General features: G+C 57.6%; 17 protein-coding genes, 4 long non-coding RNA genes and 1 pseudogene across 36 annotated transcripts; 14 read left to right on the forward strand and 8 right to left on the reverse strand.

Annotated features, from left to right (window-relative positions):
- The first annotated feature begins 906 nt into the window (after positions 1–906).
- On the forward strand, positions 907–14,151 carry CCER2 (coiled-coil glutamate rich protein 2). The gene is made up of 6 exons (XM_050928577.1): positions 907–1,179; positions 6,908–6,954; positions 10,523–10,616; positions 11,444–11,512; positions 12,030–12,865; positions 13,760–14,151. The coding sequence occupies exons 1-6, from the start codon at positions 1,134–1,136 to the stop codon at positions 13,841–13,843; spliced, it is 1,176 nt and encodes a 391-aa protein (XP_050784534.1). The 5' UTR covers positions 907–1,133; the 3' UTR covers positions 13,844–14,151.
- Positions 14,152–19,566: 5,415 nt separating this feature from the next.
- On the reverse strand, positions 19,567–33,891 carry LOC127036971 (inositol-tetrakisphosphate 1-kinase-like). The gene is made up of 10 exons (XM_050928257.1): positions 33,797–33,891; positions 29,183–29,207; positions 26,452–26,574; positions 25,553–25,664; positions 23,612–23,710; positions 22,755–22,795; positions 21,424–21,589; positions 20,814–20,881; positions 20,214–20,376; positions 19,567–19,841 (listed from the first exon to the last, which is right to left on the reverse strand). The coding sequence occupies exons 1-10, from the start codon at positions 33,889–33,891 to the stop codon at positions 19,567–19,569; spliced, it is 1,167 nt and encodes a 388-aa protein (XP_050784214.1).
- A 2,753-nt stretch (positions 33,892–36,644) lies between these two features.
- LOC127037135 (proteasome subunit alpha type-6-like) lies at positions 36,645–42,349 on the forward strand. Its single transcript, XM_050928634.1, has 7 exons — positions 36,645–36,751; positions 38,070–38,164; positions 39,087–39,168; positions 40,512–40,667; positions 41,060–41,235; positions 41,651–41,745; positions 41,830–42,349. The coding sequence occupies exons 1-7, from the start codon at positions 36,676–36,678 to the stop codon at positions 41,885–41,887; spliced, it is 738 nt and encodes a 245-aa protein (XP_050784591.1). The 5' UTR covers positions 36,645–36,675; the 3' UTR covers positions 41,888–42,349.
- Positions 42,350–48,120: 5,771 nt separating this feature from the next.
- NFKBIB (NFKB inhibitor beta) lies at positions 48,121–53,878 on the reverse strand. The gene is made up of 6 exons (XM_050928589.1): positions 53,383–53,878; positions 52,528–52,633; positions 51,401–51,629; positions 50,660–50,748; positions 50,307–50,540; positions 48,121–48,538 (listed from the first exon to the last, which is right to left on the reverse strand). Exons 1-6 carry the CDS (start codon positions 53,757–53,759, stop codon positions 48,491–48,493), a joined length of 1,083 nt encoding a protein of 360 aa, XP_050784546.1. The 5' UTR covers positions 53,760–53,878; the 3' UTR covers positions 48,121–48,490.
- An 816-nt stretch (positions 53,879–54,694) lies between these two features.
- SIRT2 (sirtuin 2) lies at positions 54,695–68,105 on the forward strand. Its single transcript, XM_050928576.1, has 16 exons — positions 54,695–54,810; positions 56,398–56,444; positions 57,151–57,199; positions 58,245–58,361; positions 59,153–59,194; positions 60,243–60,349; positions 61,091–61,147; positions 61,655–61,723; positions 62,145–62,274; positions 63,085–63,144; positions 64,508–64,563; positions 65,274–65,350; positions 65,434–65,485; positions 65,883–65,950; positions 66,668–66,734; positions 67,340–68,105. The coding sequence occupies exons 1-16, from the start codon at positions 54,795–54,797 to the stop codon at positions 67,523–67,525; spliced, it is 1,200 nt and encodes a 399-aa protein (XP_050784533.1). The 5' UTR covers positions 54,695–54,794; the 3' UTR covers positions 67,526–68,105.
- Positions 68,106–68,188: 83 nt separating this feature from the next.
- Positions 68,189–91,294, forward strand: RINL (Ras and Rab interactor like). 5 transcript variants are annotated; one of them, XM_050928440.1, is made up of 13 exons: positions 68,189–69,262; positions 70,901–71,032; positions 72,708–72,846; positions 74,933–75,098; positions 75,771–75,888; positions 79,407–79,479; positions 80,170–80,258; positions 80,790–81,149; positions 81,557–82,183; positions 84,610–84,924; positions 85,554–85,682; positions 86,113–86,276; positions 89,913–91,294. In XM_050928440.1, exons 3-13 carry the CDS (start codon positions 72,800–72,802, stop codon positions 90,228–90,230), a joined length of 2,406 nt encoding a protein of 801 aa, XP_050784397.1. In that variant the 5' UTR covers positions 68,189–69,262; positions 70,901–71,032; positions 72,708–72,799; the 3' UTR covers positions 90,231–91,294. The 5 variants fall into 5 exon arrangements, with proteins under 5 accessions (XP_050784397.1, XP_050784395.1, XP_050784398.1 ...); XM_050928438.1 differs by having other exon boundaries at positions 70,953–71,032; XM_050928441.1 differs by lacking the exon at positions 70,901–71,032.
- A 3,290-nt stretch (positions 91,295–94,584) lies between these two features.
- Positions 94,585–122,239, forward strand: LOC127037081 (SPARC-related modular calcium-binding protein 1-like; annotated as a pseudogene).
- Positions 122,240–122,262: 23 nt separating this feature from the next.
- On the reverse strand, positions 122,263–131,043 carry LOC127037177 (uncharacterized). Of its 3 annotated transcripts, XR_007770289.1 has the most exons (4): positions 130,820–131,043; positions 130,558–130,722; positions 127,286–130,022; positions 122,263–122,413 (listed from the first exon to the last, which is right to left on the reverse strand). It is a non-coding gene; the product is annotated as an uncharacterized LOC127037177 (long non-coding RNA). The 3 variants fall into 3 exon arrangements; XR_007770291.1 differs by lacking the exon at positions 130,558–130,722 and having other exon boundaries at positions 127,286–127,886; positions 130,871–131,014; XR_007770290.1 differs by lacking the exon at positions 130,558–130,722 and having other exon boundaries at positions 127,286–127,482; positions 130,871–131,010.
- Positions 131,044–131,289: 246 nt separating this feature from the next.
- LOC127037153 (ADP-ribosylation factor 6-like) lies at positions 131,290–135,771 on the forward strand. Its single transcript, XM_050928671.1, has 2 exons — positions 131,290–131,400; positions 135,191–135,771. Exon 2 carries the CDS (start codon positions 135,223–135,225, stop codon positions 135,748–135,750), a length of 528 nt encoding a protein of 175 aa, XP_050784628.1. The 5' UTR covers positions 131,290–131,400; positions 135,191–135,222; the 3' UTR covers positions 135,751–135,771.
- A 19,135-nt stretch (positions 135,772–154,906) lies between these two features.
- HNRNPL (heterogeneous nuclear ribonucleoprotein L) lies at positions 154,907–167,710 on the forward strand. 2 transcript variants are annotated; one of them, XM_050928480.1, is made up of 13 exons: positions 154,907–155,041; positions 156,550–156,668; positions 156,849–157,086; positions 157,806–157,891; positions 158,523–158,619; positions 159,181–159,253; positions 162,735–162,806; positions 162,902–163,182; positions 163,761–163,882; positions 164,002–164,203; positions 165,152–165,209; positions 166,295–166,402; positions 167,051–167,710. In XM_050928480.1, the coding sequence occupies exons 3-13, from the start codon at positions 156,862–156,864 to the stop codon at positions 167,107–167,109; spliced, it is 1,383 nt and encodes a 460-aa protein (XP_050784437.1). In that variant the 5' UTR covers positions 154,907–155,041; positions 156,550–156,668; positions 156,849–156,861; the 3' UTR covers positions 167,110–167,710. The 2 variants fall into 2 exon arrangements, with proteins under 2 accessions (XP_050784437.1, XP_050784438.1); XM_050928481.1 differs by having other exon boundaries at positions 154,908–155,041; positions 166,307–166,402.
- A 3,099-nt stretch (positions 167,711–170,809) lies between these two features.
- Positions 170,810–181,919, forward strand: ECH1 (enoyl-CoA hydratase 1). Of its 2 annotated transcripts, none has more exons than XM_050928604.1 (10): positions 170,810–170,900; positions 173,061–173,238; positions 174,707–174,795; positions 175,296–175,420; positions 176,948–176,996; positions 177,427–177,491; positions 179,526–179,596; positions 180,316–180,387; positions 180,828–180,978; positions 181,649–181,919. In XM_050928604.1, the coding sequence occupies exons 1-10, from the start codon at positions 170,852–170,854 to the stop codon at positions 181,751–181,753; spliced, it is 954 nt and encodes a 317-aa protein (XP_050784561.1). In that variant the 5' UTR covers positions 170,810–170,851; the 3' UTR covers positions 181,754–181,919. The 2 variants fall into 2 exon arrangements, with proteins under 2 accessions (XP_050784561.1, XP_050784562.1); XM_050928605.1 differs by lacking the exon at positions 170,810–170,900 and adding an exon at positions 171,504–171,623.
- A 4,435-nt stretch (positions 181,920–186,354) lies between these two features.
- Positions 186,355–193,997, forward strand: LGALS4 (galectin 4). Its single transcript, XM_050928710.1, has 10 exons — positions 186,355–186,432; positions 187,792–187,880; positions 189,105–189,309; positions 189,811–189,945; positions 190,844–190,873; positions 191,296–191,337; positions 191,981–192,010; positions 192,301–192,389; positions 193,001–193,166; positions 193,754–193,997. The coding sequence occupies exons 1-10, from the start codon at positions 186,388–186,390 to the stop codon at positions 193,898–193,900; spliced, it is 978 nt and encodes a 325-aa protein (XP_050784667.1). The 5' UTR covers positions 186,355–186,387; the 3' UTR covers positions 193,901–193,997.
- Positions 193,998–198,690: 4,693 nt separating this feature from the next.
- On the forward strand, positions 198,691–204,157 carry LGALS7 (galectin 7). The gene is made up of 4 exons (XM_050928672.1): positions 198,691–198,817; positions 199,861–199,949; positions 202,342–202,546; positions 203,097–204,157. The coding sequence occupies exons 1-4, from the start codon at positions 198,779–198,781 to the stop codon at positions 203,271–203,273; spliced, it is 510 nt and encodes a 169-aa protein (XP_050784629.1). The 5' UTR covers positions 198,691–198,778; the 3' UTR covers positions 203,274–204,157.
- A 9,734-nt stretch (positions 204,158–213,891) lies between these two features.
- Positions 213,892–293,692, reverse strand: ACTN4 (actinin alpha 4). 3 transcript variants are annotated; one of them, XM_050928422.1, is made up of 21 exons: positions 293,517–293,692; positions 250,262–250,376; positions 248,655–248,774; positions 243,963–244,049; positions 243,142–243,229; positions 242,534–242,612; positions 242,003–242,084; positions 240,315–240,400; positions 234,431–234,523; positions 233,921–234,151; positions 231,726–231,873; positions 227,321–227,471; positions 224,960–225,068; positions 224,678–224,818; positions 224,040–224,222; positions 222,950–223,084; positions 221,613–221,792; positions 220,967–221,113; positions 219,653–219,733; positions 217,785–217,943; positions 213,892–216,652 (listed from the first exon to the last, which is right to left on the reverse strand). In XM_050928422.1, exons 1-21 carry the CDS (start codon positions 293,655–293,657, stop codon positions 216,494–216,496), a joined length of 2,715 nt encoding a protein of 904 aa, XP_050784379.1. In that variant the 5' UTR covers positions 293,658–293,692; the 3' UTR covers positions 213,892–216,493. The 3 variants fall into 3 exon arrangements, with proteins under 3 accessions (XP_050784379.1, XP_050784378.1, XP_050784380.1); XM_050928421.1 differs by lacking the exon at positions 240,315–240,400 and adding an exon at positions 240,959–241,044; XM_050928423.1 differs by lacking the exons at positions 240,315–240,400; positions 293,517–293,692 and adding exons at positions 240,959–241,044; positions 270,830–270,847.
- A 10,250-nt stretch (positions 293,693–303,942) lies between these two features.
- EIF3K (eukaryotic translation initiation factor 3 subunit K) lies at positions 303,943–310,460 on the reverse strand. Its single transcript, XM_050928630.1, has 8 exons — positions 310,344–310,460; positions 309,107–309,205; positions 308,351–308,471; positions 306,177–306,251; positions 305,567–305,633; positions 305,136–305,213; positions 304,283–304,408; positions 303,943–304,093 (listed from the first exon to the last, which is right to left on the reverse strand). Exons 1-8 carry the CDS (start codon positions 310,400–310,402, stop codon positions 304,062–304,064), a joined length of 657 nt encoding a protein of 218 aa, XP_050784587.1. The 5' UTR covers positions 310,403–310,460; the 3' UTR covers positions 303,943–304,061.
- Positions 310,461–312,275: 1,815 nt separating this feature from the next.
- On the forward strand, positions 312,276–352,048 carry MAP4K1 (mitogen-activated protein kinase kinase kinase kinase 1). The gene is made up of 32 exons (XM_050928711.1): positions 312,276–312,587; positions 322,718–322,775; positions 325,701–325,791; positions 326,436–326,500; positions 327,738–327,793; positions 328,017–328,064; positions 329,682–329,724; positions 329,992–330,064; positions 333,685–333,816; positions 334,627–334,689; positions 335,148–335,229; positions 335,357–335,473; positions 335,613–335,691; positions 337,420–337,475; positions 337,786–337,823; positions 338,189–338,233; positions 338,859–338,953; positions 339,367–339,390; positions 339,828–339,876; positions 342,273–342,462; positions 343,381–343,465; positions 343,790–343,866; positions 344,289–344,349; positions 344,637–344,742; positions 346,031–346,089; positions 346,519–346,622; positions 348,325–348,502; positions 349,448–349,516; positions 349,772–349,861; positions 350,831–350,901; positions 351,209–351,264; positions 351,682–352,048. Exons 1-32 carry the CDS (start codon positions 312,480–312,482, stop codon positions 351,743–351,745), a joined length of 2,532 nt encoding a protein of 843 aa, XP_050784668.1. The 5' UTR covers positions 312,276–312,479; the 3' UTR covers positions 351,746–352,048.
- On the forward strand, positions 330,227–331,349 carry LOC127037179 (uncharacterized). The gene is made up of 3 exons (XR_007770293.1): positions 330,227–330,292; positions 330,357–330,762; positions 331,161–331,349. It is a non-coding gene; the product is annotated as an uncharacterized LOC127037179 (long non-coding RNA).
- LOC127037190 (uncharacterized) lies at positions 333,014–333,297 on the forward strand. The gene is made up of 3 exons (XR_007770306.1): positions 333,014–333,107; positions 333,176–333,215; positions 333,252–333,297. It is a non-coding gene; the product is annotated as an uncharacterized LOC127037190 (long non-coding RNA).
- A 1,503-nt stretch (positions 352,049–353,551) lies between the features above and the next one.
- RYR1 (ryanodine receptor 1) lies at positions 353,552–462,131 on the reverse strand. 4 transcript variants are annotated; one of them, XM_050928316.1, is made up of 106 exons: positions 462,045–462,131; positions 453,599–453,718; positions 453,170–453,274; positions 452,430–452,450; positions 449,112–449,186; positions 447,310–447,388; positions 446,111–446,223; positions 445,575–445,668; positions 445,050–445,146; positions 444,456–444,530; positions 443,164–443,320; positions 442,329–442,493; positions 441,872–441,993; positions 440,743–440,929; positions 440,185–440,320; positions 439,835–439,930; positions 438,491–438,609; positions 437,976–438,109; positions 437,039–437,280; positions 435,041–435,233; positions 434,442–434,658; positions 433,865–433,969; positions 432,526–432,629; positions 432,045–432,128; positions 431,086–431,245; positions 430,390–430,537; positions 429,197–429,402; positions 428,703–428,877; positions 426,016–426,224; positions 424,837–425,204; positions 424,417–424,546; positions 423,673–423,833; positions 423,163–423,328; positions 422,943–423,029; positions 421,744–421,970; positions 420,337–421,129; positions 418,143–418,343; positions 416,718–416,829; positions 415,473–415,619; positions 414,381–414,654; positions 412,661–412,775; positions 410,128–410,260; positions 409,746–409,840; positions 409,281–409,416; positions 408,019–408,205; positions 407,223–407,334; positions 407,023–407,143; positions 405,500–405,669; positions 404,909–405,129; positions 404,217–404,307; positions 403,142–403,282; positions 402,364–402,527; positions 401,946–402,024; positions 401,545–401,634; positions 401,114–401,254; positions 400,438–400,515; positions 400,108–400,183; positions 399,876–399,999; positions 399,442–399,557; positions 398,997–399,064; positions 397,311–397,432; positions 396,792–396,841; positions 396,361–396,421; positions 395,496–395,734; positions 395,101–395,182; positions 393,610–393,740; positions 392,998–393,312; positions 392,362–392,602; positions 391,990–392,077; positions 391,566–391,658; positions 390,894–390,908; positions 389,318–389,488; positions 388,627–388,686; positions 388,112–388,249; positions 387,781–387,893; positions 387,326–387,422; positions 386,814–386,920; positions 386,463–386,514; positions 385,374–385,445; positions 385,197–385,296; positions 385,002–385,081; positions 384,075–384,151; positions 383,587–383,660; positions 382,527–382,544; positions 374,429–374,509; positions 373,148–373,236; positions 372,766–372,894; positions 371,665–371,769; positions 368,661–368,690; positions 364,942–365,023; positions 363,248–364,560; positions 362,681–362,754; positions 362,216–362,393; positions 362,022–362,108; positions 361,462–361,698; positions 360,794–360,924; positions 360,367–360,409; positions 359,336–359,466; positions 359,038–359,098; positions 358,142–358,288; positions 357,322–357,456; positions 356,972–357,128; positions 355,510–355,574; positions 355,145–355,245; positions 354,556–354,607; positions 353,552–354,060 (listed from the first exon to the last, which is right to left on the reverse strand). In XM_050928316.1, the coding sequence occupies exons 1-106, from the start codon at positions 462,090–462,092 to the stop codon at positions 353,965–353,967; spliced, it is 15,030 nt and encodes a 5,009-aa protein (XP_050784273.1). In that variant the 5' UTR covers positions 462,093–462,131; the 3' UTR covers positions 353,552–353,964. The 4 variants fall into 4 exon arrangements, with proteins under 4 accessions (XP_050784273.1, XP_050784274.1, XP_050784275.1 ...); XM_050928317.1 differs by lacking the exon at positions 452,430–452,450; XM_050928318.1 differs by lacking the exons at positions 368,661–368,690; positions 452,430–452,450.
- A 23,024-nt stretch (positions 462,132–485,155) lies between these two features.
- RASGRP4 (RAS guanyl releasing protein 4) lies at positions 485,156–500,076 on the forward strand. Of its 3 annotated transcripts, none has more exons than XM_050928431.1 (17): positions 485,156–485,352; positions 489,445–489,635; positions 490,218–490,323; positions 490,596–490,658; positions 490,907–491,035; positions 491,830–491,971; positions 492,619–492,792; positions 493,346–493,462; positions 493,767–494,039; positions 494,763–494,843; positions 495,788–495,892; positions 496,851–496,960; positions 497,144–497,291; positions 498,394–498,430; positions 498,742–498,876; positions 499,391–499,611; positions 499,794–500,076. In XM_050928431.1, exons 1-17 carry the CDS (start codon positions 485,330–485,332, stop codon positions 499,992–499,994), a joined length of 2,256 nt encoding a protein of 751 aa, XP_050784388.1. In that variant the 5' UTR covers positions 485,156–485,329; the 3' UTR covers positions 499,995–500,076. The 3 variants fall into 3 exon arrangements, with proteins under 3 accessions (XP_050784388.1, XP_050784389.1, XP_050784390.1); XM_050928432.1 differs by having other exon boundaries at positions 497,147–497,291; XM_050928433.1 differs by having other exon boundaries at positions 499,335–499,611; positions 499,794–499,878.
- LOC127037186 (uncharacterized) lies at positions 497,262–497,892 on the reverse strand. The gene is made up of 3 exons (XR_007770302.1): positions 497,810–497,892; positions 497,408–497,480; positions 497,262–497,353 (listed from the first exon to the last, which is right to left on the reverse strand). It is a non-coding gene; the product is annotated as an uncharacterized LOC127037186 (long non-coding RNA).
- A 748-nt stretch (positions 500,077–500,824) lies between the features above and the next one.
- FAM98C (family with sequence similarity 98 member C) lies at positions 500,825–509,684 on the reverse strand. The gene is made up of 8 exons (XM_050928601.1): positions 509,575–509,684; positions 507,737–507,882; positions 505,120–505,254; positions 504,558–504,742; positions 504,150–504,233; positions 503,625–503,741; positions 502,317–502,484; positions 500,825–501,996 (listed from the first exon to the last, which is right to left on the reverse strand). The coding sequence occupies exons 1-8, from the start codon at positions 509,592–509,594 to the stop codon at positions 501,862–501,864; spliced, it is 990 nt and encodes a 329-aa protein (XP_050784558.1). The 5' UTR covers positions 509,595–509,684; the 3' UTR covers positions 500,825–501,861.
- Positions 509,685–511,727: the final 2,043 nt, after the last annotated feature.

Consider the following 511,727-nt stretch of genomic DNA (forward strand, 5'->3'; position numbering starts at 1 on the left):
CAGGCCCGGATCCAGCGATTGTAAAGCCGGGTTTACAATGGAGGGTGGATGGTCGAGTGCTGGCTTGGAAACAGTGTCTACAAGACCAGGTCCAACACCTGTACCCCTGGGGGTGCGCAGAGGTCTTCCAGGGGTTACATCAACTCCTCTATCAGCAGGGTAGCCAGCTTAGTCTGGATCTGTAAAAAGCAACAGAGTCCTGTGGCACCTTATAGACTAACAGACGTATTGGAGCACGAGCTTTCATGGGTGAATACCCACTTCCTCAGATGCACGTAGTGGAAATCAACTCTAGCGATTTGCCTGGCTTTACTCCAGGCTACATAAACCGCGCTAGCAAAGTCAGTACAAACTAAGACTTCATCCGGTGACTTGTTTATATTGCTCTGTATATGAGACGCTAAAGTGTCAGTACAAGGTTTATATTCCAGTTGATTTCGTCTAGAATAAGCTGGTGAAAATGAGACCGGAAGCCCTTTGTCAGTAACAGGGCAGCTGGGACACTTATTTTTCTGTCTGATTTGGCAAACAAGTCGTTTTTCAGTGCAAGACAAATCAGCCTCCTGAAAGGGGGCTGGACAGGTTGAGAGCCCCTGGGGTGGACATAGATTCTGATCTCACAGGCATGGGTGTAAATTCTGTTACCTTCCACAAAGTCACTCTGGATTTACACCAGTGTCAGGTCAGAATCTGGCCCGCCCAGACCTTTTAGCTGCCTTGGTAACCCAGGCCTGAAGCCCAGTGACCGGCTGGTGCTAGGGAGGAGGACCTAGATTGTTTGCTGGCCAGGGTTAGCTAGGCACTGGGGTGGCTTGGAATAAATCCAGTGTGAAGAGGGGAAGGGAGGGGGAGATCTGGGGAAGAGGGGTTCCCCCCCCCCCGGAGCTGACATCACTTCCTTTGCAGCCTGCCTCCTATTTAAAATCCCGCTGACTGTCCTCAGATGCAGAGGCAGCTTTGCTCACACACACGCAAAGGCTGCACCTGTGGGGATTCGGGCACGTTCGCTGGGCTTGGCTCACCAGCCGTTCCGCGACTGCCACCCGTGAGCTCCCAGCCCACCTGCCTTTGTTTTACGCCCGTCGTCGGCAGCAGAATTTGGGCAGCTCTGTGGGACTCGCCGCCCGCGCACCATGCTGGCCATCAGCCTCTGCGTCTTGCTTCTGTCCTGCTGGCACGGTAAGAGCCGGGCAAAGCGAGGCCCAGTCTGGGATAGACACAGCTAGGCGGGTTTTCAGAAGTGCCTAGGTGAGTTAGGCGCCTGGTCTGCTTGGGTGCTTTTGAAAATCCCCTTCGGTGCCCAACTTTGTGTCTTAGGTGCACCAATACCTTTGTAAATCTGCCCCCAAGTGCCTCATCCAGGCCCTGGTGTCTTTGACCATTGTCAGTTTCCGCTGCGCTTTCTGGCTTGAATCAGAGAATATCAGGGTTGGAAGGGATCTCAGGAGGTATCTAGTCCAACCCCCTGCTCAAAGCAGGACCAATCCCCAGACAGATTTTTACCCCAGTTCCCTAAATGGCCCTCTCAAGGATTGAACTCACAACCCTGGGTCAGTCCTGCTTTCCCATTCTCCTGCCTTCTGGGGAAGATCCCGCCTGGGCTGAGCCAACGGGTGGCCAATTTCTCTTTAAAACGGGGCTGGCGTGGGAAGGTGGCGATTGTTTGCTCCCTGGGAAAACGCAGCCCCCAGGGCAGATCTGCCAAAATCCATGTTCCCATGCCATCTGGGGAACACGCTGCATTGAAAAAAACACACACGCGCACTCACCAGCAGCCTGGCTTTATTCTTTGGCTGGGGATATTCTGCAGCAGGTGCTTGGCTTGAGGTGGGACAAAGTCCTATTTTACGCTGGATGGCATCAAATGAAAGGCCATCTGGGCAGCTGCCAGTGTGTGCCAGGCCCCGAGTGCAGAGTGGGTGGAAGGATTTCAGCACCCTAGACTGCATCCCGACCCTGTCATCTGGCAGAGGAATATCTGAGCTGCATCTTAAATATCCCGGCGCACAGAATGCTGTGCGACAGTACTGTGAAATCAGCTCCCGTGTTCCGAAGGGGACGGCTTCCCCGGATCCTGCTGGGGGGAGAATTTGCAATTAGTCTGAAGGTTTCAAGGCAAATCCAGATGGGGGCCGGATCAGGCTGAGAAAGGGCTGCTTTCAAACTAGACATGCTGATATTAATCAGAAGCCCTGTCTGGTCAGGGGAGTGTACCAGAGAGAGATGAGGATTGGGTGTGCAGATCTCTGTGTGTCCCTGTGCACGCACAGATCTGTCTACACACAAGCGTGTGCATAGAGAGCGTCTGGGTACCTCTGTGCTTGGCTCTGTAGATCTGTACATAGGGGCTGGAACTGGGGGTGCTGGGGGCACGGCAGCTCCCCCTGGTTTGATGTGGTTTCCATCATAGGCCTAATTTACAGTTTGGTTCAATAGCTCTCAGCACCCCACTGTCCCCGCACCCCCGGCTCTGTGTGTCTGGGGCCGCATGCAAGAAGGTCTGGGGGGCGATCTGCACACACATGTGCATGCGTACGTGTGTGTGCAGTCGGGTAGGTGTCTCTGTGCCACTCGATCTGTGTGCAGGGCCAAGGACCTTGCCCACGCGGTTGCATTGGAAGGAGTGGTGCTCTGTTCCCATCCATTTCTGCAGGGCAGACTTCACTTCGCACCCCCCTCTTCTGGCTTTCCCAGCCATCCCCTAGCGGTCACAGGCATTGTGGAGCCAAGGGGCCTCATTCTGTTCTCCTGCCGGCATCACCCCGGCAGCTGCTGATTTACCCCAGAATCCAGCCCAAGCTTTCAGGAGCAAAGGCCCAATTTTGGAGTGAGGTGGGCCAAGGCTTCCTCCCGCCGGATCCCAGCCGCTTCCTTTCTCCGGCCTGTTGTGCTTCCTCTGGCATTACATAATATCATTACGTCCCTCGCTGCAGCCTCTAAGTGTCAGAGCAACAGCTCCCCGTATGCAGAGCATCACTTGGCCTGTGTGTGTGGTGAGGGAACACCCCCGGGGGGGGGGCGGATAGCACACCCCCTGGGGGGAGTGGATTGTCAGTGCACTGCTGGGGAAGGGGCAGAGCCCGGGGGACCTCTGCATAAAGAACCTGTTAGATAGGAGGTGCCTGGTCACACTTATTTGCATTATTATTAGTCTTTGCTCTTTTCAGGAGTGGGTGAGGGATCCCTGTAAAAACAGCTGCTGTGCTCCAGCCCAGAGGTGGCTGCATCTCAGTGCTGGGCGAGGGAGCCCAGTAGAAACAGCTGCTGTGCTCCAGCCCAGAGGTGGCTGCATCTCAGTGCTGGGCGAGGGAGCCCAGTAGAAACAGCTGGTGTGCTCCAGCCCAGAGGTGGCTGCATTATAGTCACGGGTGAAATTATCCGCATAGAAGGGTTTCAGATACAAACACTGGCTGGAATTGGACTCAGGTATAGACAGAGGGGCTGGGGTGGAACAAACTACCCTTTGCGTTTGTCTGGTTGTCACAGGGAGATCCCAAACACCACTCCGCCCACTGGCAGGAACACGCTACCTGGCCAGCATTTGGTTATCAAAACAGAGCCTCGGCCAAAGCCAGCTGGGGCACTGGCTTGTGAGTCAGGAGAACGGGGTTCTAGGCTGGGTGTGCTCCAGGACCTTGAGCCAGTCACCTTCCTGCTCTGTGCCTCGGTTTCCCTTTTTGTGTCTATTTAGATTGCAAGCTCTTCAGGGCAGGGACTGTCTCTTGCTCCGTGTCCGTGCCTGGCCAGGCATGGCTGGGACCTCTGCTCTTGGTCAGGGTCCGGGCAGTGCCTGGCACAACAAGGGGCCCTGATCTCGGGCGAGATCCATGCTACATTCAGCACAAGGAAGGCCCCACTCTCTGGCTTGTGGGGGGGGGGCCTGATCCTGGTATGAGCAGCTAGCTGCTGCAGCAGCAATACCCCTAATACTAAAGCAAAGATTTCCCCAGGGTCTGTGTGCACCTGGGGTCCAAGGAGCAGCAGACGCTAGGGAGGAGGATGCCTATGAGGGAGAAACTTTGTCCCAGCCGCTGTGTGAACAGGGGTCGCCCCATGCCCCATTCAGGGCTGGGGTTAGCTAGGCACTCCATGTAAATGGACACGATGCTGGGTACAGGAGTTGGAGCGCTTCAGGAGTGAGCTCAGTCAGCACCGGGAGGGGGAGTTCTGAGGGGCCCAGCTATTGCAGGGGGCCCACATAAGGAGGAGAGGGTGGGGGGTGGCCCCCCAAGTTCTGGGCCTGAGGGTCTGGGGCAGCTAGAGTAGGAGAGCAGGGGCTGGAGGACACCCGGCATTTCAACAGCTCCTTTCTACCAGCGCGCTCCCCCAGCTGGGGGGAGGGGGTCAGTACCATTCACCCCCCTGTGGAGGGGAAATGACTTGGCCCAGGTCAAACTGCAAGTCAATGACAGAGCTGAAAATAGAACCCAGGAGTCTTGACTGCCAGCCTCCCATGCTCTAACCACTAGACCCCACTCCCAGAGCTGGGGATAGAACCCAGGAGTCCTGGCTCCCAGCCCCCCCTGCTCAAACCACTAGACCCTGCTCCCCTCCCAGAGCCAGGGATAGAACCCAGGAGTCCTGGCTCCCAGCCCCCCCCAGCTCTAACCAGTAGACCCCGCTCTCCTCCCAGAGCAGGGTTCGAATCCTGTGCTGCCTGGGGGCCAGGTTCCAAGATAATTTGCCCCAGTGTAACTGTGATCGGCACCAAGATTCTGCCCTCCTGCTGTACCCAGGAATGCAGCCACCTGCTGCCCTGAAACCCCCATGCCGGGGTCAGCCCCCAAGCCTTGCTTGGCCCTTTCCTGCCCCTGCTGGTGCTGGGTCCCTGCTGATGTCAGCATCCATCTGCCAGGGCAGCCGGCCCCCTCGGAACAGCTGATGGATACGCCCTGTGCTAAGAGCAGCTAAGAATAGGTGGGCACCTGCTGCTGGGGCGTGCAGCCGCCCCCCCCAGCTCTTTACCACCTGCTCTGCCCCCGCCAGAGAAGGGCACATTGGATCCACTCTGCAGAGCCATCAAGCGCCGGGACTCTATGGGGGGAATCTTTCCACGGGGTTTTGGATCAGGCCCTGAGGTGCCCGGATTTGCGAGCAGCCTAGCACAAGTTCTGGGGCGTTGGCAGCTGCAGAGCGTTTGAGGAAGGACGCACCGCTAGCCCGGCACGCCGGGGCCTGTGCTAAGCCGGCAGCTTCATCTCCCCTTGCTCCTCCTCGGAGGCCTTGAGACTCCACCAGCGTTAGCCTCCTTTGGACACAAGGGGATGCTTTCGCTATTCCAGAACTCTGACTCCACAATGATGCTCCTCTGTGTTATGCAGCCCCCTCTAGTGGCTGGTTCACCTATGAGGATAACAGCCTACTACTGCTAGCAGTGGATGGGGCTAATCCTTTCGCGCAAGCGATAGAGACCTGTGCTTTTAACAAGGAAAAGTTTGAGTCCCATGGATGTGCCATCAGTGAAAGGTCTGTTTTCTTTTTTTCTTTCTTTCTTTTTCTTTCTCCCAACCTCTCTATTTTCCCCTCATTGTTCCAAAAGCACCACACCTGTCTGCCTGCAAACCCACCAGCCTTCAATCACTCCAATTGCTTTGCTCTTTGCTAAAAAACAAAAGCTCAGTCGTTTATTTTGCCCGAGACCCTGCTGTTCTGCCAGCAGCCCCGGCGGGGACCTCATTATAATGCTGGCAGCGATTACGCAGCTAGAGAAAGACGCTTTTCTCTCCACTGCGGGAGCAGAGCTCGGTGCATTAAAACTGCATGAGGCGCAGCTGTTTCAGGGAACCAAAAAAAACAGGAAGGGAAAATAATTGGTGCCTGGAGGGTGGTTAGCATCGTGAAGGCAGATCCGCTGCGTACGTAACAACGTGTGCGAAGTGAGGGGTAGGTAGATGGGCAGGGAATGGGGTTTTTTCCACCTCTGTTGTCAGTTGACTTAGTCTGAGCCTGGATTCCTGGATTCATTGCAGTTGTGAGGCTGCAACGAATGACCCCGCGAGGGAGGTTGCGCTAGTGGGAGTGTGTGAGACCTCGAGGTGAGGCCTCCTCTGGGTATGTCCACACTGCAACCAAAGGTGTGTTACTAACTCGGGTTAAAATAGCAGTGAGGATGCAGCAACTTGAGTTCAACCCCAGATTCCCCCTATGGGCTTTGCTCAGAGTTAAAACCTGCAGCCGTGCCTCAGTTTCCCCTCCTGCTTGTTGTCGTTATAGCCTGTGAGCTCTTTCTTCTCACTCTCTGTGTCTGCGCAGTGCCTCGCACAACAGGGCCCTGGCCTCAGTCAGGGCCTCTAGGCACTACCCTAGTTCCTGTAATAAGTGATATGATTTAGTTATATGCAGCACTTTTCATGCACAGACCTCAAAGCTTCGGTGGGTTAGAACTTGCATCCCAATTTTTACAGGTGGGGAAACTGAGGCACCGAACAGGGAGCACAAAGGTCACCCAGCCAAGTCTGTGGCAGAGCTGGAAATAGAACTCAGGCGTCCTGATCCCCTGTCCCCACGGTTCTAACCCCTAGACCTCCCTCCCTCTCCCAGAGCTGGGATTAGAACCCAGGAATCCTGACTCCCAGTTTTCCACCCTCTACTCTACCTCTCTCAGAAAGTGCCTGTCTGATCTTGGACAAATTATTTAAAAAAAAAAATCAGTGTGCCTCAGTTTCCTTTTCTTTGAGTTGCCTATTTAGATCATAAGATTTTGGGGGCAGGGACTGCCTCTTGCTATGTATCTGTGCAGTACCTCTCACAGTGCAGCCCCGGTTTCAACTGGAGCCCCTAATGAGTTATGGCAATATCCCTAATGATGAAAACACCCTAGAAGCGGTAGAGAGCCTGTGTTCTAGAGATTGCACTGCTGGCTAATGAAAGCATGGAATAATATCCTGCCTCCTCTTTTATTTTGTAGCCGATTCGCTGCCATTGTCCACCCAGCTCTCAGAGGAAGACGAAAAGGTAAGAAAGAAAGAAAAAGAAAATAGACCAAACCAAACATTTCCACTGAAATGAACGAGCAGCCTGATGGGGTTAAATTGGGGTCCCTGCTTCAGGAACAGTCCAGTAGAGAGAGCCGGGACTCAGGACACCTGGGTTCTTCCCCCAGCTCTGCCCCAGAGCTGTGGGGCCTCTCTCTTTGTGCCTTTGTCTGCCTTGCCTCTTTATGGTGTTGCCAACCTCAAACATTCAAAACTCATGAGATTTTTTTTTTTAACTAAACTTTCAGCTCCTTTGACTTACCTTTTGCTGTTTGAGCCCTGCAAGATTCACATGTTCAAGGCTTTTCCCTACAACCATGTGGGGTTTTATTTCCTGAAAACTGGCCTAGGGAAAAAACCCTGGGCCTGTTTAGTCTGGAGCAAAGCAGACTGAGCGGGGATCTGAGAACAGCCATCCAATGCATTAAGGGCTGTTAGAGAGAGGACGGGGGTCAGCTGTTCTCCATGTCCGCTAAAGGCAGGGCAAGATGCAATGTGTGTAATCTTCAGCAGGGAGATTGAGGTGAGAGATCAGGACAAACTTCCTAACTCTCAGGGGAGTGAAGCTCTGGAACAGGCTCCCTAGGGCAGATGTGAAATCCCCGTCACTGGAGGTTTTTGAGAACAGGCTGGACAAACCCTGGTCAGGGATGGTCTAAGCAGGGGTGAAAGTAACTTAAAGGACATGCGGGTACTCCAGAGTCCTGCGGACGGGGAGGGGCCTCAATCAGAAGAGGTGGGGCCTTTAAATCCCCGGCTTTTAAATCAGGATTTAAAGGGCTCGGGGATTCAGCTGAAGCTAGGAGCTGGGCCCTTTAAATCACCCCCGGAGCTGCCAGCTGCAGAGGTGGCTGGGAGCCCTGGGATTTGGGCAGGGGTGAAAGTAATTTACATTTCTTACCCATATGGTCCAATCGCAAGCAACCCACCTCTCCTATGTTCATGGATCCCTCCCACTGAATGACGTAGAGAAAATAGAGCTACTGTTACTACTACCAGGACTGTCTGTAATAAAACTTATCTATTGGAATAAGCCTGAAAAAGTGAAAACTCACAGTCACATTTTTCTCCGTGTCTTCCCTCCTCCTCCTCCAGCCAGGCTGCGGACACTAGGCTCCGTGCTTTCTCCCTACCTGGCACTGAGCAGCGGCTGCAGGGGCTATCCTCTAGCTTCAGCAGGGAGCACGGAGACTGGCTGAGAGAGGCAGGAGGCAGGCTTCTCCATAAGAACAGTTTAAACTCAGCTGTTCCCTGCATGGTTCAGTAACATTTCAAAGAGGATCTGCAAGCAGTTTGGACATCACAACCATGATCCTCTGCTGGGGAGGGAATGGGATAGATTTGAACTTGGAAATGGTTCCTGATTTTGGTTGTGTTTTTTGTGTATAGGAGATCCCCCTCATCCCGGGAGCAGAAAAGAACTGCCCCTGCCATGGTCACACACACCCTCCCACCCTCAACAATAATTGGGTGTGTCATTAACAAGGATGCCAGAAAAGGCTTCTAACCCTGCAAGCTAGAGCCTAGAGGAGAACCTCTGCTGGGAAGGAGGGGAGGGGAGGGGAGAGGAATGCAGAGCCTTGTCTGCAGCCTGGCTGGACGAGGGGGAGGGAGGAGACGAGAAACCAATGTGACAGTGAGTTTTCCCCTTCCACCTGCTTTTATTAGCTCTGGATTTAAGCTGTGCAGCCAAATGCTTGTATTTGTTGTGTATATTAGTATTGGAGACAAGATCCCCTCATCCCGGAGGCAGACAAGGATTGCCCCTGCCATGGTCAAACACACCCTCCCCTCAACTCCCTCCCCCCAGCTACTGTGAGTGAAATTAACAAGGATGCCAGAAACCACTGCTAACCCGGAGGGCTGAACCACTCAGGGAACAGCTGAATTTAAACTATTCTTATGCAGAGGGCAGGCTTCTCCCTCCTTCAGGCAGTCTCCTTTTCTTACCGGTCCTCCATACCGGCCTGTACCAGTTTACTTTCACCTCTGGGTCTAAGTTTGCTTGGTCTGGCCGCAGTGCAGGGGGCTGGATGCAATGACCTCTCAGAGTCCCTTCTATCCCGACGTTTCTATGACTCCATGAGATTCTGAGGAATTCACATGATTCCAGGATCTGGGGCTAGCGCGAAATCAGCAAATATCTCAAGAGTTCCACTGAATTCTTGAGAGTTGGCAACGTGCCCGGACGCTGTTAGGGGAAGAAGCTTTCTTTCCCCTGGGTGATTGTGCAGCGCCTGGCGCAATGGGGACCTGATTTTAGCTGGGGTCCACAGATGCTCCGTTAACACAAATAATTAATAACAATTCTCCCCCATCGTCTTCCTCTTTCTTCTCCCCTGTGCCACTGAGTGTTCTTGGGTGTGTATGGGCATCTATAAGCACGTGGGAGGCAGTGTGAGCTAGTGGATGGCACATTGGAACAGGACTCGGCAGATTCAGATTCTCTTCCTGGTTCAACTTGCTGGGGAAGTCATGGCCCAGCTGCGTGCCTCAGTTTCCCAGCTGTAAAATAGCAGTAATGATGCCGCCCTCCTTTGGAAAGGGCTTTGCAATCTGCCCATGACAAGCTCTAGGGGAGTGGTTCTCAACTTTTTTTTAAAATTTTTTAATTTTTTTTATTTTTTATTGCGTGTTGCGGGGGCCTCGGGAAGAAACAAGTTGAGAACCCCTGCGCTGGGAATTATTATTCATTAATGACGCTGATTACATCAGCTCTTCATTCACGAGGCAGCATAAGATGCCACAGAGCCCCCGCCAACATTGTAAGGACTCGGGCTGCTGAGAAAACTTGGAATGAAACGGTTCCCCGGGGGAAAAGGGGGTTTCCTCTCAAGCGAAATTCTCCATGGGAAACGCTCCATTTTGGCGGCATTCTTCCCGCTAGGAAATCGGACCGTTGCAGGTCGACACCCACCTGAGCCCCTGCGGTGCCTCATGGGAGTTGTATGCTTTCATCCCCCTCCCACACGCCATTGTCCTCAAGAACCAGACTACATCTCCCATGATGCACCATGGTCAGGTCCTAAAAAAGTTTTGGGTTTTGGCCTAGTCAGGAGGGGAAAAAATCAGCATTTCCCACTGTCCTGGATTCCTGAGGTCTGGGCTTTCCTTTCTTTCCAGCTGCCATTCTCTGCTTCCCTGCAGAGCGATGCTGGACATTGCTGTGTCAAAATCTCAGCCATTGGATCTACCTTCCTGCTCCTCAGCTCACCTGTGCTGATTCAGGCCGGTTCTTGGTTTATCTGTCTGATTCCAGCTCAGACAAAGCAGGGGACGGTTCTGCCGGCCCCTCATTCCCAGCGGCGCTGAATGGGCAGCTGTACAAACGCCACAGGGAAACTGGGGCACGCCCATGGCTCGTAAAAATATTACCCCCGTTCATCGCAACTGTGCAATGGCACTCCCATTTTCTGGTTGCACTGGCCCTGCACAGTTGGAAGCTGACAGCCTCGGAAGATGGGAGTGGTGGTGAAACACCGGGGGCGCGGATCTTTGGTGTATTGTCACAGTAAACCCAAATTCACGCTTACCACCCCCTTGGCCAGGTCATCAAATGCATCACAGAGGTTCTGGCTGACACCCTGTCCAAATCTAGCCCAGTTCCGGTCGTCAACAACTGCCTGACGATCCTGAAAGAAGGTGAGTGCTGGGGGATGTGGCCATCGGCTCCTGGGGAAAGCGGAGCTGGCTCGCCACACACACACACACACACACACACACACACACACACACACACACACACACACACACACACACACACACACACACACACCAGCTCAGCAGGACTCGGGCCTGTCTGTTATGGAATGAACTTAGAAGGCAGCTCCTGATTGCTCTCCGATTCCTCGGGGCTGCCCTGGGAGCATCCAGGGGCCTTGGTGGGGGTGGGTGGGAAAAAGCCCCTTGAGACTCTCCCCTAAGCAAGTGATGTCGAATTGGAGTAAGGGGGTGGATTGGGGGCTTGCCCAGAGTGCACTGCGCTGTGGCTATTCTCCGCCCCCTAGGGCCCATAGATGATGGAGCATGAGTTAGAGCAGCCCTAAGGCTGCTCTGATGCTGAGGACCATGCATGGCCAGGACATAGGGAGAGCAAAGGGGGTTATAGTCCCCTCCGCCCATTTCAACCAGAAACACTGGGAATCTGAGTAATCAGGGACCAGCTTTTCATGATGTGTGTGTACAGCACCTAACACTGCTCAGAGAACTCGGGGCGCTACCTTAATTCACTTTGTTAATCTCCCCCTTCCTCCCTCCGAATTTCCTTTCACTCGGGACCGTTTTCCCCACCTGTCTCTGCACAAGACGCTCCCTGCGGGTGAAAGGCAGCTCAGTGATACCAGCCCACTTGGCTGCTGCTTGTTCCTAGCCCACGTCCTGGGCGGGTTGTTTGCCCATGGGCACGAGTTGAACGTGGGCACCAGTTCAGCACAAGCTCATAAGTGGGGTTCACCTGTTGTCTCTTCCAGACGAGCGGGTCCTGGCCATGCTGCACCATCACTACCTGATGAAGCAGCTAAAGGAGCTGGTCCATGAAGGTACCTGCCTTGGCCCCCATCCCACCCTCCCTGCACAATTTACACAGACCGTGCTAGGAGTCAGAACGCCTGGGTCCTATTCCTGGCTCTGCTGCCAACCTGGGTCTGGAAAGTAGGTGGCAGTCCCTAGAGGGGAAAGGCCCCATATCCCATTCTCTGACCCCTCTGAGTCAGCCAGCCTCCCACCCTAGGTCCGGATCAGAGCCAGCGCCCCCTGGAGGGGACAGACCCCGTGTCTCATTCTCCCCCACCCCCGAGCCAGCCAGTCCCTGCCCTGGGGCAATATCCCACATGCCACCAAAGCTGACACTTGGAGCAGGGAAGCCAAGGGAGACGGGTCTGGAGAATGGGGCAGGGCTGGGGCACCTGGATGATGGGGGACCAGGATGCACGGGCAGTTTATGGATACAGGCTTCGCCGTGCCAACAGAGTCCCCTAGCCTGCGTCCACCCATCCCCAACGGGGTCGGGACTGCCACGGGGCAGGAACAGCTCACTGTTTTCCTCCCTGTCCCCAGAGAACACCCACCACCACCCGAGCCACGGCGCCTGGCAGGAGACGGAGGAGGGCCCCGAGGGAGACGAGCTGAAGAAGCGGAACAAGCCCCTCCAGCAGAGCTCGGCCGCCTCCGAGACGGTGGAGGAGAAGGAGGGTGAGGCCCGGAAGGAGGAGTATGAGAAGACGGAGAAGATCGAGGAGAAGGTGAAAGAGGAAAAGGTCTCGCACAGGGAGGACAGCACCCAGGTGGAGGAGGAGGATGCCAAGGAGATCCTGGAGGGCGAAGAAGAGGAGGAGGAGAGGAAGAGGAGGCACGAGGAGGCGAGGCAGGCATCGCCCAAGCTGAGGGAGACCCAGGGCCCCGGGGCCAGCAAGAAAACAGGGCCACCAGCCAAGAGGCACTTCAGCCAAGAGGACAGTTCGGAGGAGGAGCTGCCGTACCACCACGGAGGCCGGCACCATGGGGGGCTAGAGGACTGGGAGCAGGAGGAAGAGGAGGAGGAGGAGGAAGAGGAAAAGCGATCGGGCCCGGCCTGGCGGAAGGGCGGCCCGGCCAAGCGGATGGCCGAGAAGGCCAGCGACGAGGAGACGGCCCAGTTCGAGGCGGAGGAGAAGGGTGTGAAGATCTCCGACTCGCAGAGCCACCTCCGCGGGGACGGGCGGCTGTGGAAGGACGGGGAGGAGCGGCACAGCCACCGCCACAGGCCGCCCAGCCACCCGCTGAAGAAGAGGCACCATGAGGATGAGGCGGGGCAGCTGAAGGGCAAGCACCATGGCCACCAGGAGGAGGAGGAGGAGGAAGAAGAGGAGGAGGAGGAGGAGGAGGAAGAAGAGAAGGAGGCCAAGAAGGACAAGGTCAGCTCTTAGCCCTTTTCCGTGGGCTACATGGGTAGTGATCCTGGGGGTAGCCTCCAGTTGGGAGCTTGCCAGCTCTCAGGGCTGAGCAGCCGAAAGCCAGGAGGCGAGTGGCTAAACAGCCTTTGTGCCCATGGAGAAAAAATCTCCCCTGCATACCCCCAGCTCCCAGAGCTTTGGGAAGCCCTGGGGGTCCGGCCCTCCGTAGGCAGAAAGGAGCCGGCTGAGAATTTTTCCCTGGAACAGCCCAGTTGCCACCCAAGTTTTGTCAGGGGCTCAGGAGGGAATTTGTGGTCAGAACCAGGGGGTGCCCTGCCCTAGCGTCAGTAGCCCGGCGGCTAAGGCCATCAGCTGGCGTGGGACAGATCCAGGTTCAAGTCCTTGCTCTGAATCAAGTTGAGCAAGGGCCAGACTCTGGGTTCCCAGCTGTGCTCTGACCAGGGGCTATTGGCTCTTCTGCGGTGGGGCTCTCCTGTTTTTCACTACACGCCTCCCAAGGTCTCCCCTCCTCGTGCCCAGCCCTGTAAAGTTTCCCACCCAGCTCTAGAGCTTTGCGGGGCGGGTGGGCGGAGAGGAGACGGGGCAGCCTGCGGCATTGCAACTGCGTCTGCATGGGGGTCAGCTGGGCCTCTTCGCTCCGTCCTCCCCCCACCCATGGCCGTGTGGAGGATTGGCCCAAACGCCCCCAACGCCGGGCAATTGTGGGATAGGTGCCTCAGGGATCCCAGAATGCACCTGGGCAGCCAGAGGTGCAAAGCCCGGTGGGGGGGGGGGCGGATGAAACAGAGGCCCGGTGGTAGCTTGGATGCAGTGATCGGGGGGGGGGGGTAGGGATGAGCCCTGGGCCCCCCGCCTCCCCATCCTCACGGCCTCTCGTGCTTTCTCTCCACCCAGGAACGGGAGCTGGAGAGGCTGGAAGAGATCGAGCATGCGCTGAAGAAGGTGGCGGAGAAGCTGCGGGAGCTGCGGAGAGGGTGACCTCCCCAGCCCCCTTAGGGGAGCGGGGAGCTGTGGCAGGGGGACAAAGGGGCGGCCGCCCCTTTAAGAGTCACCCCCCCACCCGCCGCCCAGGCATCCCCACACATGTGCTTTCTTTGTATATATCCCTCCTCTCCTCTCCCACTCGGCTGTGGACTGTTATCAAAGCCTCGGAGCTTCTGCTTTTCTACCGGCTCCCACCCCCCTCCATCAGGGACCCAGCGTGACCTGAGGCCAAGGAAAATAACCAGCCTGCCAACCGACCCTCCCTTCCCACTCCATGCAGGAAACGTCCCTCCAGAGCAATGGGGGGCGGACAACCTAGATCTCAGCAACTGTGCTGCTCTGGGGTATCAAGTGGGTGGGAATGTCCACCTGAGAACTGCCCGCAGCTGGTATGGTATAAGGGTGGCTGCTCTTTGCCCCCCAGGACCCGTCGGGGGCAGATCAGGGGCGTGGCCAGGGCTCACTGCGCTGTGGCTATTCTCTGCCCCCCAGGGCCCAAGGGGGAGGAGTTCATTTCGCTTGTGGCCTCTTGTTTAAAGCAGACACCTCCCACCCCCACCCCGGCACCGAAGAAGGGATAGAAAGAGGAGACCCTGCGGTGCCAGGGTAGGAACCTGGGAACCTGCCTGGCTCCCCACCCGCTAGGCAAGCCGGACTGACTGTTAACACTCAGCCTCGCGGGACCTGGGGCTCTGCGTGGTCCTCGAAACCTCAACTTCCCTGACCCCTTCCCCCATTGCTTGGGGCTCATGGCTCAGCTCTGCCCGCCTCCCAAGGGGTCATTTTCACCAGCAGCCGGACGCACTCAGTCCATCGGGCCTGGCGGGAGGCTCGGAGGTGGAGGGGAGATGGTAGGAGGCAGCTGCAGGAGCACCAGGAAAGCCGAGGGGCAGGGCGCCTGCCCTGGGGGGCCATCAGCTGGAGAAGGTACAGCTGACTTTTCCCCGGCTGGCCTGGCTGATGAGGTCAAGGCCCCGGGCTCTGTGTGACTGTCCCACGTGGGCTTTCCCACTCCCATTGGCCCAGTGGGGAGGTGCGGGCACCGGATCCCACCCCAGCTGCTGAGTTCCCCTTGCAGACCAGGGAGCGAGGTGTGATCCCTGCTGGGCTATAGACGGGAACCAGCCTCTCCTGGCCCGGGGTGTGACCAGGGGAAGGCCTGCAGCCCCAGAGGTCACTGGCACACACAGCTCATTACTCACAGAAAGACGAGGTAATTCGGAGAGGTCTCTTCGCACGCAACAAGGCTGGGCTGGGCTGACCCCAACGTGACCCCAGCCTTCCCCCCCTCAGAGCCTGGAGACTTCTAGGGGTGTCAGAGAGGAGACTGGGTGGGTTCGACCCCAGAAGGGTCCGTAAGGGTCTGCTCTCGCCCACGCAGAATAGAGCCCACGCGGCAGGAACCCACCTCCTGTCGCCCTGGAAGTACAGGCCTTTGCTGCTGGAGCTTGATTCTCCCCAATCGTCCGTGGAGGGCAAGAAAACATGAATGCGTCCCATATGTTAGGCACGGGACGCAGAGAGATGCCCATTGTATTAGCTGCAGGGGTCACACACACACACACACACACACACACACACACACACACACACACACGTAACACAAAGCAGTGGTTACATTCCCTAGCAAGATCCCTCAAACCTGGCCCCTCCGGCGGCCCCGATCCTCCCACTCCTGGTCTCTCGGGCTTTTCACTTTGGGTTTTTTGCTGATTTCTCCCCCCTGCCCCCGTTCAAGCCGTAGGACTCCCTCCCCTCCCCCCGGCACCCTCCCCATAGTCTGTGACTGCATTTTTTGCAGGTGCTGCTGCTGTGTAGCTGCTTGGTGGCCTGGTCTATCAGGTGTTGGGGTTTGGGGGGGTTTGTTTGTTTTTTTTTAAATCCCTGTCCTTGTGTAGCCAGCTCTGTGGAACAATAAAGCACAGTGAAAACCAGACTCCAACCCGCCAGCCCTCCTTCCTGTCGTGTCTATTTCGACGTTGAGGCTTTCACAGGCACCTGCTTCCACCATGCGAATGGGAGGGAGCGGCACGGAGCAGTGAGAGTTTCAAGGTGTGTCAGTGGCAGAACGAGGGTTAAAACAGTAGCTGGAGATGTGGGTTCAAGACCCTGCTCTCCCCACAGACGCCCTGTGTGGTCGTATGCCAGGCTGCCCCGTGCCTTGGGTTCCCCAGCAGTACAGTGGGGGTAAAAACCTTCCCCCGCCTCAGCAGGAAGTTGGCAGGATAAGTACATTGAGGACGGTGAGTTTCACAGATACTGGGTGATTGGTAAACCTAAGCTCTGCTTTGGCCACAGCCTTCTTGTGTGACCTTGGACAAGTCCTGGCAGCTCAGGGGGATTTGGTGTCTGCATCTGTAAAATGGGCATAATGATCCTCCCTTTGTCTATAAGGATTGTGAGTTCTTTGGGACAAGGGCTTGTTTCTTACTGTGCCTCTGAAGTGCCCCGCACAAAAGGGGCCCTGATCTCGGTCGGAGTCTGAGCAGCACCCGGCACGACAGGGCCCTGATCTTGGTTACATTCTGAGCAGCACCTGGCCCGACGGGGCCCTGATCTCGGTCATGTTCTGTGCAGCGCCCGGCCCGACGGGGCCCTGATCTCGGCCGGGGTCTGGGCAGTGCCCAGCCTGACAGGGCCCTGATCTTGGCCAGGGTCTGGGCAGCGCCCGGCGCGACGGGGCCCTGATCTCGGTCAGGGTCTGAGCAGCGCCCGGCGCGACAGGGCCCTGATCTCGGTCGGGGTCTGGGCAGCACTCGGCGCGATGGGGCCCTAATCTCGGTCGGGGTCTGAGCAGCGCCCGGCGCGACGGGGCCATGATCTCGGCTGGGGTCTGAGAAGTGCCTGGCACAGTAGGGCCCTGATCTTGGTTGGAACCTCTAGACGTTACCATGATATAAATAATAATTAAAAGTAACCCAAGGGGACATTAAGAAAATCAGAGCCCCACGGAGCTGCTTAATTCACTGATTGAGCAAGTGAGCTAATGCACGCTGTACACTGGGATCTCTGGCTTCACCACTTCCTCCAGCTGGCTCTGGCATGGCAAGGTAACCAACAGCATACCAGGAAGGAGGTAGAGCCTAAAAATGGTGCCTAATTTACATAATTTATGCACACGAATAAGAGAAACTAGAGGTGGAATTTGCATGGAATTTGCATGAATTCTCCTCACCTGCACGGCCCTCCCCTCCGTACTCCTCCACCCTGGCTGTTTTCATAGCTGTGCTTTTCCACTACTGAGACCCACAAGATAAGGATAGTCATTTACTACTCCCCAAAAATAACCTCTGCTTTTATTCCCATATGTTATCCTATCAAAATGTAGCCATCAAGATTTACTGGGCAGGGAGGAGCCTGGAAACTTACAAGCACATGTATATTTCAGTGGGGGTGGAGACAAGGGGCTTCAAATTTCGAAGAGGACCTGGCATCCGCCACTGATGCAGCCTGTCCCAAAGAGATCGGAGTGAATAACTGATTTTTCAATTTGCCAACAATTCCAAAACAATGGTAAAAAAAAATCATTTGGGGTAAAAATTAAAAACCACCTCATTTTTTTCTAAACTCTGGGTAAATTCAAAAGCTGAAAAAATGTCATTTTGGGCTGAAGGAAACGTTTCAATTTGGAACCTTTTTTAATCTTTTGGATTCCTTTCCTTTTATGTTCAAAACAAGGCTGAGAGGAAAAAAAATTATTCTGACTGAAAAACAGAGAGGTTTTGTGTCAAAATGACACATTTCAAATTTTTTTCAGCTTTTTTACATTTCTTGTTAGGGTTTTTTTTTCCCCAACCAAAACAGCTTGGCAGAACTGACACAGAGTCACGAAATATTTTGGGGTTACTGACACTGCATTTTTTGGCTGGAAATACGTTTTTGGTTCAAATTTTTTTGCCCATCACTAGTTTCAAGACAAGGCGAGGTTTTCCGCTGGGCACAGAACTGCTGTGTCCTGGGAATCGCACCCAGAGATCGTTATGTCTCTCCTGGCCGGATACACAACAGATAGACCTCGACTGATCTTCTCGGAGACAGTGGCACTTGGTTGCTGGTCTACACGTGAAAGTTACTCCAGCTGCAGAGATGGTGTGAATTGCTCAGTGGTTTGAGCATTGGCCTGCAAAACTCAGGGTTGTGAGTTCAGTCCTTGAGGGGGCCATTTGGGGATTGGTCTTGCTTTGAGCAGGGGGTTGGATGAGATGATCTCCTGAGGTCCCTTCCAACCCTAATGATTCTATGAATTTAAAGTGGATTGACTGTTCCTGATTATTTCCATCCACACTCTTCCTCCGGAGTAAGAATACCTTGTGCCGGTTTAGTTTAATCCACTTCCAAAGTGGATCAAGCTAATTCCGAGCAAGACACTTTGCGATGCAGGGAAAGACCTGGAGAGTCAGGAATGAGGAAAAGAGAGTTGAGTGGCCAGATGGGCTGTCCATCGCCCAGGGAGACTAAGGTGGGGCTTTCTTCCCTGCAAAGGATTCTGGGTAGGGAATCCCTCTATAAAACTCCCTGGCGTCTGGCCGGGAGTCAGAGCTGCAGGAAGAAAGGTGTCTGGGAGGGACCTCTGGCTGGGATGGAAGCTCTATTGTTTTTTAAATACATTTTAGTGTTTTTTTTTAAGCTCTGTCTTGCTACTTCACTGGACAGCCTTCCTCCTGCCCTCTGTCCCCTCTCCCCCTTCATAGTCTGCGATGAAACTTTCCACACGCAGCATTTGCCATTTCAGAGCCTGCTCTGTGGGGTGCGGAGCCCCCTCCGGGAGGCTGAGAACAAAGGGACGGGGCAGGAAACCCACAGGGGGTTGGAAAACAGGAGCAGCCAGTCCCCTGCCTTAATTCAGTGCTGAGACTCCTTTCAAGGAAGGAGAATCTAATAAGCGGGGACTCTATCTTCCCTGCCCCGCCCCCGAGGCCCCAGCATGCAGCACAACCTAGCACCCAAGTCCGGTGAGTGCAATTTATTCTCCACGGTTCCCACGCTGTCTGCATTCCGCCATCACCCCCAAGGGGTGTGAGTGGCTCGGCCACCCCTTTGAGTTTTTGGAACATGCGGCCCCCTTGCTGCTGGATTTGGAACAGACCAGGAGGAGGTCATTACGAGGGTATGGTTTACTGAGTGCTGGAGGCGAAGAGCCTGGGCTATACGGACCCGTAGTGTCTGGTCTGGTCGAGTCCAAGCAGGGAGGTGCAGTACTGCACTATACGGACAGGTGACCTGAGCTGGATTGGGCCTAGGGCTCTGGTCTGATCCAGACAGGGAGGTAAGAGACTGCACTATATGGAACACTGGGCTGATCCAAGCAGGGAGGTGCAGTACTGGACTATATGGACCGCTGATCTTATCTGGCCCAACCAGGGAGGTTCAATGCTGCACTTATAGGGACCGGTGATCTGAGCTGGTCCATACAGGCAGGGAGGTGCAATACTGGACTGTATGGACCAGTCGTCTGGTCTGGTCCAAGCAGGGAGGTGCAGTTCTGCACTATATGGACTGATGGGCTGGTCCATACTACAAGAGATGAGGATGCCACAGTATAAGGCCCAGTGCTCTGATCTCCCAGGGCGAGCCAGGGGAGGTGACAGGAGCCATGGAGATTGCTGGCTGTTTGGGAATTCTCCTCATTGGGATAGGTTCAATGTCGCTTCTGCTCTCTTTGGACACCCAGCGCTTCCCTGCTCCCTCAGAGAGGCCAGCCGAGCACAGCACCCCCGTCAGTGCCGGGACAGCACGGCAGGCAGGACGGTGAAGGTGAGGAAACTGCTCTCAGCTGGTGCTGACTTGGGCGTCTCGAGGGAATTGGTCAGCCAAGGGGCTCTCGGGTCAGTGTCGTGGGTGCTCTCCTGGGCGGTGTCCACATGTGGCGCCCGCTGGTGCAGGGAATACTCAGCCATAAGCACCCTGGCCCGGGCTGCCTGCTCATGACTCTCCAACAGTGTCTCGATGTGGTTCAGGAGGGCTGAGAAGAACTCCGGAACACCTTCGTAACCTGCAGAGGCCACCAAAGAGTCATCCGGGCTGTACCAGGGCATCCCAGAGCCCCTTACAAACACTGCACGTTAAACAGCTGCCCCGCCCCACCCCAGAGGTGGCTGGATCTTGGTGCTGGGTGAAAGATCCCTGTATAAACAGCTGCCTCGCTCCACCCCAGAGATGACTGCATCTTGGTGCTGGGTGAGGGATCCCTGTATAAACAGCTGTCCCACCCCACCCCAGAGGTGGCTGCACCTCGGTGCTGAGTAAGAGATCAGCTCCCTGCAGAGCAGCGCCCCCTAGTGCAACAGCAGGGCATAGGGGCCAGCACTGACTGTGAGGGGAAAGCACCCCCTGCTGAGCCCCGCTTCCTCCCCCAAGCTCTCACCTGGGAAGGCGTTGACATCTATGACCGCACACCGGCCCGTCTGCTTCTCTACGATCAGATCCACCCCAAACAGAGAGAGCCCCAGGGCGGAGCGCAGGCCCCGCACGGCTCGGCAGACGACATTGTCGGAGGGCGGGGTGGGCTCCAGCGTAGCCTCATCCAGCTGGCAAAGGGGGCAGAGAGCACCATGGGCTTGGGGGGAGTCGCTGGGAGGGATGCCACACTGGGGCACGGGGGACAGCACCCCCTAGTGAGCCCCTCACCCCACTCCCTGAGGCGCAGCGCCCCCTAGTGCCGCACTGGGGCATGAGGCTGAGCCTCCCTGCTCCCGGCTCCCTTCCCCATGATCCCAGAGGCTGCCCCTGCGTGTCCCCACTCAACAGGAGATGGAGGGAGGTGCCCAGACACCGCAATGGTGAGCGCCAGTTCCAACCCCTCAGCTCAGAGCCGCTCCAGTGCCCTCTCCCTCTGCATCTCTAGCCCCTCTGGGATGGATTCGCTCCCTCCTCCCTCCCCATCCTCCCTCTGTCTGCGGCGCTCCCTTATTCTTCCCTTCTGCCTCCGGCACCAGGTCCCACCCCGCGGCCTCCCCGTGCTCACCTCGGTCAGGCGGGAGCAGGACTCTGGCTTGGAGACGCTGCAGCTGTTGAAGAAGATGCTTTTCCTGGCTGTAAGGAACAGAGGGAGGTCGCGAGCCCGGCTCACCTGGGCTCAGGAGATTCTCCGGCACGGGGGTCCAGAGAGACTCTGGGCTCAGCGGTCACCAACTCAGAGCCGTGCAGCCTGTTGCTGATGCAACTGACCTCAATAGGGCGATGCCCCTTGTCCCCCGGCGGGAATCTGGCCCCCACTGACCCCAGTGGGGCAACGGATAGTTGACCCCGGCTGCGGATCTGGCCCTTACTCTGAGGGACGAGGGCACGTGAATGCTTTTTCACCCCAGGTTGCACGGCTTGACTCCAGCTCAGTACAGAGGAACCTGATGGTCATCCGTGCAATGAGCTCGCTGGGCCTCAGCCCTGTTTCTCCAGTAGGGCAGGGACCCGTGGCACCGAACCGCCCCCCCAGGACTGGCGCTAACTGCTCCCCCTGCCCGCTCTGGGCAGCCTCAGCAGGGAGACCGAGGGCTGGTGGGACCACAAAGTCTCATTTCCAGCCCCCACAGGAGGAGATGGCCCAGGTGCCACCTCTCCCCCGTCCACACACACACCTGATTCCCCTCGCGGGAAGTTCTTCAGGGACGGCCGGCGCACCACAAAGTGGGAGGAGCCCACCACGAAGACCTTGAAGAGGACGGCGTCGTGGTTGATGAAGCTCTGTAGCAGGCAGGGGGCGCTCACCTCCTCCAGCCCCTCCTCGTTGAAGATCAGCGCCATCTATAGGGGGCGGGGAGAGCGGAGAAGAGCAGGGTAATGGACGGAGGGGCCTCCATAGGGCGGGGACAGGTCTATAGGGGTCCTCTCTTGATGGACGGGGAAATGGGAGGGGCTTCCTTAGCCCCACCCCCTGCTAGGATCCCGCTAGCCCTGGTTGCCATGGCAACTTGCCAGCAGCCAATTGCAGCTGGAGCCAGAGATGTGGCCTGTGAGTGGGGCGCAGCTCCCAGCTTGCAATGTTCTCTGTTGGGCCGACTCGTTGCATGTGGGAAGTTCCATGCAATGCACTATACTGAGCTGCTGCCCAGCCCTACAGCATGCTGAGAGCCATGGTCTCGTCCAGACACACCCATACAGTCCAGGTGCCTCATGGGAATTGTAGTTCAGGTGCCTCATGCCTCAATAGGTGGGGCTTCCTAACTGGACTACATCCCCCATGATGAACCAAGCTTTCTCTGCCTGAGCCACAGCAGTGCATCATGGGAGATGCGGTCTGCCTGGGCAGCTAGCCTGTAGGACAGAATGGAGGCATAAAGCAGCTGAACTACAGCTCCCATGATGCACTGTGGTGGCTGGGGAAAAGGAGACTACCTTGGTGCATCATGGGAGATTTAATTCGGTGCCTAGAGCATGAAGAAATAAAGGGTCCAGACTACAACTCCCACCAAGTACCCCAGCAACATTTCCAAATAGAATTTTTTGGGTGTTTGGCCAAATCGAGTGAGAGGGGGTTCTGTTTTTTCGGAGGAAAAGTCAGATTTTGCTGGTGGGCAGCAGACGCTTTCTGTGTAGTCGAAAATCTGAATTTTCCAGCAAAAACTATTAAAATGCAAAAAATTCCCAGCGGCCCCCACTACTGACCCGCCCTGATCTCTGGGTTTGCCTCTTGGTGTGCTGAGAGGGTACTTGCCCCTCCTTTCTGACCCACCCACCCCGAAGTATCCTAGTGCTTTTATAACACACCACCCCCCAAAACGGATCAGCAGAGGGATTTGAACCCACAACCTCTCACGCAGCGCCCCCAGGCCTACACGGCTTGAGCTAAAAGAATAATTCCGTTAGCGAGCCACAGTAGTAGGTTGTTATCCTCCACATGGGCTAGCTGCCGGAGGCGGAGCTGTGGCCGACCCTTTACGAGCAGGTTCTGGGACATGATGCTACTGACCTCGTGGGAGCTGGGTCCGTGAGCCACCCGGGTTTTGCAAACTGAAGGAGGAAGAGGAGGAGTCAGTGGAGAGTGAGATGACATAGCCCCGCCCTTCATTCCACTCTGGGCTCTGACTCGTCCAACAAGAGCCAATGGGAACCTGGAACTTTCTACCCCAAATCCCTCCCCTCTGAGCTGTTGGGGGTGACCAAAGCCAAGCTCCCCAGCACGTCCCCCAGTCAGCGGCCAGAGGGCTGCAGCTGTAACCTCCTCCCCAGGGGGCTGTGCATGGACACAGAATAGCCAAAGCACAGGTCTGCCCTGCCCACGCCCCCTCCAGCCCTGCCCCATCTCTGCTGTGGCTCAGAGGCCTGCTGTGCTAGTGCACCTGCCCTGTAGCCCCCTTTGCCCTGCAGTCAATAAGGCCCTGAGTCAGCAATTTATTTGGCCAGCGTTCCCTTAGATGGGAATGTAAGAACCAGCCCCACCCAGGCACCCGGCAGGATTTGAACCCAGGTCCCCCTCGAGCACAAGCCACTCCTACTTGAGCAGAAGGAGCAGCTCCACAAGCCAGCAGCAGCAGCAGGCTGTTATCCCCACCCACCCTGCAGCCCATGCTTTGCCCACGGCTCAGCACTGCAGGGCGAGCTGGGGAGCACTGAGGCCTGGAAACTCATTGCACTGGTGGTATTACAAGACCAGCATGGTGGGATGCACAGCAACTCCCTGGGTGTCAGGGCAGGTGGGGGGAAAGGGAGGTATTTTGATTGGCTTCAGGTGCTCTGTTCATCAGCAGCATCTATCTCCATGAGGCTGGTTCTCCTCCCCCCAGGTATAAAGGCCCCACGGATTAAGGAGGTACTGGGCTCACTCACTTAAGGGGAAGGTGAGGCCCTGCTCCCGGATCCATGCTGCCGCTTCCCGTTCGGTCCCGCTGTTCAGCTCCACATAGGGCGGGGAGAAGATGCAGCTGTCTGCAGAGCAGGGTGGGCAGAAATAAGTGGGGGAGCGAGTGGTTTGCATGGGTGTGAGTTGTCCCCCCTCCCCGCCCCGCTGTGAGGCTTCACCACCCATCCCTTGCCCGTGTGCATGGCGCTGCCTCCGCCCCCCACGCCCAGCCTCCAACACACACAGACCCAGACGCACACCCCACCCCACTCAGCTCCTGCATTCCTGCCTTCCTTGCTTTCCTAGCTGTTCCACAGAACTGGGGCTTTCTCCCCAACCACGTTGGGATTGAACCCCTGACCCCTGGCTCCCACACATGGCTGCTGCCTGAGCCAAAAGCCAAGCTCTGCTTAGCCACGCCTGTAGCAAGCCCTCTATGGGGCCCAGCTGACCACCTCCTCTCTAACCTTGTGTAAGCAGAGTCAGGATGAGTTCTACTCTGACATCTGGTGGTGAATTATGGGGAGTGTGGAAAGGAATTTTAGGTATTTACATTGGCACACCCACCCCACCTAGCATAGCCCACGGCAGCCTGGGATGGATATTTTGACAACTCTGGGATCCCCAATTTCTTTGTTATTGGGGCAGGAGGAATAAAGTATTGTCACCCTGATTATGTGAATGCGGAACTATGAGACTGCTTTATGGCAGAGATGTCTCAATATCAATTAAGTAGCACTGGCTAGACAAGGGACATGGGTGCCAAAACCCATTGAAATGAGAGAGGTTGGGGACTGGTGGTATGGGCCCCCTTTGAGGGCCTGGAACACCAGTTGCACATCCTCCTCTCCACTGTTGAAGAGTAGAGCTAATTTTGATTCCAGCTAGAGACTGCTGAGCTGAATTCACGTTGGGCCAATGGTGCACCAGCACTGGGGCTCCCCTACTCAGAGCTGAAATCACCAGAAGAGCTAAGCTTACTGAGCTGAGATCACTGAGTGCTGTGTTAGCTAGTGGGGGAGCCTGAAGATCTATCGCTAAGCGGCTGGCAGAGCGGAGCAGTTTGCAGTGTGTTGGAGCAGCCCATGGAACAGTGAGCGGAGTGAAGCGGTTTGCGGGAACGGCTGCAGTGGCTCACGGGTCAGCTGGAGGAGAGGCACAGCTGGTGGAGTGGAGCTGGTCGTGGCGAAGGCTGCAGCAGAACTCCACGGAGAGGCAGAGCAGTTGGCCCTGGCCCACGTAAGGTGCCCCTTAACACCCTGTGTGTGCCTGTCCCCCATTTCCACCCAGGCTGGTGGGGTAAAACTCTGCAGATAAAGTTTTGAACTCTGGGGTGGCACTGACCAGAGACTTTCGGGCTGTTGGACTTTGGGGAGATTGGACTTAAGACCCTAAGGGGGAAAGGACATTGCCAAACATACTTGGAGGTGGGTTTTTGCTTATGGTTTGTGTTATAATCGTGTTTGTGGTGTTTCTCCAACGTGATGCCACATTGTTTCCCTCCTTTATTAAAAGGATTTTGCTACACTCAGACTCCGTGCTTGCGAGAGGGGAAGTGTTGCCTCCTAGAGGCGCCAGGGGGGTGGTATGTAATTGTGCCAGGTCACTGGGTGGGGGCTCGAGCAGGTTTTGCATTGTGTTATTGAAACGGAACCCTTGGATACTGAACCCGGCCCTTGTTGTGCCAACTCAGAGGGGCAGAAGGGTTACACTTGCCCTCCAGGGACTATGATTCAGAGCAGAGACTGCTGGACTCTGAAGGCCTAAGCTAATGCTTTGATCACCAGGCTGGGCTTCCTCTGTGGTCCGACAGTGCCCCCCTCTGGTGTGAGATTCAAGTTAGGGGACTGCTTCAGTCAGTTCTAGGGGAAGAGCGCAACTGGAGACTGGCCACCCGGGCTTTACCAGGAGACCCCAGACTCGCACACCTTGATCCTGAAGGTCCTGGAGGAGGCGATAGGATTCGAAGCGGTCCAGGAGCGGCCGTACAGCTGGAAATGGGTCAAGAAGGATGATACTGGAATAGGTTTCCACATAGATCTGAAGGACCAAAGCAAATGTATAATTAGTCCTGGGGGCGGGGGAGGTTTAAAGCCGCAAAGCCAGTTAGTGGGTTTGTGATGATCACCTCGCTGCAAACGATGCACCTGAGAAGCTGTCCAGACTCAGAAGCATCCGAGTGCTTCATTACGCATTCTGGGCAGTGGAATCCAAAAGTCACTTCTGGTACTAAGGAGCACTGTAACCAGAGCCACCACGAGTGGGAGACAACGACCCCACGTGCACCTAAGCAGGGAACCCAAGTATCCATCAAGAGGTTAGTTACCCTCCACATTTGGCACCGCAGCTGGAATCCCATGTGCAGTTCCCGTGTCCACAATTCAGAAAGGCCATTGATAAATTGGAGCAGAGTCAGAGGAGAGCCAGGGGAATAGAGGAGAGTCTCAAAGAGCTCCAGCTATTCCGCTTAGCAAAGAGGAGATGGCTATAAAGACCTACGTGAGGAACAGAAATTTGATCGTGGGCTTTTCGCTCTAGCAGAGGAAGATCTAACAAAATCCAATGGCTGGACATTCAAGCTGGAAAAATTCAAACGGGAAATAAGCCATCCATTTTTAACAGGGTAATTAGCCATTGGAACAACTTACCAGTGGCTGTGGTGGATTCTCCCCGGCTGGCCATTTGTTGAATCAAGAGGGGATTTGGTTTTTTTCTTTAAAGATCTGCTTCCGTTCAGGCAGGAATGATTGCAGGCAAGGTGAGGATGGCCTTGGCCTGAGTTATGGATGATCCTAGTGGAATCTCCTAACCTGCCCCCAGTCCTTACCTGGAAGTCGCGGATGAGCTGGTGAGATTGGCTGTTGTAGCCCGACTCGAGAATCAGGTCGGAGAGTTTGTGGATGATGACGTCAAAGGGGCCCTGCTCACGGAGGGGTTTGGCCAAGTCAATCTGGGACGGGAGGAGAAGCGAAGATTAAAAGCCCTTCTTTGCTGAGAGCCAGAGCCAGGCCGGGAACCTGTCACATGAGAATATTCAAGATCTCCCAGCATTTCCCAACCCTCATCAGAATGAATCCAAGGCCTTAGGAAATGTTTGGCCGAAAAAAAAACCCAGAGGAAGAGAGCACCAGGCGGTCACCACGCATACCTGAGTCCATCCCTGCTCTGGAAAAGACCTTGGGATAAGAAGTGGTGAGATTTCATTGCAAAGTTTGTATTTCCCCCTTCTGTTCCTTCATTATAACCAGCTGTCGGTTAGCTTGCTGAGCCCACCTTCTCCAGTGAGATACCGAGGGGCCTTATTTGAGATTTTAACTCCTTTATAAAGGCCAAGCAAAGTGGTCTTAGAGACCTCGAAAAGAATTGCTCTCAGCCGCTGCTTTTACTATTCGAACCTCGTCCCTGGTGGGCCAGCCTAGTCAAAGAGAAGTAGCCCCGGAAGACACGCGACGCGCACCCTTGGAAGGGTGACAGATGCGTTAGGTACTAAAGGATTAATAAATGGTTGGTTGGCTATGAATAAGCAGGTGTCCTGATTTGAGAAACGCTATTCAAGTTAAAAGCTGATCTGAAAAGAAAAGTGTTAAACAAGTAAGTTAACACTCCTTGGATTCAGTAACAAGGGGGTAGCTGTTGGATCCGATTATATATTAGCAAACCTGCTTCGGTAGATTTCAGCTTTAATAGCTAACTGACACACTGGCAAATTCACAGGTGCATAATTTGGTCTTCCCCATCCTAGCAGAGGATTCTGATCTTGAGGCTATTAGCTCTTCTCGAGGGGGGGGATTTCTCAATCTTTCCTGTCCCCGACTCCAGCTCAGGCCGAGTGGGGATTGAAGCCCCCGTGGCAGCTGGAAGGTGAATTCAGATGGAATTGAAAGTGTGTGTTTTTAACAAGGAGGGTTGTGAACCTTTGGAACGATTGGCCAGGCGTCCTGGTGGGTTCGCCGTCGCTGGCAATTGGTAAATCAAACTGGGATGGGCTTTTTTTTTTTAAAGTTCTGCTGAAGTTGAAACAGAGATTAGTGCATGTGTGATGCAGGTCAGACTAGGGACCGCGGTGCCTTCAGGCCTACGAATGCCAGGTGCATGCCCCTATTTGCTGGGTTATTTTCCACGCTAATGACATTCTTGCTGATGCTTGTTTTGAGTGAAATTCCAGCCCTGAGGTTCCCTTCCCCAGGAGACGTTTCGATTTGGACAACTCAGCATTTTCTGGCGAGAAAACTGCCACTGAAAACTTCCCACCCCACTCTTCCGACAGCAGCCTTTGACTTTCCGTCCCGCTGTGCCTTACACCTTTGGTCTCATCACCCACAGCACCGCTAGGAACCCGGTTGTCGCCTGTGAACACAGACATTCCAGTAGCTGTTTAGCTACAGCGTAGTGGGCAAAGCAAGCAGTGCATCCCTCCTCAGAAGGGGATGCATCTTAGGGGGGGAAGTGATCTCTTTATAATCAGCTGCCCTGCCCCACCCCAGAGGTGGATGCCTTCCAGTGGCGGGGCAGGGGTGTAAGTTTGTAAATTGTTCCGCTCCTTCATGCTATCTGAAAATTGTAATGATTCATCACCCGAGGGAGAGGGGGGGAATGACCAGTCTTTTTCACGTCCACCTGAGTTAACACCTTACTGGCTCCGTGCCATATTGGTTGTCCTCACTCGGTGCCACCCAGAAACGGCTCTCGCTTTATCTCTGTGGACTTTGCCAGCCGCTGTCAGTTTAAACCAGTTCTTATTGACAGACGGGGCCGATCCCAGCACAGGCAAACAACGACAGGCCCTTAAACCCACAGCTCCTCTGAGGAGGGAGGCAATGTGTTCTGGCACGTGCCATCTTGGGTGCCCATCACCCTGGTATCCAGGCCTATTTTCCCGCCAGCGCTTGATTGTTATCCCCTGTCCTCCAGCCAGCTCCCCGTTGCTTTGAGCAAGGCCAAGAAGACCAAGGGTGGGGAGCTCTGTGCTGACCCCAGTGCGGTGCTAGGGGGCGCTGTAGGGTGCAGAGTTCAGTAGGGGGCGCTCACCCCTATGAGTCCCAATGCCCCAGCATGGTGAATGAAGACCCCAGTAATTCCCAGATAGATATCCATACCCCAGACTTTTGAGGGTCACGCCCCCCCTTACCCTGTCTATGCCCCTCCAAACCAGGACCAAGAGCGGGGCCTCAGCTTGGGGATGTGGACAGGGATTAAGGGGGCCAAGGCTGGGGATGGGGCCAGGCGCGAGGTTGGGAGCCAGGGCCGGGGGCAGGACCAGAGCAGAGCTGGGAGTAGGGAGGGGCTGGGTGGTGCACCCTCCTGGGTCAGCCCCATCGTGCCCCGTGTCACCACCCTCTCCCCGGCACTGGGGAGCACTGACTCATCCGCGAACCACCCATGCCCCACCCTATAAAATCAGGGTGTGCCAAGGTCTCCCAGTCAACCAGGCCAGACCCTGCTTAGGCTGCTGGCACGTGGCCAAAAGTTCCCATATAATACCCGCTCCACCAGCATCCCCTGTCCCCCCCCCACCCCATGCACACCTCGGCTCCAAGCAACCCACGGCTGGGACTCACCTCAATGACCTCATAGCCTCGTTTCCTGGGCAAACAAAATAAAGAAAAACTGAGTCAGGGATTTGCACCAGGGCATCCTGCTAAGAGATGCCATGCAGCCCAGTGGTTAGCCTACAGGACTGAGGTCTAGGGGTCATGGGATCAACACCCTCCCCTTTGCCACAGATTCCCTGTGCAGACTTGAGCCAATCACTTCTAATTGATCCCTGCCTCAGTTTCCCCACCTGTGAAATGGGGATAATCATCCTGTCCTTGCCTACTTAGATCTAGAGGAGAATGTGACACTCTTTTATCCCAAGGGGTGTCATACTGAAAGGTCCTAATGCCTTTGATCCAACGCCAATCACAGGCCTCGCCGGGCTGAACTCCTTACTTCAGGCTCAATGGGAGGAGCAATGAAGCCTCTCTCTGGGCTCAAGAAGGCTGCAGACACCGGGGGCTTACCGCCCAAAGCATGACAGGTCAGAGCTAAGTCACACCCAGTGTGGTGTTTTCCCTGGGCTGCAGCCTGTGGAATATCTGCCAATGGAAATAACTGGGAGGCCGTAGTAGGACGCTGCTTCTTGTGCACAGGACCTCCTGGAGAGGCAGACTTGGGAATTTCAGGGCAAGGAAGCTACCTACTGCTGTTTTGACCGTGCTCAGAGACCAGGACTGCACACACGTTTCTTGTAAATAAACAGGACTGCGCCAAAGGACACACCTGCTTTGTAGCATCAATTTCTCCTCCTAACAGAAGCTACTTTGCAAAGGCTGGGAACACCGGCAAAACTGCGTAACTTTAAACTGGTGCGAACTCCTGTGTTGAGATGTATTTTTGTTTAAACCCGTCTTCTTTCACTTCAGCTTAAATCGAAATAGGTGCAAGCTAAACCAAATCTATGCGGCTCTTAAACAGAAACCAGGGCTTTCGCACTGGGGTTCGGGCTGCTTTCCCTGGAGCAGCTTCAAAATTGATTTAAGGTAACCCTTTCCCGTGAGGACAAGACCCACACGCTCTGGGGCAAGATTTCAGTGAGTGTCTGCAAGGAATTTGGAATAAAACTGTCCTCATTTGAGTTGGTTGCACTATCAAACTTGGAAACTTTTACGCTGACATCAGTGGCCATATAGACTTGCACGCAATTGACAAAAGGTGTGAGTTACAACTGATTCTGTTATTTCAGTGCAAGTTTGCATGTAGTATGTGTCTGTGCAGCGCCCGGCACAGGGGGCCTGATCTCAGTCGGGGTCTGGGCAGCACCTGGCACAGGGGGGCCTGATCTCGGTCGGGTTCTGTGCAGTGCCAGGCACAGCGGGGCCCTGATCTTGGTTGGGGACTGGGCAGCTCCCGGCATGGGGGGCTCTGATCTCGGTGGGGGTCTGTGCAGTGCCTTGATGTCTTCTGTGGCATCTAGGCAGTGTCTTGCTACACATAACAAAGAGGGACTTTAATTCCTTCTCTGTGCAAACGTCACAAGTCGATGCCCGAGAACCTGCTGAGACAGAGAGTGGGGAGAACTGGGGAGGGAGAAAGGAGAGGAGGGAAAGCCAGAGATAAGGGAGGTGGAGAGATAAGATAAGGAGCAAGGGAGGGAGAAAGCAGATCTATTATGTGGGTCTTTAGTATGCCAACCCTGAGAGGCTTTAACTAATACACACAAGGGGGGTGCCCCTTAGGGTGAATGATCCTGTGATTCATGCTGCAGGCATGGGATCACGCATGTCGCTCCGTGCCTCAGTTTCTCCATCTGTAAAATGGGGTTGATAATCCTCCCTTTGCCTATTTAGACAGCGAGTGCTTTGGGGGAAGGGATTATGTCTCACTTGGTGTCTGGGCAGTGCCCGGCACAATAGGGCCCTGATCTTGGTCGGGGTTTGTGCAGCACCTGGCACGACGGGGCCCTGATCTCGGTCGGGGTCTGTGCAGCACCTGGCGCGACGGGGCCCTGATCTTGGTTGGGGTCTGGGCAGCAGCCGGCACACGGGGGCCCAGATCATCTCAGTTGGCATCTGTGCAGTGCCCGGCACGACGGGGCCCTGATCTCAGTTGCGGTCTGGGCAGCGCCAGGCCCAACGGGGCCCTGATCTCGGTTGGTGTCTATGCAGCACCCGGCACAATCTCATTTGTTGCCTCTAGACTTTGCTGCAAGTCACAGATGAATAAGGCTCCTGAAGTGCTTTACAAACCATGGTCCTGATCCGATGTCAGTGGAAAGGGATCCCAGCGGCTCTGGATCAGACCCTAGGGCCAATCCCACCTGCCCACCCCGACATCAGTGGAGGGCAGCTCGTTTCCCCTATCCAAGGCTGTCCTGGGGGGAGCCGGCTCTTTAAGAGGGTGATGGCTTCAGGTGCCTGCCTCCCAGGTGAAGGGAATGAGCCCAGGAGTGGGGAGTGGGAGGTGTCGCATAAGGTGGGAGGGGACCTGCTGAAGGGATATAAGGGCAGCCTGGGGGAAGGGGGGTTGAGGTTCTCAGCGCTCAGGGGGCAGAGGTCTGGGTCTGGGTCTGGGTCTGGGTCTGGTCTGGGTCTGGGTCTGGGTCTGGGTCTGGGTCTGGGTCTGGGTCTGGGTCTGGGTCTGGGTCTGGGTCTGGGTCTGGGTCTGGGTCTGGGTCTGGGTCTGGGTCTGGGTCTGGGTCAGACAGAGTTGTGTTGTTTTGAGCTGTCTGTTAATACATCACAGTAGCTGGGAAAACAGCCCCTCCCTGCCCCCGGGAGTCTGATTAACCAGGGAAGGAAGGGTAATGGAGGCGTAGTTGGCCTGAGGCCAGACCACAGCCTGCCCCTTTGAGCCCCCAGAGATAGACCACAGCCTGCCCCTTTGAGCCCCCAGAGATACACAAAGCATTTGTCACAACTGGCCAGAAAGTCCCTTTGTTTCCTAGAGTATAGGCCACCAGAGGCAGTGTGGCCTAGTGGACAAAGTACTAGACTGGGCAGCAGGAGTGCTGGGTTCTATGCCTGGCTCTGTGACTGGGGGCAAGTCACTTCCTGCCCCTCTCTCCCTTCTTGTGCCTTAGTTTCCCCAAGCTGCAAAATGAGGATGACGATACTAACTTCCTTGAGATGGCCGGGGTGGCTGGAACTCAGAGCTGCGTATGCTGGCCAGGTCCAGATTTCTGCCTCAGTGAGGCAAGGGACCATCTGATGTTGCAAAAACACTTGCACGGAGCTGGCCTGAACCAACAGGAAGCAGCTCAACCCTGCAGAGCCAGGCGAGAGAGTCGCCCCAGCCGAGATGTTAGGTAAGAGTCTCGGGCCCAGGGTGCGCGTCGTTTCTTGTGCAAAACAGATCTGGGGCTATTTTAATTCTGGCAGCTGGAATGGGGGCAGGAGGGGAAAACACAAAGAAAAGTCAGAGTGAAATTCACCCCCGGGCTGGGAGCCTGTGTGGTACCCCTTAAATCCATCCCAGGACTCCTGGGTTCTTTCCCTAGCTCTGGGTGGGAAGTGAGATCTATGTAAGGCGGGCTGGATTAAAGCAGGGAGCTGACGGGCATCGTCCAATTTTATGAGGAGGGGAGGGGAGTCTAGTGGTAAGAGCAGAGAGAGGCCAGTAGTCAGGACTCCTGGTTTCTCTCTCCAGTTTAGGAGGGGGACTACGGTCTAGTGGCTAGAATCAAGATTCCTAGGTCTTATCCCCAGCTCTGTTACTGACTCACTGTGTCCCCTAGGGGGGCAAAGGGGCCCTTGCTGCTCTGTGCCTCAGTTTCCCTATATGTTTCCCTATATGTAAAATGGGGATAACGATACTGACCCAGCTCAGAGACCCTCGAATGAAGGGTGCTACATAAGCACTAAGTATTTTATGTGATCTTAGCAACTGAGCTTCCGTCTGCTCTGTGTCGCTATTACAGATCCCTGTGGGGCATAGTTACTGACTAGAGATTTACCCTCTGCCAACATGTCCCATCTTCTCCCCCCAGCTAACATAGTAACTAATGCTTAGTTCTTAGGGGCAATGGAAGCAGGAGGGTGTGGGCGCTAGTCCCCCTATAAAGGTCCAGGGATTGTTACACTCAGCCATGTGCAGTGCTCCCCTTCAGAGGTGGCTGCATTTTGGTGATGCCATGTGTATGCTGCTTGGGGGCTCATTTGGGACAAATGCAGCTGTGGGGGAGGCTAAAATCTATGGAGCAGGTACAGATCCTGTAACTAGCATGGCTTGGGGAGGCAGTGGCTGGGGTACTAACCTCGGATGTGAGAAACTTGGTTTCAAGTCCCCTGCTCGGCCTAGATCCTCAAATGCATGGAGACTGCGTGGGTAGGACTGGAAGTTAAGAGTCTCAGTACCTTTGAGGATCTGGGCCTTAGCTGTTCCATGCCTCAGTTTCCCCAGTGGTACAGTGAGGATACCAGTCCTGCCTCCCAGGGATAAGTACTGGAAAGAGGGTGTGGCGCTCAGACCCCGCAGCGATGGGGGGAGGGGGTCAGTTCACCCCACAGCTAGAGGAAACCAAGAGATGCAGAGCAAGAGGTTCAGAAGCAGAAAGCCAGTCAAACCGGTAGCTGCTGCAGCAGTTTTCACCAGTCCACCAGTCCCTCGTGCATGTCCCAGGCTACCCGCCCCTCTTTTTCCCCTGCTCCCAAGGATCTCCTGAGGTGCCGAGCACCAGACACTCTGTCCCTTACCTGCAGAGATCCTCAAAGCCCTGGAAATTCAGTTTCTTTTTCTTCTTGTCGTTCAGGCAGTAGCCGATGCGTTTCCCTTTCCTCCAGCTTGGCATCTTTTTTGCATCCGTCTCTTTATTGAAAAAATAAATAAACCAAGCCCCACGCCTCTCGGTGTGGAAATCTCCCTCTGTGTGAAATGTGAAAATATTGTCTACTCTGACTCCAGGCCTCTGCCCTCTTCGATCCGAAAGTGCCGGCCCCTCCCCGAGTGGCAAAGTCCTTTGCGAGCAGGAACTGGGCAGGGTGCACACAAGGTGGCAAATTCTATCTTCCTCCGATCAGCTGATGTGCTGTAAATATCGATCCGGGTTGCTTAATAACTCGCGGCCGGGAGCCTGTTACCTGAGCCTGGGCTGGGGCTGATTGTCAGCCATGATAAACGCCGTGAAATGCACGCTTAGCGCCAGACCTCTGGCCTGTGATGCCATCGGGTTGGTTACGCCCTGTCCAATTTAGTGCCTTGCAAATGCTGAAGCTGAGATTTCTGCTGAGCCTCTCCCAGAAAGCATCCCTCAGACTTGGCCCATCAAACACCTGATCCCTGGTACGTGCAGAAAATAGGGGTCTCGCCCTTTCTGTGCGTCACCCAAGCCGGTGCTCAGATTGCATTGCACCAGCAGCCTGGGAAGAAATCTGGCGATTGAGTCCCCTCCACACACAGGTGGAAATTTGAGCAAAAGGATATGCGTGGGAGCGCCAATCTCTTCTGCATTGAGATGCAGGAAGAGCAAAGGCTGCTTAGATTGATGCAGGGGAAAATCTCCCAGCCCAGCTCACCTCCCCAGGAGCTGAATGTGTGAAAATCTCTCCCCTCCCATGGCTGTCCGCTGCTCCATGTCAGAATCAGACTGGTTCACAGCCCTGTTCTCTGGCTTGTCGGGGTCTCGAGGGATAAGGTCCTGCCTGAGGTTCAGGACACCTGGGTCCTAGTCCTGGTTCTGCTAGTGGCTAGTTGGGTGACCTTGGCCAAGGCATGTTCCTGCTTTGTGCCTCGGTTTCCCCCTCTAAAAGCAGGAGGAGCTTTGGGACCTACTGATGGAAACAGAGGTTGGACAATTATAATCAATCTCATTCCTTTCCCTACCCTCCCAGGTCCGCCCCTCCCCATTCTGTGATGCCTGAATTTGACAAGAGCCCTCCCACGCTCTACCCACACTTTCCCAGTGGGGTTGGGGGTATGACCTGCAGTGCCTTCTCCTCTTGGCCAGGGCTGGCTGACCAGTAGAGATCCCCCTCAGCCTGCAAATACGCAGGCCTGTCCCTAAGCTCAAGATGTGGTTGTACGTGGCTAACGTTGATCGTTGTCTGGCTGAGTGTCACGGGTCCCTCTGTAGGAGAGAGGCCTTTGCCTTGGATTTGCCATTATGAAATTTGTAAAATCTCCCCCTCACCCCGATTATAACAACATTGGATTTTCCCAGCAGCACAGCGTTAGAACTCATCCTCCCACCCCGAGACCCCAAGCAGCTGCTGCTTGGGCTGAAAGGGGGATCTCCCCATTAGCTCTCTCATAAGGGGCTCTGACACATGGAGGTGCAGTTCTGCGCTCAGCCAGCAGAGGTCAGAGGTGCATGCACCCATCCATTGACCCGCCTGGCTCCTTGCAGGCAGGGGTCATTTTATTAATGTTCTGCTGTGTCTTTAAAGCTTCCAGGGGCTCCCTTTGCAGCGTGCGGAACAGCTCCGGCCCCCTTCTGTATCTCTAGTTTATCTTGCCGCCCCTCTGGTGATGTCTCCAGCCAGATATTTCCCTGAGTCTGTGTGGCTGGTCCAGATGCGGACACACAGCCTCAGGTCTAATGCTGAGTTGAGATTTTGGGGGCCTGTGACAGCCTAGGCAATTCCCTGCACGGTTTCGGGGAGATCTCCCTGTCTTAGGTTTCTGTATTGTTGCGGGGTCAGGGAATTGTGGGTAATTCCATGGGAGAAGGTGACCACAGTCCGCTAAGGACTATAGGGAGGGGGGGAAATCAGGCAGATTCACTCCAGAGAGGTACTCCCCACTAGGGAAGCTGGCATATACTGATTCAAACTGGGTTCCCCAGAGAGCAGCAAACAAAGAAAGGATTCTTGGCTAAATTGCCTGGGTTTAAACTGGCCTGGGACCTGCTTTCTGATCCTGCAATGCACCAGATCGTGAGTCGCAGGGGGACCCCCGATCGGTAGGGAAGTGTTGGAAGGACAGACATGTGCCCAAGGCTGGAGCTGGGGTGATCTCTGGGGAGCTTTTTAGCCCATGTGTAGGTTTTCTTGGTTTCTCCGTCACGCTGTGACCTGCGAAATAAAGGCGCTTGCTTAGAAAGTGCTGGCGGGTGACCACAGGGCCGTTCTGCAGCTCGTAGCCCCGGGGGAGGAAGCAAAACGTGGCCACTGGCTCGTTAAGGCCATCTGGCTCGCTGGGGATTGCCAGTGCAGGGAACACCCCAGTCAGGACCAGGAGAGCTGCAGGGTTCTGCCCAAGAGAGGTGACAGCCAAGGAGCCCCCAGAGCAGGAAATACAGATGCAGTTTGCCCAGAAATGTGACAGATGCCAGAGCAGGAAGGTGACTCCCCCCCCTGCCCCGCTGCCACCCAAACTGAACCCACTGGGATGCTTTCAACCAAGTGAACCCCCAACCTGACCCCCTCCTGACTGCCCTGCACCCCCCAACTCCAGTGATCAACCCCCCCCATTTTCCCAGCACCCCCTCTGCAGGATCCAGATCTGCCCAATTAATGCAGCCTTTCCTGGCAGGTACTTTCCAGGGATGAACTGAAAGTGAAAGGGAAAGAGGAGAGTGGCTGTGTCTCTGCAGAGGGCCCTGTCTCCCTCCCACTGCCCCCGGACGAACAGTGAAATGTCGCGTGGGTCCAGTGCCGGCTTCGATCGCCACATCACCATCTTCTCCCCCGAGGGGCGTCTCTACCAAGTGGGTCAGTCTGTGGGGCGCCATCCGGAGGCAGAGGGGTTGCACACTTCTCATCCCTCGGGACTGAGGCCAGAGCAGGATTGGTGCCCTTGCTCCCAAGCTTGGGGCCTGGAATAATCAATTGGCGGGGGGGGGGGGGGTTGCTGCTGGAGATCAGGACTCCTGGGTTCTCTCCCCAGCTCTGGGAGGGGAGTGGTGTCTAGTGGTTAGAGCGGGGGGGGCTGGGAGCCAGGACTCCTGGGTTCTCTCCCCAGCTCTGGGAGGGGAGTGGGGTCTAGTGGTTAGAGCGGGAGGGCTGGGAGCCAGGACTCCTGGGTTCTCTCTCCAGCTCTGGGAGGGGAGTGGGGTCTAGTGGTTAGAGCGGGAGGGCTGGGAGCCAGGACTCCTGGGTTCTATCCCCTGCTCTGGGAGGCCAAGGAGTCCAGCAGCTAGAGGACAGGGTTGGTATTGGAAATCCTGGTTCTGAGAGGCAGCAGCGTTTAGGGCAGGAGTGGGCAAACTGCGGCCTACCAGCCATTTTAAGCTGGCCCTTGAGCTCCCGCTGGGAGTGGGGTCTGGGGCTTGCCCCGCTCTGGAGCTTCAGCCAGGGAGCAGGGTCAGGGGCCGCTCCATGTGGCTCCTGGAAGCAGCAGTACGGGCCCCACTCCAGCTCCAGTGGGAACTGCAGGGAGGGGGAGGTGCCTGTGGACAGAGCAGTGCGACACCCAGAGCCTGCACCCCTGAGCCTCTCCCCACACCCCTGCCCTGATCTCCCTCCTGCCTGCCAAACCCCTTGGTCCCACCCCAGAGCACCCTCCTACACCCCTCATCCCCAGCCCCACCCCAGAGCCTGCACCCACAGCCAGAGCCTTCATCCACCCCCCTGCCTCAGCCTGGAGCCCCCTCCCACACCCCAACCCCAATTCTGTGAGCATTCATGGCTCGCTATGCAATTCCCATTCCAAGATGTGGCCCTCAGGCTAAAAAATTTGCCACCCCTTGCCTAGTGGTTAGAGCTGGGGAATTAGGAGTCAGAACTCCTGGGTTCGATGCCTGGGTCTGGGTGAGGAGTGGATCTAGAGTCGGTTAGGACAGGGGTGGGGCTGGAAATCAGGACACCTGGGCCCTGTTCCCAACAGCATACTGATTTGCAGCAGGACCTCAGGCAAGTCCCTTCCCCCCGCCATGTGCCTCAGTTTCCCCATTCGTAAGAGGCGGCCGCCCTGCAGCAGCATGTAGGTTTTTGTCTGTGAAGCCCCGATGGAAAGCCCTCGAGAAGTGCCATCCCCCACCCCACCTCCTTCTCTCTTCTTGCATTTACCGATTGCTGTCTCTGGTTGCAGAATACGCCTTCAAAGCCATCAGCCAGGGGGGGCTGACCACCGTGGCCGTGAGGGGGGAGAACTCTGTGGCCGTGGTCACCCAGAAGAAAGTGCCGGTAGGAGCCCAGCGTGTGGGGGAGAGGCTGGAGATCGGGGGCTGGGGCCCTGCTGCCTTGGCTCTTTGCTGGCATAGATCGTGGCCCCGCTCCTTGCACCAGCTGAACCCGCTGCGTGGGGCGCCTTGGGAGAGAAAGGGGGCGCCGGAGCTGGAGCTGGGCCAGGACCCCAAGGCTAATGCCTGGATTCTCACGCATCATGTGCCACAGCCAGCTGGTGTGGTGCTGTGAGCACAGTGTGGGGATAGCGCCCCCTACTGAGCTTCCTGCCCTGCTCCCTGCGGCACAGCGCCCCCTAGTGCCACATTGGGGTCAGCAGTGACTGTGTGGGGAGAGCGCCCCCTACTGAGCCCCCTGCCTGGCTCCCTGCAGTACAGCGCCCCCTAGCACTGCACTGGGGTCAGCACTGACTGTGTGGGGAGAGCGCCCCCTACTGAGCCCCCTGCCCTGCTCCCTGGAGCACAGCGCCCCCTAGTGCCACACTGGGGTCAACACTGACTGTGTGGGGAGAGCGCCCCCTACTGAGCCCCCTGCCCTGCTCCCTGCAGCACAGCGCCCCCTAGTGCCACACTGGGGTCAGCACTGACTGTGTGGGGAGAGCGCCCCCTACTGAGCCTCCTGCCCTGCTCCCTGCAGCACAGCGCCCCCTAGTGCCACACTGGGGCATTGGGGCCAGCACTGATTGCCCCTCCCCCTCACTCCCTGCCTGAGGTTCCCCACCCTGCTCGGTGCATAAAACCTCAGGATGAGCTGGTCCAGCTATAGGGTGCAGGGGCGATTTCCACCTGGGCCCCGTGGCAACCCCCCTCTAGCCTGACCCCCGAAGGAAGGACCCATCGGGGCGGCCTGTGACAGGCCGGGCGTCCTGCGCTGCCAAGCGAAGGGAAATCACATGGCCTTGGTGTCTTCACTCCCACCCTAGGATAAGCTCCTGGATCCCGGCACCGTCACCAACCTGTATCGCTTGACGGAGACCATCGGCTGCGCCATGACCGGCATGAGCGGTGAGCGGGCTCCGGTTCCCTCCCAGGGGATGAATCCTGACCCGCCATTAGCAATTCCTGGTGACTCCTGCTCTGTGCCTGCCCATGCAGGGTACAAGTCTGGGCCAGCTCCAGGAACAGGGCCTGGGCCCTACCCCCTCCATCGTCTCGCTCTGGGTTCACTGGTTCAATCCCCCCCCCATCCCGTGTGTGGCGGCCTGAAAGCAGATCCAGATCTGACCCTGAGACGCTTACGCTGGCTGCCCCAAAGTCCTGATTTAGAGCACAAAGTGCGGGGGGTCATCTAGTCAGGCAGCCTGGCAAGTTTTTCTCCTCTAGAAACACCCTAGCCTGGGAGCACTGAGATCTCAAATGCCCCTGTAGCACTGGGCACAGTCCAGACCCTCCCCACAACAGAGATCAGGGGCCCCATTTGCTGGGTGCTGCCCAGCCAAGAGCAAGTTATAGTCCCTGCCCCAAAGAGTTCACTCTCTAAATAGACACAGGCCGCATGATTATCCCTATTTTACAGATGGGAAAACTGAGGCCTAGAGAGAGGGAGTGACTCACCCTAGGTGTCTGTAGCAGCCAGCAAGGGGTCAGAACCCTGGTCCTCTAGCTCTGCAGCGGCCAGGCTCCAGCCCCGAGCTATAAGAGGATGACTCTTGGGTGTAGCAGTGTTAGGGCTTTTATCCTGTTTGTGAGATATTCAGCCAGTAGAGAGCAACAGAGTCATTGAATGATACAGCTCTGATTCCCTCTAGTGGTGGGGACAGACACGCACACACAGAGCAGGGCTCAGCCCCTCCAGCAGGGACGGGGACACACACACACACACACACACACACACACACACACACACACACACACACAGCAGAGCTTAGCCCTTCCAGCAGGGGGCAGTCTCTCTCGCTCTCTCTCACACACATATACACACACACACACATGGACTCAGCCCCTTCAGCAGGGGTTAGCAGGGACACACACACCAGGGTTCAGCCCCTCCAGCAGGGGGCGATAGGGGGCGCACGCATATGCACACACACACACACACACACACACTCACACCAGGGCTCAGCCCCTCCAGCAGGGAGTGATAGGGGCACACACACACACACACACACACACACACAGCAGGGCTCAGCCCCTCCAGGAGGGGGTGGTAGGGAGGGACACACACACACCAGGGTTTGGCCCCTCCAGGAGGGGGCAACAGGGGGGCGCACGCACACGTGTGCACACACACATACACCAGGGCTCAGCCCCTCCAGCAGGGGGTGGTAGGGAGAGACACACAAACACATACACACAGAGATGGTGTGATGCTTGTGCCTCGTTTGACGGGGGCTCCTTTCCCCGCCCAGCCGACGGCCGGTCCCAAGTGCAGCGCGCCCGGCACGAGGCAGCCGAATGGAAGTACAAGAAGGGCTACGAGATCCCGGTGGCGATGCTGTGCCGGCGCATGGCTGACATCTCCCAGGTCTACACGCAGAATGCTGAGATGAGACCCCTGGGCTGCTGTGAGTGACGGGGGGCAGGGGAGAGCCACCCCCCCAGAGTCACCCCTCTCCTTTACCCAACCTCCGTCTACCCCCACTTAGCCCCACTCACTCAATGACCACCCCATCCCCTACCCCGCCCACAGTCTGCTGCATAACCCCTGACCGCCCCTTAACTCAGCCCTCCCTTAATCACCAACCCCCGCACAGCTGCCCCAGCAAATCCTCCAAATGCCCCTCTCCCCCGGGACCCAAGTGGTCCCATATGAGCTCTCTCTCCACCCCCCCCAGATTGATTTCTTTATGGCCACTTCACACTCTGGCTCCAAACTCCCGCAGCTCCGCTTTGGCCTCTTAGAGAGACAGAATCCTGCCCCTTCCCATGACCCCCTCCTTCCCGGTTCTGTCGGCAGGTATGATCCTGATCGGGATCGACCAGGAACTGGGGCCCCAGCTGTTCAAATGCGACCCGGCGGGCTACTACTGCGGCTACAAAGCGACCACTGCTGGGGTGAAGCAGACCGAGGCTAACAGCTTCCTGGAGAAGACTCTGAAGAAGAAACAGGGCTCGCCTGTGGATCCTGTAGAGGTCAGTGTGTGTACGCGCGTGTCCCTGTGTCTCCATGCGTAACACTGCACGTGTGTGTGTGACCACACAACTGTGCATCACTGGACATGACTGGGTGAACGTATCCCCTTCCTGGAGCAACATGAGCCCTATCGATCTATCAGCCTGGTGCTAGAATGGATGCACATGTATACGCAGTCCTCCACCAACAATCCCACAGTGCAACACTCTCTTCAGTAGTGACCTGTCTGGTGAATGTTTTGAATTCTGCTGTCCAGAGGTCACACGTCTCATTTTAAAAACTAGCACAGGTTGTAGAGCAGAAGAATCAGGACCTATGTTGTCTGTCTCGGTAATATCTTAGAGCGGGCAGTTCCGCAGGTTAACCACATGCAGAGTAGAAAAAGTCTTTTTCCTTTTCTTCCTCTGCTGACAGCTGGCGATTACTTGCTTATCGACGGTCCTCTCCACAGACTTCAAGGCCAGTGAGATCGAAGTGGGGATAGTGACATCGGAGCATCCCCGATTCCGGTAAGACCTCTTGGCCTGCAAGTTCCTCCCGCCCATTTCCAGAATGGTCACAAATTAACAGCACCCTGTCTTGGTGGCTTGCAGGAAACTGAGCGAGGATGAGATCGAGCACCACCTGGTTGCCATCGCAGAAAGGGATTGACCTCAATGACCACTGAGTCCTTCAGGACAAGAAAGGGACTCCTCGAAAGCCTGGATCTTAGTTATCACATTAACATGTGGATTCCCCCAGAGCAATCCACTGACAACAGGACTAACATCACGATAGCTTGCAGTGCTTTTTAAAAAGTTTAAGAACCCTCCTAGTCCAGTTCCTTCCTGATCCCTGTGACTGCTGGTGGCCTGAAGCATGAGATGTCTCTGTGTATTTCTCTATCAGGCCTTGTCTTCATTATGGGAAAAGGTGCATTTAGACCAGGCACATGCTTAGTCTTTATGGAATATGTGTAAAATTTAAGCCAGGGCATAAGTTTTTGCAGCAGCAGCAAGCCCTGTAAAACCAGCTACTGTGTCCAGTTCTGGTGCCCACAGCTCAGAAAGGATGTTGATAAATTGGAGAGGGGTCAGAGAAGAGCCACAAACATGATTAAAGGATTAGACAATCTGCCTTGAAGTGACAGACTCAGATCAATTTAGCTTAACAAAGGGATGGTGAAGGGGCTAACTGGATCCCAGGCTGTCAGTACCAACGTGGGGAACGAATATTGACTAACGAGCTCTTCGATCTAGCAGAGAAAGGTCTAACATGATCCAATGGCTGGAAGTTGACGCTGGACAAATTCAGGCTAGAAATTAGGTGTAAATTTTTCACAGAGAGGCTAACCAACCATTGGAACGATCTACCAAGAGCTGTCCACCACTGGCAATTTTTAAATCAAGATTGGCTGGTGAGTTTGCTATTTTTAAAGCTCTGCTCTAGGAATTATTTCGGGGAAGTTCTCTGGCCTGTGTCCTGTGCAGGTCAGACTAGATGATCACCATCTCCTCTCCCCTACCCCGCAGTGAAACAGCCCTCTGAAAGTTAATGCTCATGATCAGGTCTCTAAATGCTACGCCGGGGCCTTTTTCCTCATCCGATCCGAGGCGAAATATAACCAGTACAGCTGCGTGCGTGGACAAGCCTGTGAAGCTGTTTTTAGGGGACTGGTAACAGTGGGAAAATTAAGCTACGTAGGAGTGGAGTGTAAGGTCGGACCAGTCACTGGAATGGCTAAGGCCTCGTCTGGACACCAGACACTGCACCGGGCTAGGTAGCGCATGCAGTTGACCACCAGTGTAGCGTCACTCCCTACAGGGGAGTATCTTTATTGCGGTGTAATTCCATCCATACCAGGGGTTCTACCAATAGACTACAGTGCCGTTATAACAGTGCTATAGCAGAACTAAATTGCTTATTTTTTTTTAAATCACATCCCAAAACAAAATACTTATACCAGGACAAACTCTTCTCCTCCCCGAGCCATGCACGTGGATGATCATTAACTAGTTTGTAAGGCCCAGACCCTCAAAGGTGTTTCGGCACATAACTGGTTAAAAAGCACACACCTCTGCTGCAAAAAATGTGATTCCCTCAACTGAACCGTGCCAACACTACCTGTGGTTTTCACTTCCACTCCCTCCTCTCTGCGTGGGCTGCTGGACTGGTTTGGTGCGGGTCTTTGTGACGGCAACAGGGAAAGACGTGAGTGTGTTTCTAAAGAAAAGGGGTACGGGGTTGTGAACACCACATACAAGCGGCAGGGGACGAGTCAGGGCAGCTGTGGAACCCAGACACACTGTTACGCGCACCTTGCACTTGACTAGATTGGCAACTGGGGTTTTGAAAGTGACTATGTTTTAAGTTGATTGTGTCCCTTTGGAAGGTCTGCACCGCCCACGGGAGACTGATTTTTTTCTTTTTCAGCTAAAGCTCTGGCTCTTGACTACTTTTTTTCCGACAGCAAAGTTCCAGAGGGTTGCGAGAGAGGACTCCCAGCACCCGTTTGATGACTGCTTTAATAAGCAAAGGGAGAACTTGAATCTGACTGTTAAATGTGGAGTTGTATTAACTGCCTCATAGCTTCATGAATGCAGTTAGTTGCTCAGTGGTGCCGCCGAAAACCAGGAAGGGGAGAATTAAGGTACATGACACCCCTGCAAACGCACAAGTGATTTTCTCAGGTGTGTCAGCTTGATTCAAGCCACGCTGGAGAACCAACTTTTACTGGGGATAACTTTAAATATTGCTACCCCAAAGGGGCACTGGCTGTTAGACACTAGCTGAGATCAATTCCAGCAGGATGAGATCAATTTGGGCCATAGTTTGACCCTCTGAGGTGTGCAAAAAAAGCTAAGGACTGTAAACTACTGATGTCCTAGGGCGTGGGGACAGCTGAACCAACCCTAGCTTTGGACTGCTAGCCCCCCACAACCGTCATGCAGCTGGGCAGTTTGAGACAATGCAGCTTCCGGCTTGTTTTGCAATGCGCTACGAGCCAGCAGAAAGGTTGCGCCCCTCTCCCTGACATGTGACTAGCTCCCCATTCATTTCAGTGGCCTTTACAAACCTGCTAACTATCTCCAGCACATGGGCCATCTAGTCATTTCGTGCTGACGCCCAGTAGGGCAGCATCCAGGCTCTTCTGTGCACACTTGTAAATCAGGCACAGAAGCTCTGACATGTTTCCCTTTTCAGGGTCAAACTCTCCTAGCAGTAGGGGGGCAGTTTTTAAAGATTTTTGTCTTTTTTTGGGGGGTAGGGGGGAGCCATACCCCACTTGTTCTCCCTGGAGGGAGGACAAGCCATAATGGGCTTAATCTGCAACAAAAGAGACTGAGGTGAGATATTAGGACAAACTTTCTGACTTTCAGGGGAGTGAAGCTCTGGACCAGGCATCCCAGGGAGGTTGTGGGGTCTCCGTCCCTGGAGGTTTTTAAGGACAGGTTGGACTTGGTCCTGCCTCAGCGCAGGGGGCTGGCCTAGACAACCTCCTGAGGTCCCTTCCAGCCCGACACATCTGAGTCGGAGTGCTTGGAAAACGCAGCGCTGTCAGAGCTGTCACCCTAGGCAGAGCCAACATAAAGCCTAGATGTCAGATTCCTTCAAAACCCCTGGAATGTCTTCGGAGGGAAAAACTGGCTGGCGGAGCTAGCTCAGTATCACAACCCACGGTGGATACTCTACTCTGGAATAAGTGTGTCTATTCCAGGATAAAGAACAGGAGGACTTGTGGCACCTTAGAGACTAACACATTTATTGGAGCATAAGCTTTTGTGGGCTAAAGCCCACTTCATCAGATGTTGCCAATTCAGAACTCCAGAGAGGGAAGCATGCACAGGGGGGTGCGGGGCTAGATCAGGGAGGCAGTATGGCCTAGTGGGTAGAGCACTGGGCTGGACCGCAGGAGTCAGGGGTTCCAGGCCCAACTCTGCCACTGGCCTGGTGCATGACCTTGGGCAAGTCACTTCCCCTTTCTGTGCCTCAGTTTTCCTGGCTGTAAAATGGGGATAAAATGCTGCTTACCTCCTTTGCACGGCACTTTGATGGGAAGCGCTATGTAAGAACCTGGTATTATTAGAGCTGGACTATCATTGTGATGCAGCAAGTCCAATCCTCTGTCCAAACGCCCTCCACAAACACCAAACATGCTGTATAGGTCAAGCAGTAGCTTTAATCTCATCCCCCATCACTGGTCAAGAACACACACGATACAGAGAGTGGGGAGAAAAAACACACAGACACAGAACTGTATAAAGTTAGACGACAGCTCATACAAAACTCACAACATAGCTTAAAACCCACACGCACTGGACGTGAGTTATGTGGGATCTGTGTCTCTAGACACAGACCCAGCTTACATAGAAAAAGCCATTTCCCTTCTGCTGGGAGAACAATGTGGCCGGTTTTTCAGCCCGGTGTTAGAGAACTCAGCCAGGGACCAGGTTGCTTTTGAGAGTTAAACTGGAGTCTCCTGAACAAGGGTCCCTCATCCAAAAGATCAAAACCCATTCAGGAGGCTGGGGGTCAGTCTGTCCATTCCAAGACCACCAGGGCTGAGGCCTGCTCCATGTAGCAATGTTGTAACAGTAGAATTAGGTCACTGGGTGGGGTGGGGGGGGCCGGGTTACTGATAGCAAGACAGTACAGTCGCTAGTGTGGACAGTTAGACTGGTCTAGAGGTGCCTTATATTGGTACAGCCCATTTCCCTTCCCAAGGAGAAATAAAGCACCTTTGTGTCAGTATAACTGTTTGCCCACAGATGAGACTATACAACTTTAACTAGACAGACACACAAAGGCAGCGTGGCCTAGCAAATAGAGCCCTGGACCAGGGACTTGTTGAACCTGGGTTTGACTCCCATTTTGGCCACTGGCCTGCAGGGTGACCTTGGGCAACTCATTGTGCCTCCATTTCCCCATCTGTAAAATGGGGACAATGAGCCTGACCTCCGTTGTCATCTCCTGCTGCACACAGCCAGGTGGTGTTGAAGTGCTACAACTTGTGTTAGACAAGCCCTTTCGTAAATAAGTACGGAGGCCGAGAGGGCTCAATCCTGCTCCACTTGAAAAGCATTATTGACTCTAACAGAGTCAGGTCCCTCAGTCCTTCGCACTGGGGCAAGTGAACTAAAATCCAACCCCACTTCCCAGGAAGGCTACTGACACATCCAGAACCTCATGAGCCCACACCCACCTCCTGGTACTGAGATCACATTGATGTCAGCTAAGGTGCTCAGCCCTTGAGAATTAACCCCTGCCCCCTAAAAAAATAGAGAGCCCCAATCTTCCCTTGCATTTTGGCCTGTGTTTTCATTTACAAGCAGCATGAGAATGTAAAGGAGGAAAGAGCAGCCTCCTCGAACCAGGAGGATTTTGTTTAGAATTAGATCTTTTCTCCCCGCACCCTTCCAAAGCTCGAATGGAATGGGGAGGGGGGGTAAAGAGGGGAGAAAGGAAGTGGGTCTTACTGAAAAGCCATCTGTAACTAATGCAGCCAGTTTCTAAATCAAGTCTCAGGTCTGCTTAGGGCGGCTCTTCCAAAATTACCCCCCAGCAAACAGAAGCAATTTCAGACAGCGCAGCACCCAGTGGTCCAGTCTCCATTGAGGGTCCATGGTATTGGATGCAAAGATCAGAGCTAGTCGGGAATCTGACAAACCGTTCCCACCTCTGGGGGCAAAACACCACAACAATTTGTCAAAGCCAAACCTGCTTGTGACCAGGGCCTCACTGGCGGACTTGCTCAGTTCAAAACACTGGGAGGGCAGTGGGGGTTTAAAACCAGTGAAACGTCCTGTTTTAACAAGGAAAGTTTCCAGTTTTGGAGTCAAAACAATTTTTGGTTTTGAAATGAATGAATTCAGACTTACAAAACGATCAAAATCTAATGCCTCAACTGGAATTACGTTCAGCCCTTCTGCTCAGAAAAGGCAGAGATGGGAGTTTTCAGCCCAATTTTGGGGCAGGCAAATGTTTTGATCTCCAAAAACGTTAAGAGGATGGGAAAACCACTTCCCACGCAGCTCCAGAAGAGACCCTATTGACACCTCAAGCCAAGTATAGCACGAACGAGGCTTTACAGCCAGTCGACGGGCACAGAGGAAGAAAACTGACTCCTCAGGGAAAGGAATGAAGATGACCCCACCTTGCAGTACTGGCAGAGCTGCTTAGAAGAAGCCAAGATTAGCCAGCGACAAGAGAGGCCCTGTTCCTACACCAGACGGCACAGACGCAGTCCCTCTTTCTCCACGTCTGACCCAAATCAGACAGCTCCAAACACACCCTGACTCTTTCTAATCTCACACCCCCACCTTTGAGATCTAAAAGGTCTCACTCTTTGCCCTCTCTTCCCTCCTCTTCCTCACTCTGCTCAGAACAGACCCCCCCCCATTCTTTCCACCGGCCTCATCCGCTCCTCCCACCCTGTGAACTTCTCCCTCACTTTGCCTGTTTTGATTCTCCTACCCTGCGTCGGAGCTATTGCCCTGCCTATCCTAAACACTAGCACAGGCCCAGATTTTCAAGAGCACTCACTCACCCTCGTCCTTACAGCCAGGGGAGGAGCCCAGTGCTCAATCCATCCGCCTCAGTTAGGTGCTTAGATGGAAGCAGCTAAAAAGAATCCAGCACCAAGTACTAAATCCAGCTGGAGTAAGGCGGGGTTCACTGCTTCTCAAGATAAAAGCAAACAGGCCCAAGGGGTTTCAAAGGCAGCTAAAAGCCAGCTGGAAATGCACTCCATTCTGTGCAGCTCCCCACTGACCCGAATTGCTTGGTTATGGGACCAGCATCCGTGGACTCCAGCAAGACCTTTTGCACGGGTAGGGATGACGCTCCCGCTTCAAAAGCAAACGGCCAGAGACTCAACAGGGCAAAGGATACAGCGAGCAGAGAAATCCTGCTGACGATCCAGCCCAGCTGCGACTGCAATCAGCAGCAGATGCCGAAATACCATTTTATTTTAATGTAATCAAAATAATTCAATATAAACTGACTAAACTAAAACACAGAAGAAAACGAACAAGTGAAGGGGAAATAAACGGATTAGATCAAAGCTCTGGTGAACTTTGGCTACCGGTTCCAAGTAGCAGGAGCTTTATACTGAGCTTTGTCAGAGACTGCAGCTTTTGGATAAATAGCTGGAACTAGCTGGAACGGAGAGATTGAACCACTGCCAAATTTATTCCCACAGCGGCAGAGCAGGACGCGAGTCTTTTATGGAGATGGGTAACGGCTCACGCTGCAGGTGATGCCAGCCCGGCCCAGTCAGTTCTTATAGTGTCCACTGTTGATGACGATGTCGTCATATTCCTCCTGAAAAACGGGAGAGCTTCGTTGATGACCGTAGCGGTATGGCAGGATCGAAGGGGCGTGGGCATGTTTAGAGATTGTTATACAACAGGTGGACAGGCCCAGATTAAAACAACTACGCACACAAAATCTGCTGTCGCTGCCAATGCCCCACGTTCAGGTGTCTTTCCTTCTTGTATTAGGCTGTAGCTGGGTGGTTACCCTGCTCCTGCCCTGAAGGGCTTAAAGCAGCCCTGGGGGAAGGTTGTGGCTGGGAGCTGCTAAGCTGGGCTGATTGGGGAAGTGGCCGCAGTTGGCTTGTACAGAGAAGCTGGGAGCCAGGAGCTCCGCAGTCTCTCTCTGGCTGTAGAGGGAGAAGGGCCTGGCTGCAGGGACTAGAGACAGGGTACCTGAGCGGAGCACGGCTGGGGAAAGGCAGAGGAGCAGGGGCGCTCCAGCCTGGAAAGCCCCAGGCTGCGGCCTAGCATTGGGTTAACAAGTACTGGGGGTTGCAGAGGGCAGCCCAGGGGTAGCCCAAGGCAGCAGGTCCAAACCCTCCTTGGCAGTGATGAGTAGGCTGATACTGCAGTCTGCCCCAGGACGTGGGGCTAGACGAAGACTGGCCGTAGCCTTAAACTGAGGGGAGGTGGGGATAGTGGGTAGGGGAGACCCTAAGACTGAGGGGTTTTAGCCAGGGGGCAGAACCCCAGATAAAGGGGCACTGGGTCCTGGGAGGGACACGGGGGCCAAGAGGCAGCAGATCACCGGCCGGCAGAGGGCGCTCCGGAGCTGGAATGAGCTAATTCCTGGAACAGACCAGCAGGAGGCGCTGCAGGGGTGAGTCCGCACATCTACATGGGCTCATAGATCCTAAAGCCAGAAGGGATGACTGTGATCAAGTCTGACTTCCTGTAAAACGCAGGCCCCAGAGCCGCCCTGAATTAATTGCTGTTTGAACTACAGCAGATTTTGGGGGAGGGGGAACTCACAAACCTTGATTTAAACATTGTCAGTGATGGAGAATCCATCACAGATCTAGGAAAATTAAGGACTCTTACAAATGTGCCCTTATCTCCTGAAGCGAGACAAGTCTGAATGCTTCAATTTCCAACTACTAGGAGACGAAAGAGCCATCCACTGTCAAATTTCTCATACCCATGTAGCAGGCTTGATTGGTGCCAGGGAGTGAGGCACCTTTAGGCTTGGCAATTCATAGCACTGGCATCCTGGGGCTTGCCATGTCAGTCATGAATGTTAAAAAAACTCCTTGCGCCCTGGCACCTCTTTTACTACCAATTAAGCATGGCGAGGCTGGTACTTACAAACCGATCCCAGCATTTCTTAACCTGGTCTGTGTTAATTCAAATAGACCAGAGACTCAAGGAAATCAATCCCTTTGAGAAGAGAATCCCTTGCTGGTGAAAGACCCCTTTGGTCCGCACTGCTGCCAGTCGCAATGCCAGCTTTCCTCCCCCCACCATGTTTTAGAGGACCCACTCTAAGCGGGGGGTTCAGTCTCTGTGGGTCCTGTTTGATCTTCAGCATCCACTAGGCTTACCCAGGAGTGGACTAGGAACCAGACTGAGACCTGCCAATTCATTCCACCTGGGAGGTGCTACATAGCTGGAGAACGGGAATGGCTTTCCAGCACTGCTGTCTAGAGGGGGAGGAGCTGCTCCAGGACAGAGATGAGCCACACTCGCAAGGGGTGACGCTTGGCCTGGCTTTGCCCAGGTGCCAGCGGCGCTCCAGCCTCCTGCGGCGTTAATTCAGTACCCCCCACCCTACTCACGTCGCTGCTGTCAGCCAGGCTTTCCTCCGAATCCCAGTCGGGCTCCTCCGAGCCGAACTCCCGGAGCAGTTGCAAGATCTTTTGGTTGGGCCGGTGCACAGCGCTATAGATAGGGGTGTAACCGACGTACATCCGGGCCCGCGGGTCTGCTCCGGCGCGCAGCAGGCACTCCACGACTTCTGGGCTCTGCGACTCCACTGCCAAGTGGAGGGGACTCCGCCCACAGCTCAGCTCCTGCCAGCGGTGGACAGACAAGTCAGCGAGGCTGCCATGGAGTACTCTGGGAAGGGTAAATGCCTTCTGATCTCTTCCCACCCCCCGTGGACATGATCCACCCCAGCCCCAGTACTAACCGCCTTGTTGAGATCGGCTCCGGCACCCACAAGGAGTTTGACCACGTCGAGGTCCTTCCGCAGGACAGCCACATGCAGCGGCGTGTAACCTGTGGAAACCAAAGAGTGGAAATTTTGATCAAGTTGATTTCTGTCTCTCTTGGGCCACTTAGCAACCTATCAGTAGACCAGCTGGCTGCTATCACGGCAACACGAGAGGATTGTTCGCCTTGCTACTGAGGAGGAAAAAAAAAAAACAAAAAAAACAACAAGACTAGAGGGATCTTTTATGGAGCTGCCTCATCGATTTCTTTGCTCCAGTCATATCCTGCAGCAGGGAGTTCCACAGGTTAACACTAGGCTATACAGCAGACTATGTATCCATCCAGCATGCTGCCTTCTGGTTTTTGTCATCCCCAAAGTGGCAGGCCTCACTCTCAGTTAAGCCACTTCTGCACTCAGGGCAAACAAGCAATGAAGCCACTTGAGTGGTAGCCAAATTCTGGTGTTCTCTGGCCCTTGGCTGTGTTAGAGAAGCCTTGGGGCTGCTCTAACTCATGATCGGCCCTCCACAGGCTCAGGGGAAGCAGAAAATAGCTGGAGCGCTGCATGCTCTGGGAGCTGGGCTGGTGCCAGGCTGTAGTGCAAGCTCCTTATTAGTCATGGAAGGGGAAGGAAAGGAGGGTGGGAATGCTCAGGACAAAAGTCCCACGTGTAACGGGCCCCATGTATTTGCCAGGCGGGTGATGAGGGGCTCCATACCATCATAATTGGTGCAGTCCAACTGAGCGCAGGCGTCATTCCCCTCGACAGCCCTGTGCCCGCTCAGCGATGCCAGGAGCCACTGTGCACAGTCCCGCCAGCCCTCCCGGCATGCCAGGTGCAGCGCTGTGTGGCCAGCTTTCTCCTGCATGCAGAGCCCCGCCCCGGCTGCCATCAGCTTGCGGACAAAGTTGGAGGCGCCGAGGATGACTGCAATGTGCAGTGCCGTCTGGAGAAGGACAGCGAGAGAGACGGGGTGAGAAAGCTCAGGGTAGGTCTCCCCTAAAGGGGGCCTGGCCTATCCTCATCAATAGCACTAGAGATCACTTCTTTCAGTGGCTTTCACCCCAAATTCTCCCAAACAGCTTTGCACCCTATACCCCAGGAACAGTGCTGAAATGCAGCCACCTCCAGGCAGGAGGGCAGCAGCCAATTGCACAAGAGGGTCAGGAAATTTAGCCAAGGATGCCAGGGTAAATCCACTATTCTCACAAAAGCTGCCTGTAATACTCGGGCGTGGGGCGGACAAGGTCATATCCTCCCTGTGCACGAGGAGCTGCATGGAAGTCAGTTTATCTGCCCGGGATGAGCGAAGACCTCAGGATGAGCGAAGGTCGGCTTACGTTCTGAAACGAAGCCTTCCCTGACCCAGTATCTGCTTTAATCCGCTGCTGTCAAGCCCCCATGCTTGCTCCCCATCCCTCTGCCACAAAAGGGGCGGACGTGTTTTGATGCCAGCCCCGGGTCTTGAACACTTATTTTGCAGTAGCATCTCCATCAGGTTGGGACTCCATCGTGCCAGGTGCGGTACAAACACAAAGCTAGCGACAATCCCTGTTCCAAAGAGATGGCTGGCTCTGTAACACTCTTCCCTCCTCCCACAAGTCATTTATGATGCTGAAGGGTTTTAACATGGGGTTGTGTTTCATTTTCCAACCAACACCCCAAGCATTCCATAAAGGAGGTGGCATCATGTAGGGCCCAGACTGGGAGTCAGTACTCCTGAGTTCTGGCCCCCGGCTTGCTGTGCAATCTTCAGGCAAGCCAATTTGCCCCCTCATGCCTCAGTTTCCCCACTGTAAAATGGAGGATGATACAGACAGGAAACGCTCCAGTCTTGGCCCAACCTGGCCCAGGTCGTTCTGCAGATCCAAGTATTCCGTCCCGGCCGTGTATTGCAGGATAGAATCCAGGAAGGCCTCATGCTCATGAATCACAGCCAGGTGGAGGGCTCTGGGGAGAGAGAAACAGATAACCACTCTACGCAAAATGAAAAAGCGGTACCACCCAACTGGCTGAAAATACCACCCCTGAAAGAGAAGTGATTAGCAAGCAGAGGAATCGATCTAATGAGCAAAGAGCGTGCAAGCACCAAGCAGCTGACGAGGTAGCAGGGAGGCCATAGGGCAAATCTTGTATGTGTTTGAGCAATGGAAAAAGCTCCCAACGGGGACTGATTTGCAGACGCTGCCTAAAGCATCCCAGGACCAAGGGACCAGCGATTGACGGCCACTGTCAATGGAGAGAGCAGTAGGGAGGTCTGCAGTTTAGGGGGTGGTCTGTCTGCTGTGTGTCTGAACTCCAAAAGCAGAGCAGGGGGGTGGCTGTGGGTCAGGACTGAGGAGCACCGGGGGAAAGCCAATGCCTCAGAACCCCCATCCCAGGCTGCACTTTTTCGGACAAAACGTTAGTTAAGATCCAAGCGCAGGGCTGCATCCCAGCCGTTCGGAGGCGCGTTGCAGCGGTGCCCTGTCCCAGGACGGGGACCCGCAGCAGGGCTGGGGGGCAACGAGACCCTGGCAGGGGACATTACCAAGGGAAAAAGGAGGGGTCCTCCTGGCTGTTTTTGGTGATGCAGACTAACACGCCGACACCTGTGCCCGAGAGGGGTCCCTGCGCCGCGGGGGCCTGGCGGTGAGGGGATGACCCCCGGGGGGGCGAGCCCGGCCGAGGCTGAACACAGCAGGCGCCCGCATACTTACGTGTCCCCGTCCTCGGTCACGAAGCCCAGCACGTGGTGCAGCCAGGCCTCGGGGGCCACCGCCGGCGTCTCGCCAGCCCGGGCCGCAGGCGCCCCGAGCCGCACGGCCTCCACGCCCTGGGTGATCGCCCCCACCGCCCGCCCCACGGCCGCCCCCCAGCCGGCTTCCTCCTCGCCCAGGGCGGAGTCCAGCCGCCCGCAGGAGTCGGGGGTCACAGGGCGCCCCCCGGGGCAGGGGTCAGAGGTCACGGGGGGGTGCGGGGGGGCCCCCAGGCCATCCTGGATCTGGCTGAGCTGCCCCTCGCTCAGCGAGCCCAGGCCGCTGTCGCACCAGTCCTCGCCCGCCTCCGGCCGCTTGGCCTCGCCCAGCTCCGCCATGGCTGGGACCCCCCTAACCCCGCGGCTCGCGGGGCGCCGCCGCCATGCCCGGGCCGGCGCCGCTGCCTCAGGCTGGGCCCATGGAGGGGACTTCGGGGCCCGGGGAATTCCCCAGCGCCCAGCCAATCCGCGCCGGGCTTCTTGGGGCCGCGGGGCAGGCTGGGAGTTGTGGTGCTGGGCGCGGGGCACGCTGGGAATTGTGGTGCTGGGCGCGCGGGGCAGGCTGGGAACTGTCAGTCAGGTCCGGGCGCGGGGCAGGCTGGGAGTTGTGGTGCTGGGCGCGGGGCACGCTGGGAATTGTGGTGCTGAGCGCGCGGGGCAGGCTGGGAACTGTCAGTCAGGTCCGGCGCGGGGCAGGCTGGGAGATGGAGGGCTGGGCACGCTGGGAGTAGCGGTGCTGGGCGCGGGGCAGGCTGGGAATAGGGGCGGGGCGCGCGGGGCGCTGGGAGTTGTGCTGCTGCCGCGGGGCATGCTGGGAGATGGAGGGCGGGGCACACTGGGAGTTGTAGTCCTGCCCGCGGGGCATGCTGGGAGATGGAGGGCGGGGCACGCTGGGAGTTGTAGTCCTGCCCGCGGGGCATGCTGGGAGATGGAGGGCGGGGCACGCTGGGAATTGTAGTCCTGCCTGCGGGACATGCTGGGAGATGGAGGGCGGGGCACGCTGGGAGTTGTGCTGGGCGCGAGGCGCGGTGGGAACTGTCAGTCAGGGGCGGGCGCGGGGCACGCTGGGAATAGGGGCGGGGCGCGCTCGGCGCTGGGAGTTGTGCTGCTGCTGCCGCGGGGCATGCTGGGAGATGGAGCGCTGGGCACGCTGGGAGTTGTAGTCCTGCCCGCGGGGCATGCTGGGAGATGGAGGGCGGGGCACGCTGGGAGTTGCGCGGGGCGCGGTGGGAACTGTGAGTCAGGGGCGGGGCGGGGCGCGCGGGGCGCTGGGAGTTGTAGTCCTGCCGCGGGGGGCGGACCCGCTCCCGAGCCGCAGTCGGGCCTGGCGGAGCCGAGCGGGGCAGACAGCGGGGCAGCCCCGCGCCGGGCTCTATGGCCGAGCGGGACGGTAGATCGCGGGGACACCCCCAGCTACGGCGCCCCGCCCCCCGCCTCATCGGGGTCCCCCCCTTCCAGGGGCTTCCTGCTCCCAAGTCACGGCCCCCCCCTGCGCAGCCGGGGTCCCCCTTCCGCCTGGGGCTCCTCGCCTTGTGCCCCCACGGCCCCCCCTTCCCGGGGACTCCTGCCTCCCGCCCCCCCCGGGACACAGGCACCCCTCTTCCCCTCCCATCCCCTGAGTCACTGGGGGGGCCCCTTCCGCCTGGGGCTCCTCGCCTTGTGCCCCCACGGCCCCCCCTTCCCGGGGACTCCTGCCTCTCGCCCCTCCCCCCCGGGACACAGACACCCCTCTTCCCCTCCCATCCCCTGAGTCACTGGGGTTCCCCTTCCGCCTGGTGCTCCTCGCCTTGTGCCCCCACGGCCCCCCCTTCCCGGGGACTCCTGCCTCTCGCCCCTCCCCCCCGGGACACAGACACCCCTCTTCCCCTCCCATCCCCTGAGTCACTGGGGGGGCCCCTTCCGCCTGGGGCTCCTCCCCTTGTGCCCCCACAGCCCCCCCTTCCCGGGGACTCCTTCCTCCCGCCCCCCCAGGACACAGACACCCCTCTTCCCCTCCCATCCCCCGAGTCACTGGGGTCCCCCTTCCGCCTGGGGCTCCTCGCCTTGTGCCCCCACAGCCCCCCCTTCCCGGGGACTCCTTCCTCCCGCCCCCCCCGGGACACAGGCACCCCTCTTCCCCTCCCATCCCCCGAGTCACTCGGGTTCCCCTTCCACCTGGGGCTCCTCCCCTTGTGCCCCGATCCCCCACGGCCCCCCCTTCCCTGGCACTCCTGCCTCCTGCCCCTCCCCCCCGCGACACAGACACCCCTCTTCCCCTCCCATCCCCTGAGTCACTGGGGGGGCCCCTTCCGACTGGGGCTCCTCCCCTTGTGCCCCCACAGCCCCCCCTTCCCGGGGACTCCTTCCTCCCGCCCCCCCGGGACACAGACACCCCTCTTCCCCTCCCATCCCCCGAGTCACTGGGGTTCCCCTTCCGCCTGGGGCTCCTTCCCTCGTGCCTCGATCCCCACGGCCCCCCCTTCCCAGAGACTCCTTTCTCCTGCCCCTCCCCCCGGTCACAGACACCCCTCTTCCCCTCCCATCCTCCAAGTCACTGGGGTCCCACTTCTGCCTGGGGCTCCTCGCCTTGTGTCCTGAGTCCCCACGGCCCCCTCATCCTGGGGACTCCTTCCTCCCGCACCCCCTGGGTCACAGACACCCCTCTTCCCCTCCCATCCCCCGAATCACTGGGGTTCCCCTTCCGCCTGGGGCTCCTCCCCTTGTGCCCCGATCCCCCACGGCCCCCCCTTACCGGGGACTCCTTCCTCCCGCCCCCCCCGGTCACAGACACCCCTCTTCCCTTCCTATCCCCTGAGTCACTACGGTCCCCTCTTTCCCTGGTGGGCTCCTGTTTCCCTGCATCCTGAATCACTGGGAGCCTCCCTTTCCTGGGGGGCTCCTGCCCCCGCCCCCAGCTTCACCTGAGCCAGCAGGGTCCTCTTTCCACCCAGGCCCTTTCTAATAGTAACTTTGATTTTTTTTCCTTTCCGTGTTGCAGCGGCGGGTGCCGGAGGAATTGAGGCAGAGAGGGGCTCGGACTCGCCTGTGAGTATGGGGGAGGGAAGGGATGTAGAAGCCCTTTTAGGTAGGAAGTCAGGGTTCCCTTTTGTGGTGAGGCCCAGTGAGCTTGCCAGGAGGGTGCATATACTTGGTCTGAGCTAACCCACTGCATCCAAGGGTCAAGGGGAAACCCCATCAGGTCCTAGCTAACCCTGTCCCTCCTCGTCCCCTACAGTCCATCCCCAGGGCTCAGCCCCGTGTGGCTTTCAAATCTCACAGTGGTGACACTGGACCGCGGTGAGAGTCTGACCCAACAGTTCTGCAAATTGTCCCTTCTGTGTCTGGCATGAAAATCCTTAGAGGGACGGAGTTTGGTCATGATCTTCAAACCCTTTTCTGGTGATAAGCCACCAAAGCACACTCCTTCGTGGAGCCGGGAATAGAACCCAGGAGTCCTGACCCCCCAACTCCCTGCTCTAAAACTGACTCAATCCCACTCCACTTCCAGAACCAGGAATAGAACCCAGGTGTCCTGATCCCCCCCAAACCCCTACTCCAGTCATTTAGACCCCACTTGCCTCCCGCAGCTGGGGCTAGAACCCAGGAGTCCTGACTCTCCTTGGTTCCAGTTCCCCAGCCGATTCTACCCCAAACTGAGATGCTTCTAAGAGCAGCCAGTAAAGGCAGAAGACAGTTCTGTGTTGACGTTGTCTTACTTCACCCACTGATGGTTTTATATTTTGTTCTTCAGGACTCTGATTCTGACTCCGAAAACGGTGGCGCCTCTGGAGAGTCTGAAAGTAGGTGGCTTGTGCTTTATTTTAGAGTGGAATTGGGAGCGTGGGGAGGCCCAGCTGCATGGGCTTCCTTTGTGATATAGAGGGGATGGACTGTGCGTAGCCAGCTAGCGACAGCCTGAGAGAGCCACCTGGGTCTGTTAATTTATGGCTATTCCTTCCTCTCGGGAAGCTGTAATGCGTCAGGTGAACAGCGGTAGCATCTGCAGTTAGACCAGCCTTTTCCATCCAGGCTTCAAGGCAAAAACTGGTCTGTGGCAGGAATCGAGACTGAATAATCTTTCTTGATTGTGCTTGTCGGGCCCCTGAACGCCTCTTGGTTTCTAACATATTTCTCCTCATAACGCCCTGGGAGGCAGGGCAGTACCATTATCCCCAGTGTACAGATGGGAAAACCGAGGCATGGAGCCTGCCAGTCTGGCGACACCACCTCCACAAAAGACGTTAACTGAACTGACTGGCGTGCTCTTCTGCTGGCTTCGCTGCGTCGGCACTGGGGGTTCTGCTAGCACAGCTGTGTCACCTAGTGAGCGTGAACACTCCTAGCCCACAGAGCTGCCCAGGGAGAACTTTGCAGCGTACGCCAGGCCTGAGTGACTTGTCCAGCGTCTCACAAGGAGTCAGTTGCAGAGCTGTGATTTGAACCCTAACCACTGGGCCCTCCTTCCATTCTTCCGCAGCATCTTCAGGGCACTTTCCAAACATTAACTGATCTTCACAATCATCTCTCTCTTTGAGACTGGGAAGTGGGTTCCTGAGGGGGAAACTGAGGCATAGGGAGAGGCACTGCCTTGCCCAAGGCTGCTCAGCAAATCCATGGAGGAGCTGGGATTAGAACCCAGGTATCCTGGCTCCCAGCCCCTCCTGCACTAACTACTACCCTCACTTCCTTCCCACAGCTGGGGATAGAACCCAGGAGTCCTGGCTCCCGGCTCCCTTACTGTAAACACAAGCCCCCTACTCCCTTTCCAGAGCTGGGATCAGAACCCAGGAGTCCTGGCTCCTAGGGGACCACAGCGGCTAATGTTGTTTGTTCTCTCCCTTTCAGTGGATTTCCTGCGAAACCTCCTGTCCCGGACGCTGGGCCTGGGCCGCGAGAAGCCGGAGAAGGTGCTGGATGAACTGACGTTGGACGGAGTGAGCCGCTTCATGCAGAGCGAGAAGTGTAAGCTGACTTTCCCTTCTGAGACCAAGCCAGGGAGTGAATCCTCGTTCTAATCCCCCCAAACAGGAAGGGGAAGGTGCTGGGGGTAACCGTGCCTGGGAGAGACCGCGGGCCATAGGGGCTGCCGAGAGGGAGGTGTAGAGCCGACCATGGATGTGGCAGGGACTCCATGCTGGTGTAATTTACAAGCCGGGGAACAAGTCTGACTTACACATTCATCGGTGCTCCGGTGCTCCTGGGAGAGATCAGCCTCCATGGGCCTGAGTCACAGTTACTCCTCCTTGGCACTTGGGACAGGGCTGGTGGAGGTGTCTTTAAACCTCCCATGTGCTGCTCGTAATATGGGCCTGGCATAACTTAGAGCTGTCTCAGGGCTGCTCTGCTGAGTCTCTGCTCCCCATGGCCCCTGTGTGTTCTGGCCGGTCTGGTCCCCCATGCTGGGAGCGGGGGCCTCTGTGCCAGCTCCATGCCAGCTGGGGAGGCCCCTAGGGAGGCTCTGAGGGCTGTTCCTCCTTGGAGCAGCACAGAGGGGCCTGCGTGTAACTGCAGATCAGGACCTGGTCCAGCAGAGGTCAGGAGTGCGGGGAGCTCCCTGGTTTTGATCTCGATGTTAGACCTGACAATCTAGAGGTTTGCAAATCGGCGGGGTCACGTGACTGTCGTGAGGTCTACCAAGGCAGCCCCTTCCGCCTCCCCCCCCATCCCCCCCTCCGGAAGCGCAGAGAGCTTGGGGCTGTTTCCCAAGTAGCTTTCCAGAGTCAGGTTTGACGCCTCCCTCTGTCACTTTGCAGGCCGGAACGTCGTCTGCATAGTGGGCGCTGGGATCTCGACCTGTGAGTACAGCAGCGGGCGCGGCGGTTAGAACATTCATGTTGAAAAGAAACCAGCGCGTAGCAATAAACCGAGGGGGTTCTGATACGGCTCAGTTTCCCATAGTGTTTCTATAGCACTTTCCATCTCAAAGCTGTCTACGAGCCACTGCTGAAATGCAGCCACCTCTGGGGTGGAACGCGGCAGCTGTTTGTACAGGGATCTCTCACCCCTCCATGGAAATGCAGACGACTCTTGAAGATGGCAGCTGTTTATACTGGTCCCTCTTCCAGTGCCGAGACGCAGCCAGTTCTAGGGTTGGGGCACAGCAGCTGTTTATGCAGGGATCACGCATCTAGCACTGAGGTGCCTCTGCCTCTGGTGTGGAGCGTGACACGAGAGGAAGTGACGATGGAAACTGCAGGAGGATGGTAGGGAGGCAGGATGGAATGGCGCAGGCTGGAATTTGACCAGAACGCTGTCTCTAAAGCCAGGGTGTTATTGGGCAGAAGGGAGGGGAAGGTGCTATGGGACCTTGAGTGACCAGGAACATTCAGGACATTGTCTTGTTTGAAAGACAGCACCTCTGGCATCACAGCGCCCCCTGTTGGGAAGTGGCTGAGCAGTTAGTGGGGTTATATCGCGTGTCCAGACTTGCACGTTAGCAGAGTTTCATAGCCAAAGCACCTGGCTTCTGGGCACTAAGCCCTGGCACTGGTCAGACTCACAGAAGACCTGTCCTCACCCGGAGTGGGCTCCCTGTAAATCCTGGGATGGATTCTGTGGGGATTTGAGGGACTTTGGCAGTTCCCAAGTCCTGGTGAAGAATCCAGAATCCCTAGAACCTGATAGCTCTGCCCACAGCTCATCTAAAATGTGCTGGTGGCACCCTAGAAAATGAGCGTTACTAGAAAACTGCTTCCCTGCTAGGCTGAGGGACACGGAGGTGACCAGCCCCTTGCCAGAGGGCTCCCCCGGAATTGAGGCATCTGTTCTCCGTCTCATCCCATTGACCGACACCACTTGGTGTTTGGGTGGGTTTTCTAAGAGGCTCCCCTTTGTGTCCCTCAGCCGCGGGGATCCCAGACTTCCGGTCGCCCGGCACGGGGCTCTACGCCAATCTGCAGAGCTACAACCTGCCGTACCCTGAAGCCATCTTCGAAATCAACTACTTCAAGGTAGCACCCTGGGTTCCTCCTGCCTCGGAGATCCCCTTCCACAGTGATCGAGCATTGCCCGGTGGGCCGCCTAAAGGGTCCCTTTGATCAGTTTCACCCTCCCACATCCTAAAGAATTCCCCTCCGTCGTCCACACTTGCAGACCGGTCGTATTCTTGTCCAGCCCTGGTACCCGAGGCAGCCAGAGTTTGGTCCACAACCGAGGATGGACTGTGGTTAAAAACACAACTGGGGCTCGCAAAACTGCTCATGTTTCTAGTCTCATTGGGGAAACTGTCCCAGTTTAATCTTCTGAAGATCTCGGGGATAGACGCTGGCACTCGCTGCCTCCCTTTTCGAGCCAACCGGCCAAACTAAATCCCTGTCTCTCTAAGACACAGGCAGCCTGGCACAAAGGAGGGCCGAGCCCCAGTAGCACCCCGCTAGAGCTGATGGGAGCTCAGCACCGGGCCATAACACAGGGATGGGGGAATCCGTAGCACCAGAGATCAGGAGCCGTGCTCGTTTTGCACAGAGGTGGGTGCGGAGTTCAAATACCGGGGCACAGGGAGAATTGAGGGTGGCCAAAGAACTCCTCCCACCTCTGCTTGAAGGCCTGATCCTGAGAAGTGTTCGCCAAACCCAAGAACTGTGGGGATTGCTCAGTGAGGAATCATGTTGAGGGACACACGGGATTTGTTCGGAACCTGTAAACCAAACAACCCGATCCCCCAAAACGTCTGTCTATTTCCCTCCGCACAGCAACACCCAGAGCCATTCTTTGCCCTTGCCAGGGAGCTGTATCCCGGACAGTTTAAGGTAAATCCAGCCTGAGCTATCGGACGCGCTTCTCTTTCTCTAGCATCTCAATACAGAGGCATTGTGTAGCGCTGTGACCCGGAGACTGAGCGCCAGAGCTCCTGGGTTCATTCCTTATTCCAGGGAAGGGAAGGGGTCTGGGAGCCGGGACTCCTGGGCTCTCTGATCCTGGCAGTGGGATGGCAGGGTATTTGGGAATAGATCGTGGATCAGATGAAAAGACCCAGCCAGACGCCCCTCGCTGCAGATCACAGCGCTGTCCCCTCCGGGCTGTGTTGGGCCCGATCCATGGATCCCATTGGGTCACACCATCCGGCCTCCAGCCACTGTCCCGCTGTAAGGTGTAAAACCCCCCTTGATGCACCTTCCCGGGCAGTCCTAAGCCAGGGGGCAAGATTCCCTCCTCCCCCTGTGAGCTGGGAATCTGCTGGTGTAAATAAAAGGCAGGCACAGCTGCTGCTGACCTACAAGGGAATCCTCAACGCTGTCCCCCCTGCTCCGTTCCAGCCCACCGTGTGCCACTACTTCATCCGGCTGCTGAAGGAGAAGGGTTTGCTGCTGCGCTGTTACACGCAGGTGGGTGACCCCTGGAAGGCCCAGCGAGGTGCGGGGGGAGGGCATGGGGGTGGGCTTAATACACTTAAGAAGCTGGGACTCCCAGCCCATGGGAGGGGGCACCGCCCCTCTTCGTTCCAACAACATCCCCCAAGCTACTGAGGGACACCCCCCTCCATGCTCCAGGAGCCTTCCTGCTGCTCTCCAGCACAGCTGAGCTACTTGCTGACTTCCTGCTCTCCAGCTGATCAGTCCCAGGTGGGGTTAGGCCCCGCCCCCTTTAAAGGGCCAGCCACACTGTGATTTGGGGCGGAGGGGGGTCTAAGTGGGGCATTCAGGGGCGTCAGCTCAGCCTGGGAGCACCAAAACTAGGCCTGGTCGGTTTCACTCCCTGGGTCCCGCAGCGTTACAAGAGGCAGGTGGGTGTGTCTGTCCCTTGCAGAATATTGACACATTGGAGCGGGTGGCTGGACTGGACCAGGAAGACCTGGTGGAAGCCCACGGCACCTTCTTCACCTCTCACTGTCTCGGCTCCTCCTGCAAGAAGCAGTACACCCTGGACTGGATGAAAGGTACCTCTGCCCCCGGCTCTCCTTAACTGCCTCCATCAATGGCCGCACCGTTCAGAGTCCCCGTGGTGCCCCAGTCCATCGCCAGTCGAGATGGGTATGTAATCCACAAGGCCCTGTTACTCCCCGTCCATTCCAAGAGCTCCCACCCCGCCAATAAGAGAAGGGGCATGGGGAGACAAATCAGCCTGAGGACATGACAGGAGTGAAGCAAAGACTCCTGCCGGGTTCTCCCCCAGCGAATGGACAGCCTGCCGGGGGGGAGTGAGAAGCTAGGGGAGAGTCTGTCATGCTCAGGCTTGTCCTGAGCTCGGAGCTCTGGTTAATGGTGGGGAGCAAAAACCGCGGGACTCACCAGGATGGTAGCCGATCTCTCTGACAGACGCCTGCATGCTCAAAGGCGAGGCGGAGTGTGGGCATTTGAGGTTAGTGATCTCTAGGTCTGCATAGCGCTCAAGAGGACGAGGCTGTCGTTCACGTTCCCTTGGGTCTCTGCACAATGTTGGGACCTCAGGAATTGCCTGCCTGGATCAGACCAGATGCCTGTCTAGCTTGGTATGCCGTCTCTGACGGTGGCCCGAAGCTGGAGAGGAAGATGCTGGATATGTTGTGATCTTCTGTCACGTTTGCTAGTTTCCTGATCTTTTGAGTGTTAGGAATCTGCTCGAAGCTTTTTGATCTCTTCCAAAACCTGTTAGAATCGCTAATGTTCATAACTTGCGATTGGTTCCCATCAGAGCCTCCTGTTCCCGCCTCCTCCAAAGCTGAGTTGAGAATCCGGCCACTGACTTTCATTCTTTTTCCCTCTTTCAGAAAAGATTTTCTCGACTGTCACCCCCAGGTGCGACAAATGTCAGAGCCTGGTGAAGCCAGGTGAGTGTCTAGTTCTCGCCCACTGGTGATTCATTCGGGGGGGATGAAACTAACCTGGTCTATGCTAGGAACATACATCGGTCTCACTTTGTGTCTCAGGGGCGCGAAAAATCCACCCCCCCGAGGGACACAGTTATACCGACCTAACCACCCACAGTGCTAGGATGACAGAAGAATTCTTCCATTGATTTAGCCATCACCTCTCAGGGAAGTGGATTCCCTGTGCCGATGGGAGAACCTCCCATCGGCGTAGGTCGTGTCTACACTGAAATGGTGTCGCTGCACCATTGTAACACTTTGAGCATAGACGTACCCTAAGAATTGGAGCATGGATCTCTCTTCATGTCTGTCTCTGTGTATGTCTCTGCTCCTGCAATGTAGTCTGGGAGAGCAGCTTAGCAGATACCGGTGGTAACAACGCTCTTCTCTTCTGATCTTCCTTCGGCTCCAGAGAGCTCGAAGGATTTAGCAAATCTGAATTTGCGGCTCCCCTGAAAAGCAGCGAGGAGAGTTCTGTCTCCACCTCTGAAAATGCAGCCATCTCTAGCGCAGAGCACAACAACGGTTTAACAGCGGGCAGCAACGGTTGAGGACAGGAAGTGAAGAATCCCGTATCTAATTGAAATGGCGGAAGTGGGAGGGCAGGGAGAGGAAGAGGGAGGTGATTTCTAGGAAGGTGGAATGAAATTCCCCTGAGACTTGTACGTTTCCAGGGCTTTTTGTTCCAAAAGTGATTTACAAACATAGGCACAGAACATGGTTGAAATGCAGCCATCTCTGGAATGGAGAGCAGCAGCTGTTAAAAAAATCCCCCCAGCACGGTGACCGGAAAGCCAGTTTTGGCTAAGGGCGCCAGAGCAATCACGTGCTCTTGGGATAAATTCCCCACGGACTGTATATTTATTTGTGATGGGGTCGCACCTGGGGTCCTCGTCCGTGCCTGGGGCTCCTTTGTGCTACGTGCTGTACATGTTTGTTGCTATTAGATGTATTATGGTAGCGCCTTGGGGTCCTAGGCCGTGGACTCGTCAGGGACCAAGCCCCTATTGTGTCAGGGGCTGTACAGGCACAGAGCAAACACATGGTCCTTGCCCCAAAGAGCTATATTCGCAGCGGACAGGAGCTGGGGGCTTCTGAGGGGTGTCTGAAGTCTGTGGGGCCAGATCCCCAGCTGGTGTGAGTTGATGTCACTCCATGGGAGTCAGTCATGGGAGACTGGTGTAAATCAGCCGAAGCACCACTGACTTCACTGGAGCATTGCTGACCTACCCTAGCTGAGGATCCGGCCCCGGGAGGCTGACGATCTGCCGTGGCTTCTCCTCGGCCCTTGTGCATTGAGTGTGACGGCTTCTCTTCTCCCTAGATATCGTGTTCTTTGGGGAGAGCCTGCCCCCCCGCTTCTTCACACTCATGCAGTCAGTAAGTGCCTCAGCCAGACGTGCTCCCAGCGTCGGCTCCCCAATAAACACCTCCCCACCCCCAAGTCTTGAAGCAGCAGGTATCTGTCTTTGATGCAGGCAGGATACTAGGGTAGATGAGTCAGTTCTCTGAGCTGGGACAGCAGCAGGGAGTGTAGGGAGGGATCCTCAGTTGGTCTGATAGGGAGCGGGGCAGATATATGGGGCTGGATGGGCCCACTGGTCTAATTCAGGGGTGGGGGGGGCAGTTTGATTGGGGACTGGGGGGAATATACAGGGCTGAGTTGGCCCATTGGTCTGACCTGGAGGAGAATACAGGGCTGGGTAGGAATATGGGACTGCATGGACCCAGTGGTCTGACTTGTAGGGGGGAACACAGGGCCGGGGGGGGTCCGTTGGTCTGATGTAGGGGGGAACACAGGGCCGGGGGGGGTCCGTTGGTCTGATGTAGGGGGGAACACAGGGCCGGGGGGGGTCCGTTGGTCTGATGTAGGGGGGAAACACAGGGCCGGGGGGAGTCCGTTGGTCTGATGTAGGGGGGAACACAGGGCCGGGGGGGGGTCCGTTGGTCTGACGTAGGGGGGAACACAGGGCCGGGAGGGGCCTATAGGGCTGATTGTCAGGGCAGTAGTGTGTGTGTAGGGGGGATTACCAACCCCATGGTGGCGGCTGGCAGCATGACGCTAACCCTGTGGCCCGTACTCCCTGCAGGATTTCCAGAGGGTGGATCTGCTCATCATCATGGGCACGTCGCTGCAGGTGCAGCCCTTCGCCTCCCTCGTCAGCAGGTGGGTGGTGCTCCGGGGCCGCCTGCGAGGCCCCCTCCTGCGACTTGCCCCCTCCTGACCTCCCCTCTCCTTGTCTGACACAGGGTGCCCACAAATACTCCGAGGCTGCTGATTAACAAGGAGAAGACGGGGCAGGTGAGGCCTCTCTCGGTGCCCAGGAGCTGCGGGGATGGACTGCTCGAGCGGGTACCGACTGGCAGGCCTCCCACGCCAGCGGGGATGACACCACCCTGCTGGCCTGACATGTTTGGCTGCATCCTGCCAGGGGAAGGGGGTGGAATTAGCACTGTTGGGGGTGGGAGGGAGGCAGTTGTGATGTCCTCCCCTCCCCCCCGAGTTTTTTCCCAACCCACTCCCCAAAATCTTGGACATCCACCTAGCGAGCCCAGGAGAGGAGTTGGGGGGAGGGGGCAGGAGTCAGGGTTTCTCCAGGGGGCTCGTATAGTCTCCTGGTGGCCCCCAGGAGGCCCCCTCTCCCCCACAGCTTCCTGAGAGCCTGTCTGTCCTCACCAGTGGTCTGTCTTGTCTGCAGAGCGATCCCTTCATGTCCCTGATGGGCCTCAGCACCGGCATGGACTTCGACTCGGAAAAGGCCTACAGGCAAGTTCCCTGGGGCCGAGGGGCCAGGTCAGGTCAGGTCGCACAGCCCACCCTGAGAGAGGGGTGATGGTCAGGGATGGCCCGTTTCGTTGCTGGGGGGCAGGCTGGGTCCACCTGGCTCCTGGGGTCCAAGGGACAGGAAACGGGCTAATGTTTAGGGCAGGGGATGGGGGGGCCTGGACGCCTGGGTTTTCTGCCCAGCTCTGGGAAGGGAGTAGGGGTGTAGTGGGTTAGAGTTGGGGGGCCGGGAGCCAGGACTCCTGGGTTCTATCCCCAGCTCTGGGAGGGGAGTGGGGTCTACTGGTTAGAGCAGGAGGGCTGGGAGCCAGGGCTCCTAGATTCTGTTCCTGGCTCAGGGTGTGTGTGTGTGGGGTGTCTAGTGTTTAGAACTGGGCATGGTGAGAGCTACACCTCTTGGCTTCCTGCCCTGCCTTTGCCACTGAGTTGCTGAGACCTTGAGCAAGTCTTCGAACCACCACGTGCCTCAGTTTCTCCTCTGTAAAACAGGGCCAGCGACCCTTCACAAGTGGGGAGGCCACTGATGCTGAGAGAGCCCTTTCAGATCCCTAGCCGACAGGCACTAGAGATGGGCAGCAGGCTCTTCTGCCTCCTGGGCAGGTGATCTGGGGTGGGGGGATTCTCCCCGATCACAAAGCCATTTCATTAACACCCGCTTATTGGCTTCTTCCCCTGTGGGGCTGTCCCTCCCCGCCCCAGGGATGTGGCATGGCTTGGGGAGTGTGACGAAGGCTGCACCGCACTGGCAGATCTGCTGGGATGGAAGGTAAGGACTCCTTTCCCGTGTATTCCTGCCTCCTCGTGTCTACGCACCATCCCAGAGTCCTGTGCAACCCCTTCTTAAGAGCCCAGGTGTCCTGGCCAGAATCCGAGCTCTGGTGACCCCATTCGCTTGGAGCTGCCTTTGCTGCAGGCCTGCTTAAAAAGTTGCCGCGTTGCGCCCCAGAAGATGCTGTGTTTCAGCTCCGGGTAAGCGATTCACAGACGTAGTTGCCCTGCCCTTCCCCCAGAGGTGGCTGCATTTCATAGTGTGTGTGTTGGGGGGTGGGTATGCTATCCCTGTACAAACCGCTGCCGTGCTCCGCTCCAGAGTTGGCTCCACCTCTGCGCTGGATGAGGGATCCCTGTATAAACAGCTGCCATGCCCCACCCCAAAGGTGGCTGCGTCTCAGTGCCAGGTGAGGGATCTCTGTATACACAGTACGGCAGAGCGAGCTGAGATCCTGGAGGAGGAAAACGCCTCTCTCAAGGACAAGGTGGTACAAACAGTGCCACCAGAGATCTTTGCTTTAGCCCCCTTCCCAAGATGGTCAGCTTCTCCCCCGCTCTACCCCTTGCTCGCCAGCCCCACTGCCCTGTGTTTTTGTGCAGAACGAGCTGGAGGAGCTGGTGAAGAAGGAGCACTCTGCCATTGATGCCAAATCGGGGCAGGCAGGAGAGGCTGGGGCAAGCCCTTCCCCTCCCCGGGCTGGGGCAACAGCAAGCCCCTCCACTCCCCCAGCGAAGCCGGGGTCATCGACCCAGAAGGAAAGCGACGCTGGAAGCAAAGCGGAATGATGGAGCCTGGCCGTGGCTGGCAAGGGCCGTTAATTGAAGCGGATTAGAACTCGCCACTGCCTGGACAGTCTTCCCCTATGAGGGATGAGCACCGTCTCTGATCTAAAGAGGGCTGGGAGCTGGGCTCACCCCAAGTTTGCAGCTTGGGGGGGAGGGGTTGGGTCAGAGAGGCTGGGGAAGGGATGAGATTCAGGGGAGTTTGACTCCGGAATCGCCTATCCTGGGTGAGCTGGGGCTGCTTTGAATCATTTTGCGTTAACCACGTGGTTCGTTATTTCCCCACCGAGCTAGAATAACTGAAATCCAGGGCTCAGGGAGAGCACCGCAAGATAGACATGCATTTCCTTTCTAATTCGTTCCCCCAGCTGGGATTCCGTTTCCCGGAGACCCAGCTCACTAATATGTCAGGCCCCAGACTTTCCGACAAGTGTCACCAAAGCTATTAAGTGCATTTGGGCTGAAAATCGAATACCAGCATATTATGCAATCCCCAGCTCCCCCATTCTGTGTTTAATTTGGATTAGTTATTGCAATGTATTAAGTATCACTTGACTATTAAATTTTAGCATCTTGGAGGCAAGGCTTGCGTTGGCTTTTGGGTCTCTCTCCCTCTGAAATGAATGTATAAAGGAAAATCGAATTTTGTACAGAGTCGTAGATGGTCCTGGTGCGTGGAGGTATTGGCCCATATTCTGTCAGTCTGCTGTAAATCCAGAGTGACTTGCTTAACTTCAAAGAATCCGTGTATAAACAACTGTCCTGCCCCAGAGGTGGCTGCATTTCAATGCTGACACCATCCCAGGATCCTTGTATAAAGAGTTGCCACGACCTACCCTGGGGTGGTGTCATCTCTGCATCCTAGAGGGAATGGGGGGGTGGGGGGCAGTGTTAGGCAGTGGCTTATGACTGAGACCCAGGTTCAATTCCTGTCTCTGCTGTGGACTTCCTGTGTGACCGTGCCCACAGGAAGTGGCCCTTAGCTGCTCCGTGCCTCAGTTTCCCCATCTGTGAAAAGGGGATGGTAAAGCTGCCCTGCCTCATAGGCAGGATAAATCTGTTAAAGAGGGTGAAACGGGTTGAGATCTGGTAAAGAAGAAACAGGCATAGTTTCTGTTACTTATAGACGCGCTGGTGCAACTGGGAGCAGATTTAGCTGAGATCAGAATCCAGCCCAAGTTTCCTTCCCCTTGTGGAACTCGTCCCGCTGGCTGCAGTGTGGACAGGCTTAGGCCCTGAGTCAGAGGTTTCTTGCCGGGAGGCGAGGCCATGGCCCTCTGCGCTTGGCGTGTGTCACTTCAGGAGGGCAACTCTGCGTTTCTATCCTCATTCTGCAGATGGGGAAATTGAGGCACACAGAGAGTGGGAGGAGTGACTGGCCCCAGGCCAAATTGAGAACCCAGAAGTCCCAGCTCCCACCCTCCCATGCTGTAACCGGTAGGCTCCACTCTCCTCCCAGAGCTGAGGCAAGCACCAGCCGCCCTGCCTCTCCTCCGCCTAGGGTGCCAATGCTGGAGCAGGCCGGGCGAGCTCCTGTCAGAGGCAGCAAGTCCAGGCGAGCGGCAGGGTTACAAAACCCCTTCGGCTGCAAGACCGGAACAGACACAAACCAAACAGCATCCTGGTTTGGCCTGCAGGGAGGGGCCGGGGGCTTTCACGTCCCTTCCCAGCCGTGCAGGGACAGAGCGGGCGTCGAAACAGCTCTGGTGACCGTGGCTGAGCTGTGGAGGGACGGAGCAGGTATGTACTGGGCTGCAGAAGGGAAGTAGAACTGTCGTGGGCAGATAGGGGCTAGTGGTTAGAACGGGGGAGGAGGAGGCGCCAGGACTCCTGGGTTCTGCCCCTGGCCTAGGGAGTTTGTATGTGTGTGCATGGGGCTGGGAGCCAGGACTCCTGGGTTCTGCCCTTGGCTCAGGGAGGGTGGTGGGGGTCAGGACTGCTGGGTTTTGCCCCTGGCTTTGGGAGCGGGGATGAGGTCTCTGGGCTGGAGCAGGGGTGGGGCTAGGAGCCAAGACTCTTGGGTTCTGCCCCTGGCTTTGGGAGTGGGGAAGAGGTCTCTGGGCTGGAGCAGGGACCAGGCTGGGAGCCAGGAATCCTGGGTTCTGCCCCCAGCTCAGGGAGGTCAAGGGCACTATGGGTTGGAGCAGGCCTGGGGCACTCCCAAGTCTAGCTGACCGTGGTATTAGCAGTCGGGCTTTTGTGGTCGGACTGGGGCAGGGGAGCTCTGCTTCACTTCTGATCCATCCTTTCCTGCTGCTTGGAAGGAAGAACCCAACACTGCCCCAGCCCCACTTACTGCCTCAGTCTCCCCCCCGCCGCCAGCCGATCTCACCCTGTGGACGGCTGCCTCTAAGACAGGCCGGGTTCCCTGCCACGGGGCAGCTGTAATTTGCAGCTCTGCCTTTCCCCAGCTGTGCCCGATGCTGTGGGGCGAGCGGCTGAGCTGGGCCCTAGATTACCCCCCTTTGCCCCCTGCCTGGGTAACCAAGCGATTCCCCCTGGTGGAGGTGATGGGGAAGGACTCCCCCCGCTGGGATAGTCCTGGCGGGGGCAGGTAGAGCATTTCCCGCTCTTCACCCACAGCCCAGCCCATGGCCAGAGGCCGGCCCCAGCCAGTGGCGTTTTTAGCCGGGGAGGGAAAGCGGCTAAGTGTTTTCCTGTCGCAGGCCGAGGGTGGGAGGAGACAGAAAGTTACAGAGATGCTGAGCGAGGGGAGAACGCGCAGGAGCACTGGGGGCTGGGGGGAGGGTTTGGATCAGATGGGCCCAAGAGCCCAGTGCGGGCACCCAGCCGGAATACCAGGCTAGATGGGCCCGTGGCTCTGATGGGGGGGGAGGGGAGCGATGGAAGGTCTGGGGGGGAATTGCTCCAGTAGATCCTTTCCCTCCCCCCGGTCCCCTGTCCCACACAGGCCCCAGCACTCGAGTGCAAGAGCCAGCGCTCCCGGGGCTGGCCCCCACCTGAGCTTTGCTGCGTAGATGTGAGCTCAGATAAAGGAGGCGCGGGAGGAAATGCGAAACCCTTCACGGGCCTCGCAGGCTGGGTCCCTTTTTGCAGCATCCCTGCAGGGCTGTGCACCTGTTGGGACAGCGCTGGGCTCCCTCCGCACCAGCTGTGCCAGTGCCCCTCACCCCCGACCCACAGTCCCCTGCTAGCCTAGCCCAGGGCCCATCCTGAGCTATGGATGCCGAAGAACCTGGCCCTTTTGTCCACACTGTCCCGGGGGGAGTCGCCTGAGGGCACCCCGCCCGTGTCGCTGGCGCTCCCGGGTCCCAGCAGGCGCCAGATGTGTGACACCCAAACGTGCCGGTCCCTCCCCCTCCTCTCTCGCCTTCACACGTGCCCCATGGCCTTTCCCCTCCGCCCGGCCCAGCCCAGAGACCACGTGAAGGCTGCCGGAGGTATAATAACCACAGCTCTGGCATCACAGCCTTCGCTCCTTCGTCATCACCTCTCCCTCGCTCTCGTCCTCGCCGGAGATCTCCCCACTGCTGCTTCTCCCTGCCCCAGGTAAGAGCCCCCTTGGCTTTGCTGAGTTCTTCCTTCGCTGGGTTTCTCCCGGCGGTGTCTGTCAGCAAAGGGCCCGGGTACCCGGGAGATCTGGGTGAAGGGAGGTGGATCGGGCTGGGGCCCATGGCCCCAGTGGAAAGACGGCCTCATCCGCAGCCCACTGGACTCCCAGTTGCTCCACTGAGCCCTCAGGCATCGGACAGAAGTCGAAGCATCTCCAGCCGGGTGCCCACCAGCCAGCAGGGCCCTTCATCTGTCAGACGGCTGGCCGCAACAACACACAGCCAGCTCCCTCCCTGTAGTTCAGGCTAAGAAGCAGAGTGGCCCAGGGGGCTGGGATTCAGGAGAGCTGGGTTCTGGCCTCGGCTCTGCTGCGTGACCTCTGGCAAGTCATTGCTCCATGCCTCGGTTTCCCCTCCCACCCGTTGGCTATTGAGGGTGGAAGCTCTTTGGGGCAAGGGGCTATCTCTTGCCCTATGTCTGTGCAGCACCCTGCCCAATGGGGGCCCTGATCTTGGTCGGGGTCCGGGCAGCACCCAGCGCGACAGGGGCCCCAATCTCGGTCGGGGGCCTTTTGGTGCTACCATAATACACCTCATCAATTGCAAACCAATTTGTGAGCCAGATCTCACTTAAGCCCCCAGAGTCTCCCTGGGCTCACGTTTACGGGGGAGGTGATGCTGGAACACACCCAGATGCTAGGGAGAGCAGAGGAACTGAAATAGGGGTTGCCATTACCCAGTGACTAAGCTTGGGGATGATTCCACCTCCCCCGATGACACGCTGGGCGGATTGAAACCAGCACTGGGTTTGTTTTGAAGCCTGGCGGCCCCCTTTGGAAATATGGGCTTGCAGGTGGGAGGGGCGGGGTTGGGGGGGTTGAACCCAGCGAGGCTCCTGGGCCCTGGTCCAAGCACTCATTAGAAAGGCTCCCTTGGGCTTGACTGGGGAACAAGCACCCCAGAACTGGGCCCACGGAGGGGTCAGGAGGGGGCTGTTAACCCTTTACAAGCACACTCTAGAGACTGTGCCAAGGGGGACTCCAGGGAGTTTCAGGGGAGCGGGCGGCTCTCAGGAGTATGGGGGCCATGGAGCCAGGACTCAGTTGTGTCCTGTCCGGTGTAAGGCTGAGGGGTGTTGGCTCTGTGTCAGGAGGCGTTCCTGCTCCAGCGACCAACAAAGGACTCCGGTCCCCAGAAACGCCCAGCCCCTCTTTGTATGTGCCTGCAGCACTGAGTCCCCCACTGGAAGCGGGGACCCCCATTGCACCCCAGGAAGAGCTGGGCCCTGCCTGGAGGCGCTCCCAGGCTGAATAGCCAATGCCTAGGACCAGAAAGTGTCAGGCTGGGTCCAATCCTATGAGGCTGTTATCCCACCCGTGGGCAGTGGTAGCGCCATGCGGAATCATGGTTGTCCGGAAACAGGAGGTGTGCATTGAGGAGAACTGGCCCCCAGCAACATACCCCAACACAACTCGTTCGCCAGCTGTGTGTCTCGTTGACCAGGGGACAGGCCCATGCTGGGACCTCTGTGCTGTGCAGAGAGACACCTAGAGGCTGAAGGGGGTAATGCAAGTCAGAGTAACACTGCAAGCAGGCAGGGGGGCAACACCCCTCCACACAATGGCCCTTCATGCCCCCTCTGCCCCCATTACAAAGTTGTCTCCTACTTGCAGAGGGATCTGGCTCCTAAATGCATCCTGGGACACAGGTTTCCGAGCAAGCCGCCTCTGCTGATGGGTTAGTTACAGCTGCTGGGCTATAAAGGATGCCTCACGATGTCGATCCTTCGGGGGCTGGGAACAATGATAGCTGGTAAGCAAACCTCTAGACAGGACTGAGTCTGTATATCCAGCCAAACTTTGGACAGTACATATGCAACCACTGCCCTCTGCTGCATGGCACCAGGGCCACTGCTGCATGTCATATGCCCTATACTGGTTCCAGTCAATAGGGATTCCCCTTTAGCTCGAGGGTCTGAGCAAGAGGAGCTGGGTTCTAGCCCCCTTGGTGGGAGGGCTGGGGTTGTGCTAAGCTCTGCAGCTTGGCCCAGCCCTCGCTCTGCTGTTTGGGACATCCAGAAGCAAAACTTTTCCTTTGAGGGGCCCAAGACGGGGGGTGGATGGGGACAGTAAGGCCAGGGCCAGATGGGGTGGATGCGGGAAACTGAGGCAGTGCCACGGATACCTTCCCTTCCTGGTTCTGCTCTTCCCCCATGCACAAGTTGGTGCTTCCCAGGTCGAGCTGGGAGCGGGTTTGATGGGATTTCAAGATGTGTGGAAATGCAGAGCCTGAGGTTTGGGACGGGGGAGAGGTGTAGGCTGGGGTGCAGGGGGTGGTGTGTGCATGCCCCCCTTTCCTGGTTTACACACTTTTCAGGGAGCCCTTTGAATGCATGTTCAGGCCATTGCAACTTTCTACCCTCCCGTGGCTTTGGGGAGCCCCCATATGGCAGGGCCTTCACCTCCCCCTAGTCCCTAGAGGCCTGGAAATGCGCCATGTTTGGGGCAGGGGGAGGAGAGCGTGACTGGGTGGCTTTTTCAGCCGTTACAAAGGGTGTGTGGGTGGAGGGAGCCGTCACGTGGTGGAACCGTGTTCCTTTCGCAGTGGGGCTGGGTAGGCGTCCCTCGCAGGAGGACGGGGAGTTGTGCGTGTGTCCCTCCATCCCACGCGCAGCTCGGCGCCAGGAGAAGCAATTGTCTGTAGGTTCTGGCTCCATTTGGCAACGTTTAGGGTCCAAGTTGGGGCCAGAGCAGCTCTGGGAAAGGGGGTGACACTATGGTTACGGGGTGCAGAGAAATTTGGGGCCTCTGATTCATCAGGTATGCTGGGGCCCTACCCCCCTGTTTCACCCCAGTTATGGATTTTGGGGGGGCCGATATTAGGGTCCCACTCTTCAGTCCTGATGGGGTGTGAGATAAAATATTACAGTAGCACCTAGACACCACAACTGAAACCGGGGGACCTCTAATGCCAGGCACTACAAAGAGCCCCCCAACCAAGATTGCCCCCCCCATCATGACAGGGCCTGGCCTGAGCCCCCCACCACTTAGGTTGGAGGAATCCTGTTATCCTGGGAGCTGCACTAACCCCCCTGACCAAGATTGGGCCCCCCATCATGCCAGGGCCTGGCCTGAGCCCCCCGCCCCTTAGGTTGGGGGAATCCTGTTATCCTGGGAGCTGCACTAAACCCCCTGACCAAGATTGGGGCCCCCATCATGCTGGGCACTGTGCAGACCCTCCCCAAGCAAGATCAGGGTCCCCCTGTCATGCCAGGTACAGCAGCACCCCCTCCTTTCCCCCTGCCAGATATCAGGGGTCCCCATTGTGCCTGGCACTGCACGGACACATAATAAGAGACAGTCCCTGCCCCCAATGAGTTTGCCATCTAACTAGACAAAGGAGAAGGGGCATGGTGCCTATTTACAAGTGGGGAAACTGAGGCACAGCGGGATGCCGTGACTCACCCAGGGAGCTGGGGATTGACCCAACATGCCCTGAGTGCCACCCAGTGCCTTAAATGCTTGACACGTGTGTGCATGTGTATTTCAAGCTACGGTCCAGTGGTTGCTCGGATCCTTAGGAACTGATACAGTGCAGCAAGGTCTTTGCTGTGGGCAGGAGGGGTAGAGAACAGTCCCACCTCCTGCTCTGAGGAGCTGTGGGCCTGGGCTGGGATCTCCTGCGACCAGCTAGAACCCAGGCATCCAGGACACCCAACCACGGCTTTTCATGCCCCGCTAAATTCGACTACACGAGCAGGAGCGTGGACAGCGCTGCTGCATCGGCCAGTGGGAGGCTAGCCAGAGGCACCGCCACACCCTCTCATTGGCTGGACGGCCCTCCAAGGCGTGGCCGATGCCCACCCCCAGCTCAATGCCTCTTGTGTGTTTGTGCACAGCCCCCAGCGCCTGCTGCAGAATGGCCAGTGCCAGGCCCCAGCGGGAGGCCAGCCCCTGCCCCCCCTGACGCTCCTGGACAGGCTCCTGCTGACCCGGGGGCTCTGGCAGCTGCTCAGCCTGGGCCCGGAGCAGGCCACGGAGCTGCTGAGGATGCAGCCGCCTGGGGTAAGTGGCTGGCCAGGGGTGTGGGACCAGGCAGGGCTATAAGGTGGTGCTTGGGTGGAGCTCTAAGGTGGGCGGGACTTTAAGCTGTGAGGTGGGTGGGCCTGTAAGGAGGTGGCTGGGTGAGGGGGGTAAACAGGTGGGCTGGGCTGTAAGGAGGCAGCTGGGTGGGGCTGTAAGGAGGTGGATGGGTGGGGCTGTAAGCAGGTGGGCGGGGCTTTAAGGAGGCAACTGGGTGGGGCTGTAAGCAGGTGGGCGGGGCTTTAAGGAGGCAACTGGGTGGGGCTGTAAGCAGGTGGGCGGGGCTGTAAACAGGTGGCTGGGTGGGGCTGTAAGCAGGTGGGCGGGGCTGTAAACAGGTGGCTGGGTGGGGCTGTAACTGGGGGTTAGGGGCTACGCCCTCATCTTGTCCTCACTTCTGCCATGTGGAGGGTTGCTACTGGGGTGGCTAATGCCCTGGGGCTGCCATTAGCACCATTCCTGGCTGGCAGGGGTCAGACTGGGAGCTACACGCTTTGGGAACAAACCAAGCCCTGTGGGGCGTGGAGAGAGCCAAACTGCCCCCCGTCTCAGCTGGGGACCCCACAAACTGGCCTCCAAAGCCAGGCCCTGGTGTCCAGCCAGACCCTCCGGCCTGTTCCCTTCCAAACCCACCAAACTCTCTCCTGTCCCCAGACGTTCCTAGTGACCGGCGCGGGGAGTGGGGAGCTCAAGGCACTGTCGGTGCAGAGCAGCGGAGAGGGGCACGGAGCTGGAGTCGTCTGCCGTTTCCAGATCAAGGAGGATGACTCGGGTAAGTCAGGGCAGCCCTCGGGAGCCACATGTCTGGGCTCATGCAGTGCGTCAGCAGAGCCACGGATAGAACCCAGGAGTCCTGGCTCTCAGCCCCCACTACTCTAACCACTAGACCCCACTCCCCTCCCCAAGCTGGGGATAGAACCCAGGAGTCCCAACTCCCAGCTCCCCCTTCACTAACCACTAGACACCACTCCCCTTTCTGAGCTGGGGAAAGAACCCAGGAGTCCTGGCTCCCATCCCCCCTACTCTAACCACTAGACACCACTCCACTTCTCGAGTGGGGGATAGAACCCAGGAGCCCTGACTCCCCAACCCCCTCCCGCTCTAACCACTAGACACCACTCCCCTTTCTGAGCTGGGGAAAGAACCCAGGAGTCCTGGCTCCCAGCCGCCCCCGCTCTAACCGCTAGACCCCATTCCTCTCCCAGAGATGGGAATAGAACCCAGGAGTCCGGACACCTAGTCCCCCTGCTCTGACCACTAGACCCTGCTCCCCTCCCCGAGCTGGGCATAGAACCCAGCAGTCCAGACATCAGTTCTTCCTGCTCTAACCACTAGTCCCTACTGCCTCAACAACAGCTGGATAATACAACCCGCCCATAAAGTCCTGAGGTCTGTGACATCGTTTCCTCCTGCTGTACAAGAAAAAGGAAGGGCCCCACCTATAGCAACAGCCCGAAGGGGGAAGGATCTGGTGCCATGCTGGGGACACCGGGGAAGGGCTGCAGACTAGACCCACCCACCCCCCAGGATGCAACCGGCTGCTCCCAAAGGCAGTGCTGCTCTGGGTTTCAGCACAAGCCTCTGAGCTCAACCCCTGCCCAGCTCATGTTTCCTTGGTGAGGTATGTGGGCAGGGCCGGCGCTACCATTTAGGCGACCTAGGCAATGGCCTAGGGTGCCAGAATTTGGGGGGGGGTGCTATTTTGCTGGGGAGGGCGGCACACAGGTCCGGTGGACCTACCGCAGTCATTTCAGTGGACAGTGTGCTGGTCTAAAGGCTCCGGCGGACCTACCGCAGTCATGCCTGCGGCAGGTCCGCCGGAGCCTTTAGACCAGCGGACCGCCCGCCGGCATCACTGCGGCAGCTCCACCAGAGCCTTTCCAGCAGCGGACTGTCCGCTGGCATGAGTGTGGTAGGTCCACCGGACCCGCGGGGGGGCGGCGAAATGGCCGTCCGCCTAGGGCATCAGAAACCCTGGTGCCGCTCCTGTATGTGGGGCAGGAAAGGGCAGCACCCAGCTAGGGAGGAGTTCAGTCTAGTGGTTAGAGCCGGGAGCTGGGAGCCAGGACTCCTGGGTTCTATCCCCGGCTCTGGGAGGGGAGTGGGGTCTAGTGGTTAGAGCAGGGGGGTGAGCTGGGAGTCAGACCTCCTGGTTCTTTTCTCCTAATTCACTGTGTAGCCATGAGAAACTCTGTTCACCTCTCTGTGCCTCAGTTTCCCCCCATTTACGGCTTCTTAGTGGGGAGGTTAAATCATCCCCCCTTTTTAGGATAGATGGGGTAAAATGAGGCATGGGAAGTTGACAGCTCTTGACCCAAGATCGTACAGAGGGAGGGAGCAGGGAAGGGGATTGGACCCAGGATTCCTGGGTTCCCATTCCCAGCCAGCAGCACCTTTGCCTCCATCAACCCGTTTCCTTCTTCCTGGTAAAGGAGCTGAGGATGGATGGATGGAACCCAGGTGTCCGAGCTCCCTGTCTGGTGCTCCTGCCAGGCCTCTCTCAAAGGTGCATCTGGCTTGGCAGCCCAGGGGGATTGCAGGTTGTGGACCTCTCATAGCTGAGGGTTTTGGAAGGATGGGGGCCTGTGAACCTGCTGGGGAGAGGAGGCAGCCGCCGGAGGTGAAGAAGACACAGTGTGGAGAGCTTGGCTTGGTGCAGAGCTGGCTGGAGGGGGGAAACTGAGACACAGAGCGATGGCAGGTCTGGGCCCAAGGTCAAGCAGGTGGATAGAAAAATCTCCCCCACCCAGACTCCTGGGTTCTATCCCCAGCCAGAACCTCTATCAGTCCCAGGGTTAGTGATGTGGAGACCTCAGCCAGGCCCACGCTCCCACCCTGTGCTGGCATCAGGGCAGCCTGTCGTAGCTTCCTCCTCGCTTCTGGGAAGTGTCGGGGCAGCTTATCTCTGCTGATCTCTGCAGACGTGTTCTGTGCCCGGGGCGGGGGTTACTCGGGGCAGTCCTGAAGGGAACGGACCGGGGTACTGCCATGCTCGAGCTAGCCAGGGCCTCGGTCTTGCCCCTGAGGGGTCGGTGTGGACCACGGCTGGGAGCATCAGGAAACAGCCCAGGCTTGTACCTGATTTAAACGAGTGCCGGACAATGCCAGATAGTGGTTAGAGCCGGGGCAGGAGTGGGGGGAGTAGGTGTCAGGATTCCTGGGTTCTCTCCCCAGCTCTGGGAGGGCAGTTGGGGTCTAGTGCAGAGGTTCTCAGACTGTGGTCCGGGGACCACCAGTGAGTTCCATTCAGGTGGTTCGTGGCTAGTTCCCTCTAAGGGCCGGACTGTGCTCCTATTCCCTGGGAGGCCGCACACGAGAGAATGACGGGCCACCCAGCAGACGCACGTGTAAGGTGAGGTGGTGGCCTTGGGGGGAATAGGGGGTCGGTGGGATGAGAAGAGGGGGTGGGGGGAATTTGGGACGTGCAGGGCTGTGGCGGGCAGAGAAAGAGGCGACTTTCCCCAGCTCCGTGGCTGCAGCTGCCGGGAGAGACCCCCCCGCCCTCCTTCCCAGCCTCAGCTGTGGGGCTGCCGCAGCAGGGGAGAGAGGGCACTTGCATCACATTAGAAAGGTAAAACTACTGATATGAAAACGGGTTGTGCTTTTATTTATAGAACAAAAATGTTAATTATTATTAAGGTTTTTTTTAAATATAGCGCTTTTATCCAAAGCGCTTTATAATAGTTAGGTAACGGTACAAACGACATTTGGAAAGATCACTAAATGGTCCGCCGAGACCCTGAGCAATTTTCAGGTGGTCCACAGGGAAAGAGAAGTTTGAGAACCACTGTTCTAGGAGTAAGAGCAGGGAGGGGGCTGGTTGTCAGGACTCCAGGGTTCTCTCTCCAGCTCTGGGAGGGGAGTGGGGTCTAGTGGGTAGAGCGGGGCTGGGACTGGGAGCCAGGACAAATGAGTTCCTTTCCTGCTCTGCCATGGACTCTCCGCGTCATCTTGTTTCTTCATTTCTTAGTGCGTCTGATTCACCGTTGGGCACTTGGGATCAGAGAGGGTTTCTGGCAGTCTGGTGCTATGGGGAGCAGGTCAGGTACTGGAGGCCCCGTCACTCAAATCCCCCCCCCCCACTCACCCTTTGGAACCAGCCTGAGCTGTGACATGCCCCACCCCAGAACAAGCTGCTTCTTAAGAGCTCAAGAGACTCTCCTGACTGGGGAAAACTTCCAGCTGGCTTCTGCTGTCAGGCGAGCCCTCTGGAGCTTCCCCTGCCCCCCAGCCTGTCGGCTGCACTGGGGTCCTGCTCTGTGTCTCAGACCCCATCTCTCTTTCTTCCAGCTGTTTGCCTGGAAGGGTCCCAACTGCGCTTCCTGGGTCTACTGGAACTGGTCGCCTTCCTATCTGTGAGCAGGTGAGCGGGGCTGGGGAACGGGATGGGAGGGGACAGGTGACACTTCCCCTGAGTCTCTGCTCTCCTGTCCCCAGGGCTGGGCCTTTGCCTCTATCAGTTAGGGGCTGGGAGCCAGGACTCCTGGGTTCTCTCTCCAGCTCTGGGAGGAGAGTGGGGTCTAGTGGGTAGAGCCAGGACTCCTGACACCCTCCCCCACTCAACTCTTAAAGACCCAGTAACCTGCCCCCACCCCCAGTCAGGTGAAAAGTACTCAGCTGAGGGGATGTGGGGATGTGATGGGGGAGGTGTGCCCTTCAGGGATGGGGGCATCGCCGACCCCTAGCCCAGTGCTCTGGGAAGGGGAAGTCATGGGCGCAGGCCTGGGTTTGAGGAAGCTGCGGGGGTGGGGGCAGGGTGGCCACGGTGACTTCCTCCTGCAGCCGCCCAGCGTGGGGCTTGCCCCTCCTCTGCAGTACCCCTGCTTCTTCCATTCCAGGCGTCTGGGGGGGCCCTGGCCAGTTTGGGCATCGGGGGGGGGGTTGGATGGTGCCAGGAGGGCAGGGTCCTGGCCGGAGCGGGCGTCCGGGGGGGTTGGATGGCACCAGGAGGGCAGGGCCCTGGCCGGTGCGGGCGTCCGGGGGGGTCCTTGGTGCACACCCCCTTCTCCCTGTGGCCCTCCACTAACCGACTCCTGGTCTCTCTTGCTTGCAGGGACGTGCTGCCCCTCCCGCTGCGGCTCCCGGCCACCTTGCAACGTCTCGGCAGGGCTGAGCTGGACGCCTGTGCAGCCCTGGGCATGAGTGAGTGCTCGCCCGAGGGCGATTTCACCCCCAGCCAGGGCCTCTGTGAGGAAGCCAGACATCTTCACTTGGGGGGGGGGAGGGGGGAATGGGGTCATGTCGGGTCAGTGTCCAACCTCTGTGGAGCTGGGTGAGAGAGCGCCCAGGAATCCTGCCTCCCAGCCCCCTTGCTCTAGCCACTAGACCCCACTCCCCTACCAGAGCTGGGAATAGAACCCAGGAGTCCTGGCTTCCAGCCCCCCTGCTCTAACCACTAGACCCCACTCCTCTACCAGAGCTGGGAACAGAACCCAGGAATCCTGCCTCCCAGCCCCCCTGCTCTAACCACTAGACCCCACTCCCTTCCCAGATCTGGGATAGAACCCGGGAGTCCTGACTTCCTCCCCACCCCACCCCACTTTAACTAATAAGCCCCAGAGCCTGAGAGTGGGGCAGAGCATGAGAGTGGGGCACACAGCACGGACCCCACCAGCTGGGTTCCGTCTGCCCATGGGCTCACATCTGTCTCCTGCTGCCCGGTGTCCCTGGCAGGGTTCTGGAGTCCTCCCTTTAAGCCATCGGCCACAGGCGAGGAGGAGGGAGACAACATGGGGTCCAGCCCTGAGCCCCCCAACCCCCCAGAGAGTAGCGGCCCAGCCTGCTGCATCCGAGTGACGTCGGAGGACGGGGCGCTCTGCATCATCAACCCGCTCTTCCTGTCGGAGCACAGCAGCGAGGGCTGGCTCCCCGCCGGGGTACCGCCCCCGTTCCACCTGCCTGAGAGAGGGGGCACCATCCGGCTGAGGAACGGGCAAGGGCCCGGCCTGTTGGACAAGCCGCTGGCACCCGCTGGCACTGAGACAGACCAGCTGGGAGCCCCAGAGCCCAGGAAAGAGGGGGAGCCGGGCAAAGGTCAGTGCCAGAGGCACTGGTTTGGGGGTGGAGCTGTTGGGATCGGGCTTGGAGGGCGGGTGGGTGCTGGGATACAGCGGGGTTGTGGCATCTGGGTAACGCCTACCCTGGCTGACCCTTAGTGCCTGGGCCGCTCCCTTTCCCCTCTCCCACAGGGCTCCCCCACATATTGCAGGCTCCTGGGGGGTGGAACTGCCTTGCACTCAGGATCAGAGGTAGGGAGGGGGGCGGCCAGCTAGACTAGAAGGAGTCGCTCCCTTTTGCGGCAAGCCTTGTAGTAGGTTGTTATCCTGGGAATCCCGTCCTCTATGGGGCGTTGCCCGGGGCAATGGGTGCAAGCCGCACTCCAGGGGGCTGCCACTGAGGGAGTGAGACCAGTCCCTCAGCGCCCCCGCTGTCCCCTGCAGGTGATGATGCCCCACCAGCCTCGGTGAAACGGAAGCTACTGGTGCGCCGTCCGGCCTGGAACATGTCTGAGGACTTGCCGTCCCCACCGCCAGCCGAGAGGCAGGAGGGCCCGGCTTCCCCGCACCGGGTCTCTTGGATCGAGGGGGCCTCAGACGCGCCCTGGGTGCTGAAGAAGTCCTACTCAGAGTCATCACTGCTGGGCCCCCGGGACAGCCTGCTCCTGCCGCCCATCCCTGAGCTGGACTCGCTGTCGGTCAGCAGCGTGGAAGAGGAGGCTGATGCTTACCCGGCCATGCCCCGCAAGAAGCACCAGTCGGCGGCGCTGCCGGGACGGGTCCTGCACCGGCTGTCGGCCGTGGGCAGCGCCCTGACCAGCTTCCTCTCGGCTGAGCGCCGGCTGGCCAAGCGGGTCCAGGAGTTGACGCAGGAGCCGGCCTCCTATGTTGGGGGCCTGGTGCAGAACTTCGTGGGGCACATGCTGCGGGGCGGGGCGGCCCGGCACCCCACCAGCACCAACCTGCTGCAGGAGATCCGCCAGATGATCAGCAGCCTCAAGGGCTACCTGTGTGAGAGCTCGGAGCTGCAGGACGCCTGGGAGTACGGGGACCTCGAGGAGATGGACCTGGGTACGGGGTGGGGGGGGGGTCCGCTGGGTATGGGAGTTGCTGGATGGGGGGCTGTCAAAGGGGTGGGGGGCATCAGCTGGGAACTGGGCATCTGGCTCAAGGGGGTAGGGTGTCTGTGAGCTGGGGAGGGGAAGCATCTGGGACCTGGGTTTTGGGTTCAAATTGGAGGGGGCACTGGCTGGAGGCTGGGTATGTGGGGTCAGTAGGATGGGGGGCTGGGAGCTGGGTATGGGGGGTGGGGCGGGAGGATGGGAATTGGCTGGGAGCTGGGGGGGGCAGGAGGATCCCACCTTGAGGTCACTGCTTTAGATCCAGCCTGTGCCAGCAGCCCCCCTCCAGTGATTTCCCCCCCCCCCGGGCCTCTTGGGTACAGGGAGGGCAAGAGGATGGAGACTGGCTGGGAGCTGGGTACGGGGGGGGGCAGGAGGATGGGGCTGGCTGGGAGCTGGCTATGTGGGGGTGGGAGGATGGAGACTGGCTGGAAGCTGGGTACGGGGGGGGCGGGAGGATGGGGACAGGTTGGGAGTTGGGTACAGGGGGGCAGGCTGGGAGTTGGGTTTTGGGTTTGAGTTGCAGGGGGCAGTGGCTGGAGGCTGGGTATGTGGGGGCAGTAGGATGGGCTGGGAGCTGGGTATGGGGGGCGTGGGAGGATGGGGACTGGCTGGGAGCTGGCAGGGGGGCAGGAGGAGCCCACCTTGAGGTCACTGCTTTAGATCCAGCCTGTGCCAGCAGCCCCCCTCCAATGATTCCCCCCCCTGCCCCGGGCCTCTTGCATTGAAGAAGATTGCTGGGTCTCAGCCTGCTTCCCGGCTGCACAATTCCTCAGCAGAGTGCCCAAGGCCTGAACAGGCCACAGACAGATTTTACCTCCCGCCCCCCCATTGCCGGGGTGGGGGTGTGACACGTTGGGGAGGGGGGTTGTCCAGACTCCACCCAATCTTGGTTGGCTCCTGCAATTGGTGGGGGAAAGGCCCCTGAATAGATCCCCTCCCCCAAGATGGAGCCTGTCACGGGTAAGCTAGTAGCGCCCCGGGGGGGTATAAATAGCCCCTCCAGGAAGAGAAGCGCTGTCTATAAATGCAGCCAGAAAGGCCGCTGTGGTCAAACCACCCCCAGCCCGCTGCAGCATCCGGTCCTGCTCCGGGGTGTCAGTGCTCGCTTGGGCAGGAAGCTGAGGGCTGGGGGGAATTAGGGGGGCCAGAAAGGAGGAGAACTCTTAAAGGGGAACCAAGCCTGGCCCCTTGGGCCCAGAGGCTCCCCCCACTCCCAGGAGAGGACAGCTTGGTGCCAGGGCCGGGGAGCCAGGTGGCTCGGGCAGGGTAGCGGGTAATGGGTCCCAGCTCCACACGATGGTGCGGAGTTCGGTGTTAGCGATGCTTTAACGGAGAGAACAAAGTGCTCTGGGGTTGGTGTGTGTGGTGCCGCACTCCCCTCCCCCTCCCCGAGCTGGGGAGAGAACCCAGGAGTCCTGGCTCCCAGCCCCCTCTGCTCTAGCCATTAGCCCCATTCCCCTCCCAGAGCTGGGGAGAGAACCGAGATATCCTGGCTCCCAGCCCCCTGTGCTCTAACCCAGTGGTCCCCAACGTGGTGCCCGCGGGGGGGGCATTTATGTGCGCCCGCCTAGTGCCCAGCAGGGGACCTGCCAGGGGCAGAGAACTCAGGCTGCGGGCACGATGTTCTCTGTTCCCAACAGGTGCAGGGCCCGCCTAGTGCCCAGCAGGGGAGAGAAGCCGCAGCCCCACGCCTGCCAGGGACAGAGAACTCGGGGGCTGCAGGCTGCAGGCACCGGTGTTCTCGGTCCCTGGCAGGTGCGGGACCACGGCTTAAGCCGGAGAGAAGCCGCGGCCCTGCGCCGGCCGGGAACAGAGAACTCTGGGGCTGCAGGCAGGTGCGGGGCCCCCCTGCCCAGCAGAGAAGAGAATCTGGGGTCTCGTGCCTGCTGGGGACAGTGTGCTCCAGGGCTGCGGGCACCGGTGTTCTCTGTCCTCGCGGCTTTTCTCCGGCTTCTCTCTTCTCTCTGGATTCATATATTATGTAATATTAAGGGCGGGGGTTGTATTATTTAATGTACAAATACAAAATAAGCCTTGAAAAATTGTTGGCACCCGGCACACTTTTCTGAAAACATGAATGTGCTAATGGTCACACAAAGGTTGGGGACCACTGCTCTAACCACTAGCCCCCACTCCCTTCCCAGAGCTGGGGAGAGAAACCAAGAGTCCTGGCTCCCAGCCCCCCTGCTCTAACCACTAGACCCCACTCCCCTTGTCACTTTTGCAGCTGCCTCTGCCCTCCTGGGCCCCAGCCCCCATGTAGCAGGCCCAATGGAGACGAAGTTCCTGATCCGGAGCCCCCAAACTCTTGCCCTGTGCTGCACACCCCCTGCCTGACCCCCCCCCCGCTCCCCTCTCTCCATCCCCCCCCAGGCTCTGTGGTGGAGGCAGCCCTGTACAAGTGTGTCCTGAAGCCACTGCGGGACTGCATCTACGGCCAGCTCCTGGAGTTCCACAGCCGGGACGGGAGCCTGCAGAAGCTGCACGATCACCAGCTGACCATGGGCCGCCAGAGCCTGGCGGAGCTGGGGGTGACGGCCAGCGTCCCCGACGCCCCGGCCCTCGAGCGCATCCAGGCCAAGCTGCTCCAGATGCACCAGGCCTACTCGCCCAAGAAGAAGGAGGCCCAGCTGCTCAAGGCCTGCAAGCTGATCTACGAGGCCATGAACCATGGCACGGGCGGCAAGGGTAGGGGAGGCTGCCAGGGAAACCTGCCCCCCGCTCCGGGGGAATCCTCACTACCACGTGGGAACCCACTTCGCCAGCCCCCAAAGATGGTGTCCTACCCCCTCTCTGAGACAGCCCTGTCTGCCCCTGTCCCTGCGAATTGTGTCTGTGCTGCCATCTCCGCCCCCAGCCGTGACGGTCTGTTTCAGGCGGGGGGGGGGGGGATTGTGTGGGATACCGTGGTCATCGTGTAACTTGGGGTATTGGGACTGGCCCCTGCAGGGGGGATGGAATTGGTCCCCCCCACCCCAGGGAATTGGGACTGGACCGTGCGGGGGGGAGGGGATCGGCCCCCCTGGGGTATTGGGACTGGTCCCTGTGGGGGGGTGGGATCAATCCCCTCCCCCCTGGTATTGGCTGGTCCCTGCGGGGGTCTGATCGGCCCCTCTGGGGTATTGGGACTGGTCCCTGTGGGGGGGTGGGATCAACCCCCTCCCCCCGGTATTGGCTGGTCCCTGCGAGGGTGGGATTGGTCGCCCTCTGGGGTATTGGGACTGGCCCCTGCGGGGGTGGGGTCGAGACCCCGCCCCCCGGGGTATTGGGACTGGTGCAACGGGGGGCATTCTCACCGCGTGTCTCCCTCTGCTCAGAGGTCTACGGGGCGGACGACTTCCTGCCTGTGCTGACCTACGTCCTGGTGAAGTGCGACATCGTCGCGGTGCAGCTGGACGTGGAGTACATGATGGAGCTGCTGGACCCCAGCCAGCTGCAGGGAGAAGGTCAGAGCCCTTGCCCCATCCCTTCCCAGCTGGGCTGGGGACCTGCAGGCTGCTCCTGGACACCCCTGCTAGGGGTGAACCTGCAGCCGGGCTGGCTGACCCGGTGGCTTGTAGGGTTGGGAGCCGGCCGCTGAGGTCGAACCATGCCCTGGTCAGCAGTGCCCAGGGGGCCCCCCAATGGCTCCTTGGCTGAGCTGAGTTTGTGGGGTCTCGCATGACTTGGGGGGGAAGCTGGCGCTACCCGACTGCCTTGCAGCTCAGGATTGTGAGTGAGAAGCAAACAGGCCGTGGAGACTGTAGGAGGGGTCTCCCTTCACTGACAGCAGTAGTAGGCCTTTTATCCTCTCTGTGAGCGAGCCCCTAGCACTGACGGGCATGCCCACGGGCCCCTGACATCTGAGCCCCACATTCCTCCCCCCCCCTCCTGCAGGCGGCTACTACCTCACCACCTGGTTCGGGGCTCTTTACCACATCAGCAACTTCCAGTCAGCCATGGTAACCCGGCAGATCAGCATTGAAGCGCAGGACTCCATCCACCAGTGGCAGCGCCGGCGGACCATCCACCACAACCAACACAACCGGCGCCGCTCCCAGGTAGAGGCAGCTGCTCCAGGGAGGTCGCCGCTCTAAGGGGGCTCCTGGGTTCTCTACCTGCCTCTGGTGGGGGTGGCTAGTGGTTAGAATGGAGGGAATGGGGGGCAGGACTCCAGGGTCCTATGCCCAACTCCGCAAAGAGAGTGGGGTCTAGTGGTTATAGCGGGGGCAAGGATTGGAGTAGGACTCTGGGTTACTTCTAGCTTTGGGAGGGGTCTAGTGGATCAAAGCAGCAGTGCAGGCTGGGAGTCAGGACTCCTGGGTTCTTTCACTGGGTCTAGGAGGGTAGCATGGTCTACTGGTTACAACAGGGGGTACAGGGAGCCAGGATTCCTGGGTTCTTTGGCCCTGACTTGCTGGGTGATCTTGGGGGTCAGTCCCTTCGCCTCTCTGTGACTCAGTTTCCCCATCTGTGAAAAATGGGATGATCGGTTTATTCTGAGCAAGGACACGCAACCGTGAACGAAAGCATGAATTCGCAGTCGCCTTGGGAACATGTCAAATGCATCGCTACACCTCTACCCTGATATAACGCTGTCCTCGGGAGCCAAAAAATCTTACCACGTTAGAGGTGAAACCGCGTTATATTGAACTTGCTTTGATCTGCCGGAGTGCGCAGCCCCCCCTCCCCCCCGGAGCACTGCTTTACCGCGTTATATCTGAATTCATGTTATATCGGGTCGCGTTATATCGGGGTAGAGGTGTAGTGGGAGAAAAGACAGGAGAGTGAGCCGTGTGCAGCAGGTACGTGAACTGGGAATCTGGGATCCCAATGAACCAATCCCAAAGTGCTTAATACTATGGAGAAGTGGGTTCTCAGTGTGTTTCAGAACATGTATATAAGCTAGATAATAACTTTGTACTCCAGATGCCCCTTACCTCTGGGGCTGATCAGCGCTGCATAGTTCTGCTGCTTGCCCATAAACCAGAGTGATGAGTTCATAGTTGAGCGTTCTACAGACCCATATTTTGGAGAAGCCCCTGGGGCTGGAAGGACTAACGGGCTTCTGGGTGTTACAATGAGCTGTCGTGCATGTCTGTGCACCATTCCTCTTCCCCCTCCGCACGGAGATGGAATTGCTCAGCTGTGCGTGTGTCATAGACCCAACACGAAAAGCTAAGGGAGATTCTCCTTCATCTCCAGTGCTTCGGGAACAGCGAGGTCTGAGTTTTAGTCTTGCCCGCCATCCCGTTGTTATCAGCAGCCCACTGAGAGGCGGCCTGTGGCTACTAGCCATGTGTCTGGCCTTGTTTATATACACACAGCTCCTCCTAGGAGTCAGGGTCATAAAGTCTCGCCTTCTTAAAGGCACATCACCCTTATTGACAGAGAGAATAGTGAAGACGGAAGGCTGAGTAACAAAGCTTCACTCTATGTAAAGCTATCAAGTTTGTAAATGTTAATGAGTTAGTCACAGCTGCCTCCAATGGTTGACTCTTTCTCTTGCTCCACCTGTGGTTGGTTATTAGCTGTATTACGGTAGCACCTAGAGGCCTCAGTTGAGATAGGGCCCCTGTTGTGCCAGGCGCTGCACAGTCAGAGGCAGCTCCTGCTCCAAAGAGCTTACATGCTAAATAGACATAAGAACGGCCCTACTGGGTCAGACCAAGGGTCCTTCTACCCCAGAATCCTGTCTTCTGACAGTGGCCAGTGCCAGGTGCCCCAGAGGGAACGAACAGAGCAGAGAATCATCAAATGATCCATCCCGTCGCCCATTCCCAGCTTCTGGCAAACAGAGGGTAGGGACACCATCCCTGCCCAGCCTGGCTAATAGCCATTAATGGATCTATCCTCCATGAATTTATCTAGTTCTTTTTTGAACCCTGTTATGGTCTTGCCAGAGGATGTTGTGAAGGCCAAGGAGTTCCACAGGCTGACTGTGCATTGTGTGAAGAAATACTTCCTTTTATTTGTTATAAGCCTGGTGCCTATTAATTTCATTTGGTGACCCCTAGTTGTTGCGTTATGAGTAGTAAACCACACTTCCTTATCTACTTTCTCCACACCAGTCATGATTTTATAGACTTCTAGCATATCCCCCCTTAGCTGTCTTTTTCCAAGCTGAAAAGTCCAAGTCTTATTAATCTCTCCTCCTACAGAAGCTGTTCCATATCCCTACTCATTTTTGTTGTCCTTTTCTGATCCTTTTCCAATTCCAATATATCTTTTCTGAGATGATGCAACCACATCTGCACACAGTATTCCAGATGTGGGCGTGCCATGGATTTATACAGAGGCAACATGATATTTTCTGTCCTATTATCAATCCCTTTCTTGATTACTCCCAGCATTCTGTTCACTTTTTTGACTGCCGCTGCGCATTGAGTGGATGTTTTCAGGGAACTATCCACAGTGATTCCAAGATTTCTCTCTTGCACGGTAACAGCTAATTTTAGACCCCAGCATTTTTTATATATATAGTTCGGAATATGTTTTCCAATGTGCATTCCTTTGCATTTATCAACATTAAATTTCATCTGCCATTTTGTTGCCTAGTTTTGAGAGATCCTTTTGTAGCTCTTCGCAGTCTGTCTGGGATTTAACTATTGGGTAGTTTTGTATTGTCTGCAAATTTTGCCATCTCACTGTTTAGCTCTTTTTCCAGATCATTTATGAATAGGTTGACTAGAACTGGGCCCAGAAGAGACCCATGAGGTACACCACTATTTACCTCTCTCCATTCTGAAAACTGACCATTTATTCGTACCCTTTGTTTCCTATCTTTTAACCAGTTACCAATCCAGGAGAGAACCTTCCCTCTTACCTCATAGCAGCTTACTTTGCATAAGAGCCTTTGGTGAGGGACCTTGTCAAAGGCTTTCTGAAAATCTAAATACACTATATCCACTGGATCCCCTTGGTCCACATGCTTGTTGACGCCCAAAGAATTCTAGTAGATTGGTGAGGCGTGATTTCCCTTTACTAAAACCATGTCGACTCTTCCTCAACAAATTATCTTCATCTCTGTGTCTGACAATTTTGTTCTTTACTATAGTTTCAACCAGTTTGCCCGGTACTGAAGTCAGGCTTACAGGCCTGTAATTGCTGGGGTCTCCTCTGGAGCTGTTTTTAAAAATTGGTGTCACATTAGCTGTCCTCCAGTCATCTGGTACAGAAGCTGATCTAAATGAGAGGTTATAGACTACAGTTAGTAGTTCTCAACTGTGAAATTGCAGTTCCTTCAGAACTCTTGGGTGATACCATCTGGTCCTGGTGACTTATTGCTGTTTAATTTATCAGTTTGTTCCAAAACTTCCTCTAATGATCCCTCAGTCTGGGACAGTTCCTCAGATCTGTTTTGGGAATCTCAGGTTTGGGAATCTCCCTCACATCCTCATCCGTGAAGACTGATGCAACAAATTCATTTAGTTTCTCTGCAATGGCCTTATCGTCCTTGAGTGCTCCTTTAGCACCTCCCACCTAGACAAAGAGTGGGAGGGGAAACTGAGGCACGGAACGGGGACAGGACTTGTCCAAGATCACTCAGCAGGAATAGAGCCCAGATCTTGCAAGTCCCAGTCCAGTGCCCTACTCACTCTCTCTGTAATCTGATCTGTCTATCGTATGTACAGGGTGCCCATCACCATAGCCTCTGGTCTGCTTGATTTATCTTTTTCCCTCTCTCCTTCTCTTAGGACATTCTCTACGTCTCCTTCCAAGAGCCCTTCACGAACCAGAAGGCCATCCCCGTCCCTACCCACATGACAGCAGCCTCACTATGTATGATATGCAGCAAGAAATATGGCGTCTCCAACCCAGAGGCCTATGGTCTCTTCCTGGTGACGGATAGCACCTCCCAGCTCCTGGCGGGGGACAGTCGCCCCCAGCAGATCCGCTCGGCGTCCCTCAAATCCCAAAGCGCCTCTTGCTGCTTCGTTTACAAGCTGAAGGGAGAGGACCCAGAAGCCCCATTGGAGGGCAATGGCCTGAGTCCTGCTCAGGAACCAATATAAGGCCGGTGGAGAGACGATGCAATCAGAGGCTGCCTGGATGGACGCGTCCAGTCCGTGCATCCAAAGTCCAGTGACCTCGGGACTGAGGCTGGACTCTTCCCAGTGCCTCCCAGGTCCTAATATGTCGGGACGCCTGGGTTAAAAACTAACTCAAACTTCCCAAGGGTCGGAGCAAACAGGTGCTGGAGCGGCCAGCGGAAAGCGTGGAAGCCCCATTGACTTATAACTAGGAATGGCCGAAGACCAGGGGAACTGACTGGGGAGGGGACAATCCTACCGTGGCTAGGGCGGATAGGGCACCCCCATCTTTGCAGGGCACAGCTCGGGGGAGTAAGTGTCCTGAGCGGGGATGGCCTTTCCTTCTCTCGGAACTCTACGAGCCTTGGGGCCGTGTTGGTCACGTCGGCTCCCAGCTGCAGCCCAGGGCAGGAGCAGGGATGATTCAGGACGCTGCGGTCCGGCGCGCAGGAACTGTTCAGCTCCAGCTGGCTGCCTGAGCGGCGGTGGGGTGGGCATGTGCCGTATGGGTTTGGGAGGCCACAGCCCAGGGAGAAAGGGTGAGAAGAGCTGCCCCTCTGTGAGCAAACTCAGCCAGGAGGCAAGGGAAAAACAAATCTAATATCCTCTCCGGGGCAGGGCTGGCAAACATCGCCCAAGGGGCATGGTAGGGGATGGGGGTGGGGAGAGAGGCAGCTTGCCTTGAATCTTCCTCCATCCCAGGGGCTGCACCAGACCCCCTCACACCTCCAAATCCAGATGAATGTAACTAACCAGCCCTTTAGTTCCCCCCACAATCTGAGGCTGTTCCAGTACCATGCTGGGAGCTTTACCACTTCTCTCTAGGGCCAGGAACCCAGCTCGTGGGAATCCCTCCTTAAAGGGGAAGTGACCTTAAACTTGTGAACCTTCTGCCTACATCAGGGGCTATATATTTATAAGACCTTCCCCCCATCAAGGGAGGGCTATAAAAAGGACTTTGTCCCACTTGGTTACTCTTTCTTTAAATAAAAAAAGAGAACCTCTGAAAACGCAAGGCCTGGCGGAGCGTGGGTGGGAGGGTTTGTGGTTGTTATTCAGTGTATTACAGTACATACGCAGGGTGAGGGATAGGGCTTAGGCCCAGCCGCTGGCAATGCGAATTAAGCATCTAAGTTCTTTTTGAGGCCCTGGGCCTAAATGGACAAAGGAGGGGAGGGGGAACTGAGGCACAAAATGGGGGAGGGACCAGCCAGGAATAGAACCCAGGTGTCCTGCCTCAATTTCTCTGGCTGAAATGCAGCTGCCTCTGGGGTGGAGTGCAGCGCTCACACCACCCCCTATAATGGTTTATGGCAGCGGGCTGTTGCCTGCAGCTTGGCTGAGAGGGGGTCACAGTCAGCTGTCAGGGATATGTTTTTGCCCTGGGGCGTATCAGGAGGTCTCAATGCAGTAGCCTCCTGTCTTGCAACCTCCTGCCTGCTCACCTTCCTCGGTGCTCTCCTAAGCTGAGCCGCTTCTGTGCAGGGGAAGGCTCCCCTGGCAGTGCTGCTGGCCCCAGTGTAATGCTAGGGAGCAAAGTGGGGGGGGTCAGTAAGGGGCTCTCTCCCTTCAGTCCCTGTGGCCCTCAATGCAGTGTCGGGGGAGCCTGGTGCATGGAGGGGGGGAGGCGCTCACTTGCAGTCCTGCTGGCCCTGGTGCTCTGGGACAAAGCCATCCGTCAGGTGAGATGTACGAATGGGGTCCTGAGCTCCCTAGATCTCCACGCCCATCTCTCAAGAGTTGGGGGACTAGCCCCAGTGTCCAGACCCAATTCTTGTGCAGGTGATTCCATTTTGCATCCTTAAATGTCTCCTGCACTTTCAGCTGGTTACTGCCTTCTCCTTCCTTTCCTGTCCTAACTTTTCAGGCAGCGTTGTGCAGCTGCACCCAGGGCTACTGCTCCTCACCCCAGAGGTGGCTGCATCTCAGTGCTGTTGGGGTGATCCCTGCATGAACAGCTGCTATGCCCCACCCCTGAGGTGGCTGCATCCCACCTCAGCACTGGATGAAGGATCCTTGTATAAACAGTTGCCATGTGCTACCCCAGAGGTGGCTGCATCTCAGTGCTGGATGCAGGATAATATTCTGTATAAACTGCCCCCCATGACTCCACCCCAGAGGCAGCTGCATCTGAGTGCAACATGCTCAATGATCTATCCCTTGAGTATCCCAATGGCGTTTTGCAGCCAAGGTTTGCCCTGCTGCTGCCTGAGGTGTCCCTGTTCTGTGGCTAAATTGTCCTCAGGGCTCTCAGTCCAGCACCTCTCCCCAGCCCCTAAACCCCACTTCACAAATCAAACAAGCAACACGCAGTTGCTTTTGTGCCTCGTTGGTAGAGGAGGATGCAGGGCAGATGTCTGGCAACTGGGGCAAGCTGATGGGGGCAAGAGGGTCTCTGACCCCCTGAAGAAATAAACAAACCACAGCAACTTGAGTTGAGCAAAGCTTGGAGGGTGGGGGCTGTAACTCGGGGGTCTAAGCAGCTCCCCACAGCCCGGTGGACCCCAGCCGGGTTTATGTCTGTAGCATTGAACAGCAGCTCAGCGGGTCACCACCAGCAGGTGGTTTACTAGGCTGGATATTGTCTAAGAAGCTGGTTCTATGGTGTGGGAGCTGCCTCAGTTCCCCCCGCTGCCTGCTCTAACCACTGGACCCCACCAGAAGCGGGAATAGAACCAGGAGTCCTGACTCTCAAGTTCTCCCCCATCCCTGCTCTAACTACTAGACACCACTCTCCTCCCACAGGGTTTGAATAGTGGGGAGCTCCTGGACCAATGCCCCCTCCCACCTCTTAAAATGGACATCTAGCCCTGGGCCAGGCCCCTCTGGCTCCTAACAGCCAATGGAAGTGATCCAAGGTTGGGCACCTCGATTGCTTTAAGGATCTGGGCCTGGGTCTGCTCTTCACTGCCTGTCTGTCAGTGTGCTAGACCTGAGTTGGGGGGGGGGTTGTGGTTTGCTGGGTGCCACTGGCAACTCTTGGGTTCCCAGCCCACCTCCGGGAATGGTATTGGAGGGGCGGGAATTGAGTGTCAGGACTCCTGGGTTCTATTCTCACCTCTGACGCTGAGTCCTGGGGCAAATGCCTTCATTTCCCCATGCCTCACTTTCACCTTTCCATAAAATGGGAGAGAGTCTGAGTCGCTCCAAGCAGGCGCCTGTGAGGTTTGATGTAGAGTGCTTGGAGGCGCTTGAAAGGATCTGGAAAAGGGGGGAACGTGTTTGTGTTTCAACTGTCTTCCAGTGACAGGAAGTTGTGTTTAAAACCAGGTGCAAAACTGAGATGTAGGATAAGAAACCCTTTAAAATCTACTGGGGGTTATCGCTGTGTGACTTGGACAGATAGAATTTCTGTCTTTCTATCTATCCCCCACACACCCTCTATCTATCCCTATATCCACCCATCTGTGGCTCTGGCCCGGTAGCTGCACCCTGGGGAACTGTAGTATAGACCCTTCCTACGTCAATAAACAGTTTTTCCATGGCTGTAGCTCATCCACCTACGTCAGAGGCAGTAGCAAGGTGGATGGAAGAATTTTTCAGCCGACGTGACCTCATCTACAACGCCAAGGAGGTCGACCGAACTACGGCGTTTTCCACCTCCCTGAGTTTTGGACCTAGGCTGATCTCGTTTTTAGGAGTAGCCGAGGCCTAACTTGGACAACGCAAACAGCCAGCGTTAGTCTGGTTCCTCCACGAGCTGTGGAAAGGCTGCGGAGTCCTGGCCTGGGTCGCCCCAGGAGAAGCCCTCTTGGGGATGGGCTGCCGGGCAAGCGGGCTGCTCTGCGCTAGCTTCGCCCCCCTCCAGGCCCTGATTAGTTGTATGTATTTGTATCACAGCTGCGCTTAGGGGGCCGAGTCATGGCCCGGGGGCCGGCTGTGCTATCTAGCCACGGCTAAGCAGCCCCCCTCCGACCTGCCACCCTGCCTCCTCCTGGAGCTTGCTCTCCGCTTCAGAATGACCCCAACCTCACTCAGGGCTGAGAAAAACGCTGCCCCCTGAGCGCTGGGGATAGGGTTAGACGTGACCACAAGGGCCACCTAACCTGGCCCGCCTTGGCTGGCTAATCGCCTGGCACCCGCCCCGCTGCAAGCCAAATCCCTGCCGGGGTGGCCCTTAAACCCTGTCTCGCTGCCACTGCTGTGAGGGGCATTAAACTCCCCAGGCCTTGGGGGGGAGCGAGGTAAGTTCCCCCCTAGGTGGGTGGAGGAGGTGGGCGTGGCTTGCACAGAAGGGGGCGTGGCTCCGCCCCCAGCTGTTGTTGCCCGATGACTCCACGTGGCTGGCGGAGCGGCTGGAGCGCCCTGACATGCGGGGCGGGGGGTGGGGGATCGCTCCGGCTTTATAAACCCGGCGCCCGGCGCTGGGGCGCTGCCTCTGGGATTTGCCTCGCCCCGAGCCATGTCCTGCCTCTGCTGGGGGCTGCTGCTGCTGCTCCTGGGCGGCCCCGCGCTGGCGGCCCCTTTGCGATGGGACAGATCCCCGGTAAGGTGATCCAGGGTAGCGGAGAGAGGCGTGTGGTAGGGGACTGGCTCTCGGGGGAGAGTGTGGGAGAGGGCATGGGCTGAGGGGCTGGCTCTGGGGGGGGGAGAGGGGGTAAGGACATGGGGATTGGGGAGGGGCTGGCTCTGGGGGGAGAGGAGAGGGGGTAAGGACATGGAGATTGGGGAGGGGCTGGCTCTGGGGGGCAGAGAGTGTGGGAGAGGGCGTAGGATGAGGGGCTGGCTGTGGGGGGCAGAAAGTGTGGGAGGGTATGGTATGAGGGGCTGGCTGTGGGGGTCAGAGTGTGTTGGAGGGCATGGTATGAGGGGCTGGCTCTGGGGGGAGAGGATAGGTGGTAAGGACATGGGAATTGGGGAGGGGCTGGCTCTGGGGGGCAGAGAGTGTGGGAGAGGGCATGGGATGAGGGGCTTTTGCTATGGGAGGAGAGGAGTGTGGGAAGGATCATGGAGTGGGAAGAGAGTAGGGGATTGGCAGGAGAGAGCATGGTGGGGGTAGGGGGCTAGGGGCTAGCCGTGGGGTAACATGATTGTGGGGCTAGAGGTGGGTTCTGGCTATGGGGCAGTGGAGGGCTATAGGGAGCTGGGTGAGGGGCTTGGCGTAGCTGTGGGTGGCCTGTGCTTTAAGTCCTAGAGTTCAGTCTCAGGGAGCTGCTTTGCTGGCTGCTCTGGAGGGGAGGGGTCTGCTGGGGGCTCCCCTCCAGGTGGGTTGGCATGCTGAGCGGGTCGGGCTGCAGCCGTGTCCCATGCGTGGGGCTGGGCAGACCCTGGCGGAAGAGGATCGAAGCTGCAAGGGAATGGGACTGGAGCGGGGTCAGCCTGGACGGGGCGTTGAGTTGCCCAGAGGCCTGGGCCAGCCTTGCTCCTGGGGGTGCCGAAAGCCGGTGAAAGCATCTGTGACCCCCCCAGGGAGGATGGAAGCCCATCGGTGGTGGGTAGCTGCTGTTCCTTCAAGCTGGGGGACACTGCCTGGAGGCGTGTGGGGCGGGGGCAGCCGCTTCCTGAGGGGCTTTAAAGGGGAAAAAAAATCTGATCACCTCTCTCAATAGTCCAGCTCCCTGTCCCCGAACATCACCCCGATTGCCTGCAAAAGCAACCCCAGCGGATCTTAGGTCCATCCTCTTCCCCCCCACCACCCCAATTCAGCTCCTCCTACAGGTCCCTGGGTTTTGCAAGGTTAGGGCTGCCAAGTGGTTTTCTCTTTTGGGATGCTGGGTGAGCGCTGTTTTCAGCTTGTGGGGTGCAGAGGGATCTGTGGAAACACTGTGTCTCCTGTGTCTGTAATTTTCACTCCATGCATCTGAAGAAGTGGGGTTTTTTCCCACAAAAGCTCATGCCCAAATAAATCAGTTAGTCTTTAAGATGCCACCGGACTCCTCCTTGTTTTTGTGGATACAGACTCACACGGCTACCCCTCTGGTACTTAATAAGGGAGTTAGAGCAGGAATGGGGGAGCCAGGACTCCTGGGTTCTCTGCCAGCTCTGTGACATAGGACAAGTCGCTTTGGCTCTCTGTGCCTCAGTTTCCCTTTCTACAAAATAAGGTGCATTTTTTTGTTTGTTTTTTAACCTATCCCCTGGGAAGAGAATGGGTGCAGGCAGATGATTTAGTTGGGGTTGGTTCTGCTTTGAGCAAGGGGTTGGACTAGATACCTCCTGAGGTCCCTTCCAACCCTGATATTCTGTGATAAGCCTGAGTGCTCCTCTAAGGGCTTGGAGATGCTCGTGCGGAAGGGGCTGGCTGTTGGCACTTGCGGTCGCAGAGCCGTGACCCGGGAGCTCCTGCCGTGTGCTGAGGCTGAGTGGCCGGACATGCCTGGGGATGGCCATCCAGGCCTTGAAGTAATCGGCTTCTGAATCGGCCTCGCAGAAGGCGTGTTGGGTGAGATGCTGACTGTGCTTTGCCCCCTCTGGTTTTTGGAAGGAGAAGCTAGGAAACTCCCCAGCACAGAGCAAACCGCTGCGCTTGGGAAGAAATCTCCCTGATCTTTCCCATTGGGAGAGCCCTTATCTAGCTGCCTGTGCCTCCCCGGGAGCTGATTTTACAAGCGTGGGTTCCTGAGCATGCTGCTTTTAAAACCAGAGCATGGTCCCTGGTGGGACTCAGTGCTGTTAAATCTGACGTTTGAAGGATCTAGTAACTCGCCCCCTCACTTGAAACCCAGATCTTGAATCTCTCTTGCTCAAGTCTGGGTTCCGCTGTCGGCTCTCTGTGGCCTGGTGGGGGAGTCGGTTTGTCTTTGTGCCTTGATTTCCCCACCTGTCAGAAGAGGGCTGCCCTTGCTACTTAGATGAAAAGACCTTCAGGGCAAGGACAGTCTTGCTACGTGTCTGTGCAGTGCCTGTGGGGGGAGGGCGGCTGATTTTGGTGGGGGACTGCGCAGCACCCAGTGTGAGAGAGCAGGGCTGGGGTGATCGGTAGGTGCCGCTGGAGTGTGACTGATTGAGATTGGATCTGTGGAAATGGGGGTGCAGGAAGGGCAGGGCCTTCCAACTCTTAAACTGCAGCTCGAGTGGGAGAAGGGGCCCTGTATAAAAAATATTCTCTTGCCTTGCCTGTGGGATCTGAGAGTTAAGCTGGGTCTGTTCTGGCCGGCTCCCGGAGCTCTAGTGCCCTATTCTGTTGCTGTGAGGCCGACTAGAACCCAGCTCCTCTTAAAAGCAGCAGAGAATCCTGTGGCACCTTATAGACTAACGGACGTTTTGGAGCATGAGCTTTCGTGGGTGAATACCCACTTCGTCAGACGTGCATCTGATGAAAGCTCATGCTCCAAAACGTTTGTAAGTCTATCAGGTGCCACAGGATTCTCTGCTGCTTTTACAGATCCAGACTAACACGGCTCCCCCTCTGATACTCAGCTCCTCTTAGGCCCTCTTTGGCTTTGCTGGGCTCCAATTGGGGCTCAGGCTGTGCCCGGGAGCCCCCGTTGTACAGGGTGCTGCACGAACTCCTAGTCAGCGTCGCTGCGTCAAGGCGCTCACAGCTTTGATGAAGAGTAGGATGGGAAACTGAGGCACGGAGCTGGTAAGAGATTTGACCCGCAGTTGCCTGGCAGGTCAGCTACAGAGCTGAAACTGAGAACCCAGGCTTCCCGGGCCAAGGATCTAACCACTAGACCATACTGCATTAAGGAGGGGAGAGAGAGAGAGTGCATGTGTGCGTGCGTGTGCGTGCGTGTGTGTGTGTGTGTGTGTGTGTGAGAGAGAGATTTGGGGCAGCCTTTCCCTCTAGCAGCTAGTCTACAGTGGCTAAAAGCCTACTGCTGCAGCTGGCTAGGGGAGTCTCTCTTCAAGCAGCACCAGCTCGGTTCTCTACCACGTGAGCTGAAGATCCTGGGTTCAAATCCTGCTCCCTGCCTATGGTAGATGACTGTGTGGCATGTTAACATCAAGCCCTTGTTCTATTCCGTGGGGGCTGGAATTGCTCCCTTGGGATGATCCTTGAGAACTGGGGCATTGTGGCTAAGTCTAAGAAGCCCTTTGGGGGTAGGTGGGAGTCAGGTCTCCTAAAACATTTTCTAGCTTGTTCTCAGCTGCATGGACGGGGGGCAGAACTATAGACTCAGCTCACCACCACCCTCGGTTGCATGTCACCTTCCTATTCTGGGGGTGTATCGAACTTTGCAGTTCTGGCAGCGTGAGGGGTGAATTGACTCTGGCCATGGGGACCGCCCGGTGGGACCAGCTACAATGAGATGAGTCTTGAGCTTCTGCTTTGTGTCTGTCCACCAACAGGCACCACAGGGTGACTCTCGAGGCTGGGTAACGGCCTAGACTGGGGATCGGATGGGGCGGACTGCAGAGCGGAAAGCGAGTCTCAGAATGAGCCAGCATGGGCTGGATGTGGGGGGTAGAAAAGACCCCGCCTAGCTGGTTACAGCTGCATGGCTCTGGTGACTCTCAAACTTTGTTACTAGTGACCCCTTTCACACAGCAAGTCTCTGAGTGCGACCCCCACATATAAATTAAAAACACTTGTTTATATATTTAACACCATTATAAATGCTGGAGGCAAAGCAGGGGTTGGGGTGGAGGCTGGCAGCTCAAGACTCCCCATGTAATAACCTCATAACCCCCTGTAGGGTCCTGACCCCCAGTTTGAGAACCCCTGTTCTAGCATCTAGGTTGGCAAAAGCCGAACTGGCTGGTAAGCGAGGGCGGTGGGTGGAATGAGTTGGCTGGATCTCAGCCAAACACCCAGTGGTGGGCACCAGTTGCGCATATCAACACGGCAGGCTCCCAGACAAATGAGAGTGGGGTGGTTTAACGAGGAAACCACAGTTTCTAAGCAACCAGCATGCAAAATAACCATGGGGGGGGTGTTGTAACAGGGTGGAGGTTCCCCCAGAACCGTAGTGGGGTCATAGTGCACCTTCCTGTCCAATCTCCCATAGCTTCAGGGGGGTTGCTTAGCACAGATCTGCCTGTGGTGCAAACTACTGGGGGGGGGGCGGTGTCCAGTGTCTGTATTTAGTGCCTGACCCAGCCTGTGTGGGTGCTGATGCACCTTCTAATTTTAATCACAGCTTCCCTGGCCCCATGCTGCCGTCATCCCTTCTTGGGCCTTGTATATATCAGCCTTAGTCAGCTGGGGACGTGGCCAGCCCCTGCCCTGGAAAGTGATCAATACCGGCTGGGTTTGCTGGCTGGCGCGTGACCTTGACTCCCTGATGCAACAGGTGGCCCGGCTTTACCCGTGCTAGAATATCAGCGCTGCCCGGGGTGGGCCAGAGAGCTCCCTGCCGACTGCATGGGGGGCTGGTGGAAGGGGCTGGATGGAGAGCTGACTCCCAAGAGATTGGTTTAGCTGCACGGCCCTTTCTGCATCTCTCCGCTTGTGGAGTTGTGTGCATGAGGGCCAGCTGCCTTTGGCACCTCTAAGGTCACTGGGGACAAACATTATCCGGTGCCGCTGATGCTGCAACACACCAAATGCTCGAGTTGTCTGGCCAGATCCTGTGGCTGCAGGGCTGTGAGGAGGGGCTGAGCGGTGCTGGCTGGAAACTGCATCAGCATCCTTGGAGAAGAAAATGCCACTTTCATGGAAATTGACGTCTTTCTGATCCTGTCAGTTTCATCTCTTTTGTTGCATTTTTCGGCGGGGGGGGGGGAGGGAACAAAAGGAGCGTGTCAGTAATCTCAGAACATCCTGTTTTGACAATTTGGAGACGGAATATTTTTATTTTTTGCCCTTTCAAAACAATTTATTTTTTTAAAAATATTTTGTTAAAAGATTGTTTAAAGGTCAAAATTGGAACAAAACACTTGGACCCAAAATGAATGAGGTGGGTTTTTTTTTTCAGGTTTTTTGTTTGTTTCAGAGGAACTTTTTTCTGCTTTGTCTCAGAACAGAACGATTTGAAATCCCGGCATGTCCTGGGAAAGGGAAAATCCCATTTCTACACAGCTGTTACTGAGGTCCCACCTGGCAATCACTGAACCTTCCAAAACATGGGGGCAGGGGGATGTCGCAGCTAAACCCATGTCATGCTGCTGCAGGTAGCTTCATTCCTAGTAGGGCTGGCAGGGACCTCGAGAGGTATCTAGTCCAGTCCCCTGCACTCCTGGCAGGACTAAGGATTATCTGGACCATCCCTGACAGGTGTTTGTCCAACCTGCTCTTAAAAATCCCCAATGATGGAGGTTCCACAACCTCCCTAGGCAATTTATTCCAGTGCTTGACCACCCTGACAGTTAGGGAGTTTTTCCTAATGTCCAACCTAAACCTCCCTTGCCGCAGTTTAAGCCCATTGCTTCTTGTCCTGTCCTCAGAGATTAAGGAGAATAATTTCCACCCCTCATCTTTGTAACAACCATTTATGTACTTGAGAACTGTCCTCATGCAGTCTGAGGTCTTCAAACCACAATTTGAGGACTTCAGTAACTCAGACATAGGTCGGGGTTTGTTACAGGAGTGGGTGGGTGAGATTCTGTGGTCTGCATTGTGCAGGTCAGACTAGATGATCCTAATGGTCCCTTCTGACCTTAAAGTCTGAATCTGAGTCTATGTCCCCAGCCTCTGTCTTCTCTTCCTCACTCTTATTTTTACATGAGAGGTCGCCACGGATGAAAAGTGAGTTGAGCTAGTTTTATTAAGGCTGGAAGTCTTGATAGGAGGCTCCCTCAGTAATGAGGGAGGGACCTTAATTATATGGCTAAAGAGGTCCAAAAAACGGGTTCCTAAAATTAGAACTGGCTGGGGAATGTTTCAATGAAAATTGTGGGCAAAAAGCCCCCACAAAAGCAGCTTTATTGAGAGCAGGGCTGTTCCTGTGGGCAGGGTCGGTCCTGACGAATTTCCTGATTTGATGGTGAGAATTTTGAAATGGTCAGAACAGGACTTTTTGTTTCAGAAGTTTCCGGGTTTGGGTCTTAGTGCCAAACAACTTTGGGTTTTGAAACTTAACTTTGGTTAACGTTAAAAGGGCCAGAATCAAAATATTTGAGGAGCTGGAGAAATGTTTTGCTTCACCTCCACGCTGACTCCAAGGGAATCCTTCTGTTTGTCGTTCAGTTTTGTTTGGTTTTGTGCGTGAATTTGATGCCCCACCTCACCCCCAAAATCTCAAATTTTCATAGAATTTCCTTCCCTTCACTCCCCAGCTGTACCGCAGGCTGGATGCACAGGTCGCTATTTAGGCTCCTACAGAACGAGTTTGACCATCAAGCTGGTTTTCTCCTCCTAACACTTTACCTAGGCCTCTGTCTCTAGGCTCTTCCTGAAAATCTCTCCTCCTCAATCTCCGCTTCTTCATGCGGGAGGATTGGAAAGCGGGTGTGTGGGGGGAGGGGGAAACCGAGGCTGCTTCCCACGCTGGGTCCCCACAGCACAGAACTCCAAGTGTCCCGCTCTCTGGCTCACCTGCATCCTCGGTTCCTCCTCCACCCGTCTCTGTAGCAGGAGCCTGAGCCAGGTGTGCTGCCTGGGGCCTTGTCTCCTCCTGATGGGAACTTGAATTGGGATCAAGCCCCCTCCAGCAGTTTCTTCACATCTCCGGTTTGCTTTGGCAGCTGGGAGCTGGTTGTCTTGGCGCTGTGGGTTTCTGGGAGGAGATTCTCCCTTGGATTAGGTCTGGCCTGGGGATTTGCTGCACGTGGGAACCATGTGGGGCTGGGGGAGATAGTCTCCAAGCAGACTGAGAGGGGCCGTTTATATGGCCGCTACAGGGATTGGAGGAGGGGAGCATGCAAGGCAGGCATGGTGCTCGGTACTGTACGGACACGTGTAGGGGGACAGTCCCTGGCCCAAAGAACTCATGGTCTTGGCTAATGACAAAAATGCAGTTGAGGGGATAGAACCAAGTTAACCATCTTCCTGGCTTCTTAATCTGATGTTACTAACCCCTAAGGTATGATCCTTAGTGTTTATATCCCTTGCTCTCAAGGTGTTTTACAAAGGCAGAAGGATCACATTCTCCCCCTTTATAGAGTGGGGAAACTGAGGTATGGAGCTGGACAGGGTTTCCCCAGCAGTAGAGCCAGGAATAGAACCCAGGTCTGCTGAGTCCTAGTCTAGTGCTCTTGCCAGTAGGCTGCACTGCCTCCTCTAGCGTCCTCACCCCACCTGGGAGAGTGGTGCTTGCTGAGGGGGGAGGTGGCGATGCTAGTGTAGGGGTGCATCATGGGGGGGGTAACTCCACATCCACCCCTCCAAGGTCTCCTCCTGTCCCCTATGGGGGCTCTGAGGTACCAGGCCCTGAAAGCTTCCAGCTGAGTTCATGGTAGCATCAGCTCTGCCCTCCACCACAGCTCCATTTGCCCCCCACTCCCCGAACGTAGCAGCAATGCAGCAGAGGTGACATAGCACAGATCAGACCCGCCCCCCATGCATGCCCCAAGACCTACACCCGCCCCCCCCACTTGCTCAATTTCCTCCCCCACCCCCCCGCATGCCAATGCAGATCCAGCTGTCTCTGTAGGGCAGGGCAGGCAGAGCTCAGGGTGAGGGTGGAATCAGGAAATAATCAGGGATTTTTTTTTCCCCATCCCACTCCCCCCCTGCCTATTTCCAGGCAGAATCCTACTCTGTACAGGCCGTGGGAACCCACCCAGGTACTGCTGCCCATGGGCAATGAACGCGCTGTCCCAGGACCCGGGCCAAGGAGCAAGAGCAGCATGTGAAGGGGAAATGCCAGACAGACATCGAGCCACCCCTAGGCTCGCTCTCCTCAGGTGTGGGAGGGCCTTTAATTGATTTAAGAGGCAGCTTGTGCCAGGGAAATCAGGGTGAGGGGAAGGCAGGCCCAGTCCTTTCATTCCTCTTCCCGCATCCTTCCCAAATTTGGAGGGGTCAGGCTGAGGATCTGGTAAAGGGGAATCTCTCTGGCCAGAGTCCCACTTTCGCTGGAGCAGAGAGGGACACCTTCCATCTCCAACCTCCTGCTCTGATCGTGGTGAACCCAGTGCTGGTGAAAGAGACAGAACTTTGAGCAGCTGGTTTCTGGCCCTCATGGCACCAGAGAAGCTTCCACATGTCTCCCGGGGTGCAGCTCCGTCTTCCTGAGTCTGCAGGCAGCCCCGGTGCCTCTGCAGGTCCTCAGCACATCTGCTGGTCAACGCCAGCCAACCCAGTTCTTTGGCAGCATCTCTGGGGCTGGGAAGAATTGGATCCGGTGTTCACTGCATGAGGGAACAGTCTCTGAAGAGCAGCGGGGTACGTGGGACTGGGAGCTAGAAATGTAAGCTGGGATGGGGTAGCCTAGCAGGAAGGGACCCCTCCTCTTCTGCCTGTCACATTTCACAGGCTTTTGGAATAGCCTGACGGAGCTCTGCTCGAGGCAGGGGCACATGGATTGGTAACTAGGTGAAAGCACAGGTAGCTATTGGGTGGGGGGAGCCCTGCTAGGCCAGCCCTGGGCTCTCCCACCCCACCTCACCCCTGTACAGCTCTGCCTGTGTCCCTCAGTCCTGGCCCTGCTAGCCCAGCCCTGGGATTCCCCCTCAAACTCTGTAGCATCCCCTTCCCTGTCCCTGTTGCACCGGGGAGGGGAGGGCTGGAGCTGTGGCTCTCAGTCACCTGATTATTAATAATCTAGTCTCCCCTTCATTACTTAAAAGCCTCTTTTGGGCAGAAATCTTGAGGGAGGGGGGGCGCAGAAGGAAGGGGTGTGTGATCTCATCTTCAAGACTGAGTCAATTTCAGCCCCATGGATTATTTCCCCCCTGCCTCTTTTCCCTTCTCAGTCTAAGGGCCCCCTTCATCGGCCTGGCCCCGTCGTAGCGCCAGCCTTATACAGCGAAGGCTCTTGTTGTCTGAAGGGGGAGGGATGGAAGCCGGGGGGGGGGCATGTGGCAGGTACACAATGGCCCTTTGACTCGGTGGCAAGGGCTGAGCCGGGAGCGCATCACTGTGCCACCAGAGGCCCTAACAAATTACCCCTGGCTGACAGCTGCATGGGCCTGTCTGTGTGCGTTGGCAGGCGCCGGCGGCCGGCAGGCAGTCGCAGGGGGGGAATCAGCGGGAGTCTCGGGGGCGGACACGGCCATGAGATGGATGGGGCTGGCTTGCCAGGGCCCTGACCGCGTGGCGGGTGTCTGCCAGCAGCTGGCCAGACGCACACGCCTTGCAGCGGGAGGGGGTACGCTCCCTGGGGGGCGTCCGTCCGCCCCGCTGCAGGGATGGAGTGGAGGTGGGAAGAGGAATCTGACCAGATATTGGTGTTTACAGGTATTGCTCTCTAGGGCTGAGCTCCGCAGTCCCCCGGTGGTTGGACCAGCCCATCAGGGGGGCAGTGCTGTCTCCTGGCCATGGCTGGGGAGTGTTGATGCAGCTGAGGCTGGGGGGGAACACGGGGTGCGGTCTCTGGCTCCGGCTGCCAGAATTAACCTCCAGGTGAGAACCGCCCTGAGCGACCCTTGATGAAAAGACAATAACTCAGCGGAGCAAGTTTCCCAGCTAAATGGTAATGCAGCCCAACAGCCGATTATTAATAAACCGCTTGGAGCCTGACTTATTTGTGGGGGTTACAATCGGGGCTGGAGCCCTTGCCTGAGAGCGGGGAGGGGTTCCCCCATTGCATCAGGGGGCTGCCCCCAACTGCTCACAGTCTAACTAGACAAAGTCAGGATCATTATCCTCATATTACATCTGGGGAAACTGAGGCACATAGCTGGGTCTGGAATCTGGCGCTCTTGGATCACAGCCCAGAGCCTTCACCCCTGGACCACAGAGGAAGCCACGAAGCCTCGTATCGGGCGCTGTGACTCCAGTTCTTCCACTAAATGTGCCCATCTTGAGGCCAGCTCCACAAACCAGTCCGTGGACAGCCAGTCCCCCAGCCCGTGGGTGAGATAAGTGCTGCAGGGCTCGCCGTTCTTTCATGCGTTTCCTCCCCCAACCCCTTCCTGAGGCTGAGGAGGAGAGGATGCTTTGGGGGGTGGGCAGGTGGGGGCAATGGTGGTCCGCTCGGAAGCAGTGTGCAGGTGGCATTGCCCACCCCAAATGTTCCAAAATCATGAAGCAGGCTCCCCCCCAAATCCCGAGATTGGCTTTAAAATCATGAGATCTACAGATGACAGATGGGTTTTGTTTTTTTGTAATTTCCTTTCTGCATTTTGAGCCTTTAGGGGGCCCTGGGGCCGCATTTTGAAGCTTTCTCTACAGTCACGAAGGCTAGAAACTTACGATTTCTTTAAGAATGAAGGCTGAGATCCTCACACATCCACCTGACTTCAGGAGCTGGGGCTTTAAGGAAAATGATAGTTCGCAGGAGAGTCATGACAAAATCATGAGTTGGCAACACTGCAGTGGGGCTGGGCCTGGGGGTGGGAATAGGGGGCTGGAGGGACCCACAGGTCTGATGGGGAGCGGCTGTTAGGCTGATTGAGTCTGGTGTGGTTCGGGGTCAGGGGTGGATGTGGAGCTAGAAGGGCCCATGTGGTCTGAGGAAGACCTGTGATCTCCCATGCCTGGGCTGTCGGGTTGGGTGCAGAGGGGTGCCTGGTGCTGGTGGCTAGGTAAGGAAAGTCAAGGGGGTTGAAGGAACCCACCTGCCCAGGCTGGGATATACAGCATCCCCCCTGCAGCCCTCCTGTCCCCGGGCCTGGCTGGGTCATGGGGGCAGGGATTGCCAGGGGCTGCTACTTTCATCCTGCCAGTCAGGGTTCACTGGAGCCGCGGCCTGGGGCGGAGTAAATAAACCCTGGGGGCTCGGCTCCCGCGTGGCCTTTGTAATCGCAGAGCAGCTGCCAGGAAAAGCGAGTGCCGGCACGGGCCCCGAGCCGTACCGGGAGCCGTCGGGTCGGCTTTCTTGCCTTGGCTCCCACGCAGGGAGCCCATGTCCCTCTGAGGAGCAGCCTGCAGGGCTGTATTCCCGTCTGTGTGCATGTGGGCCAGCTTCACCCAATGCAGCTGCCTCTGGGGTGAAGCAGCTGTTTGTACTGGGGTCCCTCAGCCAGTGCTGAGATGCAGCTGCCTCTGGGGTGGGGCAGCTGTTTCTGCAGCAACCCCCCCCCCACTACGACAAGGGGTAGTGGGAGTCAGGACTCCTGGGTTCCCTGGTGAGTGACAGAGTCAGGAGCTCTCCTTCCCTTCCCCTGCTGTAGAGGACCCCTGATACCTTCCCCCCGCCCACAAAGCACCGAGACTACACGCCTGGAGGAAGTCACAAGCCACCCTTCTGGTGGGAGTGGGGGTGGATGGACTGAGCTGATGTCTTCACACACACCCCCACTCCCTCTGCTGCATGCTTGTGAAGGGGGAGGCAGGGCCCAGCAGCCTTGGGGCTCACTTCCAGTTTCTTTCTTCTGTTCCTAAATCACATGCTTCAGGGCTTCCACTGGCCAGGGTCAGGAAGGGATTCCGCCCCTGCCACCATGTGTTCTGGGAAGTTTGGGAATTTTTTTTTAAATCTCCTTCCTCTGAACCAGCAGGGATGGCCCCGGTTGGGGAAGGGGCACTAGACAGAGTGAGCTGGGGCTCTGAGGTGGCCCCGGTTGTTCCGTCTCTCGCAGGCGCTTGCCTGGCTGGTTCTAGCTCATGTGCTCAGGGTCTAACTGATCGCCAGAAGGAATTCCCCCGCCCCAGCTCAGAGCGGCGGGGACCCTGATGGGGTTTCGCCTTCCTCTGCAGCAGGGAGGGCGGGTCACTTGCTGGGATTACCTGTGGTTGATCTAACTTCCCTGCCATTGGCGGGGCAGGGGAGGGTCTCGGGTGCCGGCGCCCCTCAATCTCTCCTGTTCTTTGCCTGGGGCCAACGGCCGTCGTGTCTGCTATGGGCTGGGATGCTTTGGTCTCAGTGGGGTAGCTGGTGGCCTGGGATACACAGCTTGGACGAGCTGCCTGAAGAGTGTGGGGCCTGCCTGCGAGCAGCTGTATAGTGGGAGGTGGGGAGCTTCCCTCATTAATGACCTTTCCCCCCCCCGTGACTTTAATACCACGCTGGCTATGTATGTGTGTCATGTCCCCTCTAGTGGCTGGAGCCAGCAGCGCTCACCTCAGACCCTTTGTGGCATATTTGGGGGGGACACAAAGGGAAAGGGAATTCTCGGAGAGGGGTGGTGGCAGGGCGTTGAGCTGGGATCAGGAGGCCCGGTCCATGACTAGTGTCTGTGTGTGGTTTGGGGGGCGTGGCACTCTATAGCCGGGTTCTTCTAGCATGCCCATCACCATGGCCTCTGAGCTGCTACCAGCCTCACGTCCACCAGCAGCCTGTGGTAACTAGCATCTGCCGTGTGGGAGCCGGAGGGGAGCGGAGACTCAGCCAGGGATGGACTCGCAGCTGGGGGGAGTGGAGGCCGCTCGGGGGGCCAGTCCGTGCCAGCTGTCCCAGCTCCTAGCGGGGTGGGGGACCTGTCTCGTGGAGAGGCGGGAGGAGTGATGTCACGTCTGTGCAGCTAAGAGACGCCTTTGATGGAAAGAGATGATGGGTGTATTTATTAAAGGGGGGGGCCCTCGGTTGGTGTCCTGTTTGCAGCGGGCTGGGGGGTGCCGCTGGCCTGGGGCTGTGAGGGTTTGGGAGCTTCGGCCAGTTTGCCCCCACCCACCCCCGCCCATTGATGTCACCGTCCCATCATTCTGTCAACAGCTTTGCCCTTCACACAGCAGCCAGGGCAGCGCCTGGCCTCGGCGCCCGCCCCCCACTTCCCATGCCAACACCCGCGGCCCTGCAGGATCCCAGCCCCTTGGCGCCAGGGGGAGGCCCTGGCTGGGCAGGGTGGGGATCGTGGCGCAGGAGCATGGAGGCTGCTGGTCTGTGTGGGGAGCAGGTATAGCACCCGGAGCATGCCAGGGCCTGAGGGCAGAATTCAGCCTCTCTGCCGGCAGCCCCCGTTCGCATGGACAACACCGGGTGTTGCAGGGGGCTGGGAACTGGGCGGCCGATCAGGCAGGCAGCCCGGAAGCGCAGGCCTCTGTATTTCCAAGTGGCCCCATTGCCGTGCAAGGCTCCCTACTCCCTCCCCCCCAACCCTCCCCCAAGTGCCTCTTATCTGCTTCTGGCAAAGGGCAGCAGCAGGGTTGGGTCGGGGTGCAGCGAAGCCAGGGGTGGAATTGCAGGGGGCTGCGGGTCAGGACTGAGGGGCACCAGCTGAGCTGGGGGAGGGGGGAAGCTGCAAGGTGGAATTGCAGGGGGCTGTGTGTGCACGGGCTGGGGCGCCCACCTGAGATCACACCCCTGCTCTGCCACAGACTCCCTGTGTGAGCTTGGGCAGGTCTCTTAGCCACTCCTTGCCTCAATTTCCCCCTCTGTATACTGGGGACAACAGCCCTGGGAGGAGCTCAGATACTTCAATAATGGGGGCCGGACATGTGCCTCAGAGCTTCTTGGGTGAACCCCCCCCCCCACTGACAGCTGCCTTTGCCCCCTGCAGTGGGGTGATAGGATGGAAGGACTCCCACCCACTGTCCCTCCTGCTTCATCTCAATCTGCCGCTAGGTGCTGTTCAAGTCTATTGCTATTAGGTGTATTACGGTAGCACCTGGGGGCCTGACCTCTGACTGGGATGCCTAGGTGCTACCGTAATACATCTAAATGCACAGCGCCTAGCGCAATGGGGGGTCCCAGGTCTCCCGTTGTGCCAGGCGCTGTCCATTTTTATTGCTATGAGGTGTATTACAGTAGCACCTAGGCACCCCAGTCACAGACTGGGCCCCCATGTGCTCAGTGCTGTACATACCCTTGGAGTTGGGCATCCAGGATTGAGAGTGGAAACAATCAGGTCCCCCCCAAATCCTGGATTTTCTCTCTGTCCTGTCTCAAGATCCTGCGTTGCTCTGTCAGTGACGGTCTCCGTTCCCGTGGGCCAGAGCAGTGTGTGAACTTATGGGGGGAGGGTCAAAGTTTACTTGGCTCCATGCCCTGTGAGCAGGGGGCTCTGCCCCACCAACCCTTGGTCTGGCGCACCCCAAGACGGGATCGTGGCATTGACAAATTTCCTGCCATGGAATATCCTGCAGAGCCCAGCTCCTGAAATCTGGGGATTGAGGGGCATCAGTGGGGCGGGGATAGCAGGGGGCTGTGGGTTGGGTTGAGGGGGGTTCTTTGGGTGCTCAGGGCAGGGATAGCAGGAGGCTGTGGGTCGGGTTGAGGGTTGGGTCCATTGAGTGCCCAGGGCTGGGATATCAGGGGATTGTGCATTGGTTTGAGCAGTGTCTATTGGGTGCCTAGGGTGGGGATAGCAGGGGGCTGTGGGTCAGGTTGAGGGGGGTCCATTGGGTGTCCAGGGTGGGGATAGCAGGGGGCTGTGGGTTGTGTTGAGGGGTATCTGTGGGGCACCCAGGGCTGGGATAGCAGGGGGCTGTGGGTCAGGTTGAGGGGCATCCATGGGGCACCCAGGGCTGGGGTAGCAGGGGGCTGTGGTTTGAGTTGAGGGGCACCCGAGGGGCACCTATGGCTGGGATAGCAGGGGGCTGTGGGTTGGGTTAAGAGGCATCAGAAAAGCTGGGGGGCAGGACTGGGATAGCCAGGGTGTCATGCATTCCCCCTTACATGAGTCCTTTACCATCACCCCACACCTCAGCCCCCATAACCACCCACCTGGAGAACTCCCGGCGAGGCGGCCACCCAGGGACCCCAGCTGAGCCAAGCCTGGGAAGAGAGCCGCGGTTCTGCCCCGGGGATGCGGATGGGCCGGGCACCAGACAGACGCTCTCCCGGTTTACAAGCGCAAGCAACAACCTGCCCATTAATCCGCCCGAGGACCTGAAACGTCGCCTGCCTCCTCCCCCGTCCAGCCTGGCACTGGAGCTGTGGCAGGGCTCCCCAGAGTCCAACCCTCAGCTGCCAATCACTCCCTCGCTGGCACGGTGCCCCCGGCGTGTGGGGACCAACGCGGAGATTCTTGTGTGGGGCAAGGCCTTGGGTTGACAGCCTCTCTCTCTCTCCCGGCCCAGCTACCTCGTTACCTGTGCCTGGCAACCGGAGACTGGCAGAGGGGCCAGTGCCCACTCCCTGGGTCTCTGTGGCATGGGAGGAGTGGCTCCTCTTTCAAACTCTCCTCTGTTAAAACAAGGCGCCCGCCCCTTGGCCAAGGCGAACCGCTGGCTTGGGAATCTGGCCCCAAGAGGGATGGGAGCAGACCTGGGAAGTGGCTCTTTAATTCAGAGGGGGATCCCCCCGCCCCCATGAATTGACAGCTGGGCAGGGCTGCCCAGAGGATTCAGGGGGCCTGGGGCAAAGCAATTTTGGGGGCGCCTTCCATTAAAAAACAATTTGCAATACTATGAATACTATATTCTCGTGAGGCAAATTGCCCCACTTCCCCCCCCCTCTGGGCGGCCCCGCAGCTGGGGGCAGACAGAGGGGAGCCAGGACACCTGGGTCCTATTCCTGGCTCTCGCACGTGATCTCTTGCAAGTGCTTCCTTTCCCTTGCACTTCAAGAGTCCACCCCCCCAATAAAATAGGGGGCAAGTCCCTCCTTCCCCCCCGACTCGCCACGCGTGGCTTGACCGACCTCCATGCATCGAGGGCCTGTGTCTGAAAGGAGCTGCAGAAACCCAGGCGTCCGGGCAGATCCAAATGGGGAGAGAACGGCGTGTGCCCACTGGGCACCTAAAGGGTTACGCCAGCGGCTTTAAGTGGCTGGCATGTCCTGCTCCCCGCCAGCCTGCGGCCTGGGCACTTGCTCTGGAAAAAACGCCAGCATCGAGCAAATGAAGTCTGAAAACTTTGTGGCTTTTAATGCGCCCCCCCGCACCCCCCCCCCTTTGCCTGGCATTTATTTACTGTGCAATTAGTTAAACCAATTCCTGTCCCCTGGCCAAGTCACACAGGGGTGAATTTCAGCATGGCTCTATGGGGAACCCCAGGGCGGGGCTCCCCATTTCCCGTCCATGGGGCACCTCCTGTGTTGATAGTCGAGCAAACACCTTGGCCTCCCGTCACCATCTGCCTGGGTCCAGGGCTACAGGCCTCAGATGGCGCCTACATTAACTTTCCGCCGCAGCCTAGTGGTTAGTGGGCTGAACTGGGATGCTGGAGACGGTGCTTCTGTTCCTGGCCCTGCCAGCTGGGAAGCTTCGTGCATATCACTCCCCGCCTCCGCATGCCTCAGTTTCCTCCTCTGTAAAATGGGGTGACTGATCCTGATCAAGCGCTGGGAGAGCTACTGAGAGGCCTTATTCATCCATATGGCTAAGTTCCTGCTCGTGTGCCCCTTCCCCCCGTGCAGGGGGCACTTTCTAGTCAGCCTGAATTCAGGGGGGCGGGTATGGGCTGAGACAGGGAGGGACCCTGAGAAGCGGGGTTTGGGGCTCTGCCGTCCCCTAGCGCGAGGGCATCCTTGGATGTGCGGAGGGAGGATATTTCCATATCTTACCCCCATATCCCCAAATAGCGATGCCTCTCTGAGCCAACACGTCAGCCCTCCGTGCTGTGTTCACCCCAATCCCTTCTGGGGGTCGCAGCCAGGAGGTAGGTGCCAGAGAGACGCGCCTGCTCCATTCGGGGCCCAGTACCCTCGTCTCAGTGGAGTCTGCAGCCTGATGGGGAAGGGGGGTGTTGGGTTGGAGCAGGTGGGGGCTGATGTGCAGAGGGGATTTGGGGGGGAAGCAAGGGGGTGCTGTGTGGGGAGCGGGGTGGATTTGGGGGAGTGCAGGTTGGATTTTGGGGGGGACAAGGGGCATCATGCAGGGTGGATTTTGGAGGTGCAAGGGGGGCCATGCAGTGTGGACCTAGGGGGACAAGGCAGCCATGCGGGGTGGATTTTGGGGGTGCAAGGAGGCCGTGCAGGGTGGATCGGGGGCAGAAAGGGGGGCCATGCAGGATAGATTTCGAGGGTGCAAGGGGGCCATGCAGGATGGATCTGGGAGGACAAGGGGGGCCATGCAGGGTGGATTTTGGAGGTGCAAGGGGGCCATGCAGGGTGGATTTTGGGGGTGCAGGGAGGCCATGCAGGGTAGATCTTGGGGGGACAATGGGGGCCATGCAGGGTGGATTTTGGAGGTGCACGGGGGCCATGCAGGGTGGATCTGGGGGGGGGACAAAAGGGTCCATGCAGGGTAAATTTTGAGGGTGCAAAGGGGCCATGCAGGGTGGATTTGGGGGGTGCAAGGGGGCCATGCAGGGTGGATCTGGGGGGACAAAGGGTTCGGTGCAGGGTAGATCTGGTGGGGGTCAGGTGTCTCACATCTCTCTCCGCTCCTCCCCTCCTTGCAGTTCATCATCTCGGAGAGCGAGCGGGGGCCGCCGTGCCCGGCCGAATGCCCCCGCGAGCGCCACCGGCCCGTCTGCGCCTCCGACGGCAAACTCTACCGATCCCACTGCGTCTTCCAGCGCGCCCGGTGCCAGGAGCCCCTTCTCCAGGACGCTGCCCCGCTTCCGCTGTGGGGGCACCCACCGGGACCCCACCAGTAGGTAGAGCCCTGGCGGGGGGAGGCGTTAAATTGCCCTGGGCGAGGGCACGAGGTCGGGCTCTGGTTCCCGTTCCCGGCTCTGACAGTCCGCGTGGGTGAGGTGGGAAATTCCCTGGCTTGGGAACTGGGTGATGTGTCCCCTGCCCCCAGCCTTGGGGCGGCCCTGTGGGATCCAGCAGCCCCCCGTGGCCCCCTCTAACCCTCACCTTTCCCCCTGCAGGCGTGAACCTCACCCGCTGCCAAGAGGATCGCGCAGCTGCCCTGGCCCGGCGCCAGGCCGACTCCATCTACGTCCCTGAGTGCGACGAGGACGGTTCCTTCTTGCAGGTACTGGTGGCAGTGGGGGCATGCATCTCCCCCCCCCACACCTCCTCTGGGGGAGAACCGCGGGGTCCATCTGCACCCCACAGCCTTCATGGAGAATCTCCCTCCTCCCAGCCCTAACCGCTGCAAGGAGTGGACATGCTATGCTCTGGCTGTCACCGCCCCTGCCCAAAAGGGGACCCCTCACTGTTCACCCAAGGTCTCTCCCCCGCTTGTATCAACATGTGTGGCGTCTGGGCATGGGGGGGTCCATGCCACGCAGCGTCCTTTAATGTGGGGGGTGGCATGAATGCCGTCCATCAAGCCCCTGTGCAGAAACTGGGCAGCCAACCTGCAGTGCCACGTGCATGGGGTGCAGCCTCCCTTCAGGGGACCCCGGGGGTGGGGACGGATCCTGGAAAAGGGGCTCACTGCGCCCAGGGCTCCGCGAGGGGATCGTTTTCTCTCCCCCCACCCCGAGAATTTCTGAGAGACTTGCCCCGTCCTGAATCCGGCCCCAAAAGTCCAAACCTCGCCCCTCCCCCAGAAAAATCCCCAAGCTCCCGTTCAGGGTCACCTGCCCTGTGCATCCCTCCCCCCCCAGGTGCAGTGCCACAGGCAGACGGGCTACTGCTGGTGTGCCACCGCCGAGGGCAAACCCATCAGCGGGACGTCCGTGCTCAACCAGACACCCAACTGCACAGGTACCTGGCAGCCCCCCCAGGCTGAGGCCGATTAAGGTTCTGTGGCCAGAGTAAGTGGGGGGCCCCTCCCCGCCCCTTCTGCCTGCGGCCCCCCCCCATGACCCCACCCCATTTTGCTCCTCCCTCCACGGCCCCACCCATGTTCCACCCACCGTCATGCCCCCCCACACACACACACTGTGGCCCTGCAACCTGTGCTCCTTTCTGCCCCCCCAGGACCGGAGAAGCTCTGTCCCCCCGCCGGCCCCCAAGTCGCAGTGGGGAGTGAGAGCTCCCCCAGCCCTGAGGCCTTGAGAGCACCTCCACTCCCGGGGCTGCAGTGGGGGTTCGGGTGCTGGGCCTTCCCCTGGCACTTCTGCTGGGGACCAGGGTTGGGGTGTTGGGGTTTCTCCCGCCCTACGGCTGGGGCTCTGGGCTTCCGCCACCCCATGGCGGATTTTTTCCAGGGAGGCCCCCGACTGGCCAGGGTCCCTGGGCTAATCCACCACTGCCCCCAGGTTGTGATCCAGGCTCCCCCCTCCCCCCCTCGGTGGTGCACCCCCTGCCCACCCCCACACTCATACACCCCGCAGCCTGCTGTGTGCTGAGCCCAGCATCTTCCTGATCCCCACCCGTCTGGGATGGGTCCTGTGTCCTCCTGAACCCTCAGCTGTGTCTGGGCACACATGGGTTATATGCCTAGGGCGAGGAGGAGGAGAAAGTGCCCCTATGGGGCGAGGGGTCTGGTCTGAGCCCTCCCTCCCCCCCGAAGGAGTTTATATTTAAGGACCTGGGAAGTCTTTTATGGAGGAAGAGGTCAGAGATAGGCAGGGGAGCTGGGAGCCAGGACTCCTGGGTTCTGCGCCCACTATGGGAGGGAGTGGGGCCTAGGGATTAGGGCACGAGGGGGCAGGCGTCAGGAGCCTGGGCGATGGGAATGAATTGTCTCTTGCTCCTCTCCAGGTTCCTATGTGGTGCGACCATCCTGGCAGGACCCTAACTCCTCACGGAGAGGTAACCCCCCACCCAGCCCTCATCTCTCCCCGAACGCTGGATCTGCCCCCTTGCCCCACTGCAGTGCCATGACTCCTGCCCGTCCCACCACAGCCCTGCTCCATCCTCTGCCATACCCGTCTGCATAGCTTAGCACCCCGGCAGGGCAGCCAGGGCGTGTCCCCAATTGGCAGTCGCTGCGCCCCACAGAATTCCCCAGCCAGCTGAGCAGCAAGTGGGGAGCAGTGAATGGGCACCCTCTAGAGGGAGACCCGGGTACTGCAGCTTGCTTCCTAATGGGTCTTTGGGGGTCCCTGTCCCAGACTCCAGCCCTGTAACCTGAGACTGGGAAGCTGCCTACCAGCTCCTTAGAACTGGGAGCCAGGACACCTGGGTTCTATTCCCCAGCCTGAGACGAGTCACTCTCCCTTCCTTGTGCCTCAGTTTCCCTCTCTTTGCTGGTTGGGGCAGGGGCAGGTGGTAACTACCAGTAACACAAGGCTGAACAAACATCAGGAAAGCGCCCTGAAGGGCAGGGGCTGAGGCTGGCGGCTGAAATAACGGGGGGAGGGAGCCGTTATGGCCCCCCCACCTCGCTTGTCCCCAGCAGGGCTGCTGGCGCTGGGGTCTGTGCTGTGAACTCCACTCTTTGGGCAGAATAGATGGCACTAAGACCTCTGTAATAGTGGCCTTCGAACTGTTTTCCTCCCTGAATGCAGAAGGCGGCAGACCCAGGCCCACTCCGGCAAGCCCCCCACCCCACAAACAGGAAGGTAAGAGACCCCCCTCCCCCGACTCCCATTTATCGGGGGAGCACGTGCCAGGCTGACGGACACACGTCTGCCACTTTGCACTCATGCCAGGGAGGGAGAGGAGCTTTCACCATGCCCAGGGGTGCCATCTGAACCCCCACTCACCCGGGGTGTTCCTGGGTCCCCTTTGCTCCCCTGGGCAAAGCTGCTGCTCTGCTGTTAACCTCGCGTGGCCAGGGGGCTGATCTCCTGCCCCCTTTATTCCATAATTGGCCCAGCCACCCCTCCCTCATGCCATTCCTACCTGGGGGGGATGGTTCCCCCCAAATGTAAGGGGCTGTGCCTCCTGGGCCCCACCCGGCACCTGTGAAGGAGAGATCCCTGTATTGCTCAGAGGCATCAGAAGTCTGTGCCCCCTGGCATGGTTTTGCCCTTGGCATCTCTGCTCACGCAGGCTGGGAGGAAACAGGGGGAGGGGATGCCTGCGGCCCCCCGGTGAAGGAGCTGGGGCATGCGCTGTGTGTCCAGAGAAGGCGGGGGTGGGAATTTTGGGAGGAGGGCCTTGGGGAGCTTCCTTCCCCCGGCTGCCCCCAAATCTCTCTCCACCGCTTTCAGAGGGGACCTCGCTGCCGTTCCTCATACCCATCATCCTCCCCGACTTCAAGCCCAACCGCACGGTGAAGCGGATTCAAGGTAACTCGGGGGGGCCCCAGAGATCCCGGGGTTCAGTTCCCAGCTTTGCGCCCCGGCTCTCCAGCTGCCGCCTGGGCCGATTTGTTTGGGGTCTTGTTCACAGGCCCTTCCCTGATCCAAGGCTGTGTCCTGGGGTGCAGAGAATCAGGGCGAGGGGCGGGGTTCAGTGAGGGATCATTTTCCTTTAGGTCTTTTTAGACTGAGACTTTCTTTCATACGGCACCGGGTGCCATGGGGCCCTGGGCCAGGCCTGGCGCTGATGCCATGCAAGTAAGAGCCCCAGGAAACCGGCTCTGGGATCCACTGTAAGAAACGTTGATGCCACCGAAGCAACATGGGGTGGGGGGATGATGACTGGGATTTCGGCAGGGGCATCAACCCCAAAATGGGCGGGGAAGGGAAAGGGAGCGAGAAGATTGGTCTAGTTACACTATGGTGGGGGCTAGGATCCAGGATGCCAGGGTTCCACTCCCAATTGGTGGAGGTGGGAGGTTGGGCACCCGGACACCTGGGTTCTGATCCCAGCTGCTGGAGCATGTGTGGGAGGAGGAGAGGGGGCAGAAGGAACTGGGTGCCCAGATACCTGGGCTCTGATCCCAACTGCTGGAGTAGGGGGGCAGGAGCGGCCTGGGTGCCCGGATGCCTGGGTTCTAATACCAACTGGTGGAGGGCGGTTAGGTGGGCACTGGGTGCCAGGAGAGTTAAAAGGTAAAAAGCCCCCCCATAATCCCCCCCTGCCCCCCGCATCCCACAGAGTTCCCTCCATCCTGCGAGCAGGAGCGGCTGGAGGCCCTCGAGGAAATTCAGCAGCACCAGCAGGAAGGGACCTTCGTCCCGGAGTGCGAGGGAGACGACACCTACAAACCCATCCAGTGCCACCAGGCCACGGGCTACTGCTGGTGCGTGCAGGCTGACACCGGCCGGCCTGTCCCCGGCACCTCCACCAGGTTAGTGTCGAGCGCCCGAGACCGCGTGGCTGTAGGTTGGCATAAACCGTGATAGTCTCCTGCCACCTGAGAGTGCAAGGGGTTAAAAGCCAGAGGCGGGACTAGAACTAGGGGAAAAACATCCATTTTTTGGACCCATTGAACATTTTGAAAATGGGGGGAAAATTCATTTTTATTTGAATTTTTCATGCAAAATGTTGGGGGGGTTGGTTGGACTACATCTCCCATGATGCACTAGGGCCAGGGAGTCCCATGATGCAACTGCCTCTCCAAGAAGGGGGGGCCATGGTGCATCATCAGAGGTGTAGTCCAGTCTGTGAGCCTAGACCACAGAGGAGAATGGGATCCTGAGGCACCAAAACTACAGCTCCCAAGATGCACCACAGCCACCCCTCTTGAAGATGCAATTACTGGTGGGGAGTTTCTGGCCAAGTGCATCATGGGAGATGTAGTCCAGTCAGGGAGCCTAGCCCATAGAGGAACAGGGAAGCATGAAACACCTGAACTACAGTTCCCATGAGGCACCGTGGCAGCCTCTCTGGATTGAAATATTGAGGCCGTCCTCTTTTGGATGAAAAATTCAATTTTTCAGGTGGAAACAGACACACTTTTTGCGGGGGCGAGGGGGAATTCTGTTTTTCAAAGGAAAATGTTTGCCTGAGTCAGGACTTTGATGGCTGGAGCCAACTCTGGGATTACAGTCTTCAGCCGGAGTCACCCCAAGTGAATGTTGGTGCGTGGCGCTGGGCAGACCTCTTTCGTCCACATGGGTGCTGGCGAGGGGTCCCAAGGAACGAAGACTGAGTGGAGGATACAGAATCCTTGTTGAGTTGTTGGCCATCGGTCTAGTGAACCCATAAACGTGTGCAGAGAAGAACTCAGGGAGTGGATTTAATGTGTGAACTACTGAATCACTCAGTAGCCCACATTATGGCTAATGCTAGTGCTAGCTTATGTGGTCATAAGGGGAGGACTAATGGCAAAATGGGGCTGGGAGCCAGGACTCTTGGGTTCTGTCCCCCGCTCTAGGAGGGAAGTGGGGTCTAGTGGTTAAAGCAGGGGGGGCTGGGAGTTGAGACTCCCTAACTCTATTCCTGGCTGGTTATTTGGCCTGGGCCAAATCCTTCCTCCCACCCATCCCCTCTGTGCCTCAGTTTCCCCTCCTGAAAACAGCAAGGAGGTGTTGCCTATGGGGTATGTGTGGAGAGGGGTTGGAAGCATCAATAATCCTGCGAAGATCAGCCCCTTTCCACCACCTCAGCGCTGGGAGCTGCCAGTGCCACATGCCAACCGGGAAAGTCCAGGTGTTGACTCATCTCTCTTCCACCCAGGAACTTCCCGCCAGACTGCGAGTCTGATGCTGCGGCCAAGAGCGCAGAGATGGGCTCTCTCTTCCGGGACAGGGCGCTGCCAGGTGGAGAGGGGGTGTGGGGGAAAACCAATGGCCTTGGCAGCCTAACTTCCATGGGTAGCCTGGGGGGCTCGGGTTCTCCAGCCATGTGCACTTGGCTACTCCCAGTGTCCTGCCAATGAGTGGCCCCCATGCAGCAGGGAGTCTGCTGAGGCTGCCACAAGGGAACTGGCCAAAGCTGGCACAATGCCCACGGTTTGGTGAGGAACGGGGCTGAGCCTGTCGCTGACCGGGCAGAGCTTCCCGAGTGGGTGTGGGGGTGAGAGATCACAGCCTCCCCTGACATTGAAGCACCCACCTCCTAGAGGGGAAAGGCCCCGTGCCCCATCCCTGCCCCCGTGAGCCAGCCAGTCCCCCACCCTGGGGCTGGATCACCAGTGCCCCCAGAGGGGAAAGGTCCCATGCCCCATTCCCCACCCCCCTGAGCCAGCCAGTCCCCTGCCATGGGGCCAGAAGAAAGCCAGCACCCCCCGACAGGGGCAAAGCCCCGTGCCCCATTGCTTGAGCCAGCAAGCCAGTCCCCCATGCTCCTCTCCTGGCCACAGGGGCTTGTAACTATGAGAGCAGCAGGGTGTCCCTTTGCTCTGAGCCCCCCGCTGACATTGGCTGGGGGGACCGTGGCCACCCCCAGGCCAAAGGACTCTGAATCCGGCTGGCTGCCGCCTCCCTCCAAGCATCATGCCGATGTCTCTTTCGTCCTCCTGGCGTGGCCTGCAGTGGGGATGAGTCACGGGTGGGCAGCTCCCCAGAGCCCCCCATAACCCCCCCACCCCTCTCGTCCAGGCTGCCCGGGTCCCAAGAAGGCGGAGTTCCTGTCCAATCTGATGAAGGCCTTGACGTCCGACATGATCCAGTCCCGCCTGATGCCCGTCACGTATAGGAGGTGAGCCGGGCTGGAGCAGGGGGCCCGGTGAATTCTGAGGGGCGAGCCGAGGAGACTCTGGCGGGTTCTCCCCACACACTGGGGGATGCCTCGTTGCTCCGTAGCGACCCTTGCTGGCTGATGGAGGGATAACCAAGAAGCAGGGTGGGGCCGGTGCTAATGACAGAGCTCAGCCCTGGGAAAATCTGTGCCCAGTTTCACAGGGGGACCGCGGTGGTGCAGCTAGTCATTCAGCCCAGAGCCGTGGGGCTGGGTGTGACCAATGGGGCTGCCTGGGAGGTGGATGGACTCCTATTCCTGGCTCGTCGAGGAGTCCAGAGTCCCCCCCCCCCGCCCTCCTTTACTTCCCCCAAGAGAGGGGGGTACCAGTGACTAGGATGCTGCTCCCAGGCTCAGGGAACCTGGATTCAAGTCCTAGCTCTGCCACTGACTTGCTGGGTGAGCAAGTTACGGCGGCGTCATGTGCCTCAGTTTCCCCATCTGTACAATGGAGATAATAGCTCAGCTGTGCCCCACAGGGCGGTTGGGAGAAGCCTAAAAGGCCTCACACCCCTCCTCCATGAGCCAGCCACTGTCTGCCACCCTCTGCCCCCCCAAACAACTGGGTTCGAAAAGAAACTAGATGAGGTCCTGGGGGACAGATAGGTCCATCAGTGACTATTAGCCAAGCTGGTCAGGGATGTAACGCCGGGCTCAGGGTGACCCTCAGCCCCCGACTGCTGGAAGCCAGAAGTGGCTCTTCCCCCAATCGCCCTGTGCTGTTAGATGGACCATTGACTCTCAGGGGAGGAGCGTGTTTGCAATCCCCTGAGAGCTGTGCTTGCCAGAGTCCCTCTGCGGGGGGGGACGCCGAGGCTGGGCCTTCAAGCCCCGGCAGGTGACGGCGTCTCTGCCTCCCGCAGGCTGTCGGATCGCACGCCGGGCCCCAGCCTGGAGGAGCGGGCGGCGCGCTGGCATTTCGTGCGCCTGGACAAGGACTTCAGCGATGGGCTGAGCGAGCAGGAGTTGCGGCCCCTCAAGCTCTACGTGAAGCAGCACACACGGCCCAAACGCTGCGCCCGCAAGTTCCTGGAGTACTGCGACCTGGACGCCAACCGGCTCGTCTCCCTGCCGGAGCTCAGGGGCTGCCTGGGGCTCAGCTAGCACTGGGTGGGCATGAGCCTCCTTGCTCCGGGGGGTTGGCAGCTGGCTTTGGATTAGGTGGCAGCAGAGCCACTGGGTTGTGAGTTCAAATCCAGCCTGGGCAGGACGGATGGGGAGGTTGGCTGGTGTGAAACCCAGTTCCCGGTACTCTCAAGTGGGCAGGCTGGGGGCATGTGCCCAGACGAGGGAGGGGGAACTGTATGGCCGCAAAGCTGCTTGTCTGGGCCAATCTGGGACTGGAACTCAGGCAGCCTGGCTCCCAGCCCCACTCCCCTCCTGTATCTGGGGGGTCTGGATTCGCCAGGGGGGCAGCAAGCAAGGGAGGGGAGAGCCCAGTTTTCTTGCCCGAGGCAGGAAAAAAAAATCCCCTTCCCAGGCATTAGTTTGCCTTAGAAAAGGGGTTTTCAAGTGTCACCCCCCTGCAGTGAAGAGTTAATTTACCCAGAACACCTGAGCGGTAACTCAGGGCAGAGCGCGACCCCTGCCCGGGCAGAGCCTCTCTCGGCTCCGCGGTTGATTGGCTAGGGGATGCTTCCGAGGGACAGATGGTCCCCCCTGAGCTTGTCGTCTCTCCATGGCAGAGCTGGCATTTCCCAGCTGGCCGCCCTGCGTGAGACAGAGCCAAGGGGGAGGAGATGCTGTCTTCTCCTGGCCCAAGCTCTGCTGCTGAGAGAGAAAATGGTCCGATAAAAGGTATCACCTCCTGCTGTCTCGAAGATATTGGGACCCACACAGCTACACCACCACTGGACAGGTTGGAGAGCCAGATGGGCAGGGGGCAGGCCGGGGCTGGGAGGGTAGAGGCTGCGGGTTGCTCATTTCAAGGCCCGAAGGAACCATCGTGTTCATCTCCTCGGGCCCCCTGGATAGCCCAGGCCAGAGAACTGCCCCCAAAACAATCCCTAGAGCAGATCCTGGCTTGGTTAAAAAATTTTCCCGGATGGAGAATCCACCACAACCCCTGGGTAAGTTGCTCCACTCGTTAGAAAGGTGTCCCTTATTTCTGGTCTGAATCGGCCCATTTCAGCTTCCAGGCGCGGGATTGTGTTAGACCTTGGTCTGCTAGACTGAAGAGCCCCGTATTCGACATTTGCCCCCTCCCCTGCCCCCCGTAGGCACGGTTAGGCAGGGATCAAGTCACCGCTTCACCTTCTCTTTGCTGAGCTACACAGACTGAGCTCCTTGCGTCTCTCACTCTACAGCAGGTTTTCCAGCCCTTGATCATTCCGGTGGCTCTTCTCTGAGCCCTCTGCAACTGATCAGCCTTGAAGGTCACCCGCAAGGCTGTGTACAAAGCCGCCTTTCAAAGTTCTGGCTTTGGTGGGTTGGAGGCAGCATGATCTGCTGGTTAGAGCAGGGGGGCTGAGAGCCAGGACTCCTGGGTTCTATCCCCAGCTCCAAGAGAGGGATGAGGTCCAGGAATTGAGTGGGTGGCTGGGCTGAGAGCCAGGACTCCTGGGTTCTATCCCCAGCTCCAGGAGAGGGATGAGGTCTAGGAATTGAGCGGGTGGCTAGGCTGAGAGCCAGGACTCCTGGGTTCTATCCCCAGCTCCAGGAGAGGGATGAGGTCTAGGAATTGAGCGAGTGGCTGGGCTGAGAGCCAGGACTCCTGGGTTCTATCCCCAGCTTTGCACGGCCTTGGGTCAGTCTCCAAACCTCGGTTCCACTCCTGCCCCTTTGCTATGCGAGCTCTGGGGCAGGGCCCCTCTCTCCCTGTGCACCCAGCACCCTAGGGGCCCCACACTGCTACCATGATCCATGCGGCAAACACTTGCATCTAACTGGCGTTTCTCTTTCGCCAGGCATCGACTCGAAGAGGGGCACACCCCGCTTCGCCCTTCCCACCCCCAGGGGCGCTGCCTCGCCCAGCACTGCATTCCCACCTCTGATGGCAGATGATTTGCACTGTGAACTGTAGAATGTGGATTTTATTTGTAACTCCCTGGCGCTGAAGAAAGTCGGACGGACCTTTTAGAAAGAAGGCGGGCGGGCCATTGATTTGCACCTGGGCGACTCCGCTGCTGTTCAGTCCTGGTTTTCCGCTCTTCTGTAGATAAGAGAATCCTGCAAAATGCAAAGTGCCGTTAGGGGGGTTTATTTTATTATCCCCACCTAACCTTTGCTTATTTTTACTGTCGGAGGAAGGGTTAAAATTGGCTCCGACTACTTTATAATCCCTCCACTTCCTTATAAAGCAGAAAATGGTCAGGAAAAAAGCAAACAACTCAACGATGCTGTAATCTGTGTCCTCAATCAATAAATTATAGATGTATCGTGGTGATGCTCGGTTTTTCACCCACAAAATAGCTACTGGCTGCTTTCTTTTCTACCAGATCGCGACGCATTCTTAGAAGGTTGCCGTCCCTTTTAAAAGGGTCATTTTCTGGACAGCGGGGTCTAGTGGTCAGAGCAGGGCACCTGGCTGGGGGGCAGGGGGCACTCCTGGGTAGGGTGACCAGATGTCCTGATTTTATAGGGACAGTCCTGATTTTGGGGTCTTCTTCATATATAGGCTCCTATTACCCCCCACCCCGTGTCCTGATTTTTCACACTTGCTGTCTGGTCATCCTACTCCTGGGTTCCCTTCCCAGCTTTGGGAAAGGGGATAGAGATGCAGGGATGTGGTTCGTGCAGATGCAGTTGCTGCTTGTCCCTAGCCTCCGTTTGTCAGAGGATGGAGATGGATGGCAGGAGAGAGATCACTTGATCATTGCCTGTTAGGTCCACTCCCTCTGGGGCACCTGGCATTGGCCACTGTCCGGTAGACAGATACTGGGCTAGATGGACCTTTGGTCTGAGCCGGTACGGCTGTTCTTATGTGCTATGTTCTTTGCAGTGTGAAGCAGGGCCACCCAGAGGATTCAGGGGGCCTGGGCCAAAGCAATTTCAGGGGCCCCTTCCATAAAAAAAATGTTAAATATTCTAGAATACTATATTCTCGTGGGGGCACCTGCAGGGCCTGGGGCAAATTGCCTCACTTGCCCCCCCCTCCCCGCAGGCAGCCCTGGGTGTTTTGTTCTGCTTGGCCCAAGGGAAGAGCCAAGCACCCTGTGTCCATGCCAGCCGGGCTCCCCTTCTCTCTTGCTCACAATCCTGGCCCGTCATAGCTGGAGCTTAAATCATTGCCTGTTAGGTTCACTCCCTCTGGGGCACCTGGCATTGGCCACTGTCAGAAGACAGGATACTGGGCTGGATAGGCCTTTGGTCTGACCCTGTACAGCCGTTCTTATGGGGACCAGTCTCAGTCCCTACTGACAGGGAAACTAAGGCAAGGGGCGGAGAAGCCACTTGCCTAAAATCCAGGGGCAAGTCGGGGGCAGATCTGAGCCTGGAACCCAGGAGTCCTGAGGCTTAGCCCCCTATCGAGGGAACTGTATGGCCCCCATTACTGTAACAGCAGTGCTTATCTCCTATGCTACCCTACCCCCGGTACTAGGGATAGAACCCAGGAGTCCTGACTCCCAGCCCTGCCTGCACTGACCACTAGACCCCAGTCTCCTCCCAGAGCTGGGAAGAGAACCCAGGAGTCTTGACTCCCAGCCCTCCGCTCCCACATCAGTGGGGAGCGGGGTCTGTGGCCAGTGATGTGCAGGGAGTGGGGGGGGGGGGTCAGACCGGATGGTCCCTTATGGCCTTAAACTCTCCAAGTCCTGGTTTGCGGCCACTCCTGCTATTTCAGGTCTGCATCCACCCCCGTGCAGCTCTGCTGGTGCCTCTCACTCCTGACCCACAGCCTCCTGCTAGCCCAGCCCTGAGGTCCCCACCCCCAAGCTCTCCTGGTGCCCCTCACTCCTGACCTGCAGCTCCCTGCTAGCCCAGCCCTGGGATCCTTCCTCCCCCCAGCTCTGCTGGTGTCCCTCACTCCTGACCTGCAGCTCCCTGCTAGCCCAGCCCTGGGTTCCCCCCTCCCACTAGTTCTCCTGGTGCCCCTCACTCCCGAGCCGCAGCCCCTGCTAGCCCAGCCCAGCCCCCTGGGCCACCTTGCCCTCTATTCTCTGTGTTTGCCAAACAACTCCGGGGTCTGCCAGCTGGTCTTGAATTGCCATTTACAGCCTGTTTAGGCCTCTCATTCCCGGGAGAAGGGCGCCCTCTGCTGTCTGACTGCGGTATTAACTGAGCCCGCAGCGCCTACATTCAAAGCCGGAAAGTTTTGACAGCAGCTGTAAAAATCTGCTTTTGGCCTTGTCACCCGTCACCCACCCCCGGCCCAGGCTCCACCCCCCACCCAGGTGCTCCCAGGCCCACGGCCTCATAGAAAACATTTACTGTGTCACTTTCAACAGCATAGAGCTGTACCTGCTTATGCACACCTCTGACTAGAGCTGGGAATAGAACCCCGGAGTCCTGGCTCCCAGCTGTCCTGCTCCAACCACTAAACCCACCTCTCTCACTCACACCAAAGTCACTATTATTGCTGACACTTCCTTGGCAGCATTTCCACAGAGGCTTCCTTGCTGAGGCAGGGGAAGGTGGGATTTTGTGTATTGCAAGTCACCTCATTAACCCCCTTGCTGCTGCTTGCCGGTGTCCAGCTGGATAGTTTTTAAAGGGCAGCTGCTTCATCTGGGGTGTGGTTGGGACACGCTGGTAGGCAGAGGGGCTGGAAAGTGGGGGATGCCCAGTACAGACCCAGCATCAATGACACAAGGAAGGGCATTTGCCCAGCACCTCCAGCTGGGCCCCAGGCCTCGGCAGCCCTGCCACATTCCCCTCCTAAAGGAGGACGTTGGCCAGGGTGACCCTCCGAATAGTCAGCAGCTGGCGCCAGGGCTGTGGCTCGGGGGCGGGAAAGAAAGTGCCCGGTCATAGAGCAAAAGGAAAACCAGTTTCCTGTATTCTTTCCCACCAGAGGGTTTACCCCACTAGGCTGAGTTTGGGGGTGGCAGGGGGAGATCTCAGCACAGCTGCAGAGCAGGGGGACAGGCTGGAGATTGGAGGTGCAGGGGGTTGTGTCTTCCTCTCAGACCTAAACACGGGCCTAGTGCTAAAGGGGATCATACTCAGCTGTAAGCAATGTAGGGGTCTAGGACACACAGCAGAGCAGTTCTTCTCCCACCCACTAGAAGGCAGTTTTACAGAGAGATCCACTCACTCACCCCCGCTGCACAATCACCGATTTCAGGGCTTGGCAGGTTGGTTGAGGGAGGAGAGAAAAGCGCTATGCAGTCTGGGTATATTCTTAATGCAGTTTGTTCATTGACACCATATGCCCCAGTCCTGGAGCAGAGGTGGTCGCAAATGGCACGCGCCCAGTCCCCTGTGGCAGGGATCGGAGCGTGCCATCTGTGCACCAAAGACAGGAAGGCAGAACGGAAAGGCTCCTGCTGCTTGCAACAGCTCCCCCCACAAACAGTGACACTGGCTAAATTCACCCCGGCCGCAGTGTTTGTTCAGAGATGCAATATCTGCCCATCTGCTAAGTAAAAATTTGCTCAGCATGTGTATGACAGTGCTGCCTGGTGACGCCTGCCACAGCCAGAGAGACAGGTGGGGCGCCGAGCCACAGTGAGGAGGGCAAGGTAAAAAGTTACACACACATTTGTGCGGCAGGGTTGTGTTAGTGTATGAGCATGTATGAGAGAGAGAGATGCATGGCGGGCGTGTGGGTATATGTCTTATGCACAGCTGGTGCACGTGTGTGTGTTGCATGTGTGTGCGTGTGTCATGCAGGGTAAGACTGTGTGTGTGTTTGTGAGGTATGTGTATGTTTGAGACAGAGACGCCTGGCGGTGGGGTGACACACACTGGGACTTGGAGTGTGCGTGTGAGGTCTGAGGCCTTGCACAATGGCTAGCCCACGTCCCCAAGGCTCTCCTAGCAAAGGAGTTGAGCTCTTTCCTTCACACGGTCACCAGTGGGGCTTGTGTTATACAAAAATATTATTCCTTGTTCCCACTTGGAAAGAAACATTCCAGTTTGGCCTCTTTGTGGCTTTTGTTTTGTAAAGTTTCCTCAGGAAAAGGAGTAGGGTGTAGTGGTTAGAGCAGAGGGGGCTGGGAACCAGGACTCCTGGGTTCTATCCCCAGCTCTGGGGCGGGGGTGTAGTGGTTAGAGCAGGGGGGGCTGGGAACCAGGACTCCTGGGTTCTATCCCCAGCTCTGGGATGGAGGGGGTAGCGGTTAGAGCAGGAGGGCTGGGCGCCAGGACTCCTGGGTTCTATTCCTGGCCCAGGAGGTGGGGGTTTGTTACTTTGGGGGAACTAGCAGGAGCCTGACCTCACATATGTTAGCCTGGCTGGGTCAACCCAGGGTAGGGTGACCAGATGGCAAATGTGAAAAATCAGGACAGGGATGGGGGGTAATAGGAGCCTATATAAGAAAAAGATCCAAAAGTCGGGACTGTCTCTATAAAATCAGGACATCTTGTCACCATAACCCAGGGGCACACGCATCCTTACCACCATTGCCCCTTTTCCACTGAGCCATAACCCACATACAAAGGGAGGGATTGAGCCCACCTCCCCCAGCGGGGTTATCCTGCTGCTCCCCACTCCCACTGCCCTCGCCCGCAAATCCCAGGCGGGTTGTGCCTTGTCAATTACCAGAACGAGATCTGAGCTGCTGGGATTTCATAACTCGAACAAATCTTGTATTTATTATTATTAGGTATATTACGGCAGTGCCTAAGAGCCCTGCTCACGGCCCAGGCCCGCACTATGCCAGGTACGGTACGTTTTTATTGCTATTGGGGTAATACGGTAGCACCCAGGTGGCCCAGTCATGGGTCAGGCCCACACTGTGTCGGGCGCTGTTACACACACAGAAGAGAGAGTTGGCTCCTGCCCCAAAGCGCTTTCAATCAAAGGTCTTGTCTACACTAGAAAGTCACGACACAACCCCCCTGAGGGCAGACATAGAGCCAGATTTTTAAAGGTGTGTGGGTATTTAATTCTCATTAATTGCAAGCCAGCGTTATACACCCGCTCTGATGGCCTACCTGTTCCCGCGTGAGACGTACCAGATAGCTTGGCCCAGATCCTCAAAGGTATGTCGCGGGAGTGACCTCACACAACTCAGCGCAGGGGTGGGTTAACTTGCTGGCCCTGAACGGCGGGACTGCCAGATCACCGGCAAGAGAGACCAACCAGCTGGATGCCTTCCGCTAATCCCGCTGCCAACCTCTGGCTGACCAGTCTGAAATGGCAGGAGATAAAAAACAAGTGTGACTCGTTCTGGGCCCAGGGAGGGGCACTGATGGGAGGAAGCCTCCAAATGGAACAATGAATAAGTCAATTACATACGGAATTCACAATGCAATGGACAAGCAGACGCCATCACAGATTCACAGGTTTCAAGGCTGGAAGGGCCCACTATGATCACCTAGTCTGGCCACCTGTACAGCACCCGCCAGAGACCTGCCTCTGAATGATTCCTAGAGCAGATCGGTTAGAAAAACATCCCAGCTTGACTGAAAAACGGCCAATGAGGGAATATCTGCCATGCCCCCGGTCAATTGTTTCAGTCTGTTACCCTCACCGTTAAAAAGGTGCGTGTGCCTTTGTTCCAGTCTGAATTTGTCTGGCTTCAACTCCCAGCCACTGCATAAAAGGATGATAAGGCCGAGTCTGTCTATCCCCACATGTACATCTGGAGCTAATCTAATCTAATCTAATCTGTCTATCTATCACCACACACTCCCTCTGTCAATCTATTTATCCCCATACACCCCTATCTATCTATCTATCTATCTATCTAGATATCTATCTATCTATCTATCTCCGTACACCCCCTCTATCTATCTATCCCCATACACCCCCTCTATCTAATCTATCTATCTCAAGGGTTCTCAAACTGGGGGTCAGGACCCCTTAGGGGATCACAAGGTTATTACATGGGGGGTTGCGAACTGTCAGCCTCCACCCCATCTCCAGTATTTATATTGGCGTTAAATATAGAAAAATGTGGTTTAATTGATATGGGGGGTTGCACTCAGAGGCCTGCTGTGTGAAAGGGTCACCAGGACAAAAGTTTAAGAGAACTACTGGTCTATCTCATTCTGGCACCCAGGTGCAGTAAGTACCTAGTGCATCGCCTTTTCTCCTGACTTTTTGCTTTAAAACAATCTTCAGCTCATTTGGCTGGTATTGGACGCCCCCCCCCCCCCCGCCCCCACTTCCTCCGGATGTGAAATGAAATGACATCAGCAAGATCGGCTCGGTTTTTGTCTGGGGTGTGGAAAGAAATATGTGCAAACGCAAGACCAGCACCTGCTGCTTCTACTTCCCTTTTCTCCTCCCCACTCTGCTCACCCCGAACAGCCCCTTGCTTACTGCAGCCTGTCGGATGGCTTAGAGAATCTGCTCCCCAGAGAGAGAGAGAGAGAGAGGTGGGCATGTGGAGGGTAATCATCCTGCTCCCATACCCCTGCCCCCAACTTGAGAATCTTGAGTTTCTCTTCAGAGTTGTCTTGTTCCTTTTGTTAGTATTATCATAGCACCCAGAGAGAGGCCCAGCTGAGATCAGAGCCCGATTGTGCCACGTGCTGCACAGACACCGACTGAGATCAGAGCCCAATAGTGCCAGGCGCTGCACAGACCCTGACCAAGACCAGGGCCCCGTTGTGAGACTCAGACTCATTGTGAGAAACAATTGTTGCCCCAAAACATTTTACAGCCTAGAGAAATGATGTAAAAGAAGAATCACTATCCTCATTTTACAAGTGGAGAAACTGAGGCACAGGGCAATTCAGTGCACCGCTCGTGTCATGCACAAGTGACTCGACCAAGAGTGCGCAACTCGGTCAAGAGCTCGTCCCGCTGCCAGCGTAGCACTATTCCAAATGCTAGTGTCACACATGAGGCACCCTGTCCCTCAGGTATCACTCGTCCAAGGGCTGGAGTCACACATCCGTCACAGGGTAGCTGGCTTGTCAATGACTCACCCCCTCACGCAACCTCTGGTGTATGATGATGAGTCTCAGCGTTCGTGTCACACACTCGAGCTGTAAGTGTCTGGAGCCTGAGCCACACTCAGGTGTGTAACTAGTCCTTGTGCACGCCATGCGTGCACGGTGCGTGTCACACTCAATTTTCATTCATGCAAGGCCCCAGCCCCTCATGGGGCCTGCCTTTCCTTCTGTTGTTCTTTTCAATCAAGGGAATTACAGCTTAGAGGACGATGGAACACACACGCAAGGGGTGCTAGCCCAGAGGGGTGGGGGCTGAGCAGGGATGGTTTGGTCTCCTCGCCAACCCCCTAAAAAACTCACTGCATTATTTCCACAAACCAAACAATATCTCAGCCCAGCCCATGCCAAGACTCTCCTCTCAATGACCACGGGCAGTAAGATGGCTGGTACTGGGGGTAACACAAAATCAGGGCCCCTTGGCAGGTCACAGTTCTAAGCAATTGCCTCAGCTGCTTCTGCTCACCCCCCCCCCACGTCACATGTGCAATAACACAATAGTCTTACACACACGTGTATACACCCAGCAGCCCTACACACACAGAGAGACACATATGTTTGTATTCACCAAGCAGCTTTACACTGACATACACACGTGTACTAACACAGCAGCCCTACACACACACACACACATGTGTATTCACCCAGCAGTTTTACACTGGCACACACACACTGTGCATTAACACAGCAGCCCTACACACACACACACACACAACGTCACGTGTGCAATAACACAGCAGTCACACATACGTGCATACACCCAGCAGTCCTACACACACATACATGTATTCACCCAGCAGCCCTACACACACGGACACACACATTTTCATCCAGCAGTCTTACACACACACTGTGCAGCAACACAGCAGCCCTACACACACAGACACATGTTCACCCAGCAGTCTTACACTGACACACGCACACTGTGCAGTAACACAGCAGCCCTACACACACACACACGTATTCATCCAGCAGCCTTACACTGAGGCACACACGTGTATTCACCCAGCAGCCTTACACTGACACACACACACTGTGCAGTAACACAGCAGCCCTACACACACACACGTGTTCACCCAGCAGCCTTACACTGACGCACACACGTGTATTCACCCAGCAGCCTTACACTGACACACACACACTGTGCATTAACACAGCAGCCCTACACACACACACGTCACATGTGCAATAACACAACAGTCACACACACGTGTATACACCCAGCAGTCTTACACTGACACACACAGTGTGCATTAACACAGCAGCCTTACACACACACACACGTATTCATCCAGCAGCCTTACACTGACACACACACATAGGTGTATTCACCCAGCAGCCTTACCGACACACACACACTGTGTATGAACACAGCAGCCCTACGCACACACACGTGTATTCACCCAGCAGCCTTACACTGACACACACACTGTGCATTAACACAGCAGCCTTACACACACACACACATACTGTGCATGTATGGGAAGAAACTGGTATTCACCCAGCAGCCTTACACTGACGCACACATACTGTGCATTAACACAGCAGCCCTACACACACACACACACACACACACACACACACACACACACACACACACACGAGGTGTGTACTCACCTAGCAACCCAGCAACCCCCCGATACGCCCAGCTCGCTACAGGAAAACTGACCAGACAAAGCCCCCCCCGTAACCACCCTCGGCTGGGTGGAGGCAGCGGGGCCGGGAACGGGGGGGCAGGAAAAAAAAGAGTCCGGGTGGCTTTAAGAGCCGGAGCATGCGCACGGCTGTCGAACGGGAGGGGCGGACCCCCCACCCCAGTCCGCGCCCTTTTCATTGCGGGACGCCCGGGCGGGCAGAGCGCGGTGCCGGCTGGAGACGGGCGAGCGGAGCCGGAGCCGGGCCAGGTACCGGGAGCGGAGCGGGCCACGCGCCGGCCGGTGGATCCTGCAGCCGGGCCCCCCCCGGATCCGCTGCGCCCCGGGGCCGGGGCGATGCCGAGCAGCCCGCGGGCGGCCGCGGCCGGGCAGCCGCGTGGAACGCGGAGACGCTGAAATTGTTACATCGCGTTCGGAAGTTGGAATCCGGGGCGCGGCGGAGCCCGCGTGGGGAGCTGCTGCTGGGGCGCCGCTGACCTCTGCCCCGCCCGGGTGAGTGGGGCTGGGCGCGGCGTGGGCTTTGCGTGGGTTGAGCCCCCCACACACTGCAATGCGGGGGGGGGACATGTATTGATCGCTCAGTTACCATCTAAATACGAGCCCTGAAGGAGGGGAGAAAAGGATAAAATTAAAGGATTTCTCCCCCCCCGTGCTTTGAAAATACCCCCCCTTTCCATGGGGAGGGGAGGAGAGGCGCGTGTACACGTCTGATGGGCGCATGTGGGGGGAGGATTTGAATTCAGGTCTGCCGGGGGGAGGCTTGAAACTTCTCCTGGGTGGACCTGCGGGGTTGAATTCAAGTTTGGAAGAGGAGGGGGCAATGATCCGGTTAAAGGGGTGTCGTGTCTCTCCCCCCCCCCCCTCCCCTCTGGTCCCCTGCTTGGTTGGAAATATTTTCCCTGTGCATCATGGGTGTGCCCAAGAGTTGAAACTTCTAGGGTGGATCTGGGGGTTTGAATTAAAACGGCCAGGAACGAGCTCTAGATAAACTACTGGCTGTCCGGAAGCAGCGGCACGCGCACACCCAAAAAAAAAAAATCAATCTTACTTGGGGCGGGGGGGGCTGGAAGAAAGGGGAAGTGGTAGATTTTATTTTTTTCTTTGCAGTCCTGACTTGGGCGCCGGTAGCAGCCGGCTGCTCTGCTGACTGGGGAGGGGGATAAGTTTCTTCCCTTTCCCAACCAAACTGGGGGGTCGGGGGGGGGGGGGTCCTGAGTCTGTCTTTGCGCCGCCTGGGTTTCAGATGTGGGCAGGGAGAGACTCCTGCTAGAATCGGGCTTGTCTGAGTTTGTCGGGCAGTGGAGCACCTGTCCCCAGTTCTCTCCAGTGTCTTACTGGAGGTTAAAAACATTAAATAAAATCTTCCCCCAACTCTTAGCCCAGCTGTTGGGGACAGAAGCTTCTGGGGTGGGGGGCGGGAAAAAGCCACACGTGCAGAAGTAGCCTGGCCCCTGCCTTTTGAGCCCGCTCTGCAGGGTGGAAGAGCTGGATTGAGTCAGGTTGGGTTGGGTCTGGCTGACGGGTGGGGATTCCCTCTGGCTCCTCGTGGGGGCCATTTTGGAGCTCGGAAAAGCCCTGTTCCTTTCCGCTGTAACACCCGTTTTGGAGAGTTGGACCCTGATGTAGCAATGTCTGTGGCTCAAAGGTCAACTCTATCTACCCTTGAAACTTTTTGCTGGTGCAGCAAGATCAGCTAGTGTGAAGTGTGGGGTTTGAAGGACTCTTTTAGATCAGCAAAAGCCCTAGTGTAGACACTGTTATGCTCCCCTCTCCCCCCACACACAAAAAAACACCAAACCAACCTGTGGTCAGTATGATTTACTTTGTTCAGGGGACTGGCATGAGTTCTACATACTGGTATGATGATAATATGTAGCTCTTATCAATCTAGAGCTTTTTGTCAGTCATCTTAAAACTTTTTCTGAAGGAAGACAGTATCATTATCCTGTGTCAGGCTGGGGAAACTGAGGCACAGAAGTGACAACTCAGCAGGCCAGTGGCAGAGCCAGGAATGGGACCAGGGAGAGGAGCAGCTGAAGTTTAAGGACGAAGTTCCCACAAGAACAAATGGGAATAAACTGGCTGGGAGGAAATCAGAGGCTGGAAACTGGAATATTTTTACCAGTCAGAGTGAGGGGAGGCTTTGGAAGAGCCCCCCAGCAGGGGTTGTGGGGGCAAGCAACCTGACTGGCTTTCATAGAATATCAGGGTTGGAAGGGACCTCAGGAGGTACCTGGCTCAACCCCCTGCTCAAAACAGGACCAGTCCCCAAGTGGCCCCCTCAAGGATTGAACTCTCAACCCTGGGTTTAGCAGGCCAATGCTCCAACCACTGAGCTATCCCTCTGGAGTTTGAGCCGTTTATGGGTGGGATTCTGTGACAGTGCGGCCGACAGTCAGCCAGGAAAGGGACTTGGTGCCTTCCTTGTCTGGGTTCCTATGGCTCCTCATGAGGGGAGGAGGGGGCACAGAGGGGCCATGCTGGGGAACCTCCACAAACTTGCCCCGGTTTCACGAAGCTCTTAAACTGGGGGCAGCCCCCTGGGCAAGTGCTTTGCTTTAGGTGGCTTAGTGGGGAGAGGGGGGGGTCATCGCCTAAAGCTGTTTCTGATTGCCTTGAACCGAAATCAGGGTCCTGCTAAACCAAAGCAAGATCCTCTTAGTGTCATGAGAGTCGTCCACATTGGGGGTGGGGGGTGTCTACACTGGTCCCATTAAACCGGTTTAACGAAAAGGGTGCCGGTTGATGTGGCAACAAGGAGCCAATTCCCACTGTGGAATGTTGAGACACTGAAATTGCTACAGTGTGTTCTGACGCTCTGGACTTAATCAGGCTCTGGGTTTGTTGCCTGCCTCCCATTGGTTCCTTTTTGGTGAAAGGAGTCTTCCTCCTCTCATAGCTTGGAAAGGACAGAAGGCCGAGGAGAAGAACTGTTCAGGGTGGGACAAAGGGGGGCAGACGCCAGTTGGTGGAGCCGCTGTGCCCCGGGGGCGAGGCAGACCAGCCCAGATGATGGGTATTTTCCAGCTCCTGGAAACTTCCCCTTCTGAGTTTGACCTTCAAGGCTGCTCTGGGCTTGTTCTCTAAGAATGTCTAATCAGATGCTGGTTTAGCAGGATCTGCGGGGGGGGGGGCAGGGGCCAGGGCTTTGCTTGCCAGGGACTTCATGGAGAAATTGGCCCCTTCCCCTAGGGTAGCAATGAACAGCTGGTGTCAGGAGCTGTGTTGAAGTGCCCCAATGCCTGACCTGTATTTTTGGGGTAATCCTGGCTTCTTTGCAGCAAGTAGGGTGACCAAATGTCCTGTTTTTTATGTAGGAACAGTCCTGATTTTGGGGCCTTTTTCTTATATAGGCTCCTATTACCCCCACCCCCTGTCCAGTTTTTTTCACACTTGCTGTCTGGTCACCCTAGTAGCAAGGCCACCACTCACTTTCATGTGAGTTAAGTGTTTAAATACCTCTTGAGGATCCGGGCCAGAGACCCCAGTAATGGCATGCCATTTCCCCATGCTTTTGCATCTGGCGAAACTAGCTACAGGTCTGCTCCTGTCCTCAGAGGTGTGAGATCCCTTCCTGGTTTGCTGTTAATATCTGGCCTCTTACAAGGGGCGGTGGTTAGGATGGGGGTGGCTCAGGACTTCTGGGTTCCGCTCCTAGGAGGGGAGGGGATTGGGAGTCAGGACTCCTGGCTTTTATTCCCAGCTTTGGGTGGGGAGTGGTGGCTAGACGTTGGAACGGGACTGGGAAGAAGGACTGTCGGAACAATACGGTGGTGGTTGTGTGACCTCCTGTGTCCTCTCTGCCTCTGGTTTTTCCCACCTGTGAAATGAGGGAGTTGTTAAAGGGCTTTGAGATCCTCTGTGATCCAGGTGGGTGAAGCATTGGTGCACTAGACCCAGCCTGAATGCTTTGGAGGACCTCGGTTTCCGCGTTAGATTTGTGGTTAACAGCAGCACCTAGGCGCTGTGACGTGCTTGGCCTGCTTCTTCCTCTGCCCCAAGGAGCGTCCTGTTTAAGAAGACAGAGTGGGAAGACAGTGTTTTCCCCATTTTACAGATGGGCAAGACCAAGGCCTGGAGAGTTCAAGTGGGAATTGGTGGTAGCACTGGGATATGAGCCCAGATCTCCTGCATCTCGGCCCATCCACTCTCTGAGTACCTGTGCCTTGCCAGTGGCCTGCCTCGGGGCGGGGTGGAGTGCAGGAAAGGGAGTTGAGGCTAGCCAGATCACAGGCCCCTGCATTGCTCTTGACTTCATCTCGCTGTGTTCCTTCTTCTCCAGCCTTGTATGGACTGTACTGCTCGCCCGCAGCCATGGGGAAAATGCTGTCCAAGATCTTCGGCAATAAGGAGATGCGGATTCTGATGCTAGGCCTGGATGCGGCCGGCAAGACCACCATCCTTTACAAGCTGAAGCTGGGCCAGTCGGTCACCACTATCCCCACCGTGGGCTTCAACGTGGAGACGGTGACCTACAAGAACGTCAAATTCAACGTCTGGGACGTGGGGGGCCAGGACAAGATCCGGCCCCTCTGGAGACACTACTACACGGGTACCCAGGGGCTCATCTTCGTGGTGGACTGCGCCGATCGCGACCGGATCGACGAAGGCCGGCAGGAGCTGCACCGCATCATTAACGACCGGGAGATGCGGGACGCCATCATCCTCATCTTCGCCAACAAGCAGGACCTGCCCGACGCCATGAAGCCCCATGAAATCCAGGAGAAACTGGGACTGACACGCATTAGGGACAGGAATTGGTATGTCCAGCCTTCGTGCGCAACATCTGGGGAAGGACTGTGCGAAGGTCTGATGTGGCTGACATCCAATTACAAATCCTAATCCCGGCTTTTTATACCCATGCACGAGTCTCTAACCAGTGAAACCTTATTCAACCCCCCACCACCCCACTCTCCTCCCCCACTCATCTGTTTGTCTCTCAAAATTGCTGGTGGGGTGGGACTGGATCCCTGCTATGGTACCTTGGCACCCACCCCCTAAAATGGGGGCCTAGGGTGTCATGAATGCTTTTTTTTTGGGGGGGGGGGGGGGAGGCTCTTTAGATCTGAATGCAGGCCACTTAGTCTTTTTTTCCCTTGTTTCTGATTGTAAATCCTGTAGAGTTTATTATTTAATTAACTTGGGTAGCAGGGGATGGGTGTAAACTCCTCCTTCTCCCTCCCCTCCAGCTGTGTTCACGGGGCAAATCATCTGGTGCTACTGGAGTGCCCTCGACAGCAGCCCTTCCCACTGTGGTTCATGGAATCCATCTCTTTCCTTATGTCCTGGCGGTTTCCAGAACCAGTCGAGGGGTGGGACGGGTGTTGGAGAGTTCTTATACTAGGCACTTAAGATTTTTGCATTGGGGGGGCAGGTTTATGAGGGTCCCCCGTCCAGCTTCCCAATAACCCACGATTATAAGAACATCCTTGTCTGTTGGGAGTGATAGCTGTGTGCCCCGATCAAACTAAAACTTGGTTGATCCTTATTTATCCCCATGCCCTGCCATTCTTCTCTGCCACCAACCCAGCCCAGGTGAGGCGTAAGGGCTGTCCTCCATGTGGGAGGGGGCTGGGCCCTGCACGCCTTGGTGACTAGCTTAGCCTGGCGGGAGGAGGGCTGGCATCCTGAGGAGACGCAGACACGCCCACATGTCTCCTCCCAAACCAGTTTCCCTGGCACGGCACGTGGGCGGGGAGACTCAAAGAGCCCATTCATCAGAGCCACCTTAGAGGAGTGGCTTTCCCGCGAATCCTGGGACTACCTGTCCTTGCTGGCTGGCGGCCCTGTTTGTAGGGGAAGGTGGCTGTGGGCCAGATGCAAATCCCAGGGGGCGTCAGTCTCCTGGGATGGCAGTGGGCCTTGGATCGGGCCCAGCTGGGATGGTAGTTAACCTGCAGGTGTGGCTGCACCCTTTCCATGGGACTCATCCAAAGCTCTGTCCTTTGCTGAGCTGCAGGCTGGAATCTGCAGGGGGGTTCCTTGGTAAATGCCTTGCATCCATCTCCTCCCCCCAGCTCTCTATTGGGGTACAGGTGTCCCATCCCCCGCTGCATGGGCTCTCAGGCCATCTGCCCATAGACCCCTCCCGGTCTGTGACCATCCCAGGCATGGCTGCCAGTACCCCAAGGCTCCACTGAAGCCAAGCGAGGGGGTCCTGATGGGACTATTTGGGGGAGGGGACCCCCTTAGTCTCAGGGATATGAGTTCACTTTCTATGGATGGGGTATCCCCAGGGCAAAGGCAGGAGGAGTTGGTGTGCTTAGGGCCAGAGCCCCACCACATTGAGGTCCCCCTGGTTGGGAAAGTTGTGTCCCTAGTTTCAGCTGGGAGGAATGGAAGTGGCACTTGCCCCCAGCTGTTGGCCCAGCCCCTCTTCCCTCATGGTGACGGGCTCTGCCCCCCAGCTCCTCCCCTGCTATGTCGTCTTAGCATCCTCCTCCTGCCCCACAAGGTGGCAGGGGCTGGTTGCCAAGGAAACCGCATCCAGCAGAGGCAGCTGATCCTGGTGAAAGGGGGGTGCAGACGTGGTGAGGAGCACCAACAGCGGTGGTAGCACCGTGTGGTGAGGGCCCTGTCCTTCCCGGGGCGTGGAATCCACTCAGATTGCAGGACCTAGTGCAAAGCGGCCGTGCCAAGCTGGAGCTGTTCCCCCTCCCTCTTAACCCTCTGACACGCCCAGCATGTCTCCCCTGGTTCGTGGGCCCTCTTCTCGCTCTTTGGGGAGGCGGGCGGGGCGAAGCTGCCACCTTGAGAAACCTGCTAGATGAGGGCATGGGTTAAACCCCCTTTTTCCTTCCCTGTGTGGGTGCTGCTCCACCCAAACCCAGCGCTGCAATGAGTTTGCGTGGCCTCTGCCCGCCCCACCCGAGGCCTGTTCTCACCCCACCCTTGCCACACACCTCCGCTGAGATGCGCCATCCCACCCTGCCAGGACCCCACTGCCATGGCTTTGAGCAGGGACTGGTCTGGGAAAGTGTCTCCCTAGAGCCATGTCCCCGCATCCCCTCCTTATCTCTGAGTCCTGTGGGCAGCCCTTGAGGGAAATCTCACACTACTGTCCCTGCAGCCAGGCTCCCAACCTACTCCTTGGGTGTGCCCCTCCTGAGAACAAATGAATCAGAACTAGGAAAAGGGGCAGTGCCCTTCTCTTCCCCCCTCCCCCTCAGGTGTCTGAGTCTAATTACCGAGCAGTTCACGCCAGCCGGGCTCTTTTTATTAAAGCCGGCTCCTGGCAGCCCCAGTGCCACCTGGCTGTGGCGTGGTCCCCGCTCTCGCCGAGGCTTGGCCTTGTAGACTTTGTCCCAGCCTCTCGCTCGAAACCGGCTCAGCCACGCGGAGCAGGGAACAGGATGTGTGCTGACTCCCTCCCCTTGGGACAAGGGGAGACTAGCCGCTGGCCTGATGCTGCCGTTGTGCTTAAGCCTTCCAGCATTGCCTTTCTTGAGAGGTGGGGGGGATGCTAGCTGTGTGGACTGGCACTTAAAGGTGCAGGTGTGCTTGTTGGCGAAGATGAGGATGATGCAATAGAAGCAATGCACGTGGTGGTGCCAGTTCCACCGTGGGGCTAGAGGCCAGTGTATGGTAGGCAGATTTGGGAGCAGATTTCCTTGACCATTCCAGCTTAGCACATGTATCCTTCCTTTTGCTTCCTCCCCTTCCAAAATCCCCCCTCTGCCACCGGCACCCCCTAGTCACACCGGCACCAGTTTGCTCCTGCTCCCTGCTGAAATGAAGCCGGGTGAGAGCTGCGTGCATGACTGAGACTCTGCGGCTCTTGTTTATTGTTTACTGCGGGACGGCTGTGATTCTTTGGGCAGGCTCGTCTTCCTGCAGAAAAAAGAAACTGCTAGTTTCCCTCCCGTCCCCTCCCCTCCCCTCCTGCATCTCATACAGGGTGAGCAGGCAAAAGCACTTAGAAGTCTAGGCCTGCGTCTGGCATGAGCAGCTTCTACCAGAGGGGTGACTGCAGAGCATGAGTCCCCTGTACTCTTCCTCCAGACTCAGCTGATTGGCCATGGTAACAGTGCTTGCCCACTTTTCCAGCCTGGATTCCATAGGCACAGAAGTCTCTGCACTAGCCCTACATATTTACCAGAAGCTGCTGGCAGGGTGGTGTCATAAGTCTGTTTCCGCTCACTGGTTGGGGCCGTTAAATAAGCATCTCATCATTACACAGACATTCATCTCGTGTGTGTGTGTGTGTACGTCCGCTGGCGTGGGAGCTGATTCTGCTGTGCGGTGGGTGGCCACCTCATCTCCCTGTAATTCTGCATTCGGTATGGTTCTGATCCAGAGCCAGTGGAGCGTTTCCCTTCCCTGTGTGAGGTGGGGATGAGGAGGGGCTGTCTAAAACCTTCCTCCCGAAGGGGAGAGAATTGGAGACTCTTGTGCCTTTACTGAAGTGCCACTGTTGCTTAAAGGAAAACGAAGATACTTTAAGAGTAAGATGTGCTCAGATCTGCTGGGGGCTGTAATCTGCTTGGGGAGATGCTACACAGGGGAAGTATTCTCTGCTGCTGATCTGCCTACTGTACATGTAATCTGGGAAGATTTAGCATCTCTGATTTTTTTTCTTTGGTAAATTTCTCCCTGCAGCCAGAGACTCGGCAAGTGCAGTGTGTTTCAAAGGGCTCACTATGTTTGAACTTTTTGTTTGTTTATTTTTGTGTTTTGGGGGGTGGGGGTTTAAGTGTTTTTTTCTTTCTAATCTTTATGCAAATGAAAATCTTTTTTAAAAATCGTATTGGCTGCTGTCCTGTGCTTTATTTCTCACTTTCATGCAGAGATTCCTCTCTGTAAAAGGGCATGGTCTTTTAATTCCCTCTCCCCCGAGTGTCTCTACCAAGGCCGCATGGGACAGTGGTTAGAACCCTGGGCAGGGCCACTGCAATCCAGGTTCTATTTCTGGCTTTGTCACTTTGACCCCTTCCGCTGCTCGCCACCTGAGTTTCTTCACCAGTTTAAAAGGGGGCTGTGACCCGTCTCTTGTAAAGCACACTGGGAGCCAGGGCTGAAAAGGGCCGTGTCAGAGCTAAGCCAAACGGTTGTTGTAACGCTGCCCTAGCAACGCTCGGTGGTTCTCAAATGAAGTCCCATGCCCTATGCCTTGTGGAGGGGCTGACACCTGCGCGGAGCTGGAGGGTACAAAACACAGAATGGGGGTGATTTTGCATGAGTACAGCTGGTGCAAAGCATCAGTGAACCAGACCGGAGGTTTCGATGCAAGCATGCTTGGTTGAGCATCCTTTTTTAAAGATGATGGAACCACTGGCTACCTACAGTGGCTCCGGGGTCAAGCAGGCCCCCGAAAGGTGGTCTCTGGTCGCAGTTCTGCCACTGTAGGGCTCCCCCTTCTCGGGCTCGCTTTGCTGAGCTGAGGTTCTCGCAGTGTGCTCCGGGAGGGGCCCATATGAAGCACAGCGTGAGTCATGTCTTACCCAGCATTTCGCTTCCTCTTTCGAGAGGGGAAGCGTGGCTGTGACTCACGGGCGTGGAAGGGGCTGCAGAGGGTGTGGGAGGAGGCCGCTGATCTCATTTCCGGCTCGCTGCACAGACACCTGAGCCCCGGACTTTTCAGAAGAAAACCAAATTGGTGTCTGGGCACAGATGTGACGCCCCTCCCCTGCCCCTAAGCCAACCACCTCCTCACTATACAGGGGCTCATTCTGCTTTTCACGGCCTCCCTCGGTTCCTGCAGAACTACTGAGCAGGGGCCCAGGACTCCTGGGTTCCAGGCTCAGCTCTCACAGGGGCGTTTGATCTCAGCGTTTGCAGCCTCTCTCTCTCTGCCAACCCAAGGTGGCGGAGGGGCTCGAGAAATTCTGAAAAACAGGCTTGGGACCTTTTGAAAACTGAGCTATACTTGCCTTCTTTGCCAGGCTGGCTCCCCTGTGCTCTGGAGGGGGTGGGGAAGAGGGGAACTGCTCCCTCTGCCTGTAAGGAATGGGATGAAGATCTAAGCCCATTGTTTTGAAAATGGGGAAAACTGAGGTCAAGTACCTTGCCTAAAATGAGTGTCCATGGAAGGGCTGGGAACAACCCAGGAGTCCTAGCTCCCAGCTCTAACCATTAGGCACCACTGCCTTCCCAAAGCTGGGAATAGAACTCAGGAGTCCTGGCTACCAGCCTACCTGCTCTAACCACTAGATTCCACTCCCCCCTCCTCCATCATCCCTTTTAATGCCAGAGAAGTGAGGCCTCAGGTTCACACAGGAAGGCGGGGGCTGAGCTGGGACTTGGGAACCCAGATCTCCCCACTCCCAGTCTTGGAGCTTTCGACTGTCCTTCCTCCCCTCTCTAACTCTGGCCCCAGGTGCTGCAGGAGGGTCTGTCATTAACATCTCTGAAGCTGTTGTCCAGGGGCCTCTCTGAGGCAGTCAGCAAAGGGGGGGGCTTTCGGGAGGGAGACATTCCTCCACCAGGATGAGGCTGAGACCTTCCAACTCACTCCATAGGGGAGACCAAACAGCCTCAGGTAAGAATGTTTGGTCCCTGCTAGCCCGGAGCGGGATTTGAATCAGTGCCTAGCAGGGGAAGGCTCTGTAACCCCCTGCCATGCCTCTCAGCCACCCACCTGCCTTCGCTTTGCTGCCTGACCGAGATCCTCTTTTCAGGCGCCTGGGCGGGCACTGTGAGCTTTGCACGCCTGCGACGGGGGCAGCTCGGGGCTGCACAGGGGGGCTGTTGATGGGGTGCCCCATTGGGAGACAGTGGAAAGGGGAAAGCTGGCAGGTGGGGAGGGGTCAGCTAAGGCCCCCACTCGTGGAAGCTGAGTTGCAGCAGCCTGGGTTGAGCGAGCCGGTGCGTTTCCTGGGCTGAGCCAGCTGGTACCGCTGCGCTCATCTGCTTCCTGTCTCTGCGGTTAGAGAGCTGGTGTGCCCCCCAAGCAGGTACAGCACAGGTCTCCCCCCCCCACAACACATTACCCCCAGCAGGCTTGGGCCTCCCTGCTGGAATGCGTAGGGTGATGAGGGGGCGGGGGGGACTGTTCCACTGGGAACTCGGACTCGGACCTAGCAGCCTGCTCCACGTAGATCACAGGATGTCAGATAATCATCAACTTTGCTAATATGGTTTAGATTAGAGCCAGTCCCTTAGGGGGTAGGAAGGTGCAGGGGAAGGCCCCCCCCATCCTGTTCCCTGGTCCCCCGATCCAGCCAGTCCCCCCTACCTGGGCCTGGATTGCAGGTGGTGCCCCTAGAGGGGAAAGGCCTTGTACCCCATTCCTTGACACCCCCTGAGCTCACCAGTTCCCCCTGATCTGGGGCTGGATTAGAACCAGTGCCCCCTAGAAGGGAAAGGCCCCATATCCCATTCCTTGACCCTCAGTCCTGCTTGCAAATGCATTCCCTATTTGTAATTGTCCCCTCCTGTTTTCTGTATTTGTTTTGCTCCAATTTAAACGCCTGCCCTCCAGCCTGGCAGGCCCCCTCCAACAATCCTCCTTCCCCCTTTTGTCTTTCAAGCATTCTCAGGTTGGGGAGAAGGCATCTTGCCAGCATGCAGCCAGCAGCTGCCTGCAGGGAGCTACTTTCCGTGTCTGCAGGACGCCCTCCCAAGCGGAGGCTGCTCCGAGACCAGCAGGTGAATAGGGGCCTCCCATCCCCACGGCCACTCATGTGGTTATCGCTTTAGCTCTGGCCTCAGCTTCCATTCCCAGAAGATCTAGGGCTGAGGGGGCGACCGATTAGGTGGGCTCGGTTGGGGAATGGCTCTGTCTCTGCTCCCTCAGGCCCTCTCGGTTAGACCATTGTAAGCGTCTAATCTGACCACCTCCACCGACTCCTCCGATAGATCTCTAACCTCTGGCTGGGTTACAGACCTCCTCTAAAGACTCCAGTGACCGAGAATCTGCCATTGACACTCGTTTAAACCTGCCACTGACCTATGCCCTGGAGCTGGCTTCTGCCGGGGAATTGTGAGTTCGCATCCCCATTGCAGAATCATCTCACCTGGGCGGGCTTCCCACCCCACTGCTGACTTTTCAGATGCAGGGCAAGGCTCAGAAAGTCCTCTCGCCATGTGCCATGAGCGGGGCGGGTTTGGGAAGCAGCGTGAGGGCGTCCTTCCTCACCGTGGGACCCTAGGCTATGTAGGACAGAGCGCTCAAAGCTTCCCACTGGCCTGCCTGCCGCTCTCCCCCAGCCTGCTTCTCTGGCCCCATGCTGGAAGCGTCTCTGCTGCGAATCAAGCCCAGGGTTACTAGAACTTGAGTGAGCAGCCCCTGGGTTTGTTAACCTAGAGCTTGAGTGTCCTGTACGCATTGAACACTGGGGCTCCAGCATCTACACTGCATTACGCCTGCCTGAGTCCAACCAGCCGTATCCCAAACTTCCTGTGTTCGCGGTGCAGAGTGGGAAACCTTGACTGGCCAGAGAGCAAAGAAAGTCAGCCTATGGGATTGTGGCAGGGCCGGCTCCGGGCACCAGCAGAGGAAGCACGTGCCTGGAGCAGCACATGCTAAGGGGCGGCATTCCCTTCATTCTTGGGGCAGCACAGTCTGAGCAGTTTCATTTATTTTATTTTTGGGGGGCGGCAAAAATGGTAGAGCCAGCCCTGGATTGTGGGATACTTTTGATGGACTCCCAGAGTCCAGTGTGGCTGCATCTACACTGCAAAGCACTCGGGCTTGAGCCCTGGGTACCGGCTGGACTCGCACTCAGACGCTCCATCCCCATGGGGTCCTGGGACCAAGGATCAGCACAATTTGTGTGTAGGCAGAAGTGGGGGTAGGCCTGAGCCTGAGTTTGAACCTGGGGCTTATGTTGCAGTGTAGACGCACCCAGCATGTGGAAAGTCGTGTGGCCCAGATGCAGCAGGGGCAGCTCGTTCCCGGGGCTCCTTTGCTTCTTGGCTGTCATGCCGAAGTTGCCAGTCAAAGGGCTGCTGAACGCTAACAGGGATGGGGAGATCAAGGGGGGCACGGGTGTGAGCTGAGACCGGCCCAGCTCATGTCACATATGAGCCGGCAGTAACGTGATGGCTATGGGAGTAGAGCGCTAAGGCACAGATCCTGCAATCAGCTGAAATCAACAGTCAGGTGCTTAAACACCTGCCAGGATCTGGTCCTAAGTGTCTGTCCAGCCTTTCTGGACAAGCCCTATGGAATCTGTTTCTTTAGCTTGCGGGATACACTCGTTTCAGCTGGTCAGGGTGACCTGGGGATCCAAGAAACCCCCCTGTCCAGGGCTGCCCAGAGGTGGGGGGGCAAGTGGGGCAATTTGCCCCAGGCCTCACAGGGGCCCCCACAAGAATTTAGTATTCTATAGTATTGCAATTTTTTTTTATGGAAGGGGCCCCTGAATCCTCTGGGTGGCCCTGCCCCTGTCAGCTCTGTCACTGTCCCGTGTTCCCCTGCAGCGCGGGTAGCACCTAGCCAGGCAGCAGTAGCGTGACAGCCGGCTAAAGAACCCTGCGACTGCAGGGCCGTGGAGCAGGGCTGGCAGCCATGTCAAAGGTGTTTGCTCAGCCAGCTGTGCGCTCTGTGTGATGCTCTGGTCCTGCTGGGGTGGATCCAACTCAAATATTAGATGGAGGGGGGGGAATCTGAGTCCCTGAAGTGTCCTTTGCCCGATGAAACAGCTGAGTCCCCTTGTTCAGCAAAGCTAGGGTGAAGCGAAAGGTCAGAGTGGTGGTTGCAAAAGCAGAGGAAATCTCTGAATGGGGTGGTGGAGGGGAGGGAGATCAGTCAGGGGAGACGCTGCTCCTAGCTGTAGGGTGCTGAAGCCGGTGATGGAAAGGCACTGATCTCTGACAGCAGCACCTGTGTGACCTGCTGTTCCCATCTGGGGCCCTCACAGCCTCTCGCTCCTGATTTGCAACTCCCCATGTTCTTCCAGCCCAGGGTTCCCCACCCCACCCAGCTCTGCTGATGTGCCACGATCCCGACCCACAGCCTTGCCTGGGGTCTTTTTACACCCCTCCCTGCTGAAGCTCTCGACACCACCCTCCCCAGTGCCCCCCACTCCCTGCTTAGCTGATGCCCAGCCTGCAGCCTCGTTCTTTGATGTTTGTAAAGCCCTTGGAACTGCTAGGGCAGCTGAGTTTTGCTGGGGGCCCAGGTGGAGCTAACGCAAGCCTGGAAAGACCCGGGCATGAGGGAATAAGCCAAACTTTGGATTGCACCTCGTTGCTCTGGATGGAGGTTTGAGGGGTGGGTGGTTGGAGGGGAGGAGGGGGATTCAAAGTCAGTGGCAAAGTCTTGCAATGGAGCCTGTCATTTAGCAAAGGGCCACATGCAGAATAAAAGGCCAGCGCTTGTTTGGAATGGCTTGGCCTAGCCCGGCTGTTCAGGGAGATGACCTGTTAGCCTGCCTCTGCAGTGACAGTTTAAACCCAGCAAGCCAAGCCCCTGCCCTGTTTTCCAGGAACACGTCCGCCAGGGCAGTCTTTGAACCTAGCCAGTCTCGTGCTAGAAATCGGTGGTGGGTGTTTGGAGAGAGGGGAGCAGCTAGGAGCCTTTCAAAAAGAACAGGAATAGGGTCTGATCTCGTTAAACCCATGCTGGTTCTCAGATGTCCCGTACCTTCCCCCCTCCCCTGGTGAGGACGGCAAAACCCTTCTGGGAACAATTGAGTTAACACCCCTTTCGAAGCATAAGCTAGAGGCAGGATGTGCCAATCAGTGGAGCAGCAGTGTCACCCAGGGCAGGGGGCTGGCTGGGCGCAGGCTGATCTGTGACAGCGGGAGGTAGGGTACCAGACCCGAGAAGCCTGATTTCCCAGCCCTCTGCTCCTGGGATGGTCACTCGCCAGGGCCAAGTGGGGATGAAACGCTTTCCAGTCGAATTGGTAACACTGGGCACCAGTGATGGAGAGTCACGCCTGAGGGATGGGTACTGGAAGTCTGACGTGGTACCGCAGAGCCAGAGGATGTTGGAGATGGTCTGGGTGCTCTTGGTACACCCTAGCTCTGTTGCAGCTTGGCATGCCAGGGCTCTGGGCCTATGGCAAAGGGGACACCCCCCCAACCCCCCAGAAAGAGGCATGTGTAGCTGATCTTCTCAGAAGAGAGTATGGGGCCAGAGGACTCCTTGCCGCAGGGGTTCTGTACCCTGCCCATGCCAGCGGCCCCTGCCAGATCCCCCTTGCCCCCAGCACAGCCTGAGACTAGAAAGTGTTGGGGGTGGGAATGTCACTGATTTGCTGCCCTTTTCAGTGCCCAGGAAAGGGTTTGGGGATTTAGTACAACTGCAGCTGCCGGGTCAGATTCACGGGCACGTCAGCCACAAGTGATTCAGCGCTGGCTGCCTGGCTACAGGCCTGAGCGTGAACCTGGCGAGCCAGGGGAGCCCACAGGCGCTTTCACCCCCACACACATATCAGCTTCAAGGAGCTTTTAGCCGTCAGCCTCTTGACTGTGCCTCCGGGAGCAGGGGAAGGGTATGGGAGCGTGGACCCATCCCTGGGGATTGCTGCAGATCCACCTGAGCAAGCGGAGGGAGTGGGCGAGGAAGGGGCATTTTCCAGGAGCCTGACACATGCTGTCAGTTATGAGGGCCGCCCATGGACCAGCGGGGAGCTCAGCCCCTCCGTGAGCAGAGCGGCTGGGAGGGATTGGCTGCACCCCAGGGAGGGCTCGCTCAGAAGGGAGGGTCTGGGAGAGGCCCACAGCTGTGAGGGGCTCACACAGGCGGGCAGGGAGGAGAGGCAGCTGTCACCTGATCTCTTCTCCCTTGTGCTCCTGCTTGCATTGCAGGTTGGCTTTAAACCTGGGTGGTTTAGAGAGCTGGCTGGAGTCAGGTACTATGAAAGCCCCTCAGCCCAGACCCACAGCCCCCTGTTGTTTCCATCCTCAGCTGCCATCCCCCAGCCCTGGGCTCCCCCCATGCCACCTGCAGCTGCTGCTCCCCTCCAGAAAAGCGGAGGGAGCAGCTGTTCCCCCGCAGCCGTTCCCAGGTGGGCTGGGTTGGTGAGGACACTGGAAATACCCACAGCGGGAGGTCATGTCCCGCTGCCTCATTTTGCTGAATGGTCCCCATGACTCCAGTCCAGCGTCTCTCCGTCCAGACAGCAGCCGGGCTGACCACTTCCTGCAGCTCGCGCAAGTTTAAAACCCAACGCCTCCCACAGAGCCTTTAACCTCTAAAGCACCCGCCTAGATCCAGCCTGGATCCTAGCGAGCAACTGGGCCGGGGGCTGTCTCAATGCATTTCCTAACAGGACCACGTTCGCTTTACAATCCTCACCCTCAAAGCCGACACTAGGCCGCCTCCCTGGCAGCCTCAGCAGAGAGGCCAAGGCTGGACTGGTTCGTGGACACACGACTCCCCTCTCAAGCTTTTAGGCCACGTGTGGCAGTGATCTACTGGAGAAGACACTGGGCTGGGAGTCAGGACATTCCTGCCTCAGCCACTGATGCAGCCTCACAATACTGGATAGTTTGGTGCTTCTGGGAATGGCCTGGGCCTGCCCGCACCTGTGTGACCCCGTCCACCCGGGCATGATCTCAAGCGGCTCGGGTGATACCGGACAAAGCCACACCCAGTTTTGTCTCAGGACTGAACAGAGGACAAGCCATAGACAAATAGGGCTGCCCAGCTTACTCCCGGACAAATGGCCAGCCTACTGCTGAAAGACCTTTCATCTAGTGGAGAAAGGCAGAACGGAAGTCCAAGCTGGACAAATTCAATTGAGAAATATGGCACCAATTTGATTTAACAGTGCAGGTAATCAACCATGGGGAACCAACTCCCAAGGGAAGGTAGGTAGTGGGGTCTCTCTCGATGGCTTCAGATCAAGAGTGGTTTTGTTTCTGGACGAGACGCTTTAACCAACCAACCATCGAGGTGTGGGGCTCGATATAGCGATAACTAGGTGAAATTCTCTGGCCTGTGTGATTCAGGAGGTCAGACTCAATGATCTAAGGGTCCCTTCTGACCTAAAAATCTACGACTCTGAGCCAATCACTTTGCCTCTCCTTGCTGCCAACCCTCTCTCAGTCTAGTCCGTTTAGACTGGAAGCTCGCTGGGGCATGGATTGTCTCTTAGACCGGGTCTACTTTTGCCGCTAGGCTAATGTTGGCTCGGGGTGTGATTTGTTTTTAAGGACAATTTTATATCAGCAAAAACTCTAGTGTGGACAAAGTTATACTGAGAAAAAGTCCTTTTACTGGGATAGCTAATTTTGTTTCAATGAACTGGTATAAACTATACTGGCAAACCACACTGCTGTTTGTAAATGCTGCATCTGATCCAGGATGATACCACCAAATCTTTTTTAGTGTAGGCTAGACCTAAATCCCCTCCCCCCTCAGCTGATTTAGTTATGCCAGCAAAGTCTCCAATGAGTCACGAGATTGGCTTAGCTGCTGTTGTTTAGGGAGCTGGCATTGCTAAGCTAGCAAAACTCCTGCTGTCAGCACATGGTGTATCTACACTACGCCAGCACTGGCTCTGTTGTGTAGACGTGGCCTAAAAACTGTATGTCCAGCAGTTACCGCAATAGGTGCCACAACTAACACTGCTAGCTGGCAGGCCGGGCTGTAAGAAACTTGCTTTGCTGCCCCACATGCTGTCTCTATCCGGAGGATACATATGGGACTCGGGGGTCATTATCCCAGCACTTAAAAGCATCAAGGAGAATTTAACATTTAAAGGACCTTGCCTGGTTTAATCCTTCTTTTGATCATCCCTGCAATACATTTCCTCCTTATCTGCAGCAGGCAAGCAGCCTGTCACCTCTCAGCAAGAACCCTTCCCAACCCCATAACTGCCTACAAATGGCTTTTATTGTTCCCGCATCAGCATAATTGCTCGTGTCTTACCCCTCTGTAGAAACCTTGCCATCTCTGAAGCACTGTAGGCAGGATGCGTCAGCCTGGGATGAGCTGTTTTAAGTATGTCCCTTTCTGATGGGGAAAAAATGCTTCCCACAAGAAAAGGAAGCTTCTTTTTTTTTTAACCTCCTTAATTGGGTAAAGATGTTCTCTTGGCATATTAAAGAAAGCACCAGCTGCAGAGATATAATAATGTGGGGTTTGTGGAAAGCAGAGGAGAAATAGGCAGGAACTGTACAGGGACCTTGCTCTCCAACCAGAAGTTATTTTGTAAAAGTGATGACTGGCTTACAGGATTGGAAAATTAATCTGATCAGTATGGTTGTAAATTTTTTAGAATGGGATCATTGTCTTTAAACCTAACCTCCCCACCCAGCAGGACCTCGGCATTACACTAATAATATTCCTTGCCTGAAAAAGCTACATTAAAAGAACGATAACATTTACAAATCAGTGAATGCCAAAGGTTGCCCATAACACCTTAACTTTGCCCCAGCCCCTTTGAAACAGTGTTCTGCAGCTGTCTGGAAAATGGTGCCCCAAGCTGCCATTTCTTTGTTTTGCAAATTCCATACCAAAAACTACATGTTAAAGTTGCAAAGTCAAGCTCTTGAAAGGAAATGCCAAAGAGAACATTGCCTGTAAAACTCTGTCCCTATCTATGTGCATTGTGCGTTATGGGCACGTTAAAAGTTTTCTGCTGAAAATATTTTTTGGTGGAAAATTGGGTTTTTGATTAAATGATTTTTTCATGAACAGTGTCTGCTTCCCTTGGAAAATGTAATTTTTGGTAAAAAAACAAAACAAAAACAAATGCCCACAAACCAGAAGATTTTTCAGCCAACCCAAGAAATATTTTGATTCGGAAATACTGCTGCAGTGCTTCATGGGTTTTGTAGCTTGGGTGCCTCATGTCATTAATCTCTGCTAGGGCCTGGACTCCCCCATCAGACTACATCTCCCATGGTGCACCAGGACCAGAGACTCCCACCCTGCAGAGAGGGGACTGTGGTGCATGCCCCAAAGAGTTTACAATTTAAGCGCAAGACGTCAGATGGAGACATCCCCTTCTCATTGTCCAGCATGTGCACTGAATGAGGCAGGGGGCTTGAGAAAAAAAATAGTATGTGCTGATGCAATTAAAGATGGTCTCAGTGTACAGGTGCAAATGGGTAGAGTTCAGGTTACATGGGGACCCTTAACTTGGTCAGTTCCTGCTAGAGGAGCACTTCAGTTTGAAACCTTGCAGTGGTTTTCACACACTTTTTTTTATATAACATTTCCAAGGTTTTTTATTTGTAAAAGGAAAAGCACCAAACCAAAATGATCCTGCCGGGTTTGCTTAAAATCGCAGTAGAACAACACAGAACGGACGCTTGCTGTGGTAAGGGATCCGGGCTTAGATCTGCTGCATGCCCTCAAAGATCCTATGGAAGGAAAGAGGGATCCTGAACCATGGAACAGCTGAGCTTCACGGGGATGAAAGGTGAAACGGCGCCGCGATGCCGCAGTGTCAGAACCTCACCATGCTGCATGCTGGGCATCGAGGAGACCTCTGGGCTGAAGGCCATGGGCCCCTGGGGCTTGATGCAACCCCCCAACTCGGGCTCCCTGAGGTGACCCTCACCCCTGCCTGGAGCCCATGGCCTTGAGGCAGCCCCAGGGCCCATTGGCCTGGGGTCTCATAAGGCTCCACCCTGGCTGAGCCCCTCCCCCTCAAGCCAGACACCCCCCTGGTGAGCCCCTCCCCCTGACTCCCTCCACCTCCTCCTGATTGAGCCCCGCCCCCTCAAGCCAGACCCCCCCTCAGTGAGCCCCTCCCCCTCAGTCCCACTTCCTGACCAAGCCCCTCCTCCTTCTGACTGAGCCCCTCCCTCTCAAGCAAGCCCCTCCCCCTCAATCACCCCTCAGGGCTAAGCCCCTCCGTCTCAAGCCAGACCCTACCCAGGTGAGGCCCTCCCCCTCCTGGCTAAGCTCCTCCTCCTTCTGACTGAGCCCCTCCCTCTCAAGCAAGCCCCTCTCCCTCAATCACCCCTCAGGGCTAAGCCCCTCCCTCTCAAGCCAGACCCTACCCAGGTGAGCCCCTCCCCCTCCTGGCTAAGCCCCTCCTCCTTCTGACTGAGCCCCTCCCCCCAGTGGTTTCCCCAGGAATTGAAATTAGGGGGGGGTGTCAGAACCAATGAGATAAATAAAAGAAATATGAATAAAGTAATGTTTTGTTAGGATTATGCAAATTTAACATAAGAATAATGCAAGTTGCACCAAAACACATAACAGGCCTAGATTTCTAAAGAAATATACATTTAAAAAAAAAGTATTTAATTTAAATTGACTTTTGAAAAGTAAGCCATCATGGGATAAGAGGAAAGTCCTCTCATGGATGAGTAACTGGTTAAAAGATGGGAAACAAAGGGTAGGAATAAATTATCAGTTTTCAGAATGGAGAGAGATAAATAGTGGTATCCTTGAGGGGTCAGTACTGGGACCAGTACTGTTCAACATATTCATCTGGAAAAATGGATAAACAGTGAAGTGGCAAAATTTGCAGATGATACAGAACTATTCAAGATAGTCAAGTTCCAGGCAGACTGCGAAGAGCTACAAAGGGATCTCACAAAACTGGGTGACTGGGCAACAAAATGGCAAATGAAATTCAATGTTGATAAATGCAAAGTAATGCACATTGGAAAGCAATCTCAACTATACATACAAAATGATGGCATCTGAATTAGCTGTTAACACTCATGAAAGATCTTGGAGTCATTGTGGATAGTTCTCTGAGAACATCCACTCAATGTGCAGCAGCAGTCACAAAAGCAAACAATGTTGGGAATCATTAAGAAAGGGATAGATAATAAGACAGAAAATATCATATTGCCTCTAAATCCATGGTATGCCCACACCTTGAATAGTGTGTGCAGATCTGGTCACCCATCCTAAAAATATATATTGGAATTGGAAAAGATACAGAGATGGGCAACTAAAATGATCAGGAGTATGAAACAGGAGGAGAGATTAAAATGACTGGGAATTTTCAGCTTAGAAAAGAGATGACTAATGGGGATATGATAGAGGTCTACAAAATCTTAACTGCTGCGAAGAAAGTGAATAAGGAAATTTTATGTAATCCTTCACATAACATAAGAACTAGGGGTCACCCAATGAAATTAATAGGCAGCAGGTTTTAAAAAAACAAAAGGAAGTACTTCTTCACACAATATAAAGTCAACCCAGGGAACTCTTTGCCAGGGGATGCTGTGAAGACCAAAACTATAACAGGATTATAAAAAGAACTAGATAAATTCCTGGAGAACAGGTCCATCTGTGGCTATTAGACAGGATGGGGAGGGATGCAACACCCTGCTCTGAGTGTCCCTAGCTTGTTTGCCAGAAGCTGGGAATGGGCAACAGGGGATGGATCACTTGATGATTACCTGTTCTGTTCATTCCCTCTGAAGCACCTGGCATTGACCACTGTCAGAAGACAGGATACTGGGCTTTATGGACCATTGGTCTGACCCAGTATGACCATTCTTAAGTAAAAATTAATTATAATAATAAAAATGTTTAGTACAGAAACTCCCCAACATCATGACCTCCCAAGATAGCAACAATGTGAGATAACAACCTTGGCAAATACTGCATTTTAAAAATCTTTGCCTACTAGGAAACATATTTATATAAGTTTCCATTCCCAGTCACAAATCTAGCATTCTGGAGCAAAGTGACTAAAATATAGTCCAACAAACAAATGTTTATTTAACATGCCCCTCACTTTTCCCTCCACTGTACTCCACTCACCGGTATTGTCCTTGGCCAGTGGAGACTCAGAGTTCAGAGGTGCTTTCACAGGAGTACACCTTCCAGGTGAGGGACAAGAAGGCACCTTGCTTGTTCCTTCAGCTGCTCACTGTTCGCTCTGGCCACGTCTGTTCGTTGTGCCACCGTTCACTCCACCGCTCTGTTGCCAATGGCCCTGCGCAGTCACCTTCTGCTGCCACCTGCCCCTGTGACCTCTGCGAGTTGGTCTCTTGAGGATCCACCAGCTCTCAGTGATTTCAGCTGAGCTCTCAGTGTGAGAACCTCGCTCACTGCTAGTGCAGTCTGGGCTGTCTCTTACACAAAAACACTGTACCCACAGGACCACTGTCCCCACAACAGGACTGATTGTCAATGATTTCAGCTGCAGTGGTCACTTAACAGAAGACTGTCTATGGAGCCTAATCAGCTCTGTCTTTAAACAGTGGAGAGGGACCGGTCCCCACCCTCTCTCTTGATGCCTTCAAATCATCACAGGCTAAGTACAGTTCTACTGCCCTTTACTCATACAGTAAGAACAACATTTCATCCCTCCTTCCCCCCACATTCAAGTGGTTTGTAACCCACTTGCCAAAATCTATCACTTGGACAACACAGCTCTGTGTGCTGGATACCTAGGTAGATTAGGTGTGAATGTAAGTCCAGGTACATGCCCTGATTGTGGGAGCCCTGGGCTCATGGGACCCCCGCAACGAGCCGGTTCTGAGAGCATGTGGGGTCGGTCGACGCTACGCCCGGCTCATGAGACAGCTCATGGTGTCCGACGCCATCAGGTGGTCCAGAGACATTTACACCGAACACATCACCGGACACCGCCAATACCACAGCCGACCAGGGAAATAACCCACTTCCTTCCCTGAGGGACCAAGGGACGCACCCCACCCATGTACCTATCTGCTCCACCAATACTGACTTGGACTCCTTATTCACTCCATGGGTGGCGAACCCGAGCCCACTTATTCACTGACGCTTTAAAAACCCTTGCACCCCAATCTGGGTCTATGCCGGCTATGCGATATGCATGTATCTGTTCATCCTTGCAAACGGTATCTGTAACCCCCCATAACCCAAGCCTGACCCCAGATGTACAGTACCTTCCCTCTCAACCTGTGTAGATTTCATTTCAGGCATTTACTTTAATAACATTTTTAAATCTGTTCTTATAATCTGGCCCTGAAGCCTGTCCCCGCAGCCCCAACTCATCACTGGCTGTCAGGGGGAGCTCGTTTAGACTTTGCTGACAAATCATCATTTGAAATTATGAGGTTGGCCAACGCCACCGAACTGAATGCACGGACGTTGTGATAAAACACAAGAGCTGCAGAAGGCAGCCAGGAGGCTAGGCTGTGTTCCTGCTTTCCAGGTCTAGTACACTTTCAGCTACACGTGTTTGATCACACACTGTCTGAGCTTTTAACCTGGTTCAGTTTCAATGAGGATTTCCAAGCAGTCCCTGAACTGGTGTGTAACCAGCTCACACAGCTGGGGGGGGGTGCAGGGAAATCACTGCCTCCCCCTCCCTCCCCCTTCCTGAAGCCCCACCCCCTCCTGACTCAGCCCTTCCCCCTAGCTCCGCCCACCAGTGGGGGCCCCGCCCAGGCCTGGAGGGAAAGGGTCTCTGCTGTGGTCAGCCCGCCCCAAGCCAGCAGGAGACACCATTGAGACGCAGGGGTGGAGGCTCCCCTCCAATCAGAGCCCGGGAGACGACAGGAGGGAGAGCCGAGGAGTTGACAGGCAGGCATTTGAGCCAATGAGCATGGCCAGAGCATGGATGATCTGGTGAGCGAATAGCTAATAGGATTAACAGGCAGCAATACGAGCCAATCTTAGTGAAGAATTTATTGAGTGACATTCAGATTAACCAGTGGAATGTCGGAAACGGTAGAAGCGCTATACGGTCAGGCCAATAAACGCCAGGAGTTTATTGACTGACGTGCACACTAACCAATGGAGTGTCGGAAGCGGTCGAAGGGAGCCAATGGCTTTCGGTAGAAGAAGGCGGAGTCTGTGAAAGGCCGTGAAGATGGGCGGGAAGCCGTTTAGACAGACAGCGACCTTAGCCAATAAGCTCGGTGGGCGGGAGAATGGACGCGACTTGCAGCCAATGGAGCGTGGTGACGGCTATGATAGGCAGGAGAGCGGCCGAAACAGCGCAGCTGGCAGGAGATGGCTGAGCCAATGGCGACGGAGGGCGGGGTGGCAGTTGGCGAGGTGAAAGGACTGGCCAATGAGCGTCGAGGGGGCTCTGAGTGGCGTGGGGCCGGCCCAATAGGGGCGTGTCCAGGCACAGGCTCAGATTCAGGCGCCATGTCGCGGCGGCGGTGGCGGGGTCCGCAGAGCGCGGAGGGCAGCGGCCGGGGTGGGGAGATGGTGAAGATGGCGGCCGCCGGGGGCGGCGGCTCGGGCCGGTACTACGGCGGGGGCGGCGAGGGCGGCCGGGCCCCGAAGCGCCAGAAGACGGAGAACGCGGAGCAGCAGCAGCATGGCCCGGGGGGCGGCGGCCCCGGCGGCGGGGGCCCTGGGGCGGCCGGAGGGGTGAGGGCCGGGGGGGGGGAGGCGAATGAGGATCTGGGGGCCTGAAAGTGGGGCGGGGCCTGGGCACTGAGGGGGGAGCAGTGGGGGGAGGGGTCTGGGGGCCTGAGAGTGGGGCGGGGCCTGGGCAGTGGGGGGAGGGGTCTGGGGGCCTGAGAGTGGGGCGGGGCCTGGGCAGTGGGGGGGGCAGTGGGGGGAGGGGTCTGGGGGCCTGAGAGTTGGGAGGGGCCTAGGCACTGGTGGGGGGAGGGGTCTGGGGGCCTGAGAGTGGGGCGGGGCCTGGGCACTGGGGCAGGAGCAGTGGGGGGAGGGGTCTGGGGGCCTGAGAGTGGGGCAGGGCCTAGGCACTGGGGGGAGCAGCGAGGGGAGGCATTTAAGGGAGGTCTAGGGGCCTGGGAACTATGGAGGGAGGGGCATGGGTATGGAGGGGGCAGCGAGGGGAGGGGCCTGAGAGAGTAGGGGCATGGGCACTATGGGGAGGGGAGCAGTGGGGGGATGGGTCTGGGGGCCTGACAGTGGGGAGGGGCTTGGGCACTATGTGGGGGAGGGGTCTGGACATGGGGTGGGGCACTGAGGGGAGGGGTCTGAGGGAGGGTCTGGGGCCTGAGAAAAGGGAGGGGCCTGGGCACTGGTGGGGGCAGCGAGGGGAGGCATCTGAGGGAGGTCAAGGGGCCTGGGCACTATAGGGGGGAGGGGTCTGGGAATGGGGGGGGGCAGCGAGCGGAGGGGTCTGAGGGAGGGTCTGGGGGCCTGAGTGGGGAGGAGCCTGGGCTCTATGGGGGAGGGGAGCGGCGAGGGGAGGGGCTGAGGGGGCATGAGGGTCTGGGGGCCATGGGGGTGGGGGGCTGAGGGGCCTGATGGGAATGGGACCCCGGTGGGTGCAGGGGGAGGGGGCCTGTGTAGGGAGGCAGTAGGGCAGGGAAGGGGCAGAGAGCTGGAGGAGAGGGGGATTAGTGTGGGGGGATGTGGGGGGTAAGGGTGGAGAGGAGTTGGGACTGGTGGGCTGTAGGAGAAAGGTGGGCAGGGGATGGGAGGTGTGCAGATAGGGGACAGTGGGTTATGGGGCCCAGAGGGGGGAATTTGTGTCCCCCCCCCCCTCCATTTCTCCTTTGGGTTTGGAGGATATCTGGGCATCTTGGTACCTGCTATTCTTGGCAGTGCCTGTAGGACAAAGATCAGACCTACCCATAGTACAAGGCCTTCAGGGGAAGCTTGTGGGGATATTGTTCTCTGGTAGCACATGGGGGCTGAGTCCAGACTCCCACCCTGTCAATACATACTCTGCCAGTCTTTGTGTGGTGTTACATAGAGGGGAATAAAAGCTCGTTCGCCCAATGCATTGGGGGCTCAATGTCTGGCATCATCTCTATGGTGAAGGCATGATGCTTCCCTGCTGTGTAGGGGTTCATGGGGCTGTCCCGTAGCATTCTGGGAAGATCTTCACTGACTCTAAAGCAGAGAGAGAGAGAATAAAACATCTTTTAAAATACTTATTTGCCTTGTGCCTTTAGGAAAACTACGACGATCCCCACAAAACTCCAGCTTCTCCAGTTGTCCACATCAGGGGGCTGATTGATGGTGTTGTGGAGGCTGATCTTGTGGAGGCCCTGCAGGAGTTTGGGCCCATCAGGTAAGGAAAACATGTATTCATCCATGTATGATTCAGTACTAATTTCAGCTTTCACATTTCTTCTTGCATTAATTTTAGCTAGACAGTGAAAACAATAGTTGTTAGTACGTTTAAATGTTAATTAGCCTGCTCTCCCTTTGCTGTATGTTTGAAAACTAATTTAGGTTCTCTCCTCCCTAGTTATGTGGTGGTGATGCCTAAGAAGAGACAGGCCCTGGTGGAGTTTGAGGATATTCTCGGTGCCTGCAATGCTGTGAACTATGCAGCAGACAACCAGATCTACATAGCAGGGCACCCTGCATTTGTCAACTACTCCACCAGTCAGAAAATATCCCGCCCTGGAGACACAGATGATTCAAGAGGAGTCAACAATGTGCTGCTCTTCACTATCCTAAACCCCATCTATTCAATTACAACGGTGCGTGGTGGTTCTAATTCCAGGTTCCCTTAGTGTGATAGACCTCTCTAACCCTGGAGCAATCTGAGTTCATCCCTGCAGAATGCATCATAGCCCAAGTACTTGATTGCGTATACCAATGCAAGAGGAAGTTTGGGACATATTAGGGGGAGAGGGAAAGCTCAGTGGTTTGAGCATTGGCCTGCTAAACGCAGGGTTGTGAGTTCAGTCCTTGAGGGGGCCACTTTGGGGTCTGGGGCAAAAATCAGTACTTGGTCCCGCTAGTGAAGGCAGGGTGCTGGACTCAATGACCTTTTGGGGTCCCTTCCAGTTCTATGAGATAGGTATATCTCCATATATTAATTAATGTACCTCTGTTTGTGATCTTGCTTTAAGTTTCTGAATTAGTTTGTGCAAGCCCGCCTAACTGGGTGAAATGGGATATTCTAAGGCCAATGTAAGGGAATAACGATTATACTGAATCAAAATGAGAGAGTATATTTGCAGTTTTGGATGAAGAAAAATTACTAGCTAGCCATGTAGAATACCAATGCTGTAAAACCTCAATCCTCAGTTGCAGTGGTCTTGCTATCCTAGTACTTTTGAATGCAGACTGTCAATTGTATCCACATCTTGTGATGAGGCTGCAGGCAAGGTCTGCTGCAGATTGCTTTCTATGCAATGTCATTTCTTAAACTCTTCTTAAACCCTATATTATCTTGTCTCCGTCCCTTCCATAGGACGTGCTGTATACCATTTGCAACCCATGTGGTCCCGTGCAAAGGATTGTTATTTTCAGAAAGAATGGGGTCCAGGCCATGGTGGAATATCCTTTTTCACGTGCTCTTTAATGTTTGTCTATATTTTATCCCACTATAATTGTTCCTAACTCAGTGTTGGGTTCAGACTGAACCGTTGAAGTGTGCAGATTATAGCAGATTAGAAACCCGCCCGCTCCAGTGCTTTCTTGTCAGAATGCTTATACTCCCAAGGGAGAAGTTATTTTGAATGTGGGCACAGGGGACTTGCATTTTGCACATCCTTAACAAAAGATGCTGAATTTAGAAATAATATGAAAACCCACTACTCTTATTGTGGGTATGACTTTGTGACTGCAGCAGGCAGCTGAGAGCAAGAGAGTTCTGTACATGCTTCTACTACTGACTGTTTACTTTGGACAAGAGTACTTTGATCCCACTGCCTTAAATCTCCAGCTACAAAAGGGATCTAATGGTTATACTCATGGGGGTGGTATGGTTTGTAAAGTGTTACGCAAGCACAAAATATTACATGGAGCTCTTTTAACAGCAGAAGAAAGAACAGGAAGCAGACATTAGCAGCCTGCCTACGTGGGGATCTCCTCATGATTGGATCAATTATCCTGCTCCTAAAGAATTGCTACATATGTCTGTACTAAATATACTAAGTATTCTAAAGATTTCCTTAATGTACTAAACGTTTGACTCTGTGCAGAGTGCGCAGAGAGCCAAGGCATCTCTGAATGGTGCTGATATTTACTCTGGGTGTTGCACTCTAAAGATTGAATATGCCAAGGTAAGTGTAACTGAAAACATGGATAGGTACTTGATGAGTTGTGCGTGTCAGTATGTTGGATTGAATGCAGAGCGTCCGTACAAAATTGTATGTCAGAGTTGTGGAAAAGCTAGCTTAACTCTCTCAAACTCACGTTTTTCACAATTTTGTCCTCCTTATCAGAAATACAGACCTGTACCTCTGTGGATATAAAAATAAACAGGGAGACAGTGTTAAGCAGGAAACTTAGGGCTCCTTTCTCCTTACATCCTTGGGAGGAAGAGTTTTCTTGTAGTGGTTAGAACAAAGGAATGGGAGCCAGGACTTGTGGGTTCTGTACGTGGTTCCACCACTAACTTCCTGTGTGAGCTTCAGCAAGTCACTTTTCTCTCTTTTTGAAAATGGGAATAATTATCTAGCTTTTGAGGAAGCTGTAAGGTTTATTTAGTGTGAAGATTGCTTTGAGATCCTTCGATGAAAGGAGCAGTAGCATGGCCCATCTATAGGCTTTTTAAATTGTTCTGTCCTGCCTAGAACTGTCACTGTGAAATTGAGTAATGGTAGGGGTTGTTGTTTTTGCAGCCCACACGTTTGAATGTGTTCAAGAACGACCAGGACACCTGGGATTACACAAACCCCAATCTCAGTGGACAAGGTAACCTTGATGGACTGCTTTGTAACTATACACAGACTTTGTCAGTCAGTTGACTCGCGCACTTCATATCTGACTCATGTTATGTAATGCCATTGACCTGCCTCCTAACTTCAGTTAGAACTGTACCTAAACTCAAACATGATGTAGGCCAATGCAAAATAGAGTGCTTGTTCAGTTTATCTTAAAATCAAATGCTTGTCACTGGGGAGTCTCACGGGTGGCTTGCACTATGTATTTGCTGCCTGACTTCATCAATTAAATGTTCGGAATTAAGGAACCCTGTGCATAAGTGGTTTTAAGGAGTTTCTGAGCATGGGCAGTCTTCAGGGGCAAGCGAGGGTTTAGTGCCACTGCTTTCTTACATGGAAGATTTACAGGTTGTCACCTGATGCAGCTTGGGGCTGTTTGTGCCTGACTTTCAAAATTGAGCTGTTAAAATTGCTAGTCTTTTCATTATGCTAGAAAGTAACAAGAAAATTCTCCTTGAGCTGTTGGCTAGTTCTCACACAGCTGGAGGACAGTGGAAAGTGGGGCTGGGTTCTAATTCACAGGCACATGGGTGAACATTTTACACAAATGTAACTTGAACATGGAGGGAAGTGTAAAAGACTGTCTGCTCCCATCTTTGGAAGCAGTGAGGAACAGATCCCTTTCCTTTCCAAACTGAGTGCTGCAAGTTAGTTACCCAGAATCTGTGTGATGCTGAACAGTGTATTATTCAAATTGCAGCCATAGATCTCTACTTCAGACTCTTACAATTACAGTCAAAGCTTATCTGGAAACCCCTTGCTTTGGTTTTTGAAACTTCTGCATACTGTGTGGAGGAGTGTGAAATAAACAGCTGGTGTTGAGTTACTGTTTGAGCAGCTCTCGCATCAATTGAAGTGGTTGCATCTCTTATGTTTCCCTGTATTTTTTTTTTTAAATGGTACAATCTGCTTGACAGTATTATCTTGCTTTGTGTTTTAAAACCAGGGTGTGGAGCTATTTGTGGTCTCAGCTGATACGAGTTTAGACGGTCCCCTCAGAATTGGGTGTACTCCCTTCAGAGGTTGCTTTTATCCCCTCTAAGGAATCTTGGAAAGGCTACTTCCAACTCCTGCCAGTCCCTGCCATGCTGCATTATTGCCTCCAAAGGCAGTTTTTCCTCCTCATTTCATGATGAGAGGTATAGCCTCCCAGAGCCCCTGTGCAGTATGGCCCAAGGTGCTGAGTAAGTGCCTGGCAGGCTGGAGTAATTCCCACATGGTGGACACCCCTGTTTTTAAAAGAAAACTTATTAATATACTGAAGCAAGCAATGGCATTACATGACTTAACAAAAACATAAACAAATTTCTCCTCCAAGGTACATAACTAGAAGATGTGCAGAGCCGCAGGGGCTAGTTGCAGGGCTGTGCATTTGTTTAGATGCATCTTGGCTTTCCTGACATGAGGCTGGGAAATGAGGGTGGTGTATTATCCTGGCCTTTCCCAGCTCTGAGCAGTTATTACATATAACCCTGGGGGACCGTACTACAGTGGACGTCCCGAATTGGCTGTGGCCTGCCTCTGCACATTCCTCACACCACACAGTGTAGAAACCTCACTAGCTCTTCCTGGAGAAAACATGCATCATCCTTACGTACCAGAAACAGCAGCAGATTGAGCTCATTACATCAAGAACACAACACCGTGGTCCAAGAAACATCTACAAGCACAGAGAGAGAGAGAGAGAGAAAGAGGCGCACCATGCCACAGCAGACATTATTCTTACTAATCAAAGCAAACAAAACTCTGAACCCAAGAATGTACACAGAACTAGGAAACACAGAACAGAGGGTTCTCAAAACAAGTCCACCAGCGCATTTCGGAGAATGGAATAGATCTCAGTGGCCATCCAAGACATAGGATGCTCTCCATATCAACATGGTTTGGTTTGGGAGGGCAGTTTTTGTTATACTGCTTTCCTGCAGTCCTCAGCTGCCAACATATCAGCGCCAAGTGGAGACAAAAAAAAAACAAACCAAAGGCACACAGATACCTAAGAGGCTGTAGCTGGGGTGTGCAGTCTGGTGCACGCGTGCATAACGGGGGCATTTGACCCAAGGCACATTCCATAACAGAGGAGACACGCACACTGGAGAACTACACAGAGCCAGAAGCACCATTTTGTTACAGCACCACACAAATTCAGGAGATGAAACATGGAAGGAACACTCTCATTTATACACCTTTATGTCCTCTTTCTTGATATCTTCTGAGGACAAAACATCTGTGAGACCTTTTAAAGATTTTACTTTTTTAAAAAAAATTTTGTAGCAGTTTTGTGCCTTTGACTTGTATTTATGACTCTGAAACCATGTGATGCAGGGTCGCAGTGTATGTTTGATGGGACGCCATCTTTCAGAACTGTGCTAACTCACTGTTGAAGCGTCCAATGGTAAGAGAAATACAGAATTTTTGTGTGACAATGGACATTGTACTGTGTACTCCTGCTGTAAGTAGCCCTTTTCAATCTTTGTAATGACTGATTGTTGGAATAAACCTGTATGAAACTCAGTTGTGTTTTAAAAAAACAAGGAAACTGTATGGCTATGTGATGTTACGCATTGTATATGATGGCTCATTTTAACTTACTGCTGTTGCTTTGCTACCATGCTTGTATAAGTCTCTCACTTACTCCCTCTTCCTCTGTTTGGGTGGGGAGATATTTTGCCATATTTTTTTTCCCCATTGCTATGAAGAATTAGCAGTGTCCTGGAGGCAGGTGTACTTCAGTATTGTTTCAATCACGAAATCAACTGGGACACTCTTCTTTTGTTTCTTTCCCTGGTCAGTCATGCCTACTTTGTAATCAGCTTTGAAATGCGCCCAGCTCTCTCTTCAGGTGAAGCTGGGAAGTCCTGTCTTTGTTCTAAGCATTTTACTCAGACACAGACTGTGTTACAAGATGCTGTAACTTGTCTGTGTAGGTTCAGAAATAGGAGTTGTTATCATGACTGTGTGACAGCAGTTCTAACAAATGAAACTGCAAGTGTGTGTCCTACGAACTAACCTCTTCTTAAAATAGGCCAGTCTGGCCCATTAGCCTAGGGCAGCATCATGTTGTAGTTCCGTGGCTGGGATCTCAGCAGAGACAGTGCTGCCCTAGCCAAAGGGGTATGTAGTCTGTGCTTGGAGCAGGGTTAGAAAACTCTGGAGGGAGCTGGATCCAACTGTCCTTGGCCTTTGAGGAGAGTCAGTCCTCATAATACCAGGCCTTGGGTGAAATGGAGACCCTGTGGGAGAGGGGAGTTTAATCTCCCCCTGCCAGACAAACCTTAAAGTGTTGGAGGCAGTTGTTGGCTAGAAAGTGGTATAACCCTCCTGAGCAGCTGGGGTTACGATACGATTTAAAAGAAGTTAGGACTTTGGTAGCATACAGGTAAACCCCAGGAATACAACCTATTGGAGCATTGTTCCTCTCTGGTTAAATTTTTAACTCGTCCTTCTTTCTCTAGGGGATCCTGGCGGTAACCCTAACAAGCGTCAGAGACAGCCCCCTCTCCTTGGGGACCACCCTGCAGAATATGGTATGGATCCGGTGTGCAAAGCGGCTTTGGTGGGAGTGTTTTGCCCTAATGTTTATGGCTTTCACGTGTTGCCTCTACTCCCGGTGTCTCCACAGGAGGACCTCATGGTGGATACCACAGTCATTATCACGATGAGGGTTATGGCCCTCCTCCACCTCACTATGAAGGGAGAAGGATGGGCCCTCCTGTTGGTGGCCACCGCAGGGGCCCAAGCCGCTATGGCCCTCAGTACGGACATCCTCCTCCCCCTCCTCCACCCCCGGAGTACGGCCCTCATGCTGACAGCCCTGTGCTGATGGTGTACGGCTTAGACCAGTCCAAGATGAACTGTGATAGGGTCTTCAATGTCTTCTGCCTCTATGGGAATGTAGAAAAGGTGAGAGAGGCAATGAATGGCTTGTTCTCCTGGCCTTGTTAGACTAGTATCTTTGATCCTTTAAACATGTCTGGCAAAGAGTTCTGGTTCCTGTGCTTGGGCTTGTGATTTTTGTTTCTAGGTAGCCTTACTTGCTTCCCATCAAGTCTGTTGGGCTTGGATTTGAAATGGGTGGTGTGCAGTTTGGCTGTGCAGCCAAACTCCTTTATAGTATGGATGGAGCAATCCACTAAACTCAGATGAAGGCCGGCTCTGAAATGGATCAGTCTGAAGCAGTTTAGTTTAAATGTGTAAAACCCAGGTTGTTTGCAGTGTTGTAGCTGTGTTGATCCCAGAATATTACAGAGACGAAGTGGGTGATGTAATATCTTTTATTGGACCAACTTCTGTTGGTGAAAGAGACAAGCTTTTGAGGTGTAACAGACCTGAAGAACTGTGTAAGCTCGAAAGCTTGTCTTTCAGCAACAGAAGTTGGTCCAATTAAAAATATTGCCTCACCCACCTTTTTTTCTCAAACCCACGTGATCTTCCTAAATTCTCCCTCTATTGAATGTAAATGTCCTGTGGTCACATCTTAGGTGAAGTTCATGAAGAGCAAGCCAGGCGCAGCCATGGTGGAGATGGCAGATGGCTATGCTGTGGATCGAGCAATCACCCACCTCAACAACAACTTCATGTTTGGACAGAAGCTGAACGTGTGGTGGGTCTCTTTCCAGATGCTTTGTGGTCTCGATGTCTTGTGAGATCTCACACGGGGAGCTTGATCCCCAGCAGAAAGCTGTGCATATAGTGACAAGCTGTGCATTTCTCTGCTTGTAGTGTATCCAAGCAGCAAGCCATCATGCCTGGTCAGTCATATGGGCTTGAGGATGGTTCGTGCAGCTACAAGGACTTCAGTGGCTCTCGAAATAACAGGTTTTCGACCCCAGAGCAGGCAGCCAAGAACAGAATCCAACATCCTAGCAATGTGCTTCACTTCTTCAATGCTCCTCTAGAGGTGACAGAAGACAACTTTTATGAGGTAAACTTGATTAGACTGTACAGTTTCCCTCAGCTCTTCACTGTCTGATTAATATTCTTCCCTCTTTTTCATGGTACAGTCTCAGATTGAGTCTCATACCTTGCTTTTGCATATAGCTCCTAGCTTGGTGTGGGGCTCCATCCTGATGGACTCCTCTGGGTTCTGTTGGAAAGGATCTATTCAGTAATGAGCTTGGAATGTAGCTACTGTTCATGTGTGGCTAGAACATGAGATGGGACCCAATTTTCCTGGATAACCCTTTTCCATTGAATCATTTACTTGCTCAAGGTCACTTCCCATCTCTTGTCTTGTTTCCCCTCTGCCAAACAAAAGAATCTTGACCTCAGATAGTGGTCGAGGCTTAATATGATGAACTACTTTGAGAGCTTGAGGGGATTGTCACTCAATGAGCACATGTACGCACTAAGCAGAAGCCTTCCATGTTCTGTGTCTTACTCAGTTGGTTTTCTTCTGTGTAAGCAGTGCTCTGTTTCATGAGGCACAGCATGTGGGGTTACACTGTAAATTGTGAACATTTCCAGTGACCCGTAGTGTGTGGCTTTAAAAAAAGCAAAGATAAAATTCCCATACAATAGCTGTTTTGATAAGACTTAGTTTCTGATATGGTGCCCAAACTATTCCATGGTACCTTTCTGAATCAGAAAAACTCTTGCAGCATTTTAACTGGAGCATTCAGAGATATAGGCTCTGTAATGAGCAACCAAAGTGTCTACTTAGCTGAGTACATGGAAGGGTGTTAATTATTTGTATTACCATAGCACTGAGGAGCCCGCTCATGGAGCTGCATCCCATTGTGCTAGGCGAGTGATAAATTTGTAATCTATTGGCCTTGATGAAGTTTGGCTTGTAGATGATTGAGCTGTATTTATGCTTTGATTCTCAAAGCTGTTGTTACTATCTCTGAATACTTGTCTGTCTTTCTACTAGATCTGTGATGAGCTGGGAGCGAAGAGGCCAGCTTCTGTCAAAGTGTTTTCAGGGAAAAGTAAGTAAGCCTTTAAACATGGTGAAACTTCCCATAGGGACCAGGAAAAAAATGGTTGCTTAGTCAGAGGTGGGCCCCTAGCGAAAGGGGCAACAAAATTGTACAGGGAAACCTTGGGGATGCTTTGAGTGACTGTTTGACAGTCAGGTCTGGAATGCAGACTTTAGTCTAGTCTTACTCCTCCTACTGGTAAGGTTGGGTCACAGATGATAAATTGCATGGTACTGCTGTGTTTGAGTGGCATACCCAGCTTTAGTCATTAGAGTTGCAGTCTTGAACTGCGGTTTAGAGCCTTGGCCACCAATCCTTTTTTTAGCAAGCTGTCCGCGCATAAAGGGAGATGAGAATGAACATGCATTAGCAGAAGCCACTTGGGTTGAATTATTCTGCTCAGCAAGCACGGCTTTCCATGATTTCTCCTTGTTACACTGCCTTTCCATCAGAGGACTGGCTTAGGGGATGGGAGGACGAATGAATATCTGTGAATGGAACCTGACCATATAAAAACAGGGAGGGTAAGGAAATGGCTCCAGTGGAACCAATCCCATTAAACCCAAGAGACCCTTACTGGGTTTGGTGTGTGGATGGCTGGGTGGTGTTGGTGGCCTGTGATAGACAGGAGGTCAAACTGGATGCTGTCTCTAGCCTCTGCCAGAAGCTAGGAATGGGCGACAGGGCATGGATCGCTTGATGATTCCCTGTTCTGTTCATTCCCTCTGGGGCACCTGGCATTGTCCACTGTCGGAAGACACAACACAGGGCTAGATGGACCTTTGGTCTGACCCAGTATGACTGTTATGTTCTTAGATGATCTGGTGGTCCCTTCTGGCCTTAAACTCTGACAATTAATGCCTCCCTCCTTAGGAGCAAATTCAACAATATGCTTTTTAAGGGAGGTGTTACTGCTCCCTCAGAGCAGCTGTTACATTGCATGAGGCATCCTCTGCAGCGTTCCCAGTCCAGGTGTCAGAGGCCGATCAGAATGGGGCCCAGAGCTCTTGTATAGCAGTATGGATCATTAGAATGTGCTGTTGTCCTACCTTGTCCTGCTTGTATAGTGATGTACGCACACTTGTAACCTCCAGTGTTCCGTCCAGGTGAAAGAAGCTCCTCTGGTTTGTTGGAATGGGATTCAAAAAGTGATGCACTAGAGACCCTGTCATTCCTGAACCATTACCAGATGAAAAATCCAAGTAAGCTGTGCTGTGCCTGCACTCAAGCTTTGGGGGGCTTTTGTCTTAATCTGTCAGGCTGGGTTCAGGAAGAGGGGGGACAGTGATGGAGCATATGCTTTCCAGTAATTCTGTCAGCAGCCAGGCTTGGTTAAGCTACAGTTACGATTGCTGATGCTTCTCGCAACTTCCCATACAAAGAACTATAAGCATCATAGGAGAGTTTTAACAGGATGTGGTCCATTAAACGCTGTGATTCGTTGTCATCTCAGATTGCCGTGGCTTCTGTCAGAGGGAGTTGCTATACTAATAGGATGGAGCATTCCCATCTTCCCCACCTCATGCCTCTGTTGGAACTGAACTTTGGCATGCGCACTCAACAGATAGTGTGGTTGGGAGGGTGCATAGTCCTGCTGCCTAGGAGGGAGCTGGGACTCTGGAGGGTTTCAGTCTCTTCTCTGTCATTGACTTGCTCAGTGATCGTGAACAATCCTACTTAATCTATCCACCCATCTGCAAAAAGGAGATAATACTTCTCCATCAGGGAGGTTAGGAATGGGAGTTAATGCCCATAAAAGCTTTTAGATCCTTTATAGTAAAAGATGCTAGACATGAAAAAGTAAATCTCTGGGGCAAAAAATAAACTGTCCTGTTTTATTCTCATCTTAGATGGGCCGTACCCATACACGCTGAAACTCTGCTTCTCAACTGCTCAGCATGCCTCGTAAGTGCTGCCTGGGTTGGGCCAGGAGCAGGGGATTCCTTCCATTTTCTGCTGCCTTTGAAAAAGTACTTGTATTCCTTTTTTTAATGCTCCAGTTTAGTAGAGGCTACCCATAGCGAAGACATGTCAACAGGGAGAGGTGAAGTGGTCTGTCTCTCCTTCAATTTTTAAAATGATTGTACATGTGATTTGTTTTCCTATTCATATTTTGTGCTGCCTGTGTTACTGGCACATTTCAATAAAACCGTTTGGAAAATAAATATTACCTGTGTTTGATCCTAAATATCAGAGTGGCATCAGGAGCATGTTCCCGTAGGCTCTTGAGCTTAGTAAACTGAGAATGGTCTGCGGCTTTCCCATTCATCGTAGGGAACAAAAGCAAGTCGTAACTAAGAGCTTCAATTTGTGACATCACTCGCTGGTGTAGGTTTGACATGAAAGACTTGGGTAGTTTGAAACTAGCCCAAACCTTCTCCTGAGATAAAGTGTTAATATCCAGAGAACCACTTGCATGTTCTTGATGTTCGTCACTTTCTGTTTTTTCAATTTTTGAAGTGCTATTACTGAGAACTGTACTGCTAAATAAAGCTTGTTTTCAAAGAGAATTTGCCATGAGTGGGATATGGAGATTTGTTTCTTATCTAAAGCATGCTGTGTACTCATGGTGTTATACACATTAACAGGTTAGGCTTCCACCTAAAGCAACATGCATAGTTATGGCATAAGGTTTCCACCTAATGGCAATGTCCTTTTCTGAGCCTGTATGATAGAGTAGCACAGACTACAAACTGCAGCCACATACTTGCCAAATAAAAGAAAACTGGAATGTCTTCTAAAAAAAAAAATTCCTGAGTCAGATTTAGAGTGAATAATGAATGCTTCGAAATGGAATTCATTGAGGAGGTTGGGATGATTTATTTTTTTGGAATGTTACAACGACTTAAACAGATCTGATGTTAAAGTAACAGCATCTTTCATCATGAAGTGTTCTACAACTGTGCAATGCCAGGGAAATGCAGCCATCTTTGGGGTGTAGGTGACTGGCCCTCCCCCACCATCGTACAGTCTGACATGGGGGTTAAATCCCTTCTTTGAAAAGTATTCAGTGGGATTTCTGATGTCTATGCCGCTGCTGAGGCTTCTTAGGTTTTCTCTGAAAGCCCTGCATGTGTGACTGAGTCAATCCAGAAACTGCGGTGTACATCAGTAGTTCTGGAAAACACGGTGTAGAGAAATCTGACAGGGAGCTGGTGCTGTTCCCTTGTTTCTGTTCTTTCAATTATATTAAGCAACAGCTAAAAACACACTAACTACTTAATGTTACTTCTCCAAGTAAGCAATTGCAGGAGCTACTGTAGCAATGCCATGTGACTGAATGGGAGGAGGCCTGCACCATTGTCAGAATGGCCATCCTGATTCAGAGGAACGGTCCATCTAGCACACTATGCTGTCTTCAAGAATGGCCAGTGCCAGATGGTTCAGAAGAAATGAACAGAGGGCGATTATCAAGTGCTCCATTCCCCAGTTGCCAGTCCCAGCTTCTGGCAGTCAGAGAGATTTAGGGACACCCAAAGCATGGCATTATGTTCCAAACTCCCGGTAAACTATGCCCCCAAACTGCAACTTATTTTGCACTGTACAGGAACTTAGGGAATGTGGCTTGGGGAGGGGCACCCCAACCTAGCCGCTCCGCAGATTCAGGCCACCGTAACGACCTGCTGTGGCCGGCACACCCCTCCACAGGCCCCAACTTCTGTGGCCTGGGCCTAAATGCAGCTGGGGTGACCGGCTGGGGCTGGGGAACAGGTGCTTACCCTGCAGCCCCAACCCTGGAGAGACAGACAGCTGGGAGGGAGTCTTCTCTCCTTGCTGTAGCTGCGGAGCACCCTCCTGCACCCTAAACCCCTCAGCCCCAGCCAGAGCCCTCACATCCCTGCATCCCAGCCCTGAGCCCCCTTCCATACTCCAAACCTCTCTGCCCCATCCCACCACATGAATTTTGTTATGTGCACCAATATAAAGGTGATGAATTTTATGATGTGACACATTTTGCACATGGGTAGGAAAAATTAGAGGGAACACTGGTTGTGTCCCTGAACATCTTGGCTAACAGCCATTGATGGACCTATCCTCCATGAACTTATCTGATTCTTTTTAAAGGAGCAAAGAATCCTGTGGCACCTTATAGACTAACAGACGTTTTGGAGCATGAGCTTTCGTGGGTGAATACCCACTTCCTCAGATGCAGTCTATAAGGTGCCACAGGATTCTTTGCTGCTTTTACAGATCCAGACTAACACGGCTACCCTCTGATACCTGATTCTTTTTTTAACCCATTTATCCTTTTGGCCTTCACAGCATCACCTGGCAACAGGTTCTACGGATGGTGTGGGAAAAAATACTTGAAGCTGCTGCCTATTATTTTTATTACATAAGTCCTGGTTCTTGTACTATGTGAAGGGATAAATAATTCACTTTCGTGATACCATTGATGATTTTCTAGACTTCTATCATATCCCCCCTCAGCCTGTCTTTTTAATCTCTCATATGGAAGCTGATTCATTCCTCCATCGTTTTTTGTTACCCATTTCTGTACTACTTGTAATTCTATCATTGTTTTTTTTTTGAGATGGGGTGACAAACTGCAGGCAATATTCAAGGTGTGGGATTTATACAGTAGTAATATATTTTCTTATTTTCTATCCCTTTCCTAATTGTTCATAACACTGTGAGCTTTCTTTGACTGATGCTGCATATTGAGCGGATGTTTTCAGAGAACTATCCACAATGATTCTAAAACCTTTCTTGACTGGAAACAGCTAATTTGGATCCCATCATTGCGTATATGTAGTTGGGATTATGTCTTCCAATGTGCGTGACTGGCATTTCAGAATACAACCATGAATCAAGATGGTCTATCAGGCACTATAAAGCTTTGACTATGCAAGAACATTCTGCCTCATTAAATGCTTTTTTTTAAAAAAGTTGCACCTTTAACTTTAAATGTCTGCTGGGGGACATTTATTTTGGTTTAATTTAAGACAATTAGGAACAGGTTTAAATTAAACTGCCCCAAGTGTCCATACACAGTTACACCTGTTTAATATTGTGCCCTTTAATTAAGCAGGCTGTCCCCTTGTGTGTTCACGGGAAGCTAGACAGCAGCTCGTGGAAGGCATCTTTGTGTCCTCAGCGATTTATGGAGGCAGTGACGAGTAAATCCTTACTTCCAACAGCTCAGCAACTGCAGCCAGGAGTCATCAGAAACTAGGGCCCACCATGCTGCTTGGTCTGTATGATGCCCTCCAAAATAAACTTAAAAGCCCCCCAGAAAGGGGAGACAAGTGGGGAGTTTATGGGGGGTTGACAAAGGCTGGGTTCTCCTGAGCTAGGTGGGGCAGGAGGGATGGGATGGGGTGGGGGAATCAGCTGAGCAGAGGCTGGGCCCCCTCGGGGGGGAGGGGGAGATGGGCCTCCCACGCTGCAGTGGCTGTTCGCCACCGCCACCACTCAGCTCCCCCATGTGCCTCTGTAGCAGCTGTCGGGTACCACTTCCGCCTCTGTAAGTGTCATGGCGGACGGGCCCCCTTCCGCCTCGCCGGGTGTCATGGCGGAAGGAGGGGGCGGGGCTGAGAACAGGCCGCCATCTTTCCTTCGGTCTGCCATTAGTGAAAATGGCGGCGGGGGCGTGGCTACGGGGTCAGGTGACCAACGGCGGGGCGGGGCTCGGGGCGCGAGAGGCTTCGATGGCGGCGGCGGTTGCGGGCTCCGTCCTGAGGGGGCTGCTGAGGAGACGTGAGGGACAGGCACCCGCTGACCCCTCCCTGACCTCTGACCCCTGACCCGCCCCCCCGTGTCAGTCATGGGGGGCGAGCCCCCCCTCACGTCCAGCCCCCCCTTCTCCTGGGGGGGCCCCAGGGTCACCCCCCTCCTGGGCGTGGCACGGGGGCTGCCCCCCCGGGCACCTCGTTCTCTCCTGCTGAACCCCCCCCAATTTCAGCCCCCCCATCCCTGTGCAGCGTGTGCCCCCCCCAGTCAGTGCCCAGCCGCACTGCCCCCTGCCTCAGTTTCCCCACCTGCTGTGCGCGGCCTGCGGGTGGGCGCGGTGTATGGACCCGCCGGGGGAAGCTTAGATCGGCCCGGGCGGGCGGACGTCGAAATAAGCCCGCGGGCGTCGGCGTGGATCCGCTGGGCTGCGCTCAGGTGCTGCAGTCGGGGCGGCGGTGGCACAGAACTACCGAAAGTCGCTAAACTGGGATCTGCTCCAATTTCCAGGGCTTCTGCTGGGCGCACGTGCGTGGAATCTTTCTGGAGAAAACATTTTGCAAAGGGAGGCGAAGCAGGGTGGCCTGAGCACCCAGGCTCGGCCCCAGTGAAAGACTTGGGCGAGGAGTTACCCGTTGCCCAATTGCTTACGGGTGCAAACAGCTCTGAACATCTCCCCCCCGTCCCCCCAATGTGAACATACTATTTATGAGCCAGACTCCAGAAGCCTGTTCAAAGGACACTAGGGGAAAGGTTGTGTCTCAGATAGCACCGCACTGGCGTGCAGCGTTGAGTATTGTCCCAGGAATGCACGGGGTATTCAGGGGGTTTTATGTCTGCCTTTTCTTACCCATTCCATCCAAACAGCCTAAAGCCCTTTGTGGACACGAGGGAATTCAGCCTCACAGCTCTGGGAAGTAGCTCAGTGTCCTTGGTCTAAAATTGAGGAAACTGAGGTGCAGAGTGGGGAAGGGACTTGCCTGAGGTGACAGAAATGATCCCGATAGGGATGGTTAGAGTGGAGGACAAGGAGTCAAGACTCCTATCCCAGCTCTGGTAGGGGAGTGGGGCCTAATGGTTAGAACAGGAAAGGTGGGAGTCAGGACTCCTGGGTTCTATACCTGGTTGTGGGAGGACAATGGTGTCTAGTGGATAGAACAGGGAGGCTGAGAGTAGAGACTCAGGTTCAGTTCTTAGCTCTGAGATGGAGTGTCTTCTAGTGGTTAGAATAGAGAGGAGTATGGGGCTAGGACTCTTGGGTTTTCTTTCTAGATGTTGCAAGTCACTTCCCCACTTTATGCCTCAGTTTCCCCAGTTTGCAAAATGCAGCTGGTATTGCTCCCTGTCACTTGGTTGGTGAGGATTAAGGCACTGCAGATGAACAGGAGAGCAGTCGGCTCGCTTACATATAAATAAAGCTGCTCGAGTTGTGCAGGTTTGAGATCCCCTAGGTAGGATGGAGAAAAGTCTGGGTATTTTTTTCTGTGATAAAATTGGAGGAGGGGGACCACTGTGTAAATAAAATTGCGTAATAAATTCCACACCTTGAGAAAGATTTTAAAAAGCACCACCTGGAAAAATTTAACCCACCTTCCTCCTTTTCTCAAACAACACCAGCTTCCTTATGTGCTCTGTATCTTATCACTCCATCTCCATGCAGTCCCCTGGTTAATTATTCTTCCAAACCCTTGCCTCTGCCAAGAGGCATGGAGCATTAGAGACAGCACTGAGCTTTAATCTTTGCGTGGCAAAGAAAACAGGCTGAGACACTGTAACTTGGGTTCCATCATTTGGGCTGTGAAATTTCGACTCAGGCACTGACTTTCAAAAGGGCCAAGCCCAGAGGAGCTCCCACAGCAGTCAATAGGGGCGCTGAATGTACCCATAGGCCCCTTTGTGCTGTGCAATATGCAGACAATCTCTGTGTCAGAGCTTACCAATGAAATAGACAAGGGGTGGGAGGGGAAACTCAGATATAGGGGAAAGGGATGTGCCTGTGGTCTGTGGCAGAGCCAATAATAGAACCCAGGAGTCCTGAGTCTCCTGTGCCCTATCCATTGGGCTACACTGCTCCTCTTATGTTTACCAAACTCTGCCCCATTTAATCGTGCAGCCCAGTACCCCCCCTCACAGGGAATTCTCCTGTGCTGGGATCTCCGATGTTAATAGGCCATGTTTCTCTTTTCCCAGAGCTGTCCGCTCAGATTCAGCCACTGCTTAGCTTCAGAGCCATGTCGTCGGCCCCAGAGCAGCCCCATGCATCTCACAGCTATGAGACGCTGAAGGTGTCCCGGGTGCGGGAGAAAGTGTTCCACGTGGAGCTGAACCGGCCGGACAAACGGAACGCCATGAATACAGCGTTCTGGAGGTAATCCTAGGAACACTGGTGGAGGGGCCCGTGAGAGGTCCCCTAGCACCGCCCCCCCCCATCCCCGTATGCTGAGGCTAGATTGTGTCCCTGGACAACAAGAAACAAGCAAGGAGAGAGAAGCAACCAGTTAGTGGAGGGTGAAATCGGTCAAATCTCTCTCAGATTTCTGCCCCAATGAGCCCAGAACCGAATGTGACAGCATCAGGGTGGGGCAGCACTGGAGTGCAGTGGTTCTCACCCTTTCTGGGATTAGGACCAATTTGTAAATCTTGATGGTTTGGAACCCGGTAAATAGCCGTACTGCTATAATAAGCCAAACACATCTGGCTTACTACGTATTTCTTACCCTTGCTGTAGAATATACAAATCCATGTGAAACGTACCAAGTACACCACGCGTACCACAGTAGTGGCTCCTGTCCCAAAGAGCTGGCTTGGCTCTGCTCCCAGCATGGTGACTTGGGGCACGGGGACGCAGCGCCACTCAGGTTTGGCCCAACCACGCCTGTGTCATGATGGAGGGTTAGATAGGCCAAACTTGTAACAATGTGCACCATATAACAGTGCTCGGAGTGGGGAGCCGTGCCTAGCCAGCCCCATGGGACTGGAGCTGCCATTGTGGGATGCATGCACAGTGAGCTGTGCAACCCTCCTACCCCACCCTGGGGGCAGGACACCCTCCCTCCACCCACGGGTCTCCTGCCTGGCCATTTGACACATTCGAGCCACCCAAGTTGGAGTTGCAACTTACGGGTTGAGAAACCCTGGAAAGAGAGGATGTGTCATGGGAGGAAGCTGTATTGGGAGAAGCCACAGCTGATTTCCTGAAGTGGCTGGGAGCAGTCCTGGTGAACTGGAGAGGTCTGGTGAAAGAAGGTTTGTGTTTAGGGGCTGGGGCTCAGAAGACCTGGGTTTGATTCCTGCCTCTGCCACAGATTCCTTTTCAGCACAGCTGGCCTATAAAGCCCTCTTCTAAAGCAACATGTTTCCCAGTGAGGTGCTGCCAATAGGATGTTCTTAGCTGGGGTCGCTGATGCTTTACAATCCTCACCCTGAGCCGGGATGTTTCCATGTCCTTCCTCAGTTTTAGCCTGTCTCTGATCCCACACCACCCAAGAGATCAAAAACAGAGGTGGTTTTGATTCTCTTGCACTTGTGCTGTGCCATGTGTCTCCTCTAAGCCAACTGTCTTTGCACTGTAAGAGCCTCGTCCCCTAGTGATATCCAACAGGCAGGGAACTGGCCTTGAAACTTGTTGGAGCTGGTTGGGTCTCAGCCTGGTGCCCAGTGGGACTGGTGTCTGGATCAGCCAATGGGTCTGAATCTGAACTCCGTTCACCCCTAGAGAGTGATCGGGGTGCTCTCAAGAATTAGGGGTGGGGGGTTTTGTAACTTTTGGGGATGGCTGAAGTAACTGTTCCTCTAGCGAGAGGCCGGCTGATCTCCCGTTGCTCTGATCCCTGCAGGGAGATGGTGGTGTGTTTCAACAAGATCTCCCAGGATTCAGAGTGCCACGCAGTGGTGGTATCAGGTGCCGGGAAGCTATTCAGTGCTGGTAAGGGAACCTGAATGTGCTGGTCGCGGGGGGAGCCTCGGACAAGCGGCTTATGTATCATGGAGATGGGGTGGGTTCCCTGCCGGCCAGAGGCCAGTTCCCGGGTTGCGATAGTGACCAGTCCCTATGCAAGAGGTTCTTTCAGTGGACATTGTTGGACAGAGGAGCTGCGCTGGGCCAGTCTCAGCATCGCCTCCCCCTGTGTGGGGCTGGCAAGACTTTTCTGGGCCGGGCTAGTAGAAGCCATTCTGGGCTAGTCTCAGTGCATCTCCCCTGGGTGGGGCAGGTAGGAGCAACATCAGTCTCAGGCATGAGTCCCCTCCCCCTGTCTTGCATGACCCCGGGGGCCCCGACCTCACCATTAGCAATCAGTGTCTTAGCAGCTGAATGTCCAGGTCCCTAGATCTGGCCTGCAGGGCCATGGAGAGGTTGATCAGTACTCTTGTGATTGAAGTAGAGGTGTCTGTGATTTCCCTCCTGCCCTCACCCCCCTGCCGTAGGCATCGACCTCATGGAGATGGGCAGCGCGTTTGTGATGGTGGAAGGGGAGGACACGGCTCGCAAGGCTTGGAACCTGCGCAAGAAAATCAGGGAGTATCAGGAGAGCTTCACGGTGCTGGAGAGGGTGAGAAGGCTCGGCAGGGACGCAAGCACCTGTCCTGCCAGGAAGATGTTCTTGCCTGGGGTGGACTAGGAGGGAAATGTTTGCTTATGCTAATCATGTGTGTATGAAATGCAAGTAGAAAGCAGGCCTTAAAGCCTAAACTTCAGGCTTCAGACTAGCTAAAGTTAAGCTTGTTAGGAGGAGTAAATAAAAAGTATGAATAGTCATGACTCCAGCCACAACCTTGGGTCATGATCGTAAATATGTTTTCATTTTAACAAGTGGTGTATGCGGAATTTTTAAATGGTTTGAAATATTAGCAACTGCAGAATTTGCATTGTGCGAATGATCATTTAAAATAATATTATTAATTGCCAATAACGTATTTGAGTGTAATAATTAAATAGCAAAAAAAAGTAAATTTAATATTAAATAATTAATTATAAATAGAGTAGCTCCCAATTTACAGAAAGCTTCATGCACAGCTTAAGAAAAAACACTTTACCAACTTCTTCATCAACAAAATGAATTGCCCCTTAATGTTATTTCATCTTAAAATGCAAGTATAAATAGCAAATTATTATGCTGTAAAGCAGGGCTGGCTCCAGGTTTTTTGCCACCCCAAGCACAAAAAAAAAAAAGAAGAAAAGGGCCGGAGTGCTGCCCCTTGAAAAATGCTGCCCCAAGCACATGCTTGGGACGCTGGTGCCTAGAGCCGGCCCTGCTGTAAAGTCTTTTGTGCATGCTTGCTTTAGTGTTATCGTATAATACATTCTTAAATGTCATCACTTGTCGCTTACAGTGTTTTTGTAGCAGTGTTGATCCCAAGATATTAGTGTGACAAGGAGGGGCAGTGCTACAGTAATTCCCCTAATACAGCAGTAATAGAAATATACAGCACCTGGCACAATGGGGGCTGGGCCATGACTGGGGCACCTGGGTGCTATCGTAATATACCTAATAGCCATAAAAATAGCACCATGGGGCCTCGTTCATGACTAGAGCTCATGGGCCGTACAGTAATACATATAACAATGACATGCCCCGAGATCACCAAGAACTGCATCCAAGCATCTTCCTGGCACTACCTCCCCGACCCCTGGCTAGCACTGTAGCTCCCTGCATCAACCCTCCTTGGGGGTGTGTTCCCTGCCCGTCTCCCATTGTATCGGGGCTTCCCTGCAGCCCCCAGCTTCTCATGGCCCCACTGTCAGCCCTGAAGTCAGGACGTGAGCAAGAGCCTGGCCCATCTGGACGGAGCAGGGCTTAGAAGCCCCAACAAACCAGTGTCCCTGCTACTATTGGATTGGAGGGATAGCTCAGTGGTTTGCGCATTGGCCTGCTAAACCCAGGGTTGTGAGCTCAGTCCTTGAGGGGGCCATTTAGGGATTTAGTTGGGGATTGGTCCTGCTTTGAACAGGGGGTTGGACTAGATACCTCCTGAGGTCCCTTCCAACCCTGATATTCTGTGATTAGTGGGTTTCTGAGCTGGGCAGGGGCTGATTTGCTTTGGCTCCTCTGATTAATATCCTTTTGGCTTTCTTCCAGTGTCCGAAGCCTGTGATTGCCGCTGTCCACGGAGGCTGCATTGGGGGAGGTGAGGCCCATCAGATTGGGAATGGGGCTGCTCAGGGGGGTGAGATGGGCTGCAATCAGCAATAGGCTGCAGAGCCTTTCACGTCTTAGAACCCTGCTTCCAAACTGGCACAGGCCGCAAGGGACCAAAGGCGCTGGCTGTTCAGCAGCCAGTGTGTGATGACTGTGCGACTCCCAGCAGAGAGGCATCGAATCGGGTGATGGAGAAAGCTGGCAGTTATATCAATGAATCAGTTAGTATTGAACCCCACACAGCACTAGGGGGCGCTATGCATCCATCCATGTAGGGGATTCCCCAAGGGGAAGCCTTGTCTGAACCTCCCTGGAGACTCCTGGCACCAGAGAGAGGAGAACAAGGACAGGAAAGCGGAAAGGGTGGAGATGTGGGAATGTTACAGCAGGACCAGAACAACTGTCGGTTCCCTTTGCAGGTGTAGACCTGATCTCTGCCTGTGATATCCGGTATTGCACCCAGGATGCATGGTTCCAAGTTAAGGTATGTCCCCGGCCCTTTGCTGCCCTTCATTTGAGGGCAGAAATTGAATTGTTGCTGGCTTTTTAAGCATGTTTTGGGGAATGCTGGGACAGCACTGTGCTTTTCTGGCTCTCTTACTTTGTAACGTGCCAGCAGCACTGCTTTGTGTTTTCCACACCGTGGAATGTAAGGCATTTATGCAGCTGTGCCATTGTCCTCCAGAATCTGAGCTCATGTGATGCTTCCCAGGGGTATCCAGGGTCTTCAGGCACCTCAGAGGCAGTCTGGGCTGTGGATCAGCGCCCTGAAACCACCAGGCTCTGGCCCTGGTCTCTCTGTACAGGTAGTGAGAGGCACACACTGACTCATGAGCCCTTGGATCATCCCTCTGGAGTGCGCAGCCCCTGCTGTACAGAACTCTCAGATCCACTATTCCTAAAAGAAAAATACACGCAGCTTGTGAGACTCAATGCAATTATGTAGAGTGTGAATACGTTTATTGTCAAACAGAGATTCAAGTACTAGCAAGTGAGAAGATTGGAAACAAACGGTTACGTATAAAACAAAATCATAACGCTTCTTAGAGCCTCCCCTTTGCTAACAGGGCATCCCCTCGTCTCCTGCAAGTTAGCATAACCCCAGTGTTTTCAGCAAGTTTACTTCCTAGGGGAAAGGTGCCAGGTTGTCTCTCTGCACCCCCAAAATACCAAAAACAGACCTGTGATGTTCACCTCAAAATAGGGCATCTCCTGTCTTCCCCCGCTGTTTAGCTCTTCTTGTTAATTTCCTTCTGATGTCTTTTCCGGCTCTTTACGGGCACTGGCATGCTAATAGACACCTATTGTATGACACGCAGTGAGAGAAGGGTCTCCCATCCCCTGCCTGGAGGCGTTTGTCTCAAGGCACACTACCTTTGAGTGACCCACTTTCAACTACAGCCGTAAAGAACAGAATTTTCAGCATATATATATATCTCTTCACTATTTTCTTTACTTACATTTTGCAGTGATTACAATGACCAGCGTGACGCAGGGTTTCAATAGAGGTCTTACATGACCCCTTTGGTGAACTCATGGGCTCCCTATACCCTTGTGTACCCCTGTGGCAGGCGGCATCAAGAGATCCCTGAGTCACAGTTGCCTTTCACGGTTCTGCAGAACGCCTTTGGGATTTGTACTGATGCCTGAATATGCTGAGAGCCTAAACTAATAGCCCAGAGAATCCATTTATGTCAACTCTGTGGCTTGGTGACGATGCATTAGAGTTATGTTAGTCACATACACACACACACAAGTTAGGTGAAAACACACAGTACTCTCACTGAAAGGTTGCTGCATAACTTTATTGCTTAGAATCTACAATCCTAACACACCAGTGCCCCAAACCAGAGCAAGACAAAGCAGGCTGCTGTCTGAGGCAGAGGGGCTCAGCTCACCCTAGTTTACTCTGAGCTGACTCTTTGCTGACTCAGTCTGATCTCCCGTTTTCCTACAGTGCCCCCCTGGCCTGCCAGCAGGACCAAGAAAACCCCAGAGCATTTACAGTAACAGATCACAATCGTAACCCACTTTTCAGTCCATCACAGGATTGTGGTAGCAGGTGCTGGACAGGTATAGCAAAACAGTCGCTGCTTGGAAGAGTTTATGTTGTCAAAGGCAAAAAGAGAGTGGCTGATAGAAGCAGAGTCATTGGCTGGCAAACATGCCATTCCCTCGGCAGCAATTGCTACAGCCACCTTCCTTACCCCAGCTCCATGTGGCTCCCTCTAGTGGTGGCCCACATACAGTGCCTTCTGCAGCCCTGGCCAGCACAGCTGGGTTTTTTAGCTGAGACAGGAGAGGTTCGTGGTTTAAGACCTGGGTTCCGTCCCTGCTGCCGTTGTGTAGCCAGGGCTGTTTCCCCGCGGATCATGGTTGCGCTCTCTCTCTCTCTCTCTCACAGTCACACACACACCAGCTCCCTTGTGTTTCGTGTGGCCCAGTGAGCTGATGCCCCTTCTGCTTCGCGTCTATGCAGGAGGGTGTCTGAGCCCTGCCCTTCTCTCCCCCCTTGCAGGAGGTGGATGTCGGGCTGGCGGCAGACGTGGGCACGCTGCAGCGCTTGCCCAGGATCATCGGGAACCAGAGGTATGTACCTGTGGCCAGTTTCAAACGTGGGGACAGGTTGGAGCCTGGATTCTCCCCAGCCCCATTAAAAGGGGCAGTCAGTTGACTGGGAGCTGGCGGATCCGTGGTAGGCCAACGACCCTGGGGGTTCAGTTGGGTGCCGCAGAATCTGAGCATCAGCGCCTGGAAAAATGCCCCTTTCACACTTCTCCGGGCCCTGTCCTCCCTCACCCCAGGTCCCGCCACAGCCCCCCATCGTGGAGAGTCGATTCCACCTTTGACCCCATCTTTGCCTTGCAATTTGAGCATCGCTGCCTCTGCCTGGCCATGCTCCTTGGATTGAATTGCCACATTCTGGGCTGGCTCATGCATCACCCTGTGGCCTCTGCCCACGGGACCTTGCTGGGGAGGGGAGTGGGAACAGCCCAAGGTCTGTGGCGCTTAGGGAGACTGCAGGGAGCTCCAGCCCAGCTGAAGAGCAAGTGGATTTAGGATCCATTCTCCCTCACCTAGTACTCCCCACTGGTCGCCCAGTGCCCCGGAAGCTGGCTGGGTGTCAGGGAGTAGCTGTGTTTCCAGCAGGGCAGGGCCGCAGGCTGGCTGTGCTGGCAGAGGGAGAGGGGAGACGTGGAGGAGGGATCTGTACAGCATAGCTGGCAAGGTGCAGTCTCTCCCCGAGGGGGTGTGTGTGTGTGTGTCTGTGTCATGCCCACACCTGTCCCTGTGCTCTCCCTCCCCAGCCTGGTGAACGAACTGGCCTTCACCGCCCGCAAGATGATGGCTCCAGAAGCTGAGAGCAGCGGCCTGGTCAGGTAGCTGCCCCCATGAGCATGTTACCCAGGGGAGCGAATGCCCCCCCCTTCCAGAGGCGAAGCAGCCTGTGCTGCCAACACACAGCTGGCTAAAGGGAGGCTCAGAGAGGGCTTGAGGGGTTTCTCCTAAACTTCTAAGTCTGTGGCTGTTTTGGGAGCAGACCCAGGAGTCCGGGCTCCCCCGCCAGAGCTGGGGATAGAACCGAGGCGTCCCCATTCCTGAGCGTGTGAGGAGAGCAGAGAGGCCCATGCAGGCTGAGGGTCTGTGGGGTAGAGCCACTGGGAGGGGTGTGGGCCACACCCCCTATCGTGATGTGCACTGCGGCTGGCTGGAGACCCCACTGCTGCGAACTGGTTCTGTCCCATCCTCAAAGTGGTGTCCCGGCTCTGGGGGTCGGGGCGCCCCCCTTAGCTTCACATGGCTCCTCCCCTCTCCCCAGCCGGGTTTTCCAGGACAAGCAGGCCATGCTGGAGGGCGCCTTCGAGCTGGCGGCCGACATTGCTGGCAAGAGCCCTGTGGCCGTGCAGGGCACCAAGGTCAACCTAATCTACTCCAGGGACCACTCCGTGTCCGAGGGCCTGCGGTACATGGTGAGCAACCAAGCTGCTGCCCCCTATCCCTGACCCACAGCCCCCTGGGTCCCCACACACAGCTCTGCCAGTGCCCCTCATTCCTGGCCCCCGGGCTCCCCACACACAGCTCTGCCAGTGCCCCTCAACCCCAACCTGCAGCCCCTGCTATACCAGCCCTGGGCTCCCCTGGCACAGCTCTGCCAATGTCCTTCATTCCCAACTCCCAGCCCCCAGGTTCCTCACCCACAGCTCTGCCAGTGACCCTCATTCCCGGCCCCCGGGCTCCCCACACACAGCTCTGCCAGTGCCCCTCAACCTCAACCTGCAGCCCCTGCAATCCCAGCCCTGGGCTCCCCTGGCACAGCTCTGCCGATGTCTTCATTCCCAACTCCCAGCCCCCAGGTTCCTCACCCACAGCTCTGCCAGTGACCCTCATTCCCAACCCCCAGCCCCTGCTATCCCAGCCCCAGGCTCCCCCCACACAGCTCTGCCGGTGCCCTTCATTCCCGATCCCCAGCCCCCTGGGCTCCCCACACACACAGTTCTGCTGGTGCCCCTCAATCCCGACCCGCAGCCCCTGCCCTGGAACTCTGCCTGCAGCCTCCTGTGGCTAGAGGTGAATGGCCCAGTGCATTTCCCTCCCCTCAGTGGCTCTCCTGCCCCCTTTACCTGCCCTGCCTCCCCCCAGGCCACCTGGAACATGAGCATGCTGCAGACTGAGGACCTCGTGAAGTCTGCTCAGGCTGCCATGGAGAGGAAGAGCCCCAAGGACGTCGTATACTCCAAGATGTAGCTGCTGCTCAATCAGACTCAGGCCACGGTGCCTTTAGTGTGACCCCCCCTTTCTGGGTCAGGCCCTGGGGCCTGCGCTAGCCCCAAAAGCTCGTTTCATAGCAGAAGAAGCCACCAATGAGATCAGCCCAGAGCTGAGTTTATTAATAAACTGAAACCCGAGCAAACGTGTCGTCTGCTGCATGAGGTCTGGGGCTGAGCAGTGGGGCCAGGGCCACCCGCCCAGCCGTGAGCAGCTGCGGGGCCCAGAGGGAGGCGTCCAGGGTTTGAACATGGGGAAAGGGAGCCCCAGGGGGTGGCTGGAAAGTGGCAAGAGGCAGAGGCCAAGGCTGGGAGTAGCCTCCCCAGGAGGGCTGCTGGAAGGAGCACGCTGGAGGGGTGGCCACTGTAGCCATTACCCAAGCTACTGGGGGGTGCCTGGTGAGACACCTTCTCTTCCTGCCCCACAGGTGGTGGAGGGGGAAAGCGGCACTCTCAGGCCTACACCAGGCAGCTGGCGGAGGCTGAAATGCAGAGTGAGCGACGCTGCCCCTAGGAGGGGGCACAGAGGGGGGGGCATGAGCCCCTGGGGAACAGTGGGGCTTACTCTGCCCTGGGCTTGGCCATACAGCAGGTGTTGTCTGCCCCCTTGCTGCTGGCTCAGGCCCCAGAGCTAAAGTGGGGGGCTGCTGGGTGGGGAGCCCAACAGAGGAAAGGGGGTTTGATGCATCCCCTTAGCATGAGGGAGCCATGTGGGTCATTGCCAGGGCTCAGCCCCCTGCCTCCAGGGGCCACACAAGCTCTTTCCCTCCCCCCCGGCCAGAGATGGGCACTTTGCAACCTCTGAACATCTCCCTGGAGCACCCAGTCCCGGGCTGCTCAGCCCTACCATCCCCACCGCTTGTTCGTTACACCGTCGAAGGCCGTGCCCCTGAACACACGCACTGCCGTGGGGGGGTGTAGTGAAAACAAGGCCACGTTTATTTAACAAGCAGCTTCAGCAGCCAGTAAGTCACCATCCTAACCCCGGCTCCTCCACCCACGGTCCTTCCACCTGTCAGCCGAGCCTGGCCGTGGCCCCCTTTCACGAAACAGACCCTGTAACCAGCCTGGGTGAAGGATAACGGGGGAACTGCTGCACCCTCCCACCCCCGCTCCTCCCCAGCTATGGCTCCAGACGTTCATTGCCTTTACTCCCTGCGGTTTTGGGTGTTTTCCCAGGACCAAAGGCCCCCGAGTAGCACTCTGTTTCATCTGTCAGTGGGTGACGGTTTTGAAATGGGCACATGAACTGCCTAGGAGCAAGAAGGGGGCCTGCCAGGTGTCCGTGCGCCCCTTTTAATGCCAGACCTGCAGCCCCGAATCGTACCGACGCTGTGCTTCGCATTCTGCCCCAGGCGTTCAGCAGAGACCTTACAAGACACCCTGTAGTGACTAGGACGGCGAGACCAGCGCTGGGGAGCCTTGTATGTGTGATGCCCCTGCTGCCCGTCGGCACAGAGCCCTCCCTTGCTCCCAATGGTGCTGAAATCCCCTCGGCAGCACCCACCAGCCAGCCAGGCTGGCGGTGGCCCCACGCACAGTGATGGCAGCAGCTGGCACCGCTCTGTTTTCTCCTTGGGGTTGCTTTGACATTTTGCGGCACTGAAAAGCTTTAAAAAGCTTCATTTCAGGGCACCAAAAACACTGAGGTTTTTTTTCCCTCCTTTTCAAAGTGTGTTCGGGGAGGGGGCTGGTTTGCTTGGTTTAAATGGGGCAAATCAAAATGATTCACTGGCGTTTTGTGCGGTTGGGTTTTTTTTTTTCACCCCGACCCCTCTGGCAAAACCCACCCGAATTCCGTGGTTGCCAAATCTGCATTTTTGCAGCTGAAAACGTTCTCGGTGGCGACGCTCACGCATGTAGCCGAGGGGGGTAAGAGACGATGCCAGCACGCTAAGCTGTCGTTTCTACCCCCAGCCCGGGCACACCTGCCTACCCTGCCCTGTTCAGCTTTGAACATTGCTCCATACATTGAGTGGGAGGGTAGCAATGGGCCCATAAAATCCAACTCCTGGGAGAGCTCTGGGTGGGGAGGGGATGGGGCACAGAGCCAAGGGGCGCTGGCTCTTCCAACTGCCCCACCTCTGTTGGCCTGTCCTCTGGCCCACTGAGCGGGCTGCGTGGCGCAATCCTGCAGGCTGAGCAAACAGCAGTGAAGACGAAGGACCATCGGGTTCGCTGCCTGGGGGACACCCTCCTTCCAAGGTGACACCGTGCGACCCGGGGCTGAACTTCCTCGGGCACGGGCAAGGCCTGGGCTGGCGTGAGGCAGCTTAGCGGCAGCAGCCCGTCTGCCCCTGGGGCTGGGGAAGGCTCGGTGCTTGCCCTTGGAAGAGACGCTGACCTGTGCCACCCTGCGTGATCGGGCTAAACGTGATCCAGGGTCCTGGTCTTCTCCCCTCCTCCCCCAAGTGGCCACAGGGCAGCAGCACTGGGAGTCCGGACACCTGAGTTCTATTCGTGCCTTGGGCAAGTCACATCTCTTGGTGCCTCAGTTTCCCCTCCCCGTTGCTAATTATTCAGACTGGGCACGCAATGGGGCCTGGAGCTCACCTGCTACCGTAATACACCTAATAAGCACTACACTCGTAACACCAGACCTGACCCCCGCCTCTCACTCTGGGTCTTTGCGGTGTCCGGCCCAATGAAGCCGCATTGTGGGAAGGGCAGGTTCCAGGTGCTGCCATAACACCAGTGCCGATGCCCGTAAGAACATCACCCCCTAGGGACCTGGCACAGGACAGCTGGGGTTCCTGGCTCCCAGCCCTATGCTCAGCCTGCCTCAGTCTGAGCAGAGCGTGCACATCCCAGCGCAACTCCGGGGAACTGGCTCCGTGGGGGAGCAGGCAGGGCCCGGGATCTGGCCTCCTGGTAACCACGGACTCTGAAACACCAATGTCACAACCTCCCTCACGCACAGGGTGCGGCTGCACCAGAGTCGAGGGGCCCAGCCACAATGCTTAGCAATGAGGAAGCCATTCCCTCCCCTGCCTGCTGCCCCCCCGCCCCCCAGCACAGCTGGGCCAAAGGCACCAGTCCATGGGGCCCACTGTTTGCTTTCTGCCACGCTGAGCCAGCCACCCACGGTCAGGCAGGGACGCTCCCCTCGTCAGCAAACACAGCCCCGGGCCGGCACCCATCTGTCATCTGGGCACGGCTCTTTGGAGAGCTGCACCTCCTGGGGGAAAGGACACAGGGAGGCGACACGCCCAGCCCTCCTTCCCCGTATTCTACAGCACGTCCCCTCTGCTCCCCCAGACCCAAATCGCCTGCCTTGTGCCAGCACCCCAGATCCAATCCAGGTCGCCCGCTACCCATGTGCTGGCTCCAATGATGGCTGGGCCTTCACCGCCGGCTGGACATGCCGCCCAGCACCCGGCCCTCTGCCTTTCCTAAGTTGCCAATGCCCCGACCCTGGGATCAGCTGCTCTCATGCTGGGGGAGAAACGTGGGCATGGAGAGGGAAAGAGATCGGCCCAAAGCAGGGCTGCCAAGTTTAGCTGGACGTGTTCCTGGAGGGCTGGTCACATGACATTAACGGTGAATCTTTTAATTCCTGGAGAGTCCAGGACACTCCTGAAAGGTTGGAAGCCCCCTAAGTCAAGGGGGAAGGCGGCAGAGTCCTGCCCAGTGCCACCTCTCGAATCTAAGCTGTCAGCCCCGCGGTTGGGTCAATGGAAAATCTGTGAGCAAGGATTGTGGCAGAGCTGGGGAGAGAACCCAGGAGTCCTGGCTCCCAGCGCCCGCCCCCCCTGCTCTAACCACTAGACCCCACTCCCCTCCCAGAGCTGGGGAGAGAACCCAGGAATCCAGCTCCCAGCCTGCCCCCACTCTATCCACTAGACCCCACTCCCTGCCATTCTGGCTGATGCACAGTTCAGGCACTAACAGTAACGCAGGTTCTACATTACAGGCCTGTTTGGTATTTTTCGTGGTGGGTCCCGGTCAGCCCAGCATTGCTCTCACCTTTCCTGCACCCTGAGCCGGATGTGGGTGTGAATTTAATCCCCACCCCACCCTGCAGGGGCCCAGCACCCAGCCACCACAAAGGAGGTGTCGCCAGGAGCTCAAAGGGAAACCGACCGGCTCAGAGCCATGGTCACAGAACGCATGTGACACTGGATGGGGTCTCTGCTCTAGGCACATTGTGGGGTGAGCCACTCCAGAATAGAACCCATGAGTCCTGGTTCCAGCCCCCATCCTGCTTTAACCACTAGTCCCCACTCTCCTACCAGAGCCAGGGATGGGCCCCAGGAGTCTGGACTCTCATCCCCTTTTGCCTTAACCCACTGTACCCTCATCTCCTACCAGACTAGGAATAGGACCCAGGAGTCCTGCCTCCCAGCCCTCCCCCTCCCCACCCCCAGCTTCAACTACTAGATCATCATCAGTTTGGCTTTGCCATTTCCACTGGCAATGGGGATTTTCCACTGAGCTGGGTGTGGCCGGGCAAGGGGGTGATACCTCTACTGGGCCGCTGGGCGGAGGCTGGCCGAGTGGCATGGCAGCCCCGCCTCCCAGTCCAGTCCTATAAACCCCCTGCCCTCCGCCTGCTCTATTCCCTGTGCCCCGTCCTGCCCATTCGCTGCACAAAGAGATTCCCCCAGCGCCTCGATGGCCTACGTTCCTGCACCCGGCTACCAGCCCGTCTATAACCCGGTAAGCATCACACACCCCGGGCATTGCTCTGAAACCCATGGGAGTTGGGCACTAAAAGAACTGTGCTCTCCGTTACACCCGGCACAAATCCAGTGGAGTCGCCACAGCTGGTGGAGCTGCTGCAGATTTACACCCAGCTGGCCCCTGGATGAACGGTGGCTGCCGATATCCAGCAAGACAGCCCTCCCCCTCGGCTAGCTCCAGCTGATACCCCCCTCTCCCTCCCCCCTGGCCCTGTAATGCATGGCTGGGCCTCGGGGTCACCTGGCTGTCGATGCTGGAAAGTTCCCAGGTTAGCTGGCGGCGAGCAGGGGCCTGATTCCGCTCCCCCACTCAGGGATGACACCCCTCATCTGGCACTCTGGTTAGTTGCCAGCCCCATCTCGTGGGGGGTCAGTTACACCATGCGAAGCTCCCTCAAACTGATGTGTAACTTACACCCCACTCCGAGATGCCGACAGAGCACGGCCTGCAGGCACAAGCAGCTGGCATTGGTTCCTGCCCGAGAGCCGATGCCGCCACGGCAAAAACAAACAGAGGGGCTGGAGTTTATTCCAGCCACCGTGGGGATGAGGACACCGGGGCAGACAAACTGCAGTGTGGGGCTGGGGTGGGAACGCCTTAGTCCCCCTCCCCCCCCGGGGAAATGCTGCTCAGCTCACCAAAACACAGAGATCCCCGCAGCCTGCCCACGGACGCCGGCTCCGCTCGGATCCTGTCCCCGCCAGCCAGTCGACTTTTACCCCTGGACCTGGGGGAGTCGCTCCGGAAGGCAGCTGGCTAAGGGCCCAGGGGTGAGGGGTGGGGCACAGGTCACGGGGGTGGGGAACCTGCCCGATCCCCTGCATGTTTCTCGGCTCCAGCGATACCAGCCCAGCCGGAGCCCTGGGCAGTCCCACCCAGTTCACCTGTGCGGATGGGATCAATTAATAATTAACGCACGGGCCCTTGCGGCTCCTTTCCCCAAGGATCCCAAAGGGAGGTACAGACGCCCGCTAACTAGAACCAGCCTCGGGAAAGGCCGGGGTTGCAGGCTGGGGTGTGTCCCCCCGCAGATGGTTTGGGGTGGAAGGATGCTGCCAGTCGAGGAGCACCAGACTCCTCCTGCAAAGTGATCAGTTTCCCCAGCCCCTGCTGCGGCCTAGAGCCCCAGCTTGGTTCCCAAAGGGCTTCTGGCCAGATCCCAGCCCCAGGGGAGCAACTCGGGGGGAGGCGAGGCTGGACGGTAGCAGGAGGATCCCCTGGCATTGCTAAAGGGGGTGGGGGCTGGCACCCATGCTGTGTGTCTATGGGGTCGGGAGTGTCACTGGTCAATTCCCCCCTCAGCATCATCTCTCTCTCTCTCTCCCCATCTCTCAGCCCCTCCCTCATGCCACCCCCATCGCCGGGGGGCTGCGGCCCGGGATGTCCATCTATGTCCAGGGCACGGTGCCCCATCACACCAAGCGGTAACACATTGGGCGGTGGGGGGGGAGGGAGGGGGACAGCTGGGCTCATGTGGGGCACAGGGGCTGGTTATACATGGACCCCTTGCCTGGTGCTGAGATGCAGCCATCTCTGGGGTGGAAGGTGTTTAACAGCCACATGGCCCAGGCATTTGGGACACAGTACGGCGCAGAGTCACCCAGCGGAGGGGATCTCAGGCGGCAGATGGGTCCAGTTTGGCCAGGCCACGGCATAAAGCACCGCGGGATGTTTAATGAGGGTGACGACCTTGGGCTTGTGGCTGATTAAAACAGAGAAACAAGAACATGCTGCCAGAGCCTGGAGCCCCAGGCGTGCACAGGAAAAATGTGGGGCAAAGGGCCGAGCTCCCAGCCGAGCAGGGGGAGGGACGGGGTGAAAGGGGAGCTGCACCAGGGAGCGCAGTGTGTACACCTGACACACCCCTACACCAGGGGATATGGGGGGGCTGGGGAGAAGTGTAACACCTCCCAGACCAAAGCCATTGTCATGGCAACTCCAGAAAGTCACCCCCAGGCCCGATCGAGCTGCTGCGGGCTAGTTAGAGCTGGCTACCGGCCCCTGGCTGGGGGCATTTGCCTCACAAAGCTGCCCCATTCCCTCTTTGGGCAGGGGATCCCTGGACCCCCCTCCCTGCTGCGACTGCCCCTCCTTTACAAGAGAGCGAGCTCCTCCCCTCATGAGAACAAGAACTCAGCCCCCCCGCCACCCAGTGCCCCTCATGCCTGAGCCCCGGCCTCCCCACACACAGCTCTGCCAGTGCCCCTCATTCCCGACCCCCGGCCTCCCCACACACAGCTCTGCCAGTGCCCCTCATTCCCAACCCACAGCCCCTGCTATCCCAGCCCCAAGCTCCCCCCCACCAGTTCCGCTGGTGCCCTCAATCCTGACCCGCAGCCTCTGCTATCCAGCACCCATCAACGAAATACCTATCTGCAGTATAGGGCCTATGACACACAGATCATCAGCCCGGAGTCCACCCAGGAGGGGTCAGTCGTGCAGCTAGACAGCTAGAAACCTTCTGAATTTCCAGCTGCAATTTTCCCGCTCTGCCTTCCCCCCCCCCCCCCCCCCAACCTCCGCACCCCGGGCAGGTATTGATAGCAAGGAACCAGATCCCGCTTCCCCCCCGCCCCAACACAGCCTAGGCCTGGGCCAGACTCCCCCAGCCCCCTGCAGCTCGCTCACCGCCCCCACCCGCACCCCAGGTTCCGCGTGAATTTCTCCTGTGGCCCAGCGAAGGGGGCTGACATCGCCCTGCACTTCAACCCCCGCTTCGACAGCGGGGACAAGATCGTCTTCAACAGCTTCCAGCACGGCAAGTGGGCCAAGGAGGAATACAAGCACGAGATGCCTTTCCGCAAGGGGCAGCACTTCGAGATGGTCTTCAGCATCACTCCCGAGGGCTACCGGGTAGGGGGGGTATGGGGGAGGGGCATGAGGGATAGTGGGGGGGGCCACAAGGGATATGGGGGCCCACAAGGGATATGGGGGGAACTGTGGGGAGCAGGTCGGGGCCACAAGGGGTATGGGGGCTGTGGATGGACACATTCTGAACTGGGGGCAGAAGGATAATATGTCATGGGGGGGTCCCCCATCTGTGACAGGGGAAATGTGGGGGGGGGGTGGAGAGAAACTCATGGGGAGGGTGGGGCCCACTGGATCAAGAGGATGGGGGCAGATGGGGGGGCTGGGGGCTGCTCCCCAATGGCCTGGGGAAAGGGGTGGGGGGGTGACACCTTCTCCCCCATCTGGGTGGGGGGCTTTGAAAGGGGGAATTGTTCCCCCTCCCCAAACATCCCAACACCTGCTCTCTAACATGGGGGGCCAGGAGGCCTCACCTCAGTTTCCTGCCACCCCCTGCCTGCTCCATGGGGGGGGGCAGATCCTGACACTGCCTGTCTCCCACCCCAGATCATGGTGAACGGGGCCCCCTGCTACGAGTTCCGGCACCGCATCCCGCCCGAGCGCGTGCAGGTCGTCGACGTGGACGGGGACCTCGAGCTGCAGTCGCTCAACGTCATGGGAGGGGGCATGATGGGGGGCGGGGTGAGTGACTGGGGGGTGGGGGGGGCGCACGGGCGGGCGGTGGAAACGTGGGACTGGGACGCTCATGCACAGTGCTGGCCCCACAGCCAAACTGCCAACGCAGGGGTTGGTTCAGGGGAAATGCTGAGCGGTTGGATGGTAGGAGGGCTGGGGATAGAACCCAGGTGTCCTGCTCTAACCACTAGACCCCACTCCCCTCCCAGAGCTGGGGATAGAACCCGGGAGTCCTGGCTTCCAACCCCCCCCCCGCTTTAACCACTAGACCCCACTCCACTCCCAGAGCTGGGAGAGTACTTGGGAGTCCTGGCTCCCAGCGCCCCCCCCCCCCAACACTAGACCCCGCTCCCATACCAGAGCTGGGAGAGAACCTAGGCATCCTGGCTCCCAGCCCTCCTCCCCCGCTCTAACCACTAGACCCCACTCTCCTCCCAGAGCTGGGAGAGTACTTGGGAGTCCTGGCTCCCAGCGCCCCCCCCCCCAACACTAGACCCCGCTCCCATACCAGAGCTGGGAGAGAACCTAGGCATCCTGGCTCCCAGCCCTCCTCCCCCGCTCTAACCACTAGACCCCACTCTCCTCCCAGAGCTGGGCTAGAAGCCAGGCGTCCTGGTTCCCAGCTCCCCCTACTCTATCCACTAGATCCTGCTCCCCTACCAGAGCTGGGAGAGAATCCAGGTGTCCTGGATCCCAGCACCCGCCCCCCCCAGCTCTAACCACTAGACCCCACTTCCCTACGAGAGCTGGGAGAGAATCCAGGTGTCCAGGCTTCCCCTCCCGCCCGCTCCATCCACTAGCCTCCCCATCCCCTCCCAGAGCTGGGGAGCGAACCCAGGAGTCCGGGACTGACAGTACCTTTCCCCTCCCTGGGCCCAGTGTCACACTTGTTTCCTTCCTGCAGGGGATGTATCACCCGCAGCCCGGGATGCATGTAAGTACCCACGAGACCCACATGCCCGGGGCTGGGGGAGATGCCAGTTCAGGGCGGGCACCCAGGGGCACCCAGTCCATTACTGCAGCTACACGCCACCCCACAAGCCAGCCAGGCTTCGCTGGGCCTCCTGCTGCAGTGTGACGACCCCAGAAGGCATGGGATGGGGGAGTCCTACAGGGGGTCCTTCCCAACCCCCCCCTCACACAAAGAGTCACAGGGACCTTCCCTCTGTCTTAGCAGCCACTTCCCCTGGGGAGCAGAGATCCCATGGGCCCCTCTAGCCAGGATCCCGGGCCCCACTCCTCCCTGGATCAGCCCCACAACCTCAGCTCGCCCAGACTGCTCTAAGGAGAGCCGTGCCAACCCTGCAGCCTCAGCCCCTGTAACCCCCCAACCCTTATATTGTCTGTGTCTTTCAGGGCATGCAGTCGAATATGCCTCCGCCGCCCACAAGCCTGCCGGTAAGTACACTGCGGCCCGGGGGGAGAAAATTCCCGGATAAACATCCTCGTATTCCTGAGCACTGTTTGTAAAGCTCAGCGCCGAGATGCAGCCCCTCTGGGGCGGGGGCGGCTGCTTATACAGAGATCACCTCACCCCCTCTTGAAATGCAGCCGCCTCTAGGGTGGAACGTGGCAGCTGAGTGTATGGGGATCCGTCACCCAGTGCTAAGATGCAGCCGCCACTGGGGCATGGCACAGCAGCTGTTTATACAGAGATCATGTCCCCCATGACTGAAATGCAGCCACTTCTAGGATGGAAGGTGGCAGCTGATTATAGAGGGAATCCTCATCCAGCACGGAGATGCGACCACCTCTGGGGTGGGGTGCAGCTACCATTGAACAGCTGCACTGCAGTTCTACACAGCAGTTTAAGACAGGAAGTGGAGGCGGATTCTGTATCCAACTGGAAACTGCTGGGCTAGGAGAGGATTTTAGCTAAGGAAAGGCCAGATATTTCCTGGAAAACTAGAGAGGAGCCGTCAGGTGACGGCCAGTTCAGTGGGCCGGAGGGACAGAGACACCTCCAAGGCCTTAGGGCGGGAGGGTTGGGCCACAGCACAGCTGACCAGATTAATAACTCCTGGATTTCTCTGCCCCACAGATGATGGCTGGCCCCGCTTCCTTTCACCCGGTAAGCACAGCAGACTTGGGGTTTGCTCTGCCCTTTCGCTCCCGCTTTACACTTTCTCCCGCAATGCCTCCCCTAGACCCAGAGTGCAGCCACCTCTGGGGTGGAACGTGCCAGGTGCCCAAGAGCCACGCTGAACGAAGCTGGTAGCAGGACCTCCCCTCCACCCCCCCCACCCCACTCCCTGGCGCACAGCGCCTCCTAGCACTGCACTATTAAGCCCCCTCCCTGCAACACATCGGAGACGCTTCTAGACAAGACAGTTCTAGCCGGGGGTCTCCATTCTCTTGCAGCAAGTTCCCTATGTGGCTAACTTCCCAGGCGGGCTGACGTCCAAAAAGACAGTGGTGGTGAAAGGATTTGTCCCGCAGGGCGCTAAGAGGTATGCAGCCACGGCACTGCCTTCAGCAGGGGAAACTGAGGCACCAGCAGGGGGAAGTGACTTCCCCTCCGCCCCCGGTCTCATGGTGAATCAGCATAGAGCTGGGGATAGAAGCCAGGAGTCCCGGCTCCCAGTCCCCCCTGCTCTAACCACTAGACCTCACTCCCCTCCCAGAACCAGGGATAGAACCCAGGAGGCCTGGCTCCCAGCCCCTCCGCTCCAACCACTAGACCCCACTCCCCTCCCAGAGCTGGGGAGAGAACCCTCCCAGCCCCCCCTGCTCCAACCACTAGACCCCACTCCCCTCCCAGAGCTGGGGATAGAAGCCAGAGTCCCGGCTCCCAGCCTCCCCTGCTCCAACCACTAGACCCCACTCCCCTCCCACAGCTGAGGATAGTCCCAGCTCCCAGCCCTGTACTCCAACCCTTAGGCTGTGCTTTCTAGCACAGACTAGGCTTCTCCCAGCCAAGTGCAATGGCCCTGTGTATCTGGCTACAGGCTTGTATGTCCAGCCCTGCCCCCCTCCCCCAAAGCCACACCCCACTCAAGAGCAGATGACCCCCACACACACACACTCCCCCTCCAGTCTCACCAGTTCTTTGCCTCCCCAGCTTCTGCATCAACTTTAAGATGGGCTACTCCAAGGATATCGCCCTGCATATTAACCCTCGCCTGAACGAGAGGGTGGTGGTCAGGAACAGCCTCCTGAACGGGCAGTGGGGCGCAGAGGAGCGAGCCCTGCCTCAGAACCCCTTCCAGCCTGGCCAGTATTTCGATGTGAGTAAACTGCTCATCTGTGTGGCATACACCCTATACCGCTAGCAGCCAATGGGGATTCTCCCTTAGGTCAAGCCCACGGTCTTCTGGAGCAGTGTGTGTGCACGCTCATGCAGTCTGCTGCCCTCTGCTGGATAGCATAAGAACTGCAAGTCTGTGTGTCATTGCCCCTATATAGCTAGCAACTAATGGGTATTCTCTGCTAACTTAAGTCCTGGGGCATTTGGAAGAGGAAGGGGAGGTAGGGGTATGTGTGCATAATAGGTACTGCTACCCCTGCTGGATGGAATCCAAACTGCTCATATGTGTATCATATGCCCTATACTGCTAACAATTAATGGGGATTCTCCTTTAGCTCAAGCTCAGGTTTTTCTAGAGCAGAGATCAAGAGAGAGAGAATGTTCACCCTCTGCTGGATGGCATCAGAACTGCATGCCTGTGTATCATAGCCCCTATACAGTTAGCCACTAATGGAGATTCTTTGGCAGCACAGTCTCCACTAGGCCATGCTGCCTGGTCCCATAAGGGATCGGCTCCTTCGCGGTTGTCCCTGGTGGGTCCTTCTCATGGCCATTCTCCCCCCACAGCTCTCCATCCGCTGCGGGAATGGACGTTTCAAGGTCTTTGCCAACGGGCAGCCGCTCTTCGACTACAACCACCGTTTCCGCGAGTTCCAGAAGATCGACACGCTGGAAATCAATGGCGATGTGGTCTTGTCCTACGTCCAATTCTGAGCCCGGTCCCACTGCCCTGCAGGGGTGGGAAACACAAAGCTGCCCTCCCACTCCTGGCTGGCATCACAGACCCAATAAACTACTCTGCTTCTCTCAATGATGCTGCCGGGTGGGCTGCCTTCCCCTCCTCACGCCACCCACTGCTGGATGGAATCGGAGCCACTTCCCTGTGTGTCATAGACCATCCCCTGCTCACAGCCGCTGGGGACTCTCCTCTAGGTGGAGCCAAGTTTGAGGCCTGCGCAGGGATGGTTGTGATGGCCTAGAGATGTTATAATGACCCTCTGACCCCTCCCTTTCCCAGGCCACCCGCTAAGACCCTGGCAAACATCACCAAATTAAGCCTCCCAGTCTCCCCGACCCCTCCTCCAGTACCAAGAAACTGCCCCATGCCCCACAGCTCCCACTGCAACCCTCCCCCTTGCCAGAAGCCCCCCACCTGCTCACTCCCTGCACAGCTGACCTGAGCCACCCTGCAGCCAACCTCTACAAACCCCATCCCCAGCCGGCAACCTCATGGTCCCCACAGCCTGCCCGCTTCACCTGGCTCTCCCCACTGCCCCCCCCCCCGTCCCGCGCTTCTCCTTTGGACCGGATCGGGCTGCACCAAACCATCGGGGTTAGAAACAGAACGAGGGACGCCCAAGGGAAGGGTCCCCTGCTCCTGCCCCCCACCTGCCCCCCCATTTTAGGAGCCTGCAGCCCTCCACTCACCGCCTGCTCTGCAATGCTTCTAAGGAGCCGAGCAGAACCGTTCCCAGCCGGGGTCCACCAACATGTCCGTCCAATGGGGACAAGGACTTTCTCCTCCACTAGGAGCACAGACCAAAAGTCCCCCTGCCCCCGGGTTGCTGCAGCTCTGGGGCCCAACACTCAGCTCTGGGGAGCTGCAGGCAGCCGGGCTCCATCACCTCGTCAGGAGGCCGGGGTGGGGGCAGGGAAGGGAGCTGGCCTGGTTGTACTTGGTTCTTACTTTGGTTCGGCCCAGTCCCTCGGGATCTTACTGGCACTTTCTGAGCCCCGGGGCAATCTGCTTGCTCAAGCCACACGCCCCCCACTCCCCGCCCCAGCAACTAGGGCAGGATCCTCCTCCTCCAGCTCGGAGCTTGGGCAAGGTTACACAGGGAGTCAATGGCAAAACCATCACTAGAACCCAGGAGTCCTGGCTCCCAGCCCCCCATCTCTAACCACTAGACCCCACTTCCCTCCCAGAGTTGGGGATAGAACCCAGGAGTCCTGGCTCCCAGCCTCCCCCATCTCTAACCACTAGACCCCACTCCCTTCCCAGAGCTAGAACCCAGGAGTCCTGGCACCCAACCTTTGTCTTGTTCCTCCAGCCCACACTACCTTTTGGGTTTTTTCATCTTAACCCTTTGCTGGGTGCTGCCCAGACACCAAGGCAGGACCAGCAGGAATCCAGTCTGAGCTCACAGGCAGGAATGTAGTTTCTTCGTGGGGTTAGCAGGGCAGGGCTTGGAGCGGCCTTCAGTCCCAGCACACTCTTCCCACCACCTGCCAACCCCAGTCCCTGCCCCACCCAGTACCAGAACCCGCCCCATGCACCGCCTCCCCCAGCTTCCTCCTTGCTGCCCGTTCCACCCCAGCTGCTGGAGATGGGCGGGGGGGGTCGCACGTGTTGGGGCGCAGGCCACTGGAGGGTGGCGGGTCAGCAAACCAGCCCCGCTAACCACACCAGTCTTGGGTCTGCCATAAACCGCCCGGCCACTGGCGAGCACCACGCTGGCTCAGGATGGAGCTGGCATAGTGGGCAGGCAAGATTTGGGCAGGTCCGCCCTGACATGCAAATTAATGCTCATTAGCATCTTAAATCATTGGCATGGGATCCTGCATTTCCGCTGACAGCCAGCGCGCCCTGCCTGCTGCAGGGCTGGGGACTAGGGCTGCTGGGCTCTGCAGAGATTCATGCCCTTGGTACCCGAGTACCCTGGGAGTCATTTTGAAGGGTGAGGAAGGGTCCCATTCACACCCACGCCCAGCCCTGAGCGACTCCTTCCAAAGGGCATCGGGAAATGTCCAGCACAAATTCCCCCCACCAGGAGCCATCCCCAGCCTCCAGCCTCGAAAATCTGGCTTGCAAGCCGCAGTCACGTCTGGGGGGCTTTTTGACTCTGCATCCTGAGGGGCAGGAGACACTTGAGGATGTCTGGGCAGGTCCCTGAAATTCTTAGCAAAGGCCGGTTCCCAGGACTCAGCGGGCATGTGACATGATCCAAATATCTGGCCCTCCTCGCCCCGTGCTGACGCTGAGCTCCCACGCTGTTCCTGGAAATCAGGCCCTGCGGCATGAGGGTTATTCGCCCTCTCCACAGAGATCTGGAGGAGGTGTCCCGCCTCACCACACCAGGGGACTGAGCCAGGGATAGCCGGGGGACAAGGGTTATGACTAGATGATCCCAAGAGAGGATTTGCTACTGGCACGTCGGGACTAGGGAGCAGCATCTTTGCCAATCAGGCCCCGCATGTGCCGTGTGAAGGAGCAGGGCCCCCCCCCCATCATCTCCATCCTGAAATGCAGCCACCTCTGGTGAGGTGCTTTGCTGCCAGGTGCACAGCTGTGGGAGAATGGGAAATCCAGATCAAGGATGCAGGGACAAATCCATCTCTTCGGAAAGGAGCCCCAGGGGCGCTTTGATGCCTAGACTGAGCTGGTGGCATTTGAAGTTTGAAGGGCCCTGTGGGGAGAGCCACACACCGCAAAGCCTCTGGGGCTCAGATTGTGAGTCAGAGCCAGAGCGGAGCAGCTCAGTTCTCATCAGACACTTGAGTGGAGAGGGTGGGCCAGGGAGCTACCGCAGACAGACAGACCGAAACATCAGCCGTTCACCCAGCCTGTGCTCGAGGTGAGGATGGGGGAGGAGGCCATGCCCCCGATCTGCCCCCAATGGGCCCGGGGGGAAGAGAATAGCCACAGCTCACTGCACCTGAGAGAGACTGAGAATTGGGCCCATCAGGCCTGTTAGGAGATCCCTGATTTGGGCCTCTTCACGGGTCAGCCAACACATGGGTGCCCGCTAGAGCCCGTTTGACAACAGACACAGCCAACGTCACCAGGTGCGGCGCCTTTGAGCAGTTCTGTTGTTAATTAACACTTTGTCCCTTTGGATACTGACCGTTCTTCCCACCCCTCTGGCCGACTGGGCCCCTCTCCGCTGCTGAGTCTTCCCTTCTCCCTACATCCTGTCTTTCCTCCACTGAAATCTCCACAGGCCACCCCTGCCCATCACCTCCCACCGCTGCCAGTGATGCCTTGAGGAGTGTGTCTCTGTTGATGTCACAAAGCTGTTACATGAAATCAACAAAATGGTTCGGTGGCTGGAGCACATGACTTCTGAGGAGAGGCTGAGGGAACTGGGATTGTTTAGTCTGCAGACGAGAAGAGTGAGGGGGGATTCGATAGCTGCTTTCAACTACCTGAAGGGGGTTCCAAAGAGGATGGAGCTCGGCTGTTCTCAGTGGTGGCAGATGACAGAACAAGGAGCAATGGTCTCAAGTTGCAGTGGGGGAGGCCTAGGTTGGATATTAGGAAACACTATTTCCCTAGGAGGGTGGTGAAGCACTGGAATGGGTTCCCTAGGGAGGTGGTGGCATCTCCTTCCTTAGAGGTTTTTAAGGCCCGGCTTGACAAAGTCCTGGCTGGGATGATTTAGTTGGGGTTGGTCCTGCTTTGAGCAGGGGTTTGGACTAGACCCTCCTGAGGTCTCTTCTAACCCTGATATTCTGTGATTCTATGATCATCCCCTCATGGAGTAACTCAGTGTGGCTATGGACTCCACCATTTGTAGACATGGGCTGAAGCGCCTACCAGACACAGGACAATGGAGAATCATTAACCGTAACGACCGTACTCTGACCAAACAACAGGCATGCCAAGGAGGACGGCTAAATAAAGTCATTAAAATACTTGTACAATTTATTCATGACAGAGGAATCAAGGTGAACTATTCATACAGCTGTATAACCACCACGCCTCTCTAGAAAGAGACATGCCATGCAGTTAATACATTGCTACATAAAGCTGATTAAACAACCACACAAAGGTCATAAAGCATTAGCGAATGATAGTGCTAGCTCCGTACTGGAGGGGACCTTTCAGAGACAATCATGGAATTACAAAATCTCAGGCTTGGAGGAGGTATCTAGTATCATCAGGAGGTATCTAGTATCATCCAGTTTTAGTATCATCTAGTATAAGATGATAATATCTCATCAGAGGATTAAAATTAAATACAAGGAGAACAGAAAGAAAGCGTTTCCGAGCTATACGGTCCCAACCTTTAAAAATCAACATACAACGTTTTTACCTTGGATCTGTACCTTACATCAGGGGTTTCCAACCTTTTTGTCACTTGCGAACCCCTAAAGTATTTCAGATGGAGGTGGAAATCTTAGACGCAGTCTGCAAACCTCAGGGGTCCATGGATCACAGGCTGAAAACCACTTGCACCCTAGAGAGGCCAAGAACAGGAACTAGCAAGATTTCCTTCCCATCCACAATTAAATACTTAGCATTTTTCCAGCAGAGAGACAGGCCTTTGTTATACCTCCTGCTTAGCAAAATTCGGCCAAAACAAACAATAGTACGCAAATTTCCCTGTAGAACCCCCTCCCTACTGCTAGCAAAGTAGGGGCTATGACACACGGTCATGCGGCATTGAGTGCAAGCTGACAAATGCCAGCGCATGACAACGTTTTTGGTAACACCAATACAGAGATCTCTGACGCAATCCTGGGCAGAACGTGCAGGCAAGACAACACTTCCGGGAAGGACCTGCCCCACCTCTCAGGGGCCAGCCCAGCACCGTATATAAGGTGCTGCCTCTAACCTGGGCTCTCCATCCCCTGAACTGCGGAGGGTGGATGGTGGCAGCAGCAATGGCTCTAATTCCAGACAGGCCGGTGAGTTCTGGGCTCCTCTTGAGTCTCCTTTTCCTCTCCTGCTGCTGCCCCATACCAGAGATGGGAAATGAAGCGACAGAAAACCAGGGGGGCATCACAGGGCAGATCTGGGACGTGCCCAGGGCAGCTGTCTGTCTGGACGTGCCAGGGCGTTCAGCAGCTGGGCGCTGGAGGGCTTGGTGGCTGTGGGGAATGGGAAGTGAATTGGCTCGGTAATGTGGAGCTGGGGTGGTGGCGGAGCAGTTAGATCAGAGGCTGTCACAGCCGAAGCAGCTGCACTGGGGTTTGGGATTAGTCGTTTTGTGTCTGGTTATACATGTAGAGGCACGTAGGCCTGCAGACAGAGGCAGCTGCATATAGACACTGCCTTTTCCAACACCCAGAGGGGCACGTGCACACACGGACCCACCCACACACACACTACACACACACAAAATCCTTTACACACACAGATACACATACAGACTCCCCCCCCACAATCCTGTACACACACACACAGGCAAAATCCCCGCCACACACAGACACCCCCCACAGTCCCCTACACACACACACACACACACAGACACCCCCCCATACAATCCCCTACACCCCCCCCCACAGAACCATCTCCTCAGACACACACTCGCAGAAGCTCCCCTAGAAAACGATCTGACGGCCCCAAACGCAGGCTCCTTCAGTTCAATCCAAGAGGTCGCTCCCTTCTGCAAAGCGAGTTCCTGGATTTGGTGCTGGTCAGCGCCTGGAGGGGAGAAGCTGCTGAGATGGGCGAGGATGGGGGGGTCTCTCCAGGGGGCTATCCCTAGGGTGGCTGGACGAGAACAGCTGTGCGGCTGTGATGGGGGGACAGCACCCCTCTGCCCCTGGGAGACGGGCTGGTCCAAAGCTAGATAGAAGCGGGGACATGAGGAGGGACAGCCAAGCTACAGGGGTCTCCCAGCAGGAGGGGGGAGCCCGAGACTGGGATTGCCCCATCTCTCTTCCCAGGGCCCTGGTCCCACCCTGCCCAGGCGTGGCACTCACCCAGCAGTTTCTCTGTCTCTCAGACCATCCCGTACAGCACTGCCATTCCGGGAGGACTCCGTCCGCACACGTGGGTGAAGATGAAGGGTTCGGTGCCAGAGAGGAGCGCAGGGTGAGCGACCAGCACGTCCGTACACGGGAGTTCCCCTTCGTTCCCGGGTAGGGAGATGGGATGGTCCCCAAGGCAGCGAGACGCCCTCAGCCCTCTGGTGCAATGTGAGCTCCCTCTCTGTGCACCCCCCGCCCCACCATGCACTCCCCAGAGACAACGCCTCTCCCCATACGCGGGATAGATCACCCCACCCAGAGCAGATGGGAGCAACTTGGCTGGAAGGAGAGGAGCTCTGGGTTTCCCTTCCTGGCTCTCGTCCCCAGCTCAGTCTCCAGCCACCAGACCCTTTGCAAAACCAAGAGTATGTCTACACTACGAAATCAGGTCAATTTTATAGACGTCGATTTTTTAGAATTCGATTTTATACAGTCTAGTGCCTATGTCCACACCAAGCGCATTAAGTCGGTGGAGTGCGTCCTCACTACTGTGACTAGCATCGACTTACGGAGCGGTGCAGTGTGGTAACTATCGCACAGTTCCCGCAGTCTCCGCTGCCCATTGGAATTCTGGGTTAAGCTCCCAGTGCCTGATGGGGCAAAAACTTTGTCGCCGGTGGTTTTGGGTACATGTTGTCAGCCCCCCCTCCCTTCCGTGAAAGCAAAGGCAGACAATTGTTTTTGCCTTTTTTCTGGGATCCCGTCCACTGGACCCACTCAGCCCTCTGTCTGCCTGGATGATCGGAACCCCAGGCAGGCACCAGGCTGAGCGGGGCCGGCGGATGGAGCCCCAGGCGCTGCAGGTCTGGGGCTCCGTCCGCCGGCTCCTGCCAGCTGTGTTCCCGCTCAGCCCCGCTCAGCTGGCAAACGTCAGTGAGCTTGATTGGGGTGCCTGGACAGACACAGCTATCCTCATCTTAGAGCACTGAACGGGAGTGACTCAGGTCATTCTCTTAAGTTTCTTCTCATGGAGATTCGGTCCTGCCTGGAATATCATGCGAGCTGGAGACTTCGGCCTCAGGCTGCTCTCCCAGCCAGCAGCACCGCGCGGTCTCACCTACCTCAGCCTGCCCCTTGCTCCCATAGCTCATGAAGCCTGGACAGTAGAAAGGAGCAGTTCAACCGGTGGAATGACAAATCCAGAACGAAGGATTGCATGCTATGGGCCACGTTAAGGGTATTGCAGAGTCCTAGATAGCATTTATTCCCTATAAAAGGCTTCATGAGAATTCCTCCCCCCCCCCCGGCGCCCTTAACAAAAATGTTAATTTATCAGAGCAGCTGAAAGGGAAAGGAACCTGGGACTGTAACTGAGAGAGAGATTCTGTATTATTTAACTCATAATTGATATAATTCAAAGTAAAATTTCCCAGCGCGGTCTGTTCTAAGACTAAAACTCCAGGACGGGAGTCAGAAAAAGGAACAATGCCCTGTTTCTGCCCGGTTTCAAACCAGGGATGTTTTGCATGTTAGGTGAACATGATCACCACGACACTAAGGGGCTTTTGCATATTAGGTGAATGTGATAACCACCACACTATGAGGCTTCTCTTTTTTTGCCGCAGACTTTGCTTAATGCACAGGAATGTTTTCTCTAGCCACAGATGCTGCCTAATGCAATGTCTCTTTATCTATGGCCTTCCTGCTCACAAAGCGGTCCTGCCCCTGCCCACGGCTGACACAGCGCAGAGTGCATGTGACACAGCAAACTGGCTGGGGCAGGATCGCTACGAGGCGTGAGACTTTTGCCATTAAGCAAACACAGCAGTTCTTTCCTGGCATCTGCCACTGAATGCCTCCAGGCACTACGCTGTGCCCTATCAGTGCGGGAGGACTGCATGAGCTCGGAAAACATGTCATCGCAAGTGTGTTTTTTTTCTCCTTCTAATCTGCGATAACCACAGGGACGGAGATGATAGGGGGAGCGTAGAAACATTTTGGGGGGACTGCGTGGTCACCAGTGCTGCTGAGTTCGCCACGCTGGCCAACCAGGACATGAAATTCAAACGTTTCTGGGGCTTTTCCTGTGTACCTGGCTAGTGCATCTGAGTTCAAAGTGCTGTCCAGAGCAGTCACAATGGAGCACTCTGGGATAGCTCCTGGAGGCCGTGGAATTGCGTCCACATTACCCCAAATTCGACCCGGTGATGTCGATTTCAGCACTAATCTCCTCATCGGGGAGAAGTACAGAGATTGATTTTAAGAGCCCTTTATGTGGACAAAAATGGCTTCATTGAGTGGACAGGTGCAGGGTTAAATTGATCTAACGCCGCTAAATTCGACCTAAACGCGTAGTGTAGACCAGGGCCAAGGTGTGCCAGGGCCAGGGTTGGTTACAGCTGCTCAGGCCACGGGGCCCTACAAGCAGGCGAGAGGATCCCTAATGCTGGACACTGGGCCGGGAGTGCAGTCCCTGAAGCTGGCTCCAAGCTCAGCCAGTGCTGTCTCCACTCCAGCTTCCGGGTAAAGTTCATCTACGGTCAGTACGAAGGGGCCAACGTGGCCTTGCTCTTCAACCCCCGCTTTGAGGGCTCCCCCCACATCATCTTCAACAGCTTGGTGGAGAGAAAGTGGGGCCAGGAGGAGCGGAAGGAAAACAGCCCCTTCCGCAGAGGGAAGAACTTCACGCTGATGTTCACCACCACCGCCAAGGCGTACGAGGTAGGTAGGGCTTGGGGAGGGGATGCCCCTGCTCCATCAGGACATGGGGACGCCCTACTTCGGCCGTAGGGAGGGACTGGACTGCATCCAGCTGGATCAGAGAAAGTTGCAACATCACAACCCCGGGTTCGTCTATGTGGGGCGTAGTGCAGTGAACTGTCCTCTTATCGTAGGCAAAGCTCCCGGCTCATTGGACCGAACCTTCCCTGGCAGTGCAGCCAGGGGGAGCGCGGGCTAGGTGGGACGTGCCCCACGCCCGTCTCATTGCTGGACCCTGTGGGGAACAGGCCCCGCTTTGCAAATGTCCAACAAGCCCCAGACATAGTCTCCAGCCCAGCCCCTGCTGCCCTGGAAGGACATCCCAGTTAGGGAGACCAGATGTCCCGATTTTATAGGGACAGTCCTGATTTTTGAGTCTTTTTCTTATATAGGCTACTATTACCCCCCACACCCGTCCCGATTTTTCACATTTGCTGTCTGGTCACCCTAGTCCCAGTCCAGTGGGCTGGGAACTCTGCCCTCTCGTCTGAGGCTGCCCGTTCCCTTCCAGGTGACAGTGAACGAGCGTCATCACTACGCGTTCCAGCACCGCCTCCCGCCGGAGCACGTGCGCTTCCTGGAGATGGACGGTGACGTGAAGCTGGAGGCCGTCAGCTGGGAAGGGGGCGGCAGTTACTGGAACCGCCTCACGGCACTGCCCGGTTGGGGGGCCTCCCGCATGTATTAAACGGTGCAGCCTTTGGTGCCGGCACTGCCCCCATGGACCCGCCCTCAAGAAGGCAGCAAACACCGAGGTTGCTAGGTTGGACAATGTGCAGAAAGCCACCGTGGCGAGGGCCTGATCCCCGCAGTCCCCGAGGCCCGTGCATGGGTTGATCCTCACCGCCTGCTGGAGAAGGAGGGACTGGTCTCCCCACCGTACGGAGGGGGGAGATTATCAACAGCACGCGTAGGAATCAGCTGCCCAGTGACTTTCACTAGGCGCCATCGGAAAACCTTCCCGGGGGAAACAGCAGCCACATTTTTCCAGGCTCAGCACCCTGCTGGAGTCCAGATTCCCCGCACAGCCCAGCTCCCGCGTAGGCCTTGCTCTAAGTCAGGCAGAGATTTGGTGCCAAAGCTGCTTGAGAATCAGGCAGGGTTGCCATGGGAGCGTGGAAGTCCGGCCTCGCTTCTGGGTGCTGAGTTGGGCTTTTGTGAAGGTTTGGCCTCACATGACTTGCCCGAGACCATCCAGGAGCTTTGAGCAGAGCTGGGACTGAACTCACGGTCTCCAGCAGCCTCAGCGTGAGCATCGCTGGGCATATCAGTGACTAAGGTGGTCGCTTGGAGGTGCTGGGGCATTACCTGCAAACCCACTGTCATGTCACCTTCCAAAATCACCCAACGTGCTTTGTCTAGCACAGAGTTTCTCAACCTTTTCCTTTCTAAGGCCTCCCCCCGACATGTTATAAAAACTCCATAGCCCGCCTGTGCCACAACTGGTTTTCTCCAGATCCAATTACCCCTGGGGGAATTCTGTGCCAAACAACTAAAATTCTGCACACAATATTTGGAAATTCTGCATATTTTATTTGTCAGAATAACACAATATGATCATGCCACTTGCAATTAGTTTGGTAATTTATTTGAAAATAGCTGTCAGCAAGGGTGTCTGTAACTATACTGAGCAGAAAAAAAAGATGCTGGTAATATTTTTTGACAACTGGATCCTTACTAGGCATATGTAACCCTTCTGCCAGGCCAAATTGATAGCAGCAAGGGCCGGTTTCAGTACATAGGGGTCCCTTCCTTACAATGTAATGCAAAACCAGCTCGAGCCCCCACCCAATGACCTGGGAAAATCTTACACACACCCCAGGGCACCTCGAAGAGGCAATACTTCCCCTCTCGCAAGCACAGAGTCTCGGTGTAGCAGAAAAGGTTTAATTACATGAGATAAACAACAAGAATTAAATTGGGAAAACAACTCAACTAGAGTTCATAGACCAAACCGTGAGCAAAGACCCACCCCAGGAAATTGGGCCGTGTCCTTTTCCCTGGGCTCTTGAGTCCAGCAACCCCCAAATCACCCCAAGACTCCAAAGTCCAATACCCCAAATGTCCCTAGAGTCCAGCAACCCAAAGATCACCCACAGTCCCAAAAGTCCCACAATCCAAAAGTCTCTGTCCCGAGTCAGTGCAGCCCCAGAGTTCGAGAGTCTATCTGCAGAGGTCCCCCCCTTCCAGCCTTGGAGGAAAGGGGCACCTTACATGGTCTGGGGCCAACTGCCCTGCCTCTCCATGGGGTTCTGCTTCGGCCTTCTCCACTCTACCAGCCACTCCACTCTGCTCCTCCAGCTGTCCCCACAAACTGCTCCGCTCCGCTCCGCCAGCTGCCCCATGATCCGCTCCAGCCATCCCCACAAACTGCTCGGCTCCACTCACTCTGTGGCTCCACAAACTGCTCCACTCCACTCTGCCAGCCGCTTTGCTCCGCAGTATAGCTTCAGGCTCCCCCACTAGTTAGCACAGCACTCAGTGCTCTCAGCTCAGCAAATCCAGCTCTTTAGTGATTTCAGCTCACAGTAGGGGAGCCCCAGTGCTAGCCCACCACTAGCCCATAGTGAGTTCAGCTCAGTAATCTGTATCCAGATTCTCAAGGGAATCAAAAATCAATTCTGATATTCCACAGTGGATATAGGAGTAGGTGGAACTACTGCTTCTGACTCACACAAGGAGCCAGCACCACTAGATACAAATACCTGCCTCTGCCTCTGCCTCTGCCTCTGCCTCTGCCTCTGCCTCTGCCTCTGCCTCTGCCTGCGCCTGCGCCTGCGCCTGCGCCTGCGCCTGCCCCTCTCTCAATTCACTGAATTTTGGAACCCATGTCCCTTGTCTAGCAAGTGCTATTTAGTTGATAGTGAAACCCTTTATCATAAAACAGTTTCGTAGTTCCTCAGTTATTTAATTAGGGTGACAACACTTTATTCCTCCTGCCCCAATAACAAAGAAATTGGGGATCCCACAGCTGTGAAAGTGACCATTTTAGGCTGCCGTGGGCTATGCTAGGTGGGGTGGGTGTGCCTATGCAAACACAATCAGCCTCTGAAATTCTTTTCCACACTCGCCGTAACTCACCATCAGATGTCAGGGTAGAGCTCATCCTGACTCTGCTTACACATATTAAAACAGAACGTTGAGTACGTCATTTCCTGCACCTGCCAGAAGCAGTGCAAAGGCTTGGGGGAGTCGAGGTAACGGAGCAGCTCAGGGAATTGGTCCTGCTTTGAGCAGGGGGTTGGACTAGATGACCTCCTGAGGTCCCTTCCAACCCTGATAGTCTATAAGAGGGAAGGCGCCTGGGAGTGAACCTGGAGGACGTTTGTGTGAGTGGGAGAAGGTGGTTTTTTGGGGTGGGGGGGTTAGGGAGTCAGGGAGCATCCCTCATGCAGACCCTGGCTGACCCCAAGCCTCTCCCATTCAGTCAGACACATCGGCCCTTGTCCTCGCACCCCCCCATCCCCATGTGTCCCTGCAGCCCCCCGCCCCCATCCCCGGGCTCAATGCCATCACCTCACGAGCTCCTGAGCCCATGCACCAGTCTGTCCCCTTACTTGCCATTCTGAGCCCCAGTCTGTGACCCCCAGCACCCCTGGGTGCCCCACTCTGTCCTAACCCTGGCTCCGCTGCTCCTGGGGGGATTCTCCAGCACCAGGAAGGCACAGAATTCCCCCCTCCCCCGCATGAAATACATTCTGGCCAAGAAAAACAACAAGGAGCCTGGTGTCACCTTAAAGACTAACAAATTTTGGGGGGCATAAGCGTTCTTGGGTAAAAAAACCCCCCACTTCGTCAGTAGTTCCACCTCCTGCCCACCAGAGGCCGCTGTGGTGCCAGAACAGCTGGCTGCGTTCACGCTGTTGGGGTACCACAGCAGCCTCTGGTGGCTGAAAGGTGGAACTGCAGCACTCCTGTAGCCCAGGAAAGCTCGTGCTGAAATAACTTTGGTTAGTCTCTGCGGTGCCACAAGGACTCCTGGTCCTTTTGCGGATACAGACTAACACGGCTGCTACTCTGCAACTTGGGCAGAATGTATTTCAGAAAGGAAAAAATCAGAATGATGCAGGACAGATGAATTCTGCACATCCCCAGATGCCCAGAATTCCCCCAGGTGTAATAACATCCAGTGGATTAAAAGCCAGGGCAGGCACTAGGGGTAGCCAGCAAGGGAACTGCGTGGGGCTCCATGCCCTAGGAGTAGGGTGACCAGATGTCCTGATTTTATAGGAACAGTCCTGATATTTGGGGCTTTTTCTTATACAGGTGGCTGTTACCCCCCACCTCCTGTCCCGATTTTTCACACTTGGTATCTGGTCACTCTGCCACCTTCCACGACAGGTGGGACCACGAGCACGTGGCTAATGGCCCAAAGGGAGGCCCTGTGAGGCGGGAGAGCACCAGGTTCAGGTTCCAGAGCGGAACTGGGAGTCTGGCTTATAGGAATGCCTGATCTAACCCTTTCAGAAACCGGGCCATCATGTGATGCGAGAACACAGACAGGCCCTGCACCGGGGGGTGGAAGGCCGAAATGGCCGCCAGGTGCACCGTGACTGGGGAGGGTGCCAGCTCTTGGGTCCTAAGGGAGTGGAGGCAGTCGAGGACAAGCTGGATAGACACGGAGGAGGAAGAGGAACCTCTATCCCTCGCTGACACAGAGAACCTATACCATTTAGCCATGTAGGTTTGACGTGTGGAGCGTTTCCTACTTTCCAGCAGGACCTTCCTCACATCCTCAAAACACCTCCCTTCCTCCTCATTTAAGCACGGGGCAGCCACGCTGTCAGGTGGAGCACGGCTAGGTTGGGATGGAGGAGACGACTTTCCTCCTGGGAGAGGAGGTCCGGGCGGAGCTGCAGCCTGCATGGAGGGGCCACTAAGAGCTGCAGTAGGGACCTGTACAATGCTCATGGGCCCAATCCAGGGCTATGAGAATAACCCTCGCCCCATCTGACTTCACCTTCTGTAGGACCCTGCCTATATAAGGGCAGGGGTGGGACGGCGAACAACAGGGGCCCCAACCACAGGAGCAGGAATGCATCCGATATCGCCCCATCGCCCTGTCCCGCTCTGGAGCAGAATCAAGGACACTGGCAATTCTGGGCGGTGGCGAACAGGTCTACCTGGGGAGCACCCCACGGTAGGAGGATCATCCTGGTTACCTCCCTGTGCAGGGACCACTCGTGCTGCTGGGAGAACACCCTGCTCAGGTGGTCTGTGAGTATGTTGCTCTTGCCAGGCAGGTTCAAAGCCCGCAGAAGTACGTTGTGGGCTATACAAAACTCCCTGACATTTATGTGCAGGGTCAGTTCCTCTGGTGACTACATGCCCTGGGTCCTGACATCCCCCATGTGGGCTCCCCAGCCCAGGTCCGAGGCATCCGACACTAGGTCTAGTGATGGAGGGGGCTCTTGGAAGGGATACCCCGGAGCATGTTGCTCGGGAGGGACCACCACTAGAGATCTGCCATCACCCTGGGCGGGAGCGTGACAACCTTATCCAGGCCGTCCCTGGCCTGGGAGTACTGGGAGGCCAGCCAGAGCTGAAGGGGCCTCATGAGAAGCCTGGCATGTCGCACCACATGGGTGCATGCTGCCATGTGGCCAAGGATTTGCAGGCACACCTGTGCCATGGTCACTGGAAAGGCCATGACCGAGGCGATGAGAGCTTTGAGCATCTCAAATCTGTCCCGTGGAAGGGAGGCCATGGCCACCTGGGAGTCCAGCAACTCCCCTATAAAGCTTATGTGCTGAACCAGGATTAACGTGGATTCTCCTCGTTTACCAGTAGGCCTAGAGCTGCACAGGTGTTTAGGAGGACGCTCATGTGCTGCTGCACCAGAGACCGACGGGCCCTTGAGCAGCCAGTTGTCGAGGTAGGGGAAGATCTGCAGCCCTTTCCTCCTGAGATGGGCAGCCACCACCACCATACACTTTGTAAATACCCTGGGGGCAGTGGAGAGGCCAAAGGGGAGGACCGTAAACTGGAAGTGGTCCTGACCCACCATGAAACGGAGGAAACGCCTGTGACCCTCAAAAATGTGGATGTGAAAGTACTCAACCTGAAGGTCCAGCGCCATAAACCAATCCCCTTGGTCTAGGGATGGAATAACAGAGGCCAGGGACACCATGCGGAATTTGCAACGCATGAGGAACTGGTTGAGATTCTGCAGGTCGAGGATGGGCCGAAGCCCGCCCTTCGCCTCTGGGATGAGGAAATACCTGGAGTAAAAACCCCTGCCCTGGTATTCCCAAGGTACCCTTTCCACCGCTCCCAGGGAAAGGAGGCGCTCCACCTCCTGAAGGAGGAGGGGGGTATGCTCTGGGACCCCGACTGGCTGCCCGGACGGGGGACAGTTGGAAGGGATGGAAACAAACTGCAGCCTGTATCCTTGGGAAATGTTGCTGAGGATCCATTGGTCCGATGTTGTATGGGCCCATTGCAGTCGGAAGGCCGATACACGGTTCATAAAAGGCAAGTTTATTAACTGCGGGGGGGTGGGTACACTGGCAACAGGCCCGGTGACCCCCCTCAGCGAGTTAAAAACACTGCTTTCCTGGCCGCCTGGCGTTTGAAGTCCCAGGCCGAGGGGCCAAACGGGATTGGCATTGGGACTGACGCCTTTGTTCCCTCTGCCACTTAGGCGGGGGTTCGTATCTGCCCAGAGCCAGAGGAGCAGAGGTTTGAGTCCTGGGCTTGTCCTTAGGGGGCGGGATGTACAAGCCTAGGGTCTGCAGGGCGGTGCGGGAGTCCTTCATCCCATGCAGACGGGTGTCTGTCTGTTCCGCAAACAGGGCCCTGCCATCAAACGGCAGGTCCTGCATTATAGATTGGGACTCGACCGACAGCCCAGAGAGCGAGAGCCACGACGCCCGTCGCATGGAGACTGCGGAAACCATCATACGAGTGGCTGTGTCCGCTGCATCCAAAGCCGCCTGGAGAACTGCTTTGGCCATGGCCGCAACCTCATCAGTCAGAGCCCAAAACTCCTTTCCGTTCTTGTCCGGAAGAAGGGGCTCGAACTTGGAGAGGGAACCCCAGAGATTAAACTCATACCGGCTCAGCAGTGCTGGTGGTTGGCCACTCTGAGCTGGAAACTCACGGACGAATTAACCTTTTCCCCAAAGGTGTCCAGTCTACGAACATCCTTGTCTTTTGGTGTGGGCGCGGGCTGGCCATTCCACTCACGGTGGTGGACCGACTCTACCACCAAGCCGTTAGGAGCTGGCTGGGTGTATAGGTACTCGTGACCCTTTGTGGGGACAAAGTACTTCCTCTTGGCCTTTTTGGAAATGGGCCCAAGGGAGGCCGGGGTCTGCCAGGGGCCAGTGGTGATGTTGGCTACTTCCTGATGGAATGGGAGTGCCATGCGCCCTGGTACCGAGGAGGCGAGGACATTAAAGAGGTTATTGGAGGGCTCCTCCATCTCCTCGGCCCGGAGCTCGAGATTTGCTGCCACCCTCCTAAGCAGCTCCTGGTGCACCTTGAAGTCCTCTTGGGAAGAGGGAGGCGGCACTGCAACTAAATCACCCTGCGCCGAAGAGGTGGATGGCGCGGTGCCTTCAGCAATTGACGACATCGTGGGCTTGACGTCCGGGTCCGGTGCCGGAGTCGGTGCCAGGGGTTCGGCACCCACGGTCTGATCCACCAGTGCCAGGAAGGCAACGCAGGGCGGCCCTGAGAGGCTCCCGCCACGGAGCGAGGTCTCCGCTGTGCAGGAACCTGAAGCCACGGTGCCCAGTGGCACCATTGTCCTTGCCATGGAACGACTTGGAAATGAGACGCATCGGGTGCCAGTAGGGCTAGTTGCTCATGCGGTGTGGTGCAGCCCGGGGAGGGATGGCTGCGCGCCGACGCCGAAGTCCTGGAGGAACGCACGGTGCCGTAGGAATGACTGGAGCGGTCTCTATCATGATGGCTTCTGCCCCGAGACTTCAACCTGGAGGAAGTCGAGAGGTAAATGTCCAAAGAGGTGTCTCTGGACTATCTGCGGCGCTGTGACCACGGCACCTCGGTGCTGGGGGCTCTCAGGATGCACTCTGAGCATGGCCTCTGAGATGGCGGGCACTTGAGTATGAGCATCGGTGCCAACAGCGGCAAGACCTGTTCCTCTCGGACTGGCTGGAGAAGGAATGGTGCCGTCTCTTGTCACCTCCTTGACGGTGTCCGAGACTGGAGGAGTGGGATCCACTCACTGAGGAGCCGGGACGCCGACGTGCGCCGCAGGGCTCTACTCAGCACCTCGACCCGGGAAGGTACCTTGACCTCCGACACCTCCAGGGAGGGCTGGTGGGCGCCCAAGGGCGGCTTCCCACAGGACTGGGGGCCCGACTGAGGCAGCGCTCGGGGGGGTTGTTTTTGATTCTGGAGGTGGCGCTCGGGAAGGTTGTTTTTGGTTCTGCGGGGCGGTGCTCAGGGGAGTTGTTTTTGGTCTGGAGGCGCTCAGGGGGGTTGTTTTTGGTTGGGCGGGGCGGCGCTGGGGGGGATTCTTTTGGTTCACTGGGGTGGCACTCGCAGGGTGTTGTTTGTTTTTGGTTCGGCAGGGCAGCGCTGGGTTTTTTTGTTTCGTTTTTGGTTCGGCAGGGTGGCTCTGCAGGGGTGGGTGTTACGGGGGGCAGGTTTTTTTGTTTGGGGCAGCAAAAAAGTTAGAGCCGGCCCTGCTCATACCTCCCCCTCCACCGCTTCTACCCCTCTCCTTTTGCCTTCTGTCTAATAAGACCGTGGCTTAGCTGGCCAATACTGCATATTTTGGAACACTGCTGTAAGCCTGCGACCAGGGCGGCAGCTAAAAGAAATGCCCTAAACAGCCTGATGCTGGTACCAGCTCACAGTGGCTGTTCAGAGCGTGTGCCATGCCTGTGTTTTTCAGCAGCAAGGTTGCAAGTAAGAGACAACACCAGGGACAGAAGCTGCATTTTACGACTTTTCTTTTCTTTTCCTTCTCTTGTGTATTTACCTAGTAGGAAACAGGATTGGACCTTAATAACAACAGTAATGACAATGGCTCCAGCCCATCTCAGCAAACTGCTTCTCTTTTCCCCAAAAAGGATTGTTAGTGCCATCTAAGAAGTGGGTTTGCTCCTGAGAACTCTGCCTAACGGATAAGGACCAAGGGGCGTTGCTAAAATGAAAGCCTTACTTAATACTTTACATGTTGAAGGCTTTAACTGTGTTTCCTTCTTTTCTGTGTCTCTAATAAGAGGTAAAGTTTCTGCAGGGCAAACGAAGGGCTTATTGATACCTGTGCAACCCCATGGCCCTCTCAGTCACTCCCCAGAGATGGGACTAGAACCCAGGAGAATCTGAGGCCGCAGAATCATAGCGAAGAGCAGGGACAGCTCCTTAGGAACTCCCTGGATGTTTAGTCAGCACTGATTATTTGTGAAAAGAGCTTGCTTTTACCATTGCACGGCTCTAGTTTGCACTTGCACCATGGCAGAATTTTCAGGCTGGGGTGTTGAGATCATAGTGGATATATGTAGCAGCTCCAATTTCAAAGAACGGAAGCCATAAATCTCGTCTTGGCCTCAACAGCCCTGGAGCCTGAAGCCTTCTTGATCCAGAGTGAGTTGAGCCCAGGAGGCAGCAGGGTGCACTTCCTACACTCACTCCACCTACTTCCAACCCTGTCCCAGAGGGACCCTCTTCTCTCAGGCTCCACGGCCCATTCAGGGCCTCCTCGCGGAGGAGCTGTGATTGCATTAGAACAGTCACTTGGCCAGTCTGGGTTTGACTCATACCAACCCCCTGGAGCATCACGACTCCATGACAGGCCCCTTAGAAGGAAACTCCATGACCCCGAGAGGCACGGGGAGGCTGTGAACAGTCATTACCACAGCTTCAGTTACAATCTTTGATTGAAGCCTAATTGCGCAATGCAGATTGGATTTGGGATCCCAGCGATTCAGAAATCGTTTTGAACACAGCAGGATAACACGTAGCCACCTTGGCAAGCTGGAGCCTAGCTTGGCATTGTTCCCAACAATCCATTTTGCCTAGTTCCAAGTGGGTTAACAGATGGCACTTTTATAGGGCTTGCAGGGGCTAGTCTGCTACCCCATGCTTAGCGCCGGTAGCAAACGTTCCCTGACACAGCATCTTTTCCTATTGTTGGTCTCTGAATACATTGTTAGCACGGTGATGCCAGCTGTCGTTTTACTGAGTACAGACCACACAAGTGGAATATTTGGGTGTCTCATTCCTGCCCTGCCTGCAGTTAAGCCTCTGAAGGAATTTTACAGCAGCACTCGCTCCTCGTTGGAGAAATGAGTCACCTTCAGAATAGGGATGACCTAAATCCAGATACAGGGACAAGTGTCAGGAAAAAAACCCATGGACGTAAAACTACTTCCAATGTCAGAGCAGTCAGAGCTGATTCCCCACAGTGCTAGAGCTGCTCCAGACTCAGCAGGAGCCTGGTTTTCTGCCCCTCATTCAAGTTTGGATTCTGCCCAACTTTACAAGAGCAAATGAAATTAAGTGTCCCCCCATGTGGGCAGTATGCCAATGAGATTTAGCCACCATTGAATCAAACTAGACTTTCTCCAGCTTCCTCTCTTCTAACATGAACCGTCCAACACAATCCCATTCCAGTCACTTCTTCCAGCGGGCCAGGCAGACATGGGAAAGCAAGGCATTTGTGTTTGGTTTTTCAACAGGCATTCACAAAGCATTTAAGGTTCCCAGCTCTGAGATGTCCCCCCAGCCTCATGCAGAGGACCCTAGATGTGATGGAGCCAATACACATTTCCCAATAGCAACAGCACTGGGAATGAATTAATCTCACTTAGAAGACACTGAATGCCCATGAAATGATGGAGCAGCTTAGAGTCAATGTGAATGTGGATCAGACTTGCGCCAGGGAGAGGTGTGGTATACAGATCTGAGTACAGGAGGTAACGGCCATACTGGGTCAGACCAAAGGTCCATCTAGCCCAGTATCCTGTCTTCCGACAGTGGCCACTGCCAGGGGATGAACAGAAGAGGTAATCAAGTGATCCATCCTGTCACCCCTTCCCAGCTTTTGGCAAAATCAGGAACCCAGTTCTGCTCCCAACTCATTGCATGAACTTCCCTTCTGCACCTCGGTTTCCCCACCTGCAACACAGGGAGAAAACTGTTCCAGCTCCCATGCAGGGGGAGGGGAGAGCAGTGTTTGAAAGATGCTTCGAACACTCAAAGTGATCATCACTGGTTAGAAGATTCAATCAGTGTCAATACTTGAAATTCTCCTATGGCTTTGAATAGAGTGACCAACAGAAAGGGTAAAGTGTACTTAGGAAGAAGAGGAGAAAGGATACATATGATCATCCTTAAAAATATTACACATTTTATTGTCCTGTCCCAAGAGGGAGGAGGGCTGGTTTCCCAGAAACCTCAAAGCTTTTTTAGAACATAACAGAGGCAGATAAAAGCTGACTACTGCCTATTGCTGTCTTCCTACCTGCGGACATTTGCATCCCCCCCAGCCGTTGAAGGACATTCAGTAGCGAACACAATAAAATGCTTCCATGACTACCGACCTCCGATGCCAAAGGGGGGGCGGGGAAGAGGAGAGAGAGGATGAATGACAAAGGCATGGAATGTTACAGTTTCCATTGTTACAACCATCAGCAATATTTTAATTACATGACAAAGAAAAACTGTAATATACGATGCTAGGTGAATATATATTTATATAATAAATCCGTAAGTTAATAAAGTAAATAGGAACCCTATGAATTTTTTTAATTTTTAAAAAAGGTTGATTTTTTTGGTCCTCAGAAAATCCTGCTCCAAGACAGTTGTGAAAAAGCGTGTCAGGAGATGCCCCAGTAGTGAACTGGTGAGGGTGCTTGCTCTGACAGCCAAACAGACTGGAGGTGCTAGCATTCCTGCTCTTCAAAGAAGATGCTAAGAGCCTTTGAAACCCTTATTTCCTATATGCTTTGAGTTCCTGGCTTCCCACCCGCTGACTGGAAATCTCTGGCCCTCTGACTTGGCTGGGCAAGGCTGCTGGTGTACAGGGTGCAGAGATATTTTATCATCCCTCTCCAAAACACAAGAGGTTCCCAGCCCTGCAGTCTGAGAGCATGGTTAGTTTAGCAGGCCTGTGTCTGACATGCATGCAGCGAAGTGTGCTTAGCTGCCTTTTTCCAGGATCCTCTTGCTAAACAGCAATGTGCAATGGGAGGGCAGCAACTGACTCCGTGGCTAAGAGTGGCTGAGATCCAAGGGCTAGCAGACAGCAGCAGGGGTGTGTAGCTCCATACACTGCTTTGAAAACTACCGCTGTCATCATTTCCTCCTCCGGCCAAAGTCTCCAGCTCACTCCAGTGTGCTAAAGGATCCCAAAGAGCCAGAAAACCGCGGGAAGGGGAAAAAGCACTTTCCATTCTGTGTAAATATAGCTACTGGCAAGCCCACACCAGCTCTGTGCCTCACCCTAATGGGAAAAGCTCCACGAAGTCGCAGTAGCTTTCAATAGAGTTGGGTCAGCATGGCTGCGATAATGAACAGTGACGTTTTATGGCTTGGTACGAAGCTGACTGCAGTGGATTTGTGACAAGTGTTGAGTGATGTGAATACAAAATGACTGCACTTGGGACCACCCCAATCCCCTCTCCCCCACATGCTTGTTCAGAATATAAAATCCCAGCCCTTGAGAGGTCTCCCTACCTGACAGCCAGAGGTCACTTGAGTATGTACCATGCAAACAGGATTACAGTTCAGTGATAAAGGAGGTTGTCTCTTTATACCTTATTGCTTTGTTCTTGCTAAATGTTGCCGGTTAATTAAGAGCCACCACACAAGACTTCCTAGGAAAGGCACAGAGTTCTCTGCCTCCAGATCTCAGAGAATTTGGTCTGTGTAACAGCAATTCAAAACGCTTCCCCACAAGGTCCAAAAACGGTAGCACCGAATTTTTTACAAAGGGAATGTTACAATTTTGTGAGTAGTAAAGATTAAACCACAAAAAGCCCAAGGCTACTAGACAACTAGTCCTGTGTTAGCCACCAACACAGACACCTCTGCAGGCTGGATCAAGGTAGCAACATCAGCACGCAGAGACGGAACTGAAATCCCTTGGGAGTCTAGTTAGTTTCACTAAGGAAATAACCAGGAAGAGGCAGTAGGGAGCTGCTTTTCATGCATGCACAGTGTGTGGGAGTAGAGGGAAGGCATTGCTGATACCTGTGTTAAAGGGATGCGACATCACTTCACCCAAATACTGCCTAGCCCAGCTAACAAGATTCGCTAGATACCATCACTGCTATTGACATTAAGGGGAAGAGGAAGAGACTGGATTGAGGTGCATGAGATCTGGACTGAGGCAGGTTTATGAAAACAAGGGAATCCCTGAAAAATGCTCCTCCTATGGATTTTGCTGGGGTGATTGATACAGACAAACCCCTTTGGATTCCTGCTACACAGTGGCATAAATTAAAAGGGCAGAGAGACAGAGACAAAGGAAAAAGGTTCAATTTCAAAAACATACCAGTCAGAATTATTTGTTTTTTTTTAAGCTCAGTTGAAAAAATAGACCGGGATATATTTAACAAAAATAACCATCTGAACCAGAGCCACTTGTATGTTTTCAGACTCTCCCTTTTTCCCCCTTGCCAAGACATCCCAAAGCAATTAAATGTGAGAAAAAAAAAACATTTCAAGCCCGCCCTCCCTACATGTTTAACAGAGCAAAGTGAAAAATAATCATTGCATAGGTACATGGTTCATATAATATGCAATAATAACCGGAACGTAGGCTAACTCCCAGGATCCCCCAATGCGAACGTGGCTTTCCATCGTCTGGAGGCGAGGAGGGGCGACGACCACTGCAGGACAGTTTGTGTGTGTAAATGCAGAGCAGAGAATCAGGCCTTCGCTCCTGCTGTCAAAGCGCCAGCGCTTGCTGCCGCCGCCACCAGCTCACAGGTCGCTCTCGCCGTACAGTGCCGTGGAGAAGGACTTGTAGTCCAGGGCCCTAGGGACAGCGTCGGGACCCTGGTATGGTGCCATGCGAGCGATGCAGTATTCCGCTTGGTCTGGTGGCAGCTCTCGCCTCAGCTCCTCCGCTGTGATGTAGTTCTGGGGTGGAAGGAGATAAATAGCCCTTGAATGCCTGTGCTCTTCCCAAAGCCCTGGGAGCACTGGAAAACTGACAGCTGCTCTCTCCATCTAGGCTCTGAGCCAGAAGGCCCAGGTAGTGAGGTAGTGCAGGGGCTGCTGCTTTGCCAGCCCACCCTGTGCATAGGCCCTCCTGGAAAGAGGTCTGAAGCTAGTCCCTGCCGATGGCCTCAAACTGGCACTGAAATGCATTTCAACGTGGCACAATCAAGTCACCTTGATCCTCAACCAGCTCCTCTGGCTCCCTGTTTCCGGATCCAAAGCTGCCTGCCTTGTTTTTAAACATGCTCACTGCTCTGGCTATGGGCTCACTTGGCACGAGCCTCTCCTGTCTTTTCAAGGGCCGTCTCCTATTGTCCGGAAGAGCCTTCCTGATAAATTTCCAGGTCATAGCTCAGATTAAACATCTTTACTCCCCTCCATTTAACGTCACAGCAGTTTGGGGTGTGCAGTGTCAGTAAGAAAGTCTAAGCAATACACAGCGGCACTGAATTTAATGACAGCCCCAGAGACAGAAGAGAAAGGGTCTCTGGAGTTGCTCACAGGGTTTATTTTAACAGGCTGTAACAGCCACCACTCTAAGTAGCTTCCCACTCCCCAGGACACACACAGCTCTTTGGCTAAGTGACCATCTCTCCACAGACCCTTCCTAGACACATTGCTCCTCTGTCCTCACCTAAACGCCCGTGCTGGGATAGAGATGGCTGCATTGAAGTGTGTGGATAAATTAGCCCAGCAGACACTAGATTTGGAAATCCACCCAGGCTCATGGGAATTCCCGGTGGACTGTGTACGTGAGCACACTGGTCTCTCTCAACACCTGATGCCTTAAGCTATGCTTGGGGATAGCAGCGAGAGGCTTCTTACTAGGCACCTGTTGCTGCTCAGTTTTGCTACCAAGGAGAGGGTTTAGGAGCTGCCAGAGGTCTTCCCTGCCCCCAGCATAGCTTCTGTACCCTCTCAATGATACAACCGTCCCCACTCCTCTGCTCTCCCACTCCAGCGTCGGCCTCAGGACAGCTGCAGGAAGGCCATGGCTTGGAGCACACGCCGGAGCGCACACCCCCAGCTGTCTCCCGCGGCCACAGCTCACCTTGTCTCCAGCCAGGACCTTGAAGGAGGCAATGACCTGGTCAGCTGTGTCTGTGTCAGTTGTCTCTCGGGACATGAAGTCGATGAAGGCCTGGAAGGTCACAATCCCGCTGTTGTTGGGATCCACAACACTCATTATCCGGTTGAACTCGGCGTCTCCCTACACAGGCAGGAGGAGAAGCTTTAATGGACATTCAGAGACCAGCTCGGGCATGGCTGCAGGTGTGGGGCTTGAAAGGGTGACGCTGAACACACCTGGTGGGGGCGAAACCAGCAGACCCTCCAGGATGGAGCTCTTTGAGCCTCCTGCAGCCCACAGAGCCCCTATGCCTGGGCAGCAATACCCGCTCCAACAGCATTCATCTTTCCAGGCACAGAACGACGGGAGAGTCACTATCTGCACCCCAGCTCCTTTACAGCTGGAATCATTTGGCCCCCACTCCCCGACTAGCAACGGGAAGCACATGCCCCTCTGTAATCTGCTTTTACAGGCCTCACAGCTTTCTCTGGCTATATCCCCTTCTTCATACAGAGGCACTGGGGGACACTTAAATGCCACTGCGATTCTCTGCTCCGTGCTAGAGCGCACCAGCTAACAGAGGCAGAAGCAGTTCCCTTATGAGAGCCTGGTTTGAACTCATCACTGGGTGCGTGCTCTGCTCTCACACCCACTCTGACCCACCCCCATCAGGACTAGGGTCCTTGTGGCTAGGAAAGTGATGGTTGGCAGTTTATACATGCGTTGTGCAGCTTGCCTGGGTGCAGACCCTTGAGAACTGTACACAGGAGAGCTTCGGCAAGGAACGGCCGGCAGTGAGCCAGTCCCACTTTGGGACTGCACCCCAGGGACCAGGACTTTACCAACCATCTAATGAGACAGCAGAAGTTTGGCCAGGACCGGCTGCACAGTACACACTACTGGGAGGAGCAGTTCTATTCAAGTGTCTATCCTCAGTGCATGGGAAGATGGAAGCATCAATTCCCCCCATCAGAGACACCTTAAACCCAGCTAGCTCACGGCGTGACTAAGCTGCAGTGTGGGCTCTCGTGTTCATTCCGGGAGCAAAGCAGCTCAGTTTACGAGAAGATTTTCCTAACTTAGGGATGCTGCCAGCTCCACCTGGGATCTGAAAACCTAGCTGGGCTCTCCTCGTCCATCACTGGGACACTCAACAGGAAACTTCGCCACTGAGCCTCATGCTGCGCAAGGCAGTGGGAGGTTCCAGACTGGCTTGATAGTAGTTGCAGAGCAGTGAAAACTTATTTCAGCAGGTGAAAGTGGGCGACCCAGGGAGCAAGGCCTTTGGTCACACTACCACCTCTCAGCAGAGCTGCCTTTTAACGGTCAATGCTCCAGAAGCAAGTCCGTCAGCGTGGAGTGCATTAGCGCCGCACTTCGGCCAGAGCACAGCTTGAGGTTCATGCCATAAGAGAAGATCAGAGAGAAGGAAGGGAAGAAGTTAGTGGATAGCATACCAGGCTGTATCCTGTGGAGATAAGGAGAGCTCGGAAGTCATCTGTGTCCATGCTTCCCGTGCGCTTCTATTCCGAGGGCATGACAGAGAAGGAGAGGGCCAGCCCCAAGAGGGGCAGATGGACGGTGCATGCAAAGACACGAAGGCAGAGGGGTGGGGGGAGAAGAGAAAGGGCCCCATGGAGGGAGAGAGAAGTTTAGTTTAAAACGGCATTGTGGAAATTGCCGCACGTGACCAGGCGATGGAGGAGTGGAGATTGAACGTCAGAATTGAACACACACAGATGGTTGGAGGAGCATAGGAGAGGAGCGAAGAATGTGGTGAAGGAAGAGAGAAAGAAGATCATGTTAATTGAATTATCAGTGGCAGACTGTGCAGTAATGACGCTCGGTACCTGTCTGTCATTTTCCACATCGTATCCCAAGCTGATGAGGCAGGCTTTGAACTCCTCAGGTCCCAGGGTACCGCCGTGGTCCTGCCGTTGGGGAACCACACAACATGCAGGATGGAGGGGGGTCAGAGCGTGGCGAGGCGGCCGCACCAGAATTCACAGAGACGATGGCATGCACATTGGGGTGGGGAGGAACAACATGCACATGAGAGGGCAGGGAGAAGGGAAAAAATACACCGTTAGTTGAACTGAAATCAACTCTCTGCTTCAGGAGGGAAGGGGTTTAAGACTGAGCTTGTTTCTAATTTGTAACCCCAGATGCAGCCTGCCTCGTGCAGAAGGAGCACGCTACATCCTTAGGCATTATGCCCAAGACAGGCCTACCCCAGGAGGGGGCAGCCACATGCCAACAGCTAGCACTTCAGCTACGAAAGCAATGGATAAAATGCTCAATTAGCTCCAACGCACGCTCTCCCCGAGAGCCGCGGCCCACGTGGCTCTGCAACGCACACCCGTACTGATGGGGCCCAACGAGAGCTAAACCCTCAGGAGACGGCAGCAGTGCCGAGATGGATCCATCAGCCATGGCATTTGGGAGAATGGTTTCAGAAGTGCCCAGGTGGCTTAGGAATCTAAGTCTCACTGAAACTCATTTGGGCTCATGCTCCTAAAGTCACTTCTGGAAAGCGGATTTAGGCACTTTTGTGACATTGACTCTTGCTCTCTAGTTTGACAATTGGAGCTCTTGTAACATGCCCGGCTCCCGGGGAGGAAAGCTCTAAAGTCACTTCCTTATGAACAAGTCTCCTTCACTTGTACCAGGGCAACTCCAAAATCAGAGTCTGGCTGGGGGCGAGCAGGGGCTGAATCAGGTGCTGGAGCAATTAAAGCTGGCATCGTGACTCTGTTTAGAGAGGACAAAGGTGGGACAGTTCTCTGCCTGGCCTCTCTTCCAAGCCAATGGCACCTCCCACTTCTCTTTCATGGAAGAACAGCTGCCTGTAGCTTCATCTCTCCTGCACAGCTGGGATTTCCCCCTCTGTGCGAAAGCAGTTAATTCCCCTCCCCCTTTTTAAAAAACAAACAAAAAAACAACCCCCCCAATCTAACCTTCCTTCCTGCTGAAGTACTAGAGGTGGTCAGTGAGTAAGTTGGAGGGGTCTGTTCTTTTTCCTGGGATTACGTGGAGAAAAGCAAGCACTAGGCTAGCACGTTAAGAGGTGACACCAAACCCTGCAGCTATCAGCAGCATTAGCACCCTAGTTGCCTTTGGCCCCACACCCAGCTGGGAGCCACATCGGAGGGGCCCTTGGCTACCTTGTCAAAGTGGTTAAAGGAAGCCCGGAATTCCTGCATCTGCTCCTGGCTGATTCCCTTGGCATCGCGGGTTAGGATCTGGTTCTCCACTTCATTGATGGTGCGGGCGATGGTGGTGAGGAGCTGCTCCCAGCCAACGCGAATATGCTGAGGTCACAAGGAGAGAGGCAGTTAATAGGGTACCAAGCTCCACGAGACTTGACGATACCCCAGAGAAGTTGGGAGCCTCTTCAAAGGGGCACCAGTTACACAGCTCTAAAAGGGCCGATTCATGCTGGCAGTGATGGAAGCATGTTACACGCTGGCTCCAATGCCTAAAGGAAGATCCCCCTCTACCTAAGAGCACCTGATGTGCCAGGTTAACGCAGATACTTTGCATTTATATGGAGCTTTTTACACTTAAACGCAACATATAAAGATCACACAGATGGGAAGGAGAATATTGGTCTGATGCACAACTGTGGGCAGAAGGCAGTCACCCAAACTGGACCTGGCTTAACACCCTGATCTTTAAAGCAGACTGCTGTGGTTTTTACTGAGTGGTGGTTACTGTGGCAGGACAACAGTGCCGAGCACTGCGTGCTAGCTAACAGGCAATGGCTGGCTGTGCAGGGTGCTCTGGCTGCAGGGTAAGCACTGACCCTACCTCCATGGTGTAGTTAGTGTGCTTGTTATCGAAGATCAGCGCCTCCTGGATGAGCTGGTGCTGCTGCTCTAGCAGGTCGATGTTGGGCTTGTAGTCCACAATGCTCTGCTCATACTGCTTGAGGTGATTCAGTTGGTCCTCCAGCGTGCCATTCATCTCGATGGAGATGCGCCCTATTTCCTGGGGAGGGGAAGGAAAACAGTTGGTCATTTTCCATGACGGGACATCTCTGAGCTCTGCTCCACGGTGTACTCATCAATGCCCTTTTTGGGCCAGCCCTGCAGACTCAGCCTGGCGCCCCCCAAGAACCAAGCTGGGTTCCTGCTCTCGTACCAGTAATGAAGGGCTTGCCAGCCAAATTCTGCCCTCTATGGCACCTGTGCAGCCCTTCTGCCTTCAAGCCCTGACAAAGCCTTGGCTGGGATGATTTAGTTGGGGATTGGTCCTGCTCTGAGCAGGAGGCTGGACTAGATACCTCCTGAGGTCTCTTCCAACCCTGATCTTCTATGATTCTAAGGAGCATGCAGGGGTGTATCTGGCTGGAAATCAGGAAGCAATCCAGCTCAGGGAACAGGAAGAAAATCCAGTTCACTTGTTCGTAGACGGGCTGGCTCTGCAGGCCTCACGAGAATATGAACTCGTTTGAACAAACACGGACTACAGGGAGCTGATTATCAGTAAGGTGGGAGTTGCACATACTGTCCCTTCTCAGAGCACTGTAAGGCCAGGAAATAACTTGCATTTATATGGCACCTCAAGACACTACTGGGAGCTTAGAGGACTGAAATATAAAAAGAGCTAACCCAGGTCAGGTTTAGGGCTTTGCTATTTGGGGAAACCGACCAGAACAGTGATCATGAAATAACCCCGGGGTGGTCTCTCATTCTGGAACAGCTATAGTGCTTTAAATACACACCCTATTTTATACTAGAATAGGTGTGCCCTAAATGCGCAGTATAAGGGAAAGCAGCCGTGCTATCGCAAGCAGGGACATTTCTTCCTGGCACAGTTGGGATGAGGCAGCACAGAACAGGCTATCTGCAGTGAAGAGGGAGTTTTAGCTTTCTTTGCAGCAGGATCCTGCTGGAGGCAGGTGGACAAGGTCAGCAGTTTGCTCCAGTGGGGTGACAATGGTGCTGAATGCAGCTGTTTGGACACTAGGTGGCACTTTAACTCTAATGTTGAGAGGATACAAATCGATGATCAGCTGGGTCATTCTCCAGTTCAAGTGCTGCTGGGTAGCAGGAATGGCCTAATAAGCCTGCACGCAGGAATCAGAGCTTGGAGTTTCTGGTTGCCCCGCAGCTGGAAGCGGTTCTTGCAAACTGAGCTCTTACCTCCATTTTGGTCTGTATCCAGGGCCCAACGATGTTGGCCTGGCTGGCAAACTGCCGGCGCAAGTGCTCATTGGACTGCTGCTTGCTCTGCTCATCCTGCAGAGCGTGGTCCCTCTTTGGCACCAGCTGCTGAACCTGTGAGGAACAAGGAACGCCCATGAAACTGATCCATCTCTGCACTGGTCAGTGCTGGAGAAGCAGCATTTGCCAAGCGCCTGCCTGGCCTAGGGATGTGCCCAGGCCTTGGCCCTTTGACAGTCCTGTGGATCCAAGTTTCATGCTGCAGGAGAGCAGACAGATTGTCAGCAGGGAGAAGTTCGGCTGTAACGGCCATTGACGGCCAGGCAGTCATCACGTGAAGCATGTGAAATGCCGCTCACAGAGCAACTGTTTGAATTGTGCAGTAAGATCCTGATAAAGCACCTGCTCCCAACATGCCCACTGCTCTACAGCAAAGCTTCATGGCACCTCTGCTGTTCCCAGTCACACCTCCCTTCCTGCTCGCGGCCGCGACCCGTATGGCGACAACAGCCATTGCACACATGGCACAGCAGTGTTAGAGACATGTTGGGGGTCTCAAATGCAGTGCAGCTGCTAGCCACGAGGAGGCAGAGCCAGCAGTGGAGTCACCCCAGCGCTGTGGTCCTTAGACCATCGTTTGAAAACTGCTGCTCCAGAGCAAGGGTATTCCTGCTTCTAAATCAGCCACAATAAGCACCAAAGCGTGCTCAGGCACTCCTAGCTGGAAATATGGCTGCCATCAAGTGGGACATGAAGTTTTAGAGGAACCATTTGAGGGTGACTGTCCATAGCACTCCCCATGTGAGATGGATCAAACTGGGTGTGTGTGTGTCAATTTTAGTCTGAATTCCTTGGACATCCCCTGTTTTACCTGGTCACTTTTCCAAGGCAGCTGCTAGGCGTGCAGCTCTGGCCATTTCTAAACAGGCAGCCTGGGACAACTGCAGCCTCTTACAATCAAAGCGAATAATGGCCCATTTCTGTCACCAGCAGATTGTAAAACGGGGCCTTTCCAGGTGACCCTGGCAGCAGAGCACAGGCCTGCTATCGCCCCGCAGCATGCACTCACCCTTTCCCACTTGGCGTTGATGATCTGCGGGGTAACCGACGTGTACGGGTTGTTCCCAGACAGCTTGATGTTGTTGTAGTCCGCAATCCGCTGAGCCTCGTTCTGGATGCCCAGGATGGCCTCGCGCTCTTTGTCAGCATCCGGCAGGGTGGATTTGAACTGATCGTGAGCTGCAATCAGGCCCTGGAAGACACAGGATCCCAGTCAGACAAACGGTTGAAAACCAAGAAGATGGAAAGAGAATTTTCGTGAGCCCAACCCCACCCGGTACAGTGAGCCCCTGCTGCCTGGCAAAGCTCTGATCTTGCATTCCATGTGTATCTGGGAGTTTGGGACCAACACAAGCTTTGGGTGAGAAGATTTTATCCAAGATCAAATGTCTGAATCTCTTTTCAATGAAAAGAGATGCTCTGGATTCCAGCAACCCAGCCTAACTGCAGCAGTGTGAGGCTAATGCCCGAGAATCTGGCAGTGAAACCGAGTAGCAACAAAACCCCAAAGTGCCTCTCCAAAAAGCAGCACGTGCTCTGCACAGCCAGCCCAACCAGCCTTCTAGACCTTGGGGAAAACTGCAGAGTGCAGCATCTCTGCTTTCACTGGACCACCAGCTGATCCGCGGCAAGCCTGGCCTCTCCTACCTCGATCTCCTCTATGGTGTGGACAATGAACATGTCCTGGAGGTCTTCCATGGCACTCTCCATCCAGTTGTTGAACGGCGCTGCCCTCTTGGCGTATTCCAGGTGCAGCTGGTCAATGGTCTCCAGCTGCTTCTCTGTTTTCTGCAAAGGTGACACACAGGGCACAGCTAAGTTAGGAACAAATACAGATGAATTTCACCCCAGGAGGCCTCAGCACCATTTCCTCTTCTCTGCCTCCGGGATGTTGAGCACAGAGCCAGCACATGGCAGACATTTGCTTACCTCAAGGGCTTCTCTCCTACTGTGGGTCAGGGACCCCAGAGCATCCCACTGGTCACAGATCTTCTGGCATCGAGCGTTCACACTGGGGGAGTCGTAGTAATCCAGTTCACTGGGGTGGAGGGGGAAGGACACAGGTATTAGGTGACTCTGGACCCGGCCGAGTACAGATCACAATTGATGTGGGGCTGCATAATGCAGTAATTTGCATGCTAAAATAGTCTGACATTCCCCAGGAGCTCATTTCTTCGTAGACCTTTGTATGGCTTGGCTCCTCTCCAACTCCAGCCTCCCAGCCAGGGCACTGCAAAACCTAGTTGGCTGGGGAATCTGGGGGAAGGTTACAGGGATGTGCCTAAGGGTGGCACAGGCAAGAACCCCCCCCAGCTACCACCACCCTCCTCTCAGGAAGAAATCCCACCACAGCGGCCTTGTCTACATTGACAGCAGCACGCAGAATACAAGTAGCCACACACCACAGTGACGAGCAGGCTGTGTCCACACTGCCACGTGCAGCTACACGCAGCAGTGAAGGCTCTGGTCAGGGGAGGCAGCAGCGGAGAGCTGCCAACGCCTTTCGCCGCTGTCTTTCTGCTGTTGCCTCTCTGGCAGGGAAGCCGAGGGAGATGGCTAAAAACAGCAGTGTAGACAAGGGAGAGAGCTTGGGTGTGGAGAGAGCCACACTGGGAACATGGCGTAAGCAGCGACTCTCAGCTACGGGGCTATTTATACCCGTGCTGGGAGTGCATAGTGGCCGTGTTCTATGCCCTGCCGTGAGTGGTGTAGACGTACCTAGCGACTGCTCTTCGGAGGCAGGCTGCACCACAGCTGCTGTCAGCATGGCCAGTTAGTAAACGGGAGATTAAGCCGCACAACGACGTAGCAGCTTTGCTGGGTCAAAGTCCCCCAGCTCCCCACAGAGGAGTTAGCCAGGGCCGTGCCCTGCCCCCACGATTGAACGACTCAACCTGCCCCAGACATTAAGTTCTAAAAGTGCCGCTGGATGGCTACAAGTTGCTGCATGTCCAGGATGCTTCAAAGGCAGGGCCGGAGGGGAGTTTAAAGCTGCATGAGAAACAGGGGGACTGGAACGTCCTGGAGACCGAGGGACGGTGGCAGAGCTAGCAGGGAGAGCTTTGTTTTTAAAAGCACCCTGGGAGAGTGACTAAAGCCCAGCTGAAAAGGCAGGAGGACAGCAAGTCACTCCAGAGCACTCCCATTTTCCGATGAACCGCGTGCTAGAGAATGCAGCCTGATGGCTTGTCCAAGGAGCCCAATGCGCATGGGAATAGACTGTGCTCCAGGACACCGAGCCGCCTCTGCTCTCTCCCCCCTCCGCGGGCTCTGCACTGGGGTGCTTTCTCCATTAAGTAATGCTCCAAGCCACACATCTCCGTTTCCAGGTTCTCTGCCACTTGGGCTGCTGGAATAAGGGCTCCATTCATGGCGTCGCCCTGCCTTCGACTCTCAGTGTACTAATTGTGCACAAGTTTATCTGGCTGGAAAGAGAGACCGCAGCTCGCTGGAATCTCTTACAATAACTGCATTCTTACAGAGGGGGAGGGGACGGGGACAGAACAATGGGGATACTGTGTGTATTTTGGGGAGAACAACCCTATTAGAACCCCAGTCAAACAGAGGTGCTCCTAACAGTCCAGTTGCAAAAGTCAGGTCCTCCTGGGGAAAAAAGGGATCATGACATAGCCTATCAAAACAATTTTAACTCCGCCAAAACTATCGTACAGTGTCTCTTTGTCCCGGCCCCTCACTGGAGGAGGGTTCTGCTCATGTCAATGTTGTGCCAGTGCAAGATGGGTACACAGCAAACCACCAAGAGGGCTTGAAAGCCTGAGCCAGAGTGGCTGCAGATGGGGTACAGGTGGCCTGCTCAGAGCACAAAGGCTCTCAGGGCAACACTGCCTGGACTAAGTAAGATCACACTCTAGGATCGACAAAGGGGGAAGTGGAGCAGAAAAGATCGGGGTGGGACAGGCAGAACGAGATCCGTGCACTGGGCTGTGTGTGGCTTTTTGTGGTGAGATGGATGTGACAGCTCCTGACAGCTCTATCTGGACAAACCCCCCACAGAACACCAAGAGCTGGGGTGTGTCTTTGTGCGCTGTCTGCAGGGTACCGTTGCCTTCCACCCCGAGGTGGCTACACTGGAGTTTGATGGTGCTGTGCTGACACTATTTTAGGAGTACGTAGCCGGTACTAAGGCCCAGATCCTCAGAGGTGTTTAGGCCCCCAACCTTCGTGGATTCAGTGGCAGTTAGGAGCCTTAATACCCTGAGGATTGGGCCAAAGGGGGCAGGGTCTCTGGCGCCCCCGCCGTGGAATACCAGGGGAGAAAGGCTGGCGTACTTGAGCTCCTGGGCAATGGCAGCGATCTGCTCCACGCGGTCCTGGTGAGCTGCCAGGTCGCTCTCGAAGGCCTCGTGCTTCCTGATCAGGGCTTTGATGTCTGACAGGGTGGCAGTTTCGTAGTCCTTCTGCCTCAGCATGGCTTCCTTCCCTGGGGGTGGAGAGGAGCACAGCCCGTTACACCCCGATCCACAGTGCAGAAGCAGGGCGCGGCAGCCGGACAAGCACCAGAGATACACCGGGAACAGGGTAGATACTAAACAGGCAGCAGCACAAGCGTGGCGGAGGGAGGGGAGGGATGCAGCAGGGTTTCAGAGGCAGGTCTGCTGCCCAGACGCATTGCATCATTTGAATGAGACGTGGAACTGCCCGTGGTCAGACACCACGAGGAGGAATAATTCTGCCTTGCGGTCCTGACCCCTCCCCCTTCCATGTTCAGGATGAGGAGCTTGCAGAAGAGCCTGGGAAATGGGCAGCAGTTTCCCACCCCGTCCCGCTCTTCCCTGGTTCAGCTGGCCCTAGCACGGACAGAGCATCCTGCCATCTGCGCCACCTTTGCCCGAACAGATTTCGTCCCTACGTACTCTAGCCCCACCCACTCACATTTCACAGTGAAGTGCTCACCCATTTTAGGGCAGGGCCACTGCAGGATATTAATGGAGCAGTCGCAGCCATGCAGTGTCATGGCCTCTGCCCTGAAAAGTTTACAGTTTTGACAGACGCAAGACAGGATAACAGAGTGATGTACAAACAACGGGGAGACTGGCCAGGAGGTCAGCCAAGTGCAGGCCTGCCCCCAGACGAAGGGGACTGGCACAAAACGAGTTCTGCAGCACAGCAACTGCGAGGCGAGGGCATGAAGATGAAGGGTCACTAACATGGGGGGGCCCTGCCTCACTTTGGTTAGTTTCTACTTGTGCTCATGGGGACACTGCAGTTCAGTGCTTAGGGTAAGACACCCATGGCCAGTAGAAGGAGCTGAAACCCCGTTTCTCCTTCCATAGCCCCTGTCAAAGAGAAGCCTGCGGCATGAAGCCAGAGGCAGGAAGTGTGCTCCAAATTGCCTGCCTGCACAAGGACGAATCAGACTGGGGTGTAATTAAAGTGCCATGAACTAAGACAATGGAGCTGATTACATATTCTTAATGCTCTTTATTCCTCCTGGCACATTTTGGAGCTGAGAGAGCGAGCCTGCTCTGGAAGGCAAGCTTCCATCCACCCCCTGCACTCCCCTGCATCAGGGTCTGGCTAGCAATTCACATTTGTTGGCAACCTACCACATAATTGGTGCTTTTGTGTTAATCTAAAAGCTATTTGAGTTGGGAGTGCCGAGTCTGTTCAGCTTGAAATGCCTTTTGGTTCCAGTCAGCTGTTCCCCAAGATGTTCTGCTTGGGAGGTGCTGCCAGCAGCCGGCCTGGGCCCTCTGGCAGTGGCCGGGGTCTGCGTTCTGCTAATGGCTCCCAGACTGCTCTCTGCAGGGGCAGGCAGGAAGTAGCTGCACAGAACTGCTTATTAGTATAACCAGCATCTGCAGGAGAGGTAGTGCCTCCAGTGGCGAAGGCACAACGGGGACTTGAGTCCTGAGTTTGATTGATTCTTAGCTCTGCCACTGACTTTCTGGGTGCCCAGGACCAAATCAAGACCCTCTCCGTGCCTCAGTTTCCCCCAACACCATCTGTCCATCTTGCCTATTTAGACTAAGCTCTTAGGGGTAGGGATTATCTCACTACGTGCACATACAGCACTGCACACAATGGGTTCCTGGTCTTAGTTGAGGCTTCCAGACAATACTAATGTAATTATAATTTAGTTACTGTCCTCCTCTGATCCCTGAAGGAGGGGCACCTATCCTCTGAAAAGTGCCCCATTTTCAGAGCTTGACTGCTTTCTGGAGAGCACAGTATCAGGCCCTAGTCCATGAGAGCAGGCATCTACTTCTTCCGTCTTCCAAAGGGACATGTTACTTCTCATGCTTCCAGCATACAACACTGCATTAAGGAAGGGGACAACCGAGCTATGGGATCCTGCAAGGATCTTTACAACAGGGAACAAGGACTTTAAGCAGAGTCCGGTGACACCAATGGGATTACATTCTGAGCACTGACAGCTTTATTCTGGGATCGTAAAATGGCATCTCTAGCACCAAGCCCCACTGCTCGTGGGATTCAAAGAACCATCTCCCTTAGAGCTGCCATTCGAGGACTCACGGTAACTTAGCTCCTGGGGCTCCACTTTGATGGATGAGGTAGCAGGGTGTGGCTGGTAATTGACTAGCCCCTATCCTTTGCTGCAGCAAAACGGGCTACACAGCTGCTGATCAGGAATCTGCAGCGAGGCTGACAAACACCTGGGCCCTCACCTGGGCTGGTGACAAAGGACAAGACCAAATATAAGCCCAGCTGTGGAGGAGCCAGCCAGCTTGTTGGAAGCTGGAGCCAGACACACTGACGGACAGCATGTGCCTTCTCAACCAGGTTTTGGAGACTTGCAGTAGCCCCAGCTGTCTACATTTGACTGGCAGAAGAGAGGAACCTAAATTTTCTCCTGGCTCACATCCAGCCCCCCCACCCCACCCCATAAGATGACAAAGTGAGGGAAATATAATAACTTTTTCCATTTGCTCCTCCTCACCCAAACTGCCAGCTTCTGCTCGAGCCCTCTCACCAATCCACAGAGAGGAACGGCTGTTTTAAACCACAGATCTACCAGATACTAGAAGGGGTCTGCAGCATGCGGAGCATCTCGCTGTTGCTGCCCCCAACCCCAGAGCTGGCTGTATTTCAGCAGTGCTGTGCAGAGCATGCAAAGCTGTTTTAGGACGAGGGAACGCTAGGGACTAGGGTCTCCGTTGTCCAAGCAGTCGAGGACCAGCGTGGGGGGAGGCTGGTGTACTTGACCTCCTGTGAACTGGCAGGACGCAGCAAGGTTCCAATAAGGAAAGTTACTACAGGTAACAGAAAATCCACTTCACAGTGCTGAGGACCAAGAGGCAAGTTAGTCATCATGGAGGCCAGTTCTGCCACAGGAACAGAGCCCAATCTAGCAGCTTGTCTGCCCCCGCCCATGCCAACTTCTCCAGGGAAGGTGGAGTTTAACAGCAACTTACAGGAAGCTTCAGTGCCAGTCAGATACCACTTTGGCACAACATTGCCGTTTAGCTGACGCACCCTTAAAGCAGCATTTCAGCTATCCTGCACTCTCCTGTCAGCACCGCTCCAAATAGCAGACTCCCTGCCTGATGCATCAGTCCTGTTCCTCACCACCCCAGGGTCCCCCATCTCTGCCCATAGGGACCTCAGCACCATATGGATCCATTCTACGAATTCAGTTACTGCAACCACGTTTTTAAGAAGGGAAAAGCAAAATCAGCTTAAGTAGCTGCAAGCACCGCTCCCAAAGACAGAGCAAGCCCCTTTCTCCCCTTAATGCTCCGTGTGGTATTCTCCCAGCCTAGGCGATGAGAACATTCCTTCTCATACAGAGAGGGGATTACTGTATTTTCTATGGAATCAGACGCAGCTGCCATATTGGAAGGCTCGGAGGGTTAGCCGGCACGTTTAGCCATCTGGCTAGAGAGGGGAGACAAACTCCTGAGCAAACCATAAACAAGCCACGGTGTCTGCGTCAAAGGGCACGGCCTCTGAGGAAGAGGACAACAGCTAACCCGACTGCATTCACTTCTGGGACTGGCTAGGGAACCATTTAAACAGACACAGCTTCTGCTGAAAGTAAAGTTTCTGTCAGTGTCTAAACTTCACCCTGTCCCATCTGAAAACGCCTGCACAAAACCACAAAGCTGCCAAGAATAGCACTGCCTATGCATTCGGGGACCTGTCAGCTTTAATCCAGGGGCCAACCACACCTGGAGTGCTCATTCAGCGTTCAAAACCCAGGACAAATGTTTTCCTGGCCTTGCCTGTGGTGAGGAGTTGTGTACAGGGCAGTAGCTTCTATTCTTAAACTACTCCCACGCGCACACACCCAATGCCCAGAGAGTTGTTGGGAAACACGGCCAAGCTGCAGTACAGTACAACGGCTCCATAATGCTGGCAGCTGGACCGGACAAAGTGACTTGCTAATACAGCTAGTACCATTCCTGGGGCCATTTCATCTCCAGACTTCAAAACTACCAAAAGGATCAGTTTCTCTATTCTAGAAATGGAGGGCTGAGTGCCAAGTGACTTGCCCAAGGAGTGACATGCAGCCAGTGGTACAGAATCAGAATTCACATCTCCCAACCCCTGCTGGGGTTCAGGTCTCCGTCTCTTGGGCTATGCTATCAGAGCCAGAGGAGCAACTGTTTTCTGCCATTCAGCCTGCTTTAAAAGGTTACTCTAGCTTTCCTCTGCCAGATCTAGCTCGCCCTCCCTCACCCACTCCCTGGCCTCAGAAAGAGGTGACTACCTTCAGTCCAGGACTCATGGATGGAGGCTTTCTGCCTGAACTTCTCAGCCAAGTGGTCCAGTCGCTCTAGCCTCCTGATCTCGTTCAGCAGCCACTCTTCATAGCCTTTCTCTGCCTGTTCCAAGTGCTGCCAGCCATTATTAATGTCCTGCGGGGGTGAGCATAGGAAATAAGACATTTAGAGCAAGAATGGGCTGTGTCAGACTGCCAGCAAGATTATGAAGCACCTAAGGGGAATCTCAACGATGGGGAACATATTTGAGGAACAAATATTTAATGGGCTCTTCAGTCTAGCAGAGAAAGATCTAACAGTCCAATGGCTGGGAGCTGAAGCTGGACAAATTCAGAAATACATTTTTAACAGTACGAGTAATTAACCATCACTGACAATTTTTAAATCAAGACGGGTTGTTTTTCTAAAAGATCTGCTCTAGGAATTATGTTGGGGCAGTTCTCTGTGTGTCATACGGGGTCAGATTAGATCACAATGGATCCGTCTGGCCTTAGAATCTATGAATGGCCCATACTTCCAGGGTGACAGCATCAGGTTTTCCCTTTCCCATACTGGATGTTAACACCATCTCCACTATAATAGCTTTGTGCATGCCATACACGTGTATATGTAATAACTAACCCTAGGGAGACTCAGACTCTAGGACTGGAAGGGACCTCGAGAGGTCATTGAGTCCAGTCCCCTGCCCTCATGGCAGGACCAAATACTGTCTAGACCATCCCTAATAGACATTTATCTAACCTACTCTTAAATATCTCCAGAGATGGAGATTCCACAACTTCCCTAGGCAATCTACTCCAGTGTTTAACTACCCTGACAGTTAGGAACTTTTTCCTAATGTCCAACCTGAATCTCCCTTGCTGCAGTTTAAGCCCATTACTTCTTGTTCTATCATTGGAGGCTAAGGTGAACAAGTTTTCTCCCTCCTCCTGATGACACCCTTTTAGATACCTGAAAACTGTTATGTCCCCTCTCAGTCTTCTCTTTTCCAAACTAAACAAACCCAATTCCTTCAGCCTTCCTTCATAGGTCATGTTCTCAAGACCTTTAGACAAAGTCACAAAAGAGTGCAGAAGACTGGCAGCCCAGCAACACCACTAGCCATTGGCGGAAGTTAAATGCCACAAAGTATTTGCTACCAGGAACAAAAGAGCTTACGCATCCCTGGCACATACAGCTGAGAAATGGGGCTCAGACCTCACTGCTTAGGGCAAGGGTTTTCAACCTCTTTCTCAGGCTTCAGCTGCAGCCCCATGGGTTTCAGTCCCATGTGATGGGCTTTGGCTTCCTGCCCTCGGTCCAGCGAGTCTAACACCGGCCCTGCTTGGCAGCCCCCCCGGAAACCTGCTCATGGACTGCAGGGGGCCCCAGACCTGTGGCTGAGAACCAATGGCTTAGGGTACGACTACATGGTGAAAGCAGTGCCAGAGCTAGTCCACTCGAGTTTGCCTGAATCCGACGAGCAGAGATAACGAGGAGAGTGAGGCCAGAGCCGCGCAGGTTTCAGAGCGAGCAGAGTCTGCACTCGGGCATATGCTGGGATTGTTCTACTTGTGCCGCAACTCATGCTGTGCTGTCTTCACTACCATTAGCCACACTAGCAGGATTCACACGAGCTTGGGTGGGCTAACCCATTCACACACAGTTCTTCCTGTGCAGACGTATAGGCAAGGAGCATGCAGTAAGGTCGGTTACGCTGCAGGCCTTGAGGAGACACTAGGCTCTGAAATAGTAGCTGACGCACACAAAGGGAATCGCTGACTGCTAAGGGTCCTCGCTTACACCCCTGCACTCCCATGAAGAGTTTTGTAGGTGTGAATGACAACTGGATTTGGCCCTCAATCTTCCAGCATGAGCACACAAATCCTTCTCCTCCAGGCACTCATGTTAGCACTGCCAGGAAGCGTGCAGACTACGGAGGGACGACCCACAAGGAGTCCAACATTTGGCTGCAGTACCCCGCAGGCAGGTCACCCAAAAAGAAGTTGCTTCTGGACTGTTAATAGGAGCTAGTAAGCGGACTCAAGGCAGCTTTTGGCACAGACCGCTCCCTCCTCATCTCTGCCAAATTCAGTTCTGCTCACTCCGCTGCACTAAAGGCCTCGCTCTGCTCTGCCCTTCCCCCATAAGTGTCTTCCCTGCCCTCAGTGCCTCATTGCTTCAGACAAACACCGTTACTCACCGAGACCATCTTGCCCTCCGAGGGCATGAAGGCAGGCCTGTTGCTCAGCCGGAGTTTAGTCTGCAAAGTGTTGAAGTTTATCTCCAGCTGACACTTCTCCTGCACTTTGGGAGGTTTATGGACGCGCCTGTAGTCACGGAAATCTTCCAGTTTTTGCTGCATCTCTTGAATGGTCTTCTGTGGGTCGCGGTCCTCCAGCCAGGGGATAGTGCGTTTAATCCACTCCAGCAGCTGCGGGGTGAGCAGACTCAGGTTAAGCGGAGCATAAGGGGCAGCAGCAACGTACCTATTATTGGCCCTTCAAGGGGGAAGTTGCAGTCAGGCTGGGGAATGTACCAACGGACACAGAATGTACCAGGGAGCCATGTCTCTCCAGCCATTGACATCCCTGATCTCTCACATCCCAAAAGCGTAGGCCACCCTCCACAATACACCGCCAGGCTCCCTGTTGGCCTCCAGCTCAGCGCTCCCCTCCACTCAGGGAAGTGACCAGAAGGCAGGGGGACTCACATCAGATGCCAGTTTCTCATAGTCCTCCATCAGGTGCTCGTTCTCCTGGTTCACAGCCAGCACTTTGCAAATCCGGTTCGCTGCTGTCTCAGCCTGGGGGGAGGCAAAAGGGGAAGGGGGTGGATTTTAGAGCCATTTGCAGCAGAGGAGCAAGGACAATGCATGAAAGGAGAAGCTAGCAATGTTATGATCTGTCCAGCCCCCACACAGAGGAAAGGAAAGCCACTCTGAAGCTAGACCAGTCCCCTCAGAGGGACTTGCTGACAGGTTTAATCAGCACTTGCCATGTCATGTGGAAGATTTACCCTGAAGCCTCCTCAGCTAGAAGATTCCCCTTGCATAACTCACCGTGACAGTGCAACTCGCCCACCAGGGAGGCTCCCCTAGCTCCGGCTCCCACAGCCCAGACCAGCATTGCCTGTGCTAATGGGACTAATTAGGAAGTAGGTTCCTGAGCTGCCCCGGTGTGTTCTGCCAACACCAGATCTTTCCTCCAGCCGCTGAGGCTTGTGGCTTCCAAACGTCTGCTCCACAGAGCAGGGAGCCTCCAATGGCGCCTGGGAATTCTGGCTCGGATGGATCCAACCGATCAAAGCTTTTTTCCAAGCTCAGCATAAGCAGGTGATATCTGAATGGTTATTGGCCAGAGCCTCTCCACTGCCTTGAGGGGAAGATTAAGCCCTCTGCATGTTCATGTGCACCTGAGCACGGCACAGCACCCTAGTCAGGTAGGCATGTGCCCATTTTATAGACTGGGAAACAGAAACGACATGCCACTGAGACTGGGGCAAAGCAAGGAGTAAGACCTAGATCTCAGGACTGCTCCTCATGTGCCTGTATTCCAAGGCCACCCATCCCCAGAGCCTTGTGAAAGCCCAGCTTGCTAGCTACTGGAATGAGGATCTGCCCATCATCGCAAGACTGTGGCGCCAGCCTACAGCAATTCTGAAAGAGTCTCTGACATGGCACCTTCCCATGCTGCGCCCAGATCCCCTCCCCAGCATCTGAGACTCCCATATCTTCCCCTAGGCATCACACCTGGTTCTCTGGTTTATAAGAATGGAGCACACGGTCAGTTGCACCCTAAAACGATACAAGACCAGATTGCTGCATTCTCACTTGGAATGTTAACTGGCTGGACGACCACAGAGTTCGTAAACTAGTATTTTACCAAGAAAGTGTGTTTGTGGTAGTGTCAGAATCTCTCCACTTTGCATATTCCACTCCTTATTCGACACCCGTTGACTCCTCATGCTTAACAAACTCAGGATTTAGCTCCAAAATTCACTATTTGTCAAGGCACTCAGCATTTCAGCCGCTGCATTCTGGGTTACTGTCTTCCCAGAACTAGGGCACTGAGGCCACAAGCATTCACATGGTTATCAATCTTTTCGCTTTGTCAATGAGAACAAGCCCCGGTTCCCTGACTGAGATTTCACTGGAGCCTTCAGTACTGTACACACGCCTTCCTTCTGCAAGGCAGGTGGGGAAAGGCGAAATTCCTCTGTGGATTAGATAGGAGAGTGGGATACGTGGATGCAAAGAAGGAAAGTCAAGAGATCAAGTACCTTGTAGGCAGCAGAGAAAGAGTCCAAGAGGAGGAGTTGAAAGCCAGACATCAACAGAAATAATGAAGAGGGTCTATAGGAGGGTGGGGAGAAGAAAACAGAGCTGGGGAAACGAATTGCCGAAAAGACTAGACAGCAGAAGTTTGATTCCTGTTAGCAACAAAACAAGCGACAAGCAGTCTGGATTCTCCTCCTCACACTGCTGGGTACCACTTAACCATATTAGACATGCTCACATGCAGCACACATCCGTTGCCACCTCAGCCTTGGGACTGGAATTAGAGCACGACACACAAGAACACTGGAAAAACCACCGCATGCTACGAGAAGCTAATAAATACCAGCTGATGCAGAGAACATGCCAGCTGTGGTGCTAGAGATTGGGATCAGACAAAGAACAATAAAACACACTGGCCAGGCCAGAATTTCACACATTACATCCACCCAGGGATGCCTGGGAGAAGTGCTAGCTAATACACGCAAGGTCAGATTTTAATAGAAACATTTCAGTGCAGATGGAATACGTATCCAGTACGTGTTTCTCAAACATTGGCTAACAAACAAGGTTAATGCTTTCAGCCTATAAAAGTTTTACACTTTACTAAGTAAGTTAATCCTGATCTTTAATAATCATATCCTACAGCTGAACAGGATCCAGCGCTGACAAATGTATGCAGCATGTGAAAAATGTTAGGTCAGAATCTTAGATCTGCTCTAGGAATTATTATAGGGAAGTTCTAGGGCAGGGGTGGGTAAACTTTTTGGCCAGAGGGCCACATCTGGGTATGGAAATTGTATAGCGGGCCATGAATGCTGACGAAATTGGGGGCTGGGGTGCGGGAGGGAGTGAGGGCTCTGGCTGGGGGAGTGGGCTCTGAGGTGGGGCCAGAAATGAGTTCTGGGTGTGGGAGGGGGCTCCGGGCTGGGATAGGCGGTTGGGGTGTGGGAGAAAGGGCTTCGGCAGGGGATGCGGGCTCTCGGGTGGGGCTGTGGATGAGGGGTTGGGGTGCAGGAGGGTGCTCTGTGCTGGAGGAGTTGAGGGCAGGAGGGGGATCTGGGCTGCGGCAGGGAGTGGTGGTGGTGGGCTCAGGGGTGCAGGCTCCAGGCAGTGCTTACCATGGTTCCTGGCCAATGGGAACTGCGGGGGTGGCGTATGGAGCCCCCTGGCTGCCCTTATGCATAGGAGCTGGAGCGGGGGCATTCACTGCGTCCAGGAGCCACGCAGAGTGGGGCAAGCCCCCAACCCCACTCCCCGGCTGGAACGCCAGAGCAGGACAAGCTCTGGACCCTGCTCCCCAGTGGGAGCTCAAGGGCCAGATTAAAAACGTCTGAAGGGCCAGATACTGCCCCCAGGTCGTAGTCTGCCCACCCCTGTTCTATGGCCTGCGGTACACAGGTCGGCCGAGATGGTCACAAAGGTCCCTTCTGGCCTCGGAATCTATGAACCGTCTAACATCAGTCATCGGAGTGCCTGTGGCTGAGGCAATTTACTGATCAGGTACAGCTCTGCCCTTCTGCCTTCAGCTTTGTAAAACTGCTTCAGAACTCACAGGCAGTCAAGATGCAGGCTACTCCTCTTTGCATAAAATAGCCCTCGTAAGCATCCCCAGCTCAGCCCTACACTATACAACAGATTAGCGCAGTATCTGCTACTATGGGCAACTCACTTCCTAACGAAGGGAACAGCCATTCGAATCCAGAATGCATTTCAAGGAAGCCAGGATGCCTACAGAACACGAGAACGGTTAGGCTACTAGTGTGCTTTGACCACTGCCAATCTCGCTGACACATACTGTCACTGTTCCCTTGTACTCCGCCAGGTGTCCGCATGCATCCATTGTCTCAGGCTGTCAGCAATTTGGGGCACAGCCTTTCACTTTTGTTCTGTGTTTGTAAGTGCCCAGCACAATGGGGCTCTTATGAACTAGGGGAACAAGTAATAAAGGAAGCTACTCCCCATCTTTGGTCCAAGAACGTGGGCAGGTGTAACACGTCTGGTGCCTCGCATTGGAAATGAAATGCGTCTAGTTCTGTCTGAGCCCCGGTTGGACCCTCAGAGCCTGCTGCTCTGTTCCCTTGTACAGCATGTAATCAGTCACACCAGCGAAAAGGCGGGAGGAAATGCTACCACGCTAGAATAGTGCCATTTTCCATGGGCGTAATGGCCAGGCGCCTAATCTGCACTTGGGCCTCCGTTACTGATGGCAGATCGGAGACTAGTTTCAGCCTTGCTCCAATAATGGTTTAACAAGTAAAACTTGGTTCAGTAGCATCAGAAGACCCCAGTGGTGCTGGCTCCTGTACAAGCCTATAGGGCAACCATGGTCCCTGCCCCAAAGAGTTTACTCAACAGTTCTCTCTAAAAATCAAAGCCGGACAGACACCCGTGGTCTGCAGCAAGGCATCTAAACGGCTCATTTATCCCCTGAAGCCCAGTCAGCACTAAAATGGCATTTAAAGTGAATCAGCAATTAAAGATGCATCTCAAACGTCCAAACTACAGCAGCTACACAAGCAATTGAAGACAATCCGACTGACCTGGATTTGTGTTCTAAATGTGAACAAAAGACACAAGCATTTAGTGTGGTACGGGAAGGAAGGGAAAACCACAGTTTAAGACCACCATGAAAAGCGGAAGCAGCATAGAAATTCCTGCTTGTAATCTAGTTTCATATTTCAGTCAGCAGAGTCCCAGCAAGAGTGTAACCATAGTAGATTTGATATTAACAGAGGGGCTTGATTCCAAGAACCAGAGGTGTAATGACTTACCCCAATCGAGATGATAGTGAGTCAGGACAATGCTAGAAAGATTTTCCAGAGAGCGTAAATCCCATTTCCAAAATGACTTAGGCACTTGGGAGACAGTCTATTGAAAGTTAACAGGCACGTCGGGGCCTCAGAATCAAGTCACTTTTGAAAATGGGACTTAGATGCTCTTGAAAATAGTATGATAGTAAAAGTCATCTAGTGGCAGTATCTAGCTGCCACTGAAGAATGTTCTTCCCAATCAGTTGTCTACATAAAGAGCCATGCTGGTTTCAGAGAATATCTGTCCTTTCCCCTACAATAGCAGAGGGTAACAGCAAGGCTAATCTATTATGGATTTGGGCATTTGTCAGGTATGTTCCTCAAAGAGCTGAGTGTTTAAGCAATGTCTGGACTGACAGAACTCTAACAAGTCTGTTTTCCTAAACCTAACCTTCCTAGTGATATTCTCCATTGCCAAAGGAAGACAACCACCCCAAAACAGCAATATCTAAGATGAAATGGGGCTGAGAAGGATATTCTAGCGAAACGAGGGAAACCAGCACTTAACAGAAATGCTGATGCCAATCTCACTTGGCACTACTTTTGCTGCAGAGCCTAGTATGAGAGGCATATTAACAGCAGCGATAAGGGTCCTGGATAAGATTGTAACTGCACATGAGACACAGCTCAGGAAGGGGACGAGAAAGCAAACAGGATATGCACTAGGTTAAACTGTCATCACCAAGACTTTCAAATGATGGTGCTGCTGCTATCCTACGCGCCAATCAACTGACAGCAGTGCCAATTGCACAGACATGGCATTTTCATGGGAAATGAAAAGCCTAATGCAGAATCAAATTTGATTAAGTCAGCTGAGTCATCCAGATTTGTGCTCATTATGCCAGTGATCCAAGAGTTCCGCTGTGATCATAAATACTTGGGTGCTAATTTCAGCTGAGCACTCTGTCAGCTACCTTCCTGCACCACAACAGCCACTGGAGGCTGTTATTTGGGCACTTAATTATCCCCACATCCCCAGCTGGAATAGTTTTTTTAGTTTCTATTGGGCTAGCAGTTTGAGTTTAGACATCTTTGCATCAAGCGTGTTAAAGGAGCCTCAGCCAGGGGATTATGGCAAGCAGCCCTATAATTCTCATGGCTTGCCATAATGTAAGACAGCTCACTCCCCTCCAGCTCCATAAGACGTGACTGTGAAGATCTCCCATCTAACATCAGTATTTGGAGGACAGCGAAAAGATCAATTAAAAATGGAGTGATTACTTCTCCTCTCACCCCCGCTGGCTGCTGGAAGCAGTGACCCTTCAGTGGGCAGTGCTATGTACAATGTACCAACCACCCTAGATTTTTATTATTGCCAGGGGCTATGTTTTTGTTTCTCTACCAGTCTCAGCGGCCAGAGATCATTCCAGCCGTTTTCACTCACCACATTTCTCATAAGCCCTTAATGTGTAACAAGCCTGTAAGTTGCTCAGTGTGCAAGATTAGTGGCAGCTGAACAGACAAGACATGCGTAGAAGCAGAAGCAATTCCACCTGCCAAAAGCTCACCTTTTGAGCCCCCGAGAAAGCATGGTAGAAGCAGGAAACGTATGTCATGATAGCCTTCTCATCGGGCCTGAGAGTGCCTACAATATCTGCACAGAAAGAAAGGGAGGAGAGTGAAGAGAGCAGCGTGGGAACCTCCCAGCCCCTCTGGCATGCAGCTGAGGGGGAACAGGCGCTTGCTTCAGACTGGAATCCAAACCTAAGCTAGAGCGTGACTCAGCCAAATGGGCTGTTTTAAATCTTTTCCACTCAGTTCAGAGCTCCTGTCCCTTAAAGTCTGAGACTCTCCCGAGATGACTAGTTCTACTCCGCTAGCAGCCCTTGAGCTGAGACACTGCTATCGGTCTTGGGATTCAGTTTCTTGGCTGGAAAGTTGATTTCTCCTACTGTTTATTGCTACATAGTTTCCCCCTCACTAATGATATGCCCCAGTCACCTACTCTATACATTTTATTTTTCTGGTCCCTCTAGTGTTACATAATAGCTGGAGCCACGGAAGCTGGACAGCTCCCTGAGCATGTATGAACTAGCTGAGATTTGCTTTCCAGTCAGCAAGAGACCACTGCCATCTGCAAGAAAAACCGAGTCAGTGTAGGATGCCGCAGTTCGAAGAGTTATAGCGAGATGAACACAGCTGCCTCTGGTACCTTCTGCGCGCCAGAAAATGCATGGTAGAAGCTGGATACATAGGTCATGATGGCCTTCTCATCAGGGCGAGCTGTGTTGACAATGTCTGCAAGCGAACAATAAGTGTTAATGCCCTTGTGGGGAGAGCCTGGTTTCACACTGAGTCAGACTTGATGGTCAAGGCACATCCCGCACATCATCTCAAGAAACCCGCTCTTCACCATTCTGTAGTCCTGTAGATAAGCAGCTCTCTAAAAAAAGAAGTGCTAGAATATCTGGGTGGGCAGAAGAGGCCATCAAAACTGTCCTGGATATACTACAGAATGTGAAAGATAAGCTTGTCAACCAAGACTAAACACAAGCCATTTGCAGCTACTGGTACTGAATGAATCATTTTATCTAGGGCAGCTGCTATGGTTTCTGTGACTGTTTTAAAAAGGGAATGTTGGCCCTGGGATTTAGTGGTGGAGACAGTCTAGTGAGATTATCACCACACAAAAAAGGAACCGGGGTGCACTTTTACCCAAAGTAACCAACACATGGTTCCTCAATTCCGGTCTCACTTCTCGTTCAGTTCACACTATGGCCCTATGCAGGAAAGGTCACTACGTTCTGTGAGCATTACATTTACAAATGGGAATGAACAGCTACAAGCGGCCAAGGTATCAGAGGGCAATCAGTTCCAGTTGGGACAGCTTCACTACTAGTGAAAACAGAGAAAGGCAGGATGCATTTGACAACAAATTTGTGATCCGTCACGCGTTTACAAAGCTGCAGGATTAGCCTTATGTGGCCTTGCAAAGACAAGCCTAGTCATGGAAAGGGTGGGAGATGTGACTGCTGTATGGAAGGCCAGGTCTGACTTTTAAACACAAGCCAGGCTGGTTGCCCTGTCAGATCAGACCACCTGAGACCCAGTCCTATGTGACGCAGCAATGGAGGAAATGCACTTTCCTCTTGCCTTGACAAACAAGTTGTTCATGGGACTGGGTCATCTCCATTGCAACGGCAGAAACTTCCACTGACCGAGGTGGTTACTGCAGCGAGTGTCTGGAAAGCCTTACCCTCGGCATCCAACATCTTGGGGATGTCCAGGTATTTCTCAGCCACCTCAAAGGCGTTGTTCAGGTTCGTCACAGGATCATCCTGGGAAAAGGACATTGTAAAAAGGTGTTACGACCCTGAGTCACTGGAAGCTCCCTCTAACACAGATGGCACTGCTGCCCCAAGGGCTGCTCAGCAGGCTGCCTAACATCTTCCCCCTTTCCTCTTGAAGGCAGACTTGCTGAAGCATTCATGTCTAACCTTTTCCACCAATGACCCAAACGTTCCTCAGTCACCTGCTCCCAGAAGCCGACCATTCCCTGCCAGACTCCAATTCCTGTCTCACTGAACAGAACAGAGACTACCATGTGACAAGAAAATCTTTGCAAATCCTGCCTTCTAGCATGGAATTCACATTCTAATAAGAGACACAGCTAGCAGCTACAAGGGGGGTCAGAGTTTAAGTGGGACACATGTTTCCCTGGAGTGTGTCAGGCAGCACAGAACTTGGCTTCTGAAGAGAAGATAACACGGCCACAGCAGAGATGTACCTTTCTGAGCTTGTCGTATTCAATGAGCTCTGGTCTGTGTCTGTGGATCAAGGCATTGAAAGCAAGACCGTCCTTCCAGCTACGAAAGAGATCAGAGAGTTAGATGGCTTTAGTGTATGGGGTTAAATACACGTATCTGTATAATACACTACAGAAAATGATCACCAATACACACTAGAGTCCAACAGATTTTTTTTTCAGTTCACCTTGATTTAATGCCTCTAGAAGTAGCAGGACTGATTACTATGCACAGTTAACTGCATGCTTCCTTTAGATGGGCATTTCAGGTCTTCGACCCCCAGGATCTCCTGAGAATAACAGCCCAGATAAGAAGCAGCAATGGCTGGAATTGCAGATTTAAATGACAGCAAAACATGCATGAATTTGGGGGTTTTGTTCCGGCCAAGCTGCGCTGAAAGCATCACTTCCCTAATGGCAGGCCCATTGAATATTTCATGGAGATGCCTCTGAGGCCAAGGGAATGGGCTATTTCTTGCTGTCTTGAAGACACGCAACACTACCTGCCAACATGGAGAGCTCTTTCTGAAGCGTGTAAAGGAGCAGACAGAGTCGAGCACTTGCTAAGAGGGGGTCTGACAAGCAGTTACCTGATGTGGAAATTTTGTACATTGACGTTCTTGTAGGGCGCCGTCTTCCTCTGACACCACAGCAGCAGCCCTTCCTTGGCAGAGGTCTCTGCAAAAGACACAGGGCAATTAAGGGTCTGTGCCCAGGAGCGTGTCTCTCCAGGTAGAGTTTTAAACCAAGAATATGAGACAAGAGTGTAACAGATGACTGAGACTTATCCACAGATGGTGAAGGGTGCAACCTACCCCCTTGTTTAATGTTAGTGTTACAGCATGTGTCTGAGTCACAAGCCAACCTGGTCAAAAACATGCAAGTCAAGTACTGCAATTCATATTCAGGGTGATCTCAGTTTATTTGCCATCGTGGTTGTCTCCAACTAGGAAGGACAGTCTCCAGTTGGTGTGTTGAGCCAGGACAGCTGCAAGTATGGGGTAAAAAGCTCATCTTCCTTCTATTACCACTAGGTGGTCGGAGGGACTATCCGAAAATCTGGATCAGCACAGGGGAAGAACAGTGTAGAAAAGAACACCGATGACCCACCCCGCAGTCCCAGATTCACATGGATCAGGTATTTAGCACTTACGGCCAACAGAGCAAGTGAAGCAGAAGCACAGTAAGTGATTTACTGGAACAGACAGCTGTGCAAAAAGTGTGCATTGGAAACGTGACTTGCAGATGCATGAGCTGTCCTGGATTATCATAAAACTGCATCAATTCACTGCACCAGTTCTATCTTCCCCATCATACATTCTTTGTGCTGTAATTGCAGAGATCCCTCTAATGTGCTGGAGAGCAATGAAGCAGAAGACAAGGACATAGCTTGCACACGCCTGGCTCTTACCTTCCACAGAAATGTCCTGAATGGCAAATCGAAGGATAATTGTCCAGATCATGCCCAATGTCATCTTTGCATTGCCATCTACAATCTCTGAAAGCAATCGAGGAGAGAAGAACATTGACATTAAACTCACCAGGAATGGAGGAAAACCTTGTTTTCTTACATACAGACACATCAGCAAACAACTTCCAGGTGCAAGCAAGCTAGGAGAAGAATTTCCAGAGGCGCTACAGTAAATAGCCATTAACATCTAGCCCAGTTGAAAGCCAAATACTAAGCCAATTGCACTGTCCGCACATCCAGAAAGAGTTTATTGCATTCAGATTCAAACACTTCAGGATTTTAAGTTCTGGTGTGTCCGTAACCAGTTTACATTTTACTCTATAGAGGACAGAGGGGCGACACTTCAATAAAGGATATATGGAAGCTAATCTTTTCATTCAAAGTTGGAGTTCACATCTGAGGACTCAAAACTCTGAAGGACAAAAAAGGAGCAGTGAGAGAAGGCCTCCAGTTTGCATTCTGATACTAGACAGTGGAGCAGAGGTACCAGACCAGTGTTCATGTTTCACTAGCAACACTCGTGGGGTTTCGGGAATCCATACCTTACACTGCCTCTTTAGCATACCCGGGTACATCTGGCAATTCTGAGAGAGAATCGGATAGCACAAGCTTCCCACACACAGCTCATCCCCGATCACCCGCTATCCAAATTCCACTCGCAGATCCCATGAGTAGACAAGGCTAATGGCTATAAAACTGACAATTGGGCATCATCATGCAGGGACACAGGATAGTTTATTAACGACCTCACCGCAAACTTCTGTTTAAACCCAGCTCTCTAGAGTAATAGGCTGCAACATCCACTGCCATGCGGACAAAGCCAACTACATCTGCACTCAGCCTATGACAATGCTAGTCAGTCACAGTGCCAGGAGCCATCTAGATCAGTGGTTCTCAAACTTTTGTCCTGGTGACCCCTTTCACATAGCAGGCCTCTGAGTGCGACCCCCCCTTATCAATTAACACCACATTTTTATATATTTAACACCATTATAAATGCTGGAGGCAAAGCGGGGTTTGAGGTGGAGGCTGACAGCTCGTGACTCCTCCATGTAATAATCTTGTGATCCCCTGAGGGGTCCCCCTGATCTAGATACAGCAAGAAAGCCTCTTTCAATCCCCCTCAAAATGATGAGTTTGCATCTATTAGTTTCAATTGTATGAAATAAAGGAGAGTAGGAAACTTGTGTGATTATGGAGATTAAGGGACCCCAAATTAGTTAAACAGTGATAGCAAGATGATTTCTTTGAACAACTAGACATGGAATTTCTCACGTCTCTTGAGCAGCTAAAAGTCTCTTTCAAACCAGATAAACCCTTGGAAGCACAAAGAAGTAAGTCTGGATGCCAAGAGGGCTGTTGAACAGTCACAGCACTAGCTAATATCTAGGTGCAGAGCTCAGTGGATAAATTGGCTTTTGTAAATCAGACACACACACCCCCGCACCTTGAATTGTAATGTGGCACTAGCTGGAACAGGCTCCGGTTTCAGGGATAGTCAAGAGAAAAGACACCAGTTACTTTCAACCTCAGTGCAAGCCATGTTACTTGATTAATTCAAACTGGCTTTGCAAGGTAGCCTAGTGCCAAGTGATGTCCTAGCAGTACCCCTCGGTGTCTAAGCAACAGTGAGAGTTTCACAAGTCCAAGGAACAGGTCATGGTTCTTGTGAGCAAGGACAGGTTCTATGAAGAGACGGCTGCTGCAGCTTGTATTTCTGGGGAACAAACTGCCATATCAGATCAGCCCAGCATCCTATCCAGTAGTGGCCAGTGCGAGATGCTTTAGAGGGAGGAAATAGGCAGAGGTTTCTTGCTCCAAAGGAAGTTTCTTCCGAACCCCCACCACTCAATGGTTTGCTTACGCCCTGAGGCATAAAGGATTCAAATACGCTAATAAAATATTTCTGTCTAACGTAACTATATTCCTGGGTGGGTAATTTAGCCAAATTTATTCCCACATTCTAAACTCCAACAAAAATATCAAGGGAAAAAACGTGTTTAAAAATGTAGCAGCCTGGACAATCTAAGGGTAGAGAACTATAAATAGACGACGAGTACTGATGCACATACAGAAGCCACCAATAAGGAGATGGAAGAATTTAGTTCTCTTCTAGACTATCCTCCTTGGGAAGGAAGAGAGGAGAAATACTTTGCATTCAAACGAGTTATCTTAAACTGACAGATTTTAAGTTATTTGCAATAGTGAGAAAAATGCAGTACTTCTCCCTCACAAACTCCCCATTTAGGAACCCCAGAGAGACAGATACAAATGTTAAAAAAATCAGGATAAAAACTGTTTTGTTTTTCATGCTATTGGACTTTATTGTAAAGTTTCATTATGGAAATATCCAAAAAAAATCTGTGTGATCTGTGTAAATGGAGAACTAGTTTTCCAAAGTGAACTCACCATTAATAGCATTTTAGTGGACCATCTATCTGGATATTCTCACTATTCTGCAATTCTGTGAAGCTCCTCTGGGGTCTGTTTAACCAGGGTGGTTTTCTTTGGACAGATTAAATAAATGCAGCTAGGAGAGGCAAAGCCGGGAGTGGGTCCAGCCAGGGCCGGCTCCAGCTTTTCTGCCACCCCAAGATGGGGGGGAGAGAAAGACAAGTGACGGCACTTCGGTGGCAGCTCAATCGCGCCGCTTCTTTGGTGGCAGTTTGGTGGCGGCCCCCCCCCCCCCTTCCTCTTCGGCGGCAGCTCAAAGAGGGAGAGAGGGAATGAGGGACCCGCCGCCAAATTCCCGCCGAAGACCCGGACGTGCCACCCTGATACTGGACAGAGTGCCACCCCAAGCACCTGCTTCCTACGCTGGTGCCTGGAGCCGGCCCTGGGTCCAGCCGTAAAGAACCACTAAAGAAAATCTGAGGTTCTGATCCGAGAGCAGGAATTTTGCTTTTCAAAGCATAAGTTGACTGCCAGTATATATGTCTGGCAAAGCTCAAAGAAATACCAGGCCTGCCTGGAGACTTGGAACAATGCAAATACAAATATTTTGCTTTTCTGGACACATTCTTTGATCCACGCACTAATGGCAATTAGTTTTAAAAAACAGCAGCATGCCGCCATCCAACTGACCATGGAGAAAGAATCATGCCTTGAACTAACTGTTCAAATGGCTTTATAGGCAATCACCACGGTTCAATATTAATTTCCAAGCTCCCAACAAGCTTTTAAATTGCCTTGAGCATACCTGGCTTCCCTTGGATGTAGCTAACCCTGGAGAAGAGGAGATACTTACAAGCCTTATTCAGAACAAGCCATTCTTCACACAGGGCCAAGACCACGTGCATTATGCTCAGGTACTCTAAGCCAACCCTGCTGCTGATTTCACTGACTTGACTGCATAACAGTTCCCAGGATGAGCCATAAGTTTATGTTTTTTTCCTTTCCCAACCCCTTAGCATTCAGACAACAGTAAGGTGGGATTCAGTGTCTCTTCAGCATTTCTATGGCAGGTATCAACACTGATGATATTTATGGTTACGTCTGCTTGTGGCCACGGCTGTCTGTAAAGCCCCATGCACACTGTATTCATCTATTACACAGCAGCAACTGTGGTACTTCCAACTGTGGTAATAACTCCAGATGAATGTCCTCCCTCACCAAACATGCTCTTGCACACACAACAGAAGGATATTTTACCTAGGGGGTGAGTTTTAGCTTAATCCATTAATCCGCAAAAGAGGGAGGAGAGAAGTAACTCTATCACCGATGAGATGGATGAACCCATCCCAGAACTGACATGTACTGCACTGCTGGTGATTTGGCTACTAAAGGTCTGAACATCCAGACTTCGGAATTGACCGTGGCCATCTATAACTCTTGGCCATCTATAACTCTTACTCTCCAAATGTTATTCTCGCCATCTAAGAAACAGACATGGTGAGTGTAAAGTTACATTTTAGAAATGAACAAGTTCTGTTAAAGTGGTTACCCCGCATGTTAGCTAAACTACAGCAACTGCAACCGTCGTTGTTTGAATGCAATTAGGCTCCCAGAACTATGAACCTCTGACCCAATTTCATCTCTTTCTGTTGACTGAACTATAGGCATTTGGTGTCATTCAAGTTATTCGCATAATCCAGTCTTCTTAGTGCCTGATGGAGAGGAGGGCTGAAATGTTCCAACACGTTACTGTATAGAGAAAATAACTCTTCCGCTGAGTTGGTAAGACCGATGACTCCTAATACAGTAGAACTTCAGACTTACGAACTGACTGATCAACCGCACACCTCATTTGGAACTGGAATTACGCAATCAGGCAGCAGCAAAAACGAAAAAGGCAAATACAATACCGTACTGTGTTAAACATAAGCTAGATAAAAGCTCTTTCCCTTTAAAAAAGAAGATTTGACAAGGTAAGGAAACTGTTTCTGTGCTCGTTGCATGTAAATTAAGATGGTTAAAAGGAGCATTTTTTTCTTCAGCATCGTAAAGTTTCAGAGCTGTAAGTCAATGTTCAGTTGTAAACTTTTGAAAGAACCACCCTAATGTTTTGTTTGGAATTAAAAAGATTTCAGAGTTACGAACCACCTCCACTTCCGAGGCGTTTGTAACCGAGGTCCTACTGTAGTCACTAGCTGAGGCTGGCTGTTGATACATTCACAAGCCTAACTCACATACCTTCAGCTCCTATAGAGACCAGCTTAACTCCTTTGCTCGCGATGAAGTCTAGAGCTTTATTCACATTGTTGATTTTATGCACTCTCATTTTTCCTCGCTCTGGTTTGGGTAATCGCTCCCCTAAACAAACAGAAGAGTTAGAGCTTTTCCTTACAGTCTCAGGTGAGAGCTACAATCACTGGCTAGAAAGACAAGTGAAGTGAAGAAGTTTAATATGAAACAAGACCCTTTACCATGATGTCAAGGGCAGAAGATCTGTTTCTAGACTGCTGCAAAGGTTACTCACACTTGAATATAATTGGTTAAAACATACATTATAAATCCAGCTATTGGGGAAGGGGCTGTCTCTTTGTTCTGTCTTTGTACAATGCCTGGCACAAAGGGGTCCTGATTCCATTACTAGGGCTCCTAGGCCGTACAGCAGGGGTGGGCAAACTGCAGCCCAGGGGCCGCATCCAGCCCTCCAGACGTTTTAATCCGGCCCTTGAGCTCCTGCTGGGGGGGCATGTCCCGCTCTGGCGGTCCAGCCAGGGAGTGGGGTTGCTCCACTCCATGCATGCTGTGGCTTTGCGTGGCACTTGGAAGCAGTGGCATGTTCCCGCTCCAGCTCCTACATTCAGGGACAGCCAGGGGGCTCCACACGCTGCCCTTGCCCCAAACATTGCTCCCGCAGCTCCCACTGCCCAGGAACCACGGCCAATGGGAACTGCAGGGGTGGCACCTGCAGACAGGGCAGCGCAGAGCCACCTGGCCATGCCTCCACTTTGGAGACGGAGGGAGGATATGCAGCTGCTTCCGGGAACTGCTTGACATAAGCACCACCTGGAGCCTGCACCCTTCCTGTGCCCCAACCCCCTGCCCCAGCCCTGATTCCCCTCAGAACAATTCACCCTCCTGCACTCCAAACCCCTCATCCCCAGCCCCATTCCAGAGCCCTCACCACCACCCACCTCCCCGCATCCCAACACCTTGCCCCAGCCCACAGCCCCCTCCCACACTCTGAACTCCTCATTTCTGGCCCCACCCCAGAGCCTGCTTCCCCAGCCAGAGCCTTCACCCCTTCCCACACCCCAACTCCCAATTTGGGAGCATTCATGGCCTGCCACACAATTTGCATACCAAGATGTGGCTTCAGGCCAAAAACTTTGCCCACTCCTACCCTACAGTAATACCAATATTTAGAAAGACAGCAGTATACTTGACCTACATTATGATAGGTGCCTTTATTATCTGTCTTGTGGTATTACCTGAAGACCTTAAGGGTATGTCTGCACGTCAATGGCTCGCAGGGCTCAGGCTACAGGACTGTACAATGGTGTAGTAGACGTTTGGGCTCAGGCTGAAGCCCGAGCTGCGGGACCCCAGCCTGAGTCCGAACATACATCCCTGCAATTTTATAGTCCCATAGCCCGAGTCAGCTGATGGGGCCAGCCACAGGTGTTTAACAGCAGCGTAGACAAACCCTAAGATGAGATCAAAGCCCCATTTTGCAGTTCCTAGGCCAAAAAACTTACAGCCCAAGTGTAAGTGACAGATTGGGAGGGAGCACACGGTCCAGGGATTCTTTAAGTACCAGGTACAGTAGCAGTAGAGAGACAGGGACGCACCTGAAATGACCTCCAAGAGCAACATGAGTTTGAGGCCATCGCGGAAATCTTCATCTATGTTCTCGATCTGCGTGCCAGCTTTCCGCAGGTGAGAATTGCACCACGCCGTAAAAGTCTGGAAGAATAAGGTAAGGAGGGTGTGATATTGCAGTATTCAGTCTAGAAATGAACAGAGACGCCATTGAGATTTACACAAACTAATTTTAATAATTGGAGATACACCAATCTCCTAGAACTGGAAGGGACCTTGAAGGTCATCAAGTCCAGCCCCCTGCCTTCACTAGCAGGACCAATTTTTACCCCAGATCCCTAAATGGCCCCCTCAAGGATTGAACTCACAACCCTGGGTTTAGCAGGCCAGTGCTCAAACCACTGAGCTATCCCTCCCCCCCATTTGGATCCAATACACCAAAACGTGGTGCAGTTCTCATCAATGCACATGTACATTATATTCACTGTGCTCACTCTTCATCTCTAGGTCAGCTCACCCCCTTTACAGTAGCCAAACCGTCTTACCGAGATCTTAGCTCTGCTATCATTTCCCAAACCTTATTCCAAGAACCACCACTTTATTCTGTTTTGCGGCAAGACGAACTGGCTGCAGTAGAACAATGCAGCCTGACCCAACCTTTTAGACTTGACCAAATCCTAATATGGGGTTTGCAGAACCAGAGGGAGCTTGAGCAGTTTTCAAGCATTTAGTGGACACTGCTAAATATGGTGAATTTTTTTTTAAAGACATACGAGCAGGTCCTTGTTATCTTGCAGAGGTATGTGGTTAACAGGGACAAAAAACGCTGCTGCAGAGTGCCCAAGCAATTCTTGCACTGAGCGACAGAAAGATCATTCTGGCTCTAGCCGGACGCCTTCGGTCTATTCTTGGCTTCCTGTGGCCTCCTTGCTATGGCAAACAATTAAACACTGAGCTATGGAGCTTAAAATTGCACGAGCTTATTTGTGTAACATACCAAAACCCCGACGTGAAAACCACCACGCTCTAAATGGCACAGTGTGGTTTAGGTCCTGCGTTGTAGGAGTTCGATCCCTCCAATTTAGTGTCAATTTAAGCAGCCCCCACACAAACGTGACAACGACCCTCGCTACGGGGAACAACATTAAACACATGCAGTATTGCAAGCTGTTTTTCAGATGGGAGACGCTCTGAAGTGAAGACGTTACAATCTGTCACTCTAGAAACACTATATTAATTCCACACATCCAAAAAAACACAAGATTAGTGCCACCAGACGAACACAATGAACAGCTGCAAAGTCAGAAGCAGTATGCGAAAGAGTGTTCAAGCCAGACACCATTTGTTTTGGCAACTGTTACTAACCCTGCTCATTCAAAAACTCCTAGACAGTAGCTGCTGAATTGAAACTCTACCCTACACACGGCCTTCAGACAGCAAATATGGTATGGCTAAAACGTGAAACACTAAGGATTTAGATGTGCCCATTTCAAGGGCTGCCACAGATTTACCCTCTTTGTCTGAGGAAGAGCACTTGGAAAGTGGACAGTGACAAGACTATACAGCAAAGGAAGTGAGACTGCAAGGATGAAGAATGATCTTTGGCAAGTCTGAGAACTAACATCACCATCTGTCTTGATTGTGTGTGTGCTTGGAAACAATAGTGTAACGGCACCAGTGGTAGAAATTTACACCATCTAAAAAATGACAATTCACTCTTAACAGCCCTCCTCCATATATCCAGAGAACAGCATGCCCAATGCATAGGGCGGGACAGAAGAAGATGGATTAGAAATTAGCAGAGTCTACTGGGGGGAGGGGGACAGAAGAGGATTTGATCATTTTGTGCACTCACACAATCAAAGTAAAATGAATGTTCCATTCCTCCCCACTGTCTATGCAAGACTGTTGACCAGATGTCATTCTTTGTCCAGGAATCAGATACTCGGCATCACGAAACATTCTTCAGAGGGTAAAATGAAAACTACGTGAAACACTGAACATGGAGCGTGTTTCACATTCTTGTAGCTTTAGGTATCAGCTACATGCTTTAGATATAAGTGTGCATTTCCTGAAGCAACCAGGTAACTGAATAGAAAAAGACTCCGCTTCACCAGCAGTTAGAGAGACTCCAAGCAGTTTCACAAGCATCAAGTGTTTTTAGCTTAGATACACAAAATTCCTATCATAGCTGAAAGCTGTAGTTCTAGAGAATTAGTCAGTAAAGATCCACACGTACCATGAACAGAGGCACAGGAAGCTCTAATGCCTGAGATGTAATTTCCTCTTAATATGCAGCCATTTCTCATTTTGCTACGGTGTGGCCTACAATTTAGCCCCCTTGCCATGGATTTTGCCCTGTTTTAGTCTGACACTCGGCCTGATGCAAAGGTGCCTCTGCAGCCCAATTCCCAGCTCCTCTAAATACCCAGACCATGTCTGATGTAAGAAACATATTTCCTGCTGCTTAGTCTAAACTCACTACTGCTGCCTTTTACCCAAATGAATTATGGGCTGAACTTATAGTTTTTATTACAAGTGTAAAAACCTCAGACTCTGTTTTCCTAGTAGCTGAGACTGCTAAAGGCCAGGGTAAGGCACATGGGCTACACTTCCTGCTGGAACACTAAGGAAAGGCAATTAAGCGAATGGCAAATTTTGTGTCATGCAACTACACCCACCCCTAGCCTGCCTCTTCAGCTGGGGTGATGAGCTGGAGTCACAGGAAGCTGCTGTCTCATTGGAGTTTATTAGTATTTGTTGAACTCCAGTGTGCTTGATGCTATAAAAAGCCCTCCCTTTCCTCCAGGAAGTTTACTCTCTGATTTAATGGCAAATATTTTAGTTGTAATACAGAAATTACACAAACTGCTCTGCCTTCTCAGGAAGTGAGTAGCACAGGACTTATTCAGAGCAGTTGAAAAGAGATGCCCTAAAGACTCTTCAGAATAACCCACTAGTTATGCTGGTTTGGAGAAAGTTACTTCTAAAGCGGAAAAGCCTCGTTTTACTATAGTTAAAGCTCACTGTCCTTCGCACAAAAAGATTTAGCACGAACTCTGTTCAGCAGAACAATCCATACATTATTCCCTCTTCTGGATCTCTCAGCGCACCTGCTTTCACAGTCCTGACTCTACTGCAGAATTTGGGGGATGGGGGGAGAGAATCCCTCTGGTGCTACCACTGGTTCAGCTGAATCAAATATAACTTAAGTCTTAAGAAGGGAAATTTGCAGAAATATCAATGATTCTTGGCAAGTTAAGAGCGCACGGATCACTTATTTCCTTCAAGTGACATTCTATTCTGCCTCCCTGCAGATCAATTACAACTCCCCCATACCCTTTCCTTAACCCTAGCACTTAAACCTGCTTCTAAGGACAAGGTTTAAAAAATCCCATGAGTCATAACAGACCTCCTCATGGCTCCAGGCAAGCCTACCACCTTTCTTCCACACACATTTTCCTGGAAGGGAGGGGAAGTTACAGGGTAGAATCACCTTTCAAAGGCCTGTTGCATTCACAAGCAATTGGACCTCTTGTTCCAGCTATGGGCAGCTCTGCCTTTTATGATTAATTTTCACAACCACACACATTGTGCTCTCAGAGCAAGGCAGAGTCCATGGCTGCTGGGAAGGGACGAGGATCAAAATCCATCCATGTGTGTCACAGCGCAGGCCCTCCTAAAACTGCTGTGTGGCACCTCTGTTCAGCCAGGAAGCAGAATGAATGAACGGAGAATATTGTTCCACCCCAAACATTGCTGGCCAATCCTTGGTGGCTTTGGTGAGCTCATTGCTGGGGAATGTTTCAATGACAGTTTTTAATGAGCCATTCATCTGATAAGGATGAGAGGAAAAAATGTTCCCTCCCCTGTCTTCAATTAGAGAATTAGAGGATAAGCTATTAAAAGAAATCCCAGAACCCTATTAGCACTGTTTTCCCACTTGATAAAGTGGCACCAGATTTCAAACGTTGCCACTCACTGAAATACAGTTTACCAAGACTTTTACACTTTAAGTGCCTTCATCCCACACACACACCTTACTCTTGTGAAACATGTGCTTAATGACCTCAAAGGAGGAGAGGAAGGTCAATCAGCATCTAATAAGGATCTTGCATCTTCAAAGCAGTGGGGGGAGGTGGAGAGAGGAAAGAACTTTCAAAGACAGAAATCAAAGGCTGCACTACGTCATGAGGAAGCAATCCTGTAACTAAGCTCTCAACAATGGAAGTTTATTTCACTAAACAGCAGGGGGACAGCGTCTGAGAACACAGTGTGCTCTAATTCAGGTAGGAGAGTCCAGACCTTCAAAGCCACTGCACCACAGCTGCAGCTCTGAAAGCATTAACAGTGTCTGAGAGGGATCTCCTCGGTTGTGTAACTAAACAGAACCAAAGATACACTTCGAATTTGGGAAAAATAAGGAAATGGTCAGCAAGCCAAGTTCACTAATGCGACACTTTATGCCACACAGTAAAGCCATTTGGTTTTGCACTGAATTTCTAGGGATTTTAGCATGGCCACTGAGGACAGACAAGTAAACAATTACTACTTCCATGTTCAGTGGAATCCATGTTTAATTCAATATTAGAGTCTAGGCCTGGGGTGGGCAAACTTTTTAGCCTGAGGGCAACATCTGGGAATAGAAATTGTATGGCAGGCCATGAATGTTCACAAAATTGGGGTTGGGGTGGAGGAGGGGTGAGGGCTCTGGTTGGGGGTCTGGGGTGGGGCCAGAAACGAAGAGTCCAGGTGTGGGAAGGTGTTCCTGGCTGGGGCAGGGGAGTAGGGTGTGGGAAGAGGTGTAGGCTCCAGCTGCGGGCTCTGGGGTGGGGCTGGGGATGAGGGATAAGAGGGGGCTGCAGGCCGAGCCCTGCTGCCCTGGGTGGGGGTGGAGCTCGGGCTTCAGCTTCCATCCTGGGTCCCAGCCAGTGTAAAATGGGGTTGTGACCCACTTTGGGGCCCTGATCCAGTTTGAGAACCGCTCACTAAGCTATTTAGAAATACCAAGCCACACAGCCCTTCTAATGTACATATTGCCCAGTTTTCCCGAGGGGTGAATAGAACCCTGCTCTGCACACAGGTGCTTAACAGGAGAGCACAGCACGTCAGCTGTACAGCCTGGAACAGCACCCGTGAATTCTGACTCAGTCCTTTGCTCCTAATCACTAAATTGCATTTCCTGTTACAGCAATGAAAAGGAGGATGTGAAAGCCAGCTTCAGAACCATCTGGTCTTCACATGATTATTTGAATAGATGAACTTTAGCCAATCTGTGTTCCATTCAAGCGTCCTCCTCCCACATTTTGTAACCTTGGGATCCGCAGGGGAGGGGATGTTTCCATTCCTTGACATTCCTCTACCAACCATGGGACTGATTTACCCTTTCCTGCCAACAGATGGAGACAAACTGATGTGAGAATTTCTTCAGTAATAACTACTAACAAATCAGTGCCAACCAAGTCACAAGAGCCTAGGGATAATGTCATCAGGGACAACCTCCGATAGGTTCAGACAAAACACCCGGCATGGAGGGAAGTGGATCTGGCTATCCTCACCAATGCATGCAATTCTGGCAACAATGGATAAATAATTAACATGCTTTGACCTAAAAATGGCCAAGAAGAATACAAGCTGGATATCTTGATGTGAAACAACAGTTTAGTCTAGTAAGTAGATTTCCAAGGAGTGTCATGAGACCAGACAGGAGTTCCCACAGTAGAACATCCTCACAGCACAATCACAGAGCATTAACTCAATTCTGACTCGAGGGCAGAGCACCACCATTCACAGTTCCTTGGAAATCATGGCACCATGTACAGTATAACAGAACTACTGCAAGTAACTAGGTTAAAATTGGTTACAGAAAACTTTGGGTAGTTGTTGTTCCACCAACCATTACTTCTGGGACTTCCAGTGCACCTTGAGTCAATATGCTTCTGAAACAGACTTTATGAACATCAACAAAACTGATTAAATCTGAGTTATAAGAAAAATCTCTATTGGTAGATTCCACTGACTTAACACTTCTCTGGGCAGTGGTCTGAATCCAGGCATTACCAAAGTAAAACCTGAAAGCTCAAAGGGTTATTGCTCATGGGAGATTAAGATGACCATGCATAAGCAACAGTTAGGATCTGCTTCAAGGTCCTTTGACATAAGCATATTGAGTGAGGTTTTAGTTCCTGAAGCCAAGAGCAATTTATTCTGCAGGGCGTCGTGGAACATGGACTAGAGACCCACGATGCAGCAACAACTCAGTGACACCTGAATTCTACACTTCTAGTTGGACTGGCTTGACTCACTAGACAAAGCAAAGAAAGGTGCCCTACAAGAGACCCAGTGACTATCACTGCAGGTTAATTACTATAGCCGTGCAGATTAGTCTCAAAAATCCCAATATGATTCACATTAGGACTCAATATCAATAGGGAGTTGCTTTCTTCTCCTCTCTGCCCTTTTCCTCCCACTCCAGTCATCTTGTGAATTAGTAAACTGAGGCACAGAAAAGGGAAGCAACTTACCCTGATCCCCTACACTGGATTAGCGGCAGAGTTGTGAACAGAACCCAGGAGACTATTCCCAGTCCTCTGCTCTAACCACTAGATAACAATCAGGGGGCAGCCCCAGACACCAGCATGCCAAGCGCGTGCTTGGGGCGGCAAGCCACAGGGGGCGCTCTGCCGGTCGCCGCGAGGGCGGCAGGCAGGCTGCCTTCGGCAGCTTGCCTGTGGACGGTCCGCTAGTCCCGTGGCTTCGGCGGACCTCCCGCAGGCGTGCCTGCGGAAGGTTAGCTGGTCCCACGGTGGCGGACCTCCCACAGGCACGCCTGCAGGCACGCCTGCGAAGCCACGGGACTAGCGGACCCTCCGCAGGCAAGCCGCCGAAGGCAACCTGCGTGCCATGCTCGGGGCAGCAAAATGCCTAGAGCTGCCCCTGATAATACTTTTTGTTGATTTTTAGTCCCTAGTCTTGGCATAAATTAGTTTGATTCACTCAAACTGCTCCCAAATTCTAGCACCTAGAAGAAGAACCCTGTTTTCTTACTCAGTCATTCCCACATATAAGAAAAAGCTCTGGTGTTTGGGTAGGTAAAAGGCAAACACCTTGAAAGGCACAGTGGTGTAGATTTCAGTTGTATTGCATCTGGAAAGCCTCCAGTTTGCACTCCAAACATTTTTGTTTCACTCAATTAACCTCTAATTTCCACAAAGTTACTTTCATGATAGAGTGTTTTAAGTAATAATCCTGCTGTGAAAATATAAAATGCTGCTGGAGCTACCAGTCCAAGGAACAGTGGATATTCCATATACACCTCCACCCCGATATAATACGACCCGATGTAACACATATGTGGATATAACGCAGTAAAGCAGCGCTCTGGGGTGACGGGGCTGTACAATCCGGTGGATCAAAGCAAGTTCGATATAATGCGGTTTCACCTATAACGCGGTAAGATTTTTTGGCTCCTGAGGACAGCGTTATATTGAGGTAGAGGTGTATATTTAGAAGGTAATGAGTTATGGCCAGCACTGCATTTATGCAGAATCTCCAGCTAAAGGAGATTATATTGGTTTAAAAAGTATCTTCATGCCCCATCTAATGCTTTAAGGTCCTTTCAGTTTCTTGTACTGCAAGTTTCTCATGTGCTGTGCTGTTAGTTTGCATAGTGATGTATTTATTCTGGATATGGACAAAAGATGGAGCAAGCAAAATGCCTCCTATATGCGTAAGTTCCTCAAGCAGAAATTTTCAGAAAGACGTGAAGATAGGTGTGGCCTGGTCTGCAGCAAATATGCAGTTCTACACAACTCTGTATTGATTGCACAGGCGAAGCACTGAGAGCTTCTTTTATTGAACACTTGCCCTTACTCTACTTCCCCCCCCACTGTATTCGGTTTTGTCTGTTTCATGTATTTTGTCACACCCCAGTCAGTGCTTTTAGCTGGACCTGTGCAAGCCACCTTTTTGGGGACAGGTTAAAGACTGTTTGGTTTAAACTGTGATCCTTAAGAACAGTCAAACTAGGACAAACGTTAGAGGCTACTTTGTTCCCAAGCAAACAGCGTTGTAAAGTCAAGCTGTAGAACTGGATCATTTCCCATTAGGAACCCAACTTCACACACAAACGACTGTATTTGGCAATTACGAAAGTGAGGGAACGAATTAAGCAGCATTGGTTACAGCTAGACCTAGTCTGAGCAAGTACCATGCAAAAAAACTTTCCACAGCACTGCCAGGGAACTAGATGCCTCTCTATTTCAGTCCTAGCACTGCCTACCTGAGGACCGAGTGTCATACAGTAGTCTTGTACTATGGACACAAATGACCATTAGGGAAAATGCCGAGTTCCCACCAGACTCCATGTTCAGGCATGAGGGGGTGGTATCCTAAGAAAGGCTTGCATCATGCCTTGTGTACAGCACCTGGCCAAGTCCCGATGGACTGCACTCTAATATTTTTCACAGCCGACTTCACAATATACTCAGTGCTGTTGGGACCCCATCTACATGACAACCATAAGTGAGACATGGGGGCCAGATACAACATGATCAGATGTTGTAGTGGAACCCTGTAAAGAGCCTTTGCACCTGTATTTGCTCAATGCTACCAATTAAACTGAAGCTAACGGTATGGCTACACTTGAAACTTCAAAGCGCTGCCACGGCAGCGCTTTGAAGTGTGTGTGTGTGGTCAGAGCGCCAGCGCTGGGAGAGCTCTCCCAGCGCTGCACGTAAACCACATCCCTTACGGGTGTAGCGTGCAGCGCTGGGAGCCGCCCTCCCAGTGCTGCAGCACTGATTACATTGAGGCTTTACAGCGCTGTATCTTGCAGCCCTCAGGGGGGTGTTTTTTCACACCCCTGAGCGCAAAAGTTGCAGCGCTGTAAAGTGCCAGTGTAGCCATGGCCTTAGAGACACAAGAGCAGGAACCAAACTCCCTGACTTGGTCACAGTGCTCCATGATTACACTACAATTACAATTGCACATCCAATGGGCAGTGATGCCGGTCTCCACTGGCGAATTTTTCAAACAAGCGCCTTCCTGCTTTCTCCCATGCTGACCTCAGCCCTTGGGAGGAGCTCCCCATAAACATTGTCAAAGCGATTTCATCAGCATCCTTGACAATGGCTAGGCCGCTGACAGACTGAGACCACTGCCTATCATGCTGACATGTACTGGCTGTTTCCTTATACTCCCCATCTGTTGGCTCTTGTGCTTAGACTGTAAACTCTTGGGGCAGGGCGCATGTTTGTGCACGCTTAGCATGGTTCTGGCCATGAGCAGGGCTCCTAGGCACACAGTGGTGGCAGTATCACTACATTAGCTAGCTTCCAAAGTGGGAAACAACATCACTTTCTTCCTGCACATTAATGCTGCCGCCTTCCTCCCAGCAGCTAGTAGGGAGCTCACCCTTCACTGCTCTTTGCATGTGCCACAGGCCGTTTTCACTGCAGAAACACAAATAAGCCAGGGCTGACCTTAACTGGGAATCTAGCTGGGTCACCTTCAAAGGTGACGTGTCAGAGTAACATTTACACTAGTAAAGTGCCACTCTACAGTCTAATGAGTCAATCTCCTTGAGGACAGACAGTGGGTAAAGGCTGGAGACTGCCGCACAAGTAACACAGGCTCCCCAGCACCATGTGAGTGAAGCCTGCAGATAAGTTAGGGAGGAGGCCCCTCCACAGAATTTGTGAAAGACCTGCCTAATCTGTTGCTGTTTACAAACAGCCATGCTACCCCAAGACAATCTCCCAGGCTGCTGGTCTGGAATTGCCTAGTAACCATTAAGAACTTGACTGACAGCCAAGTGTAAACCTAACTGGAGTAGACTTGGGACTCTCGACAGAGTCGCTCTCGCCTTGCTCTGTTACCACCATTCTCCCAATCCTGCTAACTGCTTATGTTCTATGCACACATTTCAACCCTAATCTGGTAATAAAAACAAAAGGAATTTATCCTATGGGTTACAGAGACAGGGGGGGAGGGATTTAACTTCTGTACTTTACGTTTTACTTAGTACCTCACAGGCTGGCTATTACTATTTGCACGAGCGTCTTAGTTCAGTTTTTATACAGCAGGTACCTTGTTCATGCTTGTCTCTGAAGTTCTCAGAACAAAGAAAAATTCAACAGAATTAAACTCTGTAAGCCACCATGTGCTACACCAGGGGTAGGCAACCTACGGCACGTGTGCCGAAGGCATCATGCGAGCTGATTTTCAGTGGCACTCACACTGCCCGGGTCCTGACCACTGGTCCGGGGGGCTCTGCATTTTAATTTAATTTTAAATGAAGTTCTTAAACATTTAAAAAATCTTATTTACTTTACATACAACAATAGTTTAGTTATATATTATAGACTTGTAGAAAGACATTTTAACGTTTTTAGAAGGTATTACTGGCACGCAAAACCTTAAATTAGAGTGAATAAATGAAGACTTGGCACAGCACTTCTGAAAGGCTGCCAACCCCTGGGCTACACTGTCCTAGTGGTGAAGCCTCACAGAAACACTGTCACCCACTGAACTGGGAAAGACTGAGAGATGTTTGTGCAGTAGATTTAGTTATCCACACAGTCTTCACTCCTACTCTGAACCAGAACGAGAGGAGCAACACATTAATCTCAGCCCTTTATTGCTGTCATTACTCACACTCTCTCTCCACCCTGAAGCTTGCTGGATCAAGTCCCAGCGAAGATGTGCAGCATGGCACTACCTACCCTTCCTGGTTTAAGAACAGAATTTCGAGCAGCCGCTATGGAGAAGAAAGAAAACCCAGAGAGTGAAGCCTGTGCTACTTAGTGCTGATGTTATTCAAGTGTCATTAACCTGATGGGTCAGACCAGGAGCTTGAAGATAATCAGCTCAGGTTTCCCAGCAACCTCACACACCTTTAAGATTATATGGAGTACAGAATGCCAGTAAAGCAGAATTCATATTCCGACTCTTTGGTCCTTAGTAGCAAGTTAGGGTGTAACACTAAACAAATACAAGTACTGTGTACTCAAGAGGGGGACAATATTAAGGAAACTCTTAAGTCCTCCTCCCTCCTGCAGCACTGCTTAGTGTAATTATAGGATGGGAGGAGCAAGATGAAAAGGACTGGAATGTCTGACTCCATGGCTCCACGAGGGCTTGGCCTGGCACAGGAACAGGTGTGCCGTGCCACTTGGATTAGTGCTACCTTTTTTGCACTAGCCTCTTGCCAAGCCATACAGGCAGCTGTAAAGGTTGGGTGTTCTCCTTCAACATGGGATCAAGCCAGTGCATGCAAAAAACCTGGAAGAGTGTGATTCAGGAAGTTATAATTTTACACATTCACATTAAAATTTTCAATCTGAAGAGCAACTGCAACACAGGATGTGTGGGGGTAGAGCGTTATAACGGCACCTTTCATAGCCAGCAAACGATGGACTGTTACTGGTATTCCAAAACTGATGCAATCAGAAAGCTGTAAGACTTGAGTGAAGCTTTTCAATTCTCTGCCTCCCTCCACCAAAAACCACAAAAAAAAAAATCTAAATTGAAATGCTGCTGAGAAGTGCCAAGTTGTCAGCCCTGGAGAGGCAGTGACAGAACAAACTTCCTCCATACGGTAAACCCCTGCCAGTGCGCCTCAAAACCTGACCCAGAAGGACTCTGGGCTTGCAGGAGCAGTTCCATCTCTAGGCACAGTCAAACCTTGGTGTCTCTGCTAGCAAGGGGGTCAATGAGTGCCAGTTGTGGTCTGATCACAATCTGTTTTAAAAAAAATCTTATGCCATGTATGCAAATTTCATAAAGGTATTGAATGACAGAGAAAGACAGTGATTGGTATTTATTTAATTCTTAATAAAGAACTAAACACTACAAAACAGTATGCCTAATTTTATTGCAGTTAATACAAGACTTTTACTGAACTAAGTTAGCTCATCAGGACAAAGCGGGAATTTTCTGTAATACTTTTTATGAGTCCCATGCCTCAGTTTCTCTGTACTTTCCATTGCTACCCAGTGGAAGCAAAGGAGTGACGTCTGCTCCTGGGGCAGTGCAGGCCATGAGGTGTGGGTGATCACCTTACTGTCTGGGCTGCAATGAACAGGCTCGTTAAGGAACTTATTAAAACCAATTCAAAACAGAGGGTCTAGAGACACTGGAAGCTGTAACAACCGAACACTTGATACTTAAGAGTGGGAAGCTCCAGCAGGTGGAGTGGCGAGCTCAGGGGATAAAGAGTTGGCCTCTGGAAGAAGCTGGCTGCTCTGAGCCAGGATGAAGGAGTCAGAGAGAAAGGGCATAACATGGACTCTGCTACAACATGGCCGATGGATTCCTTTGGCTTGATCAGATGGACTGTATTTTAATCTTCATTCTCTGTGCTAACGTAAAGACTAACAATGCTGCGTTCCAGATGACTAATGAATCACTGTTTCGAAACTGTTGCTTGGTGTCACTGCAAACACAAACTTGCTGAGGTTCATTAGTCACTGAAGAGTGTACAAGTCGCTAACGGGGAGTCTATTTCAACTGGACTTGCTAGGCAGAGCTCACAGTGTGAAGCAGGGGTGCTGGAGTCCAGAGGATCAGGCCTGGAGGAGGTGAGACTGTGTGGCTCACCTTGGAAGAAGAGCAAGCCCCCTTCGGTGTTCTGGAGCAGGGGTTCCTCCAAGAGACTGTTTACAAGTCGGGACGTAGCACCGATTCTGTGGATCCATGACACTCCTAGCATATAGGCAGAGAAAAATGAACTTGTGATGTGTGCCCACATCAAAGCAGCAACATGCTAACCATTGCCCCGATGCAATGAGATGCAGAGTGCCTCCTCGAAGGTGCTGCGCACTCTCTACTTCCATTGAAGTCAGTGAGATGAACACATTCCTGAACTGCTCAGCATTTGCAGGATCAAGCCCAAAATTCCCAAGGGTAAGGTGGAGAGTGAAACTGTAGCTGATCTTTCAACATGCTGAAACAGTTCTAAGCCACGTGACTAGCTCCTGTATGGAGGAGGAGGAGGAGGAGAACGGGCTACGTTGAGGCAGTTGCATTACCTTGACATTCCTGCCACTGTGCCAACAGAAAGGAACCCAGAGATTACCTTATATGGACAGGATGCCGGATTTCAAGAGAGTCAATTACAAAGGTGGAATAGGCTGTTCCAGTACTGCGCGAAAGTCATCCGATAAGCAGATTCTGACTGCCTATGAGAGGATATAGGTTATTGCCCATCATAAATTCCATTTCATGATATAGACAGCTTTCGGGCTAAACCTGAGCTACAGCCAAGTCTTGGGGATTCATGCAGGAAATAAAATATTTTCTATTCAGAGCTCCACTAGAGAAAGCTGCCTGAAGTTTGCTAGAAATACCATTCCACTCTTACCTAAATTTCAACAAACAAGGTGGGAACTAAAAGCAGTCTTGCACCAGAGCCTGCCAAGTCATTGTATGTGTGGCCACCAAAAAAACCCTAAGTGCTCTCACCAAGACATCACCAGTTAAACTATTCCAAGCACATGGAAAAGGAGAGAAAATCTGAATCAGACCTGAAAAGACAGGGAACCAATGCCCATCAAAAACCTCTATGAGAAGTACAAGAAAGGAGTAAGATTCAAAATGCAAACAGATTTTTCCATGTAATAGTCTGACTAATTCAAGCTATTTTTGGCACATGGGTTAAAATACACTTGGGACTTCAGAATTCTAGCCCTGCTGTCCAACTCGAGGGCTAGTCTTATTACTCGGGTTCACTACAATGGTAGTTTGTCTTGTTACAGTTTTACCAAACACTCAACACTGCAAAGCCTAGTCCATGTACGATATCGTTCTAAGAGCAGCTACTTCTCCAACTGCTGTGTTACACATTAGACTGGCTTTCTGCTCCAAGTAACTGTCAAATTGTTGTACAGAAAAGGTTCTCTGATCAGTTTCAGTTGTCCTCACTATAGTCTTTGTTCCCTTCATGCTTTTAAGGCTACTGATTACCGAAGTAGATGTAGGAGAGCCAGCTAGCTTGGCCACACCTTTTGAGCAATGTTTTAACTGCCTTCAGAGGAACCCTACCCTTTCTGCAACAGTCTGACAAGCTAGACTTACCCTCTGGCAGAACTCACCCAGTGCTCATAGAAATACTATGAAAACAGCCAATAAGATTAAAAAAAAATATTATAAAGAGCAGAAGCTGAATAATTAAAAGCCTAAGAGTTCTTTTAAAGAGAACTCCATTATAAGCTTATTTCCTCAAGAGACACCAGCTCTGTTCTAAGCCATTTGGGATCGCTTTCCCTGCTGCCACCAGGCAGGCTTGATAGAAACCCACAGGTACTCCTTAACACTATGGTTATACCAAGTCATGGGACCAGTTTTTACATGGGTCATGGTCTACATCTAATATTTACTCAAGAGTCCTCTTACATGGGTTAAGGCCTTTGTCAGTCCATGACTAGATCCCATCTACACTACGATTTCTACTGTAACAACTGTGTCGGTCCCTTAACCCAGTCATAACTGTATTCCAGGCAGCCCACAGCAGAAACAGGAGGAGGGAGAAGGGAGAATAGCTATGAGGTGAAAATCCTTGCTGCCTAGGTCCTGGATCTTAGCTCCCTGTGCCATCTACTATGTAACAGGAGGACGCAAGACATCCACAAGCGGAGTGGAGGTTTTGGTGGTGAGAGCATACCACTTCAGACACATTTACCGAAATTCCATTACACCTAGTGCATGCTTCATTTCCTTTTTCAATCTTGCAGATTACCAAAATCTCTAAACAGAAGCCCTCCCTTTTCTAAGCACACTACTGTTCAGCGGGTTCCCGCCGTCCCTCCCTCCTTCTACGTGAACTGGTTGGCCAGAATCTCAGCCACTTTTAGACAGGAAACCAGCCAAGCAGGTACTGAGCCAGCGCTCTGAAGGGAGGAGAGCAGGCAGAGGCTGATAAAGTCTCTGACTCTGGATCACAGCCCAGCGGCCAGTTTCTTCTGTGTGGAAACGTACCAAGGCCTGCCATTACATACAGTTAACAGGGGAGTGACGAATGCCAAGAACACCACCTTCTGATAGTTACTGAGTGGATCAGTCCGAGAAAGCCATTTAGACAATTAGCCTGATAATTAGCAGTGACGGTAGAGAGATAAGGTGCATGACTAAAGGCAACTCCCATCTTTTCATGTGCTGTAATATATATACAATGCGTACTGTATTTTTCACTCCAGGCATCTGATGAAGTGGGTTTTAGCTCATGAAAGCTTATGTCCAAAGAAATTTGTTAGTCTCTAAGGTGCCACAAGGACTCCTCATTGTTTCTGCCGATACAAACACGGCTACCCCTCTGAAACTTAATGGCAGATTCCTAGCTTCCATTTAATCAGTACCTAAACCCCACTCAACATGTGCGTCCTTTATACCAAAAACTCATGCCTCTCCTATTCTCAGCCCTAGCTTTCCTTCTGCCAATTGCTGCTGAAGGTTAAAGAGCCTTTGGTAACTTCTGTCTATTTGCAGCATGTAGCCCTCAGGGTCCTTTTGTGCTGGTGTGGTGCAAAATGAGGCTGCTGCCACCACCTATACTGCTCTAAGGTAATCAAGAGTTCTTTCCATTTCAGTCCCCTGACCCTGAACTCTCTTTACTTCTTCATTCAGTTGTTGTTACCTTCTTCTCTTACCCATTAAAGGCTGTTAGAACAAATGTTGTGTCTTAAAAGGCTCCTGACTGCACTGCTAGCGGGTCTGCTGCATCTGTTGAACAAGCTGTTTCCCTCTTCCCACCCCCAAACCACACATGCAACAACATTAACAAGGCTGCATTTGAAAGGAAAAGGCCTCTAATTGTGTCTGTTTTTGCCTCCGGAGGAGAGCAGGCCTTTTGGGTTAGGGCTGGTTTGTGCAGAGGCTGTGCGGACACATGGACTGGGATGGCAGCCAGTTCTCCAACGGATCACTAATACCATTCACTGAGAACTTTTGCTTCAAAAACAAGCTCTGCCACATCCAAATGCAAACTGGAGTTAGAGAATCTAAAAGTAGAGGCATTTGTTTAACCCTTCCTTCCCCGTCACTAGACAGGGAATATTCACTATCCAAATCAGCCAGCCAACTGCTTTAATTCAAGTCACTGATTCAATCCATCTCCAGATGTGCTCTGTCAGCAAAGCAGGCCAAAATCCTGCTACAGCCCAGACAACCGAGAGAAGGAAGCCATGCAGAATCCAAGCACAAACAGAATCACATTAAGGCTGAGGAAAAAAGGGAAGATCAGTCTAAGCAACAATGCAGGCACTACACATGGAAACAACTCAAAGACAGGAGCCCCTAGTTCTAATATTGGTTTTAACATCCGCTCCCTTTATGGCCTGGGGCAAGTCACAGATGAAGAAATGGACACAGGTAATGAAGATAACACTTGCTTCACAGGAGCAGTGAGGGGGTATGTTAGTGCATATACAGGGAGATGTACTGTATGAGAAACGAATCCTGATGCCTTACCCAATATAACCCAACCCTTTAAACTACACAGGAGTCTGCTCAGCTTCAGTTATTGGTTTGCGGTCACCTAAACATAGATTCCTGACACCTCTGGCTCAAGGCTGTATGTGTCTACACAACTAATACAAGATGAGCTGGAAGTTCAGTTAGCACAAGTAACATGGTTAACAGCACCAGTATCTTGCAGGCAATAGCTTTGGCTCTTCAAAGAGTTGCACTGGGGCCTTTCCAATTGACTCAAGCCTTTCTTAGGAGCAGGGGAGCCATGTCATTCTACATCTAAGTCAGTCTGGCTACAAAGCTTCCAAGTCACAAAGTCATTTCATAGGAAACAGTGAGTACATTTAGCCCTCCAAGATGAAAGGGGCTACAACTGTACCACTTCCAGGCTCAGTAATGGCATAGAACAAACACTGTTTACTTTACACATCCTGCAGCACAATCTGCCACCAGTCTGAAGTGCTTTTGTAATGAGCTATGATACTAGTTTTGAAAGATATTTATTGTCACAACCTGCAAACAGAAGTTTTCATCACATCAGTTTCTCTAAACAGGAATTCCCTGCTCAGTCACTGTTGGCATACCCACAACCCCAAAGGTCTGTCTTCTTCAAGATTAGCACTTTCCGACGGCACTATTCAAAGTTTAGCATTCACTTTGTTACATTCCCCTCATTCTGACAGAAGGTAACCTTGACTCTCAAAAACAGCACTAGCTCTTTTCATTCAGCTTAATGGGCACACTGGCTTTGATGTGTAGTTAATGTTAAACTTAACATTGTCACAACATGTAGCCAAATAACAGTTAATAGGGCTTATTATTAATTAATATTGATATGCAAATTAGATACAATTAACTCAGGTTTAAACAGAGACTGGGAATGGTTGCGTCATTACACTAGTTGAATCTATTTCCCTATGTTAAGTTCTCCTCACATCTTCTATGGGTCATCTTAATTATCACTTTGAAAGTTTTTTTTTCCCCCCTCCTGCTGATGATAGCTCATCTCAATTGATTAGACTCTTCCTGTTGGTATGCATACTTCCACCTTTTCATGTTCTCTGTATGTATAAATATCTCCTGTCAGTGTGTTCCATTCTATGCATCCGAAGAAGTGAGCTGCAGCTCACAAAAGCATGCTGAAATAAATTTGTTAGTCTCTAAGGTGCCACAAGTGTTCTTTTTGCAGACACAGACTAACAAGGCTGCTACTCTGAAACCTGTCATTAATAGGGCTTGTTTGTTTTGAGGAGGAGAACAAGTGTGTTAGAACATGTTAGCAAATACATTTTAAATCTCTAATGTAGACAAAGCAGTGTCTGCTTTAACGTGTACAAAGCTGAATGAATGCAAGCCAATTTGACCAGCTCATCACATGTTAAACATGCTGTCTTGCCCACACTAGACTTTTACAAAGTATTATAATGTGTTAAGGTACCTTTAAATTCTAATCTAGACAATGAATTAAATTAAGTTTCAAATTAAAGGGCCAGACTCAATTACCATATCACTGCTGTAAATCAAAGTTACAAGCTTCCAGCTAAAACGGGATTCAACCAAAGTTTGCCAGACTGGTTTAAAACCCCCCATTCAGGCTAATCTGGTTTGGACATTTGGCCTAAGTGATTGGATGGGGCCCAACTGTGCATAAAATGAGTTTTAGACAGGGACCATGCAAGATTCTCTATTAAAACCCAAAATGTTTTCTAACCAGAGCAGAAAGGTAGCAACACAGAGGGTAAGGTCTCCAAACTTCATGGATGTTGCAGCACAACTTCTCCCCAAAGTCAAGTCATCTTCATGAATGTTCTAGCAGCACTAGAATTTATATAATATCACCAAGTGAATCTGCTGAGTTGTCCACCAGGGAAGTCTTAACAGTAACATGTATGATGACTCCCCAAGTTACGTAGTTAAATAATGCAGTTCCAATTTGTTTAGCTTCTCTTGCTCTTCACCATACAATTTCTGGGGAGAAAGCTCTCTAAAACGTTCAGTTAGCCAGTGGCATCACAATACTAGGTCCGGTCCTCACTTAAAAATTAGCAAACAAGAGTTTATGAGCAGATAACATTTTATATAACTTCAGTCTCACTGATGGCAGTGAAGTGAGAGAAGTCGGCTGCAAGTGCTTTGTGTGAAGAGTGGAGACCTTTAACAGAAATGCTTGGCTGAGAACTAAGGTTTTAGCCACTTTATTACAATAGACGTATGATAGCAATATGAATTCCAGCCCTCATGCTGTGAGGAGTTCCAGACAGATAAACTACTGAGAAACAGAAGCCACAGGCATGCTCAATGTATTTATCACGGCTTCAGATTTTTTTCAAGTCCTGAAACCAACAAAACCAGGACAACACCTCAGCACAGGTTAAGGATCTAGGAAAGTACTTTCTATTTAGACATTAATAACTCAACTTCTCGTTCTTGCTTGTCTGAAGAGGAGTGTCGTTAGGAACACCCACAAGGCAGTACCTGTCACTAAATATAAGTAGTGAGTAAACACTATTTTTCCTGTCAGGGTTTCAACAGAGATCCACATACACAAATATGCTCCTTCACAGTTCTGGGGTGTAGCTGGGGCATTTAGGGTGAGAGTTCCTTCTTTCACTAAGGAATTAAGGTTTCATTAGCTACAAGGTTCAAGCCACCATTGATCACTTTACAAACCAACTGCTCCTCCCCAAACAGCAGCAAACTGGGCAAGTATTTGGAATCTGGTAGAGTTCATAAAGGTGTGAATTAGCCAGTAACCATTAAAATAATAATTTGAAAACACCAATCTCAAAGTAACTATACGTTTCTGCCAGTTTCAACAATATTCAAATTATCAGTACTGAAGGTGGCCAGACACTACTGAGCATGCACAACAACAAGATGAGTAAGATTTAATAAAATACCTAAATTCACAGAGTAGCAGTTTGTGGACAAAAGAGCTGCCACACAAACGCTATGTTGTGACTAAACGTTACTGGAACTGCAGAGTCTACATGTGCTCCTAGAATTTCCCTCCCAGTGAGGCCCTGGAGAAGTGCTTTCCAGGCATTGTATCAAAGCTGCCTTTGTTCTGGGGCAGGAGGTGGCTATGGAATTAACAGTAGTTTGTGCAGTGTGAACTGAGTACACTAAATCACAGGTTCTCAACCTGAGGAGTTACCAGGTTTCAGGGATTCATAATCGCCCTCTTTATAGCTAGATGGAAGGCAGTCCCATAACTCTTCTGTTGCAGCATAGTCACAGTATTAAGAGGTTGAGAAACACTGGAAGCATTCCCATGGATGCTAGAAGGACTTATAACCTCATCTGATCTAAAACATTGGTGCTACCATAAAACAAACATTGGCTGGGTTAACACAAAACAAGTCTTGGCCCCACAGTGAATCAAGGTGGCAGTTGTGTCACAGCTATTCGATACACGTTTCTCTTTGTTAAGTGACACAAGATGACACCCAAGGTTTAAAGGTAGCAAGAAAAGCCAGAAGACACAAAACTGGCATTGAGAGTTTGGTTTTAGAGATAGTGCAAGTGACGCATGCAGAGACTCAATGTTGTTTGAATTCCAGAAAGTGCTATAAAGACAGCTGTGACATTTAGAGACCGTTCAAATATGCAGGAGATGGAAACGGATCCATTTATAAACTGCACCTTTTGGTTTGAGAGACTTCAAAGGAACCTTTTTAAAAAAAATAAAAAAAAATTTTGTTCTCTACCAAATTAAAAATGTTTTAAAGTGAGTCACGTTGTATCTGCCTCCTACAGGTTTTCAGGGTGTCTCCTATGCAGTGGAATTTACTCCACCTGGCAACCCAGAACTCTAAATCTGAGCTTTGAAATAAGACACTGTGTTAGCCAAGTATTTGCCAGACAACCAATTATGTTTAGGAAAAACTTTATGGTGTGTAGGGGAGGCTCATGAAGAGTTCGCAGCATGTGGATCCGTCAAAGACCACAGAGTCAGGGATGCCAACACTGCTTTGCAACAGACTTTATCCCCATTTTTCACATGGGCAAAGAGAGTCAGAAGTTAAGTGTCTGATATGCAGGTTGCTCAGCGACCTGAACTGACATTGTTTTCAATGTAAATTGTGGATACTAGGTAGCTTTCATTAAGAGTCAAACCATAAGGTACTTACCACCTAAAGTCATAGAGGGACGCAGCAACAGGGATTAGCTCTCAAGAGTTCTTGGCTTCTAGTCTTGGACTCTGATCATGCCGCTTGCTTGTAAAATCTAGTGATTTGGATCAAGTCTGTACACATACTAACAACTGTTACACACTATTCTTGGCATAAAATGTAGACAGAGCTGATATGCAGATGAAAAGCCATCATTTTCCAAGTAGTTTGTTTAGGGGAAATTTGAATTTGTTTAGCTATTGGTTGTACGCATACCAAGTTACATCAGTTTTGCTTATTTTATATGGACACAAGACATGAATAGTTTTTTTCATATTTTTGTAACCTTCCTTTTAAGGCAAGTGTGTTTGAGAGCAGACGTTATGCTGACTTCTTGAAGACAGAAGAATTCATGCAAACTAAGATCCATTTATATACTTAAAGGCTGAGCCTGTCTACACTGAGAAACTGACCAGCTGAACTAGAGCTGAATAATTATACTGTTACAGCCAAACCATACAACTCCCTGTGTGGAGATACTCTCTATAATAAATTACTTCTACATAAAAAAATAAAAATAAATTTTTATTCCAAAACAGTGTCTACATGGGAAATCTACAGTGGGACATCTATGGTGGTATAGCTCTGCTGATCAATTTCCTGATGTAGACAAGCCCTTACAAGCTTTGGGAAACTGAGGGATAAGCAGGCTCTGATGAATGTTGTCATAGGAGCCACTCTGGAAGACCACTCATATGAAAAATGCAAATATATAACCCTGCTATACCAGTATTTCGTCTGTTTCCTCATCATCTCCACCTGACTGAGCAAATCACCCTTTTAGCTGAAATATTCTAACCTAATCATTATACCTAAAGTTCTGTCAAACAATAGTAAGGTGACTGTTTACTTGCACTCTACGACTAAGTCAAACTGGTAGGCCACGCTGAACTCCCTGAGGCAGGACGATGACCATGCTGTATTTGAGACAGTTCCTGCTTTGAGAAGTGCCAAGATGTGTCTGGTATAAAAGTGCCACCAATTTGCAGTCTGTCACAAACACAGAGTGAGCTGTTAAGGACATCCTCAACCTTCTTACTACATCTGCAGCTCAGGCACATAATGACATCCCCAGCCATGATGCCTGTACGCCCCCATTCTTCTACCGTGGCAGGAAACGGACATTTATAAGAATTTTGCTTCAAACATTTAATTCTTGTGAAATTTTCAACAGGCAGAGCCTGGAGGTAGAGAAGATTCCACACAAGCATGCTGTGGTTATTGTAGGGTTCCAGCCAATACCAGAGAACGTGTGGAAGAGGGGCAGTGACAGAACCTCACCCACATTCCCTCCAAAACTGTATCCCTCTTTTATATTAGTTTATTGATCTCTCTTCAGAATCTCACCTCCTCATGGGTCTCACTTCATCAAGATCAGCTAATGGTTTGTCTGTGCTTTTCCTTCACACAAAACTCATTCCAAAAACTGAACTGTGGGAAATTTGCAAAGGCACAAAGGGCAACTGGGTGAAAGTCAATAGGAGTTGGACACAACTCATTTGTGCCTTTGAAAACCCTTCCCCAGATACCAATGGAACCATCTGACAATATCTAAAGTCTGACACCTCCAGTTGTTTTGTGCTTAGAGCAAGCAAGAATTCTCTAAAGCTCTTAAACTGGCCTATAGTCATTGGATCAGGGACACCGACAAAGCAGTAAGGATGTGTCCCATTGAAAGGTCTCTTACAAAGCAGTCCATGGAATGAAGAGTTGGAGAACCAATGCTCTAGAACATCAAAAGACCTGTCCAGGCACCTATACCATGTTCACTGTAATCTTCGAGTGCCCTTTAACTTCATGACACATTATCCACTACGGTATTTGTAAAGACCCAGTATAAACAGTAGGCAGCTCTTGTGGGCTCAGAACACTGTCAACAGGTTTTTAATCCAGACATATTACTAGTTTGACCACTAAGTCTTACCAAGTGAGATGTGTTTCAAATATCTTTGGACTCCAGCTCAGTGATGGCCTGTCAGTCAGGTAGAAGCCATGATTTCTGTGTTTTAAAATCTCTCTATGTTTGGGAGATATCAGGAGGGGATAAAGAGGATTTTCCATGTAATCTGATTATAGAGCAGAAACCCACCCAATGCAGTAAGGAATGCAAGTGACATGATTAGAAATCAGTGATACATTCAGAGGCAAGATTTGAGAGAATGGGTTACCAGTTCGAGACAATTTAAGATTGTAATTAATGGAAGGTTAGCCGAAGTGATTAATGGTAAAACTGGATCATCAAACAGGCTTTACAAACCCTGTAGCCAAGCTCTTGGTCTAACATACTAGTGCTACAGCTGCTGCTTCAAAAAATGAAATCTCCTCCCCTTTGGCAGGGTCACCGACATTCTATTTAACAAACTTCCTGTGCAAGTTCTTAAGACAGGAAACTGCTCCCGTGCTTCAAGTTATCAGCCTGTTTGTAGATGTCTCAGCAATATTAATCAGAGGCTTTAAAATAAGAGTAAGACATTTTTCAACATATTCCTTAATTGCACAGCTGAAAAAAATCAACAATTACACATTGCTAATTATCAGTGAAGAGTGAGGTAATTAATTTACATAACTGTCCCACCAAGACCATTATTTGAAGGCATGGCCTTCCAGAGAAACAGGTAGCTGAGAGAAACACCACTTGGATAATGAGAATAATTTAGGGCATCAGTTTCATGTTATTGGACATCATAGTTTTCTTACAACTTTGCAACCAATCGGAAAATGCACACTCAATGTACCAACTTCTGCAAGTTGGCTTAAGAGGAACTGGACTCCGGAAAACTGTTTATCCTCATGTTTGAGGAAGGAGGATCTTGCGACTAAAAAGCATGGGATGGGGAGTCAGGAGACCCAAGGTTCATCTCGGGTTGTAGAGAAAGTGATGTTTAGTAGTTACAACAGCCTAGGAAGAGAACACCAGTTTCTACTTGCAACTTTACTACTGACTTACTGTGTGATGTTGGTCAGGTCTCTCTCCTCTCTACCTCACACTTCCTATCTGCAATACCACCTCAAAGGGTGTTGTAAAGATTAACTAATGTTTGTAAAGTGCTTTGAGACCTTTGGATGAAAGGTGCTACAGAAGTTGTGGTGTATTACACTGGCTTGATTAGAATCAGATGAAGTGTGTGTGACCATTCCCGTATGCTTTAGCTCCAGTGTTGAGGACAAGCTTTAATGAGCTTTCAAGATAATTAGACACTCATCTAGGCAAAGGAAACAGGCAAAATTATTAGAAGTGTTGTGATTTGTGGACTTCCAGTTGTGATTGATGTCCCCTTCCTTGAACTTATGTTAATGACCAGTCCCTTTCAAGCTCTTCGCCCCTTGTTGGTAAGTATACAAATTAGTACTCAGCATGTTTAGCCAGCCTGGGGCTTTCAATTCAGCGTATAAAAGAAACTGAAGTAGCAGCCAGTTTTGGAGACTATGGCTCTGTTGATTCTGATTTAAGCAGTTTAGTGTCAGCTGTGTATTGCTGCCCAAAGCCATCAGAGGTTGGTTAGTAATTTCCTGGGGCAGTGAATGGATGCTTTACATATTGGTCTGAGTCACTTGTCACTCTTCAGTAAGATTCTCCTAATTTGCCGCCACATAGAAAAACTAGAAAGAGGCCTGGCCAGGGAGATTCTCATCATTCTTTTGCCTTATTAGGCTGTTGACTTGATTTTGTTTGGTGAGACTGAAGCTAACTTGGAGGAGGAATGACAGCAGGAAGTGGCCTTTGGAGAAGCGAGGGGAGTGGGGGGGATGGAGTCTAGGACAGGCAGCACCTAAACAAAAGCTGCTGCTGTTTTCGTGCTCCACCTCTCAGAATGACTTCAGTCTTCCATCTTTATAACAGATCCTTGTGACAGCTCAGATTAAGTTCGATGTAAGATTGTCTGGGCAGAGCATTTTCAATTCTGATAGTTTAGGTAACCTGCCTGCTTGAACAAAGCCAATTCTCTCCACGCAGGGAAAGAACAGTTCTAAACAGTTTGAGGCAGCCATAAACCAGCCTGATCGCAAAATATCGTACACAGATACCAATAATTTTACAACTTTCTCTTCAGATTTGTTTCTGAGAGCCCACAGTGGTTATGTAGTAAACTAAATTTGATAGACGAACCTAACCTCTCAAACGCTGTAGAAGCTTTAACAGAAAGCTTAAAAGCTTTTGCATTGCTGAATAACTATTTTAGACAAATCATCCAAACCCAAGAATGAGAGTGTCATTCACGGGGTACCTTAGTAAAGAGAACTTTCAAGTTACTGGAAAATGGCGCAATTATGTAATATGCAGAGCTAATGTCAAGTCTAACACTTAGCTGAGAAGAAGGAATTAACCCATCTAATATCTGGATTGATGAGGATTTTAAAATAGTGAAGCTGTATTATTTGAACAGGCTGAGTTTTGAGAACTCAAGGGTAGGACAAGAAATCAGCTTAGTTTGCAGCTAGGAAGTTTCACATTAGATATTAACTATCCTTAAGTTAAAGGTTTTCTTAAGCACTGAACAGATTACCTAAGGAAGTTGGGGAATCCCTGTCATTGGCAGTTAAGAACTTGTTAAGCATACACCTGCCAGGGATGGTCTAGGGATGCCTAATCCTGCCTCTCTGCACAAGGGATGGACTAGGCGACCTCAAGGTCCTTCCAGACCTACATTTCTAAGATTCTATGAGGGTCAGTCAATTAGGCAGTAGGGCTATTCCATTAGCAAGGATGCTTCACCATAAATATACAGGATCTACAACAGGCTGTGTGGCGTAAGTGACATGGGCTAGGGTTGAGGCGGGCTAATGTTTTCAGAGCCTTCCCTATGAGCATATTTCCTACTTCTTCAAGGTTTTTGTAACCTCTTCCCCTCTCCACAGTTGATACACATTTTTATGCACAGCCTGACTGCATCTGCAGTCTCCTGTTCGTGGCCATTTGCTATTCTTCCTCACAAGAAGACTCTTTGCAATGTCTTTAGCCTAGGAAGCTTGAATCCACAGGCACTTGTGAGCTCAGACATGCCCACGTGGGTAGCACTTAGTGCTGCGGGCCAAGTCACTTAGCAAGTTTATTCTTGTATCTAGCATTTAAGTGGCACTCATTACAATGTTGCAGATTCCACCTCCCTAGCCTATGAGTAGAGATGTAGCGGAGACGAGAGATACAATTAGGGGTTTCAGAGCAAAGTCTTTGGAGGCAAAAGGGCTGAGATTTAAGTTACAGGTTCTCAACTGAACTCTTACAGGTTTAATGCTGCTCTCTTTAAAAAATTAAAATATGAATATTTAAAGGGAAAGATTTTACAAGATCCATGAAGGTTGGGAGAAAGTACATTTATAGTCACTTTACTTCTGGCTAAATGCCTGAGCATCCATTACTGCAAGGCAGCAGTGGATTTTGGTATTGTATGCTCTTGCAATGGGAATGTTTTTCATCCAAAGGAGAAGCCATACACCATTGAAGATGACTCATACTATACAGTCTAATAGAGGTAATACGTATTGTATATTCCAGTTAGGGATGAACGGATGTCTGAACCAACACACCTCTCAAACCTTGGTATGCTTGCTTTGTCATTTGATGGCTTAATTACCAGTTAGAGGCATAGAAGCAGACATTCGGAGCTGTTAAAAGTTTATTTTTGTGCTTCCAAATTCTCAGCATGTCCAATCTTCCTCAAGATTTTTTTTCAGTGGCAGATTTCTAGATCTAAATATAAGTTTGCCCCATTTATGTCATGGGAAATTAAGGTAATTCTCCCTTCCCCCAAAAAGCCAAAAGTGTTAAAATCAGTATACAACAGGATTTAAGCCTTAGCAATCTTGAGTTCTGAAACAAACTACATCCAAATTTATGCTGCAAAGCACTATGGAAAGATAGCTTTGAATTAAACTTTCAGCTATCAGAGATTTAGTAGAATAAACTATTGGAGTTTTCTCCAGAAAGCATGGGATTGATGATATAGTAGCACTTTACTAATTCACACTATTGGACAACTCACTGCAAATTGGTGAATTTTGTTCACTTTAATGATAATTTGCAACACACGATACACTGTTCACTATTTTGACCCATTCACACTGCTGATCTTACCTGGCAATATATATTAGTAAATGCTTTAGTACACTCAGTAAAAAATGAAGTGCCAGTAATCCAAGACGTAACTACAGTGACTCTGCTATTCTAGATCTTGGCTGTGAAGTGGGGAAACTGCCATTTGGTGTATAAGAAAGGTTTTACTGTGTTTGACCAGCAGAGAACATCGAGTCTTAAATGAAAAGTCAACATGAAATCCTGAAGCTATTGTATTTAGATGCATAGTACTGAATAAGACAGACAAAAACAGCATTTCGTCTCTTCAACGAAGGTATAGTACACATTATATGCATTTTATGGACACCATCATATTAATCCCCTGGCCTCCAGCCAACTGATTGTTTTTCTAGATCTGCTCTAGTCCATACGAAATATCCTGGGGAAGTTCTGTAGTCTGTGTTGTACAAAGGGTGACCAGACAGCAAATGTGAAAAATCGGGACAGGGCTGGGGGTTAATAGGACCCTATCAAAGAAAAAAGTCCCGATTTTATAGGGACAGTCCCGATTTTTGGGTCATCTGGTGATCTTAGCTGTAGAGGTCACACAAGATCATGGTGGTCCTTTCTGGCTTTAGAATCCATGAATAATCCCCTTTTCCAGAGAGAAAGTGAGATACAGAAAGGATAAGTAAACTTCCCAAGATCAGAGCAATTACTGGTGGAGCTGGGAATAGAAACTAGATCTGATTGTGCTTTTGCCACAAGAACATGATTATAATAGCTCCCATTCCTTCTGACTGGTATCCAGCCTATTTGATTGAAACAGATACGTACATAATCCTGACTCAAATGAGTCAGTGAAGCGTTTTTGTATTATAAAACCCCCAAAGTCACACTTAAGATGCGTCCCACCAACTTCATGCAGGATTCTTCTAATCCCATTTATTACTGTTTGGCTCTCCCATGGTCAAAGTTACTCCAGACTTAATTAATTACTTCAACACCTAAACCGTGCAACCAATTTTACATCACCACTTAGGCTGACATACTATTCCATTCCATGTACTTTCACTCAACTCCTTTCCCCCGTTTCCTAGCTCCTGTTCTTACTACTTCTCTGGTTTTATTTTACTGTGAATTTTGTTGCTCACTATTGCTCTGGTGTACTGGCTAGTTAATAAAAGCAGGATTTTTAAATAAAATTTTTGTGACTGTCAAGACTTTTCAGCTGAGACCTCATGAGACCCATTCTGATAACATTTGCTTGAACAGCAGGTCAAAGTTGTCCTTCAGGGAATTTTAGAAGTAGTTCCTCTATAAGCGAGATTGCTATTAAAGCTGAACTACAGGACTAGATGTACTAATAAGCAAGTTTAGATTCAGTTCCCACAAGGGGAGAAGTAGGCTGATCGGTCACTTGATTTGCTGGCAGTTGTTTTCTTCCCCAATTCAATGGTGAGGTTTTGTTTCTTCCACTGCAACAAACTACTGAATAGCAGCTAACATTGCAGAAGATGAGAACCTTCATCAAAACAAATGGAAAAAGAGACTCGGCTCTGGGAGTATTCAAACCTGATCCTTCTAAAAAGCTGTTCTTCTACCTGTCCTGTGAACTGATGCTGTTCTTAAAGTCTGTTGCTATAATGTCCTTACATGGTAAAGAGGCTCAGACTGGTGACAAAGTCAAAGGAAGGAGACAAATTTATGACCCTTCTGTTGTAGCCACAGAGAATTCAGATTCATTTGCAGTGATGTGCATACATCAGTTTCTCCAATAGCTTGCTTAGCAATGCAGTGGGATAATGTTTAATTAACCACTGTGAAACTTGTAATTTCAGGTTTGCTGTGCACCTTGACCATGACAAGTGGCCCATCCCAGTTATCTTGAGAGAACGTGTTACCCTCATTTTCTTCAAACAAACTCCACTTATAAGGAAAAGAAACCAAGAAAAACAGATGGAGACTTTCAAGTAAGATGATCATGTAAAGGAATTCACTCCTGAATTGACTGAAGTTTTGTTTATATAAGTAACAGACACCACAGCTCACTATTATGCGCACTAGATGCTGTCATTCTAACAGAGATCATTTGAGAGTTGCAGGATTTTGCAACCTTTCCAACACCTTGAAGAATTAGAAAAGTTACTGAACAGGAGAGAATGAAAACCTTTTATCATTTAAAAGGGCAGGGCTGGAAGCATTCTGCCCCACAATTAATTTGCAATAAGCCACCTACCATAGAAGTTTACTGCTGTATTGCTACAAGGGGTATCTATGACTCCAAGAAATCCCACAAAGTTTTCCATTCAGCCACCCCTTCATCCAAGTCCTCTCATTCAGAAGAAATCTTAAAATCAGGGGAGTTTTATACTATATTTAAATCCCAACTTCAGCACCAAAAACATTGAGTCTGCAAATTCACACAGGTGCATTACCAGGCTTGAAAGCCTTAGACTTGGTCTATATTAGCAATTTATGTCGATATAACAGCATCACTTAGGAGTGTGGAAAAGACCACATCCCTGAGCAACAGTTATACTGATCTAGCTAGCTCCCTGACAGGACGACTTCTCCCACTGACATAGCTACTGCCTCTCAGGGAGGTGAATTACCTACACTGATGGGAGAAGCCTTCCCGTCAGCAGAGGCAGTGTCTTCGCTTCAGCCTTTTAAGCGTCGACAAGCCCTTAGCCCTCTCAGTAAGTGCTCTCTGAAGTGACCCAACAGCTCATATGAATATCTGTTTTCAATTCTACAGCCTTCTATTTTTTGTATTATGGTAGTATCCTAGAGGCCAGGGTCACACTGCTAGATACTGTATAAAGACAGCCTTTTGTTGTGTTTTTTTTTATCACAATGTAGGCAGAACTTGGTGAGTTTTCTCCAAGATTATAGCTAAAGATTTTCAAGGCTATCTAAAATCTAAAATAATCTGGATGCCCAATTATTCCCTAGGCAACTTGGAAAGTTTCAGCCTACAATTTCATAACCCTTTCCCATCCTCTGTCACAGAAAGCATGTGACAAGTTTCAAGTTAATGATACTAATGTAACATGAATTTTGGATCTGTTTTATATCTTCCTGTTGCAGGACCACTACCAGAACAGCTACTTACTGCATCTTTTAAATAAAGCATTTGATTTAACTCTTTATATCTACAACAGAGTACTAGTATACACCTCTATTCTCCTTCCTAGTTCACTACTAACTGAATATTCTTATTCTCCAAACAAAAAGAGAAATGCTCATTGAGTGAAGTTATTTTTCTAAGAAAAAAGTGAATTAGGTTGACAGACTGTATTTAAGTTATACTGCTCCCACTTTTCCTCCTCACTGAAAGAGGTCTTACAACTCTCTTCACCCCTGACAGTCAAGAGATGAGATCCCTAATACAGTTGTCAGAAATGGTCATCTTGCTTACCTGGCTACATCTTCAGCCAAGGCTCAAGAATGTCTGTGTAAACAAATGGCACTTGCACGCGTTCAAAGTCTAATTTGATATTTGTTTGTGCAGGAAAGTAGAGTGAAAAGCTTGCAGCTGACAGAATGTCTACACTCCTGAGTCTAAGCCACCCCCCTCCCTGAATGATGGTAGGTAGCTTGACAGAACTATTCTTCCATCAACATAGCTGCGTCTACACTGGGGATTACAGCAGCATAGCTACGACAATTAGGGATGTGGATTTTTCACTCTCCAACCAATGTAGCCATGTCAATCTAGTATAGACCAGCCTGGACTTGCCTCCCTAAATGTAACACAGCACAACATAAGGTTACACAAGTGTCAACCATCTGATCTGCAGAATCTTTACTACAGATCCAGAGGGAAGAATCCAGCTTGACTCTCAGATCCCTGTTAGCAGGGCAGGATATTAGAAAATGTTTTTTACTTGTGAACAAAACATATCTGATTTGGAAACACTGACAAAAATGGAACTCCATCAGGCCATTTTTTCAGACTTGAGTCATGCTTTAAACTATGAACTTTCCCACCCCCCAAAACGCCCCACACAGATGGTACTTGGTAAGTTACATCCTACAGCAAGGCATATAATGTGAATTGAGCAAGATTGAGGCATTTCTTTTAACACTGGCATTACAATAAGAAGCATGTGTCCCCACTGTAACCATGAAGTGAGGCAAAAGGAATCTGAGCCAACTAGGAATCAGATATCCTTGTTACAGGTCCTAGTATATAGACAGGTGCCATGTGGAGTAAAATGCCATTAGTTTTCTACTAGGTACGCAGTCATACCACAAAGCATTCAGCAGATCAGCCGTCTCATAAAGCTAGCTATTAAGCCCCATACTTGCCAACTCCTCTAATAAAGTAGACGCATTATGTGTGGTGGTATAATAAGCTGTTGCTTTGTTTAATATTCGCAATCCTCTCTTATGCATTTAGAAAGTAAGCCATTATACAGTTTAAGTAGTTCTTATAGCTAAATATGAACTGTTGTAATGCCCTGAGAAGGATACGCCTAGTGAAACCTTTTACATCTCATGTACCCTCTCGGGTACCGATACCATAGTTGACGGTTTCATCAAACCAACATTTGTATGGATCACTATATTACACTTGCTCGTCAAGCTGTATGGGACATTGAGGCTCAAAGCAAAAATGCAGTCATTGTATGAGCACGATTCTTCAAGATTGAATTTCAACATTCTTTCAAGACTTTGGCATGACGATTGCAAACATAACTGCTATTAAGTGTCCAGCATACCTTTGACACGAGGACCTGTTTTACTGGTGAGAGATGAAGATATGTGAAGACAGTACAATGAGGATTATCCACTATTTAAAACAGGCAGTGTGTAACTTCTTCCAGAGAGAATGGTTCAAAGCTCAATCCTCCATGCATTAAGTTTTCCTATGGCCTGATTCTTTGAGATGCTAAGCACCCCTAGATCCCATCAAAGCCAATGGGAGCTGAGGGTGCTCAACAAACTGCAAGATTTTCAATCACCCGGAACTCTTTTATAGCTGAATGTTTTTAAAGAAAGGCTGAGAATCTTTAACTGCTGAACAAGTAGCCACTCCTACATCATATTCATACTCTCATAAAACCATTATGAAACAGGCCTGGTGAGGCAAGGAGCAGAAGAAACAGAAATCCCTGCTATTCTATGACTGCTAATGGAGAAGGGAGTTCACAATCTCTTCATTCTTTAAGTAAGTCCTAGGTTCTTTGTCTGGAGTACAGTTTGTGTTTATTTCAATGTACTCTTCTCTTCAGAAGTTACGCATATATACTTGTTTCAATCTGGCAAATGCCCTATCGATGCAGAGTGAGAAGGCACAGTTAGGTAAGGTAGTTACTAACTGTAATCCTTCACAAACATTTGCTCGTACACAGCACAGCATCATAGACTAAATAATGTGGTGTTTGTAACTTGGCATCTAAGTTGAGACAACACAAAAATGAAGACACCTTCAGAATGAATGGGATGTTTACGTTCTGGATTTGGTCCAAACGAAGTTTAAATCATGGTTACAAGACAACCCAATAAAGACTGAATCATTTGCATGCCCTTCAAACCAGCTCAAGGACACAGGTAGCTTTTGTACAAAAACAGTACGTATTCAAGCCTAAAAGCTTGGAAACTAAATCCAATGTTACACAATTTGGATTTACAGTCCAAGCTCGTGGAAGAACAAGAAAACCAAGTTAATTTGTAAAACAGGCCTCAGTGTTTTCCAGCTTTGCTTTCTAGCACAGCAAAGGAGATGGCTTCCACTAACTCACTCAAAGATATCATCATCTTGTGAAAACAGCGATCTGTCCAACATCAACACAACAGGAAATAAGTGTGTGGAACATATGGCTATGATATACATTTCCACTAAGGCTGAACACTGGCACTCATTTGCTTTTTGTTTGCTCGTGTTTGGAAAACGATTCAGAGGATGCAGACAGATTCTGCCCTGCTGTTAATGTCACATAGCTGAGATTCCAGCACAGAAACCCTAGAGACTGGACACATACCAGCAGTAAAACCGCAACTGTTTGGATGGCTTGTATACGCACACAGATATACACCTATTCAATACCAGTGAAATGGCCTTATGTAGTCTTCTGCTGAACTGTAACATCCCTTGCCCTTTCACTACAGGAGTCAGTAGTCACACTGAACAATGTATTAACCCACTGTAAACCCTGTAACAGGACAGTTTTCTTTCTAGAGCATGCTGAAGTGTTTAAATGTCAGGGACTTCCTGTGGTGTTGCAGTGTTTGCTGGAATCTAAGTTGCCCTGTGGCCTGTCACTGCCATTTCTGCTTCTCCTTCTAGTTCAGACACATGACTGGGTTCAGTCTAGCAAGTTTAGGAGGAATTCATTAGTGCAACCCACCCGGCAAACAAAAACAGATGAGATATTTGTAATGTGCAGCCCCACGGTTGAAACATGAGTCAGAAGCAGGGAGCTGCAACACAAAGTGAATTTTCCATAGCCACTCAGAGCAATTAAGACATAAGGCAGGTATCATGATCTGATTGCCACCTTTACTACATACCTCACCATCCTTACTACAAAATATTTGAGTTTCAATTTTACCTTCCCTATATATTTTTTGTATTAGAGTTTTCCCTCACAGGACCAGAGAGCCTTGATGACTTGCATTTCACCATAACAGATGCTTTTTAGTCAAAATTCTTTGCTCAGTAGATGAGATTTGCAGCTTTTTCCTCTTTCAAAGAGGAAAGTGACTTCTGAAGAAGAAAGTCTTGGCCACCAAATCGCTGTATGTGGGCTAACTAGCAGGAAATAAACGAGAAGTCCAACGTACATCAGATCAGCCAGGAGCTCAAAGCCATTTAATTGTTACTGATGCATCAGAAAAGACATAGGAGAAGCCTGTTCCTAGCGATGGATCAGCAGAAACAATAACCACAGCTCCTTAAAAGCACAGGGAGAAGAGTCATCAAGTGCTATTCTGTCACTCTGAATGTTGCTCAGCCTTTAGATGTTGAAGAAGGGGAGTGGGAGGAGTAGTGAACTGCTAGATGACTTGGTTTGCTAGAATCTAGCAAATTCTAGCAGGTGGACAAAGCACTCGACCCTGTGGTTATGTATATAGTTGCCTAGCTCGTCTTGTTTTTCAGTCTTCACTGTTGAATTCACTGGAGCCTTATCTACACTAGGGAATTTTACAGAACGTTTCCCAGCAGTGATGGCACCCATGAGAGTTCCATTGTAGATGTGTTTAATTAATGTGGTGTTAAATTTGATGCAGGCAGAACATAGGTGGTGGTTATCACTTCAAATATAGGAAATATGAAACCTGCTGATCAATATTGCAAGTTGGTGATTAGAATTCAGTGATCACACACCAGTGTATGAATTTATCTGACTCAAAGTGCTAGAGTTAAAATAGTGGGGAACAAGTGGCTGAAGGAACTGAAATAATGGAACTAGATCATTCTTTTACTGTAAAGTAAAACATCACAAGTTAAATAGGAAGTCAAAATCTCAGGAGCAGCAGAAAAATGTTTGTTTGCATTTTTCAAGATCAAATTAGCCACTGAATGAAACTGTCTATTGAAATGCAAGAGTGATGACTCATCAACCTGGAAATAAGACTTGATGACAACCGCATCAAAACACAGCCATAACAACTCCTATCTCTGTTCCAAACCTTCCAGTAACTCTTCAATATCAGCTTCACCTAGAAGTGGTCTATGCTCATCTTTGATACCCCAGAATTGTCAAAAATCAAGACTGTGATTATGCCATAAAACTGAAAAGGAAAGTCTTGAACTCTAAGTTGCAACCTTCCTTGACACTAAAAATCATCATTGTTAATGCAGCACAGAATGAGCAATTTAAAGAAATGATTGAAGCACTTCACACTGATATACTACTCCAGACAAATTTGAACTCTCAGGTCCACTACTAACTACAAGTATAGAAATGACATTAAGTAAACTAATAGTATAAGGATTGACATTAATGCAAGATGGTTGAATGGGGGAGGGATAGCTCAGTGGTTTGAGCACTGGCCAGGGATGTGAGTTCAAACCTTGAGGGAGCCATTTGGGGATCTGGGGCAAAAATCTGTCTGGGGACTGGCCCCGCTTTGAGAAGGGGGTTGGATTAGATGACCTCCTGAGATCCCTTCCAACCCTGATATTCTATGATTCTATGAACATGACCAACGAACCAATAATAGCTGAAAGCATCCTATAGAGGAAAGCATGTTTCTGCTTCATGTTACCAATTCTGTGGGTCTCTTCAAATAAGTGACCAAGTAGCTAAGGGGACGATTCAAGAATACAGAGAAGTGTATGGCAAGTGGTCTTTGCCTTTTGCTCAGACACCAATAAAATGAAAGCGAGTTTCTGTTGTGTGGGTGTTCTGGCATGCTATTTAAGCTTCACTGAGAAGTTAAAACAACCTAACTGTTCTAATGCATATTATGCATGTGCTCTGTAGGCATTAGTCCTCACCCCACACAAGGAAGTTTGGTATTATTGTCTTTTTAAGGACAGGTAACCTGAGGCAAAGGTTTAGCATTGCTCAAGGCCACACGGTGAGCCAGTGGCAGAATCCATTCTTGGCTCCCAGTCCTGGGCTCAATCCACTACACCAAACTGCCTCTAATTTTTGTACAACACTTTGAAGTAAACTGCTACACAAGTGCTAAGCATTAACATTCAGCAGAACTAACTTCTCTGTACAGTCAGTTGTTCCAAGCATTGTGCTGCAAGAAAAAAACTAAAAAGGGCACACAGCAAAAGTATTTCAGTAAGTTAGACGCTGAGTTCTTGGTTTTATGGTCTTGATGAAACCACTGGTTAAGAGGCTTATTCTGTACTGATGTAGTTAAATACAGCAAAGATTTCTTTGAGAAAGAAGCAGGAATTATTTTTGGGAGGGTCAAGGGATTTTTTTTTTTTTTAAACTAGATTAGCCTTTGAGCAGACTGGAATTTAAAACTGCTGCTTCTACTGTGAAATCAGTGAACCTTGTACTTCCACTAGCATGCCAATTTAAACATAACCTGCAAGAACATTCAGCATTTCTTTACTGAGCAAACCTGGCCACCTCAAGTGAAGATCAGACAGACAGTTTCCTACGTGCATCTTGGTAAATTACATTAGGTTGCTGAAATACAAGCACGCTCAGGCACATGTTAACATTAAGACTATCCAGTGGTGTTGTAGCCATGTTGGTCCCAGAATATTAGAGAAACAAGGTACTGGAACAACTTCTGTTGGTGAGAGACACTTTCAAGCTTATACAGAGCTCTTCTTCAAGTCACTTGAAGGAGGCCCAGAAGAGCTCTGTGTAAACACTAATAAAAGATATTACTCACCCTCCTTGACTCTAACATTAAGACTAAGCAGTTTCATTATGATTATAATGATGCATACAAATGTCTAAATATGACATGGATCAGAGGGGTAGCCGTGTTAGTCTGGATCTGTAAAAGCAGCAAAGAGTCCTGTGGCACCTTATAGACTAACAGACGTTTTGAAGCATGAGCTTTTGTGGGGGAATACCCACTTCGACTGATGCATCCGACGAAGTGGGTATTCACCCACGAAAGCTCATGCTCCAAAACGTCTGTTAGTCTATAAGATGCTACAGGACTCTTTGCTGCTTTTAAATATGACATGTTGATTTATATAAACCCTCCCCCCCCCGAACAGATGGATGGAACAGATAGAGCTGAAAAAGCTTAGCGTCAATTCAATCCTGCCTGTTATACATACCTGCTTCAAACCTCCACAGATTACAAGATTCAGCATCATCTACAGGGATAAGAATCTGACTCTTCACCAGTTCAGATGAACAGGTCAAACATTTCAGTTACCGCTCCTGAATCTGACCACTTGCTAGAGATTTTCACATGCAGCAAAAGTGCATGGTTTTCAGGTTTTAAATTGTTTAACAGAAGACAATGGAAAAATTGTAAGAAAATCCCTGAGAACAGGCATCTGAGTAAATGTAGTGAGTTTTAAGTTTTTAGCAGGTACTATACTATTTAAGTTTCTCCACACAGAGCTCTGCCCATGCACAATTCAGAACTGCTGCACTGTCAAAGCCCTTTATTTTGGTCCTGCCACTATCCCCAAATTTCTTCCAATTCACCTCATCCTTGATTTTCAGTGCTCCTTATTATTCTTATAATGCACTCAGTCCCCACAAATCCACGTGCACACACTTTATTCATAACCTGCTATTTCATCTCAACCTTCCTAATATTCTGGTCCTGTCCCTACCACCAAACAGCTCTAGTGAGGCAGCTCAAGCTGTATATCCCCATTATTTCAGTCCTAGGCACAAGTGCACTGTGTGATAGTGGACAAATATCCATCGAAGTTAGGCCACAAGACTTGTTCCACCTCATTTTAATCAAAGGTGACACCAGATCTCCAAGCACAAGCTCAAAGCAAAAGTAAATGTAGTTTTTCTCCAGGATTCCGTCTTTCCACAGCTGCCAGAAAGGTCAGCTCTCAAACACTAGCTTAACACTTGTTTGTGATTTTCCAAGCACAAACATTCCAGCTATTTTAGAAGCACCAACTATTTTTGTAAAAGGAAGTATTAGCTACATTTTGTTATCACCTCAATGTTTGAGTGAAACCTGCAGCAACGTGCATTGAAATTTGGTAAAAATGAGATGAGATATCTAAAGGGGGAAGGATTGGGTACCTTTAAGCAATGCACTAAACTTTCAGAAGTCAGTACAACAGCTAAAATAGCATGCAATACTATGTATACATCAGTATTTTCATTAGCCGTATGGTGTGAAAATGAAACACTAAACTGAACTGTTCAAATATCAGAATCACAGTGTTCACTAAACTATGAAGTGTCAACCTCCCCTCCTCATTTCTTGGGCTTATATCAGTCTAGATCAGTGGTTCTCAACCAAGGGTACATGTACCCCTGGGGGTACACACAGGTCTTCCAGAGGGTACATCAACCTGTCTAGATACTTGGCTAGTTTTACAACAGGCTACATAAAAAGCATCAGCGAAGTCAGTACACACTAAAATTTCAGACAGTGGCTTGTTTATACCGATCTATATAAGAAAATGCAAGTACAAGTACAATATTTATATTCCAATTGATTCATTTATTATAAAATGAGAAAGTAAGCAATTTTTCAGTAATAGTGTGCTCTGACACTTCTGTATTTTTATGTCTGATTTTGTAAGCAAGTCATTTTTAAGTGAGGTGAAACTTGGGGTACACAACAAATCGGCCTCCTGAAAGGGGTACAGTAGTCTGGAAAGGTTAAGTGCCACTAGCCTAGGCAGTGCTCTGACATTCCCCATCCATCACCATAGTTCTCTTAGGACACTCTCTTAACATGGTCCTAACTGAATTAAGCATCTAAAATATATATAGGGAGAGACAAAGTAACTTTAAAAAAAAACAACCACCCACATTTAAGGCCAAGTCAGTCATTCTATGACCTCTCATCTTTTACTACCTGAAACAAGCTACTGCCTGATACTGCCTATATGAACAGGGCCAAACTGTGTCATCTCATGATCAAGGCTCTATCATGTTATAACAATCATCCTGCTTGGTCAAGTCTCATGCTGGTTTCCCAACACCAAGGCCTTGTCTGCACTGGGCTTTAACCGCATTTGAAAACAAAGCCTGGATCTGGTTTAAATATGGTTCCAAACATGATCTGAGCTGCATAAATGGAGCCAGAGTGTCTAAGGCCTGATGTCCAGTAAAGTTTTACTCACAAGCCCTACTACACATGCAGTTATACAAGTGTAAGGCTGCTTACAGTAGTATGGCTTATATTGGTAACCTGAGCTGGTATAAGCAATTTCATACCTATATAACTACATCTACTTTAGGAGGATTTTGCCAGCTTAACTATGCCAGCATTACTAAATTCAACAATTCTTTCTAGTGTAGGTTTGCTCTAAGACAGCTGTCAAAAAATGTTTGACTGGAAACATGACTTGGAGAACTGATTTGAGAGTCTGGTTCTATCCACACCAGTCAATCCATATTTGAAGCCAGTTTAGCTGGAATGGTGGTTCAAAGCCCAGTATCAACAAGGCCTTGAAGGATGAAGTTTTCTTATCACACAATTCTTGGAGGAATTGAGATGTATTTAAAACAATTTCCAGCTGATTGAAGAGCTGTAGCCCTATTTCAAAAGGTGACTCTACTTGTTTCATATCATAGTAAAATAGTTCCAGTAATGTGTGAAGGACAAATGAATCCGAGGGAGAGAATATGGGACGGGCTTCATGCGATTCTACATCATGGAAATCACACACCCTGAAACAGCAATAATAGCATTCTCCCACGAGACCAGCAGCTAAGGTGCCACGTCGCAGTGATAAAACCTTTAGCCAGGTGTTCTAAGTGGAACAAAGCTGTTATTCAATGTTTGAGAGGGCAGAATCTTTTCTTAATAGTAATGCATCAGCATGATTTAAAAGTGAGCCATTTGCACTATCCCCCAAAATATGGAAAAATCATTACCAATGTGCGTCGGCTTTTACACACTGTTGAAACAGTCCACTGGCTATTTTTAAAATATCTTTGGTCTGATTTCAGCCTAAACTCACAAAGCTTGACAGCACAGACTTGTTACATAGTTTTGACAAACACATACTTGTTACATTTAGAACAAAATACTCCCTTTGAAAGTTTCTTCTCTTGCCAGCATGGAGTCTAAAAATTCCTCCACCTCCTTGAATTTTGCTCTGATAGTCTTAGCTGTCTTAAATAGCATGCAATTAAGATAATTAAACAAAATAGCAGATGGCCACTTTGAATTCTCTGCTGCTTGCCTAAAGAAACAAATCTGAAACACAACACAAATAATCTTCAAATTATTAACCAACATGAATGCAAAATCAGCTATAGGTCAGAGCGCTCAATGTATTACTATATTTCCAGGGTTCTGGAAAAACTGGCAGGGAAAATGGCACATATTCTTCACAATCAATTGAGTCTTGCAAGCAAGGTGTTGCCCTGTTGCGATGATAGGATTTTGTAATTACCAGAGCCCTCTATGACTTGAAGGGAGAGAGGATAAGAGATGTGTCCTACCCAGCTTTGTGAAACTCCCAACAGAAAATTAGATGAGGTTGGGGGAGGGAGATCAGATTTATGTAAGAACTCAAGCGTCAATACTGCTGCAGTCCTAACAGTTCCTGGATTCAGCTGACTGAATTCACAGTTGCAGTCATTTCAAGACAGGACCTGCTAAATTTAAGGGTGTAGCTTTGTAAAATGGGTTCTCACTCAAATATATCCTCTCATCCTGAAGAATGCAAAAGCTCCATGAATTGCAAGTGTCACACACACACACATTAAAATGCGTGCATAGTTTTAGATGCATCGGGCACAAAAAAAGTGCCTGAAGCCCAGAGCTCAGCCATGTGTGAATCTGACAACAATTACCCCAATATACCTCTAAACTGAACAAACCAGAGAGGATTTTGATGCCATCACAGCAAATTTAGTCCACCCAAGCAAATATTTCCAAATCACAGGCCACAGAAATGGAAGGAAGGATTCCTGCAACCCAGCAGGGTTCACAGAACCACATCAGTTATTGCCAGCAGACATACAGCTGCCCTCAGGAGTGATTATAAGAGGCAGGGTAACTGAACCTCAGCAGTTTTATGGCTGTCCATGGTTGACCTATTAATGAATGTCTGTGCATTGTAGTGTTTTTGTACGTGCAGCCAGAGATCACAATAGGTGTATTTTTATATAGTAGTATAGACAGCTGGTGCAGCAGCCAAGACCTTGGCTGAGTGGCCAGTCAGTTTTTACACAAAACTCTTTAGACAGACAAGGAAAGCATACAGACTGGAGCTTTCACCTCCATAGTCACTCCATTCCTGGCTCTCCCAGCTGACCAGACAAGAGCAAGGAAGGAAACTCAGCCAGCGGGGAAGACTGCTTCAAAGGGGCTGTTGAGAGCCACTGGAATATATGACAGAACCTCTAAACAGAGCCACTAATTCCACAGGACAACTGCTCCCAGTGGCTTTTCCCCAAGGAGATTCCAGGGAGGGGGTTGGAAAACAGGCACTTCCCTTCCAGGGCTCTCAGCATTCCCCACCCAAGGGGAGCACCTCAAAACAGTGACTAGGACTCTGTTCTCCACCCAACATCACATACATTTCAACCTGCCCCACCCAACCCCATGACTCCTGCTTCCTCCTGCAACCAACACCTACTGACACCCTGACCCACCCCATCCATTCTTTCCCACAAGCACCCATGCTCTCCATTATATTCTGCACGACCACCCGGGACCAAAGCCCATTTCCCCTTTGTGCCTCTCCAACCCCTGTCACCCTGAGCTGATGTTTCCCCAGACTAGGTTCAACAGCAGAGACCCCTTTCCTACCCCCACTCCTCCTGAATCTCCCTCCTACTGAACACTGTTGCTTCTCCCAGGTCACAGCCCCCCAAAGTCAGCAACAAGCATCCTCCCCCCAAGACCAAGCTCTCTCTTCACCTGCCTGATGTCTCCCAAGGCAGGGTCCAGTAGCAGGTCCCTAACCTCCAACCCCCACCCAATCCCCTCCTAGAGACTCCCTAGTCAGGACCCACAACCCAAACTTATAAGTGCCCATTTCATGGAGCGCCCACCCCTCCCCTTGTGCTGAGGCATCTCCCAAACCGAGTCCCAGCCCTCACACCCCAGTCACACCCATCCCCCCCGGAGCCTGCCCTTTGCCTCTAAGGCCTAGAGCCACTCCCTCCCCACCCTTTAGGGATCCCCTTTCACACCGCTGCTTCTCTCAGACCTACGACCCTCCCTGTCTCCTCACCCCAGACACCCTGCCTCACCTGGCACCTCTACTTAGCCCAGGTTTCCCTCCCCCCCAGCACCCCCCTCCCCTCAGTCGAAGCGACCTCCCAGTCACGTCAGCCCAGGCCTCCCCCTTGAACCCCCCAAGCCCCCTTTTCCTCACAGCCCCAGAGCATCCCACAGCCCCCTCCCTTCAGTGCCAGAGCCCCTTCAAACCAGGCCACCCCTGCATCCCCAGAGCAGTCCCCAGCCCCCCCCACAACCAGAGCCCCCTTCAGCCCGAGTCCCTCCTTCCCAGGCCTCCCCAGACCCCCTCACCCCAACCCCCCCACAGCCCCTGTCTCCTCAACTCCCTCAGACCCCCAGCCTCAGACCCCCTTCCCCAACCCCAGCCCCCCCACACCCCATCTCCTCAACTCCCTCAGACCCCCAATCTCATATCCCTCTCCCCTGACCCTATCCCCAACTCCAGCCCCCCCGACCCCAGCCTGTCCTTCCCCACCACCTCAGCCCCCTGACCACCTCCCCAGACCCCTCCAACCCCTCCCCAGACCCCCAGCCCGCCAACCTCAGACCCCTCCTCCCCCGACCCTATCCCCAACCCCAGCTCACCCCTCCCCAGATCCTTTCCCCGACCTCAGACCCCCAGCCCGCCAACCTCAGACCCCTCCTACCCCGACCCTATCCCCAACCCCAGCTCACCCCTCCCCAGATCCTCTCCCCGACCTCAGACCCCCAGCCCGCCAACCTCAGCCTCACCTCACCCCAACCCCCCCCCACACCCCCTCCCCCCCACCTCAGTCCCCAGACCCTTCTCCTCAACTCCTTCAGCCTTCCAACCTCAGACCCCCTTCCCCAACCCTATCCCCAACCCCAGCCCCCCCGACCCCAGCCTGTCCCTCCCCAGACCCTCCCCCCAACCTCAGCCCCGACCCCCTTCTCCTCAACTCCTTCAGACCCCCAACCCCAGCCCCCCCCGACCCCAGCCTGTCCCTCCCCAGAGCCTCCCCTCAACCTCAGCCCCCTGACCCCCTCCCCACACCCCCAGCCCACCAACCTCAGACCCCCCTCCCCCGACCCTATCTCCCCCACCTCAGCCCCCTGACCCCCTTCTCCTCAACTCCTTCAGACCCCCAACCTCAGACCCCCTTCCCCAACCCCAGCCCCCCCACACCCCATCTCCTCAACTCCCTCAGACCCCCAATCTCAGATCCCTCTCCCCTGACCCTATCCCCAACTCCAGCCCCCCCAACCCCAGCCTGTCCCTCCCCCCACCTCAGCCCTCAGACCCCTCCAACCCCTCCCCACACCCCCAGCCCAACCTCAGACCCCCCTCCCCCGACCCTATCCCCCCCACCTCAGCCCCCAGACCCCCTTCTCCTCAACTCCCTCAGACCCCCAATCTCAGATCCCTCTCCCCTGACCCTATCCCCAACTCCAGCCCCCCCAACCCCAGCCTGTCCCTCCCCCTCACCTCAGCCCCCAGACCCCCTCCCCAGACCCCCTCCCCAGACCCCCATCCCACCAACCTCAGACCCCCCCTCCCCCGACCCTATCCCCAACCCCAGCTCACCCCTCCCCAGATCCTCTCCCCGACCTCAGACCCCCAGCCCGCCAACCTCAGCCTCACCTCACCCCAACCCCCCACACCCAGACCCCCTCTCCCCCAGACCCTCCCCCCCCACCTCAGCCCCCAGACCCTTCTCCTCAACTCCTTCAGCCTTCCAACCTCAGACCCCCCTCCCCCGACCCTATCCCCCCACCTCAGCCCCCAGACCCCCTTCTCCTCAACTCCCTCAGACCCCCAATCTCAGTCACCCCCCGCCCCTCCCCCAACTTCAACCCCCCCCGCCCCACCTTGCGCTGCTGCTTCTCCCAGGCGGGGTCGAGCAGCAGGTCCCGGTCCCAGTCGTCCTCCTGCGCCATGTAGTCGCCGAGCGAGCCGGGCCCGTAGCCGCCGCACTGGTAGGGCTGCCCCGCTGCGTGGTAATCCACCATGTTCCGCGCGGCTCGGCCCAGCGCGCGACCAGCTCCGCTCGGGGGAGGGGCCGCCCGCCCCGGGGGAGGGGCCGCCGCGCGCAGCCCAGGCCCCGCCCCTGAGCGCAGTGACTCCGCCCCTTCCCCTTGCGCCCGCCTCGCCCAGTCAGCCGGGCTCCAAATCTCATTGCGCAGGCGCTGAACACGCCTTCCCCCTCCCCCACCCCGCTCTTCCTCGCGGGACGTCACTGCCTGCTCCAGCCAGTCCCTCGGCCCCCTCTGCGCCTGCGCTCTCTCCTCCCTTTTCTTCTCCCGCCCTCTCGGGGCCTAACTGTGCGGCGGTGCGCCTGCGTCCATCTTTCCCGCTCCCCCTCAACGCCTCCTTATTGCGCCTGCGCATCTCCTCGCAACGGCTACCTGAGTGACACGCGCCAGCTTCTCCCCTCATGAATATTCAGTGTGTGTGTGTGGCCAATGGCAATCAATACCCTCTGTAGGTGTGGCGTGGGGGGGGGGGTGTTGCCACCCTCATGAATATTCATTTTTGTTCATAGAGCCTGCCCCCCTCATGAATATGCACATGAGAGCTGGGGTTGTTGTGATATCTTATAACTATTCACATTGTGAGCATGACAACGACGCTGCTTCATGAATATTCATATCCTGATACGGGTTGCATATGGCATTGTCTTCACCTCATGAATATTCCTATTGAGGTTAGACCCGCCTCCCTCGTGAATATTTATATCGTATGCGCAGTTTAACCTCTTAATATTCATAGGGGGGGCTGTGACCTCTGGTTAATATTCATATTGTAGGTGGAGTTTAAACCTTCCTCATGAATATTCAAACTAGTGTTTCTACCCCCCCCTCGTGGACATTCAGATAATGGGGGGGTGTTTTTGACCTCCCTCATGAATATTTATATAATGGGTGGTGGTTGTGTTGTATTATGCATATTCATGATGGCAGGGTGGCCACTGTCTCATCCTTATGAATATTCATATTGTGGGTGGAGTTTGTGCCCCTCCACCCCTTGGTGTGTGGCAGGGCAGGATACAGACATTGCCCCATGTGGGGTGGTGAGCGCCCCCCCGTGCCAGCCTCCTGCCCTGCATGGGAGGGGGCGTCACGGCTCCAGCATCCAGCCAACAAAGCCACGCTCAGCCCACCTGGCCTCTGGCTTCACCTGGGGGCATGGCAGCCAGCCCCTTGGAAAGGGAACCAGCGTGAGGATCAGCTGTCTGCGGGTGGCCTGACACCCGCCATCCTGTCGGTGGAATGGCCACCATCTCAGGGCCCTCCCAAGCCGTTTCTGGGCAGGGGTCAGCAGGCTCCATAATAACCCTGAGCTCTGCTCTAGAGTGTTTCATCGCTAAGCACTTTGCAAAGGAGGCCATGAGCCCCATTGGACAGATAGGGAAACCAAGGCGCGGACCAGGCAAGTGCCTTACACAAGGCGACGTGGCAGTGGCAGAGGTTGGAATAGCAAGACCTGGCTCCCAGCTTAGCGTCCGATCCACTGCATCTGCAGAAAGTCCTACCACAATATGTGCGAGAAGAGGCTGGTGGCAAGAATGCACACAAATGGAACTGCTCAGGCCCATGCTGGGGCTGCTGAGTGCATGCTGCAGCAAGAAAGCAGAGAAGTGTTTGGACCAGAGAAAAGTTGGGACTGTCTGCAGGACGGACAAAGCCCAGCTGCGCTCTTGGCTACTTGTTCCGTTCATTAATCTAGATTGTCGCAAGCCAGAGCTAACGGCAAGAACAGAACTCAGAAAACTTATGCTCTGAAAGCCCAGTGCCCAGCCTTTCGCACAGAAGGGGAATCTCCATTAGCAATTGTCAGTATAGGCCCTATGACACACAGCTGGACAGTTCTGATTCCATTCAGCAAGGTCAATGGTGAGTACAGGCAGTTTGTGGTGTTTACTATTAATTCTTACCATGTCATTCCTGTGTATAGGTCTCCCATGGAGAGCAAAGAAAAAATGACTGAATGGAAAATTGTCATTAAAATTCCACTTGTCGTTCTGACTGATTCCTGCACTCCAGCCCCAGCATGAATCTTGGGAGCTGCCTTCTTCTGGAACAATGGGCGGAAGCAGACAGCAGCCTTATAAATAGAAATAGTCCTGCCTCCGAGTAGCCTACCCAAGCTCGCGCCTGGCTCCAAGCCGTGATGAGAGGGGAACTATCTTAATATAAAAAACCTTGGTCCGCCCACAGGTTCCCTAATTTGTAACCGCAGTTTGCACTTAGAAAGAAAGCGGTTTTCCCGTGATCAGGCTCCGTGACTGAGCAATCGTCTTTGCCCTCTGTCACAACAGTTACCCTGAGAATGCTGGCCCAGGAATGAGGCTCTAACCAATCCCTTGGGGTTCACGGCAAACTCTGAATGGCTACATTCAGGACCCTTGTGGGTGGGCAAGTTTGTGGCATGACAATAAGCGGAGGCGTGGTGGTAGCCGTGAGTGGCTGGGAGGGGAGGTGGGTTTTACTCCGAGGTCGCCCCTTGGAGTAGGTTTATATCGTGATGTGTATGTCATAAGCATTAACAAGGCGCATGCAAATCTTTACCCAAAGCCCCATATTGTCACCCACATGTATTCATAAATACATTGTCGTGTCTCTGACAGAGTCATGGCCCTTTGCGTGTGCACACATCTGTGCACCCTGCACACACAAACACACACACAGATTCACAAACACGCACAGTCTATTTCTCATGCGTGCGCACACAGATTCACAGACACATGGTGAGAGGAAGGACTTCCTAGTGGTTACAGCACCAACTTGGCATTGGGAAAACCCTCAATCAATCCCCTGCTCGGCCACCGATGGAGAAACAGAAGCACCGTGTGACCTCGGTAAGTCACTTAGCCTCTCTGTGCCTCAGTTACCCATTGTACAACGGGGCTAGGAGCCTTGCCCTACCTCACAGGGGGCTGGTGAAGATGATTGTGATACTGTGGTAACAGGGTTCATATGAGGCCCTTAGGTAGATTCATAAATACAATCATGTTTCTCGTACACCCTTCTCTCTCACACACACATTCAAAAATAGAGTCCCATCACATGCACAGTCACACTTCACGCGTGTGGGCATACACCCATTCACAAGCATATGCTCACTTCACTGACACATACTCATGTGCTTTGGGAAGCATGAAGCATTCAGTGCATACTTCTGCTTTACGGCCAAGGGCTTGCAAGGGCCGTATCGAGCATCAGCTACAGAAATGCTCCTCCCCTAGATTAGGCTGCATTAATGTCATCGCTTTCAGAACAGAAAAACAAGGCAGAGGTTCTTCTGTTGCCTCCCAGCAGGGATGGAGCAGCAGCGCCAGGTAAGACATTTTTGCCAGGTGTATAATACCTGAAGGCTTCCTGATGCATTAGCTAGGTGGGACACAGATGCCCATCGGTGGTTGACTTCTTCCAATAAAAGAAATTACCTCATCCAACTTGGTCATTCCTAAAATGTGTTTGGCAAGCAATGCATCAACCCAGTCTGCCCTAGAGAAAGGAGTGTATATTTGTGTGTCTGACTGGCTGGTCATGGGGCAGAGACAGACCCCGTTTACCTACGAATCAGCAGGAGAATGGGAAGAACGGCATGAGATCATCCTGAGTCTGGGGACAAAACAGAGAGTTTGGGAAGAGATAAGGAGAAAGGAGAAGCCAAAGACGGGTCCTTCAGCCAAGGGAATTGAAGTCTCTGGGAAGGGACTGCAGGTGATAAACCTGCTTTGACAAAGATCTTTCACCAAAGACGACAAGGGAAACCAGCACCTTGTAATTCTATAGACAGCCCTGACTGACTGAAAGGAAGTCAGCTGTGGCTGGAGAAAAGAAAAACTGGGACGAAAACTACCTTGCGGGGTTAAGTTTCAGTCTTTTAGCTGTGAGTTTTCCCTTTATTTGGTTGTAACCATCTTTACTTTTATCCCTTCTACTTCGTACCACTTAATCCAAGTTCTTCTGTTAACGAACGTATTTTACTTTTAATCTAAACCAACCCAGTGCTGCATTTGAATTGAGGCAATTGTTAACTCCCGTTAAGGCAACAAGCCACTGTGGTTTTGTCTCTTTAAAGGCGCAACGGACCTGAACATATTCAGGAAAGGGCTGGACATTGCAGGGCAGATGGTGTTGGGGAAATTCGGGACTGGGGGTGGTTGGGGTCACTTGGTCAGTAGCCACCAAGGCTGGTGGAGTTCAGAGCGTGGCAAGGGTGTAACAAGCAGACGCACAGCCACGGAGTGCATGCTAGCTGGGAGCACCCAGACAAGGAGCTAGGGCAGCAGAGCATTTTAAGGCACTCAGGGTTACAGGAGACGTGGTGACTAATCTCTCACTGGTGTGGATTGCACCCCAGATTGTGACACTGGGTTACCCTGGTAGCAGTGACTGGTGAGAGGTGCTGGATAGATAGCCCTGGGGACTGGGACCAACAGCAGGGCCAGGACAAAGACCAACGATCCTCCTCTGCCTCAGGGGAACCCTGTTTAGTCTCCATGGCTGGTCAACAAAGGGGGCTAGTTGTGCTGCTGAATTTTTATGCCATAACAACTTCTGTTCTCTCAGGGTCCAGAGAAGATCACTGCTCGATTCAAACTAGGGGGCACCTCTATAGCCCCATGAGTCGTCCAGGCTTGGACCCAGAGCCACAGGGCACGTTGTTTGACCCACAGCCTGTTTTGCAGGGCTGGCATGCCACAGAGTCTCCCGCCTTCTTCTGCTCTAAAGACCCTGCAGTGGGGTAGGGGAGGCTCTTTGACTCATTCCCTGTCGTGAGAGGATCCTTGACACCCCGCATGGGCACAGATGTCACTTTGAGAGCCCTCCTTGTTTGTCAGCCGCGGCCCCGCTGGAGAGAGCTGCAACTCAAGCAGGCAGCTCAGTGAACTAGGCAGTGGAGCAGAGGGCAAACGGGGGAGTACAGGCTCCCAGGAGAGCAATTCTCTGCCAATCAGTATGGAAAAGCCATGGCTGGAAACGATTGGAGGGGATGAAACCAGCACCTTTCTGTTGCAAAATGTGCAGTGAGGGACCCACCTCCACCCCTAGCGGCCAGTCCTGGGTTGGCTACACAACAAAGAGGGACCCATTGCTGGTTCCGACTGGGATGTGGCTGGTGCCCCGGAGGAACAACAAATGATGGGAGATTTCTGCCACGTGGAGTTGGTATCTCAGAAAACAAACCAAATACGGCCTAGACCCAGATCTGAGTCCCAGTTCAGGTGTGAAACCACACCCAAAGCTCCAGCCTGCTCTGGATGAGGAGATCTGTGCACTGGGCTAGGAAGGCGTGGAGCCAGGGCTGGACATAATGAAAAACAGATCATCAGGAATGGAAAAACATTTACAGCCTCTTTCTTTCTTTCCATCTGGAAAGCTAACAGAGTAAGACTCTTTGGCTGCTCCCAATTCTCTTACGGCACCCATGGAACTTGGGCCAAAGCTTCAGGAAGGCCTCTGGGATCGGGAACAAAGTCAGGACTGTTCCTCGTGAGCCGGAGCTACCTGGGCAGACGTGAGGAACATGCAAGGAATGAGCAGAGCCCCAGGGCCTCCCCTAACCAGTGCAGTTAGCCTCTGCCACACACGAAGCAGCCGATGGGGGAAGCTCACGTCTCGTGCTTCCTGCTCCAACGTAATCACGTTTGTAACATTTAATTTCATTTGTCACTTTCAAGAGCTCAGCACCAGGCTTTGTATTTCTTTGACCCCATTCACAGCCCAGCTCGGAGGCTGAATTGGGCCGAAAACCAACTCCAAGGAGATTTATTTTCATTCACGCCTGAGAAATGGGCACCAGAACCATCACAGCCAATGGTGCTCGAGGGCCAAAGGTGATGGCGCATTCACGTTCAAGCAAGAGGAAAATAGACCACTCAGAGCCAATTGCATTCAGGTTTAAGGGAAACATCCCACAAGGTGGCAATGGATTCTTACACTGGTGTCAGTGGTGGGATCTGTCCTCTTGGTGGCCCCAGATTGCTTACACTGAAGTCAGGAGTGAGGTCAGATCTCCTGGGGACCCCGCTACTCAAGGATCAGAACTATCCTTATCTTTGCGAGTGCTGTCTAGGGGAGTATGTCATAAACCAGCTGGAGAGTGTGTGTCTGTGTGTACATGTGCACAACATTGCCTTCTAGTGGATGGAATCTAAATAGCGTGTCATAAGCCCTATACTGCTAACACCTAGGTGAGATTCTTCTTCAGTGCAAGGCTTAGGGTTTTGGAGCAGGCGGATCTGAGTTCTAGTGCTGCTCTCACCTTGATGTCCAGAGCAACTCCTATGTGCAGCAGCCCTTCTGTCCTAGATAACCAAAGAGCAGCTGCAATCATTTTCCCACTGAATATTTAACCTTGCGCAAGGGGTCAGCCTGTAAACATAGGTGCTGTCCAGTGAGATCATAGCTGACATGGAGAGAAGGGGGATGTAATCCAGAAAGCTGCCATATAAAGCTCGTTTTGGATGCAAAGTCCCCCAATATAGCTGGGAATTGGCCACAAACCAGACCCGCAGATTTGGCTGCTGCTTCCCCCACCCCCCGCCCATTTTGAAATTCTATCAACATTTCTCCCCCACACACACACATTTTTGTTTTATTCCTTAGCTCCGCAAATATGAAGCAAGGGTTATGCCCTCCCATTTCCTGCGTGGCGAGATGCTGAACATTCCTGCGACGTGTATATTTAGACGCTGGCTTGAAATCCTCTATTTATCATAAGAGTGACCTTGCTGTCAGTGGCGGGAGAAAGAGCCGGAGGGTGGGGGGTGGGTGGGGAGGGCGTGACTCACCAGCATGCAACAATCATCTTAACTTCCCTCCCACCCCACCCTGTTAGTGGGGCAGGCCAGATGGAATGTTCTGCAGTAAATGCTAGTCCAGGGGTTCTCAATCTTTTTTTGCTGGGACTCCCTTTGAAAATATATGTGTTGTGAGGACACCCCCTCACATACCACCCCACCCTTACTTCTGCGCTGCTGCTGCTGCTGCTGGTGGCAGCGCTGCATTCAGAGCTGGGCGCCCAGCCAGCGGCTGCTGCTCTCACGACCCCTCTACCATAGTCTTGCAACCCCCTTTTGGGCAGGGAGCCCCACTTTGAGAAACACTCCGCTAAATGGCATCACTCGCTGAGGGAGGAATAATTGGCGGGCTGAGACACACGCAGGCCTGGCCAGGATCATGTCTCCCCACTGCCTTCAGCTCCCACCTGGGTTCACCCCATGTGTGGGCCAGCATCTCGTGGTCCAGTGAGAGGGAGTGAATGGGACAGAGGGGATGATGGGAGGACAGGGGAAGGGAAACAGGCCTGGTAAATGAAGCTACACACCCAGCTCACACATTCGTATGAACATTCAGGCCTGTGTACATACACACTCCCATTCACATTCACAGTGTGACCCCTGCTAACACGCCCTACCTCTGTGTCTCCCTCTAGCAGCTACACCACATATAGAGGCTTGAGAGTCAGCTACTGGCTCCCGGAAAACAGGGCTCTCATTTTAGTTCAGGTCCCAAAGTTCACTGCCCACAGCCACCCAAAGCAGGGGCACCATTACGCAGCCCTGGCCAGGGACAGCCCTTCAATTGGAGCAGGACTGGAAGCACTGGTCATTAAAGATCCCGTAGGCCCGTGCCAACAGTGGAGCACCTGGGCTGGTTTGGAGCCCTCATGTAAGTATGAGCCACAACAAACCCCATGGATCAGCGCAGCCCCCGCGACGTCACACTAAGTACCATGAGACAGGTCTCTATCTGTCCGTGCTTAGGCCTGAGCCTGCTGTCCTCCCCACACGCTACACCCCCCGGGTGCAGACGGGACGGGATTGAGCCCTGTTTCATGCTGCAACCACAAAGGATCCTTGGCCCGTCCCCCGTTTCCTCCCCCCCAACACACCCACGCTCTCCTAGTCCACGTGCCATTTGCCAACATCTCTCCAGCCTCAGGAAAACAAATCCCAGCAGCTTGCTCCCCTTACCCCTCCGGAGCGCTCCGCACTCTTGCTGGAGGAATGCTCGCACCAGCTGATCGCAGAGGCAGGACCCTGGGGGCTGGGATAGCCCATCGCCCGCATAAGCCCACATATTCTGAGCCAGTGAGACTTCACCCCCATAAGACCCACCTGCTGGTGCCCTCACCTTGCAGAATCAAGCCACTGCCTTTCCCGTTTCACCCCATAGCTGAGGAGACAGGACAGCGCTCTGTGGAGATGAACACAAGGAGGTAAGCCCTGGGCCAGAGCCAGTCAGCTGTCCTGGATCCCAGACAGCTTCACCCTAGCATGGGGGGGAAAAGGGAAACAATGGGAGGAAGATTCGACATTGCAACAGGACACGAATGCTCCTGGTGAAGCCGGCCAGTGCCAGCTATAAAAAGCAGCAGACAAAAGGCCTTTGTGCTGCAGAGCTGGATAAAGCTTGTGTCAGCCCAGTGTGTCTGCGGCAAAGCCAGGGCCCCTATTCCAGCCTGGGGACTGGCCCAGCCTTGTCAGCATCTCCCTCACGCACACTACAACCGTGCCCAGGTGGGTCTCTCAGCTCCACCCACTGGATCCAGGCAGGAGCTGGGGCCGCTGACTGGGCTGGAGGCAGAGCGTGGTCCTGAACAGCCTCACGTGACCTTGGTCAGCTTTGGTTCTTCACTCTCTTGCTGCATGGCTGGGGTCCACCTGCGAGGTCAGGGGCTCTGCCGCAGTGCAGCCCGGCAGCCTCATCGCCTGCAGCACGGGGGTCACTAGGGGACGTCTCGGCCCCTGCTAGCTATACGCCCAGCCAAGGCAGGGGTTTGCTGGCAGTGACCCAGCAGCATGGGGCAGAGATGTCCCCACCCTGCCGCCGCAATCCAGCGAACAATTCCCACTGCGGGGGTGAGTCTGAGAGGGGACACCTGACTGGGAGTGGAGCAGGGAGAGACCAAGAACCTCCCGACTTCCAGCCACAACCCAGAAACCAGCCTGCAGCCCAAGGCCTGTATGAGCCCATGGGCAGGGCAAGAGTGAACGAGCCACCCGCCCCCTCCACTAGCCAGATGCTCACCCGAGCCTGATGCAGAGCACTGCTGCCCCCCCATGGATTGAACTGGGCACAGCAGGCAGGCAGCCTCGGGGCCTGAAGCAGCAGCATTGCGGCCACAAGCCAACACACCCCGCCCGGGACCAGAAAAGGGGAAGTGTCACCAATGGGGAAACTGCTCCTACCCCTGGGAATGGAGCAACAGGCGTCCTGACTCCACCCCTCAGGCCACATGCCCCTGCCCGAGCCAAGAACAGGACCCAGGAGCCCTCAAAGCAGCTCCTGACTGCAATCTCCCCACTCCCACAATGAAGTCAGCTCCTGCCCACTCCAGGCTGCAGCGCCACCCCAGCTCCCCAAGGAGACGCTGAGCCAGCTCTGCCCCCAGCTTGTCCTGGATTCGGTGGGTGGTCAGTACCAGCTAGCGCTCAGGAGACCATCAAGGCAGGGCAAAGGAGCCAGCGTGGACCAGAAGGCAGAACCCCACTGGTGCTCAGCCCACCGGGCAGGTGGGAGCAGCACCAGCCCCTACCTCTACTTTAGAGCCATTTCCAATGAGGGTTGTCTGCTTCCTTCTACAGGCTGTTCAGCCCCAGGCCCCTGGATACAGGGTGAAACCCCTGCTGATGGTGTGAGCCTTGCCCGAGGAGGGGAGCAGGACTGCTGGGTTCTCTTCCCAGCTGCACAGCCTTTGGGAAGTCCCTTAACCCACCCCCCTGTCCCCAAATTCCCTCTCGTTTGCAGCGTAGGGCTTCCCCCAGAGAACTGGAGCTAACGAGCATTGGTATTAAGTGTATCACAAAATGCCTAGCGCCTCAGGCTACCCCACAATGCAGATGAGTGCATCCCTGCCTGAAGTGCACCCCCTGTAGCCCAACGCTGGCTGTAGGAAGCTACCAACCTTCACTTTCCACCCCCACGTTCAGTTCTCCCCTCCTGAGTGCCACTGGGCAGTGAGGGGCATCTGCTGTGTCCACCTCGCCCTCCCTGCCACAAATGGCCCCCTTGTGTTCACACGGGGACAAAGGCCCGAATGGGCCTCAGACTGAGTTCTGCTCTCACTGGGGTCCCTCCCAGGACAAGGGTAGCGCACGTGGGGCAGAGAAGAGCTGGGCAGAGCCCTTTTCTCAGCCTCAAAGTGGCCTCCCTTGCTCCCTGCCCTCCTACCCCACTGCTTGCAGCCACCTGGCTAACAATCCCCCGCCCATTCCATGCGCCAATCATCAGCCCCAGGTCCAAGGCTGCACAGAGAAGAAAGGAGACAGGCCAGAGGCAGAGTTGACGACGCGCTTTTATTGACCAAGGTTGCACTGGTGTTAAAAGGGAACCAAACAACAGAACCGCCAAGCGAGTTCTCGTGGAGCCGCGAGGAGGGCGGGGACGGAGGCCCCATCACTGGGAGGAAGCCATGATGCTGGAGACACCTGCGGACAGAGGAAGGATGGAAATAAATCCCCGTTCCCTGGATCCATTTCCCCCATCCACTGATTAACAGCCACTGCCGGATCCCACGTGCAGTCCTGACTCCAGCAAGGTCCCCACTGGGGCCAGTGAGAGCAGGGTGATCCCAGCGAGGGGCCTGCGCAGAGCCCAGGCAGGCGCCCAGCACTCACTGTCAAAGTCGATTTTCTCCACTATGTTCTTGGGTTTGATGCTCTCCTCCTGGTTGCAGATGAAGATCTTGCCTGACTCCGTTTCTGTCCAGCCGTATTTGCTCATCCAGACCTTCAGCTGGTTGTCTGCAGAGAGAGGGGCCAGGAGGCTGAGCAGACGGAGCCTTCGTGCCCCCCCCCCCAGTTAGCGCTGGATGGGATCACGTCTAAGAAAGGACCGTCGGGGGAAGCAGTGGCTGCTAGAGCCAGGCCAGGCCAGTCTCAGCTCAGGTGACACGGGAACCCAGCACCAGGCAGGCTGGGGCGCTGCTCCAACTCATCCTCTAGCCCCATGCGTCTGCAGCAGGACTGCCGCCTGCTACCTTGGCTCTTCCTCTTAACCTGCCAGCTGCGATCACAGGGCTGGCTGGCGGGAGCCCCCAGCTCCTATCCAAGCCCAGTCAGGCACCCTGCCCCATGCACAATACGAGGGCAGAGATCCCCAGCCGAGGGGACACAGGAAGGGATTCTGTTCTTTGCTACAGCACAGCTGAGCTCAATCCTGGGTTTAACAGTACTGAGCTGGGCCCACTCGTCTGTCACTCAGCATTCCCACAGCTTCTCCTCTCAACACAGGAGCTTCCAGGTCAGTTAACCTCCCCTCTCCCCCCGAGGGACTGTCTGCTCCCGGCCTGCAGTGGCACAGCCCTGATCTGTACATGAGGTAATACCGTGGGGCAGGTGGAGCCCTGTGAGTAATGCTCGTCGTTGCAGAGCTAGTTCAGAGCAGAGATGGGAGACCTGCCAAGGAAACAGCAAGCACAGGTGGCACCCATGAGCCCACGGGGGGCACTGGAGGACTGAAGGGCCTTACCTGAGAGGTCACCCAGCACCTCAGCAAGCAGCCACCGGTCGATGTGCTGGTACGTGATCCCCACCACGTGGCAGATGACTATGTGAAGACACACGAGACAGATGATGCTATTCCCACATGATCCAACACCCCTCCCCACCACAGCATGGCTGGGGCTGAACCTGACCCACCTGCTAGATAGAGTGAGGGTTTAGCCCCATTAGAAGGCAATGAGAGACGGCGAGCGAACAAGCCCTGGTTCAGAACCCGGCTCCCATAGGGACAATGTAGGAACATCCAGCCCCAAACTCCACAGCCTCGGCTTACCAGCTGATGCGCCGGCCACTAGAAAGGATTTGGTGACCAGTCCTTGATGCCCACCAGGAAGGGGACACTGCAATCAGGGAACGGGGCGCACCAGGGCAGAGAATGATGTTATTAGCCAGACTTACACTTCCTAACGGAGTCTTCAAACCCCGTGATCCCATCCAGAAGCTCCATGTTCTCATCCAGGGCTTGCTGCAGAGGAAGGACTCGGCGTTAGCATGGGACAGTCACCAGCCAGGGAGCTGCAGGAACTACAGGGCGCAGCAAGAGCCACGGGGGCCAAGGCAAAGGACCGACTAGTTCAGTGGCCAGTGACGAATGCTGCAGAGAAAGGAGTCTGCCTCCCTTTCTATTTTGGGTTGTTCTAAAGGTGACCAGTGGACACCCAAGTGGTTAATTCCCTCCTGAGCCCATCCAGTGATCAGTCTACACCATGATGTAGAAGCCCTTGGGTGTGTCCTAGGGAGCCCAGCTGCAAACCTTTGCTTTGTTAAAGGCGTGTGCACTAATGGTTAGAGCAGCGACAGGCACCCGGACCCCTGGTTCTAGTCCCAGCTCTGGGAGGGATGATGCCAAGTGGTTAGAGCAGGGGCTGGGAGCCAGGACTCCTGGGTTTTACCCCCAGCTCCGCACAGACTCAGCTCCAGTCACTTGCTGGGCGGGTTTCCCCCTGAGGAGGTGTAAGTCATTCAGGCTGGTGAAGCCCAATAAGGTCTCAGGGGAGGGGACACTCACCCAGAAGGCCTGGAAGTGGCAGGTCTCCAGTAGCTCTCCCAGGTAGAGGATCTGCCTGATCGGCCTCTCTTCTTGCTGAGGTGCAGGGGGTCAAGGGAAAAGTTCATGGGGGAGGGGAAGGAAGCTTTGGCTAGTTTTAGGGAAACGGCACTGCTTACTTTGATTGCATTTAGTGAAATGATTAGACTGTTAGTAGCCCACACGGAAAGGAAAGGGGGAGGGAAGATGGGTTTACACACTTTTAGACCCAGGTAGCTTTTTTACCGGACGATGCCAGGCCGAGTTAGCCCACCGTGGGTTGGATTTTTTAAAGATTTACTAGTTACCGGGCTTGCGTTAGAGTAGTTTTGGTTACGAGCTTTTGCTTTACAGGGTACTTTGGGCGTTTTTTGGTAACAGTTACTTATACTAGTGTATACACATACACACCAAGGCCTTATTTTTAAATACCACGATGCATTTGTACCTTATGTTTGGACCCAATACCATGAGGCGGTATAACAACCCCTTTTGAGGCAGTAAAAACCCCTTAGCACTGGTGTATTACCTAATGCATTTTACTATGCATTACCTAATGCATTTTACTATGCATTACCTTGTTGGCCAACCCAGCAGTTTTTTAGTATTGCTATAAATTAACCTTATTGGGGCCTTTTTTCAATACAACTTTGTATTTGATTTTGCTGCACAGTTAATAAGTTTAGATGACGTGAGCCCAACAGAGACAGAAGGCCCCATGGACAGTTCTTTGACGACACCCCAATAGAGATTTTAAAAGGTTTTATACCTCTCTTGTGGCGCCATGGGGTTTGAAGGGGAACGATTTGTAGCAACTGCCTGTATTTTAGTAGGCGTTGCCATCCCGTACGAGCCCCCAAATTGTCGGAGAAAAACTTAGTTCTTGCTTTTTGTTTGGGTGCAGCAAAATTAAACACTTTATTTTAACTTTTGCAATTGCAATAGAGGGAGGGAATGCCCTAGGGCACTGGGTTGCCCCAGTCCCGGACAGGTCTCTCAACAGGTAAACAATTACAGCAAGCATTTATACCTTTGTTACAGACAATAACAAGCAATAATACAGACAACAATGAGCAACAGCTGCATTTTGTTTATACATAGGCTATTTTGCTATTTTATTTGCCCCACGTTGGGCGCCAGTTTACGTATTTAATTATCAGTGCAAGGTCGTAATAACTTCTCACAGTTTTTTTTTTACTTGCCTTACACTAACCTTGCTTCTACAAATCTCACGTTATTAGGGTTACAGCTGGCCTAACTCTTGCTAACAGACTGACATGCATTAAGATCCCCTACAAATTTTTGTCAATTCTTTTCCTACTTTCATATTCCCCCCTTTTGTACTTCTAGTACAACAGATATTTTTAAATCTCTATTTGCATTAAGCCATGGATTTTTGATTTTACATCAGATGTTTTAACCTTAGGGATTTTTACTGGATGTAATGACAATACATAATTAGCATGGTTATGAAAGGTATTACTATTATTATGTTTTTTACAACAAGGGCAAGAGCACAACAGCAAGTCGCTCCTATCCCTGACGCTCATTACTGCTCACCCCTGGGAACGAGGCCAGGGGGATGGAGTGCAGCAGCCCAGTGCCTCCACGAAGAGCAGACATTTCCCTCTCCGTGCCCTGCTGTTAGGAAGACACAAAACTCCCTGTGGTCAGGCCCAGCTAGGAGGGAAGGAGGAGACAAGTGGTAACCTGTTCCTCGGCACAAGAAAGCCAACTCCCACTGGGGAACTGAAACAGACGCAACAGAACGCCACACAGGCAGAGCGGCCAGCTCAGGGCACTAGGAGACGAGGCTCCTCCCCCTCTAGGGCGCTGGTTCTGATCCAAGTCAGTACTGAGTGTCCTCAGTCGACCACCATTCATTGGCTTGTCTTGAAGGAGCTCCCTGTTCACATCACCTAAAGCCACCACCACTCGCTCCTTGTCACCCTCAGAAGCCAAGAAACGGTGGATCATGAACTTATTTCCCACCGCTGGGGGGGTCCTCTCGAGGCCAGAGCAAGGGTGTGCATCCCATCATTGCCTGTGCCACCCCAATCTGTGGGGAGAGCCCTTCCGAGACCAGGGCAGTTGGACAGGCTGCTGGGTGTGAGGAGGTCATGCCAGGAAGAGGCTGAGTGCCCCAGGAAGGATACATGAGCCTGATCGATCATACACTTGCAGAGGGTGAAGTCTGTGTGCGGCAGGTTGGTCAGAGCTTTGAGCAGGATCTGAGCTGTGACGGTGGTTTGGAAGAAAGCAGGATTGAACTGGTACCTGAGGACGGAGAGAGAAGAGGTCAGCAGCCCTGGGGCGCCCATCAAACCCAGGTTTATCATCCCGCAGACATCGGGAAATGCTGCACATCGTTCATAGAGCATAAGGCTGAGCTCATCTGCCCCCCGTATAGCCCAGAGCGCAGGACTGTCCTAAGTCAATTCCTCCCTGACCTAGAGAATCTTTTACAAAAGCAGCCAGTCCCAATTTCAAAATTGCCAGCAATGGAGTCCATGACAGCCCGTGGTTAGCTGTTCCAATTGCTAATTACCCTCTTTGTTAAGTGTCCATTTCCAATCTGAACCTGGGGAGCTTCAACTCACAGCCCTTGGTGGTGGCTAGTCAATTGCCCAGCTCTGAATAACTCCTCTGAGCTTTGACTACATCTCTGACCAGCTAGTGATGGGGTTCCACCGGGCTCGTAGCCACATAAGGACTAGGTTAGTGATCACAGCAACTCTGTGCTGCCCCAGAGATGGGCACCTGCATAGGGGCATCTCCCTGTAACTGGTGGGGCCCAGCCTTAGCCAGGAACCCTCAAAACACACCCACATCACCAGCCCAGCTCTGCATGATTGTGCACAGGTCTTGTCCCCTGGCATGATGCCGAGAGGATGGGTGCCCCCTCCACTCACAGCTTGAGCACGGCCAGGTTGGCCTCCAGGTCATAAGCGTTCTCCTTGGCCTGCGTCTCCACATAGCGCTCCAGTGTGGCCAGGTTCTCGGGGTTGTACCTGAAATGCAGGTCGGTGAGACACTCAGCAAAGCCCACAAGGGTGGGGGGGGGTCCAGTTTTTAACAGGTCCCCTGCCACCCCAGCTTGCCACCCGCACGAGAGCCTCTCCCCCACCCCAGATCCCCACCTCCAGTCATTTCCTTCAGCCACTCCCCCTGTCCATCAAGCCCTGCTTCCCCTCCACCGCCATAAGGCCCCCGGCTCTGGCCTACCCAGCCACTAGTCCCCAGGCCCTTCTTCTACCCACACTAGACACCCCTCCAAACAATGCCTACACCCCAGCCCCTCCCAACCTCAAAACCCAGCCCCAGCTCTTTCCTCTGCCCCCCATCCCAGGCACGTGCCCTGAGAGCCCCCAACCTGTATCAGGCCCCTCCACCCAGCCCCCCACTATCCCCATTCCCCCCCAGTCCTCTCCTCTGCCCTCAGCCCAGGCACGTGCCCCGAGAGCCCCCCAACCTGTATCAGGCACCCCCCACACTGCCTGCTAGCCAGCCCCCTCCCCTATTCCCCACAGCCAGTCCCAGCCCCCCCAGTGCCCATCCCCCCTCACACTACCCCATCCCCCCAAGACCTCTCCTCTGCCCCCATCCCAGGTACCTGCCCCGAGAGCCCCCAACCTGTATCAGGCACCCCCCACACTGCCTGCTAGCCAGCCCCCTCCCCTATTCCCCACAGCCAGTCCCAGCCCCCCCAGTGCCCATCCCCCCTCACACTACCCCATCCCCCCAAGACCTCTCCTCTGCCCCCAGCCCAGGTACCTGCCCCGAGAGCCCCCAACCTGTATCAGGCACCCCCCACACTGCCTGCTAGCCAGCCCCCTCCCCTATTCCCCATAGCCAGTGCCAGCCCCCCCAGTGCCCATCCCCCCAAGCCCTCTCCTCTGCCCCCATCCCAGGTACCTGCCCCGAGAGCCCTCCAGCCCCCCACTATCCCCGCCCCCCAGCCCAGGCACGTGCCCCGAGAGCCCCCAAGCTGTATCAGGCACCCCCCACACTGCCTGCTAGCCAGCCCCCTCCCCTATTCCCCACAGCCAGTCCCAGCCCCCCCAGTGCCCATCCCCCCTCACACTACCCCATCCCCCCAAGACCTCTCCTCTGCCCCCCGCCCAGGCACGTGCCCCCCCCCCGCGGTACCGGTCGATGCCCTTGAGCAGTTTGCCCACGTTCGCCCGCATCTGCTCGAACAGCGCCATGGCGCGGGGGGGCGGAGCGGCGGGCGGGGGCGGGACCACGGGCGGCCGGGTCTTCGTCGACTTCCGCTTCCGCCGGCCGCCATCGCGAGGCATGATGGGAAGGGCGCAGGCGCCGGGAGCGAGAGCCGAGGCGGTGCCCTCGCCCCCCCATATCCGCCCTCTGGCCCCGCCCCTCAGCGGAGGCCCCGCCCCCATTGCCTGCCCTGCCCCTTCCCCACACTGCGGCCACGCCCACCCCGGGACAAGCCCCGCCCCCATAGCTTACCCTTCTGCATCGCCCACACTGCGGCCACGCCCACCCCGGGACAAGCCCCGCCCCCATAGCCTGCTGTGCATCATCCACCACAATGGGGCCACGCCCACCCTGGGACCAGCCCCGCCCCCATTGCCTGCCCTGCCCCTTCCCCACACTGCGGCCACGCCCACCCCGGGACAAGCCCCGCCCCCATAGCTTACCCTTCTGCATCGCCCACACTGCGGCCACGCCCACCCCGGGACAAGCCCCGCCCCCCATAGCCTGCTGTGCATCATCCACCACAATGGGGCCACGCCCACCCTGGGACCAGCCCCGCCCCCATTGCCTGCCCTGCCCCTTCCCCACACTGCGGCCACGCCCACCCCGGGACAAGCCCCGCCCCCATAGCCTGCTGTGCAGCATCCACCACAATGGGGCCACGCCCACCCTGGGACCAGCCCCGCCCCCATTGCCTGCCCTGCCCCTTCCCCACACTGCGGCCACGCCCACCCCAGGACAAGCCCCGCCCCCATAGTTTACCCTTCTGCATCCCCCACACTGCAGCCACGTCCACCCCTGGACAGGCCCCGCCCTCACAGCCTGCACTGTCCCATCCCCCACACTGGCCACACCCACCCTGGAACAAGCCCCGCCCCCATAGCCTACCCTGTCCCATCCCCCACACTGGCCACACCCACCCTGGGACAAGCCCAGCCCCCATAGCCTACCCTGCTCCCCCCCGTGGCTCCCCAGTCCCCCCCACCTGCCACCTCCCCACTCTACCCTCCAGTCCCTCCCTCCATGGCCTCCTGCCCCCCTCCCCTCTGCCCCCCTCAGCCTGCTCCCCAGTACCACCCTCCCTCCTCCCCCCCACTCCTTTGACGCCAGACCTAGGTACACCCCTTCTCCCGCAGCCACTCCCAGCCCTAGGGTGACCAGACGTCCAGATTTTATAGGGACAGTTCTGATATTTGGGGCTTTGTCTTGTATAGGCTCCTATTACCCCCCGCACCCCTGCCCCGATTTTTCACACTTGCTGTCTGGTCACCCTACCTGGCCCCCGGCCTTTCCCTGCGCTGGGCATGGACGGGTCTGAGGGCCGCAGGTGAGCAGCATGGTGCCATGGGCAGGGCACTGGGCTGGGAGCCAGGACACCTGGGTTCTCTCCCTAGCTCTGGGAGGGGAGTGGGGCCTAGTGGCTAGAGCATGGTGGAGCTTTTGAGAGTCAAATGAGTTCTACTCCCAGCTCTGCTATTGCTGCTTTAGCCAAGTCACAGACCCTCCTTGTGCCTCAGTTTCCCTCTCTATAGACCAGAAACAGTGATACTAGGCCAGCCCAACTTTGTAAAAGTGCTTGGCGATTTCTGAGGGACTCGTGCAAAGTGTTATTTATTATCACTCCTCTTGGAATAACTAATAATCTCTCTTGACAGGCCAATCGTGTGAGCTCTCAGCGGATCTCAAAGCACTTTCCTGATTTCTTTGCTTACAGATCAACTGGATGGACTCTGGCACTCTCCAAAATCCACCCGTGCCCCTGAGTTGCCAGGAATATGGTCATTAGTTGCTTTATACAGGTATCAGTTCCTGCTCTCTGAGCCCCTGTGACTCTGGCCTGCTAAGCAGTGACCCACCTGGGTTGCCTTGTGCTGCGCAGATCCTACATTCTGTCTAGGGGGCCCTCTGGGCTCAAACAACGCGCTGACGGTTCAAATCAGGAAATAAAAGCTAGAGAACGTTATCGTTCCCCAGATCACACATTGCTTCGCTGCATGCGCGCGCACACACACAGTCGCCCGGCGCTGAGCACTGCAGCGTCGGTCTGCAGGCAAACGCCGAGGTATGGATGTCCAAGAGAGGTTGGCATTGGATATTTCCACCCGAAATCCCCAGGACGACTTCGAGCTGCTGCAGAGAGTTGGCGGAGGGACCTACGGGGAAGTTTATAAGGTAATTTTTAGGACCCATTACGATCGCTTTCCTGTAGACCCCCACTCTGCTGTACGTTGTAGGGCTTGGGTCAGAGCCGCCCTGCCCTGCACCTGGTCAATAACACTCTCATCAGGTGCTCTCATGCTGAGTGGCTGCAGCAGGCCGCTAAATAAGATCAGTAGCATTTCCAGCCCCTGGCATAATGCTCAGTGTAGGGCTGTGGGGAGGGTCTGGCCCCTTGTGCAGGACCCTGATGATTACTGGGGGGCCAGCGTGATATTTGCGATAGCTTCATTGTGAGCTTTGTGCTCCGGGACCTGGCAGGGCGAAAGCCTTGAGCTCAGGAGGAAGAAGAGCAAGAAGATTTAGGATCTGCACCTGCTAGAATGAAAGTATCGCCATGACAGTGGGCGATGCGGCCGATAGCACAAGGAGATCAATGTGGTTTTGCACCCAGCTCCGAAGAGCCAAGCCTGTTTTATTTGTTTGTTCACTTGCTGCAGCTGCTTTTTGCTCTGTTATTCTCGGCGGCTAGGAGTTTGAGGCAGGTCTGGGTAAGTTAGTCCAACAACCCCGCTCATGTAGGCTGCTTTGCAAGTCCCAGCCTGAGAAAGTCTGCACCCTTGGGGCAGGATGGTGCAAAGATACAGAGGGGTGTGAGATTCTTTTGACGGAAGCATCTTGACAAGGGGAAGGTCATTGGCACCAGTTCTCTCCTTGCTCGCACTGGTGAAAATCCGGAGTGAGTTAATGAGCCAGCTCCCCGGCTGGGGTACACGGGCGGCACCAGAGGCCGTGGCCTGCGTTATACCTTGAGCTGGATTCTCTGCATCTCGCACAGTCATTGACACCAATGCAGAGTGGGTGTGAAAGCTGAGCAGGGGGCAGTTTGCACTCCTCAATCTGCCCGAGGGTTCAGCATGATGGGGCAGGCTCCCAGGGCACAGCCCCAGTGGCAGAGACGTCAGAACCAGACCCAGGGGCTGCAAAATAGAAAACATGGGTTTGGTTTAAAATTTAACCACATTCGACAGAACAATGGCTGGCGGGGGCGTGATTTTCAAATATGAAAGTAAGCTAAAACATGGGCACCTCGGGGGTGGGACGTGGCAGCTGTTTCCTACAGGGATCCCTCTTGCACCACTGAAATGCAGCCACCTCGGGGGTGGAACATGGCAGGTGTTTAGATAGGGATTGCTCACCTGGTTAAAAAAAAATGCAGCCACCTCTGTGGAGGGGCATGGCAGCAGCTCATACAGGCATCGCTCACCCAGCACTGAAATGCAGCCACCTCTGGGGTGGAGCACAGCCACGGTGTGTACAGGGATTGCTCACCCGTTGCTGGATAGTTATTAAGGCAGAGATACAGGGAGGCAGCGTCAGAGCTGCCCCGGGGAAGGCACCTGCCTGGACGATGTGGGGGGATGGGAGCAAAGAGCTGCAGGGCTGCTGGGCTTGCCTGGAGCAAAGCCATGGGGCAGGTAAAGATAGAAAGGGGCAGGAGTGGCCTGGGTCCCGACATGAGTCAGGAGCCCAGGGGCGCGGTGGGCCGGGTGGGGCGGCCAGGCTGCTGTATGGCAGCGGGGACGGCAGCACCCAGCCCAACCTGGGGGGTGGGATGGAGCTGGGGCTCTCGGGTTCAGGGAGGAGAGGGAGCAGTCCTAGCCTAGGAGCTGGAATGGGCCAGGAGGCAGGCACCGTCACTAACCCAGGCCAGAGGCGAATGAGGCCCAGAAGCTGCTCAGAGCAGCGGGTGGGTGGAGGCAGGCGAGCGGGGGCAGCAGAGGGTGGCCTGCACCTCCCGTGCGACAGCAGCGCCATGCAGCCGGAGCAGCCCCAGGCACCTAGCCAGCCCCGGGGCCTGCCCGAGCTCTGCTGCCCCGGCAGGGAGAAGCCCTGCTCCCAGCACGCCCTGCTGCACGGCTGGGCTGGGGTCTGGCAGAGGGCAGCAGCCGGCCCTGCTCGGGCAGCTGTCCTGGATGGGCAGGGGCAAAACAGGGCACCAGGGCAGGTGGAGCCAGTCGGGTGCTCTCAGGGGCCTCATCTGTGTCTCATTCCGTGGGTCACCCCCCCTGCCCCTGCGGGGCTGTTGTGCCTAGGCATGGCCGGGCGCTGCTGCTGTGCCCACGCAGTGGGGCTGCCTCCTGCTCTGCCCCGCATGGCAGGACTCAGCAAAGCAGCTCCCCCCGGAAGGCACCGCATAGGGCTGGGCTGGGAGAGGGGGTTCGGCTCCCCAGAGCCTGGCTATTAGGGCAAAGAGCTCTCCCCATGACAGCTCTGCCAGTGCCCCTCAATCCTGACCCACAGCCCCCTGATGTTCCAGCCCTGGGCACCCCCCAGCTCTGCCAGTGCCCCTCAACCCTGACCCGCAGTTCCCTGGTGTCCCAGCCCTGGGCACCCCCCAGCTCTGCCAGTGTCCCTCAACCCTGACCCGCAGTTCCCTGATGTTCCAGCCCTGGGCACCCCCCAGCTCTGCCAGTGCCCCTCAACCCTGACCCGCAGTTCCCTGGTGTCCCAGCCCTGGGCACCCCCCAGCTCTGCCAGTGTCCCTAAATCCCAACCTGCAGCCCCCTGATGTCCCAGCCGTGGGCACCCCCCAGCTCTGCTAGTGCCCCTAAATCCTGACCTGCAGCCCCCTGATGTCCCAGCACTGGGCACCCCCAGCTCTGCCAGGGCCCCTCAATCGCAATCTGCAGTCCCCTGATGTCCCAACCCTGGCCCCCCCGCAGCTCTGCCAGTGCCCCTCACTCCCGACCTGCAGTCCCCTGATGTCCTAGTCCTGGGCACCCCCCAGCTCTGCTAGTGCCCCTCAGTTCTGACCTGCAGCCCCCTGATGTCCCAGCTCTTGGCACCCCCAGCTCTGCCAGGGCCCCTCAATCGCAATCTGCAGTCCCCTGATGTCCCAACCCTGGGCCCCCCGCAGCTCTGCCAGTGCCCCTCACTCCCGACCTGCAGTCCCCTGATGTCCTAGTCCTGGGCACCCCCCAGCTCTGCTAGTGCCCCTCAGTTCTGACCTGCAGCCCCCTGCTAGCCCAGCCCTGGGATCCCCCTGCCACAGCTCTGCCGGTGCCCTTCAGTTCCCCTCACCCCCCTGTATCCCAGTTTGCATTACTGCACTGAGCCTTCCTGCAGCCACCACGCTTCTCGCGGTGAACTTGCAGGGCCCTGCAGCATCTGTTTGCAGCCGGGGAACTCCCGGCCACCTTTACTGGCGGTGCGAGCGATCGGCAGTTCAGGGCTGTGCATGGCCCTGGCTCAGACCAGGCCCTTTGGGGGAGCTCTGGTGCCCGTTCTGCATCCCTGGACCCTATTCCTCCCCAGACCAGGTCGCAAGTTCCCCCACCTCAGCGCTGGAATGCTCCCTCCACAGGCAGGGTGGGGGATTTCAGCCTCCAGGGCCCAGGCAGCCTCTGCCAGTGGAGGGGGGTGGTCAGTGGTGGAGGCTGGGTTGGTTCCTGGCTGGGATCCACCTAACTCATGGCACAGAGGGACCGGCTGCACTCCTGCCCAACGGCCTGGCGTGCAGCGAGCTTGCTGGGTCTCGGTGTGCTTGGCCATATCTGTGCCCCCACTGGCCAGCCCCCACCTTGGCCGAGAAGCCAGGGGTAGGATGGGCCATGGAGACGCAATGCCCCCGCCCACCGGTGGGTGCATGGGCAGCGGACCCTGCCTCTGCCCACTTGGACTACAGGGCATGCTCACGAGGTGATAGCTGGGGCCAGGTCATGTGGGAACAGGTCCCGGGGTGGGGGGGCTGAGGTGGGAGGTGCGCTGGGCCTTAGACAGCAGCTGTCAGGGGAGGGAGGGGACAGGGTCAGTGCTGAGGGTGTGAGGCTGTTGGGTGGGGTCACACAAGTCCCCGGGACCCCTGGGCTGCCCCCTCGTCCTGGGGTGCGTCTCGCCCTGTCCCTCCGGGGCAGGCGGCTGGCACCGGTCAGTCGCCCGCGGGCAGGAGCGAGGCCCCAACATAGCCAACTCCCGGGTTTGCGATTCAGCCATGGGCTTTTACAAACTCCCTGTGCAGGAGGGCAGGACCACCCATGCTGGGCGGGTTCAGGGCGTGGCCATGCCCAGATCTCACCCGCCCGACAGTGGCCTCCGGGGGATCAGGGCAGCAGCTGCCATCCTGATCCTGAGGAGTTTCCTGCAGGAAACCCGGCTGCTGCCCAGAGAGCGACGGGGCTGGAGGAGCCTTTCCCCTGCTGGCTGCCCGCCTGCCCGGGGTGTGTGCGGGGAGAGAGACACTGTGTGGGCCACGCAGCCGCACAGACATACAGACACACACAGTCTGCGTTGGCCATGCACCCACACAAATACAGACACACACACTGCATGGGCTGTGCACACGCACAGACATACAGACGGACACACACTATGTGGGCCATGCAGCCGCACAGACATACAGACAGACACACACACTATATGGGCCATGCCTATGCACAGACATACAGACACACACACACACACTGCATTGGCCACGCACACACACAGACATACAGACACATACAGAGACATACAGACACATACACTGCATGGGCCATGCATGTGCACAGACATACAGATACAGACACACACACACACACACTGCATGGGCCATGCACGTGCACAGACATACAGATACAGACACACACACTGCATGGGCCATGCACGTGCACAGACATACAGACACACACACACTGCATGGGCCATGCACGTGCACAGACATACAGACACACACACACAGGGACACATGCTGCATGGGCCCTACACACCCACACCCACACCCCGACTGGCTGGACCATGGACATGGACGTATAGACACACGGACACGGACACACTGCATGGGCCATGCACACACCCACAGACATACAGACACACACACACTGCATGGGCCATGCACACACCCGCAGACATACAGACACACACATGCACACACTATGGGACAGACGCATGCACTCTGCATGAGCCAGGCACGCACACACACACACACACGGGCCCAGAGCCCTTCCCCCACAGACCACCAAGCTGGGTGGTTGCGCATACACACAGACAGACAGACAGGCGAAGTGTTTCCCCTGCGGGTTGTCTAGATACACCCACAGACACACACAATCCGGCAGAGAGAGAAGCACACGTGGGTGCCAGCAGACAGACAGACTCACAAGTCAGGAGAGACGTGAATTCACCCCCAACACCCATCCCCTCTCCCACCCACTGACACGCTGTTTCCACACCTCCCTTCACACCTTCGCTCGTACTCTCCCTGTCCCATTCACACCCACACGTGGCTGAGGATTCAGCACGCAGCTGGGGCCAGTCCCTGGTGGGGGAGGAGAAAAGGGGTGGAGGAAGGTTGGCCCAGTTCTCAGGAGACCCTGGTTCAGTTCTCTGCTCTGCCACAGGTGCCTTATGTGACCCTGGGCAAGTCACTTAGCTGCTCCGTGCCTCAGTTTCCCCCATCTGCCCTGTGGGGATAACAGCCCTGCCTCATGGGGGCTTGTGAGGATCAGCGCTCAGGCACACCCAGAACACACCCGCTCGCTGCAAGCGGGCACACGTTGACTGAGGCCCAGCCACTGAGCACCAGCGTCTGGCGGCTCCCTCGGGCCTCCCTGGCTGCTGCGTCCGCCGGGTAGAACCAGGTTGGGGTGGGGTGGGGAGAGCTCTCCCAGCCCGAACTGGAGAGAGGATGCACCTAGACTGGGATGAGGGGGACAGACTGGCGTAGGCCGGGGCTGTGCTGCTCACTTCTGCAGGCACAACTCTGCCCATCACGGTGGGAAGAAGCTGCTAATGCCCCTAATGCAGTTACATTATCGATATTAGTTATTAGCTCTGTTTAAAGCATATTCCCCTACGGGAGCAGCTGTGGTGGGGTGAGGGAGAGCTGCGTCCGCACTGGGAGTGCTGAGCCAGGCCGGGGTCCTGCCTTGTCCTGACCTGGTGAGGGTTGTGCAGCGCCGGATGGGAATAGCTGCCCATTACACTGGGAGAACTGTGTCTGCACTGGGAGTGCTGAGCCAGGCCAGGGTCCGGCCTTGTCCCGACCTGGTGAGGCTCGTGCAGCATCGGACGGGAATAGCTGCCCCGTTACGCCAGGAGAGCTGCATCCGCACTGGGGGTGCTGGGCCAGGCCAGGGTCCGGCCTTGTCCCGACCTGGCGAGGGTCGTGCAGCGCCGAACGGGAATAGCTGCCCTGTTGCGCCAGGAGAGCTGCGTCTGCACTGGGGGCGCTGGGCCAGGCCGGGGTCTGGCCTTGTCCCGATCTGGCGAGGGTCGTGCAGCGCCGGACGGGAATAGCTGCCCCGTTGCGCCGGGAGAGCTGCATCCGCACTGGGGGTGCTGGGCCAGGCCCGGGTTCGGTCTTGTCCTGACCTGGCGAGGGTCGTGGAGCACCAGACGGGAATAGCTGCCCCATTACACTGGGAGAGCTGCATCCGCACTGGGAGTGCTGGGCCAGGCCGGGTGATGGTTGTGCAGCGCCGGACGGGAATAGCTGCCCCGTTACACTAGGAGAGCTGCATCCGCACTGGGGGTGCTGGGCCAGGCCGGGCGAGGGTCGTGCAGTGCCGGACTGGAATAGCTGCCCCGTTACACCGGGAGAGCTGCATCCGCACTGGGGGTGCTGGGCCAGGCCGGGATCCGGCCTTGTGCCGACCTGGCGAGGATTGTGCAGTGCTGGACTGGAATAGCTGCCCCATTACACCGGGAGAGCTGCATCCGCACTGGGGGCACTGGGCCAGGCCGGGGTCCGGCCTTGTCCCGACCTGATGAGGGTCGTGCAGCGCTGGACGGGAATAGCTGCCCCGTTACACTAGGAGAGCTGCATCCGCACTGGGGGTGCTGGGCCAGGCCGGGCGAGGGTCGTGCAGTGCCGGACTGGAATAGCTGCCCCATTACACCGGGAGAGCTGCATCCGCACTGGGGGCACTGGGCCAGGCCAGGGTCCGGCCTTGTCCCAACCTGGAGAGAGTCGTGCAGCGCTGGACGGGAATAGCTGCCCCGTTACACTGGGAGAGCTGCATCCGCACTGGGGGTGCTGGGCCAGGCCGGGGTCTGGCCTTGTGCCGACCTGGCGAGGGTCGTGCAGTGCCGGATGGGAATAGCTGCCCCGTTACACTGGGAGAGCTGCATCCGCACTGGGGGTGCTGGGCCAGGCCGGGGTCTGGCCTTGTGCCGACCTGGCGAGGGTCGTGCAGTGCCGGACGGGAATAGCTGCCCCGTTACGCCGGAAGAGCTCCATCCACACCAGGGGCGCTTTGCTGATGGGGTGTGAATGCCAGGGTGGCTGTACGGATACTGCACTCCTAAGTTAGCCCCGGCCTCTTATGCCGGCCACAGGGGTGGGCAGGGGGTTCATGCCATGCGACTCTCTAGTGGAGATAGGGCCCAGGTCCTGCGAGGCTGGGACGTGTCTGCTGGGAGTGTGCGGTGCCTGGCCCCTGCTCTGAGGAGCTCCCCACCTCGGCCCCAGCCGGCTGCACCACTGCATCTGTGTCGGTTGGGTGAGGAGCCAGGCGCTGGTGTGTGGGCGTCCCACGGAAGGAAGGGCAGCTTGGCACCCAGGGGACTGTCCCACTGACGCATACCTCTGCCGAGGGGGATGCCCTGTAGGAGCAGTCAAGAGGACTCGAGACCCACCGGCCTCATTCTGCCCGTGGGTCTGAGGCTGGGCCGGCTGCTGAGCCATGCTGGCTTTGAACCCCTGCCTCGCCGTGACGGGCTCCATGGCCGATCCCCCAATAGACCCCCTGGGCCCCGTTCTTCTCCCCACCTCGTCAACGGCTCTGTAAAAATAAAAAGCAGAAGTGGCGAGTTGTTTGCTCTGAGTGAGGAGAGGTGGCAGCCCCCACCCGAGGACGGGGGGGCAATAGCCATGGCCCTGCCGTGTGGGGGGCGGGGTAGCACAGTCAGGATTGGGCCCAGCCGCGAGATTCCCTGCTTCTGGTGAGCTCTGCCGGCTGGCGTGGGAGGTGGCGTCCCCAGAAATACCCCTGCCTCTGTGTGCTGGCAGCACTGGGGGGGCTCACCCCCAGCCTTCCTGGGGTCCAGTCCCATTGATGGGGGGCTGCGCGTACATGGGGAGCTCACACTGCTGTGTCCTGAGGGGACCTTGCCCCCCGGCTGAAAGCCCACGGCCGTTTGCTGCGCTCCAAGGGGCTTGGTTTCAGATCCCGGCTGTCGTTCAAAGCAGAGACGCTGCGGGGGCGGGTGGGGGGGTCTGTGGGCAGCTGCCGGAAGGCAGGGGAAGCTGCCTGGCCTGCTAGGGGCTCAGCCACGGGGTGCCCCCCCTGCCACGGGCACTGGGAACAGTGTGTGGGGGTAAGGGCATCATCTCAGACCCATCCCCGGCTGGCGCGACACGGGCAGAAATTGATCGAGTGGCCTTGAGACCTAGCAGGGTCTTAGTGCCACTCAGCTGTGGCCCCCTCCCTGCTCAGAGCGCCCGTTTGTGCTGGTACCCACAGGCACAGGTGGGGCAGGGCAGGGGGGACTCGAGGAGGGGGCATTGGGCAGCCCCCCCCACCACAGCCAGGCCCCACACCGGGGGAGGGTCTGGCCCAGTGCTTGGCAGCCTCCTGCCGCCTTTGGGCTCAGTGGCAAAGCACCCTGGGCTGCCACGGGGCCCGCGACAGGCCCGAGGTCGCAGCTGGGTCTAGAGTTTGCTTTGGCCACCCAGTCCCTTGTAGGGAGGCTGCCAGATTTGGTCCCATCTCCTAACGGAGGAGGAGGATTCTGTCCTTCTGCTGCCGCTTTCCATCCCTGTTGTACAGCTGGGGAAACTGAGGCATGGACCAGGGAAGGGACTCCTGCAAGGCTGCACAGCATATCAGTGGCAGAGCTGGGAATGGAACCCAGGAGTCCTGACTCCCCTGCCGCCTCCCGCTCTAACCACTAGACCCCCACTCCCCTCCCAGAGCCGGGATAGAACCCAGGAGTCCTGACACCCAGCTCCCCCCGTTCTAACCACTAGACCCCCCACTCCCCTCCCAGAGCCGGGATAGAATCCAGGAGTCCTGGCACCCAGCACCCCCCGTTCTAACCACTAGACCCCCCACTCCCCTCCCAGAGCCAGGATAGAACCCAGGAGTCCTGACTCCCAGCCTTCTTCACGAATCACATTATATTCCTGCCCCCAAACCAGAAGTCGAACCCAGGCACCCCAACTCCCTGATCTAACCACTAGACCCCTCTGATTCCTGGGAACCCAGGAGTCCTGCCCGTAGTTCCCTCCTAGATTAAATTGGATGCACACGTTCTCTGTGGCTGTTGGGGGGGCGGGGAATAGGTGGTTGTATTCGAGAAATAGCTCGTGCTTGTCTTACTGACATAGCAGAGTCGGTGGTGGGGAGGGACCCCCGGACCGTAAGTACAACCCCCCTGCATGAGCTAGGGGAGGGCATCAGGGGTAGGCTGTTGTGCTCCCTGGCACCAGCCACTATGGTGTGGATTTATGGGAAGGCGCATCCTACGGCCCCCATCCCCATGGTGTCAGGATGCTGCACAAACACCTTTCCCCCACCCCTGGGAGCCAGGGGAAGATGATCATCCCCATGTCACAGATGGGGGAAACTGAGGCACACCACAATGATGTGACCTGCCCCAGCTTCTGCAGGGAGTCCGTGGCAGAGCCAGGAACAGAACCTAGATCTCCTGGGTCCCAGCCCAGGGCTTCAGCCACAGAGTCTGCGTTGTATTGCAAGTACCCAAAGGGCAGAGTTAAGGCTGTACATTGCATATGATGGTAGCACCTAGGAACCTCAGCCATGGACAAGGACTACATAGCGCTAGGTGCTGTACATTTTTTCTGCTATTAGGTGCATTACGGTAGGGTTAAGCTGTAGGGTTATTCTCGGGCATGCGTGGTATCTACTGTCTCTATAGTGCCGCTCCTTCAAAAGGATCCCCAAGCGCTAAACAGTTACACACCTTATACATAGCGAGCAGCTCACCCAGTGCTGGGATGCAGCCACCTCTTGGGTGGGACACAGGAGCTGGTTATGCAGGGACCCCTCGCCCAGCGCTGAGTTGCAGCTGCCTCTGGGGTCGGGCGCAGAGGCTGGTTAACAGCCGCACAGCACGACAGTTCAGGACCCTCCACCGGCCAGGCAGATCCCCGTTGTGATGGGCGTTTTCCCCTTGATTGTTCTCTCCTTGTGTTGCTGCAGGCGAAGAACAAAGGCACCGGCGAGCTGGCTGCCATAAAGATTGTGAAGATGGAGTCAGGTGAGGGATGGCGGGTTCCCCTGCTGGAGAGGGTCCCCAGCTGACCGCTGTCCGGGACGGGTGTAACCAGAGATCTGTCTGACCTCCCGGAGCCTCATCTGTCTGACCCCCTAGGGCCTCGTCCCTCTGTGTGCCTGACCTCTTAGAGCCTTGTCTGTGTGTTTGACCCACTAGGGCCTCGTCTGTCTGTCTGTCTGACTCACACCCTGGAGCCTCGTCTGTCTGACCCCCTAGAGCCTCATCTGTCTGACTCCCTAGGGCCTCGTCTGTCTGTCTGTCTGTCTGACCCCTAGGCCTCATCCGTCTGTCCCCCTAGGGCCTCGCCTGTCCGTCTGACCCCCTGGAGCCCCGTCTGTCTGACCCCCTAGTCCTCATCCGTCTGTCCCCCTAGGGCCTCACCTGTCTGTCTGACCCCCTGGAGCCCCGTCTGTCTGTCCCCGTAGGGCCTCGTCTGTCTGTCTGTCTGATCCCCTAGAGCCTCGTCTGTCTGACCCCCTAGGCCTCATCCATCTGTCCCCCTAGGGCCTCGCCTGTCTGTCTGACCCCCTGGAGCCCCGTCTGTCTGACCCCCTAGTCCTCATCCGTCTGTCCCCCTAGGGCCTCACCTGTCTGTCTGACCCCCTGGAGCCCCGTCTGTCTGTCCCCGTAGGGCCTCGTCTGTCTGTCTGTCTGATCCCCTAGAGCCTCGTCTGTCTGACCCCCTAGGCCTCATCCATCTGTCCCCCTAGGGCCTCGCCTGTCTGTCTGACCCCCTGGAGCCTTGTCTGTCTGTCCCCCTAGGACCTCGTCTGTCTGTCTGTCTGATCCCCTAGAGCCTCGTCTGTCGCCCCAGTGCCTTGTCTGTCTGTCTGACCCCCTAAAGCCTCATCTGTCTGACCCCCTAGGCCTCATCCGTCTGTCCCCCTAGGGCCTCGCCTGTCTGTCTGTCCCCCTAGGGTCTCGTCTGTCTGTCTGTCTGACCCCCAGAGCCTCGTCTGTCTGTCCCCCCAGGGCCTCGTCTGTCTATCTGTCTGTCTGACTCCCTAGATCAGGGATAGTCAACCTATGGCACACATGCTGAAGGCGACACGAGAGCTGGTTTTCAGTGGCACTCACACTGCCCGGGTCCTGGCCACCGGTCCAGGGGGCTCTGCATTTTAATTTAATTTTAAATGAAGTTTCTTAAGCATTTAAAAACCCTTATTTACTTTACGTACAACAATAGTTTAGTTCTATATTATAGCCTTGTAGAAAGAGACCTTCTAAAACCGTTCACGGATCACTGGCAAGTGAAACCTTAGACCAGAGTGAATCAATGGACTCAGCACAGCGCTGCTGAAAGGCTGCCAACCCCTGCCCTAGAGCCTCGGCTGTCTGTCTGACCCACTGGAGCCTCGTCTGGCTGCCCCCGAGATCCCAGCCTGTCTGTGTGTCTCTCTCTGGTCTCCTGAGCGCAGATCCGTCCTCTGGCCCTGAGAGTTCAGTAGCGGCTGAGCTGCCCCAAGGCTGCTCCTGGTGGCAGGGGGCGGATGTTCTGCCCCCTTGGGGCCAGGGACTGGCACAGGCCTGAGGGCCTGCACCCCGAATACCCCATGGCAGGGAGGGGGGCGAACGCCCCCTTGGCAAGGCCAGGATCAGGGAGCTGTTGGGGCCAGCGCTCATGGATGCCCCACACCGAGCCCAGCCCCCTGGGTACCGCCCCGATGGGAGCTCCTGGCAGGCAGCAGCTGCAGCTGGCGGGAAGGGGGCTGCTGGCAGGCGAGTTACCGTAACAGCAGCCAGCAACATCCTTCCCGGCTTCCTCCCCCCGCCCCCCCGCGGCTGTCACACTGGCTCCCCAGCGCGGGGCGCGAGGGGGGCCTGGGCTAGAGCCTGTGCTCCCCTCTGCCCCCAGGGGGCAGCCTGTGCATCTGGGGCGAGCACCCCCTTCCGCAGGACCTTGGGGGGCACGGGAGCTTCAACGCCCCCTGGGGCTGCGGGGGAGGGGGATTGCTGGGGATCATGGGTGGGGGGGAGGCTCAATCAGGGCATCTCCGCCAGCCCAGGTCCATTAGGCATTGGGGTCAGCATGGACTGCCAGGGACGAGCCCCCCACGCCGAGCCCCCACCCGGTGCGCCCCCAGCCCAGTGCCCCCCTGCTGAGCCCCCCCACCGAGCCCCTCCCAGCCCTGTGCCCCCCTCTGAGCCCCCCGGCACCCTCTGCCGAGCTCCCCCACCCGATGCCCCCTGCCCAGCCCCCCCACCGAGTCCCCCCAGCCCGGCGCCCCCCACTGAGCCCCCTTGCCCAGCCCCCCACCCCGCTCCCCATGCTGAGTCCCCCCACTCCGCTGAGCCCCACTCCCCCCTGCCCGGTGCCCCCCGCCGAGCCCTCCCTGCCCCGCTCCCCCCAGCCCAGTGCCCCCTGCCGAGCCTCTGCCCCACTCCTGGCAGCCCAGTGCCCTCTATTGAGCCCTCGGCCAGCTCCCCTCAGCCCAGCACCCCCCACTGAGCCCCCACCTGCTCCCCCCAGCCCGGCACCCCCTGCCAAGCCCCACAACCCTGCTCCCCCCAGCCCGGCGCCCCCCGCCGAGCACCCAGCCCCCTGCAGCCCAGCACCCCCTGCCGAGCCCCCCGCCCCGCTCCCCCCAGCCCAGCACCCCCTGCCGAGCCTCTGTCCCACTCCTGGCAGCCCAGTGCCCTCTATTGAGCCCTCGGCCAGCTCCCCTCAGCCCAGCACCCCCCACTGAGCCCCCACCTGCTCCCCCCAGCCCGGCACCCCCTGCCAAGCCCCCCAACCCTGCTCCCCCCAGCCTGGTGCCCCCTGCCGAGCCCCCAGCCCAGCGCCCCCTGCTGAGCCCCCCGCCCCCCCAGCCCAGCGCCCCCTGCCAAGCCCCCCGCCCCACTCCCCACAGCACAGCGCCCCCTAGTGCCGCACTCCAGGTGCTAACAGCTGCTGTCACTCCCCAGACGACGACTGCGCCGCGATCCAGCAGGAGATCCTCATCGTGAAGACCTGCAAGCACCATAATATCGTGGCCTATTACGGGAGCTACATACGGTGAGAGAGCCTGCCCCATCTCTCCCCACTGCCCCCCCCACTTCCCCATCTCTCCCTACTGCCCCCCCAGCTGCCCCATCTCTCTCCACTGCCCCCTGGCTTCCCCATCTCTCCCCACTGCCCCCCCAGCTGCCCCATCTCTCCCCACTGCCCCCCTGGCTTCCTCATCTCTCCCCACTGCCCCTTAGCTGCCCCATCTCTCCCCACTGCCCCCCTGGCTTCCTCATCTCTCCCCACTGCCCCCCTGGCTTCCTCATCTCTCTCCACTGCCCCCTAGCTGCCCCATCTCTCCCCACTGCCCCCCTGGCTTTCCCTCCCCCATCTCTCCCCACTGCCCCCCTGGCTTCCCCATCTCTCCCCACTGCCCCCCACAGCTTCCCCTCCTCCATCTATCCTGGCTCCCTCTCCCCTCCCGCTCTCACTCCCTCTCCCCATCTGGAGCCCCCCCACGGCTTCCCCTCCTTTTCTGTCCTTCCTGCCTCTGGAGCCGCCAGGTGGGTCCTGGGGCAGGTGCATAGTCCCCACCCCCAGGGCCTGTGGAGGGTTGCGGGAGCCCCTTGGCCCAGGACACGATGGCCCTGCCCCGCTCCCCTCCCGCACCCCAGGGCCTGCTCCATTAACCCTCTGTCTCTGTGGCCCGCTAGGTTGAACAAGCTGTGGATCTGCATGGAGTTCTGTGGGGCCGGATCTCTGCAGGACATTTACCATGGTAAGGTGGCACCGGGCGGGCACCGCGCTGCACCCTCATGGAACCAGCAAACTGCTCCCCATGCGCCCCCAGCACAGCGCTGGTGGGAGAACGGGGCACCGAAGCCTCATCCCGTGCTCGCCAGGCTCCTGCCAGCCAGGCCACAGGAAGCCCCATTCCCGTCAATAGCCCATCTGCGCCCTGCCAGCGTCCTGCTGGCTAGAACAGTACAATTACCCCTGGGGGAAACTGAGGCACAGAAATGGGACAGGTCTTACCCAGCTCCCACAGTGAGTCATGGCAGACTTAGGAATAGAACCCAGGAGTCCTGACTCCCAGCCCCTCAGGTCTAACCCATTAGACCCCACTCCCCTCCCAGAGCCAGGGACGGGCCACCAGTCCTGCCTCCCTAACGTCCATCCCTTTGCTCTAACCCCTGAACCCTGCCTGTGCTCTCAGGTGAATGGCTGCTCTCAAAGCCTGCGGCTTGTGCTCTGGGCCATGTGGAAAAGGAAGTGAGCCCTGCGCTGCTGGCTCGGAGCAGCAGCAGCCTCCTGTGCTGGGGTCACCAGCTGCTCCAAAATGCAGAACCAAAAGCAGCTAAGATTGCTGCTGTGCCTGGTGGGAGGGGCAACGCCATGGTCTGTGCAGCGCCCGGCGCGATGAGCCCCCAATCTCGGGCAGGGCCTGGGCGGCGCCCGGCTCGATGGGGCCCTGATCTTGGATAGTGTCTGGGCGGTGCCCGGCACGATGGGGCCCTGATCTTGGGCAGGGTCTGGGTGGTGCCCGGCACGATGGGGCCCCGATCTCGGGTGGGGTCTGGGCGGCGCCCGGCATGATGGGGCCCTGATCTTGGGCAGGGACTGGGCAGCGCCCAGCACGACGGGGCCCCAATCTCAGGTGGGGTTTGGGCAGCGCCCGGCGTGACAGGGCCTTGATCTTGGGTGGGGTCTGGGCGGCGCCCAGCACTACGGGGCCCCGATCTCAGGTGGGGTCTGGGCAGCACCCAGCACGATGGGGCCCCAGTCTCAGGTGGGGTCTGGGTGGTGCCCGGCGTGACAGGGCCCCAATCTCAGGTGGGGTCTGGGCAGCGCCCAGCGCGACGGGGCCCCGATCTTGAGTGGGCTCTGGGCGGCGCCCGGCGCGACGGAGCCCCAATCTTGGGTGAGGTCCAGGCAGCATCCAGTGTGATGATGGGCTTTAGTGGGGCACTACCATACGACACCTAATAATAAACCACATCCATTTTCCATTACAGTCACCGGCCCCCTGTCAGAGCAGCAAATCGCCTATGTCTGCAGAGAAACATTGCAGGTGAGTGTGGGAAGCCCCCTCACGCTGGCCTCCAACTGGGGCAGCTCAGCTCTCCGGGGGGCATCTCAGAGGCCTTCCCAGGGAGTGGCCCCCACTGGCATTTGACCATTAACCCTGGCTTTAACCCTCTAACAACGGTGACCGAATGGAGACTGGGCAGGGGCCGCTCAGGCCGGGCTAAACCCCCTGGAGCTAAACACCCCATTCTCATTTGTGTTTTTAGGGTCTGTCTTATCTTCACATCCAAGGCAAGATACACAGAGACATCAAGGTGAGGAGGTCAGGCTGGGGGCCGATGGGCTGGGGCTGGCTCCCTGTCTCTGGGAGGGGCCGGAGGAGGCCTGGCTGGGTCCGTGGCCGGAAGGATGGACTGGGGGGAGGTCGATAGCTGATGCAGTGCTGGGGTAGCCGTCAGTCCCAGGGTACGAGAGAGGCACAGCTGGGCAGTCAGCGCCTTGTACTGGACCGGCGGCTGTTGGCGAGAGAGCCGAGCTTTCCAGCGCGGCAGTGGCGGAGAGAGCAGGCAGGTGGGGAGCGAGTCGGCAGACTGTGGCTGGAAGGAGGCTGGCTGGCTGGCGAGGGAGGTAGATGCCAGGGCTGCTGTGGTGAAGTGGCAGAGATGCAGGGGCCCGCTTGGCGATACCAAGAGAAGGAGCCGAGCGTGGGCTGGGGCGGCTCTGGGCAGCCCTTTCCTTGGGGATCTAGAGTATGGCTTGTCCCGCCGCCTGGCCTGGGAGAGCCAGACCTCCCACGGGGGAAAATCCACCAGGCTGGGGGACCGGGCTGCAGGGATGTGGGATGGGTGGGGTTCTGTGGCCTGCTTTGTGCAGGAGGTCAGACTAGATGATCACATTGGTCCCTTCTGACCTTAAAGTCTATGAGTCTATGAGACTTAGCCTACGCCCAGCGTTTCAAGCTGGGGGCTGGGGCCTGAGGCTCTCAAACCGAATAAATAGGAAACTGGAGCCCTTCTGGGTTATTCATGGGGACCCCCCACACACACACACAGCAGGGAGGGCTGAGCCCAGAGTGAAACTGACTATAAACAGAAAGTGAAATAGATCAAGCAACTGGCAGACTCCCACGCTGCCAAGACGGGCGTGAAAAAGAGCATCGGCTAGAGACAGGACCTAGGATTGCTCAAATTCTGTCCCTTCAGCACCCCCAGGAGCCTGGATTAAAACCAATATACTGATAATGTAGGTCGTAGCGTGTTACCACGTGTCTCCGGGGCTGGGGCATGTGGCCGTAGCATGTTACCACATGTCACTGGGGCTGGGGCATGTGGCTGTAGCATGTTAGCATGTCTCCGGGGCTGGGGCATGTGGCCGTAGCGTGTTACTGCATGTCACTGGGGCTGAGGCGTGTGGCTGTAACAGGTTAGCATGTCTCCGGGGCTGGGGCATGTGGCTGTAGCATGTTACCACATGTCACCGGGGCTGGTGCGTGTGGCTGTAGCATGTTACATGTCTCCGGGGCTGGGGCATGTGGCCGTAGCGTGTTACTGCATGTCACTGGGGCTGAGGCGTGTGGCTGTAACATGTTAGCATATCAACAGGGCCGGGGCGTGTGGCGATAGCGTGTTACTGCACATCACTGGGGCCGGGGCATGTGGCTGTAGCATGTTAGCATGTCAACAGGGCTGAGGTGTGTGGCGATAGCGTGTTCCCAGCACTCAGCTGGGTCTGGCTGTGATTTGCCCCACGGCGGGGTTCAGTGACATAACGGTGGCCGGCCCCCGTGGAAATCGCAGCCTGGGCAAGTCTGACGGAGTCAGCGCCGAACCTGCCTCCTCCAAGGGGGTTAAACCATTTCTGCAGCCCCTGGGGACCTTCCCCTGCCCCACGGCCCCAGCCCCCTTCAGCCTTCTCTGTTCCTTCCCCCACAGGGAGCCAACATCCTCATCAATGACAACGGAGAAGTGAAACTTGGTGAGTGATGGTCCCAGCTTGGCCCTACCGGCTCTTCCCCAGGGAGGGAGGCCTCTGGAGTGTGGCTGTGGGGCAGGTGGGAAATCTATGGGGCATGGTTAGGGGCAGTTGGGGGGATGCAGGTGGGTTGCACTGCGGTATGGGGCTGAGGGTCCTGGGGGTGTCTGGGGGGTGCGCTGGGACAGGCTGATGGGAGCAGGGGCTGTGGGGGAGCAGTGTCCAATATCCACCTGAGGCCAAACGAAGCTTTTCCTTTCCTCCCCCCAGCGGATTTTGGGATCTCGGCCCAGATCAGCGCCACCTTCGCCCGCAGGATGTCCTTCATCGGCACCCCCTACTGGTACCCGCGGGGCGGGCGTGCGTGCGGCTCGGCTCAGCCCTGGCCTGCTTGGGGGGGGGGAAGGGGCTCACGGCGCCACCCAGGAGCCGATCTCCGGCCTGCATGTGTCTGCCGGAGGATTGTCCGGGGGGGGGCACAGTGTGTGTCCCAGGTGTGTGTTCATGTGTGTCCCAGGTGTGGGGGGGGCACAGTGTGTGTCCCAGGTATGTGTGTCCGTGTGTGTCCCAGGTGTGTGTGTGTGGGGGCATGGTGTGTGTCCCAGGTGTGTGGGGGGGCACAGTGTGTGTCCCAGGTGTGTGTGTTCATGTGTGTCCCAGGTGTGTGGGGGGGCACAGTGTGTGTCCCAGGTATGTGTGTCCGTGTGTGTCCCACGTGTGTGGGGGGGCACAGTGTGTGTCCCAGGTGTGTGTGTCCATGTGTGTCCCAGGTGTGTGGGGGGGCACAGTGTCTGTCCCAGGTGTGTGTGTCGGTGTGTGTGCCAGGTGTGTGTGGGGGGCACGGTGTGTCTCCCAGGGGTGTGTGTCCGTGTGTGTCCCAGGTGTGTGTGTGTGTGTGTGTGTGTGTGTGTGTGTGTGTGGGTGGCGTGGTGTGTCTCCCAGGTGTGTGTGTCCGTGTGTGTGCCAGGTGTGTGTGTGTGTGGGAGGAGGCATGGTGTGTGTCCCAGGTTTGTGTGTGTGTGGGCACGGTATGTGTCCCAGGTATGTATATCCGTGTGTGTTCCAGGTGTAGGTGGGTGAGGGGACACAGTGTGTCTCCCAGGGATGTGTGTCCGTATGTGTCCCAGGTGTGTGTGGGGGGGCATGGTGTGTGTCCCAGGTGTGCATCCCCGTGTGTGTCCCAGATGTGGGGGGGAACATGGTGTGTGTCCCAGGTGTGTGTGTCGGTGTGTGTGCCAGGTGTGTGTGTGTGGGGGCACGGTGTGTCTCCCGGGGTGTGTGTCCATGTGTGTCCCAGGTGTGTGTGTGTGTGTGGGTGTGGGTGGAGTAGTGTGTCTCCCAGGTGTGTGTGTCCATGTGTGTCCCAGGTGTGTGTGTGTGTGTGGGAGGAGGCATGGTGTGTGTCCCAGGTTTGGGGGGGGGCACGGTATGTGTCCCAGGTGTGTGTATCTGTGTGTGTTCCAGGTGTGGGAGGGTGAGGGGGCACGGTGTGTCTCCCAGGGATGTGTGTCCGTTTGTGTCCCAGGTGTGTGTGTGTGTGTGTGTATGGGGGCATGGTGTGTGTCCCAGGTGTGCATCCCCGTGTGTGTCCCACGTGTGTGTGTGGAGGCGCGGTTTGTGTCCCAGATGTGTGTGGGGGGGGGCACAGTGTGTGTCCCAGGTGTGTGTGTCCATGTGTGTCCCAGGTGTGTGTGGGGGGCATGGTGTGTCTCCCAGGGGTGTGTGTCCGTGTGTGTCCCAGGTGTGTGTGTTTGTGTGGGGTGTTACGGAGTCCCCGGGCGATGCTCTGGAACTGCTCCCCACCAAGCCAGGCAGGACTTTGGGGAGCCTCCTCTCCCTTGGAGCAGACTTGTTCAGGGCAAGAGGCTCACACGGCTTCACCTCCTGGGTCTCTCCTTGGAGCATTCAGCATCCTCTGCCCCTCCGTGCGCTTCCCACAGCGAGTCGTCCCAGCGGGGTCCTGGGGGGGCCACAGGGTCCTGCACCCCCACTTTGCAGTCAGACGTGACTCTCAGCCAGCCAGTAACACAGAGGTTTATTCGATGACAGGAACAGGCTCTAAAACAGAGCTTGTAGGTACAGCGAACCGGACCCCTCGGCCGGGTCCATTCTAGGGGGCAGTGAACCAGACCCCCCACCTCTGCCCTCAGCCAGCTCCAGACTAACCACCCCTCCCAGCCCCTCCTCTCTGCTCAGCCCCTTTCCCGGGCCAGGAGATCACCTGATCCCTTTGTCTCCAACACCTTCAGTTGGCACCTTTGCAGAGGAGGGGCCCAGGCCATCAGTTGCTAGGAGACAGAGTGCCAGGCATTTAGGTGCACTGGCCCTTTGCTCTGCCAGATACTTAAGAACTGCCATGGGGACACTGAGGCACCAACACAGTATTCAGAGAAAACATTAAGAACTTTCCCAGTTCGTCACAGGGGGTCACAAGGTGTGTGTCCCAGGTGTGTGTGAGGGGGGCACAGTGTGTGGTGTCCCAGATGTGTGTGCGGGGCCACAGAGTGTATGTCCCAGGTGTGTGTGTTGGGGGGGCCACAGGGTGTGTGTCCCAGGTGTGTGTGTTGGGGGGGGCCACAGAGAGTGTGTCCCAGATGTGTGTGGAGGGCATGGTGTGTCTGTCCCAGCTGTAGGTGGGTGGGTGGGGCACAGTGTGTGTGTGGGGGGGAGCACACTGTGTGAGTGTCCCAGGTGTCTATGTGTGGGGGGGGCATGCTGTGTGTGTCCCAGCTGTGTCTGTGTGTGTGCAGGGACACACTGTGTGTGTCTCAGATGTGTGTGGGGGGCACGCTGTGTGTGTCCCAGGTGTGTATGTGTGTGGGGGCACGCTGTGTGTGTCCCAGGTGTGTGTGTGGGGGGGCATGCTGTGTGTGTCCCACGTGTCTGTGGGGGGCACGCTGTGTCTGTCCCAGGTGTGTGTTTGTGGGAGGGCACTCTGTGTGTGTCCCAGGTGTGTGTGGGTGGGGGGGCACGCTGTGTGTGTCCCAGGTGTGTGTGTGCGGGGGGGGCATGCTGTGTGTGTCCCAGGTGTGTGTGGGGGGCACGCTGTGTGTGTCCCAGGTGTGTGTTTGTGGGAGGGCACTCTGTGTGTGTCCCAGGTGTGTGTGGGGGCACGCTGTGTGTGTCCCAGGTGTGTATGTGTGTGGGGGGACGCTGTGTGTGTCCCAGGTGTGTGTGTGTGGGGGCATGCTGTGTGTGTCCCACGTGTCTGTGGGGGGCACGCTGTGTGTGTCCCAGGTGTGTGTTTGTGGGAGGGCACTCTGTGTGTGTCCCAGGTGTGTGTGGGTGGGGGGGCACGCTGTGTGTGTCCCAGGTGTGTGTGTGTGGGGGGGCATGCTGTGTGTGTCCCAGGTGTGTGTGGGGGGCACGCTGTGTGTGTCCCAGGTGTGTGTTTGTGGGAGGGCACTCTGTGTGTGTCCCAGGTGTGTGTGGGGGCACGCTGTGTGTGTCCCAGGTGTGTGTTTGTGGGAGGGCACTCTGTGTGTGTCCCAGGTGTGTGTGGGTGGGGGGGCACGCTGTGTGTGTCCCAGGTGTGTGTGGGGGGGCACGCTGTGTATGTCCCAGGTGTGTGTGTGGAGGGGGGGCACGCTGTGTATGTCCCAGGTGTGTGTGTTGGGGCATGCTGTGTGTGTCCCAGGTGTGTGGGGGGGGGCACGCTGTGTATGTCCCAGGTGTGTGTGTGTCGGGGGGCATGTTGTGTGTGTCCCAGTTGTGTGTGTGGGGCCACAAAGCCTGTCTGGCGCTGTCCGTGTGCACGCTGGGCCGGCCTGAGAGCAGCCGCCAGGGCCGGTTTCAGGGGCGACTCTGGGCTAAGGGGGAGGACACGATAGAAATGTCCCCTGGCCCCCAGTGCCTCCATCAGGCTGCCCATCCCCAGACCCTCCCCCCGGCCTCGCCAGGGGCAGCGCCCCCCAGCCAGCCTGCCCACCTCCACCCCTTCCCCGCGCTCTCCCCCCGTGCCAGGATGGCGCCCGAGGTGGCGGCGGTGGAGCTGAAAGGCGGCTACAATGAGCTGTGCGACATCTGGTCCGTGGGCATCACGGCGGTGGAGCTGGCTGAGCTGCAGCCCCCCATGTTCGACGTCCACCCCCTGCGGTGAGTGCCAAGGGGCGGGGCCTGCCATGAGGGAGCCCCCCCCTTCCCCAGTCCGAACCTGCCCCCCGGGACCAGCTCCCAGGGCATCACACAGGGTCTGCGATGGCTGCGGGGCGCAGGGAGGGACTGGCAGCTGGGGGGGGCAGAGCGGGGCGGCTGGCACGGCGACTGGGCAGAGCTGAGGGACCCAGGAGTCCAGGCGGCCAGTTCTCGCCGGGAGTTGGGCTTCCACAGGGTGAAGCCAGGAGGCTGCTGGAGGGAGCGAGCCGGCCCCCGCCCCGCAGAGTCAGGCGGCCACGCGGTTTCCCCCTCACTCTGCACGGAGGCTGGGGAGGTGTCTAGGAAGCCCAGATAAGATCAGAGCGCGATAATCACTCGGTGCCCCACGTGGCACGGTGCCCACAGGCTGCCCTTTCATGCGGCATCTGGATCCTGCCCCCGCCCAGGGCTCTCCCCGCCCGCAGGGCCCCAGCTGGGGGGGCGCGGGAGCCGAATCCGAGCTAGAAACCAGCCTGGAGTGGAGCTTCTGGGGCGTGGGTGGGGGAAAAGGGCACACTGCGTCCATCTGTCCGTCCCTGATCCACCTCCCGTCCCTGATCCACCCGGGGCCTCAGCGCATTGGAACAGGCCCATCTACCCGGCCTCCCGGCTCCAACGCTGGCTGCCTCTCCCACCCCTTGCAGCCTGCAGCACCCCCCTCGCCCTTCCTGACCCGCGAATGGCCGGCCCCCGCCCTGCAGCAGGGAGTCCCGCCGGTTAATGAACCCCACCCCCTGCGCCTGGGTCCGGCGCCCCCTTGTGTCCCTGCAGGGTGCTGTTCCTGATGTCCAAGAGCGGCTACCAGCCGCCGAAGCTAAAAGACAAGCCAAAGTGGTGAGTGGCGCTGGTTACAGGACAGACCCGAGCCCCTTTGTGACCCCCAGTAGCCGGAGTTGGGGGGATCCCCCGGGGAGGGGTGGGAGCTGATTAGAGCCAGGGAGGAGCAGCCCCCCGCCAAGAGTGGGAGCTGCCGGGCCGATCCCGGTTCCGGGGTCCTGGGATCTGGTTCTGCTGGGGCTTGGTGGGTTGCAGGGAAAGCTGGGAGCCAGGATGTCTGGGTTCTAGCCTAGCTCTGGGAAGAGAGTGTGGTCTACTGGTTAGAGTGGGTGTGGTGTGCGAGCCAGGACTCCTGGGTTCTCTCTCTGGCTCTGCCACGGCTTTGCTGTGTGACCTGAGTCAGGCTGGGTCCCTTCTCTGTGCCTCAGTTTCCCCTCTGTAAAGGTGGGGGTGGCCTCGTCCCTGGGCCTGGCCTCCCTGCCAAGGCTCTCGGCTTCCCGGTTGTGTCCCCCCAGGACTCCGGCCTTCCACAACTTCGTGAAGGTGACACTGACCAAGAACCCCAAGAAGCGGCCGAGCGCTGCCAAGATGCTGAGTGTGAGTAGGGCGCGGGCGGGGGCAGGCCGTGCCCAGGGGGTTGCCCATCCTGGTGGGCCCAGCCGGTCCCCCGGGGGGCGGTGAAAGTCGGCTGCCCCCCAACCTGCCCCCGTTCCTCCCTCCCCAGCACCAGTTTGTGGCCCAGCCTGGCCTGAGCCGGAGCCTGACGCAGGAGCTGCTGGAGAAGCTGCGAAACCCAGACAAGCTGCCGCGCTGCTGCGAGCCGGAGGAGGACGAGGCCGAGGTGAGACGGGCTGGGGGCTGGGGGGGGACCCACGGCTCCCAGCTGGCCCTGCCCCTGCGGCCTGTCCCCGCCATGCTCACAGACCGAGGGGGGCCGTGCTGGTGGGACCCCCCCACTTAACCCCACCCTGTCTTCCCAGCTGCCACCCCCGGTGCCCCAGCGGATCCACTCCACGCACCGGCACGCCCCGGCCGAGCGCAGCAACTCCGACATCAACCGTACGTCCCCCCGCCGGGACCCCCGCTGTGCCCCTCCCCTTACTGGGACCCCTGCCGTGCCCCTTCCCCCCCCGCCGGGACCCCCGCTGTGCCCCTCCCCTTACTGGGACCCCTGCCGTGCCCCTTCCCCCCCCCCGCCGGGACCCCGCTGTGTCCTCCTCACCAGCTGGGACCCCCGCTGTGCCCCTTCCCCCCCCGCCGGGACCCCCGCTGTGCCCCTCGCCCCCCACCGAGACCCCCGCTGTGTCCCTCCTCACCAGCTGGGACCCCGCTGTGTCCTCCTCACCATCTGGGACCCCCGCTGTGCCCCTCGCCCTCCGCCGGGACCCCCGCTGTGTCCTCCTCACCAGCTGGGACCCCCGCTGTGCCCCTCCCCGCCCGCCGGGACCCCCGCTGTGCCCCTCCCTGCCCCGCCGGGACCCCCGCTGTGTCCCTCCTCACCAGCCGGGACCCCCGCTGTGCCCCTCCCCGCCCCGCCGGGACCCCCGCTGTGCCCCTCGCCCCCCGCCGGGACCCCCGCTGTGCACCTCGCCCCCCGCCGGGACCCCCGCTGTGTCCTCCTCACCAGCTGGGACCCCCGCTGTGCCCCTTCCCCCCCCACCGGGACCCCCACTGTGTCCCTCCTCACCAGCTGGGACCCCTGCTGTGCCCCTTCCCCCCCCACCGGGACCCCCGCTGTGTCCTCCTCACCAGCTGGGACCCCTGCTGTGCCCCTTCCCCCCCCACCGGGACCCCCACTGTGTCCCTCCTCACCAGCTGGGACCCCTGCTGTGCCCCTCGCCCCCCGCCGGGACCCCCACTGTGTCCCTCCTCACCAGCTGGGACCCTGCTGTGCCCCTTCCCCCCCCACAGGACCCCCGCTGTGTCCTCCTCACCAGCTGGGACCCCCGCTGTGCCCCTCCCTGCCCCGCCGGGACCCCCGCTGTGCCCCTCGCCCCCCGCCGGGACCCCCGCTGTGCCCCTCGCCCCCAGCCGGGACCCCTGCCGTGCCCCTCCCCTCACTGGGCCCCCGCTGTGCCCCTTCCCCCCCGCCGGGACCCCTGCTGTGCCCTTCCCCTTACTGGGACCCCTGCCGTGCCCCTTCCCCCCCCGCCTGGATCCCTGCTGTGTCCCTCCTCACCAGCTCGGACCCCTGCCGTGCCCCTCCCCTCACTGGGACCCCTGCTGTGCCCCTCCCCTCACTGGGACCCTCGCTGTGCCCCCCCCCAGCTGGGAGTCCCGCTGTGCCCCTCCCCCCCAGCTGGGACCCCTGCTGTGCCCCTTCCCCCCCGCCAGGACCCCCGCCGTGCCCCTTTCCCCTGCAAAACCCCTCCTGCTGACACCTCTGCCATGCACCCCCCCACCCAGACCCCACTGTGTCCCCCACATGTTCCCCCTGCTGTACCCCACCCTCGTCTGGGAATCCCGCTGTGTCCCTCTCTCTACGGGCCCCTGCCCTTCCCCTCCCATGTACCCTTTCCCCCACTGTGCCCCTCCTCCTGAGCCCCCCCGTGTGTTCCCCTTGCTGGGACCCCTTCCCCGCCCCTCTGGAGGAACCTCCACATCTCCCCGCCTTGCTCCAGGACCCCACCATGCCCTCCCCAGCGGCGTGGGGTCCCTCCGGTCCTGCTGGCAGGCGCATGGGGGGGGGAGCTGGATGCTGGGAGCCGCCCCTGCTCACCCACAGGCCTGTGGTTCGGTGTCACGAGCTGGCGCCATGCGTCCGGTCTCAGCCGCCTCTCGTTCCAGTGCAGCCCATCAAGATCAGGACCCAGAGGAAGGAGCCGACGCCCGCGTGCCACGTGGTAGGTGCTGCCCGTGTCCCCGGCCCCCCATGCGCCAGCCCCTCCAGCGGGTGCTCCGGGGAAAGCTCCATTCCCTGGCACCTCTGCCAGGGCGTCCGTCGCAGCCTCTCCCACCCACCATGGTCCCCCCGGCAGCCCCACTTTCCCCCCCACCCCCGGTGCGGGGCACGGCTGGGAACCTGGCTCTCGGGGCAGGGTGCCCAGGGTCTGAGCTGAATGGCCCGGCGTGGGCAGGGGGATGCATCTGCTGGGGGGCCGGGCTGGCATGAATCCTGGCCTCACCCTGCCTCTCCCGTCTCCCCACGCCCAGGAGATCTGCCTAGACCTCAGCTCCACGGGCCGTGCCAGGTAACTGCCCCGGGCCCTGGGGGGTGGGGTGAGCCAGCCCAGGGGCCTCGCCGGGCGCGGGGTGTCGGACCAAGGGAACCTTGCTGCAGGGCGGGGGGTAAGAAGGGACGGCTCCGTAGACGGGAGGAGGGGGACAGACGGGCCCAGGGGCCCCGCTGGGGGAGGGGGGAGATGGGCCGGCCCAGGGGCCCCGCTGGGGGAGGGGGGAGATGGGCCGGCCCAGGGGTCCTGTTTTGGGGGGGAGAGAGGAGATGGGCCAGGCTGGTCCAGGATCCCCTTCCAGGCTGCTGCTCCAGCTGGCCCTGGGGCCTGTCCTGGCGCCAGTCGTTGGCCAGACTCAGACTCCGGCTCCGGCTCCTTCGCAGGGTCAACATGTCGGACTCAGACAACGACTACGACGACGTGGACATGTAGGTGCCTCCCCCACCACCAGGGCTCGTCCAGCTGCAGGGACCCTTCCCCCCCAAGGGGGCTCAGCTTGGTCACGGCATGGGGACCCCCCCAAGGCTTTTGGGAGGACAGAACTGTGATGGATTTGGTCACAGAGACCCCCTTGGGACTGTCACCTGACGTGCTGAGATTACCCCTGAGCCCGTTTCCCCTGCCAGCCTGGGACTCCAGCACCCTGCCTGGTTGAGCCCCAGACGCCAGCCTGCTGCAGCACAGACCCAGGTCTGGTCCTCGCCCCCAAAGCTGCAGGCTAAACTCAGCAGGTTACCTGTCTCCAGCACCCAGACACCCAGCTCCCAGTGGGAGCCAAACCCCAAAGGGATCCATTTGCTTATACGGGGTAAACTCATACATTGTCCGCCCTCTATAACCCTGATCGAGAGCTATGCCCAGCTGTTCGCTGCCCCGGGTGTTAATCACTTACTCTGGGTTAACTAATAAAGAAAAGTGATTTCACTACGTGTGAAAAGTGGTTCCAAGGAACACCAGATAGAACAAAGCCAGTCACCGAGTGAAGTAAAACAAAACACGTGAGTCTCAGCCTGATACATTAAGAAACTGAATTCAGGTAAATCTCACCCTCAGCGACGCTCCAGTCAGCTGCTTTCACAGACTAGACGCCTCTCTAGCCTGGGCCCATCCCTTCCCCCGGGACAGCCCTTGTTTGTTCCCGCTCGATGGTAATTAGGGGTTTTCTCATGACTGGCCGCCCCCTTTGTTCTGCCCCACCCCCTTGTAAAGCTTTGGGACCAGGCAGGGATCTTCCGTCCCTCTGGGTCCCCACCCCTCCTTCTAAACAGAAAAGCATCAGGTTTGAGATGGATTCCACCATTCTTCCTGGCAGCCTTTTGGAGAACAGAACCATCCTAGCCTGGGCTGCACCCCGCGTCGCCTTGGCAGCCATGGGGTTGGGCGTCTGCCCCCCCACAGGCGTCTGCTCTGCCCTGTCCCCCCATTGCCCTTGCCCCCCTGTGGCCCTGCCGTGCCCCCCATCTCCCCTGCAGCCGGCGGCTTTGCCCCACCCCTGGGATCCACGTGGGGTCAGGTCAGTGGCTCATGATCTCTCTCTTTCCCCCTCGGTCCTGCTGTGCAGCCCCAGCAGCTGTGACCCAGCCAGGTACGTGCCCTCACACCCGGCATCAGGCACTGGAGGGTGGGGCTGGGGGGCTCTGTTGCCTGTCCTGGTTCACAGAGCAGCGTATAGCCTGGGCCGAGTGCCCCCGGGCTGGCACTGCCCGATGCCCCACGAGCCACCGCCAGAGACGTGAGCTGGGCCAGGCCATGGGGGGCTGGGGCATGTGAGTAGTGGGAGACCCGGGGGTCATGCCCAGTTCTGGGGGGGTCCTAGGAGGGTGCGGAGGACCCTGGCAGGGGGGGCCTGGGCCCCCAGCACAGTGGGCTCCTGGCCAGGGCATGAGGCCCAGAGTCCCCGGGGGGCTGGGGATCTGAGGGCTCCCTGTGCTAGGCGTGGGGGGCAGCCTCGGGTCGATGGTCTGGGCTGCCATGGGGGCGTTCCCAGGGGGACCCGTACTGACTGCTGTGCTCTGCCCCCAGGCCCATGCTGCCAGCCGACGCTGACGTGCCACCCCCACTGCCCCCCAAGGTGAGTGCCCACTGGGGGGCGCTGAGGGGGGAGGCTGCATAGGATATACCAGGGCTGAAGCAATGGCGAGCTTGTTGAGTCTCCCCTGTCAGACCCGCCCCCCAGCCCGGTGCCCGTCAGACCCATGGGCCCAGCCAGCCCCTAGCCCCCCCCCAAGCCAGCCCCTAGCCAGCCCATAGCCCCCCCATCAGATCCACCCCCAGCCAGCCTGTAGCTTCTTGATTACCTCCCTGGTTACTGGGCAGTGCAGACCACGCAGTCCCCTCAAAGCGACGCAGCCTCAGGCCTCCATCCAGGTACCCACGTCAAATATGATGATTTATGGGAAAATCTTATTCACCATATAAAAGAAAAGGTTCTGCCAATCCCAAGGGATCGGGCACATCCCCTCCCAGGTTGCTGAATATTCCAGATTTACCCAGTTCCACGCTGCAGCCAATTCTTCTTAACGAAACTAAACTTCATTAAAAACCAACACAAAGTGAGTCTGGTTAAAGGATCAATGTCCCTACGGACGAGTTCAGTCCATTGCGCTGCAGAGATGCTGAGCGCGTTGCCGCAAAGAGTTCGTTCAGGAAGAGTTCCCAGGTCAATGTCCAAATCTCACATTCAGGGCAGTACCAGCGTAACTGGGACCTCCGTCTTGCAACTCAAATGTCCCCTGATGAAGCCCAAGCAGATCCGAGGTGACAGAATCAGGACCCAAGGATCCGTTATACAATTTCATGCCCTTGGACAAGCTGGGATTGCCTCGGGGACAATCCGGCTGACTTGGAAGGAGGTCCGTCACTGGTCCTTAATTAACATTTGGCCATTTGCTTGTTTCTCCGCCATTCACAGAACATTTCAGGGAGAGCTGGATACTGAGATAGCCCCTGTTTACAATTCATTTAAACGCCAGGATGCTCTTGTGAGCACTGAGTGATCAGAATCCAGCCTAGCCAGGGACAGGTGGTCACATCGTCAGCCCGACTCCTACATGTGTAAATACACAAAAACACAAACGCGTCTCTTGTGACGGTTATTTATTCTGCAGGATGTTTAACCCTTTCTGGCCATGTGTCACCCGCCCCCATCACATCCACCCACCCACCCAGCCAGCCCGTAGCCCCCCATCACACCCACCCCCCAAGCAGCCTGTAGCCCCCTCCATCAGATCCACCCAGCCAGCCAGCCCATAGCCCCCCATCACACCCACCCCCCAAGCAGCCCGTAGCCCCCTCCATCAGATCCACCCACCCAGCCAGCCTGGTATCCCCCTGTGACGGTGCTGCCTGTGGGCGCCAGCTGAGGTCACTCAATTAGGGTGAACTGCAAACAAAATGGGGCAGACAAACCCCAAACACGGGTGGATATTCCAATACTTAGTTCACCAGCCAGCGCAGACCAGCTTCTGTAGCACCTCACTGGTTACTCAGAGTCCAAACAACAGAGTTCCCTTAAAGTGCCCAGCCTCAGGCCTCCGTCCAGACACACATGTCAGACATGATACTGATTACTGAAAATCTTATCTCATCATATAAAGAGAAGGTTCTTCCAATCCCAAATATCAGCCACATACCCAGGTCCAATTATAACTTAGCTTTCACCCAAAATACACACTATTAGCTAATTCTTATTAACTAAGCTAAAATGTATTATAAAAGAAAAGAGCGAGAGTGTTGGTTAAAAGATCACTAGACAGACAGACTTGAATTCAGTTCTTGAGGTCCAGATACAGAGCAGAGATGAGCTTGTAGTTACCAAAAGTCCTTTTAGAAATAGTCCATAGGTTACAGTCCAGTGTCCATATTCAGGGTGGCTCCAGTCAGTGACTGGGGATCTCAATCCTTATGGCTTAAGGTTTCCCCCTCTTGAAACCCAAAGCAGATCTGAGATGAAGCAGGATTGTGTCCCAGGGTTTTTATACATTTCCAGCAGCCTTTTGGCCTGAGAAAACAATCGGCTTAACTCCTTCTCCCAAACATCCTGGCAATCAGCACAGGGTAATTTATCCAGTAACAGTTCAGATGCAGGTTACCACAACCTTCACAGAGAGACATAGACAATAACACTATTTCACTCAAGTATCTTCCTAAATGTTAATATTCCTTTTTTGATCTTTGAATCAAAGTTATAGCAACAGACATCCCAAGACCTGAGCAAACACCTCCCCTTCTACCTCTAACACTGCAGACTTGCATTTCAAAGCTCTGCTCATTTACAGCTCTTCCTAACCAGTCTCTAAAGTTCAGCCATGGGCCAGGTTAGTCTGGGAGGTAATTAACTCTTTCTGGCCCTGTCACCTGTCAATGAGATATTAGATCAGACTCATAACGTCACAACCCCACTCCATGGTGCTCCCCCAGGCCCCCCCCCCCACGGTCTCCGTCTGATGCCCCCTCCCCCATCTGCAGCCCAAGTTCCGGAGCCGGTCCGACGAGATGCCCCCCGAGGAGACGCGGCCCCAGCCCGGGGGGCAGCTCCTGCAGCGCCCCAGCACCCCGGTCTCCCTGGTGCGGTGCTCCAGCGGGCCCGTGGGGAGCCGGACCCCACACCCCACCCAGCACACCGAGCCCCGCCGCTCCCACCTCTCGGCCAGCTCAGGTGAGTCGGGGGGGATGGACAGAGCTTCTGCTGGGGAGCTGCAGGTCTGGAGTGGGGAGTGATGGGGGGGAGCTATGGGTCGGGAGTGAGGGGGTGTCAGGAGAGCTGGGGGGCTGCAGGTCAGGAGTGAGGGGCATTGGCAGGGCAGGGGTGGGGGAGCTCAGGGCTGGGCTAGCAGGGGGCTGCGGGTCAGGAGTGAGGGGCAATGGGGGAGGGGGCTGCGGGTCAGGAGTGAGGGGCAATGGGGGGAGGGGGCTGCAGATCGGGAGTGAGGGGCACTGGCAGGGCAGGGGTGGGGGAGCTCAGGGCAGGGCTAGCAGGGGGCTGCGGGTCAGGAGTGAGGGGCAATGGGGGGAGGGGGCTGCAGATCAGGAGTGAGGGGCACTGGCAGGGCAGGGGTGGGGGAGCTCAGGGCTGGGCTAGCAGGGGGCTGCGGGTCAGGAGTGAGGGGCAATGGGGGGAGGGGGCTGCAGATCGGGAGTGAGGGGTTCCCAGGCCAGGGTGAGGGTCTGAGCCCCCCAGTGGGGCACAGGAGTCACTGAGGGTGAGTGCAGCCCTCGGGGCACCTCTCCATGGGGCGGGTGTTTGGGTCTGGGGGCTCGGAGAGCCAGGCCAGAGCGACACAGGCGCCCTTTGATCCTCGCCCCATCCCCAGATCCCACCCTGTGGCCCGGACCCCGGAGCGAGGAGCCCCCCGTCCTACCCCCCAAGACAGAGAAGAAACGAAGACAGGTGAGATCCTCCCCAGCACCGCCCTCGGTAAGGGATGGGCCCCGCTGCCCGGTGTGCACCTCTTGGGCTCTCTGTACCCCCGGCTCCAGCTCGGCTCCGGCTCCTGACCATGCACCGCCTGGGAGTTGTGGGGCGGGGGGGCAGGGCCTGGAGCCACTCAACCCCTGTCGCTGCTCGTCCCCCCAGGATGGATCCCTCTTCAAGAAGGTCTTTAACGGCTGCCCCCTGCGCATCACGGCCACGGCCACCTGGACGCACCCCAGCACCCAAGGTAGGGGGGATGGGGGTGCAGGGGGGTCAGTGAGGGGATGGGGGCCCCGGGGTGGCATGGGGGGATGGGGGGGGCCGGGGGGAAGCATTGGGAGGGACCAAGGTGGGGGATGGGCAGGTTGCAGGAGGCTCCAAGATAGGGGGAGGGCATGGGGGGCCAGCACCCATGGCAGGGGGGCCCCTCTGCCTGGATCCCTCCCCCCTCGAATGGACAGGCCTGGACTTGTGACCGGACCCCAGCGCCCTTCCCCCGCCTCCCGAGATCCAGGCAGTGCAAGGTTCAGATCTCCTCCTGTCCCCCCAACTCCCTCCCCCTCCCTTACAGACCCACACCTGATCCTGGGGGCCGAGGAGGGGATCTTCACCCTGAACCGCAGTGAGCCGGAGGCCACATTGGAGCTGGTGAGGAGGGGGGGTGTCTGGTACCCACTTTCCTGGGAGGTGCGGGTAGAGGGGGCAGTACAACCTGTGGGAGGGGAGGAGGGGCAGAGGCTGTTTGGCCCATGGGACAAGGAGGGGGAGGGGGAGGGGGAAGGGGCAGTATGGTCTATGGGGCGGGGGGCGGGGCAGGATGGTCTATGGGGCAGGGGAGGGGGAGGGGCAGGGGGCAGTACGGTCTATGGGGCGGGGAGGGGAGAGGGACAGAGGGCAGTATGGCCCATGGAGTGGGGAATGGGGAGGGGCAGGGGGCAGTACGGTCTATGGGGCAGGGAGGGGAGAGGGGGCTGGGGCTGTGTCGCCCGTTGGGTGAGGGGGGGCAGGGACTCACTGGCGCCCCTGGCGGTGGCCGGACAGACCTGCTGACCCCGTCTCCTCTCTGGCAGCTCTACCACAGCCGCACCTCCTGGGTCTACTCCATCGGCAACGTGCTCATGTCCATCTCGGGTGAGCTGGGGGGCCCGAGCCCGGCCAGCGGGGCCTCCACACTGTCCGGGGCGGCTCGGACAGGGCTGCGGGGGGCTGGGTACCAGGGGGCACCGGCACAGCTGAGGGGTGCAGGGCTGGGTACCAGGGGGCTGCGGGTCGGGAGTGAGGGGCACCGGCAGAGCTCGGGGGGGAGCCCAGGGCTGGGTACCAGGGGGCTGGGGGTCGGGAGTGAGGGGCACCGGCACAGCTGGGGCGGGGTCCCAGTCTCTCCTAGAGGGCTGAGCCCCGGCTGACTCCCCCCGCAGGGAAGACCCCCCAGCTGTACTCCCACAGCCTGACCAACCTGTACGAGCAGAGCAAGAGGGAGCAGCGCCCTGGCGTGCACATCGCCCCCCACCGGCTGCTGCCCAGGTACCGCGGGGCCCAGGGCAGGGCTGGGGGGGGCAGATACCTGGGAGCAAACCCCTGCCCTTCCAGGGGGGGCTGGGCTAGGATCGGGGGGGGCCATTGGACAGACCCCACAGTTCTGGCGGGACCCAACTGAGAGTGCCAATTCAGGACCAATTGCTCAAACACGGCAGTCACAGCCCAAGGCTGGGGTTTTTCCACCTCTAAGGCAAACCAAACCAGCCAGACAAAAATGACTTCGGTTTCACCCCACTGGCTAACCACAAGTCACACAAGCAATTTCCTTAGACACTCCAGTCTCCCAGTATCACCACCAGTGCCACCCAAGCCATGAATGGTTATGAAAACCAACACCCCAGTAAAAGAAAGAGGTTCTCTCGATCCCGAAGGACCAAGCCCCAGACCCAGGTCAATATACACATCAGATCTTACCCACAAATCACGCTGTTGCCAATCCTTTAGAATCTAAAATTTAAAGGTTTATTCATAAAGGGAAAAAGCTAGAGATGGGAGCTAGAATTGGTTAAATGGAATCAATTCCATCCAGGAATGGCAAAGTTCTTAGTTCAGGCTTGTAGCAGTGATGGAGTAAACTGCAGGTTCAAATCAAGTCTCTGGAGTACATCCCCGGCTGGGACGGGTCATCAGTCCCTTGTGTAGAGCTTCAGCTTGTAGCAAAGTCCCTCCAGAAGTAAGAAGCAGGATTGAAGACCAGATGGAGATGAGGCATCAGCCTTATATAGGCACTTCCAGGTGTAAGAACACTTCTTTGTTCTTACTGTGGAAAATTACAGCAAAATGGAGTCTGGAGTCACATGGGCCAGTCCCTGCACACCCTGCTGAGTCACAAGGCGTATCTGCCTCCTCTCAATGGGTCAGTTGTGTAGCTGATGGTCCTTAATGGCCCATCAAGCAGGCTAGGCAGAGCTAAGACCCACTTGTCTGGGGTGTTTCCCAGAACTGCAGCACCAATTTGAAATACAGACAGTATAGAGCCAATACTTATAACTTCAACTACAAAATGATACAGACATACAGACAGCAAAATCATAACCAGCAACCCGTAACCTGGTCTTAGACACCTTATTTGACCCCCTTTACACAGGATTTGGTGCCACTACAGGACCTTGGTTGCAACCCATGTTCTATATGGTCCCAGTTTATATCAATAATGTCAGACCTGCCCGGTCCTAGAGCGGGCGAGACCCTCGGTGCCCCCGGTGCCTAGCGGCTGGTGCCCCCGGGGGTCCCTCAGGCTCCTCCCCTCAGCCAGCTGCGCTCTGCTCCGCAGGAAAAACGCCACCTCCACAAAGATCCCCGATACTAAGGGCTGCCGGGCCTGCTGCGTGGGTGAGTAATGCCCTCCTGGGGCCCCCCTGCACTGCCCCAGACCCCCCTGTGGTCACCAGCCCCCCCCGGCCCCCCCGTTCCCCTAAACGCCTTGCACCCGCAAACCTCCTGGCCCCCCCGAGCTACCCCAGAACCCCCTGCTCCCCCTGAACTTCCAGGACCCCCATGTGCCCCCTGGACACCCCTGTCCACCCCAAAACTCCAAGACCCCCCCCATGCCCCCAAAACTCCTGGACCCCCCTGTGCCCCCTACACCCCAGACACTCGTCCCCACAGCATGGGGCCCCCAGCCCCTGGAACCTCCTGAAGCCCGTGGACCCCTGCTCCCCGCAGCACAGCCCCCCCCAGCCCCTGACCCCCTGCACCCCTGGACTCCCTCTCCTCACAGCCTGCCCCCCACCCCCTCTGACGCCCCCCTGCTCCCCACAGCCCAGCACGCGCGGAGCGGCTGCCACTACCTGTGCGGGGCGCTGGAGGCCAGCGTGGTCCTGCTCCAGTGGTACGAGCCCATGCAGAAGTTCATGCTGGTGAAGGTAGGGACCCCTGGGGGGGTGAAGTGAGGGGGCTGGGGGTGGCAGGTAAGGGGAGATGGGGGGTGAGGTGAGGTGAGGGGCTGGGTGTGGTGGGTAAGGGGGGTGAGGTAGAGGAGCTGGGGGTGGTGGGTAAGGGGGGTGGGGGGGTGAGCTAGAGGAGCTGGGGGTGGTGGATAAGGGGTGAGGGGCTGGGGAGTGGGAGTGAGGTGGGGGGCTGGGGGTGGTGGGTAAGGGGGGGTGGGAGCTGGAGGTAGTGAGTGAAGGGGGTGGGCATGAGGTGAGGGCTGGGAGTGGGGTGAGGTGAGGGCTGGGGGGTGGCAGGTAAGGGAGGTGGGGGGTGAGGTGGGGGGTAGGGGTGGCGGGTAAGGGGGGTGGGCGTGAGGTGGGGGGCTGGGGGTGGTGGGTAAGGGAGGTGGGGGTGAGGTGGGGGGGTAGGGGTGGCAGGTAAGGGAGGTGGGGGGTGAGGTGGAGGCTGGGGTGGCGAGTAAGGGGGGTGGGCGTGAGGTGGGGGGCTGGGGGTGGTGGGTAAGGGGAGGGTGAGGTGGGGGCTGGAGTGGCGGGTAAGGGGGGTGGGCGTGAGGTGGGGGGCTGGGGGTGGTGGGTAAGGGAGGTGGGGGTGAGGTGGGGGGGTAGGGGTGACGGGTAAGGGAGGTGGGGGGTGAGGTGGGGGCTGGGGTGGCGAGTAAGGGGGGTGGGCGTGAGGTGGGGGGCTGGGGTTGGTGGGTTAGGGGAGGGTGAGGTGGGGGCTGGGGTGGCGGGTAAGGGGGGTGGGCGTGAGGTGGGGGGCTGGGGGTGGTGGGTAAGGGGTGAGGGGCTGGGGAGTGGGAGTGGGGTGAGGTGAGGGGCTGGGGTAGTGGGTAAGGGGGGTGGGGGTGAGGTGGGGGGGTACGGGTGGCGGGTAAGGGGGGGGTGAGGTGGGGGCTCGAGTGGCGAGTAAGGGGGTGGGCGTGAGGTGGGGAGCTGGGGGTGGTGGGTAAGGGGGGTGGGGGTGAGGTGGGGGGGTACGGGTGGCAGGTAAGGGAGGTGGGGGGTGAGGTGGAGGCTGGGGTGGCGAGTAAGGGGGGTGGGCGTGAGGTGGGGGGCTGGGGGTGGTGGGTAAGGGGAGGGTGAGGTGGGGGCTGGAGTGGCGGGTAAGGGGGGTGGGCGTGAGGTGGGGGGCTGGGGGTGGTGGGTAAGGGAGGTGGGGGTGAGGTGGGGGGGGTAGGGGTGACGGGTAAGGGAGGTGGGGGGTGAGGTGGGGGCTGGGGTGGCGAGTAAGGGGGGTGGGCGTGAGGTGGGGGGCTGGGGTTGGTGGGTTAGGGGAGGGTGAGGTGGGGGCTGGGGTGGCGGGTAAGGGGGGTGGGCGTGAGGTGGGGGGCTGGGGGTGGTGGGTAAGGGGTGAGGGGCTGGGGAGTGGGAGTGGGGTGAGGTGAGGGGCTGGGGGTAGTGGGTAAGGGGGGTGGGGGTGAGGTGGGGGGGTACGGGTGGCAGGTAAGGGGGGGGTGAGGTGGGGGCTCGAGTGGCGAGTAAGGGGGTGGGCGTGAGGTGGGGGGCTGGGGGTGGTGGGTAAGGGGGGTGGCGGCTGGGGGCTGTCTCTGCTTGGGCCCTCACCTCCCCCCGTGCTCCCAGCACCCCCCCCATGAGGTGCTTGGCCCCTCCAGCTATCAGGGCCCCAGGGGGCCACTCGCTGCCCCCCCTCACCCGGGCACCCGTTCCCCCCCAGCACTTCGACTTCCCGCTGCCCACCCCCCTGCCCGTCTTCGAGATGCTGGTGGGGCCGGGGGACGAGTACCCGGCCGTGTGCATCGGGGTGAGCCCGGGCCCCTCACCCGCCCAGCCCGTCCAGTTCCACACCATCAACCTCAACTCCCTCACCTCCTGGTTCGCCCACACCGGCGCCGGTAAGGGGGCGCTGCGGGGGCTGGGCTGGGGGGGCTGTGTTGGTTGGGGGGGCTGTGTTGGGGTGTGGGCTGATTCGGGGGCCGGGGGGGCTGTGTGTCAGCCTTGCAGGGCTGTGTGGGGTGGGGGGGCTATAGGTACCGTGTACCAGTTGTGGGGGACACAGGGGCGGTGGGGAGGGGCTGTGTCGGGTGGGGGGGGCTGTGTGTCAGCCTGGGGGGGGCTGGGTTGATGGGGGGGTGGGCCTGTGTGGGGGCTGCAGGTGCCGTGTACCAGTTGTGGGGGACACAGGGGCGGTGGGGAGGGGCTGTGTCGGGTGGGGGGGGCTGTGTGTCAGCCTGGGGGGGCTGGGTTGATGGGGGGCTGGGCCTGTATGGGGGCTGCAGGTGCCGTGTACCAGTTGTGGGGGACACAGGGGCGGTGGGGAGGGGCTGTGTCGGGTGGGGGGGCTGTGTGTCAGCCTGGGGGGGCTGGGTTGATGGGGGGCTGGGCCTGTGTGGGGGCTGCAGGTGCCGTGTACCAGTTGTGGGGGACACAGGGGTGGTGGGGAGGGGCTGTGTCGGGTGGGGGGGCTGTGTGTCAGCCTGGGGGAGCTGGTTTGATGGGGGGCTGGGCCTGTGTGGGGGCTGTAGGTGCCGTGTACCAGGTGTGGGGGACACAGGGGCAGTGGGGAGGGGCTGTGTCGGGTGGGGGGGCTGTGTGTCAGCCTGGGGGGGCTGGGTTGATGGGGGGGTGGGCCTGTGTGGGGGCTGTAGGTGCCGTGTACCAGGTGTGGGGGACACAGGGGCGGTGGGGAGGGGCTGTGTCAGGTGGGGGGGCTGCGTGGGGGCTGCAAGTGCCATGTGTCAGGTGTGGGGGACACAAGGGGGCTGGGGAGTGCCACGTGTGCGACCCCCCCCCTTGGGCCAGGCCCTGGCTTGGCTCAGCCCGGCCCGGTCTCTCCGCAGACTTGTCCTGCCCCGGCCCGGTCCAGGTGAGCCAGGTGGACAGCGAGACGGTGCTGGTGCTGCTGGACAGTGAGTGTGGGGGGGCGGCTGGGGGGGGGACAGAGCGTGGGGGGGAGGAGCAGGCCATGTACATTGGGGGCAGGGGGTCATCGGTCGCATATGGGGGGGTCCGGCTGGGGGACGAGGGGAACGGAGCACAATGGGGAGGAGGCTGTGCACATTGGGGGTGGGGGTCATCAGTTGCGTATGGGGGGGTGGCTGAGGAGGGAGGAAGGGAGGGGCACCAGCTCCAGACCCTGATCCCCCCCCCGCTCTGCCCCCTAGGGAGCGTGAAGATCGTCACCCTGCAGGGCACCCTGGTGCGGAAGCTGCCGGCCCCCAGCATCACCTTCGATGTCGCCGTGGAGACCATAGGTGGGTTGGGGTGGGCCCCCCACTTCCTGTCTCTGCCAGGCAGGCAGTGGGACTGGGGGGGGGGCTGTTGGACAGTGCTCCCCCCCCAAGGGCTGTGTCTCAGCGAGAGGGGCACCATCTAACCAGCCCCACACCCCAGAGCCGGCCGCATTTCAGCATCGGGCGCAGGGGCCCCGGGTAACCGGCCCCACACCCCAGAGCCGGCCGCATTTCAGCGTCGGGCGCTGGGGCCCCGGCTGACCGGCCCCACACCCCAGAGCCGGCCGCATTTCAGCGTCGGGCGCGGGGGCCCCGGCTGACCGGCCCCACACCCCAGAGCCGGCCGCATTTCAGCGTCGGGCGCGGGGGCGCCGGCTGACCGGCCCCACACCCCAGAGCCGGCCGCATTTCAGCGTCGGGCGCGGGGGTGCCGGCTGACCGGCCCCACACCCCAGAGCCGGCCGCATTTCAGCGTCGGGCGCGGGGGCCCCGGCTGACCGGCCCCACACCCCAGAGCCGGCCGCATTTCAGCGTCGGGCGCGGGGGCCCCGGCTGACCGGCCCCACACCCCAGAGCCGGCCGCATTTCAGCGTCGGGCGCGGGGGCCCCGGCTGACCGGCCCCACACCCCAGAGCCGGCCGCATTTCAGCGTCGGGCGCGGGGGCCCCGGCTGACCGGCCCCACACCCCAGAGCCGGCCGCATTTCAGCGTCGGGCGCGGGGGCCCCGGCTGACCGGCCCCACACCCCAGAGCCGGCCGCATTTCAGCGTCGGGCGCGGGGGCCCCGGCTGACCGGCCCCACACCCCAGAGCCGGCCGCATTTCAGCGTCGGGCGCGGGGGCCCCGGCTGACCGGCCCCACACCCCAGAGCTGGCTGCATCTTGGCTGTAGCTCCGTGCTCTTCCCTCGGGATGCTGCATTGGGGGGTGAGCTGCGGGGTGCTGGGAACGGGGGGGACACGTGGGCTGACCCGGCTCCCCTCTCCCGCAGCGCTGGGGCAGAACTGCATGCAGGCTTTCTGGCGCCACGGGGTGCAGGTGTGGGACTTCGCATCGGCACAGGTACGGCACCCCGCCCCCCCGTGTCACCCCCTGCCCCCTTGAGCCCTCCCAGCCCGGACTGGCCCACGGACTCGGCTCCCCCCAACACATCCCCCCACTCTGTGCTGAGGCCTCTCCCCACCCCAGGGAACACTCCTCGTGCCAGGCACCCCCCCCCTCAGTGGTGGGTTGCCTGGGCGGACAGGGCCGGGGGGGGGGGGGATGATCCAGCTCCCAACGCTGTGGGAGAAGGGGGGGGTGTCTGGGGGGGGGTCATTGTGACGGCCCCTCCCTGCAGTGCCCCCCCATGCCCTGCTGTCTCTTGTAGCTGATCAAGGAGCTGCGGGACCAACACTGCACCTTCCGGCTGCTGGGCACCCACAGGTAGGGGTCAACCCCCCCGGGCACCCGCAGATAGGGGTTAACCTCCTTCCCCCCTGGGCACCCACAGATAGGGGATAACCTCCTTCCTCCCTGGGCACCCACAGATCAGGGTCACCCCCCGGGCACCCACAGATAGGGGTTAACCTCTTTCCCCCCTGGGCACCCACAGATCGGGGTCACCCCCTGGGCACCCACAGATATGGGTAAATCTCCCTCCCACCCCCAGGTAAAGGTCACCCTCTCTGCCTCCTGGGCACCCACAGGAAGGGGTCCCCCAACTAGCCCGGTTTTGGGGGGACCAAATCCAATGGCCACGACCCTCTGGGGCCCTGGCTCATGAGATTGGGGGTCTGTGGGGGTGTCAGGGGCTGTGAGGGGCCATCTGCTGCCTGACTCTGCTCTACCCCCCCCCCCCAGCACCGTCGTTCTGGAAACACGCCCTATGGACGACACCCACAGCAACCTCTACGTCCAGGAGTGACAGCCCCAGCCATGGGGGGGGTCAGCCTCACCCCCCGAGAAGCTGCTCTTCCCCAGAGAACGCCCACTCCCTGGGGCCAAGGACCCACCCGGCCATGTGGGCCACGACGGAGAATTGGCCCCTGGTGCCCCCACCCTGCACCGATGGGGGGGGCTGAGTGCACCCCATGCTGCGTGGACTGGGGGGGGGCTGAGCGTGCCCCCATGCTGAACGGACTGGAGGGGGCCGAGCGTGCCCCAGGGGTGTCACCGTTTCACCCCATTTTCCATACTGTGTTTGTAATTATTCACGAAAAAAGTAGGAAAACCCTAATTGGCTGTTTTCTCCCCGCCACCCAGATCAAGGGGGGGGCAACCCACCACCCCTCCTCCACTACAGTGAAGTCAGGGCCCCCTCAGCGCAGGAGACACCCCCAGCCTGTGTGCACCCCCCCCAAGCTGCTGGGTGGTCCCCAGTACTGCACCCCCCAGCCCTGGGCCATGTGTGTCTGGGTGGGGGTGGCTGGCCATACCTCCCCCGCTCTTCTGCAGCAAATGCCCAGATACATCCCCCACCCCCACCCCGTGCCCCAAGGCTGCTGGGCTGCCTCACTGGGGGGTGGACCCAGGCAGGGGACAGGCAGGCTGGGGCGGGGGGGGGGGGGGACGTTTGTAAAATGACAGCAGAGCCAGAACCCAGGTGTCCGGGCACCCATCCCCTCCACGACAGAACCCAGGAATCCGGGTGCCCATCCCCCTCTGGGGTGTGTGTGTCAAAAACAGAACCCAGGCGTCCGGCTCCCATCCCGCTCCAGCGACGGAACCCAGGCGTCCGGCTCCCAGCCCCTCCAGCGACGGAACCCAGGCGTCCGGCTCCCAGCCCCTCCGGCGATGGAACCCAGGCGTCCGGGCACCCATCTCCTCCAGTGATGGAACCCAGGTGTCCGGGCACCCATCCCCTCCACGACAGAACCCAGGAATCCGGGTGCCCATCTCCCTCGGGGGTGTGTGTGTCAAAAACAGAACCCAGGCGTCCGGCTCCCATCCCCTCCAGCGATGGAACCCAGGCACCCGGGCGCCCATCTCCTCCAGCGACGGAACCCAGGCGTCCGGCGCCCATCCCCTCCAGTGATGGAACCCAGGCGTCCAGGCGCCCATCCCCTCTGGCAATGGAACCCAGGCGTCCGGCTCCCAGCCCCTCCAGCGATGGAACCCAGGCACCCGGGCGCCCATCTCCTCCAGCGACGGAACCCAGGCGTCCGGCGCCCATCCCCTCCAGTGACGGAACCCAGGCGTCCGGGCGCCCATCCCCTCTGGCAATGGAACCCAGGCACCCGGGCGCCCATCCCCTCTGGCAATGGAACCCAGGCACCCGGGCGCCCATCCCGCTCCAGCAACAGAACCTAGCCATCTGGGCGCCCATCCCCACCAGAGAGGGAACTCAGGCGCCCGGGCGCCCGTCCCCTCCGGTGACGGAACCCAGGCGTCCGGCGCCCGTTCCCTCCGGCGACGGAACCCAGGCGTCCGGCGCCCATCCCCTCCGGCGACGGAACCCAGGCGTCCGGGCGCCCATCCCCTCCGGCGACGGAACCCAGGCGTCCGGGCGCCCATCCCCTCCGGCGACGGAACCCAGGCGTCCGGCGCCCATCCCCTCCGGCGACGGAACCCAGGCGTCCGGGCGCCCATCCCCTCCGGTGACGGAACCCAGGCGTCCGGGCGCCCATCCCCTCCGGTGACGGAACCCAGGCGTCCGGGTGCAGTCTCTGTGCGGGGTGGGGGGGTCCGTGCCACTCCCCACAGCTGCAGGAAGGAAGCGGCTCAGGGCGGGTGCAGCCATCAATCACCTCGTTTATTGACCAGGAAACGGGGGTTGGGCCCATCTCACCCCCCGCCCCATGTCTGGGGGTGTCCGGCAGCCTCTGTTCACGGGCCCCTGAAGTGGGGGGCAGCTATAAAAAGGCACTTGGGATCAGCCCCCCACCCCAGGAACACCCAGAGGCAGAGACCGGGGGGATCAAGATGGGCTCAGGGGGTGTCAGCAACAGCCCAACCCCCACCTGGCCTCTGCCCCCCCCCGGGTGGGTTTCAGTATCTGGCCCTGCCGGGGGGAGATGCCAGCAGGAGGGGTTGCAGGGGGAGATTAGCAGCAGCGGTGCCCCCCCGAAGACCAGCTGCCCCCTAGCCCTGGCGCCCCCCAAGGGGCACTGGGGGGTCTGTGCTGGAGGGGGGGCGCAGGTTGCCCTAGCCCAGCTGGTCTTCGTATTGCTTGCGGAAGCAGTCGCCGGCGGGGAAGAAATCCCAGCAGCGCTCCTGGTACATCTTCCAGACGTAGGACTCCTGCGGGGGGCAGGGGGGGAGGTTAGGGGGGCTGGGGGGCAGCTCCCTCGGCCGCACCTCAATCCTTACGTGGGGCAGGGGGCCCCTCTCAGAGCCTAGGGGTCATACCCATGGGATCCTCCAGCCCGTATCCCCTTCCCCCGTGGGGCTGACCCATGAGATACTCTAGCCCGTATCCCCCTTCCTTGTGGGGCCGACCCATGGGATCCTCTAGCCCGTATTGCCCTCCCTCGTGGGGCCAACCCACAGGATCCTCCCACCTGTATTCCCTTCCCCCATGGGGCCGACCCACGGGATCCTCCAGCCCGTATCCCCCTTCCCCGGGGCCGACCCACGGGATCCTCCAGCCCATAGCCCCCTCCCCTGTGGGCTCCACCAGCCTGTATCCCCCTCCCCCGTGGGGCCGACCCATGGGATCCTCCAGCCCATATCCCCCTTCCCCATGGGGCTGACCCTGGGCTCGGTACCCCCAGCTGCCTGGTGCGGGGGGCTCACCTGGCCCGTGTGCTCCGTCTCGTCCTTGTTGATGAGGTACATCAGGAAGAACCTGGGGAGCGAGGGGGGGTCAGACCCCAGGGGCTCAGGGCACACACCCCCTCCCCCCAACTTAACCCCATGAATGTCACACATGGCAATGACTTGGGAGCTGCAGGGCCAGGAAGGGGTTAACATGCCCCAGTTTTTTTGTGGGGGGGCAGGGCCCACCACAGTCACTCAGAGATAGCTCCACCCCCTGTCAATCACATGCAGCTGGCCCCACCCCATGATCTTGGCCCCATCCCTGCCCCTCCCAAGGCTCCACCCCTGGTCTTGCCCCACCCCCTGCCCCCCATGATATTGGCCCCGCCCCTTGCCCCAGGCCCCGCCCAAGGCTCCACCCCTGGTCTTGCCCCACCCCTGCCCCCCATGATATTGGCCCCGCCCCTTGCCCCGGGCCCCACCCAAGGCTCCACCCCTGGTCTTGCCCCACCCCCTGCCCCCCATGATATTGGCCCCGCCCCTTGCCCCGGGCCCCTCCCAAGGCTCCACCCCTGGTCTTGCCCCACCCCCTGCCCCCCATGATATTGGCCCCGCCCCCACTCACATGTAGTTGGCCAGGTTGTGCTCCTCCAGCGTGTGGCTCTCGAAGCCGTGCGGCGTCGTGTCGAAATAGTCGCTGCCGATGCCGCAGATGAAGCACTTGGTCTGTGGGGCGGGGGGTGCAGGGATGAGAACCCAGGTGTCCTGGCTTCCCCTCCCCCATCTAAGGGGCAGGGTGGGGATTGGCTGTCCAGCCCGGGGTCACCCTCCCCCCGCCAGGTTACGCCCCCCCCCGTTCCAGGGCCCAGCGCTGGCCCCCCAGACATGGGTGCAGCCACGAACCCGCCAGGGGGCTGAGCCGGCCGCTCCCACAGACCCAGTGCGGGTGGGGCTGGAGGTGGGGGTGGTCACACCTGGGGGGTCACTCACCTCCATGTCCTCCTTCACCTGCTCCTGCTGGTCGCGCAGCTCCCCGAAGGCGTCAATGATCAGGCCTGGGCAGAGAGAGGGGGGTGAGGGACCCCCCCCGAGTCACCTGGAGGGCAGCACCCAGGGGCCAGCCTACTCAACCCCCCCCCAGGCAGGAGCGGGGCCGGCCCTGCCCTCCGACCTCAGCGCCCACAGCTGACAGGGTGCCCCAGGCACAGCATCCCATCTCGTTCACCCCTCGAGCCTGGCACCCCCACCCCGTTCACCCCCCTGCAGCCCCCAGCCCGGCAACCCCCAGCTCATCCCCCAGCCCAACACCCCCACCCCGTTCGCCCCCCTGCAGCCCCCAGCCCGGCACCCCCACCCCGTTCACCCTCCATGCAGCCCCCAGCCTGGCACCCCCACCCCGTTCACCCCCCTGCAGCCCCCAGCCCAGCACCCCACCCCGTTCACCCTCCATGCAGTCCCCAGCCTGGCACCCCCACCCCGTTCACCCCCTATGCAGCCCCCAGCCCAGCCTCCAGCCCAGCAACCCCTGGCTCAACCCCCAGCCTGGCACCCCCTCCCCATTCACCCCCCCGTGCAGCCCCCAGCCCAGCACCCCTGCCCCACTCACCCCCAGCTCACCCCTCAGCCCAGCACCCCTGCCCCACTCACCTGCCAGCCCAGCGCCCCCAACCCACTCACCTCCCACTCACCCCCAGCCCAGTGCCCCCACCCCACTCACCCCCTATGCAGCCCCCAGCCCAGCCCCCATCCCAGCAACCCCTGACTCAAGCGCCAGCCTGGCGCCCCCTCATCACTCAGCCCCCAGCCTAGTGCCCCCTCCCCGTGCACCCCCCAGCCCAGCGCCCCTGCCCCACTCACCCTCATGCAGCCCCCAGCTCAGCACCCCCCCGCTCACCCCCCAGCCCAGCACCCCCTCCCCGCTCACCCCTGAGCCCAGCACCCCCTCCCCATTCACCCCCCATGCAGCCCCCAGCCCAGCACCCCTGCCCCACTCACCCCCAGCTCACCCCTCAGCTCAGCACCCCCACCCCACTCACCTGCCAGCCCAGCGCCCCCACCCCACTCACCCCCTATGCAGCCCCCAGCCCAGCCCCCATCCCGGCAACCCCTGGCTCAACCGCCAGCCTGGCGCCCCCTCACCACTCAGCCCCCAGCATAGTGCCCCCTCCCCATGCACCCCCCAGCCCAGCGCCCCTGCCCCACTCACCCTCATGCAGCCCCCAGCTCAGCACCCCCCCGCTCACCCCCCAGCCCAGCGCCCCCACCCCACTCACCCTCATGCAGCCCCCAGCCCAGCCCCCTCCCCGTGCACCCCCCAGCCCAGCGCCCCCGCCCCACTCACCCTCATGCAGCCCCCAGCTCAGCACCCCTCCCCGCTCACCCCCGAGCCCAGCGCCCCCACCCCACTCACCCTCATGCAGCCCCCAGCCCAGCCCCCCCAGCCCCCGCTCACCCTGGATGATGGCCAGCAGGATGACGATGACGAAGAAGAAGAAGGTGATGTCGAACACCACGCGGTAAAGCTCGTACTCGTCGCCGGCCGGGTCCTCGATCTCGTCCCCGATGCCCCCGCCCGCCCGCACCCCCACGTACATGTGGAACAGGTAGCACTGGGGGGGACACAGTGGGGAGAGGGGTGCCCGACAGGTCAGACGGGGGGGGCCTAGACGCCTCCCCTGGAGCCATCAGTGCAACCCCCCCACGCACAGGGCAGTGGATCCCCTTGTGCCCTGGGCCCCCTCCACAGCCTCAGCCGCTGGCGGGACAAGGCCCCCCCACCCCGGAGTAACCCCCCCCGCTCACCGTCATCATGTCGTCACATTTCATGTCCGGCTCGTCCTCGTCCTCGCTCTTGTTGTAGAACTTGCGAAAGAAGTTAAAGGCCACCACGGTGTAGAGGTAGACGACCACGGCCAGCAGCCCCACCGTCATCGCCAGCTGGGGGGGCAGGGGGGGCTGGTACTCTGCCGGAGACAGCCCGGCCTGCCCCCCGCCTGATCCCCCCACCCCACCGTCATCGCCAGCTGGGGGGGCAGCGGAGCTGGTACTCCGCCGGAGAGAGCCCGGCCTGTCCCCTGCCTGATCCCCCCACCCCACCGTCATCGCCAGCTGGGGGGGCAGCGGGGCTGGTACTCTGCTGGAGAGAGCCCGGCCTGTCCCCTGCCTGATCCCCCCACCCCACCGTCATCGCCAGCTGGGGGGTACGGGGGGGGCTGGTACTCTGCCGGAGAGAGCCCGGCCTGTCCCCTGCCTGATCCCCCCACCCCACCATCATCGCCAGCTGGGGGGTACGGGGGGGGCTGGTACTCCGCCGGAGAGAGCCCAGCCTGCCCCCTGCCTGATCCCCCCACCCCACCATCATCACCTGCTGGGGGGGTACGGGGGGAGCTGGTACTGCCACCAGAGAGAGCCCAACCTGCCCCCCTGCCTGTCCCCCTACCCCCACCGTCATTGCCAGCTGGGGGGGCGGGGGGGCTGGTACCACCGCCAGAGAGCACCCAGCCGGGCCCCTGCCCCCCAGCACGGCCCCCCCACGCTCATCGCCAGCTGGGGGCAGCACGGACAGCGGCCCCAGCGCCGGGCAGACCCCCGCCCCGCTCCCCCCGGCCCGGCCCGGCCCCACCTGCTTGCCGTTGTGGGTGACGGAGGAGAGGATGGTGCGCAGCGTCTTGACCCCCATGGCGATGTCCAGCAGGTGGGCGGCGAAGAAGAAGTTGTTGTAGTGGCCGAGCAGGGACATGACCATGTACCAGACCAGGTAGAGGAAGGACTGCGGGGGAGGGGACAGGTGCTGGGTCGGGGGGGTGGGGGGAACCCCAGGTCTCCCCCAGCTCAGGGCAGGGACGGGCCACATGGCTGAGTGTGCCAGGAAAGACCCAGCCCTTCCGCCGGCACCGCTGTGCCCCTCACCCGGGCATCTGGTCCCGGCTCCTCCACTCCCGCTGCAGCCGAGCGCAGGACAGGCACACTCTGCCCCCCGGCTCCCGCCCCCCTTCTGCCCCGGGGCCCTGATCCCTCCTGGCTGGGCCCCACGACCCCGCCCCAGGCCCCACGACCCTGCCCCGGGTGTCATGACTTCATCCCACGACTCCCCCCTGGGTCCCACGACCCCACCCTGGGCCCCACGACCCCGCCCCGGGTGTCATGACTTCATCCCTCGACTCCCCCCTGGGTCCCACGACCCCACCCTGGGCCCCACGACCCCGCCCCGGGCCCCACGACCCCGCCCCGGGTGTCATGACTTCATCCCTCGACTCCCCCCTGGGCCCACGACCCCGCCCCGGGCCCCACGCGCCCCCCCCCGGGTGTCATGACTTCATCCCACAACTCCCGCCTGGGTCCCACGACCCCACCCTGGGCCCCACGACCCCGCCCCGGGTGTCATGACTTCATCCCACGACTCCCCCCTGGGCCCCACAACCCCGCCCCGGGCCCCACGCGCCCCCCCTCGGGTGTCATGACTTCATCCCACGACTCCCCCCTGGGCCCCATGACACCCCCCCCAGACCCTGCACTCACGTTGTCTGTGAAGATGACGCCGAACTTCCAGAGCTGATACTTGATGTCGATGGATGTGATCCTGTGGGAGCGGCAGGGTGAGCTGGGCCACAGCCCCCTGAGCCCCCCCTCTAGCCCCCAGATCCCCACCGCTCCCAGAGCCCCCCCGGAGCTTTCCTCCTCCCAGATCCCCCCACCCCCTGGATCTCCCCCACTCCCCGAGCCTCCCACCCCCCAGATCCCCCCGCCCCCTGAGCCTCCCACCCCCTAGGCTCCCAGTCCCTCCCACCCGAGCTTCCCACGCCCCCAGCCCCCTCACCACGTCAGCAGGGACTTGTCGGGCTGGGGTTTTCTCTCGGTCTGGGCGCTGATCTCCAGGCTGGCCAGGTCCATACCCAGTAACTCCGCGATCCGCTCCCGCCCGTAGATGTCGCCGTATTTCTCCAGCACCTGCAGAGGGCGGGGGGCAGAGGGAACCCCCAGGGCAAATGCAAAGGGAGAAAGCCCTGGATCCCCCCCCCAGCCAGCCCGGCCCCTGCCCTGGCACCCCCTGGGGGAACAGCCCCGTGTCCCCCTTCCCCACGCAGCGGCCACGTGGGACCAGCAGCCCCTGGGGCCAGATGGGAGCCTGCGCCTCCTGGGGGAAAGGTCCCGTGCCCCACTCTGGGGCAGGATGGGACCGGCGCCCCCTGGAGGAAAGGCCCCGTGCCCCACCCTGGGGCCGGATGGGACCAGCGCCCCCTGGGGGAAAGGCCCTGTGCCCTGCCCTGGGACCAGATGGGACCGGCACCCCCTGGGGGAAAGGCCACGCGCCCCACCCTGGGGCAGGATGGGACCGGCGCCCCCTGGGGGAAAGGCCCTGTGCCCTGCCCTGGGGCAGGATGGGACCGGCAACCCCTAGGGGAAAAGGCCCCATGCCCCACCCTGGGGCCAAATGGGACTGACGCCCCCTGGGGGAAAGGCCCCGTGCCCCGCCCTGGGGCCGGATGGGACCGGCGCCCCCTGGGGGAAAGGCCACGCGCCCCACCCTGGGGCCGGATGGGACCGGCGCCCCCTGGGGGAAAGGCCCCGTGCCCCACCCTGGGACCAGATGGGACCAGCACCCCCTGGGGGAAAGGCCCTGTGCCCTGCCCTGGGACCAGATGGGACCGGCGCCCCCTGGGGGAAAGGCCACGCGCCCCACCCTGGGGCAGGATGGGACTGGCACCCCCTTGGGGAAAAAGCCCCATGCCCTGCCCTGGGGCCAAATGGGACTGACGCCCCCTGGGGGAAAGGCCCCGTGCCCCGCCCTGGGGCCGGATGGGACCGGCGCCCCCTGGGGGAAAGGCCCCGTGCCAGTGAAGGACTCACCTTTCTCTTGACGAATTTATCCCAGTAGTTGCTCGGGAAGGACCTGGTGTGGGGAGGTGAGACCCAGTGTCAGGGGAGGCCTGGGGGAGGGCAGTTCTCCTCGGGGTCGGGCTCTGCTCCCCCTGCAGGCCTGGGGGTGGGAGGGGTGCAGGGGTAGGTGTGAGAGAAGCCCCCCCCCACAGTCTTGAGCCACCCCAAAGGGACTAGTGGGGAGATGCTGGTGGGGCGGGGATGGACTCCGGCAAGTTTGTGCCCCTCCCATGCTCAGAGCGGCAGGGCGCAGCTGGGATGGATGGGGAGGATCACGGCCGCCAGGCTCTGACACAGGGAAGGGGCTTCTCCAGCACCAGGAGATCCAGATCCCAGACCCAGAGACCCGCCCCCCGCATGCCCAATCCCCCCCTCGCAGGCCCAGCCCCCCACGCACGGGGTGTTCAGCACCAGCCGGTCCCACTGGCCCTTGATGTCGTCGTCCTCGGGCTGGTCGGTGATGTAGAGCCCGTCGAACTCCAGCTTGCGGGCCAGCTCCTTCTCCCGCTTGAAAATCACCAGTGGGACCTGCCGGGAGAGGAGGTCAGGGCGTTGCCGGGGGCTCCCGGCCAAGGGGGGCTCAGGGCATCGCAGGGGGGTCCTGGCCCAAAGAGGGTTAGGGCATCGCAGGGGGCTCCCAGCTGAGGGGTGTGTGGGGGGGTCCTGGCTGAAGAGGGGACTCCCGCTGGCCCCTCAGCCTCCCAGCCCAACAGCCCCTCGGTCTGGGGGGGAGAAGGGGACATGGCTCAATACCGGGGGTGGGGGGGCATGGCCTCATTGCAGGCAGCTGGGCGTGGCCACATGGTGGGTGGGCAAGGACATGTGGTGAGTGGATGGGCGGGGCCACATGGTAGGCAGCTGGGCGTGGCTGGCAGCTGGGCGTGGCCATGGCCACACAGTTGGCAGCTGGGCATGGCCCTGGGGCCAGTGGGCGGGGCCACGTGGCAGGGAGCTGGGCGTGGCCATGCCCACATGGCAGGCAGCTGGGCATGGCCCTGGGGCCAGTGGGCGGGGCCACGTGGCAGGCAGCTGGGCGTGGCCATGTGGCGGGTGGGCGGGGCTCACCTTCAGGCAGTTGTAGCCAATGATGCAGAGGAAGGCGACCAGGGTGTGGGTGATGGACAGGAACTGCAGCGTGGGCTGCATGTAGCCTGTGCTCTCCTCCAGGAAGAAATAGACCACGCTGTCCTCCTCGTCCTCCCCGGCCCCGTCACCGCTGGCCCCGAAGCCTGAGCCCTCGGGCAGCTCCTCCAGCAAGCCGGAGTCCTCCAGCTCCTCCTCGCCCGGTGGGGAGTCCGACACCTGCGCGGCAGGGACAGCGTGGGGGCGGGGCCGAGGGGAGCCACACCCCCTCCAACCCCGCACCATGAACCCCCCCAGACCCAAGTACCAACACAGGCATCCTGGCTCCCAGCCGTCCCCTGCTCTAACCACTAGACCCCACTCCCCTCTCAGAGCCAGGATAGAACACAGGTGTCCTGGCTCCCAGCCCTCCCTGCTCTAACCACTAGATACCACTCCCCTCCTAGAGCTGGGAGAGAACCCAGGAGTCCTGCCTCCCAGCCCCCATGTCTAAACACTAGACACCCTCCCCCCCGAGCCGGGCGAGGGCCTCGGCGCCGGACCTTGTAGAAGAGGAGGATGAAGTTGATGGCGAAGGCCAGGAAGAGGGCCAGGAAGCGCAGATTGTAGAAGTTCCGGGACAGGTAGTTCTGGAAGGACAGAGTGGGTCAGCGTCGAGGTGGCTGGGCGGTGGGGGGCCCTCCTCTCCCCTCCCCGCCCCACGGCCCGACTCCCGTCTCCCCGAGCCCCACAGTACCAGGAACTTGACCCTCTGGATCTCCAGCTCGGCCCAGAACTCCAAGCTGCTGTCGGCCGGCTCCTCCTTGCGCTCCCGTGGGGTGGCCGACTTCCTCCGATGCTTCCTCGGGGCCTCAGCCGCCGGCTCCTGGGGGGACTCTGGCTCCTCCGGCCTCGCCTTCTCCCCATTCTCTGTGCTGCGGGGGTGGGGGGGCAATGCAGGGTATGCACCACCCACCCTCACATATTCAACCCCTCCCCCTATGCCAAGCCCCTTCCCTTGCCCCAAACTGCCCCCCAGCCTGCGAAGCAGCCCCCTCCCCAGGGCAGGGGCACACTGGTGGGGGACGGGTGGGGCAGGCTTGCCCTGCCATTCCCCTAATGGCCTAAGCTACCCCCCCCGAGCTCTGAGAACCGCCCCCCGCAGGCCCCAACACCCTGGACCAGGGGCCCACTCCCTGCAGCTCCCCCCAGCCCCACTCACTCGGCCTTCTCAGTCTCCGCAGGCGGCTCCTGGATCTTCTCCGGCTCCGGCTGGGCCTCCTCCTCCCCTTCCAGCTGAGGAGTGACACAACAGACCCTGCGTCAGGGACCTCGGACGGGGGAAAGGGGCCCCTGGTACATGGTCTGATACCTGAGACCAGACCTGAGCCCTGGCCTAGCTGGGCTGGGAACATGTCTGTAATGCCACACAATGGGATAGAACCCAGGAGTCCTGGCTCCCAGCCCCCTGCTCTAACCACTAGACCCTAAACCCCTCCCAGAGCTGGGATAGAACCCAGGAGTCCTGGCTCCCAGCCCCCTGCTCTAACCACTAGACCCTAAACCCCTCCCAGAGCTGGGATAGAACCCAGGAGTCCTGGCTCCCAGCCCCCTGCTCTTACCACTAGACCCTAAACCCCTCCCAGAGCTGGGATAGAACCCAGGAGTCCTGGCTCCCAGCCCCCTGCTCTAACCACTAGATACGCCCCCCTGTCCCCGGAACCAGGGAGAGAACCCAGGAGTCCTGACTGCTGTCAAAAGACCAACCCCACCCCAACCCCCAACGTACCGCCAGCTTCCTCTTGAGGATGGGAGTCCCCTCTGGGGTGGGCGGTTCCACCGCCGTGGTATCCCCCATATCCCCCAGCCCCCCAGGGGCATCGGGGGCAGTTGCTCGGTAATGCCCGGTGTCCTTCTTCATCTCCAGCCTGAAGACCTCCCCCGCCTCATCGGGAGCCTCCTCCTTGCCTGCCTCCACGAACTTGGCTGCCTCCTCGCCCTCGGCCACCTCCTGCCCATCCTCAGCCGTCCCCAGGTCCCCGTGGACCTCGTCCTGCGTGGGGTCGGGCATGCTGGCCAGCAGCTCGGTCACCGTCAGCTTCTTGGCACCTTCCACCAGCCCGCCGCCGAAGAGCACGTTCCAGAGGAGGAGCAAGAGGCCCCTGAGGACGCCGGAGAAGAAGAGCAGTGTTCCCAGGAGGACGGCGTAGACGTAGGAGCTCACGCCCACCGCCAGCTCCTTGACTGTCATCTTCTTCAGCCGGCGGAGCTGGCGGCGCACGTTGCGGTAGGTGAACATGCAGAAGAAGTCCAGCACCCCCGCCAGGAACTCCCCGAAAGCTGAGGTCGCCTCCGGAGGAGCCCCGGCCGCCTTCCCCGCCTCGGTCCCCTCCCCGCCTTCGGTCTCTTCCTCCTCCTCCTCTTCCTTCCCAGCTTCCTCCTCCGAGATCTGCGACGCGATCTGCATCTCGAAGATGGTGTCCTCGCAGAAGTTGACAAAGAGCTCCATCTTCTCCGACTCACCGCCCTCGTTGACCACGTCAAAGATGAACTGCCGCTTGGACTCCTTGACCTGGGGCATCTCCCACTGGGCCTTGTTGGTCTCGCTGATCTCGAAGTAGATGCGTTCGATGCGCTTGCTGGCCCCCATGATCTCGATGCGGCCCAGGTAGGGCCGGAAGTAGGTGAGGATGCTCTCGGCCAGCTCCAGGAAGGTCTTGAGCCGGCTGTCGTGGGGCACGTGCTCCGAGAGATTGGTCAGCAGCACGGCCACGTTGAAGCCGATGTCCTTGGCCGGCTCTTGGAAGCGGTTGGCGAACTCCTCGTAGTCGATCATCTCGTTCTCGTCCGCCTCGGAACAGGAGAGCAGGAACTGGATCTCGGAGGGCGTGTATTGCTTCTGGCTGTCCATGGCCTTCTGGAAGTCCTTCTTGGAGATGAGCCCCCGCGGGTCGGTGATGTAGTCCAGGAAGGCGTCCGACGCCACGATGTCCTTCAGCTTCAGGAACATGTCGAAGAACTTGAGGATCATCTCCACATTGCTGGATGACTCCACCAGCATGTCCACCATCTGCCGCGCAATGGTGCCATTCACCACGTTCCCTGGGCCGGGGCAGGAGGAGAGAGGTTAGATGGATGGACAGACAGGTGGGTGGGGGCAGCGGGAGGCAGGAGAGATGGATGGACAGCCAGCCAGAAGGGCATGTGTGCCGATGGCCAGAGAGAGGGGTGTGCATGCAGATGGACGGACAGACAGATTGATGGGCATGGGCGGGTGGGGGGCAGACAGATGAGCGGAAAGGTGTGTGGGGGAAAGGATGGAGAGAGAGAGGAGGGGCCTGGACAAGTGACAGGGGTTGTGGTGCCCTGAACCGCGCCCACATGTGCCAGGCCGGGATTCCCCGCCCAGAGGGGCCAGCGAGAGGTGCTGCCACCTGCCCGGCTGGGGTGGGGGATCTCGAGCCCTGGCCCAGTGCCCCTCACCCTCCAGCAGGGACAGCAGCATCACCACCATGTCCTTCTGCAGGTCCAGCAGCTCCTTCAGCAGCTCAATCTGGCTGGAGTCCTGAGGAGACACGGGGAGCGACGTGAGACGAGCGAGATTCCCACCGTACCAGCATGTCTCCTCTGCACATACGCACGTCCCAGCCCTCACACGCCCCCCCTCTGCACATACACACACCCCTGCCCTCACATGGTTCCCCTGCACATACGCACGCCCCTGCCCTCACATGGGTCCCCTTCAAATACGCACGCCCCAGCCCTCGCACGGCTTCCCCACACATACGCACACCCCAGCCCTCGCACGGCTCCCCCACACATAGACGCCCCTGCCCTTGCATGGCTCCCCACACATACGCATGCCCCAGCCCTCGCACGACTCCCCCACACATAGACGCCCCTGCCCTTGCATGGCTCCTCACACATACGTATGCCCCAGCCCTCGCATGGCTCCCCCACACATAGATGCCCCTGCCCTTGCATGGCTCCCCACACATACGCACGCCCCAGCCCTCGCATGGCTTCCCCACACATACAGACGCCCCTGCCCTTGCACGGCTCCCCACAAATACGCACGCCCCAGCCCTCACATGCCCCCCCCCACATATATGCACACCCCTGCCCTTGCATGGCCCCCTCTGCACATACGCACACCCCTGCCCTCGCACGGCGCTTTCCCATCAGTGTCTCTGGCTGGAAGCTGCAAGCTGCGCTCCCTGACTCAGCAGGATCAGGGTTCCCAGCCCCCCTGCGCTATGGGCCAAGGGGAGACCAGGGATATGCCTCGAACTCAGACCCCAGCCAGACCCGTGACCCCAGCCTGGGCACCGTGAGTCTCGCCCAGGGTCTGTGCCCACGACCCCCCGTGCGTGCCTCGCAGGGCTGCCCAGCCTCACGCTCCCCAGGCCCGAGTGCCAGGGACTTTGGAGCAGCTGAGTTGCCGAACCCCTGGCTGCTACGACGCGCCTGGGTGGGCCTGGCCGATCCCAGCTGAAGCTGCCTTGCACCGTGCCAACTGGGGCTGCGGCCCGACGCCTGGTCGGGAAAACACCGCACACTGGGGGGGACCCCTTCTACTCCATCCCCGGGCAGGGTCGCCACTGTCCCAGGGCCTGGCACTGCAGACAGAGACGCCCCATCAGCTCCCAACTAGCCTCCCCCCAAGTCCTCCCCTGCGGAGTGAGCAACGGGCTGGGGCTGCACAGGGACCAAGCGGGGGAGGGGGAGCCGCACCCCTCCCCCTCTTACCTCGGGGTACTGCCTGCTCCGGAAATGGTCCTCACGGGCAGCGCAACAAAGAGAGAGTTTGGGCGCAGAAAAACACCCCCCTAAATGTGTCCCCAGCACCCCCACAGCTTGTTCTAGGGTGCAGAGCCAAGACAGAGTGCAGAGATCCACACCTCCCCCCACCAGCAAAAACTACACCACGGATACGGGCAGGAGAAATTGCCCCCTACTTCGGCCCCAGGGTGGAACATGTGCACAAGCCCTCGTGCATGTGATTGCATGCGTGTCCCTCTCGTGCATGTGCATGTGTGGGTGTGCAAGAGGCCATGTGTGCGTGCAAGCTCTCAGGGGTGCGATCTCGTGTGGCACATCCTTGCATATGAACAAGATCTTGCACACGCGCTCTTGTGCATGTGATCTGAGGCGTGTGCACAAGATCTTGTGCATAGATGCAGGTGTGCGCCCAGGTGTGCGTGTGCATGACAGCTTGTGTGCTTAGGTCAGTGGCCTGCGCCACGTGTGGCCACGTTGAATCACGTTCCACATTGGTGTGCACGAGCCTGTGTGCACACGTGCGTGCGATGGCACGCACAGGCCTGGTGACGAGCGTACGGCCACTCCGAGGGGATAGCGTTCCCATCCCCCCACCAACCACACGCTCCTGGAGTTGAGGCCCTTCTCCTGGTGCACTCGGGGGGCGGGGGCAGAACCAGCCCAGCAGCCGCCGTCGTACCCCATCAGCACCCACTAGAGACCAGAACCCGGAACCTCCCCCAGCGCTCAGAGCAAACAGAAGCACCAGCCAAGCACAGTGCCAGCCTGCTCGCCCAGCTCCCCCGAGATACTGGGGGGAGGAGGTTTGGAGGATGAGGGGGGGAGATTGTTACACGGGGGGGCGGGAGACGTGCCAGATGGGGGGATCCAGGCCAGACCAACCCCCCGCACTTTCCGGGGACCCGCCCTGTGATGAAGTGGGATAGAGATGTGACGTGGTGGAAGTGTTCTTGGTGTTTTCCCTGGGTGCTGTGTGGGTGCCTCAGTTTCCCCTATGCATTTCTCAAGTGTCTGGGGGGTGTGTGTAATTGTTGTGAAGCCCTGGGGAGCCAGTGTGATCCTGTCTGCATGGAGAATGGCCGACACCCTGTCTCCTGGCAACTAATGGCCTGGGCCCCTCCTCTGCATAGGTGCCAACTGAAGTGTTGAAGAACAAAGTGATCAAGTGACCTCCTGGCCCGGGGTCGGGGAGCTGGCTGGGAAAATGGAGGGGAGCCCAGATGGGGCTCTGGCCTCCCGGGCCCCCCAAGCTGGACCTGACTGAGCGGGTCCTGTTGTCTGTACCTGCAAGGCCTGTCTTGGACTGTGTTCCTGGCGTCTAACTAAACCTTCTCCTTCACTGGCTGGCTGAGAGTCGTGGTGAATGGCAGGAAGCCGGGGGTGCAGGGCCTGGTCTCCCCCAACTCCGTGACAGCTCCCTGGGCTCGGGAAGGGCTCTATCTGCCCCCTTGCCCTCCTAGAGGGATTACAGTACAGTACAGCCCATGCCCCACCAGGGGAATCCCATGAGCTACGCCCCATTCCCCCAGGTGCAGGGGTGTGACCAGGGGATGGACACCCCCCTCATTCAGCTATGGGCCACCCGCCCTAGATCAGGGACTCTGCCCACGGGGATAACCCACGGGGTTCAGACTCTGCCCACACTGCGTGGGGGAAGGGCCTCGTTACGTGGGACCCTAGAAAGCCCCATGGAATCGCAGAGCCCAGCTCCCCCTGGCGCTGGGACCCCCAGGACAGAGCTACCTGCAGCCACACAACTGCTCCGGATCGGGGGCCACACACACACACACACACACACACACACACACACACACACACGAGTTACTATTCAGCGACGGCCGTGTGGCCGCATTCCCGAGTGCTCCATGCACTGCGGAGTGGCAGGAGCGCTCATTTCAATTGTAGGATTTGGTTTTTGTGAAATCAGGTTTCCCCATTGCCCTCCAATTCTGACCATTTTTACGCCTTTATAGTAAGGCTACTTAATTGTTGTCAATGGAGCCAGCTATTCTCATTAAAAACCCCCACAAAGACGGAATTCATTCTTTATAAAAATGGAAAAAAACGAAATCAGAAAATAATAAATCCCCCAATCCCCACTAATCAAATGGATTTCCTAGGGCCCTAGCTACGGGGGCTTGGACCTGGAGAGCTGGGGGGAGCTTGCAGGTGTGGCGGGTATCAAGCTGGGGGGGGGCAGCCTGTGGCACTGGGCTGGTGCTGTTAGTTTGGTCTGGCCTGGGTGGGGGTGGGAGTGGGAGGCAGGAAGGAAGGAAGGACGGACGGGGCCAGGGGAAAGGCTGGAGAACCAGACTGGGCACAGAGAGGGAGCCAGAGGAGAGGAGGGGAGCAGACAGGGTGGGCGGCGGAGCGGGGCGAGCGCGGGCGTGAGATGGCGCGTGCCACACACAGGTTCTTACGCCATTTCGGAGTCCGGCCGGCTGGCTCATCTGTCACACATCAGAATAAAAATGTTATTCAGCAACATTTTTAAGAGCATTTTTGTATGTCCGGCCCCTTTCTTTATTGCCTGGGCTGGCAGGGGGCCTGCTCCACGACCCCCAGGCTGGGCCTGGCAGCAGGGGCAGCTACAGAGGCTGGGGTTTCCAGACCTAATGGAGTCTACAGGGCAGCAGGGAAAGGATTGAGCTAAGGACACGTCTACAAGCAGGAGCGCCCGTCCCCCTGCTCTAACCACTAGCCCCCACTCCCCTCCCAGAACCAGGGATAGAACCCAGGAGTCCTGGCTCCCAGCCCCCTGCTCTAACAACTGGAATGCATCACTCGAAATTATATGTGAATCTATTTTCCATGAGGGGCAGAGTCTGGTATCATGAGCATGAGGACAGGCAGGATGAAAGGGAGGATGGAGAGCTGGGGGGGTAGATGGATGAAGGGTGAAGCGAAGGCTGGGTGGGTGGTGTGACCAAGTGAGAGTTTTCCCTTGTTATGTTGTATGTGAGTTTTACTGTTTTGCATGAATGCGGTGTGTGCCTCAGTTTCCCTGTGTATTGCACCACTGTCTAGGTGGTGGGAGTAAGTGGGTGTGACCTTTCTGGGGGTTGCTCCAGCTGCCTGCAGGATGCTATGGCCGCCCCTTCAGAACCTGAGACCCAGGAGGGGGATGCAACCAGGTGACTCTTGGCCCAGGAAGCGAGACAAAGGCCGGAGGAGGAGCAACGGGCAGGGCAGGGGCCAGGTGGCTGGAAGCAAGTCAGTCTTGGCTGGCTTGGGGCTCAGGGGGAGGGCAGAGACCTGGCTCTGGGTTCCTCTCCCCTCAAGATGGATTTGCCTGAAAGTCACTGATTTCTGTGACAGCAAGTTCTGCCCTACGCTGTGGTCCTGTCGACTAAGAAACCTGTTTTACCGGCTGGCTGAGAGTCACGTCTGACTGTGGAGGTGGGGGGCAGGGTCCTCTGGCTTCCCCAGGAACCCCACCGGGGCAGACTCGCTGCGGGAAGTGCACAGAGGGGCAGAGGATGCTGAGTGCTCCGAGGTCAGACCCAGGAAGGTGGAAGCGACGTAAGCGTCTTGCCCTGGAGAGGGTCTGCTCAGAGAGAGGAGGCTCCCCCCAGAGTCCTGCCTGGCTTCGTATGAAGCAGTTCCAGAGCATTACCCCGTGACAGATGGATAAGGACTGGGTGGGTGGATGGATGGGGGTGTAGGAGGATGGATGGATAAAGGGCGGGGTGGATGGATGGATGGATGAATGGGGTTATAAGAGGATGAATGGATGGATGGATGGATGAAGGGCTGGGTGGATGGATGGATGGATGGGGGTGTAGGAGGAGATGGATGGATGGATGAAGGGCTGGGTGGATGGATGGATGGGGGTGTAGGAGGATTGATGGATGGATGGATGAAGGGCTGGGTGGATGGATGGATGGATGGGGGTGTAGGAGGATGGATGGATGAAGGGCTGGGGGTGTAGAAGGATTGATGGATGGATATGGCTGTAGCAGGAGATGGATGGATGGACGGATGGGGGTATAAGATAATGGCTGGATGGCTGGATGGGGGTGTAGGAGGACTGATGGATGGATGGGGGTGTAGGAGGATTGATGGATGGATGAAGGACTGGGTGGATGGATGGATAGGGGTGTAGGAGGATGGATGGATGAAGGGCTGGCTGGGTGGATGGATGGGTTGTAGGAGGATTGATGGATATGGGTGTAGGAGGAGATGGATGGATGGACGGATGGGGGTATAAGAGAATGGATGGATGGCTGGATGGTGGTGTAGGAGGATGGATGGATGGATGGGGGTGTAGGAGGATGATGAATGGATGGATGAAGGGCTGGGTGGATGGATGGAGTGTAGGAGGATTGATGGATGGATGGATGGATGGATGGGGGTGTAGGAGGATGATGAATGGATGGATCAAGGGCTGGGTGGATGGATGGATGGGGTGTAGGAGGATTGATGGATGGATGGGGGTGTAGGAGGATGATGAATGGATGGATGAAGGGCTGGGTGGGTGGATAGATGGATGGGGTTGTAGGTGGATGGATGGATGCGGGTGTAGGAGGATGGATGGATGGGTGGACGGATAGGATGGGTGAACGGACAGACGGGTGGATGGACAGATGGATGGACACGAGTCCTGCTTGCTCACAGCCAGCATCCCTGGATCCGTCCCCTGCTTCCCCTCATTCATTGTCACACTTTGCCCTGAGGCAGTGCTGATTCTGCCCTGGCGGCTCCCCACCAGGGCTGCATGGGGGTCCTTACCGAGCTGCACCCAGCCTAGAGGGGGAATGGGGGTGCCAGGCCCGTGGGCCCCGCTCTGCCGGGCGCGGCTCATAAAGGAAGGCGAGACAGGGACATACAAACACGCGACAGTCAGAGACACCCAAAGCTGCTGCCACGGATCGAGGGACGGGAGGACAGGCAGGGCACAGAGCGATCTGGGTTAGTGCGGCCATTGAAGGGGTCAAAGACTCTCCCCCCAACTGCCCCCAACTTGGCAACTACGAGACCTACTGGGGGGAGGGGTTAAGTTTGGGGGGCACTTCAGCTGAACTCCAAATCCTTCTCTCTAGTCTCCATTCCCGCTCCCCGCAGCCAGATGGGAACCAGCGGGGGGGGGCGGGGGCGCTCAGAACCAGCGATCGGGGGAGGGAAGCCTTGGATGAGAACAGGCGGGGGGCCCCAGCCCCAGATCGGGACCCAGGTGGGCGGCCCATCCCCAGCGGATGCTCGCAGGGGCAGCCCCAGGTGGCAGAAATTGACCTGGAGCCGCTGGCTACTGAACAGGTCAGGGAGGCTACCGACGTCCTTGGAGATTGGAGATGGCATGTCTGTGGCTGGCCACCGAACGCTTGCCCCAAGCCTGGCAGGCCCTGAGGAGCTGGGCAACCCCTTGGCGGGGGAGACAGACGTCCCCCTACATGCCCCCCCGACCCGCGCTGGCAGCTGGGTTACCTGAGCCAGCTTCATCATCATGTGGGCAAAGACGTGAAGGAAGCCGACCACGGCGTCCCAGAGCCTGCTGTGCGCTAGGCTCTGCTGGTTCCCCGTGCACGGGCCCTGCGGGAGAGAGACAGAGTCACTGGGCAGCCGCTGAACCCAACCCTGCACTGACCGCCCCCGGGGACCCTCGCCCGACCCGGACACACAGCCACCTCTGGGGTGGGGCGTGGGGCTGGTTATACAGGGATCCCTCACCCAGTGTGGGGATGCAGCCACCTCTGGGGTGGGGCGTGGGGCTGGTTATACAGGAACCCCTCACCCAGTGTGGGGATGCAGCCACCTCTGGGGTGGGGCTGGTTATCCAAGAACCTCTCACCCAGTGCAGGGACGCAGCCACCTCTGCGGTGGGGCGTGGGGCTGGTTATACAGGGATCCCTCACCCAGTGCAGAGATGCAGCCACCTCTGTGGTGGGGCGTGGGGCTGGTTATACAGGGATCCCTCATCCAATGCAGAGACGCAGCCACCTCTGGGGCGGGGCGTGGGGCTGGTTATAGAGGGATCCCTCACCCAGTGCAGAGACACAGGCACCTCTGGGGCGGGGCGTGGGGCTGGTTATAGAGGGATCATCTCCACCCCCAGGGTCACAGCCGCATCTATTTATTTCCTTGCTGGTGCAGAGAATGGGAGTGGGCAGGGTGCAGATGCAGCTGTACTTGGCTGCACTGGGTCAGCACCGGAGGCCGTACCTGGCTGTATGGGGGCAGCGCTCAGGGGCAGCATCGGAGGCTGTACCTGGCTGTACCAGGCCCAACGACAGGCCTTCTGCGCTCAGGGGCAGCACCAGGGGGCAGCATCGGAGGCCGTACCTGGATGTTCTGGGGGCAGTGCCAGGGGGCAGTGCTGGGGGCAGCGTCCGGGTCATACCTGGCTGTACTGGGGGCAGTGCCTGGGGGCAGTGCCCGGGCCATACCTGGATATACTGGGGGCAGTGCCAGGGGGCAGTGCTGGGGGCAGTGCCCGGGGGCAGTGCCTGGGCCGTACCTGGATATACTGGGGGCAGTGCCAGGGGGCAGTGCTGGGGGCAGTACCCAGGGGCAGTGCCCGGGCCATACCTGGATATACTCGGTCAGGCTGTTGAAGACCTGCTTGGCCACAGCCATGGCCTTGGAGAAGTTGCGCTTGCCCTGCTCGTCGATGACGTCCTTACCCGAGTAGTACCAGTAGAAATCGCTGATGGACTCCTAGGGGCGGCAGGCGGGTTAGTGCTGATCCTGGGGCTAAGCCCCCCGTCCCCCATCGGCTGCAGGGCCGGCAGGCTGAGCAGGTACTGTCCCCCCCCTCCCCAGAGCGGTCTGTGCCATGGGCCGGCGAGCGGAAAAGGCTGCAGGAGACAGCTGCCTGGCAGGGAGGGGTCTCTGGGAGCCGGTGCCCACAGGGGGGTTTCTGGGAGCCGGTGCCCACTGACAGGGGGGTGTGGTGGGCGGGGACGCTGACCTGCAGTCGCAGCAGATAGTCCACGGTGCAGATGATGATGTTGACGGTGGTCGTGTTGCTCGTCTGCGTGCGCAGGTAGTTCTGGAAATCTGCAGGGGGGAGACGCCGGGTCAGCACTCACAGCGACTCGCTGGGGAGCGCTGCCCAGACCCCTTGGCATGGGGGCGCCGGGACGGGCAAGGGGGCTTTGCTCCCCACCCACAATGTCTTGGTCACGCATGGGACTCTGCCTCTGACCACCAGCAGCGCCCGCCCCCCCACCTACCCATAGTGCCCATGGCCCCCCAGTTCCCTCACTTACCCACTCCATCCGCAGCACCAGCCCCCCCACTTACCCATAGTGTCCTCTGCCCCCCCGCATCGCCCTCCCCCCACATACCCATAGTGCCCTCTGCATCCCCACCCACAGTGCCTGCCCCCCCACCTACCCATAGTGCCCACAGGCCCCTCCTACAGCGCCTGTCCCCCACCTACCCATAGTGCCCACGGCCCCTCCACGCCCCCACTTACCCACTCCACCCGCAGCACCCTCCCCCCACATACCCATAGTGCCCTCGGCATCGCCCCCCACAGCGCCCACCCCCCACCTACCCATAGTGCCCATGGACCCCTCCTACAGCGCCTGTCCCCCACCTACTCATAGTGCCCACGGCCCCTCCACCCCCCCACTTACCCACTCCACCCGCAGCACCCGCCCCCCCATCTATCCATAGGGCACACAGCCCAACGACAGGCCTTCTGCCCCCCCCACAGCACCCACCCTCCCAGCTATCCATAGTGCCCACGCCCCCCAACCCACAGCGCCTGCCCCCTCCACCTACTCATAGTGCCCACACCCCCCTCCTACCCATAGTGCCCACAGGCCCCACGTACAGTGCCCGCCCCCTCCATCTACCCATAGTGCCCACGCCCCCCCCACAGCACCCACCCCCCCACCTACCCACAGTGCCCATGGCCCACCCAGGCTCCCACCAACCCAGGTACCCACCCACAATCCACCCCCCATCCACATACCCATCTGCAGGGCCCACCCTCCGCCTGCCCCTTCATCCATCCCCGGCTTCCCATCCCCCATCTACCTGTCCAGGCGCCCACCCCAGAGCCCACCCTAGCACCCCCGCTCCTGCCCTGCTACCCACAGAGTACCCAGCCAGCCAGCTGCGTCCCCCTACTCCATTCAGGCCCCCCCACTGCCCTCACGTTCCCCGCCCCCGAGGAGCCACGCATTCCCCTTGGCCCCTGGGCTCCGTGCGGCCCCCAAGCCGAGCCAGCCGGCCGTACCGTTGTTGTGGCCCTCACACAGGAGCTGCAGAAACCGGAAGAGATCCTGCGTGAACTCATCATCTGCCATCACCTTCTCTCCTAGAGCGGGGCAAGAGGAGGGGGAGAGATAGAACTGGCCAACGTTAGCAGCCGCGACTGGGCAAGGGGGCCTGGGTGCAGCGCCACCTGGGTTAGCACACGCAGGTGGCATGGGGAGAGGGGCCAGCGGCAGCCAGGCAGCCCACACTTTGGGACACAGCACATGGGGGCACCACCTGGAAGGCCTTGCTCAGGGCTCAACACTATGAGATCATAAGAGGGAGTAACTCCCACCCTGAGTAAGGATGGAGTAAACCCTGAGTAAGGATGGAGTAAACCCCAAGCAGGGAGAGAGTAACCCCTGCCCCAAGTAAGGAGAGAGTAACCCCCACCCCAAGTAAGGAGGGAGTAATCCCCAAGCCGGGAGAGAGTAATCCCTCACTAAGGAGGTAGTAACCCCCAAGTGGGGAGGGAGCAACCCTCACCGTGAGTAAGTAGGGAGTAATCCCTGAGTAAGGAGCTCAGGATCTGGCCCACTGGTTCCCAGTTGAGCCTGAAGAAGGCCTGCAGGATTCAGCTCAGGTTAGTGGGTTCAGGCAGCATGCGTCTCATTAGGGACCCGCAGGGCTCCTCTGAGTTGTCGCCCGTGGCGGATGCAGTCGGTGGGATATTGTTTCTTTTTACCAGCTGGAGAACAATATCCTCACCCCCGACATCTTGGTGCCAGCAGAGCTGGTTCCGGCAGGGTTCCTGCCTGGCCGGTGTAGCGGGCGGTTGGGTGGGAGGATAAAGAGAATTCAGAGGGAGGAGGGGAGGGTACTGGGGGAGAGGGACCACTATTAACGTTTAAAAAATTCTGTCGGGGCCAAATCCTGACATCTGAACTCATGCAAAGAGACAGGTGGGAGTTTTGCAAGAGTTGAGTCTGAGTAATGTAGGCACCAAGTCAGGCTAATGAGAAGTAAAGTCAGAGTAACTAGGAATAAAATCAGAGTAACTAGAGTAACTAGGAGTAAAATCAGGGTACTGCTGGAATAATGCAGGAATGTAATGTCAGAGTAATATCTGAGTAATGTAGGCACCAAGTCAGGCTAATGAGAAGTAAAGTCAGAGTAAAGTCAGAGTAACTAGGAGTAAAGTCAGGGTATTGTGCTGGAATAATGCAGGAGCAATCCAGTAATGTCTGAGTAATGTAGGAATAAACACAGGACTATCGTAAGAGTCGAATCAGAGTAACACAAGGGCGGTGTCTGAGTAACATCTGCCACATCTGGCCCCAGCTGGATGTGACTCCTGGCTGGTTAACAGGATTAGTGGCAAAGGGCAGAGGGTCGGTCACACCAGCCATACTGTGGCATTAATGCTGGTATAAATCCCGTTGCGGGCAGGGGTTATGTGCCTGGCCCTCGGGTAGATTCATATCTCCCCACGCGGCATTAATGACCAGCCCCTTTTCCACCGTTCACTTCCTCCCCTTCACAGCTAGGATTCTCCCCATTGCCTACTCCCCCTTTCCTCTTCCCTGATCACTGGAGATCACAGCGCTGGGGGGCAGGGAGCAGGGCAGGGGGCAGAAAGGGGTCATCTCAGGTCGTCTCACCCAGGTCTAGGTAGATTTGCCCCCAATTGTGTCTGCTGCTGTGCTGTTTAGAGAGACGCTAATGTGTGCATGTGACAGTTACGATTCCCAAACCACCACTTACATAAGTTACTACACAGATCCTATCACAGTATTAGAACAGAGATACTGCAAAGATGTTACTACATTGTTACTACATGGATACTGCAAAGATGCTATTACATTGTTACTACATGGATACTTGCAGATGGTTACCACAGAGATACTACCACAATATTAGAACAGAGACACTGCAAAAGAACTACACTGTTACTACCCAGATACTACCATATTGTGACCACACAGATACTACAAAGTCACGACCCCACTGTTAACACAAAGATACTACAAAGTTACTATTACAATATTAGTACAGAGATGCAGCAAGGGTTGTTACTGTATTGTTACTACGCAGATGCTCTGAAGATACTACTACAAAGATACTAAGAAAAAACTTTTATATTGTTACTCCAAGGATACCACACTGATACGCCAAACAGACTACAAAAGCACCATATAGCTACTACAAAACCACCACGAAGTTCCCATGAAGATACTACTGCATTGTTATTATAGGACACCACATTGTTACTACAAAGATACTACAGAGACGCCATATAATTTCTAGAAAGACACCACAATATTGCGAACATTCGATCTCACTGACACCCCAAAGACGTCACAACTTTACTAGAAAGCAACCACAAAGTTTCTATGAGGATACATCAGTACTATGGTGCTGCTACAAGGAACGGCTACTCGCCTTCTTGTAACTGTTGTTCTCTGAAATGCGTTGTCCATGTCCATTGCAATCAGGTATGTGCGCGCGGCGTGCATGCCAGCCGGAAGATATTCCCCCTAGCAACATCCGTAGGGTCAACCTTGGCGCCCCTTGGAATCAAGCCTTCATGGCGCCCAACATGGGACCCTGCCGACCCACCACCCCCTCAGTTCCTTCTTGCTGGCTACCCCGATAGAGGGGTTGAAGGGTGGGTGTTGGACTGGACATGAACAACACATCTTGAAGAACAACAGTTATGAGAAGCTGAGTAACTGTTTTTTCTTCTTCGAGTGCTTGTTCCTGGCCATTCCAATCAGGTGACTCCCAAGCCCAAGGTCAGATGTTCTCTGATTGGAGCACCACTCTACCAAAGGCTGCGTCGTCTCGGGCCTGCTGGGTGATCGCACAGTGTGTGGTGAAAGCGTGGTGGAGTGCGCAGGGATCGAAGGAGCAGGTTGTCGCACTCACGTATGCACAACAGGATCCACGACGAAATCAGCTAAGAGGAAACAGGAAGACCTTTCACTCTGTCCACCACAGCCACAAAGAGTTGACTGGACTTTCGGAATGGCTTTGTTCTCTTGATGTAGCAGGCGAACGCTCTGCGGGACGTCCAACAAGAGAAGCCTCTGCTCCCTGCCGCTTAGGATAGAACACCGGGAGGATGATGTCCTGGTTGATGTGAAAATGGGAGACGACTTTCGGGAGAAAAGCCGGGTGAGGCCTGAGCAGCACTGTGTCCTTACAGAACACAGTGTAGGGAGGGTTGGATGTTAAGGCCCTGAGCTCAGACACCCTCCTAGCTGAGGTTATGGCTACCAGAAACGTCACCTTGTACGAGAGAGGGAGCAGGCAGAAAGTTGCCAGTGGTTCATATGGCGGCCCCATGTTTGGAAAGGACCAAGTTAAGGTCCCAAGGTGGGATCGGCTGCCTGATGTGTGGATATTGCCTGTCGAGACCTTTCAGAAAACGACTGACTATGGGTGGCGAGGACCGACCGTCCCTCTGCACCTGGATGGAAGGCTGAAATGGCAGTGAGGTGAACCATTACTGACGACATGGACAGCCCCTGCTGTTTGAGCTGGAGAAGACAGTCCAGTATTCGTGGCTCCAACGCGAGCGTTGGGGGTGAATGATGCTGCGCCATCCAGATTGAAAATCTCTTCCACTTGACAAGGTAGGTAGCCCTGGTGGAGGGTTTCCTACAGCCCAGGAGGACTTGTCTAACCTGGTCTGGGCAGGCAAGCTCCATTGGGTTCAGCTTGCATGTTGTGAGGTGCAATGACTCAAGCTTTGGGTGCTGGAGACGGCCGGGAAGCGCGGCCTCACTGATGCTGGCATCGAGGGTCTCTGACTGAGTCCTCCCTCGGCACTGGTGCGCTGCACACCGAGGACGCGGAGCTCAAGGCTGCGTCAGGCACAGCGGACTCCAACTGGGGCTGAAAAGCCACCTCCACAAGTAATGCCCAAAGACGCTGCCCTCTGTCCTCAAGGGTCCTTGGGCAAAACCCTTTATAGATCTTGCAGCGGTATCAGGGATACCCTTTGCCCAGATGCTTAAGGCCCTAAGAGTGTGGGTGGCATCTTGGCAGAAACCTGCCACAGTCCGAGCACGGTTTAAAGCGTGGGGACCGAGGCATACGCCGGTGCCGGGGGAAGATCGCCCCCAAAGGAAACTGATAAGAAATCTCCATTAACTATAACTACTGTGCTAACTCTGTACGCTAGGATAGATACTGCAAAGCAGATGGTAAGGAGGAACTGAGCGGGTGGCAGGTCGGCAGGGTCCCATATTGGGTGCCATGAAGGCATGACTCCTGGGGGTGCCCAGGCCGACCCTAAGGCCACTGCTAGGGGGGAATCTTCCAGCTGTCAAGCACACCTGATTGCACTGGACATGAACAAGCACCCATAGAAGAAGGACACCAGCGTTACTACAGAGACGGCATGTCGCTCCTCTCCAGTTCAGAGGCTACAAGCAGCCTCGTCGGTAACACAAAGATGACACGTTCTGCCTACTCAGGGCGTCAAGCTAGTTGGAGTCTGGTCAATAAGAGGATAGCTCAGCCCTGCCCACGCCCGTAGCCCCAAGAGACCAGAGAGTGCTGGGGGAGGAGAAGGGGTCCGTGACAGGGTATCAGATGGGGCGGGCGAGTCCCTCAGGAGAGTGGGGAACGTGGCTTATGGTGAGGGCACCGGAGCGCCCTGGTTCCAGCGCAGGGGGCGGGGGCAAGGGGTGCGGTTAGTACTCAGTGCAGATCGGGAGAGGCCACGCCCAGCAGGCACCGGTTCCTGGCTGCCAGGTTCCTGGCTGCCTAAGCTGCAGGACATGCCACGTGGAGCCACGGAAACACTCACCCACCCCTGCAAGGCTGATCAGAACCCCCGAGCCTGACACACCCCAGGGAGGGGGGAGACGGCACGGCACAGCGGTCACCACAGTTCCTAGGCTGGGTCTGCCCACCATAACAAACCAGCTCCCCCCCTGGAGACCCTACCATAACAACGCATACCCCTGGGGAGACCCTACCATAACAAACCAGCATACACGGCTGGGTCTGCCCACCATAACAAACCAGCCCACCCAGGGAGACCCTACCATAACAAACCAGCATCCATGGCTGGGTCTGCCCATCATAAACAATGCAGCCTTCCACCACCCCCCGGGGAGACACTACCACAACAAACCAGCATCTCCAGCTGGGTCTGCCCATCATAAACAATGCAGCCTTCCCCCACCCCCCGGGGAGACCCTACCATAACAAACCAGCCTCGTCACAGGGAGACCCTACCATAACAAACAAGCGCCCCCTGCTGGGTCCGACCACCATAAAAAACCAGCATGTTCAACCGGGTCGATACCCTTTATTGTTAAAAAAAACCGAAAGGGTATTTTAAAATTTAAATCAGATTTTTTAAAAATTTATATGAAATATAATTTTTTAACAATAAACCTATTTAAAATTAAATTGGAAACTGATAATCAACATCACAACCTAAATTTATACTATTAAAACATTTTAACCCAAATACAGAAACGAAGATTCAGCCCGTCCATATTTGCTGACAAATTTCCCAGCAAGTTGCAGCATTTGTGATGTTATTGATATAAACTGGGACCATATAGAACATGGGTTGCAACCAAGGTCCTGTAGTGGCACCAAATCCTATGTAAAGGGGGTCATATAAGGTGTCTAAGACCAAGTTATGAGTTACTGGTTATGATTATGCTGTCTGTATGTCTGTATCATTTTGTAGTTGAAGTTATAAGTATTGGCTCTATACTGTCTGTATTTCAAACTTGTGCTGTGTTACTGGGAAAGATCCCAGACAAGTGCGTGTTAGCTCTGCTTAGCCTGCTTGATGGCCCATTAAGGACCATCAGCTACACAACTGACCCATTGAGAGGAGGCAGATACGCCTTGTGACTCAGCAGGGTGTGCAGAAACTGGCCCATGTGACTCCAAACTCCATTTTGCTGTAATTTTCCACAGTAAGAACAAAGAAGTGTTCTTACACCTGGAAGTGCCTATATAAGGCTGATGCCTCATCTCCATCTTGTCTTCAATCCTGCTTCTTACCTTTGGAGGGACTTTGCTACAAACAGAAGCTCTGCACAAAGGATTGAATGACCCATCCAAGTGGGGGATGTTCTCCAGAGACTTGATTTGAACCTGCAGTTTACTCCATCACTGCTACAAGTCTGAACTAAGAACTTTGCCATTACTGTATGGAATTGATTCCATTTAACCAATTCTAGCTCTCATCTCTAGCTTTTTCCTTTTATGAATAAACCTTTAAATTTTAGATTCTAAAGGATTGGTAACAGTGTGATTTGTGGGTAAGATCTGATGTGTATATTGACCTGGGTCTGGGGCTTGGTCCTTTGGGATTGAGAGAACCTTTTTCTTTTACTGGGGTGTTGGTTTTCATAACCATTCATCCCCAGGACGGGTGGCACTGGTGGTGATACTGGGAGACTGGAGTGTCTAAGGAAATTGCTTGTGTGACTTGTGGTTAGCCAGTGGGGTGAAACCGAAGTCATTTTTGTCTGGCTGGTTTGGTTTGCCTTAGAGGTGGAAAAGCCCCAGCCTTGGGCTGTGTCTGCCCTGTTTGAGCAATTGGTCCTGAATTGTCCAGTATCAGAGGGGTAGCCGTATTAGTCTGGATCTGTAAAAGCAGCAAAGAATCCTGTGGCACCTTATAGACTAACAGACGTTTTGGAGCATGAGCTTTCGTGGGTGAATACCCACTTCCTCAGATGCAGACATGCATCTGAAGAAGTGGGTATTCACCCACGAAAGCTCATGCTCCAAAACGTCTGTTAGTCTATAAGGTGCCACAGGATTCTTTGCTGCTTTTACTGGTCCTGAATTGGCACTCTCAGTTGGGTCCCGCCAGAACCGCATCGTCACAGCATTGAACTGGTGCAAGTCCCCGGACGAGCCCCAGGAGCCGGAGTTTGCCGATGGGCTAAGCCGGCTTCAGGAAGGGAAGAGAGAATATTTTAGCCTTTACAGTTTATTCAACTAGTTCAATTCACTGGCCAGGCCACCCAAAGTTCAATGACCCACTGGGAGACTGTTTCCTTCCCCAGTCTTGGAGAGGACGAGATCTACTAGTTCTACAATCCAGAAGGCCATGGTAACCAGAAACGGCTGCTAGATTTCACTAGCCACAGATGCTTCCTTTGCTGAATAGATCAGCTAGTTTTCACTACAAAACGCTGCCTGATAAACTTTTTAATTTTTAATGTTTCCAGCCCGTTTGCTTTCATTCAAACGCTGGTTTTGTGCAATTGTCACGGAGTTGAACTTTTCCACCCAAATGGAGCTTGACGCAAATCACCCGTAGAAATGGGGTCGTCGTCTCGCCAACGAGAAAGGCACCGTTCGCCTTTCTCTGAAAAAATCACAACCATAGAATGGCAGACTCTGACTCCGGGCAAGTTAAGCCGCACAAATCGTCAACCAATGCCTGTAGCTGGGGGGTATTGTCCTAACTGGCAGAAGTAGTCCTGAATGCCATAAAAGGCTGATGGGAATCGAGCCCTCGGCAGGGAAATAACTAAAGTACAAATGCAAAACCTGATTCACAGCACTGATTGAAATCGGTGTTTCCTGCTGCTCCCTCAGACTGAGAGCAACGCAGACTTGGCAAGGGGCGACCTTACCATAACAAGCCAATGTACACAACCCGGCAGCGCACAGGCCCCCGCAATAACAAGTGAGCGTATGCGGCTAAGTAACCTCGCGTGTATCTGCGGTAATACAGCAGCCTAGCACCCACGTGCAACACAACAACCCGTGAGCACAGCTCCGTGCTTGAGAGACTCTAGAATAACAAACCGGCATGCTTAGCTTGTGCTTCCTCCCCCAGCCCAGCAACCCTATGATAACAAACCCAGGAGGCCAGCCTCAGCTCCCTCCAAGAAACATCAGCACAGGCAGGCTGGCGCTCACTAGCAACCCTACAATAACAAAGGCAGAGCTGCCCCTCCCCCTCCGGCCTCAACATGCCTGCCGGTGACTCCCCACCCTATGACAAATGGGCAGGGCCCACGTGGGGGGGCACGGGGTTCTGATCAGCCATTGGTGTCGGGACAAGCCCGCCGGGTTAGAAAACAGACCAAGAAAATGCCTGGAAAAAGAAACCACCACAGCCGTGGGCTATTTACCATTTTCCCGACGGATGACTGGGGGCGCCGGTGAGAGAGGGATGGGGGAGCGGGGAGGGGGGGAAGAGGAAGAGAAGGGGAGGAGAGAGGAGGTGAGTGCAACACGTCACAGCACAAAGGAAAAGGAGATGATTAAAACCAGATTAACGCCATTAATGTGGAGTCGGAGCCGCCCCAGGTGGGACGGGAAGGGGGGAGGGGCGTTATTACAATCCGGATTAATAGCAGCGCCTCACTCGGGGGGGAGCCTGCAACCACACGGCAGCTATGAACAGAAACCGAGGGTGGGGAGGGGCCACAGCGGAAGGAGGGGGAGGGGCCCCATCAGCTCTAGCCGCAGGGTTCCCCCAGCGGAGACCGGAGGCCGGGCTAGATGGGCCCAGCCCCGTGAGAGCAGCTGATCCAGCCCTTCCCAGCAGACATTGCAGGATCAGCTCCTCCCCTCCCCCAGACTTCCCCTGGGGGAAGGGCAGCCCCCACTCATCTCACTGTGACCCCCATAACCTGCCCCTGACGTCCCACTTTCACTGGGCAGTGCCCCCAGAGCCTGCCATCCCAGCTCCCGCCGACTGCCCCGAGAAGGGATCGAACCCGGGACCTGCGGATCCACACACCCCGGCTCAGACTCAGGCCCATTAGCTTAGAGGCTCCAGCAGCCACAGTCCCAGCACCAGCCGCTAGGTGCTTCGTTAGCGTGAGTGACCCTGCCCCGAGGCTGCTGGGATTGGGGCCTGAGGTCCCCCGAGGCCATCACTCCCTTGCTGTGGCAGCACCCTGCCACCCCCAGCAGCCCTGGCCATGAAGGTGGGGGGCAGAGATCTGCTGGGCTGGGGCTGAGATGTGGGCTGGGCCTGGGCCGGAGGATGGGGGCAGAGATCTGCAGCGTCTAGGGCTGAGATGTGGGAGGGAGCCTGGGCTAGGGAGGCATGGGAGGCAGAGAGCTGCAGGGCTTGAGGCTGAGACGTGGGGGGGCCTGGGCTGGGGAATGATGGGGGGCAGAGAGCTTCAGGGCTTGGAGGCAGCAGCCAGGGTGACGGGAGTGGGGGCAGCGCGGACTCACTTGTTCCTTCCTCCGTCACCATGCCCAGCCCCTCGGCCTTGTTCTGCCGCTCGAAGGCGTTGAGGTCCAGGACGCTGCAGGGAGAAATGGGCGTCAGGAGAGCCAGGGAGGGAGGGGCGTGGATTGACCCTGCTATCAACATCAACTCTCCACCCCCCAGTGCAGCACGACGGAGGAGCCCAGCCCCCACCGGGGGTATGGAGCAGGGGGCCGCTGGGCGCTTGCCCCGGCACGCTGGGGGATGGGGAGCAGGGCCATGCGATGCCGCTCTGGGCAAAGGGGATCGATTCCCTTGGGGGTCCCCCCAACGGCTGGCTCTCCGTGGGAACAGGGCAGGGAGATGAACAGCTGGCACCAAATGGAGAGACGGAGACGGGCTGGATGCAGGAAGGAAAAGGAGGCCGGCAGGGACCAGCTCGGCCTGCGGGGCGGGAGGAAGGGACGCAGGCCGGGACAGACGGGGACACATGACGGACGGCCCCGCTCACCTGCAGGTCTGCATCAAGGCCTGCACGCTATGGAAGAAACCCACCTCCCGCTTCTCCTTCAGGTAATCCAGCATTTTCTGCAGGGACAAAGGCAGCGAAGCTGAGTGGCTACTCAGCATCTACTCACTCGTTACTCAGCATACCCGTTAGTTACTCAACCTATCCTCCCTCGTTACTCGGCCTGTTACTCAGCCTGTCCTCCCCTGTTACTCAGCCCATTACCCCGCCTGTTCTCCCTCACTACTCAGCCCGTTACTCAGCCTGTCCTCCCTCATTACTCATTCCGTCCTCCCTCATTACTCAGCCTGTTACTCGGCCCATTACTCAGCCTGTCCTCCCTTGTTACTCAGCCCATCACTCAACCTGTCCTCCCTCGTTTCTCAGCCCATTATTCAGCCTGTCCTCCCTCGTTACTCAGTTACTCAGCCTGTCTTCCCTTGTTACTCAGCCTGTTACTCAGCCCATTACTCAGCCTGTCCTCCCTCATTACTCAGCCCGTTACTCAGCCTGTCCTCCCTTGTTACTCTGCATGCCTGTTAGCTACTCAGCTGTACTCAGCACATCCTCCCTCATTACTCAGTGTGTACCCATTAGTTACTCAGCACTTACTCCATTGTTATTCAGCCATTACACAGCACGTTGTCCATCATTACTCAGTGCACATTCACTCATTACTCAGCCATTACTCACTGCATACTCCTCTTGTTACTCAGGGCATAAGCTCTCTTTACCCCACACTCCTTCACCTGTTACTCAGTGGTTACTAATGTGTTACTTGGACATGACTGTCTGGTTATTCAGCAGGTGGCGGAGCTCCTCGGCCATGACTCCGCCGTCACTCCCAGGCTCAGAGGGATCTTTGCCTGCGTAAGGACTGAGTGAAGTGCTGGGGACCTGGCTCTGGGAGCGACACTGGCCCGGCCGTACCTGCTGCACTTCCACGTTGCCTCCGTTTAGGATGGAGATGCCCAGCTTGAGGGTGGAGGACACCATGGCGCCTGGCTCTCCTGCCGATAACCAAGGCAATGCTGGTTACCAGCCTGGCACATGGCATCCCGCCAACCTGCCAGCCCCCCGTCAAGCTGCCCCACTGTCCCTCCCCAGGCGAAGGTCCGATCTCACCTTTGCAGGCGCTGATCATCTGCAGCACCATCTCGGCCGCCCCGCGGTTGTGCAGCCGTGACTGCTGGTAGAGCAGCTTCTGCTTCTCCATCTCCTTCTCCTGTGGGGTGGAGACACAAGGGTCAGCGCAGGCAGGGGCTGGGGCCAGGACCGGAGGCAGGGAGGGGGATCACCTACCTCAAAGGAGACTTCGGCCTCCTCCTCGTCTTTCTCACCACCTGCCTCTTCACCTTCTTCAATGTGACAGCTCTGGAAGTGAGAGGGAGCCAGAGTGAGGGGTGCGTGGGAGCCAAATACTCCCGTCCCCCCTCCAATCCAGATACTATGGCATTACTCCAGTGATACTGCACCGGTACTCTGGAGATACTACGTCGTCACTCTGGAGATACCACACTGTCAGTACACTGTTATTCTAGAGACACAACACCATTATTCGGGAGATACGACATTATTACCCTGGAGATACCAAACTGTCAGCACATTGTTACTCCAGATATACCACACCACTACTCCAGAGATACTACAAAGTTAGTACATCATTACTCCAGAGACATTCTGCTGTTACTCTGTTGTTACTCCAGGTATATGGCACCGTTACTCCAGCAACACTACAATTGTTAGTACTTTGTTACTCCAGCAACACAACATTAGCACTCTGTACTCCAAAGACACATGCTACTACTCTGGAGATAGGAAACCATTACTCCATCATTGCTATAGAGATACTACAATATTACAAAATGACACTACCTAGATACCCCAAAGCTACTACACTGTTGCTACATCACTGCTCCAGAGATACCACACAGTTATTCCAAAAATATTATACAGCTGCTATGGCATTGCTACTCCAAAGATATTTTGCCATTATTCTCAAGTTACTACATTGTTACTACTGCCCACAGGGCTGTGACCTGGGGGTTTTCCTGCGTCCACTCCAGAGTAGCAGGAACAGAAGTTTGTGAAGGTGCTGGGGAAGGATAAGCTGCCCCTTACTGCAAAGCTGGTGTGAGGGGAGAGTCCGGGGAGGGAAGGATTCAAATCCTCTGCTGCTTGAATACCCAGAGAGCTGGGTTCGAATCCGGCTCCACTCACAAGTGCAATGGGCTCTCCTGAGAATGCTCAAACCAGCCTCGGTAAATGATAGGGAGGGGAAATGGGGGGACACACTGGGAAGGGAAGGGGGCGCTGGGTGGGACGTGTGCTGGGAGGGGCCAGGGAGTGAGACGGGCTGTGAGAAGCTGGTGTGGACTTGGGGTCACTCACCTTCGCCATGATGTCGGCGTAGGCCATGTACAGATAGTCCTCGTCCAGTTTGCTGAAAGGCAGCGCACGGGCCAGAGTCAGATCCAAGACCACTCGCTCCAGAGAGGCCAGCTGAACAGTTCTACAACATAGCCTGGACCCTCCCTTCCCCAAGCCGGAGATAGAACCCAGGAGTCCTGGCTCCCAACCCCCCCTGCTCTAACCACTAGCCTCCCCTCCCCTCCCAGAACATGGGATAGAACCCAAGAGTCCTGGCTCCCAGCCCCCACACCCACTCTGGGGCCCAGCAGGAGATTCACTCCCCAGGTTGGGTGGCTAGATGTGGATGCTGCCCCCGCCCCCAGCACCCACCTCTTCTCCGTCAGCGCCGTGCGGCTGAAGTGCAGGATGAGCTGATGCAGGGGGTCGGGATTCTTCTCCATCTGCTCTTCCTCCTCCTCCTCCTCCTTGCCCGGTTTCTACTCCCCCCAACAGGACAGTGGAGAGTCAGTGGTGTGAACCCGCTGGGGGCCCCACGCGTCCCCGCCAGAGAGAGCCTGGTGCGCCCCGACTTTTCCCACACCCAGCTCATAGGCCCAGGAGCCTGCCCCAGCCCCACTTCCAGCCTTTTCTCCATCACTTCTTTCCCCATGGCCCCCCCACCGCTGATGTCCTGCTGCCCCCAAATCTCCGCGACGATGGTGAGAGAGCAGGGAGCAGGAGGGAATGGAAACCATTGCCTGGGTGTGGATGGGACCTGGGCAGGGATGGGACCCAGGCGTCCGAGGACCCAGAAAAGGACGGGACCCAGGCATCCTGGCTGTGGGATATGGAAAGCTCAGACCTCCCCCAAGTCCCCACCACGCCCAGTGCCCCTGGCTCACGGCCAGGTCGTCGATCATCCTGTCCTCGAAGGCATGCTCCTCCGTGATGATCCAGGCCAGCTTGTAGCTCTCCAGGAACATGTTACAGGCCCGGTGCCTGGGGGAAGGGGAAGATCAGAGGCCTGGCAGCAGTTGAGGGGCAGGGATTGACTCAGACAACCCCCGCCCCGGCTGCACCCACTGAGCAGCCAGCATCCCACCTGGAGCCGTTCTGAGGAGGGCACGGATCCTGCAGGGTGAGGGGCACTATGGATTGGGGGGGTGGGTTGTATAGGGAGCTCAATCCCATACAATGGGAGGGTGGGGGGCATGGGCCACACAGCAGGGGCTGTGGCTCTCCCAGCAGGGGAAAGTTGGGATGTGTGGATCCCCTGGCCGGGGGGAGGTTGGGGGGCCCGGATCCCCTGGCCGGGGGGAGGCCCGGATCCCCTGGCCGGGGCAGATCCGGTGCTGACCTGGGCACGTTGTAGAGCGGCGTCATGCGGAAGCAGGCGACCACGGCGCGACGGCGCTGCTTGGACAGCAGCTTGTGCCACACGGCCTTCTTCGACTTGTAGGGGTGCTCAGTCTGCGGGGTCACGGGGGGTTAGAGCTGGGGGGCCCACAGCACTGCCCTTCCCCTGTGCTATGCCCCCCGCCCTGCAGCCCCTCCCCCGCCGCACAGCCCCGCCCCCACACAGCCCCGCCCCTGCGCTATGCCCCCCGCCGTGCAGCCCTTCCCCTGTACTGAAGCCCCCACCCCACAGCCCCCCCCTGCACTATGCCCCCTGCCCTGCAGCCCCTCACCTGCTCCAGGTGGAAGAGCACAGCCGACACCTCCTGCACCCGTCGCACGATCTTCTCGGGCCGGTTGGCATCCTCGGCCTTGCCCGACATCTCGCGGTACAGGGCCATCTGCCAGCGCATGGACGCGGGGTTCTCGCACTGCCGGGGGGAGGGGCTGTCAGACACGGGGCCTCGGGGCAGGGTGGGGAGACGTACATTGGTCCATGGGGCAAGGGGGAGCAGGCTGGAGCCTGGGTGTCTTGGGCTAGAGCATGACACTGAGGGAGCAAAATGGGAGAGGGCCCATGGTGCCCGGAGGGGCTGAGAAAGGGGGACTGGCCCACAGCACCCAGGGGGGAGAGAGCGGCAGGCCTGTGGCACCCAGAGAGGGGAGAAGGTGGGGTGAGCCCATGGCACCATGGCACCGGAGAGGAAAAGGGGGGACTGGTCCGTGGCACCCAGGGCAGGGGAAATGGGGGCTGGCCCATGCTGCCTGGGGGCGGGAATGGGGGTGCCGGCCTGGGGGGGACACTCACCTTGCCCTGCAGATGCAGATTGTTGTTGAGAACATCCCGCACCTCCTCGTCGGTGTCTTTCTGTGGGGGGTACAGAGTTCATCACCAGGGTGAGAAGCCGCTCCCACCCCAGCAGTTCATCACCACCCCTCCCGCTCAGCCCCACCCGAACCCCCCCAAACTCACTGCACCCCCAAGGACAACAGCCCCACCTGGTTCCATTTCTGGCTCCTCCCCTCTCTCCCTGGCTCCGCCCCCTGCTCAACCAGCTCCTCTTGCTCTCACCACCTCCGCCCCTTCTCTCCTTGGCTCCACCTCCTGCTCTCCTAGGCTCTGCCCCCTGCTCTCATTGGCTCCTCCCCCACTCTTCCAGGCTCCTCCCCCTGCTCTACCAGCTCCACCCCTTCTCTTCTTGGCTCCGCCCCCTGCTCTCCCAGGCTCCGCCCCCTGCTCTCACCGGCCCCGCTCCTTCTCTCCCAGGCTCTGCCCCTTGCTCTCCCAGGCTCTGCCCCCTGCTCTCCTTGGCTCCTCCCCACTCTCCCAGGCTCCTCCCCCTGCTCTCACCGGCCCCGCTCCTTCTCTCCTTCGCTCTGCCCCCTGCTTTCCCAGGCTCCTTCCCCTGCTCAACAAGCTCCTCCCCCTGCTCTCACTGGCTCTGCCCCTTCTCTCCTTGGCTCCTCCCCCACTCTCCCAGGCTCCTACCCCGGCTCACCAGGGCGTAGCGGCCCTTGGCCAGGGTGATGAGCTCCTGGTCGGTGGGCGAGCACATGTTGAGGCCGATGGGCAGCATCTTCTTCAGCGTGGCCACGATGAGCGAGGTCTGCACGGAGTAGCGATCCCCTCGCCGCTTCTTCTTGGTCCGCTCCTGCTCTGAGCTGCCCGCCTGGGAGTCCGGGGTGTGTGTGTCAGGGCGGGGCCCCGGCAGCAACCCCCGCAACCCTCCGGTCCTCTGCCTCCAGCCAACATGCCAAGGCAGAAGCGTCCGGCCACAGCAGTGCCCCTCCCTCCCTGAGAGGGGTACCTGGCTAGCCCCACCCCCACCAAGCTGGAGGGGTGGGGCTTCCCAAGGGGGCGGGGCTTCCCACCTCCACAGGGGGAGGGGAGGAGCAGGGCCACTTGAAAAGGGTGAAAGGGAAAAGATGAGGAGTTCAGGGGGACCCCAATAGCTCAGTTAGAGGGGCCCCCGCCAGGGGACACAATCGCTTAGTCGCAGACGCTGACAATTCAGGAATCTCCAGTTCTGAACCAGCCGCCCGGCCCAGCCCCTCTGTGTGAGGGGAGGGCCGTGTCACCCCCGACTCTGGCATAGCGGGAGGCTCAGGCTCCCCAAATTCACCTGGGAACGGCCGGTGAGCTCAGGCCATGGGAGCCCAGGGTCACCTCAGCGGGGGGCAGTGGACTCTGCGAGCCGCCGGGAAACACAGGGTCTGAGGAAACTGTCATGGGCTGCTCGGGGTACCTCGGGGAAGCGGTGTAGACACCCCTCCCAGGGACACCACAGCTCTTCCTGGGGCGGCCCCTGCCAAGCTTAGAGAGGGAGGAGCCAGACTCCCGGAGGGGGCACGAACCAAGGAGGGGACGGCGCAGACAGCTCCCCTGCACCCCAAGAGCTGCATCCCACCCCACAGCACACGCAATCCGGCAGGCAGACAGGGCAGCATAATCTGCCTGCGACATCCCTGTGCACTGCCTCCTCCCCTCCCCTCCGGCTGGGATGTCACGAGGGGTGATTATGAGATCTGTGATCTGCGGGTGGGGGTGTGTGTGTGGCAGAACCCTCCCCGCCCCCCCACTCCCCAGCTTTGCACAGCGAGAGCCCAGAGGAACCCAACCGGTTTGGATGAGGAGCCAGAGACAGCTAGCCTGGCGCATGCGGCTTCGGGGCTGAGAGACAGATGGGGGCAAGGAGCAAATGCCGGGGGGGAGCAGAAATCCCCCGTGCTGGGCCCCACGTCGCCGGTGAAAAGCCCTGGCAGAGGGAAGGTGACGCAGGGCTGCACCACCAGGCCTACCGCACGGCTCCAGGCCAAGTACCCCGGGGACCGGTGGGCTGGGTGTGCTGATAGCCGACCGGCCGGGTGCCTACAGAGCCCGTGGGCCGGGTGCAGTGGGCACTATAGCTCGCCCAGCCCTCGGCTGCTGGGATGTGCAACACAGGGTACCGTGGGCACACAGGGGGCTGGGGAGGACCCCATCACTGGGCGGGGGCGGGAGGGGGGCTGGCAGATCAGACACAGACACAAGGCGCCATGCGGTCTCTGTGCGGCCGAAGAGAAGTGAGACGCTACCTGGCCTTCTCCAGACTAAAGGAACCGGGCCAGGAGAGAAGGGGAGACAAGATAGAAGAGACACGTTAGACGGGCCACGAGCCCCCACGGCGGCTGCAGCGCACGCCCGGGATGAGAGCGGGGCCGCCCAGGCCACGGTGCCCCCAGAGCACATATAAGACAGCGCCGTGGAGGTTACACTGGGGGGAGGATGGCAGAATGGCGCCCCCGGTGGTTAGATTGGTGGTGGCAGGACAGCACCCTGCAGACTGGATCAGGGGCGCTCATGGGACCACGCCCCAGCACCCATAGCCCAAATCACAGTGGCTCACGGAGTCACCAGGAAGCCCCCTGCCAGCCCCCCACACAGGGAGAATCTGCGCCCCTCGGCCCCCTTCTCCGCTGGTGCCGTGAGCTCTGGGCCCCCTAGGCCCGGCGGGGAACCAGTGTGCAGATGACCATACAGCAGGACTGCCCCCTCTGCCCACCCGGCTGGACCCGAGAGCCCTTGGGACAGGATTTGGCACCGAACATCGGCACCTGGAGTCACACGAGCGTTTGCACGTCTGGAGCAGGGGCTGTGGAGGAGCCGGGTCGGGCAGCGTCCAGGTGGCCTTGCCGGCGTGAATCCTCCGCGATTGCTCTGCCCCACAGGCCCCGGGCACGGCTCCCTTGCGCCACACATGGCCTCACCTTGGACATTTTGCTTTTGCTGTCGGCCGTCAGGAAGGACATGTTGTTAATTTCGTTCTGCACCACGAAGTTCTGCTCTTCCCGCTTGAAATTCTGGGGGAAGGGGACAGAGTTGTCCTCCCGGAGCCCAGCATCCCCCGCCAAGCCCCTGCCCCGCTCCTGGCAGCTCAGCACCCGCCCCGCTTTATGCAGCCCAGCGCTCCCTGCCAAGCCCCCGCCCCACTCCCCGCAGTTCAGCGCCCCCCGCCGAGCCCCCACCCCGCTCCCCGCAGCCCAGCACCCCCTGCTGAGCCCCCGCCCCACTCCACGCAGCCCAGCGCCCCCTGCCAAGCCCCCGCCCCACTCCCCGCAGTTCAGCGCCCCCAGCACTTCCCCGCCAGTCCCTGTAGCTGGCTCCTGGCACCTCCCACCTGCCCCCACTTACATGCGACTTGGACCAGTAGATGAACACCTCGCCCACCATGCGGAACAGCTCCTCGGCATCCGAGTTGGGCTCCATCAGCCACTTGGCCCTGGGGACACACAGGGCACCATCAGCTGATGCCTGACCTCTGCCTGGCACTGACAGGGCCCCCTGTGCCAGGGGAGGGGGAGGTGTTCCGAGCTCCGGCAGGATTTGAACCAGGGACCCTGCTACCCAAGGCTGGAGCTGCTGGAGTTCTGAGGGGGCGTGGCTCCCCCAGGCTGGGCCCCGCCCTCTCCCATGGCACGCCCTGGCCAGGCCCCACCCCTTCCTGTGGCACATGCAGCAGGCCCCACCCCCTCCCGTGGCTCCCCCAGGCCAGGCCTCGCCCACCTGTTGTTGTCCACGTAGCGGATGAGCAGCGGGTAGAGGGCGTACAGGTCCCGGCAGAGCACCGAGAACTCGTCACGGATCAGCAGCTCTGCGTCCTCCGACTCGGTCTTGGCCTCCAGCCTCAGCTGCTCCTCCTCGGCCACCACCTTCCCCGAGCGCTTCTTCAGTTTCTCCATGGTGGGGATGAAATGCGAGCGCAGCAGCTCGGGCCGCGCCTTGCTCACGATGGGCTGGGCGAAGACTGGGGGGAGGCGGGTCGGGGGTGAGCCAGCCAGCTGGTTCCCCCGCGGGGCTGGATCAGAGGGGAAAGGTCCTGCGCCCCCCTGAGCCAGCCAGCCCCCGCCCTGGGGCCGGATCACCAGTGCCCCCTAGAGGAGAAAGGCCCCATGTGCCATTCACCGCCCCCACCCCGAGCCAGTCAGCCCCCCACATGGGAGCCAGCACCCCCCAAAGGGGAAAGGCCCTGCACCTCATTCCTTGTCCCCCTTAGCCACCCAGCCCCCGGATCAGAGCCGGCGCCCCCCAGGGGGAAAGGCCCGTATCCCATTCCCCACCCCCCTGAGCCAGCCAGTCCCCTGAGTCTGAGCTGGTGGGCACCCCCAGGCCCTCCCCCAGCCCCTGCCCCTCCCCCGGTACCTGCCAGCCTCTTCATCCAGGAGGCCTCATCGATGCCCAGGTTGTTGACGATGATGCGGAGGATGTTGCCCAGCAGGGTGTTGAGGTGCTCGGAGGTCACCTGGGTGCACCAGGGCCCCTGGGGGAGGGTCTCGGGGCCCCGCTCCCACCAGCGGGGCAGGTAGTTGCAGAGCATGGGCAGCGTGACCTCGATGACGTGCGGCATCTCGGTGTAGCGGGCGCCCGACTCCGCCAGCCCGCTGATCTCCTTCATGAGTCGCTCCAGCTCCGGGATGTCGGGGCACATCTCCTCCACGCAGCTGGGCAGCCCCAGGACTGTGGGGGGCAGGCGTCAGGGGCGGGAGCGTTACCCAGCGATCCCATGGGGCGGGCGGAGTTACAGGGGAAATCCTATGGGGGAGGGGAACCCCTGGGATTCCTGAGGCCCCGTGACATCCCCAAGGGGGGGTGGAGCCACAGAGTGGGGGGCCCTTTGGGCTCTGGGGCCTTTCCCAAGGAGAAGCCCCAAACTGCAGACACTGTGGGGGCCACCCCTGTGTCTGTGGTGGGCTGATGGGGCTTGGGGGGGCCGATGGGGTGTGGGGGGCAGACAGGGTGTGGGGGGGCACTCACTGGCGCGCTCTCGCGGCGACTTGGTGGTGTAGACGGAGCAGGGGTTGTGCATGTTCAGATGCGGCTCCAGGAAGGCCACGGGCATCGCGGCTGCCAACCGGGCCAGACACTCGCCCAGAGCAGGGCGCTGCCTGGGGGGCGGAATCAGAGACCCTTCAGCTGGACACTCGTCCCCAGCCCAGCTCCGTCCCACACATCCACCCAGATCCATCGCCCCTGCACCCTCCCATCTGACCCCCCCAGATCCATCGCCCCTGCGCCCTCCCCTCCGACACCCCCCCAGATCCATTGCAGCTCTGACCCCCACTCCCGGCTCCATCGTCCCTGCGCCCTCCCCTCTGACCCCCCCCAGCTCCATCGCCCCTGTGCCCTCCCCTCCGACCCCCCCAGATCTATCGCCCCTGCGCCCTCCCCTCCGACACCCCCCCAGATCCATTGCAGCTCTGACCCCCACTCCCGGCTCCATCGTCCCTGCGCCCTTCCCTCCGACCCCCCAAGCTCCATCGCCCCTGCGCCCTCCCCTCCAACCCCCCCAGCTCCATCACCCCGAGCCCTCCCCTCTGACTCCCCTGGCTCCATCACCCCTGCGCCCTCCCCTCTGACCCCCCCCCAGATCTATCGCCCCTGCGCCTTCCCCTCCGACACCCCCCCAGATCCATTGCCGCTCTGACCCCCACCCCCGGCTCCATCGTCCCTGCGCCCTCCCCTCCGACACCCTCCCACGATCCATTGCCGCTCTGACCCCCACCCCTGGCTCCATCGTCCCTGCGCCCTCCCCTCCGACCCCCCCCAGCTCCATCGCCCCTGCACCCTCCCCTCCGACACCCCCAGCTCCATCGCCCCTGAGCCCTCCCCTCTGACCCCCCCTGGCTCCATTGCCCCTGAGCCCTCCCCTCCGACCCCCCCCAGCTCCATCGCCCCTGCGCCCTCCCGTCCGACACTCCCCCAGCTCCATTGCCGCTCTGACCCCCACCCCCGGCTCCATCACCCCGCGCCCTCCCCTCTGACCCCCCCCAGCTCCATCGCCCCTGTGCCCTCCCCTCCAACCCCCCCGATTCATCGCCCCTGTGCCCTCCCATCTGACCCCCCCAGCTCCATCGCCCCTGCACCCTCCCCTCCGACACCCCCGCAGCTCCATTGCCGCTCTGACCCCCACCCCCGGCTCCATCGCCCCACGCCCTCCCCTCCGACCCCCCTGAGCTCCATCGCCCCGGAGCCCTCCCCTCCGACCCCCCCGGCTCCATTGTCCCTGCGCCCTCCCCTCCGAACCCCCCCAGCTCCATCGCCCCTGCGCCCTCCCCTCCGACCCCCTCGGCTCCATTGCCCCTGCGCCCTCCCCTCCGAACCCCCCCGGCTTCATCGCCCCTGCGCCCTCCCCTCTGAACCCCCCCGGCTTCATCGCCCCTGTGCCCTCCCCTCCGACCCCCCCAGCTCCATTGCCCTTGTGTCCTCCCCTCCGATCCCCCCCTCCGCCCCAGCCCCCCAACTCACCGCTCCACGTAGGGATTCCTGGTGGTGCCCAGTGAGTAGATGCTACACAGGGTCCGGTAGCAGGAGACCTGGACGTCGTCCACTGGGGGTGGAGAGGGGGCAGATCAGAGAGGGGGGCATTGCCTGGCTCTTGGCGGTGATTCACCATGGAAACGGCGGCCCTGTGGCTGGGGCATGGGGCGGCCCCCGTGTGGGGTGGGGAGGCCCCGAACTCTGCCACTTGGTGCCGGGCCATGGGGGTCCGGCCGCACCCCTGGCACCCCTCCAAATTCCCTGCCCCCCTCCCTGGCGCCTCCTGTCCCCAATCCCCAGTGCCCCCCTCTGCCCCTGGTGCCCACTAGCACCCCCCACTCCCTGGTGCTCCCACCCCCCCCAAGGCCCCAGCTGCCCCTTACGGATGACGTCGTCCCCGAACTGGTGCTGGGCGATGTGCTCGAAGAGGGAGGTGAGCACGGGCAGCAGCACCACCGTGGTGTAGTTGATGTTCTGCGCCACGCCCTTCACCTGAGTGCGGGACTGCGACACCTTGCCCAGCTTGAGGTTCTCCACCATCTTCTCGATGTCCTCCGAGGCGCTCTCGAAGAACGAGCGCAGCCCGGCCTTGACGATCTCTGGCCCCGACTTCATCACCGTCCTGCCAAGAGAGTGGCTCAACCGTGGGGTCCCTGTGTAACCTGCTCTGCGCCCCACCCCAGAGGGGACGCACATCCATGCGGGCGAGGGGTCCCTGTGTAACCAGCCTCGCGCCTCACCCCAGAGGGGACGCACATCCATGCCGGTGAGGGGTCCCTGTGTAACCAGCCCCGTGCCCCACCCCAGAGGGGACGCACATCCATGCCGGCGAGGGGTCCCTGTGTAACCAGCCCCGTTCCCCACTCCAGAGGGGATGCATCCCCGCACCGGGCGAGGGGTCACTGTGTAACCTGCCCTGCGCTCCACTCCAGAGGGGCTGCATCTCTTCGCCAGTTGAGGGGTCCCTGTGTAACCAGACCCATGCCCCACCCCAGAGGGGGTGCATCTGCATGCCAGGTGAAGTGTCCTGTCTTACCAGCCCCATGCCCCCCCTGAGGGAACGCATCTCTATGCCAGGCAAGGGGTCCCTAGTTCTGGGCCCTGTCTCTGGGTAGTGAAATCTCTCCTATTTCTTTAGCTCCCCGCTCTCAGTCTCAGTTTCTCACCCCCTTCCCGCATGGCTCTGGCTGGCCCCAATCCTGCCCTTGCCAGACGCTCCGGGGAGGGGACCCAGCCCGAGGAGCTCACCTGGCATCCAAGGAGCGAGCCAGGATGTGCAGGCAATTCACCACGGCGGCGGCGTCTGTGCCTGAGGGGAGAGACCCTGCTCAGGCACCCACTGGGGCAGGGGGGGATCCAGGCCTCTGGGGCAGGAGGATCCAGGCAGAGGGGCCAAGAGGTACCTGTTTAGCTACAAGCCTGGGCCCTGCACAGGCTGGGAGAAAAGAAGGGCCACAGCGTGGGGGGCCAGGGATACAAGTGGGAGGAGAAAGGGGTGGGGACTGGGGGGCAGGACAGCCTCCGACGAGCCCAGGGCAATCTGGGATGGGTCACAACTGCTCCCTCTGGGGTTTGGCTCAGCCCAGGCCAAACCCCATCCCTCAGGGCTGGGCGATGGGCAAGGCCAGGTGTCTCCCCCCTCCCCCAGAGAGCCCAGCCCCACGGCGAGGGGCGCTTACCGAACAGAGAGACCCGGTGCCTGACCAGGGCCGCAAGCTTGCAGAAAAGGCTGAAGGGAGAGTGGGAGAGAGGAAAAGAGAGAGTGAAAGAGAGAGACACTGCAGAGGACGAGTGCACACAGGGCAGAGATAGGAAGCAGAGAAGGATGGAGGCTCAGTGGGGCTCTCATCACTCCCCCATTAACAGCACTTGGGGGTAGGAAGCCCAGGGTAGGATGGCAGGGGCTGCAGGTTGGGAGTGAGGGGCACTGGCAGAGCTGGGGTGGGGGGAGCCCAGGGCTGGTATAGCAGGGGCTGCAGGTCAGGAGTGAGGGGCACCAGCAAAGCCTCACACCTGGAGCTCTGAGTAACCATGTGGAGAGAGCGAGGGGCAGGGTGTGTTAAGCCTCTGGCTGCCACGTGGCTGGATGGGGGCATCTGGTCCAACGCACACCTGAGTCCAGGCAGCACTGAGGGTGACTCTTGGGTATGGCCCCGCTCCCCTGCCCAGGCCCCCCCCTACATTCACTCCCCACTCACCTGGTGATCATCTCCTTCTCCTTGTTGGAGGCATGGCCCCCGCTGCCCAGCACCTTGGCGGGTGTGGACAGGAAGTAGAGGCAGTGGTTGTGGAAGTACTGGTTGATGAGAGGCAGCAGGATCTGGGGGGAGGTGGGTCAGTGGAGGGGAGAGACATCACCATGGCTGGCAGCACCCTGAACCGCTGCTCACCCCCTTCATGGGCTGGGAGTGAATGTCAGGGCCCCCAGAGGGAGAGAATCTGACCTCACCCCACATGGCACAGACAGTGACCTGGGACAGAGATCCCCGCACACACACACCCGGAGCCGGGCACCACACCCAGGAGACAGAGGGTGACTGGGGACGATGGAGAGTCAGAGTAATAGTGGCGTTAGCTCGGCCTGGCTTCGCTCCCTTTCCCCCACTACCTGCCAGTGCCGAGAACACCGGAGCTCCAAGGACAGACGCACCGGGCAGCCTGCGCTACCTGCCAGTGCCGAGAACACCGGAGCTCCAAGGACAGACGCACCAGGCAGCCTGCGCTACCTGCTAGTGCCGGTAACACCAGATCTCCATGGACAGACGCACCAGGCAGCCTGCGCTACCTGCTAGTGCCGGTAACACCAGATCTCCATGGACAGACCCACGGGGCAGCCTGCGCTACCTGCTAGTGCCGATAAGACCGGAGCTCCAAGGACAGACCCACCGGGCAGCCTGCGCTACCTGCTAGTGCCGATAAGACCGGAGCTCCAAGGACAGACGCACTGGGCAGCCTGCACTACCTGCCAGTGCTGATAACACTGGAGCTCCAAGGAGAGACGCACTGGGCAGCCTGCGCTACCTGCTAGTGCCAATAACACCGGAGCTCCAAGGACAGACTCACCGGGCAGCCAGTGCTACCTGCTAGTGCCGATAACACCGGCGCTCCAAGGAGAGACGCACTGGGCAGCCTGTGCTACCTGCTAGTGCCGATAACACCGGAGCTCCAAAAACAGACGCACCGGGCAGCCTGCGCTACCTGCTAGTGCCGGTAACACCGGAGCTCCAAGGACAGATGCACCGGGCAGCCTGCGCTACTTGCTAGTGCCGATAACACCGGCGCTCCAAGGACAGACCCACCGGGCAGCCTGCGCTACCTGCTAGTGCCGGTAACACTGGAGCTCCAAGGACAGATGCACCGGGCAGCCAGCGCTACCTGCTAGTGCCGGTAACACCGGAGCTCCAAGGACAGACCCAGCGGGCAGCCTGCGCTACCTGCTAGTGCCGAGAACACCGGAGCTCCAAGGACAGACCCACCGGGCAGCCAGCACTACCTGCTAGTGCCGAGAACACCGGAGCTCCAAGGAGAGACCCACCCGGCAGCCTGCGCTACCTGCTAGTGCCGATAACACCGGAGCTCTATGGACAGACGCACCGGGCAGCCTGCACTACCTGCTATTGCCGATAACACCGGAGCTCCAAGGACAGACGCATCGGGCAGCCTGCGCTACCTGCTAGTGCCAGTAACACCGGAGCTCCAAGGACAGACGCACCGGACATCTTGAACTGCATTACCAAGGCAATAATATTCCAGCCTCCAGCATTTAACACTCCCCCACGGTTCAGATACCCCCTCCCCAGGATCAAAACCCCTCCCTCCACACCCCCATGGCTCAGGCACCCACTCCCGACTGCATGGGGACGGACCTGTCTGGACAAACTTACCTTGGCAAAGAACTTGATCTCCTGCTCGTGGGGCGATTTCTCCACCCGCCCGCTGCTCACCACAGCCTCTGCAAGGAGACCAGATGCTGTGAGCACCTGGGGGGCTGTGGGGATTTTTCCTCCTTCCCGACCCCGGGACTCTGAGTAGATTCAAGCTTTAATACGCTCATGCAATATTTCTGCAGATGCCTCCCAGTCCCTGAGGAGCAGCTGACACTGAGGAGAACCCAGGAGTCCTGGTTCCAAATTCTCCTGCTCTAACCCCTAGACACCACTCCCTTCCCAAAGGTGGGCACAGAACCCAGGAGTCCTGGCTCCCAGCCCCTCCTCCGATCCCGGATTTACTGCCCGCACCAGGAACACAGGGTGCGGTCGAGTCGCTGTGGGTCCCAATGGTACTGTGAGGGGGCCGCCAGAGGCACACGTTGGGGTGTGTGCGCCCTACCCAGGTGGGCGATGAACTCTTGCGAAATGTCCATCCACTTGAGCAGCTGTTGCAGGAAGCCGTAGGCAAATCGCTTCTCAATGGAAGATGAGTCGAGCTCCATGTCCTTCAGCCCCCTGTGGGAGAGCAGGGTCAGGGGCACTGACGTTTCTGAGAACAGACAGGTTGACAGACCGTGCCCACCCCCCCGGAGAACAGACAGGGACAGACCCACTCCTGGGGAAGGGAATAGACTGGTGGGGACAATCCCGCCCTTAGGGGGGAACAGGTGAGGGCAACAGCCTGGCCCCCAGGGACAATGGACTTGATGAGGTGATCCCCCCAAAGTGGGGATGAGGCCTGACAGGCAGCCCATGGGATGGGGGGGGAAAGGGGGCCCAGAGATCCCAGAAGAAGGGTGAGCCACGGAGAGGTGTCTTCCCCGCCGCCCCCACCTGGTCACAGCATAGCCGTTCATCTGTAGGAATTTGAGCAGCTCCTGGGCCTTCTCGCGGTCCCGCGCCTTCTCCTTGGCTGTCAGCGTGTCGTAGGGCACCAGCAGCGGGTGGGAGCCACCCCCTGATGAGAGAGACGTTAGCCGGCACCCCACCCAGCCAGGGGCAGACTCTGAGCTGGGGAAGGCACAGAGACGCTCCCCAGGGGGGATGGACGGATGGACACACTCACCTTTGGCCTCCAGCTCCTGCTTCTTCTTACGCCCCCAGGTGTTGTGATAGTTCTCAGCCAGCTGCTCCGCCATGGCCTGTGGGGGGGGGGGGTGAGATATTCATCCCCTCGTGGGGCGCTGTGGGGCCCACCCAGGCAGGAAGTGTGACCTATTTCACTCCATGGGGCACACCCAGCCAGGAAGTGTGACCTATTTCACTCCATGGGGCACACCCAGATGTACCAATCTGAGCACAGTCTACCCCTCCCACACCTGACTTCCACGCCAGCTGGCCCGGGGGGTAAAAAGCCCAGATTGGTGCTGGTGGTGATGGGGGGAACGTGTGTCACCTGCAGCTCCCGGGACAGCGTCACCACCGACAGGTCGATGGGCTGGGGGTTGTATCCATGGCTGGGGTCATAGGTCGCCTGTGGGGGAGGGATTAGAATTCAGAGGGGCAGTGTGTCCCCCCCCAGGTCGTACCCTCACTGTCCCGAGTGTCCGCTCCCCCAATCACACCTCCATGCTGGCTGGATCTGCAGCCTCTCCCTCTATGTGTCATGGGCCCTCTACTGCTCCCCGCTGGTGGGGATCCTCTGTGGTTCACAGGCTGGTGCTCTCGCCCACCCAGCTCCGAATGCCCGTGCTGTGTGGCTAGAGGGCTGCAGGTTCATTCCAGGGGGTAGGGGTGGCCCTCAGAGTGTCAGGCTGGCCATAAAGGCCAAGCCACTCCCCGGGGGTGAACTCAGCTTTGACGCCCCCCTACAAACCCACCCTAGGCACTGCTCGCTTCGCTGGATGGGCAGCTCAGTGCTCCCCTCCCCCAACGGGGGAGCTGGAGGAACCCAGGAGTCCTGGCTCTCAGCCACCTGCTCTGACCAATGGACCCAACTCCCCTCCCAGAGCTGGGGAGTCCTGATCCCCCAAAACCCCATCCCCCACTCTAACCACTAGACCCCACTCCTCTCCTAGAGCTGGAACAGAACCCAGGAGTCCTGAGCCCCCCATGGGCCACGCTGCCCTCACCTGGGCCGACTGCGAGATCTTCCGCGTCTTCTTCTTCTCAGTCTTCTCCTCCTCGCCTTCGTGGGGCTTCTCCACCGTCCACTCCCAGGCGATCATGGCTTTGAGCGACTCCTTGATGGGCCAGCGGTAGATCTCCTTGTCCTGCGGGGCCAAGCCGGGTGCTGGGCTCAGGGCTTGGTTGGGGGGCGGGGGAGGCGGGTAGCAGGACAGGACATCCCCCTTGGACTGGGGGCTGAGATCCACACCGCCGGGGAGACAGGGGGATGGGGGGGAACCAGTGGGTTCCCAGGGTCTCCGTCCCCGACCTGTGCATCCTGGCAGGTGCATTGTGGGAGTTTGGCTGGCGGGGGGGTGGGGGTGGCTGGAGTGAGTAGGGGGGTGCAAGTGAGGGGACCAATGGGCTGGGGCCAGGAGGGGGAGATGGCGGGTACCTTTTCAGAGAAGGTCTTGTAGGGACGCAGCATGGGGTGGGTTTTGGCCTCCTCATCGATCGTCTCCCCGAAGGTCCAGTTGTTCTGGATCTGCCGGAGGAAAGGTCCCAGGTGTTGGCCCCAGGGGTCACAGGGGTCACGGACAGAGGGGGTGGGGGGGGTAACAAGGGAAGTCACACAGAGGGCGGAAATCAGTGTGTGGACCAGGGGGTCATGGGGAGGTCACACTGAGGTCACGAGGAGGTCAGGAGGTCCTGAGGGTTCACAGCAAGGGTAGAGTCACAGGGGGTCATAGGGAGGTCACAGGGGAAGCAGTGCATTGTGGGCTGGCAGGGGCGGGGGGAGAAGTGCATTGTGGGCCAGTGGGGGAAGCGGTGCATTGTGGCCCACGGGCCCCATACCTTGTCAAAGGCCCACTTCTCGTGCGTGTGCTCGGCGTATTTGTTGATAAACGCGTCCAGCTTCTCGGGGATGATGACGCTGTGGGGAGGAGGAGCAGCACTCAGGGGGGAGCTTCCAAGCTGGGCCTGGGCACACGTGGCTTTTGGGGGGGCCGGGCCTCGGGGGGGCCAAACTCCATCCCAAAGGGATGTTGCCCCGCAGCCCAGCACTCCCAAAGGGGGTGCCTGCCCCACAGAGCTCTGGGACAGGAACAGCAAGGGACTACAGGTTGGGAGTGAGGGGGCAGAGCTGGGGGCTGGATGGGGGCGGGGCTGGGCTGGCAGGGGGCTGCGGGTCGGGAGTGAGGGCACTCCCAGGGGGCGGGAGGATCTACGCCACCCAGGGCCCCCCCATGACCCCAGTCCAGGGGCTCCTCACTTGAGGGTCTCGACGGGTTTGGGGTCAAAGTTGCCCTCGGCGTCTACAGAGGCCTTCTTCTCCATCTTGGAGGAGTAGCTGGCGTCCACGTAGTCGGGGGGCAGGGCACCAGCGATGGCGCACAGGCAGGGCATGGCCAGCTTGTACAGCTCCGCCTTGAACTTCTGGGGTGGGGAGCGGGGTCAGGGGGGCCCAGACGGCACCCTTCCCCCAGCCCCCCATTGCCCCCCTGTTCTGCTCCCCAGACCCCCTCCCCTCCCTGATCACTCCTCCCCCATGCTCCCCCAGGCCCCCGTCCCTCCCCAATCACCGCTCCCCCAGCCTCCCCATTCCCACCCCCATTCTGCCCTCCAAACCCCCTTCTCCTCCCCCATTCTGCCTCCAGACCCCCCTCTCCTCCCCATCCTCCCTCCCAGCCCCCCTTCCCTCACCCATTCTGCCCTCCAAACCCCCTTCTCCTCCCCCATTCTGCCTCCAGAACCCCCTCTCCTCCCCATCCTCCCTCCCAGCCCCCCTTCCCTCGCGCATTCTGCCCTCCAGCCCCCCTCTCCCCCGATGACCCCTCCCCCATGCTCCCCCAGCCCCCCATTCCCTCCCCCGTTCTGCCCCAGACCCCCCTCCCTCCATCCTCCCTCCCAGCCCCCTTCTCTCCCCAATCACCCCTTCCCTCCCCCATTCTGCCCTCCAGCCCCCCTCTCCTCGATGACCCCTCCCCCATCTTGCCCCCCCAGTCCCCACCCACTGTCTCCCCTGATCACACAGTAGCATCCCACTCCACCTTGTGGGCCAGGGAGTCAAAGATTCCCCAGAAGAGCTTGCGGGTGAGGTGCAGCTCCTCCTCGGAGCTCACGCCGTAGCTGGCCCAGCCCGTGGGCAGGCAGTAATACTTCCAGCACCGCTCATAGTGGTTGTTCAGGAGCTGAGTGGGGGGATAGATACAGTTCCTAGGGGTGCCCGCTGGGTCACAGACCACAGCGCTGCCCCCCACGCGCAGGGCAGGACACCCCACCCTACGCCCGGGGGCATTGTGGCCATGGGCACCGCCCTCCCCTGGCGCAGCCCCCTGAGCTGGGGGACCCCACAGCAGCCATCGCTGGGGAGCGCCCCACTCTCTGCAGGATGGCGTCACTCTCTGCTGCGGTGTGAGCTCACTGGGCACACCCCAGCACGTTCCAGGGCCCCGTGGCCCAGCTGGCCCTGCAGAGGTGCGTTCTGGGGGCTGCGTGTTCCAGGGCCCCACGGCCCGGCTGGCCCTGCAGAGGTACGTTCCACTTCCCCGCGACCCGGCCAGCCCCACAGAGGCGCATCCCAGAGCCCCGCGACCCGGCTGACCCCACAGAGGCGCGTTCCACGTCCCCACGACCCGGCCAGCCCCACAGAGGCGCATCCCAGGGCCCCGTGACCTGGCTGACCCCACAGAGGTGCGTTCCATGTCCCTGTGACCCGGCCAGCCCCACAGAGGCACGTTCCATGGCCCCGCGACCCAGCCAGCCCCACAGAGGCGCATCCCAGGGTCCCGCGACCCAGCCGACCCCGCAGAGGCGCGTTCTGGGGCCACGCAGCCTGGCCAGCTGCCACCACCCAGCACATTGCATGGCACACGCTAGCGCAGCCCCCCTGCGTTGCATTTCTGGCAGCATGTCAGCCCTGCCCCCTCTGGCCCGGCGTGCGCCAGAACAGCCCAACCCTGCCCCCCAGACAGCAGCTGTTCCGCTGTGCCCGGGCCCACCCCCCAAGCAGTGGCCGCGCCCCCCGCCTGGTGTTCTCTACCACCGAGCAGCAAGCCGGCGCACGGCCCGCGCAGCAGCCCCATGTTTCCCCACCCCCCCACATACCCTGCCTTCAGCCCTCACCTTCAGGGGCATCTTGGCAAACTCGTTGAGGATGGGCACGTCGAAGACCAGCCGGCGCAGCAGGTGCTGCAGCATGGAGGGCCGGATGTACCTGGGGGGAGAGAGCCGCTCTCACAATGGGACAGGCTGCTTGAGACACTGGGGAGGGGGAATGAACCTGCAGAACCCCCCGCTGCAGAGTATCCCCAAGGCAAATGGCAGTGCCTGTTTGGTGTCTCTCAGTCCTCAGGCTTCAGGGCGGGAGCTGACCAGCGGCTGGGGGTCAGGAAGGCCCTCCCTGCTGGGACAGCTGGGGATGCCCCGAGCAGGGCTGGCAGCCCAGTACAGCCTCCGCCGTGGATGGGGGGCTCAACACCTGGCATCGGTTGGAGCCGGGGCCTCAGGACCACAGACCCAGCTGGTTCCACTCAGAGCCAGTGGCCCCTAGCAAGGGAAGGCCTAGTGTCCCACGGCCCCAGCTGGGTCCAGCAAAATCAGGACAGGGGCATCCTGATGGGGGTCTAAGGGGCCAGGCCCTGTGTCCTGAGGGGGGCCCCTGGGGCCAGGCCTTGTGTCCTGAGGATGCTCTGTGGGGTCAGGCCCTGTGTCCCGAGGGAGCCCCAGGAACCAGGCCCCGTGTCCTGAGGATGCTCTGTAGGGTCAGGCCCCGTGTCCCGAGGGGGGCCCCAGCCCCAGGGCTCGCCGGGCCGTACCGGCACAGGGCCATGAGACACTCCTCGATGACGTCGCGCTGGGCCTTGGTGAGGGAGCGCCCGCGGGAGAGCCGGTAGATGGTGTGCAGCATGGAGTCCACCATGATGGCGCGGTGCTCGGTGCCCGCGAAGAGGGGCGCGCACTTGGTGACGAGGGGCAGCACGGCGCAGCACAGGTACCGGTTCAGGGCCAGCGCCATCTCCGTGGTGCTGAACGCCGCCTGGGGGGAGGCAGGTTACAGCGGAGAAGGGGCTTGGGGAGGATCCCAGCCAGCTGCCCCACGGCCCCAACCCTAGATGGTGGTGGCGGGATCCCAGCTGGCTGCCCCACGGCCCTGCCTCCAGGTGGTGGTGGGGGGGATCCCAGTCAGCTGCCCCACGGTCCCAACCCCAGGCTGTGTGGGGGGATCCTGGCCAACTACCCCACAGCCCTGCCCCCAGGCAGTGGCAGGGGGATCCTGGTCGGCTGCCCCACGGCCCTGGCCCCAGGTAGTGGGGGGGAGATCCTGGCTGGCTGCCCCACGGCCCTGGCCCCAGGCAGTGGGGGGGGGGGGATCCCAGCCGGCTGCCCCATGGCCCTGCCCCACTCACGGTGTCGAGCGAGGCGGCGGCCCGCATGTCGGGCAGGAAGCCGACCTCCAGCACGTGCAGCAGGAAGTCCTGGCTCTCGATGCCGTAGACGCGGTCCAGGAACAGCACTATGGGGGCCTTGTGATCCGGTACGAAGCTGGCCGACATCCGGGGCTCCACCACGTTCCCGTCTGGGGGGAGACACCGGCTCAGCCCTGCCCCTCCCGGCCCCCCAAACACAGGAGTCTCCAGGGTCCCGCTTGGGAAGAAAGAGGCTCAGCCTCCTTGGTCTCTTGGCGGAGACTCCGAATATCAGCCCCTCACCCCCAGCCAGCTGGTCCTGGGCCTGCCCACCCTGTGCCCTGTTCCCCATTCCTGCCCCCTGAGCCAGCCAGTCCCAACCCCGCCCCGGGCCAGACCAGAGTCAGTGCTCCCCAAGGGCCATTCCCCGCCCCCCTAAGCCAGCCAGCCCCCCACCTCAGGTCGATGGCTGCCGCCTCCCAGAGGGGAAAGACCCCTGGTCCCCTAAACCAGCCAGCCCCCCACCCCAGGTCGATGGCTGCCGCCTCCCAGAGGGGAAAGGCCCCTGGTCCCCTGAACCAGCCAGTTCCCGCCTGGAGCCAGCCCCCAGAGGGGAGAGGCACCAGATCCCCCGAACCAGCCAGCCCCCTGCCCAGGGCTGATGGGCGCCACCCCCCAGAGGGGAAAGACCCCGGAGCCCCCCAAACCAGCCAGCCAGTCCGCACCCGGGGCCAATGGGAGCTGTACCCCAGAAAGACCCCGAGTCTCCCCAAACAAGCCAGCCCCCCGCCCAAGGCTGATGGGCACCGCCCCCCAGAGGGGAAAGGCCCCAGGTCCCCCCGAATCAGCCAGACCCCACTCAGTGCTGATGGGCACCGCCCCCCAGAGGGGAAAGGTCCTGGGTCCCCCCGAACAAGCCAGCCCCCCACCCAGGGCTGACAGGCACTGCTCCCCAGAGGGGAAAGGCCCCAGGTCCCCCCGAACCAGCCAGCCCCCTGCCCAGGGCTGATGGGCACCGCCCCCCAGAGGGGAAAGGCCCCAGGTCCCCCCAAACCAGCCAGCCCCACACCCAGGGCTGATGGGCACGGCCCCCCAGAGGGGAAAGGCCCCAAGTCCCCCCGAACCAGCCAGGCCCCCGCCCAGGGTTGATGGGCACAGCCCCTCAGAGGGGAAAGGCCCCAGGTCCCCCCGAACCAGCCAGGCCCCCGCCCAGGGTTGATGGGCACAACCCCCCAGAGGGGAAAGGCCCCAGGTCCCCCCGAACCAGCCAGCCCCCCACCCAGGGCTGACGGGCACCGCCCCCCAGAGGGGAAAGACCCCGGGTCCCCCCGAACCAGCCAGCCCCCCACTCAGGGCTGATGGGCACCGCCCACCAGAGGGGAAAGGCCCCAGGTCCTCCCGAACCAGCCAGCCCCCCGCCAGGGCTCATGGGCACCACACCCCAGAGGGGAAAGCCCCTAGGTCCCCCTGAACCAGCCAGCCCCCCACCCAGGGCTGATAGGCACCGCACCCCAGAGGCGTACCTTTGCCAAAGGCAGGGATCTGCAGCGGGAGGCTGATGATGCCGACGAGGTCGTCCAGGGGCACCAGGGAGCGCAGGATGGCCCGGATCCGCAGCGCCTCGCCTTTCCCGGCCTGAATCAGCTGTGGGCAGAGAGCGCAGGCGTCATCCATCTGGCACCCTGCCCCCCCAGCCCTCCCCCGCCCCCACCCAGGTGCTTACGTGCATCTCGGGGGCACAGCGCCCCAGCAGGTCGATCAGCGCTGCGTAGAAGGACATGATGGCGTTGCCCAGGTGCACCCGGTTCTCCTCGTGCGTCTCCTCCCCCCCGAACCTGCCGGGGCACAGAAAGCATGAGTGGGGGGGAGCGGGGATCCTGCCCCACACCAGCCCCCACCAAGGAGGGACAGCGCGTTGCTGGGCTGGGCACATGGGGTCCTGGAGCGTTGGCGTGGGCGGAGGCCAGGGTTGGGGGCGGGCAGAGAAGACACGAATGCTGGAGGACACCCACGTGGGTTGGTGCGTGGGGGGTCCGGGGAGGGGAGGGTGGGTAAGACTGAGGGGGGCACAGGAAGAGGGGAGCGTGCAGGGCTGGCGGTGTGACCGTGGAAGGGATGGGTCAATCTCACCATGGGGGGGCGGAGCGGGATGACACGCAGTGCAGCCCCCGTGGAGTGGCGCTCTGCAAGGCAGCGTTCGCCCTGATGTGTGTAGCTGGTGGGGGACACGGGGAGGGCACACACAGACACCCTCTGCACACGCGGAGTGTGAGGTACACACCACGGCACGCACACACACACTGCCCATGTGCTCATAGCTACACACCTGCATGCCCACAAACATGTACTGTGCACCAACCGTGCAAACACACACAGCTTCACACCCAGAACACATGGCGTCCACCACGGTCTATGCACCCCCGCAGCACAGCACAGAGCTCTGGTGCCCGCGGCATGGCCCTTGTTCGCATGCACGAACACACTCGACGCTGCCCGTGCAAATTCACGCCCGCACGCACAGCTCCCGCCGACGGTCCTTCTTCACGGTGGGCCCGTCCCGGGCCGGGTCCTCCGAGATCTTGATGGCCTCTTCGATAGCGGCCAGCAGCCCGCTGCCGCCCTCACCGCGCAGGGCGGGCCCGAAGCACTCGGGCCGGCGGATCAGCAGCCGCACCACCACGTTGGCGTTTTCCTCCACGCTCTCGCCTGCAGGGGCGGGAGGGCACCGCGCTCAGACCCAGAGCGCCCTGCCTCCCTGCTGGGTGCAGGAAGGGGGAGCCCTGACCCGGGGGGGAGACCCGGCTGGGACCTCTTGGTGCCAAGGGAGGGGGAGAGGTAACAGGGGACGGGAGGGCTGGCACCTCCCAGGGCTCTTCAATCCAAGCCAGGCTCACCTAGCAAGAGACGTGTTCCCGCCCTGCGCTGAGCCGCGGTGTGTGTGTGGGGGGCCTTTGCCCCACGATCTGCCTTGCCCCAAGCCGGGGGGGAGTCTTTTGTCCCACGACCCTCCCTGCCCCGAGCTGGGGGGGTGTCTTTGCCCCATGACCTGCTCTGCCTCAAGCCGGGGGCGGTCTTTGCACCACGACCCACCCTGCACTGAGCTGTGGGGGGGTCTTTGCACCAGGACCCGCCATGCACTGAGCTGGGGGGGGTCTTTGCCCCATGACCTGCTCTGCCTCAAGCTGGGGGCGGTCTTTGCACCACGACCCACCCTGCATCGAGCCGGAGGGGCGGTCTTTGCACCATGACCCACCCTGCACCGAGCTGGGGAGGGTCTTTGCACCAGGACCTGCCCTGCACCGAGCTGGGGAGGGGGTCTTTGCATCAGGACCCGCCATGCACCGAGCTGGGGGAGGGGGTGTCTTTGCACCACAACCCGCCATGCACCGAGCTGGGTGGGGTGTCTTTGCACCAGGACCTGCCCTGTACCGAGCTGGGGGGGTGTCTTTGCACCACGATCCACCCTGCACCGAGCTGGGGGGGGTCTTTGCACCAGGACCCGCCATGCACCGAGCCTGGGGGGGTGTCTTTGCACCAGGACCTGCCATGCACCGAGCTGGGAGGGGGGTCTTTGCACCAGGACCTGCCCTGTACCGAGCCGGTGGGGGGTGTCTTTGCACCACGACCTACCCTGCACCGAGCTGGGAGGGGGGTCTTTGCACCACAACCCGCCCTGCACCGAGCCGGGGGGGGGATCTTTGCACCAGGACCTGCACTGCACCGAGCCGGGGGGCTCTGCATACAGGGACGCCCCCCATCCCTGCCGTGCCCCGTCGCTCACCATTGACGAAGACGGCAAAGCGCAGGAAGTCCAGGTAGCGCTCCCCCCCGCAGGGGTTCCAGCCGATGTCGGGGTAGCCCTTGGCCAGCAGCATGGGGCAGCTCTGCAGGCCGCAGCTCGCCAGGTACATCACCACCTGGAGGGGGAGAGAACACGCAGACCGTGTCGGGGGGGGGTACTTGTCCTCCCAAAGCAGCCAAGCAGTGGGGGTCGCAGGGAAAGGGCCAGCGGGCTGACGGTGCTTGGTGAAACGATGCCCATTTACACCAGCTGGGATCTGGCCCCAAACATGTCCCCGTCCCCCACCTCCGACAAACCTCCCCCCACACACGCATCCCCCTCACCCCCACCAGCCCGGTCAGTTTCACCCTCCCTCCCTGGTCAGTTGCGCTCTGTACCCTACCCTGCAAACCCCTCACCCCCCCTCCCCACAGGCCCCCCGCCCCGCCCCGCCTCGTCCCCCACCTTCTCCAGGTCCTGCTCCTGCAGCGCCAGCGCCAGCTCGTTGTTGTCGATGACGGAGGCAGCAGCCACATCCAGGGGAGTGGATCCCCGCATGCCTAGGGGAGAAGAGGGGCCCGCCCAGGGGAGGGCAGAGGGGTTAGCACCTGAGGGCTCAGGAAGGGGGCCGGGCGTGACCAGGGCAGCGTGCGAGGAGCTGCCTGGTGTTTGCACACGTGTGTGTGTGTGTGTGTGCGCGCGCGCGCATGTCATGCTGCCCCCTGCTGGAGGGGCTCAGTCCCGCTCTGGGTGTGTGTGTGTCCCTGCTGCCCCCTGCTGGATGAGATCGCACCCCACCAGCTGTGTGTCCTGAGCCCCGTACTGCCAGCGGCTGTGGGGCGCTCACCCAGCCCGATGCCGCTGTTCTCCAGCAGGTAGCTGAGGTGGTCGAACATGGAGCGCTGGTTCTGGCGGCTGATACGGCAGAAGTAGCAGAGGAAGCGGCAGCAGTTGGTGACCATCTTAGGGAAGCGAATCTCCTGGGGGGAGAGGGGGGCAACAGGGCATTGGAGATGCCAGTAAATCCCCACCCCCCCATCCCTGCTCAGCCAACTCCCACCTCCCCCCTCTGCTCTGGGGCAACAGGCCCTTCTCCCACCCTCCCCCTATTTCCACCCGCTGCCAGGGCCGGAGTCTCCTCCTCTGCAGCTCTCACAGCTGGGGGAGGGGAGGGGTCTCTCTCCTCCCTGCCCCCTCTGCCCCTGCAGCAGCAACCCCATCTCCAGGCCACTCTGCCACCCCTCACAATGGGGGCACAAGAGCTTCCTCCCTCTGAGCCTCCTCCCCTCTGCGCCGCCCCAGAGGCAGCTGCATCTCAGCACCAAGTGAGGGAGCCCTGTATAAACATCCCCTGCGCCTCGCCCCAGAGGTGGCTGCATCTCAGCACCAAGTGAGGGGGCCCTGTATAAACAGCCCCTGCGCCTCGCCCCAGAGGCGGCTGCATCTCAGCACCAAGTGAGGAGGCCATGTATAAACAGCCCCCGTGCCCCGCCCCAGAGGTGGCTGCATCTCAGCACCAAGTGAGGAGGCCATGTATAAACAGCCCCTGCGCCCCGCCCCAGAGGTGGCTGCATCTCAGCACCAAGTGAGGGGGCCCTGTATAAACAGCCCCTGTGCCTTGCCCCAGAGGCGGCTGCATCTCAGCACCAAGTGAGGGGGCCCTGTATAAACAGCCCCTGCGCCTCACCCCAGAGGCAGCTGCATCTCAGCACCAAGTGAGGGGGCCCTGTATAAACAGCCCCTGCGCCTCACCCCAGAGGCAGCTGCATCTCAGCACCAAGTGAGGGGGCCCTGTATAAACAGCCCCTGCGCCTCACCCCAGAGGCGGCTGCATCTCAGCACCAAGTGAGGGGGCCCTGTATAAACAGCCCCTTCGCCCCACCCCAGAGGCAGGTGTCTTTGGTTACTGAATACAACTTGGTGCATCATGTGCGGTCAGTGTTAAATAACTCCCATTCGTTGCATTTCTTTAAGGCCGGGGGTTTTCTGCACCCGTCTCAGTTCTTTGCAATGCTTGGCTCAGCGGTTTCTGAGCTACGCCCCACACAGCCTAGGTATTCAAGGGGGGATCCTGGACATCCAACCCCAACACACACTTCCCTTCCCCCCACAATCGGACACTGCTCAGAGGGAGCAGGGAGGCGTGGGGCAGGCCCTATGGCAGAGCTGGGGGTGGGGAGCCCAGGACTGGGAAAGCAGGGGGCTATGGATCGGGGGTGGTGGTGCTGGCAGCAAGGCAGGGGGACCCCAAGGCTATGGGGAGGGGTGCTGGCAGTGAAGTAGGGAGACCCCAGGGCCAGGGGATGCCAGTGGTGAGAGGATCCCAGGGCCAGGGGATGCAGGGCATGGGGCTCCGGCAGAGCAGGGGGACCCCAGGGCCAGGAGATGCCAGTGGTGAGAGGACCCCAGGGCCAGGGGATGCAAGGCATGGGGCTCCGGCAGAGCAGGGGGACCCCAGTGGTGAGAGAACCCCAGGGCCAGGGGATGCAGGGCATGGGGCCCCAGTAGAGCAGGGAGACCCCAGGGCCAGGGGATGCAGGGCATGGGGCTCTGGCAGAGCACGGGGACCCCAGGACCAGGGGATGCCAGTGGTGAGAGGACCCCAGGGCCAGGGGATGCAGGGCATGGGGCTCCGGCAGAGCAGGGGGACCCCAGGGCCAGGGGATGCCAGTGGTGAGAGGACCCCAGGGCCAGGGGATGCAAGGCATGGGGCTCCGGCAGAGCAGGGGGACCCCAGTGGTGAGAGAACCCCAGGGCCAGGGGATGCAGGGCATGGGGCCCCAGTAGAGCAGGGAGACCCCAGGGCCAGGGGATGCAGGGCATGGGGCTCTGGCAGAGCAGGGGGACCCCAGGGCCAGGGGATGCCAGTGGTGAGAGGACCCCAGGGCCAGGGGATGCAGGGCATGGGGCTCCAGCAGAGCAGGGGGACCCCAGGACCAGGGGATGCTGGTGGCGAGAGGACTCCAGGGGATGCAGGGCATGGGGCTCCAGCAGAGCAGGGGGACCCCAGGGCCAGGGGATGCAGGGCATGGGGCTCCAGCAGAGCAGGGGGACCCCAGGACCAGGGGATGCCAGTGGTGAGAGGACCCCAGGGCCAGGGGATGCAGGGCATGGGGCTCCAGCAGAGCAGGGGGACCCCAGGACCAGGGGATGCCGGTGGCGAGAGGACCCCAGGGGATGCAGGGCATGGGGCCCCAGTAGAGCAGGGAGACCCCAGGGCCAGGGGATGCAGGGCATGGGGCTCCGGCAGAGCAGGGGGACCCCAATGCCAGGGCTGGCTGTTCTCTGAAAGGATCTGCTCTAGGAACTGTTTGGGGGCAGGTCTCTGGCCTGGGTTATCCAAGGGGTCCCGCTAGGACCTGGGGTGAAGTCGAGCTCACCTTGGACTCGCCCCCTCCCAGCACGTTGACCATGACCTCCATGACCGTCTCGTGCATGCCCAGCGCTCGCATCAGGTTGGGGTGCTGGTAGAAGACTTTGTTGTTCATGATGTTTCTGTGGAGGGAGAAGAGGACCGGGGGGGATATGGACCCTGCAGAGGGGGCAGCACCAGGCTGGGCTTTAGCCACGGGCTCTTGCCCTGCTGGGGGCTGAGTCACTGGTGAAGGGTGTGTGTGTGTGGGGGGGTGTCCTGGCACACGCCTCACCCCGCCCCCCACTGGCCTCTCATGATCAGGAGCTGGGAAGTGTGGGGCAGGCCCTATGGCAGAGATGGGGGTGGGGAGCCCAGCGCTGGGCAAGCAGGGGGCTGTGGATCAGGGGTGGGGGGTGTGGACAGCGAGGGGACCCCAGGCCGTGAGGGTGGGGCAGGCAGCTAGGGGACCCCATGGCTGGTGGGGGGCAGGCGGCGAGGGGACCCCAGGGCCTGGGGGCAGGCGGCTAGGGGACCCCATGGCCGGTGGGGGGCAGGCAGCTAGGGGACCCCAGGCTGGGGGGGCAGGCGGCGAGGGGGACCCCAGGGCCAGGGGGCAGGCGACGAGGGAACCCCAGGGCCTGGGGGCAGGCGGCGAGGGAACCCCATGGCTGGTGGGGGGCAGGCAGCTAGGGGACCCCAGGCTGGGGGGGCAGGCAGCTAGGGGACCCCAGGCTGGGGGGGCAGGCGGTGAGGGGGACCCCAGGGCCAGGGGGCAGGCGGCGAGGGAACCCCAGGGCCTGGGGGCAGGCGGCGAGGGGACCCCATGGCTGGTGGGGGGCAGGCAGCTAGGGGACCCCAGGCTGGGGGGGCAGGTGGTGAGGGGGACCCCAGGGCCAGGGGGCGAGGGGGACCCCAGGCTGGGGGGGGCAGGCAGCGAGGGGGACTCCAGGCTGGGGGGGGCAGGCGGCAAGGGGGACCCCAGGGCCAGGGGGCAGGCAGGTGGCGAGGGGGATCCCAGGGCCAGGGGGCAGGCGGCGAGGGGGACCCCAGGGCCAGGGGGCAGGCAGGTGGCGAGGGGGATCCCAGGGCCAGGGGGCAGGCGGCGAGGGGAACCCAGGCTGGGGGGGAGCAGGCAGCGAGGGGGACCCCAGGGCCAGGGGGCAGGCGGCGAGGGGACCCCAGGCTGTGGGGGGCAGGCGGCGAGGGGGACCCCAGGGCTGGTGGGGGGCAGGCGGCAAGGGGACCCCAGGGCCAGGGGGCAGGCAGGCGGCGAGGGGGACCCCAGGGCCAGGGGGCAGGCGGCGAGGGGACCCCAGGGCTGGTGGGGGGCAGGCAGCGAGGGGACCCCAGGGCTGGTGGGGGGCAGGCAGCGAGGGGGACCCCAGGCTGGGGGGGGCAGGCGGCAAGGGGACCCCAGGGCCAGGGGGCAGGCAGGTGGCGAGGGGGACCCCAGGGCCAGGGGGCAGGCGGCGAGGGGGACCCCAGGGCCAGGGGGCAGGCGGCGAGGGGACCCCAGGGCCAGGGGGCAGGCGGCGAGGGGGACCCCAGGCTGGGGGGGGCAGGCGGCGAGGGGGACCCCAGGGCCAGGGGGCAGGCGGCGAGGGGGACCCCAGGGCCAGGGGGCAGGCAGGCGGCGAGGGGGACCCCAGGGCCAGGGGGCAGGCAGCTAGGGGACCCCAGGCTGGGGGGGGCAGGCGGCGAGGGGACCCCAGGGCCAGGGGGCAGGCAGGCGGCGAGGGGGATACCCGATGCTCTGGATCATGAGGGTCTCCTCTTCCGGGCCCATCTGCACGATGAGCAGCGAGCGGATCTGGCCCAGGCTCTCGAGCAGGCTCATGGCGTCGCCCACGGACACGGCGTTGATGGTGTAGGCCCGGGGCAGGGCGCGCAGCAGCTCCCCGATGGCGTCGTACTGCCGGTGCAGCAGGCTGAACATGACGCGCACCAGCGCCGGGCTCTGGATGAAGGACTCCTGCGCCCAGTGCACCATGGTGTGGGAGATCAGCTCCTGCAGCGTGCCTGGGGGGGGGCGGGGGGCGGGGGTCAGTGCCAGGCCATGGGGGAGCAGGGGGCAGTGCCAGGCCATGGGGGTCAGCGCCAGGCCACGGGGGGGCAGTGCCAGGCCGCTGGGGGGTGGGGGGCAGCGCCAGGCCATGTGGGGGGTAGGGGGCAGTGCCAGGCCAGGGGGCTCAGCGCCAGGCCATGGGGGTCAGCGCCAGGCCACGGGGAGGGCAGTTCCAGTCCGCTGGGGGGCGGGAGTCAACACCAGGCCATTGGGGGGCAAAGGGCAGTGCCAGGCCATGGGGGGGGCAGGGGGAAGTGCCAGATAGCTGGGGCACATGGGGTGGTGCCGGGAGCAGCGGCAGCACCATGGGGCCTGCACACCAAGACTGGGGCATTATAGGACCCAGAGCTCAGGGGCCCTCTGCAATGGGGGGCCTACAACAAGAGGCTTGGAGGTCACTGGGGTCCCTTCCCCCCAGCGTGACACCCCTGCACGGGGGGCAGGGCATACCTGGCACCACCCCACCCTCAGAAGGGTTGCCATAGGTACCAGCCCCCAAACTTTCCCGCAGCCAGCCCCCCGGTTCCCCACTCCAGCCAGGCCCCCAGCTCCCCTCCCCAGCCAGCCCCCTAGCCACAGAGGGGATGCCATAGGTACCACCCCCTGGCTTTCCCCTCGGCAGCCCCCCAGGTCCCCATCCCAGCCAGGCCCCCATCTCCCCTCCCCAGCCAGCCCCCCGGCCACTGCCCCCCAGCCAGCACTCAGGCTCCCTCCCCAGCCAGGCCCCCATCTCCCCTCCCCAGCCAGCCCCCTCGGCTCCTGCCCGGCTCACTGGGCGCTGGCTCCTCCTCGGGGGGCAGTTCCTCCTCCTGCTCCTTCTTCTTCCGGAAGCTCAGCACCTTCTCCACCAGGGTCCTGAGCCGGTGCTGCAGGGACGTGTCCTCCTCCTCCTCCTCCTCCCCCCCTTCGGCCTCAATGCCTGGGGGGACACAGCACGAATGAGCCCTGGGGCAGGGGAGGGACACCTGGCAGGACGGGGCGCAGGGCACTGGGGACACACGGCGGGATGGGGCCCTGGGCACTGGGGGTGGGGGGGTGTGTGACGAAGTGGGACTGTTCTTAACGGGAGGTTTTAATACTGTAGGGGTGCCTCAGTTTCCCCTATGCATTTCTTAAGTCTCTAGGGGGTGGAATAAGGGGGTGTAATTGTGGCAAAGCAAAGGGTCAGTGCACATAAATGGCCGACACTCTGTCTCCTGGCAGCTAATGGCCAGGCCCTTCCCTCCTGCAAGGAGATAGCTGAAGGTGTCAGAGAACGAAGGAATCAGGTGACCTCCTGGCCCGGAGAGGGACAAAGCCCAGAGAGGAGGCGCTGGAGGGGGTTCCAGTTTGGGGCTGGCTGGGGATGGGAAGTGAGGGCGGACGTGGGTGTCCGGCTTGCTGCCCCCCGGGATGGACCCAGCTGAGGGGTCCCGTTCTCTGTACCTACAAGCTCTGTTTTAGACCCTGTTCCTGTCATCGAATAAACCTCTGTGTTACTGGCTGGCTGAGAGTCACGTCTGACTGCAAAGTGGGGGGGCAGGACGTGGTGGCTTCCCCAGGACCCTGCTGGGGCCGGCTCGCTCAGGGAAGCGCACAGAGGGGCAGAGGATGCTGAATACTCCAAGGAGAGACCCAGGAGGTGAAGCTGTGGGAGCTTCTTGCCCTGCAGACAGTCTGCTCCAAGGGAGAGGAGGCTCCCCAAAGTCCTGCCTGGCTTGGTGGGGAGCAGTTCCAGAGCATTGCCCGGGGACTCTGTGACAGGGGACACCTGGTGGGATGGGTACCTCGGCACTGGGGGTGGGGGGGACACCCTGAGGGATGGGTTCCTGGGCACTAGGGGTGGGGGGACACCCAGCGGGACAGGGCCTTGGGGGTGGGGGGACACCCAGCGGGACGGGGCCCTGGGCACTGGGGGTGGGGGTCACCTGGCGGGACGGGGCCCTGGGCACTAGGGGTGGGGGGACACCCGGCGGGACGGGGCCCTGGGCACTGGGGGTGGGGGGACACCTGCGGGACGCGGTGTGGGGCCCCTCACCGCAGTGGCTCAGCAGGTCGGTGTGGAAATCCAGCAGCTCGTCGCGGATGTCCTCGGGCACCGGGCACTCCTCCTCATCCGCCCCATGCTTGAAATGCAGCAGCATGTTGATCTGGGGGGCAAGACAGTGAGGGGCAGGGAGCATGGGGGGAAGGGGAGGATGAGCAGGAAGGGGCCAGGACTGGACCTGCTGCTGTTCCAGCTCCTGGTCCCTTTGCCCCATAGCTGGTCCAGTCCCTGCTCCCCTCCCAACTCTTCCCCCGCGTCCCTGCCCCACGGACATCCCGGGGTTGGCCAGCAGCTGGGTGGTGTGCCAGGGCTGGGCGGGGTGCCGGTCAGTGTGCCGGGGCCGGGTGGTGCCAGGTAGTGTGCCAGGGCTGTGCAGGGTGCCAGTCGGTGTGCCGTGACCGGGTGGTGCCAGGCAGTGTGCCGGGGCCGGGCGGTGTGCCGGGGCCAGGCAGTGCCAGGCAGTGTGCCGGTTGGTGTGCCAGGGCCAGCCGGTGCCAGGCAGTGTGCTGGGCCGGGCAGGGTGCCTGGGCTGGGTGGTGCCAGGCAGTGTGCCAGGGCCAGGGCAGTGCCAGGCGGTGTGCCGGGGCTGGTGAGGTGCCAGGCAGTGTGCCGGGGCCGAGGTGGTGCCAGGCGGTGTGCCGGTCAGTGTGCCGGGGCCAGTGAGGTGCCAGGCAGTGTGCCGGGGCAATGCCAGGCAGTGTGCCAGGGCTGGTGAGGTACCAGTCAGTGTGCTGGGGCCAGGCAGTGCTAGGCAGTGTGCCAGGGCCGGGCGGGGTGCCGGTCAGTGTGCCGGGGCCAGTGAGGTGCCAGGCGGTGTGCCGGGGCCGGGGCAGTGCCAGGCAGTGTGCCAGGGCCAGGCGGGGTGCCGATCAGTGTGCCGGGGCCAGGGTGGTGCCAGGCGGTGTGCCGGGGCAGTGCCAGGCAGTGTGCCAGGGCCAGACGGGGTGCTGGTCAGTGTGCCGAGCCCGGGGCGGTGCCAGGCGGTGTGCCAGGGCCGGGCGGGGTGCCGGTCAGCGTGCTGGGGTCAGTGAGGTGCCAGGAGGTGTGCTGGGGCCGGGGCAGTGCCAGGCAGTGTGCCGGGGCCGGGCGGGGTGCCGATCAGTGTGCCTGGGCCGGGGGGGGTGCCGATCAGTGTGCCGGGGCCGGGGGGTGCCAGGCGGTGTGCCAGGGCGGTGCCAGGCAGTGTGCCAGGGCCGGGCGGGGTGCCGGTCAGCATGCTGGGGCCAGTGAGGTGCCAGGAGGTGTGCCGGGGCCGGGGCAGTGCCAGGCAGTGTGCCGGGGCCGGGCGGGGTGCCGATCAATCAGTGTGCCAGGGCCAGGGCGGTGCCAGGCGGTGTGCCAGGGCTGGGCGGGGTGCTAGTCAGTGTGCCGGGCCCAGGGCGGTGCCAGGCGGTGTGCCGGAGCCGAGCGCCGTACCTGCTCCTGCGGGGGCGAGCGGAACTCACGGGTGCGCCGGGCGGTCTCGGCGGCCGACATGGTGAAAGCCTGCATGAGGAGCCCGTAGCGCTGGCGCTGGTTGCTCTGGAGCCGGTCCACGTAGCGCTCCGAGAAGGCGATGATCGCCTCCACCCGGTGCTGCAGCTCCCGGTCACAGAAGTACTGCAGCAGATTGCACATCTGGGGGGAGGATGGGCTGTCAGCGCCGGGGGAAGGTGGGGGGCGGGGATATGGCAGGGAAGGACCGACCATCTATGCTGTGGAGAGATGGGGATCCCCCACTCTGTGTCATGGGGAGACTGGGGCAGGGACCCCCCCCACTCTGCACTATGGGGAGAGAGGTGCAGGGACCCCCCACTGCGTGCTATGGGGAGACAGGGGCAGGGACCCTCCGCTCTGTGCCGTGAGAAGAATAGGGGCAGGATCAGGGTTTCCCCACTCTGCACCATGAGGAGACGGGGGATGGAGGCAGCGTCCCTCAACTCTGTGCTATGGGGAGATGAGGGACAGGGACCCCCCACTCTGTGCGGTGAGAAGAAGGGGGACAGGATCAGGGTTCACCCGCTGTGCACCACGAGGAGATGGGGGATGGGGGCAGGGACCCCCCACTCCGCACTGTGAGAAGGACGGGGGCAGGATCAGGGTTCACCCGCTGTGCACCACGAGGAGATGGGGGATGGGGGCAGGGACCCCCCACTCCGCACTGTGAGAAGGACAGGGGCAGGATCAGGGTCCCCCTGCTCTGCACCACGAGGAGATGGGGGACGGGGGCAGGGACCCCCCACTCCACACTGTGAGAAGAACGGGGGCAGGATCAGGGTTCACCCGCTGCACACGAGATGGGGGATGGGGGCAGGGACCCCCCACTCCGCACTGTGAGAAGGACGGGGGCAGGATCAGGGTCCCCCTGCTCTGCACCACGAGGAGATGGGGGATGGGGGCAGGGACCCCCCACTCTGTGCTATGGGGAGATGAGGGACAGGGACCCCCACTCTGCACTGTGAGAAGGACGGGGGCAGGATCAGGGTTCACCCGCTGCACACGAGATGGGGGATGGGGGCAGGGACCCCCCACTCCGCACTGTGAGAAGGATGGGGGCAGGATCAGGGTTCACCCGCTGTGCACCACGAGGAGATGGGGGATGGGGGCAGGGACCCCCCACTCTGTGCTATGGGGAGATGAGGGACAGGGACCCCCCACTCTGCACTGTGAGAAGGACGGGGGCAGGATCAGGGTCCCCCTGCTCTGCACCACGAGGAGATGGGGGATGGGGGCAGGGACCCCCCACTCTGTGCTATGGGGAGATGAGGGACAGGGACCCCCACTCTGCACTGTGAGAAGGACGGGGGCAGGATCAGGGTTCACCCGCTGCACACGAGATGGGGGATGGGGGCAGGGACCCCCCACTCCGCACTGTGAGAAGGATGGGGGCAGGATCAGGGTTCACCCGCTGTGCACGAGATGGGGGATGGGGGCAGGGACCCCCCACTCCGCACTGTGAGAAGGACGGGGGCAGGATCAGGGTTCACCCGCTGTGCACGAGATGGGGGATGGGGGCAGGGACCCCCCACTCTGCACTGTGAGAAGGACGGGGGCAGGATCAGGGTTCACCCGCTGTGCACGAGATGGGGGATGGGGGCAGGGACCCCCCACTCCGCACTGTGAGAAGGACGGGGGCAGGATCAGGGTTCACCCGCTGCGCACCACGAGGAGATGGGGGACGGGGGCAGGGACCCCCCACTCTGTGCTATGGGGAGATGAGGGACAGGGACCCCCCACTCTGCACTGTGAGAAGGACGGGGGCAGGATCAGGGTCCCCCTGCTCTGCACCACGAGGAGATGGGGGACGGGGGCAGGGACCCCCCACTCCGCACTGTGAGAAGGAATGGGGGCAGGATCAGGGTTCACCCACTGTGCACCACGAGGAGATGGGGGATGGGGGCAGGGACCCCCCACTCCGCACTGTGAGAAGGACGGGGGCAGGATCAGGGTTCACCCGCTGTGCACGAGATGGGGGATGGGGGCAGGGACCCCCCACTCTGCACTGTGAGAAGGACGGGGGCAGGATCAGGGTTCACCCGCTGCGCACCACGAGGAGATGGGGGACGGGGGCAGGGACCCCCCACTCCGCACTGTGAGAAGGATGGGGGCAGGATCTCCGCGGGTCTCTCACCTGCAGCTTCACCGACTCGGGCAGCTTCATCTGCAGCAGCCCCTCCTCCAGCCCCTCGGCCTCCTCCTCACCAGCCTTCGCCCCGGCCTTCTCCCCCTCCTCCTCCTCTGGCTTCTCCGCCTCGCCCCGCTCCTCCTCGGCGGGCTCCCCGAAGACGGCCGGCTCGATCATGCGCAGGATGTGCCGCACGTCCTCGTCCCCGAAGACGCCCATGATCAGCAGGGTGGAGACCAGCTTGAGGATGGGCACGAAGTGGAACTGCACGCTGCCCCCCACGGGGTCCCGGCTGTGCTGCCCGCCGTCCTGCACCGCCTCCGTCAGCATGGCCAGTGCCTTCAGCTTCAGCGCCTCCAGAGGCAGCTCGGGGCTCAGCTGGTACCGCTCGGGGCCGGTGCTGACGAAGCAGGGCGGGGCGAAGTGCAGGGGTGGGCGCAGGCAGGTGCTGGTGCCCACGCCGGGCAGGCCAGGCTTCCGGCTGCCCTCGGGGAAGAGCCGGATGCTCTTGGTGGCGTCCGTCATGGGCACGATGAACTCGCTGCTCATGGTGAGCCGGGCCCGCTTGGCCGACTCCAGGTGCATGCTCATAAGCAGGTCGTAGTAGCCGCTGCGCAGCGGGCCGGGCAGGTGGGGGCTCTCGATGGCGTACAGCAGCTGGGACTCGTCCACGTGGCTGCACAGGGCGTGGGCCACCCGGTTGTTGCCCAGGGCGCACACGGCGCAGTACAGCTGCAGCGAGTGATGCTGGAACGTCAGCAGGGCCAGATGCTCCGACAGTTCCAGGATGTCGATGCACCTACCGGGAATGGGGCTCGCTGGTTAGAGCAGGGGGCTGGGAGCCCGGACTCCTGGGTTCTAACCCAGCTCTGGAAGGGGAGTAGGGTCTAGTGGTTAGAGCGGGGGGGGCTGAGAGCTGGGACTCCTGGGTTCTATCCCAGCTCTGGGAGGGGAGGGGGGTCTAGTAGTTAGAGCAGGGTCGGGGGAGCCAGGACTCCTGGGTTCTGATCCAGGGTCTGACAGTGAGAATGAATCGTCCTTGGAGAAAGTAATTTCCCGCCGCTCTGCGCTTCAGTTTATCGCTTCCTCCACCACTGAGATGCATCCACCTCTGAGCTGGGGCATGGCAGCTGTTTGTCAGCCACGCAGCACACTTCTGGCAGGGAGCCCAGGTGCAGGGGACAGAATGGTCCCTGGAGCGGGGCTTGGGCAAGGAAAGCAGGGCCATTCCCTAGCTTGCGCTGAGATAGCTCCCTAAGTGGACCGGCCACTAGAAATGATACAAGAGGTTAATAGCCTAGTACTGCTACCAGTTCATGGAGTCGGCCCCTCAGCTGCAGGGCTTTAGTACAAGCACAGAGATGGAGGTGACATGGTTCTCCCCAGGGGCCTGTGCCAGGAGGGGGCACTCACCGGCTCTCCTCAGGGATGTGCAAGGCCATCATGACCAGGGGGTCACCGCATTCCACCATCCAGCCGTGCCGGTCACTGATGCGGGCTCTCTCCACGGTCAGGAACTCGTTGGGCACACGGCTCCAGGTCACCGGTGTCAGCATCTGGATGACGAGGCGCGGAGGGCACTGCGGCTCAGGGTTCTTCCGCTCGCTGTGGAACATGGCGGCTGAGAGGGGCATGATGTTCTGCCAGGGCAGAGAGAGGCTGAGAATCAGTGTCTGAGCTGAGAGAGAACCCAGGAGTCCTGGCTCCAGCCCCCCTGCTCTAGCCACTAGACCCCACTCCCCTCCCAGAGCCAGGACAGAACCTAGGAGTCTGAGACCCAATCCCTTGTTCTGACCCACTAGTCCCCACACAGAACAGGCAGCATGATTGCGCTTAAATCTCAAAGCAAATCCCTTCCAGACACTCATTGGCACAACCTGCCCAGCTGTGCCAGGGCGGTGGGGGAGCCCAGCTGTGCCATGGGGCAGGGGCAGGGCAGGTTGGAGGGAGCCCAGCTGTGCCAGGGGGGTGGGGTGGAGGACCCCAGTTGTGCCCTGGGGCGGGGGCAGGGCAGGTAGGAGGGAGCCCAGCTATACCAGGGGCAGGGCAAAGGACCCCAGCTGTGCCAGGGAGTGGGGTGGAGGACTCCAGCTGTGCTGGGGGGTGGGGAGGGACCCTAGCTGTGCCAAGGGTGGGGCAGAGGACTCCAGCTGTGTCATGGAGCAGGGGCAGGGCAGGCTGGAGGAAGCCCAGCTGTGCCAGGCGGCAGGACAAAGGACCCCAGCTGTGCCATGGGGCAGGGGAGCCCAGCTATGCCAGGGCAGGTTGGAGGGAGCCCAGCTGTGCCATGGGGCGGGGGAGCCCAGCTGTGCCAGGATGTGGGGTGGAGGACTCCAGCTGTGGCAGGGGGTGGGGGCAGTGCAAGTTGGAGGGAGCCCAGCTGTGCCAGGGTGTGGGGCAGAGGACTCCAGCTGTGCCAGGGGACGGGGCAGGGCAGGTTGGAGAGATCCCAGCTGTGCCAGGGGGCGGGGGCAGGACAGGTTGGAGGGAGCCCAGCTGTGCCAGGAGGTGGGGTGAAGGACTCCAGCTGTGCCGGGGGTGGGGCAGGGCAGGTTGGAAGGAGCCCAGCTGTGCTGGAGGGTGGGGAGGGGGCACACCAGGGCCGCCCCTACCTTCATCTTGCCCAGCTCGAACTGGACGACATTCTGGCTCGTGGGAAGGACGAAGACGGCCGGGAAGAGTTTGGTGTTCGGCTCCACCTGGACCAACCACAGGGAGTGAGAGACGGCCCGGAGCCAGCGGGTTGGCGGGGCCTGTCCCCTCTAAGGGGTGCCGGGGCTCAGCCCCGCTGGCTCTGGGGGACCCCGGCTGTGCCCCGGGGGGGCAGCTCACCTGGTAGAAGGTGTTGATCTCCTTGCCGTTGGCCATGAAGGTCATGAGCCCCGTGGCCAGGTCGACCAGGCAGCCGAGTACCAGGTCCACGGTGCTGACCCGGGTCTGCTGCCCGCTGCTCACGAACTCCCCGCCCCACACCAGGTAACAATTGCTGCGTTTGATGCTGTTGGGAGAGGGGTGGGCCCGGGGGTAACTGACCCATTCCCCCTGCCCCAGCCACCTACCCCACACCCCCACGGCCCCCTTCCCCTTCCACCTGGGGCCTTTCGTCCACCCCATGACCTCTTGCCCTTCTGCCCCATGGCCTCCCATGACAGGGCCTCCCACCCCACATCCCCATGACACACCCGCTCCTTGGCCCCCACCCAGCCCTCTCCAGTTCAAGACCCCAGAGGGTGGCTGCTCCTTGCAGTGCCCACAGAGGGTCACCCCCTGCTCCCCAATCTGCCCCCCCCCGAGCCCCACGGTGCTGAGCGGCGGAGGCTGGCCGCGGCCAGCCGTCCTCACCTGTCATGGATGTGGCCCTGGTCATCGCCCATGGTGACGGTGACGGTGCGCACCTTGCTCAGGTCGAAGGCCATGTCGTGCTGATGGTAGTCGGGGGTGACCCAGCCCACCCAGACGCAGGTGGGCTCCTGGCCCGCGAAGATCCGCACCGAGTGGTAGTACTGGGGGGCGTGGCAGGGAAAGGGGCCGTCAGCCCGGCTGGCACCAACCTCACAGCCTGAGAGAGGAGAGTCCACGCCCGTCCCCCGCAGAGCCTGCCCCAATGCTACATCGGGGTCAGCACGGACGGGGCAGAGCGCCCCCTGCTGAGCCCCCCACTCCCTGCAGCACAGCGCCCCCTGCTGAGCCCCCCGCTCTCTGCAGCACAGCACCCCCTGCTGAGCCCCCCGCTCCCTGCAGCACAGCGCCCCCTAGCACTGCATCGGGGTCAGCACAGATAGGGGAGAGCACCCGCTGCTGAGCCCCCCACTCCCTGCAGCACAGCGCCCCCTGCTGAGCCCCCCACTCCCTGCAGCACAGCGCCCCCTGCTGAGCCCCCCGCTCTCTGCAGCACAGCGCCCCCTGCTGAGCCCCCCGCTCCCTGCAGCACAGCACCCCCTAGCACTGCATCGGGGTCAGCACAGATAGGGGAGAGCACCCCCTGCTGGGCCCCCCACTCCCAGCAGCGCGGCGCCCCCTGCTGGGCCCCCCGCTCCCAGCAGTGCGGCGCCCCCTAGTGCCACCCCGGCCCACGCGGCCCGGTACCGTGGTGGTGTTCATGATGATCTCGGGGTCGTCGCGGTCGTCAGGCACCACGTCTTCCTCCAGCCGCTGCACGGAGGGCACCACCGGGGGCGGGGTGATGAACGTGGCCTTCTTTGCCTTGAACAGGAAGCTGGGGGTGGACGAAGATGTGGGGAGCCGGGGGTGAGTGCCCACCCCCCTGACACGGCTCAGCCCGGCCAGCCAGGGAACCAGCCTGTGTCCAGTGTGGGCCCAGTTGCTGGGAACTGGGGGGGATGGGCTCCACTCGTTAGAGACCTGGGCTAAGACAGAGGGGAAAGGCCCTGTGCCCCATTCCCTGCCCCCCAATCCCTGTTCTGGAGCTGGATCGGGGCCAGTGCCCCCAGAGCGGAAAGGCCCCATATCCTATTCCCAGCCCCCCCGTCTCCTAGAGGCTCTCACCCCCTCTTGATCTTGCTCTTCTCCGATGCCGCATCCTTCTCATTCTCCGCCCTGGGGGGCTCCTTGGGGGAGGCCAGGGCCCCCGCCTGTTTCTCCTTCTCGGCCTCCTCGGCCTCCTTACGCCCAGCTGACTTCCGGAGCACCTCGAACTCGGAGTCAAGGTCCACGTCCTTGACATCCTCCTCGGGGATGGTGAAGGCGCGGGTGAGGGGCGTGGCCCCTGCCGTGCACTTGAATTTCTCGTGGAACTCCACGGGCATGCTGAGCCGCAGGAAGAGCAGCTCGCTCACAGCGTTCTGCGAGCCGAAGGTCCGGTGCATCAGCTTCAGGCAGGGTGGGTTGTCCACCGTGCCGTCGATGCGCAACACCTGGCCGGGGGGAGCAGAGGAGTCAGGAGGGGACGACCCAGGTCGGGGCACGTGGAGGCAGAGCCTGGTTTGACTTTAACCTGCCGGTCTCTGCGCTACCCTAAGGACATCCTGAGCCAGGGGGATGCTAAACCCCGCCTGGGTGTGGCTGCACGTCCGGGCTGGGTGCACGGGGCCCCGTAGAGCGGGTGGGTCTCCCCTAGGGGCCGGTGGGCAGAGCTGCCAAGGGGAGCAGGCGGGCTGGAGCCAGGGGGCGGGATGTGACCTGCCCTGCGGGAAAGTGGGGGTCCGACCCACGGAAAGATTCCATCAGGAGCCTGTTCCAAAGCTGGGGCCATGGCCCCGACCCTGCAGATCTGGGAGAGGTGGTGCAGGGTGGGGGTCTGGTTTGGAACAGGGGGGCAGGAGTCCCAGAGCAGCCCACAACCTGGCCCCTGCCCGGTCTCAAGAGAGAGGGGCTCACGCTGTAAGCCAGGGAGCCCTTGGTGCCAGCTGGCATGGGGGGGACGGACAACAGGGGGCACTGGGGTTCACAGGGATCCCCTGCAGCAGATATCGGCACTACAGCTCGCCAATGGGCGGCCCGTGAGGTTTGCACATCGAAGGGCACTACTGACGGAGGCAGCAAGCACCCGGTGCACCGGCAGCTCCACCCTCGGCCCTGGGGCAGGGACCCCCTCCCCACTGGGCTCTGGGCTAAGCCCCCCTCCATGGCTCCTCTCTCCCCACTGGGCTCCGGGATGAGCCCCCTGGTGGCTCCCCCCTCCCCATGGGGCTCCGGGCCGACCCCCCCCAGCAGCTGGCCCCTCACCTCGTAGTGGGGGTGCTCGGGGGGGATGGGGGAGAACTGCGGCAGGCTCTTGCTGAACCACATGCTGATGTCGCGTTTCATGTTGATGGCGAAGGGCTCGAATCCCTCCTGCAGCCCACAGATGGGGAAGTACCGCAGGCTGCTGACCTCCTGGCCCAGGTTCAGCCGCCCCACCTGGCCCAGGCCCAGGCTACACACCGGGAGGAAGCCTGCAAGACAGGGCAGGGCCCAGCAGGGTCAGCAGGGCCTAGCACCGCCCCAACTCCCTGGGACAGCACTCCCCCCCTCCCCCAAGGTCGGCATGCCCCCCATGACATTATGAGTGTAATACAATTATCACTGAAAGGTGACAGGGCCAAAAAGAGTTAATTAACTCCCAGACTGACCTGACCCATAGCCGTTAGGAAGATATGTAAATGAACAGAGCTGGGAAATGCAGCCGGCACCGTTAAGAGATGGAAGGGGAGATGTTTGCTCAGGTCTTGTGATGTAAGCAAACAAGTCTTGTCTATTGCTATGACTCTGATTCAAAGATCAGAAAAGGAATACGGCAACTCCTCCTTTAACATCGTCCCGCTGAACGCTGTTTCAGTGTCACGGCCCTGCTCAGGTAGGGAACATGCTCGTTTAAAGTTGTGCAATGATCCCTTATAAAGTCGTTTGGCTGTAAGAGTCTGTGCAGAGCAGCAACGTTACAAGGGAGCACTGCACAAGTTCTGCTTCTCCCCCTCCGTCCCAGAAAGTCCACAGAACTTGGCGAGGGGTGGGGGATGTGACGTGCTCCGGAGAGGAGGTGGAGTGGGAGTGCGAAGAGGTGGGCCTGGACTGTGGACGGGGAAGAGATGGGCCTGGAGCATTCCCAGCAAAGTCCGAGCCTGTTCTTCTCCGGGGAACCTGCCGCTGCTGCAGCTTCCTAGCGTCCTGGCCTGCAGGGGGCTGTGCCTGTGTGGGGTAAGCCGGGGGCACCTCCCAACACAGTACTGTACCGTACAGCATACAGTATAACGCCTTCTGTCTGCCCCAAAAATTCCCTTGGATCCTACCCCCCGCATTAACATTAAATCTTATGGGAAAACTGGATTAGTTTAACATTGTTTCACTTGAAGTTGCATTTTCCAGGACCAGAACTACAACACTCAGTGAGGAGTTACTGTATTAATAGGTAGGAAGACACTTGAGAGAAATAGTGTTATTGTCTCTCTGTCTCTTTGAAGGTTGTGGCAACTTGTAGCTGAACTGTTACTGGATAAATTACCCTGTGCTAATTGCCAGGATGTTTGGGAGAAGGAGTTAAGCCGATTGTTTTCTCAGGCCAAAAGGCTGCTGGAAATGTATAAAAACCCTGGGACATGATCCGGTGTCATCTCAGATCTGCTTTGGGTTTCAAGAGGGGGAAACCTTAAGCCATAAGGATTGAGATCCCGAGTCATTGACTGGAGCCACCCTGAATATGGACATTGGACTATTACCTAAAGACTATTCATAGGCGCCGACTCTGTGGGTGCTCCGGGGCTGGAGCACCCACAGAAAAAAAATTGGTGGGTGCTCAGCACCCACTGGCAGCTCCTCGCCTTGTCCCCCCGCTCCAGCTCACCTCCACCTCCTCCCTGAGCGCGCCGCCACATCCTGCTTCTCCCCCCTCCCTCCCAGCGCTTACGCCGCAAAACAGCTGATTTGCGGGGCAGGGAGGGAGGAGGGGGAACGTGGCGCGCTAGGTGAAGAGGCAGGGCTGGGGCAGGCATTTGGGGAAGGGATCCAATGGGGTTGGGAGGGGGCAGAGTTAGGGCAGGGACTTTCAGGATTGGGTTGGTATGGGGGTGGGGGCAGGCACCCACAGACTCTGGAGAAAGTTGGCGCCTATGGGACTATTTCTAAAAGGACTTTTGGCAACTACAAGCTCATCTCTGCTCTGTATCCGGACCTCAAGAACTGAATTCAAGTCTGTCTAGTGATCTTTTAACCAACACTCTCGCTCTTTTCTTTTATAATACATTTTAGTTTAGTTAACAAGAATCGACTCTAGCGTGTATGTGGGGTAAGGTCTAAGTTATAATTGGACCCGGGTGCGTGGCTGATCCTTTGGGGTTGGAAGAACCTTTCTTTTATACGATGAGATAGGATGATGATGACTGAAAATCTCATCTGACGTGTGTGTCTGGATGGAGCCTGCGGCTGGGCACTTTAAGGGAACTGCATTATTTGGACTCCTGAGTAACCAGTGAGATACTAGAGAAGCCGTTTGGGGTTGGTTGGTAAAACTAAGCATTGGAATAACTACCAGCTTCTGGGCTTTGTCTGCCCCATTTTGTTTGCAGTTCACCCTACCTGAGTGACCTTAGCCGGCACCCACGGGCAGCACTGTCACACCCCCCACACAGGGGGAAGGAGGGTGCAGAGAGGGGACATCAGACATGTTCGTGTCCACAGCAGGAACAAAACCCAGCTGTCCCAGCACCCAGCCCCCCCCCCACTCCAGCCAATAGCCCGCACTCCCCTCCCAGAGCTGGGGAGAACCCAAGCATCCTGGCTCTCAGTCCTCTGCTCTAACCACTAGACATCACTCTCTTCCCAGAGCCAGGGATAGAACCCAGGAGTCCTGGCACCCAGCCCCCCTGCTCTAACCACTAGCACTGACTCCCCTCCCAGAGCCAGGGAGAACCCAGGCGTCCGGGCAGCCAGCCCCTCACCTTCTCCGATCTCGATGTCCTTGAAGGCCAGCTCGGAACCCGAGTCGCTGATCAGCATCTCCCCGTTGAGCGTGAACATGATGTGGTTCTCAGTCAGGTCGATCATGCAGCCGACCACGTCGCCCGGCTGCCAGGAGCGGCCGAAGGGCTCGCTGCCGATGTGCCAGCGCTGACCCTGGGGAGGGGTGGGGAGGGTCAGCGGCCAGGAAAGGCGCCAGGGCCCAGGCTGGTGACATGGGGCGCAATGGCCGGGGGGGGGGGGTCAGCGCGGCCAGAGGGTACCACACCAAAGGGCAGGACCCCAGGCAGGGGGGGACCTGGCCTGGCATGGCAGGGAGCGGGGGATACAGGGTTAGGGCAGGCTGTTGGTTTGATCCAGGGGGCAGGGGGACAACGGGCTGGGGGGTCCTGCTGGGCTGATCTGGGGGGCCCGTTGGGTGACCCGGGGGGCCGGCGGATACCAGGCTGGGGGGGCCACTCCCTCCCCCACTCACCCGGTGGCCGTTGAAGACGTAGGCGAGCTCATCGGCCCCCAGCTCCACGTCAGGGCGCACGTCCGGCCGGGCCCAGCCCACGCGCATTTCGCCCGTGGTCACCGCCTCGAACTCGAAGTACCACCTTCCGGCCCGCACGGCGTAGCACTGCTCCGCCCGGAACACCCGCCCCCGCTCCGAGCGCGCCGTGGGTATCCCCTGGGCCGCTGCGGGGCAAGGGCAGGGTCAGGGTCAGGGTCTGCCTGCCCCCGGGGCCACCATCACCCCCTGACCCCCTCCCCACCCTCACACAACCCTCCCCTCCCCCACACCTCACCACCCCATCTCTGCTCTCCCTACTAGCCCTGTGCCCTCCACTACTCAACCACCCCCCCAACAACCCCCTCTCCACAGGGGGGGCAGAGGAGTGGAGGAGACAAGGGGGGTCTGGGGGAAGGGGCCTTGGGGAGGGCAGGAAGGGGCCCCAGGGGGAGGGGAGATGAGGGGGCAGGAGGGGGCTTCAGGGGGACTGGAGAAGGGGAGCCCCAGGGGAGGGCAGGAGGGGGTGTGGGGGAGGGGCCCTGGAGGAGGGCAGGAGGGATCCGGGGGAAGAACCCCAGGAGGAGGAGAAAAGGGGGGCCCCAGGGGAGGGCAGGAGGGGTCCAGGGTGGGCCCAGGGGAGGGGCCCTGGGAGGGGGAGAGAACGGGGGGCCCAGGGGAGGGGCCCCAGGAGGAGAGAAGGGGGGGCCCAGGGGAGGACAGGAGGTGTCCGGGGGAGGGGCCCCCGAGGGGAAGAGAAGGGAGGCCCAGGGGAGGGCAGAAGGGGTCCAGGGTGGGCCCAGGGGAGGGGCCCCGGGAGGGGGAGAGAACGGGGGGCCCAGGGGAGGGGCCCCAGGAAGAGAGAAGGAGGGGCCCAGGGGAGGGGAAGAGAAGGGGGCCCAGGGGAGAGCAGGAGGGGTCTGGGGGAGGGGCCCCTGAGGGGGAGAGCAGGGGTCCAGAGTGGGCCCAGGGGAGGGCAGAAGGGGTCCAGGGTGGCCCCAGGGGAGGGGCCACAGGAGGAGAGAAGGGGGGGCCCAGGGGAGGGGAAGAGAAGGGGGGTCCAGGGGAGAGTAGGAGGGGTCCGGGGGAGGGGCCCCCGAGGGGGAGAGAAGGGGTCCAGAGTGGGCCCAGAGGAGGGCAGGAGGGGTCCAGGGCAGGGGCCCCGGGGCACTCACAGGTCTCCTGGTCGGGGGGCTCGATGTTGTAGCCGTAGCCGATCAGCGTGCGCACGGCCTCACACAGGCTGTTGCGATTGGTCTTCTTGGTCCGTTCGTCCAGCAGGTTGTAGGGCACCAGGCGCGGGTTCCGCTTGTTCTTGATGTCCTGGTGACACGCACACGCCACGGACACACACGGGACAGGGGGAAACCAAGAGGAGCTGCTCTCGAGCCAGTTCAAACCCAGTCGATTGCCTGGGCCCAGCTGGGAGGGGCTGCTCCGGCTGCTGCCCATCCCTCTGCGGATCTCAAAACACCGAACTCATGTCGCTCCCATCCCGCCCCCATACAGCCACTTGCGAAGCAGGGATGGACCATGGCCCTGGGTCACTGAAGGGAACGAGGCAGGGGGAGAACCCAGGAGTCCTGGCTCCCAGCCCCCTGCTCTAACCACCAGCCCTCGCTACCCTCCTAGAGCCAGGGAGAGAACCCAGGAGTCCTGGCTCCCAGCCCCCCACCTGGTCTAACCCCTGGATACAATGCCTGGTTCCATCACGAAACCGAAGACAGCCCAACGCCCACTCACCCTGGCACAGAGCGGGCGGTAACAATCCCCCAGCCCACCCCAAGAACCTCCCCAGCCCCCACCTACCCTGGCCCCTCAGCCTGGCCCCCCAGCAGTCCCCTCCCCAGGCCCCAGCCCCAGCCCCCTACCTGCACGATGCTGTAGGTCCAGCCCTGGCTGACACGGTCCCGGGCCCACACGTTGTGCCCGTTCTCGGCCAGCTTGTCCACCAGCGTGTTCTGGGCCGGGGTCAGCTTGACATGGGCCAGGTCCAGCGGGGCCGGCTTGTAGCCATTGGACATCATGTACCTGCCAGGCGAGGGGCTTTCTGCTAGGACCTGCCAATCAACCTCCATCTCCATCTAGCCGAGTATCTCCCCCTCCCCAGCTGATCTAGCCTGGTATCCCCACCCCCAGTGTCGGAGCGAGAAATTTCCACTGTGTGCACCTCAGTTTCCCCATGTGCTGCCTGGTTAAGGAGGCAGTGGGCAGAGACCCACGTCTGGGGCTCATGGAGAGTCCCAGAAGACACTGGCCACTCCAATTGTGCAGACATTTGGCACCTAGAGCACCTGCACAGCCCCACCTGCCTTACGGAGCCGGGAGGACGAAGGCCTGAGGGGGGTCAGGGGGCTTGTTAAGTGGGGGCAGCTGGAGGCAGCGGAGAGGCACCTGGACTGGAACTCAGGGGATCAGGGGGGTCAGACCGACCCAGATGGCTGCGAGTCTCTCCGGAGCCGGGAACGGGGGGCGGGGGGAGAGCTGGTTGTAGGGTGTGAAGCAGGGGGGCTGGTGGCCCCGAGGGCCGGTCCCAGGAGGCAGGGAGACCACGTGGCTTGCCCCAGTGACAGCGTGTGACCCTGGGGGGTCTAGCACACTGACGGGGTCCCCGCCTGAGAGCACCGGATCTGCAGCCCCATGACACCCGTGCCCAGACCTCCAGCCTGTCCCCCCGCCCCATTTATTTGGTCACCCTGGGGCTCAAAGTTTCAACAAGCCCAGGCCAAGCACTGCCCAGGGGCGACGTCCCGGGGCCGGTGGAGCCTCGGGCGGCTCCATGGGGGTCACGTCCCCCCAGGCTCTTCCCCCTCCCCCCCCGAACACCCACGTTTTGGGCAGCTTGGTCTTCTTGAGGTTTTCCTCGGCCTTCTCGTCGGCCATGCCCACGTGACAGCCCAGCGCCAGCAGCGTCCTGGGGGGGGGGACAGCAATGGGGGGGTGTCAGCTCCCCAACAGAGCCTCCTGCCCTGCCGCCACCCCCAGGAGACGAGTCCCACATCCCTTCCCTCCGCTGCCACCCCCACAAGAGATGAGACCCCCCCCACCCCCCACCCTCAATGGACAAGTCCCCCCTCCCTCCACTGCCCCCCAAGAGATAAGCCCCCCCATCCTGTCCCCTTGCTCAGCAGCCACCCCCTCTCCCCCATCCCAATTCTCCCCCCATCCCAGCTGGACCTCCCTCACCCACCCCTAGTGTGGAGAGGGGTCTCAGCCCCCCACGTCCTCAGGCCCCGTGACAGCCCGCCCTCCCCCATGTTTCCGAGTCCCTGCAGACGTTACCCTCCATGTCCCCCCGTTCCCCTGCTCACTTCAGGGTCTCCCCCGACATCTGCAGGTTGTAGTTCCTCTCCGGCTCGGGCAGGCTGTGGAAATCCAGCAGGCAGGGGTGAAGCCGCTTGTTGTCGTCCCGGATCTGACAAGGGGACGAGGGGTCAGCGACCCACTGACATCCCGACCCGAGTCCCTCCCAACCCCCACCAGCAGTGGGTTCTGGGAAAGGGGCTGAGCTGGGGTATTCGGGGAGCACGGGCTGAGCTGGGGAGTTCTAGGAGGCAGGGGCTGGGGGTCCTGGGCACAGGCCAGGCAGCGGGTGCATAGGGGGCAGGGTCTGGGCCAGGCTGAGTTGTTCTATGGGGCAGGGGTTGGGCTACACGGTTCTGGGGGGAAGAGACTGGGCTGGGTGGTTCTCGGGGGCAGGGGCTGGGCTGGGTGGATCTGGGGGACAGGGGCTGGACCAGGCTGGGGGCTTCTAGGGGGCAGGGGTTGGGCTCGGCCGGCTGCCAGGCAACCCATCTGAAAAGCAGGACCCAAGGGCTGGCAGCCGGTGGGCAGCTGGTGCCCACCCCTCAGCGACACCCCCTCTCCCGGCCGGGGGCAGCTACCAGTCATGGGGTGGGGGAAGAGGTCAGAGCAGGAGCAGAGATGCTCCCCGGTGGGAAGCAGTAGGGATGGATGGGGGGTAGGCAGGGGCCTGTAGGGGGCATGAGGGCACCCATGGGCCCACAGGGGGGTACGGGGGGCACTCGTGGGCCCTGTAGGGAGCTATGGGGGGCACTTGTGTTCCCACAGGGGGGTATGGGGGCATTCATGGTCCTGTAGGGAGCTATAGGAGGCATCCGTGGGCCCACAGGGGGCTACGGGGGGCACTCGTGGGCCCATAGGGGGTACAGTGGGACACTCATGGTCCTGTAGGGAGCTATGGGGGGCACTCACGGGCCCACAGGGGGGTACAGGGGGGCACTCGTGGGCCCATAGGGGGTACAGTGGGACACTCATGGTCCTGTAGGGAGCTATGGGGGGCACTCACGGGCCCACAGGGGGGTACAGGGGGGCACTCGTGGGCCCATAGGGGGTACAGTGGGACACTCATGGTCCTGTAGGGAGCTATGGGGGGCACTCACGGGCCCATAGGGGGTACAGTGGGACACTCATGGTCCTGTAGGGAGCTATGGGGACACTCACGGGCCCACAGGGGGGTACAGGGGGGCACTCGTGGGCCCATAGGGGGTACAGTGGGACACTCATGGTCCTGTAGGGAGCTATGGGGGCACTCACGGGCCCACAGGGGGGTACCGGGGGGCACTCGTGGGCCCATAGGGGGTACAGTGGGACACTCATGGTCCTGTAGGGAGCTATGGGGGCACTCACGGGCCCATAGGTCCAGCCCTGTTCGATCCGGGTCAGCGCCCACAGCTCATGGATGTTCTCCGCCAGCTTCTCACGGATCCTCTCCAGGTGCGGGGGGAGGACGATCTGTGGGGACAGGGGTTAGCCGAGGCCCCCCAGCCTGCCCAGCCCTGCCTTGGTGGACACTCCCGAGCGGGTCCCGGCCTCCCGGCAAGAGGGGGTCAGTGCCTGGGGGCAACATGCACTGGGCGGCTCCCCACAGGCCTGAGGCCAGGCTGCACCCATCTCCCCCCCGGGTTGGGACAGGTTGACAGCCCCCCCCACAGCCTCCCAACCCCCTCCCCCAGACTGGGTGGGGGGTCTCTTCCCACAAGTTCCCCCAAAGCCAGGGAGGGACCCTCCCCTGCACCCCTGTAGCCAGGTGGGGCCCCTACCCCGAACTTCCCCCGAGCCAGGCGGGCCCCTCCCCCGAACCCCCCCCCTCCCCGGAGCCAGGCAGGGCCCCTCCCCCAATCCGCCCTGGAGCCAGGCAGGGACCCCCCCCCCCCCGAGCCAGGCAGGGTCCCTCCTTCCCAGGCCGGGGCTCCGGGGGTGCTACCTGCTGGGTGTCCACGGGGCAGGGGGTGAAGGCCGTGTGGGACAGGGCCTGGGTGGGCCCCAGCAGGCTGCGGACGCTGCCCACGTCCTGCCTGTACTCCTTGATGGGCTCCACCCGCATCCGCTCGCGGGGCAGCAGGGCCTCGAAGCAGGGCGCGTAGCCCGGGGGGGGCAGGAACTTGAAGTCGCCGTGGCGGCCCCCCAGGAGGAAGCGGACCCTGTGGGGGGATTGTGATTGCTGGACCCCTCCCCCACAGCCAGCTGGACCCCTTCCCACTCCTCCCCCCACCAATTTTCCCTCCCCATCCCCCCCAACTGCCTTCTCCTCCCCTGCAGCCCCCCTTCCTGGATTCCCTCTCCCTGCTGGCCCCCACCCCCACTTCTGTCCCTCCGCTCCTCCCCCCACCAATTCTCCCACCCCGTCCCCCACAGCCGCCCTCTCCTCCCCGGCAGGCCCCTAATCCCCCAACCCCATCAGCTCCCTCCTGCCAATCCCTTCCCCACCCTGGTCAGCCCCCTCTTCGTCCTCCTCTTCCTCCCCCCTCCTTTCCCCTATTCCTCCTCCCCACCCCCATTCCCCCTCCCCCGGCCCGGGCTCACTTGATGCCCGCGGAGAAGCTGACCACGGGGAAGAAGAGCCCGTCCACGTTGAAGTTCTCGAACATGCCCTGCACGGGGAAGCCGTTTATGCGGAAGGACATGCTGGGCACGCTCAGGTCCAGGCAACAGCTCACCACGTCGTCGGCCGCCAGCGTGTGCTGGCCGGGCGAGGCCACGGCGCGGGCCACGCGACCTGGGCGGGCGGAGACGGGAGGCTGGTGAGAGGCCGGGCTGAGCAGCAGGCGAGGGCGGGGGCAAGGGGCAGGGCAGAGCGTGGGTGCAAAAAGACACGGCGAAAGGCCGAGGGGGAGAGAAACACGGGTGCAAGGAGCGGGGGGTGCTGATCCAGGCATGCTGGCTAGTAACCTCCGCACCCCGCGGCCGCACGTCTGCATTCGGCACAAGCAGTCGCTCCCGAGCCGAACCTGGCCTACGCTCTTCTCCACCGTTAGGGGCTCGGGGCACGCGGGTGTTCTCCCATCGTGACGGGCAGGGAGCGGTCGCCCTGGCATGTCCCAAAGGAGAAAGACAAGACGTATGACTGCTCTGGCCTGGCCCAAGGTGAGGAGATGCCTTCGCGCCCGTTGGAGCCAGCGACGGAGAGAAGGGGAGCGCCGGGACACCAGAGGGCCGAGCTGGGAAGCTGGCTGGGTAAATGCAGTTGCAGACCCTAGACTAGTCCACAGGTTAGGCATAAGCAGGTGGCTTTAGGGGTGTCATCCGGTGAGCAAACCTGTGCAAGGTGAACGTAACGACGCTGCACAGCACGGCTTCCCAGCGACTGGGATCGTACCGAGCCTCTGTTCCTCCACTAGCTCCTCACTGACTTTTTGCAATCCCCCGGACTGACACTGGAGATTTCGTCCCCTGAAGCTATTTCATACAGAGCCAAAGCGAGGTCAAGCAACAGACGGTGCAGCTTCCCACAGGGTGCAAAGAGTAGGCAGAAGTGTGCAAGTGTGCCAGAGAGAATACACAAGAGAGTGTCCATTTGTGTGAGGACCTGAGTAAGGAATGTGCAGGAGGCCAAGTGTGACGAACTGGGACTGTTCTTACTGTGATCTGTGAGTGCTGAGTGGGGGGTGTTGGCCTGGGAGGACGATCTGCATTGGGGGATGGAAGACTGGCCTTGGGGGAAGATACCTAAGCAGGTAAGGTCAGAACCCAAGAAGGGGTTAGAGGCCAGGTGACACCTCTGCCAGGGAAGCTGAACAAAGGCTAGGGGAGGAGGGAAGGACAGACAGGGCTCTGACCCCCCCCAGGGGGCTGTGCTGCTCCTGGGACCGCAAGATGGACCTAATTGGGGAGGATCCTGTTGTCTGCACCTGCAAGGCCTGTCTTGGACTGTGTTCCTGGCGTCTAACTAAACCTTCTGTTTTACTGGCTGGCTGAGAGTCGCAGGAAGCCGGGGGTGCAGGGCCTGGTCTCCCCCACATTCTCTGACACCGTGCAAGAGCATCCGTGTGCACATCAGCGTGCAAAAGAACATGAGAGAAATACTGTGGGCATAAGTGTGCATGACACAGTGTGCAACAAGTGTGCAAGACTGTGTCAGCACATGAATGTGCGTGAACAAGTGTGCAAAAACACACAACAGAATGTGTGTACAAGAATGGATGAGTGAGTGTGCACTGAACATGTGTGCAAGAACAAGCAAGTGAATGTTAATGTGCACAGAAGTGTGCAAAAGAGAAATAGGGTGCGCATAAGAGCATGCACAAGTGAGCATGCAACAAGCGTGCAAGGCAGTGCACACAAGATAATATGCATGCATAAGGGTGCATTCGTGTGCAATGAGTGTGCAAGAACCGGAGTGCGAAAAGAGCATGCACAAGGGCGTGCATAGGTGCGTGCAGGAGGATGTGCAAAATCACATGCCAAAAAGAGCATGTGAGTGTGCAAGAGGGGGCCTGGGCACTCCCTCTGCAGCACCCCCATGCCTGCTCCTTTGCATGCCCGCCAGAGCGGCCAAGCCCTGGGCAGAGCCGGGGCTCGTACCTGACCAGAGGTGCAGGCCGTCGAAGCCAAAGGAGTACAGGTCGTCCCCCACGCCGTTGCCGCCCCAGCCCTCCCCGCCCCCGGGGTAGGGGCTGTAGCCCTCGGCAATGGCCCAGCCCACACGCAGGTGGGTGGCCTGCGCCGTGACGAAGGGCTCCACGTAATCCACGATCAGCTCGTAGTACCACTTCTTGTACTGCGTCGAGCCCTCGTGCGTGCCCAGGAAGATGTTGGGGCGCATGCTGTAGGGCAGAGAGAAGCACTGGGGAGGGAGAGGCTGGGGGGGCAGGAAGGAACCCCCCCCTCCTCCAGCACACATTATGCACCTTGCAAACTACAAGGTACTACCACCTCTGGGGTGGGGCACGGGGGCTGTTTGTACAGGGACCCCTCGCCAGCGCTGGGATGCAGCCACCTCTGGGGTGGAGCACAGGGGCTGTTTGTACAGGGACCCCTCGCCTGCCACTGGGATGCGACCGCCTCTGGGGTGGGGCGCGGTGGCTGTTTGTACAGGGACCCCTCACTCAACGCTGGGATGCAACAACCTCCGGGGTGGGGCATGGGGGCTGTTTGTACAGGGACCCCTCGCCCGGCACTGGGATGCGGCCGCCTCTAGGGTGGGACACAGGGGCTGTTTGTACAGGGACCTCTCGCCAGCGCTGGGATGCAGCCACCTCTGGGATGCGGTGCGGGGGTTGTTTGTACAGGGACCCCTTGCCCGGCGCTGGGATGCAGCCACCTCTGGGGTGGGGTGCGGGGGCTGTTTGTACAGGGACACCTCGCCCGGCGCTGGGATGCGGCCGCCTCTGGGGTGGGACATGGGAGCTGTTTGTACAGGAACCCCTCGCCAGCGCTGGGATGCAGCCACCTCTGGGGTGCGGCGCGGGGGCGGTTTAACAGCTGTACAGGGCAGGAAGTGAGTCAGCCCTGCCCTCACCTGGTGACGTAGTTAATGAGGCTGGTCTGCAGGAGCAGGTCGCGGCGGGGGAGCAGATTCTCGGTGATGAGGTTCTGGTTGGAGCGCACGGCCACCCCGTTGCAGACGCACAGAGAGCAGAGCACGTCGAGGACCTACCGGGGTGGGGAGAGGAGACAGCACTGGGGTTTCCGCTGGGATGCAGGACCCCAGCCTGGCCCTGCCAGCCAGCTGCTGGACGCCCCAGGGAAGGGATCGAGTGCCATTTCAGAACAGAGGGGGGCAGATCGGGGTGTGGTCAGAGCACACTGCGCTGTGACTTGTCCCTGCCCCCCAGGGCCCGTGGTGGTGGTGGTGAGGGGCAGCGCGAGTTACAGCAGCCCGGGGGTTGCTCTAACTGACAGCAGGGAGCAGACAGGGCCCTCAGGGTGGAAGTACAATGGGGCCTTACCACCCATCTCCAGCCTGTCCCTGCCCCCAAGGCAGGGACAGGAGAGCCGAGGATTCGGCCCCGGAGCTGCGGGCGACTACCTCACCTTGTGGTTGCGGCCGTGCTTGTCCAGCAGGGAGATGATGGATTTGATGTGGTTCTCCTGGATGATGTTCAGCACCTCGGGGCTCTCGATGAGGACGCAGTACAGCACCTCCAGGATCCCTGGTGGGGGGCACCGGGCCGTGCGTGAGTGCACGCGTGACCGGGCAAGCGTGTGATGAAGTGGGGGATTTTCTTGTTTTTCCCTTGTTTTCCAGTGATTTGCATGCAGAGGGGGTGGGACAAGTGTCCCCGGGTGTTACTGGTTTAACGAGGGGAGGGGAGAAGGAGTTTGTTGGGACACAGGACTGGAGAGGGAATGTGGGACCCCGGCCGATGGCCTGGAGGATGGAGACCCCAGCGACTGCTGACCTGGCGACCCATAGGCCCAGCTCAGGAGTCACAGCCGGTTCTGGCCAGTGGGGGACAATGGGCTGCGGGGAGAGGACCCCGGTGACCTGACCACCCGGTTCCAGCCAGAGGAGGGCGGAGAGGAGAGGAGGCCCAGGCGACCCTGTTTATCTGGAGAGAGGACAATGGACAGAGGCAGGGCCTGGGGCTGGGGGTCTCGGATGCCCAGCTGGGAAGCAGGGGGGCTCGGGGCTGGAAAGGGGGAGCAGGCAGAGCCCCCCTGGATGCAGGGGAGACTGGGATGTGCTGGGCTGAGGGAGGCCAGGCCTGAGCCCCTGAGAGTTTCCTGTGCTGGGTTCAAACGCTCAGTAAACCCTCCTGTGTTACGCTGGCTGAGAGTCGCGCCGGGCTAGAGAACAGGGCGGGGGGTTGGGGCATTATCCCCTTTGGGGGACAGAGGCCCTGGGGGTCCAGAGCGAGGGGACTCCCTGAGGGGGCCCACGGCAGAGACAGATGTGCTAAGGCTCAGAGAGGTGCAGTTCCAGGAGGCGGAGGGGCCTGACCCCGAGAGAGAGTGGCCCCCCAAGAAGGGCTGTTGCACTGAAGGGGGTTCCCCCCGGGACCACATGGGGCCAAGAGTGGACACGATCAGCGAGTCCGCGACAAAGTGTCACACACACACCTGGGGTGGGTCGTGTGCATCGCGTGGTGTGGCCGCGCAGGCGAACATGCACCCGAATCCGCCACTGCCATGAGCACACGTGTGGATTCATGTATCTGCTCGTGTACACGTACCGCTGGCCGTGTCCACATGCGCACAGCACAGATCTGCGGGAGCGCATGCATGTGTCTGCGGGCTTCTGCCCATGCCTTGGCCAGGCCAGGGACGTTCTCTAGGCCCCGGGGAGGGCCCAGCCGCTCGCCTCACCGCCCTGGATGCGGCCCATGAGACCCGTCCCCCCACCCAGCGCCTCTCACCCCTCCTGCCCAGTCTCACCGGAGGAGGCCTCCAGCCGGTCGAGCTTGCTGACCAGCCAGTCCAGGTTGTTGGAGAAGAGGGCGCAGTTGGAGCGGTTGCCCCGGATCAGCGAGGCTGCGGGGCGAGAGAGGGGCCGTCAGCCGGGGGTGCCGCCTCCCCCACCCCCGAGCAGGACCCTCCCTCCCACTCCTCCATCCAGCAGGCAGGCCCACGGCTCAGCAGCCGGGGCTGGTTTCTGCCCTGCCCGGCCTGGGCCAGCCGCTCTCTGCAGGACAAGCCTCATGGCCGGCTGCCCCCAGCTCCGCAGCCCCGTGGGGAGGAAGCGAGAATCTGCCCTGGCCCCGCTCCGGTTCCAGGCCCCCACGCACCCAGCAGCTCGTACAGCAGGTTGACGATCTCCTTCCAGGACTCGGCCGCCTCCTCGCCGGCGAACTCGGCGAAGTGGGCGGCCGTGCTGTACAGGTTGAGACGGTCGATGCAGTCCAGCACCAGCGTGATCATGCCCTGCGGGGAGCCGAGCGCAGCGGTCACACCCCAGGGCACCAGCCTGACCTCCCCCACCAGCAGAAACCCCCACCTCCAGGCCCCCCGCAGCCAGCTCCTGTCCCTTCCTGCCCAGCCCAAAGCATGGGACCACTTACCCTGCCACTGAGATGCAGCCACCTCTGGGGTGGGGCAGGGCAGCTGTTTATACAGGGATCCCTCGCCCATGGCTGAACGTTGCTTCCTGCTGCACAGTGCCCCCTGGCACTACATTGGAGCTGGCACTGACTGCGAGGGGACAGCGGCCCCTACTGAGCCCCACACCAGCTCCCCATAGCTCAGCCCCCCATAGCCCTAGACTGCCAGGAGAGAGCGCCTATCCCACCCCATGCTGACCTCACCCCCCCCTTTGCACTGGCCCCGTGCCCCCCCTTCCCACCGACCTCCTCCTGGAAGAGGTTCTGGCGGCTTTTGAGAGATCGCAGCCGGCCCTGCTTCTCCTCGTGCTGCAGCTCTTCCTCCGGGTGCTGGAAGTAGATGATCAGGTCCCGCAGGCTCAGGATCATCCCGTCGATGGGCAGCGCGGTCCCGGCTCCGGCCTTGCCCTTCCCGCTCAGGCTGTCCAGGCCCCTGTCAGCACCGCGGAGGGAGGGGGTCAGCCTGGCCCCGCTGCCCAACCCTGCTGGGGGCAGATCCCACTGCTCCCACCAGCAGGCAAAGGACCAGAGCCCCCCAGCAGGGCAGGGGACGGATTTGGGGGAGCTGAGGGAGACAGGAGACCAATCGAGAGGGGGCCCAGCGGGGGAGGGCAGCAGAGCTGTAGCAGGAGGCCAGGATGGGAGGCAGAGAGAAGGGGAGCTGAGGGGGCCCAGGGGCTTTGCTGGGGAAGGAGAGGAGTTAACGAGGGGGGGTAAGAGGGAGTTGCGGGAGCAGGGGGAGGGTGCAAGGGGCAGTGGCGAGGGGGTGCCTAGGAACGGGGCCTGCTCAGGGGCAGGGGAGAGACCATGCCCACCCGCTTCCCAGCTCAGGGGTCCCCAGAGCGCGACCTGCTCTGCACCCCCCTGCAGACACCCAGACCTGATACCCGTCCCCTGGAGACTGACCCCCAGAGCCAGCAAGGGGCATCAGCCAGGCTGCTCAGCATGCTGGGGGGGCAAAGTGTGTGTGTGTGGGGGGGACCAGAGCATCCACCCAGCCAAATGGGGGGGACATGGTAACTGGAGAGATCAGCCCCCGCCCAGGTCAAGCCCCTCATCTCCAACCTCTCCCTAGGTTCTGCACCCCCGATCTGCAATGCCCCCCAGGGTTCATCCGCCCATTTCCCGGGTCCCCCATGGGACACAGCCCCCTCCCCATGACCTTCCCCCAGGGTCCAGCCCCCCAGGGCTCTACCCCAGCTCCCAGGGCCCCCTGGTGTCCCCAGATTTGGCCCCCTCCCCCGAGTTCCCCTGGGTTCAACCCCTGGGCCCCCCTGGTACCCCCCAGGTATGGCCCCTTCCCCCGAGTGCCCCCAGGGTGCAACCCCCAGCCCCCCCCGGGGCCCCCAGGTTCGGCCCCCTCCCCCCGGCCCACCGGACGAAGTGGCTGTAGAGGCCACTGGTGCTGTAGATGATGCGGGCGGCCTGCGACTCCTCGTGCTGGCAGCGGGTCAGGGACAGGGCGTCGTCCATGTGCCCCTCCTGATGCAGGATGGCCTGGGGGGTGGGCAGAGCCATGGGGTGAGCGGGGAACAGGAACCCCCCCCCAAACCAGCCACCCACCCCCACTCTGGGCAGCCCCAGGGACACCCCCCAACCGGCCACCCCCCCCGGGCAGCCCCAGGGAACCCCCTCAACTGGCCCCCCACCCCCGCGCTGGGCAGCCCCAGGGACACCCCCCCAACTGGCCCCCCGCACTGGGCAGCCCCAAGGACACCCCCCCACTGGCCACCCGCCCCCCCCGGGCAGTTCCAGGGAACCGCCCCAACCCGGCCGCCCCCCTCCCTCTGAGCAGCCCTGGGACCCCGTGGTGCGTCCCGCCCCACACCCACCTTCCTCTTGAGCAGCCCCAGCCGCAGGGCCTTGGCGTCGGGCGCGGCGTAGGTCAGCCACAGGCCGCTGGCCGCATGCTGCACGAAGCACATGGTCTCCCCGTACTTGATCTCGGCGGCCCCCATGCCCTCCACGTCCCGCTTGGGCGCCACGTCCAGCTTCTCCTGCGGGGGGGCGAGAATGGGGGAGAGGGGGCGCCTTGAGGAGACGGGGGCACCAGGAGTGTGGGGGGGGGCGTGAGTGTGGGGGATGCGGATGCTGGGGATGGGGGGGCCATGAGTGTGGGTGGGTGGGGATAATAAAAACATGGGGGCTGGTGGGGGCAGGCACAGAGGAGGTGGTGAATGTGGGGGTGAACGGGGGGAGGGGCTGGGGCTGGGAATGCAGGGAATGGGGGGCGGCTGCCATTGGGGGAATGGGGTGGGGAGGAGGGAAGGGCCTCAGCTCAGGCCCAGCCCCCTCCCCTGGCCATAGAAGGACAAGCCGCAGCCCCCGACTCTCGGCTCAGCTGTCTCTGGGGGTCACCCCCACACTGCCCCTGCTCTCACGCCAGGGGAGTCAGTGCTGCCTGTCCTGGCACCTGGGGGCAGGCGAGGGGGCGTCCAGCCGTCAGCCCCACAGCCGCACAGTCCACCCTGCGCTGAGATGCGGCTGCCTCTGGGGTGGGGCGTGGGGGCTGTTTGTTCTCCCACGCTCAACACTACGGGTGGGGAAGTGAAGGAAAATCCCACCTTCAAGACAAATGTTAGGGTTTGACCCTGGCCCTGCCCCCCGCGGCCCTGCCCCGCCCCGCCCCGCCCCGCACAGCGTGGCGCCCCCCAGCCCCACTCTCACCTTGGAGGCGCGGAAGCAGAAGGCCGTGGCCTTGGTGTTGGCTTTCTCAGCGTCCACCACGACCAGCCCCTTCTCCTCGGTCAGGCCCAGGTAGCGCCCGGTGGTGACGTGCCGCACCCGGAACTGCTGCCCCCATCGCATGTAGCTCCCACTCCAGCTGCCGGGGGGGGCAGAGAAACCCAGCGCTGGCGCCACCCCCCGGCTCTGGGCCCCCCAGCTCCACTGGAGGCTGGGTCATCCCAGACCCCGCCACCCACCGGATGCAACGATTGTGGCTGGATTCGAACCCGCCCCCCGTCCACATCCGTCCAGTCCCCGACCTCCCCAGTCTGCACAGTCCCCTCCCAATCCATACAGTCCCCAGCCCCCCTGGTCCATACAGTCCCCAACCTCCCCCGGTCCATAATTCCTCCCTCATCCACACAGTTCCCAACCCCCTGCTCCGTACAGTCCCCCTGGTTCATACAGTCCCCAACCCTCTGGCCCATACAGTCCCCTTGGTCCATACAGTCCCCAACCCCCTGGTCAATACAGTCTCCCACTCCCTGCTCTGTACAGTCCCCAACCCCCTGGTCAATACTATCTTCCCCCCCACCCCCGGCCTATATAGTCACTCACTTCTCTGTCCATACAGTCCCCTTGGCCCATACAGTCCCCAAGCCCCTACTTCGTACAGTCCCCCGGGTCCATACAGTCCCCAACTCCCAGTCAATACAGTCCCTGACCCCCTGGTCAATACAGTCCCTAACGCCCTGGTCCATACAATCTCCCCCCCAGCCTATACAGTCACTCACTTCCCTGTCCATACAGTCCCCTTGGTCCATACAGTTCCCAACCCCCTGGTCCGTACAGTCCCCCGGGTCCATACACTCCCAACCCCAGGTCAATACAGTCCCCAAACCCCTGGTTTATATAGTTCCCCTCCCCAGCCTATACAGTCACTCACTTCCCTGTCCATACACTCCCCTTGGTCCATACAGTTCCCAACCCCCTGGTCCGTACAGTCCCACGGGTCCATACACTCCCAACCACAGGTCAATACAGTCCCCCCAGTCCCCAACCCCCCGGCCTATACAGTCACTCATCTCCCTATCCATACAGTCTCCTTGGTCCATATAGTCCCCGATCCTCCAGTCCATGCAGTCCCCCCTAGTCGCTCACTTCCCTGTCCATACAGTCCCTGCCCCCACCCCACATCATCCAGCACTATCGTCTGAGCGTGACACCATCATCCCAGGCTTGCGCCCTCTTTCTCCGGGGGGCGGAAGGAGCAGAACCCGCAATTTCCCTACCTGATGCGCAAGGGCTCCAGCCTCCAGAGGGAGCGGGCGTGGGTGCAAACACCGCCGCCCTCGTAGGTCACCACCCTGCCGACGAGAGAGGGGGAGTGTTGGCGGTGTGGGGGGGAATCGAGCTAGGCCCCCCCAATCCATGGGAACGCAGGCTAGATCTGGCCACCTCAGCTCACCACGGAACAGGCCGATCTCCCTAAAGACCCAGTCGGGTCCCAGCGGAGACAGGCCCTGAAGGCGCCAACAGAAACTGAGGTTTCCCCCATTGGGCCAGGCGCTGCACAGACACATAACAAGAGACAGTCCCTGCCCTGAAAAGCTGGCAAAGGGTGGGAGGGGAAACTGAGGCACAGAGAGGGCTGTGACTCGCCTGAAGTTGCCTAGCAGGGCAGGGCAGAGCCAGGAACAGAACCCAGGAGCCTGGCCCCTCCTCTTCCAGCGCTGCCCCTCCCCTGGGTTACACGACCACGTCGCCCTCCATCCCCCGGCCCAGGCAGGGACCCCCAGGCCACGCTCTTAGCTGGAGCTCCCAGTGCCAAAGGCCACGGGTTCGCACCCGCTGGGGTGGGTGTCGAATCATCCTCCGGGCCATACCTGCGCTCTTCCTCGCCCTGCTCGCTGGAGGAGATGGTGAGGCATTCGTCCATGTGCCCGTGGAAGAGACGCATGACATGACCCCCCGTCACGTACCCTGGCAGGAGAGGAGAAACCAGCGAATGTCAGTGCAGGGGTGGGGAGGGCCAATGATGCAGAGAACCCAGGAGTTCTGGCTCCCAGTCATTCCCCCCCACCCACCGCTGTAACCACCAGACCCCACTCCTCTCCCAGAACCAGAGATAGAACCCAGGAGTCCTGGCACCCAGAACACCCCCCGGTTTAACCAATGGACCCCACTCCCCTCGCAGAGCTGGGGTAGAACCCAGGAGTCCTGGCCCTCTCTCTTCTCTCTCCTATCAGAGGGGCAGGAAGTCGCCTCCACCTAGGGACCTGCAGCCCCTCAGCTGCTAGTGTCATGGCCGCGGTCTCAGGGGCCGCCCACAGGGCTGGCATGGGGCAGGGGATCCCAGGGCCGGCAGCGGGAACCCACAATCCCTGGGAGCAGGGTGGGGGGAAACTGACCTTCCTCGCAGCCTGAGCAGATGGGGTTCATGTTCCAGAGCGTCTGCATGAAGGAGGCGTCAGCCTGCAGGTCCCCGCTGGCCGTGGAGAGGTGCTGGGCGGGGGTAGAGAGACAGAAAGGTGGGGGGGGGGGGGGTTGGCGGAGGGCCACGGGAGACAGCTGTCTGCACCAGCGCAAACCCAGGAGTCCGGGCCCAGAACCACCTGCCTCTCCCACATACCTGTACCTGGGGTCTCCTCATTGGGTCAGCAGACCCATGCATGGGGGGCTTGCACACCCATGCATGGATGCAGCCACACAAACGCACAGGGGGCTTGCACACCCATGCACACACACACGGATGTAGCCACACACACGCACGGGGGGCTTGCACACCCATGCACGGATGCAGCCACACACCCACTCTGATATACACACTCACGCTCCCTTGCACATGTGCAAACACATCTATGCCCCACACGTGCATGCACACAACACACATGCACACCCAGGCACACACACACATATGCACACCCGTGTGCACAGCCCTACTCACCAGGTAGCGCTCGGAGGAGACGCTGACCAAGATGAGATCGTCCCCGACTCGAACCTTTTCGCCCTCTGACCGTTGCTTGGAGGCAGGGTGGATGATCCACCAGCAGGCTTCCCCTGGGGTCAGGACACAGACAGGGCACGGGTGCAATCAGCAGCCAGAGGGGCAGGGAGGGGATAGGCCCAGGGACAGCCCTGGCCCCCCTCCCGATTCGCAGGCGCCCCCCCCCCCGCTGCACTCCCTTGGGCACCACAAAGGTTGGAACCTGGGGACCACCCAGCCCTGGACCCTCCCGCCAGCCCAGGGCACCAGGGCAGGAACCTGGCACTACTGGACTGCAACAGGGCTGGGATTCTCCCCATGGCGGCACAGCCCAGCAGCCGGGAATCCCCCCACCCCACTCCGGGAACTGTGGGGACGTAGGTGCCCCACTCCTCCTCCTCCTCCTCTCTTTAATCTGATCACAGGCAGGCGCCGGCCAAGTCCCCTTTGAGGGTTTGCCAGCTGACCCCATGGGGCTCTGCATCTGAACCCCTCGGGTCAGGGAGTCAGGGCTTAAGGGGCGCGTTGCCAACCCAGCAGGAAGGTGGCAGGCATGCAGCTGGCATAGGCCCCTCGGCCGGGCAAATGCGGACGAACCATGACAGTATGAATGGAAACACAGCGCTGCATGCTGGGCATGTGGGGAAACTAAGGCACAGAGTAGGGCAGGGACTTGACCCAGGTCACATGGTGATCTGAGTCTGAGAAGGGGTGGGGCCTAGTGCTGGGAGCCAGGACTCCTGAGTTCTACCCACAGCTCTGGGCTGGGAGTGGGGTCTACTGGTTAGAGTGAGGGGACCAGGAGCCAAGACTCCCAGGTTCTATCCCCTGCTGTGGGGGGTAGGGTCTAGGGGTTACAGCAAGGGGACCAGGAGCCAGAACTCCAGGGTTCTAAACCCCCTGGCTTGCTGGCTGAGCTTGGACAAGTCACTGCCCCTGTATGTGCCTCAGTTTCCCCAACAGCAGTGTCTGTGCAGCACCATGCACAATCGAATCCCAGTCCAGGGGTGTGGCTTCCAGATACTACCATAATACATTTAATTAAGAGCAATGAAAATGTCCAGCAGTGCAATGGGTTCTGGTCCATGGCTGAGGCTCCCAGGTGCTACTGTAATACACCTAAACAACAACCTCTGCATTGTCGGTCGTGCCACCCCTACCTGAGGCGTCCTCCTGGAGCCCCACGTCGAAGGCCAGTTTGTCCATCAGGGAGCGGGACGTGGTCAGGCAGCTCAGGTACTGTCAGGGCAGGAGGCAGCAGGGTTAGTAGGGAGCGGAGCTGACACCGCCTGGCGGTGAGGACGTTGGAGTGGGAGCCAGGACTCCTGGGTTCCATCCCCGTCTTTCGGAGGGTCTGACGGAGCGGGGGATTTTCTTACAGGTTTGCATGAACATTGCATGCGCCTCAGTTTCCCTGGGTGCTGCGTGTGTAACGAGGGGCTGGGAGGGGGGTTGTTGTGCAGGACCAGATGTGACCTCACCTGGCAGCAGGATCCTGACAACAGTCTGGAAATTGGGTACCCAGCAACTAGTGCCCAGAAGGTCCCCCCGCCCCCCGGCCCAGCCAGCCGGTTCTGGCGAGTGGGCTGAAAACAGGCTGAGCGGAGAGGACCCCGTGACCTTCCCAGCCCAGCTAGGTCCAGCCAGCAGGGGAACAAAGCCCCCCTGGCCTGTTTACATGGGATCTAAGACAAAGGACAGAGGAGGAGCAGTTGGGGAAGGGGACATGGGGGGGTTGGCTGGACTGGGGACGAGGAGCAGTTGGGGAAGGGGACATGGGGGGGTTGGCTGGACTGGGGACAAGGAGCAGCCAGAGCCCACCTGAGCTGGGTCAGATCCAGCTGGTTGGGGCTGAGAGTGGCCAAGCCCGAGAGCCCTGAACTGCCCAGGCTGCGTCCAGATGTTAAATAAACCTCCTGTTTCATGCTGGCGGAGAGGCAGTGCAGTCTGGAGATTGAGGGCGGGCGGGGGGAGGGTTGCTCCCAGGGTCCAGGGGGCCTAGAGCGAGAAGACTCCCTGAGGGGACCCACGGGAAAGAGAGGCTGGATGGAGAAGGGCCGAGAAGAGCATCACACGAAGGGGGCTCCTCCCAGGGGCTGTACGGAGCCGAGAGCAGGGGTCCAGGGCTCTCGATGGGGCTCCAGGCTCAGCTGGACGCGCTGCGGAGAGACGCAGGGCTGCGAAATGGGGCCGGAGAACTGACCCAGGACAGCTCACATCTGGCATTTGCTCCTGGCAGATACATGCTGCGCCCCATCGCCCCTTGGCATTCCCCGGAATGTGCCCCCCGGTGCGGGCATGGAACGCATTACATGGGTGTTTAAAACAGAGCCGTCCGGCCTGAAAGCCTGTGATGCAAAACAGCCCCAGCTGTCAGCAGGACCCTGGAGGGCGAAAGATTGCAGGGCCCTGGCAGGGGCACGGGCAGAAGGGCATTTGGGGTGGTGCCAACAGAGCGTTTGGGCACAGAAAGAAGCCAGTGGAGGAAAATGAGGCAGTGAAAGGCCGGAGCTGCTGAAGGAGCAGCACCGGAAAACGGCACCATCCCCTGCGCCAGGTGAATGCCCAGTGCCTTAGGCGCCCGGGGGAGATGCAGGAAGGAGCAGTGTCTGCCGTGCTGCCCTGGGAAAAGGAGTGACCCCAGCTGCTGGACCCATCACCCCGGCACCCCATCCAGCACGTGTACCCACCCGACAACCCAGCTGCTGGACCCATCACCCCGGCACCCCATCCAGCATGCGTACTTACCCGACAACCCAGCTGCTGGGCCCATCACCCCGGCATCCCGCGCAGCATGCGTACACACCCTGCACTGCACCCCAGCCGCTGGGCCCATCACCCCGGTGTCCCACCCAGCATGCGTACACACCCTGCACTGCACCCCAGCCGCTTGGCCCATCACCCCGGCATCCCATCCTGCTTTGCACTGCTCCCGCTCTGCCCCCCCAACCCCATCACTCACCATGGCGCTGTGGTAATGGCGGAGCAGGATGGCATGGCCGTAGAGCAGGGTCCTGTGCCCGCCGCCCTGTGAAGACTGGAGTGAAGCAGACAAAAGGAGGTGGCCGTCGGTGAGGGAACTCAGTGCCCGCCAAAGGCCGGGTGAGACCAACAACTAGGGGAGCTGCCGGAGGGGCTAATTACAGCTCAACTCATCTCACTGGGGACTCACTTACCGCTGACCTGAGCTGGATTCAGACCAGTGACTCAGGGCTCCCGGGTGCCACAGCCCATGAGCAACGCCGCCCCCCTTCTTCCCCTCCCCAGCCCCGAGAATCCAGCCCCAAGAATCCATCCCCGGTCTAACGGGCCAGGGCAGGGTGCTGCCCAGCTGACCTGACGTGGCATCGAGCCCTTGTCTCTCTCCCCAGGCACCGAGGAGTGCGGCTGGTAGCCCTGGCCCCCCTCCCGATTCGAAACACACACCCCGCTGCACCCCCTTGGGCACCGCGAAGGCTGGAACGTGGGGACCACCCTGCCCTGGACCCTCCCACCAGCCAGGGCACCAGGGCAGGAACCTGGCCTTACTGGACTGCAACAGGGCTGGGCCTCACCCCATGGCGGCACAGCCCGGCACCTGGGAACCCCCCACCCTGCTCCGGGAACTGGGGGGGCATCCATCCTAAATCAGCTCCCCCAACCCCCATGAGAGCCAGTGCCGCCCCTTCCCCCTAACCCCCACACTGTCCGACGGAAAAGCCGTGCCCTGCAGGCTGGAGTCCAGGTACGGATCTAGTCTGGCATGGGAAATGCTGGATACCAGGTGACACCCCCCAATGCCCACTGATCCACCCGGGCCACACGCGATTGCTGTTATTACCTGGCACCCGCCAACCGAACAGTATCAATTGGCACCATGAATAATAGAGCTCTGGTTCTACAGTCCATAAGCCAGATTACTAGAGTATATACGGTCATTGTTTTACAGATCATATTACTAGAATATATACGGTCACTACTGGGCAGGCCATATTGTGAGAGCATATGTGGTCCCTACTGCATGGGCCATATTACTCGACTATACATGGTCATTATTGTACAGGCCTTATTACTAGTGTATATATGGTGATTATTGCAAGGGCCAGTTATAGGGCCATCCCACTACGTATGATCATGATAACATGGGCCATGGCACATGGTCACTACCTGTGCCCTATTACCATGTATAATCATATAACATGACCTATTATACGATTATTAAACAGGAATATTACCATATATGAGGACTGTGCATGTTATGCCCACATTACTGCCCGGGCCTTATTGCTGTATATGATCAGTGTTACACAGGCCATCTCGTATAGTCAATATTAGCTGGGCCATATTGCTGTATATGGTCAGTGTTATGCAGGCCATCTCATATAGTCAATATTGCCTAGGCCGTATTGCTGTATATGGTCAGCGTTATGCAGGACATCTCATATAGTCAATATTACCTGGGCCATATTGCTGTATATGATTAATGTTACATGGGTCATCTCATATAGTCAATATTGCCCAGGCTGTATTACTGTATATGGTCAGTGTTACGCGAGCCATCTCATATAATCAATACTGCCTGGGCTATATTGCTGTATATGGTCAGTCTTATGCAGGCCATCTCATACAGTTAATATTGCCTGGGCTGTATTGCTGTATATGGTCAGTATTACGCGAGCCATCTCATATAGTCAATATTGCCCAGGCCGTATTGCTGTATATGGTCGGTGTTACATGGGCCATCTCATACAGTCAATATTGGCTGGGCCATATTGCTGTATATGGTCAGTGTTATGCAGGCCATCTCATATAGTCAATATTTCCCGGCCCGTATTGCTGTATAAGGTCAGTGTTACACGAGCCATCTCATACATTCAATATTACCTGGGCTGTATTGAAGTAATATGATTAGTATTATGTGGGCCTGGCACGCTCCTTATTTCACTATAATAAGCTGCTGGTGGCAAGGGCCATATTGTTGTATATGGGCATGGTACCGCTCTGTTATATGAGCACTCCTGGTCCCTCTGCCGTGCGCCGTCTCAACCCACGGCTAGTGGGGTAAAGAGGCTCAGAGAGACCCTGCGTCAGAAACCTCCACTCCCAGCATGCCGTGCAAGGCCATGGGGCACATAAGATGTGTTGCCTCAGCCCACCCCTCAGCTCTGCATAGTGCCCCACGCTGGGGGGCCCGGCCTGTTGGCATTTAGGGACCATGCGGTGAAGGGAGGGATGGTGGAGGATGGCATCAAAACAGCACCGCAACTGGGAATGGGAGGGGCTAGTGAGGGAGGAGGGGTCACGGGGAGATGGAGCGAAGGATGGAGGGGGTGTCGGGGGGGGAGGGGGCTGCCAGGAAGGAAAGGGTTACTCAGGGGGGGCGCTGGGGTTTCCACCTTGTCTGAATCAGGATAAAAGGGGAATGATGGAGGCTCCTTTGTTCCCACCACCCAACTCCACCCAGGGATCTCAAAGCACGGCCCAAACCCGGCCACTGCACTGCATGGTACGTGAGGGACCCCTCGCCTGGCGCTGGGATGCAGCTGCCTCTGGGGTGGGGCATGGGGGCCATTTACACAAGGACCCCTCGCCCACTGCTGAGATGCAGCAGCCTCTGGGGTGGGGAATGGGGGTTGTTTATACAGGGAACCCTTCCCTGGTGCTGAGATGCGACCATTTATAGGGCAGGGCCTGGGGGCTGTTCATACAGGGACCCTTCGCCTGGCCCTGAGATGCAGCCGCCTCTGAGGCTGGGTGTGGGAGCTGTTTCTACAGGGACCCCTTGCCCACTGCTGAGATGCACCCAGCTCTGGGGTGGGGCACAGGGGCTAGTAATACAGGCACCGCATGCCTGGCACTGGGAGTTAGTGGTTAGAGCAGGAGGACTGAGAGTCAGAACTCGAGTCCCCTTTCTAGTTTTGTCACGTACTCAGTGTGTGGACTCAGGCAAACACTCCCCTGGCGCAGAGGCCGTGGGGCAGCATCCGATTGGCAAAGCACTCGGGGACCCTTCGGCGGCTGAGCATAGGGGCATGATCAACATCGTCCTCTGGGACACAAATCAAGAGGGCTTGTGAGAGCTTCAGGAGACAGTGTCTGCCCTGGCCTCAGGGGAACGGCCCTTGGGGGGCTCCAGCCGAGACAGCGGGGGTCCTGTTTGGGCACCCTAGCTCCCAAGGGGGCACTCTGTTCTCCAGAGCGGCTGCCAGGGGGAGCAGGTGGGAACCCCAGCGGATGCACGTGGGAGATGGAGGGGGGTGTTTAGGTGGGGGGGGGTCACTGCAGTGAAATCGGCACATACCCACTTGTCCAAGTCGACACCCTAGAGCGTCGGCAGATGGGTGGAGAAGCAAAGGAGAGAGAAAGGGAGAAGAGAAGAGATGAACCGACCGCCTGCTTGGGGGGGGGCTGGCGGGGACCCCCATCCAGGGCACTGCAGATCCTCCCTAGCTCCACCTCACCCTGAGCAAAGGGCACACGATAACCCACGGGCAGAGGGTATGGGGAAAGGGGGGGGACAGTCAAAAAAGCCGCCTGGACCAGGCCTTTTCCTCCCAACTCGCCGGCGGCCTGGGGAACTCCCCACCACTAGACATTCCTGTGCTCAGCAGGGCTACCGAAAAGGCGTGGCCAAGCCCGAGAGAATGGAGAGGGGACCCAGAGGAGCCAGGGGGCCTCCGAGGGCTGCTCGTCATGGGGGTCAGGAGGGAACGTCCCATGGGGCAGAGATTCTGGGCCATTCCTTAGAAGCAGCCGGTGACAGGCTACTGGGCTGGATGGCCCCCTCGTTCTGCTCCAGCCCGTTCTACCCAGCCCTGAGACTCATCCTGCATTTCCCTTCCCCGATCGCTTCATTCCCCCTTCCCTGGCCCCCTGGCCCCCCACTGCCCCCCGTCTCCCCCTCTGTCCCCCAGCATCCTCTGTACACCCCAGGGAGCCCCAGACACCCGTAGGGCCGACGGACACAGCCATAGGACGGAGAGAGGGCCTCCCCTTTCTCCCCCAGGCAATGCCCCCCTCGGCTCGTCCCTCCGCGCTCACCTCGCTGCCCACCTCCATGGTGTTCGCCAGCATCTCCTGCAGGGCGCGGACGGAGAGCGACTGCTCCAAGATGAAGCAGCAGATAGCCAGGTCCGGGGGGACATTCTGCGGGGAGAGAGGAACAGGGTCAGAGAGGGGTCTGCCATCCCCCATGGGGAACCAGACACGCGGCCCTGGAGCCACGACCCCAAGGGGAGCGGTGGAGGAAGCCGGAGAGGACTGGAGGGGATGTGTGTGTCATAGCACCCACCCAGGGAGATTCTCCCACAGGGGGCTGTCGCTCTGGGGAGAGGAAGGGGCTGAGGGAACTGAGATTCTGGCTGCAAAGGGGGGTGGGAGATGGGGAGGGGTTCAGGCTGCACATTCGCTCCCTCCTCCCCAGCCTGGGGCCCAGCGAGGACGGGGGGAACAGGGGCTCCGGGGGCTCACCTGGGCATTGGAGGTCGACTCCAGGAAGCAGAGACGGTTGCCAAAGCCTTCGGCCGCCAGGCACAGTTTGAGTTGCTCCTTGAGGATGGTGGCGGAGCACTGCAGGACGACTTCATCCTCCTGGGGCAGGGAGACATGGGAGGGGGGCGCTCAGGACTCCTGGGTTCTATTCCAGGCTCAAGGAGGGGAGGAGGGTCTAGTGGTTAGAGCAAGGGGGGCAGAGGTTGGGAACTTCTACCCAGCTCGCGGCGGGGAGGTGGGGTCAGTGGTGGTGGTGGGGAATGAGAGAGCCAGGACTCCTGGGTTCTACCCCAGCTTGGAGAGGGGGGCAGTGGTGGTGGTGTTGGGGAATCTGAGAGCCAGGACTCCTGGGTTCTACCCTAGCTTGGAGAGGGGGGGCAGTGGTGGTGGTGTTGGGGAATCTCAGAGCCAGGACTCCTGGGTTCTATCCCAGGTTCTGCCACCGGGCCGAACCCCTCCATGCTCCCGTCCCCTACCCTGAAACATGGAAGGGCCTCGGGGGCTGACAGGGGTTGGGGGTGGGTTACAGGGCCGTGGGGGAGGGGGACTGACAGCTGGGGGGGTATGGATCTCCCCCCACTTGTGATTGTGCTATCGTCAGGAATCAACCCCAGGAGTCCTGACTTGCAGCCCCTTGCTCGATCCCCTAGACCCCGCTCCCCTTTGGTGCTGGCGGGGGGCAGATTCTTGCAGAGCCACAGCCCTCCCGCACCATGCAACCCACTGAACAGACCCTGTAGGTCCCCCCAAAATGCCCCCTCCCCTCCGCCTGGGGGGATCAGGGCAGGTTCCGCCCCTCAGGCCAGGGGTAAACAAGCCTCTGAGAGCAGCCACCTGTGCCCAGGCTCCAGGACTCGCGGGCACCTGGCCCTGCCCATCAGAGGGGGATCCCCCCCCGCACGCTGGCTCTCCCCTACACACTGCACTTGGAGACACAGCCGGCCGCTCCAGCAGCGTCAAACCGGAGTCACTCCGGATCTACCCCAGCGCGGGCAGGGGCAGGCCCGGCTGCGTTCAGCCTGCTCTGCCAGGGCTCATGAGCTCCCTGGGGCTGCAGGGGCGGGCGAAGGCTCAGACGAGAGAGACCCTGTGGAGGGGTGTAGGGGGGCACATTCAACCGAGCCGCAGCAGCAGGCCGGGGGGTGCCAGCCCAGGTGTCAGGAGAATGACTCGGAGCAGAATTCTTTGCCCGGGGCACCCGCCTAGTGCCAGCGGGCACCTCGCCTCCTGCCTACAGGCGCTCATTATCCGCACACGCTGGGAGTTAGAGCCGGGGGAGGGGGGATGGGCTGGGAGTCAGGTCTCCTGGGTTCTCTCGCCAGCTCTGGGAGTGGTTAGCGCAGGGGACTCCTGGGTTCTTCCCATTCCCCACCTCCCACCCCAACTTCACCCCCGGGGTGAAGCGCGGGTGCTGTTTATACCGGGAACCCTCATCTGGCACTGGGATGCAGCCACCTCTGGGGCGGGGCACAGGGGCTGGTGAGCAGCTGCCCTGCATTTTAAGACCGGAAGTGACGGGATACAACAGCCTCTTAAAACGGTAAGGCAGCCAGAGCCGTCGAAGACAGCACTAAGGATGGGGGTGGGGGTCGCGCTTCATTTTGGGGTGGGGCCCCCTGTCATCGGGGGGCAGAGCTCAGTGACCCGCCAGCACCTGGGGCTCTCATGACGAGCAGGTAGATGCAGTTCCCTCCACATGTCCCAGTCAGGCCCCCCCGCCCCTCCCCACTGCTCTGCTCTCCTCCCCACCTCCCTCCAGGGACCCATCGAGGTGCATTCCCACCCCCCAACTGCCTCCCCACCCACATAGGGTGCTCCCTCCGCATTGCCCTGCCTGGGCCAACTCCGGTTACAAGACAGGTGCCATTTCCACAGGGGAATGTGCTGGGCCAGCCCCCGCTGTGCTACCATTCCTCCCCCTGTGGGGAGATCAGCCCCCACCCCCCACCAAGCCAGGGTACAGCAATGGGGGGCCCATCTCCTGCCCTCTGATCTAGGGAGAGGGGTGGCACTGGTGGCTCCTATATTTCCAGAGCCCTCCCCACGCCATGCAGGCTGTGTTGCCCAGTGTCTACACCCAGCTGGCATCCTGCCCCATCCACACACCCTGCCCCTCGCCCAGGAACCAGGCCTCCTCCAGAGCCTCTGGGTCCTCAATATACCAGGCCAATGGCACATACACAAAACACCCACCCCTTGAGTATGACAGTAGCACCCCGAGTCCCCCACCGAGATCAGGGCCCATCGCGCAGACCCCTACCGAGATCAGGGCCCCATCGTGTCAGGCGTTGCACAGACCCCCACTGAGATCAGGGCCTCATCATGCCAGGCACTGCCCAGACCCCAACCAAGAGACAGTCTTTGCCCCACATCTATAGAGCTCTCACAGCCAGAGGAAGGATGATCATCCCCATTTTATAGATGGAGAAACTGAGGCCCGTGAAGGCCAAGTGACTTAGCCAAGGTCAGCCAGGGAGTTAGCGGCCGAGCCGGGGATTGAACTGAGATCCCTTGGCCCCAGTCTGATGCCGTAACCCCCAGGCCACCTCCCCTCTCAACACAGAACCCTGGGCAGGAGGGGCACACGGATCCCCTGGCATGGGGGAATGGAGGATCCTGGCATGGAGATGGGGTGGGGTTGCAGAGGGTCCCTGAACTAGCGGGTGGAGGGTGGCCCCAGGGGCAATGGAGGCCTGGTAGGAGCCCTGGCATCTCAGTGATGAAGGCTGGGCCACCTTAGGGCTTCAGCCGCCTGCGAGGGGGACGAGAACCCAGCCCCGGGAGGCAAAGCAGGGAAGGGAACATCCAGCATCCCATGGCCCAGCCCGAGCCCTCCCCAGCCCCCTAGGAACAGTGGGTGCCCCCCACCCTGGCCTGAGCCCCAGCAGACAGATCTGCCTAGTGCCAGGGCTCCAGACTGCCCTGCCCCCCAGGCCCATCGGCAGCCAGACTCCAGCCATGATGCGGGAGCCGGGTGAGAACCCAGCTCTGGGCCAGTAGGACCAAGCAGGTGGCACAGAAGTAGGGGACCAAGGTGGGGCCGTTCCTGCCCCAGCCCCATCCCTGCACCACCCAGAAAATGCCCGGGAGAGGGCAGATCCCTGGCCTGGAAAAGGCTGCTCGGCCTCCACCCGCGGCAGATTTTAAAGAGATGCACGCGGCTCGAAATAGACAGCTCCTCTCTGGGGAGGGGGAGCAGCTATTATCAGCGCCATGAAGCAATTACCGAGCCCCAGCCTGGCCCCCCCGCTGGCCCCAGGGGCGGCACTGCCCAGGAATGGGTTTTGAGGACAAGATGGAAGGAAATGGGGAACTGGCTGTGCCCTCCCCACGCCCTTGAGAAATAAGGGGCGTGCCGGGCTTTTAAGGGCAGAGGCGTCTGGGGGGGTTCTGGAAGGAAATGGGACCCCCCCAATCACTCCCATCCCCCCAGCTTAGGCTGCGAGCTTATTTTGGGAGCCTGCACCTGTCAGACACATTCTTGCAAACCCAGCTACGCGCATTGCTGCTGGTGCGGTCTGTGCCTATGGGGGGACCCGCCACAGAGCCCCCCCCCGTCCTCCCCACCTACAGTCACACAGTCCTGGCTCCTTCTAGACCCCACTCCCCTCCCAGAGCCGAGGACAGAACCCAGGAGTCCTGGCTCCCAGCCCCCTGCTCTAACCACTACACCCCCCTCCCCTCCCAGAGCTGGGAGAGAACCCAGGAGTCCTGGCTCCCAGCCCTCCTGCTCTGACCACTGGTCCCCACTCCCCTGCCCACAGCTGCGGATGCCCCCCAGGTTGTGTGGCAGTGTCACACGGGCGGGCGGCAGGCGGGATATTTGGTTTCATACACAAACTGGTAGGAAAAATCTAGGCAGCAGCAGATTCCTCCCCTCCCTGCTGCCTCCCCCCATGAACAGCTGAGCTGAATTTAGGACACAGCCCCCCCCACCCCACTCTGCCCCAGCCCTGTCTTTTCTCAGAGCATGAAACAAAGTCCTTATATTTCCTGCTGGGGGCACCCAGCACCGGGACCACCCAGGACTGGGGCAGCAGCAGGCATCTGAATGCGAGCTGTGAGAATACGGTGTACACCCCACCTCTGCCCCACCCCCCTGCTCTAACCACTAAACCCCACTCCCCTCCCAGTGCTGGGCGAGAACCCAGGAGTCCTGGCCCTGAGCCCCCCCCTGCTCTAACCACTAGACCCCACTCCCCTCCCAGTGCTGGGCGAGAACCCAGGAGTCCTGGCCCTGAGCCCCCCCTGCTCTAACTCACCAGACCCCATTCCCCCTCCCAGAGCCAGGGAGAGAACCCAGGAGTCCTGGCTCCCATGCTCCCTCCGGGTTATTTCCTGGGCCCTGTGAGTTTAGCAGCAGCCTTGTCCCCCCGTGGGGATTTCGCTGGGTCCAGGAGCCCCTAGCAGTGACCAGTAGAGGCAGGGGGAGCCCAGCCCCAGCCATCGCCCTGCGTCCCCTGCTAATGAGGAACGGGGTCCCACTCGCTCCCCAGCAGCCTGGCCTAGTGGTCTTAGCACAGGGCTGGGGAACTGGCTGGAGCAGGGAGTGACCCAGGGGGCCGGGGTGGAGCTGAGGGCTGGCCCTGGGGGCATGCCATGGGGCAGGGGCAGACAGGGTGCCAGGCCAAAGGGGCATCAGAGTTATCGTGGGGGCAGAGCGCACTAGGCCATGGGGAATGGCGGGGGGGGGAATCAGGGCTGCTTGGTGCCATCAGGCGCTGGAGGAGGCAGTGTGTCTGCCTGGGGGTTGGGCATGGGACCACACCCCATGTTGAACCCCTTCCCCCACCACATCTCCTCCCCAACTCAAAGCATCCCAGCCCCACTCCCCCCACTGCATCCCCTCCCCATCTCACTGCATCCCAACCAGGCCCACTCCTCCACTGCATCCCCTCCCTACATCACAGCATCTCAGCCCTGCACCACCACTGCATCCCCTCCTCACCACACTGCATCTCAGCCAGCCCCGCTCCCTCCACTGCATCCGCTTCCCACCGCACTGCAGCCCAATCCCACTGCCTCCTCTGTGTCTCCTCCCCACTGCAGTGCATCTCAGCCCTGCTCCCCCACTGCATCCCCTCCTCACCACACTGCATCCCAACCAGCCCCACTCCTCCACTGTATCCTCTCCCCCACCACACTGCATCCCAACCAGTCCCACTCCTCCACTGCATCCCCTCCCCACATCACAGCATCTCAGCCCTGCTCCACCACTGCATCCCCTCCTCACCACAGTGCATCTCAGCCAGCCTCGCTCCCTCCACTGCATCCGCTCCCCACCGCACTGCAGCCCAATCCCACTGCCTCCTCTGTGTCTCCTCCCCACTGCAGTGCATCTCAGCCCTGCTCCCTCACTGCATCCCCTCCTCACTACACTGCATCCCAACCAGCCCCACTCCTTCACTGTATCCTCTCCCCCACCACACTGCATCCCAACCAGCCCCACTCCTCCACTGCATCCCCTCCCCACATCACAGCATCCCAGCCCTGCTCCCTCCACTGCATCCCCTCCTCACCACACTGCATCTCAGCCAGCCCCGCTCCTCCACTGCATCCCCTCCCCACATTGCATCCCAGCCCTGCTCCCCCACTGCATCCCCTCCTCACCACACTGCATCTCAGCCAGCCCCGCTCCCTCCACTGCATCCCCTCCCCACTGCACTGCAGCCCAATCCCACACCCTCCTCTGTGTCCCCTCCCCACCACACTGCATCCCAGCCCTGCTCCCCCACTGCATCCCTAACCACACTATATCCCAATCCCACTCCCTCCTCTCCCCATCTCATAGCATCCCAACCAGCCCCACTCCTTCACTGCATCCCCTCCCCACATCACAGCATCCCAGCCCTGCTCCCTTCACTGCATCCCCTCCTCACCACACTGCATCTCAGCCAGCCCCGCTCCCTCCACTGCATCACCTCCCCACTGCACTGCAGCCCAATCCCACTGCCTCTTCTGTGTCCCCTCCTCACTGCAGTGCATCTCAGCCCTGTTCCCCCACTGCATCCCATACCACACTACATCCCAATCCCACTCCCTTCTCTCCCCACCGCACTGCATCCCAGCCCTGCTCCCCCACTGCATCCCCTCCCCACCACGCTGCATTCCAGCCCTGCTCCCCCACTGCTTCCCTAACCACATTACATCCCAATCCCACTCCCTCCTCTCCTCACCGCACTGCATCCCAGCCCTACTCCCCCACTGCATCCTCTCCCCACCGCACTGCATCCCAGCCCTGCTCCCCTACTGCATCCCCAATCACACTGCAGCCCAGGAAAGCCATTTCCAAAACAAAGAAAGGCCAGCTACCAAAACCAGAGGACAGGCACTGGGGACTCCCCTCCCCTGCCAGCACAGGTAGCCTCACACCTCCCTCCTCCCCCTCTGTTCGCCCCCCCGCCTGGCTAACTCCTTTCTTCACCCCTTCCCCACCACCCCACCCACAACAGCCTTATTCCACTCCCAACATGCCCCCTTTCCCTGCCACCCCAAGCCCTATGCACCCCCCACACCACATCTCACCCCCCAAGTCCCAAGCTCCACCCCCACATGCCACACCCTGTCCCAAGCTCTGCCCCTTCATATGCTCCACCCCCCCCATCGGTTTTATTTCACTTTAGATTTGTTATTAATTGGTACAGTTCCCCCCACCCAGGCAGTCCTCATCCCTGCCCCAGGGCGCAACCAGGGACAGATATCCCCTGAGCCAGGGCCCGGGAGCCAGACAGTTCCAGCACCAGCCAAGGCCCCCCCCCCAGATGGGCCACAACCCAGACTGGGGCTCCGCAGGGCTCTGACACCCGGGGGCCCTTTAACGCTTGCATGGGGCTGCCCCCCAGAGCTCCCCTCCCCCCCAGCTGGGTGAACGAGTGACCCCCTCCCCCCAGATTCCAGCCATCCTGATGAATGGAGCCAGCTGTCAGCCCAGTTATATAAAGCTCCAGAAACCTGAGAGCTCAGGGAGCTGGAGTCAGCGTTAACCCCGAGCGGCTGAGGGTCCCTGCGCACACACCCTGCTTCACGCACCCCTCCTTCTTTGCACATGCACCCCACTCCATGAACCCCTCCTTCCTCGCACACACCCCCTTCATGCACCCTCCTTCCTCCCACATGCACCCTGCTTCGTGCACCCCTCCTTCCTCACACACGTGCCCTGCTTTGCACACCTCTCCTTCCTTGCACACGTATTCCACTTTGCACACCCCTCCTTCCTTGCACAAACCAAATAGCACAACCCAGGGAGAAGTGACACCGGGTGCCCATAGTATCCACCCAGAGGGGCTCAGGGGACTGCACCGGGCTATTATTAGGTGTTTCACAGTAGCACCCAGATGCCCGGACAGAGATCAGGCCCCATTGTGCCAGGCGCTGCACAGCCAGGGTGCAAGACACCCCACAGCTCTCTCAGGAACACAGCTCGGCTCTGGAAAGCCCCTGGGTGGGTAGGAGCCAAACAGGGGGATGGGTGGGAACCAGCTCCCTCCAGTTCCCCCCCCCCCCCCCCCCCGACAATGACACCTGTTGGCAGCCACTGGCTGGTTGGCCCTGACCGAGAGAACCTGGGGTGGGGGGAGAACGGGGCAGAGAGAATGGAGGGGAGAGGCTGAGCCGAACCCTGCCCCCCCCGGGGGCTGCTTTCTCCGCACTCCCATGGTATTTATACTGCCTCTGCCCCCCCTCGCTAAAGTCAGCTAATTATCCCATGTCACCATGGAGGGGCTGCTTAACACAGAGCTCAAGGCAACTCCCTGTCCCCTCCCCCATCTCTGCCCCCCCAGGCTCCTTCCCCTCACCCCCATACACTCGCTACCCCCCATCCCACTACCTTGTCTCTTCTCCCAGCCCCATGCGCCTCTCCCCCCAACCGCTAGGCAGAGAGGGACCCAAAGGACATGCTGGGCTCACCCTGCCCCCATCTCCTCTGGCCATTCTCCTGGTTGTGCCCTGTCCCAAGTCCCCCTTCCCCCCCTCCCTCACCCCTTCCCCTTTCCCCCTGCTCCCCCTCCCTCACTCCTTCCCCCCTCTGCCCCTTCCTCACCGCTCTCCCTCCCTCACCCCTTCCCCTCTTTGCCCCTTCAGCACTGCCCCCTCCCTCACCCCTTCCCCCCTCTTCCCCTTCCCTCACCCCTTCCCCCCTCTTCCCCTTCCCCCACCACTCCCCCTCCCTCACCCCTTCCCCTCTTTGCCCCTTCAGCACTGCCCCCTCCCTCACCCCTTCCCCCCTCTTCCCCTTCCCTCACCCCTTCCCCTCTTTGCCCCTTCCGCACTGCCCCCTCCCTCACCCTTTCCCCCCTTTGCCCCTTCCCCCACCGCTCCCCCTCCCTCACCCTTTCCCCATCGCTCCCCTCCCTCATCCCTTCTCCCCCTTTGCCCCTTCCCCACCGCTCCCCCTCCCTCACCCCTTCCCCCCGTCCCCACTCACGGTCCGCAGGAACTGCACATCATCCTCCCCTTCCCCACCCTCGGCCATGGCTGCGGGGGCTGCGGGGCTCGGGCCGGCCGCTCAGCGGGGAGAGCCGGGAGTGAGGGGCCGGGCCGGGCTGCCCGCAGCTGGCGGGGGAGCGGCCCTGGACCCGCCCCCGGCCGCCGCCGATTGGAGGGGGGAGCTGGGGGGGGGCAATGCTGAGAGACGGGATAAGGGGGGAGTCTGGGAGGGGGGGAAGGGGAGATGGAAGAAGTGGGGAAGAGATGGAGGGAGGGGCAGGAGGGGGCGGCGGAAAAAAGCCCAAGCGAGGTGGGGGGCAGGTGCCCAGAGAGCGGGTGCAGAGGGAGGGAAGGAGAAAACCAATGATTGAGGGGAAGGGGGCCCCTGCCCCCCAGTGTGTGGGGGGGGTGAGATGTGTGTGGCTTCTCTGCCCCCCCCCCCCCGCCCCAGGCTGCCCTAGTCTAGTGGGACTCCAGGAAATCCCCTCTTAGAGCCCAGAGCAAGGCTGGGAGCCAGGACTCCTGGGTTCTCTCCCTGGCTCTGGGAGGGCAGTGGGGGCTGGTGGTTAGAGCAGGGAGCTGGGAGCCAGGACTCCTGGGTTCTCTCCCTGGCTCTGGGAGGGCAGTGGGGGCTGGTGGTTAGAGCAGGGGGTTGGGAGCCACGACTCCTGGGTTCTCTCCCTGGCTCTGGGAGGGGAGTGGGGGCTGGTGGTTAGAGCAGGGGGCTGGGAGCTAGGACTCCTGGGTTCTCGCCCCTGCTCTGGGAAAGACAGCTGGTGGGGGAGGTGTGGGAGCCAGGACTCCTGGGTTCTATTCTCAGCTCTCCCACTGGTTTAGAAGCTAAGGCAGGTGCCTCACCTGGCCAGCAGCTCCCTCGGCCCTGTCACAGGTGTTCCCATGCTGCACGGACCCCACCGGGCCCTTTGTGTGTGCCTCAGTTTCCCCAATATACTGAGTGTTTAACTATGTGAGGGGAAATAGTGACTGAATTGCTGCAGGGACCCAGAGGACCAGGTGCAATTGAGGACTGGGTGCTGGGCCCCACACCCAGCTGGGACCACCGTCCCTGGCGAACAAAGAGCTAGGCCAGACCTTTTGCTAGCCAGGAAGAGGAGCAAAGGACTGAGGCCGGGGAGGATGGCTTAGTCGGCTGGAATTAGGGGCACTGCGGGGCAAGGGGCAGAGACACCGGCCCGGGCTCTGCTCAGCTCCTGCTGGAGGGGCTGTAGCGTCCCCTTCCCTCTGCCAAGCTCAGAGCTGTCTGCGCTGCATCCCGGCTCCTCGGCCGTTTTCACACCACTGGGCCAGAAGTGCTCCCAACCCCGCTGGGGGTGCAGCTCTGAGGGGAGCTCACGGCATGACGCAAGGGGGCTGGAGGCGCTGAAACCGAGGGGCTGACCCCAGTGACCCAGAGAGGGGCTGACAGATGGAAGGGGTCCTCCCAGGGGCTGTCCCAGCACACCCGACCTGGGGATCAATGACAATGTCCCTTTATGCCAGTCCAGCTGCAGCCGGAGAAGCAGGCATAAAGAGAGAAATTCTGCTAAAAATCAGTCTCCAGCCTGAGGCTGTTCTATGATCCCCCTTGCGTAGATGTGGAAACTGAGGCACAACACGATGATGCAGCAAAGGGCATCTGTGAACAGGCTGGGGTTTGAGTCCAGATCCCACCCCTGGTCAGCCCCCATGGCTGGGTTGCTTTTTGCCACACGCTGGAGAGGCAGACCTGCAATTCAGCATTGCCTCAGTTTCCCAGCTGGCCACATGCACACAGCTATTAGCCCTTGGCAGCCACGTCAACCAGAAGGGCTCAGGGAATGGGAGCGTGGTTTTGTTCTGTTTGTACAGAGCCTGGCGCCATGGGGCTCCAGTAACACCGAGAGTGAGCCCAAAATAATACAAAAATATTGTCTTAACATTGCAACATCAGAGAAGAGTCACAGGGGGCGGGAGGGAAGAGAATATGCTCACGCCACACTCAACATTGAACTGGTTCCCACGGGGCTGGCAGGTGCCCCTCACGGCTATGAAAACCGGCCTCAACACAGAGCCGGGCTCCGGTTCCTGCCCAGCGATTCAGGTTGCTTTGCAGGGCAGGTCGCTCTTTGGGGAGGCCGCTAGAAAGCGCCCGGGGTGGAATCAATCAGGCTGTGTCATTAATTAGCAGCCTAGGAAAAGGGAGCCAAGGACAGTCGGGGGGGCACCGGGCGCAAATTGGGTGACGCTGCAGATCAGCAACCGAAATCAAATAAATCCATCCTGGCCCCCAGCTCTGGGCTGCCCCTCACCGTGCCTGGCAGGAAGACACAGGGTGACCCCCGCCAGCCGGGAGCAGGGCCCCCCGCATGCCAGGCACTGCCCAGAAACACGCCCCTGCCATGGGCCCTAGGCCCATTCTTCTCCCAGCACTAGGACAGAAAGATGGGATAGTGGAAAGCTGCATTTATTGTGGCCCCCCCAGGCCATGGGGCTTTTTCATGGCTTGCTGCAAAGCTGCCCTGGGCCCTGGCCATAGGGCAGGGAGACACACCCCCATCCCCCCTCGGGGTTGGGGGGGGACATCACCAGCCCCAGCATGCTAGGAGCAGGGGCAGCTGGGTAACACGCCCAGGCATCCATCTGCTGCAGAGATCTTCGTGCACAGCCAGACCCCAGAGCAGCCTGCCTCCAGCCCCAGCAGGACAGCCCAGAATAGACCCCACCCTGGGACTGGGTGAGATAGGGGGCCCCACCCCTGCCCTACAGCTCCACACCTCTCTCCCCCCTGTCAAGGCACAAGAGACCAAGACCCCTGGGTTCTCCCCCAGCTTTGGGAGGAGAGGGGGGTGTCTAATGGGGGTGGGCAAGGAGCCAGGACTCCTGGAATCTATTCCCAGCTCACCCCCCACCCCTCCCACAGCTGGGGACTTCCCCCAACGCTGAGTTCCCCTTCTGGAGCTGGGACTGGAACGCAGGAGTCCTGGGGCCCAGCCCCCTGCTCTAAGCTCCTGGGTTTCAGCCCCAGAAGGGGAACTGGGCATGCGGGGAAGTTGCTTTGCCTCAGTTTCCTCATCTATACCCAGGGCAGGGGGTTAATTCCCCACCCCCTCAGGGGTCTGAGTGCTGGGGGGCCCAGCTCATGGTATGTTAAGGAGGCCCCTTAACGTACCATGAGCTGGACCCCCCTGGTTGAAATTTCAGGTATGGGCAGATCTCCCAGGAGCACTAATCTCACTGCCAGTGGCACAGGTCTGTCCATCCACATCCCCTGGCCTGTAAAAATCCAGCCTCCCATCGGTTACAAAAATCAAAGAATCCCCCCACCATCCCAACCCCCTCAGTCCAGCAGCAGTGAGATCCTACCCTTTGCAGGAAACCCAGAAGCAAACAGCCTGGGGGCTCCACAGTCTGTGCCGACCCCACCACTTCTTTGGGTGGAAAAAGGGGGAAAAGAAAGTTTTTAAAAACTTTTATTCTGGAAGAAATTTAAACATTTGAAAGGAAAGAAACATCGACCCCATGGGCCTTCTGGCTTTCAGAAGTATTGAGTGCAACTCCGAGGGGAGACCCCGCATGCCCTCGGCTCAGGAAAAAGACACCACACTCCCTACACCTTGTATACGTATCAGGGCCCATCTCCAGAAACAAGCAGTGTGCTCTTACCCCCACTCCACCCCACAGCGAAACACAGGAACTGCAGCCCAAGGCATGAAAGAGCCAGCAGCAGAAACCCAGGCACAAGGAGCTGGTACCAGGAGATTACAGGGTAAAAAACCTGAGGCCGATTTCTCTGCCAGGAATTTGAACCCAGGACGAGCCAGCTTCCCAGAGGCCAGCGGGCGAGGGTGCAGAGCAGCTTGGGAATTGCTGGCCATGGGACTAAATACACAAAGAATTCTGCGCGCCAAGACCAGGCGAGGACACAGCTGCTAAGGGGAGGCAGCTGCGGTGCCCAGGGGTGCACGGCCATCAGCCCCACATGGTTTGGGTCACCCAGAGGTCCAGGGGAGCGCTCAGCCACAGCCCAGGGGATTCCAAACTTCGGGCACAGTTTACTCCCCGGAAGGGGTGAATGCAGCATATCAAGGGGGGGCACCAGCCCAAGCAGACAGGCTGTGCCCCCCCTCACAGATCCAGGGAGTGCCAGCTGGCGGTGAGTTTAGTAGCCAGCAGGGGAGAACTGGGGGTCACAGAAGGGACCGGTGGGGTCCCGGGGGCTGGCGGTGGGCACAGCCCCGCCCGGATCCCTCCGGCCCCGCAGCCCTGCAAAGGCCAGGGTGAGGTGCTTGTGGCCGACCAAGATCTGCCGCCCACAGGCCCGGAAGTAGCTCAGTGGACTCTTGGGGGGCTGCAGGCCAGAGTCGCCCCGCCCCGAGGCCTGGGCCCCACCGGGCAGGGTGCTCTCATGGCTAAGTGAGCGCCTGAAGTGCCGGCCCCGGGCTGCCCGCTTGGGGGTGCCGGCTCCAGCGGGCTGGGCGGGGGAGCGCGGGAAGGCCAGGGTCAGTCGCTTCACCTGACGCTTGGGAAGACGCTGGGCAAGAACGCCAGGAGCCGGCTCTCCCTCTGGGCCACTCTCCCCAGCCCCCAGGCAGCCGGGCACAGCATCGCCGGGGGCCAGCGTGACACACAGCATGGGGGTGCCCAGTGGCTCCCGGCCAGGTCGGCTCCCCGGGGTGTCATCCAGCAGCTCTGTCTCACCTCCTTCAGGGCGGGAGGGGGAGCTCCCCGACCCGGCTGCTCCTGGGGGGTCGTTGACGCTGCCCTCTGCCCTTGACAGGCCCTCCGGCCAGCTCAGGGACCTGCGCAGGGCCCGCTGCTGCCTGCAGGGGACCCCAGTGCAGCTTCTGAACCAGGCCTCCAGGTCCAGCTCCTCCGTGCAGGGCTTCTTGCCGGCATCCGCGGATCCCGCAGAGGGCACGGGGTCTCGCCTGCTCTGCCTGGCAGCGGGGTCTTCGACAGCAGATGTCTCTGGAACACAGACATGGCCCCGTCATGGCCCCAGCCAACACGGGGCCCGCACACATCATGGGAGGCAGCATCAGACACAGCAATGAGATGCAGCCACCTCGGGGGCACAGCATGGCAGCTGTTTGTACATGGTTCCCTCACTCTCGGGCAGGGCATGAGGATCATTTGTGAGGGATCCCTCACCCGGCACTGAGATGCAGCCACTGCTGGGGTGGGGCACAGCAGCCAGTGCGTGGACAGGGCTGGATATGGGCAAACCCTGATCTCTAAGCAGTTGGGATCTTCGACCTGTCAGCCGTGGCGGTATCATGCGAACAGACCCACAGCGTGCAGAGGCTCTCTGGCCCCGGGAAGGGGTTGGGGCAAAGATGAGCCTGTAGGTCCAACAGCCACTAAACCCCTGCCCATCCCGAGCTCTCCCTGGCCTGCCCTGCCCGGCTCTGTTGAAACCAGCTGATTACAACACAGAGGACAGGGCCGGGAAGCTATTTCGCCATTGGGCCGAGATGCAGCGTGGCTGCTGCAGTGGGGAGGGGCTGTCTTGGGTTACGGGGTGCAACCCACCCGCCCTCCAGTGTCGCAGACTGGGATGTTGGAAGCCGGGTCAATGGTGGGGCAGGCAAGATGGGTGCTAGTCGAGGATGCTGATAGGGGTCCCACTAGGGAGAAGAGAAGAACCCCCTGCTGCCCCCACCCAAGCCCATCACCATGGTGTCTGGGTCGTGCCTCCCCCATCTCTGAGCCAAACCCCACTCCCTTTATCTACCCCCCCGCCGCACCCCTAGAAGATGGGGAGCCTTTGTAGGGCATGGGCTGTACCATCATCCGGTGCCACGGGCCTGGACAAGGGCAGTGGGACCCAGCTTTGTGGGGCTCGGTGCCCCTCCAGGCCATCTGCCACCACCCTCTTCAGCAGGTGCCAGCCGCTGGGTTCGAGGGCCTTGGCGTCCTGCTTGGCGAGGTCCGGGGGAGGCTGCAGGGGGGAGAAAGGGAGAAGGGCTGCGGCTTTGCTACATGGGCTGGCGCCGCAGCTAGAAAGCGCCTGGCGGAGCCCACGACTAGGTGCGAGGGGAGGCCTCCGAGGTCTGACCCCCAGGAGCAAGCTGGCACGTGGCACCAGGAGGCCGGCCCCTTTAAAGTAGCGCAGGGACCCTGGTTCTCCCCCATGTCCCTTTAAACTCCCCCCACCCCCACCCCAGCCCCGGATGCCGGAGTTCTTTTCCGCAACCCAAGCTATGGCATCGCTAATGAGCTGGCCTAGGTGTGTGGAATTGCTGCCCCCTGCTGGTAGGCCTGGGGGGGCTGCACTGCCATGATCACTACTGCCCCCTGCTGGGTGGGCCCTGTGCTGCAGCATCACACATCTTAGGCCCTATACTGCTAACGGGGATTCACCTCTAGGCCAAAGAGGGGCCCGTGCGTCTGGAGTTACTCACCAGCTCCTTCTCGCTACGGGCAAAGATGCGCAAGGATTTGTGCCCCACGTCCTGCCGCTCGAATGGGGATGGGGAGCTGCGGGGGGATCGGGCGGGCAGCTTCCTGGACAGGAAGCAGCACAGCATCAGGACAGCTGCCCAGGACAGGGCAGGCATGGCACCAAGTGGGCTCTAGGGGAGCCCCCAGAGCCAGGCTCTGCCCAAGGCACCACCAGAGACGTCCACCGGGCCTTGAATGCTGCCCGTCGAACTGAGCAGAGATGAGCCAATTCTTCTCCCCGCCCCCAACACTCTTTCTCTCTCACACAGACACACACCGTGCCGGAGTTGGGAGCCATTACACTGATGGCCGGGGTGGGGTTTGTGTGTCAGGCATCGCGCAGGGACCCAGAGGATCAAGGTTCAATTCCAGACTCTGCCACCATCTCCCTGGGGGATGCCTTGGGCACATCCCTGCATCTCCTGGGCCTCAGTTTCCCCAGATGTTGGGTGGGCAGGGAAGTGTCTGCAGTGCCAGGTACAATGAGCAGCCCATGTCTCAGTAGGCGGGTCTGAGCAGCACCTGGCCCCATGGAGGCCCCCCAATCTCAATTTGGGAGAGTCTGAGCAACACGCGGCCCCACAGAGGCCCCCCAGCTCAGGAACCAGCATTTCCAGCCATTGCCCTGGGATACACCTGTGGGCCAGGAGCAGGCACCCCAACATGGTGCAGTTACCAGTGGGGAGACACCCCCCCCCTTACCTCTGAGATCGTCTCTTGCAGCTGCTTTTCCTTCGGTGCAGGCCGACACTGGGGGACAGAGTCCCCGCGGCGGGGGGCAGCTCTGGGGGGCTGTCAGTGAAGACCTCGCCGGAGCTGGCAGGAACTGGGGGAGGGGAGGGGAGACAGAGGGATCAGCCAAGAGGTGGGGGGCTGCTATTTGGGGGAGAGAATAGATGCTTGTCTATTATGGGGAGAAGAGATAGGTGAGGGGGGTGTGATTACAGCAGGGGGGCTGGAAGCCAGGACTCCTGGGTTCTCTTCCCAACTCTGCCACAGACTCCTGGCACAGCTGGAGAGACTTTCCCCTCTAACACGAGGTTTGAAATCCTGTTCGGGTCAGAGCTCTCTGGGGCAGAGACTGTCTCACTGGGGCCGTGCAGGGACAGGGGCCCCAATCCTGGCCTGGGGTCCCTTGTTAGGGGGCTCATTCCTTCACCCTCCCACTTCCCTGGTCCTTCTCGCGTGAACAGAGCAACAATCCCCGAAGTCCAAAGGTGCAAAGCATTGGATGCTCCTTGGGGTGAACGTCCAGCAACCTTAAATCCAGGTTCCCTTTTCCTTCTTTTCGAGTCCCAATTAGCTCCTGTTCACCCCTAATTTCTATAGGAATCTTCTCAGCTAGACCTTAACCAATCACTCCGCTGAAATGTATCTAACCAGCCCTAACCTAGGGTAACCTCAGTCTCCAACCACTCGTACCCCTCACTACGCTAATGAACGGACTCCTGGCACGGTTCATTGTCGGGCAGACAGACCCAGCTAGAGAAGCAGGCAGGTTAGCAGGAGAGGAGTGGGGGCCATAAAGAGAAAACCGACAGAGGGGGGTTCCCAGCCACTGCCACGGAGGAGGGATTTCTTGCCAGGCCGGATGCTATCAAACCAGGTTCTCTTTGACCACCCTAAGGTCGGTTCCTTTATCATGCGGTGCTGGGCGCTGTCGGGGCAGGATCGTCTTCCTAACAGCCCCACGGCGCCTTACTGCGGTGAGACTGGGCTGGGGGTGTGGCCGTTCACCTCCCAGCTTACGGCCTCCCCCTCTGCGGAGCCGAAGGCCCTGGCCTAGGAACCGGGCTCGGACTATCCCGCTGAGACACGGCCTAGATGCAGCCGACTCGGATTTTGAGTCATTTTTGTACCCCTGTAACTAACGAAATGGTAAATATCCCTCAGTTCTTAACGTCTAGGGCCGGCCGCTGCAGACAGGCCCAAATGTCTATATCTAACCCCCCTCCGACTCCCCCGGCCGTACCATCATCCAAGGGCTGGTCCAAGGGGTCCCCGGCCTTGTCCACGGACAGATCCGAGCCAGCTGGCCCCACGGCGGGTCTCCTACAAGGGGCACGTGTGGGCAGCGTTAGCGGGGGCCGGAACTGGCTTGCCCGCCCGGAGTTCCCAGCATGCATTGTAGGACGTGCCCGGGAAAGTGGGTGCCCCCCAAAGCTTGGGTCCTCCCCCCATCTGGCATCCCCCTGCTCCATCCACACCACGCTCCCCAGTGCCCCCTGTCCGACCCCAAACTCCCCAGTCCCAGGTGCTCCCCAAGGGGAACGGCACGGAGCTGCCTACCACTTCTTGGTGCCCAGCTGGGCCTCCTGGGCCAGCTCCTCCAAGGCCTTACGCTTGGCGCTGAAGGGGGTCGTCTGGGGCACCAGGCTGGAGCCGCTCGGGGAGTCTAGGGAGAGGAAGGGGGGCTGGGGTCCACACAGGCTTGGGGAGGTCCCCTAGGTTTGCCCTGGGCTCTCCCCAACCCAGCAGGGCACCCCCCACCCACTCATGCATCCCATTGCTGCATGGAAGAGACCCTGTGGGGGGCAGCAGGGGGCGCTCTCCCCTGGCACTCAGGGCCTGCCCCATGGATACACTAGGGGGCACTGTGCTGCAAGGAGCAGGGCGGGTGCAGCAGGGGGCGCTCTCCCCTGGCACTCAGGGCCTGCCCCATGGATATGCTAGGGGGCACTGTGCTGCAAGGAGCAGGGCAGGTGCAGCAGGGGGCGCTCTCCTCTGGCACTCAGGGCCTGCCCCATGGATACACTAGGGGGCACTGTGCTACAAGGAGCAGGGTGGGTGCAGCAGGGGGCGCTCTCCTCTGGCACTCAGGGCCTGCCCCATGGATACACTAGGGGGCACTGTGCTGCAAGGAGCAGGGCTAGGGCAGCAGGGGGCGCTCTCCCCGGCCAGCAGGGGTGGCCCTGATGGCCCCCGGGGGCCAGTGTTGCAGGAGGTGCCATTACTCAGACAAGGTGCGAACCCAGCGTGGCTTTTCGTAGCTACCCCCTCAGGCCCAGGGTTGCTCTTTGCTTTCAGTCCTAAACTGCTGCATGGCTGTGAACCAGCCCCTGCGCCCCACCCCAGAGGTGGTCGCATCCCAGCGCCAGGCAAAGGGTCTCCACGCACGCAGCGTAAAGCACTTCAGGATGCCCAGAGCCCTTTCCACAGCTGCTCAGATGAGGATCTGGGGACACCCAATATATGTGGGGGAGAGCTGGGGGGTTGCAAGTCGCCTTATACTCATCCAAGCCCCACGGTACCCAGCTGCCCCCCTCGAGCCAGCCCCCACCTCCATGCTCCCTCCCAGCAGCCCTGCACTCACCCACTCCTGGCCCCACAGCGCCACGCCCCACTCGCAGTTTGGTCAGGGCCCCGTTCACAATGTCTGCAGGACAGAAAACAGGGTGTATTAACCCCATAGCACCCCCCATCACATTCTCGCCCACTAGGGCCGACACCCCCCGAGGGGGAGCTTCCTGAACACCCCTTGGGGGGTGGCAGGGCAGGGGGCTTGTTCCGTGGGTAGGGTGTCAGGACTCCTGGGTTCTCTCCCCATCTCTGGCAGAGGAGTGGGGACTAGTGGTCAGAACAGGGGACTGGGAACCAGGATTCCTGGGTTCTCTGCCTGTGCCCAGCAGCGAGTTGGGGACAGAACCAACACTCACCACCAACACTCCTCCGGCGAAGTCTCTGGCTCCGCTCCGCCAGTCCGTCTCCAACATCCCCCAGCCCCGCCGGGCTCTGGCGGCCGCTGTCTGGCTCAGGGGCAGGAGCTGGGAGTTTGTCCAGGAGGAATTGGGGGACTCTGCCTAGAGGGGAAACACGGGGGTGGTGGTTAGAGCCAATACACCCTAAGAATCCCCTTCCCATCACCCCAGAGCCACCTGCCTGCAGCCCCCAGACACCCCCATCCGTCAGGTGCCTCTTTGCTGCTACTCAGCCCCTAAAGCATAGGAGTGGGGGGGGACCAGCATAGCAGGGGGGCAGAGCCCTCAGCAGCCCCAGCGCCCTGCTACGCACTGAAGGGCTGGGGGAGGTCAGCCCAGCCCACTGGACATGGGGCGTTCAGCAGAGCAGGGGATTATGGGATAGGACACAGCTGGGAGGCCCTGACCCCAGTGTCCTGGGCTGCTGCCTCCTCTGGACACCCCCTGCACTGACACTGGGATGCAGTCCCCTTCACTGCCTGTCCCATAGGTGGCTGCATCCCAGCAGTGGGCAAAGGGTCCCTCCATAAACCGCCCCCGCACACACCCCAGAGGTGGCTGCATCCCAGCATTGGGTGAGGGGTCCCTCCATAAACACCCCCGTGCCTCACCCCAGAGGTGGCTGCATTGACCCGTGTAAACTGCTTGCAACATACTTCTGGATGCAAAGCACTAGAGACATTTCAGCAGGGACTGAAACTATTTCACAGCTTCCCCCAGGACACTAAGCCAGTCGAGGGCTTTGGGGGAATCCTCATTAGCAGTACAGGGCATAGGACACAGACATGCTGCTCCGTCTCACGCTTGGAAGGGTCGGCCATGTACACACCGATGTGGGGCGCATGGCTGATCAGGGCCTGCACAGCACCCGCCTGGAGAAGCAGCCTCCGCTCGGCGCCCAGCGCACAGCTGGGGAAGAGGTTGGGGGCGAAGATCACAGCCAGGTTGGCCTCGTCCATTTTGTTCTCCTGGCACCTGCGGGCGGGGGAAGGTGAGCTGAGCCGGACGCAAGGGCATGGCCAGGAGCAGGCCCATGTCGCTGGGTGTTCAAACCCAGCTGGGTCCCAAGTTCCTCCAGTCTCAGCCCCATCTGAATATCATGCACAGCACAGCAGGGAGAGCAGTCTCTGGAAAGGCCCAGGGCTGGGCTAGAGGGGGCTGCGGGTCAGGAGTGAGGGGTACCAGCAGAGCTGGGGGAGCCCAGGGCCGGGGTAGCAGGGGCTGCAGGTTGGGAGTGAGGGGCACCGGCAGGGCTGGGCTAGCAGGGGCTGTGGGTCAGGAGTGAGGGGCACTGGCAGGGCCGGGTAGGGGGCTGGGCTGGGCTGGCAGGGACTGCAGGTCAGGAGTGAGGGGCCTCGGCAGAGCTGGGGGGAGCCCAGGGCCGGGGTAGCAGGGGCTGCAGGTTGGGAGTGAGGGGCACCGGCAGGACTGGGCTAGCAGGGGCTGTGGGTCAGGAGTGAGGGGCACTGGCAGGGCCGGGTAGGGGGCAGGGCTGGGCTGGCAGGGGCTGCAGATCAGGAGTGAGGGGCCTTGGCAGAGCTGGGGAGAGCCCAGGGCCGGGGTAGCAGGGGCTGCAGGGCGGGAGTGAGGGGCCTTGGCAGAGCTGGGGGAGCCCAGGGCCGGGGTAGCAGGGGCTGCAGGGCGGGAGTGAGGGGCCTTGGCAGAGCTGGGGGAGCCCAGGGTTGGGGTAGCAGGGGCTGCAGGGCAGGAGTGAGGAGCACTGGCACACACCCACCTGGCCGCCACATCCCGCAGGAAGGTACAGAAGTAACGGAGGGCGCGGGCGCTGTGGCGGGGCAGCAGGCAGCTCAGCAGCAGGGTGAGGGGGCCCCGCTGGCCCTCGGCTGGGTGCTGCTGGGCGCGACACAAGGGGTCCTGCAGCTCGGCCAGGATCAGGGGCTCGGGCAGGTGCCGAAGGAATTGCTTGAGCAGTGCGGCCAGGTCGCAGGGGGCGGCCGAGTCCAGGCAGCTGTCCCCGGCCTCCAGTTGGGCCTGGAACAACAGGGCCCCGAGAAGCGTGGGGGGGCAGATCTGCCACCAACACCTCAGGGGACTCACACCCCACCCCGTGCCTCAGTTTCCCCACCCACCCGGCCGACATCATTCCAGGGCTGATGGGCGCTAGGGACAGGCAGAAGGTTCAGCTGCAGAGCCCGGCCCGGCCCAGCCTGTTCTCTCACCTGCTCCCTGCTGAGTGTCCCACAGGAAGCCCGGGAATCAGCCAGCCAGGCCTCACTGGCATGGGCCAGATCCCCCTGCCTGACCCCTCCAGCCCTGGAGCATGTGGGTGGGTTCCCCTTTGGCTCCCCATGCTCTCTCCTACCTGCCCCTGGGGGATGGAGGCCAGGGGAGGGTCTGAGCAAAGACCCCAGGTTCCCACCAGGCTGTGGGAGGGGGACAGGGCATTACCCAAGACTCCAGCCTGGGTCTGTGGCAACATCCCTTGGATTTCATCAGCCTGTGGCAGCAGGAAACCCAGGGCACAGGGATGCTGCTGGCCTCCAGCCCCCTAAAGAGTCCCCCCAACCCCCAGTGTACAGCCATGTCCCCCCACCCCCCCACAGAAAGCAGGCGCTGGGAGAGAAGGGAGCTTTGGAAGTGAAACTGAAGGGAGAGGTTGACTTGTGTGGCGGGGGGAGCCAGGACTCTGGGGTTCTCTCCACAGTTCTCAGAGGGGAGTGGGGTCTAGTGGTTAGAGCAGGGGGGGCACTGAGAGCCAGGACTCCTGGGTTCTTTCCCCAGCTCTGGGAGGGGAGTGGGGTCTAGTGGTTAGCGCAGGGAGCATATCTGTATCAGGGGACACGGGGCATGATCATCCCATCCACTGCAAGTTCAACATGCTTTCCAAGTGCATCCTCCTGTGTCTGGCCCAGACCGAGCTGAACAGCCTACTACTGCTGCCGGCCCCGAGCGCCTCCTCACGCCCCAGGGGTGGAGTGTTCATGGGAGGGCTACCACCCCCCCCCACACACACACACACACAGAGGCACCGGATCTCACCCTGCCTGGAGCACAATCACTAACCACCATCAGCCACACGCCAGGGCCCTATTGCCGGCAGAGACCTAAGTGCGAGTCAGCCTGCGACGGGGTGGGGGAGGAGGTTCGTTATCACGGATGAACGGGGGTGGGGGGAAGCCTGCCCCCAAGGTCCTGACCCTGAGCAAGGAGGGGGCCACGTACCTTTAAGGCCTTGATGCGAGTCATGGAGCCGGATTTCCGGAACAGCCCCTCTGTGTGCAGGTGCCGCCGCAGGGCCTCGCAGATCTGCACCAGGAACCTGGGGGCAGACCCGAGGGGGGGCGCTAAGGAGGCAGCAGTGTGTGTGGGGGGTGGTTCTCAGTCCGCATCAGCCCCTCCCCCCTTAACCCTTTGGGGGTCTTGAGGCCAAACCTCTCCGGGCCAGCGACCCCCAGCACATCAGCCTGAGTCTGCCGAGAGCCTGAGACAATTGCCCTGGGGGGAGGAGACTGCCCCATTTACCCCTCTCTGAAACCCACTGCTCCTCAGGGGCTCTACCGACACCCCCACAGCAGGGGTCTCTCTGTGAGCAAGGGGCTGGACCCCACCACAGCTCTGCTCTAGGGAGGGGTGTCCCCCCCAAGGGGGGGGTCTGAGGAGGAGCCCACCCCCTCCCAACCAACCCACACCCTGTGTGGCTGCCCCTGATGCTTCAAATGAGGTGGGGCCAAGGCTACCAAACAAGGGCGGGGCCATTGCGAGCTGGGCGGAGGGGTCTGTACCCCCCCTCCCTCCAGCCCAGCCATGAAGTTATTGGAGGCGCGTTTCCTAAGATCCGGATCCAATACCAGTGCCGGCTGGTGCGAGCTCTCCCTTCGCACCCCCTCTGATCCAGCCCCCCCACTCACCGTGGCACTCCCTCCACGCTCTCCGAGAGGGGCAGCGCATGCAGCGGGGTCCCGAACGGACCGGCGGGCGACGCCAGGGGAGATTTCTCCTGGCCCTGAGAGAGGAGAGAGAAGAGACAGGACTTGGCACTGGGCTGCTGCTCTGAGCTGTCCAGCTTAGGCCCCTCCCCCTGGTGCCCATCACCACAGCCTCTGGGCATCAGACTGGAGGGCAGAGGATGGGTCAGTGCCTCTGCGGCCAGCGTGGAAGAGCTGTGGCCAAGAGCAGGCAGCCTCCCTGCCAGCTGACCCATTGCCCCAGGGACTAAAGAAGACTCCCCGTCAAGCTGCAGGCAGTAGAGGGCATATGAGACACAGAGGAGCAGGTTTGATTGGAGTCAGCAGAAGGCAGCTCGGTTCATCCCAATGCCCCACAGCAAAACCTCACTCAGAGCTGAAGATAAAAGGGGGCCCCCTCATTCCCAGCCCCCCCCCCAATATCTGCCCTCTCTGGGGAAAGCCAGTGTGGCCCCCAGGGCAGAGCTCTCAAAGGCCTCCCCCCCAGGGGGTATCAAGGGGGAGCTCCATGCCTGTGGGCCTAGGCAGCGGGGCACTGCTTACAGGGGGAGAAATAGGGTCAGAGAAGCTGCTGCTGCTTTGAAGTGCAGAGCGGCACATCCGGTTTCTCGCACTCGGCACCCACAACAAGGGAACTGCTGCCAGTGTGACCTGGTTAAGGGGAGGGGTGTCCCCTGGCGCTGTGCCCCCCCGGGACACCCCAAGGCAGAGCACAGCTGGTTCAGGGGGTGGGGGTAGCTTGGCAAAAAGCTTCGCAAAAGGGCCCCCCACCCCAATTTCCATGGCAAGTGGGGAAACTGAGGCATAAAGGTGCACCCACTTTGCCAACCAGAGCTGGGAATGGAACCAGGGGTCCTGGCTCCCCCGCCCCTCTGGTTTCAACAACTAGGCCCCACTGCCTCTTCCCAAGCTGGGAGGGGAACCCAGGAGTCCCAACAACTGAGTCACAAACACTCCTCCCCTGTTAATGAAACTCGCGCAGAGACGTCGCAGGACTGGCTGTCTCTGCAACGGGCTCCACCCCAGCCGCAGCTGCCTGGAGGCCAGTGGGGGCCCACTGCTCCCCCACTTACAGGCGAGTCGCTCAGGGCGGGTTTCCAGTGCTTGAGTCTCACGCCAGCGCGCCGCAGGTGGCGGACAACAACCTCTGCCAGCTCCCTTCTCTCGGGGCTCGGCATGGCTCCAGGGTCACGGCTGAGGCGTCACATCACGCGGCCCCAGCGGCCCCCAGCGTGGGCCCAAGGGACACCCCACAACTGGGCAAGGAGGAGAGGGAACCACTTAGCCTGTCTCTGTCCCAGCACCCAACACAGCCTCCCTGTTTCATTTTTAAATGGAGACGCCCCCACCCCCCTTGGATTCACCCAACTACAGCTCTGCAAGCTGCCTGGCTAGCAGGCACAATCCCCTTTACTCTGCCCCTCAGTCTCAGCCTATCCCCTCACCAGCCAGTCCCCACCCCGAATCCTGGCCATTCCTTTCCTCCCATGTCTCTCCAGGTTTGGGTGCCCCCAATCTGACCCTGTCACCCCCTCTAATCTGTAGCCCCCCCACTAGTCTTTCACCCCCCCCCCCCGCCCCCAAAGAAGCAGGGAAAACATCTGCTGGTCCCAGGTGCTCCCCCCACCTGCAGCCCACAGGGAGACCCACTGGAGAGAGGAAAGGAGCCACCCTTTCATCTATTTATAAATTCCCCTGTTGGGGGGGGGGGGCAGGTGGTGCTCGTTAGCTGCACCTTTTCCAGGTGCTGGCTGATACGCTAACGAGTCAATTTGTCTGTGGACCCTTCCGCCTTTGAATTTGCAGCAGCGCCTCAAAATACTCCCCCCACCCTCGATCAATCCCCCCCTCCGCAATTAACCCTTTCCAGGCGCTTCGGTCGTTAAATCAGAATCTAGAGAAGTCACAGTCCTGCAATGAACCAGCCCCCCCTCCCAAGTCAGTGCTAATTAAGAGCAGAGGGTTGGAATTAACCAATTATCGCCCCAGCTCTGAGGGGATCTGTAACAGTCTCCAAGACCCCTGTATTGTCCCATCTCTTGGGGGGTTTTCCACCCCCCTCCCCTGCAGCCATCCAGCGATGGTGCTGGGTAACTGGGAGGTGGATCCCCCAAACTGGGGTTAAATTGCCCGTTCCAGCCCCGACCGGCCCCTTCTCCGCAGTCTCTCTGGCTCGAGCCTGGGTGCAGAGCTTCCAAGGGGGCTGGCACCGGCGTAGCTGAGGGGATCTGGGCCGTGCTCGTGACTGGGGCAGGGGCTTTTGGCCCCCTGGGGAGGGTGCCCAGGGAGCACGTAGCTTTTTTCCCAGCCAAAGCTGCTCGGTTTGGGGCATGTTGGTTTATCTCCTGCCTTGGGACAGACGAGTTCAAAGCACTCCGCGGTTCGATGGGGTTTGTATTGGCCAAAGGGCCAGGTGGGGACGTCCCCACACCGGCCTAACCAGACCAAGGGTCGTTCCAAACGCCCCAGTCAGGCCGCAGCAATACAATTGGGGGCCTTTCGGTCGGCCTTCTGTGTTCCTGAGGGAGGGGGGATCATGGTTTCAAACATCTCTTTGCCACTAGGGGGTTCAGAAAATTCTTCCTGGACAGTGAGCTGAAATCCCCTCATCATGTGAATCCAGGAGCTGGGCCTTTAAGAAAAGCCCTGGATCTCACACAACCTGCCAACGCTGTGGTTAGATCCTACGATAGCGAGGCACCTAACTCCCACTGGCATCTCAATGTCTTCGAGGATTGGGGCTTAGCCCTGTGGGGCAGGAGCTGGCTTTCTGGTCTGTGTTTGTACAGGGCCTGGCGCAACCTTGGGGCTACCATAATACACTGGATAACAATTTAAATATACAGCACCTGGCACAGCATGGGCCTGGTCCATGTCTAGGGTGCTACTGTAATACACCACATAGCAATTAAAATATACAGTGCCTGGTGCAGTGGATGCCTGGTCCATGGCTGGGGTCCCTAGATGCTACTGTAATACACTTAATATCAATTAAAATGTACAGCACCTGGCACACTGGGGGCCTGGGCCATAGCTGGGGTGCTACCATAATACACCTAATAGCAACTGAAATGTACAATTAATATATACAGCACCTGGCACAATGGGGGCCTGGCCCACGACTGGGGTGCCTAGGTGCTGCCGTAATACACCTAATAGCAACTGATAAGTACAATTAAAATGTGCAGCACCTGGCGCAATGAGGGCCTGGGGATACCACAATACAAATAATTAATTCCGGCATTCAATGTAATAATTTGTAACACCGCAAGCCTCCCCCTGGTCTCCCATGGTGCATTGCTTCACAAGCAGAGGGGCCTGTCTGGTTACTGCTTGCTCTCCACTGCTCCGGGCCCTATATGAATGTGGCTGGCTGGTGTTCGCCCCCCACGGCATGTGCATGGCTCCAGATGCGGTTCCACCCACCAGGCCCCATGGTCCTGCCCCCAGCACATGGAGAGAGAACAGGGCTGGCCCCGGACTCCCCCCGCAGCTCTCCCGGCACTGGAGGGGAAGAAAGCTGGGCCCCTTGGCTCTTTTCAGCCCTGCCCTGCCCTGCAACCTAGAAATCCCCATCGTCCCCGTCCCGAATCTGCTGGGCTGGGCCGGGGGGGGGGTGCCTCTGGCAGAGCTTCGGCCCAGCTGGGCCAGGCCCACTGGCAGAGGGCACCCCTGGGGCAGGGAGGACAGAGCTGTGTGGGCTCTGGGCGAACAGCCCCCTGCACCGCCCATCGGGGATGGGGAAGGAACCAACGCGACAGCAGAAATCAAGGTGTCAAATCCCTAGATTCCGAGCCAAGACCCATTGTGATCCCCAGGCCGCAGAACTAATTCCCAGAGCAGATCTACACATCTCCTTCCCAGCCGGAGTCTGTCCAGCGTCACCTCCCAGCCACTGGTCCTGTTCGACCTGCCGCCGCTGACTCACCAGCCCGTTATTAAATATTTCTTCCCCGGGCAGCTACTTACCGACAGTGCCCAAGCCACCCCTACCCGTCCCTTTGCTCAGCTCAACGGGCCGCGCTCAGAGAGTCCGTCTCTCCAAGGCAGGTTTTCTAACCCCTCGATCATTCTCGCGGCTCTTCTCCAACCCCTCCCATCGGTCAACCCCCTTCTTGAGCGGTGGGCACCAGAACTGGACGCCGAGTCCCAACAGCGGTCGCACCAGAGCCAGACACGGGGAAAATAAACCTTCCTGCTCTGACGGGAGATTCCCTTGTTTGTGCAGCCCAGGATGGGGGTCGTGCTTCTGGCTGCAACATCACACGGGGAGCTCAGCTGATTCTCCACCAGGACCCCTGAAGGAAAACTACACCTGAAACCCTCTGCCTGTCTGTGACCCTTGGGTCGATCTACCCATCCCTCCTTCCCATACACCCCGTCCATCCATCCCTCCTTCCCACACACCCCGTCCATCCATCCCTCCATCCCACACACCCCGTCCATCCATCCCTCCATCCCATATACCCCACCATCCATCCCTCCATCATATACACCCCATCCATCCATCCCTATATCCCATACACCCCGTCCATCCATCCCTCCATCCTCACACACCCCGTCCATCCATCCCTCCTTCCCATATACCCCATCCATCCATCCCTCCATCCCACACACCCCGTCCATCCATCCCTCCTTCCCACACACCCCGTCCATCCATCCCTCCATCCCATATACCCCATCCATCCATCCCTCCATCATATACACCCCATCCATCCATCCCTATATCCCATACACCCCGTCCATCCATCCCTCCTTCCTCACACACCCTGTCCATCCATCCCTCCTTCCCACACCCCGTCAATCCATCCCTCCTTCCCACACCCCATCCATCCATCCCTCCATCCCACACACCCCGTCCATCCATCTCTCCTTCCCATATACCCCATCCATCCATCTCTCCATCATATACACCCCATCCATCCATCCCTACATCCCATACACCCCATCCATCCATCCCTCCATCCCATACACCCTGTCCATCCATCCCTCCTTCCCACACACCCCGTCCATCCATCCCTCCTTGCCACACACCCCGTACATCCATCCCTCCATCATATACACCCCGTCCATCCATCCCTCCTTCCCATACACCCAGTCCATCCATCCCTCCATCCCACACACCCCGTCCATCCATCCCTCCATCCCATACACCCCGTCCATCCATCCCTCCTTCCCACACACCCCGTCCATCCATCCCTCCATCCCATACACCCCGTCCATCCATCCCTCCTTCCCATACACCCAGTCCATCCATCCCTCCATCCCACACACCCCGTCCATCCATCCCTCCATCCCATACACCCCGTCCATCCACCCCTCCTTCCCACACACCCCGTCCATCCATCCCTCCATCCCATACACCCCGTCCATCCATCCCTCCATCCCATACACCCCGTCCATCCATCCCTCCTTCCCACACCCCGTCCATCCATCCCTCCTTCCCATACACCCAGTCCATCCATCCCACCATCCCATACACCCCGTCCATCCATCCCTCCTTCCCATACACCCAGTCCATCCATCCCACCATCCCATACACCCCGTCCATCCATCCCTCCTTCCCATACACCCCGTCCATCCATCCCTCCATCCCATACACCCCGTCCATCCATCCCTCCTTCCTCACACACCCCGTCCATCCATCCCTCCATCCCATACACCCCGTCCATCCATCCCTCCTTCCCACACACCCCGTCCATCCATCCCTCCTTCCCATACACCCCGTCCATCCATCCATCCCTCCATCCCCATACATCCTGTCCATCCATCCCTCCATCCCATACACCCCGTCCATCCATCCCTCCTTCCTCACACACCCCGTCCATCCATCCCTCCATCCCATACACCCCGTCCATCCATCCCTCCTTCCCACACACCCCGTCCATCCATCCCTCCTTCCCATACACCCCGTCCATCCATCCATCCCTCCATCCCCATACATCCTGTCCATCCATCCCTCCATCCCCATACACCCCGTCCATCCATCCCTCCATCCCCATACACCCCGTCCATCCATCCCTCCTTCCCCACACACCCTGTCCATCCACCCCTCCTTTCCCATACACTTCGTCCATCCATCCCTCCATCCCATACACCCCGTCCATCCATCCCTCCTTCCTATACACCCCGTCCATCCATCCCTCTTTCCTCATACACCCCGTCCATCCATCCGTGCTTCCCACACACCTCGTCCATCCATCCCTCCATCCCATACACCCCGTCCATCCATCTCTCCTTCCCATATACCCCATCCATCCATCCCTCCGTCATATACACCCCGTCCATCCATCCCTCCTTCCCATACACCCCATCCATCCATCCCTCCATCCCCATACACCCCGTCCATCCATCTCTCCTTCCCATACACCCCGTCCATCCATCCCTCCATCCCACACACCCCGTCCATCCATCCCTCCTTCCCATACCCCGTCCATCCATCCCTCCATCCCATACACCCCGTCCATCCATCCCTTCATCCCCATACACCCCGTCCATCCATCCCTCCATCCCACACACCCAGTCCATCCATCCCACCATCCCATACACCCTGTCCATCCATCCCTCCATCCCATATACCCCACCATCCATCCCTCCATCCCATACACCCCGTCCATCCATCCCTCCTTCCTCACACACCCCGTCCATCCATCCCTCCATCCCATACACCCCGTCCATCCATCCATCCCTCCATCCCCATACACCCCATCCATCCATCCCTCCATCCCCATACACCCCGTCCATCCATCCCTCCTTCCCCACACACCCTGTCCATCCACCCCTCCTTTCCCATACACTTCGTCCATCCATCCCTCCATCCCATACACCCCGTCCATCCATCCCTCCTTCCTCATACACCTCGTCCATCCATCCCTCCATCCCATACACCCCGTCCATCCATCTCTCCTTCCCATATACCCCATCCATCCATCCCTCCGTCATATACACCCCGTCCATCCATCCCTCCTTCCCATACACCCCATCCATCCATCCCTCCATCCCCATACACCCCGTCCATCCATCCCTCCTTCCCATACACCCCATCCATCCACCCCTCCATCCCACACACTCCGTCCATCCATCCCTCCTTCCCATACCCCGTCCATCCATCCCTCCATCCCATACACCCCGTCCATCCATCCCTTCATCCCCATACACCCCGTCCATCCATCCCTCCATCCCACACACCCCGTCCCTCCATCCTTCCATCCCCATACACCCCGTCCATCCACCCCTCCTTCCCCGTACACCTCATCCATCCCTCCTTCCCCATACACCCTGTCCATTCACCCCTCCTTCCCCATACACCCCATCCATCCATTCCTCCATCCCATACACCCCGTCCATCCACCCTTCCTTCCCCTTTTCCCCCCTCCATCCATCCCTCCTTCCCATACCCCGTCCATCCATCCCTCCATCCCATACACCCCGTCCATCCATCCCTCCGTCCCCATACACTCCGTCCATCCATCCCTCCATCTCCACACACTCCGTCCATCCAGCCCTCCTTCCCATACACCCCGTCCATCCATCCCTCCATCCCATACACCCCGTCCATCCATCCCTCCATCTCCACACACTCCGTCCATCCATCCCTCCTTCCCATACACCCTGTCCATCCACCTGTCCTTTCCCATACACTTCGTCCATCCATCCCTCCATTTTATACACCCCATCCATCCATCCCTGCTTCCCACACACCTCGTCCATCCACCTCTCTTTCCACATACACCCCGTCCATCTATTCCTCCTTCCCATACACCCCGTCCATCCATTCCTCCATCCCCATACACTCTGTCCATCCACCCTTCCTTCCCCATACACCCCGTCCATCCATCCCTACATCCCCATACACCCCGTCCGTTCATCCCTCCTTCCCATATACCCCGTCCATCCATCCCTCCTTCCCATACACCCCTGCTATCTATCTATCTATCTATCTATCTATCTATCTATGGATTGCTCAATCGATCACTCTCAGACACCCCCTAGCCCCCCGCAGGTCCTCAGGGGAACAGTCGCTCTTGCTCACCACGGCATTTTTATAAATCCTTCCTTCCTTCCTCCCTCAGCAAAGAAAAGCTCCTTTTTTTCACTTCTGCAGACGCAGCACCCTAGCTCCCGCAAGCTGGGCTGGATCTCACCCAGGCCCAGACGGGAGTCCTGTAAGGACAGAGAATAGGGTGCGGGGTCAGTAGGGGGCATGCTCCCTCCACGGTCAGTGCTGACCCCAAAACCCTGCCACAGTGCCAGGGGTACTGTGCTGCAGGGAGTAGGTGAGTGGGTCAGCAGGAGGTGCTCTTCAACTCTCAATCAGATCGGGGGGGTCATTGTCTCCTCTAAGCTGTTGTGCAGCGTTGCTGTGAGCTGTTAAACTGCTGTGGTGCCTCACCCCAGAGGCAGCTGCATCTTAGTGCTGGATGAGTGATCCCTGTATAAACAGCTGCCATGCCCCACTCCAGAAATGGCTGCACCTCTGTCCTGGGTGAGGGATCTCTGTGTAAACAGCTCCCTCCCCATACCCCAGAAGTGGCTGCATTTGAGTGATATTTATGAAGAGTTTATAATGAGTGTTTGGCTCCTTTATGATGAAAGACACTAGCTGATCATCTTCCCGGTCATTATTCTTATTAAAGAGCTGCTCTGAGACTCAGCCTCTGTTAGGCTTAGCTGACAAAGACTGGTTCTAGATCAGTGTGTTTAGTACTGATTAGCCAATGGCCACTCTGGGAGAGGAGTGGGGTTTAGTTATCAAACCTGGTGACTGGGAGTCAGAACTCATGGGTTCTGGGTAGGGCATGGGGCCTAGTGGTTAGAACAGGTGACCAGGAGTCAGGACTCCTGGGTTCTCTTCCTGGATTTGGAAGGGGAGCATGATTAGGTGGTTAAAGGGGGAAAGAGAGGCAGGACTCCTGGGTTCTTTCCCCTGTTGTGGACAGACAAATTGGTGCTCTGTCTCTCTCACACACAGCCCGCTGTCCTGACATCACACGTACAAGCCAGTTCCCTTTTTTATCACCCATCAGCACAAATGTTACCAGTTCCTTTTGACTCAGCTCGGCCGCAGGACAGGTCCCGCCCCGGGGCCCGCAGCTGAGACCTTGTTCATGAGTTTTCTTTTCTTTCTGTCGTGCACAAGGACGCAAATGCCTGCGGGGAAGCCAAGCCAGCAGCCCTAGCAGCTGCATGTCGTGGGAGCACTCGCACACCCTAGCTAACCCCAGCTCAGCTTGGCCATGAACAGAAAAGAGAGCAAGAGGTAAGCAGGAGGCCGTGCAGGTCCACGCAGAAAGACGCTGGCTCCTGTCATCGCTGGGGCTTTCCTTATGGCCCTGGGCGGCCGTTTCAGTCTGTGTGGCTTCTCCTTTTCAGTCGGCTCAGTAGCAATTCCCCCCCACCCCCTCCAAACATCGGCTTTTCACTTCCCGAGATGGCGCTGCCAATGGCTGGCCGCGTCCACAGCCAGCGGGCAGCGAACGTCGAATGCAGCCACCTCTGGGGTAGGGCACGGGAAAGGCTCCGCCGTGTTCCTGGAGCAGCCGGGGGCCCGGGCGGGGCAGCGCTGGTCAGAAGCCGCTCAGGCCTCGGCTGGCCTGGCGCAGACGGGCTGGTGCGAAGGAAGGGAGCAGCCTGACGCTTGGCCAGCCAAACCAGCCCCTTCGTAAGGATCTCAGCGCTGCGGGGCCAGGGAGTGGGGTGCAGTGGATGTTGCCCAGGAACGTCACAGTTGGTTTATGCCAGAGGACCCGACTTGAGGATGGATTGCAACCAGCGCCGCCTATAGGGAAAGGGGGTCCCATTCCCTGCCCCCCACAAGCCAGCCAGCCCCCTACCCTGGGGTCAGATCACCAGCGCCCCCTAGAGGGGAAAGGCCCCATGCCCCATTCCCTGCCCCCCACAAGCCAGCAGGTTCCCCCCCCCCCGCCATCTCGTTCTTGGCGGTGGATCTAGTTGCCTGTTTCTGAGCATCTCAGGGCTTGCAGATTCCCGGGCAATCCTAGATGTAAGGGAAGGGCCCCCCCGCCGCCCATTTGCCCAAGCCCGTCCCTGAGTGAGGTGTGAGTGGAGGGCGAACCACCATCCCCTGAGCGTGGCAACGCACTGGTCAGAGAGCTGGGTGCATGGGGGGTGCAGCTGTCCCAGACTTCGGTGCGTCATTGCTTGGGGGCACCGGGCAGACAGTGGATTGGTTGGTTGCACTGGCTGTAGAGCGCATTCAGTGGGACGTGGGACTGGCCGTAGAGGGGGCTGGGGGGGCCGTGGGACTGGCCGTAGAGAGGGCTGGGGGGGCCATGGGACTGGCCGTAGAGGGGACTGTGGGGGCCATGGGACTAGCCGTAGAGAGGGCTGCGGGGGCCGTAGGACTGGCCATAGAGGGGGCTGGGGGGCCATGGGACTGGCCGTAGAGGGGACTGGGGGGGCCATGGGACTAGCCATAGAGAGTGCTGGGGGGGCCATGGGACTGGCCATGGGGGGGCTGGGAGGGCCATGGGACTGGCCGTAGAGAGTGCTGGGGGGGCCTTGGGACTGGCCATAGAGGGGGCTAAGGGGACATGGGACTGGCCGTAGAGGGGGCTGGGGGGACGTGGGACTGGCCGTAGAGGGGGCTAAGGGGACGTGGGACTGGCCGTAGAGAGGGCTGGGGGGCCGTGGGACTGGCCGTAGAGGGGGCTGGGGGGGCCGTGGGACTGGCCATAGAGGGGGCTAAGAGGACGTGGGACTGGCCGTAGAGGGGGCTGGGGGGGCCGTGGGACTGGCCGTAGAGGGGGCTGGGGGGGCCGTGGGACTGGCCGTAGAGGGGGCTGCGGGGGCCGTAGGACTGGCCATAGAGGGTGCTGCGGGGGCCGTGGGACTGGCCGTAGAGAGGGCTGGGGGGGTCGTGGGACTGGCCGTAGAGGGGGCTAAGGGGACATGGGACTGGCCGTAGAGGGGGCTAAGGGGACGTGGGACTGGCCGTAGAGAGAGGGCTGGGGGGACGTGGGACTGGCCGTAGAGGGAGCTGGGGGGACTTGGGACTGGCCGTAGAGGGGGCTGGGGGGCCGTGGGACTGGCCGTAGAGGGGGCTGGGGGGACGTGGGACTGGCCGTAGAGGGGGCTAAGGGGACGTGGGACTGGCCATAGAGGGGGCTGGGGGGACATGGGACTGGCCGTAGAGGGGGCTGGGGGGGCCGTGGGACTGGCCGTAGAGGGGGCTAAGGGGACGTGGGACTGGCCGTAGAGGGGGCTAAGGGGACGTGGGACTGGCCGTAGAGAGAGGGCTGGGGGGACGTGGGACTGGCCGTAGAGGGGGCTGGGGGGGGGGCCGTGGGACTGGCCGTAGAGGGGGCTGGGGGGACGTGGGACTGGCCGTAGAGGGGGCTGGGGGGACATGGGACTGGCCGTAGAGGGGGCTGGGGGGACGTGGGACTGGCCGTAGAGGGGGCTAAGGGGACGTGGGACTGGCCGTAGAGAGAGGGCTGGGGGGACGTGGGACTGGCCGTAGAGGGGGCTAAGGGGACGTGGGACTGGCCGTAGAGAGGGTTGGGGGGGTCGTGGGACTGGCCGTAGAGAGAGGGCTGGGGGGCCGTGGGACTGGCCGTAGAGGGGGCTGGGGGGACATGGGCCATGGGCCTGGCTGGCTGAAGATCACTGAACTGATGATAGAAGCTGGTGACTGCGAGGGTGACTTAGAACCTCGGCTAGAACCTGGAGAGAGAAAAGGTCCGTTACCGTCCAGCTAGTCCCTCGTCTGGGGCCTGGGAGGGCAGGAGAGGTCTAGTGGTTAGAGCAGGGGGCTGGGAGCCAGGACTCCTGGGTTCTCTCCCCAGCACTGGGAGGGGAGTGGGGTCTAGTGGTGAGAGCAGGGGGCTGGGAGCCAGGACTCCTGGGTTCTCTCCCCAGCTCTGGGAGGGGAGTGGGGTCTAGCGGTTATTTATAGCAGGGGGCTGGGGAGCAGGACTCCTGGGTTCTCTCCCCAGCACTGGGAGGGGACTGGGGTCTAGTGGTGAGAGCAGGAGGCTGGGAGCCAGGACTCCTGGGTTCTCTCCCCAGCACTGGGAGGGGAGTGGGGTTAGAGCGGGGGCACTGGGCGACACAGAGAAAAGCCCCCCAAGGCACCAGGCAGGGGCAGCCTTTCCTGCAGTGCAGCCCTGCAGCATGGAAGGGGATTGGGCAAGAGGGGATGGAGGGGGGAAGTGAGTCGCTCTGGGCACCCTCCAGGCCTGCTCACAGGGGGAGGTGGGGGCCCGGCGCTGCAGGCCGTGGCGCAATGCGGCTGCTGGAAATGCAGAAGCAGGTCCGATGCCCCTGCCAGGAAAGGGGCAGGAAGCCACCCGGAGCCTGGCTTTGCAGTCACGGGAAGGCTGCAGGTCTGCTTCCCCCTCCTGGCACCCCGAGTGTGGGGCTGAGAGCAGCACATGGGGGCTCTGCCATGTCCAAGAGGGACATGGCAAACGGTGCCAATGAGGAGCTGAATCTGTAGGATCCACTTGTGAGGTTAACACAGAGAAACATGCTTAAAGCAGGGGCTGGGAGCCAGGACTCCTGGGTTCTCTCCCCAGCGCTGGGAGGGGAGTGGGGTCTAGTGGTGAGAGCAGGGGGCTGGGAGCCATGACTCCTGGGTTCTCTCCCAGCTCTGGGAGGGGAGTGGGGTCTAGTGGTTAGAGCAGGGGGGGCTGGGAGTCAGGAATCCTGGGTTCCCTCCCCAGCTCTGGGAGGGGAGTGGGATGTAGTGGTTGGAAAGCACCCACCACAGCAGTGCCCGGTCTGCCCACACGCCTTGTGTCACAGGACCTGCATTACCGATTACTCGTTGCATTAATGCCAGGCCTGCCTGGCAAACCCTCATCAGCCTGGCACGGGTCTGGCTCCAGCACCATGCTCGTCTCTGGACCTCGCCACTTTGAGCCGCGTACCGGGCTGCCCAGCTCCCGAATCCCTGCCCAGGGTGGGGGGCTCTGGGGGAGACCCAGGCGGCGAGGGGCCTGTGTGCCAGGCCGGGGGAAGCCCCTGCGGGGCTGTTCTCCTGCTGCCAACAGAGCCAGCTTCACACTTCCCCTTCCCAGCGCTCAGTCCCCCTTTTTTTTTTTGGTTTTCTTTTAATGTGGCTTTAGCACTGCAAGGAGCCAGGAGGGGATCCAGGTCTAATGACGCGGGGAGGGGGCCGGGACCCAGGACTCCTGGGTTCTATCCCTGGCCCTGGGAGGGGAGAAGGGGCTGGTGGGTTAGAGCAGGGGAGGCTGAGAGCCAGGACTCCTGGGTTCTCTCCCAGCTCTGGGAGGGGAGTGGGGTCTAGTGGTTAGAGCAGGGGGCTGGGAGCCAGGATGCCGGTTTGGTCCTGACATGACTCTCCGACTGGCCCCTTCCCTCTCAGGAAGTCGCGGGTGGAATGTCCCGGCCCCGCCAGCCCCAGCCCTGGCAAGATCCGCTCGCGGCAGAGCCGGCGTCGAATGACCTGCCCCACCCCCAGGGAGATCAACACGGTCATGGCCAGCCTGGCACTGGGGGAGCTCACCAAGACCTGCAGCCTGGAGCAGCTCATCGAGAAGTGTCTCAACTCCTTTGGTAACGGGGCTCCCTGCCCCCCCACCATTGCCCCTCACTCCCGACCCACAGCCCCCTGCTACCCCAGCCCTGAGCTCCCCCCCAGCTCTGCTGGTGCCCCTCACTCCCGACCTGCAGCCCACTGTTACCCCAGTCCTGGGTTCCCTCCCAGCTCTGCTGGTGCCCCTCACTCCCGACCTGCAGCCCACTGTTACCCCAGTCCTGGGTTCCCCCCCAGCTCTGCTGGTGCCCCTCACTCCCGACCTGCAGCCCACTGTTACCCCAGTCCTGGGTTCCCTCCCAGCTCTGCTGGTGCCCCTCACTTCCGACCTGGAGCCCACTCGTACCCCAGTCCTGGGTTCCCCCACCCCACAGTGCCCCTCACTCCCGACCCGCAGCCCCCTAGTACCCCAGCCCTGAGCTCCCCCCAGCTCTGCTGGTGCCCCTCACTCCCAACCCACCTCCCCCCCATAGAAGGGCTGAGCACCTGTGACTCCCAATGGGGTGGAATCCAGCTACCAATGTCCCCCCTGCCCCATCAATGTTCCTCACGCCCCCCCCCCCACGGTGCCGTTAACCCTTCCCCTGCCTTTGCCTCCCCAGACCTGGACGGGAACCTGTGCCGCAGCGACTACATGGTGAACATGACCCTGACCGTGCACAGCTGGGTGGTGCCCTCGGCTGACCTCGCCCGCTGCCTCCTGGCGCTATATCCTCCCCATGCGTCCCAGGCCCTCCCCCTCCCCTGCCTTGGAGCCCCCAGGCCAGGCCAGGCCGGGAGCCCCCCAGTACAGTGGACGGGAGTGGGGGCTGAGGTCAGACTGGGGCAGGGAGGGGCCCCTGGGCACTGCACTGAGGGGGGTGGGTCACCCCCAGCAGGGGGCGCAGCAAGCCAGGGGAGGCCGGGGTGGGGGGCTCTCAGGACTCCTGGGTTCTATTCCCGGGGATTCCAAGGGGGATGGAGCCTTAACTCGGAGCCACCTACCGGGAGGCGTCTGGGGAGGATCAGATGGAAAGACGCCAACGGATCTGCAACTTCGTCAGGTGAGAGCCCCCCACCCCCCACTGCTCCCCCTGTGCCCCCCACTGCTGCCGCACCCCGCATCCACCCATTGCTCTCCTGCCCCCGCTGCTCCCCTTGCACCCCCACTGCTCCGCTGCCCCCACACACCAACATTCCCAATCTCTCCAATGCACCCCATTCCCCCAGTGCTCCCCCTCCTCCCCCAACGCTCCCTGCCCCACCCTGCAGCCAATGCCCTAACCCTGCCTCACGTTTCCTGCCCCCCCAGGTACTGGATCACGCATCACCCTGAGGCCTTTCGCCTGGAGCCCCAGCTGGAGGAGACCATGGGCGAGCTCTGGCTTGCCGTGCAGGCCAAGGCCCATGGGCAGTGCCAGCCAGCCGACATGACCCATGTGTAAGGACAGACCCTGCCCGGCCACCCCTGCTCCCTGCCTCCCCTTCCCCCACATCTCTGCCTTCCCCACGGGCCCTGTGCCTGGGCGTCTGGAGATGGTAGGATTGCATAGGTGGGTGGGGCTGGGCACAGGTGGGTGTGTTTGTGCACATGGGGGGGCATGCATGGGTGTGCACAAGTGCCTGGGGTGTGCACAGATGCATGTATTTGTGCATGGGGTATGGGTGTGCTTGAGCAAATGGGTGTGTGTGCACTGGTTGTGGGGTGTGCATGAGTGTGTTTGTGCATGGGGTGTAGTTGTGCACGGGCACATGGGGGTGTGTGCACCAGTGTACAGGGCATGCACAAGTGTGTTTGTGCATGAGGTGTGGGTGTGCATGGGCACATGGGTGTGTGTGTACAAGTGTGCAGGGTGTACACAAGTGAGTGTGTTTGTGCACAGGGTGTAGGCGTGCCTGGGCACATGGGGGTGTGTGCACCGGTGTGTGGGGTGTGCACAAGTGGGTTTGTGCACAGGGTGTAGGTGTGCACAGACACATGAGTGTGTGTGCACCAGTGTGCAGGGTGTACACAAGTGAGTGTGTTTGTGCACAGGGTGTAGGTGTGCACAGACACATGAGTGTGCGTGCACCAGTATGCCGGGTGTACACAAGCGAGTGTGTTTGCACACAGTGTGTGGGTGTGCATGGGCCCATGGGGGCAGTGTGCACTGGTGTGTGGGGCGTGCACAGACAGGGGGCGATTGTGCAGGCACCAGCACCCCTGCCCGGCTAACCTGCTCCCCACCCCTGCAGCTGGACCCGCAAGGTCAGCTACCAGAGCAGCCCCAGCTGCAGCAAGAAGCGGAAAGTGTCTCTGCTCTTTGACCACCTGGACGCAGCGGAGTTGGCTGAGCACCTCAGCTACCTGGAGTTCAAAGCCTTCTGCCGCATCTCGGTGAGCGCTGTGCCCCTGGCCCTGCGCCACGCCTGCCTCCTGCCACTCCCATCCCCTGCAGCCTCCCCGGCCCTGCACCTCGCCTGCCTCCTGCCACTCCCATCCCCTGCAGCCTCCCCGGCCCTGCACCTCGCCTGCCTCCTGCCACCCCCATCCCCTGCAGCCTCCCCGGCCCGCCTGCCCCACAGCCCACGCCTCTTTGCGGCGAATGGCTGCACCGGCGGCGATCACTCTAAGCTTGTACCAGAGAGATTTAGCAGCGCTGGAAAGAGGGAGGGAGTCAGGAGAGATCCCACTGCTAACACCAGTCCCTGGGCCTCGGCCAGCTCTGCCTCCACAGGTCTGAGAGCGGCAGAGTAGATCCCACTTCTCCCACCAGCCTCTGGAGACCAGCTCAGTGGATCCCACTGCTAACACCAGCCCCTGGGCCTCGGCAAGCTCTGCCTCCCCGGGTCTGAGAGCGGCAGAGTAGATCCCACTTCTCCCACCAGCCTCTGGAGAGCAGCTCAGGGGATCCCACTGCTAACACCAGCCCCTGGGCCTCGGCAAGCTCTGCCTCCCCGGGTCTGAGAGCGGCTCAGTGCAACGGCTGCCTCGGTTGCTGAGTTCCCCTCTGTCTCTCCCTCTCTCCGCACTGCCCTGGGCAGTACGTGGATTACAGGAGCTACGTGCTGCAGGGCTCCGTGCGGGAAAACCTGGCCCTGGAACGCTCCGTGGCCCTTTGCAACAGCATCTCCCAGTGGGTGCAGGTCATGATCCTCAACCGGCCCACGCCGCAGCAGCGAGCCGAGGTCTTCACCAAATTCATCCGCGTCACACAGGTGAGGGTGCCCTCCTGCTAGCTGCCAGCAGGGATGGGGGCTGAAGGGGGCACAGTGGGGAAGGGGGAAGCAGGTCCAGGAGAGGTGGGGGAATTGGGGCATGTCAGGGGGGTTGCGTGAGCACGCACATGTGAACGTGTACACATGCATGCAGGGGCATGTGTGTGAATGCACGGAGGTGTGTGTGACAGTGCCTGTGTCTACATGCATGTGGGTGTGTGCATGAAAGCGTGTGTGTGTGTAGGCAAGTGTGTGCATGCGTAAGTGTGTGTGAGAGGGCATGAGAGGATGTATGCAGGAAAGTACACGTGTACTCACACACATCTATAAGTGTGTGAGGCAGCACACAGACATGAGTGTGCAAGGGTACGTGCATGAAAATACGCATGTGTGTGCAAGGGAGTACACGTGCATGAGCACGTGTGCGTGCAAGTGTGCACGTGACATAGCAGGGGCCTGGGTAGTTGGAGCCAGGGGGCCAGCCCTGAGCCCGATGTGGGGGGGGATGACACTGGGCCAGATGCCTGATACCCCCCAACTCTCTCCCCCCCAGAAGCTGCGTCAGCTGCAGAACTTCAATACGCTGATGGCAGTGCTGGGTGGCCTGTGCCACAGCGCGATCTCCCGCCTCAAGGACACCCACGCCCTGCTGCCACAGGAGGTCACCAAGGTGGGCCCTGGCCGCCCTGTGCACCCACAATCCCCGGGGGCGCCCTGGGGCTGCTTGACTTCACAGCTCCCCTACAACTGGCCCTGGGCCCCAGCCTGCTAGCAGGTGGGGGGTGGGGGGTCCCAGCTGCCCCCACCAGACCATCGCTCGCCCCCAGGGCAGGAGCCTGCCAGGGCCATTTCTCCTCCTCTCCACATGGGGGCCGCCCCCCCCCCACCTAGGGGCCTCCGCGGAGCTGGGGATGGGGGCCGGGGGCTTGATCTTTGACCCTCTGGCTTCTCCCCCACCCCACCCTGCCCCCCAGACGCTGGCAGAGATGACCGAGCTGCTCTCCTCCTGCTGCAACTACAGCGCCTACCGGCGAGCCTACGGCGAGTGCAGCGGGTTCAAGATCCCCATCGTGGGGGTGCACCTCAAGGACCTGGTGTCCCTGCACGAGGCCCTGCCCGACCGCCTGGGGGGGCAGCTGAACCTCAGCAAGCTGCAGGGCCTTTACCAGCAGGCACAGGAGCTGCAGACGCTGCAGCAGGCCACGCCGCCCTTCGCCGCCAACAAGGACCTGGTGCACCTGCTCACGGTGAACCCTCCCTCCCCCCAAGCAGGCGTGCTAGAGAGCGGGGTCGGTTGTGCAAGAGGATAGGGTCAGGTGTGCAAGAGTGGGGGCTAGTGTGCAAGGGGGTATGGTTGGGTGTGCAGGAGACGGGGGGTGAGGTGTGGAAGTGGGTGGGGCTGGGAGTGCCAGGAGGGTGGTGTGAGATGTGTGACAGGCCAGGATTTAATGTGCAAGTGGCTGGGGCTGGGTGTGCAATGGGCAGAGATGTGCAAGGATGTGTGTGCAAGATGGTGTGGGTGAAAGGGGAGTCAGGAGAGGGGTGGCGCTCGGGGGAATGCCTGAGATCTCCCCTTCCCCCACCATCGGCCCAACCTGCCATCGCGAGGCTGCATCCAGCTGTCTTCCCATCCCCCGACCCCAATGCAGGGAGCAGCGGGTCAGGTGCACCAGGGCACTAGCCAGCTTCCACCACCACACGTGCAAACAGGACACTGGTGCAAATGCGCACACACACACTGCCCAGTGAGCCGAGTGTGGCGGCACACACAGAGCTGCCAGCAGGGAACAGTGGTGCAACTGCACAACTACCCTCCGTGCCATTGCACGCCTGCACCCCATGCAAAAGGCTCGGCCCCTAGCCAGCAGGGGGCAGCGATCCCAGCCCAGCCCATTACCCCCTCTCCAGTAGGTACGGGACGGTCGTTCGCAGTGGGACCCTCTAACCCCATTCTCTGCCCCTGCCCCCAGCTCTCCCTCGACCTGTACTACACGGACGATGAAATCTACGAGCTCTCCTACGCACGGGAACCCCGCTGCCCCAAGTCCCTGGTAAGTTGGGGGGAGCTGAACTAGGAACCCCCCCAACCCTCTGTCACAGGCTCACAGGTCGTGCCCACTTGTGGCCTTGTGTGGTGCCCCTTCCAGTGTGACAGCAACTCTCGGGGGGCCACTCCCTCTCGGGGGGTCAGACCCCTCCACCTCCTGGAGCTGCACCTCTCTGAGCCTTAGCACGTCTGTCTCTGCCGTGGCCGTCCCCCCAGGGAGTCCCCTCGCTCTGGACCCCCGGGGCCTCTGCCCCCAAAGGGGATAATGCTCCCCCCCCCACGCCCTGTTCTCTAGCCCGGAGTGACTCTCAGCCAGCGTAACACAGGAGGGTTTATTGAGCATTGAACCCAGCACAGGAAACTCTCAGGGGCTCAGGCCTGGCCTCCCTCAGCCCAGCACATCCTGGTCCCCCTGCATCCAGGGGGGCTCTGCCTGCTCCCCCTCTCCAGCCCCGAGCCCCCCTGCTTCCCAGCTGGGCCTCCCATATCCCCGGCCCCAGGCCCCCTCTGTCCATTGTCCTCTCTCCAGGTAAACAGGGTCGCCTGGGCCTCCTCTCCTCTCCGCCCTCCTCTGGCTGGAACCGGGTGGTCAGGTCACCGGGGTCCTCTCCCCACAGCCCATTGTCCCCCACTGGCCAGAACCGGCTGTGACTCCTGAGCTGGGTCTGCGGGTCGCCAGGTCACCAGTCGCTGGGGTCTCCATCCTCCAGGCCATCGGCCGGGGTCCCGGCCGGGGTCCCGGGCCCCTCTCCAGTCCTGTGTCCCAACAAACTCCCTCTCCCCTCCCCTCGTTAAACCAGTAACACCCGGGGACACTTGTCCCACCCCCTCTGCATGCAAATCACTGGAAAACACAGAAAACCCAAGACAACCCCCCACTTTGCCACCCCCTCCTCTCCCTCTTTCGAGGCACTCGTGTCTGACCCTCTGTCTTGTGCCCTCCCACAGCCGGCCACACCCTTCAAGCCCCCCGTGGTGGTGGAGTGGGCACCGGGCGTGGCCCCGAAACCGGACCGGCTCACCATCAGCAAACACGTCCAGCAGATGGTGGAGGTGAGCCAGGCACCCACCTGTCAGTGCAGCCCCCTGGGCAACATAACACGGCTGGTAGCTACCTGCCCCCTAGGGGCATCTGCCCTGTGCCAAGGCCTCAGCTGGGTGTGGGGTGCATTTGCCATATGTGTTGGATAGGTGTGCAGCTGCTGGGGGTGTGTTACAGTGTGCAATTGCTGGGTGTGTTGTGATGTGCAGTTGCCAGGGGCATCACAGTGTGCAGTTGCCATGGGATGTGTCATGGTGTGCAGTTGCTGGGGGGGGCATCACGGTGTGCAGCGGCAGGGGGGCATGTCATGGTGTGAAATTGCTGGGTGTCACGGTGTGCAGTTGCCATGGTGTGTGTTATGGTGTGCAATTGCTGGGTGTGTCATGGTGTGCAGTCACCAGGGGGTGTCATACTGTGTATCACACCCATGCCCCTCCCAGGGCAGGAGCAAAGGCATCAGCCCGCTCTAGCCAGCTCCACCACTTCCCAGGGCCAAGCCCCACACGGGTAGGGGGTGTCTGCCAGGACCCAGCTCCCCTAGCTGCCCTGGGCCCAGCCCCCCGCAGGGACTAGGCAGTCGCTGCTGCCCCAGGGCCTGGAAGGGGCAGGACTCAAACTGGGGACCTTCAGGAGAGCAGCTCCCCTGGCTGGCTGCAGCAGTGAGGTTGTTATCTCTTTATACGGCCCAGTCACGGCCATCTGCAGCTTGTCTCAGGGGATGGGCTGCACTCAGGACCATATAGGATTCGGCCCACCCCCAGCAGGCAAAGGGGGGGACTATCTGTCCATTTGATGCCGAAACACAAAGCAATTCCCCCCCAGCCACACCCCACCCAGCAGGGCTGACAGGTCAGAATGGGGTGTCACTCTAGATCGAGGGGGGGCTCCCAGTGGGTATTGGGGGCAGGCCAAGGGGCAGGCTTACGTTGTGCTCCCACAAGTTAATCCTCCTCCCTCCCACCCCCCCAGTCTGTATTTAAGAATTATGACCACGACCAGCGCGGCTGCATCTCCCCCGAGGACTTTGAAAAGATTGTGGCCAGTTTTCCCTTCTCCTACTACGGCCTGGGGAAAGATCGGTGAGTGCGTGCCGGGGGACACGGCTGGGAGCCAGGACGCCTGGGTTCTATCCCCAGCTCTGACTCACTGCAAGTTGCTCCCTCGCTCTGTGCCTCAGTTTCCCCTACAAGGCCCCTTTGTCAGTATCACTCCCTCCCACCCATTTCCGAGGCAGCCCCCTCACTGTCCCGTTCCCGTCCCAGCAGCGAGGGACCCTACAGCCGCCAGGAGATCACCGACTACTTCATGCGGGCCTGCGCCGTCTTCTCCAAGCTGGGCCTCGGCTTCCTGCACGACTTCCAGGAGGCCACCTTCAAGAAACCCACCTTCTGCCACAGCTGCAACGGCTTCGTAAGTGACCCTGTTCCACAGTGCCCCCGGCAGCCGGGACAGGGGTGCCCCAAATTCCAGACCTGCCGGAGACCCTGCCCCCCACAGCCAGGACAGGGGTGCCTCAAATTCCAGACCTGCCAGAGACCCTGCCCCTCGGCAGCCAGGACAGCGGTGCCCCAAATCCCAGACCTGCCAGAGACCCTGCCCCTCGGCAGCCAGGACAGCAGTGCCTCAAATTCCAGGCCTGCCGGAGACCCTGCCCTCCACAGCCAGGACAGGGGTGCCCCAAATCCCAAGCCTGCCGGAGACCCTGCCCCCCAGCAGCCAGGACAGCGGTGCCTCAAATCCCAGGCCTGCCAGAGACCCTGCCCCCCAGCAGCCAGGACAGCGGTGCCCCAAATCCCAGGCCTGCCAGAGACCCTGCCCCCCAGCAGCCAGGACAGCGGTGCACCAAATTCCAGACCTGCCGGAGACCCTGCCCCCCAGCAGCCAGGACAGCGGTGCCCCAAATCCCAGGCCTGCCAGAGACCCTGCACCCCAGCAGCCAGGACAGCGGTGCCCCAAATCCCAGGCCTGCCGGAGACCCTGCCCCCCAGCAGCCAGGACAGCGGTGCACCAAATTCCAGACCTACCAGAGACCCTGCCCCCCAGCAGCCAGGACAGCGGTGCCCCAAATCCCAGGCCTGCCGGAGACCCTGCCCCCCAGCAGCCATGACAGCGGTGCCTCAAATCCCAGGCCTGCCGGAGACCCTGCCCCCCAGCAGCCAGGACAGCGGTGCACCAAATTCCAGGCCTGTCATAGACCCTGCCCCACAATGCCCCCTCCCCCAGCGGCCAGGAAAGGGGGTGCACCAACTATTGGCTGCTCTGCGGATCCCTCGCCCCAAGAATCCTGCCCCACATCACTCTCCCAGGGGGCAGCAGTGGGGGAGGTTACCCTCCCGCACCCAACTCCCCCTAGTCATCCCCTATATTCATGGACACTGCCAACGTGTGTGGAGATCCAGCCCTAGCAATCCCCCCCATTGCAAAATCTCCTCCCCCCTCTACAGGGACAATGCAACTCTCCCCCTACCCCGGAAAAGGCTGCAGCTAACAGGCTCCGCTCTCTCTCCTCTAGCTCTGGGGTGTCTCCAAGCAGGGGTACAGATGTCGGGGTAAGTGCAGCCCTGATGGGGCAATGTGGGGGGAGAATACTGGTAACAGGGCTAGGGAGGGGCAATGGGCCCATGGGACTAAGCAGCCCCCCGGGTGTGGTGTGTGTGCCTGTCCACCTGAGCACTGCCCCCTGCTGGCTGGAGATAGCACTGCACAGCTGTGTGTCCTGAGCCCTGCACTGCTCACCACGGAGAGGGATTCTCCTGGCATTGCAGGGGGTGGGAGGGCTGGGTTCCCCCTTGATGGGGGGGTAATGCCAGGCCCCCCAGCTTACATCACGTGTCTTCATTTCTCCCCCCGCACCCGCCAGACTGTGGCATGAGCTGCCACAAGCAGTGCAAAGACCTGGTGGAGCTGGAGTGCAAGAAGAGGTTCCATGCCAGAGCCTCAGAGGGGGGCACGCCCCGTGCAGCCACGCCTGCCGCCACGCAGCACCCCAGCTCAGGTATGGGGGGGAGGAATCTTCATGCTACTCCCTCCCCTCTCCAACAATGGAACAGTCCATCCCCTCCTGCCCTCACCAGGACAGTGGAACAACCCATAGGCCTCCCCTGTTCTCCCCAAGGCAGTGGACTGGCCCGTGGCATGATCCATTTTAAATGGCCACAAACACTCCCCCCCCCCGCCCTTTTACTGGTTCTGTGAAACACTCTGTACTGTCTCCCCCCTCCTTCCAGACAATGGCACAGCCCGTGGCCAGCCCCATTTAAAGGGCCCCCTCTCCACCTGTTTCCCCCCGTGGCAGGGTCAGTGGAAAGCCCCATTGCTGTCCATATCTCCCCCCACCCAGGCAGTGGCACAGCCCGTGGCCAGCCCCATTTAAAGAGCCCCCTCTCCACCTGTTTCCCCCCGTGGCAGGGTCCGTGGAAAGTCCCATTGCTGTCCATATCTCCCCCCACCCAGGCAGTGGCACAGCCCGTGGCCAGCCCCATTTAAAGGGCCCCCTCTCGCCACGGCAGGGTCGGAGGAAGAGGCCTTCCCCTTTCCCCCGGTGGGCGAGCAGGCAGAGGAGCGGGCCGTGGTGCTGGCAGGGGTGCCAGCCGGGCGGCGGCGAACCCGGCACACCTGGACGCAGACGGATGGCACCAGCCCCACGGCGGAGGGCCACGAGCCCCACGGTGGGGCAGGAGGCTGCAGCAGGGACCAGAAGCTCCTAGAGCAGTTGCAGGAGATGGAGAAGGTGAGACCCCAAAACAGGGGTACGATGGGGGGTTGGAGACCTGCCCCCCCCCCGTGGCTGGGCACACAAATCGGGCCATCCACGGGTGGAGCTGGCTGGGGGCTTCCCTTGCACAGCTCTGCAGGGTCCCTGCTCTGGCCCCCCAACCCACCCCCCTGGGACTCTGCTCCCCCCCACTGCAGGAGCGGAACCAGCTGCTGCTGGAGAACATCGGCCTGCACTGCCGCAACGCCCAGCTGGAGGTGGAGAACGGGCGGCTGCTGACGGGCGAGGCCGAGGGGCGCCGGGGCAAGGTGGAGGAGGGGGGGCACAGCCAGGCTTCGCTCACCCTGCTCCTGGAAGGGATGGACTCCCTGCACCTGCAGCGCGACTCGAAAGCATGAACCTGCCGGACTCGCCGCTCGCCCCCTCCGGCTCCCAGAGCACCCGCGTCGCCCGGCACCACCAAGGGACTCAAAGCCGGCGGTGCAATCCCACACCCTCGGGCCCCTGCAAGCCAGGCTGGGCACCACGGATCCCGGACTGTACCTGGGCACGGCCCCAATAAAGGGAATGCATCTTTGTCGAGCTGAGCCTGGGCTAGGACAACAGCTGCCCTCTCTGCTCCATGCCACCGTGTTGCGGGGCGCCTGTCGACCGCTCCGCAACGGGCCTTGCCTCAGTTTCCCCTCCTGGCCTTTGTTAGGCTGTGAAGATAATTATGAAGATGGGGGCGGGGTACAGGCGACAGCATCCATCAGCATCACCCAGGGTAACAACGGGCATGACGGGGGGATCCCCAAACAACCCCTTGAAACTCAAAAACCCTGAACCCCAGGATTCGGGTCCCTTGACGCCAATGGAGTCACTGCCTGTCAGCTGTGGGGAGAGGTGAATGGGGCCCGGGGTCCACTCCCTGCACTTGGGGGGAAGGGGATCAAGAGAGCAGGGTGAAGCCAGCTCAGAGCTTCAGCCCAGCTCTACCCTGACCCACCCCCTCCATGCAGCTGGTCCCCCCCCCCCAGGACGGGGCATCGGCAGAGCTGTTGGGGGATGGGAGCCCCGGGCTGGGGAGAGGGTTGCAGCACTGCAGGATGGGGGCCCGGGGGACTATCACACGGCCCCTCTCTGCTTGGCCCAAACCCACCTCACGGTCCCCGGCTGCAGCCCCCGCGGATGTGGACAAACCCCCGCCCCCCTCCCTGCGCACCGGCGCTTCTGCTGGAGCACCCTCTTGCTTCGACACTTTAATCCCCTCGGAAGGGCCCTTGGATCATGGTACAAACCGACCCCTGGATGGAGCCCAGAGCCTGACATTTACAACAGCAGAGATCAACCTGCCAGCCCCCTGCAGAGCCCCTGAACGCAGCCCGGCAAGGTCCCCAGGGCAGGACCCGACCCTCCACACCAGCAAGGCAACCGCCTCGTGCCTCAGTTTACAAATGACAATCAATCAACAAGCAGTGCACAGCCACCGAGCCCCCACCCGCCCCCTCCCAGCAGCCTCTTCTACAACAGTCCGCTCCAAATTCTGATTGCCAAAGCAAAAGCTGCAGCACCCCCTGCTGGGGAATGTGTTAAGTGCAACATGGTACACTCCATGCACTTCCCTTCCCAGAACCCAGGAGTCCTGGCTCCCAGCCCCCCTCGCTCTAGCCACCAGACCCCACTCCCCTCCCAGAGCTGGGAGAGAACCCAGGAGTCCTGGCTCCCAGCCCCCCTCGCTCTAGCCACCAGACCCCACTCCCCTCCCAGAGCTGGGAGAGAACCCAGGAGTCCTGGCTCCCAGCCCCCCTCGCTCTAGCCACCAGACCCCACTCCCCTCCCAGAGCTGGGAGAGAACCCAGGAGTCCTGGCTCCCAGCCCCCCTCGCTCTAGCCACCAGACCCCACTCCCCTCCCAGAGCTGGAGAGAGAACCCAGGAGTCCTGGCTCCCAGCCCCCCTTGCTCTAGCCACCAGACCCCACTCCCCTCCCAGAGCTGGAGAGAGAACCCAGGAGTCCTGGCTCCCAGCCCCCCCCCCCCCCCCCCAACTCTAAACCCCACTCCCCTCCCAGAGCTGGGACCAGAACCCAGGCGTCCTGGAATCTGATCAGTAGCTGCTCTATCACCCCCTGGCTGTAGGGGGGTGCAGCCCCTCTGAGCCCCAACTCCCCTCCACCGCCCACTCTGCCTAGTTGGGCTCTGAGTCCTTGGGTCTTTGCCCCCCAGATGCTCTGCCCACCCCCCTGCAGTGTGTGGGGGGAGCTCCCGGCAGAGACGGAGCAGGCTTCATTTCTTCTTCTTGCCCCGTCGGCCCCAGCGCTGCTGGCCTCCCCCACCTTCTCGCCTCTTCTCCCAGGTGGGCATGGGGGGCTCGATCTCCTTGGGGCGGCCCCCTCGGTCCGGGACGCCGCCCATCAGCACCTGCCCGAGTGGCGGGAGGGGGGAAAAACAGGAGCAGAGGTAAAAGACAAGGAAGACCCCCAGTCCCCGTGCTCCACCACCACCCCAAAGGGAGGTAACTGGGGGTGGGAAGGGCCCAGCCCTGCTGGGTCCTGGCATGATGCAAGAGGAGGGGGGGGCGGGTCTCATGCCTTGGTAGCAAGTGGGGAGGAAGAGAGGAGAAGCTCCTCCCCCCCCCCCCCCCGCAGGCTGCTCTGCATGGGGGAGGGGCTGCGGGGCAGCAGTTTGTGGCCGGACCCAGCAGCGTGTTCGTCTCCCCCTGGCCTGGGCGCTGCCCGTACCTTGTTGATGGCGCAGCTGGTCCGATGGCGGCAGCACCCGCTGCTGGTGCTGACGATGCGTGAGGCGTCCTCGCGGGCGGCCAGCAGCCGGGCCAGGGTGACGCCGGAGGCGACCGACTCAGCCTGCCGCAGCGGGGAGACGGCGGCCAGCAGGGCGGCACCCTGGGCCTGGGGGAGAAAAATCCCTCCCTGTTAGATGGCATCAGCCCTGGCACAGGGTCCGTGGGACCCGGCCCCTCCTCAGCATCAGCAACTCCAGACAGGAGCCGGCGCTCCCTAGAGGGGAAAGGCCCCACGTCCCATTCCCCCCCAGCCAGCCAGTCCCTGCCCTGGGGTAGGGTTGCCAGGTACCTGGTTTAACAGGACCCTGGCAACTCCGGTCAGTGCCGCTGACCAAGCCGTTAGAAGTCCAGTCGGCGGCACAGAGGGGCTAAGACAGGCTGTCTGCCTGCCCGGGCTCTATGTGGCTCCCAGAAGCAGCGGCACATCCCCCGCTCCGGCTCCTACGCATAGGGGCAGCCAGGGGACTCTGCACACTGCCCCTGCCCCAAGAGCCAGCTCTGCAGCTCCCATTGGCCGGGAACTGCGGCCAATGGGAGCTGAGGGGGCAGCACCTGCAGATGGAGCCAGAGAGGGGACGTGCCGCTGCTTCTGGGAGCTGCTTGAGGTAAGCACTGCCCGGAGCCTGCACCCCAAACCCCCTCCTGAACCTCAACCCCCTGCCCTGATCCCCCTCCCACCCTCCAAACCCCTCAATCCTAGTCTGGAGCCCCCTCCTGCACCCCAAACCCCTCATCCCCCGCCCCACCCCAGAGCCTGTACCCCTTCCCACACCCCAACCTCCTGCCCTAGCCCAGAGCCCCCTCCCTCACCCTGAACCCCTCATTTCTGGCCCCACTCCGGAACCCACACCCAGAGCCTGTACCTCCTCCCATAACCCAACCCCCTGCCTCAGCCTGGAGCCCCTCCCATACTCCGAACCCTCTCCTGCACCCCACATCCCTCATGTCTGGCTCCACCCCCAGCTCAGAGCCCTTACCCCCTCTCGCACCCCAACTCCTTGCCCCAGTCCAGTGAAAATGAGCAAGGGAGGGAGGATGGAGTGAGTAGGGGCGGGGCCTCAGAGAAAGGGGAGGGGCCTCAGAGAAGGGGCGGGGCAGGGTGTTCGGTTTTGTGGAAGTAGGAAGCTGGCAACCCTATCCTGGGGCTGGACTGGAGCCAGCGCCCCCAGGGGAAAGGCCCTGTGCCCCATTCCTTGGCGCCGGTCCCCTCCCCTCACTGGAACTCCCCCAGCCCCCGACCCCTCACCTTGGCCCTCTCGGACCAGTGGAAGGACTGCAGGGTGACGTTGAAGCGCGTGATCATCATGCGCTTCCGGCATTCATACTCGGCACACAGGGCTTGCCGGATCCCCTCCAGCGCTTCCTAGCCAGGAGGGATAGAGAGAGCTGCTCAGCTGCAGGCCGCCAGAAAGCCATGCTCCACCCAGTCCTGCTGCACTGGCCCCCTTGAGGGGAGAAACTGAGGCACAGGGAGGGGTGCTACTTGTTCCAAGCCAAAGAGGGAGGCGGGGCGGAACCCAGGAATCCTGACTCCCGGCCCCACTCCCCTGCCAGGGATCAAACCCAGGTCTGTGAAGAGCTCTCTGCAATGGGGCTGGGCAGGGTGGTTGGGCACCGGGATTCTTTGGCAGAAACAGGATGGGTCGGGGGCCGGAATTCAATCAGGAGCCTGGCTGCTTTTGAGAGCTGCAGCCCAGGCGGGGACCCAGGGCCGGCCCTGAGCCAGGAGCAGAGCCGCACGTTCTGCGCTGTGCCCCCCGCCCCCTCGTACCCACTGTTGAGCCGTCAGCGGCACCCTCAGCAGCGGCGCCATCTCCTCGGGGCCGGCAGGCAGCGCAGACAGGGCCTCCGCTACCTAGGAGGGAGAGCACAAGTTCAGCGGGGAGACGTGGCGCAGGCACCGTGGTTAGGGAAAGGTGACACCTGCCAGGCGGCTCCCTGCACCACGGGGACGGCCCGGCAGCCCGAGACACCAACAGCGGCTTGTCGTCCTGCAGCTGGGGTGCCCTGTGTATTCACTGTACAGCACTGGTGCCTCGGAGCCCCATTCCCTGCCCCCTTGAGCCAGCCGGTCGCCCGCCATGGTGCCAGATCGGGGCTGGCACCCCCTAGCGGGGAAAGGCCCCATGCCCCAGGCTCCCTGAAGCTCCCCCAACAATCGGCGCATCAGACTCCTCACCTTGGATTTTATGTCCTCCAGGAGCTGGGGGATGGGGCAGGTCGGGGCCGGCTCCGGCCGGCCCAGCGCCTGGTTGATGAGCCGCAGCTCCCGCCGGGCAGCGTCGGCCCCCGCTCCCTGCCGCGGCGAAGGGGGGCGTTTCCAGCTCAGGAGCCGGGCGGCTTGCAGCTCCGAGCTCAGGAAGTCTTGGGAGAGAATACGGGGTGAGAGAGACACTGGGCTCTTCTGGCTGCAGCTGGTGGGGGCACTCTGGGCTCCAGGGCCAGCCCTGCCCAGGGTGTCCTGGAGAGGGGATCTTTATCTGGGCCAGGGCTACTAGGACTCCTGCATTCTATGCTCCACTCCCCTCCCAGAGCTGGGATAGAACCCAGGAGTCCTGGATCCCCCCTCCCCCAACTCCACTCCCCTGGGAGAATCGGGAATAGGACCCAGGAGTCCTAGCTACCCCCCTCCTCCAACGACTAGACCCCACTCCTCTGGGAGAGTTGGGAATAGGACCTAGGAGTCCTGTCGTTCAGCGGCCCCACAGGCTGCTCCGTCTGACCTTCCTGCCGTCACCTACACAGCAGCTGGAGGCAGCTGTGGGTGCTGCCCAGCCGGGCAGTCACGTCCCCTGTGGTGAGCGCAGTGTAGGGGCAGTGCAGCTCCTGCAGCAGCCCGCTCAGCTCAATCTGGAAGGTCTCAGCATCTTCAGGGCCTGCACCGGAACAGGAGAGACCGATGAATCCCTGGGCCCCGACGTGCTGCCCCCCCGCCCGGCCAACACCCCACTCCTGGAGCAACCTTTGGAGTCCTGGAGCCGTCCTTCATAGGTGACAAATCTGAGGAACTGTCACAGGTTGAAGTGTCACTAGAGGAGGTTTTGGAATTATTTGATAAACTCAATGTTAACAAGTCACCAGGACCAGATGGCATTCACCCAAGAGTTCTGAAAGAACTCAAATGTGAAGTTGCAGAACTACTGACTAAGGTTTGTAACCTGTCCTTTAAATCGGCTTCAGGACCCAAAGACTGGAAGTTATCTAATGTAACGCCAATGTTTAAAAAGGGCTCTAGAGGTGATCCCGGCAATTAGAGACCGGTAAGTCTAACGTCGGTACCAGGCAAATTAGTAGAAACAATAGTTAAGAATAAAATTGTCAGACACATAGAAAAACAAACTGTTGAGCAATAGTCAACATGGTTTCTGTAAAGGGAAATCGTGTCTTACTAATCTATTAGAGTTCTTTGAAGGGGTCAACAAACAGGTGGACAAGGGGATCCAGTGGACATAGTGTACTTAGATTTCCAGAAAGCCTTTGACAAGGTCCCTCTCCAAAGGCTGTTACGTAAATTAGGCTGTCATGGGATAAAAGGGAAGGTCCTTTCATGGACTGAGAGCTGGTTAAAAGACAGGGAACAAAGGGCAGGAATTAATGGTAAATTCTCAGAATGGAGAGGGGTAATTACTGGTGTTCCCCATGGGTCAGTCCTAGGACCAATCCTATTCAATTTATTCATAAATGATCTGGAGAAAGGGGTAAACAGTGAGGTGGCAAAGTTTTGCAGATGATACTAAACTGCTCAGGATGGTTAAGACCAAAGCAGACTGTGAAGACCTTGAAAAAGATCTCACAAAACTAAATGATTGGGCAACAAAATGGCAAATGAAATGTAATGTGGATAAATGTAAAGTAATGCACATTGGAAGAAATAACCCCAATTACATATACAATATGATGGGGGCTAATTTAATTAAGAGTCAGGAAAAAGATCTTGGTGTCATCGTGGATAGTTCTCTGAAGATGTCCATGCAGTGTGCAGAGGTGGTCAAAAAAGCAAATAGGATGTTAGGAATCATTAAAAAGGGACAGAGAATAAGACGGAGAATATCTTATTGCCCTTATAGAAATCGATGGTACGCCCACATCTCGAATACTGTGTACAGATGTGGTCTCCTCACCTCAAAAAAGATATTCTAGTACTAGAAAAGGTTCAGAAAAGGGCAACTAAAATGATTAGGGGTTTGGAGAAGGTCCCATATGAGGAGAGATTAAAGAGGCTAGGCCTCTTCAGCTTGGAAAAGAGGAGACTAAGGGGGGATACGATAGAGGTATATAAAATCATGAGTGATGTGGAGAAAGTGAATAAGGAAAAGTTATTTATTTGTTCCCATAATATAAGAACTACGGGTCACCAAGTGAAATCAATAGGCAACAGGTTTAAAACAAATAAAAGGAAGATCTTCTTCACACAGCACATAGTCAACCTGTGGAACTCCTTACCTGAGGAGGTTGTGAAGACTAGGACTATAACAGGGTTTAAAAGAGAACTGGGTAAATTCATGGAAGTTAAATCCATTAATGGCTAGTAGCCAGGCTGGGTAAGGAATGGCGTCCCTAGACTCTGTCTGTCAGAGGGTGGAGATGGATGGCAGGAGGGTGATCACTTGATCATTACCTGTTAGATTCACTCCCTCTGGGGCACCTGGCATTGGGCACTGTCGGCAGACAGGATACTGGGCTGGATGGACCTTTGGTCTTACCCAGTATGGCCGTTCTTATGTTCTTAACCCCGGCCTCCTCAGGAGGGAATGCCCACGGGCAGGGGGTTGGGAATGGGGCACAGGGCCTTTCCCCCTATGGGGCGCTGGCTCCCATCCAGCCCCAGGGCAGGGAACTGGCTGGCGGGGAGCGGGGAATGGGATTACTCTTGTAATAAAATGTTGGATCACTAACTGGGACATATCTGCCTCCATTACATCCTGCTGCAGTCAGTTCCACAGGTTGACTCCTCTCTCTCTCTAGGGCAGATCCGTGTCCCCCATAACCATAGCATCTGAGCACCCTAGAGTGTATCTATTCTCACAACCCTGCTGGGGGGCAGGGCAGAGCTATCATCCCTGTTGCACAGATGGGGAAACTGAGGCACAGAGAGGCTAGGTCACACAGGGAGTCTGTGGCAGGGCAGGAACCACTGGGCTACACTTCCTCCCCAGGGAGGAATTATGCTGCCGGTATGATTAATTATTGAGTGATAGAGGACCCAGCTGGGAGTGGAGATCCCCTGTCACTCCGGAGTTGGTGTCAGGCATGTTTCCTGTGTCACAGCATCACCAGAGCCCATGGAGGAAAGCCCTGTGTCCCACTCCCCACCCCCAGCCAGTCAGTCTCCCCCTCATTTCTCCGCAGGTAACTCACCGCTGGTGGGACTGACGTCCTCCTCCAAGGGGCAGAGGGCTCGGAGCTCCACCACCAGCTGGGCGCAGAGCGCGGTGAACTCGGGGCTCTGCACCCCGCCCTCGGCCAGGCGCAGGAAGTTCTCCTCAGAGAGTGGCCCCAGGGACCTGGGCACACGGGGCAGGGGTCAGTGCCCAACAGCCTCCCCCATGGACCTGGCAGCCCAGCCCAGACCCGGCCAACCACTCCCGCTGCTGGCGTGCCAGGCCCCCCAACCCTTCCCCAAAACTGCACCTATTCCCGCCACTGTACCCACCTCCCTGTTCATCCTGGAACATTTAGCTCTCCCTGCTCCCCCCACCATCCATCTCCCCATGCACCCCCAGAGCCTCTGCTCCCCCCACACGCACTGCTTCCCTGCCCCCTGCTCCTACACACATCCAGAGCCTCTGCTCCGCCGACAACCCCTGCTTCTCATCCCCCATGCACCCCAGAGCCTCTGACCCCTCCACACCCACTGCTTCCCTGCTCCCATGCACCCCCGGAGCCTCTGCACCCCCACACCTCTTGCTTCCCAGCCCCCATGCACCCCAGAGCCTCTGACCCCTCCACACCCACTGCTTCCCTGCCCCCATGCACCCCCGGAGCCTCTGCACCCCCACACCTCTTGCTTCCCAGCCCCCATGCACCCCAGAGCCTCTGCTCCCTCCACACCCACTGCCTCCCTGCCCCCTGCTCCCACGCACCCCTAGAGCCTCTGCTCCGCCGACATCCCCTGCTTCTCATCCCCCATGCACCCCAGAGCCTCTGCCCCCTCCACACCCACTGCTTCCCTGCCCCCATGCACCCCCGGAGCCTCTGCACCCCCACACCTCCTGCTTCTCAGTCCCCATGCACCCCCAGAGCCTCTGTATCCCCAAACCCCCTGCTTCCCTGCCCCCATGCACCCCCAGAGCCTCAGCTCCCCCCACACTCACTGCTTCCCTGCCCCCTGCTCCCACACACCCCTAGAGCCTCTGCTCCCCCACATACGCACTGCTTCCCTGCTCTCACTACCCCTAGAGCCTCTGCTCCGCCGACATCCCTTGCTTATCATCCCCCATGCACCCCCAGAGACTCTGCACCCCCACAGTGCTTCCCAGCCCCCATGCACCCCCAGAGCCTCAGCTCCCCCCACATGCACTGCTTCCCTGCCCCCTGCTCCCACACACCCCAGAGCCTCTGCTCCGCCCACATCCCCTGCTTCTCATCCCCCATACACCCCCAGAGCCTCTGCTCCCCCCACACCCACTGCTTCCCTACCCCCTGCTCCCACACACCCCCACAGCCTCTGCTCCCCCTGCACCCCCGCTTCCCTGCCCCCTGCTCCCATGCACCCCCAGGGCCTCAGCTCCCCCCACATGCACTGCTTCCCTGCCCCCTGCTCCCACGCACCCCCAGAGCCTCTGCTCCGCCCACATCCCCTGCTTCTCATCCCCCATACACCCCCAGAGCCTCTGCTCCCTCCACACTCACTGCTTCCCTGCCCCCATGCACCCCCGGAGCCTCTGCACCCCCACACCCCCTGCTTCTCAGCCCCCATGCAACCCCAGAGCCTCTGCTCCCCCCACACCCCCTGCTTCCCAGCCCCCATGCAGCCCCAGGCCTCTGCTCCCCCTACACCCACTGCTTCCCAGCCCCCTGCTTCCATGCACCCCCAAAGCCTCTGCACCCGCACACCCACTGCTCCCACGCATCCCTGAGCCTCTCCTCCCCCCACACCCACTGCTTCCCAGCCCCCTGCTTCCATGCACCCCCCGAACCCACCCCCCCAACTCTGTACCCTCCCACTGCCTTGCCCCCCCGCGCCCCGCTCCCACCCAGCCGCCCGGCGCTCCATGGCCCGGGCCCCGCCTGGCTCCAGCCCCAAGTTCAAACTCTCCAGCAGGGCCCAGATCAGCCACTCACGGGCCCCGCCCCTCTGAATCCCGATTGGCTTAGGGGGCGGAGAAGGCGGGGCTATGGAGGCTAAGATGCTCATTGGCTGACGCTAGAAGAACGTCTCCTGGCCAATGAGCGGCTCCCCTTTCACTATCAACCCCGCCCAGCCAATCTTCCATCACTCAGCAAACCACACCTCCCCACCACTGTCACCCATTAGCCAGCCAATCAGAGCCCCCTCTTCCCAAAGAGCCTGCCTCCCAGCCAATCAGAGCCTCTTTCCCCCATATAACCAGCCTCCCAGCCAATCAGAGCCCCCTCTTCCCATAGAGCCTGCCTCCCAGCCAATCAGAGCCTCTTTCCCCCATATAACCAGCCTCCCAGCCAATCAGAGCCCCTCTTCTCATATAGCCTGCCTCCCAGCCAGTCAGAGCCCCCTCTTTCCATAGAACCTGCCTCCCCGCCAATCAGAGCCTCTTTCCCCAATATAACCAGCCTCCCAGCCATCAGAACCCCCTCTTCCCATATAGCCTGTCTCCCAGCCAGAGCCCCCTCTTCCCATAGAACCTGCCTCCCCACCAATCAGAGCCTCTTTCCCCAATATAACCAGCCTCCCAACCAATCAGAGCCCTCTACCCATATAAATTGCCTCCCAGCCAATCAGAAGCCCCTCTTCCCATATAGCCTGTCTCCCAGCCAGAGCCCCCTCTTCCCATAGAACCTGCCTCCCCACCAATCAGAGCCTCTTTCCCCAATATAACCAGCCTCCCAACCAATCAGAGCCCTCTTCCCATATAAACTGCCTCCCAGCCAATCAGAGCCCCCTCTTCCCATATAAACCACCTCCCAGCCAGTCAGAGCCTCTCTCCTCCATATAACCCGCCTCCCAGCCAATCAGAGCCTCCTCTTCCCATATAACCTGCCTCTCAACCAGACTCTTTCCTTCCTCTGGGCCAAGCCAAGAGCCTCTTCCTCCTTCATTGTTGCCAGAGACGCTGCTGGTTTTGTGCTGACCAGGCAGCTCCTTCCACCTCCCCGCGGCGTCCACCATCCCACAGGCTGGGCTCCCTTGCCGGGGCAGCAACCTACCTGCCATGCCGGTGAAACCGCAGCGGGGCCAGCGCCACGGGCTCAGAACCTACAAGCAGGAGGTTTGTTCCCCCCCCAAGCCAACCAAGAGATTTTTAAAAACCCAAACACCCTCCCCACCCTCCAGTTTTGGGGTTGTTTTACTGCACTTTCCTGTTAAAACGAATGCCAGTATTTCAGGAGTGTCGTGACTCCAGGAGCGGGGACTTGAGGAAAAACACCAGGTAGCAGCAGTGTTGGCAAAGTGTTGGCCCAGCTCTTTGGCCACAGCGGTCGAGCCCCTGGATTCCTTCTCCCTGCTATTCGCTAGCTCTTTTCATCTGGAGATCTCAAAGCACTTTACAAAAAGAGGGCAGTACCATTCTCCCCATTTTATAGAGAGGGCAAAGTGAGGCACAATGAGGCAAGTTGCTTTCCCAAGGCTACCCAGCAGGCCAGCTGCAGACTTGGGAACAGAGTCTTAGTCTCCTGTTGTCCACTGCTCTACCCGCTACGTAGAGAGGAAGTTGCTATAGGTCTAAAGTAGCAGCACATTCTCCCCCTGGAACTCGGAATTTCCATTTGGTAGGAAGTGTTGACATTTCACATTTGATTTCATTCCCAGTTAGAAAAACAAACGTTTTCACAGAGCTCTGGGAAACAAACAAAAAAAAGCTGATTGGGAATTTTCATTTGGCACCTTTAAATTTCATTTTGAAATGTTTTTTTCCCATTTCTAGATTATTTTTATTACAATGTAGCATAATTAAGGCCCTTCGTTTTTGGTTTTCAATCAATGAATCCCCAGCTTTTACAAAAGCTATCATGCCATTTTTACTGATTTTTCACCCAACATTTGGACCGCTCAAGTACATGAAAATACTGATTACGTTAAGCAAATCCAGCCCATTACATCTGGTAGATGCACTGATGCTAAAAACAAATTAGCTGAAGCGGACATGCAAGGCTGTCTGCCTAAGTAAGGCGGTGGAGTGGAAGATACACACATGCATATATGCATTTA

The sequence above is a fragment of the Gopherus flavomarginatus genome, chromosome 18, assembly GCF_025201925.1.
Source record: "Gopherus flavomarginatus isolate rGopFla2 chromosome 18, rGopFla2.mat.asm, whole genome shotgun sequence".
NCBI lineage: Eukaryota > Metazoa > Chordata > Testudines > Testudinidae > Gopherus > Gopherus flavomarginatus.

Excerpts from the sequence above, each read along its gene's own strand:
- CCER2 (XM_050928577.1), top strand. The coding sequence starts at position 1,134 with ATGCTGGCCATCAGCCTCTGCGTCTTGCTTCTGTCCTGCTGGCACG. Across the intron at positions 6,955-10,522 it reads TCTCAGAGGAAGACGAAAAG|GTCATCAAATGCATCACAGA; the intron begins GTAAGAAAGAAA and ends CCCCTTGGCCAG. Across the intron at positions 11,513-12,029 it reads AAAGGAGCTGGTCCATGAAG|AGAACACCCACCACCACCCG; the intron begins GTACCTGCCTTG and ends CCCTGTCCCCAG.
- LOC127036971 (XM_050928257.1), bottom strand. The coding sequence starts at position 33,891 with ATGCCAAGCTGGAGGAAAGGGAAACGCATCGGCTACTGCCTGAACGAC. Across the intron at positions 22,796-23,611 it reads GGGCCTCACCTTCCCCTTAA|TTTGCAAAACCCGGGTGGCT; the intron begins GTGAGTGAGCCC and ends TTCCTCCTTCAG. Across the intron at positions 20,377-20,813 it reads CCTGCTCCCGCCTGACCGAG|CTGGATGAGGCTACGCTGGA; the intron begins GTGAGCACGGGG and ends CCCCTTTGCCAG.
- LOC127037135 (XM_050928634.1), top strand. The coding sequence starts at position 36,676 with ATGTCGCGTGGGTCCAGTGCCGGCTTCGATCGCCACATCACCATCTTC. Across the intron at positions 39,169-40,511 it reads CGCCATGACCGGCATGAGCG|CCGACGGCCGGTCCCAAGTG; the intron begins GTGAGCGGGCTC and ends TTCCCCGCCCAG. Across the intron at positions 41,746-41,829 it reads TCGGAGCATCCCCGATTCCG|GAAACTGAGCGAGGATGAGA; the intron begins GTAAGACCTCTT and ends GGTGGCTTGCAG.
- NFKBIB (XM_050928589.1), bottom strand. The coding sequence starts at position 53,759 with ATGGCGGAGCTGGGCGAGGCCAAGCGGCCGGAGGCGGGCGAGGACTGG. Across the intron at positions 51,630-52,527 it reads TGCAGAACGACCTGGGCCAG|ACGGCACTGCACATTGCAGT; the intron begins GTTGGGCCAAGA and ends GTCCTTCTCCAG. Across the intron at positions 50,749-51,400 it reads GGACTGCACCAATTATGATG|GTTACACGCCGCTGCATGTG; the intron begins GTATGGAGCCCC and ends TGGTTTCCACAG.
- SIRT2 (XM_050928576.1), top strand. Across the intron at positions 59,195-60,242 it reads GGGCGCTGGGATCTCGACCT|CCGCGGGGATCCCAGACTTC; the intron begins GTGAGTACAGCA and ends TGTGTCCCTCAG. Across the intron at positions 61,148-61,654 it reads TGTATCCCGGACAGTTTAAG|CCCACCGTGTGCCACTACTT; the intron begins GTAAATCCAGCC and ends GCTCCGTTCCAG.
- RINL (XM_050928440.1), top strand. The coding sequence starts at position 72,800 with ATGCCTCACGATGTCGATCCTTCGGGGGCTGGGAACAATGATAGCTG. Across the intron at positions 75,099-75,770 it reads TGAGGATGCAGCCGCCTGGG|ACGTTCCTAGTGACCGGCGC; the intron begins GTAAGTGGCTGG and ends TCCTGTCCCCAG. Across the intron at positions 82,184-84,609 it reads CCTCGAGGAGATGGACCTGG|GCTCTGTGGTGGAGGCAGCC; the intron begins GTACGGGGTGGG and ends ATCCCCCCCCAG.
- LOC127037153 (XM_050928671.1), top strand. The coding sequence starts at position 135,223 with ATGGGGAAAATGCTGTCCAAGATCTTCGGCAATAAGGAGATGCGGATT.
- HNRNPL (XM_050928480.1), top strand. The coding sequence starts at position 156,862 with ATGCCTAAGAAGAGACAGGCCCTGGTGGAGTTTGAGGATATTCTCGGT. Across the intron at positions 157,892-158,522 it reads GGGGTCCAGGCCATGGTGGA|GTTTGACTCTGTGCAGAGTG; the intron begins ATATCCTTTTTC and ends AATGTACTAAAC. Across the intron at positions 158,620-159,180 it reads TAAAGATTGAATATGCCAAG|CCCACACGTTTGAATGTGTT; the intron begins GTAAGTGTAACT and ends TTGTTTTTGCAG.
- ECH1 (XM_050928604.1), top strand. The coding sequence starts at position 170,852 with ATGGCGGCGGCGGTTGCGGGCTCCGTCCTGAGGGGGCTGCTGAGGAGA. Across the intron at positions 173,239-174,706 it reads ATGAATACAGCGTTCTGGAG|GGAGATGGTGGTGTGTTTCA; the intron begins GTAATCCTAGGA and ends TGATCCCTGCAG. Across the intron at positions 179,597-180,315 it reads AGGATCATCGGGAACCAGAG|CCTGGTGAACGAACTGGCCT; the intron begins GTATGTACCTGT and ends CTCCCTCCCCAG.
- LGALS4 (XM_050928710.1), top strand. The coding sequence starts at position 186,388 with ATGGCCTACGTTCCTGCACCCGGCTACCAGCCCGTCTATAACCCG. Across the intron at positions 189,946-190,843 it reads GGGGCATGATGGGGGGCGGG|GGGATGTATCACCCGCAGCC; the intron begins GTGAGTGACTGG and ends TCCTTCCTGCAG. Across the intron at positions 191,338-191,980 it reads CGCCGCCCACAAGCCTGCCG|ATGATGGCTGGCCCCGCTTC; the intron begins GTAAGTACACTG and ends TCTGCCCCACAG.
- LGALS7 (XM_050928672.1), top strand. The coding sequence starts at position 198,779 with ATGGTGGCAGCAGCAATGGCTCTAATTCCAGACAGGCCG. Across the intron at positions 198,818-199,860 it reads CTCTAATTCCAGACAGGCCG|ACCATCCCGTACAGCACTGC; the intron begins GTGAGTTCTGGG and ends TCTGTCTCTCAG. Across the intron at positions 202,547-203,096 it reads CCACCGCCAAGGCGTACGAG|GTGACAGTGAACGAGCGTCA; the intron begins GTAGGTAGGGCT and ends GTTCCCTTCCAG.
- ACTN4 (XM_050928422.1), bottom strand. The coding sequence starts at position 293,657 with ATGGTGGATTACCACGCAGCGGGGCAGCCCTACCAGTGCGGCGGCTAC. Across the intron at positions 234,152-234,430 it reads ATGAGAAACTGGCATCTGAT|CTGCTGGAGTGGATTAAACG; the intron begins GTGAGTCCCCCT and ends CTCACCCCGCAG. Across the intron at positions 221,114-221,612 it reads ACACTAACTACACCATGGAG|CATATTCGCGTTGGCTGGGA; the intron begins GTAGGGTCAGTG and ends TTGTGACCTCAG.
- EIF3K (XM_050928630.1), bottom strand. The coding sequence starts at position 310,402 with ATGGCGCTGTTCGAGCAGATGCGGGCGAACGTGGGCAAACTGCTCAAG. Across the intron at positions 305,214-305,566 it reads TGAAGACTCCGTTAGGAAGT|TCATCTGCCACGTGGTGGGG; the intron begins GTAAGTCTGGCT and ends GTCTTCACATAG. Across the intron at positions 304,409-305,135 it reads GGTGCTGGGTGACCTCTCAG|ACAACCAGCTGAAGGTCTGG; the intron begins GTAAGGCCCTTC and ends CTCTCTCTGCAG.
- MAP4K1 (XM_050928711.1), top strand. The coding sequence starts at position 312,480 with ATGGATGTCCAAGAGAGGTTGGCATTGGATATTTCCACCCGAAATCCC. Across the intron at positions 327,794-328,016 it reads TCTGCAGAGAAACATTGCAG|GGTCTGTCTTATCTTCACAT; the intron begins GTGAGTGTGGGA and ends TTGTGTTTTTAG. Across the intron at positions 342,463-343,380 it reads CCACCTCTCGGCCAGCTCAG|GATGGATCCCTCTTCAAGAA; the intron begins GTGAGTCGGGGG and ends TCGTCCCCCCAG.
- RYR1 (XM_050928316.1), bottom strand. The coding sequence starts at position 462,092 with ATGGCCGAGGGTGGGGAAGGGGAGGATGATGTGCAGTTCCTGCGGACC. Across the intron at positions 403,283-404,216 it reads TTGCCAAGATGCCCCTGAAG|CTCCTGAACAACCACTATGA; the intron begins GTGAGGGCTGAA and ends CCCCCCACTCAG. Across the intron at positions 386,515-386,813 it reads ACGGCGCTGACGGAGAAGAG|CAAACTGGACGAGGACTATC; the intron begins GTGGGTGCTGGG and ends GCTGCCTTTCAG.
- RASGRP4 (XM_050928431.1), top strand. The coding sequence starts at position 485,330 with ATGAACAGAAAAGAGAGCAAGAG. Across the intron at positions 491,972-492,618 it reads AAGCCTTCTGCCGCATCTCG|TACGTGGATTACAGGAGCTA; the intron begins GTGAGCGCTGTG and ends TGCCCTGGGCAG. Across the intron at positions 498,877-499,390 it reads CACGCAGCACCCCAGCTCAG|GGTCGGAGGAAGAGGCCTTC; the intron begins GTATGGGGGGGA and ends TCGCCACGGCAG.
- FAM98C (XM_050928601.1), bottom strand. The coding sequence starts at position 509,594 with ATGGAGCGCCGGGCGGCTGG. Across the intron at positions 504,743-505,119 it reads CAGCTGCCTCCAGCTGCTGT|ACTTCCTGAGCTCGGAGCTG; the intron begins GTAGGTGACGGC and ends TTCTCTCCCAAG. Across the intron at positions 504,234-504,557 it reads TGGAGGACATAAAATCCAAG|GTAGCGGAGGCCCTGTCTGC; the intron begins GTGAGGAGTCTG and ends TCTCCCTCCTAG.